At 45.4% G+C, this 576716-nt stretch overlaps 2 protein-coding genes across 2 annotated transcripts in view; both read right to left on the bottom strand.

The window, feature by feature from the left end:
• The window catches only part of LOC138642404 (NFX1-type zinc finger-containing protein 1-like), a 418979-nt gene extending 178954 nt beyond the window's left edge, over nucleotides 1-240025 (bottom strand). The window contains exons 1-19 of the mRNA XM_069730530.1: nucleotides 239938-240025; nucleotides 209543-209625; nucleotides 167290-167343; nucleotides 165553-165606; nucleotides 165166-165219; nucleotides 163228-163281; nucleotides 161871-161924; nucleotides 146283-146336; nucleotides 139820-139873; nucleotides 133727-133780; nucleotides 131996-132049; nucleotides 123628-123681; nucleotides 106858-106911; nucleotides 99033-99086; nucleotides 96781-96834; nucleotides 94765-94818; nucleotides 70691-70807; nucleotides 44127-44306; nucleotides 40928-42565 (exon numbers count right to left, since the gene is read on the bottom strand). Of these exons, the coding sequence (XP_069586631.1) occupies nucleotides 40928-42565; nucleotides 44127-44306; nucleotides 70691-70807; nucleotides 94765-94818; nucleotides 96781-96834; nucleotides 99033-99086; nucleotides 106858-106911; nucleotides 123628-123681; nucleotides 131996-132049; nucleotides 133727-133780; nucleotides 139820-139873; nucleotides 146283-146336; nucleotides 161871-161924; nucleotides 163228-163281; nucleotides 165166-165219; nucleotides 165553-165606; nucleotides 167290-167343; nucleotides 209543-209594 (2743 nt within the window). The 5' untranslated portion in view covers nucleotides 209595-209625; nucleotides 239938-240025. The remainder of the gene's footprint in view (nucleotides 1-40927; nucleotides 42566-44126; nucleotides 44307-70690; nucleotides 70808-94764; nucleotides 94819-96780; nucleotides 96835-99032; nucleotides 99087-106857; nucleotides 106912-123627; nucleotides 123682-131995; nucleotides 132050-133726; nucleotides 133781-139819; nucleotides 139874-146282; nucleotides 146337-161870; nucleotides 161925-163227; nucleotides 163282-165165; nucleotides 165220-165552; nucleotides 165607-167289; nucleotides 167344-209542; nucleotides 209626-239937) is intronic.
• A 75701-nt stretch (nucleotides 240026-315726) lies between these two features.
• On the bottom strand, nucleotides 315727-561706 carry LOC138643350 (NFX1-type zinc finger-containing protein 1-like). The gene is made up of 17 exons (XM_069732272.1): nucleotides 561625-561706; nucleotides 515806-515979; nucleotides 499197-499403; nucleotides 496174-497811; nucleotides 487554-487679; nucleotides 485443-485588; nucleotides 460608-460751; nucleotides 450038-450057; nucleotides 443569-443654; nucleotides 436480-436521; nucleotides 413414-413673; nucleotides 370096-370235; nucleotides 345595-345749; nucleotides 345074-345219; nucleotides 339949-340059; nucleotides 321145-321240; nucleotides 315727-318785 (listed from the first exon to the last, which is right to left on the bottom strand). Exons 1-17 carry the CDS (start codon nucleotides 561668-561670, stop codon nucleotides 316521-316523), a joined length of 5802 nt encoding a protein of 1933 aa, XP_069588373.1. The 5' UTR covers nucleotides 561671-561706; the 3' UTR covers nucleotides 315727-316520.
• Between the last annotated feature and the right edge of the window lie 15010 nt (nucleotides 561707-576716).

The following is a 576716-nucleotide window of genomic DNA, read 5'->3' as shown; positions in this document are numbered from 1 at the left end:
CATCCTCTCATCCACGTACACAGGGTTTGAACGCCCACATTGCTAGACTAATCTCGTTAGAGATGATGCCCTACCGGTTGGTTGAAAGCGAAGCTTTCAAAGCCCTGATGGCCTACGCAGTACCACGCTATGACCTACCCAGTCGACACTTCTTTGCGAGAAAAGCCATCCCAGCCCTCCACCAGCATGTCAAAGACCGCATTGTCCATGCACTCACTCAATCAGTCAGTAGAAAGGTGCACCTCACAACAGATGCATGAACCAGTAGGCATGGCCAGGGACGTTACGTGTCTATCATGGCGCACTGGGTTAATGTGGTGGATGCAGGGTACACAGGGGACAGCCATAGTGGCACAGTTCTGCCTAGCCCACGGTCTAGGAAACAGTTGGCTGCAGGCATTTGCCCCTCCTCCTCCTCCTCCAGAAGCGGAAGCTCGTCCACAGAGCGCAGTCGCACGACCACTCCATCCGCAGCTGCCAGTGTTGCAACCGTGGTGTCCCATTATGGAACAGCTTGGGGGAAGCGTCAGCAGGCTGTGTTGGAAATGAAGTATTTGGGCGACAACAGACACACCGCGGAAGTTCTGTACGACTTCTTGCAGCAAGAAACTAAGTCATGGCTGGGCAGTGAACATCTTGAGGCAGGCAAGGTAGTCAGTGATAACGAAAGGAATTTTATGGCTGCCATAGCCCTTTCACAACTGAAACACATTCCTTGCCTGGCTCACACCTTGAACCTGGTGGTGCAGTGCTTCCTGAAAAGTTATATGGGGTTACCCGACCTGCTCCTGAAGGTGCGCAGACTTTGCTCGCACATCTGCCGTTCGCCCGTACACTCCAGCCGTATGCAGAACCACCAGCGATCTTTGAAGCTTCCCCAGCACCGCCTAATAATCGATGTTGCAACAAGGTGGAACTCCACACTGCACATGCTTCAGAGGCTGTGCGAACAGAGGCGTGCTGTTATGTATTTGTGGGAGGATACGCATACACTGGCAGGCAGTTGGATGGCAGACATGGAGTTGTCAGGTGTGCAGTGGTCGAAGCTACAAGATCTGTGTCAAGTCCTTCAGTGTTTTGAGGAATGCATACGCCTGGTTAGTGCAGATGACGCCATCATAAGCATGAGCATCCCCCTAATGTGTCTGCTGATGCAAAGTTTGACGCACATTAAGGAGCAGGCGTCTGCAGCCGAGGACGAGGGTGGCCTCGATGACAGTCAGCCACTGTCTGCTCAGGGAAGTCTCCTGGACGAGGTGGCGGATGAAGAGGACGAGGAGGATGATGGGGATGAATATTTATGGGAGGAGGAAGCTTCTCAGGGGGCAATAGAAACTGGTGGCGTTGCCAGGTCAGGTACAGGGTTTTTGAAGGAGACAAGTGATGTTGATTTGCCAGAAAGTGCTCCTCAACCCAGCACAAGCAGTGAATTTACACCTGGAACATTGGCCCACATGGCGGATTATGCCTTGCGTATCCTAAAAAGGGACCCCCGCATTATCAAAATGATGACCGATGACGATTACTGGTTGGCCTGCCTCCTGGATCCACGCTATAAAGGGAAATTGCAAAATATCATGCCACATGAGAACCTTGAGCAAATATTGGCTACCAAAGAAGCAACTCTTGTAGACCGTTTGGTTCAGGCATTCCCAGCACACAGCGGCGGCGATGGTTCTCACACGAGCTGCAGGGGGCAACATGGCAGAGGTGTTAGAGGTGCACAAATCAGAAGTGGCGTTGAACAGAGGGGTTTTATGACCAGGTTGTGGAGTGATTTCACAATGACCGCAGACACAACAGGTACTGCAGCATCAATTCAAAGTGACAGGAGACAACATTTGTCCAGTATGGTTACTAACTATTTTTCCTCCTTTATCAATGTTCTCCCTCACAAGTCATTCCCATTTGATTACTGGGCATCCAAAATTGACACCTGGCCTGAATTGACAGAATATGCATTGCAGGAGCTTGCTTGCCCAGCAGCTAGTGTGCTATCAGAAAGAGTATTCAGTGTTGCTGGTTCAATACTGACCGAAAAAAGGAGTCGTCTGGCTACCCAAAATATTGATGATCTAACCTTCATTAAAATGAACCAATCATGGATTTCTAATTATTTTGCCCCACCTTTCCCTGCTGACACCTAGCTTTACTGTAAAAAGGTCTTGCTTTTGGACTGGTCTTACTGACTGCTCCAATTTCTCCATTTGCAGCTGCTGTATGTCCAGCATACGCCATTTTTACACCTCCCTAAATGGGCTGACTCCCCCCACGGGGCCGTGGTCACCACTAGGCGCTAGCACCCGTGAGTGCCGTTTGCCTGGACAGGTGGGTGTGCCCACTTTTGGGCGACGGCACTGGCAGAGGGTCCCTCATAGTACAATGAAGTGTCTCTGGCGGTGGTGGTGCGCACCCAACGTCAGACACACCGTCGTAACCTGACTGGCCCTGGGCCAGTACCGCCGCCCACGAGAGAGTGTTTCCCCTCCCCCAGCTCAAACAGTGCTCTACCACTTGCAAAATTATCTCTCACTGCTCCACCCCTGTTTAGTCTGTGCGGTTAAATCCTTCAATGGCACTGCCAATACCAATTTGTTGACATGTATGATGCTAGTAAAAATATTCAGGGGCCCTGTCCTACATTTACACCAGTTAATACTTTGCGCCAAATACCACTGTCTGCAAGTCAGCAGAGGAGCCCACCCCTGTACCTAGCTATGCCACCTGTTTATTTGTGAAATTTTTTTTTTGCCTACTAACTGTGTCAGACACTCCTTCCAATTGTCCTCCGCTGACCACACCAATGCTGCCTGTGTACCCCTGTAACCTATTTAAACCTGCATCGAGCCTACTTTTTTTATTTTAGGCCTACTATGTCTGTCTGCGGTCCCTCCTTGCAATCGTCCTCTGCTGACCACAACAATGCTGCCTGTGTACTCCTGTAACCTATTTAAACCTGCATCGAGGCTACTTTTTTATTTTAGGCCTACTAAGTCTGTCTGTGGCCCCTCCTTGCAATCGTCCTCCGTTGACCACACCAATGCTGCCTGTGTACCCCTGTAACCTATTTAAACCTGCATCGAGCCTACTTTTTTTATTTTAAGCCTACTAAGTCTGTTTTTCTTCCCTCCTTGAAATCGTCCTCCGCTGACCATACCAATGCTGCCTGTGTACCCCTGTAACCTATTTAAACCTGCATCAAGCCTACTTTTTTTATTTTAAGCCTACTAAGTCTGTCTGCGGTCCCTCCTTGCAATCGTCCTCCGCTGACCATACCAATGCTGCCTGTGTACCCCTGTAACCTATTTAAACCTGCATCAAGCCTACTTTTTTTATTTTAAGCCTACTAAGTCTGTCTGCGGTCCCTCCTTGCAATCATCCTCCGCTGACCACACCAATGCTGCCCGTGTTCCCCTGTAACCTTTTTTAAACTGCATTGAGCCAACTTTTTAGTTTAAGGCCTACTACCTTTGTCTATCTGCGCCACTCAATACAGCTGATATTTTTAATCTGAAACTGCATTTGGGCTACTAGTTTGGTTGGGGCCTACTAACGGTGTCTGACGCTCCTTGGTGTTCTCCTGGTTTTTTTTCCTGAGCTTCGATCTTCAGGCTTTCGGACTATATTTTTAATAAGAAACTGCATTTCGGCTACTAGTTTGGTTGGGGCCTACTCACGGTGTCTGCCGCTCCTTGGTGTTCTCCTGGTTTGTTTTCCTGAGCTTCGATTTTCAGGCTTTCGGCTTATATTTTTAATAGGAAACTGCATTTGGGCTACTAGTTTGGTTGGGGCCTACTAACGGTGTCTGCCGCTCCTTGGTGTTCTCCTGTTTTTTTTGCCTTAGCTTCAATCTTCAGGCTTTCAGCCTATATTTTTAATATTAAACTGCACTTGGCCTACTAGTTTGGTTGGGCCTACTAACGGTGTTTGCCGCTCCTTGGTGTTCTCCTGTTTTTTTTCCTGAGCTTCAATCTTCAGGCTTTCGGCCTATATTTTTAATATGAAACTGCATTTGGGCTACTAGTTTGGTTGGGCCTACTAACGGTGTCTGCCGCTCCTTGCATTGCTCCTCCACTGAAAAAAGCTGAGCTTCAATCTTCAGGCTTTCGGCCTACATTTCACTGCATTTGGCCTATTAGTTTGGTTGGGGCCTACTAACGGTGTCTGCCGCTCCTTGGTGTTCTCCTGGTTTTTTTTCGGGCTACTAGTTGGTTGGGGCCTATTAACGGTGTCTGCCGCTTCTTGCTGTTCTCCTCCACTGAACAAAGCAGTGCCATGTGTTTACTACTGTTACCAATTTTGAACTGCATTTAGCCTACTTACTTATTTGGGCCTACTCACGGTGTCAGCCTCTCATTACAGTAGTCCTCCACTGAACAAAGCACTGCCGCCTGGTTAGTCCTGTTACCAATTTTGAACTGCATTTAGCCCACTTTATTCTTTGGGCCTATATCTGTGTTTGCTCCTCATCCTGCCCACTGCCCAGCCAGTGCTAGATGAGTCTGCTGGTACATTGACCCAGACCACTACATTCCCCTTGCACGCTACACAGCCCCAGAATGTGACCCTGCTGAAAGTCAGGTTCCCCTTCCCGCATACTATACCACCTTACACGGGGACAAAGAGGAAGGTGCAGATGAAAGTGCAGGTTCCTTCATCAGGTGGGGGGGCATACTCGTTGGTGACGTCACTAGCACAGGGCCCATCATAGTACGCAAAAGTGTCGCTGCCGGTGGGAGGCGACCCCGCCGTGCAAACACAACGCCGTACTTTGAGGGGCCCTGTGCCAGTGCCAATGCGAACAAGTGGGCCCCCCTGCTTGCTCAGGATCACAGCACTTGCAAAGTTGAAATACTTACCTCTCCCTGCTCCACCGCCGTGACGTAGTCCACGTTTCCTGGGCCCACTAAAAACTTGAACCAGCCCTACCCCCCACAACTTTAGCCAAATGACCCCCAATTTTCAATGCCTAACTATTATTATAAGGTAAATTAAGATTGACAAGCTTCAGTAACAAGAATGGATGTTTTTGCCATTAAAATGGGCACTGTAGGTGTTTTCCTGGCCTCCACTCACTATGCTTCCCCATTGACTTGCATTGGGTTTCGTGTTTCGGTCGATCCCCGACTTTTCGTGATAATCGGCCAATTTCACTCGACTCGACTTTTGAGAAAGTCGGGTTTCGCAAAACCCAACTCGATCCTAAAAAAGTAAAAGTCGCTCAACCCTAGTCACCACTATTCACTGAGGCTACGCTCGCACCAGCTCATTCATCAGTGGTTCTAAGCCTGAACGGTCACAGCTTGGCACCGTCCAGGTTGAAAACTGTTTATCCCCCAGACATTCTGTCGTTTGACAGAACGACGGACCGGTGAGTGATATTGGTGTTTTTTATTTTTGTTTTATTACAGGAGATGAGGGATTCAGTGGAAAGAGGCATTAGTTGAGTATAACTGTGCTTGTTATTTTTTTTTTTTTTATCAATTAGTGTTTATTGAAGATTTCCAAAACAATACAGTGCAGTCAAACAGTAATAACAGTAACAGAGGTCAACTAAAAATGACCAGAAATAAGTAAGGAGAAAAACCAAACCAATCAGAAAGGAAGAAGTAGGGGAGAGAAGCGGGGGGTGGGGGGGAGGGTTGAGGGATAGGTACAGTAGGGGGAATAGGGGGGGAAAGGAGTATAGGCATTCACAAGACATTATCTAGCAATTCAGTTATAGACAAAGGGTCCTGGCAAACTATGGCAGAATAAGAATATTACCAACACAAAAACAGACATGTCAATTATGCTTACTTATTCCCACTCAAATAAACGATCAAACAAGGTGGTGCGGGTCAATAGAGGAATGACCACTATGTAACCAAGGGTGCCAAATATTTTGTCTTTTGGTTTTGGCAGTCATGGAGTGAGCCAAGGCGAGTTCATATTGGCAGTGGACATTAAGTTTATTAATTAATTCACTAATATTGGGAGAATTAGTGTCTTTCCATCTTGAAGCAACTAATAACCTGGCAGCTATTAGAATATGTGATAGTGTACCTCGAAGTATGTGTGGAATGTCCTCCAGGCCGATGTGAAGAATGGCCTGCCTAGGTGACAGAGTCAGCTGGATCCCCAAGACCTGTGCAATTAAAAGGTCCATATCTCTCCACCAGGGCTGAAGAATTGGACACGACCACCAGGTGTGTTCCAGAGTTCCCCTGTGACCGCACCCCCTCCAGCATTTGTCCGACACGGCAGGGTCATAGTGAGCCACCTGAACCGGATATTGATACCATCTAAGGTGTACTTTTTTCAATTGTTCGAGATGATTGACGCAGGCAGATACCCGTAATACTTCACCCAGTCCCTCCTCCCAATCTATCGGGTCAGATAGAAAGTCCAGATCCTGTTTCCATTTGATCATATATTGCAGTTTAACATCTTCTGCTGGGTCGTTTAAGGCTTTATATAATATTGAAATTCCCTTCGGGCCAGAGTCAGGCAACAAGAAATAACCATTAACCCTGTTATTTAAATGGGAGTTGAAGAAAGGCGAGTGTGGGGAATTATGAAGTAGATGACGTATCTGCAAATATTGATAGAAATATCTCCGGACATTCGGGAAGCTGGAGGCCAAGCGGTCAAAGGGGACAAGGCCAGCGGCACCCAATATCTGCCGTAATGTTACGATTCCAGCATCAACCCAAGGCTGGAGATTAATGGGATGTGTGTCTCAAGGGCTTTTAAGGATAGGGAGTCATGAGATAATTTAATCAAGGAAGGGATCAGTGTCCTCCAATAGTGGAGCGCGATTTTCATGGTTGTAAGGGAGGGGAATAATCAGTGATTGCAATAGATTCAGCCTCAAGAATCATGCGGGTAGATCTAGTTTTGGCATAGTAGTTTTCTATTTGGAGCCATCTATGGTCTTTGTCCGCCTGCCACCAGTCTCTAAGTCCAGTTAGTATGGCCGCTCTATGGTACAGCACGAAGTTCGGCATTCCCAGCCCTCCCCGTTTGTACGGATAGTACATCAAGGTCCTAGAGATTCTAGATTTTTTGTGTGACCAAATATAATCGTATGACATAGTTTATAATTTCAAAATCAAACGTTTGGGGATTTTTAATGGGATACACCTAAGGAGATACAGTATTTTAGGCAGGATCATCATTTTGAAAACATTAATCCTGGCAATCCAGGATGTCATAACTTTGTGAAAATGGTTGTGCCCTAACCTGTGTGATCAATTTAGAGAAATTGTTCTCGACAATCTGTTCAGAACCCGTCAATATAACTCCCAAGTATGGGATACCCTCTGTCATCCATTTACCGTATATACTCGAGTATAAGCCGACCCGAGTATAAGCCGACCCCCATAATTTTGCCACAAAAAACTGGGAAAACTTATTGACTCAAGTATAAGCCTAGGGTGGAAATACAGCATTTACCGGTGAATTTCAATAATAAAAATAGATCATTATTTCCCCATAGCTGTGCCATATAGTGCTCTGCGCTGTTCATTATTGCCCTATAGCTCTGCCCCATATAGTGCTCTTGCACCGTTCATATTGCCCCATAGAAAGCTCTGCCCCATATAGTGCTCTTGTACCGTTCATATTGCCCCATAGAAAGCTCTGCCCCATATAGTGCTCTTGCACCGTTCATATTGCCCCATAGAAAGCTCTGCCCCATATAGTGCTCTTGCACCGTTCATATTGCCCCATAGAAAGCTCTGCCCCATATAGTGCTCTTGCACCGTTCATATTGCCCCATATAAAGCTCTGCCCCATATAGTGCTCTTGCACCGTTCATATTGCCCCATAGAAAGCTCTGCCCCATATAGTGCTCTTGCACCGTTCATATTGCCCCATAGAAAGCTCTGCCCCATATAGTGCTCTTGCACCGTTCATATTGCCCCATAGAAAGCTCTGCCATTGTCGCTGCTGCTGCAGTAAAAAGAACAAAAAAAACCACATACTCACCTCTCTTGCTTGCAGCTCCCGGCGTCTCGTTCCGGCGTCCGGTCCCGGCGTCTCTCTGCTCTGACTGATCAGGCAGAGGGCACGGCGCACACTATATGCATCATCGCGCCCTCTGACCTGAACAGTCAGAGCGCAGAGACGCCGGGAAGATGGAGCAGCGCCGGGAACATGGAGCGACGCCCGGCGTGTGGAACGCGGACAGGTGAATATTACATACTTACCTGGTCCTGGCGTCCGGCTCCCTGTTGTGAGTTCTGTTTTTGGGCTCCCTCTGGCGGTTACTGATGGTACTGGGTGATTTGTGTTCTGCTGTCTCTGGTGTCCACCTGTTCTATTAGCATTTGGGAGTTTCCTATTTAACCGGGCTTTCTTGTCATTTCCCCGCCGGCTATCAAGGTTATCAGAGTGTCTTGTTACCTCAGCTTCTGGCTTCAGTAATCTTCAGGACAAGCTAAGTTTTTGATTTTCTTGTTCCACGTTTTGCTTTATTTTTGTCTTGTCCAGCTTGCATATAATTGTTTCTTTGCTGCTGGTTGCTCTAGTGGGCTGTAATTGCTCCTCATGTTCCATGAGTTGGAACATGAGTTCAAGTAATTACAGGATGGTTTTTTGAAGGGTTTTTTGCTGACCGCGCAGTTTACTTTTGTATCCTCTGCTATCTAGTTTTAGCGGGCCTCATTTTGCTGAATCTGTTTTCATACTGTGTATGTGCCTTCCTCTCATTTCACCGTCATTATATGTGGGGGGCTGCTATTTCTGTGGGGTATTTCTCTGGAGGCAAGAGAGGTCTGTGTTTCTTCTAATAGGGGAAGTTAGATCTTCGGCTGGTGCGAGACGTCTAGGACCAACGTAGGCACGTTCCCCGGCTATTGTTATTTGTGTGTTCAGGTTTAGGGTCGCGGTCAGCTCAGGTTCCATCACCCTAGAGCTCGTTGGTGCTTGTCCTTTTGTGATTCCCTGCCATTGGAATCATGACAGTATAGCCGGCCAAAATGTTTGGGCTGAAGTAGGAGGAAAAGTAGTCTGAGGAAGTTTTTTTTTTTTTTTTTTTTTTCTCTCCTCTGAGGTTGCTGCCTAGCCTTAATTGCAGCCTGGCTGATTTTTTTTTTTTTCCTCCTCTTAATCCTTGAATGGCTCTGACCTTAGCTGTTTATCATGGACGTCCAGAGTTTAACTTCCAGCTTGAATAATCTTGCTGCTAAGGTTCAAAATATACAAGATTTTGTTGTACGTGCTCCTATGTCTGAACCTAGAATTCCTATTCCAGAGTTCTTTGCTGGAGATAGATCTAGTTTTCTGAATTTTAGGAACAATTGCAAGCTGTTCCTTTCTTTGAAATCTCGCTCTTCTGGAGACCCTGCTCAGCAGGTTAAGATTATTATATCTTTCCTGCGGGGTGACCCTCAGAATTGGGCATTTGCATTGGCACCAGGGGATCCTGCGTTGCTCAATGTGGATGCGTTTTTTCTGGCATTGGGTTTGCTCTATGAGGAACCTAACCAGGAGATTCAGGCTGAAAAAGCTTTATTAGCTCTCTCTCAGGGGCAAGATGAAGCAGAAATATATTGTCAAAAATTTCGGAAATGGTCAGTGCTTACTCAGTGGAATGAGTGCGCCCTGGCTGCAAAGTTCAGAGATGGCCTTTCTGAGGCCATTAAAGATGTTATGGTGGGGTTCCCTGCGCCTACGGGTCTGAATGAGTCTATGACTATGGCTATTCAGATTGATCGGCGTTTACGGGAGCGCAAACCTGTGCACCATTTGGCGGTGTCTTCTGAACAGGCACTTGAGACAATGCAATGTGATAGAGTTCAGTCTAGAAGTGAACGGCAAAACTATAGGCGGAAAAATGGGTTGTGCTTTTATTGTGGTGATTCAGCTCAGGTTATATCAGCATGCTCTAAACGCACAAAAAAGGTTGATAAGTCTGTTGCCATTAGTACGTTACAGTCTAAGTTCATTCTGTCTGTGACTCTGATTTGCTCATTATCATCCATTTCCGTCGATGCCTATGTAGATTCAGGCGCTGCCCTGAGTCTTATGGATTGGTCATTTGCCAAGCGATGTGGGTTTAGTCTTGAGCCTCTGGAAGTCCCTATTCCTTTGAAGGGAATTGACTCTACACCTTTGGCTATGAATAAACCTCAGTACTGGACACAAGTGACCATGCGTATGACTCCCGTTCATCAGGAGGTGATTCGCTTCCTGGTATTGTATAATTTACATGATGTTCTAGTACTTGGTCTGCCATGGTTACAAACTCATAATCCAGTCCTTGACTGGAAAACAATGTCTGTGTTAAGCTGGGGATGTCAGGGGGTTCATGATGATGCACCTCCGATTTCTATCGCTTCATCTACTCCTTCTGAGGTTCCTGTATTTTTGTCTGATTATCGGGATGTTTTTGAGGAGCCTAAGCTCAGTTCGCTTCCTCCTCACAGGAATTGCGATTGTGCTATAGATTTAATTCCTGGTAGTAAATTTCCTAAAGGTCGTTTGTTCAATCTGTCAGTGCCAGAGCATACTGCTATGCGGGATTATGTTAAGGAGTCCTTGGAAAAGGGACATATCCGTCCATCTTCGTCCCCTTTGGGAGCAGGTTTTTTTTTCGTGGCCAAAAAAGATGGGTCCTTGAGGCCTTGTATAGATTATCGTCTTTTGAATAAGATTACCGTAAAATATCAGTATCCTTTGCCTTTGTTGACTGATTTGTTTGCTCGCATTAAGGGGGCTAAATGGTTCACTAAGATTGATCTTCGGGGTGCGTATAATCTTATACGAATAAAGCAAGGTGATGAGTGGAAAACCGCATTTAATACGCCTGAGGGCCATTTTGAGTATTTGGTAATGCCTTTCGGACTTTCTAATGCTCCTTCAGTCTTTCAGTCCTTTATGCACGATATTTTCCGTGAATATCTGGATAAATTTATGATTGTGTATTTGGATGATATTTTGGTTTTTTCTGATGACTGGGAGTCTCATGTTCAGCAGGTCAGGAAGGTGTTTCAGGTCCTGCGGGCTAATTCCTTGTTTGTAAAGGGCTCAAAGTGTCTCTTTGGAGTCCAGAAGATTTCTTTCTTGGGGTATATTTTTTCCCCTTCTACTATTGAGATGGATCCCGTCAAGGTTCGGGCTATTTGTGAATGGACGCAGCCTGCATCTCTTAAGAGTCTGCAGAAGTTCTTGGGCTTTGCTAATTTCTATCGTCGTTTTATAACTAATTTTTCTGTGTTGTTAAGCCTTTGACGAATTTGACTAAGAAGGGTGCTGATGTTGCTGATTGGTCTCCTGCGGCTGTGGAGGCCTTTCAGGAACTTAAGCGCCGGTTTTCTTCTGCTCCTGTGTTGCGTCAGCCTGATGTTTCGCTTCCTTTCCAGGTTGAGGTTGATGCTTCCGAGATTGGAGCGGGGGCGGTTTTGTCGCAGAGAGGCTCCGATTGCTCGGTGATGAAGCCATGTGCGTTCTTTTCTAGGAAGTTTTCGCCCGCTGAGCGGAATTATGATGTGGGTAATCGGGAACTTTTGGCCATGAAGTGGGCATTTGAGGAGTGGCGTCATTGGCTGGAGGGTGCTAGACATCGTGTGGTGGTCTTGACTGATCACAAAAATCTGATTTACCTTGAGTCTGCCAGGCGTCTGAATCCTAGACAGGCTCGTTGGTCACTGTTTTTCTCTCGTTTCAATTTTGTGGTTTCATACCTGCCAGGTTCAAAGAATGTGAAGGCGGATGCTCTTTCTAGGAGTTTTGTGCCTGACTCCCCTGGAAATTCTGAGCCCACTGGTATCCTTAGGGATGGGGTGATTTTGTCGGATGTCTTCCCAGATTTGCGACATGCTTTGCAGGAGTTTCAGGCGGGTAAACCTGATCGTTGTCCGCCTGAGAGACTGTTTGTTCCGGATAGTTGGACCAGTAGAGTCATCTCCGAGGTCCATTTTTCTGCGTTGGCAGGTCATCCTGGAATATTTGGTACTAGAGACTTGGTGGCCAGGTCTTTTTGGTGGCCTTCCTTGTCGAGGGATGTGCGTTCTTTTGTGCAGTCTTGTGAGGTTTGTGCTCGGGCTAAGCCTTGCTGTTCTCGAGCCAGTGGATTGTTGTCACCTTTGCCTATCCCGAAGAGGCCTTGGACGCACATTTCCATGGACTTTATTTCGGATCTCCCTGTCTCTCAAAAAATGTCCGTCATCTGGGTTGTGTGTGACCGCTTTTCTAAAATGGTTCATCTTGTACCCTTGCCTAAGTTGCCTTCCTCCTCTGAGTTGGTCCCTCTGTTTTTCCAGAACGTGGTTCATTTGCATGGGATTCCGGAGAACATCGTTTCTGACAGGGGATCCCAGTTTGTGTCTAGATTTTGGCGGACGTTCTGTGCTAAGATGGGCATTGATTTGTCCTTTTCGTCTGCATTCCACCCTCAGACGAATGGCCAGACGGAGCGAACTAATCAGACCTTGGAAACTTATTTGAGGTGTTTTGTTTCTGCTGATCAGGATGACTGGGTTACCTTTTTGCCGCTGGCTGAGTTTGCCCTTAATAATCGGGCTAGTTCTGCTACCTTGGTTTCTCCTTTCTTTTGTAATTCGGGGTTTCATCCTCGTTTTTCCTCTGGTCAGGTGGAGCCTTCTGATTGTCCTGGAGTGGACATGGTGGTGGATGGGTTGCATCGGATTTGGAGTCATGTGGTGGACAATTTGAAGTTGTCCCAGGAGAAGGCTCAGCAGTTTGCTAATCACCGTCGCCGCGTGGGTCCTCGACTTCGTGTTGGGGACTTGGTGTGGTTGTCTTCTCGTTTTGTTCCTATGAAGGTCTCTTCTCCTAAGTTCAAGCCTCGGTTCATCGGTCCTTATAGGATCTTGGAAATTCTTAACCCTGTGTCGTTTCGTTTGGATCTCCCGGCATCGTTTGCTATTCATAATGTGTTCCATCGGTCGTTGTTGCGGAGGTATGAGGTACCTGTTGTTCCTTCGCTTGAGCCTCCTGCTCCGGTGCTGGTGGAGGGAGAATTGGAGTATGTTGTGGAGAAGATCTTGGATTCTCGTGTTTCCAGACGGAAACTCCAATATTTGGTCAAGTGGAAGGGTTATGGTCAGGAGGATAATTCTTGGGTGGTTGCCTCTGATGTTCATGCTGATGATTTGGTCCGCGCTTTTCATAGGGCTCATCCTGGTCGCCCTGGTGGTTCTCGTGAGGGTTCGGTGACCCCTCCTCAAGGGGGGGGTACTGTTGTGAGTTCTGTTTTTGGGCTCCCTCTGGTGGTTACTGATGGTACTGGGTGATTTGTGTTCTGGTGTCTCTGGTGTCCACCTGTTCTATTAGCATTTGGGAGTTTCCTATTTAACCGGGCTTTCTTGTCATTTCCCCGCCGGCTATCAAGGTTATCAGAGTGTCTTGTTACCTCAGCTTCTGGCTTCAGTAATCTTCAGGACAAGCTAAGTTTTTGATTTTCTTGTTCCACGTTTTGCTTTATTTTTGTCTTGTCCAGCTTGCATATAATTGTTTCTTTGCTGCTGGTTGCTCTAGTGGGCTGTAATTGCTCCTCATGTTCCATGAGTTGGAACATGAGTTCAAGTAATTACAGGATGGTTTTTTGAAGGGTTATTTGCTGACCGCGCAGTTTACTTTTGTATCCTCTGCTATCTAGTTTTAGCGGGCCTCATTTTGCTGAATCTGTTTTCATACTGTGTATGTGCCTTCCTCTCATTTCACCGTCATTATATGTGGGGGGCTGCTATTTCTGTGGGGTATTTCTCTGGAGGCAAGAGAGGTCTGTGTTTCTTCTAATAGGGGAAGTTAGATCTTCGGCTGGTGCGAGACGTCTAGGACCAACGTAGGCACGTTCCCCGGCTATTGTTATTTGTGTGTTCAGGTTTAGGGTCACGGTCAGCTCAGGTTCCATCACCCTAGAGCTCGTTGGTGCTTGTCCTTTTGTGATTCCCTGCCATTGGAATCATGACAGCTCCCTCTGCCTGTCACAGCTGTCTTCGGTGCCGCAGCTTCTTCCTCTATCAGCGGTCACCGTTACCGCTGATTAGAGAAATGAATAGGCGGCTCCACCCCTATGGGAGGTGGAGCCGCTTAGTCATTTCTCTAATTTCTCTAATGAGCGGTCCCACGTGACCGCTGATAGAGGAAGAACTGCAGCACCGAAGACCGTGGGACGGCAGGGGGAGCGTCAGGATCGCTGGGACTAGGTAAGTATGCCTCAGCGCCCTCTCCCCCTCACCCGCTGACCCTGCCACCCACCTTGACTCGAGTATAAGCCGAGAGGGGCACTTTCAGACCAAAAATTTGGGCTGAAAATCTCGGCTTATACTCGAGTATATACGGTAAATGGAAACTCAGCCTCCATTTTCGACTTAGCCGCGCATGGAACTGCCACCGGAAACAACAAGGACTTCGTGGGATTCAACTTGTAGTATGACACATTACTGAATTCCCTGAGTTCCAAGGTAATAGCTGTCAAGAATGTCTCCAAGTTGACACAGGATAGAATAACATCATCAGCATACAAGCCAATTCTGTGCTCCATCTGTCCAACCCTGATGCCAGTGATATTAATAGAGGTTCTTATGCGTTCAGCGAGCGGCTCCATGCACAGTGCGAAAATAATAGGAGAGAGTGGGCAACCTTGACGAGTGCCATTCGTGATCTGAAATGGACCAGATAAAAAACTGGTCGTCAAGACCCTGGCACAAGGAGTCGAGTACATAGCACAGATTGCTGAGAATATTGGGCCCGACAGTCCGAACCTTTCCAATACTGCCCAAAGATACCCCCAGTGCACCCTGTCAAAAGCCTTCTCAGCATCAAGCGAAAGGAATGCACTGGGTAGGCCAGACAGCTCGGCTATTTTAATCAGATTCAGCATGCGCCGCACCCCATCTTTCGTCTCACGTCCAGCCACAAAACCCACTTGGTCCGGTGAAATTATAGTTGGGATAATAAGCTTTAGTCTGGACCCTATAATTTTAGTGAATATTTTGACATCCGAATTGAGCAGAGCAATGGGTCTAAAGTCACCAGGGTGTGTGAGGGGTTTCCCAGGCTTGGATATGGTAGATATGGTAGCTTCCAAACCAGGAGCCGTCACAGTACCCGAGTCTCTCCACACCAAGAATAACCTCTGCAAATATGGAGTCAGCAACAGATAAAAGGATTTATAATAGTCATTCGTCAGCCCGTCTGGGCCTGGGGCCTTATGAGATTTAGTTTGTTTAATCGTCGAGTTAATTTCTACATCTGTGAAGGGAGAATTAAGGTAGTTTAGCTGCTCAGATGTAATACGGGGTAATTTTATAGAGTCTAGATATTTATAAATAGATTGGTGATCCGGTTGGGGAGTAGAAGGGTCATCTTTTAAATTATACAAGCCGGTATAATATTCTGCAAAAGCTTGGACTATGTCCTGAGGGTTCATGAGGGCCATCCCAATTTTATCTAAGATATGGTCCACTCTTGATTTAGCTTCCCTCTTACGTACTCTGCGCGCCAGGAGTGCACCTGCCCTATCACCTGCAGCATATACATTAGTCTTGAATTTCTTCATGTTATGTGCATATCTGGCCAGGAGATTTTCTCTCAATTGAAACCTAATCTGATATATCTCCTCGGAGATAGAAGGCGTGGGAGCAGACTTGTTGATATTGTCTAAATATTGCAGGTGGGAAAGTAATACCTCTCTGCCACTCTCCCTTTTCAGGTAGGAAGCTTGTTGGAGAAGCACACCTCTAATCACTACTTTATGCGCCAACCATAAGGACTCATCAGAAACCTCTCCATTATCATTTATCTGAAAGTAGTGTTCCAACTCCGAAGAGATTCTATCTAACACCTCCCCATTCAACAGCAATGCATCGTTTAATCGCCACTTAAAGGCTGGGTTAGCTTGGTGTGCTAAAGTAAAGGTACCTTCACACTCAGCGACGCTGCAGCGATACCGACAACGATGTCGATCGCTGCAGCGTCGCTGTTTGGTCGCTGGAGAGCTGTTACACAGACAGCTCTCCAGCGACCAACGATCCCGAGGTCACCGGGTAACCAGGGTAAACATCGGGTTACTAAGCGCAGGGCCGCGCTTAGTAACCCGATGTTTACCCTGGTTACCAGCGTAAAAGTAAAAAAAAAAAAACAGTACATACTTACCTACCGCTGTCTGTCCCCGGCGCTCAGCTTCTCTGCACTCCTCCTGCACTGGCTGTGAGCACAGCGGCCGGAAAGCAGAGCGGTGACGTCACCGCTCTGCTTTCCGGCTGACCGACGCTCACAGCCAGTGCAGGAGGAGTGCAGAGAAGCTGAGCGCCGGGGACAGACAGCGGTAGGTAAGTATGTACTGTTTGTTTTTTTTACTTTTACGCTGGTAACCAGGGTAAACATCGGGTTACTAAGCACGGCCCTGCGCTTAGTAACCCGATGTTTACCCTGGTTACCAGTGAAGACATCGCTGGATCGGTGTCACACACGCCGATCCAGCGATGTCTGCAGGGAGTCTAGCGACGAAATAAAGTTCTGGACTTTCCTCAGCCACCAACGATCTCCCAGCAGGGGCCTGATCGTTGGTCGCTGTCACACATAACGATTTCCTTAACGATATCGTTGCAACGTCACCAAAAGCAATGATATCGTTAACGATATCGTTATGTGTGAAGGTACCTTCAGAGTTAGAGTGATGGGAGCGTGATCAGACCACGTTATTAAGCCTATAGTTGCGGATCTACATCTGGACAAGGTTGCACTGTCTATTAGAAAATAATCAATACGGGAGTATGTGGAATGCCTGGAAGAGTAAAAGGTATAATCCCTCTCAGATGCATGCGAATACCTCCAATAATCATGCAGGTGAAATTCGCCTGTGAGGAGAGTCAAGTCCCCTCTAGGTCGTCTGCTACCAGAAGAGCAATCCAGGTCCACATGCATGGGGAGAGTAAAATCACCACATATTATATTGCTGCCCTTCACATTCTCAGAGACCTCATGAAGGGTTGTTCTCAGGAATTTATGTTGTCCCTCATTGGGAGCATGAAGATTTGTCAACGTGTGTAACTCACCATTCAATTAGCACGTGATAGTTAAGCACCTACCCGTGGGGTCATTATTTTGCGCTATCAATTTAAAAGCGATTGTATTTTTCACCATGATGCACACAACAGGCCTTTTTGGTTGGGCCATTAGCAAATAGAATGTGTGGGAAGAGGGGATGACGAAGCCTAAAATTATCCTCGATCAACAAATGGGTCTCCTGCAAGCAGATAATATCTGCCCTCGACCGCTTCACCTCCCTCCACATCATAGATCTCTTCTCAGGGGAGTTTAAACCCCTGACATTCAAAGAAAGAATTTGTAAAGTCATGGTACCATTATACTAAAGTCTATACTGCTGGTATTACCCAGTGACCCCACTGGCGGTGTACCAAAGCTTATATACAAATAACTGCCAGTTCCATAATAACAATCAAAAATCAATATAGACAGAGAATGCCCGGGGATTTGGAGAGAAAAAACCTGGAGGGAAGAAAGGGGAAGGGCAAGTATGTAGTAAAAAGAACCAAAAAATAAAAAGAAGTAAAAAAAAAAAGGCAAAAAAAAACCCAAAACATAGGTCAATATACGAGGAATCCTCGTAGGAACGTCCGGAAGAGTCCAGACAGTCCACAGAACAGAATCTGCGTGGAGGGGTGGAAGTGAGAGGTTCACAATCCAAAGGCCCACTGAGGGGTGCAGTAGGAGAGCTCAGCAATCCAGACACAGTCCGTGTGGCACTGTCAATCCGTAGACCAGTCTGAGGCTATTTTCTTTCCTGTATCCGCAGGTCTGGGAGCAAAGGGTATTTTCCAGGCCATAAGCCTCTCCTCTGCCTGTTTAGGCGAGGGGCAGGCGACCGTTGCATCCTTCATAACTGATAATCAAATGCACAGGATTAAACCCCAATCGGAAACGTATGTTGATGTCCCTCCATGCTTTACAGACATGGGCGTATTCTCTCCTGTTGGCCAGGGTAGCAGCTGACAAATCCGGGAAACCTGGAGATCCCGAAGTTCAGGGGATAGGTCAGGGGGGCTCCTTATCTGCCACAGGAATGTCTCTTTAGTAGTGTACAAATCAATCTGTGCAAGGATGTCTCTAGGAAGAGATGGGTCTAGATGCTTGGGCTTGGGTGTTCTATGTACCCTGTTCGCCAGTAGATCTCTCAAGGAAAATGAGGGCAGGACAGCCTGCATAAAATTCTGGAGGAAAGCAGCTAAATCTTTATCTGCAACATTCTCAGGGATTCCTCTCACACGAATATTGTTCCTCCTGGATCTGTCGTCTAAATCGTGCAATTTATTAAATGCCCCTGCTAACTTGCCTTTTATAGCTTGGTTTTCATCCACCAGAGCGTTAATTACAGAGACATATTTGGACATTTTGTTTTCCAAATGATCCGTGCGGGCCCCTAAGGAGTTAATGTCTCCTCTTATCTCCTTCAACATGTCCTGCATATCCTCTTTTAATGAGGCACGTATAGATGTGAAGAATTCTTTCATATCCCCCCTGGTCATAGGTGCAGAGCTGCTATATTGTGCTCCCGCTGAGGTCTCACCTCTTTCTGAATCCTGGGAGCCGCGGGAGGAGTGTGATGATCTGGAGGGAGAAGCCGCCGCCATTTTCCCTGCGGCATGTGCGGTTTGAGACCGCGGAAAGAAGTCTGGCAGGCGAGGAGGAGAGGCCTTCTTCTGAGATCTGCCTCGGGTCATCATGTGCCCAGTCATGCTGCGGTGCTAGCGGTAAGCGCCTCAGCGGTCAGGAGAGTCAGTGAAAGCCGGTATGAGCCGCGTTATGTCTGGTGGTGCCAAGCTCGTCACCTCATTTTAGGTCCAGCATGACAAGGTTAGGTGTGGGACAAGCCCAGGACAGTGTACTTGAGGGTAAAACTCAGTGATGATGTTGTAGAAGCAGATGAAAAACATACAGGAAGCACACTGTCTCTGATATATGTCTTATTGTTCTCCTGGGTGCTGCTGCTGGAAAAGGGATGGGATTCCAAAGAAGTAGTTTATCTTCTCTTATGGAGGAGAGTGACAGTGGTAGAGGATCAGCTTCTGTTGACTAGAAGGGATATTGTCAGCCTCCCTTATCTCTCACACTGGAGTCTTGTTTGCTCAGCAGAGGAAGATCTGTCCCGGCCCCCTCACTATGAGAACAGGGCTATTGCAAGCATGTGCAGGCTGTAATCACCACTCTGCTCAGGGGGAATCTCCTAATAGATCTGACTGTGGGCAGAGAAGGATTAAGGAAACCTCTGGAAGATGATAAAAGTGCTGGTGTTTCTGCTGTTAAGGCCCCGTCACACATAGCGAGATCGCTAGCGAGATCGCTGCTGACTCACAAGTTTTGTGACGCAACAGCGATCTCAGTAGCGATCTCGCTATGTGTGACACGTACCAGCGATCAGGCCCCTGCTGTGAGATCGCTGGTCGTGTCGGAATGGCCTGGGCCATTTTTTGATCGTTGAGGTCCCGCTGACATCGCTGAATCGGCGTGTGTGACGCCGATTCAGCGATGTCTTCGCTGGTAACCAGGGTAAACATCGGGTAACTAAGCGCAGGGCGGCGCTTAGTAACCCGATGTTTACCCTGGTTACCATCCTAAAAGTAAAAAAAACAAACGCTACATACTTACCTATCGCTGTCTGTCCTCGGCGCTTTGCTTCTCTGGTCTGGCTGTGAGCGCCGGTCAGCCGGAAAGCAGAGTGGTGACGTCACCTCTCTGCTTTCCGGCCGCTGTGCTCACAGCCAGACCAGAGAAGCAGAGCGCCGAGGACAGACAGCGATAGGTAAGTATGTAGCGTTTTTTTTTTTTTACTTTAACGATGGTAACCAGGGTAAACATCGGGTTACTAAGCGCGGCCCTGCGCTTAGTTACCCGATGTTTACCCTGGTTACCGGGGACCTCGGGATCGTTGGTCGCTGGAGAGCTGTCTGTGTGACAGCTCTCCAGCGACCAAACAGCGACGCTGCAGCGATCCGGATCGTTGTCGGTATCGCTGCAGCGTCGCTATGTGTGACGGGGCCTTTAGATGTTTGGGAAGCGAGAGGTGCAAAGAGCAAATTACAGGCCCTCCTCCACAGGGGAAGCACTGGCCTGTTACACTCACCAGGCCTCGAGGCTCAGGCTCCAGAGATCCCTTCACACTCTGTAAAAGCTATTTTCTTGTGGTCCACCAGATGCAGCACACTCTCATGGAGGCTTAGATGGTAAGACAAGATGATTTAGGCTACGTTCACATTAGTGTTACGCTAATGTGCGTCGCTGTTGCGTCGGCGACGCAGCGGCGAAGCAGCAGCGACGCGCCCCTATGTTTAACATAGGGGACGCGTGCGTTTTTTTGGTCGCGTTTTTCAACACGTGCGTCGTTTCCGACGCTAGCGTCGGACGCAAGAAAATGCAACAAGTTGCATTTTTCGTGCGTCCGATTTTCGTCAAAAAACGACGCACGCGTCGCAAAACGCAGCGTTTTTGCGCGCGTTTTGCGCGCGTTTTTTGTGCGTCGTGCGTTGCGTCGCCGACGCACCGGCGCGCAACGCAAATGTGAACGTAGCCTTACAGCAGCAGTGTGGCCGACGGATGTTGATTTCCAGGCTGGAGATCAGGAGCTCCTGGAAGAAGCTTCCTCTCTTGATGGTGCCGAAGCCACACACCCCCTGTGCTTGTTATTTTTAAATAAAAAAGTAAAAGTGTGTTTTGTTTTACTTCAAATAAAAGAGCGCACAGGTGGTGAGGTCAGATTTGTAGAGGAGACAATTAAGCCCCCCTTTCAGTGATGTTGGATATTGAGGTTATGGGGTTTGGGCATTGGTCTGGTATACAAAGGGGTTGTGGTGGTTGAGCAATGATGGTATAGTTCAGCTATGTCTTTCTTATACACCAGAGACCAGAACTATCCACAGTATTCTAAGTGTGGCCACACTAGTGACTTGTATAAGAGCATGTGCAGATTTGCCTCTGGAATTTTCTGTGCAGATTCTGCATCTCTTGGCAGAAAACGCAGGTGCAGATTTGATGCGTTTTTCTTGAGGATTTTGTGCGGTTTTCCTGTGGATTTACTGCGGATTTTGTGCAGATTTCATGCATTTTTACCCCTGCGGATTTCTATAATGGAATGGGTGCAGAAACGCTGCAGATTCGCACAAAAGCAGTGACATGGTCCTTTTTTGAATCTGCTGCATTTTCTGTGCAGATTTTTCTGCACCATTAGCACAGCATTTTTTTTTGCCATTGATTTACACTGTACTGTAAATCACTTGCAGGTCTGCAGCGTTTGTGCGTGGGAAAAAACGCTGCAGTTCTGCAGGAAATCTGCAACGTGTGCACATAGCCTCTAGGTAAAATTATGTTTTCCTCATGAGCATCTATGCCTCTTTTAATGCATCCCATTATTTTATTTGCCTTTGCAGTAGCTGCCCGACACTGACCACTAAATGTGAGTTTGTCAGCCACCCATGCCCCCGAGTCTTAAGGACACATGAAAACTTATTATTTGTGATCACTATTCCCCAAGTGACCCCCAACCCTTATATCTGATATGAGGTCTGGCCTGTTGGTTAATATTAGGTCTAGCAGTGCCCCCCTTCTTGTTGGGTCCTGAACCAATTGTGAAAGGTAATTGTCTCTCATAGTTGTCAAAAACCGATTACCTTTGCCTGAACTGCAGATTTCTGTTCCCCAATCTATTTCAGGGTAGTTGAAGTCCCCCATAATAATGACTTCTCCTTGAGTCGCAGCTTTATCTATTTGCTTTACGAGGATATTCTCCATTGCTTCCATTATTTTTGGAGACTTATAACAAACCCCTATCAGTAATTTATTATTTTTTCCCCTCCCCTTATCTCCACCCACAGGGACTCTACATTTTCATTAAATTCACCTATATTATCACACCGGATGGGTTTTAAGGATGATTTTACATAAAGACACACACCTCCCCCTCGCTTATTTATACAGTCATTTCTGAACAAACTATAACCCTGCAAGTCCAGTCATGGCTCTCATCCAGCCACGTTTCAGATATCCCCACCATGTCATAATTATGCTCCAACACCATTAGTTCTAATTCTAATTCCTCCACTTTGTTGGTGAGGCTCCTGGCATTAGTGTACATACATTTTATGTATCTCTCTGCACCTCTATTATTTCTTAAATTATTAACTGTTCTAGCCCCACCCCCATGCCACCCCCAATTTCTTTACGGCGCGCAATGCATCCCTGGGAACGGAAGCCGCCGCATGCATTGCAGAGAGCCGGGAGAACTCCGGGGGCCGTCGGAAGGTAAGTATATCCATATTTTTTATTTTTATTCTTTTTTTTTTACACAAATATGGATCCCAGGGCCTGAAGGAGAGTCTCCTCTCCTCCAGACCCTGGGAACCATCCGGGACCGCTCCCTGCACACGCCGTATAAGACGACACCCGGTGTATAAGATGACCCCCGAAAAGTTGGTTTACAGTACCTAAAGACCTAAAGCATAGCGTCACTTTTGTACAATTCTGTCAGCAGCATAACAGAGTACACAATAATTCTACTTATAGACTTCACACAGTGTTGAAAATAAATATGTGATACATTGCCGATTTTGCAAGTTTTCCCACCTACAAAGAATGGAGAGATCTGCAATTTTTATCATAGGTACACTTCAACTGTGAGTGACAGAATCTAAAAATATAAAAACAGACAATCACATTGTATGACTTTTACATAATTAAATGACATTTCATTGCATGAAATAAAAATTTGATCACCTACAAACCAGCAAGATTTCTGGTCTGGTCTGGCTCTCACAGACCTGTTATTTTTATTTAAGAAGCCCTCCTTCTCGGTACTCATTACCTGCATTAATTGCAGACACCTGTCCACACACTCAATCAATCACACTCCAACCTCTCCACCATAGCCAAGACCAAAGAGCTGTCTAAGGACACTAGGGACAAAATTGTAGACCTGTACATGGCTGGAATTGGCTACAGTACAATAGGCAAGCAGATTGGTGAGAGGGTAACAACTGTTGGCATAATTATTTAAAAATGGAAGAAACAGAAAATGACTGTCAATCTTCCTCGGTCTGGGTTTCATGCAAGATCTCCCCTCGTGTGGTAAGGATCATTCTGAGAAAGGTCAGGAATCAGCCCGGAACTACATGAGAGGAACTGGTCAATCACCTGAAGAGAGCTTTGACCACAGTCTCAAACATTACCTTTAGCAACACACTACATTGTCATGGATTAAAATCCTGCAGGGCAAGCAAGGTCGTATGTGAGAAAACTTGAAAAAACAGCAGTGTGTCAAATGCTTATTTTCCCCATTGTAAAGACAGAATATAAGATATAGATTTTCAAAAACATAGTCGAACTTATCGTGAGATCAATGGTTTACCAATAATCAATGAGGGCTTCTATTGGAGAGTTTGATTTTTAGGCTACGTTCACAAGATCAGTATTTGGTCAGTATTTTACATCAGTATTTGTAAGCTAAAACCAGGAGTGGGCGAAAAATGCAGAAGTGGTGCACTTGTTTTTATTATACTTTTTCTCTGATTGTTCCTCTCCTGGTTTTGGCTTACAAATACTGATGTGAAATACTGATAGTGTGAATGTAGCCTTAGGCCGGGTCACACTTGCGAGTGTGATGCGAGAAACTTGCGTGAGTCTCACGCATCAATACCCGGCACTGCCGCTGGCACTAGGACCGGAGTGTGCAGCTGCATGTATTTCTATGCAGCTGCACGCTCCGGTCCGAGTACCGGCGGCAGTGCCGGGTATTGATGTGAGAGACTCGCGTGAGTTTCTCGCATCAAACTCGCAAGTGTGACCCCGACCTTATAGTGATAGTTTGTTGAAAAAAAAGGACTTTTTCAGAAAACACACTACATCGGTTGTGACAGAAAAGGGGGCTTAGTTACCTAATTAAATAAACAGGACCTGGGAAGGAGATACTTTCTAACAAGCGGGCAACTGGCCTAATAGAATTATATTAGTAGCTTACATAAACTTCAGTTTAACTCGTTCCCTGCCAAGGACGTATTTCATATATTCTTGCAGGATGCCAACTCAGTAGCCACGAATGTATGAGATATGTACTGGATACTAATGGCCTTATTTCGGCGTGAATCGAAGATGCAGCATTGATCTAAAACTTATTTTAAGACCTCCTTCACAAGTCCTTGTTTCCATTACATGTGGTATCCATTTTTTCTTAACAGATACCATACGGACCCATTATATCATATGGTGCTAAGCATATGTCAGTGTTTTTACACAGACTGTGTCCATGCAAAGCGCAGAGACATGTCCATTTTTTTCCTGACAGCATGGATGACAAGGGTCAATACAAGTCTATGAGACCATAAAAAACACATAAAGCACACGAAGGGCATCCGAGTGTTGTCTGTGTCTAACACTACAAAGTATAGAAGAAGCTTTGTAATTAATTTCTTTTTTTATCCATCTGTGATGACACTGATGGTAAAAAAGGACACACGGATGACACACTGATGGTAAAAAAGGACACACGGATGACAGACTGATGGTAAAAACGGACACATGGATGACACACTGATGAAAAACACCAATGACACTGGTACCATTTTTTCATGTACATGTTTTATAGAGAAGTGTACAGGAATATTTAATCAACTTAATGACCCATCATACATATGTGCTATCAGCAGCATGAAAGTCCGTCCGTATCACTTATTGCTCCCATAAGCAGTGAAACAGAAAAAGCACAAAACTAATCATATATCAATAAAATCATTATTTTATTAAACACATTTAAAATACATTTCATTACAAAAATCCATTGCAACCACAATACCTCAGATGTGAGGGACCGATAGGTTACTAATCACGAAAAAACTGAGTTTTAGCAGTAAATAATTATTGTTCAACCCAGGCTAAACAGTAGAATTGTTTCTACACCTCTCTAACAGCGTTGTGTAAATCCACAATCATTGCATGTAGAGGGTGATAAACCTAAAGCACCAGCCAATACAATGTAAACTCCTAAATACCGCAACATTAAATACCACTATAATCCATAAGGCCCTTATAACCCTATGAGGCTAGCCATGCAATGTAGCCATAATGGAAATAAAGTAAACACTGCTATACTTACAGATCCGTGTGAAGAGTGCCCGGTCCCTCTACCCAGACGCGCGTTTCGTCCACACTAGAGTTGAGCGACCTTGACCTTTTTAGAGTCGAGCCGGGTTTCGCGAAACCCGACTATCTCAAAAGTCGGGTCGAGTGAAATCGGCCGATTATGGCGAAAAGTCGGGATCGACCGAAACACGAAACCCAATGCAAGTCAATGGGGCAGCATAGTCGGCAGTGAGTGGGGGCCAGGAAAACACCTAGAGTGCCCATTTTAATGTCAAAACCATCCATTCTTCTTAATGAAGCTTATCAAGCGTAATTTACCTTATAATAATTGGAAGGCATTTGAAATTGGGGGTCATTTGGCTAAAGTTGTGTGGGGTAGGGCTGGTTCAAGTAATTAGTGGGCCCAGGAAATCTGGACCACGTCACGGCAGTGGAGCAGGGAGAGGTAAGTATTTCAACTTTGCAAGTGCTGTGAACCTGAGCAAGCAGGGGGGGCCCACTTGTTGGCATTGGCACTGGCACAGGGCCCCTCAAAGTACAGCGGTGTGTTTGCACGGCGGGGGCGCCTCCCACCGGCAGCAACACTTTTGCGTACTATGAGAGGCCCTGTGCCAGTGACGTCGGCAACTAGTATTCTTCCCCCCACCTAATGAAGGAACCTGCACTTTCATCTGCACCTTCCTCTTTGTCCCCGAGTAAGGTGGTATGGTATGCGGGAAGAGCAACCTGACTTTCAGCAGGGTCACAATGTTGTTGTGTAGCGTGCACGGGGAATGTTGCGTTATGGGTCAATGTACCAGCAGACTCATCTATCACTGGCTGGGCAATGGGCACGATGAAGTGTGAACACAGATATAGGCCCAAATAATAAAGTGGGCTAAATGCAGTTCAAAATTGGTAACACAGGAATAACCAGGGGGCATTGCAGTGGAGGACAACTGGAATGAGAGGCTGACACAGAGAGTAGGGCCAAATCAGTAAGTAGTCGAAATGCAGTTCAAAATTGGCAACCGTAGTAAACAGGCGGCACAGCTTTGTTCAGTGGAGGAGAACAGCAAGGAGTGGCAGACACCGATAGTAGGCCCCAACCCAACTAGTAGGCCAAATGCAGTCTAACATTAACAACTACTTAACGAGAGCCTGAAAATGGAATTTCAGGACAGGAAACCAGGAGAACAGCAAGGAGTGGCAGACACCGATAGTAGGCCCCAAACCAACTAGTACGCCAAATGCAGTTGTTCCATTTAACCACAATTTAATGAGAGCCTGAAGATAGAAGCTCAGGAAAGGCAACCTGGGGAACACCTTGGAGTGTAACACACCATCTCTCTCCACCCCATACCCATTTTGTAGGCCTAATGCAGTGTACTTTTCTACAACTACTAAACGAGAGTCGGAAGACCGAAGCAATGGCAAGGAAACCTGGGGAACACCTTGGAGTGTAACACACCATCTCTCTCCACCCCATACCCAATTTGTAGGCCTAATGCAGTGTAGTTTCCAAGAACTACTAAACGAGAGCCGGAAGATCGAAGCTCAGGAAAGGCAACCTGGGGAACACCTTGGAGTGTAACACACCCTCTCTCTACACCCCATACCCAATTTGAAGGCCTAATGCAGCGTAGTTTCCAACAACTACTAAACGAGAGCCGGAAGATCGAAGCTCAGGAAAGGCAACCTGGGGAACACCTTGGAGTGTAACACACCCTCTCTCTACACCCCATACCCAATTTGTAGGCCTAATGCAGCGTAGTTTCCGACAACTACTAAACGAGAGCATGAAGATCGAAGCTCAGGAAAGGCAACCTGGGGAACACCTTGGAGTGTAACACACCCTCTCTCTACACCCCATACCCAATTTGAAGGCCTAATGCAGCGTAGTTTCCAACAACTACTAAACGAGAGCCGGAAGATCGAAGCTCAGGAAAGGCAACCTGGGGAACACCTTGGAGTGTAACACACCCTCTCTCTACACCCCATACCCAATTTGTAGGCCTAATGCAGCGTAGTTTCCGACAACTACTAAACGAGAGCATGAAGATCGAAGCTCAGGAAAGGCAACCTGGGGAACACCTTGGAGTGTAACACAACCTCTCTCTACACCACGGAAGGGCTGATTCTTAGGAAGGAAGGCTGTTGGAAATAAGCATTGCGCGTCCGAGGGTGATTATATTCTTATTAGGTATATACTCACCCTCGGACGCGCCCTGCTTCTTTATTTGTAATGAATGTTTATTTGCAATGTGGTTTTGACTTACTCTATTATTTTGGTAATTAATGATTTTATTATTTTCATTGTTTTGCATCTTCTTGGCAATAATATAAAGAAGACGCGACAGGACAACACTCGGTGGATGCCATATCTGTGTTTTCAACTTAAAAAACCTTTCAGTTAACTACTTGCAGGAGAAAGTTATTGTAGCTGGTGGCCATTTTTAGTACTGTACCAGATTTTAGTTGTATGTGTTTGTTTTTAATGTTAAAATGTCTGCATTTGATATCTCACCAGTATTTTCTTTTTTATAAGCAAAATACTTATTTTTTAATTTTATGATGTTGGTTCAAGGGGTACACGGGCAGCAGTAGACAGGTCAGTGGAGGCCTAGTGGAAGGAGGGACCGCAGACAGGCTTCGAAGCCCTAACATCATAAATTGGGCTGCCTGTAGGCAATTTAAAATTGGTTCCAGGGGAACACGGGCAGCAGTGGCCTGGTCAGTGTAGTAGTAGTTGAAAGAACGGACCGCAGACAGGCTTCGAAGGCCTAACATAACAAAATTGGGCTGGCTGTAGGCAATTTACAATTGGTTCCATTGGAACACGGGCAGCAGTAGACAGGTCAGTGGAGGCCTAGTGGAAGGAGGGACCGCAGACAGGCTTCGAAGGCCTAACATAATAAAATGGGCTGGCTGTAGGCAATTTACAATTGGTTCCATGGGAACACGGGCAGCAGTAGACAGGTCAGTGGAGGCCTAGTGGAAGGAGGGACCGCAGACAGGCATCAAAGGCCTAACATAATAACATTGGGCTGTTGGCAATTTTAAATTGGTTCCAGGGGTACACGGGCAACAGTGGTCTGGTCAGTGGAAGTCTAGTGGAAGGAGTGACGGCAGACAGGCTTCGAAGGCCTAACATAATAACATTGGGCTGTTGGCAATTTAAAATTGGTTCCAGGGGTACACGGGCAACAGTGGTCTGGTCAGTGGAAGTCTAGTGGAAGGAGTGACGGCAGACAGGCATCAAAGGCCTAACATAATAACATTGGGCTGTTGGCAATTTAAAATTGGTTCCAGGGGTACACGGGCAACAGTGGTCTGGTCAGTGGAAGTCTAGTGGAAGGAGTGACGGCAGACAGGCTTCGAAGGCCTAACATAACAAAATTGGGCTGGCTGTAGGCACTTTTAAATTGGTTCCAGGGGTACACGGGCAGCAGTGGTCTGGTCAGTGGAGGCCTAGTGGAAGGAGTGACGGCAGACAGGCATCAAAGGCCTAACATAATAACATTGGGCTGTTGGCAATTTTAAATTGGTTCCAGGGGTACACGGGCAACAGTGGTCTGGTCAGTGGAAGTCTAGTGGAAGGAGTGACGGCAGACAGGCTTCGAAGGCCTAACATAACAAAATTGGGCTGGCTGTAGGCAATTTACAATTGGTTCCAGGGGTACACGGACAGCAGTGGTCTGGTCAGTGGAGGCCTAGTGGAAGCAGTGACGGCAGACAGGCATCAAAGGCCTAACATAATAACATTGGGCTGTTGGCAATTTAAAATTGGTTCCAGGGGTACACGGGCAACAGTGGTCTGGTCAGTGGAAGTCTAGTGGAAGGAGTGACGGCAGACAGGCATCAAAGGCCTAACATAATAACATTGGGCTGTTGGCAATTTAAAATTGGTTCCAGGGGTACACGGGCAACAGTGGTCTGGTCAGTGGAAGTCTAGTGGAAGGAGTGACGGCAGACAGGCATCAAAGGCCTAACATAATAACATTGGGCTGTTGGCAATTTAAAATTGGTTCCAGGGGTACACGGGCAACAGTGGTCTGGTCAGTGGAAGTCTAGTGGAAGGAGTGACGGCAGACAGGCTTCGAAGGCCTAACATAACAAAATTGGGCTGGCTGTAGGCACTTTTAAATTGGTTCCAGGGGTACACGGGCAGCAGTGGTCTGGTCAGTGGAGGCCTAGTGGAAGGAGTGACGGCAGACAGGCATCAAAGGCCTAACATAATAACATTGGGCTGTTGGCAATTTTAAATTGGTTCCAGGGGTACACGGGCAACAGTGGTCTGGTCAGTGGAAGTCTAGTGGAAGGAGTGACGGCAGACAGGCTTCGAAGGCCTAACATAACAAAATTGGGCTGTTGGCAATTTACAATTGGTTCCAGGGGTACACGGGCAGCAGTGGTCTGGTCAGTGGAGGCCTAGTGGAAGGAGTGACGGCAGACAGGCATCAAAGGCCTAACATAATAACATTGGGCTGTTGGCAATTTAAAATTGGTTCCAGGGGTACACGGGCAACAGTGGTCTGGTCAGTGGAAGTCTAGTGGAAGGAGTGACGGCAGACAGGCATCAAAGGCCTAACATAATAACATTGGGCTGTTGGCAATTTAAAATTGGTTCCAGGGGTACACGGGCAACAGTGGTCTGGTCAGTGGAAGTCTAGTGGAAGGAGTGACGGCAGACAGGCTTCGAAGGCCTAACATAACAAAATTGGGCTGGCTGTAGGCAAGTTTAAATTGGTTCCAGGGGAACACGGCCAGCAGTGGCCTGGTCAGTGTAGTAGTTGTAGAAAGAACGGACCGCAGACAGGCTTCGAAGGCCTAACATAACAAAAATGTCAAAACAATGGTATTGTCAGTGCCAGGCATTGAAGGATGTCAGCGCATAGACTAAACATTGGTGAAGCTGTGAGAGATAATTTTGCTAGTGGTAGAGCACTGTTTGAGCTGGGGGGGGAACTGTCTTGTGGCCGGCGGTACAGGCCCAGGGCCCCTCATATTACAATGGTGTGTCTGACGTTGGGTGCGCACCACCACCGCCAGAGACACTTTATTGTACTATGAGGGACCCAGTGGCAGTGCCGTCGACCAAAAGCGGGCACACCCACCTCTTCAGACAAACAGCACTCTCACGGGTGCTGGCGCAAAGTGGCGATACCACGGCCCCGTGTGGGGAGTTTGGCCATTTTGTTAGGAGTAAACATGTCGTATGCTGGACAATCAGGTGCAGAAAATTACGAGATTGGAAAAGTCATTCAGAATAGTCCACAGGCAAGACCTTTTCATAGGAAAGTTAGGTGTCAGCCGGGCAAGGTGGGGCAAAAGATTTCGAAATCCAGTTGTGGTTCATTTTAATGAAGGTTAGATCATCTACATTTTGGGTAGCCAGACGAGTCCTTTTTTCAGTTAGTATTGAACCTGCAGCACTGAATACTCTTTCTGATAGGACACTAGCTGCCGGGCAAGCAAGCTCCTGCAATGCATATTCTGCCAATTCTGGCCAGGTGTCTAATTTGGATGCCCAGTAATCAAATGGGAATGACGGTTGAGGGAGAACGTCGATAAGGGATGAAAAATAGTTTGTAACCATACTGGACAAATGTTGTCTCCTGTCACTTTGAATTGATGCTGCAGTACCTGTCCTGTCTGCGGTCATAGCAAAATCACTCCACAACCTGGTCAGAAAACCCCTCTGGCCAACGCCACTTCTGATTTCTGCCCCTCTAACACCTCTGGTCTGCTGGCCCCTGGAGCTCGTGTGAGAACGATCACGGGCGCTGTGTGCAGGGAATGCCAGAAGCAAACGGTCAACAAGAGTTGATTGTTTTGTTGCTAATATTAGTTCCAAGTTCTCATGTGGCATAATATTTTGCAATTTGCCTTTATAGCGAGGATCAAGGAGGCAGGCCAACCAGTAATCGTCATCGTTCATCATTTTTGTAATGCGTGTGTCCCTTTTGAGGATACGCAAGGCATAATCCGCCATGTGGGCCAAAGTTCCAGTTGTCAAATCTGCGGTTGTGCTTGGTTGAGGGGCAGTTGCAGGCAAATCTACGTCACTTGTGTCCCTCAAAAAACCAGAACCCGGCCTTGCCACGCCACCAATTTCCAGTGACCCCGGGAAAGCTTCCTCATTAAAAATATACTCATCCCCATCATCCTCCTCATCCTCCACCTCCTCTTCGCCCGCTACCTCGTCCTGTACACTGCCCTGACCAGACAATGGCTGACTGTCATCAAGGCTTTCCTCTTCCTCTGGTGCAGACGCCTGATCCTTTATGTGCGTCAAACTTTGCATCAGCAGACACATTAGGGGGATGCTCATGCTTATTATGGCGTTGTCTGCACTAACCAGCCGTGTGCATTCCTCAAAACACTGAAGGACTTGACACATGTCTTTAATCTTCGACCACTGCACACCTGACAACTCCATGTCTGCCATCCTACTGCCTGCCCGTGTATGTGTATCCTCCCACAAAAACATAACAGCCCGCCTCTGTTCGCACAGTCTCTGAAGCATGTGCAGTGTTGAGTTCCACCTTGTTGCAACGTCTATGATTAGGCGATGCTGGGGAAGGTTCAAAGAACGCTGATAGGTCTGCATACGGCTGGAGTGTACAGGCGAACGGCGGATATGTGCGCAAAGTCCACGCACTTTGAGGAGCAGGTCGGATAACCCCGGATAACTTTTCAGGAAGCACTGCACCACCAGGTTTAAGGTGTGAGCCAGGCAAGGAATGTGTTTCAGTTGGGAAAGGGAGATGGCAGCCATGAAATTCCTTCCGTTATCACTCACTACCTTGCCTGCCTCAAGATCTACAGTGCCCAGCCACGACTGCGTTTCTTGCTGCAAGAACTCGGACAGAACTTCCGCGGTGTGTCTGTTGTCGCCCAAACACTTCATAGCCAATACAGCCTGCTGACGTTTGCCAGTAGCTGCCCCATAATGGGAGACCTGGTGTGCAACAGTGGCAGCTGCGGATGGAGTCGTTGTGCGACTGTGGTCTGTGGACGAGCTCTCGCTTCTGCAGGAGGACGAGGAGGAGGAGGAGGAGGGGGTGCGAACGGCTACAGCCAACTGTTTCCTAGACCGTGGGCTAGGCAGAACTGTCCCAAACTTGCTGTCCCCTGTGGACCCTGAATCCACCACATTTACCCAGTGTGCCGTGATGGACACGTAACGTCCCTGGCCATGCCTACTGGTCCATGCATCTGTTGTCAGGTGCACCTTTGTGCTCACAGATTGCCTGAGTGCATGGACGATGCGCTCTTTAACATGCTGGTGGAGGGCTGGGATGGCTTTTCTGGAAAAAAAGTGTCGACTGGGTAGCTCGTAGCGTGGTACAGCGTAGTCCATCAGGTCTTTGAAAGCTTCGCTTTCAACTAACCGGTAGGGCATCATCTCTAACGAGATTAGTCTAGCTATGTGGGCGTTCAAACCCTGTGTACGCGGATGCGAGGCTAAGTACTTCCTTTTTCTAACCATAGTCTCATGTAGGGTGAGCTGGACTGGAGAGCTGGAGATCGGGGAACTAGCGGGGGTGCCGGTGGACATGGCAGACTGAGAGACGGTGGGAGATGGTATTGTTGCCGCCGGTGCCCTAGATGCAGTGTTTCCTACTACGAAACTGGAGATTCCCTGACCCTGACTGCTTTGGCCTGGCAAAGAAACCTGCACAGATACTGCAGGTGGTGCAGAAAATGGTGGCCCTACACTGCCGGAAGGGATGTTGCGTTGATGACTAGCTTCATTGGCCGAGGGTGCTACAACCTTAAGGGACGTTTGGTAGTTAGTCCAAGCTTGCAAATGCATGGTGGTTAAATGTCTATGCATGCAACTTGTATTGAGACTTTTCAGATTCTGCCCTCTGCTTAAGGTAGTTGAACATTTTTGACAGATTACTTTGTGCTGATCAATTGGATGTTGTTTAAAAAAATGCCAGACTGCACTCTTTCTAGCATCGGATACCTTTTCAGGCATTGCAGACTGAGCTTTAACCGGATGGCCACGCTGTCCTCCAACAGGTTTTGACTTTGCCACGCGTTTTGGCCAAGATACGGGCCCGGCAGATGGAACCTGTTGCGATGTTGATGCCTGCTGCGGCCCCTCCTCCTCCGCTTCAGAACTGCTGCCGCCTGCACCCTGTTCCCCCAATGGCTGCCAATCGGGGTCAAGAACTGGGTCATCTATTACCTCTTCTTGTAGCTCGTGTGCAACTTCGTCTGTGTCACCGTGTCGGTCGGTGGTATAGCGTTCGTGATGGGGCAACATAGTCTCATCAGGGTCTGATTCTTGATCAGCACCCTGCGAGGGCAATGTTGTGGTCTGAGTCAAAGGACCAGCATAGTAGTCTGGCTGTGGCTGTGCATCAGTGCACTCCATGTCAGATTCAACTTGTAATGGGCATGGACTGTTAACTGCTTCACTTTCTAAGCCAGGGACGGTATGTGTAAAGAGCTCCATGGAGTAACCCGTTGTGTCGCCTGCTGCATTCTTCTCTGTTGTTGTTTTTGCTGAAGAGGACAAGGAAGCGACTTGTCCCTGACCGTGAACATCCACTAACGACGCGCTGCTTTTACTTTTACCAGTTTCACGAGAGGAGACAAAAGAGCTAGAGGCTGAGTCAGCAAGATAAGCCAAAACTTGCTCTTGATGCTCCGGCTTTAAAAGCGGTTTTCCTACTCCCAGAAAAGGGAGGGTTCAAGGCCTTGTGTAGCCAGACGACGAACCTGGCTCCACAGCTCCAGACTTAGGTGCAATATTTTTTTTCCCACGACCACCTGATGCTCCACCACTACCACTACCCTCATTACCAGCTGACAATGAACGCCCCCGGCCACGACCTCTTCCACCAGACTTCCTCATTGTTTTAAAAACGTTAACAAACGAACGGTATTTGTTGCTGTCACACAACTTACACGGTGAGCTATAACTTCAGTATGATTTAGCTACCCCTTTACAGGTGGGTGAGACCACAACGAAAATCAGCCACAATGTTACACACTCTGTTGTTGTTGGCAACAAATGAGATGCCACACACGCAGGACTGTCACTGAAGCGCAAATGTAAATATTTATCTCCCACTGATTTGTGTTTGTTTTTTTTAAAAGGGAGACTTCAGAAAAAAAAAATAATAAAAAAAAATTATTTTTTACAGAAGAATTTATAAAACAAATAAAATGAAATGATTGTTTCAGGGAGAATTTAGGAAAAAAAAAAAAAAAAGGCTTTGTAGGGCCCACTGAGTGAGAGAGGACGCACACAGGAGTCAGGAGTGGCACACAAGCCCAGAGGCCAATATTAATCTCCCACTGATTGATTTAGTGATTTTTTCAGGTAGATTTTGGAACCCAAATCAAGCAAAAAAATTAATAGGCTTTCTATGGCCCACAATTGGGGAGAGAGAGAGAGATGGCACACCCAGGAGTCAAGACTGGCACACAAGCAGAAAGGGCAATATGAATCTCCCACAGATTTTTTTTTTTTTTTTCAGGGAGACTTTAGAGAAAAAAAAATACAAAAAAAATGATTTTTTTCAGGAATAATTTAGAAACCAAATAAAATAAAATGTTTTTTTCAGGGAGAATTTAGAAAACAAATAAAACAAAAAATAGGCTTTCTAGGGCCCACTGAGTGACAGATGACGCACACAGGAGTCAGGAGTGGCACACAAGCCCAGAGGCCAATATTAATCTCCCACTGATTGATTTAGTGATTTTTTCTGGTAGATTTTGGAACCCAAATCAAGCAAAAAAATTAATAGGCTTTCTATGGCCCACAATTGGGGAGAGAGAGAGAGATGGCACACCCAGGAGTCAAGACTGGCACACAAGCAGAAAGGGCAATATGAATCTCCCACAGATTTTTTTTTTTTTTTCAGGGAGACTTTAGAGAAAAAAAAAATACAAAAAAAATGATTTTTTTCAGGAATAAGTTAGAAACCAAATAAAATAAAATGATTTTTTCAGGGAGAATTTAGAAAACAAATAAAACAAAAAAATAGGCTTTCTAGGGCCCACTGAGTGACAGATGACGCACACAGGAGTCAGGAGTGGCACACAAGCCCAGAGGCCAATATTAATCTCCCACTGATTGATTTAGTGATTTTTTCAGGTAGATTTTGGAACCCAAATCAAGAAAAAAATTTAATAGGCTTTCTATGGCCCACTATTTGTGAGAGAGATGGCACGCTCAGGACTGGCACACAAGCCCAGAGGCCAATATTAATCTCCCAATTTTTTTTTTTTTCCAGGGAAAATTTATAAACCCAATAAAAAAAATAATAAAAAATCTTTCTATGGCCCACTATCTGAGAGAGAGAGATGGCACGCTTAGGACTGGCACACAAGCCCAAAGGCCAATATTAATCTCCCACTGATTGATTGATTGATTTTTTCAGGTAGAATTATGAACCCAAATCAACCAAAAAAAGAAATAGGCTTTCTGTGGCCCACTATTTGTGAGAGAGATGGCACGCTCAGGACTGGCACACAAGCCCAGAGGCCAATATTAATCTCCCACTTTTTTTTTTTTTTCCAGGGAAAATTTATAAACCCAATAAAAAAATAAAAAATAGGCTTTCTATGGCCCACTATCTGAGAGAGAGAGATGGCACGCTTAGGACTGGCACACAAGCCCAAAGGCCAATATTAATCTCCCACTGATTGATTTATTGATTTTTTCAGGTAGAATTTAGAACCCAAATCAAGCAAAAAAATTAATAGGCTTTCTATGGCCCACTGAGTGAGAGATGGCACACACAGGAGTCAGGAGTGGCACACAAGCCCTGAGGCCAATATTTTTCTCCCACTGATTGATGTTGTGATTTTTTCAGGTAGATTTTGGAACCCAAATCAAGCTAAAAAATAAATAGGCTTTCTATGGCCCACTGAGTGAGAGATGGCACACACAGGAGTAAGGAGTGGCACACAAGCCCTGAGGCCAATATTTTTCTCCCACTGATTGATGTTGTGATTTTTTTCTGGTAGATTTTGGAACCCAAATCAAGCAAAAAAATAAATAGGCTTTCTATGGCCCACTGAGTGAGAGATGACACAGACAGGGATGGCACTCTAGCAGAAATGCCAATCTTAATCTCCCACAAAAAAAAAAAAAAAAAAAAGGAACTGTCCTTCAATTACTATCTCCCTGCAGTAATCTCAGCCAGGTATGGCAGGCAGCAATAAGGAGTGGACTGATGCACAAATTAAATAAAAAGTGTGGACAAACAAACAAGATAGCTGTGCAGAAAGGAAGGAACAAGAGGATTTGTGCTTTGAAAAAAGCAGTTGGTTTGCACAGCGGTGTACACGCAGCAATGCAGCGATCAGGGAGCCTTCTAGGGCAGCCCAATGAGCTACAGCGCTGAGGAAAAAAAAAAAAAAAAAAAAGGAGCTTCCACTGTCCCTGCACACCGAAGGTGGTGTTGGGCAGTGGAAATCGCTACAGCACAAGCGGTTTTGTGGTTAATGGACCCTGCCTAACGCTATCCCTGCTTCTGACGAAGCGGCAGCAACCTCTCCCTAAGCTCAGATCAGCAGCAGTAAGATGGCGGTCGGCGGGACCGCCCCTTTATAGCCCCTGTGACGCCGCGGACAGCAAGCCAATCACTGCAATGCCCTTCTCTAAGATGGTGGGGACCAGGACCTATGTCATCACGCTGCCCACACTCTGCGTTTACCTTCATTGGCTGAGAAATGGCGCTTTTCGCGTCATTGAAACGCGACTTTGGCGCGAAAGTCGCGTACCGCATGGCCGACCACGCACAGGGGTCGGATCGGGTTTCATGAAACTCGACTTCGCCAAAAGTCGGCGACTTTTGAAAATGTTCGACCCGTTTCGCTCAACCCTAGTCCACACTTCTTCAGGGGGCGTGTCGGGGAAGAGGGAAATCAGGTCTTAAACCGCACTGTGTCCAATGCTGAGTCTGCCTTAAACATCATGTGATCCATGGTTGTCCTGGATACCCGGCGCGCCAAGACGTTCCCCCGCCACTCCAAATTAACTCATCACCCTCGACCGGCGAGAAGCCGAACACGCACTAAGCAGCGGTAGCGGATGTGTGGATTTACACAACGCTGTTAGAGAGGTGTAGAAAAAATTCTACTGTTTAGCCTGGGTTGAACAATAATTATTTACTGCTAAAACTAAGTTTTTGTGTGATTAGTAATACCTCACATCTGAGGTATTGTGGTTGAAATGGATTTTTGTAATGAAATGTATTTTAAATGTGTTTAATAAAATAAATATTTTATTGATATATGATTAGTTTTGTGCTTTTTCGGTTTCACTGCTTATGGGAGCAATAAGTGATATGGACGGACTTTCAGAAGTGTGCAGGAAGCCTGAAGATGAGATTCCCAGCAACCCAGCTCGAGATTCCAGTAGTTATAGTCAAAGCTGCATTCCTGTCTCTCACTTTAAGGCCATGTTCACATGTTAAAGCGTATATTCAGGACTTTATAAAAAAAATACAAAATGTATTTAAGCACTAACAGGCAGGTAATTGCAACTTACCTCTCTGTTATGCATAGCGCTGTTCTTCCCCAACACATACCGCTCTTGCCGGGTATTCAGCTGCCTCTGCTGTCGCATCAGGGTGGGACTTCTGATGTTATTCTTGTAATGGTGGTGGCGGGATCTGATGGATTGCACCCTGACACTCAAGGGTTAAATGTGTTTGATCCTCATGTACTGTATGTCATAAAGGTACAATACCCAATGGGGCTGCAGTTAGCTGGGACAAGGTTAACTGTGGTGGTCAGCCCAGTTTGGGAGGGGTAACTGAGTATTGGTGGCAAGTGCAGGAAGTGACTGGGGCAGTCAGTGTGTGTACAGCAGTGAGTGAACTATCAGGCCTGGAATGCTAGAGACAGCGTGAGGCTAATACTCGAGGAAAATACCCTTCCGTGTGATTCCATCTAATGGGCCGAGGCAACCTCGAGATGGATGTCAAGGGCCAGAGGCACACTCAGCTTGTGAAGCTACAGAGAAAGATGGACTCGAACTACATTGTGCAGAAGGTATTGCAATCCGGATATACTGCAAGAGGTGAAAAAGATTCCCTAGGGCTAGGAAAGCAAGTGAGAGGGACATGCCACCTATACTGAGAACCACCCTGGCTGAAGTTATGTACTGTTCCTGAAGGAGAGATCACATCACACGAGGCCTTATCCTTCACATCTGCCTGTAAATACTGTACTTTCTGCCATGCACAAAGTAAAAGTTTGGTTTATATAAAACTTGTGTTCCTTGGAATGATTGCTGCTCTGGTCCCAGAAGATTCATTACTGGAGTCAAACAGGCCTGCAGGCCAGAAATAAGTGCGAAGCACCACATACACAGCGGCACACCAGGACTGGGACACACCTTGTCTGTAGAATGCCAGAGCGAGTGGGGACAAAAGCTCGCCCATGACTACCTCGCTTGGGCATCTTATATTCTGATTGACAGCCGACTCCCCCAGTTAGGCAGAAGGGATCCAGCTGTCAATCAGAATGGCGCTGGAAGTACCGCCCTGTTGACAGAGTGGAGTGGAAAAGAAACCACCATTTTGTAGAAGTGACATCAGCGGAAGCTTCAGAACGGCGCCATGCACAACCGGCACACATTTTTTGTTTTTATACATTCCCAGACACCACATTTTAAGCATTTGGTCAGTATTTCACATCAGTTTTTGTAAGCCAAAACTAGGACTGGGTGAAAAATGCAGAATTGGTGATGTGTTTCTTGTCACGTAACATAGTAACATAGTAACATAGTTAGTAAGGCCGAAAAAAGACATTTGTCCATCCAGTTCAGCCTATATTCCATCATAATAAATCCCCAGATCTACGTCCTTCTACAGAACCTAATAATTGTATGTTACAATATTGTTCTGCTCCAGGAAGACATCCAGGCCTCTCTTGAAGCCCTCGACTGAGTTCGCCATCACCACCTCCTCAGGCAAGCAATTCCAGATTCTCACTGCCCTAACAGTAAAGAATCCTCTTCTATGTTGGTGGAAAAACCTTCTCTCCTCCAGACGCAAAGAATGCCCCCTTGTGCCCATCACCTTCCTTGGTATAAACAGATCCTCAGCGAGATATTTGTATTGTCCCCTTATATACTTATACATGGTTATTAGATCGCCCCTCAGTCGTCTTTTTTCTAGACTAAATAATCCTAATTTCGCTAATCTATCTGGGTATTGTAGTTCTCCCATCCCCTTTATTAATTTTGTTGCCCTCCTTGGTACTCTCTCTAGTTCCATTACATCCTTCCTGAGCACCGGTGCCCAAAACTGGACACAGTACTCCATGTGCGGTCTAACTAGGGATTTGTACAGAGGCAGTATAATGCTCTCATCATGTGTATCCAGACCTCTTTTAATGCACCCCATGATCCTGTATATATCCTAATATATAACGACCCCACAGTCGGTCAGCGGACGGTACGACACACATACAATGGGATAGTATAGGGGAGAGGAAGGCCCTACTGATAGGGAAATGGGGGATGGTCACCACCTGAGCTCAAACCTGAGCCTGTCCCTGCACTCCCCTAAAGTCCTAAGTGGGTCAATCCCCCCACCGCCGTCAGGAACCTCGTCCCTCGCTGTCACCTAGAACTGCTCTGACTAGTTCACTGGCCGACAAGGGGCACTAGCCTCACCACTGCAGATAGTACCACACAGGGGACAGTGACAAACATGAAAGGGAGAAGGAATAAATACAACACTTAGCTTCCAGACACTGCTGCCAAGCTCCACACCACAGATGACACAGAAACAGGACTCCAAACACCAGAAGTAGCTAACACTAGAGAGCTGCAATTGCACGGCTGGTCTCCAAAGAGAAACTTTATCGCCAACAGCTTATGCATTAGGTGACCATTTCAAGGATGGTGGGAGTGGTCACCACCCACATCAGCTGACCCAGCAACTCTGCAGTTACAACAGATTGTCAGCAAGAGAAACTGATATTAACTCCTGCTGGTCCTGAAAGGAAAAAAGCTACATTTAAAACAGAGTGAAACCAGAGCTGCCACGAATCCAAAAATGGATTGTGATATTTCTATTACACTTTTCTTTTGATTGTTTCACTCCTGGTTTTTGCTTACACATACTGATGTAAAATACTGACCAAATGCTGTGCATGTGAACATGGACAAATGCTGAGATTCATCCTGTTAGGGCCCACTCACATGAGCGCATAAAAAATGGTCCCATTCTCATTTTTTTTCTCACTTGTCATCCGTTTGCTGTCTATATGCAGTCCTTTTTTTTCACTCAGCAGCTATTAATCTTTTACAGGACCATTTACAGTTTCATATGCTACAGAATTGTAATATATCCTTACAAATCGGATGCCATACTCATGGTCTGCATGGCATCTGATTTTTTTCTCGCACTCAGCCGAATACAAAGTAAAATTGCAGCATGCTGTGATTTTTTTCACAGATAGATTCTATCAGTGGAGAAAATTGACCATCTGCACAACTTAAATGAAAAACATTGGTCAGTGTTTTAGCCAATAAAAAAAATTGGAACCTTCAGCTAATCAGCCGCTACAGCATTCGGGTTACTAATGGTCTGTGACATCACCACTCCGAGGCAATCAGAGACCATTGGAGTGGCTGTGCTGGAGCAGGGATTGCAGTGCAATGATAAGCATGCCGTCTTTTATTGTTTGCACCCCTTGGCAGTCCACAGGGAAATGTCACAACAGAACAGAGAACGCCTTTAAAATTCCCTAGTAATTTTTAAGTACATTTTTAAGACATTGTTTAGAGTCCAATACAATACATTTTAATCAGTAAAGTATATATGAGTTCTAATTATTAACCAAAATATATATTTTTTACCTGTTCCTGGAGGTCCTTGAATGATAGAAAGCTCGCTTGTTAGAGCCATTTGAAATGCCTTGAACTGAGATTGGTCAAGCTGTAGTTCCTCTTTGGTTGGCCAAGTACTGGAATCAAGGACATTGAATTGATTTCTTAAAAACGTGTTCAATAACGGAGTATTTAATGGAGGTTCAGGGACTCCAGAATTATGATACTGTTGTATTGTGGAATTGTCAGATTTGATTAACTTCTCTAAGGTGTAACCAGCAGGATTCCGAGAGACATATAAAGGTGGGGACATTGCTGTGTTGCAGAAAACAATGTAATTCTGGAATGGAATTTCACTCGCCACCATTTCCTTCAAACCTTCCAACACATGACGATATGCTTCAAAGTAGGTTGTGGCTTCAACCATGAGAAATTTATCATCTACTGCATATTGTGCCAGCTGCTGCCGACTTTCTTCTGTAAAGATCAGGGCTATGACTCCATTTTGGAGATCGGAAACATTCCTGTCTGCCACAGTGGCAAAGAGCATATTTTTGAAATTGTCATTAGAAAGGCAAACAAGAGATCCATAGAGAAGACGCTTTGAGATTTCCCATCGAACATGTTTCAGGTTTTTGGTACTGAAATGGACCTCGTGAACTATTCCAGCACGAGTGCATAATGGAGAAAAGATCTTAGCATCAAAATAAATTCTAATATCATCAATTTTTGCTTTATTGAGATCCTTTTCTTGCAGTGTAACAAGTCCTGAAATTCCATCTCTTAGAGGGCGAATGAAATCTTCTCGCATTAGGCGGAAATGTGTATCTAGGTAAGACCTAGCATCAGCATAGGATCCATCAATGATGTTTGGTCTCATTGAAGGCTTTTGAGACAAACAGATGTCTTCATAGGTTGGATAAATTGATAGCTGTCTAAAGTCACTTTCTATGCTTTCCTTGTTTCCTACAATGTAGATGTAATTGTCTGATTTCAAAGTTCCTTCCCCCTTTTTTTCTTGCAAATGTTGAAGGAACTTATCCAGATCCATCAATTTCTTCTTATTTTCTGTAGGCACGGTGTTCCCATTACCTTCCATGTCGAGGAATGCATTTTGAACAAGGGTCTTAATTATAGTAACTTCCATGAATGAACTGGATGGAAAGATACTTGCCAATTCCATGGCCAAAGTAATAATATGTTCAAAAAATAAAAATGTTCTGTGCTGCTGTGTGATCGCTTTATAACTCTGCAACATGTGAAAAGGAAGAACTTGCTTCAGGAAAACAGATCCTTGGACTTGACCTAGGATATATATTACATTTTGCTGGTTTGTTGTGCTTGTGATAATTTTATTTAAAATATTCAAGAAACCTTCAGCTATTTGAAAATCTATTGTATTTTCATTAACAAATTCCTTTAGTCCACTTCTCGGAGCAGCCAGTTTCATTATGATTTCAGATGGTTCCAATATTGTTAATTTGGAAATTGCTTCTAAATCTATTTTTTTATCCTTGACAGTTTTTTGGCTTATGGGCATGTCATTCAGGTTGCTTCTATTATTCTCTGTTTTGGACTCCATGGATAACTCTGACAGGTTTTGCACACTTTTTGCTCTCACGGAAAATCCAGTTTGATTTGTCTGGAAGGCATTAAATGTATCTGACACTAAAAAGAGAGGCAAAACAAGAAAATATAATTTAATAGTTTATTAAAAGGAACCTGACAGATTCCTTATGCTGCCACTGGGTAGCAAAAGACAAAAGAATTTTAACAGTAAGCCACTGAAAGGTTAATGAGTTGCAGATTTAGAGCATTTATTAATCTCAGTAGTGCAAAGCCAGCAAAGTGCCTGCTGTGAGGCAAGGAGTATGCTGTATTCATAAGCAGTGAACTAATCCTCTAGCCACAGATGTTTCCCTGTTAGGCTAGTTTCACACTAGCGTTTCCCTGATCTGCGGCGGGCTGCGGACTTCCTCCGTGAAGCCCCGCCCTCAGCCGCACCTCCGCTGCTAGCTCCGCCTACATCTGCATGCGGCCCGCATGCGGCCTGCGTACCTATATTTAACATTAGGTATGCAGGTCGTGCGGCTGTATGCGGATTGTGCCGCATGCGTCGCTTTGACGATGCGGAAAAAAAAAATGCTACAGGCTGCGTCTACGCTGGTCGCCACATCGTCAAAATGACGCATGCGGCACCATCCGCATACAGCCGCACGACCTTTGTACCTAATGTTAAATATAGGTACGCAGGCCGCATGTGGGCCGCATGCAGAAGTAGGCGGAGCTAGCGGCGGAGGTGCGGTCGAGGGCGGGGCTTCACGGAGGAAGTCCGCAGCCCGCCGCAGATCAGGGAAACGCGAATGTCAAACCGGCCTTACATTCACAGAGAGAAACTGCAATTATCAGCTGCAGGGGCGTCCAGACCACAGCTCCTTGCCTCACAATAGGCTTCTTACTGCAAAGATAAATATGTGAGATTGTAAAATCTGCTACATCACAACACTAAATTGGTTGTTCCAGGATCAAAATATTGATGGTCTTAGGATAGCCGAGCCTTACTAAATTGGTGCCCAACTTTTGGCAACACCATTGATAAGCTGATAAGGAGCAGCAGTTTTCGTGTGATCGCCTCAGCCTCTTTAATGTTTGCAGAGCTTTTTTTTGCTCCATGCCATCTAATTACTAGCGTATTGCAGCACAGTCCTATTTACTACAATGAAAATAAAACACCCACGAATATGATACTGATGACCTATCTTAAACATATGCCATCAATATTATGTTATAAAAAAAAATCTGTAAGCTAATATCAGTGTGTCCATGACTACTGTATGGAAGCTGACAGATGAACATGAGCAATTAGTCATAAATATGCATTGCACATTCTTGTCTACATTTGCAAGTTACTTAGAAAACGAGAGTTGATGCTGTCCAAAACAATTAGACACATATGTGTAAATACTGCTCAAAATGACAGCCTTGTCTTAGTAAGTCAACAACTAAGCGCAATGTTACATAATCCCAAACAACTTTACTTGTTCTACGCTAAAACTTTCCCTCCATTTTTAGTGCTGTTATTCTAATAAATTAATAATTCTGAGTAACTCCAACTACAATGCCAACTGCAACATTTCTTTTTATCAATTATTTCACTTGGCATTCATAAAATATTATTTCAATTCAAACACGTAGCAGAAAAAGTTTCTGAATGTACACAAAAAGGTACCTTTCATCTCGGTGCTAAAAAATGCTGACAAATTTTGGCTACCATATCTCAGAGGACTTTTGTGACAATATGATAGACACCCCGGTGTACCATAGTGCAGCTGCTGGCTTCCATGGCCAAATGCCTGAACAGTTGTGTAATTTTGCTGCGTCCTATCTCTGTAGGCTCCTTGAGCTGCACCTGGAAGATACAATATATTAAAATATCATACAAGGTCTTATTACAAAGAAAACATACATCCATTTTTTAGTTTGTATTCATTATCTATCCAGTAGAAAAGTAGGACAGTAAATTACTCATTTTCATGTACACAAGAATTACCAGGCCTGTATAAATGTAACTCACTCAGCTAGTATGACTACTGTAGTCTTCCTTTGGACTGCAGCTATAGCTTACTACAAACATGTTTACTGTAGCCCAAGCCCAAAATATACAGTTAGGGCCAGAAATATTTGGACAGTGACACAAGTTTTGTTATTTTAGCTGTTTACAAAAACATGTTCAGAAATACAATTATATATATAATATGGGCTGAAAGTGCACACTCCCAGCTGCAATATGATAGTTTCCACATCCAAATCGGAGAAAGGGTTTAGGAATCATAGCTCTGTAATGCATAGCGTCCTCTTTTTCAAGGGACCAAAAGTAATTGGACAATGGACTCTAAGGGCTGCAATTAACTCTGAAGGCGTCTCCCTCGTTAACCTGTAATCAGTGAAGTAGTTAAAAGGTCAGGGGTGGATTCCAGGTGTGTGGTTTTGCATTTGGAAGCTGTTGCTGTGAGCAGACAACATGCGGTCAAAGGAACTCTCAATTGAGGTGAAGCAGAACATCCTGAGGCTGAAAAAAAAGAAAAAATCCATCAGAGAGATAGCAGACATGCTTGGAGTAGCAAAATCAACAGTTGGGTACATTCTGAGAAAAAAGGAATTGACTGGTGAGCTTGGGAACTCAAAAAGGCCTGGGCGTCCACGGATGACAACAGTGGTGGATGATCGCCGCATACTTAATTTGGTGAAGAAGAACCCGTTCACAACATCAACTGAAGTCCAGAACACTCTCAGTGAAGTAGGTGTTAGGGGTCGAGTTCCTGCCTCTGCACAGGGGGAATCTCGGGCCATCTCCGCTGCGGTCTCCCATTCTTCTCCTGCCGCAGTGGAGCCTGCTCAGCGGAGACGTCGATCCCAGCGTCTCGCTCAGTCTGACTCTGTGCTAAGAGTTATTGCTGCGTTTCCTGCTTCTGCCATTGAAGTCAGTGCTGGGCAGCGGCGAGCGGACGCTTCTGGGGCTAAGTCCTGCTTTTCACATTCTGAGCATGCCCAGAGTAAGGTCTCTCAGTGAAGATCGAGGGTCACATGATCAGATACTGCAGCTAAGGTCCTTGTAGCTGCTAGGACTAAATCCTGCTTTGCACTCTGAGCATGCCCAGGGCGAGATCTCTCAGTGGAGATCTAGGGTCACATGCTCAGGTGCTGCAGCACTCCATTGGTCCTTCTTTGAAAGGTCCTAAACATGCTGCAACTATTTAAGGCTCGCATGGCCGCACGGCCATGCGCTAGTATCAAGTCATATGTGCTTTGCGCCAGTGTGGTTATGCATAAGTGTGTTCAGGGACCCGGCTGAAATAAGCCCCTAGAATACCGGCACCTCCGGTGAGGAGATTGTATGAGAGTGTTCAGGGACCCGGCTGAAATAAGCCCCTAGAATACCGGCTTCTCCAGTGAGGAGATTGCATGTTGCTTAACCACAGACTGCTATCAGCTTGGCAGTAAGCTTGTGCTCCTGTGAGGCTAACAGGGCGCAGTGCTTTCCTCTCGCGGCTGCTCTGTGAGGTAACAGAGCTAGTCTATACTGCCATATTGTGCCACCATTCACTAGCAGCAGGTTCTTCCTGTACGGTGGACCCCGGGCTGCGAACGCACCATTTATAATAAATATCTATTTCTACTCGGTGCGTTCCGCTAGCCCTAACATAATACTAGCGCCAGGGTCTGGTTAGTAAATGGCGAACGGTCAGCGTCTACAGCGGTACGTCCAGCAGTTGGAGGGTAGGTTGGCGGCTCTAGAGCGTGCAACCTCAGCTGTGGACGTTACTGCTGTCGGTGTTCAGGCTGCAAGTGCAGCTGCAGCCAGTTTGTCCGCTGCCACCCCTGCTCTGACCTTATCCCGTCTCCCGCTTCCAGACAAGTTTGCTGGTGACAGTAAGCTATGTCGGGGATTCGTGAGCCAGTGCTCCATACATCTCGAGCTGCTGGCTGCACGTTTTCCTACGGAACGGGCGAGGGTGGGATTCATTTTGTCTCTTTTGTCGGGCAGGGCGTTGGAGTGGGCAAGGCCGCTTTGGGAACGTGGTGATCGTGTGGTACAGAGTGCTCCTATCTTCCTGGACGCTCTGAGGCAGGTCTTTTTGGGACCCCGTGTCACCCATGATACCGCGCTCCAATTGTTGGCAATTACTCAGGCTTCGTCCATGGTCAGCCAGTTCGCCATCCTATTCCGGACTCTAGCTTCTGAGCTGGAATGGCCGGATAAAGTCCTTATTCCGGTGTTCTGGAAAGGACTGGCAGATCATGTAAAGGACGCCTTCGCCACACTGGAGGAGCTTATTACTATAGCTACCCGCATCGATCTCCGTTTTAACGAGCGGAGGTTGGAGCGGACCCAGTGTAGGCAGAGGTTTCGGCTGGCTCCCACCTTTGCCAAACCTCTAGAATCTCCTGTTATGGCGTCCGACTCCCATGAGGCCATGGAGGTTTCTCGAGCGGGACCTAGGTCTCAGACCGCTCGAGTACCTGTGGTGTGTAAAAATTGCCAGGAACCTGGACATTACGCTAATAAATGTCCACGGCGGTCGGGATAACGATCGCGTCTAGTGACCATTGGAGGAGGTTCACTGGACACAGCGGCATTTTCCTCCAAATTGTCCTTTAAAGGGACAATCCTGTTAGGCACATCCACTCTCACAGTAGAGCTTTGTGTGGATTCAGGAGCAGAAGGAAATTTTATGTCTTCTGCTTTTGCTCTGCGCCACGCAATACCTCTGGTTATGCTTGCCAAACCAGTAACCGTTAGAGTGGTGAATGGGTCGACACTTCCGTTACAGATCACACATCAGACTGTCCCTTTCACGTTAGCCATGTCCCCATCCCACCAGGAGATTATTTTCCTTCTTGTCCTTCCCGAGGGAATGGATGAGATTCTGCTGGGAATACCCTGGCTCCGTTTCCACTCCCCACATATTGAGTGGACCTCTGGGAGGATATTGGGTTGGAGTGAATCCTGTAAGGGCAGATGTGTGAAAGAGTGCGTTCAGGTTTCCACCACTGAGATACCCGCAGATCTCTCTACTCTCCCCAAATACTATTGGTCTTATGCAGACGTCTTCTCCAAAAAGGCCGCGGAGACGCTTCCGCCTCACCGTCCCTATGACTGTCCTATAGATCTCTTGCCTGGAGCAGAACCTCCTCGGGGACGTGTCTATCCCCTCTCTCTCCCGGAAACGGAGGCTATGTCCCAATACATCCAGGAGAATTTGGCAAGAGGGTTTATTAGGAAGTCAGTCTCACCAGCAGGGGCAGGGTTCTTCTTCGTACAGAAGAAGAATGGAGAATTGCATCCTTGCATAGACTACAGGGGTCTTAACGCCATCACTGTTAAGAATAAGTACCCGCTGCCCCTGATTTCTGATCTTTTTGATAGGCTAAGGTATTTACCAAATTAGACCTGCGGGGAGCTTATAACCTGATTCGCATCCGTGAGGGGGACGAATGGAAGACGGCGTTTAACACCAGAGATGGGCACTATGAGTATCTGGTGATGCCCTTCGGGCTCTGTAATGCCCCAGCCGTTTTCCAAGACTTTGTCAATGACATCTTCCGGGATATGCTTTCCACCTCGGTCGTAGTCTATCTGGATGATATTCTCATCTTCTCTCCAGATATTGACTCCCACCGGAGAGATGTTGGCAGAGTCTTTGACCTCTTATGGGCAAACTCTCTTTACGCAAAGTTGGAGAAGTGTGTGTTTGAGCAGGAGTCTTTACCTTTCCTGGGCTATATCATCTCTGCCCAGGGATTGGCTATGGATCCTGCCAAACTACAGGCTGTGATGGACTGGCAAGAACCCCATTCACTTAAAGCGGTGCAGCGCTTTATGGGGTTCATTAATTATTACCGCCAGTTCATTCCCCATTTCTCAACTTTCGTAGCTCCCTTGGTAGCCCTCACCAAGAAGGGAGCAAATCCCAAAGTGTGGTCTGAAGAGGTCTCCAGGGCCTTTTCTTCTACTAAGTCTCATTTTGCTAGCGCTCCCATCCTACATCGTCCCGATGTCGATAAGCCGTTTATAATGGAGGTGGATGCCTCTTCCGTTGGTGCTGGAGCAGTCCTCTTCCAAAAGGATGCTCAAGGTCGGAAGCATCCGTGCTTCTTCTTCTCCAAGACCTTCACACCAGCGGAGAGGAATTATTCCATCGGGGACAGGGAGTTGCTAGCGATGAAATTGGCTTTCTCAGAGTGGAGACATCTCTTGGAGGGGGCTCGTTTTCCCTTTCAAGTTTTTACAGACCACAAAAATTTGCTATATTTGCAAACAGCCCAGCGGCTAAATTCTCGCCAGGCCAGATGGTCCTTATTCTTCTCCCGATTCCACTTCAACCTCCATTATCTCGCTGGGGAGAAGAACATTCGAGCTGATGCTCTTTCTCGCTCTGTTGTGTCATCGGAGGAGGAGGAAGGAGAGCCTCGGCTTATTGTTCCTTCTGAGAGCTTGAGAACCGTGGCTTCGGTGTCGCTTGAGTCTGTGCCTCCGGGCAAGACTTTTGTGCCCATAAATTTACGACCGGAGGTTCTCTCTTGGGCTCATTCCTCCAGGGTGGGTGGACACTTTGGGACAAAAAGGACATCTGAGCTGCTGGCGAGGACGTACTGGTGGCCGCATATGCTCCGAGATGTCAGAGATTACGTTCTGGCGTGTGTCTCATGCGCCAAAAATAAGTCTCCTCGACAGCGGCCGTCTGGGTTACTCTATCCCTTGCCGGTGGCAGACAGGCCCTGGGAGATGGTCGGGATGGACTTTGTAGTGGGTTTGCCCAAGTCTCGCGGCTGTACAGTCATTTGGGTTATTATCGATCATTTCTCGAAAATGGTGAATTTGGTGCCGCTCCCACGGTTACCTTCTGCACGGGCCTTGGCAGCGTTGTTCATAAGACACATCTTCCGCCTACACGGCATGCCAGACAAAATTGTCAGTGACTGGGGTCCCCAGTTTGCATCTCGGTTCTGGAGAGAGCTTTGTCGTCTTCTCAGCATTGAGTTAAACCTCTCTTCCGCATATCATCCCGAGACGAATGGGTTGGTAGAGAGGGCCAATCAGACTCTGGTCACATATCTACGACATTTTGTTTCTGCCAGGCAGGATGACTGGGCATCTTTATTACCATGGGCAGAGTTCGCCCTTAATAACGCTGTAGCCGACTCCACCGGTCAGACTCCTTTCCTCCTTAATTACGGCCAGCATCCGCGGGTTCCTGTGCCTATGCCCGTGTCCTCTGCTGACTCCAGGGTGGCAGACTGGGCAGTGGAGGCACGGGACATTTGGGACCGCACTCAAGATGCCATTCGGGCCTCGAAGGAGAGAATGAGGTCCTCCGCCGATGCACATCGGCGCCCTGCCCCGACCTTTGCTCCTGGCGATTTAGTGTGGCTCTCCGCCCGTAACATCAGGCTGCGTGTAGAGTCCACTAAGTTTGCACCTCGCCACTTGGGTCCCTTCAAGGTCCTCGAACAGGTTAATCCTGTGGTCTACCGTCTGGCTCTTCCTCCACGCTTGGGTATCACCGACACCTTTCACGTGTCCCTCTTGAAACCCGTATACATGTCTCGGTTTTCTGAGTCATCTGCCGAGACATCGGGTTCGTCTACGGACGATTTCGAGGTGAACGCTATTTTGGGGTGCAAGGTGGTACGTGGCAAAAAATTTTATTTGGTGGACTGGAAGGGTTACGGCCCTGAGGATAGGTCCTGGGAGCCTGCTGAGCACATTCGAGCTCCGCAGCTTATTGCTGCCTTCGAACGTAGCGAGGCCCAAGGAGGGGGGGCTCTAGGAGGGGGGGTAATGTTAGGGGTCGAGTTCCTGCCTCTGCACAGGGGGAATCTCGGGCCATCTCCGCTGCGGTCTCCCATTCTTCTCCTGCCGCAGTGGAGCCTGCTCAGCGGAGACGTCGATCCCAGCGTCTCGCTCAGTCTGACTCTGTGCTAAGAGTTACTGCTGCGTTTCCTGCTTCTGCCATTGAAGTCAGTGCTGGGCAGCGGCGAGCGGACGCTTCTGGGGCTAAGTCCTGCTTTTCACATTTTGAGCATGCCCAGAGTAAGGTCTCTCAGTGGAGATCGAGGGTCACATGATCAGATACTGCAGCTAAGGTCCTTGTAGCTGCTAGGACTAAATCCTGCTTTGCACTCTGAGCATGCCCAGGGCGAGATCTCTCAGTGGAGATCTAGGGTCACATGCTCAGGTGCTGCAGCACTCCATTGGTCCTTCTTTGAAAGGTCCTAAACATGCTGCAACTATTTAAGGCTCGCATGGCCGCACGGCCATGCGCTAGTATCAAGTCATATGTGCTTTGCGCCAGTGTGGTTATGCATAAGTGTGTTCAGGGACCCCGCTGGAATAAGCCCCTAGAATACCGGCACCTCCAGTGAGGAGATTGTATGAGAGTGTTCAGGGACCCGGCTGAAATAAGCCCCTAGAATACCGGCTTCTCCGGTGAGGAGATTGCATGTTGCTTAACCACAGACTGCTATCAGCTTGGCAGTAAGCTTGTGCTCCTGTGAGGCTAACAGGGCGCAGTGCTTTCCTCTCGCGGCTGCTCTGTGAGGTAACAGAGCTAGTCTATACCGCCATATTGTGCCACCATTCACTAGCAGCAGGTTCTTCCTGTACGGTGGACCCCGGGCTGCGAACGCACCATTTATAATAAATATCTATTTCTACTCGGTGCGTTCCGCTAGCCCTAACAGTAGGTGTATCTGTCTCTAAGTCAACAGTAAAGAGAAGACTCCATGACAGTAAATACAAAGGGTTCACATCTAGATGCAAACAATTCATCAATACCAAAAATAGACAGGTCAGAGTTAAATTTGCAGAAAAACACCTCAAGAAGCCAGCTCAGTTCTGGAAAAGTATTCTATGGACAGATGAGACAAAGATCAACCTGTACCAGAATGATGGGAAGAAAAAAGTTTGGAGAAGAAAGGGAACGGCACATGATCCAAGGCACACCACATCCTCTGTAAAACATGGTGGAGGCAACGTGATGGCATGGGCATACATGGCTTTCAATGGCACTGGGTCACTTGTGTTTATTGATGACATAAGAGCAGACAAGAGTAGCCGGATGAATTCTGAAGTGTACCGGGATATACTTTCAGCCCAGATTCAGCCAAATGCTGCAAAGTTGATTGGATGGCGCTTCATAGTACAGATGGACAATGACCCCAAGCATACAGCCAAAGCTACCCAGGAGTTCATGAGTGCCAAAAAGTGGAACATTCTGCAATGGCCAAGTCAATCTCCAGATCTAAACCCAATTGAGCATGCATTTCACTTGCTCAAATCCAGACTTAAGACGGAAAGACCCACAAACAAGCAAGACCTGAAGGCTGCGGCTGTAAAGGCCTGGCAAAGCATTAAGAAGGAGGAAACCCAGCGTTTGGTGATGTCCATGGGTTCCAGACTTAAGGCAGTGATTGCCTCCAAAGGATTTGCAACAAAATATTGAAAATAAAAATATTTTGTTTGGGTTATGTTTATTTGTCCAATTACTTTTGACCTCCTAAAATGTGGAGTGTTTGTAAAGAAATGTGTACAATTCCTACATTTTCTATCAGATATTTTTGTTCAACCCTTCAAATTAAACGTTACAATCTGCACTTGAATTCTGTTGTAGAGGTTTCATTTCAAATCCAATGTGGTGGCATGCAGAGCCCAACTCGCGAAAATTGTGTCACTGTCCAAATATTTCTGGCCCTAACTGTATGCAGTGCTGAACATAAATGAGTACACCCCTTTGAAAAGTAAGATTTTAGTTAATATCTCACTGAACACAAGAACAAGTTCTACAATTTTAACAAGAACGAGTCCCATTGAACATTTTTTTAACCCATAACATAAACGTAAGCTTAACCCCTTACCGGCATCGGACGTACTATACCGTCCGATGCCGGCTCCCCTGCTTTGATGCAGGGCTCCGCGGTGAGCCCGCACCAAAGCCGGGACATGTCAGCTGTTTTGAACAGCTGACATGTGCCCGTAATAGGCGCGGGCAGAATCGCGATCTGCCCGCACCTATTAACTAGTTAAATGCCGCTGTCAAACGCAGACAGCGGCATTTAACTACCGCTTCCGGCCGGGCGGCCGGAAATGACGTCATCGCCGACCCCCGTCACATGTCCGGGGGTCGGCGATGCGTCTCCATTGTAGCCATAGAGGTCCTTGAGACCTCTATGGTTACTGATTGCCCGTCGCTGTGAGCGCCACCCTGTGGTCGGCGCTCACAGCACACGTGCAATTCTGCTACATAGCAGCGATCAGCAGATCGCTGCTATGTAGCAGAGCCGATCGGCTTGTGCCTGCTTCTAGCCTCTCATGGAGGCTATTGAAGCATGGCAAAAGTTAAAAAAAAAAGTTTAAAAAAATGTGAAAAAACATAAAAGTTTAAATCACCCCCCTTTCGCCCCAATCAAAATAAATCAATAAAAAAAATATCAAATCTACGCATATTTGGTATCACCGCGCTCAGAATTGCCCGATCTATCAAATAAAAAAAAGTATTAACCTGATCGCTAAACAGCGTAGCGGGAAAAAAACTCGAAACGCCAGAATTACGTTTTTTTGGTCGCCGCGACATTGCATTAAAATGCAATAACGGGCGATCAAAAGAACGTATCTGCACCGAAATGCTATCATTAAAAACGTCATCTCGGCACGCAAAAAATAAGCCCTCAACCGACCCCAGATCACGAAAAATGGAGACGCTACGAGTATCGGAAAATGGCGCAATTTTTTTTTTTTTTTTTTTAGCAAAGTTTGGAATTTTTTTTCACCACTTAGATATAAAATAACCTAGTCATGTTTGGTGTCTATGAACTCGTAATGACCTGGAGAATCATAATGGCAGGTCATTTTTAGCATTTAGTGAACCTAGCAAAAAAGCCAAACAAAAAACCAATGTGGGATTGCACTTTTTTTGCAATTTCACCGCACTTGGAATTTTTTTCCCGTTTTCTAGTACACGACATGTTAAAACCAATGATGTCGTTCAAAAGTACAACTCGTCCCGCAAAAAATAAGCCCTCACATGGCCAAATTGACGGAAAAATAAAAAAGTTATGGCTCTGGGAAGGAGGGGAGCGAAAAACGAACACGGAAAAACGAAAAATCCCCTGGTCATGAAGGGGTTAATAATATAACTTTCAGAATAAAACCTTCAGTTTTACTCAAATTAGTTGATGCAAAAATAAATACACCCCACAACAAAACCCACTACATCAAGTATTTTATATGACCTCCGTGATTTTTAAAGACAGCACCAAGTCTTCTAGGCATGGAATGAACAAGGTGGCGACATATTGCAACTATCTTTTTCCATTCTTCCATAATGACCTCTTATAGAACTTGGATGCTGGATAATGAGTGATGCTCAGCTGGTTTCTTCACAGTTCTCACATAGGTGTTTTTGTTGGGTTCAGATCAGGAGACATACTTGGCCACTGAATCACTTTCACCCTGATCTCCTTCACAAATGTAGCAGTTGCCCTAGATGTGTATTTTGAATCATTGTCTTGTTGGAAAAGTGCACATCTACCAAGGGCACGGAGTGATGGTAGCATCTTCTTTTTCAATATAACAGTACATCTGTGAATTCATGATATCATCAATGAAACCAAGGCCGGCGTCAGCACCCGGCGTACCCGGGCAAATGCCGGGGCCCTGGCGAGACGGGGGGGGCCCATTTATGGTAGTACACACTGTCACTGTCTACATCGCTGCTGTGTGTGTACAGTGATCAAATCAAATCCCTCATCATCCCCGGCACCCGGCAGCACCTCGGCAGCAGGGGGCAGACAACAGAGCTCTGTCTGAGCCGTTTTGCTGGCGCCTGGCGCTGCGCAGCTGCAATAGCAGCAATACTCACCTCCGCTGGCCCGTCACCAAGGATGCACAATGCAGAGAGAGTCACTACCGGGCGGCGCGGGGTCATCTGTTCTGTTACTTCTGGTCGGCTTGTCATCCTAAGAGCAAGAAGACAGAGCCACCATCCAGGACAAGAGGACAGGTCTAGCAGCGCCAAGCAGGAGAAGACGAGCAGCAGCTGCAGTGAGTGAGGAGGTGCACGGTCGGTGCCCTCTCCTGTGTGTCCACAACGAGGGCGACGGGCCGGTGAAGGCTAGCAGCAGTGACTGTGAGTGAGTGACTCGTCTTCGGTGACGGTCCCCAACCCCAACGCTGCGCATTGCGGGGGCTGGGGGGGAATGAATCGGAATGGGATGCAGGCAGCCTGCTGCTGACTGAGCCTGGGTCTGCTGCGTGACTGACCCTTTTACTTTCCAAATCTGATCTCAGCCAGTGTCACCCATTTTAGGTGTTGCCGCGGTTATATACTACGTCACGGGGCTGTGCTGTGTTGTGTTATATACTGCGTGCGTGGGCTGTGTGTTATTATGACACACATCCCACGCACGCAGTATATAACACACAGCCCACGCATGCAGTATATAACACTGTTATATACTGCGTGCGTGGGCTGTGTGTGTTATATACTGCGTGCGTGGACTGTGTGTTATATACTGCGTGCGTGGGCTGTGTGTTATATACTGCGTGGGTGGGCTGTGGGTTATATACTGCGTGCGTGGGCTGTGGGTTACATACTGCGTGTGTGGGCTGTGGGTTATATACTGCGTGCGTGGGCTGTGGGTTATATACTGCGTGCGTGGGCTGTGTTATATACTGCGTGCGTGGGCTGTGTTAGTGTGTTATATACTGCGTGGCGTGGGCTGATTCTTTTCTGTGCATCATGAATCGTGGTATGTGTTAAAGGGGGGGCCCACTGAGACTCGTTCGCCCGGGGCCCTCAGAAACCTGGAGCCGGCCCTGAATGAAACATAACCCCTGCCACCAACAGCACTCATACAGTAGGGATTCTGCCGCTACCATGTTTTCCTGCAGGCCACATGTATTTTTCTTGTCACATTTCTCTTCCATGTTGTGCCATTGTTGACATTTTTAAGGGGTTTGCCAATAAACAAAGTACATTTCAATCAATAGATCTTGGCATAATAATAAGTTTCACAATTGGATGTGTTAAAAAAATGTTCCTGTGCTGAGATAATCTTATAAATGTGCCCTGCTGTGTACTGTGTAATGGCTGTGTATGACCATGCAGAAACATTGTTTGATCATAGCACAGCTCTTGGGCAGGGTAGGAAACAAAAGAGTATACAGACATTAGTGCGCGGCTGCTGGTTTCTGTGAGAAAAAAACTTTAGAAACAAGCAGGGAAATTTTTTACCTCACAGAAAAAATCAGCTGCGATCCCTTGCTGTCCTGTCTGTACACTATTTTGCTTCCTCAAAGTAGTAGCAAATTTATAAAATTATCTCAGCACAGGAACATTTTTTGCCTCGTCATGACATCCTCTGTATGTGTACGGCATAAGAAGAAGCAGGTGTGTGGAGGGGCTAACAGGGTGAGCCCACCCCATACTGGCAGGTGATGGCTGCATGTTATAGCCAGGACTCACCTTTAACAATTGAGGATGATTCTTAGGCCAGCGTCACACTGGCGTATTGCATCCGATGCGAGATCATCGGATGCGATATGCTAATGACACTCGGCTCCTGATCGCAGCAGAGCAGGAGCCGAGTGTCATGCGTCTGTGTTCTGATTCTCTCACACAGGGAGGATCGGAGCACAGCTGCGGAGGAGGCGGAGAAATTAATTTCTCCATCTCCTCCATTGCTGGGGTCCGCTTATAACGCACATCACATAATGCACTATGGGTGCGTTGTCTCACTCGCACCCATAGGCTTACATAGGGTGCGAGAGAGCCGAGAGTTTTCCTCAGTCCGAGACAATCGCAGCATGCTGTGATTGTCTCGGACCGAGGAAAACGGCCGACACAAAGTTGGCTGGTAGGAGCTGCCCCATAGCTTAACATTGGTCCAAATACAATGCGATTTTTTTATCGCATTGCACTCGGCCGTTTAAAACGCCAGTGTGACGCCGGTCTTAACCTGTTAAACGCTGTCAAACTATGACAGCGTCATTTAACACGCGCTGGTATGGCGAGTCATTCCATGCGTCTATCGGTGACCTCGTTGCATGGATGAGTAGCTATGACAGTCGTGGGTCTGCTGAAGACCCCCATGCTTGTCATTACAGAGCTCCTCTAAAAATCTACCTGTGGCCGGGCTTGAAAGGAGACCGTGATTTTTGCTATATGCAGCAATGCTGATAACCTGATCGCATCTTTAACCCCTTAGTGACAGAGCCAATTTGGTACTTAATGACCGAGCCAATTTTTTCAATTCTGACCACTGTCACTTTATGAGGTTATAACTCTGGAACGCTTCAACGGATCCCGCTGATTCTGAGATTGTTTTTTCGTGACATATTGTACTTCATGTTAGTGGTAACATTTCTTCGATATTACTTGTGATTATTTATGAAAAAAATGGAAATATGGCGAAAATTTTTAAAATTTAGCAATTTTCAAACTTTGTATTTTTATGCCCTTAAATCAGAGAGATATGTCATGAAAAATAGTTAATAAATAACATTTCCCACATGTCTACTTTACATCAGCACAATTTTGGAACCAAAATTTTTTTTTGTTAGGGAGTTATAAGGGTTAAAAGTTAACCAGCAATTTCTCATTTTTACAACACCATTTTCTTTTAGGGACCACATCACATTTGAAGTCATTTTGAGGGGTCTATATGATAGAAAATACCCAAGTGTGACACCATTCCAAAAACTACACCCCTCAAGGTTCTCAAAACCACATTCAAGAAGTTTATTAACCCTTTACGTGCTTCACAGGAACTGAAAAAATGTGGAAGGAAAAAATGAACATTTAACTTTTTTTTGCAAACATCTTAATTCAGAACCATTTTTTTTATTTTCACAAGTGTAAAAACAGAAATGTAACCATAAATTTTGTTATGCAATTTCTCCTGAATACGCCAATACCCCATATGTGGGGGTAAACCACTTTTTGGGCGCACCGCAGAACTTAGAAGTGAAGGAGCGCCGTTTGACTTTTTCAATGCAGAATTGGCTGGAATTGAGATTGGACGCCATGTCACGTTTAGAGAGCCCCTGATGTGCCTAAACAGTGGAAACTCCCGACAAGTGACACCATTTTGGAAACTAGACCCCTTAAGGAACTTATCTAGATGTGTGGTGAGCACTTTTAACCCCCAAGTGCTTCACAGAAGTTTATAACGTAGAGCCGTGAAAATGAAAAATCGCTTTTGTTTACACAAAAATGATCTTTTCGCCCACAAATTCTTATTTTCACAAGGGTAACAGGAGAAATTAGACCACAAAAGTTGTTGTGCGATTTCTCCTGAATACGTCGATACCCCATATGTGAGGGTAAACCACTTTTTGGGCGCACCGCAGAGCTTGGAAGTGAAGGAGCGCTGTTTTACTTTTTCAATATAGAATTGGCTGGAATTGAGATCGGACGCCATGTCGCGTTTGGAGAGCCTCTGATGTGCCTAAACAGTGGAAACCCCCCACAAGTGACCCCATTTTGGAAACTAGACCCCTTATGGAACATATCTATATGTGTGGTGAGCACTTTGAACCCCCATGTGCTTCACAGAAGTTTATAATGTAGAGCCGTGAAAAAAAAAATCGCATTATTTCTACAAAAATGATCTTTTTGCCCACAAATTTTTATTTTCACAAGGGTAACAGGAGAAATTAGACCACAAAAGTTGTTGTGCAATTTCTCCTGAGTACGCTGATACCCAATATGTGGGGGTAAACCACTGTTAGGGCGCACCGCAGAGCTTGGAAGAGAAGGAGTGCCGTTTTACTTTTTCAATGTAGAATTGGCTGGAATTGAGATCGGACGCCATGTCGCGTTTGGAGAGCCCCTGATGTGCCTAAACAGTGGAAACCCCCCACAAGTGACACCATTTTGGAAACTAGACCCCTTAAGGAACTTATCTAGATGTGTGGCAAGCACTTTGAACCCCCATGTGTTTCACAGAAGTTTATAACGTAGAGCCGTGAAAATAAAAAATATTTTTTTTTTCCACAAAAAAGATTTTTTAGCCCCCAAGTTTTTATTTTCACAAGGGTAACAGGAGAAATTGGACTGCAAAAGTTGTTGTCCAATTTGTCCCGAGTACGCTGATGCGCCATATGTGGGGGTAAACCACTGTTTGGGCGCACGGCAGAGCTCGGAAGGGAAGGAGCGCCTTTTTGGAATGCAGACTTTGATAGAATGGTCTGTGGGCATTATGTTGCGATTGCAGAGCCCCTGATGTACCTAAACTGTAGTAACCCCCCCCAAGTGACCCCATTTTGGAAACTAGACCCCCCAAGGAACTTATCTAGATGTGTGGTGAGAACTTTGAATGCCTAAGTGCTTCACAGAAGTTTAGAATGCAGAGTCGTGAAAATAAAAAATTTTTTTTTTTCACAAAAAAGATATTGTAGCCCCCAAGTTTTTATTTTCACAAGGGTAACAAGAGAAATTGGACCCCTGAAGTTGTTGTCCAATTTATCCCGAGTACGCTGATGCCCATATGTGGGGGTAACCCACTGTTTGGGCGCACGGCAGAGCTCAGAAGGGAGGAAGCACCATTTGACTTTTTGAGCGCAAAATTGGCTGTCGTGTTTGGAGACCCCCTGATGTACCTAAACAGTGGAAACCCCCCAATTCTAGCTCCAACCCTAACCCCAACACACCCCTAACCCTAATCCCAACCTGATCCATAATCCTAATCACTAACCCTAACCATAATCACAACCCTTACCCCAAAACAACCCTAATGTCAACCCTAACCATAACCCTAATCAAAACCCTAAATCCAACACACCCCTAATCCTAATCTCAACCCTAACCTCAAACCTAACCCTAATCCCAATACACCCCTAATCACAACCCTAACCTTAACCCTAATGCCAAACCTAACCCTAATCCCAAGCGTAACCCTAATGCCAACCCTAACCCTAATACCAACCCTAATCCAAACCCTAACCCTAATCCCAGCTCTAACCCTAACTTTAGCCCCAACCCTAACCCTAGCCCTAAGGCTACTTTCACACTTGCGTCGTTTGGCATTCCGTCGCAATCCGTCGTTTTGGACAAGAAACGGATCCTGCAAATGTGCCCGCAGGATGCGTTTTTTGCCCATAGACTTGTATTGCCGATAGATCGTGACGGATGGCCACACGTCGCGTCCGTCGTGCACTGGATCAGTTGTGTTTTGGCGGACCGTCGGCACAAAAAAACGTTCAATGAAACGTTTTTTTGTACGTCGCATCCGCCATTTCTGACCGCGCATGCGTGGCCGTAACTCCGCCCCCTCCTCCCCAGGACATAGATTGGGAAGCGGATGCGTTGAAAAACTACATCCGCTGCCCACGTTGTGCACAATTTTCACAACGTGCGTCGGTATGTCGGGCCGACGCATTGCGACGGCCCCGTACCGACGTAAGTGTGAAAGAAGCCTAACCCTAAATTTAGCCCCAACCCTAACCCTAAATTTAGCCCCAACCCTAGCCCTAGCCCTACCCCTACCCCTAACCTAACCCTACCCCTACCCCTAACCCTACCCCTAACCTAACCCTACCCCTAACCCTACCCTACCCCTAACCCTACCCCTAACCCTACCCCTAACCTAACCCTACCCCTACCCTACCCCTAACCCTACACCTAACCCTAACCTAACCCTACCCCTAACCCTACCCCTAACCCTACCCTAACCTAACCCTACCCCTAACCCTAACCCTACCCCTAACCCTAACCCTACCCCTAACCCTACCCCTAACCCTAATTTTAGCCCCAACTGCTGTTCTCCTGCCGGCCGGCAGATGGAGACAGATGGCGGGCGCACTGGGCATGCGTCCGCCATGTTCTTCTGCCGGCGGCCAGGAGGAGCAGCAAGAGGATCCAGGGACACAGGTGAGTATTGTAGGGTCCCCGAATCCCCCTATTTCTCTGTCCTCTGATGTGCGATCACAGAGAATTACACTTTACTTTTTTTTTTTTTTTTTGCGGTCGCCGGTAAACAGTTAATTACCGGCGATCGCAAAACACGGGTCGGTAAAACCGACCCCGATCATGCTCTTTGGGGTCTTGGCTACCCCCGGCAGCCGAGACCCCAAAGATTCTCCCGGTGCCGGCCGGCGGGCGCACTGCGCATGCGCCCGCCATTTTGAAGATGGCAGCGCCCACCGGGAGACACGAGGAGCATCGGGGGAGCTAGGTGAGTATTGGGGGGCTACCTGGGACCCCTTTTCTCTGTCCTCCGATGTGCGATCACATCGGAGGACAGAGAAATTAAAAAGAGATCGTTTTTTTTTTTTGGGATCGCTGGTAAACGGTTAATTACCGGCGATCGCAAATGCGGGGTGGGTTAAAAAAAACCCGAATCATGTTCTCTGGGGTCTCGGCTACCCTCGGCAGCCGAGACCCCAGAGAAAATCGGCCTCTGGGGGGCGCTATTGACTTTTTCCACAGCGCCGTTAATTAACGGCGCTGTGGTTTAAGTACCCTTAGCGGCCGCCGTTAAAAGGCGTATCGGCGGTCGCTAAGGGGTTAAGTCCCCTAAGGGGACTATTAAGAACAGTGAAAAGCAAAGCAAAAATGTTTTTAAAAAATATGAAAAAAACGTTCAAATCACCCCATTTTCCTCATTACACGCCTCTTTTCCCACAACCTAAAGATATTAAAAAAGTTAAAAAAAATACTCATGTGGAGTTGCCGCATTCAAAAAAGTCTGATCTATCAAAACATAAAAATAATTAACTCGATTGGTAAACACTGTGGACAAAAAAAAAAATCAAGATTGCCAAAATTATGTTTTTTAGTCACTGCTATTTCACAAAAAATGGTGTAACAACTTCCTCTTGCGACACAAAAAATAAGCCATCACACAGTTCCATCAACTGAAAAATAAAATCATTCTGAGTCTCAAAAAATGGCAACACAACCTCTCAAAATTTTTTAGGCAACTCCTGATTTTTTTCACCACTAAAATAATAATAATAAAACTGGACATGTGTGGTATCACCGTAATAGCACTGATGAGCAGAATTATATTTCAGGATCATTTTTACCACAAAATGTATACCGTGAAAACAGTTCCCAAAAAGAATGTCAGAATTGTGTTTTTTTTTCATCCATGTCATTCAAAATTACAACTCATCCCGCAAAAAACAAGCCCTCATACAGTATGTCTATTTGGACAGAAAAATAAAAAAGCTGTGACTCTGGGAAGAGGGAGGATGGTTATAACTCTGGAACGCTTCAACGGATCTCACTGATTCTGAGTCTGTTTTTTCATGACATACTGTACTTCATGTTAATGGTAAAACTTATTCAATATGACTTGCATTTATTTATGAAAAAAATGGAAATATGGCGAAAATTTAGCAATTTTCAATCTTTGAATTTTTATGCCCTTAAATCAGAGAGTGGTGTCACACAAAACACTAGTGATGAGCGAATATACTCGTTGATCGGATTTTCCTGAGCACGCTCGGGTGGCCTCCGAGTATTTGTGACTACTCGGAGATTTAGTTTTCCTTGCCGCAGCTGCATGATTTGCAGCTGATAGACAGCTTGATTACATGTGGGGATTCCCTAGCAACCAGGCAACCACCACATGAACTCAGGCTGGCTACCAGCTGTAAATCATGCAGCTGAGGCAAGGAAAACAAAATCTCCGAGTAGTCACGAATACTCGGAGACCACCCGAGCGTGCTCAGGAAAATCCGAGCAACGAGTATATTCGCTCATCACTACAAAGCACTTAATAAATAACATTACCCACATGCCTCCTTTACATCAGCACAATTTTACAAGACAATTTTTTTTAGGGACATCTCACATTTGAAGTGACCTTGGGGGGCCAATATAACAGAAAATACCCAAAAGTGACACCATTCTAAAAACTGCACCCCATTCAATAAGTTTATTAACCCTTTAGGTGCTTCACGAGAACTGAAGCAACGTGGAAGGAAAAAATGAACATTTTTCTTTTTTTCACAAAAAAATTACTTTGAAACCAATTTATTTAATTTTCACAAGGGTATCAGGAGAAAATGGACCACACAATTTGTAGTGCAATTTCTCCTGAGTACGCTGATAACCCATATGTGGGGGAAAGCCACTGTGGGTGCATGGCAGGTCTCAGAAGGGACTGAGCACCATTTGACTGTTTTAATGCAAGATTAGCTGGAATCAATGGTGGTGCCATGTTGCGTTTGGAGACCCCTGATGTGCCTAAATAGTGGAAAACTCCCCCAATTCTAACTCCCACCCTAACCCCAACCCTAACCATAACCCTGACCACAAACCTAACCCCAACACACCATAATCCCAATCCTAACCCATGCCCCAACCCTAGCTCTAACCCTAACCTTAACCCTAACTCTAACCCTATCCCTTGTTCTAACTTTATCCCAACTCACTTTAACCCAACTTACTTTAGCACAACTCTAACCCTAATTGAAAAATGGAAATATTTTTTCTTTTTTATTTCATTATTTTTCCCTAACCAAGGGGGTGATAAAAGGGGGGTTTATTTATAATTTTGATCACTGTTATAGTGTCTATCACGGTGAACAAAAAGAACCAATAGGAAAATTTTCCTATTTGTTGCCGGGTGCCGGCTGGCAGATCACGCTGGGCGCACTGCACATGCGCCCACCATTTTCCCCCGGAAGAAGACGCCGGCGGCCCTGAGAACTTCACGGGGGTCATGCAGGGACTCTACAGGTCCCGGGTGGATGATTGGGGGACCGTACTTCTCTCTTCTCTGATGTGATCGCACATCAGAGGAGAGAGAAATTAAATGGAAAGTCTGACTTTTCTTTCTTTGTTGTTGTTATACCGTTAATAGCAGCGATCGCAACAACGGGGTTGGTAAAAACCGACCTAAATCATATTCTCTGGGGTCTCAGCTACCCTCGGCAGCCAAGATCCTAAAGAAATTCTAACTCTAGGGGCACTATACACTTTTTCCACAGCTTAATGGCGCTGTGGTTTAAGTACCCTAAACTGCTGCCGTTAAAAGGCGTATCAACGGCTGTTAAGGGGTTAATGTATAATTAGACTTACCTGTGGTTAAATTCTTGTTAATTAGAATTTTGTACTAATTTTTTCAACATGGTCTTGAATGAATTTTCTAGGAAAATTTATTTTTTGAGTGTGCAAAGTAATAAATCTTGTTTGCAATCAATGCTCCATATCTGTGGGAGTATTTTGTAGTATTTTATCACAGAAAATGTTGTTGATGAAAGAAAACTAAAGGTTTTCTGACAAATCTTTTTAACTTACAAAGATTGTCTTTTCATAGGCTCTGAATTCCATGTAAGCAATTATTTTGAACTAGATGGTGGCCCGATTCTAACGCATCGGGTATTCTAGAATATGTACCGTATATACTCGAGTATAAGCCGACCCGAGTATAAGCCGACCCCCCTAATTTTGCCACAAAAAACTGGGAAAACTTATTGACTCGAGTATAAGCTTAGGGTAGAAAATGCAGCATTTACCGGTGAATTTCAAAAATAAAAATAGATGCTCCATACCGTTCATTATTGCCCCATAGATGCTCCATATACAACTGTGCTATATAGAATGCTCTGCACCGTTGATTATGGCCCCATAGATGCTCCTTATAATGCTGTGCCATATATGCTCTGCACCTTTGATTATGGCCCCATAGATGCTCCTTATAATGCTGTGCCATATATGCTCTGCACCTTTGATTATGGCCCCATAGATGCTCCTTATAATGCTGTGCCCCATTTATGCTCTGCACCTTTATGGCCCCATAGGTGCTCCTTATAATGCTGTGCCCCATATATGCTCTGCACCTTTATGGCCCCATAGGTGCTCCTTATAATGCTGTGCCCCATTTATGCTCTGCACCTTTATGGCCCCATAGGTGCTCCTTATAATGCTGTGCCCCATATATGCTCTGCACCTTTATGGCCCCATAGGTGCTCCTTATAATGCTGTGCCCCTTATATGCTCTGCACCTTTATGGCCCCATAGGTGCTCCTTATAATGATGTGCCCCATATATGCTCTGCACCTTTATGGCCCCATAGGTGCTCCTTATAATGCTGTGCCCCTTATATGCTCTGCACCTTTATGGCCCCATAGATGCTCCTTATAATGCTGTGCCCCATATATGCTCTGCACCTTTATGGCCCCATAGGTGCTCCTTATAATGCTGTGCTCCTTATATGCTCTGCACCTTTATGGCCCCATAGGTGCTCCTTATAATGCTGTGCCCCATATATGCTCTGCACCTTTATGGCCCCATAGATGCTCCTTATAATGCTGTGCCCCATATATGCTCTGCACCTTTATGGCCCCATAGGTGCTCCTTATAATGCTGTGCTCCTTATATGCTCTGCACCTTTATGGCCCCATAGGTGCTCCTTATAATGCTGTGCCCCATATATGCTCTGCACCTTTGATTATGGCCCCATAGATGCTCCTTATAATGCTGTGCCCCATTTATGCTCTGCACCTTTATGGCCCCATAGGTGCTCCTTATAATGCTGTGCCCCATATATGCTCTGCACCTTTATGGCCCCATAGGTGCTCCTTATAATGCTGTGCCCCATTTATGCTCTGCACCTTTATGGCCCCATAGGTGCTCCTTATAATGCTGTGCCCCATATATGCTCTGCACCTTTATGGCCCCATAGGTGCTCCTTATAATGCTGTGCCCCTTATATGCTCTGCACCTTTATGGCCCCATAGGTGCTCCTTATAATGATGTGCCCCATATATGCTCTGCACCTTTATGGCCCCATAGGTGCTCCTTATAATGCTGTGCCCCTTATATGCTCTGCACCTTTATGGCCCCATAGATGCTCCTTATAATGCTGTGCCCCATATATGCTCTGCACCTTTATGGCCCCATAGGTGCTCCTTATAATGCTGTGCTCCTTATATGCTCTGCACCTTTATGGCCCCATAGGTGCTCCTTATAATGCTGTGCCCCTTATATGCTCTGCACCTTTATGGCCCCATAGATGCTCCTTATAATGCTGTGCTCCTTATATGCTCTGCACCTTTATGGCCCCATAGGTGCTCCTTATAATGCTGTGCCCCATATATGCTCTGCACCTTTATGGCCCCATAGGTGCTCCTTATAATGCTGTGCCCCTTATATGCTCTGCACCTTTATGGCCCCATAGGTGCTCCTTATAATGCTGTGCCCCTTATATGCTCTGCACCTTTATGGCCCCATAGGTGCTCCTTATAATGCTGTGCCCCTTATATGCTCTGCACCTTTATGGCCCTATAGGTGCTCCTTAGAATGCTGCTGGTGCTGCCATAAAAAAAAAAAAATCACATACTCACCTCTCTTCTCAGGACGCCAGCGCTTTCAATAATTACCTGCTCCTCTGCGGCTCCGTCTCCAGCACTGACGCTCAGCAGAGGGCGCGCACTGACTACGTCACAGCGCCCTCTAACCTGAGCGTCATTGCTAGAGGACGCTGCAGACGGAGCCGGAGCGAGGAGCAGGTAATTATAGCGCTGCGCTCCCCTTACCTGCTGCGGCGCGGTCCCTGCAGTCCCTGGCTTCTCCGGCGCTGCAGCTTCTTCCTGTAATTGAGCGGTCACATGGCACCGATCATTTACAGCAATGAATATGCGGCTCCTCCCCTATGGGGGTGGAGCTGCATATTCATTTCTGTAATGAGCGGTGCCATGTGACCGCTCAGTGCAGGAAGAATCTGCAGCGCCGGAGAAGCCAGGGACTGCAGGGACCGCGCTGGGAGCAGGTAAGTATGATTACACAGCCCCCGCTCCCCCTCCCCTGCTGACACCCGGGTATATGACTCGAGTATAAGCCGAGAGGGGGACTTTCAGCCCAAAAAAATGGGCTGAAAATCTCGGCTTATACTCGAGTATATACGGTATATATATAGAAGCCACATAGTATATAGCACAGGCCACGACATATTCTTGAATACCCGATGCATTAATACAGGCCACGCAGTATATAACAGTGGCCACGCAGTATATAACACAGCCCAAACAGTATATAACACAGCCCACGCAGTATATAACATTGCCCACATAGTATATAACACTGGCCACGTAGTAAATAGCAGTCATGCAGTATATAACGCAGCCCCCACAGTATATAACACTGCCCACATAGTATATAACACTACCCACGTAGTCTATAGCAGCCATGTAGTATATAACGCAGCCCACGCAGTATATAACATTGCCCACATAGTATATAACACTGCCCACGTACAGTAGTACATAGCAGCCATGTAGTATATAACGCAGCCCATGCAGTATGTAACACAGCACATGTAGTATATAGCAATGTGGGCACTATATGCGTGGTTAAAAAAGACTTAAAATAAAAAATAAACATATACTCACCTTCCGAAGGCCCCTTCAAGTCCTGGCGCCTATGTGCGGCGCACGTGGCAGCTTCCGGTCCCAGGGTTGGTATGAGCGCAGGACCTGTGATGACGTCGCGGTCACATGACCGTGACGTCATGGAAGGTCCTTCTCACATAGCACCGGAACCTACCGCTTGCACTGCCGAGAGGCACGGCATGTCGGAGGGTGAGAATAACCTTTTTTGTTTATTATTATTATTTGTAACATTAGTTCTTTTACTATTGATGCTGCAGTGCAGCAAAATAGTAAAAAATTGGTCACACAGGGTTAATAGCTGCGTTAATGGAGTGCGTTATGCCGCGGCATAACGCGGCCCATTAATGCTGCCATGAACCCTGTGTGAGGGCTGACTGTAGGGGAGTATGGAGAGGGCACTGACTGCGGGGAGGAAGGAGCGGCCATTTTGCCGCCGGACTGTGCCCGTCGCTGATTGGTCGTGGCAATGGTCGTGGGCGTTTTGCCACGACCAATCAGCGACTTGGATTTCCATGACAGACAGAGGCTGCGACCAATGAATATCCATGACAGACAGACAGACGGAAGTGACCATTAGACAATTATATAGACTAGATGGTGGCCCGATTCTAACGCATCGGGTATTCTAGAATATGCATGTCCACGTAGTATATTGCCCAGCCACGCAGTATATTGCCCAGCCACATAGTATATTGCCCAGCCACGTAGTATATTGCACAGCCCACGTAGTATATTGCCCAGCCACGTAGTATATTGCCCACATACGTAGTATATTGCACAGTCACGTAGTATATTGCCCAACCACGTAGTATATTGCCCAGTGACGTAGTATATTGCTCAGCAACGTAGTATATTGCCCAATCACGTAGTATATTGCCCAGCCACGTAGTATATTGCAGTCACGTAGTATATTGCCCAGTCACGTAGTATATTGCACAGCCCACATAGTATATTGTCCAGCCACATAGTATATTGCCCAGCCACGTAATATATTGCACAGTCACGTAGTATATTGCCCAGCCACGTAGTATATTGCACAGTCACGTAGTATATTGCCCAATCACGTAGTATATTGCCCAGTGACATAGTATATTGCCCAGCAACGTAGTATATTGCCCAACCACGTAGTACATTGCCCAGCCACGTAGTATATTGCACAGCCCACATAGTATATTGCCCAGCCACATAGTATATTGAACAGCCACGTAGTATATTGCCCAGCCACGTAGTATATTGCACAGTCATGTAGTATATTGCCCAGCCACGTAGTATATTGCAGTCACGTAGTATATTGCCCAACCACGTAGTATATTGCCCAGTGACGTAGTATATTGCCCAGCAACGTAGTATATTGCCCAACCACGTAGTATATTGCCCAACCACGTAGTATATTGCCCAGCCACGTAGTATATTGCACAGTCACGTAGTATATTGCCCAGTCACGTAGTATATTGCCCAGCCACGTATTATATTGCCCAACCACATAGTATATTGCCCAGTGATGTAGTATATTGCCCAGCCATGTAGTATATTGCCCAGTTACGTAGTTTATTGCCTAGTGACGTAGTAAATTGCGCATCCACGTAGCATATTGGCCAGTGACGTAGTATATTGCCCAACCACGTAGTACATTGCCCAGCCACGTAGTATATTGCACAGCCCACATAGTATATTGCCCAGCCACATAGTATATTGCCCAGCCATGTAGTATATTGCCCAGCCACGTAGTATATTGCACAGTCATGTAGTATATTGCCCAGCCACGTAGTATATTGCAGTCACGTAGTATATTGCCCAACCACGTAGTATATTGCCCAGTGACGTAGTATATTGCCCAGCAACGTAGTATATTGCCCAACCACGTAGTATATTGCCCAACCACGTAGTATATTGCTCAGCCACGTAGTATATTGCACAGTCACGTAGTATATTGCCCAGTCACGTAGTATATTGCCCAGCCACGTATTATATTGCCCAACCACATAGTATATTGCCCAGTTATGTAGTATATTGCCCAGCCACGTAGTATATTGCCCAGTTACGTAGTTTATTGCCTAGTGACGTAGTAAATTGCGCATCCACGTAGCATATTGCCCAGTGACGTAGTATATTGCCCAGTGACGTAGTATACAGCACAGAGCCACGTAGTATATTGCCCAATTACGTAGTATATTGCACAGCGACGTAGTATACAGCACAGAGCCACGTAGTATATTGCACAGCGATGTAGTATACAGCACAGAGCCATGTAGTATATTGGCTAGTCACGTAGTATATTGCCCAGTGATGTAGTATACAGCACAGAGCCATGTAGTATATTGCACAGCGAAGTAGTATACAGCACAGAGCCATGTAGTATATTGGCCAGTCACGTAGTATATTGCCCAGCTACGTAGTATATTGCCCAGCCAGGTTTGTCACAGTTTAAAAAATAAAAAATAAACCTAAACTCACCTTTCCGAGGGCCCCTTGTAGTCCACGGCAGCTTCCGGTCCCAGGGTTGGTATGAGTGCAGGACCTGTGATGACGTCGCAGTCACATGACCGTGACGTCATGGCAGGTCCTTCTCGTGCAGGTGCGCAGGGCCTATGATGACGTCGCGGTCACATGACCGTGACGTCATGGCAGGTCCTTCTCCCATACCATCTTTGCCACCGGAACCTGCAACGGAAGATGGCGGCCGGCACGAGCGACTACGGAGGGTGAGTATAGCAGGTTTTTGTTTTTTTTACTATTTTTAACATTACATTTTTTACTATTGATGCCGCATAGACAGCGTCAATAGTAAAAAGTTGGGGACACACAGGGTTAATAGTGGCGGTAACGTAGTGCGTTACCCGCGGCATAACGTTGTCCGTTACCACTGGCATTAACCCTGTGTTAGCGGTGACCGGAGGGGAGTATGCGGGCGACAGGCACTGACTGCGAGGAGCGGCCATTTTCTTCCGGTCTGTGCCCGTCGCAGATTGGTCGCGGCAGCCATGACAGGCAGCTGGCGAGACCAATCAGCGAATGAATAACCGTGACAGACAGACAGAAGGACAGACGGAAGTGACCCTTAGACAATTATATAGTAGATTCTGAACTTTTAAAGACTGTTTTGGTATTAAAACAATTATAAACATTATCCATAACAAATATATTACAAAAATTTCAGTATTATGGCCATTAGTTATCAGCACAACAATCTGCACTCTATGATGATGATAAATAAAAAAGCAGTTCTTATAGGATCTTGTCTTTGCAGCATTTAAGCTGGCCACACACATAAGCTGAACAGTACATTACAGGTTACAACTGCCTATTCTTTTGCTCCCTGAAATAAGATGGTATCAAAGGGGTCTGGGAGAGGCTCATTTTCCTTTTCCTTTTGTGAATATATGCTGGCTTGACAAAGCCGGGCATGCATTTGTATAGGGATAGGGGAGGGTTCAGCAGAAAACTATAGGTCGAACAAGCATTCGGAAATGAACCATCTAATGTGCTTGGCCAGTCTAATAAAGGTCCACTTACATGGACTGAGGAGTGGCACAATACGGCCGTCAATCGGTAAACTTTTACCAATTGTCAGTCTTTCGACTAAACAAAACTGTTTGTAGAAAGATTGCTCAGTGTGTCATGCTGTCATAGTTTTCGAGAGTGGGAGACCTGCCAAACATCTCTGGTGGCAGCTTATCTCTTAGAGAACAAAGGATTTTACAGGCTGGATCCTTATCTCCCAGGGCATCATCAGCTGGGGGCACCAATACATGGGCCACACCCAGTGATATCAATGAGTTTGACTACTTTATTCGAATGTGTATGGTAGTCTTTACAGTATAGACACATTACCCGAGTATCCTTTCCAGCTTGATTGGTCTGTTGATTTTGAAAGTTCAGCTGCTTACCAGAAGACATTTGGCTGTGCTGGGCACCAGAAGTATGATGTACCTCCAGTCTTGTTCCTGATCCACCTCTGCTCTCAGAATGAGCTCTTCCTCTTTGAATTTTACGTGCTTTATTTTCTATATTTATAAATGAGAATATGATATAAAAAGCTGTGTTAGAGTCTTTGCGAAGTTAACTAGTGAAGCTAGATGAAGAAAGTTCCAATTTGTTAATGCAAAATATCTTATGATCACTTTGTTTATAGGTAGGGAACAGACAAGAAAAAATTAGCACCATTATAATATACATCAATCCAGTGCCTGGTTGCATAGATGTCCATAATTATAGTATAATCCGCAGTTTGAGATAGTCCAACATATAAATGATCTGTCATTCAGGGACCAGTTGGGATGGGAGAGATCACAAGTGAAAGAAAAAATATATTAAAAGAACAATTAAAAACATGAATAACAAAAAGAAACACCCAAGCAGAGGGTATGGGAGAATGGCAAGAACACTCCATACATCACAGAGACGCATTATATATACACACAGAAGGGTACTACTCCAGGGGGATCACAAAAAGGATGAAAAAGACAGAGATTCGTTTAGGCCCCTAGGGGTCATGGTGTCTAACGTCACGATCCATTTGGCTTCTACTTGAGCCAATATCTTTTTGTACCAAAAGAAAGAGAAAGAGCCACTTTACAAAAATCCGCACACCACAATAAGGTATAATAGTATAAAAGGTAAACGTTTATTGATACATAATGTTAAAAACATGTTAAAAATATCCCCACAAAAAACTCAAAATTCTGCCAAACATACATAATGCTGAACACTGTACAATAACAGTTAATATAGCATACCTCCCAATAGCATGTGAATAATAATATATCTTGCTGTGGTACCTAAATCGCTACAAGTACACCAGAGACAATATATAAGTAATGGTGAACAACAGCCTATATATAAGAACCTAGTGACCTACCCTCTACCACCTGTATGCCAGTAAAAAATGAACGGATCCGGTGACGTCAGATGTTGGTATAAGAACGTATCAAGTCCTGATAACAAACCAGGAGTGAAATCACATCAGAGAAGAGAGAAGTACGGTCCCCCAATCATCCACCCGGGACCTGTGGAGTCCCCGCATGACCCCCGTGAAGTCCTCAGGGCCGCCGGCGTCTTCTTCCGGGGGAAAATGGTGGGCGCATGCGCAGTGCGCCCAGCGTGATCTGCCAGCCGGCACCCGGCAACAATAGGAAAATTTTCCTATTGGTTCTTTTTGTTCACCGTGATAGACACTATAACAGTGATCAAAATTATAAATAAACCCCCCCTTTTATCACCCCCTTGGTTAGGGAAAAATAATGAAATAAAAAATAAAAAATATTTCCATTTTTCAATTAGGGTTAGAGTTGTGCTAAAGTAAGTTGGGTTAATGTGAGTTGGGATAAAGTTAGAACAAGGGATAGGGTTAGAGTTAGTGCTAAGGTTAGGGTTAGAGCTAGGGTTAGGGCATGGGTTAGGATTGGGATTATGGTGTGTTGGGGTTAGGTTTGTGGTCAGGGTTATGGTTAGGGTTAGGGTGGGAGTTAGAATTGGGGGAGTTTTCCACTATTTAGGCACATCTGGGGTCTCCAAACGTTTAAAAAACGCAAACGCATGAAAAAACGCATGTAAACGCGTCAAAACACCGCGTTTTTTTCACCACATGAAAAACGCATGCGTCAAAAAAATGCAGCATTTGAACGCGTTTACATGCGTTTTTCACCATGCGTTTTTTTTTAAACGCATGCGTTTTGAAACGCAAGTGTGAAACCAGCCTAATTCCTAGATGAACAATATCAATCCCGCGCACCATAAATGACGAGGGTTCACTCCCGTGGTGTTGTTTAAAATGGCATGGAATTGTCTTAAGAAAGGGAGAAATCAGTCACCGTCTTGGCTGCACGAATGTCCCGCACGTGCTCCCGTACGCGCATTCTTAATTCTCTCGATGTCAGTCCTATATAGATTTTAGAACAGCCACAAGTGGCGTAGTAAATAACGTTCGTACTACTGCATGATATCTGATGTCTGATATCAAATTGTGTATTGCCATCAGAGGAGCAAAAAGTAGTACAGCGCAGTACATTCGTGCAGGCAAGACAGTGACCACATGGTATAGAGCCAGGTATGGGGCTTCTAGAGCCAAACGGGTTATGGGAAGTGGGAATATAATGACTGTTCACCAGAAGATCCTTAAGATGTTTGGATCTTCTGGTGGTCATAGAGGGACAATCACCAAGAGTTGTTCCCAGGAAGGGCTCAGCGCCCAAAATGGACCAGTGTTTTTTAAGGATCTGCCTCATATCCTCCCATTCATGGTTGAACGTGGAAATGAATTTTATGGTCCCACTATTAGTAGTACGTGGTCGAGCCATGGATGGTTTGAGGAGATCTGTTATGGACCTGGTGGTTAGGAGCACCCGGAACGACCTAATGGTTAATCTCACACAGGACAAGCTCTGGGAAGTGGGAGCTCTGCTGACCGCAATCCCTAATCCTATCACACAACTAGAAATAGCCGTGGAGCGTACCTAACATTGCCTAGACGCCTCTTCACAGCCTAAGAGCTAACTAGCCCTAGAGATAGAAAATAAAGCCTACCTTGCCTCAGAGAAATTCCCCAAAGGAAAAGGCAGCCCCCCACATATATTGACTGTGAGTTAAGATGAAAGTCACAAACACAGAAATGAAACAGGTTTCAGCAAAGGGAGGCCAGACTTACTAAACAGACTGAGGATAGGAAAGGTAACTTTGCAGTCAGCACAAAAAACTACAAAAGACCACGCAGAGTGTGCAAAAAGACCTCCGCACCGACTCACGGTGCGGAGGTGCCACTCTGCATCCCAGAGCTTCCAGCTAGCAAGACAAAATCATGAAAGCAAGCTGGACAAGGAAACAACAAACAAATAATTAACTAGCAGGGACTTAGCTTCTGCTGGAGTAGACAGGTCACCAGAAAGATCCAAGAGCGAACTGAACCAGTATAAGAACATTGACAGCTGGCATGGAGTAACGATCTGAGTGGAGTTAAATAGAGCAGCCAGCCAAGGAATAAACTACGTCACCTGTGGAAGGAACCTCAGAAGCAGCAGCTCCACTCACAACCACCAGAGGGAGTCCATGGACAGAACTCGCCGAAGTACCATTCATGAAACACAGGAGGGAGTTTGATAACAGAATTCACAACAGAGATCGCTGCGTGGAGTAGCCCTGGCTCTCTATTAGCCACGTTTGATGCACCGGTTAGAATAACCACGTGCAGTAAAACGGGTTTTTAAATCAGAGGTCTGTGTTTCAAATTTAGCATCAGATGAGCAGATCCGCCTCATCCGCAGGAACTGTCTGAACGGGACAGCCCTAATTGTAGATGGATTGTGAGCCGAGGACGCGTGAATCAAGGCATTAACAGACGTCGGTTTACGGTATACATCCGTCTGGATGTGACCAACATGGTCTACCTCAAAACTGACGGCCAAAAAATTAACTTTCCTCAAATCATATGTATATGTAAGTTGGATGTTTAGAGAATTTTGATTCAGGGTCCCCATGAAGTCCTCGAGCTGCCGCACCATCCCGTCCCACAAAAAGAAAATGTCGGCTATGTACTCGGAATTAAACTGTAGGACTGGAGGTTTAGTGCATTTATAAAAATTCATTTGGGCCATCTAGCTGTGTAAGAGTTCAAGAAAACTCATATAAGATCATCACAAGATGGTATACCACCCCAGTGGTAACTTATACCTGGTAACTCAACATACCCCCAACCTGTTGAAGATGTAATAAAGATAAAGGGGAGTTCCTGCACATTTGGTGGTCATGTGATAAGATTAGACAGTTTTGGAATAGTGTTTTGAAAATTATTACCAAGTTATGCAAACTTTCAAACCCCCCACGGCCGAACCTCATCTTTCTGAACTGGTCTAGTAATATTTCACAGACCAAGTACAAATCACTACTCTTATTTTTATTAACAGCAGCTAAACTAATTATTCCCACAAAATGGCGCTCTCAGAGTAGCCCGAGCATTGTTGATTGGCTCCAAAAAGTTGATCAGCTTTATTATGTAGAGGAAATTGGAGCTTTCACAAACTTCTCAAGAGACAGGTTTGGGGTAACATGGGAGCCATGGGTTCTGTATAGAGAATCGGATGAATACTTAAGGATGATGAGTCAGCAGTCTCACACAGCGACTGAATGAAGATCTGGCATCCACCCTAAAAACTAGCAAGCTTTCATGAGAGATTAATGCTTGTTACATAGGTCTCATGACGCTGTAAGGCACTAACCTCCGATACCACTATCCATTCTTACATGGAGGACTCCCCTGTCTCTCCCCTACTTCCTCTCCTTCATCTGATTCTCCCCACCACCTTACTTTTACTACCTTTCTCTCTACATCAATGTTATAATTTAAGATCAATAGGTGTGTACACATTGGGTTAGACTCCTTCCTTATAAAAAAGTAGGAAAATGAAGACAAACTTGTGGAATGAAAGATTGTAACTTCTACTATGATTAATCTTAACATGTACTATGTGACGACCTAATGAAAGAACTTTCTATTGAAAAAACACACACACCCTGTTATATAGTTTTACATTATTGTTTATTTGTGTTATATAACTCAATAAAAAAAAGTTCAAAAGAAAAGAAAATGTCGTCTATGTATCTATGCCAGCACAGCACATGGGAGGTGGCCGGAGGGCCCTTGTCGCCAAAAAAGGGATCTCTCCCAGGCGCCCAAGAAGAGATTGACATACGAGGGCGCACAGGCAACGCCCATGGCTGTGCCGCGTTTCTGCAAGTGGAAATTATCTTTATAGACAAAAAAATTATGGGTAAGGAGTTAGTGCAGCAGCTCGAGGACAAGCTCACAAAGAGGGCCGTCATGGCCGGAGGCCCCCAGGAAGAGGCCGACCATCAAGACCATGACGATGGATGATGCAAGTATAGAGACTCTCCACATCAGCTGTCACCAATAGTGTGTCATGATCCACAAGAATGCCGTCGACCCTGGCCAGGGCATCTGTAGTGTCACGTACATAAGATGGTAATGTTTCAACCATAGATTTTAAATAGAAGTCAATAAATTGGCACACTGGGTCACAAAGACCCCCAATGCCAGACACAATAGGGCGCCCGGGAGGGTCGAGGGCATTCTTGTGAATCTTAGGCAAAAGATAGAAAGTCGGGATCTTAGGAGATTTTGCCGTAATGCCATCAAGGACATGTTTGGTAATCACACCATTCTCCAGGGCTCTAACCAAAATACTTTGGAGATCGAGAGAGAAAGATGTCAGGGGGTTAAAAGGCAATCTAGAATATGTATCAACATCCCTCAGTTGACGGAAAGCCTCCCATTCATATTTATCCTGAGGCCAGATAACGATATTCCCCCCCTTTTTTCTTTCACTTCTTTAATTGTTGCAGCAGGACACCTTTTTGTGATCTCTCCCATCCCTACTGGTCCCTTAATGACAGATCATTTATATGTTGGACTATCTCAAACTGCGGATTATACTATAATTATGGACCTCTATGCAACCAGGCACTGGATCGATATATATTATAATAGTGCTAATTTTTTCTTGTCTGTTATGATATTATCTGTCGTTTTGGATATATTTGTTACTGTTCTGGGCTAGATAATAGTTGTTTAACACTTTTAACTCCCTCCTCCGCCCACCACTGCCCCCTCCGAGTTCCCTAATCGTTCCCAAGGACTTTGCCACTCACTTCAAAAATAAGATAGACCAAACAAGGCAAGTCTTTGTTGTCCAACCACCACAACCCCTTTGTATGAGAGACCAATGCCCAAACCCCATAACTTCACTCTACAAAATCTCTGAAGGGGAGCTTGCTCATCTTCTCTCCAAATCACACCTCACTACTTGTGCACTTGACCCCATCCCATCCCACCTCCTCCCCAACCTCACCACCACACTAATCCCATCCCTTCAACCTTTCACTAACTTCTGGTACCTTCCCCTCTTCCTTCAAACATGCCACAATCACACCTATCCTCAAAAAGCCATCCCTTGACCCAAGCGGTATGTCCAGCGGTCGCCCCATATCTTTGCTCCCATTTGCTTCCAAACTCCTTGAGCAGCATGTCCATGCTGAACTTTCCTCTCACTTTGCATCTAACTCTCTCTTCGACAACCTACAATCTGGCTTCCGTCCCCACCATTCCACTGAGACTGCCCTGACCAAAATTACTAATGACTTACTTACAGCCAAAGCTAACAGACAATTCTCTATACTCCTCCTCCTAGACCTGTCCTTTGCCTTCGACACAGTTGACCACTGCCTCTTACTACAGAACCTCTCTTCCTTTGGGGTCAAAGACCTTGCCCTATCTCGGATCTCCTCATACCTTACCAACCACACATTTAGCGTTTCCAACTCCCATACTACCTCTTCATCTCACCCCCTCTCTGTTGGAGTCCCCCAAGGCTCTGTCCTAGGACCCTTACTCTTCTCGATCTATACACAAGGCCTGGGGCAACTCATAAGGTCCTATGGCTTCCAGTACCATCTATATGCCGATGACACTCAGATCTACCTCTCTGGCCAAGATGTCACCTCTCTGCTCTCCAGAATCCCAGAGTGTCTATCAGCCATATGCTCCTTCTTCTCCTCTCGCTTCCTCAAGCTCAATGTGGACAAATCTGAACTCATTGTCTTTCCTCCATCACGCATATCTTCCCTACCTGATCTATCTATCAAAATAAATGAAATCACACTTTCCCCTGTCCCCAAAATCCGCTGCCTCGGAGTAAACCTTGACTCTGCCCTGTCCTTCAAACCGCACATCCAAGCTCTCGCCACCTCCTGTCGCCTTCAGCTCAAAAATATTTCCAGAATCCGTTCTTTCCTCAACCCACACTCTACCAAAATGCTCGTGCATGTCCTAATCATCTCCCGCCTCGACTACTGCAACATACTCCTCTGTGGCCTACCTTCTAACACTCTCGCACCCCTCCAGTCCATCCTTAACTCTGCTGCCCGACTAATTAATGTCTCTCCTCGCTACACTCCTGCTTCCCCTCTTTGCAAATCAGTTCACTGGCTCCCAATTTCCCAGCGTATCCAGTTTAAGTTACTAACACTGACCTACAAAGCCATCCACAATCTTTCTCCTCCATATATTTCCACACTAATCTCTCAATATCTTCCCTCACATAATCTCCGGTCCTCTCAAGACCTCCTCCTCTCCTCCACGTTTATTCGCTCCTCACCCAATCACCTCCAAGACTTCTCCCGAATATCACCCATCCTCTGGAATTCAGTGCCCCAACACATCCGGTTATCCACTACTTTTGGATCCTTCAAAAGAAACCTGAAAACCCACCTCTTCAAAGAAGCTTACAGCCTGTAAAGACCACACGGCCACCTCAACACCATTGAAGCTACCGCAACCCTCGACCTACTGTCTCCTTCCCCATAATCCTGTAGAATGTAAGCCCGCAAGGGCTGTCATTGTTAGTTTTGTTTACTGTAAGTGATATTTGTATTTTGATGTAAGCCCTTCTCATGTACAGCACCATGGAATTAATGGTGCTATATAAATAATAATAATAATAATAATAATAATATACTGTAGGCATCACCTCCAGGATAGATTTAAAGAAATGCCTTTTCCTCTTCCAAATACATTTCATTGGTGATGCGGTGGGTGTGCCTATGCGTGCTGCCACTTTGGATCCCCAGCATATATTGGCGCATCTCCCTGCCTCCTTCTCACATGAGGGGATTGCTTCTTCCACTCCCCACGCGTGCGTAGTGATGCGTGACGCTTCGGTGTATTTTCCGAGACCTTGGATGAGCAGTGCGCATGCACCGCTTCAACCACCGCTATTGGCCATTGCTGTACCATGTGCTCCACCACATGACCATAAAAGGTCCTTGCAGCTGCATTTGTGTATTCCCCTTGAGAAAGCGGTGTATTAGACACACGAAACGCGCATCGGGGCTATCTGTTGTGAATTCTGTGGCTGAATTCACTCCTGTGGTCACAAGTGGTACTGCAGCTTCTGAGCTTCCTCCCTCAGGTGTTCTGGTGAGCTCGTTGGCTGCTTTGTTATTTAACTCCACCTGATTCTGTCTTCCTTGCTCCTTGTCAATGTTCCAGTGTTGGATCTGAGCTTCTGGATCTTTCCTGTGGCCTGCTGCTCTGCTTAGATAAGTGCTTCTTTGCTTTTGTTGCTATTTTTTCTGTCCAGCTCATCTTTTCGTTTTGCTGGAAGCTCTGAGACGCAAAGGGTGTACCGCCGTGCCGTTAGTTCGGCACGGTGGGTCTTTTTGCCCCCTTTGCGTGGTTTTTTGCTTTAGGGTTTTTTGTAGACTGCAAAGTTCTCTTTGCTATCCTCGCTCTATCTAGAATATCGGGCCTCACTTTGCTGAATCTATTTCATCCCTACGTTTGTCTTTTCATCTTACTCACAGTCATTATATGTGGGGGGCTGCCTTTTCCTTTGGGGTATTTCTCTGAGGCAAGCCAGGCTTGTTTTTCTATCTTCAGGCTAGTCAGTTTCTCAGGCTGTGCCGAGTTGCATAGGTAGTGTCAGGCGCAATCCACAGCTGCCTTTAGTTGTGTTTAGGATAGGTTCAGGTATTGCGGTCTACAGAGATTCCACGTCTCAGAGCTCGTTCTATTGTTTTTGGGTTATTGTCAGATCACTGTATGTGCTCTGATCGCTGGTACACTGTGTCACTGGATTGCACTCATAACAGTACAAGGAGCCAAACTAATGATTCTCAATAGAGGGAAAAAAGAAGTTCTGACATCATTTTTTTTTCTCAGCTCTGTGTTCAGTCTTTTTTTTCCTCTAGACATTTGGGTGCTTCAGGACACAGCTGTGGACATGGATATTCAGGGTCTGTGCTCTTCAATGGATAATCTTGTTATAAATGTACAAAAGATTCAAGATACTATTGATCAGAAATCTATGCTAGAACCAAGAATTCCTATTCCTGATTTGTTTTTTGGTGATAGAACTAAGTTTCTGAGCTTCAAAAATAATTGTAAGCTATTTCTGGCCTTGAAACCTCATTCTTCTGGTAATTCAGTTCAACAGGTTTTGATTATTATTTCTTTTTTGCGCGGCGACCCTCAGGACTGGGCATTTTCTCTTGCGCCAGGAGACCCTGCATTGAGTAGTGTCGATGCGTTTTTCCTGGCGCTCGGATTACTGTACGATGAGCCTAATTCAGTGGATCAGGCTGAGAAAAATTTGCTGGCTTTGTGCCAGGGTCAGGATGATATAGAAGTATATTGTCAGAAATTTAGGAAGTGGTCAGTACTCACTCTGTGGAATGAATCTGCGCTGGCAGCTTTGTTCAGAAAGGGTCTCTCTGAGGCTCTTAAGGATGTCATGGTGGGTTTTCCTATGCCTGCTGGTTTGAATGAGTCTATGTCTTTGGCCATTCAGATCGGTCGACGCTTGCGCGAGCGTAAATCTGTGCACCATTTGGCGGTATTGTCTGAGATTAAACCTGAGCCTATGCAGTGCGATAGGACTATGACCAGAGTTGAACGGCAAGAACACAGACGTCTGAATGGGCTGTGTTTCTACTGTGGTGATTCCACTCATGCTATTTCTGATTGTCCTAAGCGCACTAAGCGGTTCGATAGGTCTGCCGTCATTGGTACTGTACAGTCCAAATTCCTTCTGTCCATTACTTTGATATGCTCTTTGTCATCGTATTCTGTCATGGCGTTTGTGGATTCAGGCGCTGCCCTGAATCTGATGGATTTGGATTATGCTAAACGTTGTGGGTTTTTCTTGGAGCCTTTGCGGTGTCCTATTCCGTTGAGAGGAATTGATGCTACACCTTTGGCCAAGAATAAACCTCAGTACTGGGCCCAGCTGACCATGTGCATGGCTCCTGCACATCAGGAAGTTATTCGCTTTCTGGTGCTACATAATCTGCATAATGTGGTTGTGTTGGGGTTGCCATGGCTGCAAACCCATAATCCAGTATTGGATTGGAACTCTATGTCGGTATCCAGCTGGGGTTGTCAGGGGGTACATGGTGATGTTCCATTTTTGTCAATTTCGTCATCCACTCCTTCTGAGGTCCCAGAGTTCTTGTCTGATTATCAGGATGTATTTGAAGAGCCCAAGTCCGATGCCCTACCTCCGCATAGGGATTGTGATTGTGCTATCAATTTGATTCCTGGTAGTAAATTCCCTAAAGGTCGATTATTTAATTTATCCGTGCCTGAAGACGCCGCTATGCGCAGTTATGTGAAGGAATCCCTGGAGAAGGGACATATTCGCCCATCGTCATCACCACTGGGAGCAGGGTTCTTTTTTGTAGCCAAGAAGGATGGTTCGCTGAGACCGTGTATTGATTACCGCCTTCTTAATAAGAACACTGTTAAATTTCAGTATCCCTTGCCATTGTTATCTGACTTGTTTGCTCGGATTAAGGGGGCTAGTTGGTTCACTAAGATAGATCTTCGTGGTGCGTATAATCTGGTGAGAATCAGGCAAGGAGATGAGTGGAAAACTGCATTTAATACGCCCGAGGGTCATTTTGAGTATCTAGTGATGCCATTCGGACTTGCCAATGCTCCATCTGTGTTTCAGTCTTTTATGCATTACATCTTCCGTGAGTATCTGGATAAATTCCTGATTGTTTACTTGGATGACATTTTGATCTTCTCAGATGATTGGGAGTCTCATGTGAAGCAGGTCAGAATGGTTTTCCAGGTCCTGCGTGCTAATTCTTTGTTTGTGAAGGGATCAAAGTGTCTCTTCGGTGTGCAGAAAGTTTCATTTTTGGGGTTCATCTTTTCCCCTTCTACTATCGAGATGGATCCGGTTAAGGTCCAAGCCATCCAGGATTGGACTCAGCCGACATCTATGAAAAGTCTGCAAAAGTTCCTGGGCTTTGCTAATTTTTATCGTCGCTTCATCTGTAATTTTTCTAGCATTGCCAAACCATTGACCGATTTGACCAAGAAGGGTGCTGATTTGGTTAATTGGTCTTCTGCTGCTGTGGAAGCTTTTCAGGAGTTGAAGCGTTGTTTTTGTTCTGCCCCTGTGTTGTGTCAACCAGATGTTTCTCTTCCGTTCCAGGTCGAGGTTGATGCTTCTGAGATTGGAGCAGGGGCGGTTTTGTCACAGAGAGGTTCTGGTTGCTCAGTGTTGAAACCATGTGCTTTCTTTTCCAGGAAGTTTTCGGCTGCTGAGCGTAATTATGATGTGGGCAACCGAGAGTTGCTGGCCATGAAGTGGGCATTCGAGGAGTGGCGTCATTGGCTTGAAGGAGCTAAGCATCGCGTGGTGGTATTGACTGATCATAAGAACCTTACTTATCTCGAGTCTGCCAAGCGCTTGAATCCTAGACAGGCCCGTTGGTCGTTATTTTTTGCCCGCTTCGATTTTGTGATTTCGTACCTTCCGGGCTCTAAAAATGTGAAGGCGGATGCTCTGTCTAGGAGTTTTGTGCCCGACTCTCCGGGTTTATCTGAGCCGGCGAGTATCCTCAAGGAAGGAGTCATTGTGTCTGCCATCTCCCCTGATTTGCGGCGAGTGTTGCAAAAATTTCAGGCGAATAAACCTGATCGTTGTCCGGCGGAGAAACTGTTCGTCCCTGATAGGTGGACTAGTAAAGTTATCTCTGAACTTCATTGTTCGGTGTTGGCTGGTCATCCTGGAATCTTTGGTACCAGAGAGTTAGTGGCTAGATCCTTCTGGTGGCCATCTCTGTCACGGGATGTACGTACTTTTGTGCAGTCCTGTGGGATTTGTGCTAGGGCTAAGCCCTGCTGTTCACGTGCCAGTGGGTTGCTTTTGCCCTTGCCGGTCCCAAAGAGGCCTTGGACACATATTTCGATGGATTTCATTTCTGACCTTCCCGTTTCTCAAAAGATGTCAGTCATTTGGGTGGTCTGTGATCGCTTTTCTAAAATGGTCCATCTGGTGCCCTTGGTTAAATTGCCTTCCTCCTCTGATTTGGTGCCTTTGTTCTTCCAGCATGTGGTTCGTTTGCATGGCATTCCTGAGAATATTGTTTCTGACAGAGGTTCCCAGTTTGTTTCAAGGTTTTGGCGAGCCTTTTGTGGTAGGATGGGCATTGACCTATCTTTTTCCTCGGCTTTCCATCCTCAGACTTATGGCCAGACCGAACGAACCAATCAGACCTTTGAAACATATCTGAGATGTTTTGTTTCTGCAGACCAGGATGATTGGGTGTCCTTTTTGCCGTTGGCTGAGTTCGCCCTTAATAATCGGGCCAGCTCGGCTACCTTGGTCTCTCCATTTTTCTGCAATTCTGGGTTCCATCCTCGTTTCTCTTCAGGACAGGTTGAGTCTTCGGACTGTCCTGGTGTGGATTCTGTGGTGGACAGGTTGCAGCAGATCTGGACTCAGGTAGTGGACAATTTGACCTTGTCCCAGGAGAAGGCTCAACTTTTCGCTAATCGCAGACGCCGTGTGGGTCCCCGACTTCGTGTTGGGGATCTGGTTTGGTTATCTTCTCGTCATATTCCTATGAAGGTTTCCTCTCCTAAATTTAAACCTCGTTTTATTGGTCCGTATAGGATTTCTGAGATTCTCAATCCTGTGTCTTTTCGTCTGACCCTCCCAGACTCCTTTTCCATACATAATGTATTCCATAGGTCGTTGTTGCGGAGATACGTGGCACCTATGGTTCCATCTGTTGAGCCTCCTGCCCCGGTTTTGGTGGAGGGGGAATTGGAGTATATTGTGGAGAAAATTTTGGATTCTCGTGTTTCTAGACGGAAACTCCAGTATCTGGTTAAATGGAAGGGTTATGCTCAGGAAGATAATTCCTGGGTTTTTGCCTCTGATGTCCATGCTCCAGATCTTGTTCGTGCCTTTCATGTGGCTCATCCTGGTCGGCCTGGGGGCTCTGGTGAGGGTTCGGTGACCCCTCCTCAAGGGGGGGTACTGTTGTGAATTCTGTGGCTGAATTCACTCCTGTGGTCACAAGTGGTACTGCAGCTTCTGAGCTTCCTCCCTCAGGTGTTCTGGTGAGCTCGTTGGCTGCTTTGTTATTTAACTCCACCTGATTCTGTCTTCCTTGCTCCTTGTCAATGTTCCAGTGTTGGATCTGAGCTTCTGGATCTTTCCTGTGGCCTGCTGCTCTGCTTAGATAAGTGCTTCTTTGCTTTTGTTGCTATTTTTTCTGTCCAGCTCATCTTTTCGTTTTGCTGGAAGCTCTGAGACGCAAAGGGTGTACCGCCGTGCCGTTAGTTCGGCACGGTGGGTCTTTTTGCCCCCTTTGCGTGGTTTTTTGCTTTAGGGTTTTTTGTAGACTGCAACGTTCTCTTTGCTATCCTCGCTCTATCTAGAATATCGGGCCTCACTTTGCTGAATCTATTTCATCCCTACGTTTGTCTTTTCATCTTACTCACAGTCATTATATGTGGGGGGCTGCCTTTTCCTTTGGGGTATTTCTCTGAGGCAAGCCAGGCTTGTTTTTCTATCTTCAGGCTAGTCAGTTTCTCAGGCTGTGCCGAGTTGCATAGGTAGTGTCAGGCGCAATCCACAGCTGCCTTTAGTTGTGTTTAGGATAGGTTCAGGTATTGCGGTCTACAGAGATTCCACGTCTCAGAGCTCGTTCTATTGTTTTTGGGTTATTGTCAGATCACTGTATGTGCTCTGATCGCTGGTACACTGTGTCACTGGATTGCACTCATAACAGCTATCCACACCTGGCCCAGGGTCCTTCAGCTTCTGCCCGTGGTAAGTCTATGTCCCTCTTTTGGTTCCATTTTGGACCTATGCATTTGGTACCTATTTTGTGAGGGTTTGGCCTGCCGTTCCAATACACTACTGTACTAGGCACTTTACATTATATGCACAGTCGGGCAGTTGCAATTGTTGGTTCCCCGGTTTCTCTATTTTCCTCTTTGCATATGTTTTATTTCATACACCGGTCATGCGACCATGACGTCATCGAAGGTCCTTCGCTCAATGCATCCTTAGGAAAGGAGGTCGCCGCTTGAACCGCTGAGAGCCGCGGGCCGTGGGAGGGTAAGTATATCCCATATTTTTTATTTTTATTCTTTTTTTTACATGAATATGGATCCCAGGGCCTGAAGGAGAGCCTCCTCTCCTCCAGACCTTGCTAACCATCCACACCGCACACTGTTGTGAATTCTGTGGTCAAGCTCCCTCCTGTGGTCATGAGTGGTACTTTGGCTGGTTCTGTCCATGAGCTTCATCTGGTGGATGTGAGTGGGGCTGCGGCTTCTGAGTTTCCTTCCTCAGGTGACGAGGTTAGGTCGTTAGGTGCTGTTCTATTTAACTCCACCTAGTTCTTTGTTCCTTGCCTCCAGTCAATGTTCCAGTATTGGTCTTGCTCTCTCCTGGATCGTCTTGTGGCCTGTCTGCTCTACATAAGCTAAGTTCTGCTTGTGTTACTTTTGTTTGCTATTTTTTCTTTCCAGCTTGCTATATTGGTTTTTCTTGCTTGCTGGAAGTTCTGGGACGCAGAGGAAGCACCTCCGCACTGTGAGTCGGTACGGAAGGTCTTTTTGCGCCCTCTGCGTGGTTGTTTGTAGGTTTTTGTGCTGACCGCAAAGCTATCTTTACTATCCTCGGTCTATTCAGTAAGTCGGGCCTCACTTTGCTAATGCCTATTTCATCTCTGTGTTTGTATTTTCATCTTTACTCACAGTCATTATATGTGGGGGGCTGCCTTTTCCTTTGGGGAATTTCTCTGAGGCAAGGTAGGCTTATTTTTCTATCTTCAGGGCTAGCTAGTTTCTCAGGCTGTGCCCGAGGCGCCTAGGTCTGGTCAGGAGCGCTCCACGGCTACCTCTAGTGTGGTGTGATAGGATTAGGGATTGCCGTCAGCAGAGTTCCCACGTCTCAGAGCTCGTCCTATGTTATTAGTAACTATCAGGTCACTTTGTGTGCTCTTAACCACCAGGTCCATTGTGTTTCTGAATCACCAGTTCATAACAGCACACGCTGTATAAGATGATTGGACGTAGAAGATGACCCCTGTCTTATACGGCGAGTATATCCCAAACTCCATATTTTATATGGAAAAGTTGGGGGTCGTCTTATACGCCCAGTTGTCTTATACACCAGAAAATACGGTATCAATAAAATATATTTTTAATCTATTGTACCTGGTTGCTCCTATTTCCTCCCTTCATATATGTTATTTGGAGTGGGTATCTTTTTTAGATGGGCTATACCCTATTTTGATGACATCAATATGTCACTTAGGTTTTTGTGTTTATTATACATTATTTAACACATGAAGGTAATTCAATATGGAAAATTGTGCATTGAAGATATCCTGACATCACGTGCAACCATGAAAATCTCCAAACATCATGATGGAATTAGTTCTCATGAAGACAGTCCAAGGAAAGGAAGACTATAAATTACTTATGCTGCAGAGTATAAATTCATCAGAGTTTCCAGCCTCAGAAAATAGCCCTCATAAATAATGAAATAGCATTATAGTTATGCTAATTTGAAGTTTCCATCCTTTCCTTCACCGTGATGTACTGATGCTATTGATGTTATTCTGTGAAGTTATGGGTTTTTTGTTTTCTTTCTGTTGGTTTTTGGTCTGTTTATTTAATGGTATGGTTTGAATTATGGTGTTTTTCTACAGTTTCTTTTTGTTTATGGCTTTCACATTTTTTGTTATGATACTGATGAAGGTCAGGTATTGACCGAAAAGTCTCATTTATTTCTGGAATTTCTTCACTCAATAAATAAGTTCTTGAACACACCTATACGAGTGCCAAGTATTTCTACCTCACAGCTGACGGACTTGGTTGTTATGATCTGGTGGCCTAGGAGCAGCATGTGACGTACTCTGGAGAAGGTGGTACCTGTACTGACCGCAGACCCTGAACTTAGCAGCGCAACTAGAAATAGCCGTGGGATGTACCTAACACTCCCTAGACACCTCGACACAGCCTAAGGACTAACTTCCCCTAAAGATAGAAACGGAAAACTATCTTGCCTCAGAGAAAATCTCCAAAGGATAGACAGCCCCCCACAAATATTGACTGTGAGAGGAGAGGGAAATGACAAACGCAGACTGAAATCAGGATTAGCAAAGGAGGCCTTACTAGCTAAAAAGAAAGAATAGGACAGAGAACTATGCGGTCAGTATTAAAACACTAGAAAATATCCACCACAGAAAATAAAAAAACTCCACATCTGACTAAAGACATGGAGGGTATATCTGCATCTCCAGAGATACCGCTTGGCTGCAAAAAAATCCTTACACAGACAAGCTGGACAAGACAAAACATGAAAATGCACTGAACTATAAGGCCCACAGCATGTGGACAGCAAAAACAAAGCCAGGACTTATCTTTGTTGAAAAGCACAGCAAACAGGAGAGACTAGTAAGGGATGTGAATCCTCCAAAAACAATGGACAACTGGCACTGACTAAAGGATCAAGCAGGACTAAATAGCTGAGTCCAAATTGCAAAAAGTGAACACACCTGATAAATGCTGCGATCCAAAGAGAGCAGCACTACCACTCATAACCACCGGAGGGAGCCCAAGAGCAGAATTCACAACAGTACCCCCCTTGAGGAGGGGTCACCGAACCCTCACCAGAGACCCCAGGCCGATCAGGACAAGCCAAATGAAAGGCATGAACCAAATCGTCAGCATGAACATCGGAGGCAAGAACCCAAGAATTATCCTCCTGGCCATAACCCTTCCATTTGACCAGATACTGAAGCTTCCGCCTCGAAAAACGAGAATCCAAAATCTTCTCAACCACATATTCCAACTCCCCATCAACCAACACCGGGGCCGGAGGATCAGCAGAGGGAACAACGGGCACCACATACTTCCGCAACAAGAAAAGCTCTAAACCCGAAAGTTGAACCAATGAGAAAGTGACAGGGAATGAAGTATAAAAGTCAAAATTGGGGTGCACTTCATCTCGCTGCTGGTGGCCTGGGAATATTCCCTTTATTCACTGTGAGTAAACTGGCATAGCATTTGCACATAGCACTTTGCATCGGATTGTTTTCTTCAGCATATTGCACATCAAGCCCCTTAGGTGGTAATTTGTTCATTGCACTTAGCACTTTATTATTGATTTATTTCTACCATATTTTTACACGTTGTTTGAGGATTTTTCCTGTGCTTATATTATATTGTATAGGCTATTTTACACCTGTTTTTTCACTCCTTGTGTGCATATGCCATAGATTGCCATTTTACTCTTTGATATTTTATCATGATTCGGCCTACCTTGTCATGTGCAGCTTGATTTGTGCACATATGTACTATTTTTTGGGATTATATCGTTTTATATATATTTTTTAAATATTTTTTAATATTGTTGTCACTACTGCTATCTAAATAAAAATTGACTTTTATACTTCATTCCCTGTCACTTTCTCATTGGTTCAACTTTCGGGTTTAGAGCTTTTCTTGTTTTTCTAGTGGTTTTCCACTAGTATCGTGGCACTGATGGTGACCCTTTTATTCATATTGAAGAGAATATAGAATATATATTATTGTATTATCACACATATTAATAAGGTGTCATTTCTGTGTCTTTTTACTAATACTTCCGCAACAAAGATCTATGGAATACATTATGGATGGAAAAAGAGGCTGGAAGGGCCAAACGAAAAGACACCGGATTAATAATCTCAGAAATCCTATAAGGACCAATAAACCGAGGCTTGAACTTAGGAGAAGAAACCTTCATAGGAACATGACGGGAAGACAACCAAACCAAATCCCCAACCCGAAGCCGGGAACCAACACACCGACGACGGTTAGAAAAACGCTGAGCCTCCTCCTGAGACAACACCAAATTGTCCACCACATGAGCCCAAATCCGCTGCAGCCCGTCATCCACAGAATCCACACCAGGACAATCAGAAGGCTCAACCTGCCCTGAAGAAAAACGAGGATGAAAACCAAAATTACAAAAAAAAGGTGAAACCAAGGTAGCAGAACTAGCCCGATTATTAAGGGCAAACTCGGCCAATGGCAAGAACGCCACCCAATCATCCTGATCAGCAGACACAAAGCATCTCAAATAAGTTTCCAAAGTCTGATTAGTTCGCTCGGTCTGGCCATTTGTCTGAGGATGAAATGCGGAAGAAAAAGACAAATCAATGCCCAGCCTAGCACAAAAGGCCCGCCAAAACCTAGAAACAAACTGGGTACCTCTATCGGACACAATATTCTCCGGGATGCCATGCAAACGAACCACATGCTGAAAAAACAATGGAACCAAATCAGAAGAGGAAGGTAATTTAGGCAAAGGTACCAAATGAACCATCTTAGAAAACCGGTCACAAACCACCCAGATAACCGACATCCTCTGGGAAACCGGAAGATCTGGAATAAAATCCATAGAAATATGCGTCCAAGGCCTCTCAGGGACCGGCAAAGGCAGAAGCAACCCACTAGCGCGGGAACAGCAAGGCTTGGCCCGCTGTTATGTCTGCTAATGAAAGGTGTTATGAAGGCAATCCAGAGACACAGTGTGCCTAGCGATCAGAGCGCACACAGTGATCTGACAAATACCCAAAAACAAAAGAACGAGCTCTGAGACGTGGAAACTCTGTAGACTGCACACCTGATCCTATCCTAAACACAACTAAAAGCGGCTGTGGATTGCGCCTAACAACTACCTATGCAACTCGGCACAGCCTAAGAAACTAGCTAGCCTGAAGATAGAAAAATAGGCCTGACTTGCCCCCAGAGAAATACCCCAAAGGAAAAGGCAGCCCCCCACATATAATGACTGTGAGTAAGATGAAAAGACAAAACGTAGGGATGAAATAGATTCAGCAAAGTGGGGCCCGATAATCTTAGACAGAGCGAGGACAGTAAAGCGAACTTTGCAGTCTACAAAAAACCCTAAAGCAAAAACCACGCAAAGGGGGCAAAAAGACCCACCGTGCCGGACTAACGGCACGGCGGTACACCCTTTGCGTCTCAGAGCTTCCAGCAAAACAAAAGACAAGCTGGACAGAAAAAAAAAGCAACAAAATAGCAAAAAAGCACTTAGCTATACAGAGCAGCAGGTCACAGGAACAATCAGGAGAAGCTCAGATCCAACACTGGAACATTGACTAGGAGCAAGGATAGCAGCATCAGGTGGAGTTAAATAACGAAGCAGCTAATGAGCTCACCAGAACACCTGAGGAAGGAAGCTCAGAAGCTGCAGTACCACTTGTGACCACAGGAGTGAATTCAGCCACAGAATTCACAACAGTACCCCCCCCTTGAGGAGGGGTCACCGAACCCTCACCAGAGCCCCCAGGCCTACCAGGATGAGCCGCATGAAAGGCACGAACAAGATCGGGAGCATGAACATCAGAGGCAAAAACCCAGGAATTATCTTCCTGAGCATAACCCTTCCATTTAACCAGATACTGGAGTTTCCGTCTAGAAACACGAGAATCCAAAATCTTCTCCACAATATACTCCAATTCCCCCTCCACCAAAACCGGGACAGGAGGCTCAACAGATGGAACCATAGGTGCCACGTATCTCCGCAACAACGACCTATGGAACTCGGCACAGCCTAAGAAACTAGCTAGCCTGAAGATAGAAAAATAGGCCTGACTTGCCCCCAGAGAAATAACCCAAAGGAAAAGGCAGCCCCCCACATATAATGACTGTGAGTAAGATGAAAAGACAAAACGTAGGGATGAAATAGATTCAGCAAAGTGGGGCCCGATAATCTTAGACAGAGCGAGGACAGTAAAGCGAACTTTGCAGTCTACAAAAAACCCTAAAGCAAAAACCACGCAAAGGGGGCAAAAAGACCCACCGTGCCGGACTAACGGCACGGCGGTACACCCTTTGCGTCTCAGAGCTTCCAGCAAAACAAAAGACAAGCTGGACAGAAAAAAAAAGCAACAAAATAGCAAAAAAGCACTTAGCTATACAGAGCAGCAGGTCACAGGAACAATCAGGAGAAGCTCAGATCCAACACTGGAACATTGACTAGGAGCAAGGATAGCAGCATCAGGTGGAGTTAAATAACGAAGCAGCTAATGAGCTCACCAGAACACCTGAGGAAGGAAGCTCAGAAGCTGCAGTACCACTTGTGACCACAGGAGTGAATTCAGCCACAGAATTCACAACAGCCCGCGCACAAATCCCACAGGACTGCACAAAAGAACGCACATCCCGCGACAAAGAAGGCCACCAAAAGGACCTACCAACCAAATCTCTGGTACCAAAAATCCTAGGATGGCCAGCCAACACAGAACAATGAAGCTCAGAAATCACTTTACTAGTCCATCTATCAGGAACAAACAGTTTCCCCACTGGACAGCGGTCAGGTTTATCAGCCTGAAATTCCTGAAGAACCCGTCGTAAATCAGGGGAGATGGCAGAAAGAATCACCCCTTCCTTCAGAATGCCGACCGGCTCAAGGACCCCAGGAGAATCAGGAAAAAAACTCCTAGAGAGGGCATCCGCCTTAACATTCTTAGTACCAGGAAGGTACGAGACCACAAAATCAAAACGGGAGAAAAACAGGGACCATCGAGCCTGTCTAGGATTCAGTCGTTTGGCAGACTCGAGGTAAATCAGATTCTTATGATCGGTCAAGACCACAATACGGTGCTTGGCCCCCTCAAGCCAATGACGCCACTCCTCAAATGCCCACTTCATAGCCAACAACTCCCGATTGCCGACATCATAATTGCGTTCAGCAGGCGAAAACTTCCGAGAAAAGAAGGCACACGGTTTCATCAAGGAACCATCAGAATTCCTCTGAGACAAAACGGCCCCTGCCCCAATCTCAGACGCGTCAACCTCAACCTGAAATGGAAGAGAAACATCCGGCTGACGCAACACAGGGGCAGAAGTAAATCAGCGTTTAAGCTCCTGAAAGGCAGAAACAGCCGCAGAGGACCAATTCGTCACATCAGCGTCTTTCTTCGTCAAATCGGTCAGAGGTTTAACCACACTGGAGAAGTTGGCAATGAAACAACGATAAAAATTAGCAAAGCCCAAGAATTTCTGAAGGCTCTTCACAGATGTGGGCTGAATCCAATCATGAATGGCCTGAACCTTAACCGGATCCATTTCTATAGATGAGGGAGAAAAAATGAAGCCCAAAAAAGAAACCTTCTGCACTCCAAAGAGGCACTTCGACCCCTTCACAAATAAAGCATTATCACAGAGGATCTGAAATACCATCCTGACCTGTTTCACATGAGACTCCCAATCATCGGAAAAAATCAAAATATCATCCAAATATACAACCATGAATTTATCAAGATAACTCCGAAAGATATCATGCATGAAAGACTGGAACACAGATGGGGCATTAGAGAGTCCGAATGGCATCACCAGGTATTCAAAATGGCCTTCGGGTGTATTAAATGCAGTTTTCCATTCGTCACCCTCTTTAATACGAATAAGATTATATGCCCCTCGAAGGTCAATCTTAGTAAACCAGCTAGCCCCCTTAATCCTAGCAAACAAATCAGTAAGCGGTGGCGGCACGGTGGCGCAGTGGTTAGCACAGTAGCCTTGCAGCGCTGGAGTCCTGGGTTCAAACCCCGCCAAGGACAACATCTGCAAAGAGTTTGTATGTTCTCTCCGTGTTTGCGTGGGTTTCCTCTGGGCACTCCGGTTTCCTCCCACATTCCAAAGACATACTGATAGGGAATTTAGATTGTGAGCCCCATCAGGGACAGTGATGATAATGTGTGCAAAAATGTAAAGCGCTGCGGAATATGTTAGCGCTATATAAAAATAAAGATTATTATTATTATTATTATTAAGCAAGGGCAAAGGGTATTGAAATTTGACCGTGATCTCATTCAAGAGGCGATAATCAATACACGGTCTCAAGGAGCCATCCTTCTTGGCAACAAAAAAAAAACCTGCTCCCAATGGTGAAGATGATGGCCGAATTTGCCCCTTCTCCAAAGACTCCTTAATATAGCTCCACATGGCGGCGTGTTCTGGCACAGACAGGTTGAAAAGTCGACCCTTAGGGAACTTACAACCTGGAATTAAGTCAATAGCACAATCATAGTCCCTATGTGGTGGAAGGGAACTAGATTTAGGCTCATCGAATACATCCTGGAAATCTGACAAAAACTCAGGAATTTCAGAAGAGGGGGAAGAGGAAATCGACATCAAAGGAACGTGATCATGAACCCCCTGACAACCCCAACTAGTCACAGACATGGATTTCCAATCTAACACCGGATTATGTAGCTGTAACCATGGAAAATCCAGCACAATATCATCATGCAAATTATGCAACACCAGAAAACGACAATCTTCCTGATGGGCTGGCGCCATGCGCATGGTCAGCTGTGTCCAAAACTGAGGTTTATTTTTAGCCAACGGTGTAGCATCAATCCCCCTTAAAGGAATAGGGTTCTGCAAAGGCTGCAAGGGAAAACCACAACGTCTGGCAAATTCCAAGTCCATTAAATTCAGAGCGGCGCCTGAATCCACAAATGCCATGACAGAAAATGACGATAATGAGCAGATCAAGGTCACAGATAACAGAAATTTTGGATGTACAGTACTGATGGTAACAGAACTAGCGATTCTCTTTGTACGCTTAGGGCAAACAGAAATAACATGAGCAGAATCACCGCAGTAAAAACACAACCTATTTTGACGCCTAAATCCTTGTCGTTCAGCTCTAGACAAAATCCTATCACACTGCATAGGCTCAGGGCTCCTCTCGGATAACAACGCCACAGTGTGCACAACTCTGCGCTCGCGCAAGCGCCGATCAATCTGAATGGCCAGAGACATAGAATCACTCAGACCAGCAGGCGTCTGAATAATAAAATCTGAAATACCCTGTACCCTAGCAGCAAGCTGATCCACCCGAGAAACTAACTCCTGAACATTCATGTTAATACTAGGTTCCGTAGCCACCCAGAGATTAAGAGGGAAGAGAACACAGAATAGACTGGAGAAAAAAAAATGGCTCAAGAGCTTCCTTCCCTTCTTCTGAGATGTGATTAACTCATTTTTGGCCAGTTGTACTGTTATGATTTGGTGGCCTAGGAGCAGCATGAGACGTACTCTGGAGAAGGTGGTACCTTTACTGACCGCAAACCCTGAATTAGCAGCGCAACTAGAAGTAGCCGTGGGGGGTACCTAACACTCCCTAGACCCCTCGACACCGCCTAAGAACTAACTACCCCTAAAGACAGAAACGGGAAAACTATCTTGCCTCAGAGAAAATCCCCAAAGGATAGACAGACGCCCACAAATATTGACTGTGAAAGGAGAGGGAAATAACACACGCAGACATGAAATCAGGATTTAGCATAGGAGGCCATACTAGCTAAAAAGGAAGAATAGGACAGAGTACTATGCGGTCAGTATAAAAACACTAGAAAATATCCACCACAGAAAATACAAAACACCACATCTGACTAAAGACATGGAGGGTATATCTGCATCTCCACAGACACAGCAAGGCTGCAAAAAATCCTTCACAGACAAAGCTGGAGAAAACAAAACAAGAAAATGCACAGACTATAAGGTCCACAGCAGGTGGACAGCAAAAACAAGGCCAGAACTTATCTTAGAAGAAATAAACAGCAGACAAGGAGAGACCAAGAATGGATGTGAATCCTCCAAAAACAATGGACAACTGGCACTGACAAAGGATAAAGCAGGACTTAAATAGCCCAGCCCAAATTACAAAAAATGGATACACCTGATAAATGCTGCGATCCAACTACCGCAGCACTACCACTCATAACCACCGGAGGGAGCCAAAGAGCAGAATTCACAACACAGTCACTGATAAAACCGCCACCTGGATTGAAAACCAGACAGCAGAGGATTCAATTATGAAAACATAATGTATACTGAATACTTTCTCACAAAATTATATATCAATCGACTCAGCTCCCCCTGCTCTCTAACATGGCGCCTTCATATTGCACTCCATTTTCATGGTGACAGTTTCCCTTTACACAAGACATAGTTCATTAATTTTAACACATATACAAGTTCAATTTTTGTATTAAAATGTTGTGAGGATCCAAGGAGTAAATAGAAAAAGTGGAGCACTATACTCACCATGCGTCCCCCTTCCTCTTGCACTTTGGCCTTGATGATGGGTGTTCTGACCACCTGCAGAGAATAAAGCCTGTACTGTAAGATTTTGTAGTATTTTTTACATGGTTTAAAAAGTCTTTTGACTTTAACCATTTAGTGCCATATGAAATACATGAACATTTGTGAGGTGCAAATTCAGTTGCATTCAAATTGATGGACAAAAGTGAGTGACAGCCAGGCTCCTGCTACAATGGCTAGAATTTCAGAGAAACCTTTGATCCTCGCTGTTACCCTCTTAGATTCTGTGGTCGGTAGTGACCATAGCAAAAATTAGCTTCCAGTAGGTACTTATATTTAAAAAACATTCATCATTAAAGAGAACCTGTCCCAATAAAAACGTCATCCAATCTACGGGCACCATGCTATACAGCAGGGGGAGCTGAGTAGACTGATACATAATTTTGTGAAAAAAAGACTCAGCATAACTTGTGCTTTCATCATTTAATGCTTTGCTCTCTCTCATCCAGTGGGCGGTCCTATCAATGACTGAAAGCTTTCGTCATATAAATGCGTATACAAAGATAGTTGTCAGTCACTGATAGGACCGCCCACTGGGCCAAAAGATCCACGCCAGAGGTTTAAATTCCTAAAACACACATTATATATACTGAATCTTTATTCACAAAACTATAAACAGTATCAATGTTTTCTGCTCTATAACATGCTGTCTTTAGATTGCTCTGCATTTTCATGATGGCAGGTTCCCTTTAATGTCCAATGACAGGCAGAGTCCATTATTGGACACCTTCCCTCATTTGGTGCGGGCTCCGGCAATGAACCCTCACCTTTTCTGGCACATGGCAGATGATCGGATCAGCTGATATGTGCCCCTAACTCTGACAGTGGCATTTAACATGCACGCACAGGAAGCGCGTCATTACTTCCTTCCATCAGTGCCTGTGTCACATGACCGCAGGTTGTCGATGGGTTAGCATGACAACCTGGGGTCAGCAGGAGACCCCTGTGGTTGTCACAGCCGGATTGCTATGAGCACCGGCCAGTGGTTGGCACTCATAGCAAGTGAGGTATTCTGCTACATGCAGGTGATCTTATTATCGCCTGTATGTAGCAGAGCAGATCGGGTTATGGCAGCTTCTAGTCTCCCATGAAGACTATTGAAGCATGCCAAAAAATGTTTTTAAAAATATTAAAAGAATAATAAAAAAAAGTTCAAATCACCCCCCTTTCAAAAAACAATCAAACATACAAATATTTGGTATCGCCGCATTCAGAATCGCCCGATCTATCAATATATATAAAGAATTAATCCAACTGGTAAATGGCGTAGTGAGAAAAAATCGAAACGCCAGAATTACGTTTTTTAGGTTGCTGCTACATTGCAATAAAATGCAATAACGGGCAATCAAAAGATTGTATACACACCAAAATGGTATCAATAAAAATGTCTGATCGGCACACAAAAATAAGCCCTCACCCGGCCCCAGATCCTAAAAAATGGAGACTCTATGGGTCTCGCAAAATGGCAACTTTTTTTTTTTTTTTACAAACTTTGGAATTGTTTTCCCTGCTTAAATAAAAAAAGAACCTACATATGTTTGGTGTCTATGAACTCGTAAAGACCTGGAAAATCATAATGGCAAGTCGGTTTTAGCATTTAGTGAAGACTGTAAAAGAAATCCAGAAAAAAATTGTGAAATTTCATTTTGTTTTGCAATTTCACCATATTTGGAATTTTTTCCCTATTTTCCAGTACATTGTATGGTAAAACCAATGGTGCCATTCAAAAGTACAACTCGTCCCACAAAAAACAAGCCCTCACATGGCCATATTGATGGAAAAATATAAAAGTTATGGCCGTGGCAAGAAGTGGAGCAAAACATGGAAATGCAAAAACAGACATACCCCTGGTCCTTAAGGGGTTAAAGAAGACATGGTTCACATATTTTTAAGGCAAAAAGAATTACAATATTGCAAGGAGCCTGCAGCAAATAGAAAAAAGTGGAGCTCTATACTCACTGTGCGTCCCCCTTCCTCCAGCACTTTGGCCTTGATGATGGGTGTTCTGACCACCTGCAGAGAAAAAGCCTGTACTGTAAGATTTTTACATTTTTAAACGTTGTTTTAAAAGTCTTTTGATTTTAAACCTTTAGTGAAGAAAAACATACATGAACATCATTTTGGAGGTTTAAATTCCACTGAATGCCACACATGCACAGAAAATATGACAGACAGACATGTTCCTTCTGTAATGGCTAGAATTTCAGGGAAAGTTTTAATCCTAACTTTTACCCCTTTAGATTCTGCAGTCAATAGTGATTATTGCATCACATTCATAGGCTACCAATGTGTGGCCATATTTAAAGGAGATTCATTACACAGGGCTGCAAGGAAACAATTGGTTGAAAAAAGGTGATTTTTATATACCGTATATACTCGAGTATAAGCCGACCCCCCTAATTTTGCTACAAAAAACTGGGAAAACTTAATGACTCGAATATAAGCCTAGGGTGGGAAATGCAGCAGCTACCTGTAAATGTCAAAAGTAAAAATAGATACCAATAAAAGTAAAATTAATTGAGACATCAGTAGGTTAAGTGTATTTGAATATTGGTATTGAATCAAGAGCCCATTATAATGCTCCATAAAGTTTATGATGCGCCCCATAGGATGCTCCATATTAAAATATGCCCCATATAATCCTGCATAAAGGTTAATAATGGCCTCATAAGATGCTCCATAGACACATTTGCCCCATATAGTGCTGCACAAACGTTGATTATGGCCCCATAAGATGCTCCATACAGACACTTGCCCCATACAGTGCTGCACAAACGTTAATTATGGCCCCATAAGATGCTCCATATGGACACTTGCCCCATACAGTGCTGCACAAACGTTGATTATGGCCCCATAAGATGCTCCATACAGACACTTGCCCCATATAGTGCTGCACAAATGTTGATTATGGCCCTATAAGATGCTCCATACAGACACTTGCCCCATACAATGCTACACAAACGTTAATTATGGCCCCATAAGATGCTCCATGTAGCCATTTGCCCCATTTGCTGTTGCTGCGGACAGGCCCCCGGCACTTGCAATATTCACCTGTCCTCGTTCAGATGCTGCCCCGTCTTCAGCGTCTTCTGGACTGACGTTCAGGCAGAGGGCGTGCACTAACCGCGTCATCGAGCCTTCTGACCTGAGCGTCACTGCAGAAGATGCCGAAGAGGTAGCGGCGCCAGAAACGAGAAGAGGTGACTATCGCGCAGCGCTCCCCCACTCCATTATACTCACCTGCTCCTGGCGCGGTCCCTGGTTCCCCGGCGCCGCAGCTTCTTCCTGTATTGAGCGTTCCCCGTTACCGCTTATTACAGTAATGAATATGCGGCTCCATCCCTATGGGAGGTGGAGAGGCATATTAATTACTGTAATGAGCGGTACCATGTGACCGCTCAGTACTGGAAGAAGCTGCGGCATCGGGGAACCAGGGACCGCGCCAGGAGCAGGTGAGTATAATTAGACAGCCCCCGCTCAATAGGTATGACTTGAGTATAAGCCGAGAGGGGGACTTTCAGCCCAAAAATGGGCTGAAAATCTCGGCTTATACTCGAGTATATACGGTACTTTTAATCACTGAACTCAGCAAAAATATTGAAAAAATACAGCTTTCTCATAAATACTAACTCCATAGAAGAGGCTTTTTTCTTGCACCATAAATTGACCACTTTGCTTGACCTTTGGTGGATGATTTTGGTGTCAACAGATTAGTTGGAAAAGGTTTTTAATGGCACAGAAGAAGAGAAAAGGAATTTCTCCCATACGTTTCTCAGTACTGTGCTCTAGTTTATTGCAGTGATGTTCCTGGGCTGATGGAAAAATTTAACATTGAGCACAATGTGAGCGAGTGGAGACTCTTTATTGATTCATAAAAAAAAAAGACTGAAAGCTGTGCTACTGCACAATGACAGCTAGTATGCTTCACTGACTTTAGGGCATTCTGTGCACTTGAAGATAAAATCAATGGTGCCATTCAAAAGTACAACTCGTCCCACAAAAATCAAGCCCTCACATGGCCATATTGATGGAAAAATATAAAAGTTATGGCCGTGGCAAGAAGGGGAGCAAAAATTGGAAATGCAAAAACAGAAATACCCCTGGTCCTTAAGGGGTTAAAGAAGACATGGTTCACATGATTTTAAGGCAAAAGAATTACAATATTGCAAGGAGCCTGCAGCTAATAGAAAAAAATGGAGCTTTATACTCACCATGCGTCCCCCTTCCTCCTGCACTTTGGCCTTGATGATGGGTGTTCTGACCACCTGCAGAGAAAAAAGCCTGTACTATAAGATTTTTACATTTTTAAACGTTTTAAAAGTCTTTTGATTTTAAACCTTTAGTGAAGAAAAACATACATGAACATCATTTTGGAGGTGTAAATTCCACTGAATGCCACACATGCACAGAAAATATGACAGACAGCCATTCTCCTTCTGTAATGGCTAGAATTTCAGGGAAAGTTTTAATCCTTTTATCCCTTTAGATTCTGCAATCAATAGTGATTCCGTGGGCCATTTGCACTGAAGCTGTTCCATCCAGCATGTCCACATGGATATTTTCTCTTTGAACCCTGCTTATATAGGTACTATACAGATGATCAGGTTTTTAAATACATCAAATAGGGATTATATACATTAGATAGGACTGCTCTATTATGGGTATACTTGGACGATTGGTGGAGCAGCTTAATATACATTTTTTTGCAAAAAATGTATTGACTAAATACCCTGTATTTTTTTCATTTTTTGACTAGCACTTGCTTATTTACTGTGACTTCTTTACAACAGAGTATTTTTGACCTAGCTGTGTTCTTTTTGTGTCTTCAAGTTTCTTGGTGGTGGGAACAGGTTTTACAGACTTGTTCACTGTGCAAGTAGCGCATGTGTTTTTGGTTCTATAATTGGTTTCTTGTTTCTACAAGACTGGGGAGTCCACCACTCCTCTGTGGGCCATTTGCACTGAAGCTGTTCCATCTAGCATGTCCACAAACGTTAATTATGGCCCCATAAGATGCTCCATATAGACACTTGCCCCATACAGTGCTGCACAAATGTTAATTATGGCCCAATAAGATGCTCCATATGGACACTTGCCCCATACAGTGCTGCACAAACGTTGATTATGGCCCTATAAGATGCTCCATACAGACACTTGTCCCATACACTGCTCCACAAACGTTAATTATGGCCCCATCAGATGCTCCATGTAGACATTTGCCCCATTTGCTGTTGCTGCGGACAGGCCCCCGGCACGTGCAATATTCACCTTTCCTCGTTCAGATGCCGCCCCGTCTTCAGTGTCTTCTGGACTGACGTTCAGGCAGAGGGCGCGCACTAACCACGTCATCGTGCCTTCTGACCTGAGCGTCACTGCAGAAGATGCTGAAGAGGTAGCGGCGCCCGAAACGAGGACAGGTGACTATCGCGCAGCGCTCCCCCACTCCATTATACTCACTGTTGTGAATTCTGTGGTCGAGCTCCCTCCTGTGGTCACAAGTGGTACTTCGGCTGATTCTGTCTATGAGCTTCCGTTGGTGGATGTGAGTGGTACTGCGGCTTCTAAGTTTCCTTCCTCAGGTGATGTGGTGAAGTCGTTAGGTGCTGCTCTATTTAACTCCACCTAGTGCTTTGCTCTTGGCCTCCAGTCAATGTTCTAGTGTGGATCTTGCTCTCTCCTGGATCGTTCCTGTGGCCTGTCTTTCCTGCATAAGCTAAGTTTTGCTGGTGTTACTTTTGTTGCAATTTTTTCTGTCCAGCTTGCGCTATTGGTTTTTCTTGCTTGCTGGAAGCTCTGGGACGCAGAGGGGGTACCTCCGTACCGTTAGTCGGTGCGGAGGGTCTTTTTGCCCCTCTGCGTGGTTGTTTGTAGGGTTTTGTGTTGACCGCAAAGTAATCTTTCCTATCTTCGGTCTATTCAGTCAGTCGGGCCTCACTTTGCTAAAATCTATTTCATCTCTGTGTTTGTATTTTCATCTTAACTCACAGTCATTATATGTGGGGGGCTGCCTTTTCCTTTGGGTAATTTCTCTGAGGCAAGGTAGGCTTATTTTTCTATCTTCAGGGCTAGTTAGTTTCTCAGGCTGTGCCGAGTTGCATAGGGAGCGTTAGGCGCAATCCACGGCTACCTCTAGTGTGGTATGATAGGATTAGGGATTGCGGTCAGCAGAGTTCCCACGTCTCAGAGCTCGTCCTTGTTATTGGTAACTGTCAGGTCACCTTGTGTGCTCTTAACCACTAGACCCATTGTGGTTCTGAATTACCTGTTCATAACAGTACTGGAGGCCCAAAGTACTAATGCTTCTCAATAGAGGGAAAAAAAAAGTTCTGAGACCATTTTTTTTTCTTTGCACTGTGTTTTGCCTTTTTTTTTTCCCCTAGACATTTGGGTGGTTCAGGACATAGGTGTAGTGATGGACATTAAAGGTCTGTCTTCATGTGTGGATCATCTCACTGCAAGAGTACAAAATATTCAAGACTTTGTGGCTCAGAATTCTATGTTAGAACCAAGAATTCCTATTCCTGATTTGTTTTCTGGAGATAGAGCTAAATTTCTAAGTTTCAAAAATAATTGTAAACTGTTTCTGGCTTTGAAACCTTGCTCCTCTGGTGACCCAGTTCAACAAGTTAGGATCATCATTTCTTTATTACGTGGCGACCCTCAAGACTGGGCGTTTTCCCTTGCGCCAGGAGACCCTGCATTATGTAATATTGATGCGTTTTTTCTGGTGCTCGGATTGCTGTATGAAGAACCTAATTCAGTGGATCAGGCAGAGAAAAATTTGCTGGCTCTGTGTCAGGGTCAGGATGAGGTAGAGGTATATTGTCAGAGGTTTAGGAAGTGGTCCGTGCTCACTCAGTGGAATGAATGTGCGCTGGCAGCGATTTTCAGAAAGGGTCTCTCTGAAGCCCTTAAAGATGTCATGGTGGGATTTCCTATGCCTGCTGGTTTGAATGAGTCTATGTCTTTGGCCATTCAGATCAGTCGACGCTTGCGTGAGCGTAAATCTGTGCACCATTTGGCGGTATTATCCGAGCATAAACCTGAGCCTATGCAGTGCGATAGGACTTTGACCAGAGCTGAACGGCAAGAACACAGACGTCAGAATGGGCTGTGTTTCTACTGTGGTGATTCCACTCATGCTATCTCCGATTGTCCTAAGCGCACTAAGCGGTTCGCTAGGTCTGCCTCCATTGGTACGGTACAGTCAAAATTTCTTTTGTCCGTTACTTTGATCTGCTCTTTGTCATCTTATTCTGTCATGGCATTTGTGGATTCAGGCGCTGCCCTGAATTTGATGGACTTGGAGTATGATAGGCGTTGTGGGTTTTTCTTGGAGCCCTTGCAGTGTCCTATTCCATTGAGAGGAATTGATGCTACGCCTTTGGCCAAGAATAAGCCTCAGTACTGGACCCAGCTGACCATGTGCATGGCTCCTGCACATCAGGAGGATATTCGCTTTCTGGTGTTGCATAATCTGCATGATGTGGTCGTGTTGGGGTTGCCATGGCTACAAGTCCATAACCCAGTATTAGATTGGAAATCAATGTCTGTGTCCAGCTGGGGTTGTCAGGGGGTACATGGCGATGTCCCATTTCTGTCTATTTCATCATCCACCCCTTCTGAGGTCCCAGAGTTCTTGTCAGATTACCGGGATGTATTTGATGAGCCCAAGTCCAATGCCCTACCTCCGCATAGGGATTGTGATTGTGCTATCGATTTGATTCCTGGTAGTAAGTTTCCTAAAGGTCGACTGTTTAATTTATCTGTGCCTGAGCACGCCGCTATGCGGAGTTACGTAAAAGAATCCTTGAAGAAGGGTCATATTCGCCCATCATCGTCGCCATTGGGAGCAGGGTTCTTTTTTGTGGCCAAGAAGGATGGTTCGCTGAGACCTTGTATTGATTACCGCCTTCTAAATAAAATCACGGTCAAATTTCAGTACCCCTTGCCGCTGCTATCTGATTTGTTTGCTCGGATTAAGGGGGCTAGTTGGTTCACCAAGATAGATCTTCGTGGTGCGTATAATCTTGTGCGTATTAAGCAGGGCGATGAATGGAAAACTGCATTTAATACGCCCGAGGGCCATTTTGAGTACCTGGTTATGCCATTCGGACTTGCCAATGCTCCATCAGTGTTTCAGTCCTTTATGCATGACATCTTCCGAGAGTACCTGGATAAATTCCTGATTGTATACTTGGATGATATTTTGGTCTTCTCGGATGATTGGGAGTCTCATGTGAAGCAGGTCAGAATGGTGTTCCAGGTCCTACGTGCTAATTCTTTGTTTGTGAAGGGATCAAAGTGTCTCTTTGATGTTCAGAAGGTTTCATTTTTGGGGTTCATTTTTTCTCCTTCTACTATCGAGATGGACCCTGTTAAGGTCCAGGCCATCTATGATTGGACTCAGCCGACATCTCTAAAGAGTCTGCAAAAGTTCCTGGGCTTTGCTAATTTTTATCGTCGCTTCATCTGTAATTTTTCTAGTATTGCTAAACCATTGACCGATTTGACCAAGAAGGGTGCTGATGTGGTCAATTGGTCTTCTGCTGCTGTGGAAGCTTTTCAAGAGTTAAAGCGTCGTTTTTCTTCTGCCCCTGTGTTGTGTCAACCAGATGTTTCGCTTCCGTTCCAGGTCGAGGTTGATGCTTCTGAAATTGGAGCGGGGGCTGTTTTGTCGCAAAGAGGTTCTGATTGCTCGGTGATGAAGCCATGCGCCTTCTTTTCCAGGAAGTTTTCGCCTGCTGAGCGAAATTATGATAATGGCAATCGAGAGTTGCTGGCCATGAAGTGGGCATTCGAGGAGTGGCGTCATTGGCTTGAAGGAGCTAAGCTGTTGTGAATTCTGTGGCTGAATTCACTCCTGTGATCACAAGTGGTACTGCAGCTTCTGAGCTTCCTCCCTCAGGTGTTCTGGTGAGCTCGTTGGCTGCTTTGTTATTTAACTCCACCTGATTCTGTCTTCCTTGCTCCTTGTCAATGTTCCAGTGTTGGATCTGAGCTTCTGGATTTTTCCTGTGGCCTGCTGCTCTGCTTAGATAAGTGCTTCTTTGCTTTTGTTGCTATTTTTTCTGTCCAGCTTGTCTATTCGTTTTGCTGGAAGCTCTGAGACGCAAAGGGTGTACCGCCGTGCCGTTAGTTCAGCACGGTGGGTCTTTTTGCCCCCTTTGTGTGGTTTTTTGCTTTAGGGTTTTTTGTAGACTGCAAAGTTCTCTTTGCTATCCTCGCTCTATCTAGAATATCGGGCCTCACTTTGCTGAATCTATTTCATCCCTACGTTTTGTCTTTTAATCTTACTCACAGTCATTATATGTGGGGGGCTGCCTTTTCCTTTGGGGTATTTCTCTGAGGCAAGCCAGGCTTGTTTTTCTATCTTCAGGCTAGTCAGTTTCTCAGGCTGTGCCGAGTTGCATAGGTAGTGTCAGGCGCAATCCACAGCTGCCTTTAGTTGTGTTTAGGATAGGTTCAGGTATTGCGGTCTACAGAGATTCCACGTCTCAGAGCTCGTTCTATTGTTTTGGGTTATTGTCAGATCACTGTATGTGCTCTGATCGCTGGTACACTGTGTCACTGGATTGCACTCATAACACTAAGCATCGTGTGGTGGTCTTGACTGATCACAAGAACTTGACTTATCTTGAGTCTGCCAAACGGTTGAATCCTAGACAGGCTCGTTGGTCGCTGTTTTTCTCCCGTTTTGACTTTGTGGTTTCGTACCTTCCGGGCTCTAAAAATGTGAAGGCGGATGCCCTGTCTAGGAGTTTTGTGCCCGACTCTCCGGGTTTGTCTGAGCCGGCGGGTATTCTCAAAGAGGGAGTAATTTTGTCTGCCATCTCCCCTGATTTGCGGCGGGTGCTGCAAAAATTTCAGGCTAATAAACCTGATCGTTGCCCAGCGGAGAAACTGTTTGTCCCTGATAGGTGGACGAATAAAGTTATCTCTGAGGTTCATTGTTCGGTGTTGGCTGGTCATCCTGGAATCTTTGGTACCAGAGATTTAGTGGCTAGATCCTTTTGGTGGCCGTCTCTGTCGCGGGATGTGCGTTCTTTTGTGCAGTCCTGTGGGATTTGTGCTCGGGCTAAGCCCTGCTGTTCTCGTGCCAGTGGGTTGCTTTTGCCCTTGCCGGTCCTGAAGAGGCCATGGACACATATCTCTATGGATTTTATTTCGGATCTCCCCGTCTCTCAAAAAATGTCGGTCATTTGGGTGGTTTGTGATCGCTTCTCTAAGATGATCCATTTGGTACCCTTGTCTAAATGACCTTCCTCCTCTGATTTGGTGCCATTGTTCTTCTAGCATGTGGTTCGTTTACATGGCATTCCAGAGAACATCGTTTCTGACAGAGGTTCCCAGTTTGTTTCGAGGTTTTGGCGAGCCTTTTGTGCTAGGATGGGCATTGATTTGTCTTTTTCCTCGGCTTTCCATCCTCAGACAAATGGCCAGACTGAACGAACCAATCAGACCTTGGAAACATATCTGAGATGCTTTGTTTCTGCTGAACAGGATGATTGGGTGTCCTTTTTGCCGTTGGCTGAGTTCGCCCTCAATAATCGGGCCAGCTCGGCTACCTTGGTTTCGCCGTTTTTCTGAAATTCTGGGTTCCATCCTCGTTTCTCTTCAGGACAGGTTGAGTCTTCGGACTGTCCTGGTGTGGATACTGTGGTGGACAGGTTGCAGCAGATTTGGACTCATGTAGTGGACAATTTGACCTTGTCCCAGGAGAAGGCTCAACGTTTCGCTAATCGCAGATGCTGTGTGGGTCCCCAACTTCATGTTGGGGATTTGGTTTGGTTGTCATCTCGTCATATTCCTATGAAGGTTTCCTCTACTAAGTTTAAGCCTCATTTCATTGGTCTGTATAGGATTTCTGAGGTTCTTAATCCTGTGTCTTTTCGCTTGACCTTTCCAGATTCTTTTTCCATCCATAACGTATTCCATAGGTCATTGTTGCGGAGATACGTGGCACCTATGGTTCCATCTGTTGATCCTCCTGCCCCGGTTTTGGTGGAGGGGGAATTGGAGTATATAGTGGAGAAGATTTTGGATTCTCGTGTTTCGAGACGGAAACTCCAGTATCTGGTTAAGTGGAAGGGTTATGGTCAGGAAGATAATTCCTGGGTCTTTGCCTCTGATGTCCATGCTGCCGATCTTGTTCGTGCCTTTCATATGGCTCATCCTGATCGGCCTGGGGGCTCTGGTGAGGGTTCGGTGACCCCTCCTCAAGGGGGGGGGGTGCTGTTGTGAATTCTGTGGTCGAGCTCCCTCCTGTGGTCACAAGTGGTACTTCGGCTGATTCTGTCTATGAGCTTCCGTTGGTGGATGTGAGTGGTACTGCGGCTTCTAAGTTTCCTTCCTCAGGAAGGAAATCTCGGCTTATACTCGAGTATATACGGTACTTTTAATCAAAAACTCAGCAAAAATATTGAAAAAATACAGTTTTCTCATAAATACTAACTCCATAGTAGAGGCTTTTTTCTTGCACCATAAATTGACCACTTTGCTTGACCTTTGGTGGATGATTTTGGTGTCAACAGATTAGTTGGAAAAGGTTTTTAATGGCACAGAAGAAGAGAAAATGAATTTCTCCCATACGTTTCTCAGTACTGTGCTCTAGTTTATTGCAGTGATGTTCCTGGGCTGATGGAAAAATTTAACATTGAGCACAATGTGAGCGAGTGGAGACTCTTTATTGATTCATAAAAAAAAAGACTGAAAGCTGTGCTACTGCACAATGACAGCTAGTATGCTTCACTGACTTTAGGGCATTCTGTGCATTTGAAGGTAAAATCAATGGTGCCATTCAAAAGTACAACTTGTCCCACAAAAAAACAAGCCCTCACATGGCCATATTGATGGAAAAATATAAAAGTTATGGCCGTGGCAAGAAGGGGAGCAAAAATTGGAAATGCAAAAACAGAAATACCCCTGGTCCTTAAGGGGTTAAAGAAGACATGGTTCACATGATTTTAAGGCAAAAGAATTACAATATTGCAAGGAGCCTGCAGCTAATAGAAAAAAATGGAGCTTTATACTCACCATGCGTCCCCCTTCCTCCTGCACTTTGGCCTTGATGATGGGTGTTCTGACCACCTGCAGAGAAAAAAGCCTGTACTATAAGATTTTTACATTTTTAAACGTTGTTTTAAAAGTCTTTTGATTTTAAACCTTTAGTGAAGAAAAACATACATGAACATCATTTTGGAGGTGTAAATTCCACTGAATGCCACACATGCACAGAAAATATGGCAGACAGCCATGTTCCTTCTGTAATGGCTAGAATTTCAGGGAAAGTTTTAATCCTTTTACCCCTTTAGATTCTGCAATCAATAGTGACTCCGTGGGCCATTTGCACTGAAGCTGTTCCATCCAGCATGTCCACATGGATATTCTCTCTCTGAACCCTGCTTATACAGGTACTATACAGATGATCACGTTTTTAAATACATCAGATAGGGATTATATACATTAGATAGGACTGCTCTATTATGGGTATACCTTGACGATTGGTGGAGCAGCTTAATATACATTTTTTTCCAAAAAAAGGAATTAACTAAATACCCTGTATTTTTTTCATTTTTTGACTAGCACTTGCTTATTTACTGTGACTTCTTTACGACAGAGGATTTTTAACCTCACTGTGCTCTTTTTGTGTCTTCAAGTTTCTTGGTGGTGTGAACAGGTTTCTACAGACTTGTTCACTGTGCAAGTAGCCCATGTGTTTTTGGTTCTATAATTGTTCTCTTGTTTCCACAAGACTGGGGAGTCCACCTGTTGGCGTAATGCATATTGATCTGTATGTAGTGCAACAACTGTTGTTTGTTTAATATGATGTGATTTATATATCTGCATGCATATTGTTCACATGTCAGCAAAGTTAAAAAAAAAAAAAAAAAAAAGGAGTCCTCATTTACAGACAGGATGTTCCTCCTCCCCTTCCCTGTGAGCACATTTCTTGTGTGGAGCTGAAGCAGAAGGACTCACAGCAGATCTCTCTCTCTCAGAAACCAGATTGATCCTGTTCTCATGTTTTAAGCTGGATATTCTTAGTTCTTAATAGATGAACATTCTCTGTTGCTCGTTGTGGACATCACGCTGATTAACCCGCTGCTAACAGGTTATGGGCCCAGGAGTCAAAGCAATCCCAAACCTCCAGAGCACAGAGATAGAAAGACAACAGCAAACTGAGAAGAAGTAAAATGGCCACCAGCAGCAACTCCACAAAGTTTACAGTGCCAAGCCTGAATAACCAGAACTACCAATCCTGGAAATTCAAGTTGAAGATGCTGCTGATAAGAGAAGGTACGTGGAAATACACTCAGGACCCTAAGCCTGACCCAGTACCACAGGAATGGCTAGAAATGGATCAGAAAGCACAGAGCACCATATCACTCAGTATAGAGGTCTTTTTAGAATAATATTTAATTATTTGTATATTTCATCGAATTGATATTTTTAGGTGTATAAATACTTTTAGATTATCAAATATTGTGCAACAAGTAATAGGTGCCTAAATAAGTATTTTCTCAGCATGCTCTATTGCCAAATTTAACGAATTTGTGAATATTTGTTACCTGGTGCTCTCCTATCAATATTACCATTCTATTTACGCCTATCTCCAGTATATAATTGATTTATATGGTTTTGAGGCATTGTTTTAGTATTTGTGTTGTATGTGTTAATAAAATTATAACTTTTTATAAAAAAAATACATAGCACTCTTTGATTCAGCATGCAGCTTAATATCTGCCTAGCGGATCAGTATGTTTGATGTTATATTTGAGTGTTTGCCCATCCCGAGTTTGTGGTAATGGGTCTGGGTTATATGTTTACCTAATGAGAAAGCTGTATCAGTCTAAGCTACACAATGACCAGGACATGCAGGACTACATTAGAAATACTCTGGAGACCGTAGAGCGCCTGCGGGGCATTGGGGAAGATATGAAGGACTTCCATGTAGCAGCACTATTACTTAGTGGTCTCCCAGAAAGCTATGACACTCTGGTAACTGCACTAGATGCACGCCCAGATGATGAGCTGACATTGGAATACGTCAGAGGAAAGCCTGTAGATGAATATAAGAGAAAGACAGAAAATGTGAGCAGCAAGATATGTAACAAGGAAACTGCTTTACAAACACATGATGTGCCCACCAGCAGAAACCACCCTAAAGAGACACGTGAATGTTTTGTATGCAAGAAGCCAGGTCATTTAAAAGCTGAATGCAGAGTCTGGAAAGCTAAAATGAGTCAGTTGAAAAAGCAAAACAGCCAACAGAGAGTTAAGAGTGCTGTATCTGGAAACAATGATTCGGCAAATACTGAAGCTGCATTCACATCAGTCAATGCATTTAAATCAAAGCATGCGTGGTGTATAGATTCTGGTGCAACCAGTCACATGACCAATGACAGAGACTTCTTTACTAAGCTTAACCAAAATAAGTCAGAGAAAGTGATAATGGCAAACGGTCAGTGCATGAACTCAGAAGGCATAGGAGACGGTTATATTGATTGTAACATCTCTGCAACACAAAGTAGAATGATCCATGTAAAGGATGTACTATATGTGCCTAGTCTTGAAAGTAATCTATTATCTGTGAAAAAGCTCACTAAACAAGGTAATGAAGTTATAGCTGCATCATCTCAAAGGAGGTGTGACGGGGTGTACGGCAGAGCAAGAAGGGACAACCGGCCGAGGGATGATTCAACAGATTTATTATCAAGAACGCTGGAACAACACATGCAGGTAGATCTACAGAGTCCACAATTAGTCCAATGGAACAGGTTCGGGGGCACCTCCCGATAATCCTTGTGCCAGGTAACAAAGCAATAGTCCACAATTAGTCCAACGGAACATATTCGGGGGCACCTCCCGATAATCCTTGTGCCAGGTAACAAAGCAATAGTCCACAATTAGTCCAAAGGATCCCAAAACAATCTCACGAACGACGAGATATGTCCTCAGCTCAAGTCTCGCCCGGTTCTCTTCCACAGTCCTAGATGGGCGTGGGGTCTTGCCTCAGCTAAGAATCCCCACTCCTTCTCCTTCAAGGATCAACTCACATCTGATCTCAAAATAAGAATGGATTGTCTGAGCTCCTGGGATCCACCCATAAAGGGGGGTCACACCTTCTATTCAATGGTTGGGTCCACCAGAAGATTCTAGACTGGTGGGCTCCACTTAATCTATGTAGTATGTACATTTGACTAGCCACCTGCTGTGAGGAAGAATGGCTATTCCTCCACTAGTGATGTTGACAAAGCCTAATTACATTAGAGCTGAGGGCTGCAAGTATTGGGGGAAGGAGACAGGTTAGTTACATACACCCCATGACATTACAAAATGTACAGTAAATACAAGGAAAGAGAAGTTGCATCACATCATGACATATTGTACAAAATGCAGGACAGGGAAAAAAGTACATATCATGACAATCCCTTCCCCTCCCAATTTGTGTACGTACTAGGGACCTCTACAGGTCGCTGGTTAAGTACACACAGGCATGGCTGACCGGACTCAGGGCTCCTCTTGCCTGGACAGTCCATCTGCATTTTGGTGTTGGCTGCCTCTTCTATACTGTATGGTAAAGTTATAGGGCTGCAGAGCCAGGCTCCATCGTAGTAAGCGTCCATTGTCCCCAGAGACTCTGTTCAGCCAGATGAGGGGATTGTGATCAGTAACCACAGTGAATTCTCGTCCATACAGATACGGTCTTAGTTTCCTGAGGGCCCACACTACAGCCAGACATTCTTTTTCAACAGTTGCATAGGCCACTTCTCGGTCCAGCAATTTCCGGCTGAGGTAGGCAATGGGGTGCTCGTCCCCAGCTGCATTCACCTGGCTGAGTACAGCTCCCAGTCCATAAGCAGAGGCGTCCGTCTGCACAATGAATCTCCTCTTGTAGTCTGGAGCAGCCAGAACAGGGTCGCAGACCAGAGCATCCTTCAGCCGGTTAAAAGCCTCAATGAGCTGCTCCTTGGAGAGTCCCTTGTAGCTGACTCCCAGTTCACGGGCCTTTGTTTGTAGGTTCACCGCAGTCCAGTTCTTGTACTCTGCGGTGCTGGTTCCCGATGTTGATGGGCCTTTGTCCTCCGTTCCTTCTGCTCTGGTCCCACTGCTTGCCACCAGTTTGTGACGGGGTGTACGGCAGAGCAAGAAGGGACAACCGGCCGAGGGATGGTTCAACAGATTTATTATCAAGAACGCTGGAACAACACATGCAGGTAGATCTACAGAGTCCACAATTAGTCCAATGGAACAGGTTTGGGGGCACCTCCCGATAATCCTTGTGCCAGGTAACAAAGTAATAGTCCACAATTAGTCCAACGGAACATATTCGGGGGCACCTCCCGATAATCCTTGTGCCAGGTAACAAAGCAATAGTCCACAATTAGTCCAAAGGATCCCAAAACAATCTCACGAACGACGAGATATGTTCTCAGCTCAAGTCTCGCCCCGTTCGCTTCCACAGTCCTAGATGGGCGTGGGGTCTTGCCTCAGCTAAGAATCCCCACTCCTTCTCCTTCAAGGATCAACTCACATCTGATCTCAATATAAGAATGGATTGTCTGAGCTCCTGGGATCCACCCATAAAGGGGGGTCACACCTTCTATTCAATGGTTGGGTCCACCAGAAGATTCTAGACTGGTGGGCTCCACTTAATCTATGTAGTATGTACATTTGACTAGCCACCTGCTGTGAGGAAGAATGGCTATTCCTCCACTAGTGATGTTGACAAAGCCTAATTACATTAGAGCTGAGGGCTGCAAGTATTGGGGGAAGGAGACAGGTTAGTTACATACACCCCATGACATTACAAAATGTACAGTAAATACAAGGAAAGAGAAGTTGCATCACATTATGACATATTGTACAAAATGCAGGACAGGGAAAAAAGTACATATCATGACAGGAGGGTCACACATTAGCAAAAGGAAAAATCAGAGATGAACTGTATCAGTTGAAATGTAAAGAGTGTGTTTGCACAGCTAAACAAGAACTGCACAAGAACTGTATTCATGTATGGCACAGGCGGCTTGCGCATAGAGACCCAGAAGCAATAAGTCTAAGTTCACATTAGCGTTGCGCCGCTGTTGCGTCGGCGACGCAGCGGCGACGCGCCCCTATGTTTAACATAGGGGACGCGTGCGTCTTTTTGGTTGCGTTTTTCGCCACGTGCGTCGTTTCCGACGCTGGCGTCGGACGCACGAAAACGCTACAAGTTGCATTTTCTGTGCGTCCGATTTTGGTCAAAAACGACGCACGCGTCGCAAAACGCGCGCGTTTTTGCGCGCGTTTGCGTGCGTTTTTCGATGCGTCGCGCGTTGCGTCGCCGACGCAGGGCGGCGCAACGCTAGTGTGAACGTACCCTAAGAAAGTTATTTCAAGAACAATTAGCTGATAATATTACAATTGATTCATGTAATCAGACAATGAGGTGTTCCAGCTGTATCAAAGGGAAAATGTCAAGAAAGGCCTTTCCTAAGAAAAGTACTACAAGAACAGAACAACCACTAGATTTAGTACACATGGATATCTGTGGTCCAATGCGTACTCAGACCCCTGGAAAGAAGAGATATTTTCTTACATTTATTGATGACAATTCAAGATATACAGTTGTCAATTTACTTCGCAGCAAAAATGAAGTTCCAGAGAAACTTGGAATATATCTAGCTGAAGTACACAACAAGTTTGGAAGAATGCCAAAAACTTTACGTGCAGATAATGGAACGGAGTATACAAGTAATGAAACACAGAGCATTTTAAAGAAAAATGGAATCATATTTCAAACTACTGTACCATACAACCCTGAGCAAAATGGTGTAGCAGAAAGAAGGAACCGGACACTCTGTGAAAGCGCAAGGATGTTATTTGATGCTAATTTGCCTACAGTATATTGGGGCGAAGCTATTATGACGGCTTGTTATCTTCAGAACAGACTACCAAGTAAAGCGCCAGAGAAAACTCCATTTGAACAATGGAATGGTACAAAACCAAAACTACAACACATAAGGATTTTCGGAAGTAAAGCATTTGCCCATGTTCCCAAAGAAAAATGAACTAAGTGGGAATCTCATGCCAAGGAAGGCATCCTGGTAGGCTACAGTGAAACCCAGAAAGGTTATAGAATTTTACACCCAGAGACAAACAAGGTCACAATAAGTAAAGATGTAGTGTTTGATGAAAACTTCGTGTCACCCAAGTTTTATGACATTATGCCAGTAGTCCAGATGAAACAACAACAACAATCTCAATCACAATTACAAGACAACGAAGAAAAGAATGTAGAAGTCTGGCTGGACTCTTCAACCACTGAAGGAACAACAAAAGGCCTAAGTGAACCTAAAATTAGACGGTCGTCAAGATCAAACAAAGGAATACCAGCTAAATGTTTATCCTACATTGTGAAGACACTGCCTGAGTCAGAACCACAGTCATGGGATGAAATGCAGAAACTACCCGCCCATGAAAGAACAAAGTGGATCAATGCTGCGAATGAAGAAATGAACTCGCTTCATCAACTTCAAACTTGGAAACTCACTGAGTTACCACAGGATAAAAAGGCAATTAAGTGTAAATGGGTATTTAAAACCAAATATGATTCTGAAGGTAAAGTCCACAGATTTAAAGTGAGGTTGGTCGCAAAAGGATATTCTCAAAAATATGGCGAAGACTATGATGCTACTTTTTCCCCGGTCGCTAAGCAGACAACATTTAGAGCATTGTTGGCGGTAGCTGCAGTACAAAGGATGTTTGTCAGACATTTGGATATCAAAACTGCATTTTTAAATGGTGACATTGAGGAGGACTTATACATGACTCAACCTGAAGGTTATGTAAAGGAAGGTGAACAAAATCTTGTTTGCAAACTACAAAAATCTCTTTATAAAGAAATAAAGGTATTAAATGGCAACATGACCTAAAGTCCATATAAATATTGATATTGCCCTATAATGGATAAATAGATAACCCAGTCGTATACCATATCATAGAAAGGGAGTGTGGAAACCACATGAAAAACGACCAAAATGAGATATTTAATACATACACATCTTTATTATCAAACAGAATTACAATTATAAAAAAGCCTCAATAGGCTTAGGACAGAAAACAGAACCAGGTGAAGTACTGGTGGCGATAACCCCAAAAAGTCGCCACTATGTCTAGAAAACATGCGGACCAGAAACCTAAGGCTGCCAAAGAGGACACTACTTAAGGATACAAATTGTGCCCATGCATAACCATGAATAATACTACATGCAGATATACTATGCCTAACGGGATGACAACCATGATATAACTAAATACTAATAAATGCCCCCTGACGAAGGAGCCTCCGCTCCGAAACGCGCGTCGGGTGCACGTGTGGGACCGGACCAGGCTGCCAATTAGTACCCCCCTTGTCACAGGTAATAGCTCCAGCCGCATAGCGGTAACTAGCCCTGGTATTTACCGGGCATTCATATGGAGAGTTCGCACGGTCTTAGGGGAGGGACATAGTTAGGTGCTACAGCCTCTATGTATATCTGGAGTGGTGTGCTTGGCTGCATACGGGTTTATCACCATTGACATTCCTGGTTGCACTGCATAGTGGCATTTATTTGTATTTAGTTATATCATGGTTGTCATCCCGTTAGGCATAGTATATCTGCATGTAGTATTATTCATGGTTATGCATGGGCACAATTTGTATCCTTAAGTAGTGTCCTCTTTGGCAGCCTTAGGTTTCTGGTCCGCATGTTTTCTAGACATAGTGGCGACTTTTTGGGGTTATCGCCACCAGTACTTCACCTGGTTCTGTTTTCTGTCCTAAGCCTATTGAGGCTTTTTTATAATTGTAATTCTGTTTGATAATAAAGATGTGTATGTATTAAATATCTCATTTTGGTCGTTTTTCATGTGGTTTCCACACTCCCTTTCTAAAAAATCTCTTTATGGTCTTAAGCAATCGGCGAGAGCATGGAACTCTAAAATGAACAAAGTCTTGTTAGAAGAAGGATTTAAAAGAGGTCAAGCGGATCCATGCCTGTACACGAGATATACTGATGGAAAATGGATGTATATTCTCTTATATGTGGATGATGTAATTGTAGTTCATCAAGAAGAAGCTGAAATTGGGAAAATTACTAAAATTTTGAACAAGCATTTTGAAACGAAAGACCTAGGAAATGTGACATATTATCTAGGAATCCACATCCAGAGAGAGGAAGATGGAAGTTTTCTTTTAAATCAAAGTGCAAAGATTAATTCAATTTTGGATCAGTTCGGAATGACGGAAGCCAAAGGTGTATCAACGCCAATGGAATCATCCTACCTGAAACTGGAAGAAGATGAGCTGTTGCCTAACAATGAGAAATATCGACAGGCAGTGGGGGCACTTCTATATATATCAACTACGACTCGACCGGATATTACAACAGCAGTTGGAGTATTGTGCAGATATGTGGAGAAACCGCGCCAAAAGGACTGGAATGCCGTTAAGAGTTCTTCAATATTTAAAAGGGACACAAGGTGTAAATTTAAAAATATGTGCAGCAGGAAATCTAAAACTCACCGGCTATGTTGACTCAGATTGGGCTGGTGATTCGCAAGATCGTAAATCCACAAGCGGATATGTATTTAAACTTGGAGAAAGTTCAATCTCCTGGTCTAGTAGAAAACAAGTGTCTGTTGCTTTGTCATCTACAGAAGCTGAGTATGTATCCGCAGCCTATGCAAGTCAGGAGATCATTTGGCTAAGACAACTGATGGACGATCTTGGTAAACCGTTAACTCAGCCAACGGTGATATATGAGGACAACCAAGGATGCATTAAACTTGCATGCAGTGAAAAAGATCAGTGCTAGAACTAAGCACATCGACGTCAGATGTCATCATCTACGTGATTTAATAGATCGTGGCGTAATTCAATTTGTTTATTGCGAAACTGATAAAATGTTAGCTGATATTTTGACCAAGCCATTGCCACGACCTAGGTTCCAAGAATTGAGAACCACTATGGGACTGACAGAATAAGTAGTTGTTGAGTGGGGGTGTTGGCCTAATGCATATTGATCTGTATGTATTGCAACAACTATTGTTTGTTTAATATGAAGTGATTTATATATCTGCATGCATATTGTTCACATGTCAGCAAAGTAAAAAAAAAAAAAAAAAAAAAAGGAGTCCTCATTTACAGACAGCATGTTCCTCCTCCCCTTCCCTGTGAACACATTTCTTGTGTGGAGCTGAAGCAGAAGGACTCACAGCAGATCTCTCTCTCTCTCAGAAACCAGATTGATCCTGTTCTCATGTTTTAAGCTGGATATTCTTAGTTCATAATAAATGAACATTCTCTGTTGCTCGTTGTGGACATCACACTGATTAACCCGCTGCTAACACCACCACTCCTCTGTGGGCCATTTGCACTGAAGCTGTTCCATCCAGCATGTCCACATGGATATTTTCTCTCTGAACCCTACTTATACAGGTACTTGTTGTTAATTCTGTGGCAGAGCTCCCTCCTGTGGTCACAAGTGGTACTTCGGCTGGTTCTCTCTGTGAGCTTCCGTTGGTGGAGGAAAGTGGTACTGCGGCTTCTGAGTTTCCTTCCTCAGGTGCTGTGGTGAGGTCGTTAGGTGCTTCTCTATTTAACTCCACCTAGTGCTTTGATCCTGGCTTCCAGTCAATGTTCCAGTATTGGACCTGTTTCCTCCTGGATCGTTCCTGTGGCTTGCTGCTCTGCATAGCTAAGTTCCACTTTGCTATTTGTTTGCTGTTTTTTTCTGTCCAGCTTGTCAATTTGTTTTTTTCTGCTTGCTGGAAGCTCTGGGACGCAGAGGGTGTACCTCCGTGCCGTTAGTTCGGTACGGAGGGTCTTTTTGCCCCCTTTGCGTGGTTTTTGTAGGGTTTTGTGTTGTCCGCAAAGTTACCTTTCCTATCCTCGCTCTGTTCAGAAAGTTGGGCCTCACTTTGCTAAATCTATTTCATCTCTACGTTTGTCTTTTCATCTTTACTCACAGTCATTATATGTGGGGGCTGCCTTTTCCTTTGGGGTATTTCTCTGAGGCAAGGTAGGCTTATTTTCTATCTTCAGGCTAGCTAGTTTCTCAGGCCGTGCCGAGTTGCATAGGCAGCGTTAGGCGCAATCCACGGCTGCCTATAGTGTGGTTGGGTAGGATCAGGGATTGCGGTCAACAGAGTTCCCACGTCTCAGAGCTTGTCTTGTTTTTTGGGTTATTGTCAGGTCACTGTATGTGCGCTGACCTCTATGTCCATTGTGGTTCTGAATCACCTTTCATAACAGGTACTATACAGATGATCAGGTTTTTAAATACATCAGATAGGGATTATATACATTACATAGGACTGCTCTATTATGGGTATACCTTGATGATTGGTGGAGCAGCTTAATATACATTTTTTTGCAAAAAAAATGTATTAACTAAATACCCTGTATTTTTTTCATTTTTTGACTAGCACTTGCTTATTTACTGTGACTTCTTTACAACAGAGTATTTTTGACCTCGCTGTGCGCTTTTTGTGTCTTCAAGTTTCTTGGTGGTGTGAACAGGTTTCTACAGATTTGTTCACTGTGCTAGTAGCCCATGTGTTTTTGGTTCTATAACTGTTCTCTTGTTTCTACAAGACTGGGGAGTCCACCACTCCTCTGTGGGCCATTTGCCCTGAAGCTGTTCCATCTAGCATGTCCACAAACGTTAATTATGGCCCCATAAGATGCTCCATATAGACACTTGCCCCATACAGTGCTGCACAAACGTTAATTATGGCCCTATAAGATGCTCCATACAGACACTTGTCCCATACACTGCTCCACAAACGTTAATTATGGCCCCATAAGATGCTCCATGTAGACATTTGCCCCAATTGCTGTTGCTGCGGACAGGCCCCCTGCACTTGCAATATTCACCTTTCCTCGTTCAGATGCCGCCTCGTCTTCAGTGTCCTCTGGACTGACGTTCAGGCAGAGGGCGCGCACTAACCACGTCATCGTGCCTTCAGACCTGAGAGTCACTGCAGAAGATGCTGAAGAGGTAGCGGCACCCGAAACGAGGAGAGGTAACTATCGCGCAGCGCTCCCCCACTCCATTATACTCACCTGCTCCTGGCGCGGTCCCTGGTTCCCCGGCGCCGCAGCTTCTTCCTGTATTGAGCGTTCCCCGTTACCGCTCATTACAGTAATGAATATGCGGCTCCATCCCTATGGGAGGTGGAGCCGCATATTCATTACTGTAATGAGTGGTACCATGTGACCGCTCAGTACTGGAAGAAGCTGCGGCATCGGGGAACCAGGAACCGCGCCAGGAGCAGGTGAGTATAATTAGACAGCCCCCGCTCCCTGGGTATGACTCGAGCATAAGCCAAGAGGGGTACTTTTAGCCCAAAAATGGGCTGAAAATCTCAGCTTATACTCGAGTATATACGGTACTTTTAATCACTGAACTCAGCAAAAATATTGAAAAAATACAGTTTTCTCATAAATACTAACTCCATAGTAAAGGCTTTTTTCTTGCACCATAAATTGACCACTTTGCTTGACCTTTGGTGGATGATTTTGGTGTCAACAGATTAGTTGGAAAAGGTTTTTAATGGCACAGAAGAAGAGAAAAGGAATTTCTCCCATACGTTTCTCAGTACTGTGCTCTAGTTTATTGCAGTGAAGTTCCTGGGCTGATGGAAAAATTTAACTTTGAGCACAATGTGAGCGAGTGGAGACTCTTTATTGATTCATAAAAAAAAAAGACTGAAAGCTGTGCTACTGCACAATGACAGCTAGTATGCTTCACTGACTTTAGGTCATGCTGTGCACTTGAAGGTAAAATCAATGGTGCCATTCAAAAGTACAACTCGTCCCACAAAAAACAAGCCCTCACATGGCCATATTGATGGAAAAATATAAAAGTTATGGCCGTGGCAAGAAGGTGAGCAAAAATTGGAAATGCAAAAACAGAAATACCCCTGGTCCTTAACCCCTTAGTGACAGAGCCAATTTGGTACTTAATGACCAGGCCAATTTTTGCAATTCTGACCACTGTCACTTTATGAGGTTATAACTCTGGAACGCTTCAACGGATCCCGCTGATTCTGAGATTGTTTTTTCGTGACATATTGTACTTCATGTTAGTGGTAACATTTCTTCGATATTACTTGCGATTATTTATGAAAAAAAACGGAAATATGGCGAAAATTTTTAAAATTTTGCAATTTTCAAACTTTGTATTTTTATGCCCTTAAATCAGAGAGATATGTCACGAAAAATAGTTAATAAATAACATTTCCCACATGTATACTTTACATCAGCACAATTTTGGAAACAAATTTTTTTTTTGTTAGGGAGTTATAAGGGTTAAAAGTTGACCAGCAATTTCTCATTTTTACAACACCATTTTTTTTAGGGACCACATCACATTTGAAGTCATTTTGAGGGGTCTATATGATAGAAAATAATTAAGTGTGACACCTTTCTAAAAACTACACCCCTCAAGGTTCTCAAAACCACATTCAAGAAGTTTATTAACCCTTTACGTGCTTCACAGGAACTGAAACAATGTGGAAGGAAAAAATGAACATTTAACTTTTTTTTGCAAACATCTTAATTCAGAACCATTTTTTTATTTTCACAAGTGTAAAAACAGAAATGTAACCATAAATTTTGTTATGCAATTTCTCCTGAATATGCCAATACCCCATATGTGGGGGTAAACCACTGTTAGGGCGCACCGCAGAACTTAGAAGTGAAGGAGTGCCGTTTGACTTTTTCAATGCAGAATTGGCTGGAATTGAGATCGGACGCCATGTCACGTTTAGAGAGCCCCTGATGTGCCTAAACAGTGGAAACCCCCCACAAGTGACACCATTTTGGAAACTAGACCCCTTAAGGAACTTATCTAGATGTGTGGTGAGCACTTTGAACCCCCAAGTGCTTCACAGAAGTTTATAACGTAGAGCCGTGAAAATAAAAAATCGCTTTTGTTTACACAAAAATGATCTTTTCGCCCACAAATTCTTATTTTCACAAGGGTAACAGGAGAAATTAGACCACAAAAGTTGTTGTGCAATTTCTCCTGAATACGTCGATACCCCATATGTGAGGGTAAACCACTGTATGGGCGCACCGCAGAGCTTGGAAGTGAAGGAGCGCCGTTTTACTTTTTCAATGTAGAATTGGCTGGAATTGAGATTGGACGCCATGTCGCGTTTGGAGAGCCCCTGATGTGCCTAAACAGTGGAAACCCCCCACAAGTGACACCATTTTGGAAACTAGACCCCTTAAGGAACTTATCTAGATGTGTGGCGAGCACTGTGAACCCCCATGTGCTTCACAGAAGTTTATAACGTAGAGCCGTGAAAAAAAAAATCGCATTTTTTCTACAAAAATGATCTTTTTGCCCACAAATTTTTATTTTCACAAGGGTAACAGGAGAAATTAGACCACAAAAGTTGTTGTGCAATTTCTCCTGAGTACGCTGATACCCAATATGTGGGGGTAAACCACTGTTTGGGCGCACCGCAGAGCTTGGAAGAGAAGGAGTGCCGTTTTACTTTTTCAATGTAGAATTGGCTGGAATTGAGATCGGACGCCATGTCGCGTTTGGAGAGCCCCTGATGTGCCTAAACAGTAGAAATCCCCCACAAGTGACCCCATTTTGGAAACTAGACCCCCCATGGAACTTATCTAGATGTGTGGTGAGAACCTTGAATGCCCAAGTGCTTCACAGAAGTTTATAATGCAGAGCCGTGAAAATAAAAAATATTTTTTTTTTCCACAAAAAAGATTTTTTAGCCCCCAAGTTTTTATTTTCACAAGGGTAACAAGAGAAATTGGACCCCAAATGTTGTTGTCCAATTTGTCCTGAGTATGCTGGTACCCCATATGTGGGGGTAAACCACTGTTTGGGCGCACGGCAGAGCTCGGAAGGAAGGAGCGCCGTTTTGGAATGCAGACTGATAGAATGGTCTGCGGGTATTATGTTGGTTTGCAGAGCCCCTGATGTACCTAACCAGTAGAAACCCTCCACAAGTGACCCCATTTTGGAAACTAGACCCCCCAAGGAACTTATCTAGATGTGTGGTGAGAACTTTGAATGCCCAAGTGCTTCACAGAAGTTTAGAATGCAGAGTCGTGAAAATAAAAAATATTTTTTTTTCCACAAAAAAGATATTGTAGCCCCCAAGTTTTTATTTTCACAAGGGTAACAGGAGAAATTGGACTGCAATAGTTGTTGTCCAATTTATCCCGAGTACGCTGATGCGCCATATGTGGGGGTAAACCACTGTTTGGGCGCACGGCAGAGCTCGGAAGGGAAGGAGCGCCTTTTTGGAATGCAGACTTTGATAGAATGGTCTGTGGGCATTATGTTGCGATTGCAGAGCCCCTGATATACCTAAACTGTAGTAACCCCCCACAAGTGACCCCATTTTGGAAACTAGACCCCCCAAGGAACTTATATAGATGTGTGGTGAGGACTTTGAATGCCCAAGTGCTTCACAGAAGTTTAGAATGCAGAGTCGTGAAAATAAAAAATATTTTTTTTTCCACAAAAAAGATTTTGTAGCCCCCAAGTTTTTATTTTCACAAGGGTAACAAGAGAAATTGGACCCCAGAAGTTGTTGTCCAATTTATCCCGAGTACGCTGATGCCCCATATGTGGGGGTAACCCACTGTTTGGGCGCACGGCAGAGCTCAGAAGGGAGGGAGCACCATTTGACTTTTTGAGCGCAAAATTGGCTGTCGTGTTTGGAGACCCCCTGATGTACCTAAACAGTGGAAACCCCCCAATTCTAGCTCCAACCCTAATCCCAACCTGATCCATAATCCTAATCACTAACCCTAACCATAATCACAACCCTTACCCCAAAACAACCCTAATGTCAACCCTAACCATAACCCTAATCAAAACCCTAAATCCAACACACCCCTAATCCTAATCTCAACCCTAACCTCAAACCTAACCCTAATCCCAATACACCCCTAATCACAACCCTAACCTTAACCCTAATCCCAAACCTAACCCTAATCCCAAGCGTAACCCTAATGCCAACCCTAACCCTAATACCAACCCTAATCCTAACCCTAATCCCAGCTCTAACCCTAACATTAGCCCCAACCCTAGCCCTAACTTTAGCCCCAACCCTAACCCTAGCCCTAAGGCTACTTTCACACTTGCGTCGTTTGGCATTCCGTCGCAATCCGTCGTTTTGGACAAGAAACGGATCCTGCAAATGTGCCCGCAGGATGCGTTTTTTGCCCATAGACTTGTATTGCCGACGGATCGTGACGGATGGCCACACGTCGCGTCCGTCGTGCACTGGATCAGTTGTGTTTTGGCGGAGCGTCGGCACAAAAAAACGTTCAATGAAACGTTTTTTTGTACGTCGCATCCGCCATTTCTGACCGCGCATGCGTGGCCGTAACTCCGCCCCCTCCTCCCCAGGACATAGATTGGGCAGCGGATGCGTTGAAAAACTACAGCTGCTGCCCACGTTGTGCACAATTTTCACAACGTGCGTCGGTATGTCGGGCCGACGCATTGCGACGGCCCCGTACCGACGTAAGTGTGAAAGAAGCCTAACCCTAAATTTAGCCCCAACCCTAAATTTAGCCCCAACCCTAACCCTAAATTTAGCCCCAACCCTAGCCCTAACCCTACCCCTAACCTAACCCTACCCCTAACCCTACCCCTAACCCTACCCCTAACCTAACCCTAGCCCTACCCCTAACTTTAGCCCTACCCCTAACCCTACCCCTAACCTAACCCTACCCATAACCTAACCCTAGCCCTACATCTAGCCCTACCCTAACCCTACCCCTAACCCAACCCCTAACCCTACCCCTAACCCTAACCCTACCCCTACCCCTAACCCTACCCCTAACCCTAACCCTACCCCTAACCCTACCCCTAACCCTACCCCTACCCCTAACCCTAATTTTAGCCCTAACTGCTGTTCTCCTGCCGGCCGGCAGATGGAGACAGATGGCGGGCGCACTGGGCATGCGTCCGCCATGTTCTTCTGCCGGCGGCCAGGAGGAGCAGCAAGAGGATCCAGGGACCTAGGTGAGTATGCTAGGGTCCCCGAATCCCCCTATTTCTCTGTCCTCTGATGTGCGATCACATCAGAGGACAGAGAATTACACTTTACTTTTTTTTTTTTTTTGCGGTCGCCGGTAAACAGTTCATTACCGGCGATCGCAAAACAGGGGTCGGTAATACCGACCCCGATCATGCTCTTTGGGGTCTCGGCTACCCCCGGCAGCCGAGACCCCAAAGATTCTCCCGGTGCCGGCCGGCGGGCGCACTGCGCATGCGCCCGCCATTTTGAAGATGGCGGCGCCCACCGGGAGACACGAGGAGCATCGGGGGAGCTAGGTGAGTATTGGGGGGCCACCTGGGACCCCTTTTCTCTGTCCTCCGATGTGCGATCACATCGGAGGACAGAGAAATTAAAAAGAGATCGCTTTTTTTTTTTTTTTTTGCGATCGCCGGTAAACGGTTAATTACCGGCGATCGCAAATGCGGGGTGGGTTAAAAAACCCCCGAATCATGTTCTCTGGGGTCTCGGCTACCCTCGGCAGCCGAGACCCCGGAGAAAATCGGCCTGTGGGGGGCGCTATGTACTTTTTCCACAGCGCCGTTAATTAACGGCGCTGTGGTTTAAGTACCCTTAGCGGCCGCCGTTAAAAGGCGTATCGGCGGTCGCTAAGGGGTTAAGGGGTTCAAGAAGACATGGTTCACATGATTTTAAGGCAAAAGAATTACAATATTGCAAGGAGCCTGCAGCTAATAGAAAAAATTGGAGCTCTATACTCACTGTGTGTCCCCCTTCCTCCTGCACTTTGGCCTTGATGATGGGTGTTCTGACCACCTGCAGAGAAAAAAAGCCTGTACTATAAGATTTTTACATTTTTAAATGTTGTTTTAAACGTCTTTTGATTTTAAACCTTTAGTGAAGAAAAAGAGACATGAACATCATTTTGGAGGTGTAAATTCCACTGAATGCCAGACATGCACAGAAAATATGACAGACAGCCATGTTCCTTCTGTAATGGCTAGAATTTCAGGGAAAGTTTTAATCCTTTTACCCCTTTAGATTCTGCAATCAATAGTGACTCCATGGGCCATTTGCACTGAAGCTGTTCCATCCAGCATGTCCACATGGATATTTTCTCTTTGAACCCTGCTTATACAGATACAATACAGATGATCAGGTTTTTAAATACATAAGATAGGGATTATATACATTAGATAGGACTGCTCTATTATGGGTATACCTTGACGATTGGTGGAGCAGCTTAATATACATTTTTTTGCAAAAAACGTATTAACTAAATACCCTGTATTTTTTTCATTTTTTGACTAGCACTTGCTTATTTACTGTGACTTCTTTACAACAGAGTATTTTTGACCTCGCTGTGCTCTTTTTGTGTCTTCAAGTTTCTTGGTGGTGTGAACAGGTTTCAACAGATTTGTTCACTGTGCTAGTAGCCCATGTGTTTTTGGTTCTATAACTGTTCTCTTGTTTCTACAAGACTGGGGAGTCCACCACTCCTCTGTGGGCCATTTGCCCTGAAGCTGTTCCATCTAGCATGTCCACAAACATTAATTATGGCCCCATAAGATGCTCCGTATGGTCACTTGCCCCATACAGTGCTGCACAAACTTTGATTATGGCCCTATAAGATGCTCCATACAGACACTTGCCCCATACAATGCTCCAAAAACGTTAATTATGGCCCCATAAGATGCTCCATGTAGACATTTGCCCCATTAGCTGTTGCTGCGAACAGGCCCACGGCACTTTCATTATTCACCTTTCCTCGTTCAGATGCCGCCCTGTCTTCAGCGTCTTCTGGACTGACGTGCAGGCAGAGGGCGTGCACTAACCGCGTCATCGTGCCTTCTGACCTGAGCGTCACTGCAGAAGATGCTGAAGCGGTAGCGGCGCCCGAAACGAGGAGAGGTGACTATCGCGCAGCGCTCCCCCACACCATTATACTCACCTGCTCCTGGCGCGGTCCCTGGTTCCCCGGCACCACAGCTTACTGTATTGAGCGTTCCCCGTTACCGCTCATTACAGTAACGAATATGCGGCTCCATCTCTATGAGAGGTGGAGCCGCATATTCATTACTGTAATGAGGGTACCATGTGACTGCTCAGTACTGGAAGAAGCAGCGGCACCGGGGAACCAGGGACCGCGCCAGGAGCAGGTGAGTATAATTAGACAGCCCCCGCTCCCTGGGTATGACTCGAGTATAAGCCGAGAGGGGGACTTTCAGCCCAAAAATGGGCTGAAAATCTCGGCTTATACTCGAGTATATACGGTACTTTTAATCACTTGACTCAGCAAACATATTGAAAAAATACAGTTTTCTCATAAATACTAACTCCATAGTAGAGGCTTTTTTCTTGCACCATAAATTGACCACTTTGCTTGACCTTTGGTGGATGATTTTGGTGTCAACAGATTAGTTGGAAAAGGTTTTTAATGGCACAGAAGAAGAGAAAAGGAATTTCTCCCGTACGTTTCTCAGCACTGTGCTCTAGTTTATTGCAGTGAAGTTCCTGGGCTGATAGAAAAATTTAACATTGAGCACAATGTGAGCGAGCGGAGACTCTTTATTGATTCATTAAAAAAAAGACTGAAAGATGTGCTACTGCACAATGACAGCTAGTATGCTTCATTGACTTCAGGGCATTCTGTGCACTTGAAAGGAGATCTATAGTATGAGAATTTAGACTTTATTCTCAAGAAACTTAACTACTATAATCAAGGACGGTCACTATGTGGTGATCTGAAAGTATTCTCTTTTCTCCTTGGGCAGCAAGGAAGATACACAAAGTACCCATGCTTTTTGTGTGAAAGGGATACCTGCAAAATTTGGGAGCTTTACGTGTTAAAATTATGGGTTAAATCACGGAAATAACTGGCATGCTCCCACGCAATTTTGTCTGCCAGAGTGGGAAAGCCAGTGACGGAGGGCAGATATTAATAGCCTAGAGAGGGACCATGGATATTGGCTCCCCTGGCTAAAAATATCTGCTCCCAGCCACCCCAGAAAAGGCACATCTGTAAGATGCGCCTATTTTGGCACTTAGCCTCTCTCTTCCCACTCCCGAGTAGCGGTGGGATATGGGGTAATAAAGGGTTAATGTCACCTTGCTAATGTAAGGTGACATTAAGCCTGGTTAATATGGACAGGTGTCAATAAAACACCTATCCATTATTAATCCAATATTAATAAAGGGTTAAAAAAAACCTCATATGAACTCGAGCGTGGGAATTTTTGAGAATGTTTTCTCACGCTCGAGTTCATATGAGGTTATGCCAGCAGGGGGTGCAGCACCGCAAGTCTAGGTAGGTACATTCCCTTGCATTCCATTCATTCCCCAGTTTTTACAGCCAGGGGCGACAGCTGCATTAGCTTCTGGTTGTAAAATTATTTAACCACTTCTGATGGATTTACATCATGGACATGACTGTACCGGCGGAGAGGTATGGGATATTGCTGTTTGTGTCTTACCTTTTTTTCAGAAGACAATGGTTGTCATTTGGATTGAGTGTATAATAAAGCGTATACAACACCATGTGTCTTTATTTCATTAAAATACTTTTTTCTTAATGTGTGTGTGTTTTTTGAACCCTTTATTAATATTGGATTAATAATAAATAGGTGTTTTATTGACACCTCTCCATTATAAACCAGGCTTAATGTCTCCTTACATTAGCAAGGTGACAATAACCCCTTACTACCCAGTGGCGTAGGAAAGGGGGTGCGGGGGGGGGGCGGTCCGCCCCGGGCGGCACAATGCTGGGGGCGGCCGGCGCTGCAGAAGAAGATAAAAAAAAAAAAAAAAAAAAAAAGACGCCCCTTTAAATCTTCGGGCGGCGCCGTCCGCCGCCACGACCAGGGCCAGCTCCCCCCACCCCCGGGTCCCGCCCCCGCCCCCGCCCCCGCCCCCGCCCCCCGCTCTATACTCACCTCTCCTGGTTCCTGCGGCGCCGGCAGCTGCAGCCTCCTCTGACTCTGCGACGTCTCAGAGCAGAGGGCGCGATGACGTCACTACTGTGCGCGCCGCTCTGCCTCTCTGTCCTGAGCGTCGCAGAGCCGGAGAGACGCTGACTGCACCGGACCTGCGCTGGGAACGGGAGAGGTGAGGATTTTACTTTTTTTTTTTTTTCTTTATTTCTGACTGTCTGGGGCTGGGGCAATGCTGGAGACCATGGGGCAGAATGCTGGACACACTGGGGCAATACAGGAGACCATGGGGCAGATTGCTGGACACACTGGGGCAATACTGGAGACCGTGGGGCAGATTGCTGGACACACTGGGGCAATACAGGAGACCATGGGGCAGATTGCTGGACACACTGGGGCAATACAGGAGACTATGGGGCAGATTGCTGGACACACTGGGGCAATACTGGAGACCATGGGGCAGATTGCTGGACACACTGGGGCAATACAGGAGACCATGGGGCAGATTGCTGGACACACTGGGGCAATACTGGAGACCATGGGGCAGAATGCTGGACACACTGGGGCAATACTGGAGACCATGGGGCAGATTGCTGGACACACTGGGGCAATACAGGAGACTATGGGGCAGATTGCTGGACACACTGGGGCAATACTGGAGACCCTGGGGCAGATTGCTGGACACACTGGGGCAATACAGGAGACTATGGGGCAGATTGCTGGACACACTGGGGCAATACTGGAGACCATGGGGCAGAATGCTGGACACACTGGGGCAATACTGGAGACCATGGGGCAGAATGCTGGACACACTGGGGCAATACTGGAGACCATGGGGCAGAATGCTGGACACACTGGGGCAATACTGGAGACCATGGGGCAGAATGCTGGACACACTGGGGCAATACTGGAGACTATGGGGCAGAATGCTGGACACACTGGGGCAATACTGGAGACCATGGGGCAGAATGCTGGACACTCTGAATACTGGAGACCATGGGGCAGATCTCAGGACACATTGAGGCAATGCTGGAGACCCTGGGGCAGACTTCTGGACATACTGGGGCAATACTGGAGACCATGGGGCAGATTGCTGGACACACCGGGGCAATACTGGAGACCATGGGGCAGAATGCTGGACACACTGGGGCAATACAGGAGACCATGGGGCAGATTGCTGGACACACTGGGGCAATACTGGAGACCATGGGGCAGAATGCTGGACACACTGGGGCAGTACAGGAGACTATGGGGCAGAATGCTGGACACACTGGGGCAATACTGGAGACCCTGGGGCAGATTGCTGGACACACTGGGGCAATACTGGAGACCCTGGGGCAGATTTCTGGACACATTGAGGCAATGCTGGAGACCCTGGGGCAGACTTCTGGACACACTGGGGCAATGCTGGACACTGGGGCAGATTGCTGGACACACTGGGGGTAATATACTGGACACACTGGGGCAATGCTGGACACTGGGGGTAATATGCTGGACACACTGGGGCAGACTGCTGGACACACTGGGGAAAGGCTGGACACTGGGGCAGATTGCTGGACACACTGAGGGCAGATTGCTGGACACACTGGGGGTAATATGCTGGACATACTGGGGCAGATTGCTGGACACACTGGGGGTAATATGCTGGACACACTGGGGCAGATTGCTGGACAACATGGGGGTAATATGTTGGACACACTGGGGCAGATTGCTGGACAACATGGGGGTAATATGCTGGACACACTGGGGGCAGGACTTGAGGCATGGGCAGAATGTAGATACGGGGCATGATTGGAGACACGGGGCAGGATTGGATCATGGGGCAGGACGGATACGATGGAGGCTGGTGGGGCAGGATGGGGAGATCATATGGGGTAGAATGGATACTCATGAGGGCAGGATACGACAACATATGGCTGGAGCCAGGAATGAGATAAACGGGGCCAGGGTGGGGAATATTATTACCATAGGGGATAATTAAGGGATATTGTTACTGCAGTGATGTATTTATTTTATTTTTTGAGTATACTGTTTTAAATGGGGGGGCGGTCCTGTTACTGTGCAGAGTGACACTATATCACCTTTTTTTCTTCATGTGGTGTAATGTAGAAGTTGTGAAAAATTAAGTAATGTGTTCTGCAAGCGGAGCTCGAGATAACTGTGTTATTTCCTGCAGAAACGAGTCCTGGCTGGAAGGAATGATGGCGGTCTGTGCTGGATAAAAGATGAAGGACTTCACCTAGAGACGTCACTGGTGAGTCAGTGTTACCTATACACTGACACTATACACTGTATACTATATAGAGGTCCTGTGTATAATGTCACCAGTGATCTCTGTATTACCTCTACACAGACACTGCATACTAAGTACAGATCTCCTGTGAATACTGGCACTTATGGTGATAGTATTGTGGTTTTTTTTTTAATTACTGATCAGTATTGTAGTATTCAGTCACTATGTGGTGGTAATATGTGGTCTGGAAATGGTGCGGTGGTATTTGTCCCTTGTATGTAGTATTATTCGGTCACTATGTGGCCTGGTCATGGTGTGGTGGTATTAAGTCACAGGTGTGGCATGTGGGGGTGACACCATTAGGCCCAGTTTAAGTTCTACAAAACAGGAAAACCATTTTTGGTAACCTTTGTGTGTATTGAGCTGGAGGGGGGGGGGGGATGGGGGGATGGGGGGATGGGGGGGGGGGGGGGGGGCGCCAAACTCGGGAACAGCCCCGGGCGGCAAAAGCTCTAGCTACGCCTCTGTTACTACCCCATATCCCAACGCTACTCGGGATTGGAAAGAGAGAGAGGCTAAGTGCCAGAATAGGCGCATCTTACAGATGTGCCTTTTCTAGGGTGGCTGGGGGCAGATGCTTTTAGCCGGGGGGGGAGGGAGAGGAATATCCATGGCCCCTCTCTAGGCTATTAATATCTGCCCTCAGTCACTGGCATTCCCACTCTGGCAGAGAAAATTGCGCGGGAGCCCACGTCAGTTTTTCCCGTGATTTAACCCTTTATTTTAACACCTACAGCTCCCAAATTTTGCACACATACACTTGGAACATTATTAGTGAAGAATATGTAAAAAAAAAAAAAAAAAAAGGGATATGAAATGGTTTACTGTATGTAAACCATGTCTCATATCCTGTCGGGTTTGATAAGGAGATAGCAAAATCGGCAATTGAATTACCAGCTTTTAAGCTATCTAGCTCTGTATGAAATATAAACATATACAGTGTATATATATATATATATATATATATACAGTATATATATGTGTCTCACTGACATATATATATGTACATATACATATATATACAGTATATAGACTGTATATATGTTATCACAAATATTTGAGCCCATAGATTCATTCTATGTCCATTTTGCAAGCCAACGAGAAAATCTCGCCATACGGATGCCATACGGATGACACACGGATAATTTTTGGAGAAAAAATTGCATCCTCGTGTTGAATACGGATCACCGTTCTGGAACTTTTTGGTGTATCTAGGGCGTAAAAAGGGACCGTATTTTCCTACGCTAGGTGTGACGCCGGCCTAAAGGGAATCTGTCCTCATGAGAATGCAGTCCAACCTGCAGAGACTAAGCTATAGAGTAGGGTGAGCTGAGAAGAATGTGATATTGTTTTGTGAGAAAAGATTCATTATACAACATGTTTTCATCACATAATCCTCTGTTAAAGGGACTCTGTCACCTGAATTTGAAGGGAACAATCTTCAGCCATGGAGGCAGGGTTTTCGGGTGTTTGATTCACCCATTCCTTACCCGCTGGCTGCAATATTGGATTGAAGTTCATTCTCTGTCCTCCATAGTACATGCCTGCGCAAGGCAAGATTGCCTTGCGCAGGCGTGTACTACAGAGGACAGAGAATGAACTTCAATCCAATATTGCAGCCAGCATGCAGCCAGCGGGTAAGGAAAGGGTGAATCAAACACCCGAAAACCCCGCCCCTATGACTGAAGATTGTTCCCTCCAAATTCAGGTGACAGAGTCCCTTTAAATCTGGGATTCTCGGTCCAGTGGGCAGTCCTATCAGTGACTGACCGCTTTCATTGTATAAAGGTAGCTTCACACATAAGGATTTTGTTAACGATATCGTTGCAACGTCACGCTTTTTGTGACGTAGCAACGATCCCGCTAGCGATCTCATTATGTGTGACAGCGACCAACGATCAGGCCCCTGCTGGGAGATCATTGGTCGCTGGGGAATGATCAGGACCTTTTTTTGGTCGCTGATCATCCGCTGTCATCGCTGGATCGGCGTGTGACGCCGATCCAGCGATAGGTTCACTTGTAACCAGGGTAAATATCGGGTTACTAAGCGTAGGGCCGCGCTTAGTAACCCGATATTTACCCTGGTTACCATTGTAAAAGTTAAAAAAAACAGTACATACTCACATTCCGAAGTCTGTCACGTCCCCCGCCGTCAGCTTCCCTGCACTGACTGTCAGAGCCGGCCGTAAAGCAGAGCACAGCGGTGATGTCACCACTGTGCTCTGCTTTACAGCTGGCTCTGAGACACAGTCAGTGCGGGAAGCTGACGGCGGGGGACGTGACAGACATGAGAATGTGAGTATGTACTGTTTTTTTTTTTTTTTTACTTTTACAATGGTAACCAGGATAAATATTGGATTACTAAGCGCGGCCCTGCACTTAGTAACCCGATGTTTACCCTGGTTACCCGGGGACTTCGGCATCGTTGAAGACAGTTTCAACGATGCCGAAGTCTTTCCCCTGATCGTTGGTCGCTGGAGAGAGCGGTCTGTGTGACAGCTCCCCAGCAACCACACAACGACTTACCAACGATCACGGCCAGGTCGTATCGCTGGTCGTGATCGTTGGTAAGTCGTTTAGTGTAACGGTACCTTAAGTGTGCATACAGAGGTAGCTGTCAGTCACTGATAAGACCGCCACCTGGATTGAAAACCAGACAGAGCAGAGGATTAAATTATGAAAACATAATGTATACTGAATACTTTCTCACAAAATTATATATCAATCGACTCAGCTCCCCCTGCTCTCTAACATGGCGCCTTCATATTGCACTCCATTTTCATGGTGACAGTTTCCCTTTACACAAGACATAGTTCATTAATTTTAACACATATACAAGTTCAATTCTAGTATTAAAATGTTGTGAGGATCCAAGGAGTAAATAGAAAAAGTGGAGCGCTATACTCACCATGCGTCCCCCTTCCTCCTGCACTTTGGCCTTGATGATGGGTGTTCTGACCACCTGCAGAGAATAAAGTCTGTACTGTAAGATTTTGTAGTATTTTTTACATGGTTTAAAAAATCTTTTGACTTTAACCATTTAGTGCCATATGAAATACATGAACATTTGTGAGGTGCAAATTCAGTTGCATTCAAATTGATCGACAAAAGTGAGTGACAGCCAGGCTCCTGTTGCAATGGCTAGAATTTCAGGGAAACCTTTAATCCTCGCTGGTACCCTCTTAGATTCTATGGTCGGTAGCGACCATAGCATCGCAAAAATTAACTTCCAGTAGGTACTAATATTTTAAAAACATTCATCATTAAAGGGAACCTGTCCCAATAAAAACGTCATCCAATCTACGGGCACCATGCTATACAGCAGGGGGAGCTGAGTAGACTGATACATAATTTTGTGAAAAAAAGACTCAGCATAACTTGTGCTTTCATCATTTAATGCTTTGCTCTCTCTCATCCAGTGGGCGGTCCTATCAGTGACTGAAAGCTTTCGTCGCATAAATGCGTATACAAAGATAGTTGTCAGTCACTGATAGGACCGCCCACTGGACCAAAAGATCCACGCCAGAGGTTTAAATTCCTAAAACACACATTATATATACTGAATCTTTATTCACAAAACTATAAACAGTTTCAATGTTTCCTGCTCTATAACATGCTGTCTTTAGATTGCTCTGCATTTTCATGATGGTAGGTTCCCTTTAATGTCCAATGACAGGCAGAGTCGATTATTGGACACCTTCCCTCATTTGGTGCGGGCTCCGGCAATGAACCCTCACCTTTTCTGGCACATGGCAGATGATCGGATCAGCTGATATGTGCCCCTAACTCTGACAGCGGCATTTAACATGCACGCACAGGAAGCGCGTCATTACTTCCTTCCATCAGTGCCTGTGTCACATGACCGCAGGTTGCCGATGGGTTAGCATGACAACCTGGGGTCAGCAGGAGACCCCTGTGGTTGTCACAGCCAGATTGCTATGAGCACCGGCCAGTGGTCGGAGCTCATAGCAAGTGAGGTATTCTGCTACATGCAGGTGATCTGATCATTGCCTGTATGTAGCAGGCGATCAAAAGATTGTATATACACCAAAATGGTATCAATAAAAATTTCAGATCGGCACACAAAAATAAGCCCTCACCCGGCCCCAGATACTGAAACTGGAGACTCTATGGGTCTCGCAAAATGGCAACTTTTTTTTTATTTTACAAATTTTGGAATTTTTTTTCATTGCTTAAATAAAAAAGAACCTAGACATGTTTGGTTTATGTGAACTCGTAATGACCTGGAGAATCATAATGGCAGGTCAGTTTTGGCATTTAGTGAACACTGTAAAAAAAATCCAGAAAACAATTAATGAATTCCTTTTTTTGTTTGCAATTTCACCACATTTGGAATTTTTTCCCTATTTTCCAGTACATTGTATGGTAAAGCCAATGGTGCCATTCAAAAGTACAACTCGTCCCACAAAAAACAAGCCCTCACATGGCCATATTGATGGAAAAATATAAAAGTTATGGCCATGGCAAGAAGGGGAGCAAAAATTGGAAATGCAAAAACAGAAATACCCCTGGTCCTTAAGGGGTTAAAGAAGACATGGTTCACATGTTTTTACAGCAAAAGAATTACAATATTGCAAGGAGCCTGCAGCTAATAGAAAAAGTGGAGCTCTATACTCACTGTGTGTTCCCCTTCCTCTTGCACTTTGGCCTTGATGATGGGTGTTCTGACCACCTGCAGAGAAAAAAGTCTGTACTATAAGATTTTTACATTTTTAAACGTTTTTAAAAGTCTTTTGCTTTTAAACTTTTAGTGAAGAAAAACATGCATGCACATCATTTTGGAGGTGTAAATTCCACTGAATGCCACACATGCACAGAAAATATGACAGACAGCCATGTTCCTTCTGTAATGGCTAGAATTTCAGGGCAAGTTTTAATCCTAACTTTTACCCCTTTAGATTCTGCAATCAATAGTGACTCCGTGGGCCATTTGCAATGAAGCTGTTCAATCCAGCATGTCCACATGGATATTTTCTCTCTGAACCCTGCTTATACAGGTACTATACAGATGATCAGGTTTTTAAATACATCAGATAGGGATTATATACATTAGATAGGACTGCTCTATTATGGGTATACCTTGACGATTGGTGGAGCAGCTTAATATACTTTTTTTGCAAAAAAACGTATTAACTAAATACCTTGTATTTTTTTCATTTTTTGACTAGCACTTGCTTATTTACTGTGACTTCTTTACAACAGAGTATTTTTGACCTCGCTGTGCTCTTTTTGTGTCTTCAAGTTTCTTGGTGGTGTGAACAGGTTTCTACAGACTTGATCACTGTGCAAGTAGCCCATGTGTTTTTGGTTCTATAATTGTTCTCTTGTTTCTACAAGACTGGGGAGTCCACCACTCCTCTGTGGGCCATTTGCCCTGAAGCTGTTCCATCCAGCATGTCCACATGGATATTTTCTCTCTGAACCCTGCTTATACAGGTACTATACAGATGATCAGGTTTTTAAATACATCAGATAGGGAATTAGATAATTAGATTAGATAATTACATTAGATAGGACTCCTCTATTATGTGTATACCTTGACGATTGGTGGAGCAGCTTAATATACATTTTTTTGCAAAAAAAGTATTAACTAAATACCCTGCATTTTTGTCATTTTTTGACTAGCACTTGCTTATTTACAGTGACTTCTTTACAACAGAGTATTTTTGACCTCGCTGTGCTCTTTTTGTGTTTTCAATAGTGATTATAGCATCACATTAATAGGCTACCAATGTGTGGCCATATTTACCCCCTTAGTGACAGAGCCAATTTGGTACTTAATGACCGAGCCAATTTTTACAATTCTGAAACAAACACTGTCACTTTATGAGGTTATAACTCTGAAACACTTTAACGGATCCCGCTGATGCTGAGAATGTTTTTTCGGGACATATTGTACTTCATGATAGTGGTAACATTTCTTCGATATTACTTGTGATTATTTATGAAAAAAATGGAAATATGGCAAAAAATTTTAAAATGTAGCAATTTTCAAACGTTGTATTTTTATGCCCTTAAATCAGAGAGATATGTCATGAAAAATAGTTAATAAATAACATTTCCCACATGTCTACTTTACATCAGCACAATTTTGGAAACAAATTTTTTTTTTTTGTTAGGGAGTTATAAGGGTTAAAAGTTGACCAGCAATTTCTCATTTTTACAACACCATTTCTTTAGGGACCACATCACATTTGAAGTCATTTTGAGGGGGTCTATATGATAGAAAATAACCAAGTGTGACATCATTCTAAAAACTGCACCCCTCAAGGTTCTCAAAACCACATTCAAGAAGTTTATTATTTTTTTGCAAACATTTTACTTCAGAACGATTTTTTTTTATTTTCTCAAGTGTAAAAACAGAAATTAAACCATAAATTTTGTTGTGCAATTTCTCCTGAATACGCCGATACCACATATGTGAGGGTAAAACACTGTTTCGGCGCACCGCAGAGCTTGGAAGTGAAGGAGCACCGTTTGACTTTTTCAATGCAGAATTGGCTGGAATTGAGATTGGATGCCATGTCACATTTAGAGAGCTCCTGATGTGCCTAAACAATGGAAACCCCCCACAAGTGACACCATTTTGGAAACTATACCCCTTAAGGAACTTATCTAGATGTGTGGTGAGCACTTTGAGCCCCCAAGTGCTTCACAGAAGTTTATAACGTGGAGCAGTGAAAATAAAAAATTGCATTTGTTTACACAAAAATGATTTTTCACCCAAATTCTTATTTTCACAAGGGTAACAGGAGAAATTAGACCACAAAAGTTGTTTTGCAATTTCTCCTGAGTACGTCAATACCCCATATGTGGGGGTAAACCACTGATTGGGCGCACCGCAGAGCTTGGAAGAGAAGGAGTGCCGTTTTACTTTTTCAATGTAGAATTGGCTGGAATTGAGATCGGATGCCATGTTGCGTTTGGAAACCCCCCACAAGTGACCCAATTTTGGAAACTAGACCCCCCATGGAACTTTTCTAGATGTGTGGTGAGAACTTTGAATGCTCAAGTGCTTCACAGAAGTTTATAATGCAGAGTCGTGAAAATAAAAATAAAAAAATTTTCCACAAAAAAGATTTTTTAGTCCCAAAGTTTTTATTTTCACAAGGGTAACAAGAGAAATTGGACCACAAACATTGTTGTCCAATTTGTCTTGAGTACGCTGGTACCCCATATGTGGGGGTAAATCACTGTTTGGGCACACGGCAGAGCTCGGAAGGAAGGAGCGCCGTTTTGGAATGCAGACTTTGATAGAATGGTCTGCGGGAGTTATGTTGCGTTTGCAGAGCACCTGATGTAACTAAACAGTAGAAACCCCCCACAAGTGACCCCATTTTGGAAACTAGACCCCCCAAGGAACTTATCTAGATGTGTGGTGAGAACTTTGAATGCCCAAGTGCTTCACAGAAGTTTATAATGCAGAGTCGTGAAAATAAAAAATATTTTTTTTTCCACAAAAAAAGATATTGTAGCCCCCAAGATTTTATTTTCACAAGGGTAATAGGAGAAATTGGACCCCAAAAGTTGTTGTCCAATTTATCCTGAATACGCTGATGCCCCATATGTGTGGGTAACCCACTGTTTGGGCACACGGCAGAGCTCAGAAGGGAGGGAGCACCATTTGACTTTTTGAGCGCAAAATTGGCTGTCGTGTTGGGAGACCCCCTGATGTACCTAAACAGTGGAAACTCCCCAATTCTAACTCCAACCCTAACCCCAACACACCCCTAACCCTAATCCCAACCCGATCCATAATCCTAATCACAACCCTAACGATAACCCCAAAACAACCCTGTCAACCCTAACCATAACCCTAATCAAAACCCTAAATCCAACACACCCCTAATCTAATCTCAACTCTAACCTCAAACCTAACCCTAATCCCAATACACCACTAATCCCAACCCTAACCTTAACCCTAATCCCAAACCTAACCCTAATCCCAAGCGTAACCCTAATGCCAACCCTAACCCTAATACCAACTCTAATCCAAACCCTAACCCTAATCCCAACTCTAACCCTAACTTTAGCAGTAACCCTAGCCCTAACTTTAGCCCCAACTTTAGCCCTAACCCTAAATTTAGCCCCAACCCTAACCCTAGCCCTAACTTTAGCTGCAACCCTAACCCTAGCCCTAACTTTAGCCCCAACCCTAACCCTAAGGCTACTTTCACACTTGAGTTGTTTGGCATCCGTCACAATCCGTCGTTTTGGACAAAAAACGGATCCTGCAAATGTGCCCGCAGGATGCGTTTATGCCCATAGAGTTGTATTGCCGATGGATCGCGACGGATGGCCACATGTCGCATTCGTCGTGCACTGGATCAGTTGTGTTTTGGCGGACCGTCGGCACAAAAAACGTTCAATGTAATTTTTTTTGTACGTCGCGTCCGCCATTTCCGACCGCGCATGCGTGGCCGTAACTCCGCCCCCTCCTCCCTAGGACATAGACTGGGCAGCGGATGCATTGAAAAACTGCATCTGCTGCCCACGTTGTGCACAATTTTCACAACGTGCGTCGGTATGTTGGGCCGACGCATTGCGACGGCTCCGTACCGACGCAAGTGTGAAAGCAGCCTAACCCTAAATTTAGCCCCAACCCTAACCCTATATTTAGCCCCAACCCTAACCCTAAATTTAGCCCCTACCCTAACCCTAAATTTAGCCCCAACCCTAACCTTAAATTTACCCCCAACCCTAACCCTAACCCTAAATTTAGCCCCAACCCTAACATGGCGGCGCCCATCGGGAGCCACGAGGAGCACCGGGGGAGACAGGTGAGTATTGGGGGGCTATCGGGGACCCCATTTCTCTGTCCTCTGATGTGTGATCACATCGGAGGACAGAGAAATTAAAAGGGAAATCACGTTTTTTTTTTTTTGCGATCGCAGGTAAACGGTTAATTACCGCTTATTGCAACTCGGGGTCGGTAAAAAAAAACCCGAATCATGTCCTCTGGGGTCTCGGCCACCCTCGGCAACCGAGACCCCAGAGAAAATAAGACTCTGGGGGACGCTATTCACTTTTTCCACGGCGCTGTGGTTTAAGTACCCTTAACTGCTGCCGTTAAATGGTGTATCGGCGGTCGTTAAGGGGTTAAAGGGGATTCATTACACAGGTCTGCAAGGATACAATTGGTTGAAAAAAAAAGATTTTTATATATTTTTAATCACTGAACTCAGCAAAAATATTGAAAAAATACAATTTTCTCATAAATACTGACTCCATAGTAGAGGCTTTTTTCTTGCACCATAATTTGACAGCTTTGCTTGACCTTTGGTGGGTGATTTTGGTGTCAATAAATTAGTTGGAAAAGGTTTGTAATGGCACAGAAGAAGAGAAAAGGAATTTCTCCCATATATTTCTCAATACTGTGCTCTAGTGTATTGCAGTGATGTTCCTGGGCTGATGGAAAAGCACAAGGTGAGCGAGTGGAGACTCTTTTTTGATTCATAAAAAAAGACTGAAAGCTGTGCTACTGCACAATGACAGCTAGTATGCTTCATTGACATTCTGTGCACTTGAAGGAGATCAATGAGAATTTAACCTTGATTATCAAGAAACTTAACTATTAGGATCAAGGATGGTCAATATGTGGTGATCTGAAAGTATTCTCTTTGCTCCTTGGGCAGCAAGGAAGATTCACAAAGTACCCATGCTTTTTGTGGGAAAGGGACATCTGGGATAGGACTCATCACTGGAGCCAAAAAAGTTGGCCAACAAGAACATCTTTGCAACCTGGACTCAAACACATAGTTGCGAAACTTTACTTGATCCCACTAAAGTTTTCCTGCCACCTCTCAACATTAAGTTTGCACTGATGAAGAAGTTTGTGAAAGCTCTACCGAATGAAGGAGAGACTTTTAAATACTTGTGTGTCAAGTTTCAGGGACTGGCCAAAGTAAAACTGAAAGAAGGCATTTTGGTGAGTCCGGATATTCGGAAACTTATGAAAGACGATGTGTTCTAAACAAAAATGAAAGCTGTTGAGAAAAAAGCTTGGGATTCTTTTAAAGAAGCTGTAAAGAAATTTCTAGGCAACAGCAAAGATCCAAAATTTAAGTCCATCATGGGGAACATGCAGAAACATTTCAAAGCCTTGGGTTGTCTGATGAATTTGGAGTTATATTTTTTACATTCCAGGTTGGACTACTTTCCTGAAAACCTTGGCACAGTTAGCAAAGAGCAAGGAGGAAGATTTCATCAGTATATCAAGGAGATGTAATGTGAATATGATGGGGACTACTGCTGGATGCTTCGCAGAGAAGATCCACAGGCCTTCTATAAGAGAAAAGGTATCAAGAGAAGCTTTGAAGAGAAAAGGAATTCCCAATAACGAATTCCCAATAAAATTCCAGAATGAATAAATTTGTATACTGTGTATAATATTGTGTATATTTTTGACTACAATAACGATTTTTCTTGTTCATGTATCTTGTATGTAATTTCACGTGCGTTTTGTGCAAAATTTAGACTTGATGGTTAAAATTAGAAGTGTTTTTTTTTTAATCAGGAAGTGAGAAAATATAACAATCAGTCATAGGATTTGAAACAATTTTCATAAACCCAAGTTTTGCATACCTATTTTATTAGAAAAGACATTGTACGTATATTTTTAACACAAACACAAGATCAGTCATTGTATAACAATGCTGTGAGGAGACAAGTGGCCCGCAGCCGATGAAAAAAAATAGAGCACTGTACTCACCACGTGTCCCCCTTCCTCCTGCACTTTCGCCTTGATGATGGTTGTTCTGGCCACCTGCAGAGAAAAATCTACTGCTTTTTCTTTGTATAAGTCTGTATACATACAGTAGGTAGCTGGCAGCCACTGCCCACTGGACCAATAATCCCCGCAAGAGCATATTATTAAATGATTTCTAACAAAACTATACATCTACCAAATCAGCTCCTACTGCTCTATAACATGGTGTCTGCAGATTGCTCTGCATTTTCATGGTGACAGGTTGCCTTTAAAGAAGACATGGTTCATACATTTTAACACATATACAAGCTCAGTTATAGTATTAGAATGTTGTGAGGATCCAAGGAGTAAATAGAAAAAGTGGAGCGCTATACTCACCATGCGTCCCCCTGACCGTGTATGGCCAATTTGGCTCCTTCTTACCCAAAAAAATTCAAACAACACCCCGCTTACCCCCAATAAACCAGACTTAAAATAAAAACAAATCACAAAATTGACTTTTTGGATAATTTTGGCCACAGTGGCCAGTTTATTAACAAACAATAACAAACATTTTCTTTAAGCATTAATATACATTTATGCAAAAATTCGAGGGGAGGGTTCTTGGAGCCCACCGGGAAAAAATTCTGGCTTAAATATTTTGGCAAAACCAAAAAACATAAATAAAACACCTCAAATTACCCTCAGCCATACCACCAGCTCGAGGGCACCATAATTCCCGTTCCGGGAACAAATTAACCACCACCAGCTCCCAGGGTAAAAACCCCGTCCAGAGCCTGTAACCAAAATGCCAGAACAACCAACCAAATTAACTGTCCGGAATTTCCTTAAAATTCCTTCCCCGCTTAATCCGCATCAACTCCAAGAACCCCACCCCCCGCAACAAACCCACAGCCCTGAAAACCTCAGGCTTGTGAGTGCCCCAACGCCACCACGGCTCTCTCCAATCTTTCGTGTATTGACAGGGCCCATAGATCCACTCCAATCTCATTCAAGTGAACCCCGTCTTCCCTCCAAAAATTACCAACACCCGCCTCCAAATCGAAATGCCGCACACTTATACCCCCGTTCCTGAAGACAAACTTTGTTATCGCTCTATTCAATTTCACCCTCGCCCTATTGATCCCCTTGAAAGATCGCGCTAACCTCCACTTTTTACGGGGAACAATATCCGACCAGACTGTTAACACACCCGGAAATTCCTTCCACAACCGGAGGAAATCAAATCGGATGTCTCTTATCAATTCTCTGACTGGTTTGGAGCCTAAATCGTTCCCTCCCTCGAAGCGCCCCCCAATAGACAAAGGAATGTCCAAAAATCCATGCAAGGTATGGGCCCGACCTGAAATATAATAATAACAACAGTAACCGTTAAACAAGGACCATAACCCTACCAAGCCCACCGCAATTAATGCCGTACATAAGACAAATAATGGCCGGAGCTCCAGCTCCCGATATGCTTAATCATTTCAGGCTCCAAGCCAAGGCTCTCAGCCTCAGACGCTGCCCCAATCCTAAATGAATGCGATCCAAATTCGTCCCGCGGAAAACCCAAAACCCTCAAGCTTTTTTGAAGAATCGCAATAAACTGAAAACGGGACAAGAAAACCCCGTCTTGATGGCACAACAATGGGCCCTCCCGACCAGACCACAAGCTCCAATAAGCCTGCAAACACTGTTCCGGGCACATCAATGACCCTGCAACTCTGCCCAAAACTACCCTTTTTCTGCCCCAACTTGATCCGTCTTGGAACGCCGGATCCAAAAAACTATACCACCCGTCCAAAAATCAATGTCCTGGGCCAATAATCCGCCCACACTAACTCTGCTACGAGACACCAACTCCCCTATCTGTAAAGCCCCGAAAAAAGCCAAAGAAAAAGCCAAACGAAACAATACCGTCTCAAAGTGAGAGCAGCAGATGCCATCCAATATTCCGCCTAAACGTTCCAGAACATTAAACGATATAGGCCAGCGCCCGTCAACACTCTTTTTTCCCCTACGAAAACCTTTTAATGCTTGCCGTATCAAAAAAATTTTTGTCACATCCACCGAACCCTCCAGCTTAAAACCAAACGCTAATCCGGCCACAAATTTGTTCACCTTAGAGATAGACCAGCCTGAATCTGCCGCCCTACCAACCAAACACAAAACGGCTAACAGTTTGTCTTCCTCAGACCCAAACGCACCCCACTGAGCCACCGAACTCCGCCAAATATTCCATGCTGCTTCATATGACGCCCAAGTCTGACTCGTAACTGAGGCCGAATCAACCGGCTCGCTCCTCCGTAGGAATCTCCCACAAGTGCGAAGGGCATACCACTCCCGCTGCGTCCGCTTCTGGCGCCAGCTCCCGGAAACGCTCCCACTGTAAACGAGATAAAGCATCTGCTAACGAATTTTCCACACCAGGTACATGCACCGCTGAAATCCATGCAGTAATCTCTTAGGATTAGGAATACACCTATTGTTCTGCTACCAAGACGCCTTAGTCACATGTTCTCCTGTTGTTTTTAAGATACACAGTGTGGGGTGTAGGTTTCCCTAGAGACAGGCACGATCTATGTATAGAGGAGAGGGGTACCTTTAGAATTATTGTGTTCGGGTAGTGGGACCCTGTGGGTTCAATAGGGCGTATCTAGGGAACCCAGGGTCAGCCATCGCAGAGCGGGGGTGCCATAACGCTTCCCCTAGGGTGCCTACCCCCGCAGTTAGGCAGCCATTCAGCATAGACGTGTAACTAGGGCGAACTATTCCCCCCACTAGTTTTTTCACGGTGTTTTGTTTTTCGTTTTTGGGTGAGCCATTGGTTGTTGGCTTTTTAAAGTTATATTGAATAAACTGTTTTTTAAGGGTAATTTATGATTTCATATATATAATTATTATCCGGTTAGATATAATTTAAAAATACATGCAGTAATCTCCAAACATCTTAAGACCAGCTCTCTCACTAACTTTATCACGGGAGGCGAAGATGCTGACAGCGTGTTGATCACCGACACGACGCTCATGTTGTCGCAATGGAACTTAATTCTGCGATTTGCAAACACGTCACCCCAAATTACAACTGCCACCACAATGGGAAACAACTCCAACAAACGAGGTTTGTTGTGAGGCCGGAAGCGTGCCAACCATACGGCCACGTTCCAACGCTCCATCGGCCTGCGCAAAAGGCCCCGTAACTGACGCTGCCTGCTGCGTCCGTGTAGATCTCGCAATCAAAATTGTTCATCAACTGCTGCTGTATCAGAGAACGACCGTTATAGTGCACCAAAAAATTCAGCCACACCAACAAATCATCCCTGTGTTCTTGACGCAATCGAATGAAATGATGCCGTGCCCGTACCCCCGCCGTCGCCCTGGACAACCTCCTGCAAAAAATTTGTCCCATGGGCATAATTTTACATGCAAAATTCAAGCGACCAACTCTTTCAAAGTCACCTTTTTTAGCCTGACAATGCAACTGACCTCCTGTTGTAACAACAACAATTTTTCTTCTGGTAACCGACACTCCATTTTTTCCGAGTCTATCAGAATACCCAGGAAACTTAAAACTGGGCAGGGGCCCTCAGTTTTTTCTGTAGCCAAAGGGACACCAAAAAGCTTCGCAACCCATTCCATGGCAGCCAAAGTATTGCTACATACATTGGAATCGGGAGGGCCTATGAACAAAAAATCATCCAAGTAATGAATGACGGACGGAACACCAGCTACCTCCCTAACCACCCATTCCAGAAAGGTGCTAAACGTCTCGAACAAGGAACATGAAATAGCACAAACCATCGGTAAACACCTATCTAGATAATAACCATCATCCCAAAAACAACCCAACAACGGAATACTGTCCGGGTGAATCGGGAGTAATCTAAAGGCCAACTCCACATCCGTTTTTGCCAACAGAGCTCCTGCACTGTAACCGTGCACCCATTGCACCGCCATATCAAAAGACGTATAGACCACTGAACATAACTCCTGCGAAATGCCATCATTAACTGACAACCCCTTCGGGTACGACAAATGGTGAATTAGACGAAACTTATTCGGCTCCTTTTTTTGGGGCGACCCCCAACGGTGAGACGATCATCCCTTCAACAGGTAAACTTGAAAATGAACCAGCCATTCGCCCTAACTCCACCTCCTTTTTTAACTTTTCATTAACAACTTCTGCATGTAACGCAGCAGACTTCAAATTCTTAACTGAAAACGGAACCGCATGATCAGGAGGGGGGATGTGAAAACCTTCCGCAAAACCCTCACTAATGACTCCCGCCTTAACACGATCAGGGTACCTACTTAGAAAGGGGGCCATCTTTTGAAGTCTCACCGGCGTCTCCCCCTTGACCGGCACCCATTGCCGGCTTACCTCTCACTTTCTTAAAGCATTTTGAGGCCCCATGGGAACTTCCATTACAGTGGGAGCACACATATTTGAACTTACATGTATTTCCGTATTTGCACTGGCCCTCGTTAAATTGCCAGCACGTTCCTGATTTTTCCTTCGCTCCCTGCGACCCCTGACCACTACTGCCGTGGCCTGCTTGTTGTGTGCCACTGCCCCCGCTCCCGTGAAAGGACTGCCCGTACCTAACCGGCGCCATCACTTTTAACCAAAGTCCTATATCTTTTTGGTCCCACCGTATCTCAGGCCCAACAGCCTTCCTCTGTCTAAACTGTTCATCATAACATAACCAGGCCTGCCCGCCATAAGTACGGTGCGCCTCCCAATCGCGTCAAGATAACAGAATAAGCCGGAACAATTTTCCGGAGACTTCTCACCTATTACACTCGCCAAAATTGCAAACGCTTGCAACCAATTAATAAACGTCTGTGGGATAAGCCTCCACCTCCTCTTTTTCTCATCCTCCTTCTTGCTGTCATCCTTTTTTCCCTTATCCAGATTAAACTTCTCTAATGGGAGTAAGGAAAAAAATCTCCATATAATCGTCGCGCCAAATTTTTCTTTAATCTCCTTCTTCAAATGGGCCCCCAACAGCCCCTCAAAACATACATACACCTCACCCTTTGCCCTATCATCTAACTTTAAGTGTCCCCTTTACCTTTTTCCGTTTGCATGGATATGGACACACGGAACAACGACGGCGACTGCTCAATCACTACCGATCTATCCTGTTCCGGTATCGGCTGCGCTGCAACCCCAGCCCCCTGGAGCCAAGCCCCAATTGGTGATGCCACCGTCTCCCTCCCGGCCCCGCTCTGCAATCTGCTTAACAGTTGGGACACGCTAACCAAGACATCTCGTAACCCGGGCTCGGCCGAACCACCGGTAACTCCTAAATCCGTCGCCCTCCCACTCAACGCCTGATGACCCCTCACGTCCGCTGCTAAAACCCCCGTGGGCAACAAACAAGACATAGATACTCACCGAGCTGCACAGGTACTGTGTCCCTGCCAGCCGTACGTCCCGAATCCTGTTGCTCCCTGTCGACCTCAGGATCGTTGTCAGAAAAGGAGTCTTCAGCGCCAAAGCGCTGCTCCTGGCCCGCGCCCCTAGCCTCCACGTCACCAGGGGGGACCGGAGCGTCTGTTGTGATCCGTCCAAAGGAACTCAACCTGGATCTGGACCGTGCTTGTGCTGTAGACTGTGTATCCCTGGCCGCCTCACGTCCTCTGTATCTGCCAGGCAGCGAGGCGCCGCTGCCCGCCGCGCCGCCCAACTGGAGCCCGTCGTCCACATCTTGGTTCCGGGACGCCCTTTGTACTGCTGTGCCCGCAGAAATCCTCCTGACCGCGCTCCTGCTTACTGTCCCCGGGCTGTAGCCGCGCTTCTGGGGCACGCCGCTCTGGTGCCCATGTATCCGGCAGCCGCCGATCCCTGCGTGCCACCTGTCGCATGCGGTGCAGCGGTGCTTATTACGCCGTCCAGTCTCCTCACCGCCGCTCCCCGGGTCCTGGATGCGGCCTGCCTAAGAGCCGCAGGCCTGACTTCCGGTGCTGCCCTTGTTTCCGGCGCTGCCCTAACAACTGCCGCTGTCCTAGTACCTGCGCCGGCCGGGGGGACGCCGCACCGCTGCACCCGGTCTCCGCAGGGTCCCGTGTGGGGCTCCTATGCCTGCGCCTGCCACGCGTGTATACAAAGATAGGTGTCAGTCACTGATAGGACCGCTCACTGGACCGAAAGATCCACACCAGAAGTTTAAATTCCTAAAAACACACATTATATATACTGCATCTTTATTCACAAAACTATAAAGAGTATCAATGTTTTCTGCTCCATAACATGCTGTCTTTAGATTGCTCTGCATATTCATGATGGCAGGTTCCCTTTAAAGAAGACATGGTTGATACATTTTTAAGACAAAAAGAATTACAATATTGTCAGGAAGCAAGGAGCCTGCAGCCAATAATAATAATAATAATCTTTATTTTTATATAGCGCTAACATGTTATGCAGCGCTTTACAGTTTGCACACATTATCAATAGAAAAAAGTGGAGCTCTATACTCACTGTGCGTCCCCCTTCCTCCCGCACTTTGGCCTTGATGATGGGTGTTCTGACCAGCTGCAGAGAAAAAAGCCTGTACTGTAAGATTTTGTAATTTTTACATGTTGTTTTGAAAGTCTTTTGATTTGAACCCTTTAATAAACAAAAACTTAGATGAACATCATTTGGGAGCTGTAAATTCCACTGAATGCCAGACATTGACATTGGGGCTCATTACCATCTCAGTAGTGTTGTGCACTGGGCCTGGTAAGTTTTGCCCTTAATTTATGATACAGTCCCTTTGCTCTGTGGATCTCCTGCTGGGCTTGATCTATGTTGATTTACCCTGACCTTTTTTTTTTGCCTTACTTTTGTCTTTAAACCTTGCTATAGAGCTCCCGCTGCTTCTGTGGATCCCCGCATTGTTATACAATATTTGGGCTTTATTTATTGTGCCTTATTTTTGGCTCTACTTACCTAGCACATGGACAAGCATTCAAATGTAAATCAGATAGATGTACTACCTCTGAACTCCCATGTGCACCTCACTACTGTATGTACTTCCGTGTCCTTGTCCTGATTGACACTTTTATTATATGTGTTTTTCTTTGATTTTTTTAAATAAATTTTGTACTTTCTTGCTTATTTATTGGTTACTCCAGTTTTTCTCCTATATATATATATATATATATATATATATATATATATATATATATATATATATATATATGAATGCCAGACATGCAAAGAAAATATGACAAGACAGCCATGTTCCTGCTGTAATGGCTAGAATTTCAGGGAAAGTTTTGATCCTAACTGCTACCCCTTTAAATTCTGCGGTCAATAGCGATCACAGCATCACATTAATGGACTACCAATGTGTGGCCATATTTAAAGGAGATTCATTACACAGGTCTGCAAGGATACAATTTGAAAAAAAGGGATTTTCATATACTTTCAGTCACTGAACTCAGCAAAAATATCGAAAAAATACAGTTTTCTCACAAACATTGAATCAATAGTAGAGGCTTTTTTCTTGCATCATAATTTGACCCCTGTGCTTGACCTTTGGTGGATGATTTCCATGGCATTAGATTAGTTAGAAATGGTTGATGGTACCGAAGAAGAGAAAAGGAATTCCTTCCATACTTGTCCTAATACTGTGCTCTAGTGTATTGCAGTGACGCTCCTGGGCTGATGGAAAAATTTAACATTGAGCACAATGTGAGTGAGTGGAGACTCTTGATTGTCAAAAAAAGTCTGAAAGCTGTGCTACTGCACAATGAAAGCTAGTATGCTTGAATGCCCTTAGGTCATTGTGTGCACTTGAAGGAGTTCTATGAGAATTTAGACTTTATTCTCAAGAAACCTAACTACTAGGATCAAGGATAGTCAATATGTGGTGATCTGAAAGTATTCTCTTTGCTCCTTGGGCAGCAGGGAAGAAACACAAAGTACCGCTGCTTTTTGTGTGAAAGGGACAGCTGGGATAGGACTTATCACTGGAGCCAAAAAAGTTGGCTAACGAGAACATCTTTGCAACGTGGACTTATGAATATAGTTGCGGAACGTTATTTGATCCCACTAAAGTTCTACTGCCACCTCTCCACATTAAGCTTGGGCTGATGAAGAAGTTTGTGAATGCTCTACCGAAAGGAGAGACTTTTAAATACCTGTGTGCCAAGTTTCAGGGACTGCAAGTGCCCCAGAGACCTGGTCATTGCAGTATGGCCCCAAGGCGAGTAGTGGTACGTCCGATGGCACTAAGGAGTTCTCCTGACCAGGTATCACCAGAACACATTACACTTCACACTCCGGCCACTAGGGGGAGCAAAAGGCTTTATTTATTGGGCCACTCATCACACTGGTAAAACTAGGGGCTGGGGAGGAAGTTAGTCAGAAGCTGACTGGGTTGGAACCAGGCAACATCCCGTGGCAGGGGGTGTTGCAGGGAGAAGGCACAGGGGGGTACCTGTCAGGCGTGGGAACCTGGCAGGTACCTAGCGAACAGAACAGAAAGTAACGGAACCGCGCCTGCACACCTTGCGGCGGTGTCCTAAGAAAGAGACAAGAGGGGAAGAATATTGTGGAACAGTGTAAACGAGATCAGCACAAAGGAGAGCCAGTAAGAGTCGTGCCGAGAGAGGAAGGCAACATCTTACTGAGGCGCGTAGTCGGTGGCCGGATCACCGTAGGAGTAACTGACTTCAGGCCTTACTTCAAATTCCGCTGGACAGTTGATTATAGGTTGGTTGTCTACCTTCTACACCTACGAAGACATAGGGGGCAACATTGGGAGAGGGGCGTCTCTAGGGTCCCGGAAGACCTCCAAGCCTTCCCGTCAAACGGGTGGCGTCCTAGCCATAACATATCTGGGGGACGTTAGAAACTAGCAACATCTGGAACCAAAGAACGAGGGAGAGAGAGAGAGAGAGCTGTAGAGAACGAACGGAGAGAAACAGCAGTTGTGAGGACTATTCCGAATGCTCAGCAGGGTAGGACTACAACACACAGGCGCTATTGGTAGGCAACGATTTCCATCTGCGAGGGAAACTCTGGATGTGCCCATCGGACCGGCCGGTCTCTGATAGCCTGGTTGAACGTGCTCTGGACTGAGTGTATTGAAGCCTTCAGTAAAAGGTAAAGAGACTGCAACCTTGTGTCCTTGTTATTGATTGCGCCTTACACCATCACCATCCACCTTACTGGGAAGCCCTGGGGATTTACTTCACCTGTGGGAAGGTATACCATCCAGCTGCCATTCCATCACCCCAGCGGACCGCACAGCAGCGTCGGTCACCCTGACCGAACACCACAGGTGGCTTCACGAACCTCTGACAGACTGTACAAACCCCTTTACTGGACGCCCCTTAGCAGGGTCACGGACCGGGTCTAGCCACCGTGACAGCCTCAGAACCGAACCAGAGAGACCCGGTACCGAGAACTCGTGTCCCTGTGTCTGGGGGCGATCCAACTTGGCGTCACGAACAGGATCGTACTTAAGCCTGAAGAATTGGGTCATGTGTGCCTTGGAACTGTGATTGAAACGTGTTGGACTGTGATTTATTGCAAAGACTGTGTATTGCTATCTGCCGCAAGATTCCCGCCAAAACTGCCACCATTATAGCGCCACGAGGAGCGCAGGAGAAGAAGAAGGGCGTGGAAGTGGGCGTGAGTAAGCTGGAGAGCGCGAAAGATAATGGCCGCCCAGTCTAAGTATTTCTGTACCTTGAGGACGTGTCCGTCAGCAGCTGAGATCCGCCTCCTGATCCTCAGTGGAGGGTGGAGACAAAGAAAATGAAACCGCCCACAAAGGAGAGAGCGGGAAAAGGACAAGGAGGGAGAAGAAGTGAACCACGTAGGAGACGCCATGGCCAGCCGATCGGGATCGGAGCATGGGGTCGGAACCGAGGACTCCCCCAGCTACCCAGAGATACCGTGACCAGGCGTCACCTGTTGGCCCCGACTTCCTGAAGGCTGAAGTGGACGAGCTCAGCGATCGACTCCGGCGGACGCAGCTGAGCACTGAGGCCGGGTGGAAGGAGATCGTCACCGGGGGCCTCACCAGACGTCTGTCGGCAGCCTCATGTGGTCCGGAGCGAGAAAGAAGTTCCAGCGCTCCGAAGCCAGAAAGCAAGGTCCTGTCGGAAAGCGAGCTACTGCAAATAGAGATGGCAACGCCGCAGCGCAAGGCCCCACGGTCGGCGTTCCGGAGCCCGCCGTTGGCAGAGTTGGCCGACCCCGAGGACACCGTGGTGGCAGGTAAGAACGCCAACCCTGCCCCAGTGACAGAAGACCCACTGATAGGCTACGCAGCAGCACCACCTGCTGCCATGACTAAGATTAACTCTGAACTGACGAATCCTGATACTACTACCACAGTGGGCATTATTGCCGCTACTGAACCTACTACCAAAATTGACATTCGAACCCAGATTATACCTGAAGAACCGATTAGTGACATTGATACCGCATCGGATGAGAAAAGAGATATGCAAAGCCATAAGGCTCCCATCTGGAGTGAGGGAGCCCCTTATGTGGCACCTGGTAGCCGCCAGTATCCAGCTGGGCTACTCCGACCGGTGCTACCCCCTGAGTTACAGCACTAAACCTCGAAACCCCGACAAATGTACATAGTTCTTTAACTGTTTCCTGCTTTTGCTGCTTTAAACCCGCCCAGGGTTATTTTTTAAAGGCATCCCTTTGTTTACCCGGGATCCCTATTGTTTTCTATTTCTTTTTCTACTTTTGCACAAAGTTCATCATTGTTTGCAAAGACTGCCGGATCATGGACAGTGAATGAATCCAAAACTGTTTGTATATAGTTTGCACCTTCTTAAAGGTGCTCCCTACTGGTTTTATAAGCTAAAGAAGACTTTGCGAAGACATGATGCAGAAGGACTTGCTTGCTGAAAGAGAATCTGCACCAGAGACTTGGGTCCCTCTTAAAGGGAATGTTTGATGATTACTTTGATAAAGGTTGGAACGTTAATAATGTTGAAGAATTTAGAAAGTTTGATAATGTTAATAAAGATTGAGGACAGGAAAGTTTGAAGTGAACCCATAGGGGTTAGAGAGAGAGTCCTCCTGAGAGATGTAGAAAGATGGCCGGCACAATGGCAGTAGGCTCAGCCAAGGAGCTAGGCGGTCCTGCATTGGTGAAGTGAGAACGGAAAAGAAAGTTGAGTTGTTGTAGTACTTGATAGTAGGCCTTTAGTGGGTTCAGCTTATACGCCCTTAAAGGAAGAGTTAGTTATTTGTTCCAAAAATTTGCACTTAGTAGTATACCCGGCTGGGTACTGAGAGTTATTTATAGTCATAATGTTATTTAAAAATATTTAACTGTTATTTTGTTTGTAACGTTCAAGTGTCCTTACCTCCCATAAAGGGAAGCACCTTTTTCTATTTACTTGTTCCTAGCATTCAAAAATTTTGTATGTCTTTCACTGCATTATATTGTTGTTCTTCTTACCAGTCCAGGAGTACTGGATTTAATCGGGGGGGGGGGGGGAGTGCAGCGCCCCAGAGACCTGGTCGTTGCAGTATGGCCCCAAAGCGAGTAGCGGTACGTCCGATGGCACTAAGGAGTTCTCCTGACCAGGTATCACCAGAACACATTACACTTCACACTCCGGCCACTAGGGGGAGCAAAAAGCTTTATTTATTGGGCCACTCCTCACACTGGTAAAACTAGGGGCTGGGGAGGAAGTTAGTCAGAAGCTGACTGGGTTGGAACCAGGCAACATCCCGTGGCAGGGGGTGTTGCAGGGAGAAGGCACAGGGGGGTCCCTGTCAGGCGTGAGAACCTGGCAGGTACCTAGCGAACAGAACAGAAAGTAACGGAACCGCGCCTGCACACCTTGCGGCGGTGTCCTAAGAAAGAGACAAGAGGGGAAGAATATTGTGGAACAGTGTAAACGAGATCAGCACAAAGGAGAGCCAGTAAGAGTCGTGCCGAGAGAGGAAGGCAACATCTTACTGAGGCGCGTAGTCGGTGGCCGGATCACCGTAGGAGTAACTGACTTCAGGCCTTACTTCAAATTCCGCTGGACAGTTGATTATAGGTTGGTTGTCTACCTTCTACACCTACGAAGACATAGGGGGCAACATTGGGAGAGGGGCGTCTCTAGGGTCCCGGAAGACCTCCAAGCCTTCCCGTCAAACGGGTGGCGTCCTAGCCATAACATATCTGGGGGACGTTAGAAACTAGCAACATCTGGAACCAAAGAACGAGGGAGAGAGAGAGAGAGAGCTGTAGAGAACGAACGGAGAGAAACAGCAGTTGTGAGGACTATTCCGAATGCTCAGCAGGGTAGGACTACAACACACAGGCGCTATTGGTAGGCAACGATTTCCATCTGCGAGGGAAACTCTGGATGTGCCCATCGGACCGGCCGGTCTCTGATAGCCTGGTTGAACGTGCTCTGGACTGAGTGTATTGAAGCCTTCAGTAAAAGGTAAAGAGACTGCAACCTTGTGTCCTTGTTATTGATTGCGCCTTACACCATCACCATCCACCTTACTGGGAAGCCCTGGGGATTTACTTCACCTGTGGGAAGGTATACCATCCAGCTGCCATTCCATCACCCCAGCGGACCGCACAGCAGCGTCGGTCACCCTGACCGAACACCACAGGTGGCTTCACGAACCTCTGACAGACTGTACAAACCCCTTTACTGGACGCCCCTTAGCAGGGTCACGGACCGGGTCTAGCCACCGTGACAGCCTCAGAACCGAACCAGAGAGACCCGGTACCGAGAACTCGTGTCCCTGTGTCTGGGGGCGATCCAACTTGGCGTCACGAACAGGATCGTACTTAAGCCTGAAGAATTGGGTCATGTGTGCCTTGGAACTGTGATTGAAACGTGTTGGACTGTGATTTATTGCAAAGACTGTGTATTGCTATCTGCCGCAAGATTCCCGCCAAAACTGCCACCATTATAGCGCCACGAGGAGCGCAGGAGAAGAAGAAGGGCGTGGAAGTGGGCGTGAGTAAGCTGGAGAGCGCGAAAGATAATGGCCGCCCAGTCTAAGTATTTCTGTACCTTGAGGACGTGTCCGTCAGCAGCTGAGATCCGCCTCCTGATCCTCAGTGGAGGGTGGAGACAAAGAAAATGAAACCGCCCACAAAGGAGAGAGCGGGAAAAGGACAAGGAGGGAGAAGAAGTGAACCACGTAGGAGACGCCATGGCCAGCCGATCGGGATCGGAGCATGGGGTCGGAACCGAGGACTCCCCCAGCTACCCAGAGATACCGTGACCAGGCGTCACCTGTTGGCCCCGACTTCCTGAAGGCTGAAGTGGACGAGCTCAGCGATCGACTCCGGCGGACGCAGCTGAGCACTGAGGCCGGGTGGAAGGAGATCGTCACCGGGGGCCTCACCAGACGTCTGTCGGCAGCCTCATGTGGTCCGGAGCGAGAAAGAAGTTCCAGCGCTCCGAAGCCAGAAAGCAAGGTCCTGTCGGAAAGCGAGCTACTGCAAATAGAGATGGCAACGCCGCAGCGCAAGGCCCCACGGTCGGCGTTCCGGAGCCCGCCGTTGGCAGAGTTGGCCGACCCCGAGGACACCGTGGTGGCAGGTAAGAACGCCAACCCTGCCCCAGTGACAGAAGACCCACTGATAGGCTACGCAGCAGCACCACCTGCTGCCATGACTAAGATTAACTCTGAACTGACGAATCCTGATACTACTACCACAGTGGGCATTATTGCCGCTACTGAACCTACTACCAAAATTGACATTCGAACCCAGATTATACCTGAAGAACCGATTAGTGACATTGATACCGCATCGGATGAGAAAAGAGATATGCAAAGCCATAAGGCTCCCATCTGGAGTGAGGGAGCCCCTTATGTGGCACCTGGTAGCCGCCAGTATCCAGCTGGGCTACTCCGACCGGTGCTACCCCCTGAGTTACAGCACTAAACCTCGAAACCCCGACAAATGTACATAGTTCTTTAACTGTTTCCTGCTTTTGCTGCTTTAAACCCGCCCAGGGTTATTTTTTAAAGGCATCCCTTTGTTTACCCGGGATCCCTATTGTTTTCTATTTCTTTTTCTACTTTTGCACAAAGTTCATCATTGTTTGCAAAGACTGCCGGATCATGGACAGTGAATGAATCCAAAACTGTTTGTATATAGTTTGCACCTTCTTAAAGGTGCTCCCTACTGGTTTTATAAGCTAAAGAAGACTTTGCGAAGACATGATGCAGAAGGACTTGCTTGCTGAAAGAGAATCTGCACCAGAGACTTGGGTCCCTCTTAAAGGGAATGTTTGATGATTACTTTGATAAAGGTTGGAACGTTAATAATGTTGAAGAATTTAGAAAGTTTGATAATGTTAATAAAGATTGAGGACAGGAAAGTTTGAAGTGAACCCATAGGGGTTAGAGAGAGAGTCCTCCTGAGAGATGTAGAAAGATGGCCGGCACAATGGCAGTAGGCTCAGCCAAGGAGCTAGGCAGTCCTGCATTGGTGAAGTGAGAACGGAAAAGAAAGTTGAGTTGTTGTAGTACTTGATAGTAGGCCTTTAGTGGGTTCAGCTTATACGCCCTTAAAGGAAGAGTTAGTTATTTGTTCCAAAAATTTGCACTTAGTAGTATACCCGGCTGGGTACTGAGAGTTATTTATAGTCATAATGTTATTTAAAAATATTTAACTGTTATTTTGTTTGTAACGTTCAAGTGTCCTTACCTCCCATAAAGGGAAGCACCTTTTTCTATTTACTTGTTCCTAGCATTCAAAAATTTTGTATGTCTTTCACTGCATTATATTGTTGTTCTTCTTACCAGTCCAGGAGTACTGGATTTAATCGGGGGGGGGGGGGGGGAGTGCAGCGCCCCAGAGACCTGGTCGTTGCAGTATGGCCCCAAAGCGAGTAGCGGTACGTCCGATGGCACTAAGGAGTTCTCCTGACCAGGTATCACCAGAACACATTACACTTCACACTCCGGCCACTAGGGGGAGCAAAAAGCTTTATTTATTGGGCCACTCCTCACACTGGTAAAACTAGGGGCTGGGGAGGAAGTTAGTCAGAAGCTGACTGGGTTGGAACCAGGCAACATCCTGTGGCAGGGGGTGTTGCAGGGAGAAGGCACAGGGGGGTCCCTGTCAGGCGTGGGAACCTGGCAGGTGCCTAGCGAACAGAACAGAAAGTAACGGAACCGCGCCTGCACACATTGCGGTGGTGTCCTAAGAAAGAGACAAGAGGGGAAGAATATTGTGGAACAGTGTAAACGAGATCAGCACAAAGGAGAGCCAGTAAGAGTCGTGCCGAGAGAGGAAGGCAACATCTTACTGAGGCGCGTAGTCGGTGGCCGGATCACCATAGGAGTAACTGACTTCAGGCCTTACTTCAAATTCCGCTGGACAGTTGATTATAGGTTGGCTGTCTACCTTCTACACCTACGAAGACATAGGGGGCAACATTGGGAGAGGGGCATCTCTAGGGTCCCGGACGACCTCCAAGCCTTCCCGTCAAACGGGTGGCATCCTAGCCATAACATACCTGGGGGACGTTAGAAACTAGCAACATCTGGAACCAAAGAACGAGGGAGAGAGAGAGAGAGAGCTGTAGAGAACGAACGAAGAGAAACAGCAGTTGTGAGGACTATTCTGAATGCTCAGCAGGGTAGGACTACAACACACAGGCGCTATTGGTAGGCAACGATTTCCATCTGCGAGGGAAACTCTGGATGTGCCCATGGGACCGGCCGGTCTCTGATAGCCTTGTTGAACGTGCTCTGGTCTGAGTGTATTGAAGCCTTCAGAAAAAGGTAAAGAGACTGCAACCTTGTGTCCTCGTTATTGATTGCGCCTTACATCATCACCATCCACCTTACTGGGAAGCCCTGGGGATTTACTTCACCTGTGGGAAGGTATACCATCCAGCTGCCATTCCATCACCCAAGCGGACCCCACAGCAGCGTCGGTCACCCTGACCGAACACCACAGGTGGCGTCACGAACCTCTGACAGACTGTACAAACCCCTTTACTGGACGCCCCTTAGCAGGGTCACGGACCGGGTCTAGCCACCATGACAGCCTCAGAACCGAACCAGAGAGGCCCAGTACCGAGAACCCGTGGCCCTGTGTCTGGGGGCGATCCACATGTAGAAAAGCCGCGGTTGTTCCTTCCCGGTCAAAGACCTGGCTATTTATTGCTTGCGTTGAGAAACACGTGATGGTATCTCCGCGGCTTTTTTACATGCATTTGCATATTTCCCATAAGGGATGGGGGCAGTGTTCTGGATCACTGCGTTGAGAAACACGTGATGGTGTCTCCGCGGTGTTGGATGTTTTGATCTCCCCGAGGTCATTCATCCTTATTTTTATAGTCCTTTTACTAGGCACTGCTCCTAATAGCCAGTTTCCTACTCCACACTGATGAGGGGCAAACACCCCGAAACAGCTGTTTGTGGATGGATACCATGTTTTGGCATAGGTGGTTTTCCTTTTTGGATGCTGCCCTTCCCGTTGTTGTTCCTTCCCGGTGAAAGACCTGGTTATTTATTGCTTGCGTTGAGAAACACGTGATGGTGTCTCCGCGGCTTTTCTACATGCATTTGCATATTTCCCACAAGGGATGGGGGCAGTGTTCTGGATCACTGTGTTGAGAAACACGTGATGGTGTCTCCGCGGTGTTGGATGTTTAGATCTCCCCGAGGTCATTCATCCTTATAGTCCTTTTACTAGGCACTTCTCCTAATAGCCAGTTTCCTACTCCACCTGATGAGGGGCAAACACCCCGAAACAGCTGTCTGTGGATGGATACCATGTTTTGGCATAGGTGGTTTTCCTTTTTGGATGCTGCCCTTCCCGTGGTTGTTCCTTCCCGGTGAAAGACCTGGCTATTTACTGCTTGCGTTGAGAAACACGTGATGGTGTCTCCGTGGCTTTTCTACATGCATTTGCATATTTCCCATAAGGGATGGGGGCAGTGTTCTGGATCACTGCGTTGAGAAACACATGATGGTGTCTCCGCGGTGTTGGATGTTTTGATCTCTGCAAGGTCATTCATCTTTATGGTTATAGTCCTTTTACTAGGTACTGCTCCTAATAGCCAGTTTCCTACTCCACACTGATGAGGGGCAAACACCCCGAAACAGCTGTCTGTGGATGGATACCATGTTTTGGCATAGGTGGTTTTCCTTTTAGGATGCTGCCCTTCCCGTGGTTGTTCCTTCCCGGTGAAAGACCTGGCTATTTATTGCTTGCGTTGAGAAACACGTGATGGTGTCTCCGCGGCTTTTCTACATGCATTTGCATATTTCCCATAAGGGATGGGGGCAGTGTTCTGCATCACTGCGTTGAGAAACACGTGATGGTGTCTCCGCGGTGTTGGATGTTTTGATCTCCCCGAGGTCATTCATCCTTATGTTTAAAGTTTCAGGGACTGGCAAAGGCAAAACTGAAGGAAGGAATTTTTGTGGGTCCGGATAATCGGAAACTTATGAAGGACGATGTGTTCAAAACAAAACTGAAAGCTGTTGAGAAAAAAGCTTGGAATTCTTTTAAAGAAGTCGTAAAGAAACTTCTAGGCAACATCAAAGATCTAAAATTTAAGTCCATCATGGAGCACATGCTGAAACGTTTCAAAGCCTTGGGTTGTCTGATGAATTTGGAGTTATATTTTTTTACATTCCAGGTTGGACTACTTTCCTGAAAACCTTGGCACAGTTAGCAAAGAGCAAGGAGAAAGATTTCATCAGGTTATCAAGGAGATAGGAACGTGAACATGATTGGGACTACTGCTGGATGCTTCACAGAGAAGATCCGCAGCCCTTCTATAAGACAAAAGGGAAAGGCACAAGAATTAATTCCCAATAAAGTTCCAGAATGATATATATGTATACTGTGTATAATATTGTGTATATTCTTGAATACAATATTTTTCTTGTTCATGTTGCTTGTATGTAATTTCACGTGAGTTTTGTGCAAAATTTAGACTTGATGGTTAAAAATAGAAGTATTTTTTAAAATCAGAACGTGAGAAAACATAACAATCAGTCATAGGATTTGAAAAAATTTTCATAAACCCATGTTTTGCATACCTATTTTATTAGAAAATACATCTAATATATAAAGCTGAATGTGTGTATGTGTGTGTGTATGTATGTCCGGGATTGGCATCTGCACCGTCGCAGCTACAGCCACAAAATTTTGCACAGTCACACGTCTTGACCCCGAGAGCGTCATAGGCTATATTGTGAGGTGAAATTTTAACCCCGCGCGTTCCAATTCACCAAACAATTTTGCCCCTATCTACATAATGGGGAAAAAAGTGAAAGGAAAAGTGTTGGAGGCGTCGAAGCTACAGCCACAAAATTTTGCACAGTCACACGTCTGGACCCCGAGAGCGTCATAGGCTATGTTGTGAGGTGAAATTTTAACCCCGCGCATTCCAATTCACCAAACAATTTTGCCCCTATCTACATAATGGGGAAAAAAGTGAAAGGAAAAGTGTTGGAGGCGTCGAAACTACAGCCACCAAATCTTGCACAGTCACACGTCTGGACCCTGAGAGCGTCATAGGCTATGTTGTGAGGTGAAATTTTAACCCCGCGCTTTCCAATTCACCAAACAATTTTGCCCCTATCTATATAATGGGAAAAAATGAAAGGAAAAGTGTTGGAGGCAAATTGAGAGCTGCCAGATGTGAACAAGGGGGACGTAAAGAATGAGAGCGATGGCGCCAAAGAGTATATACCGTACAGTTGCTAAGGTGGGGCCCCGACATGGGATACTCACCACAGACGGGGATATGAACACACACACAAAATGCGCCACACACTACCACGTGCTTGAACACATATCACCCTCAGCACACATTTCACCACACATTCTCCAACCTCGCCACATAAAAGTCGAAACACAAAAGTCGCCGCTCAAAACTCGCCACGCGCAGAACTCGCCACATGCAAAAACTAGGCTCTTGCAAAACTCGCCACAAGTGCAAAACTCACCTCATGGAAAACTCGCCACATGCAAAACTTGCACACGCGGAAAAATTGCCACATGCACAAAAGTTGCAACACATGCAAAATTTGCCTCACACAAAACTTGCACATACTCAAAAGGCACCACACAAAACTCGCCACGCGCAAAACTCACCATGCGCAAAACTTGCTGCACACAAGTTGCTACACTAACGTGTCACATGCAATTCGACACACAAAAAAGTTGCTACACGCATGTTGCCACACAAAACTCATCTCACAAAAGTCGCTACATGCATGTCACCACACGCAACTCAACACACACAACTTGACAAACGAAACTCGCCCTAAAACACACACAAGTCTGGTCTTATCCTTCAAAAATAAAAATCTGATTAATAAGCAGACAAACTACAACAAATGTACCATATAGGAAATACGGCAGCTGTCAGTCACATGACCTGTCTATTATGTGTATGTGTGAGCTAATATATACTGCCAGGGGGAGGGCTTCCTGTTGGCTGGGGATTTATCAGGCTGCCAATTTAGCTTACAAATACTGAGGTAAAAATACTGAGCAAATAACGTGTGAACGAGGTCTAATACAGGAGGAGATGACACACAGGTATATACTATATACAGGGGAGATGACACACAGATACAGTGGGGCAAAAAAGTATTTAGTCAGTCAGCAATAGTGCAAGTTCCACCACTTAAAAAGATGAGAGGCGTCTGTAATTTACATCATAGGTAGACCTCAACTATGGGAGACAAACTGAGAAAAAAAAATCCAGAAAATCACATTGTCTGTTTTTTTAACATTTTATTTGCATATTATGGTGGAAAATAAGTATTTGGTCAGAAACAAAATTTCATCTCAATACTTTGTAATATATCCTTTGTTGGCAATGACAAAGGTCAAACGTTTTCTGTTAGTCTTCACAAGGTTGCCACACACTGTTGTTGGTATGTTGGCCCATTCCTCCATGCAGATCTCCTCTAGAGCAGTGATGTTTTTGGCTTTTCGCTTGGCAACACGGACTTTCAACTACCTCCAAAGGTTTTCTATAGGGTTGAGATCTGGAGACTGGCTAGGCCACTCCAGGACCTTGAAATGCTTCTTACGAAGCCACTCCTTCGTTGCCCTGGCGGTGTGCTTTGGATCATTGTCATGTTGAAAGACCCAGCCACGTTTCATCTTCAATGCCCTTGCTGATGGAAGGAGGTTTGCACTCAAAATCTCACGATACATGGCCCCATTCATTCTTTCATGTACCCGGATCAGTCGTCCTGGCCCCTTTGCAGAGAAACAGCCCCAAAGCATGATGTTTCCACCACCATGCTTTACAGTAGGTATGGTGTTTGATAGATGCAACTCAGTATTCTTTTTCCTCCAAACACGACAAGTTGTGTTTCTACCAAACAGTTCCAGTTTGGTTTCATCAGACCATAGGACATTCTCCCAAAACTCCTCTGGATCATCCAAATGCTCTCTAGCAAACTTCAGACGGGCCCAGACATGTACTGGCTTAAGCAGTGGGACACGTCTGGCACTGCAGGATCTGAGTCCATGGTGGCGTAGTGTGTTACTTATGGTAGGCCTTGTTACATTGGTCCCAGCTCTCTGCAGTTCATTCACTAGGTCCCCCCGCGTGGTTCTGGGATTTTTGCTCACCGTTCTTGTGATCATTCTGACCCCACGGGGTGGGATTTTGCGTGGAGCCCCAGATCGAGGGAGATTATCAGTGGTCTTGTATGTCTTCCATTTTCTAATTATTGCTCCCACTGTTGATTTCTTCACTCCAAGCTGGTTGGCTATTGCAGATTCAGTCTTCCCAGCCTGGTGCAGGGCTACAATTTTGTTTCTGGTGTCCTTTGACAGCTCTTTGGTCTTCACCATAGTGGAGTTTGGAGTCAGACTGTTTGAGGGTGTGCACAGGTGTCTTTTTATACTGATAACAAGTTTAAACAGGTGCCATTACTACAGGTAATGAGTGGAGGAAAGAGGAGACTCTTAAAGAAGAAGTTACAGGTCTGTGAGAGCCAGAAATCTTGATTGTTTGTTTCTGACCAAATACTTATTTTCCACCATAATATGCAAAAAAATGATAAAAAAACAGACAATGTGATTTTCTTGATTTTTTTTTCTCAATTTGTCTCCCATAGTTGAGGTCTACCTATGATGTAAATTACAGACGCCTCTCATCTTTTTAAGTGGTGGAACTTGCACTATTGCTGACTGACTAAATACTTTTTTGCCCCACTGTATATACTATATACAGGAGAGATGACACACAGGTATATACTATATAGAGGAGGAGACGACATACAGGTACATATATATACAGGAGGAGATGACATACAGGTATATACTATATACAGGAGGAGATGACACACAGGTATATACTATATACAGGAGCAGATGACCTACAGGTATATACTATATACAGGAGGAGATGACATACAGGTATATGCTATATATAGAAGATGACATGCAGGTATATACTATATACAGGAGGAGATGACACACAGATATATACTATATACAGGGGAGATGACACACAGGTATATACTATATACAGGAGGAGATGACATACAGGTATATACTATATATAGAAGGAGATGACATTCAGGTATATACTATATATAGGGGAGATGACACACAGCAGGTATATAATATATACAGGGGAGATGACATACAGGTATATACTATATACAGGAAATGACATACAGATGTATACTATATATAAGGGAGATGACAAACATGTATATACTGAGGTGATGAGGTGAAAATGAGAAGTGTGAGGTGAAAATGAAAAGGTGTGAGTGCAAAATGAGAGGAGTGAGGAAAAATAATGGAGTGATCAGAAAATGACAGATGTGAGGTTGAAATGACAAGTGTTAGGGGGGAATGAGAGGAGTGAGGGAGAAAATGAGAGATGTGAGGGGGAAAATGAAAGATGTGATTGGGAAAATGAGAGGCGTGATGGGAAAATAAGAGAAGTGAGGTGCTATAACTAACCACAGATATTTACTATGCCCAGGCAACGCCGGGCTCTTCAGCTAGTTGTACATATATTTTTAATGCAAATACAAGCTCAGTTATTGTGTTACAATGATGTGAGGAGACAAGTAGCCAGCAGCCAATGAAAAAAAATAGAGCACTATACTCACCACGTGTCCCCCTACCTCCTGCCCTTTCACCTTGATGATCGTTGTTCTGGTCACCTGCAGAGAAAAATCTACTGCTTTTTCTTTGTATAAGTCTGTATACATACAGTAGGTAGCTGGCAGTCACTGATAGGACTGCCCACTGGACCAATAATCCCTGAAACAGCATATTAATAAATGATTAAAACATAATGTATACTAAATACTTTCTAAGGACGGTTTCACACGTCAGTGGCTCCGGTACGTGAGGTGACAGTTTCCTCACGTACCGGAGCCACTGACACACGTAGACACATAAAAATCAATGCATCTGTTCAGATGTCATTGATTTTTTGCGGACCGTGTCTCTGTGTGCCAAACACGGAGACATGTCAGTGTTCGTGGGAGCGCACGTATTACACGGACCCATTAAAGTCAATGGGTCCGTGTAAAGCACGTACCGCACACGGATGTTGTCCGTGTGCAGTCCGTGTGCCGTGCAGGAGACAGCGCTACATTAAGCGCTGTCTCCCCCACTGGTGCTGAAGCCGCCATTCATATCTTCCCTGCAGCAGCGTTTGCTGTAGAGAAGATATGAATAAGTGTGTTTAAAATAAAGATCTATGTGCCCAATCCCCTCCCACCCCCTGTGCGCCCCTCCCCGCTGTTCTAAAAATTCACGCCGGCGCTGCTTCCTCTCCTGGCCGCATCTTCTCCTGTATGCGGTCACGTGGGGCCGCCAATTACAATCATGAATATGCAGCTCCACCTCCCAAAGGGGTGGATCCGCATATTCATTACTGTAAATGAGCGGCCCCACGTGACCGCTCATACAGTACAAGGTGCGGCCAGGACAGGGCGCTGCGAGGGATCCGGAAGCTAGGTGAGTATTTTAATCACAGTGGTGGGGGCGCACACGGGGTGGGAGGGGGGTGGGGACCTGGATATTGATATTACACGCTAATATTCATATCTTCTCTACAGCAAACGCTGCTGATATGAATGGGGCTTCAGCACGATGCCAGGGACAGCGCTAAACTTTAGCGCTGTCTCCGGCACGGTGCGTGTGGTACCCAGTGGGCACACGGGCGGCACACGTGTGCCACACTGATGTGCCACAGAAATGCACCGGCACACGGACACGGATAATTCCGGTACCGATTTTTCTGGTACCGGAAATATCTGGACGTGTGAGACTGCCCTAACTAAACTATACATCTACCAAATCAGCTCCTACTGCTCTATAACATGGTGACAGGTTCCCTTTAAAGAAGACATGGTTCATACATTTTAACACATATTTAAGCTCAGTTATAGTATTAGAATGTTGTGAGGATTCAAGTACCAGCAGCCAATGGAAAATGTGGAGCTCTATACTCACCGTGTGTCCCCTTTCCTCCCGCACTTTTGCCTTGATGATGGGTGTTCTGACCAGCTGTAGAGAAAAAAGCGTGTACTGTAAGATTTTGTAATTTTTACATGTTGTTTTAAAAGTCTCTTGATTTGAACCCTTTAGTAAACAAAAACATACATGAACATCATTTGGGAGGTGTAAATTCCACTGAATGCCACACATGCAAAGAAAATATGACAGACAGCCATGTTCCTGCTGTAATGGCTGGAATTTCAGGGAAAGTTTTAATCCTAACTGTTACCCCTTTAAATTCTGCGGTCAATAGCGATCACAGCATCACATTAATGGACTACCAATGTGTGGCCATATTTAAAGGAGATTCATTACACAGGTCTGCAAGGATACAATTTGAAAAAAGGTGATTTTCATATACTTTCAATCACTGAACTCAGCAAAAATATCGAAAAAATACAGTTTTCTCACACACACTGACTCCATAGTAGAGGCTTTTTTCTTGCACCATAATTTGACCCTTATGCTTTACCTTTGGTGGATGATTTCCGTGGCATTAGATTAGTTAGAAATGGTTGATGGTACCGAAGAAGAGAAAAGGAATTCCTTCCATACTTTTCTTAATACTGTGCTCTAGTGTATTGCAGTGATGTTCCTGGGCTGATGGAAAAATTTAACATTGAGCACAATGTGAGTGAGTGGAGACTATTGATTTGTCAAAAAAAAAAGTCTGAAAGCTGCATACTGCACAATGAAAGCTAGTATGCTTGAATGCCCTTAGGTCATTGTGTGCACTTGAAGGAGTTCTATGAGAATCTAGACTTTATTCTCAAGAAACTTAACTACTAGGATCAAGGATGGTCAATATGTGGTGATCTGAAAGTATTCTCTTTGCTCCTTGGGCAGCAAGGAAGAAACACAAAGTACTGATGCTTTTTGTGTGAAAGGGACAGCTGGGATAGGACTCATCACTGGAGCCAAAAAAGTTGGCCAACGAGAACATCTTTGCATCGTGGACTCAAGAACATAGTTGCGGAATGTTATTTGATCCCACTAAAGTTCTCCTGCCACCTCTCCACATTAAGCTTGGACTGATGAAGAAGTTTGAGAATGCTCTACCGAAAGGAGAGACTTTTAAACACCTGTGTGCCAAGTTTCAGGGACTGGCAAAAGCAAAACTGAAGGAAAGCATTTTTGTGGGTCCAGATTTTCGGAAACTTATGAAGGACGATGTGTTGAAAACAAAACTGAAATTTGTTGAGAAAAAAGATTGGGATTCTTTTAAAAAAGTCGTAAAGAAATTTCTAGGCAACATCAAAGATCTAAAATTTAAGTCCATCATGGAGAACATGCAGAAACATTTCAAAGCCTTGGGTTGTCTGATGAATTTGGAGTTATATTTTTTACATTCCAGGTTGGACTACTTTCCTGAAAACCTTGGCACAGTTAGCAAAGAGCAAGGAGAAAGATTTCATCAGGATATCAAGGAGATAGGAACATGAACATGATTGGGACTACTGCTGGATGCTTCACAGAGAAGATCCGCAGCCCTTCTACAGTATAAGAGAAAAGGAAAAGGCACAAGAATTAATTCCCAATAAAGTTCCAGAATGACTAAATTTGTATACTGTGTATAATATTGTGTATATTTTTTACTACAATATTTTTCTTGTTCATGTTGCTTGTATGTAATTTCACATGAGTTTTGTGCAAAATTTAGACTTGATGGTTAAAATTAGAAGTATTTTTTAAAATCAGAACGTGAAAAAACATAACAATCAGTCATAGGATTTGAAACAATTTTCATAAACCCAAGTTTTGCATACCTATTTTATTATAAAAGACAATGTACATATATTTTTAACACAAACACCAGCTCAGTTACTGTATTACAATGCTGTGAGGAGACAAGTGGCCCGCAGCCAATGAAAAAAAATAGAGCACTGTACTCACCATGCGTCCCCCTACCTCCCGCCCTTTCACCTTGATGATGGTTGTTCTGGCCACCTGCAGCGAAAAATATATTGCTTTTACTTTGTATAAGTCTGTATACATACAGTAGGTAGCTGGAAGTCACTGATAGGACTGTCCACTGGACCAATGATCCCCGAAACAGCATATTATTAAATGATTAAAATACAATGTATACTGAATACTTTCTAACTAAACTATACATCTACCAAATCAGCTCCTACTGCTCTATAACATGGTGACAGGTTCCCTTTAAAGAAGACATGGTTCATACATTTTTAAGACATATGCAAGCTAAGTTATAGTATTATAATGTTGTGAGGATTCACGTACCAGCAGCCAATGAAAAAAGTGGAGCGCTATACTCACCATGCGTCCCTCTTCCTCTTGCACTTTGGCCTTGCTGATGGGTGTTCTGACCACCTGCAGAAAATGAAGCCTGTACTGTAAGATTTTGTAGGTTTTTTCAATAGTTTAGAAAGTCTCTTTAATTTTACTATTTAATGCCAAATGACCTACATGAACATCATTTGTGAAGTGTAAATTCAGCTACATTCCAAACATAGAAAAAAGTGACTAATGGCCAGGACTAATGGCCAGGCTTCTGTTGCAATGACTATAATGGCCAGGCTCCTGCTGCAATGACAAGAATTTCACACACGCCGATTCAGCGATGTCTGCAGGAGGTCCAGCGACGAAATAAAGTGCTGGACTTTCTGCAGCGACCAACGACATCACAGCAGGATCCTGATCGCTGCTGCGTGTCAAACTGAACGATATCGCTAGCCAGGACGCTGCAACATCACGGATCGCTAGCGATATCGTTCAGTGTGACGGTACCTTAAGATGTGCATCCAGGTATGATGACATAAAAGATGGCGGCTTATTCAATGACTTTCGAAGTACAAAGTTACTTCTTCATCAGGAAATGACCACTATTGAGTGAGGAAAGATATATATCTTGGTACCGTGTTAGCCAGTGGATAGAAAAATATTTAGAATTGAGAGTCCTCAGTGGTTGATACCTTATAATGGCTAACTGAAAAGATGGTAACAAATTGCAAGCTATCGAGACTACTCCGGTCTCTTCATCAGGCATAGACAAATAGAAATTCTGAAGAATCACATATTTATGCACAACACAGCATAAATATGTGATTCTTCAGAATTTCTATTAGTCTATGCCTGATGAAGAGACCTGTGTAGTCTCGATAGCTTGCAATTTTGTACCATCTTTTCAGTTAGCCATTAAAAGGTATCAACCACTGAGGACTCTCAATGCTAAATATTTTTCTACGCGTTGAATAAACCCCCATCTTTTATTTCATCATACCCGGATCTACATCTTAGTCCTTTTCAGCAGCACGGATAACATCGACAAATAAACCTGTCTGGACATTTCTGTGCCTACCTTAACCGCAGCTGAGTCAGTTCAAAACCCTACAGTATATAGATGGTAGACAAACAGGAAGATAAGTATGCATTATCTATGGGTCATGGCCACCACGGCTAGAATGATCAGAACACAAAGTGTAACCACAACAAAAATCAGACCCCTTTTTTGTGTCAGTGCCTGGAAATCAATATATAGCACTTAAAGGAGCAGTCTGCTTTAGACACTCCCCTTTAAATATACTGTATCTTATCGATCTATTAGACTGAAAGAGGAGTCAAAATAACTCCCAGCTGTCTCAGAAAACTCTTCACCAGTCAAAGTAGTTGATTCCTTAACATCTGGTTTTGAAAACTCCTGAATGTAACCTCTTTGCCCAGAATTACAGACATAAATATCCTCTGTAGGGTGTAAATTCAGTTGCGTTTTACACGTGCTAAAAAAATGTGACTGACAACCAGGCTCCTGCTGCAATGGCTGGTATTACAAAGAAACCTTTGATTAAGGTTGTTACAAACTTAGATGCTAAGGTCAATGGCGACCACATCATCACAAAAATGGGTTGCAATAGGTGGCCTTATTTAAAAGAGATTAATTAGAGAAGACATGGTACATATATTTTTAACACACATACAGGCTCAGTTATAATATTACAATGTTGTGAGAAGCCAAGTAACCAGCAGCTAATGAAACAAATAGAGGACTATACTCACCATGCGTCCCCCTACCTCCCGCACTTTGGCCATGATGATGAGTGTGTTGACCACCTGCAGATAAAAAAAGCCTGTCCATTAAGATTTTCTAAGTTTTTCACAAAGTTTAAAAAGTCTCTTGATTTCACCTCTATACTGCAAAATGTTAAATATTAATTATGGTTATTAATTTTTACTCTTCACTCTTTACTGAGTATATTTGCTGACATGACATTTAGGTTATTCTTGTACATTTAGCTCAGGGAAGATGGGACGCCATATACATTTTGGGCCTGCACACACAGATGCTAATGTGTGCTCTTGGAGTCTACGATATCCTGCATAAGCAGCTGACGCTTGCTCCTATTCCTGCATCATCTTGAGCCATGATATTGAAACAGGCAGACCCAAACTTCCATTCAAAATCCAGGAAAAGATGGTTTAACTTAAACTAACCTAATGAGCTAAATATGGACAAATGGACAATATCTTTCTAACTACTTCACATATTTTATGTTTTGCTGAAATTATTCTTTTTGGCCTGCAATTATACCTATTAGGCCAAATGTATGATCACATTCATTTTCAGCTTGTCACTTACAGGCAATAATACTTTGGTTGATTGCACCAAAGCATTAGAGAAGCCATCAGACCACAACTGGACAAAGGATCGAGACAGCCGAGGGGCTGGAAACCAGAGGCCCACGGTCCGCACCGTGCCCGCTTGCTCGCTCGCTGTCTCTGACATCTGCGTTGACTCAGGCCACTTCCTCCACCAATCAGCATGTGAAACAGCTGACGCGATGACATCATTTAATCGCACCGGCTGTGTACTGTGGAGAATCAGCACAATGGAGGCAAAGAGAAAAGAAGGGAGAGAAGCAGAGCGCTGGGGAACGGAACCGAGGTGAGTATGTGCTTTTCTCTTTTTTTCATGTGCATGGGATGTTTGGGTGGGTATGGGGATGTCATGCTGCACATGGGGAGGCTATGGGGGTGACATGCGGCACATGAGGATGCTATGGGGTGTCTTGCAGCATATGAGGAAGATATGGGGTGTCATACTGCACATGAGGAGGCTATGGGGTGTCATGCTGCACATGGGGAGGCTATGGGGCTGTCATGCTGCATATGACGAGGTTATGGGGCATCAGTTAGAATCTGTTTTGTTTTTGACCATTCGCCATCTTGTTGTGGTTTTCTGGCTGATGGTCTTTTTCTCCGGGTGCTGGGTTGTCTTAGGTCAGGTGATTGTATCACTCTTTATTACCCTCACCTGCCTCCCAGTCCTTGCTGGACATCAGTGTTAATCCGCTAGAGTTCTGGCTTGGTGCTTTGATAGCTTTCTCTGTTTGATATTGTGCATTTCTGGGACCGCGGTTCGGCTATCCTTAGTTCCTGTTTTCTATTGGTTTCTGCAACCTTCTCTGTATTTTCTATTAGGAGGTGACCTGTTTTTATACCCAGTCGTTATATCTTTTAGGGACCTCCTTCCCCCTATCTATAGGTCTTCGCTGAGATTAACCTAGGATCGTTGGTGGGTCTATTCGCAAGGAATGGGTCACCCACTCCATCATAGGGTATCAGCCTAGTCTCAGTGCAGGGTTAGTTTTCCCCCTTCTGTCCTAGTTCTGTGTTACAATTCCGTAAAAAACATGTGCAGCGTCCAAGAACTTGCTCAACACTTGCAAGGGTTAACTTTGGAAGTAGCGATTTGCTACAGCATGTGAGTAATTACTCTGGAGCACGCTCTGAAGAACCTAAGGTAGGATTACCTGAGTTTTTTCCGGTAATTGGTAGGAATTTTTTAGGTTTAAAAATGCATGTTTACTATATTTTCGCCTTAGACCCAGATCCTCAGGGAGTGAATTACAGAGTGTGGGGATTATTATGTCTATATTGCGAAGTGAACCCCAAATCTGGGCATTTTCATTACATCTTGATGATCCTTGTTTGACATCAGTAGAAGCATTTTCTTCTGCTATGGGGTTGTTATATGATGATCCTGATAGGGTCATGGAGCGCCCCAGAGTCCTGGTCGTTGCAGTAATGTCGCTCTGCCACTAAGGGGAGTGATGTCTGATTGCACTAAAGGAGTTCACCTGACCAGGTATTACACTTCACACTCCGGCCACCAGGGGGAGCAAAAGGCACTATGTATTAGGCCACTCCTCACACTCTGGTAAAACTGGGGGTTGGATAGGAAGTTAGGGAGAACGCAGCCTGGGAGAGCTCCAGGGAGGACCTGTCAGGGGTGAGTTCCTGGCAGGTACCTAGCAGAAAGGAAAGATCGTTACGGAGCCGCACCTGTGGAGCGCCCCCAGACACAGGGCCACGAGTTCGCAGTACTGGGCCTCTCTGATTCGGTTCTGAGACTGTCACGGTGGCTAGACCCGGTCCGCGACCCTGGTAAGGGGCGTCCAATAAAAGGTGATAGGAGTCTGTCAGGGATTCGTGACGCCACCTGTGGTGTTCGGTCAGGGTGACACTGCTGTGGGGTCCGCTGGGATGATGGAATGGCAGCTGGATGGTATACCTTCCCACAGGTGAAGTATGTCCCCAGGGCTTCCCAGTAAGGTAGATGGTGATGGTGTGAGGTGCAGTCAATAACGAGGACACAAGGTTGCAGTCTCTTACCTCTTTACTGAAGACTTCAGGATCCTCAATCCAGAGCACGCTTAACAGGGCTTTCTGAGACCGGCCGGTCCGGTGGGCACATCCAGAGTTCCCTTTGCAGGTGGAAATCAGTGCCTACCACTAGCGCCTGTGTGTTGTAGTGCTACCCTTCTGAGCATTCGGAATAGTCCTCACAACTTCTGTTCTCGTTCGTTCGTTCTTTCTAATTCTCTCTCTCTTGTTCCAGATGTTACTAGTTTCTCATCCCCCAGGTATGTTATGGCTAGGACGCACCCGTATGATGGGAAGGCTCGGAGCTCTTCCGGGACCCTAGAGACGCCCCACTCCACGTGTTGCCCCCTATTTCTTCGTAGGAAATTTAAGGTAGACAGCCAACCTATAATTAACTGTCCTGCGGAGTTCGAAGTAAGGCCTAGAGTCAGTTACTCCCGCGGTCTTCCGGCCTCCGGCTACACGCCTCAGTAGGATGTTTCCTCGGTCTCACGGCACAACTCCTACTGGCTCTCCTTTGTGCTTGATCTCGTTTCTCACTGTTCCACAATATCCTTCCCTTCGTGTCACTCTCTTAGGATACCGCCGCGGGGTGTGCAGGCGCGGTTCCGTAACGTTCTGCTCTGTTCGCTAGGCACCTGCCAGGTTCCCACACCTGACAGGGACCCCCCTGTGTCTTCTCCCTGCAACACCCCCTGCCACGGGATGTTGCCTGCATCCAACCAAGTCAGCTTCTGACTAATTTCCTATCCAACCCCTAGTTTTACCAGTGTGAGGAGGGGCCCAATAAATAAAGCCTTTTTCTCTCCCTAGTGGCCGGAGTGTGAAGTGTAATGTGTGCTGGTGATACCTGGTCAGTAGAATTCCTTCAGTGCCATCGGACGTACCATCACTCCCCTTAGCGGCAGAGTGTCATACTGCAACGACCAGATGTCTGGGGCTCTGCACTTGCACTACCTTGCAGCGGCATCCTACGGAAGGACACGAAGTGAAGGATATTGTGGAGAAGTGAGAAACGAGATCACAGCACAAAGGAGATAGAACCAGTAGGAGTCGTGCCCCGAGATCGGCAACATCCTACTGAGGCGCGTAGCCAGTGGCCGGAACGCCAAGGAAGTAACAGACTTCAAGCATTACTTCAAACAGCGGCAGGACAGTTGATTATAGGTTGGCTGTCTACCTTAAATCACCAAAGCAGACATAGGGGGCAATTGTGGGAGAGGGGCGTCTCTAGGGTCCCAGAATAACTCCAGGCCTTCCCGTCAAACGGGTGCGTCCTAGCCAGATAAACTGGGGGACGGAGAGAGAGAGAACGAACGAATACGAAAGTTGTGAGGACTATCCCATGGTGCTCAGCAGGGAAGGACTACAACACACAGGCGCTAGTTGGTAGGCACTGATTTCCACCTGCAAAGGGAACTCTGGATGTGCCTTCGGACCGGCGGACTCAGCCAGCCCTGTTAGCAGTGCTCTGGATTGCGGACCCCAAAGTCTTCAGTAAAAAGGTAAAGAGACTGCAACCCTGTGTCCTCTGTTATGAAGGCAATCCAGTGACACAGTGTGCCAGCAATCAGAGCACATACAGTGATCTGACAATACCCAAAAACAATAGAACGAGCTCTGAGACGTGGAATCTCTGTAGACCGCAATACCTGAACCTATCCTAAACACAACTAAAGGCAGCTGTGGATTGCGCCTAAAACTACCTATGCAACTCGGCACAGCCTGAGAAACTGACTAGCCTGAAGATAGAAATACAAGCCTGACTTGCCTCAGAGAAATACCCAAAGGAAAAGGCAGCCCCCCACATATAATGACTGTTAGCAAGATGAAAAGACAAAACGTAGGGATGAAATAGATTCAGCAAAGTGAGGCCCGATATTCTAGATAGAGCGAGGATAGCAAAGAGAACTTTGCAGTCTACAAAAAACCCTAAAGCAAAAAACCACGCAAAGGGGGCAAAAAGACCCTTTGCGTCTCAGAGCTTCCAGCAAAAACGAATAGACAAGCTGGACAGAAAAAATGGCAACAAAAGCAAAGAATCACTTATCTAAGCAGAGCAGCAGGCCACAGGAAAGATCCAGAAGCTCAGATCCAACACTGGAACATTGACTAGGAGCAAGGAAGACAGAATCAGGTGGAGTTAAATAACAAAGCAGCCAACGAGCTCACCAGAACACCCGAGGGAGGAAGCTCAGAAGCTGCAGTACCACTTGTGACCACAGGAGTGAATTCAGCCACAGAATTCACAACAGTCCTCATTATTAACTGCGGCTCACATCATCGCCACCTACACTACTGGGAAGCCCTGGGGATATACTTCACCTGCGGGAAGGTATGCCATCTAGCTGCCATTCCATCACCCCAGCGGACCCCTAAGCAGCGTCGGTCACGCTGACCGAATACCACAGGTGACGTCACGAACCCTTGACAAACTTTCATCACCTTTCATTGGACGCCCCATAGCAGGGTCACGGACCGGGTCCAGCCACCGTGACAACCCCAGCACCGAAACAGAGAGGACCGGTACCGAGTACCCCGCGGCCCTGTGTCTGGGGGCGCTCCAACTTGGCATCACGAACAGGATGTACTAAAGCCTGCAGGATCAGGTCATGTGTGCCTTGGAACTGTGATTGAATTGTGCTTGAACTGTGATTTATTGCAAAGACTGTGTATTGCTATTTGCCGCCAAGATTCCCGCCAAAACCACTGCCATTGCCGCGCCACGAGGAGCGCAGGAGAAGGAGGGCGTGCCATGGGAGGAGATTGAGAAAGCGGCGCCAAAAGTAGCGACCGCCCTCTCCGATTACGGCTGCAGGATGACAAGCTCAGGAATGCAGGAGCCGAAACCCCAGAAAATGGAGGAGCAGCATGTGAGATCGAGCGAAGATCCTGGAGCAGAAAAGGCGACCAGTGGGTGCCTGAATGACGACGGAGTGACCCGGGGTCGCCCCAGCCCACCGGAGGCGAACCAGAGCCTGCCGCTACTGGAGGCGTCAGACCTCCCGCCTCCGGACGTGGGGTCGGCAACGGTGAAGAAATGGAAGTCGGAGCTGTGCAAGAAGGTCGCACAGGGAGAGCCGTGGTTAGAGCCGCAGCAGACTCCAGTGTCCTTGTCAGCGGAGCCGATCGACATTGGTGGAACCACATCAGACACAGGTACCAAAAATGACCCTGCCCCACCGACCGATCCGGCTCCAGTGACCGCTCCCCATCCCGTCTATGACCGGTCTTCCGCTGCCGAGATCGTGGTGGCAGCCCTTTACGCCATGAAAGGGATACTGCCCCCGCTGCCGACGTCTATGGGCGAACCGTTAGATGTGAGTCACGAGTGGGTGATCTTTGAATGGGATGCTCCAAGGATCCAACCAGGCAGGTCCAGACAGGAGGGCTCTTATGTCATCGGGCTCACCTGGGAGCAGTATAAACGATGCTTAGTTTCACAATGCGAAGACCGGGGGCGAACAGAACAGACTGCCCGATCAGGGGTACAAACGCCCCTCTTCAACTGCTGCCCTGAGAGTGCAGTGAAACAAGGGATAGTACTAGCCTTTCACCTGAGAAGGGGTTGCGGCTTCATACTGGAGCCAGGGCTGCCGACTGAAGCCTTTGTTACTAGCTGTAACGTGGAAGCCCAGTCCCACAGCGTACCGCCTACCCGAAACTTGTCCAGAGGGGACCATGTGACCTACACCCACCACTGGAGTGAGCGGGGATGGTATGCCAAAAGTGTCAAACGATGTTAGCCTGTGGTAGCACCATTTACTGTCACGACTGAAACTAGTGACAGTACTTCTCCTGCTCCCGCGCCCACGGGGCCCAGTACCAATACCCCTGCGTGTAGTGTCCTACCTACGGAGTCTGCCACTAACACTGACGTCTGTACCCGGACCACTAATGACTTGATTGTGCCTAAGAGACAACCCAAGGACGTCCATACGGCATCAGATGAGAGCACGGATCCAGACCTTCCTCGGCCAGGGAGTGTTCACTACTGACTGATGTCTTGTCACCTACTTTAGAAACAAACCTCGAAACCCCGAATATGTAAATAGTTAACTGTTTCCAGCTCATTGCTGCTTAAAACCCGTTTAGGGTTAATTCTTTAAAGGGATCCCTTTGTTGACCCGGGATCCCTATTGTTTTAAGTTTTTGCACAAGTTCATCATTGTTTCAAGAGACTACCGAATCATGGACGGTGAATGATTCACAAACTGGTTCTGTAAATAGTTTGCACTTTCTTAAAGGTGCTCTCTACTGGTTTTACAAGGAAAGAAGACTTTGCGAAGAAACTATTCCTGATGACGACGTGAAAGTTTCTCTTGTCTAAAGGTACTGTCACACATAACGATATCGTTAACGATATCGTTGCTTTTTGTGACGTAGCAACGATATCTTTAAGGAAATCGTTATGTGTGACAGCGACCAACGATCAGGCCCCTGCTGGGAGATCGTTGGTCGCTGGGGAAAGTCCAGAACTTTATTTTGTCGCTGGACCTCCCGCAGACATCCCTGAATCGGCATGTGTGACGCCGATCCAGCGATGTCTTCACTGGTAACCAGGGTAAATATCGGGTTACTAAGCGCAGGGCCGCACTTAGTAACCCGATGTTTACCCTGGTTACCAGCGTAAACGTAAAAAAAACAAACACTACATACTGTACTTACCTTCTGTGTCTGTCCCCGGCGCTCTGCTTCCCTGCACTGGCTGTGAGTGCCGGCCAGCCGGAAAGCACAGCGGTGACGTCACCGCTCTGCTTTCCGGCTGGCCGGTGCTGACAGTGCAGAGGAAAGCAGAGCGCCGGAGGACAGACACGGAAGGTAAGTATGTAGTTTGCTTTTTTTACGTTTACGCTGGTAACCAGGGTAAACATCGGGTTACTAAGCGCGGCCCTGCGCTTAGTAACCCGATGTTTACCCTGGTTACCCGGGGACTTCGGGATCGTTGGTCGCTGGAGAGCTGTCTGTGTGACAGCTCTCCAGCGACCAAACAGCGACGCTGCAGCGATCGACATCGTTGTCGGTATCGCGGCAGCGTCGCTTAGTGTGACGGTACCTTTAAAGTTTATTAGTGACTGGTTGATTGTTTGCACTACCTCAGAAAAGACTGATTTTTCCTCTTAAAGGGAATGTTTACTTGTTGCACTTTGATAATGTTGCCTTAAGTAGTAAGATAGCAATAATGTTTACATAGTAGATAACATGTAGCTAGAGAGCTAGTAAGTGAACCCGTAGGGGTTAGGGAGTCCTCCTGAAAACCATAGAGAAATGGTTGCTGTGAACCTACAAGAAGGGATGCAGTAGGCCCAGACAAGTGGCTAGGCGGTCCTGCATGTGTGAAGTCGAAGAAGTAAAGAAAATGTTAACTTTGTACCATAGTGTTTTATAGTAAGCCTTTAGTGGGTTCAGCCTATACGCCCTTAAAGGAAAAGTTAGTAGAATACCCGGCTGGGTAAAGGAAATTATTTATAGTCAGTAAGTTAGGATGTTATTTAAAATGTTTCAATATGTTTCTGTTGTAACATTCAATTGACCTCACCTCCCATAAAGGGAAGCATTGTTATATTTACCTATTCATAGCATTTCAAAAATTTTGTGTGTCTTTTTTCTAACATGTATTGTTGTTCTTCTTTTCCCAGTCCAGGAGTGCTGGATTTAACCGGGGGGGAGTGCAGCCCCCCAGAGTCCTGGTCGTTGCAGTAATGTCGCTCTGCCACTAAGGGGAGTGATGTTATGTCTGATTGCACTAAAGGAGTTCACCTGACCAGGTATCACAGTCACACATTACACTTCACACTCCGGCCACCAGGCACTATGTATTAGGCCACTCCTCACACTCTGGTAAAACTGGGGGTTGGATAGGAAGTTAAGGAGAACGCAGCCTGGCAGAGCTCCAGGGAGGACCTGTCAGGGGTGAGTTCCTGGCAGGTACCTAGCAGAAAGGACAGATCATTACGGAGCCGCGCCTGCACTACCTTGCGGCGGCATCCTAAGGAAGGACACGAAGCGAAGGATATTGTGGAGAAGTGAGAAACGAGATCACAGCACAAAGGAGATAGAACCAGTAGGAGTCATGCCCCGAGATCGGCAACATCCTACTGAGGCGCGTAGTCGGTGGCCGGAACGCCGAGGAAGTAACAGACTTCAAGCATTACTTCAAACAGCGGCAGGACAGTTGATTATAGGTTGGCTGTCTACCTTAAATCACCTAAGCAGACATAGGGGGCAATTGTGGGAGAGGGGCGTCTCTAGGGTCCCAGAATAACTCCAGGCCTTCCCGTCAAACGGGTGCGTCCTAGCCAGATAAACTGGGGGACGGAGAGAGAGAGAACGAACGAATACAAAAGTTGTGAGGACTATTCCGTGGTGCTCAGCAGGGAAGGACTAAAAGACACAGGCGTTAGTTGGTAGGCACTGATTTCCACCTGCAAAGGGTACTCTGGATGTGCCTTCGGACTGGCCGGACTCAGCCAGCCCTGTTAGCAGTGCTCTGGATTGCGGACCCCGAAATCTTCAGTAAAAAGGTAAAGAGACTGCAACCTTGTGTCTTCATTATTAACTGCGCCTCACATCATCGCCACCTACACTACTGGGAAGCCCTGGGGATATACTTCACCTGTGGGAAGGTATACTATCTAGCTGCCATTCCATCACCCCAGCGGACCCTTAAGCAGCGTCGGTCACCCTGACCGAATACCACAGGTGGCTTCACGAACCCTTGACAAACTTTCATCACCCTTTCATTGGATGCCCCTTAGCAGGGTCACGGACCGGGTCCAGCCACCGTGACAACCCCAGCACCGAGACAGAGAGGACCGGTACCGAGTACCCCGCGGCCCTGCATCTGGGGGCGCTCCAGTCACATTAGCTGAGGCAGAGCTCAGACGGCTTAAACAGGGTTCTGTTGATGCTGAGAGGTATTGCACCCAGTTCAGACGATGGTCCGCAGAGGTCAGGTGGAATGACCCAGCGCTCAAGAGTCAGCTTTTAGCAGGTTTGAGTGAAAGAGTTAAAGATTTGCTCATTGCATATCCTGCACCTGATACTTTGGAAACTACTATGCAGTTAGCTATCCGTGTGGATAGAAGATTGAGAGGCATATAGAATGAAGAGAAGGCTCTTATAATGCTGGACCCAGTCTCTCAGGATAGCCCTGTCGACAGCGGGGAACCGATGCAACTTGGGGCGATGTCCTCCTGTTCCCAGGAGAGGGAGAAGAGGTTTGCTGAAGGGCTATGCTTGTATTGTGGTAAGACTGACGATTAGTGTTGAGCGATACCTTCCGATATTTGGAAATATCGGATTGGATCGGACCGATACCCAAAATATCGGATATCGCCGATTCCGATACCAGAAACCAATGCAAGTCAATGGGACACAAATATTGGAATTAAAATAAACCCTTTCTTTCCTTGCACATCATGTTCGGGAGGGGGAAAGAGTGTGGGCGGTGCGTGGGCAGAGACTGTGCATGTCTGTGTGTGCAGGCGGGGTCTGTACGGGCCTCTCGGGAGTCTGTGCGGGCCTGCCGGGGGTCTGTACGGGCCTCTCCAGGGTCTGTGCGGGCCTGCCGGGGCCTGTACGGGCCTCTCGGGGGTCTATGTGGGCCTGCCGGGTGTCTGTGCAGGCCTGCCAGGCATCTGTGCGAGCCTGCCGGGGGTCTTTGTGACTGTGTGCAGGCATCGTCCGATGGGACTACAAGTCCCTTCGGGCTATGCCTGCTACAATGACAGTGATTGACACATTAGCCAATGATGGGACAGTCGTAGTCCCATCATCCGGCTAATGTGTTGAATGTTAAAAAAAACAACACAAACATACATACAACATACTACATACATACATACATACATACAACATACTACATACATACTACATACATTCAACATACTATATACTACATACATACTACATACAATACAGACCAAAAGTTTGGACACACCTTCTCATTTAAAGATTTTTTTGTATTTTCATGACTAGGAAAATTGTAAATGCACACTGAAGGCATCAAAACTATAAATTAACACATGTGGAATTATATACTTAACAAAAAAGTGTGAAACAACTAAAAATATGTCTTATATTCTAGGTTCTTCAAGGTAGCCACCTTTTGCTTTGATGACTGCTTTGCACGCTCTTGGCATTCTCTTGATGAGCTTCAAGAGATAGTCACCGGAAATGGTCTTCCAACAATCTTGAAGGAGTTCCCAGAGATGCTTAGCACTTGTTGGCCTTTTTGCCTTCACTCTGTGGTCCAGCTCACCCCAAACCATCTCTATTGGGTTCAGGTCTGGTGACTGTGGAGGCCAGGTCATCTGGCGTAGCACCCCATCACTCTCCTTCTTGGACAAATAGCCCTTACACAGCCTGGAGGTATGTTTGGGGTCTTTGTCCTTTTGAAAAATAAATGATGGTCCAACTAAACGCAAGCCGGATGGAATAGCATGCCGCTGCAAGATGCTGTGGTAGCCATGCTGGTTCAGTATGCCTTCAATTTTGAATAAATCCCCAACAGTGTCACCAGCAAAGCACCCCCACACCATCACACCTCCTCTTCCATGCTTCACGTTGGGAACCAGGCATATAGAGTCCATCCGTTCACTTTTTCTGCGTCGCACAAAGACACGGTGGTTGGAACCAAAGATCTCAAATTTGGACTCATCAGACCAAAGCACAGATTTCCACTGGTCTAATGTCCATTCCTTGTGTTCTTTAGCCCAAACAAGTTTCTTCTACTTGTTGCCTGTCCTTAGCAGTGGTTTCCAAGCAGCTAGTTTACCATGAAGGCCTGCTGCACAAAGTCTCCTCTTAACAGTTGTTGTAGAGTTGTGTCTGCTGCTAGAACGCTGTGTGGCATTGACCTGGTTTCTAATCTGAGCTGCTGTAACCTGCGATTTCTGAGACTGGTGAGTCTGATAAACTCATCCTCAGAAGCAGAGGTGACTATTGGTCTTCCTTTCCTGGGGCGGTCCTCAGGTGAGCCAGTTTCTTTGTAGCGCTTGATGTTTTTTGCAACTGCACTTGGTGACACTTTCAAAGTGTTCCCAATTTTTCGAACTGATGGACCTTCATGTCTTAAAGTAATGATGGCCACTCGTTTTTCTTTATTTAGCTGCTTTTTTCTTGCCATAATACAAATTTTAACAGTCTATTCAGTAGGACTATCAGCTGTGTATCCACCAGACTTCTACTCAACACAACTGATGGTCCCAACCCCATTTATAAGGCAAGAAATCCCACTTATTAAACCTGATAGGGTACACCTGTGAAGTGAAAACCATTTCCGGTGACTACCTCTTGAAGCTCAGAGAATGCCAAGAGTGTGCAAAGCAGTCATCAAAGCAAAAGGTGGCTACTTTGAAGAACCTAGAATATAAGACATATTTTCAATTGTTTCACACTTTTTTGTTAAGTATATTATTCCACATGTGTTAATTCAAAGTTTTGATGCCTTCAGTGTGAATGTACAATTTTCATAGTCATGAAAATACAGAAAAATCTTTAAATGAGAAGGTGTGTCCAAACTTTTGGTCTGTACTGTACATACATACAACATACTACATACATACTACACACATACATACAACATACTACATACATATGTGGCACCCCTAGGGGTATTTGCCACAAAAATAGTTACTGACAGTAAGTACAAATACTAAAATAGCAAGACTGCACTACCACCTCCGGCCAGAAGGGGGAGCTCCAGAGACTCCCCTTGATCCATTCTGGTCTGAGAGAAGAAATGGCAGTTGGGCTAAGGAGCTGAAAGTGAGAGGTCATACAGTTGAATCTCTAACAGCCCTGTGACTGTTACCAGGCCTAAATCACCGGCCTGAGGAGAAGAGGGATAGAGAAAAAGGACATTGTGAGAACCGGGTAGCATTAATCACTACCCAGAACAGGCGCAAAGACGGATACCGGATCCGTGGCTGTATTCATTATATATAATACAGCAACCGGAAAAACGTGAGGTGATATCAGCTTCACTAGGGCCGGACGCAGCAACAGACACAGAGTTCAGCGGTACTCCCAGAGGGGGTAAACCGATAAAAGGACTCGGGTTGCCCGTCGAACCAGGACCCGGAGGGGACAGATTGGGCCGGCAGCCAGTTCACATACAGCAGCAGGGCCACACAGAAATTGCGCACAATAAGAGGCGAAGACCCAGGCAGGGTCAAAGTAACTCAGAGTTCCCATACAGACTCCGGTGACAGGACTGGTTGTAAATCCTTTTATGTTAAAGTAAACTGGTTAAACGTTTCAGTGCCTCAGTCTTTCATTTGGACAATAGCCATCTATCCAGGATCGGGATCGTCACCGCTGGGAGAATCTGCTGCTGATCAAGTAAGTGCCTGTCCCCTCATGATACCCCTTACACTGTGCATTGCCTGAGGCCACAGCACCGGGTCAAGCCACCCGTGACATCCCCCTCAAGAGACAGACTCCATTGGTCCGGTGCTGGGTATCCCGGTCTCCTGGGCGTCACAATTGGCGTCACGAACAGGATCTAGCCAGCCCGTATACCGGGTATTGTGTGCCGTGATTGGAGCCCAAAACTGTGAAAACTGGGATGAAAAATCTTGAAAATTGACTTTATTAAAGAAAAATCCATTCCCCATTGAAAACTATTGAAAGTGACTTTTCCCCATTGGTTATAATGGAGTAAAGATGGCCGCCATCCCCTGAGGTAATCACTTCATAACCGTTAGGCACGAGACTGTTAATTGAGCTACGCCATCACCTGAGCCCCAGTCTAACTGAAAAACTTCAGAATCCGCCATTACAGAGCGCGGTGGGTGGGAGCAGCAGGGGGCGTGTCATTGTGGGCGGCACCAAGCTGAGCGCTCTGACATCAGAGCAAGGGGAAAATCGATCCTGCTGCACAGCGGAACGAATCTACACTATCCCGACGGAAGCGGAGGACCGGAAGGGTCCGGATTAACTAAGGGGGCACAGTATGTCGCAGCACGGAGACGCCGCAGCACCCGGCAACGCTAATGCAGCTAAAAGACAGAGTGTCAATAGAGAGTCCGGCAGCGCAGCGGTGCAAGGAGTGGCGCCCATCATGCCGGTGCTGATGCCATATACCCCGGGTGGCCCATGGCTTCCAATGTATGAAGGTGAGCCTAATACCCTTGACGATTTCAGAGAAAAGATGCTGGCCCATTTTGACATGTTCCCTGTGGGTGAAGTTCAGCGTGTTAGTCTCCTGATGATGCAGTTAAGTGGCCATGCTAAGCGAGAAGTCACAGCATGGGCAGCTGATCTAAAAGGCACTGTTGAACGCATATTTGCTGGATTAAAAGCTACATTTGAAACCACGGCCAGCAGCAAAGCTAAAATACGATTCTTTAATTGCAAACAAAAAGCTAATGAGGGCGTGAGAGACTTTGCCTTAAACCTGCAGGAAGCCCTTAAATCACTTACACTGGCTGAACCCATTTTTAACACCGGAGCGGATAAACTGCTAAGAGATCAATTTATTGAGGGACTCTACACCCCTTCTCACCGGGGGCATGTGAGCATGCTTGTTTTTAAGAACCCTGAATTGACATTTGCCCAATTAAAGGAGAGCGCTATACGTCTCCAGCTGGCAGAGGCACCTCGGGATCAGGATCCTGCGCAACCCATGGCAGAGGCACCTCAACAACAGGGAGTGCCAGTGACATCAGCTATGTCTGGGGCCATTGCTAAGCCCCTGGGGCCCAGTACTAATGAGGCTCTTCAACAAAAGCTTGACTCTTTAGCTGATGTTGTTGCTTCAATGGCTAAAACCATGCAGGAGATGAGAGGACACAAGATGGAGTTGGCAAACTGTAGAGAGGATGTTCCATGGATGAGACCCCGGAGATACCCGACATGGAGAGGACGACCCCGCGACCGCTACCAACCGGATGGACAGCCCATTTGCCGCCGTTGCCAGCAGCCGGGCCACTTTGCACGAGATTGTGATTTAAACGGGAATCCCCTGGGAATGCGGGCTGCTTCGCAGGAATGAACTTTCAAGGCCCAACACCCTGGCATGACAGGTACATCGGAGGACGACCCATTATCCCTATCGTGCTGGACGGAATTCCCCTCAACGCTTTGCTGGACACAGGTTCCCAGATTTCATCTATACCGTATATCCTTTATAAGAGGTACTGGGCTGATGCAGATATTGATAAAGGGCCCTCTGATGTTGAACTAGATATATGGGCCAGTAATGGTAAGTTGGTACCGAAACTAGGATTCAGGGAGATGACCATAAAGATTGGTAAAGTAGAACTGAAGAAACAGGGTATAATTGTTGTTGATGTTGACCGGCGGAACTGTGAACCAACTGTATTGATAGGAATGAATGTGTTAGAGAACTGCTTTTCCGAAGTCATTTCTGTCTTACAGCAAATTGCTGAAACTGCCCAATCCTGCCAGCAGAGAGTTCTCCGGAGGGAAATAAAAGTATTGATGTTAAGGCAACAGGTAGAAGTTGCAGGTGGAGAAATCGGCAGTGTGAGGGTAAGTGATCCAACGTCTATTGTAATCCCACCAAAAACAGAAATGCTGGTACGGTGTAGAGCAGCCATTGGTACTAAGGGACGAGATTATCAAGCCTTAATAGAACCAGTGTACACCGACAGCAGGCCCACTATACTCACAGCACGAGGGATAGTCGAGGTACACCGGGGACGAGTGCCAATACGACTTTTGAACTGTGGAGAGGAAGAGGTCACTTTGCCAAGGTATGCTACAATGGCAAAGCTATATACTGTTGACAACAATGCCATCACAACCATTGAGCCCTTAGAACCAACCTGTCAGGTGGAAGGCAATGGCTCAGATGGAGAAATGGAGGATTGGTGCCAACAGCTACACGTGGGCATAAATTCAACACCTACCCATCAAAAACAAGGGGTGTATAGGCTAGTGACGGAATATGAACAAGTCTTCAGTAAACACCCATTGGACTTCGGACGGATAGAAGGGGTAGAACACACAATCCCCACAGGTGACCATCCCCCAATAAAAGAAAGATATAGACCCATACCGCCCGCTCACTATCAATGTGCAAAAGATATGCTGAGGGAAATGAAACAGGCCGGGGTAATAAGAGACAGCTGTAGCCCCTGGGCGGCCCCTCTAGTGATTGTCAAAAAAAAGGACGGAACCATGAGAATGTGCGTAGACTACCGGAAGATTAATAACATCACCCATAAAGACGCCTACCCCTTGCCTAGGATAGAAGAGTCCTTAACTGCTTTGAAATCTGCTAATTATTTTTCCACCTTAGACTTAACAAGCAGGTATTGGCAAGTCCCTGTGGCTGAGAGAGATAAGGAAAAGACGGCATTCACCACACCAATGGGTCTATGTGAAATTAATCGCATGCCGTTCGGACTCTGCAACGCATCCGGTACCTTCCAGCGGCTGATGGAATGCTGCCTCGGACACAAGAACTTCGAGACCGTCCTCCTGTACCTAGATGATGTGATCGTGTACTCAAAGACTTACGAACAACACTTAATAGACCTGGCAGAAGTGTTCGAAGCCTTATCCAGGTATGGCATGAAAGTCAAGCCATCCAAATGTCACCTTCTCAAGCCAAAGGTACAGTACCTGGGACACATCGTGAATTCGGAGGGAGTAGCACCAGATCCCGAGAAAATAAGCGCCATAAGGGATTGGCCAAGACCTACCAGCGCAAAAGAAGTGAGACAATTCCTGGGATTGGTGGGTTACTATCGCAGATTTATAAAAGGATTTACCAAGTTGGCAGCACCCTTGCAAGACACCTTGGTAGGGCAGACGAAGAAACCTTCAAACCGAAACCCTCCTTTTCAGTGGAACGACGAAAGGGAAGACTCCTTTGAACAACTAAAGAAGGCACTAACCGGAGAAGAGGTTCTGGCATACCCAGATTACCATAAACCTTTCATCCTCTACACCGATGCCAGTAATGTGGGACTAGGAGCGGTGCTGTCACAAAAGCAAGAAGGTCGGGAGAAAGTCATCGCCTTTGCAAGTAGAAAGCTCCGGCCTACTGAAAGAAATTCAGAAAATTACAGCTCCTTCAAATTGGAACTACTGGCAGTAGTTTGGGCTGTGACGGAGCGTTTCAAACACTATCTGGCCGCTGCAGAATTTATTGTCTATACTGACAACAATCCGTTGACCCACCTGGACACAGCCAAATTAGGTGCATTAGAACAGCGATGGATAGCCCGGTTATCTAATTACAACTTCATAATCAAGTATCGAGCAGGTCGCAAGAATGGAAATGCCGATGCCCTATCCCGGATGCCACACTTGAGAGATGTAGAAGAGGAAACGGGGGAGCTTGAAGAAATTGAACTACCAGCCTTCCATCGTCCCAAGGCAAAACATCATCAGTCAAGTACCTATCAGAAACAACAAGAGGTGAATTTTAATCCGTTAGCACACCATAGATGGGCTGACACCCAAGACAGCAATCCGGCTGTGAAGTTGGTGAAGGAACTGTTGACTGAGCAAAGTGCATATCCCGATGAGGATGCCCCAGAAGAGACGCATCAACTCTGGAAAGAGAGAGGCAAAATGTTCCTGTATCAAGGGAAGCTCTGTAGAAGATACACCAATCCGAAAACACATGAATTGGTTTGGCAGATTATTGTGCCTAAACAAGATGTGAAGATGGTCCTCGAAGCTTACCATAATGGTGCTGGTCACTTCGGTTGGAAAAAGTTAGAAGTACTTCTAAGAGAAAGATTTTATTGGGTCGGGATGAGAAAATCAATCGAACAGTGGTGCAGAAATTGTGGCCCGTGCAACCTCAGAAGAAACGATCAAAAGAACCAAAGAGCACAACTGCAGCCCATAATCACCAAACAACCACTTGAACTTGTAGCCATGGACCACGTGAAGTTGACACCAAGCCGGTCCGGCTATGTCTATGCCTTGACCATCGTGGACCATTATTCACGTTTCTTGGTAGTAGTACCCGTAAAAGATCTGACAGCAAAAACAGCAGCCAAAGTGTTCCAAACGTACTTTTGTAGACCCCATGGATATCCGGAACAGGTTCTCACCGACCAAGGTACAGCCTTTGAATCAGAAATCTTCAGAGAATTCTGTAATATGTATGGTTGCAAAAAGATCCGGACGACGGCCTATCATCCACAAACAAACGGCTTATGCGAGAAGATGAACCATATTGTAATAGACCTACTAAAGACTTTACCTGAGACAGAAAGGAATCAATGGCCAGAGAAATTGCCTGACTTGGTGGATCTGTATAATCATGTCCCGGTGAGCTCCACCAACTGCACCCCAGCTTACCTTATGCGTGCAAGACCCGGCCAATTACCAATCGATCTAGAAATGGGAATTCTGAAACCAGACACAGAAGTTCAAGACTCCAATTGGGATATCATACGGCAAAAGCAGTATCGCCAAGTGCAAGAGAGTGTGGAAAGAAGCCTTCAGCAAACTAGAGAAAGACAAGAGCGAACTTTCAACCAGAATGCTCTAGCGACCCCATTAAGACCGGGTGACCAAGTGCTCAAGAGAAATCGTCGAACCAATAAACTGGACAATCAGTGGGAAGCCGTACCCTACACAGTTTTACCAACAAGAGTGGATAATCCTAAAATGTGTCTCATTAGCAAAAACGGAGGCTTAACATCTGTACTAGTGTCAAGAGACAATCTTAAATTGTGTCCGGAAGCATTGAAAGAGCCAGACGTTGTCCAGCCAGAACCAGAAGTTATTCAACCCATACAGGTTCAACCAGTAAAGGAAAAAAGAAGAGGAAGTGTATCACACCTGTATAGGAGACTTTCCCAAAACCCTACTAACATACCATGGTGCAGTAGTGGTTCCCATGGTGGCCTTTTACCCAACACCGAACCCAATACCAGAAGTCCCAAGACAGGAAGAGGCTGACCCCGTACTACAGGAGGTTCCAGGCCAGGAAGAACAGATTCCTGGTCAGAGTAATCCTATTCACGGTGGACTTGCCAACTCCATAGTTGTGGAATTATCTTTAGCAGAGCGGGCAGATACTACATCCGCAGTAGACAGTAGTACACCACATGAAGAGACACCGCTATTACGTAGATCACAGCGTAGTACCCAGGGTCAATTACCGGCCAGGTATGCAGATTACCAACTATAAAGCTCATAATGTGAATTGTATATATGTTATGCCGTATATAGTTAAACAGAAAATGTAGTATAGTCATTGTTATCAGTCTGCAACGTTTAAGCCCAGTGCCTACAGAGACTTGTCTGTATGAACTTATTGCATATTCTTGAACTTTTTATCAGCCCGGAGGCACTAAATCAAAGCTCCGGAAAGACTGCTTTTTGAACTTTGCTTTTTGCTCTTTTTGAACTTTCTTTAGACTTTATATTGATAACTCCGTTGGAAAAATGGAACTAAATTCCTGGACACTAAGTACAGTGCCTTTCCTAATACCTTCAAGGATAGAACTGTATTAATGGACGCTATTTGAAGTGACTTTTTTACAGAACTCTATTTTTGTTTCCTTGAGTGGTTTTTGTAACTTTTCATTTTTAAGACTCTGTACATATTAATTGTTATTTCAAAATGTTATTGTCCCACAGTCCCGGAGTACTGTTCTTAACTAAGGGGGAATGTGGCACCCCTAGGGGTATTTGCCACAAAAATAGTTACTGACAGTAAGTACAAATACTAAAATAGCAAGACTGCACTACCACCTCCGGCCAGAAGGGGGAGCTCCAGAGACTCCCCTTGATCCATTCTGGTCTGAGAGAAGAAATGGCAGTTGGGCTAAGGAGCTGAAAGTGAGAGGTCATACAGTTGAATCTCTAACAGCCCTGTTACTGTTACCAGGCCTAAATCACCGGCCTGAGGAGAAGAGGGATAGAGAAAAAGGACATTGTGAGAACCGGGTAGCATTAATCACTACCCAGAACAGGCGCAAAGACGGATACCGGATCCGTGGCTGTATTCATTATATATAATACAGCAACCGGAAAAACGTGAGGTGATATCAGCTTCACTAGGGCCGGACGCAGCAACAGACACAGAGTTCAGCGGTACTCCCAGAGGGGGTAAACCGATAAAAGGACTCGGGTTGCCCGTCGAACCAGGACCCGGAGGGGACAGATTGGGCCGGCAGCCAGTTCACATACAGCAGCAGGGCCACACAGAAATTGCGCACAATAAGAGGCGAAGACCCCGGCAGGGTCAAAGTAACTCAGAGTTCCCATACAGACTCCGGTGACAGGACTGGTTGTAAATCCTTTTATGTTAAAGTAAACTGGTTAAACGTTTCAGTGCCTCAGTCTTTCATTTGGACAATAGCCATCTATCCAGGATCGGGATCGTCACCGCTGGGAGAATCTGCTGCTGATCAAGTAAGTGCCTGTCCCCTCATGATACCCCTTACACTGTGCATTGCCTGAGGCCACAGCACCGGGTCAAGCCACCCGTGACATCCCCCTCAAGAGACAGACTCCATTGGTCCGGTGCTGGGTATCCCGGTCTCCTGGGCGTCACACATACAACATACATAAAGAATGCCACATACAACATACATACAACATACTACATAAATACACAATACTACATACATACTACATACAACATGCATACTACATACTACATACAACATGCATACTACATACATACTACATACATACTGCATACATACTACATACATACTACATACATACATACTGCATACAACATACTACATACATACAACATACCACATACATACAACATGCATACTACATAAATGCTACATACATACAACATACTACATACATACAACATACATACACCATACTACATACATACTACATACAAACTACATACAATACATTCATACATTACATACAATACATACATATAGACATACAGTACATATAACATAGAGTACATACCATAATAATAATAATAATATTCTTTATTTATATAGCGCCAACATATTCCGCAGCGCTTTACAGTTTAACAGTTTCAAACACAAAAGTCATAAGTAACAACGTTAACAATACAATGATTAAAGCAAAATAAGATGACCCTGCTCGTGAGAGCTTACAATCTACAATGAGGTGGGGGAGATGCAAAGTACAGGTGTGTATTTACAATGATGTATTTACAATCATGGTCCAGCCATCTTCAGGGGTTGGGGAATAGATGGGGATAGTGAATGGGCTACACACACACACAAACATAAAATGACTTTGATTAGTGAACGTGATAGGCCGCTCTGAACAAATGTGTTTTGAGCGAGCGCCTAAAACTATGCAAATTATGGATGGTCCTAATATCTTGGGGTAGAGCATTCCAGAGGATTGGCGCAGCACAGGAAAAGTCTTGGAGTCGGGAGTGGGAGGTACGGATTAGTGCAGAGGTTAATCGAAAGTCATTTGCAGAGCGCAGTGGTCTGTTAGGCTGATAGACAGAAATGAGGGAGGAGATGTAAGGGGGTGCCGCACCGTGGAGAGCTTTGTGGGTGAGAACAAGTACTTTGAATTATATCCTGTAATGAATGGGTAGCCAGTGTAACGACTGGCGAAGATCGGACGCGTCCGAGTAACGATTAGCCAGATGGACGACCCTGGCTGCTGCATTAAGGATGGACTGGAGAGGGGAAAGTCGAGTGAGGGGGAGGCCAATTAATAGAGCGTTACAGTAGTCCAGGCGGGAGTGGATCAGGGCGACAGTGAGGGTTTTAGCTGTCTCCATGGTGAGAAAAGGGCGGATTCTAGAGATGTTCTTTAGGTGTAAGCGTCACGAGCGGGCAAGAGATTGTATATGGGAGGTGAAGGAGAGATCGGAGTCAAGCATAACACCCAGACAGCGCGCCTGCTGCCGGGGTGTTATTATGGTGCCACCCACGGAGAGGGAAATGTCAGATTTAGGGAGGTTAGTAGATGGTGGGAGCAGAAGAAGTTCAGTTTTGGAGAGGTTGAGTTTCAGATAGAGAGCGGACATGATGTTGGAGACTGCGGACAGACAGTCAGTGGCGTTCTGTAGTACAGCGGGGGTAAGGTCAGGGGATGACGTATATAGTTGTGTGTCGTCGGCATAAAGATGGTACTGAAAGCCAAATCTGCTGATGGTCTGTCCAATTGGGGCCGTGTAGAGAGAGAACAGAAGAGGGCCAAGGACTGAGCCCTGAGGTACCCCGACAGCGAGAGGAAGAGGAGATGAAGTGGAGCCAGAGAACAGAACACTGAAGGAGCGGTCAGAAAGGTAGGAGGAGAACCAGGAGAGAGCAGTGTCCTTAATGCCTAGTGACTGGAGCCTAGAGAGAAGGAGAGGGTGGTCAACAGTGTCAAAAGCTGCAGAAAGGTCGAGAAGAATGAGCAGAGAGTGGTCACCATTACGTTTTGCTGTCAGAAGGTCATTGGTCACTTTGATGAGTGCAGTTTCTGTCGAATGTAGGGGGCGGAAACCAGACTGTGAAGGGTCTAGGAGGGAGTGAGTGGAGAGGTAACGGGTAAGGCGGGAGTATATCAGGCGCTCCAAGAGTTTAGAGATGAAGGGGAGATTGGAGACCGGTCTGTAGTTGTTTGTGCAGGATGGGTCGAGGGTTGGTTTCTTTAGTAATGGAGTAATGATAGAGTGTTTGAAGGAGGAGGGGAAAATGCCAGAGGAGAGGGAGAGATTAAAGATTGTAGTTAGGTGACTTGTGACAACTGGAGAGAGAGACTGGAGATGTGAGGGAATGGGGTCGGTAATGCATGTAGTCGGACGAGAAGAGGAGAGGAGCTTGGAGACTTCTTCTTCTGTGATGGGATCGAATGTGGAGAGTGAGCCAGGGGCAATGAGGGGAGGGATGGGAGTCACTGAACTTAGTTGTTGGGAGCGGATTTCCTGACGGATATTGTCTATTTTCTCTATAAAGTGGGAGGCCAGGTCACCAGCACAAATATCTGTGATAGGGGCTTGTGCTTTTGGCCTCCATCACTTTTCACTTTGTTCCCCGAAGCCAGTGTCACCTGTAAAAAATATTAAAATAACAAACAATATACTCCCTGATCCGCAGAAATCCACGAGTGTCCCACGACGATCTCCCGTGGAGAACAGCAGCATCAGCTGATGTGACCGCTCTCTAGGGGCTCCAGGAATACAATGACGGGAGAAGGTATCCTTCCGCACTGTATTCCTCCGCCACTGTAAAAAATAGTCCTTAGTCTCACTTTTGGCATTGCTGTGTGAGAAAGGTCCCACGCAGCTTTTGCCATAAAGTGAGACCAGTGAACTAGAGTAACCTCTCAGTGCTGCACTGCAAGAGCTATTGTCTTCTGTCAGTGTGTCACTGAGGGTCCTATGGAGCAGTGACATCACCCGATGTTACTGTTCTATAGGGGAGATCGTCATGGGACACTCATTATTAATTGGACTGCGTCGGACAGGGAGTACACGGTTTATTATTTTACATTTTTTGCAGGCGCTGAAGTATGGTAAGTATGGTCAAATTAAGAATAATAAAATACTTTTTCTGGCTGTCTTTATTTTGTTTTTAACTCTTTCACTATTCTAGTATTAATATTGGATAGGCGTCTTATTAACGCCTCTCCATTATTAACCCGGCTTAATGTCACCTTACAATAGCATGGTGACATTAACCCCTTATTACCCCATATCCCACCGCTACTCGGGAGTGGGAAGAGAGGGGCTAAGTGCTGGAATTGGCGCATCTTACAAATGCGCCATTTCTGGGGCGGCTGCGGGCTGGTATTTGTAGCCGGGGGGGCCAATGGCCCCTCTCTAGGCTATAAATATCAGCCAACAGCTGTCTGCATAGCCTTTCTGGCTATAAAATATAGGGTGACCCCACGTAATTTTTTTTGGGGGGCCCCATATTTTAATAGCCAATAAAGGCTACGCAGACAGCTGCGGGCTGATATTCATAGCCTGGGAGGGGCCACGGGTATTAACCCCTTCCCAGGCTACAAATATTGGCCCTCGGCCATCGGCTTTCCCTCTCTGGTGCAGAAAATGGCGCGGGAGCCCACACCATTTTTTTCCCGTTTTTTTCTTTATGTTCATTAATCAACATCGGCCTATCTATGGATATATCTATCTATATATCTATAGATACATAGATGTTTCTATCCATATATCTATCTGGCTAATTTCACACATCAGGTTTTGCCGTCAGGCACAATCCGGCGAGTTTTTGAAAAAAAAGATCCTTTTTTTTCTGCTGGATCCGTTTTTTCTCATAGAGTTGTATTAGTGCTGGATTGCACCTGATGGCAACACATTTCATACCTTTTTTGCTGGATCCATCAAAAAAGCTGTTTACGCCAGACGGAAAACACATACAGAGGAACGGTTTTTCTGTCCGGCGAAAAACTTATGAAACTGAGATGTGAAATGATGAATCCGGCCTCCTAATACGTTTTTTCATGCATGTTTCCATTCAAATCATGTACATTTTCCATTTATTTATTTATTTCCAAATAAAGAGAGGGGCCATGGATATTGGCCCCCCCGGCTACAAATACCAGTCCGCAGTCGCCCCAGAAATGGCGCATCTGTAAGATGCGCCAATTCCGGCACGTAGCCCCTCTCTTCCCACTCCCGTGTAGCAGTGGGATATGGGGTAATCAGGGGTTAATGTCACCTTGCTATTGTAAGGTGACATTAAGCTGGGTTAATAATGGAGAGGCGTCAATAAGACGCCTATCCATTATTAATCCTAGAGTAGTGAAAGGGTTAAAAACAAAATAAAGACACAGCCAGAAAAAAGTATTTTATTATTCTTAATTTAACCATACTTACCCTACTTCAGTGCCTGCAAAAAAACGTAAAATAATAAACCGTATACTCCCTGTCCGACGCAGTTCAATTAATAACGACGATCTCCCCTATAGAACAGTGTGACATCGGGTGATGTCACTACTCTATAGGACCCTCAGTGACATACTGACAGGAGACAATGGCTCCTGCAATGCATCACTGAAAGGTTACTCTAGTTCACTGGTCTTACTTTATGGCAAAAGCTGCGCGGGAACTTTCTATGTAGTATGTATGTAGTATGTATGTTGTATGTATGTAGTATGTTGTATGTATGTAGTATGTATGTTGTATGTATGTTGTATGTTGTATGTATGTTGTATGTATGTATGTGGTATGTTGTATGCATGTTGTATGTATGTAGTATGTTGTATGTATGTAGCATGTATGTATGTAGTATGTATGTAGTATGTATGTTGTATGTATGTAGTTTGTTGTATGTATGATGTATGTATGTATGTAGTATATATGTGGTATGTAGTATGTATGTAGTATGTTGTATGTATGTAGTATGTATGTATGTATATAGTATGTATGTAGTGTGTATGTTGTATGTATGCAGTATGTTGTATGTATGTAGTATGTATGTTGTATGTAGTATGTATGTAGTATGTATGTAGTATGTATGTGGTATGTTGTATGTATGTTGCATGTATGTAGCATGCTGTATGTATGTATGTTGTATGTATGTATGTATGTAGCATGTATGTAGTATGTTGTATGTATGTATATAGTATGTATTATGTTGTATGTATGTAGTATGTATGTAGCATGCATGTAGTATGTATGTAAGTAGTATGTACTCCACACAATACTCGCAAAAATTTCCATAAACTTTTGGCCGAGAGAAAATAATTATATCTCTCCCAATATTTTTGCCCAAATCTCTGGGACAACCTAGGATACTCCCCAATATATATAAAACAAAGAAACGGAGTATATAGATGTATGTAGTATGTATGTATGTTGTATGTATGTATGTTGCATGTATGTTGTATGTATGTAGTATGTATGTTGTATGTATGTAGCATGTATGTATGTAATATGTAGTATGCATGTTGTATGCATGTATGTTGTATGTATGTAGTATGTATGTAGTATGTATGTAGTGTGTATGTTGTATGTATGTATGTATGTAGTATGTTGTATGTATGTTGTGTGTATGTAGTATTTTATATGTATGTAGTATGTATGTGGTATGTTGTATGTATGTAGTATGTTGTATGTATGTAGTATGTATGTATGTAGTATGTTGTATGTATGTAGTATGTATGTTGTAGGTATGTTGCATGTTGTATGTATGTAGTATGTTGTATGTATGTATGTAGTATGTATGTAGTATGTATGTATGTACAGTTAGGTCCATATATATTTGGACAGAGACAATTTTGGTTATAGACATTACCACAATTAATTTTATACAAAACAATTCAGATGCAGTTGAAGTTCAGACTTTCAGCTTTCATTTGAGGGTATCCACATTAAAATTGGATGAAGGGTTTAAGAGTTTCAGCTCCTTAACATGTGAAACCCTTTTTTTAAAGAGGCCAAAAGTAATTGGACAATTGTCTCCAAGGCTATTTCATGGACAGGTGTGGGCAATCCCTTCGTTATGTCATTCTCAATTAAGCAGATAAAAGGCCTAGAGTTGATTAGAGGTATGGTGCTTGCATTTGGAAGGTTTTGCTGAGAAGTAAACATGCGATCAAAGGAGCTCTCCATGCAGGTGAAACAAGCGATTCTTAAGCTGCGAAAACAGAAAAAAAACACCTGAAAAATTGGTACAATATTAGGAGTGGCACAATCTACAGTTTGGTACATCCTGAGAAAGAAAGAGAGCACTGGTGAACTCATCAATGCAAAAAGACCTGGGCGCCCATGGAAGACAACAGTGGTGGATGATCGCAGAATAATCTCCATGGTGAAGAGAAACCCCTTCACAACAGCCAACTAAGTGAACAACACTCTCCAGGAGGTCGGCGTATCAATATCCAGATCAACCATAAAGAGAAGACTGCATGAAAGTAAATACAGAGGGTTCACTGCACGGTGCAAGCCACTCATAAGCATCAAGAATAAAAAGTTTAGACTGGACTTAGCTAAAAAACATCTAAAAAAGCCAGCACAGTTCTGGAATAACATTCTTTGGACAGATGAAACTAAGATCAACCTCTACCAGAATGATGGAAAGAGAAAAATATGGCGAAGGCGTGGTACAGCTCATGATCCAAAGCATACCACATCATCTGTAAAACACGGCGGAGGCAGTGTGATGGCTTGGGCATGCATGGCTGCCAGTGGCACTGGGTCACTAGTGTTTATTGATGATGTGACACAGGACAGAATCAGCCGAATAAATTCTGAGGTATTCAGAGCCATACTGTGTGCTCAGATCCAGCCAAATGCAGCCAAACTGATTGGTCGTCATTTCATACTACAGATGGACAATGACCCAAAACATAAAACCAAAGCAACCCAGGAGTTTATTAAAGCAAAGAAGTCGAATATTCTTGAATGGCCAAGTCAGTCACCTGATCTCAACCCAATTGAGCATGCATTTCACTTGTAAAAGATTAAATTTCAGACAAAAAGGCCCACCAACAAACAGCAACTGAAAACCACCGCAGTGAAGGCCTGGCAGAGCATCAAAAAGGAGGAAACACAGCGTCTGGTGATGTCCATGAGTTCAAGACTTCACGCAGTCATTGCCCACAAAGGGATTTCAACCAAGTACTAGAAATGAACATTTTATTTAAAATTATTTAATCTGTCCAATTACTTTTGGTCCCTCTAAAAACAGGGCGGCACATGTTAAGGAGCTGAAACTCCTAAACCCTTCATCCAATTTTAATGTGGATACCCTCAAATGATAAAGGCTGAAAGTCTGAACTTCAACAACATCTGAATTGTTTTGTGTAAAATTAATTGTGGTAATGTCTATAACCAAAATTAGAAAAATGTTGCCTCTGTCCAAATATATGTGGATCTAACTGTAGTATGTATGTTGTATGTATGTAGTATGTATGTATGTATGTATGTAGTATGTATGTATGTAGTATGTATGTTGTATGCATGGTATATGTATGTAGTATGTATGTATGTATGTTGTATGCATGTTTTATGTATGTAGTATGTATGTAGTATGTATGTATGTAGTATGTTGTATGTATGTAGTATGTATGTAGTACGTTATATGTATGTATGTAGTATGTATGTTGTATGTATGTAACATGTATGTAGTATGTTGTATGTATGTTGTATGTATGTTGTATGTATGTAGTATGTATGTGTTATGTTGTATGTATGTAGTATGTTGTATGTATGTTGTATGTATGTAGTATGTATGTATGTAGTATGTATGTAGTGTGTATGTTGTATGTATGTGGTATGGTGTATGTATGTTGCATGTTGTATGTATGTAGTATATATGTTGTATGTATGTAATATGTATGTAGTATGTTGTATGTATGTAGTATGTATGCAGTATGTATGTAGTATGTTGTATGTATGCATGTAGTATGCATGTATGTAGTATGTATGTATGTAGTATGTATGTAGTATGTATGTTGCATGTATGTAGTATGTATGCTGTATGCATGTAGTATGTATGTATGTAGTATGTATGTAGTATGTGTGTTTTATGTATGTAGTATGTTGTATGTAGTATGTAGTATATATGTTTGTTTTTATTATATTCAACACATTAGCCGGATGATGGGACTACTACTGTCGCATCATTGGCTAATGTGTCAATCACTGTCATTGTAGCAGGCATAGCCCGATGGGACTTGTAGTCCCATCAGACGATGCCTGCACACACAAACAAAGACCCCCGAGAGGCCCACGCAGACCCCAGAGAGACCCGTACGGACCCCCGCAGGCCCGCACAGACCCCCGAGAGGCTCGCACAGACCCCCGAGAGGCCCATACAGACCCCTGGCAGGCCCGCATAGACCCCTGAGAGGCCCGTACAGACCCCCGGCAGGCCCGCACAGACCCCCAAGAAGCCCGCACAGACCCCTGAGAGGCCCGTACAGACCCCCGGTAGGCCCACACAGACCCCCGATGGTCACGCACAGACCCCGCCAGCACACACAGACACGCAGTCTCCGCTCACACACCACCCACACTCACTCCATCATGACATCATTTGAGCAGCCAATCACAGCCATGAAATTAGTTAATATGGCTAAAATGTCTAACAGGATGTGCCCACACTTCTTAGAATCCTCATTGGCTGAACAGAATAAAACTGGCTCATTACATTATGGGAACTTCCGATTCCACTATTCGATATTGTAAAAGTATTGGAACTCAGTATCGGAACTCCGATACCGCGAATATCGGCCGATACCCGATATTGCAGCATCGGAATGCTCAACACTACTGACGATTTTATTAAGCAATGTGAGGTTCGCATAAGGAAAGAAAAAAAAGGTCAGTAGGAGTAACACTCCAGTTCGTATTGTGTTTTTACGGTCCACAGGAGTTTTTTTTTTTCTGGTAATACCACATATCATGGTCCATTGATTTTCAGGTAATGGTGGATTGTGGTTCTGCACTTAATTTGATTGATCAACAATTCCTAGGCAAATATAAGTTCGATTCTGAACCATTGTCATCTCCTATTCCTGTTGTGGCTATTGATAACACTCCTCTGGAACATGGGTGTATTTCTCGAAAAGTTACCGGGTTCCCACTTATTGTGAATATGGAACATCAGGAGTGTATAGACTTTTTTGTCCTTGTTAAATTGCCTTGCCCAGTCGTCCTGGGTTTACCCTGGTTAAAAATACACAATCCTTTGCTGGACTGGTCGTCTAGTACTATAAGTGTTGTGAATTCTGTTGCCGGGCTCCCTCCTGTGGTCATGAATGGTACTTCGGCTGGTTCTGTCCATGGACTTCCTCTGGTGGGTGTTTCTGAGTTTCCTTCCTCAGGTGAAGAGGTTAATTCGTTAGCTGGCTGCTCTATTTAACTCCACTTAGATCTTTGCTCCATGTCACCTGTAAATGTTCCAGTATTGGTCTAGTTCACTCCTGGATCGTTCTTGTGACCTGTCTTCCCTGCAGAAGCTAAGTTCCAGCTTGTATTACTTTGGTTTGCTATTTTTCTGTCCAGCTCGCTATTTTTATTGTTGTCTTGCTTGCTGGAAGCTCTGGGACGCAGAGTAACCTTTCCTATCCTCGGTCTGTTCAGTAAGTCGGGCCTCACTTTGCTAAATCTATTTCATCTCTGTGTTTGTATTTTCATCTTTACTCACAGTCATTATATGTGGGGGGCTGCCTTTTCCTTTGGGGAATTTCTCTGAGGCAAGGTAGGCTTTATTTTTCTATCTTCAGGGCTAGCTAGTTTCTTAGGCTGTGCCGAGTTGCATAGGGAGCGTTAGGCGCAATCCACGGCTATTTCTAGTGTGTTTGATAGGTTTAGGGATTGCGGTCAGCAGAGTTCCCACGTCCCAGAGCTCGTCCTTATTATCAGAAACTATCAGGTCATTCCGTGTGCTCTTAACCACCAGGTCCATTATTGTCCTGACCACCAGGTCATAACACTTCTCTTATACCAAGGGGTAAGTCAAAGGCGAAGTCAGGTAACAGTCTGTGATTAGAACTCCAGGAAGGTAGTGGATCAAGAAAAAAGAGCAAGGCAAACAGATAGTCAAAGGCAATATCCAAAGTTGGGCAACAAAGGTCAAATACAGAAACCCAGAGAACAAAGCGAGAGCACACAAAATGAGCAAAGATACAACTGGCCCTAATTGTAGTCAGAAAGTCAGCTAAATAGCCAGGTAATCACGAGTCGTGCGGAGGGTCTTTTTGCGCCGTCTGCGTGGTCTTTTTGTAGGTTTTTGTGCTGACCGCAAAGTACCTTTCCTATCCTCGGTCTATTCAGTAAGTCAGGTCTCACTTTGCTAAATCTATTTCATCTCTGTGTTTGTATTTTCATCTTAACTCACAGTCATTATATGTGGGGGGCTGCTTTTCCTTTGGGGAATTTCTCTGAGGCAAGGTAGGCTTTATTTTTCTATCTTCAGGGCTAGCTAGCTCCATAGGCTGTGCCGAGTTGCATAGGGAGCGTTAGGCGCAATCCACGGCTATTTCTAGTGTGTTTGAAAGGATTAGGGATTGCGGTCAGCAGAGTTCCCACGTCCCAGAGCTCGTCCTTTATTATCAGAAACTATCAGGTCATTCCGTGTGCTCTTAACCACCAGGTCCATTATTGTCCTGACCACCAGGTCATAACAGAACAGGTGGCCCAAAGTACTAATGCATCTCAATAGAGGGATAAGAGAAGTTCTGAGACCATTTTTTTTTCTTTGCAGTGTGTTTTGTCTCTCTCTTCCCCTTTACCTCTGGGTGGTTCAGGACACTGGTGTAAACATGGACATTCAAGGTCTGTCCTCTTGGATGGATAATCTCACTACAAGGGTACAAAACATTCAAGATTTTGTGGTTCAGAATCCGATGTCAGAGCCTAGGATTCCAATTCCTGATTTGTTTTTTGGTGATAGATCTAAGTTCTTGAATTTCAAAAATAATTGTAAATTGTTTCTTGCCTTGAAACCTCGCTCCTCAGGTGACCCTGTTCAACAAGTAAAGATCATTATTTCTTTGTTACGTGGTGACCCTCAAGACTGGGCATTTTCCCTTGCGCCAGGAGATCCGGCATTGTGTGATGTTGATACGTTTTTCCTGGCGCTTGGATTGCTTTATGACGAACCTAATTCAGTGGATCAGGCAGAGAAAATCTTGCTGGCTCTGTGTCAGGGTCAGGATGAAGCGGAGATATATTGTCAGAAGTTTAGAAAGTGGTCTGTGCTCACTCAGTGGAATGAATGTGCCCTGGCAGCAATCTTCAGAAAGGGTCTCTCTGAAGCCCTTAAGGATGTCATGGTGGGGTTTCCCATGCCTGCTGGTCTGAATGAGTCTATGTCCTTGGCCATTCAGATCAATCGACGCTTGCGTGAGCGTAAAGCTGTGCACCATTTGGCGGTACTATCTGAGCATGGGCCTGAGCCTATGCAATGTGATAGGACTTTGACCAGAGCTGAACGGCAAGAACACAGACGTCGGAATGGGCTATGTTTTTACTGTGGTGATTCCACTTATGCTATCTCCGATTGTCCTAAGCGCACTAAGCGGTTCGCTAGGTCTGACACCATTGGTACAGTACAGTCTAAATTTCTATTGTCTGTTACTCTGATTTGCTCCATTTTCCCCATAGTTTGTAAGCTTGCGAGCAGGGCCCTCACTCCTCCTGGTATCTGTTTTGAACTGTATTTCTGTTATGCTGTAATGTCTATTGTCTGTACAAGTCCCCTCTATAATTTGTAAAGCGCTGCGGAATATGTTGGCGCTATATAAATAAAATTATTATTATTATTATTATTTGCTCTTTGTCATCCTATTCTGTTATGGCATTTGTGGATTCAGGCGCTGCCCTGAATTTGATGGACTTGGAGTATGCTAGGCGCTGTGGTTTCTTTCTTGGAGCCCTTGCAGTATCCTATTCCATTGAGAGGAATTGATGCTACGCCTTTGGCCAAGAATAAGCCTCAGTACTGGACCCAATTGACCATGTGCATGGCTCCTGCACATCAGGAGGATATCCGCTTTCTGGTGTTGCATAATCTGCATGATGTGGTCGTTTTGGAGTTGCCATGGCTACAGGTTCATAATCCAGTATTGGACTGGAAATCTATGTCTGTGTCCAGCTGGGGTTGCCAGGTGGTACATGGTGATGTTCCATTTTTGTCTATTTCGTCTTCCACTCCTTCTGAAGTTCCAGAGTTTTTGTCGGATTATCGGGATGTATTTGATGAGCCCAAAGCCAGTGCCCTACCTCCTCATAGGGATTGCGATTGGGCAATTAATTTGATTCCTGGTAGTAAGTTTCCTAAGGGCCGATTGTTCAATTTATCTGTGCCAGAACACGCCGCTATGCGGAGTTATATAAAGGAATCCTTGGAGAAAGGCCATATTCGCCCGTCGTCATCACCGTTAGGAGCAGGGTTCTTTTTTGTGGCCAAGAAGGATGGTTCTTTGAGACCTTGTATTGATTACCGCCTTCTTAATAAAATTACAGTCAAATTTCAGTATCCTTTGCCGTTGCTGTCTGATTTATTTGCTCGTATTAAAGGGGCTAGTTGGTTCACCAAGATAGATCTTCGAGGGGCGTATAATCTTGTGCGTATTAAACAAGGCGATGAATGGAAAACAGCATTTAAGACGCCCGAGGGCCATTTTGAGTACCTGGTTATGCCATTCGGGCTTTCCAATGCTCCATCAGTATTTCAGTCCTTTATGCATGATATCTTCCGAGAGTACCTGGATAAATTCCTGATTGTGTATTTGGATGATATTTTGGTCTTTTCGGATGATTGGGAGTCTCATGTGAAGCAGGTCAGAATGGTGTTCCAGGTCCTTCGTGCGAATTCCTTGTTTGTGAAGGGATCAAAGTGTCTCTTTGGAGTTCAGAAGGTTTCATTTTTGGGGTTCATTTTTTCCCCTTCTACTATCGAGATGGACCCTGTTAAAGTCCAAGCCGTTTACGATTGGACTCAGCCGACATCTGTGAAGAGCCTGCAAAAGTTCCTGGGCTTTGCTAATTTTTATCGGTGCTTCATCGCTAATTTTTCTACTGTTGCTAAACCGTTGACTGATTTGACCAAGAAGGGTGCTGATGTGGTCAATTGGTCTTCTGCAGCTGTAGAGGTTTTTCAGGAGTTGAAGCGTCGTTTTTCTTCTGCCCCTGTGTTGTGCCAGCCAGATGTTTCGCTTCCGTTTCAGGTTGAGGTTGATGCTTCTGAGATTGGAGCAGCGGCTGTTTTGTCGCAAAAAAGTTCTGATGGCTCGGTGATGAAGCCATGTGCTTTCTTTTCTAGAAAGTTTTCGCCTGCTGAGCGTAACTATAATGTTGGTAATCGTGAGTTGTTGGCCATGAAGTGGGCATTCGAGGAGTGGCGTCATTGGCTGGAAGGAGCCAAGCATCGCGTGGTGGTCTTGACAGATCACAAGAATTTGACTTATCTTGAGTCTGCCAAACGGTTGACTCCGAGACAGGCTCGATTGTCATTATTTTTCTTCCGTTTTGATTTTGTGGTTTCGTACCTTCCGGGCTCTAAGAATGTGAAGGCTGATGCCCTGTCAAGGAGTTTTGTGCCTGACTCTCCGGGTGTTCCTGAGCCGGCGGGTATTCTCAAAGAGGGGGTAATTTTGTCTGCCATCTCCCCTGATTTCTGGCGGGTGCTGCAAAAATTTCAGGCTGATAGACCTGACCATTGCCCAGCGGAGAAACTGTTTGTCCCTGATAGATGGACTAGTAGAGTTATCTCTGAGATTCATTGTTCAGTGTTGGCTGGGCATCCTGGAATCTTTGGTACCAGAGATTTGGTGGCTAGATCCTTCTGATGGCCGGCTTTGTCACGGGATGTGCGTTCTTTTGTGCAGTCCTGTGGGACTTGTGCTCGGGCTAAGCCCTGCTGTTCTCGTGCCAGTGGGTTGCTTTTGCCCTTGCCGGTCCCGAAGAGGCCCTGGACGCATATTTCTATGGATTTTATTTCGGATCTCCCCGTCTCTCAAAAGATGTCGGTCATTTGGGTGGTTTGTGACCGCTTTTCTAAGATGGTCCATTTGGTACCTTTGTCTAAATTGCCTTCCTCCTCTGATTTGGTGCCATTATTTTTCCAGCATGTGGTTCGTTTACATGGTTGTTGTGAATTCTGTGGCTGAGTTCACTTCTGTGGTCACAAGTGGTATTGCAGTCTCTGGGCTTCCTCCCTCAGGTGTTTTGGTGAGCTCGTTGGCTGCCTTGCTATTTAGCTCCACCTGAGTCTGTCTTCCTTGCTCCTTGTCAATGTTCCAGTGTTGGATCTGAGCTACTGCATCTTTCCTTGGGCCTGCTGCTCTGCTAGATAAGTGCTTCTAGTTTGTTTTCTGTTTTTTCTGTCCAGCTTGTTATTATCTTTTGCTGGAAGCTCTGAGAAGCAAAGGGGTGCACCGCCGTGCTGTTAGTTCGGCACGGTGGGTCTTTTTGCCCCTTTGCGTGGTTTTCGTTTTAGGGTTTTTTGTAGACTGCATAGTTCTCTTTGCTATCCTCGCTCTGTCTAGAATATCGGGCCTCACTTTGCTGAATCTATTTCATTCCTACGTTTGTCTTTTCATCTTGCTAACAGTCATTATATGTGGGGGCTGCCTATTCCTTTGGGGTATTTCTCTGAGGTAAGTCAGGCTTGTATTTCTATCTTCAGGCTAGTCAGCTCCTCAGGCAGTGCCGAGTTGCATAGGTAGTGGATAGGCGCAATCCACTGCTGCTTCCAGTTGTGTGAGGATAGATCAGGTACTGCAGTCTACAGAGGTTCCACGTCTCAGAGCTCGTCCTATTGTTTTGGGTTATTGCCAGATCTCTGTATGTGCGCTGATTACTGCACGCTGTGTTGCCTGATTGCCAGCCATAACAGTACAAGGAGCCATTCAATGATTTCCAATAGAGGGAAAAAAGAAATCCTGACATCATTTTTTTTTCTTAGCTCTGTCTTCAGTCTTTTTTTTCCCCTAGACATTAGAGTGCTTCAGGACACAGCTGTGGACATGGATATTCAGGCTCTGTGCTCCTCAATGGATAATCTCGTTGTAAATGTACAAAAGATTCAAGATACTATTGATCAGAAATCGATGCTAGAACCAAGAATTCCGATTCCTGATTTGTTTTTTGGTGACAGAACTAAGTTCCTGAGCTTCAGAAATAATTGTAAGCTATTTTTGGCCTTGAAACCTCATTCTTCTGGTAATCCTATTCAACAGGTTTTGATTATTATTTCTTTTTTGCGCGGCGACCCACAGGACTGGGCGTTTTCTCTTGCACCAGGAGATTCTGCATTGAGTAATGTTGATGCATTTTTCCAGGCGCTGGGATTGCTTTACGATGAGCCTAATTCAGTGGATCAAGCTGAGAAAAATCTGCTGGCTTTATGCCAGGGTCAGGATGATGTAGAAGTATATTGTCAGAAATTTAGAAAATGGTCAGTACTCACTCTGTGGAATGAATCTGCACTAGCGGCTTTGTTCAGAAAGGGTCTCTCTGAAGCTCTTAAGGATGTAATGGTGGGATTTCCTATGCCTGCTGGTTTGAATGAGTCTATGTCCTTGGCCATTCAGATCGGTCGTCGCTTGCGCGAGCGTAAATCTGTGCACCATCTGGCGGTATTGTCTGAGAGTAAACCTGAGCCTATGCAGTGCGACAGGACTATGACTAAAGTAGAACGGCACGAACACAGACGTCTGAACAGACTGTGTTTCTATTGTGGTGATTCTACTCATGCTATTTCTAATTGTCCTAAACGCACTAGGCGGTTCGATAGCTCTGCCGTTATTGGTACTGTACAGTCCAAATTCCTTTTGTCCATTACCTTAATGTGCTCTTTGTCATCATATTCTGTCATGGCGTTTGTGGATTCAGGCGCTGCCCTGAATCTGATGGATTTGGATTATGCTAAACGTTGTGGATTTTTCTTGGAGCCTTTGCGGTGTCCTATTCCGTTGAGAGGAATTGATGCTACACCTCTGGCCAAGAATAAGCCTCAGTACTGGGCCCAGCTGACCATGTGCATGGCTCCTGCACATCAGGAAGTTATTCGTTTTTTGGTACTGCATAATTTGCATGATGTGGTCGTGTTGGGGTTGCCATGGCTACAAACCCATAATCCAGTATTGGATTGGAACTCTATGTCAGTAACCAGCTGGGGTTGTCAGGGAGTACATGGTGATGTTCCATTTTTGTCTATTTCGTCATCCATTCCTTCTGACATCCCAGAGTTCTTGTCGGACTTTCAGGATGTATTTGAAGAGTCCAAGTCTGATGCCCTTCCTCCGCATAGGAATTGTGATTGTGCTATCGATTTGATTCCTGGTAGTAAATTCCCTAAGGGTCGTTTATTTAATTTGTCCGTACCTGAACACACCGCTATGCGCAGTTATGTGAAGGAGTCCCTGGAGAAGGGACATATTCGCCCATCGTCGTCACCATTGGGAGCAGGGTTCTTTTTTGTAGCCAAGAAGGATGGTTCGCTAAGACCGTGTATTGATTACCGCCTTCTTAATAAGATCACTGTTAAGTTTCAGTATCCCTTGCCATTGATTTCTGACTTGTTTGCTCGGATTAAGGGGGCTAGTTGGTTTACTAAGATTGATCTTCGTGGTGCGTATAATCTGGTGAGAATCAGGCAGGGAGATGAATGGAAAACGGCATTTAATACGCCCGAGGGTCATTTTGAGTATCTGGTGATGCCGTTCGGACTTGCCAATGCTCCATCTGTTTTTCAGTCTTTTATGCATGACATTTTCCGTGAGTATCTGGATAAATTCTTGATTGTTTACTTGGATGACATTTTGATCTTCTCAGATGATTGGGAGTCTCATGTGAAGCAAGTCAGAATGGTTTTCCAGGTACTGCGTGCTAATTCCTTGTTCGTGAAGGGATCAAAGTGTCTCTTCGGTGTGCAGAAAGTTTCATTTTTGGGGTTCATCTTTTCCCCTTCTACTATCGAGATGGATCCGGTTAAGGTTCAGGCCATCCAGGATTGGACTCAGCCGACATCTCTAAAAAGTTTGCAGAAATTCCTGGGCTTTGCTAATTTTTATCGTCGCTTCATCTGTAATTTTTCTAGCATTGCCAGACCATTGACCGATTTGACCAAGAAGGGTGCTGATTTGGTTAATTGGTCTTCTGCTGCCGTGGAAGCTTTTCAGGAGTTGAAGCGTCGTTTTTGCTGTGCCCCTGTGTTGTGTCAACCTGATGTTTCTCTTCCGTTCCAGGTCGAGGTTGATGCTTCTGAGATTGGTGCAGGGGCGGTTTTGTCACAGAGAGGTTCTGGTTGCTCAGTGTTCAAACCATGTGCTTTCTTTTCCAGGAAATTTTCTGCTGCTGAGCGTAATTATGATGTGGGCAACCGAGAGTTGCTGGCCATGAAGTGGGCATTCGAGGAGTGGCGTCATTGGCTTGAGGGTGCTAAGCATCGCGTGGTGGTTTTGACTGATCATAAGAACCTTACTTATCTTGAGTCTGCTAAGCGCTTGAATCCTAGACAGGCCCGTTGGTCGTTGTTTTTTGCTCGTTTTGATTTTGTGATTTCATACCTTCCGGGCTCTAAAAATGTGAAGGCGGATGCTCTGTCTAGGAGTTTTGTGCCCGACTCTCCGGGGTTATCTGAGCCGGCGAGTATCCTCAAGGAAGGAGTCATTGTGTCTGCCATCTCCCCTGATTTGCGGAGAGTGTTGCAGAAATTTCAGGCTAATAAACCTGATCGTTGTCCGGCCGAGAAACTGTTCGTCCCTGATAGGTGGACTAGTAAAGTTATCTCTGAACTTCATTGTTCGGTGCTGGCCGGTCATCCAGGAATCTTTGGTACCAGGGAGTTGGTTGCTAGATCCTTCTGGTGGCCATCTCTGTCACGGGATGTGCGTGCTTTTGTGCAGTCCTGTGGAATTTGTGCTAGGGCTAAGCCCTGCTGTTCACGTGCCAGTGGGTTGCTTTTGCCCTTGCCGGTCCCGAAGAGGCCTTGGACACATATTTCGATGGATTTCATTTCTGACCTTCCCGTTTCTCAAAAGATGTCTGTCATTTGGGTGGTCTGTGATCGCTTTTCTAAAATGGTCCATCTGGTGCCCTTGGTTAAATTGCCTTCCTCCTCTGATTTGGTGCCTTTGTTCTTCCAGCATGTGGTTCGTTTACATGGCATTCCTGAGAATATTGTTTCTGACAGAGGTTCCCAGTTTGTCTCGAGGTTCTGGCGAGCCTTTTGTGGTAGGATGGGCATTGACCTATCTTTTTCCTCGGCCTTCCATCCTCAGACTAATGGCCAGACCGAACGAACCAATCAGACCTTGGAAACATATCTGAGATGTTTTGTTTCCGCTGACCAGGATGATTGGGTGTCATTTTTGCCGTTGGCTGAGTTCGCCCTTAATAATCGGGCCAGCTCGGCTACCTTGGTCTCTCCATTTTTCTGCAATTCTGGGTTCCATCCTCGTTTCTCTTCAGGACAGGTTGAGTCTTCGGACTGTCCTGGTGTGGATAATGTGGTGGACAGGTTGCAGCAGATCTGGACTCAGGTAGTGGACAATTTGACCTTGTCCCAGGAGAAGGCTCAGCTTTTCGCTAATCGCAGACGCCGTGTGGGACCCCGACTTTGTGTTGGGGATCTGGTTTGGTTATCTTCTCGTCATATACCTATGAAGGTTTCCTCTCCTAAATTTAAACCTCGTTTTATTGGTCCGTATAGGATTTCTGAGATTCTCAATCCGGTGTCTTTTCGTCTGACCCTCCCAGACTCCTTTTCCATACATAATGTATTCCATAGGTCGTTGTTGAGGAGATACGTGGCACCTATGGTTCCATCTGTGGAGCCTCCTGCCCCTGTTTTGGTGGAGGGGGAATTGGAGTATATTGTGGAGAAGATTTTGGATTCTCGTGTCTCTAGACGGAAACTCCAGTATCTGGTCAAATGGAAGGGTTATGCTCAGGAAGATAATTCCTGGGTTTTTGCCTCTGATGTCCATGCCCCAGATCTTGTTCGTGCCTTTCATGTGGCTCATCCTGGTCGGCCTGGGGGTTCTGGTGAGGGTTCGGTGACCCCTCCTCAAGGGGGGGGTACTGTTGTGAATTCTGTGGCTGAGTTCACTTCTGTGGTCACAAGTGGTATTGCAGTCTCTGGGCTTCCTCCCTCAGGTGTTTTGGTGAGCTCGTTGGCTGCCTTGCTATTTAGCTCCACCTGAGTCTGTCTTCCTTGCTCCTTGTCAATGTTCCAGTGTTGGATCTGAGCTACTGCATCTTTCCTTGGGCCTGCTGCTCTGCTAGATAAGTGCTTCTAGTTTGTTTTCTGTTTTTTCTGTCCAGCTTGTTATTATCTTTTGCTGGAAGCTCTGAGAAGCAAAGGGGTGCACCGCCGTGCTGTTAGTTCGGCACGGTGGGTCTTTTTGCCCCTTTGCGTGGTTTTCGTTTTAGGGTTTTTTGTAGACTGCATAGTTCTCTTTGCTATCCTCGCTCTGTCTAGAATATCGGGCCTCACTTTGCTGAATCTATTTCATTCCTACGTTTGTCTTTTCATCTTGCTAACAGTCATTATATGTGGGGGCTGCCTATTCCTTTGGGGTATTTCTCTGAGGTAAGTCAGGCTTGTATTTCTATCTTCAGGCTAGTCAGCTCCTCAGGCAGTGCCGAGTTGCATAGGTAGTGGATAGGCGCAATCCACTGCTGCTTCCAGTTGTGTGAGGATAGATCAGGTACTGCAGTCTACAGAGGTTCCACGTCTCAGAGCTCGTCCTATTGTTTTGGGTTATTGCCAGATCTCTGTATGTGCGCTGATTACTGCACGCTGTGTTGCCTGATTGCCAGCCATAACACATGGTATCCCGGAGAACATCGTTTCTGACAGAGGTTCCCAGTTTCTTTCGAAGTTTTGGCGATCCTTTTGTGCTAGGATGGGCATTGATTTGTCTTTCTCCTCGGCTTTCCATCCTCAGACAAATGGCCAAACCGAACGAACTAATCAAACTTTGGAAACATATCTGAGATGCTTTGTTTCTGCTGATCAGGATGATTGGGTGTCCTTTTTGCCGTTGGCTGAGTTCGCCCTTAATAATCGGGCCAGCTCGGCTACTTTGGTTTCGCCGTTTTTCTGCAATTCTGGTTTCCATCCTCGTTTCTCTTCAGGGCAGGTTGAGTCTTCGGACTGTCCTGGTTTGGATACTGTGGTGGATAGGTTGCAGCAGATTTGGACTCATGTGGTGGACAATTTGACATTGTCCCAGGAGAAGGCTCACAGCCGGCGCTGTGTGGGTCCCCGACTTCGTGTTGGGGATTTGGTTTGCTTGTCGTCTCGTTATGTTCCTATGAAGGTTTCCTCTCCTAAGTTTAAGCCTCGTTTCATTGGTCCGTATAAGATTTCTGAGGTTATCAATCATGTGTCATTTCGTTTGGCCCTTCTTGCTTCTTTTGCCATCCATAATGTGTTCCATAGGTCGTTATTGCGGAGATACGTGGCGCCTGTGGTTCCATCCGTTGATCCTCCTGCCCCGGTGTTGGTTGAGGAGGAGTTGGAGTATGTGGTGGAGAAGATTTTAGATTCTCGTGTTTCGAGACGGAAACTCCAGTACCTGGTCAAGTGGAAGGGTTATGGTCAGGAAGATAATTCCTGGGATTTTGCCTCTGATGTTTATGCTGCCGATCTGGTTCGTGCCTTTCATTTGGCTCATCCTGGTCGGCCTGGGGGCTCTGGTGAGGGTTCGGTGACCCCTCCTCAAGGGGGGGGGGGGTACTGTTGTGAATTCTGTTGTCGGGCTCCCTCCTGTGGTCATGAATGGTACTTTGGCTGGTTCTGTCCATGGACTTCCTCTGGTGGGTGTTTCTGAGTTTCACAGGTGAAGAGGTTAATTCGTTAGCTGCTGCTCTATTTAACTCCACTTAGATCTTTGCTCCATGCCACCTGTCAATGTTCCAGTATTGGTCTGTTCACTCCTGGATCGTTCTTGTGACCTGTCTTCCCATCAGAAGCTTAGTTCCAGCTTGTATTTCTTTGGTTTGCTATTTTTCTGTCCAGCTTGCTATTTAATTTGTTGTCTTGCTTGCTGGAAGCTCTGGGACGCAGAGTAACCTTTCCTATCCTCGGTCTGTTCAGTAAGTCGGGCCTCACTTTGCTAAATCTATTTCATCTCTGTGTTTGTATTTTCATCTTTACTCACAGTCATTATATGTGGGGGGCTGCCTTTTCCTTTGGGGAATTTCTCTGAGGCAAGGTAGGCTTTATTTTTCTATCTTCAGGGCTAGCTAGTTTCTTAGGCTGTGCCGAGTTGCATAGGGAGTGTTAGGCGAAATCCACGGCTATTTCTAGTGTGTTTGATAGGTTTAGGGATTGCGGTCAGCAAAGTTCCCACGTCCCAGAGCTCGTCCTTATTATCAGTAACTATCAGGTCATTCCGTGTGCTCTTAACCACCAGGTCCATTATTGTCCTGACCACCAGGTCATAACACTTCTCTTATACCAAGGGGTAAGTCAAAGGCGAAGTCAGGTAACAGTCTGTGATTAGAACTCCAGGAAGGTAGTGGATCAAGAGAAAAGAGCAAGGCAAACAGATAGTCAAAGGCAATATCCAAAGTTGGGCAACAAAGGTCAAATACAGAAACCCAGAGAACAAAGCGAGAGCACACAAAATGAGCAATGATACAACTGGCACTAATTGTAGTCAGAAAGTCAGCTAAATAGCCAGGTAATCACTCGAATAGCAGACACATGGAGGAAGTCCCAGCACTCTCCAGGCCTGATTAGACGAATGAACTGTCACTCAACACACTGACAGCTTAGCATGCCCTAGCCTCTGAAAAAATGACTGAGCTGTCCATCACCATACTGATAGCTCAGCATGCCCCTGTCCTAGATCAGATGGCTGAACTGTCACTCACTGCTTCCTGACATACCAATAAAATGGAGTCGAGGCAAGCCAGCCCCCTGACTAATTTTCATCTGTGTGCTTATTTGATATACCATCTTTCTCTTTTATCCTCGCTATGTTGTCCTATACTATCACGGCTTTTCTCACATAAGAGCTGTGTAGGAGCGCAGAACTAGTATGTGCTCTGTCATGGCTGGTTCTGGGCTTCCTCTTCACTTTTTTACAGCTCTGATCTGACATTTCTTGCTCCCTCCCTGATTACACTACACTACCTTCACGCTCCTTGCTGACAAGGAATGTACAGTATATGTTTGTACAATGGAGATACATCAGTGGACTTAATAACATTTGCTGTATCAACATGAAATTTGCTAAAACAAAAATAGACAAGTAGAATGCAGTGTCACACTATTTATTATCCTATATTTTCACTCACCTGGATTATTTCTCTGGCTGCTATGTGAATTTGATTTACGCGTCCTGTCCATTGTTACTTGTTGGTGTTTTCACACTTGAAAACTGTTAGGAAAAGTTAACACTAAAGGTCAAACACTAGATAAATTAATTGAAATTTTGTTTTCAACTTTTTATTGATTGTAATTTGTTTAGATATGATTCTGAAATTTAAATTAGGGAACACACATATAAACACAGTAAAATTTCAGTAACGTTCCTATGGATTCAACTGAATGGGCGCCACTCTTGTAATGTACATTGCATATGTTAAATTTACATTTTTGTTGCTAATGTTAAAAGTGTTGTTGAGGCTCCTTACAATATGTCATTGGTGAAAGTAATTGCCACAACTTTGAACAGTGTGTAGTGACTGTTCTCGGGTACTGCAGCTTAGTTCCCATTGAAGTGAATATGTTCTGAGCTGCAGTACCCAAGAATGGCCATTACATAAGATAGATAATAATTATCTAAATCCTGGACAACCTTTAGTAAGATATTACACATTTTGTATAACAAACATCTACTGAGAACCATGATGATAATCATTGCTCTCTATGAGCCAAGGTGTGAAGCCACACTTTAAAAAGTCAAATAAACAAATGAAACGTTCAGAAATATTTTTAAAAATAGTAATTAAAAATAATCTATTTTTACCTTATACTATATTTACTAAATAAAAAGACTCCAAAAATTACACATAATTAGTTTTGCAGGCCAAAGGTTGAGAAGGGCAAATTAGGTGCAAGAATATTATACCTTCTACGTGAGTGCTGTGATCTATTCAGTTACTATCCATATCTGTAATTATTGGTAGCGTACATTTCTGGAATAACTTATTGTGAATTTGATGGGCGGCAAAGAATCTCCCCTTTGCACCCGTGCTACAGCCAAATTGGTGCAGATGGTCAAGACTGGCATTTAAGCCCCAACTGTCACAATACTTTTGCACAACTTCCAAGTCCTGGATGCTGATAGAGTTGAAAACAATGATGGGAGAGGGAGCATCAGCTGACACTTCCTCTCTGCGTCTGAGCTCTGTGATATCGAAGCACAGAGGGCACAATGACATCATTATTGCGCACCCTCTGTTTTATACTGCAGAGTTTCAGAAGATCACCCTCTGCTTCGCCAACGGCGCTCCCCCACCTACCTACCACGGTAGACAGCGGAGACAGCAAATGGGCATGGTGCGGACCGTGGGCCACTGTTTACAGCCCCCCCCCCCAGCTGTTTCGGTCCACGGGCCTGACTGAGACAGCCAGGGGGTCGGATGTGGCTGGCGGGCCACACTTTGCCCAGGTCTGCTCTAGCACATAACAATCCAACACCTCAATATGCATGACCCTCACCTGAAGCCGCAAGTCTCGGACGACTTGAGTAAAGTGCCCCTGTCTCAAGGGGCGGAGTCAATGGCAATTATGGGTATGGGTCTGGACAGGGTATATGGGATGAGGCCTTGGACCTGAACGAACCTAACGTCAATCAAATGAAACCCTGCCCCACTGTCCAGAAATGCAGACACGTCCACTTTAATTCCAGGCACGTGGATTATGGCTGGTAGGAAAAACTGCGTCCTACCCACAGAAGTATACCTGGGTCTAACCTCCCCGCAATCCGGGCCATCAAGTCCTTCCGGCAGTTGTTTACTATGTGGTGGGGAAGGACATGTGCACACAAAATGGCCATTTTTACATACCCCCCCCTTACACCAGACCACAGTCAATCCACCAGAGTGGGATGCCTCACCCACCCGCATGGGTTCCACAGTAGGTTCAGTACTGACCTCCTTTGACCACGGACCTCCTGAAACAAGAGGTGATTCCCTATGTCTCTGTAGAAGACAGCAATCAACTCGGATCGCCAGATACATGGCTGCCTCAAGGGTGACAGGAGTCTCATACAGAGCTAAGGTATCCTTCACCCTTGCTGTAAGCCCCTTACAGAACAGACTATAGAGTGTGGGGTCATTGTACTTCGTATCCGTGGCCCACCTCTGGAATTCCGGTCTCCTTGTTGAAGTTGGCGCAGTGTGGACTCGGCTAAGGAGATGTGATTGGTGTCATCATATATAAAGCCCAGTGCCAGAAAAAATCCCTCCATCATCTGGAGCGACTGAGAGTCAGATGGGAGAGAAAATGCCCACACTTGCAGGTTTCCCTGGAGGAGCGAGATTACTATCCCAACACGTTGCTCCTCTGTACCTGAGGAAACCGGACGTAGCCTGAAGTACAGTTTACAGGTCTCCCGGAACACCGTAAACTTGTCATGCCCCCCAGAGAACCTGTCAGGCAATGCAATCTCGGGCTCTACTATGGTTTGCTTGGGAGATGGGAGTCCCCCACCATATGTATCAGTGTGCAGCAAAACCACCATGTGTAAATCCGCTACGTCCAGACTGAGCTGCAGCAGTTGCCCTGTCAGAGCAGTGATTGGATCTATAATGGATCAAAATAATGGTTACAGTCATAGCACATGTCATGACACAGCTGTCGGGTGACCCAGGATAAGGGACTCCTTCACTGTCCCTAACACTAGGGGACACCCTAGCTCACCTTCTCCCCAGGATACCTCAGATGGCGAAGCTGGGGGCTCCACCCTTGCCTTATCTCCTGAGTTAGCCCTCCATCTGTTCTCTTCCCCCACCCAGTGAAGAGGGACGCTACTGTTCACAGTAGTACAACAACCCGACAAACAAGGCACCAAACAAGGGTTAATGGAAAACTCCAGGCATACAAAATATTCACTCACATGTAACAGAGGAATACACCGGGGTGTGAAGGTAGAGGAATAAGACAAAATAGAGAAGGGTAAGGAATTACCACGCATACAAACCAAGCAACAGTCACTAATAACTCCTTCAACTCTCCTTCTCATATGTACTCTTCTCCCACCGTTAGCCATGCAGGAAATGCTTGCTCTGTCAAGGATTAGTAACAGAGCCCAGATTATAAAGGGGAAGGGAGTGGCTAACTGAGCTCAGCTGTGAACACAGGGATTACCGACATGGCCAATTAACCCTCATTCTGCCAGAAGAAATAAACACATTTAAAATGAAGAAGCACTTCTTCTCATCGCCGATGTAGGAGCAATCAGATGCTGCGGTCTTCTGGCTCCACACTGTCGCGGTAACCCCGTGACATCGGGATGTCATTCTATTCAAATGTCCTAATGCAGCTAAAGGACAAATATAATCCTCAGGCAGATTCGGGGCAATATTTTAACTCTTTTAATTTGCATACCCTGTTTTAATAGAACATATTAATCCCATAGTCTGTACACTGTAGTCAAGATTAAGAAGTGTTCACAAAAACGTTTAAAAAATGAATCTTTATTATAAACAGCTCTAAAATACATATAAATACATATAAACAAGGTGCCTCAAACCAAACACATATACAAAAAAGGTCAGCTAGAGCAAGACATGTATATATACACAGGAGAATATCTATGTGATATGCAATGCATGGGGTGTTGGCTTGCTAGAATGCATTCATGGGCTATTGTAGTAATTCAATGGCACACAGTTGCTGCCCTTTATTTGCACAGGAAGAAGCACTCGCGAAACGCGCGTCGAGGTTAGGAGGTTCAGCATGACACTAGGCAGAGTATACTTGGAGCGGCACAGACCCAGGTAATATATGTATGGCATGGGGCTTTAGATTTTTTCTATAACCGCAATATATTTGTGATATACTGATGGCACCTTGTGATGTGGTTTAACACGCAGTTACATAGTCCTGATATTGTGCAAGCCCTGTCTCATTGTCTAATATAGACTGTATCTTTTCATGCATATGCACCTTGACACAGCTGGTTAAATATTTCCATGCTACACCAACAATATCACCCTTTTCATTGCATAGCAGTAAGATTGTATCTTCTTATGTATGTGCACTTTGACACAGCAAGTTAATATATGCATGCTAAACCCATAATATAGGTTTAGAGCACATGGTTTTAATAGGTGACAATGTGGATCAGTCTTTCCATATGAACATATGAATATGAATGTACTTGTGCAAATAAAGGGCAGCATCTGTGTGACATTGAATTACTAAAATAGCCCATGAATGCATTCTAGCAAGCCATCAACCCATGCATTTGCATGTCACATAAATATTGTCCTGTGTATGTAGGTGTCATGCTCTAGCTGACCTTTTTTGTATATGTGGTTGGTTTGAGGCACCTTGTTTATTTTTTATATATGTATTTATATGTATGTTAGAGCTGTTTATAATAAAGATATTCGTTTTTTTAAACGTTTTTGTGAACACTTCTTAATTTGACTATAGTGTAGTGTGTATAGTGGACTATGGGATTAGTATGTTCTATTATTATGTGAGGTGTTGCCCATTCCTTGCCTAGGGAAAATGGGCTTGGGTAGTATGTATACTGTCTTTTAGTGGATTTAATAAAAATAATTTTTTATGGTTTAATAGAGAGGGATCTGTTTGGGGTTCTCCCCAAATTTAAGAAACAATAAGTTATTTATTCTTCCAAAACCATTTTTGGTCCTTATCTTTTGGTTTAATTGTGGAATTGCAGTTTTTTTTACAATTTCACCGCACTTGGAATTTTTTTCCTGTTTTCCAGTACACAATATGGTAAAACGAATGGTGTTGTTCAACAGTACAACTCTTCCTGCTAAAAACAAGTCCTCACACGGCCATATTGACAAAAAAAAGTTATGGCTCTGGAAAGGCAGGGACCAAAAAATAAACGCAAAAACAGAAAACCCCAAGGTCGTGAAGGGGTTAAGGTGGAAGGCCACTCGGCCTCTTCAGTCACTTCAAGGTCGCGCTACCCCTTATCCCTTAGTCTGCTTTGTTGTAGTTCACCCTCAACAGCAGCACTGCTCACAGACACTTCCTAGTTAATCATGAAGTTGTCTCCATCTGCCTAAGTACGGGAAGTAGTCTCTTTCCCTTTCACTAAACCCTTCCACCTATGGGCTAGTCCCAAACATTAACTCCTAGCTTAAGGCAGCGTCGTTATCTAACTGCAGTCACTACTTTATCCTACCTATCATACAGTATGTCCTAAGTAGTGTTAAGCGATACCTTCCGATATTCAAAAGTATCGGTATTGGATTGGATCGGCCGATACCGGCAAAATATCGGATCTCGCCGATACCGATACCCGATACCAATACAAGTCAATGGGAGAAAAATATCGGAATTGAAATAAACCCTTTATTTCCTTGTAGCCTAATTCCACATGAAGGAAAACAACTAAGAATAACGTATAATGTATCGGAGGAGGTGGAGGGGACATTAAAGGCATAGAGGTTTAGCCGATTCAAATGGAATAGCAGGAATTATAAATTTTTTAAGACGTTCGGAGTTACAAAGATTTTGACTATGTTTAGATTTGTTAGATTTTGTCAGATATTTATGTTTCTCTACTTCCATGCTCTGCACCTTTTTTTTACTTCTACCACACCTTCTTCTTCATCATCCTCAGCAGCAGCATCTTTTTCATCAACTTCTTCTCCATCTTATTCATCTTCTTCACCTTCTTCCTATTATTCTTTTTTTTAAAAAATCTTCATATTCTTCTCATTCAACTCTTCTTCTTCTTCTTCTTCATATTCAACTTCATAATCTCCTTCATATTCTTCTTCTTCATCAAAATCTTATGTGTGACAGGCATTCCTGTAGTTGTTATCTATCAAAGTTTGAAGATTACACCTTCCGTTCTGCCTGTCACAAAAGATTTAAAACTGGATTTGTCCGCGTTCAGTTTGGCCTGCAGCAGCAGGTTTTATCCAGGGGCACCATGAGGAGGAACGGACTCACCCCCATACACTGCTTAGTCTTCTTCTGCTTATAATTTATATAATATCTTTTGCTGTGATTTTTAGTCTTATGCTTAATGTTCTGCTTTTTGTTCTGCAGCTTCTTGTTCTTTTACTTTTTGGTCTTCAGGGTCGTCATGCTTAGGCTCTTGAACTTGGAACTGTAGCAGGAGGTACAAGAAGGCCGAGGAACTGCCGAGAACCAGCTGACGGTACTGGAACCCAGATGGCTACCCGAAGGTAGAAGAGCCAATAGCTCGACCGAGGACCAGTTGACGGTGCTGGAACCCGGTTACTAAGCAGGAGGTACCCGTGTCTGAAAGCACTACCAAGGACCACCTGACGTTGGTGGAACTCGGATACCCAGAAGGAGGCACCTAAGCCAAAGACTCTGCCCGGAACCAGCTGACGGTACTGGAACCAGGATGGGGAGCAGAAGGTACAAGAGCAAAAGACACTGTCGAGAACCAGCTGACGGTACTGGAACCCCAGATGGCTACCCGAAGGTAGAAGAGCCAATGGCATGACCGAGGACCAGCTGACGGTGCTGGAACCCGGTAACTAAGCAGGAGGTACCCGTGCTACAAAGCACTAACAAGGACCGCCTGATGTTGGCGGAACTCGGATACCCAGAAGTTGGCACCTAAGCCAAAGGCTCTGCCCGGAACCAGCTGACGGTACTGGAACCAGGATGGGGAGCAGAAGGTATAAGAGCAAAAGACACTGCCGAGAACCAGCTAACGGTACTGGAACCCGGGTGGCTACCCGAAGGTAGGAGAGCCAATGACATGACCGAGGACCAGCTGACGGTGCTGGAACCCGGTTACTAAGCAGGAGGTACCCGTGCTACAAAGCACTACCAAGGACCGCCTGATGTTGGCGGAACTCGGATACCCAGAGGGAGGCACCTAAGCCAAAGGCTATGCCCGGAACCAGCTGATGGTACTGGAACCAGGATGGGGAGCAGAAGGTATAAGAGCAAAAGACACTGCCGAGAACCAGCTGACGGTACTGGAACCCGGATGGCTACCCGAAGGTAGGAGAGCCAATGGCATGACCGAGGACCAGCTCACGGTGCTGGAACCCGGTTACTAAGCAGGAGGTACCCGTGTCTGAAAGCACTACCAAGGACCACCTGACGTTGGTGGAACTCAGATACCCAGAAGGAGGCACCTAAGCCAAAGACTCTGCCCGGAACCAGCTGACGGTACTGGAACCAGGATGGGGAGCAGAAGGTACAAGAGCAAAAGACACTGTCGAGAACCAGCTGACGGTACTGGAACCCCAGATGGCTACCCGAAGGTAGAAGAGCCAATGGCATGACCGAGGACCAGCTGACGGTGCTGGAACCCGGTTACTAAGCAGGGGGTACCCGTGCTACAAAGCACTACCAAGGACTGCCTGACGTTGGCGGAACTCGGATACCCAGAAGGAGGCACCTAAGCCAATAGCTCTGCCCGGAACCAGCTGACAATGCTGGAACCAGGATGGGGAGCAGAAGGTCCACAGGAATAGAAAAAATAGCTAGGCCGCGAGGCTGCCGCAGTTACCGAACACCAACAGTCATACAGGGGGAGTTGGTCCTATTGGCACTACAGAACCAGCCTTGATTGCCACTTCCCGCAGCCCACATACGAAGCTCCTAAACTGGAGGCACCATGGAGTCGGCTAACCCGACCGCAACACGACAGGACAACGTATTGGAGTCTAAGTGACCTTGACACTACCCGGAACCAGCTGACGGTGCTGGAACCAGGCTGGGCAGGAGGGAGTACCCATGACAAAGACACTGCCGAGAACCAGCTGACGGTACTGGAAACCGGATGCATTGCCCAAGTATGCAAGAGCCAATGGCATGACCGAGGACCAGCTGACGGTGCTGGAACCCGGTTACTAAGCAGGAGGTACCCGTGCTACAAAAAACTACCAAGGACCACCTGACGTTGGCGGAACTCGGGATACCCAGAAGGAGGCACCTAAGCCAAAGGCTCTGCCCGGAACCAGCTGACGGTGCTGGAACCAGGATGTGGAGCAGAAGGTCCACAGGAATAGAAAAAATAGCTAGGCCGCGAGGCTGCCGCAGTTACCGAACACTACTCGGAAACAGCTGACGGTGCTGGAACCAGGTTGGGCAGGAGGGAGCACCCGTGCCAAAGACACTTCTGAGCAGCAACTGGCGGTGTTGGAGCCCAGGGATTGCATGACAATCAGAGTGTAGGCAGAGGCCTAATTGGAGCAAGATGAAAGGGAACTTTTAACCCCCTCAAGCGTTAGTAACTGAAAGAACCACCTTGTGCAGCACTAACTCTGCACAAGGAAAAGGTGGCTCTTTTAAATTATGCTTCTTGCACACGCTGAACTAAACACTTAAAAAATGTGTCCCCTGCAGCCCCGCAGTGTGAGTAAATCAGAAGACACTGCGTGGCGGGATATCGGGCTGCGCGGCCGCACAGGCGCAGTCATCCTGACACCAAAACATGCCAGAAGATGGGCAGCGCTAACTGCGCATGGCCAAGGTTTAACACAACAGCGCAGGCTCTGTGACAGATTCAAACAACGCTGAGGAGGCGGTGCCTGGCGCCAAAGGGGTAGGAATGCAGGCTGTGCTGCGTCTCATTGCGAAGGAAAGTCCCACCTCCGGGATGGTTGCACGGTATGAGGGGACACATATTTTATAAGGTGGCTCTTAGAGTTACAAACGCCTGAGAGGGGTTCCCTTTAATTGCTGTTATTGTGCCAGTGTGGTGGTCGCATGACACGTTGCCGGATACACAGCAGGGGTGCAGCTGGTGTTACTAAACCCCACTAACACATTGGCGAGGTGTTTGGCTCTGTGCAAACAGCACTTCCAGGCACCAACTAGCGGTGTTAGAGCCCAGGTACAGCAGGAGGAGCAGAGTGTAGGCCGAAGCCTGCACTGGAGGCATTTGAATGTCTATTATTGTGCCAGCGTGGCGGTCGCATGACATGTTGCTGGATACACAGCAGGGGAGCAGCAGGCGTTACTGAACCCTACTAACACATTGGCGAGGTGTTTGGCTATGTGCAAACAGCACTTCCAGGCACCAACTAGCGGTGTTAGAGCCCAGGTACAGCAGGAGGAGCAGAGTGTAGGCCGAAGCCTGCACTGGAGGCATTTGAATGTCTGTTATTGTGCCAGCGTGGCGGTCGCATGACACGTTGCCGGATACACAGCAGGGGAGCAGTGTTATGATGCGGTGGTTTAGGAGCAACATGGAACGAGCTCTGAAGGAAGTGGTAACTGTACTGACCGCAGTCCCTAAGCTCAACACAACACTAGAAGCAGCCGTGGAATGCTCCTAACTCTCCCTATGCATCTCGTCACAGCCTAAGAGCTAACTACCCCTAAAGACAGAAGCAGGAAAACTATCTTGCCTCAGAGAAAATCCCCAAAGGATAGATTAGCCCCCCACAAATAATGACTGTGAGTGGAGAGGGAAAAGACATACACAGAATGAAACCAGGATGAGCACAGGAGGCCAGTCTAGCTTGATAGATAGGACAGGATGGAATACTGTGCGGTCAGTATAAAACACTACAAAAATCCACGCAGAGTTCACAAAAAATCTCCACACCTGACTAAAGGTGTGGAGGGTAAATCTGCTTCCCAGAGCCTCCAGCAAGACAGAATCAATTCATACTGATAAGCCGGACAAACATAGAAAGCACAGAATGGATAAGTCCACAACCTGTGGACAGAATAGAGCAAGTAAGAACTTAGCTTTGCTGAACTGGTCAGGAAAACAGGGAAATCCAAAGAGATGTGAATCCAACCAGAAACCATTTACAAGTGGCACTGGCTGAAGGAACAGCCAGACCTAAATAGCCGAGCAGAAGAGAAGATAAGTGGAGGCAGCTGATGACAGCTAACTCCAAGGAGCAGCCATACCACTTGAAACCACAAGAGGGAGCCCAAGAGCAGAACTCACAAAAGTGCCACTTACAACCACCAGAGGGAGCCCTAGAGCGGAATTCACAACAGTACCCCCCCTTGAGGAGGGGTCACCGAACCCTCACCAGAGCCCCCAGGCCGATCAGGATGAGCCAAATGAAAAGCACAAACCAAATCGGCGGCATGGACATCGGAGGCAACAACCCAAGAATTATCCTCCTGGCCATAACCCCTCCACTTGACAAGATACTGAAGCCTCCGCCTTGAAAAACGAGAATCCAAAATCTTCTCAACCTCATATTCCAACTCTCCCTCAACCAACACCGGGGCAGGAGGGTCAACCGAGGGAACAACGGGCACCACATATCTCCGCAACAAAGATCTATGGAAAACATTATGAATGGCAAAAGAGGCTGGAAGAGCCAAACAAAACGACAACGGATTAATAATTTCAGAAATTTTATAAGGACCAATACACAGAGGCTTAAACTTAGGGGACGAAACCTTCACAGGAACATGACGAGAAGACAACCAAACCAAATCCCCCACAGGAAGCCGGGGACCAACACACCGACGGCGGTTAGCAAAACGTTGAGCCCTTTCCTGAGACGTCAAATTGTCCCCCACATGAGTCCAAATCTACTGCAGCCTGTCCACCACAGAATAAACACCAGGACAATCAGAAGGCTCAACCTGCCCAGAATAAAAGCGAGGATGAAAACCAAAATTACAAAAGAAAGGAGAAACCAAAGTAGCCGAACTAGCCCGATTATTAAGGGCAAACTCGGCCAAAGGCAAGAAAGACACCCAATCATCCTGATCAGCAGACACAAAGCATCTCAAATAGGTCTCCAAGGTCTGATTAGTTCGCTCAGTTTGGCCATTAGTCTGAGGATGAAACGCTGAAGAAAAAGACAAATCAATGCCCATCCTAGCACAAAAGGACCGACAAAATCTAGAGACAAACTGAGAACCTCTGTCAGACACAATATTCTCCGGAATGCCATGCAAACGAACCACATGCTGAAAAAACAATGGAACCAGATCTGAGGAGGAAGGCAACTTAGGCAAAGGTACCAGATGGACCATTTTAGAGAACCGGTCACAAACAACCCAGATAACAGACATCTTCTGGGAAACAGGAAGATCCGAAATAAAATCCATGGAAATATGCGTCCAGGGCCTCTCAGGGACCGGCAAAGGCAAAAGCAACCCACTAGCGTGGGAACAGCAAGGCTTGGCTCGGGCGCAAGTCCCACAGGATTGCACAAAAGCATGGACATCGCGCGACAAGGACGGCCACCAAAAGGACCTAGCAACCAAATCTCTGGTACCAAAAATCCCAGGATGACCAGCCAACACTGAACAATGAACCTCAGAAATTACCTTACTTGTCCATCTATCAGGAACAAACAGCTTCCCCACAGGACAGCGGTCAGGCCTATCAGCCTGAAATTCCTGAAGCACCCACCGCAAATCAGGAGAGATGGCAGAAAGAATCACCCCTTCCTTAAGAATGCCAACCGGCTCAAGGACTCCAGGAGAATCAGGCGAAAAACTCCTAGAGAGGGCATCAGCCTTAACATTCTTAGATCCCGGAAGATACGAGACCACAAAATCAAAACGGGAGAAAAACAAGGACCATCGAGCCTGTCTAGGATTAAGCCGCTTGGCCGACTCGAGGTAAATCAGATTCTTATGATCGGTCAGGACCACAACGCGGTGCTTAGCTCCCTCAAGCCAATGTCGCCACTCCTCAAACGCCCACTTCATAGCCAACAACTCCCGATTACCGACATCATAATTGCGTTCCGCAGGCGAAAACTTTCTGGAAAAAAAAGCACACGGTTTCATCAAAGAACCATCAGACTCCCTCTGAGACAAAACAGCCCCTGCCCCAATCTCAGAAGCGTCAACCTCAACCTGAAAAGGAAGAGAAACATCCGGCTGATGCAACACAGGAGCAGAAGTAAATAGGCGTTTAAGCTCCTGAAAGGCCTCAACAGCCGCAGAGGACCAATTCGTCACATCCGCGCCTTTCTTCGTCAAATCAGTAAGGGGCTTAACCACACTGGAAAAGTTGGCAATGAAACGGCGATAGAAATTAGCAAAGCCCAAAATTTTTTTAAGGCCCTTCACAGATGTGGGTTGAATCCAGTCATGAATAGCTTGGACCTTAACAGGATCCATTTCTATAGACAAGGGAGAAAAAATAAAACCCAAAAAAGAGACCTTCTGAACTCCGAATAGGCACTTAGACCCCTTCACAAACAAAGCATTATCACGAAGGATCTGGAACACCATCCTGACCTGCTTCACATGACACTCCCAATCATCGGAAAAAATCAAACTATCATCCAAATATACGACCATGAATTTATCAAGATAATTGCGGAAAATATCATGCATGAAAGACTGGAACACAGATGGAGCATTAGAGAGCCCAAATGGCATCACAAGGTATTCAAAATGGCCTTTGGGCGTATTAAATGCAGTTTTCCATTCGTCACCCTGTTTAATACGAACAAGATTATATGCCCCTCGGAGGTCAATCTTAGTAAACCAACTAGCCCCCTTAATCTGAGTAAACAAATCAGTAAGCAAAGGCAAGGGGTATTGGAATTTGACCGTGATCTTATTAAGAAGACGATAATCAATACAGAGTCTCAAGGAGCCATCCTTCTTAGCAACAAAAAAGAAACCCGCTCCCAATGGTGACGAAAAGGGCCGAATATGCCCCTTCTCCAAAGACTCCTTAACATAACTCCGCATGGCGGCATGCTCTGGTACAGACAGATTGAAAAGTCGGCCCTTAGGGAACTTGCAACCAGGAATCAAGTTAATAGCACAATCACAGTCCCGGTGCGGTGGAAGGGAACTGGACTTGGGCTCATCAAATACATCCTTGAAATCCGACATAAACTCAGGGACCTCAGAAGAGGGGGAAGAGGAAATTGACATCAAAGGAACGTCACTATGTACCCCTTGACAACCCCAACTAGTCACAGACATAGTTTTCCAATCCAGCACCGGATTATGTTCCTGTAACCATGGAAAACCCAGTACAACAACATCATGCAGGTTATGCAACACCAGAAAACAGCAATCTTTCTGATGTGCTGGAGCCATGACCATGGTCATCTGCGTTCAGTACTGAGGTTTATCCTTGGCCAAGGGTGTAGCATCAATACCCCTCAAAGGAATAGGGCTCTGCAAAGGCTGCAAGGAAAAACCACAGCGCCTGGCGAATTCTAAGTCCATTAAGTTCAGGGCAGCGCCTGAATCCACAAATGCCATGACAGAAAAGGATGACAATGAGCAAATCAGGGTGACAGATAAGAGAAATTTAGGCTGTATAGTACTAATGGTAACAGACCTAGCGACTCTCTTAATACGCTTAGGGCAATCAGAGATAACATGAGCCGAATCACCACAGTAAAAACACAGCCTATTCTGACGTCTGAATTCCTGCCGTTCTGTTCTAGTCAAAATCCTATCACATTGCATAGGTTTAGGATTTTGCTCAGAGGACACTGCCATATGGTGCACAGCTTTGCGCTCGCGCAGATGTCGATCAATCTGAATGGCTAGAGACATAGATTTGCTCAAACCGGCAGGCGTAGGAAAGCCCACCATAACATCTTTAAGGGCTTCAGAAAGACCTTTTCTGAAAATAGCAGCCAGAGCCTCCTCATTCCATTTAGTGAGCACAGACCATTTTCTAAATTTCTGGCAGTATAATTCTGCCGCTTCCTGACTTTGACACAAGGCCAACAGGGTTTTTTCTGCATGATCCACAGAATTAGGTTCGTCATACAATAATCCGAGCGCTTGAAAAAAATGCGTCTACATTCAATAATGCCGGATTCCCTGTTTCAAGAGAAAAAGCCCAGTCTTGAGGGTCACCACACAGCAAGGATATGATGATTTTTACTTGCTGAATGGGATCACCAGAAGAATGGGGTTTCAAAGCAAAAAACAATTTGCAGTTATTTTTAAAGTTCAAAAACTTGGATCTGTCCCCAAAAAACAAATCAGGAGTAGGAATTCTAGGCTCTAAAGCCGGAGTCTGAACAACATAATCTTGGATATTCTGTACTCTTGCAGCAAGTTGATCCACACGAGAAAACAAACCCTGAACATCCATGCCAGAGCATATATCCTGAACCACCCAGATATCAAGAGGAAAAAAAAAGAGACAAACTAGAGCACAGAAAAAAAATGGTTCAGAACTTTCTTTTCCTTCTTTTGAGATGCATTTAATTCATTTTTGGCCACTTGTACTGTTATGACACGGTGGTTTAGGAGCAACATGGAACGAGCTCTGAAGGAAGTGGTAACTGTACTGACCGCAGTCCCTAAGCTCAACACAACACTAGAAGCAGCCGTGGAATGCTCCTAACTCTCCCTATGCATCTTGTCACAGCCTAAGAGCTAACTACCCCTAAAGACAGAAGCAGGAAAACTATCTTGCCTCAGAGAAAATCCCCAAAGGATAGATTAGCCCCCCACAAATAATGACTGTGAGTGGAGAGGGAAAAGACATACACAGAATGAAACCAGGATGAGCACAGGAGGCCAGTCTAGCTTGATAGATAGGACAGGATGGAATACTGTGCGGTCAGTATAAAACACTACAAAAATCCACGCAGAGTTCACAAAAAATCTCCACACCTGACTAAAGGTGTGGAGGGTAAATCTGCTTCCCAGAGCCTCCAGCAAGACAGAATCAATTCATACTGATAAGCCGGACAAACATAGAAAGCACAGAATGGATAAGTCCACAACCTGTGGACAGAATAGAGCAAGTAAGAACTTAGCTTTGCTGAACTGGTCAGGAAAACAGGGAAATCCAAAGAGATGTGAATCCAACCAGAAACCATTTACAAGTGGCACTGGCTGAAGGAACAGCCAGACCTAAATAGCCGAGCGGAAGAGGTTGATAAGTGGAGGCAGCTGATGACAGCTAACTCCAAGGAGCAGCCATACCACTTGAAACCACAAGAGGGAGCCCAAGAGCAGAACTCACAAAAGTGCCACTTACAACCACAGGAGGGAGCCCAAGAGCGGAATTCACAACAGAGCAGCTGGCGTTACTGAACCCCACTAACACATTGGCGAGGTGTTTGGCTCTGTGCAAACAGCACTTCCGGGCAGAAACCAGCATTGTTGGAGCCCAGGTTCAGCAGGTGGAGCAGAGTGTAGGCCGAAGTCTGCACTGGAGGCATTTGAATGTCTGTTATTGTGCCAGTGTGGCGGTCGCATGACACGTGGCCGGATACACAGCAGGGGAGCAGCAGGCGTTACTGAACCCCACTAACACATTGGCGAGGTGTTTGGCTCTGTGCAAACAGCATTTCCAGGCACCAACTAGCGGTGTTAGAGTCCAGGTACAGCAGGAGAAGCAGAGTGTAGGCCGAAGCCTGCACTGGAGGCATTTGAATGTCTGTTATTGTGCCAGCGTGGCGGTCGCATGACACGTTGCCGAATACACAGCAGGGGAGCAGCAGGCGTTACTGAACCCCACTAACACATTGGTGAGGTGTTTGGCTCTGTGCAAACAGCACTTCCAGACACCAACTAGCGGTGTTAGAGCCCAGGTACAGCAGGAGGAGCAGAGTGTAGGCCGAAGCCTGCACTGGAGGCATTTGAATGTCTGTTATTGTGCCAGCATGGCGGTCACATGACACGTTGCCGGATACACAGCAGGGGAGCAGCTGGCGTTACTGAGCCCCACTAACACATTGGCGAGGTGTTTGGCTCTGTGCAAACAGCACTTCCGGCAGAATCAGCTGTGGAGGATATCCACTAATAAAACATAACTTTTAATATTAAATGCTAAAAACTGCACATCCAACAGGACACAAACGAAAAAAACATACAAAGTGCTCAGGTGAACCAGTGCTCAATAAAAAAGAATGGTTGGATCTCACCCAAGCTGCCGGACACTGTATACTTCCGTACGACACAGTAAAGATCCGTTTGTGTCCGTTTTTCGTTTGTGTCCTGTTGGATGTGCAGTTTTTAGCATTTAATATTAAAAGTTATGTTTTATTAGTGGATATCCTCCACAGCTGATTCTGTCTTGAGCCAGAGGGTATATATATGGTGTGTTTTTTGCACACTATTGCTTTTTCTGCTATTGATTGTGCTTGCTATGGCTGGGTTTCTGGCAGCAGGCCCTGACACAGACCTATGGCTGACTGAGGCCAAAGACATTTTTTCAGAGAAAGCTTTTTCTCAAAAGAAATATACACCTACTTATGCTTCTGTCTTTAAGGACCTGAACAGAGTATATAGGGAACAAATAGTTTCTTGGTGGGAACTACAAAGCCTTGAGAACTATATCAAAAATGGTATAGTCCCAAGAGGACTACGTATTTCCCTTACCCCAGCAGCACGGTGCAGAAACCCCCAGTTGATGAGTCTTTGGGAGAAAGAAGCTACCTGCAGTTCCCTGAGATTTATGCAGATTTTAGTCAATGAAGAAAAAATCAATTTGGAGAGACTGAATATTAAACTTAAAGAACAGATAGAGATTACCAAAAAATTTGAGTCTGAGAAAGACTTCATTGTGAAGGAGACTGAGTTACAAAACTCCATTGAGAAATTTCAATATAATCTCAAAGAAAGAAAGCATAAACAATATCTCAGGGACCTGCAGGACTTCAAAGACAACAAAATATATCAAGTTGTGGTGGATAGATCTGAAGGAGGAGATAGAGAGACATATCTGTCTTCTACTGAGACAGACCTGTCAGATACAGAGAGTAGAAGGCCCACTCCTAAAAACCGACAGAGGGGGAGGGGTAGCAACTACCGAAGAGGAGATAGATTTCAGACCAATATACCAAAGACTGGTTTTTTAGATCGACCATACCAGCTCCGCAGTCACAGGTTTTGAATCTATCAGACAGACAGCTTACGGAGGTTGAAATGTCGGTCCTTTCAAAAGGATTATCGTTTATACCCAGTTCTGACTTTGTTCCGTTTGATATGATTAAGGATTTGAATCTGTTCATAAGAAAACTCAAGTGGCATAAATTTTTTAAACAAAAGGACAAAAAAACCTGTCATGAACTGGGCATCTCTCTTGATATGCTACCTGATATACAACTTCTGGCAGGTCTGGATACCACACCAGCCACAATTGGAGGAACTGGTCCCTTCACCCAACTCAAAAATCCTAGTAAAAAGTTGGCCCCAGTAGGTGGAGATCTCTCCGCAATTGATGTCTTCTTGAATTTGAGTACCCAAGACATCAAGAATTTAGCGCACTGCCAGTCTCGTCACAATCTCAGTAGAGTACAGATGGAGGCTCTCCGGGGTTTAGAAAATGACAAATCCCTTATTTTCAAGCCATCTGACAAAGGTGGCAATATTGTGGTTATGGGGATCGACGGGTATAGGAATATGTGTTTGTCGTTACTTAATGACCGGTCCACTTATGCCCATGTAACAACGAATCCAACTACTAAATGTGTGTCAGAACTTAGGGCCATTTTACTTAAAGCCAAGGCTGAGAAACTGATTGATGAGGATGAGTTCTCCTTCCTGTTGCCCCTCCACCCGGTTATGCCCACATTCTATGCCCTCCCAAAGGTCCACAAGGGCCTGGATCCGCTAAAGGGTAGACCCATTGTCTCTGGGATAGGAGGTGTTGGACAAAATGTGGGTATTTACATCGATAATGTCCTAAGACCATTTGTTACCGCACTTCCATCCTATGTTAGGGACACCATGGATCTGCTTCGCAGACTAGAGGGTATTTCCCTAGAACCTGGCACCCTCCTGGCCAGCATTGATGTTGAGTCTCTGTACTCCTCAATCCCACATCAGTGTGGAGTTCAGGGGGTGCAATACTTTTTGAACACAAGGGGGTGTCAGTTCAGGGCCCACAATGAACTTATCATATCTCTTCTTGAATTTGTACTGCATAACAATTTTTTTTGCTTTGATGGCAGGATCCTCCACCAGCTCAGGGGCACTGCCATGGGCAGCCCATGTGCGCCCACCTACGCAAACTTGTTCCTGGGCTGGTGGGAGGACAGTATTGCCTTCTCAGAGACTTATGAGAATTATCTGGCCCTTGTGGACCTTTGGGTCAGATATATAGATGATATTTTCATATTGTGGAGGGGCACCAGGGAGGGTTTTGCTGAGTTTGTGGCATCCCTTAACGATAATGAGATTGGCCTCAGCTTTACTTTTGAAATACAGGAAGAGAGACTACCATTTCTGGATGTCCTCATCTCTAAATCTAGGGATGGGGAGTGTCTTGAAACTACTGTGTACAGGAAGCCGACCGCAACCAATTCCCTTTTAAGGTGGGACAGCCATCATCCCTTCTCTCTAAAAAAGGGTATCCCTAAAGGCCAATACCTTAGGTTGCGTCGCAACTGTTCCAATCAAAGGGATTTTAAAATAAAGGCGGATGATCTTCGGCAGAGGTTCCGGACCAGGGGCTACCCGGATTGGATTCTTAGGGAAGCATTTAGCCATGCGAATGCATGTGAGAGGGGGACCTTGCTTATACCCCGAAATAGAGAAGAAGAGACCCCTAAGGAGACTAGGGTGATTTGCACCTTTGATAATGGGGCAGGACCCGTGAGGGACATCTTGAAAAAACATTGGGGAATTTTGGGGATGGACGAGGACGTGAAAGATATCATTGGCAGGGAACCAAGGATCACCTATCGGAGAGGTAGGAGTTTAGGTGATAGACTCATGCATAGCCATTTCACTACGCCTAGAAAGGAGACATGGCTTCCTCAAAGACCAGCAGGATGTTTTAAATGTGGAGCCTGTGTGGCGTGTGATTTTGTCCTTACTGGGAAGGTATTCCATAATGAGCATACACAGCAGTCCTATACCATCAGGGACTTTATCAATTGTAGAACAACAGGGATTGTATACAGGGTGAGTTGTATCTGTGGAATCACCTACATTGGAAAAACGATCAGAGAATTCAGACGACGAGTGGGGGAACACTTGGGGGATATACGAAACAGAAGGGATACCCCGATAGCAAAACATGTGCATGATATACATGGGGGTGACCCCAAGGTCTTGCGTTTTATGGGGATTGATAAGGTGCATCCTCCGTCCAGGGGGGGTGACCTGGATAAAATGCTTCTTCAGAGAGAAGCGAGATGGATCTTTCTTCTCGATACATGCCAACCCCATGGTTTGAACGAACAACTTAATTATAGCTGTTTCCTTTAGGCTTTATTTACCTTATTAGTGGTGTTCTCCTTGCCTAGTCTTTCTCTCCATTACTCTCTGTCCGTTCCCTCCCTCTCTCCCCTTCCCCTTTCCCATCTTATTATTTTATGTAATCTGTTATTTGTCTGTTTGACGGGTCTTCTCCAGTTACCATGCCAAAGAAAGCAAAATATATTATGATCCATCGGGATCTGTTTGGAAACTAGCCACTGCTACTTTCTATATAGCCATCTAGGTTATAATGGGTGTCACTATGACTTCAATTACTGACACCTCTATGTCTAGTATGAGCTTCTGTTTTTTGCTTCTGTGCATCCATTTTTATCCACGTTTCACGCTAATTGTTTTATGGAATTTTGTTTAATTGATCTTCGCCCATTTATGTTAGCCTCTAACCCCCTCCCCCTTGTTTGGGTTTATAATCCATTTCTGCCAGTTTGCTTGTGATTATGCATGGATGTGGGTACCGCATAGAATCTTATATGTTGATATCATGAGTTGATTCGGTTATTGTGACGCTTCCCCCCCCCTCCCTTCTGTGCAACTTACAAGGGCCGGTGCTTCACTGTGGTCGTGGACGGAGACGGCTTGCGTTTCACCCTTGAAACGCATTCACCATGGCAACATGTGGGCGCCGTACAGGATGTGACGCGTACAAGATGGCGCCGCAACTTCTGGTACCTGCACTTACCACGCCGAGTGAGTCGGCTTGCGTTCCATTGCTGGAGCGCACCCAGCGTTACATGTTGTGGGCGCCGTACAGGATGTGACGCGTACAAGATGGCGCCGCAACTTCCGGTTCCTGCACTTACCACGCCGAGTGAGTCGGCTTGCGTTCCACTGTTGGAGCGCACCCAGCGTTACATGCTGTTGGGCGCTTGATAGGATGTGATGCGCACAGGATGGCGCCGCAACTTCCGGTGCATGCGCTCACTATGTGATATTATGTATAATCCGGTAACCATGCGGACATGGTGAATGCTTGTGCCATATGGCCGCTTATGATAGTGGAGGTTTACTGACATCAATTATGCCCCCGACTATGTACGCCTGGCTAAACACATCAGCGCACATGAGATGGCGCCGTAACTCCGGTGCCCCCCTTTTTTTTTTTTTTTCGTATATCATTATTTATAAACTGGTAACCATGCAGCCGCATATGGCTTTTTTTTTTTTTTTTTTTCCGTATATCATTATTTATAAACTGGTAACCATGCAGCCGCATATGGCTTTTTTTTTTTTTTTTTCTTTTCGTATATCATTATTTATAAACTGGTAACCATGCAGCCGCATATGGCTTTTTTTTTTTTTTTTTTCGTATATCATTATTTATAAACTGGTAACCATGCAGCCGCATATGACTAGTGCTGGTTTTGTGCGGCTATGATAATTTCTCATTCATAAGTATGGGGGCTCACGGGCATTATCTATGCCCCCTTGGAATGCCCCAACTAGATCTATAGCTTTTTGGGGCATACAGTGCACATGGTTTATTAGGCAGTTTGATCCGTTCCGGGTTTTCCCATATCCCAGTATATCAGGTACTAGGGGGAGGGGCTTTGGGTATATAGAGAGGCTTCACAGAGGTGGGTTGTACTCTACCAGAGACTGTGGACACAGACGGTCATCTCCAGCGTGGGTTACCTAGCCACTGCAGGCCCCACAATTTAGACGGACTTACATCTCTGTGCCCGTTGGCACTTTTTTCCATATGACTCCCCTGATGATTCTCCATGACCGGAGTTGAAACGCGTAGGGAGGAAGATTCTACGTTTCAAGAGGTTTTGGGACTCTGCCTTTATACATATTGGGTGGGCTGGTCCCTTAGAGCAAGGTCCATTTGGGGCCTGTCCTTGTCAGGACAGGAGTTACAGAGGGGTTACAGGGTAGACATACTACTTCAGCCCTGCCCCTCCTCATCTAATTGGATCTTTGCTGTGTCGTACGGAAGTATACAGTGTCCGGCAGCTTGGGTGAGATCCAACCATTCTTTTTTATTGAGCACTGGTTCACCTGAGCACTTTGTATGTTTTTTTCGTTTGTGTCCTGTTGGATGTGCAGTTTTTAGCATTTAATATTAAAAGTTATGTTTTATTAGTGGATATCCTCCACAGCTGATTCTGTCTTGAGCCAGAGGGTATATATATGGTGTGTTTTTTGCACACTATTGCTTAAACAGCACTTCCGGGCAGCAACCAGCATTGTTGGAGCCCAGTTTCAGCAGGAGGAGCAGAGTGTAGGCCGAAGCCTGCACCGGAGGCATTTGAATGTCTGTTATTGTGCCAGCGTGGCGGTCGCATGACACGTTGCTGGATACACAGCAGGGGAGCAGCTGGCGTTACTGGACCCCACTAACACATTGGCGAGGTGTTTGGCTCTGTGCAAACAGCACTTCCGGGCAGCAACCAGCATTGTTGGAGCCCAGGTTCAGCAGGAGGAGCCGAGTGTAGGCCGAAGCCTGCACTGGAGGCATTTGAATGTCTGTTATTGTGCCAGCGTGGCGGTCGCATGACACGTTGCCGGATACACAGCAGGGGAGCAGCAGGCGTTACTGAACCCCACTAACACATTGGCGAGGTGTTTGGCTCTCTGCAAACAGCACTTCCGGGCAGCAACCAGCGTTGTTGGAGCCCAGGTACAGCAGAAGGAGCAGAGTGTAGGCCGAGGCCTAATTGGATCAAGTTTAAAGTGAACCTTTAACCCCCCATGCGTTAGCAACTGAAAGAGCCAACTTGTGCAGCACTAATGGTGCACAAGGACAAGGTGGTTCTTTTCATTATGCTCCTTGCCCAAGGTGAACTAAACACTTATAAAATGTGTCCCCTGATACCGTTACACCGTCCCACAGGTGGTACTTTCCGTCTTGATGAGACGCAGCATAGCCAGCATTCATTCCCCCCATGCCGATGGGCACCGCCTCATCAGCGTTGCTTGAATCTATCACGGAGCCCGCACTGTTATGTTAAACCTTGGCCATGCGCAGTTAGCGCTGCCCAGCTTCTAACGTCATTTGGTGTCACGGTGGCTATGGCTGTGCAGCCGCGCTGCCAGAGATCACGCCACGCTGTGTCTTCTGATTTAGTCCCACTGCGGGGCTGGGATTCCGGGGCCTGTACAGTGCATATCTTCGCCTCTCCCTACTCTACATCCGCCTTCTTCGGAGTCTGCAGCGTCACGGCCGTGGCTTGTGAATTGGGATCCGCTGACGCCACACTGTCTGGAGAAGGCGGAGGCAGAAGAGGGAGAGGCGAAGATATGCACTGCGCAGGCCCATGAATCACAGCACCACAGTGTGACAAAATCAGAAGACACAGCGTGGCATGATCTCTGGCAGCGCGGGTGCACAGGCACCATGACATCAAATGATGGCAGAAGATGGGCAGCAATAAGTGTGCATGCCCAAGGTTAAACATTACAGCGTAGGCTCTGGGACAGATGCAAACAACGCTGAGGAGGCGGCGCTCGGCACCATGGAGGTATGAATGCCTGCTGTGATGCGTCTCATTGCAAAGGAAAGTCCCACCTACGGGACGGTGTCACGGTATGAGGGGACAAATATTTAATAAGTGTTAAGTGCAGCATGTGCAAGAAGCATAACAAAAAGAGCCACCTGTTCCTTGTGCAGCATTACTGCTACACAAGGTGGCTCTTTAAGTTACAAACGCCTGGGGGGAGGGGATAGGTTCCCTTTTATTTGCTGTTATTGTGCCAGCGTGGCTTGTGCTGGACACGTTGCTGGCTACACAGCAGGGGAACAGCTGGTGCTGCTGAACCCCACTGACACGTTAGCGAGTGTTTTTTCTGTGTAGCCCACACTTCCAGGTGACAACTGACAGTGTTGAAACCCAGGGAATCAAAGAGGAGCAGAGTGTAGGCCGAAGCCTGCACTGGAGGCAGGAAAATGTTTGTTATTGTGCCAGCGTGGCTTGTGCTGGACACATTGCCGGCTACACAGCAGGGGAACAGCTGGCGCTGCTGATCCCCACTGACACGTGAGCGAGTGTTTTTTCTGTGTAGCCAACACTTCCAGGTGACAACTGACAGTGTTAAATCCCAGGAAATCCAAGCGGAGCAGAGTGTAGGCCGAAGCCTGCACTGGAGACAGGAAAATGTCTGTTATTGTGCCAGCGTGGCTTGTGCTGGACACGTTGCCGGCTACACAGCAGGGGAACAGCTGGCACTGCTGAACCCCACTGACACGTGAGCGAGTGTTTTTTCTGTGTAGCCAACACTTCCAGGTGACAACTGACAGTGTTGAAACCCAGAGTGAGCTGCACCCACACAGATGAGCTGCACCCACACAGCGAACGGCACTGCAAGGCCAAACAAAGCTCCTCTATCTAATCCTATATAGTGATTTTCCACAATCTAGCAGGATACAGATGGAAAGCCACTAATATAGGATATACAGTGGGGCAAAAAAGTATTTAGTCAGTCAGCAATAGTGCAAGTTCCACCACTTAAAAAGATGAGAGGCGTCTGTAATTTACATCATAGGTAGACCTCAACTATGGGAGACAAACTGAGAAAAAAAAATCCAGAAAATCACATTGTCTGTTTTTTTAACAATTTATTTGCATATTATGGTGGAAAATAAGTATTTGGTCAGAAACAAAATTTCATCTCAATACTTTGTAATATATCCTTTGTTGGCAATGACAGAGGTCAAACGTTTTCTGTAAGTCTTCACAAGGTTGCCACACACTGTTGTTGGTATGTTGGCCCATTCCTCCATGCAGATCTCCTCTAGAGCAGTGATGTTTTTGGCTTTTCGCTTGGCAACACGGACTTTCAACTCCCTCCAAAGGTTTTCTATAGGGTTGAGATCTAGAGACTGGCTAGGCCACTCCAGGACCTTGAAATGCTTCTTACGAAGCCACTCCTTCGTTGCCCTGGCGGTGTGCTTTGGATCATTGTCATCTTGAAAGATCCAGCCACGTTTCATCTTCAATGTCCTTGCTGATGGAAGGAGGTTTGCACTCAAAATCTCACGATACATGGCCCCATTCATTCTTTCATGTACCCGGATCAGTCGTCCTGGCCCCTTTGCAGAGAAACAGCCCCAAAGCATGATGTTTCCACCACCATGCTTTACAGTAGGTATGGTGTTTGATGGATGCAACTCAGTATTCTTTTTCCTCCAAACACGACAAGTTGTGTTTCTACCAAACAGTTCCAGTTTGGTTTCATCAGACCATAGGACATTCTCCCAAAACTCCTCTGGATCATCCAAATGCTCTCTAGCAAACTTCAGACGGGCCCGGACATGTACTGGCTTAAGCAGTGGGACATGTCTGGCACTGCAGGATCTGAGTCCATGGTGGCGTAGTGTGTTACTTATGGTAGGCCTTGTTACATTGGTCCCAGCTCTCTGCAGTTCATTCACTAGGTCCCCCCGCGTGGTTCTGGGATTTTTGCTCTCCGTTCTTGTGATCATTCTGACCCCACGGGGTGGGATTTTGCGTGGAGCCCCAGATCGAGGGAGATTATCAGTGGTCTTGTATGTCTTCCATTTTCTAATTATTGCTCCCACTGTTGATTTCTTCACTCCAAGCTGGTTGGCTATTGCAGATTCAGTCTTCCCAGCCTGGTGCAGGGCTACAATTTTGTTTCTGGTGTCCTTTGACAGCTCTTTGATCTTCACCATAGTGGAGTTTGGAGTCAGACTGTTTGAGGGTGTGCACAGGTGTCTTTTTATACTGATAACAAGTTTAAACAGGTGCCATTACTACAGGTAATGAGTGGAGGAAAGAGGAGACTCTTAAAGAAGAAGTTACAGGTCTGTGAGAGCCAGAAATCTTGATTGTTTGTTTCTGACCAAATACTTATTTTCCACCATAATATGCAAATAAATTGTTAAAAAAACAGACAATGTGATTTTCTGGATTTTTTTTTCTCAGTTTGTCTGCCATAGTTGAGGTCTACCTATGATGTAAATTACAGACGCCTCTCATCTTTTTAAGTGGTGGAACTTGCACTATTGCTGACTGACTAAATACTTTTTTGCCCCACTGTATGTGAAATAATGTGCAGCAGGCTGCACTAATTGCCAAAAAAAAGGATTAAGCAGTATGAGGCAGTGAAGCACCCTGAGCTGACCACAACCGGCTATGGTAACGGACAGACAGCAGAGTGAGCTGCACTCACACACACAGACCTTGCAGACAGCTGTGAACAGCGCTGCAAGGCAAAAGCAAGGTGAACACACAGCGGTTGCTAATTTAGCCTGGATTAAGCACAATTAAGCAAATCGCAATCTCTAAACTGCCCTCAGTCAGAACACAGCGTCCTGTCCCTAAATGAATTCACAGCGAGTGAGCGCAAAATCGTGACGGCAACTTTTAAAGGGCATCGTGACATCATTTCAGCAGCCAATCACAGCCATGCCAGTAGTTACATGCCCACCATGCAGAACAGGATGTGCCCACACTTCAAATCATTCCTCATTGGCTGATTCATAAAAACCCGGGAGTTTGCATGAGGAGAATTTCCAATGCCGGTTTCTGATACACTGAAAGTATCAAAACTCGGTATCAGAATTCCGATACCGCGAATATTGGCCGATACCCGATACTTGCGGTATTGGAATGCTCAACACTAGTCCTAAGTCTTAAACTATGTGTTACTCTATGCTATCCTATGTTATGACATCCTACACATTATACATTACTTACATCACATATCGGTTGAGAAACGATACTTCTTGGATATCGGTCGGACACCTCTCACACAGCCAAACCAGATCTCCACTTTACACTGACGAGGGGCAGTACCCCGAAACACTGTGCCTGCAAATTGAGATTCTGGTTTGGCAATTATCCTAAGTCATGTGACAAGGCTCGTTAAAGGGTCGACATTGACCAATAGGTGGCACTAGAGTTCTAGTTCTCGTCCTCTCTGAAGAAACAATTTGCATAATTAGCATATTTCCCAGAGGAGCATTGCGGCTTTAAGTCTCCTCATCTTGGCATTCTTAACATGTCAATCTCCGCAAGGAGAAACAATACTTCTTGGATATTACATCACATAGGAACATACTGTATCACATAATACAATATATACAAAAGAAGCAAGACATTAATCATATTACTTATCAATAACGCGATTGGTGTCTTCAGGGGTGAAAACCTGATAGACATTGACCACCACCCTTATACATACATAACAGATGGTGATTGTTTTGTATATAACTGGGTGTTTACAGACAGCCGCTCTAATGAGCCAATACCAGCTACCATGGGTCGGAAAGGAGGTGGGAAAATATCCTTGTGAACCTTTGGAAAGGCAAAAAAAATAGAACATACAGGACTATCCACAAAAAAAATACATATATATATATATATATATATATATATATATATATATATATATATATACAATGGGTACGGAAAGTATTCAGAGCTTTTGCTCAGACACTCATATTTAAGTCACATGTTATCCATTTCCTTGTGATCCTCCTTGAGATGGTTCTACTCCTTCATTGGATTCTAGTTGTGTTTAATTAAACTGATAGGACTTGATTTGGAAAGGCACACACCTGTTTATATAAGACCTCACAGCTCACAGTGCATATCACACCAAATGAGAATCATGAGGTCAAAGGAACTGGCAAAAGAGCTCAGAGATAGAATTGTGGTAAGGCACAGATCTGGCCAAGGTTACAACAGAACTGCTGCAGTATTCAAGGTTCCTAAGAGCACAGTGGCCTCCATAAACCTGATGTCATGATCCAGTCCGGGGTTTGCTTCTGATTATTTTTTCCCCGGGATGGTCATGTGGGGGATAATCTTCCCAGCCTTGTTTTGGTATCTGGCTATTTTAGTCTGCTGCTACCTGCAAGCAGTGTCAGTTATAGTTCCAGTCTCTGGCTTGAGCAGCTGACCCCATTATACCCTGATTTGCCCTCTGCCCATTTACCCAGGTCCCGTTCCTGTTTCCCCTGTGACTTTGCTCGTCACAGTACTCACTCTCTGTGTTGTGACTTCTTTTGTATTTGACTCGGCTTGCTCCTTGACCTGTTCTTTTGTTTTCCATCTCTGGCTTTCCTGCTCCCGACCGGCTCTGACTTCTTAGGCTTGTTTCTGACCACGTGTATTGCTGTGACCTCTGTTACTTCGATTCCTCTCTGTTGCTGACCTGACTTTTCTGACTACTCTTCTGCTACCTAGTAGCTCCAGCCTGCTACTCTGTGGATGCTCTGTGAGTGTACCTATTTTCCTTCACCCACACCCCCTGGTGGAGGTTGTGTGCTACTGCGCTGGAGCAAGCATTACACCTGAAATGGAAGAAGTTTGGGACCACCAGAATTCTTCCTAGACATGGCCGTCCAGCCAAACTAAGCAATCATGGGAGAAGAGCCTTGGTGAGAGGGGTAAAGAAGAACCCCAAGATCACTGCGGCTGAGCTCGAGAGATGCAGTAGGGAGATGGGAGAAAATTCCACAAAGTCAACTCTCCACCAGTCGGGCCTTAAAGGCCGAGTGACCCGACGGAAGCCTCTCCTCAGTGCAAGACATATGAAAGCCCACATAGAGTTTGCTAAAAAACACATGAAGGACTTCCAGACTATGAGAAATAAGATTCTCTGGTTTGATTAGATGAAGATAGACCTTTTTGGTGATAATTCTAAGCGGTATGTGTGGAGAAAATCAGGTACTGCTCCAGACCTGCCCAATACATCCCAACAGTGAAACATGGTGGTGGCAGCATCATGCTATGGGGGTGTTTTTCAGTTGCAGGGACAGAATGACTGGTTGTTATTGAAGGAAACATGAATGCAGCCAAGTACAGAGATATCCTGCATGACAGCCTCTACCAGAGTGCTTTGGACCTCAGACTTGGCCGACGATTCACCTTCCAAAAATACAATGACCCCAAGAACACAGCTAAAATAACAAAGGAAATGGCTTCAAAACAACTCTGTGACCATTCTGGACTGGCCCAGCCAGAGCCCTGATCTAAACCCAATTGAAATCTCTGGAGAGACCTGAAAATGGCTGTCCACCAACGTTCACCATCCAACCTGACGGAACTGGAGAGGATCTGTAAGGAAGAATGGCAGAGGATCCCCAAATCCAGGTGTGAAAAACTTGTTGCATCATTCCCAAGAGGACTCATGACTGTATTAGCTCAAAAGTATGCTTCTACTCAATACTGAGCAAAGGGTCTGAATACTTATGACCATGTGATATTTCAGTTTGTTTTTTTTTTTAATACATTTGCAAAAATTACTACATTTCTGTTTTTTTTCAGTCACGATGGGATTCAGAGTGTACATTAATGAGGGAAGAAAAATACTTTTTTTGAATTAACCAAATGGCTGCAATGAAACAAAGAGTAAAAAATGCAATGGGGTCTGAATACTTTCTACACCTACTGTATATATAGTCTATCTTTTGTCCTCAATGTTTTGTCAGTAATTTTGATATATGGAAAAAATGAAATATAAATTACAAAGCTTCTCCTGTTTATTGCGGTGTTAGTGATGAACAGCCCAAAGATGGCACACTGATGTCATCCGTGTGCAGTCTGTAATTTTCATTAACTTATAGGTAACTTTATATGTAATTCTGATCAAAAACAGAATTAGCTCAATGATTCTTTGTGGACTCACGGTAAGATGGGGGCAGGAGTAGGGCACAGCTATAGGGAAGCCCCCCATGACTGCGATTGGCCGGGAGGTTTTTTCAAAAATATATATGGGTTCGATAGGTGGTTGGTAATGGGGGGAGGAGTTTTACGGATGGGAGGGGGGGCCTTGAAGAGGAGGGAAAAGTGCGGGAAAACCGTCAGTTGCCTTCCCGGAATACAGAAGAGGCAGACCCACCCACCCTTCCCTTGGTTTTTTCCTGGATTGTTTCAGAAAGGGGAGGGGGTTTGGTATATGTAAAAAAAAAAAATGTGTATATGTTGTTTATATGTGGGTATATACATGTGGATATATATATCTATATATATATAGATATATATATATATATCTATATATATATAGATATATATATATATATATAAAAGAAGGGTATTGGGTTTAATAGTTGCATATCTTTCATAGTGTTATTGTCACAGTGGCTGTGCTGGCGGGGGGGTTCTTGGAGTTGACGCTGATTGGTAGGGGGAAGGAATTGTAACATAATTTCAGGCAATTGGAAATGGTGTGGGGTTTGATCTGGCATTTGGTATGGGCTCTGGACGGTACCCTGGGAGCTTTTGTTCGTTTCTCTTCCCGGAACGGGATGTACGGTGCCCTCGAGCTGGTGGTGCACGGCTGAGGGTAACATGGTGGTCGATCGTCAATTTGGTTTTGCCAGATCTTTTAGCTCCAAGAACCCTCCCCTCGTATTTACATACTGATTGTATTACTGTTTAAGGTATGGTTTTTTGTTAATAAAAGTTGTCCGCTGTGGCCAAAATTATCCAAAGAAAGTAAATGGTAGTGTTTTTATTTAAGGTATGGGTTGGGGCAGTTTGATGGTGTCATTAGTGTCTAGGTTCTCCGCCCAAAGGAAAAGACCGTATTCGGCATACTCGGTCATGCAAAAAACATGGAAGTGTGAATAGCACCACAAACTGTAAAGGGCTCATGTTCTATCTAGGCAAAACAGGATAGAAGACGTACTGTACGTATAAAAACACGTCTGAATGAGACCTAAAAGAGACCTTTTAAAAGTATTTGCATGTTTCTGCTGCTGGACCTTTATGCTACAACTACAGAATAAAGTCCCCCACTTATGTGGATGTAGGTCACAGTTATTTAGCAACTTCTGTCATTTTTTTTGATGCAGCATAACAAGATATTAGCAACAGTGAGACAGTCAGGCTTTCAAAGAAATGTTCAAAACACTGATTCCCCAAGAGATAACCTCAGGGCTCTCATTACCCAGTTACACAACATTGTTTTGTATTGCTAGCGGAAAACTAGTTATTCATGAAGCAATACCAAAATAGTCTGATGTTTACAATAAAGGGTCCAGGCGCAGCTTCTACCTCTGCACCAACTATAGCAAAAGCCCTGATTTACAATCAGAACAATAAAAACGTAAATAAGATCGTAAATTGTGTGAGTGCAGATGATACATCGGAGGTAGTTACAATGTTACTTGTTTTAGGTAACATCCACATAAGCATGTGCCATACACAGTGTCACTTCTGCATCAGAAAGCCTAGCATTGGCTGTGCAATTATACCCTATCCCTCACCCTTCCCTCTTCATTCATCATCTACCTCTTCTCCACTGTTTCCTACAGTATTTTGCTTGTAGCCTTCTTACTGCTGTGTATTTGGCTCTTTTCAGAAGTACAAGCTACAGACGTTACATCATCATAGGAACTACTCAGTGGAAAACAATAGGAATATTGCCTGCACCCCACCATTCCTCCTCCTGATATTCCCAGGCATCATTCACTTCACTGCATAGTTTGTTCTTCCTATGTCTATGTCCTTACCTCACATATGGCAGCTCATGGCTCCTTGCAGAAATGAAGTCTGTACAGTAATTCTCTTCTTTGTAGAGAGAGGAGTCTCATTTCAGACCACACCTATCCCCACGTCACCATGTGATGATGTCAGAATGCAAAAAGCATGTCAATAAAAGGAGTTTGCACAGTGTAGTTGGACTTTGGACAGGAGCTGGCCTTCAATGAGAGGAAGATAGTGACAGTCACACACTATAGTTGGGTTTAGCAGATGGAGGTCTACAGATGATGCAATAAAGAACTACCCCGGCAGAGGGGGCCATCCCCATGGGACTATATGGTGCTGGCTTTACTGACCTAAGGGGCTTCTACCAGGGTTCAGTTTTGTGCATGCTCGGATTGGCTAAGGCACGCTGGGTCCTAGTGCTGACCTTGCATTTCCCTCAGATCCTTGACACTGATATTGGCGTAGTCTCACAGGAATAGCCACCTTGTCACCATCCACCAGAAAACAAACCAATTAAAATAAAACCAGGACGCCAAATTCTTTTGGGAATAAATATGGGGACAGCAGCCTTTATTTAAACCAACAAACAGAAAAACATTCAAGAATAAAATAACATTAACCCCTTCATGACCACGGGATTTTTTTCGTTTCTCAGTGTTCGTTTTTCACTCCCCCCTCCTTCCCAGAGCCATAACATTTTTATTTTTCCGTCAATTTGGCCATGTGAGGGCTTATTTTTTGCGGGACGAGTTGTACTTTTGAACGACATCATTGGTTTTAGCATGTAGTGTACTAGAAAACGGGGAAAAAATTCCAATTGCAAAAAAAAGTGCAATCCCACACTTGTTTTTTGCTTGGCTTTTTTGCTAGGTTCACTAAATGCTAAAACTGACTTGACATTATGATTCTCCAGGTCAGTACGAGTTCGAAGACACCTAACATGACTAGGTTATTTTTTATCTAAGTGGTGAAAAAAAATTCCAAACTTTGCTAAAAAAAAATAAAAAAAAATTGCGCCATTTTCCGATACTCGTAGCGTCTCCATTTTTCATGATCTGGGGTCGGTTGAGGGCTTATTTTTTGCGTGCCGAGATGACGTTTTTAATGATAGCATTTCGGTGCAGATACGTTCTTTTGATTGCCCGTTATTGCATTTTAATGCAATGTCGCGGCGACCAAAAAAACGTAATTCTGGTGTTTCGAATTTTTTTCCCGCTACGCTGTTTAGCGATCAGGTTAATGCTTTTTTTAAATTGATAGATCGGGCGATTCTGAGCATGGCGATACCAAATATGTGTAGATTTGATTTTTTTTTTTTATTGATTTATTTTGATTGGGGCGAAAGGGGGGTGATTTAAACTTTTATATTTTTTTTATTTTTTAAATATTTTTTTCAACTTTTTTTTTTACTTTTGCCATGCTTCAATAGCCTCCATGGGAGGCTAGAAGCAGGCACAACGCGATCGCCTCTGCTACAGTGCAGGTGTGCTGTGAGCGCCGACCACAGGGTGGCGCTCACAGCCACCGCTCATCAGTAACCATAGAAGTCTCAAGGCCCGGCCGGAAGCGGTAGTTAAATGCCGCTGTCTGTGTTTGACAGCGGCATTTAGCTAGTTAATAGGTGCGGGCAGATCGCGATTCTGCCCGCGCCTATTATGGGCACATGTCAGCTGTTCAAAACAGCTGACATGTCCCAGCTTTGATGCGGGCTCACCGCGGAGCCCTGCATCAAAGCAGGGGATCTGACCTTGGACGTACTATCCCGTCCAAGGTCAGATAGGGGTTAAACGCTGGGAGGAGTCCTTGAAGCTCCCAAAATCTGGTGATTAACATATAAAGTGAACACAAATCAGGCCCAAATTTTACTCCCAGCCGTTACTCCACTGGGTCCGGAGCACCATAACCACAAGGGTTCCAACGTTCACTCAAACATCCTGGGAATCCGACAACCTTGCCAACTTCCCCACCCCATTTCACCAGATCCAAAACATATTACCGTATATACTCGAGTATAAGCCGACCAGAGTATAAGTCGACCCCCCTAATTTTGCCACAAAAAGCTGGGAAAACCTATTGACTCGAGTATAAGCCTAGGGTGGAAATGCAGCATTTACCGGTGAATTTCAAAAACAAAAATAGATCATTATTTCCCCATAGCTGTGCCATATAGTGCTCTGCACTGTTCATATTGCCCCATAGCTGTGCCATATAGTGCTCTGCACTGTTCATATTGCCCCATAGCTGTGCCATATAGTGCTCTGCACTGTTCATATTCCCCCTTGGCTGTGCCCCATACAGTACTCTGCACTGTTCATATTCCCCCTTGGCAGAGGGGGGGCTGTGTTGGGCGCAGCTAGATGGAAGCCCCCACATGACTGCGTGGCCAAGAAGGGGGTTGGGAGTTGGTTTGAATAAAAACAGGGGTCGTATGGGGATTGGTGGGAATTTTGAGTAGGGGGTGTTGTCAGGGGAGGAAGGAGGCGGGGGGCCGGGAAAAGTGCGGGAAGGATCACTTGTGCGGTGATTCAAGAGGAGAGAAGACGTGTACAGCTACTCACCATGGCCTCTGTAGACAGCCTCGTGGAGCAGCTGCGCAGGGAATCCAGGTCCAGGAGCGATGGATGGCTGGAGGAGCAGCTCACCAGGCTGCTGGGCGACTGTGGGAGCCGGGGCAGCAGGACCAGGAGGACACGGCCCCCAGAAAGGTTGTCCCCCGAAATTGCACCGCACGGCAAGCGCAGGCCGCGGAGCCCCTCCGGGGACCCTGCGGGGGCTGTGGGACGCGGCGCGACCATCCCGCCTGCTCCCCCCTCCGGCAGGAATCCACCCGGCGGCTCTGCCGGCGCGAGTCGGCGGCGTGGAGCGGGGAACAGTCAGGCGCGGCCCGAGGCTAGGGCCGCGACGGAAGCCAGGACCGCACCGGAAGTGCGGCCTAGTCCGGGATCGAGCGGTAATGCGACGCCCACTAGCGGCGCCAGGAGCAGCCGGACCACAGCTCGTACAGCGGCGGCAGCGGCGGTGGTAGGAGACAGGAGTCCAGCGACGCCAGCGGGGATGGCCGCACCGGAAGTGCGGCCTAGTCCGGGTTCGAGTGAAAGTGCGGAGCCCTCTAGCGGCGCCAGGAACAGTCGTACCACAGCGCGGACAGCGGCGGCAGCAGCGACAGGAGGAGCCAGGAGTCCAGCGACGCCAGCGGTGATGGGGAGGTCCAGAGCAGCGGTTGCAGCGGCGGGCTCACCTTCCCCAGGTGGGCCTGGCAGAGGCACCGGACGACAGAGCAGGGCGACGGGCAGACTGGCATCGGCGGTTCAGCTGGGCCCAGGACGTGGTGGTCGTGGGGCGAGTGCCGGTCGGTCAAGTATGCCAGGAGGCCGAAGTGGACTACAAACGGCCGTCAGGTCAAGATCCGCCAGGAGGTCCAGCGACAGGAGTGTTTCGCCAGTCTCGGACCCCCCTGGTGACGTGGAGGCCAGGGGCGCGGGCCTGGGGCACCTCAGCGGCAGCGACGACCCCGGATCTGGGAGCGAGCATCCAGATGATGGCGAGCAGCGGGATTCCGGAGACACGGCTGGTGGGGACACAGCACCTGCGCAGCATCGTGAGTATATGTCTATTCCTATTTCGGTGCCGGGTTCGGCGGGGTTAGTGGAGGGGGTAGGGGAGGCCGGTTCAGGTTTTCCTGGCGTTAGAGAGCTCTTGGCGGGTATGTCGCACATTTTGAGGAGATTGGATGCGGGGGCAGCAAGCAGTGTGGGAGGGTCACCCGCTGGGGCTTGGTTGGTAGATTCTGGTAACGCAGCGGGGGAGGAGTCCCTGGCGTTTTAGAGGGGTCTGGGGCTGCTGCGTCGGCTCAGGCAGCTGGGGTGTCAGTGTCGGTTCAAACGGAGACGGGTAAGAAGGATGAGGTAAAGCTGGACGATCGGGCGAAAGGGGAAGTTTATGTGTGCTTTGAGGGTCCCCTCGGTGCCCATCTAAAGAAGGAGGTGAAGGAGAAGATTTGGAAGGATGAATTTGTGGAGATTTTCTCCCTCCTCCCTTTAGAAAAATTTAATTTGGACAAAGGGAAGAAGGATGATAGCAAAAAGGAGGAGGAAGAAAAAAGGCGTTGGCGCTTGATTCCGCAAACGTTTGTAAATTGGCAGCAGGCTTTTGCTATCTTGGCCAGTGTGATAGGAGAAAAATCCCCGGAGAATTGCTCGGGTCTTTTCTGTTATTTTGATTCTATTGGGGAGGCACATCGTACGTATGGAGGCCAGGCTTGGCTGCGGTACGATGAACAATTTAGGCAGCGGAAGGCGGTGAGGCCCGAGATAAAATGGGATCAAAAGGATATTGGGTTGTGGCTGAAGGTGATGGTACGGGCAGTCCTTTCAAGGGCGGGGGGGGGGGGGGGTAGTAGTCAGCAGTCAGGTCAAGGGGGAGGAGGAGGACAGGGGACACAGGGGGCAAAAGAAAAAACGGGCACGTGCTGGCAGTTCAATGACGGCCAATGCAAGTATGGCAATACCTGTAGGTTCAAGCACGTATGCTCCCATTGTAGCGGAGCCTCACACGGGGCTTCAAAATGTTTCAGAAAAGCAAGGGGCAAGCCAGGGGTGGGTAGCGGTCATGGGGGTGACGCTGGTGAGGCTTCAAAAGATGGCCCCTTATCTGTTGTGAATTCTGTGGCAGAGCTCCCTCCTGTGGTCACAAGTGGTACTTCGGCTGATTCTGTCTGTGAGCTTCCATTGGTGGAGGAAAGTGGTACTGCGGCTTCTGAGTTTCCTTCCTCAGGTGATGTGGTGAAGTCGTTAGGTGCTGCTCTATTTGACTCCACCTGGTGCTTTGATCCTGGCCTCCAGTCAATGTTCTAGTATGGGACTTGCTTCCTCCTGGGTTGTTCCTGTGGCCTGCTGCTCTGCATAGCTAAGTTTAGCTTGTGTTATTTTTGTTTTCTGTTTTTTCTGTCCAGCTTTCTTATTTGGTTTTTCTTGCTTGCTGGAAGCTCTGGGACGCAGAGGGTGTACCTCCGTGCCGTTAGTCGGTACGGAGGGTCTTTTTGCCCCCTTTGCGTGGTTGTTTGTAGGGTTTTGTGTTGACCGCAAAGTTACCTTTCCTATCCTCGCTCTGTTCAGAAAGTCGGGCCTCACTTTGCTAAATCTATTTCATCTCTACGTTTGTCTTTTCATCTTAACTCACAGTCATTATATGTGGGGGGCTGCCTTTTCCTTTGGGGTATTTCTCTGAGGCAAGGTAGGCTTATTTTCTATCTTCAGGCTAGCTAGTTTCTCAGGCTGTGCTGAGTTGCATAGGGAGCGTTAGGCGCAATCCACGGCTGCCTTTAGTGTGGTTGGAGAGGATTAGGGATTGCGGTCAGCAGAGTTCCCACGTCTCAGAGCTCGTTCTATGTTTTTGGGTTATTGTCAGGTCACTGTATGTACTCTGACTTCTATGTCCATTGTGGTACTGAATTACTTAATCATAACACTAACACTTATCTAAGTAGATACCCGGACCGGTCAAAGGCGGTGATTATCAGGGACGGTTTTGCTGAAGGTTTTAGGATTCCTCGCCCGAATCATATGGTCCCTTTTTCTACAAAAAATCTTAGGTCAGCAAGTTTGCATGCGGATGTTGTTTCAAGTAAGTTAGCAAAAGAGGTGGAGTTAGGGAGAATGGCGGGCACGTTTGGTTCGTTGCCTATGGAAGGGGTGATCGTTTCTCCGTTGGGGGTGGTGCCCAAGAAGGAGCCGAATAAGTTTCGTCTAATCCAGCATCTGTTGTACCCAAAAGGTTGTTCTGTGAACGATGGCATTGCGGGGGAATTATGCTCGGTTGTGTACACGTCGTTCGACGCTGCAGTGGAATGGGTTCGTATGTACGGAGCGGGGGCCTTGATGGCAAAGACAGACATCGAGTCTGCCTTTCGGCTTCTGCCGGTGCACCCGGAGAGCATTCCGTTGCTAGGTTGCTTTTGGAACGGAGGTTTTTATTTGGATAGGTGTTTGCCGATGGGCTGTTCGATTTCTTGCTCGTTGTTTGAAACCTTCAGTACCTTTCTGGAATGGGTGGTTAGAGACGTTTCTGATGTTCCTTCGGTCATTCATTACTTGGATGATTTTTTGTTTGTGGGTCCCCCAGACTCTGCGGTGTGCGGCAATTTATTGGCCACTATGGAATGGGTGGCCGGGCATTTTGGGGTCCCTTTGGCGCAAGAGAAGACAGAGGGCCCATGTATGGTTTTAAGTTTTCTCGGGATTCTTATTGATTCTAGTAAGATGGAGTGCAGATTGCCCGATGACAAATTGTTGTTGCTGAAGCAGGAGGTATCCAGAATCGGAAAGTTGAGGAAAGTGACTTTGAAGGAGTTGCAGTCGTTGCTAGGTCGCCTGAATTTTGTGTGCCGTATCATGCCCATGGGCCGGGTTTTTTGCCGAAGGTTGTCCAGGGCTACGGCGGGTGTCCGTGCAGCTCATCATTTACGCCTGAGCAAGGAGTACAGGGATGATCTGTTGGTTTGGCAGCGTTTCTTGGAGAATTATAATGGCAGGGCATTGATTCAGCAGGAGGATTTGAATGCCTTCGATTGTGAAATTTATACGGACGCAGCAGGGGGAGACGGTTATGGGGCCTACTGCGGAGGTAAATGGAGTGTCGGAGTGTGGCCGGAAGAGTGGCGGCAAAACGGGCTTACCAAAAATTTGGCATTGTTGGAGTTGTTCCAAATTGTGGTGGCAGCGTTTATTTGGGGCGACATTTTTAAGGATCGCCGGGTACGCTTTCATTGCGATAACTTGAGTGTCGTGTCAGTTATCAACAGTTTATCTTCTTCTTCTCCCCCCGTAATCAGGTTGGTTAGGGAATTGGTGTTGAGGTGTTTGGAATTGAATTCATGGATTTCGGCGGTGCACGTTCCAGGTGTCCAAAACACTATAGCCGATGTTTTATCTCGTTTGCAGTGGGATCAATTCCGGGAACTGGCGCCAGATTCGGAACCTACAGGAGCGGGATGTCCTTCGCATCTGTGGTAGATTGTTGCGGACGGGGAGGTCGTTTGATACAGGCCTCATTGTCGAGCCGGAAGTGGTCGGATTATGAAGCGGCATGGGAGATGTGGGAAGGTTGGTTGGTCCAATATGGCCCGGTTGAGTCTGACGGCGATAGGACTATGGCTTTGCTGGCATTGATGGGTAAGGCGGCTGAATGGGGATGGTCTGTGTCAAGGTTAAATAAAGTTATTGCGGGTCTGGCCTTTGGTTTTCGTTTGCAAGGTTCAGCGGACGTGACAAAAGATTTTTTGATAAGACAGGCGTTGAAGGGTTTCAGGAAAGGCAATGTGTCTTTTGATAAACGCAGGCCGATTTCTTTTGGGATGCTGGAACGGCTCGGGGAGGCTTTGGGCGGTATTTGTAGTTCTCAGTTCGAGGTTTTATTGTTTCGGTTAGCTTTTTCTCTAGCGTTCTTTGGGGCTTTGCGCTTGGGGGAGTTGGTTTCCCCGAATAAAGATAAGGCGGGTGGTCTGTTAGCGGAAGATGTTGACTTTTGGGCAGGGGGCATTGTTTTTTGGATCAGGCGTTCTAAGACTGATCAGCTCGGTAAGGGTAGGCGAGTGGTGCTGGGAAGAGTTGGAGGTAGCGGGATGTGCCCGCAGCACTGTTTGGGGTCTTATTGGCGTCTGTGGCCGCTGAGGGCAGGCCTTTTGTTACGACACCAGAACGGGGAATTCTTGTCACGCTTCCAATTTACGGCTCTATTGAAGAGGGGTTTGGGATCGCTGGGTGTTGACCCGAGGAACTTCGGGTCGCACTCGTTTAGAATTGGTGCTGCGTCCGAGGCTGATGATCTGGGCTTGGGCGCGGATGTGATTAAGAGAATAGGCAGATGGAGCTCGAATCGTTATCTGTCTTATGTTAGGCATTAAGTCTGGGGGTGATGGTGGCGAGATATGTATGGTGTTAATCATTGTTATATTTTTTCAGGTCGATCCTCCCTCCTGGCCTGGATTATCGGACATTCATTTGTTCACTGGGGTGTGCTTTGGGCGGATGACAGGCCAAATGGTAGGCAATTAGGCTTTGCACGGGATTCGGTGGTTATTAGATGGTTGGGCTTTCGGGGTATGTTATGGCGGAGGTTGTTGACGGAAGTTTCCAATGCCGCTAGACTTGATCGCCCCCGGACATTTTGGTGGTTCACCTTGGAGGAAATGATTTGTGTATGAGGCCAGTGAGGGAGTTGATTAGAGACATTGGTTTTGATTTTCTAAGGTTGTGGGTTTCTTTTCCTGGTGTTCTGACGGTTTGGTCGGACATTGTGCCACGGCGTAAGTGGCGGGATGCACGTTACCATAAAGGGATTAATAGAGCCCAGGTGAAACTGAATAGGGCGGTGGCGGGTTTTGTGTCTCGGAACGGGGGTATTGCCGTGAGACATTTGGAGCTGGAGGCTGGGGTTGGCAATTATTGGAGGGATGATGGAGTGCACCTTAATGATGTTGGTATGGACTTATGGGCGCTCAGGCTACAGGAAGGAGTTGAAAGAGCTTTGGTGGTGGTGGGGCACTCACGAGCCTGAGGTGGTCAGGGCTGTTCGTGTGTGGCGGGGGGTGGGGTTCTTGGAGGTGGTAATGACGTTTTACGGGGTTTGATCTGGCTTTTGTTTACGGGCTCTGGACGGGGAGTTTACCTCGGGAGCTTTGGGGTTTTGGTTTGCCCGAAATGGGTTACATGGTGCCCTTGAGCTGGTGGTTACAGCTGAGGGTAAAGAAGTGTTTGGTTTTTCAAGTTTTGGTGGTGGCTTTATGCCTATTTTTGAGCCAGATTTATTACCCCAAGAACCCTCCCCTCAAGGTTTTTACATATGGTATATATGTTGTTATTCATGTTATTGTTTGTTTTAATAAAATGGCCGCTGTGGCCAAATTATCCAAAGAAATTTATGTGTTGTGTGTTAATTTAATGTCGAACAGGAGGAGGGGTGAATGGTGTATTGGGTACGGGGGGATTTAGGAGGATGGGGTACGGAGAAGACCCAGTTTTGGCAATACGCGGTCATGTGTCCCATACAGTGCTCTGCACTGTTCATATTCCCCCTTGGCTGTGCCCCATACAGTGCTCTGCACTGTTCATATTCCCCCTTGGCTGTGCCCCATACAGTGCTCTGCACTGTTCATATTCCCACTTGGCTGTGCCCCATACAGTGCTCTGCACTGTTCATATTCCCCCTTGGCTGTGTCCCATACAGTGCGCTGCACTGTTCATATTCCCCCTTGGCTGTGCCCCATACAGTGCTCTGCACTGTTCATATTCCCCCTTGGCTGTGCCCCATACAGTGCTCTGCACCGTTCATATTCCCCCTTGGCTGTGCCCCATATAGTGCTCTGCACTGTTCATATTCCCCCTTGGCTGTGCCCCATACAGTGCTCTGCACTGTCCATATTCCCCCTTGGCTGTGCCCCATACAGTGCTCTGCACTGTCCATATTCCCCCTTGGCTGTGCCCCATACAGTGCTCTGCACTGTCCATATTCCCCCTTGGCTGTGCCCCATACAGTGCTCTGCACTGTCCATATTCCCCCTTGGCTGTGCCCCATACAGTGCTCTGCACTGTTCATATTCCCCCTTGGCTGTGCCCCATACAGTGCTCTGCACTGTCCATATTCCCCCTTGGTTGTGCTCCATATAGTGCTCTGCACTGTCCATATGGCTGTGCCCCATACAGTGCTCTGCACTGTCCATATTCCCCCTTGGCTGTGCCCCATATAGTGCTCTGCACTGTCCATATTCCCCCTTGGCTGTGCCCCATATAGTGCTCTGCAGCGTTCATATTCCCCATAGATGCTCCACATATATCTGTGCCATGGCCGCTGCTGCTGCAATAAAAAAAAAAAAGCCATACTCACCTCTCTTGATTGCAGCTCCCAGCGTCCGGTCCCGGCGTCTCTCCGCTCTGACTGATCAGGCAGAGGTCGCCGCGCACACTATATGCGTCATCGCGCCCTCTGACCTGAACATTCAGAGCGCAGCGACGCAGGGAAGATGGAGCGGCGCCCGGCGGCTGGAACGCGGACAGGTGAATATTACATACTTACCTGGTCCTGACGTCCGGCTCCCCCTGCCTGTCACAGCTGTCTTCGGGTGCCGCAGATTCTTTCTCTATCAGCGGTCACCGGCACCGCTGATTAGAGAAATGAATAGGCGGCTCCGCCCCTATGGGAGGTGGAGCCGCCTATTCATTTTTCTAATGAGCGGTCCCACGTGACCGCTGAAGAGGGGAAGAAGCTGCAGCACAGAAGCCCGTGGGACGGCAGGGACAGCGCGAGGATCGCTGGGACTAGGTAAGTATGCCTCAGCCCCTTCACCCGCCGACCCCACCGCTACCGTGACTCGAGTATAAGCCGAGAGGGGCACTTTCAGCCCAAAAATTTGGGCTGAAAATCTCGGCTTATACTCGAGTATATACGGTAAATGCCAAAAAGGAGGAAACCATATGCCCATGGATCCCCCATACCAATTTCCAAACAACTTCAAGGACTTCCCCAACCGCCAAATCCACCATGACCCATGAAAGTACGAAAAAACCCTAAGGCTGGGGTCACACTAGAGAGACATATGGACGAGGGAGAGGGGCAAAAACAATGCATTGCACTCGGACCAATGTTTCTCTATGGGGCAGCTCCCATCAGCCGAATATTTCTCGGCCATATTTAACGGGCTGAGAAAATCGCAGCATGCTGCGTTTGTCAGCGTATTGCATAAAAAATCCGCCAATGATAGTTTATGGGGGTGAGAAAAATACGGATTACACACGGACCAGCAGTGTGACTTGCGAGAAATACGTTCCGGAGTTCAATAGAAAAGCTGGTAATTCAGTGCGGCGTACAGTAAAATCACACTGACAGGTTAGAATAGAATAGATAAAATAAATGTCTACACATAGAATGGGTATATACAGTACAGACCAAAAGTTTGGACACACCTTCTCATTTAAAGATTTTTCTGTATTTTCAGGACTATGAAAATTGTCCATTCACACTGAAGGCATCAAAACTGTGAATTAACACATGTGGAATTATATACTTAACAAAAAAGTGTGAAACAACTGAAATTATGTCTTATATTCTAGGTTCTTCAAAGTAGCCACCCTTTGCTTTGATGACTGCTTTGCACACTCTTGGCATTCTCTTGATGAGCTTCAAGAGGTAGTCACCGGGAATGGTCTTCCAACAATCTTGAAGGAGTTCCCAGAGATGCTTAGCTCTTTGTAACGGGGTCTACTGTGCTGTAGTACCTCTTTCAGCACCCCCCGTGTTTCAGGAGGTCCACTCTGCTTTTGCTGGATTCTGAATGAAGGATGTTGGCTGGAATTCCTTGATTACGTGAGAGCATATAAAAGCTGACTGCTACTCCACGTATTTCCAGTCTAAAAGAACACACTTTATTCACAGCACACAGAATATATAACACAGATACACAGGGCAGGCCAATAGAAAAAGCAGGCCAGACATACATTACAATAGCCGCAGGGGGCCGGAGCCTGCTGATATTTACTGTGGGAATTACAAAGGTGGGGGAGGTCAGAAGGAGAATATATTGTCCCCTCTGACCAGGGGAGCAGCCTGTGGACTGATGCATTTCACATGGAACCTATTATACATAATACGTATATACTGCATAACATATTCTTGGTGCTGGGGGTTCTGTAACACGGCTCCCCTTTTCAGCGACGCAATCGGCATACACAGTCTGATCCTTAACGGATCGGTTTGGGGATGACCAAAGTTTATGGGGTTGGTACAAGTTCCGTTTGTCGACTTATTCCATCGGCATTACCGTTTTGTTTGCCGGGTCTGTAGTGGATGGTGAAGTCCAGAGGTTGTAGCACTAAACTCCACCGCAGTAATCTGGCGTTGTCTCCGGAGACCCGATTAAGCCAGACTAGGGGATTATGGTCCGTTAGGAGGGAAAACGGTTGTCCATACAAATATGGTTGTAACTTTTTGAGTGCCCATACTATTGCCAGGCACTCCTTCTGGATGGCCGCATAACTCACTTCACGGTGCAGTAGTTTCCGACTCAGGTAAGCTACCGGGTGTTCTTGGCCGTCCGGCCCGACTTGGCTTAGTACTGCCCCCAATCCAAACATAGAAGCGTCTGTGTGAACAAGGAAACGTTTAGTTGGATCGGGTGCGGCCAATACAGGGGTATTGGTGAGGGCGTCCTTTAGCTGGCGGAAGGCTTTCTCACACTCTGGGGTCCATGTTTCCTGGCGGGGTTGGTTCTTACGGGTCAGATCAGTGAGGGGCTTGGCCACGCTGCTGTAATTGGGAACAAATTTCCTGTAATACCCCGCTGTCCCTAGAAACGCCATGACTTGGGTTTTAGTGCGTGGGGTGGGCCATTTGGCTATGGCCTCAATCTTGGCTGGTTCTGGTCTCTGTTTCCCACTTCCCACCCAATGCCCTAAATACTGAACCTCTGCTTTGCCCACGTGACACTTGTTTGGGTTCAGGGTGATTCCGGCCTTGTAGATCCTGTCTAATACTGTCTCTAGGTGATTTAGATGCTCTTCCCATGTCGCGCTGTAGATGGCGATGTCATCCAGGTAGGCACACGCATAGTCCTGGAGACCATCCAGAAGCCGGTCAGCCAGCCTCTGGAAGGTCGCCGGGGCAGTCTTCATCCCGAATGGCATAACTCGAAACTGGAATAAGCCAAACGGGGTGACAAATGCCGACTTGGGAATAGCATCAGGACTAAGGGGAATCTGCCAGTAGCCTTTCCATAGATCGATGGTGGTCAAATACTTTGCCCCTGCCAGCCGGTCTTACAAGTCATCCACACGCGGCATGGAATACGCATCCGTCACTGTTTTCTCATTGAGCTTACGATAGTCTACACAAAACCGTGTAGTCCCATCCTTCTTGGGCACTAACACTACGGGGGATGCCCAGGGACTATCTGACTCTTCAATGACCCCTAAATGCAACATCTCTTGTATCTCTTGTCACATCCCTTTTCGTACAGACTCAGGGATGCGGAAGGGGGGTTGTCGCAGGGGGGTCTGATCCTGGGTCTCAACCTTGTGTTGTGCCAGGTGAGTGTACCCGGGTTTCCCCGAAAACATCCTCTGTCGCTGCCTTAACAACTCCTCCGCATGCTGTCTCTCCCGGGGACCTAAGTCTTCACCCCAGTGTACCTGGTCCCATGTTTTAGACTGAGTCCTCTCCTCTAAGACATCAGGCAAGGGAAGTCCGGCTAAATCCTCTGCTTCAGGTGCACAGATGGCCACTACCTCTTCAGGGCGCTCCCGATAGGGCTTCAGCATATTCACGTGGAACATGCGGATAACCCTGGGGTTGTCACAATCGGCGACATTATAGGTGGTGTCGGCTATTTTCCCCACTACCTGGTAGGGCCCCTGCCATGCAGCTTGGAACTTGTTCTGCCTAGTGGGCTCTAACACCAGGACCTTCTGCCCTATTTCCAAGGTGCGCTCTCTGGCCCTCCGATCGTACCATACACGCTGGCGCCGCTGGGCCACCTGTATTTTCCCACATACAGCCTGGGTCAGCTCCTGTAGGCGGTCCTGGAATTCCAGCACATAGGGTACAATAGGTACCCCTTCTATGATGCCCTCCCCTTCCCAGTGTTCTAGCACTAAGTCTAGGGGTCCCCTTACCCGTCTCCCGTATACCAGTTCGAATGGGGAGAACCCCGTGGATTCTTGGGGCACCTCTCAATAGGTAAACAGGAGGTGAGGCAAGAATTTCTCCCAGTCCCTGTAGGTCCTGGTAAAAGTCCCAATGAGTTGTTTTAACGTCCCATTAAAGCGTTCACACAGCCCATTGGTTTGCGGGTGGTACGGGGCACTTCTAATGGACTTTACGCCACACAGCTTCCACAGTTGGTTGGTCACCTCTGCTGTAAACTGGGTACCCTGGTCTGAGATAATCTCCCGGGGAAATCCAACCCGTGAGAAAACCTGGAGCAGGGCAGCCGCCACTGTTTCTGCCAGTATGTTAGGTAACGCAACCGCCTCTGGATACCGTGTGGCATAATCTACCACTGTCAATATATACCTTTTCCCTGATGGACTGGGTTTGGCTAATGGCCCTATCAGATCGACCGCTACTCGGCTAAATGGTTCATCCACAATGGGGAGGGGGTGTAATTTGGCCTTGCATCGATCTCCCCTCTTGCCAATGCGCTGGCAACTGTCACAGGTCTCGCAGTATTGACGAACATCATAGGTTACCCCCGGTCAAAAGAAGTTTTGTGTCAGACGACGCCTGGTGCGACTGACGCCAAAGTGCCCGGCCAAGGGTATGTCATGAGAGATTCGCAGTAACTCCTGCCTATACTTCTTGGGAACTACCAGCTGTCGTTTTATAGTGCGGCTCGTCCCTGTGTGGTGCTGCTCTGTGATCCGGTAGAGGAGTCCCTGCTTCCATATAAACTGTTCCCTGTTATGATCAGGTGGCCTTGGAGCAGCATGAAATGACCTTCGCTGGAGCAGTGGTAACTTTACTGACCGCGAACCCTGATCCTATCACCTCAACTAAAAGTAGCCGTGGGGTGTACCTAACCAGACCTAGACACCTCGACACAGCCGGAGAACTAAATATCCCTAAAGATGGAAATAGGAAAACTCTCTTGCCTCGGAGTAGACCCCCAAAGGATAGGTAGCCCCCCACAAATAATGACACTGAGTAGGAGAGGAAAAGACACACGCAGACAGAAAACAGGGATAAGCAAAGAGGCCACTTATACCTATATAGGAAAGGATAGTACAGGATACTATGCGGTCAGCATAAAACACTACAAAATATCCACAGCAGAAAAATGCAAAAACTCCACCACCTAACTAAAGATGTGGAGAGTATATCTGTGACTCCAGGGAATCCAAGTAGACTGAGATAAACATCAGGCACAGTCTAGCAGGAACAAAATAGAAACAAGATCAGCACAGAAAATAATCACACAGCCGTGTGTCTAAAAAAATGAAGCAAACACTTATCTTTGCTGATCAAAAGCAAAAGAAAAAAGTGAGCTGCACAGCCTTCCTTCTTCCGGCAGATCAGCAGCAGTGAGTGGTGACAGACTGACTTCAGTATAGGGGGTGCTCGCATGGAAGATAGATGCAAACATGTAGATAAGAACAGAAAATGCGGCAGCACTCACCCATCTGTGGTCCAATTCTTTATTCAAAACATGAAAAAATACAGCCTTGCGGTCCGAGCGAGTGCAGATGGACGGGAGGTGAGCAGGTGAACGACGACGGCCGTTTCGCGCTGATCCAAGCGCTTCTACAGGTCTGGAGACAGGGGAAGTGACGCCGGCTTAAAACAGGTGAGTGAGAGCAACCCGCCCCCACCCCGCCGCACGCCCACGACCCCGGAGCCCACAGTCTTGTAGAAACAAGAGAACAGTTATAAACCCAGAAACACATGGGCTGCTTGCACATTGAACAAGTCTGCAGGAACCTGTTCACACCACCAAAAACCATGAAGACACAAAAGAACACAGTGAGGTCAAAAATACTCGGTTGTAAAAAAATCACAGTAATAAGCACGTGCTTGTAAAAAGATGGAAAAAAAACAGGGTATTTAGTTGATACGTTTTTTTGCAAAAAAATGTATACTAAGCTGCTCCACCAATCGTCAAGGTATACCCTTATAAAGCAGTCCTATCTAATGTATATAATCCCTATCTGATGTATTTAAAACCTGATCATCTGTATAGTACCTGTATAAGCAGGGCTCAGAGAAGGAATATCCATGTGGACCTGCAGAATGGAACAACTTAAATGCAAATGACACACAGAGGAGTGATGGACTCCCTAGTCTTGTAGAAACAAGAGAACAATTATAGAACCAGAAACACATGGGCTACTTGCACAATGAACAAGTCTGTAGGAACAGACTATATATGTCATTGATTCACACACACACATATATATTTATATTTAATATAGAGCTAGATAGCATAAAAGCCGTTAATTCAATTTCCGGCTTTTGCTATCTCCTTATCAAACCCGACAGGAAATGAGGCATGGTTTACATACAGTAAACCATTTCATCATTTCATATTCGTTATATTTTTTTTAAAGGGGTAAATCACGGAAAAAACTGGCGTGGGCTCCCGCACAATTTTCTCCGCCAGAGTGGGAAAGCCAGTGATTGAGGGCAGATATTAATAGCCTAGAGAGGGACCATGGATATTGCCCCCCTGGCTAAAAACATCTGCCCCAGCCACCCCAGAAAAGGCACATCTGTAAGATGTGCCTATTCTGGCACTTAGCCACTCTCTTCCCACTCCCAAATAGTGATGGGATATGGGGTAATAAGGGGTTAAACCAGGACACCAAATTATTTTTGGAATAAATATGGGCATAGCAGCCTTTATTTAAAACAACAAAAAAGCTCGAAACCATCTCCTCTGGCATGACATAACCCCGATAACACCTCGACCTGAAATCTCCCAATACGCTGTACCGCTGCAGCTCCGAGCCCTCCCAATGCTGCTTTCGGCGCTGCCCCAATACGGAATGAATGAGGCGCAAAACACGATTTGTCCAAACCCAGCATGCACACACCCTTTCTAAATAGGGCAATGAACTGGTACCTGGACAAAAAGGAACCGTCCACATGACAAAATAAGGACCAACATAGCTGGGTTGCAAGGCACGAAAATGTTGCAAACACTCAAATGGACACATAAATGAACCTCGGACGGGGCCCAAAACAACCTGCTTACCCTTACCCTCCTGGTCCATTTTAGATCAACGCAGCCAGCACTCCATTCGCGGTAATCACCACATCCTTTGCAAAAAAAAACCCCGACGAGCTTTTACTTGGCGCAACTAACTCACCGGCCCTAAGAGCCCCAAAAAAATGGAAGGGAAAAGGCCAACCTAAAAAGACAGATTTCGAAAAATGAAGTGAAAATCGATCCCAACACCCCCCCCCAAGCCTTTCCAACAGGCCAAAAGAAACGGGACGCCTAACATCTCCATGACTCCTAACTTTACGAAAACTCCTAATGGCTTGTTTTACCAGGAACAGTTTAGTCAGATCAGGTTGCAAGGGCGGCCGACAGCTGCGCAACTTTCGCCGAAGACCAACCCTCCGCCAAACCACTACCCAGCCATGAAAGCAATACTCCCACCTGATGCTCTACAGACAGCGGAACCCCGCTCGCAGCCAACAAACCATCCAATGAATACCAAGCCGCCTGTTAAGCCACCCAGGTTTTATGAGCCAATAAAGCCCTGACCAATGACTCCGCGGCACGGAGACCACACTCCAAAGCACTTCTGGGCACTCCAACTCTGGAGCCAGAATGCAAAAACTGTCCAACTGCGAATGAGAAAGAGAATCAGCAATAGCATTCTTGACCCCAGGCATATGAGACGCCATTCATAAGAATTCAAAGACCAACCAATACCAGTTGACGAAGCACTTGCACCACCGGAGGCAATGATGCTGTAAGGCTGTTAATCGTACACACCACCCCCATATTGTCATAATTGAAACGCACATGCCTATACTGAAACTCCTGCTTCCACAAGTGAACAGCCACCAAAATCGGAAAAATCTCCAACAGTACAATATCCCTGACTAAGCCGAAGAAAACTAAGCCTCCGGCCAACATGCCACACACAACTCACCCCTGGAATATGCTCCAAAACGAATTCCACCAGATGTGTCTGTGAACAAATCCCAAACCCCATTATCCACTGTCTCCTTCATGAGCATTGAACGACCATTGTACTGCTCCAAAAAAGTATTCCAATCCGCCAAATCCTCTCTGTGTTCTGCGAAAAGCCGAATAAAGTGATGAGGAGCAGAAACACATGCAGTAGCACTGGCTAACCTCCACGAAAAAACTTGCCTCATTGGGATAATCCGACACGCAAAATTCAGCTTTCCCAAAAGCGACTGCAGATCACGCAGAGACAGCTTCCTCAGACGTCGTGCCCTAGCAACCTCCTTCCTCAAATCAATCACTTTTTCCTCAGGCAAATTAAATTCCATTCACCAGTGTCAATAATAATACCCAAAACAAGTAGATGGACCCTCTGTTTTACACAAAAAATGCACAAAAAGTCATCCAGATAAATGGATCACAGAGTCAAGACCGGAAACATCCCGAACCACCCATTCCAGAAAAGAACTGAAAGCCTCAAAGTACGCACAAGACAATGAACAGCCCATAGGCTAGCACCGATCTATGAAAAAATTCCCCTTTCCAAAAACAGCCCAACAACTTAGAGCTATCCAGATGCACGGACAGTAAACGAAAAGCAGACTCAATATCCGTCTTTGTCAAGATAGCCCCTTTATCACACTTTTTGACCTACCGAACTGCCTCATCAAAAGAAGTGTAGACCACTGAGCAGGGCTCCGGATCAATTCCATCGTTCACTGACATGCCCCAGGGATAAGACAGATGATGAATGAGCCAAAACTTATTTGGTTCTTTCTTGGGCACCACCCTCAATGGTGAAACTACCAAATCCTCAAATGGAGGACAACTAAATGGACCCACAATATGACCCAAAGCAACCTCCTTACCCAATTTCTCAGAGACTACATCCCCATAAATTTCAGCCGACTGGAGGTTCTGAAGCACCATGGGGATGATAAAAGAAGGGGCGGGATCGTAAAACCAACTCTAAAGCCTAGTAACAACAAAGCAGCTTTCTCCCTATCAGGGTATCTATTTAGATAGGGGACCATCCTTTCCAACCTCACTGGAGTCTCACCCTTTAGAATTAGTGCCCACTGCTCTGGGATATCCTTTCTTGAAGCATCTGGCAGTCCCATGTGAAGAGCCAATGCAATGGGAGCAGCTGTGCTTAAACTTACAATTGGCTCCGAACTTGCACTGGCTATTGTTGAACTGCCAGCATAATTCCAATTTTTTACCTTCAGCTTGCCCCATCTGGCTACCGGCCCCTGCAGTGCTGAACTGACTGTTGGCGTGGCCGGCAGACCAGGCCCACCCCTGAAAGGAATTACCCGATCTGTTGGCTGCCATAATCCTCAGCCAAAGGCCTATATCTTTTTGATCCCACCTAATCACAGGCCTTATCGCCTTCCTCTGCCAAAATTGCTCATCATAACGGAGCCAAGCTTGTCCCCCATAAGTCCTATGGGCCTCCCCAATGGAGTCCATGTAGCAAAATAGGGGAGAGCAATTCTCCAGAGCCCTTTCCCCAATCACGCTCGCCAAAATGGCAAAAGCCTGTAACCAGTTTACAAAAGTTTGAGGGATCAGCCAACACTTCGCTATTCCTCTTTTTCCTTCTTACTATCGTCCTTCTTACAATTGTCTAAATTGAATTTCTCCAAAGGAAGCAGGGAAAAAATCTCAACATATTCCCGGACCTCCTTTTTAAGATGCGCCCCCAATGGACCCTCGAAGCTCACATAAACCTCCCCATGTGCCCTGTCATCTAAATGAATTCTGCACGCCTTTTCTTTCTCTGTATGCATGGACACGAGATCAGAAAGACTGCCCAGCCCCTGAAATGACCTGTTCGGCCCAACATACCTTCCAGCTTGTGGACCTACCCAAGCAGCTATATGCCCAGGTGCCACCACTCCCCTTTCCAGCCGGGTAAGCAAATCTAGGTCGCTATCCAAAACCTCCCTTATACTCCCGCTAACCGGATCCTCTGAACCCCCAACCGCCCCACAGGTGCCTACATCCACCCTCTGACTATCTTTTAAAACAGGGGACAACAATATCTGTGGAGACGGACAAGACACAGAGTAATACTGACCTTGCATTGAAGTGTCCTTCCATGGTGCAGAGGCAGGCAGCCCAGCTGGTATCTTGCCACAGGGACCCCCTCGTGATGTCAACTCTCCCAGAAGGCCTGGCGTGCATTGACTCTGCCCCCACACTGCCGCGTGTTGAAGGCCTAGACGCCACCGCCGGACCTAGCCTGGCATTTGGATTCCTCCCAGACCGGGGCCGGCTTGTGCGAGATCTGATTGGCACCCGGCCTGGAGGGTCCCCGGAGAGGCTCCTTTGCCTCCGCTGGGTCCTGGGAGCAGTGTCCGGCGACAGCCTCTCCGGAGGCCTCCCCCGACGACACTGCTCACGTGAGGGGAGTTCCCCAGCAGACCTCCGCCGTCCCTCCGATGATCCTGGCCACCTGCCTTTCTAGCTAACCATGGGACTACGAAGCTACCACGGCCCTCAGGCTCTCCAAGATCCTTTACACATGGGCCATGGTGAGTGAACGATGTGGGGAGGACCGATCGTGACACCTGGAGAGTGGGAAGTGACAAACCCCTCCCCAATCCCTGCCATATAACCAGCCGCCAACCCCCACCACCTCATGAATAACCCCTACCTCCCCCAACCATTGTCATGCTGGCCTCCGCCCATGCCAGGAGGGGGTGCGGCTTTGCTCTGGCCTTTTCTTTCTGATCCTACCTCGCTGCCTGTAAACTTTATGTAAGTGGGGATTTAATTTATAAGATTGAATAAATGAAGGCATGTCATGGTCACAGGGGGGTGAATGTGAGAGGTTGGGGTTAGGGTGGGGGGGAATCGGGCATTGGGGGATGAATGTAAAAGGATGTGGGTATTGTGGTTGCTGAAATGGAGGAGGAGACAGGGCACTGGGAAATGAATGTGATAGGATGAGGGTATTGTGGGGGCTGAAGAGGGGAGCAGGGCACTGGGGGTGAAAGAGAGGATGGGGGTATTGTGGGGGAGAGGAAGCAGGGCACTGGGAGGTGAATGTGAGAGTTTGCAGGTATTATGAGGGCTGAGGTAGGTGAGGGGCACTGGGGATCTGATTATTATACTGTTTTGTTACGAGATTATATGAACTCTATTACATGTAATAGTTGCTGTCTGGGAGGCTGGAAATGGGAAGGTCAGGGGCTTTTGATACCAGCTGGGTCTTTATGAGTATTAGTGTTATAAAGCCCCATATAGTAACCATGAGCTGCATCACATTGAAAGGGAATCTATCACCCTCCGGGATGTATGTGACCTATTAATATGGGCATACAGGTAATAGAAATGTTACACTATTCCAACCTGTATGTGAGTCGCCCGCCAAGGCCGTGGGGTACCCGGTAACGGGTCCGGTGTTCACGGGGGATGTCACGGCTATGACCCGGTCCATGGCCCTGGGTGCCCATGTAAAAGGGGAAAGTCTTTAAAGGGATTTGGTGAATAGAGTTTATGCTCGTGACGCCACCTGTGGTATTCGGTCAGTGGGGACCGACGCTGCTTTAAGGGGTCCTCTGGGGTGATGTTATGGCAGCTAGATGGTATAACTTCCCACAGGTGAAGTATATCCCCAGGGCTCCAAGTTTGTAAGTGGAAGATGGTGAGGAGTGCAGTGAAGAACGAGGACACAGGTTTGCATCTCTTTACCTTGTTTACTGAAGACTTCAGCAGCCACAGTCCAGAGCACCAGATCACAGGGCAGGCAGGGTCCAGCCGGCTTGGAGGCAAGTTAGGAGTCCCCTTCTCCAGGGGAAGATCAAAGTCTTCCTCTAGTGCAGTGTGGTTGTAGTTCCTTACTGCCTATGGCTTCAGATAATGTCCTCACAGATCGTCTCTGTCCCCCATACAGGATAGGACAATACCTGCATGACAGGTAACTCGAGCCTGTTTATAGCAGGGTGGATAAAAATCAATGTTTTTTTTTAAAAAAATCAAAAAAATCGGATTTTTTTTATTTAAATCAGATTTTTTTTATTTAAATCAGATTTTTTTCAATAAACTGCTTTTTAAGGAAAATATTTTACCATCCAAAGGTTCTTCCATCATGAGATAAAGCTGAGTTGTTTAACTCAGTAGAATAAAGGCTGTATATGTGTAACATTCACAATGCCATGCTCTTCCAGAGGTTTCTGTAGGATTAGTGGGCAGTTTCTCTCCTATATTATCACAGACGCTCGCTTTACTTACGCAGTTCTCAAAACTGAATTTGACTCCGCAGAGGTCCCAGCCTCTTCTTCACGGCAAAAATGTTACAACATGAACAGAGTTGAGAAAAAGACCTTAATCCTATTGTTCTACAAACCTATGAATACAGAATCAACCCCTTCAGTGCCAAGTCCAAGAAGTTAGACAATATGTTTCTGATTGTTTGGAGTGGAATAGATCTGCACAACACAAGAAGAATGTGAATCTAAGTGTGAGGAGGAGGAAGGGCAAGCAGACAAGAAAATGAAAGTGAAACTTTGAGCACAATACTGCAGCATAACCACAGACAGACAAGTCTGGATCTGTTTGTGTGTACGATCTGAGGTTTATTACATTCTTTCCTTATAATGGCAGCAGGCCGTAAAAGAGACCCAGTTTGGGAATATTTTAATGAAGCTCCTTCGCCTATCGGTAAGGCAGGCATGCGTGCAAAATGCAAACGATGCAACAAAGTGATTCTAAAAATCTTCATCTACTTGCATGTTAAAGTAGCAAGAACTAGTTTAGGTAGAAACTTTGATTTAAATCAGTGATTTAAATCAAGCCTTACTGACTAGGGATTTAAATCGTGATTTAAATCAGTTAGATTTAAATCAAATCCACCCTGGTTTATAGAGACTCTCGCACGCCCCGGGCTCTATGTGTTACTGTGTCTCAGGTGTGTGGTGGACAGGTAACTTGCAGTTCAGCTTTCCTGCCGGTCTCTGATGTAAGTCGTGGAGTCCCTTATAATCCTCGGTGTTCCGGCTACCGGTGTCTGCGCCTCATAAGGAGGCAGCCTGCTCATGGCTGGTATCCCCTCATGCTACTCTCCTGTGCTTCGCTCTCCTTCACGCTCACTGAACAATGTTCGGCTTTCTGTATGTCTCTTTCCAGGAGCTATGGTACTTCAGACCACATGGCCCCTTCAGACGTTCTGACTCTCTAGGTCCATCTGCTCTCTTCTGTGTGTCACTTTCTGAACCCTTTCCCTCCAGATCACGATGTAGTTATAGGGGAGTTCACCTTAAAAAAGTTTCTGGCCTGGACTTGTATGCATTGTGGTTACCTGATAAAAGATCTCCTTCATCGCTTCCAAATGAAACATATAAATTCGTGAGGGCGGAGGGCACCACTAAATATATAACTGTTGGGGCTCACCGTGGACTTGGAAACATAGCAACTAAACTAAACCCATAGAGAAAGATCAAGTCCACACAGAAGGGAGCACCATAACCATATATATATATATATATAAAAAAAAAATCTTTTATTAGTAAGCTAAAAAATGCAACACACAAAAAGATACATCACACAGAAAAACGGATAAAAACATTAAAAGTGCAACAACAGCACAAATCTTGTACACAAGTCATATCCTAATATGATAATGTCGGAAAAGGGTGACAACCCACATCCTCAACTACTCCAGCATGGTCATACAATACAATATAATGGCCTGTGGTATAACCATATACAATGTGCTTAGTATACAGAAACAATGAATTATACGTACATGGTTCACAGATCAAAACACCACAACAATATGCGCAAATAAGTGTAGACCTGCTAGTATCACAGTACCATATCGCCCTACAGGTATCAATAGAAAACAATGGACCCCACAGGCAAATAAAGATCAATGCCAAAACAGCCTTTACCCAATGCAGCCATGCTAAATGAAGGGACCACAAAGTATGATAAGGTCCTGCATGTCAGAAAAAGAATCAAATACATACACCATGTGGGATCCAAATGTTGAGATCAGGCTAAGGCCATGTGTATACCGATGGAAAAGAGAGGAGTGAAGGAGATGTGAGAAAAGAAACCCACGCGTATCGCCGCAAATGTTGCGGTTTCATGAGGGAGAGGTAGCATGCTGTGTGTCGTATCAATCCATTATTTATGTAGAATAAATGAGCTAAATGATGTTCACGTGTTAGGAAACAACAGTGAGGAAGGCACATGGAGCAGACTGGTCGCGGCCATCTTGTGAATCCACCAGTGCGGTAAACTGGCAATAAAGTTGTCAAAAAAAAAAAAAAATGCAATGTAAAAGTACCTGCCATATTTTACCCCCAGAGTAATCGTGCCTGTGTTGTTGCAGCATGCTAACACAGTGCACACACATATCAGAGAGAGCACATGATCATAAATGTCCTATCTGACCAACACCATGGATAAGCTGCACTCATATGCTGGCTGCACTCATATGCAGACTCATAATGCGCTTAAAGGGTCAGTACTATGCGAAGAGCCCCACCTAGTGTCATTGCATATATTGTAACGTTCAGGGAGTAAAAAGATGCAAAGATAAATGAGTATGATTATGCATATAGGCATAAAGGTACCTGCCATATTTTACCCCAGGGCAAGATAATATCGCCATATGCATACCTACTGATAGAGGGATTGCCGTGAGACGCGCGTTTCGCAATGTAGCTTCTACCCAGGAATAAGCTACGTTGCGAAACGCGCGTCTTCCCAGAAAGAAGCTACGTTGCGAAACGCGCTTCGGGGTTCATCCTCCTCACGGCAATCCCTCTATCAGTAGGTATGCATATGGCGTTATTATCTTGCCCATGAACTCTTTTTGCATTACCCCATGTGAGTATATTGGAATTTCCGATTCATGCACTGACACTTTACTCTTTATCCGCTTGGTAACTATATAGTTACCATAGCCCTATACTCCTCTGTTACTTTGGGATTACTCACAGGCTTATTCTTATGGCCATATATTGATAGACTTGATTATCCCTCTGTATGCACTAGCATTATAACCTCTTACCCCTGGTCATTTTGGACCTCTTGTATGTATTTTCTGATAGAGATTTTCCAGTAGCAACAGTCTCATTCATTTTGTAGTCACTGACTTCCACAATCCACAATCCAGAGCCTGCTGTTGCATGTACATTCAGTACAATTATTCCCTTATATGTGTATACTATGATATGGAATATGGATTGCTCTGAGTTCACTCTGCCATATTTTCACCTCCCTTGTTGTATGTATATTTGAATATTATTTATCTTTTTTTGTCATTTAATTGTTACCAATAAAATTTCTATAACCCCTTAGTGACAGAGCCAATTTGGTACTTAATGACCAGGCCAATTTTTGCAATTCTGACCACTGTCACTTTATGAGGTTATAACTCTGGAACGCTTCAACGGATCCCGCTAATTCTGAGATTGTTTTTTCGAGACATATTGTACTTCATGTTAGTGGTAACATTTCTTCGATATTACTTGCGATTATTTATGAAAAAAATGGAAATATGGCGAAAATTTTGCAATTTTCAAATTTTGTATTTTTATGCCCTTAAATAAGAGAGATATGTCACGAAAAATAGTTAATAAATAACATTTCCCACATGTCTACTTTACATCAGCACAATTTTGGAAACAAAATTTTTTTTTGTTAGGGAGTTATAAGGGTTAAAAGTTGACCAGCAATTTCTCATTTTTACAACACCATTTTTTTTTAGGGACCACATCACATTTGAAGTCATTTTGAGGGGTCTATATGATAGAAAATAATGAAGTGTGACACCATTCTAAAAACTACACCCCTCAAGGTTCTCAAAGCCACATTCAAGAAGTTTATTAACCCTTTATGTGCTTCACAGGAACTGAAAAAATGTGGAAGGAAAAAATGAACATTTCACTTTTTTTTGCAAACATCTTAATTCAGAACCATTTTTTTTATTTTCACAAGTGTAAAAACAGAAATGTAACCATAAATTTTGTTATGCAATTTCTCCTGAATACGCCAATACCCCATATGTGGGTGTAAACCACTTTTTGGGCGCACCGCAGAACTTAGAAGTGAAGGAGCGCCGTTTGACTTTTTCAATGCAGAATTGGCTGGAATTGAGATTGGACGCCATGTCGCGTTTGGAGAGCCCCTGATGTGCCTAAACAGTGGAAACCCCCCACAAGTGACACCATTTTGGAAACTAGACCCCTTAAGGAACATATCTAGATGTGTGGTGAGCACTTTGAACCCCCATGTGCTTCACAGAAGTTTATAATGTAGAGCCGTGAAAAAAAATATCGCATTTTTTCTACAAAAATGATCTTTTTGCCCACAAATTTTTATTTTCACAAGGGTAACAGGAGAAATTAGACCACAAACATTGTTGTGCAATTTCTCCTGAGTACGCTGATACCCAATATGTGGGGGTAAACCACTGTTAGGGCGCACCGCAGAGCTTGGAAGAGAAGGAGTGCCGTTTTACTTTTTCAATGTAGAATTGGCTGGAATTGAGATTGGACGCCATGTCGCGTTTGGAGAGCCCCTGATGTGCCTAAACAGTGGAAACCCCCCACAAGTGACACCATTTTGGAAACTAGACCCCTTAAGAAACTTATCTAGGTGTGTGGCGAGCACTTTGAACCCCCATGTGCTTCACAGAAGTTTATAACGTAGAGCCGTGAAAAAAAAAATTGCATTTTTTCTACAAAAGTGATCTTTTTGCCCACAAATTTTTATTTTCACAAGGGTAACAGGAGAAATTAGACCACTAAGGTTGTTGTGCAATTTCTCCTGAGTACGTCGATACCCAATATGTGGGGGTAAACCACTGTTTGGGCGCACCGCAGAGCTTAGAAGAGAAAGAGTGCCGTTTTACTTTTTCAATGTAGAATTGGCTGGAATTGAGATCGGACGCCATGTCGCGTTTGGAGAGCCCCTGATGTGCCTAAACAGTAGAAATCCCCCACAAGTGACCCCTTTTTGGAAACTAAACCCCCATGGAACTTATCTAGATGTATGGTGAGAACCTTGAATGCCCAAGTGCTTCACAGAAGTTTATAATGCAGAGCCGTGAAAATAAAAAATATTTTTTTTTTCCACAAAAAAGATTTTTTAGCCCCCAAGTTTTTATTTTCACAAGGGTAACAAGAGAAATTGGACCCCAAAAGTTGTTGTCCAATTTGTCCTGAGTATGCTGGTACCCCATATATGGGGGTAAACCACTGTTTGGGCGCACGGCAGAGCTCGGAAGGAAGGAGCGCCGTTTTGGAATGCAGACTTTGATAGAATGGTCTGCGGGTATTATGTTGCGTTTGCAGAGCCCCTGATGTACCTAACCAGTAGAAACCCTCCACAAGTGACCCCATTTTGGAAACTAGACCCCCCAAGGAACTTATCTAGATGTGTGGTGAGAACTTTCAATGCCCAAGTGCTTCACAGAAGTTTAGAATGCAGAGTCGTGAAAATAAAAAATAATTTTTTTTCCACAAAAAAGATATTGTAGCCCCCAAGTTTTTATTTTCACAAGGGTAACAGGAGAAATTGGACTGCAATCCCAAACCTAACCCTAATCCCAAGCGTAACCCTAATGCCAACCCTAACCCTAATCCAAACCCTAACCCTAATCCCAGCTCTAACCCTAACTTTAGCCCCAACCCTAGCCCTAACTTTAGCCCCAACCCTAACCCTAGCCCTAAGGCTACTTTCACACTTGCGTCGTTTGACATTCCGTCGCAATCCGTCGTTTTGGACAAGAAACGGATCCTGCAAATGTCCGCAGGATGCGTTTTTTGCCCATAGACTTGTATTGCCGACGGATCGTGACGGATGGCCACACGTCGCGTCCGTCGTGCACTGGATCAGTTGTGTTTTGGCGGACCGTCGGCACAAAAAAACGTTCAATGAAACGTTTTTTTGTACGTCGCATCCGCCATTTCTGACCGCGCATGAGTGGCCGTAACTCCGCCCCCTCCTCCCCAGGACATAGATTGGGCAGCGGATGCGTTGAAAAACTACAGCTGCTGCCCACGTTGTGCACAATTTTCACAACGTGCGTCGGTATGTCGGGCCGACGCATTGCGACGGCCCCGTACCGATGTAAGTGTGAAAGATGCCTAACCCTAAATTTAGCCCCAACCCTAACCCTAAATTTAGCCCCAACCCTAACCCTAAATTTAGCCCCAACCCTAGTCCTAACCCTAGCCCTAGCACTAACCCTAGCCCTACCCCTAGCCCTAACCCTACCCCTAACCCTACCCCTACCCCTACCTCTACCCCTAACCCTACCCCTAACCTAACCCTACCCCTACCCCTACCCCTACCCCTACCCCTAACCCTACCCCTAACCCTACCCCTTACCCTAACCCTAGCCCTAGCCCTAACCCTACCCTACCCCTAACCCTACCCCTACCCCTAACCCTACCCCTAACCCTAACCCTACCCCTAACCCTAATTTTAGCCCCAACTGCTGTTCTCCTGCTGGCCGGCAGATGGAGACAGATGGCGGGCGCACTGCGCATGCGCCCGCCATTTTCTTCTGCCGGCGGCCAGGAGGAGCAGCAAGAGGATCCAGGGACACAGGTGAGTATTGTAGGGTCCCCGAATGCCCCTATTTCTCTGTCCTCTGATGTACGATCACATCAGAGGACAGAGAATTACACTTAACTTTTTTTTTTTTTTTGCGGTCGCCGGTAAACAGTTAATTACCGGCGATCGCAAAACAGGGGTCGGTAAAACCGACCCCGATCATGCTCTTTGGGGTCTCGGCTACCCCCGGCAGCCGAGACCCCAAAGATTCTCCTGGTGCCGGCCGGCGAGCGCACTGCACATGCGCCCGCCATTTTGAAGATGGAGGCGCCCACCGGGAGACACGAGGAGCATCGGGGGAGATAGGTGAGTATTGGGGGGCCACCTGGGACCCCTTTTCTCTGTCCTCCGATGTGCAATCACATCGAAGGACAGAGAAATTAAAAAGAGATTGCGTTTTTTTTTTTTTTTGCGATCGCCGGTAAACGGTTAATTACCAGCGATCGCAAATGCGGGGTGGGTTAAAAAAACCCCGAATCATGTTCTCTGGGGTCTCGGCTACCCCCAGCAGCCGAGACCCCGGAGAAAATCGGCCTCTGGGGGGCTCTATTCACTTTTTCCACAGCGCCGTTAATTAACGGCGCTGTGGTTTAAGTACCCTTAGCGGCCGCCGTTAAAAGGCGTATCGGCGGTCGCTAAGGGGTTAAACTTTACTTTTGGTTTGTTATCTCCCTTCTGTTTTGGGTATATGTTGTTTTGGAGGTACACCACATGTATTGATTGGTCTATAGTTTTTGGATAAGTGCACTCATATGTAGCCTAATAATGCGCTTAAAGGGTCAGTACTATCCGAAGAGCCCCACCTAGTGTCATTGCATATATTGTAACGTTCAGGGAATAAAAAGATGCAAAGATAAAATGAGTATAATTATGCATATAGGCATAAAAGTACCTGCCATATTTTACCCCCGAAGTAATCATGCCCGTATGGCTATTGCACAGTGCACACAAATATGTTAGAGAGAGCAAAGCGACGCAGGCACATGATCATAAATGTCCCATCGGACCAGCACCGTAGATAAGCTGCACTCATATGCAGACTCATAATGCGCTTAAAAGGTCAGTTCTATGCGAAGAGCCCCACCTAGTGTCATTGCATATACTATAACGCTCAGGGAGTAAAAAGATGCAAAGATAAAATGAGTATAATTATGCATATAGGCATAAAAGTACCTGCCATATTTTACCCCCGGAATGATCATGCCCGTATTGTTAATGCATATTGACACAGTGCACACAAACATATTAGAGAGAGCAAAATGACGCAGGCACATGATCATAAAAGTTCTATCGGACCAACACCATAAATAAGCTGCACTCATATGCAGGCTGCACTCATGTGCAGACTCATAACACGCTTATAGGGTCAGTGCTATGCGAAGAGCCCCATCCAGTGTCATTGCATATACCATAGCGCTGAGGGAATAAAAAATGATTACCCCAAAGATGGAACACAAAATGATGGTATTAAGTGAGCAAACTATGTTACATAAGTAAGGGATAAAAAACAAACAAACGAAGATTATTATTATTTATTGTTATAGCGCCATTTATTCCATGGCGCTTTACATGGGAGGAGGGGTATACATAATAAAAACAAGTACAATAATCTTAAACAATACAAGTCATAACTGGTACAGGAGGAGTGAGGACCCTGCCCGCGAAGGCTCACAATCTACAAGGGATGGGTGAGGATACAGTAGGCGAGGATAGAGCTGGTCATGCAGCGGTTTGGTCGATCGGTGGTTACTGCAGGTTGTAGGCTTGTCGGAAGAGGTGGGTCTTCAGGTTCTTTTTGAAGGTTTCGATGGTAGGCGAGTCTGATGTGTTGTGGTAGAGGGTTCCAGAGTAGGGGTGATACGCGAGAGAAATCTTGTATACGATTGTGGGAAGAGGAGATAAGAGGGGAGGAGAGTAGGAGATCTTGTGAGGATCGGAGGTTGCGTGTAGGTAAGTATCGGGAGACGAGGCCACAGATCTATGGAGGAGACAGGTTGTGGATGGCTTTGTACGTCATGGTTAGGGTTTTGTAGTGGAGTCTCTGGGCAATGGGGAGCCAGTGAAGGGATTGACAGAGGGGAGAGGTCAGGGAATAGCGGGAGGACAGGTGGATTAGTCGGGCAGCAGCGTTTAGAATAGATTGGAGGGGTGCGAGAGTGTTAGAGGGAAGGCCAGGAGGTTGCAGTAGTCAAGGCGAGAGATGATGAGGGCATGGACTAGGGTTTTTGCAGATTCATGGTTGAGGAATGAACGGATTCGTGAAATATTTTTGAGTTGAAGTGGGCAGGAAGTGAAAAGGGCTTGGATATGTGGTTTGAAGGAGAGATCAGCGTCAAGGATTACCCCGAGGCAGCGAGCTTGTGGGACTGGGGAGAGTGGGCAGCCATTTACTGTAATGGATAGGTTCGTTGGGGGGGTCGCGTGAGATGGGGGAAAGATGATGAATTCTGTTTTGTCCATGTTAAGTTTCAGAAATCTAGCGGAGAAGAAGGATGAAATAGTGGACAGACATTGAGGGATTCTGGTTAGAAGGGAGGTGATATCTGGTCCAGAGATGTAGATCTGTGTGTCATCAGCATAGAGGTGATACTGAAAGCCATGAGATTCTATGAGCTGTCCCAGGCCAAAGGTGTAAATGGAGAAGAGGAGGGGCCCAAGGACTGAAACTTGTGGGACTCCGACAGATAGAGGGCGAGGTGAGGAGGTGGTGTGTGAATGGGAGACGCTGAATGTCCGGTCTGTTAGGTATGATGAGATCCAGGATAGGGCCAAGTCTGTGATGCCAAGGGATGAGAGGGTCTGTAATAATAGGGAATGGTCCACTGTGTCAAAGGCAGCCGACAGGTCGAGGAGGAGGAGGACAGAGTAGTGTCGCTTGCTCTTGGCGGTTAAGAGGTCATTGGTGACTTTAGTTAGGGCAGTTTCAGTGGAATGGTGTGACCGGAAGCCAGATTGTAGGCGGTCGAAGAGGGAGCAAGAAGAGAGATGGGAGGACAGTTCAAGGTAAACGTGTTGTTCCAGTAGTTTGGAGGCATAGGGGAGAAGTGATATAGGGCAATAGCTAGATACAGAGGATGGGTCAAGAGAAGGCTTTTTGAGGATAAGTGTGATGGAGGCATGTTTAAAGCTTGAGGGGAAAACACCAGTTGTTAGTGATAGGTTGAAGAGATGGGTTAGGGTTGGGATGAAGACTGTGGTGAGGTTTGGGATGAGGTGGGATGGGAGCGGGTCAAGTGCACAGGTGGTGAGATGCGATCTTGAGAGTAGAGTGGAGAGTTGATCTTCTGTAATGGTGGAGAAGTTGGTTTTGGAGGTGGAGGGCTGGGAAGTCGGGAGGAAGGGCTCTGGGGGTTGTTGACCAAAACTGTCTCTAATGCTATCAATCTTCTGCTTGAAAAATGAGGCAAAGTCTTCAGCGGAGATAAGTGGGGAGGGAGGAGGTGCTGGGGGACGGAGGAGAGATTTGAAGGTGTTGAATAACTGTTTAGGGTTGTGAGACAGAGAGGATATGAGAGATGAGAAGTAGGTTTGTTTAGCTGTGGGAAGTGTGGTCTTGAAAGTAGTGAGGGACTGTTTGAATGTGATGAAGTGCTCGTTAGAGTGGGATCATTACCATCTGCGCTCAGCAGCCCTGGAAGCTCGCCTCAGTTCTTTGGTCAAGCTGGTGTGCCAGGGCTGTCTGTTGATTTTGCGAGCTTTGGTATGTGTAAGTGGGGCATCAGATTCCAAAGCTACAGCTATTGTGGTGTTATATAGAGCGGCAGCATCATCTGCATTGTGTAGGGAACTTATGTCTGTGAGAGGGAGAAGGGATTCAGAGAATGAATGTAGGTCAAGATGTTTAAGATTTCTGCTAGGGTGTGAAAGTTTGTGGGGTGGGGATTGTAGACATGGAGTGGAGAGAGATGAGAATTGTGAGAAGGTTGTGGTCAGAGAGTGGAAGAGGTGAGTTAGAGAGGTTAGATAGAGAGCCGAGGCGGGTGAAGATGAGGTCCAGTGTGTGTCCGTCTTTGTGAGTGGCTGCAGAAGACCATTGAGTGAGGCCGAAGGAGGAAGTGTGTTATGACCTGGTGGTCAGGACAATAATGGACCTGGTGGTTAAGAGCACACGGAATGACCTGATAGTTACTGATAATATAGGACGAGCTCTGAGACGTGGGAACTCTGCTGACCGCAATCCCTAAACCTATCACACACACTAGAAATAGCCGTGGAGCGCTCCTGACGCTCCCTAGGCGCCTCTTCACAGCCTAAGGAACTAGCTAGCCCTAAAGATAGAAAAATAAAGCCTACCTTGCCTCAGAGAAATTCCCCAAAGGAAAAGGCAGCCCCCCACATATAATGACTGTGAGTAAAGATGAAAATTACAAACACAGAGATGAAATAGATTTAGCAAAGTGAGGCCCGACTTACTGAACAGACAGAGGATAGGAAAGGTAGCTTTGCGGTCAGCACAAAAAACTACAAAAAGACCATGCAGAGAGCGCAAAAAGACCCTCCGCACCGACTCACGGTGCGGAGATGCTCCCTCTGCTTCCCAGAGCTTCCAGCAAGCAAGACAACAATCAAAATAGCAAGCTGGACAGAAAAATAGCAAACCAGAGAAAAACAAGCAGGAACTTAGCTTCTGCTGGGAAGACAGATCACAAGAACGATCCAGGAGTGAACTAGACCAATACTGGAACATTGACAGGTGGCATGGAACAATGATCTAGGTGGAGTTAAATAGAGCAACCAGCTAACGAATTAACCTCGTCACCTGAGGAAGGAACCTCAGAAGCCGCAGCCCCACTCACCACCACCAGAGGAAGCCCATGGACAGAACCAGCCGAAGTACCATTCATGACCACAGGAGGGAGCTTGACAACAGAATTCACAACAGTACCCCCCCCCCCTTGAGGAGGGGTCACCGAACCCTCACCAGAGCCCCCAGGCTGACCAGGACGAGTCAAATGAAAGGCACGAACCAGATCGGCAGCATGAACATCGGAGGCAAAAACCCAGGAATTATCTTCCTGACCATAACCCTTCCATTTGACCTGGTACTGGAGTTTCCGTCTCGAAATACGAGAATCCAAAATCTTCTACACCACATACTCCAACTCCCCCTCAACCAACACCGGGGCAGGAGGATCAACGGATGGAACCACAGGCGCCACGTATCTCCGCAACAACGACCTATGGAATACATTATGGATGGCAAAAGAAGCTGGAAGGGTCAAACGAAACGACACAGGATTGAGAACCTCAGAAATCTTATACGGACCAATGAAACGAGGCTTAAACTTAGGAGAGGAAACCTTCATAGGAACATAATGAGATGACAACCAAACCAAATCCCCAACACGAAGTCGGGGACCCACACAGCGCCGGCGGTTAGCGAAACGTTGAGCCTTCTCCTGGGACAATGTCAAATTGTCCACCACATGAGTCCAAATCTGCTGCAACCTATCCACCACAGTATCTACACCAGGACAGTCCGAAGACTCAACCTGCCCTGAAGAGAAACGAGGATGGAAACCAGAATTGCAGAAAAAAGGCGAAACCAAAGTAGCCGAGCTGGCCCGATTATTAAGGGCGAACTCAGCCAAAGGCAAAAAGGACACCCAATCATCCTGATCAGCAGAAACAAAGCATCTCAGATATGTTTCCAAAGTCTGATTAGTTTGTTCGGTTTGGCCATTTGTCTGAGGATGGAAAGCCGAGGAAAAAGACAAATCAATGCCCATCCTAGCACAAAAGGCTCGCCAAAACCTCGAAACAAACTGGGAACCTCTGTCCGAAACGATGTTCTCCGGAATGCCATTTAAACGAACCACATGCTGGAAAAACAATGGCACCAAATCAGAGGAGTAAGGCAATTTAGACAAGTATACCAAATGGACCATCTTAGAGAAGCGATTACAAACCACCCAAATGACCGACATCTTTTGAGAGACAGGGAGATCCGAAATAAAATCCATAGAGATATGCGTCCAGGGTCTCTTCGGGACCGGCAAGGGCAAAAGCAACCCACTGGCACCAGAACAGCAGGGCTTAGCCCGAGCACAAGTCCCACAGGACTGCACAAAAGAACGCACATCCCGCGATAAAGACGGCCACCAAAAGGATCTAGCCACCAAATCTCTGGTACCAAAGATTCCCGGATGACCAGCCAACACCGAACAATGAACCTCAGAGATAACTCTACTAGTCCATTTATCAGGGACAAACAGTTTCTCTGCTGGGCAATGCTCAGGTCTATCAGCCTGAAATTTTTGCAGCACCCGCCGCAAATCAGGGGAGATGGCAGACAAAATTACCCCCTCTTTGAGAATACCCGCCGGCTCAGGAACACCCGGAGAGTCGGGCACAAAACTCCTTGACAGGGCATCAGCCTTCACATTCTTAGAGCCTGGAAGCTACGAAACCACAAAATCAAAACGGGAGAAAAATAGCGACCAACGAGCCTGTCTAGAATTCAACCGTTTGGCAGACTCGAGATAAGTCAAATTCTTGTGATCCGTCAAGACCACCACGCGATGCTTGGCTCCTTCAAGCCAATGACGCCACTCCTCGAACGCCCACTTCATGGCCAACAACTCTCAATTGCCAACATCATAATTGCGCTCAGCAGGCGAAAACTTTCTAGAAAAGAAGGCACATGGTTTCATCACCGAGCCATCAGAACTTCTTTGCGACAAAACAGCCCCTGCTCCAATCTCAGAAGCATCAACCTCGACCTGAAACGGGAGCGAAACATCCGGCTGGCACAACACAGGGGCAGAAGAAAAACGACGCTTCAACTCCTGAAAAGCTTCCACAGCCGCAGAAGACCAATTGACCACATCAGCACCCTTCTTGGTCAAATCAGTCAGCGGTTTAGCAACACTAGAAAAATTACTGATGAAGCGACGATAAAAATTAGCAAAGCCCAGGAACTTTTGCAGACTCTTCACAGATGTCGGCTGAGTCCAATCATAAATAGCCTGGACTTTAACAGGGTCCATCTCGATAGTAGAAGGGGAAAAAATGAAACCCAAAAATGCAACCTTCTGAACTCCAAAGAGATACTTTGACCCCTTCACAAACAAAGAATTCGCACGAAGGACCTGGAACACCATTCTGACCTGCTTCACGTGAGACTCCCAATCATCCAAGAAGACCAAAATATCATCCAAATATACAATCAGGAATTTATCCAGGTACTCTTAGAAGATGTCATGCATAAAGGACTGAAATACTGATGGAGCATTGGAAAGCCCGAATGGCATAACCAGACACTCAAAATTGCCCTTGGGCGTATTAAATGCTGTTTTCCATTCATCGCCCTGTTTAATACGCACAAGATTATACGCACCACGAAGATCTATCTTGGTGAACCAACTAGCCCCCTTAATCCGAGCAAATAAATCAGACAGCAGCGGCAAAGGGTACTGAAATTTGACTGTGATCTTATTAAGAAGGCAGTAATCAATACAAGGTCTCAAAGAACCATCCTTCTTGGCCACAAAAAAGAACCCTGCTCCCAATGGTGACGACGACGGGCGAATATGACCCTTCTCCAAGGATTCCTTTATATAACTCCACATAGCGGCGTGTTCTGGCACAGATAAATTGAACAGTCGGCCCTTAGGAAACTTACTACCAGGAATCAAATTGATAGCACAATCGCAATCCCTACGAGGAGATAGGGCACTGGATTTGGGCTCATCAAATACATCTCGGTAATCCGACAAAAACTCCGGGACTTCAGAAGGGGTGGATGACGAAATAGACAAAAATGGAACATCACCATGTACCCCCTGACAAACCCAGCTGGACACAGACATAGATTTCCAATCCAATACTGGATTATGGACCTGTAGCCATGGCAACCCCAAAACGACCACATCATGCAGATTATGCAACACCAAAAAGCGAATATCCTCCTGATGTGCAGGAGTCATGCACATGGTCAATTGGGTCCAGTACTGAGGCTTATTCTTGGCCAAAGGCGTAGCATCAATTCCTCTCAATGGAATAGGATACTGCAAGGGCTCCAAGAAAAAACCAAGTCCATCAAATTCAGGGCAGCGCCTGAATCAACAAATGCCATAACAGAATAGGATGACAAAGAGCAGATCAGAGTAACGGACAAAAGAAATTTCGACTGTACCGTACCAATGGTGGCAGACCTAGCGAAACGCTTAGTGCGCTTAGGACACAAATTACAGAAAAGAACTTCTTAAAAAGGAGGCTAGATGGATTGTCTGCCTCAATACAGTCACCCCTTATGGCCTCAATGAGTCCTTGAGTTTCAAATCGTTTTTGTAAATAGCGCGAATTTTAATTGGGAACAATTTATGTTTTTATAGTGTGTGTCTTGTTTTGTGTACGTGTTGCCTCTTTGTTTCCCCAGCCTCCCTATATACCATATGAGGCGGGTTTTCTGTATATGTGTATGGCATTATGGAAGTTATAACTATCATATTCATTGCAGTATAGCTATTACCGACGACTGTGGCCGAGTAAATGGGATGACCTCGATACCTTGATACAATGTAGTCCAAAAGGAGAGACATGCGACGTAATGACAAGGTTACCCAATATCTTCAGCTGTGACAGATCGAGTAGCTTCACATCAAGACAATTCATCTATGGTGGCTGCGAACTTGGACCCCCTGATATATGGACCATTGCAAGTGGTGGCGAATTGTGTTATGCAAATCTTGGGCTAATAATATATGTATTATGGAATATGTATTGTGGGGGTTCCTGTCTGTTTTGTTAATTTGGGAATTTTATGTGAAGCTAAGTATGTATGCTGTTCACATTGTGGGCTATTTTTGTATTATATGTGATATTTGTTATTCAAGGTAATTGTATATATTGAAGGTTAGTATCGAAATAGGCCATCTTATAGTCAGGATTCGTGCTATATGTTGGTAGACTTTCTACGATCAAACATTGCTTCTTTGACCAATTATCTAGTTACATACCTGTTGTGATAGGCAATTCAGTAACACAATGTACATAGCGATCAGAGCACATACAGTGATCTGACAATAACCCAAAATAATAGAACGAGCTCTGAGACATGGGAACTCTGTAGACCGCAATTCCTGATCCTCTCCAAACACAACTAGAGGAAGCTGTGGATTGCGCCTAACGCTACCTATGCAAATCGGCACAGCCTGAGAAACTAACTAGCCTGAAGATAGAAAAATAAGCCTACCTTGCCTCAGAGAAATACCCCAAAGGAAAAGGCAGCCCCCCACATATAATGACTGTGAGTAAGATGAAAAGACAAACGTAAGGATGAAATAGATTCAGCAAAGTGAGGCCCGATATTCTAGACAGAACGAGGATAGGAAAGATAACTTTGCGGTCTACACAAAACCCTAAAGAAAACCACGCAAAGGGGGCAAAAAGACCCTCCGTACCGAACTAACGGCACGGAGGTACACCCCTTGCGTCCCAGAGCTTCCAGCAAAACAAAAAGACAAGCTGGACAGAAAAAATAGCAACAAATAGCAAAGAAGCACTTAGCTATGCAGAGCAGCAGGCCACAGGAATGATCCAGAGATACACAAGTCCAACACTGGAACATTGACAGGAAGCATGGATAAAAGCATTAGGTGGAGTTAAGTAGAGAAGCAGCTAACGAGCTCACCAGATCACCTGAGGGAGGAAACTCAGAAGCTGCAGTACCAGTTTCCTCCACAAACGGAAGCTCCCAGAGAGAATCAGCCGAAGTACCACTTGTGACCACAGGAGTGAACTCTGCCACAGAATTCACAACACATACCGTGCCGTCAGTGTCTGTGGCTGGTGCGCGCACCGCTCATGCGCTGCCTCTCGGTGTGGTGGGCGGAAGCTCTGTATGGTGTAGCGTCGGCATGGTTACGGGTCCGGTCATGTGACCGGATCACGTGGCCGTGTGACGCGCTCCTTGAGCGCCGCCCTTCTCCCCGCGATGCAACATGGCGGAGGCGCGCCGCATTCAGCTGCTATTCAGGCGGGATATCATTAGTGGGGTATTTAAGAGGGGACAGACACGCTACCCGTTAACCTCCTGACGAAACTGCGGGGGCAGTGAAACGCGCGTCGAGGTGCGCTACGGGACCACTATCATCACCCGCACTTCACCATGGCTGCTGTCATGATCCCAATGGCAGGGAATCACAAAAGGACAAGCACAAACGAGCTCTAGGGTGATGGAACCTAAGCTGACCGCGACCCTAAACCTAAACACACAAATAATAATAGCCGGGGAACGTGCCTACGTTGATCCTAGACGTCTCGCACCAGCCGAAGATCTAACTTCCCCTATTAGAAGAAACACAGACCTCTCTTGCCTCCAGAGAAATACCCCACAGAAATAGCAGCCCCCCACATATAATGACGGTGAAATGAGAGGAAGGCACATACGCAGTAAGAAAACAGATTCAGCAAAATGAGGCCCGCTAAAACTAGATAGCAGAGGATACAAAAGTAAACTGCGCGGTCAGCAAAAAACCCTTCAAAAAACCATCCTGAAATTACTTGAACTCATGTTCCAACTCATGGAACATGAGGAGCAATTACAGCCCACTAGAGCAACCAGCAGCAAAGAAACACGTATCTGCAAGCTGGACAAGACAAAAATAAAGCAAAACGTAGAACAAGAAAATCAAAAACTTAGCTTGTCCTGAAGATTACTGAAGCCAGAAGCTGAGGTAACAAAACACTCTGATAACCTTGATAGCCGGCCAGGAAATGACAAGAAAGCCTGGTAAAATAGGAAACTCCCATATCCTGATAGAACAGGTGGACACCAGAGACAGCAGAACACAAATCACCCAGTACCATCAGTTACCACCAGAGGGAGCCCAAAAACAGAACTCACAACAGGCTGCAGGTATATATTAAGTATATTATGGTATCCTCTCCTGTCATGTTATGTTACTATCTGGAGGTGCCATCAGCACTTTAGTATTAGAGAATCACTCTGTTTATGCCTCAGGGTCAGTTCCTCCCAGGTAGTTGTTTTGTTGGGTGTATATTATGTGGACGGTACAGGACTGTGGGCTGTAGTTACCTATATTCTGTCCCGTGTGGACAGTGTTATTTGCAGACACGGTATATTGCGAGTCAGTCCTGACATATACTCTTGACGTGCTACTAACATCCACTGTTTATATAACTCCTGGTAGGCATTTTTATACCTATACGTTATCTTTCATTCTACCCTGAGACGTGGTGTGGTGTGTTGGGTGGTGATGTGGCTTCATCGGTTTTTTCACTGTACATAGCCGGTCCTACTCCCTCCCCTAGGTTAGGGAATTGTTTTGTCTATGTTTGTGTGTTGCAGGTGTTGTACACTATTGTACTAATATTTTGTATCAAGGCTATTTAATAAATTTATATATTGATAACATGTGTACCTTCTATTTGTCCTCGATTGGTATAGATAGTTAGAGTTGAAGGGATCACTTTGTGATCATATGTTGGGCCTTTCGCTAGGAGATGGAGTACCCAAGCTGTTTAAAGCTTAGAGGAGTATAATAAATTAGGCATTGTTCCAAGGGGTTTAAGGGTTAAAATCTTTCCAGCATGGGAGGCGGATAATGATTTTAAGGGCATCTGAGAGGCAGGCCTTTTAAAATGCTCTTCCATTCTGATTAACCCGCTGATTGACCATGATCGCAAGCTCATGGGGAAACTAAAGGAGAGAATAAAGGAGAAAGAGATACAGCTAAACACTCTGGACACACAGAGTGTGGTTTCACCATTTCAGCTTAAGCTAAAAGAGACAATTGAGACCTTGGAGAAAGACATTATACAAAAGAAAAAGAGGAAGTTTCTCCGAGATAAGGGTGATTTTGACAGCCAACAGATTTTCAGATGGACGCATCAGGGTAACGGTCACTTTCATAAGTTTGGTAGCCAAGATCGGAGGAAGCATCCACCCCCTGGGGTCGCTGGGGATTCTTCTACTAGCGATTTTTTATCTTCAGGCGCAAGAGATCAGGAAAGCGCAATTTAAGAGGTCGCCGAAAATCAATCAAATCCAAAGAAAAAAGGACGAAGGCACCAGATTTGGTCCCCAACCTACAAGAGACCACTGAGACACAACAGGAGGAAGTAACCGCAGGTTTGGATGTCGACAATACAGGTAATCTACAAATTACCTGTATCTACCTATCTGAGTACATTCTATCTGATGAGGAAAGACGTGTTTTGGCAATGGGACTGTCTTTTTCTCCTATGAATAGACTAGATAAATTTACACTTGTAAAAGATGTGTATTTTTTTTGTAGAAAATTGGTCTTTAAACTTATACATCACCAGCCCTCGATTGTCGACTCTCTGCCCCAGGACGAGAGACAAGTTTTTAATGAGCTTTTGCAACTCTTGGAGGAAAATGAGAATTCCAGCACCCGGGATGGCTGCAGGTCTTGGCATCTGCCCTCACAGGTCACACCGTCTTTCACAGTATCTTCTACCATCCAAATCTTTTATGACATGGTAAGTCAAGATGTGGCCAGACTCCAGCTCAAAAAACATCAGGGGGAGAATTTGGGGATAAAAGAGAGGCAGATCCTGACAAAATTAAAAGAGAATCCATCGTTTATCATAAAGGAGGCTGATAAGGGTGGGAATATTGTACTGTGGCCCATTTATATGTATTATTATTATTATTATTATTTATTTTTATAGCGCCATTTATTCCATGGCGCTTTACATGTGAGGAGGGGTATACATAATGAAAACAAGTACAATAATCTTAAACAATACAAGTCATAACTGGTACAGGAGGAATGAGGACCCTGCCCGCGAAGGCTCACAATCTACAAGGGATGGGTGAGAATACAGTAGGTTAGGGTAGAGATGGTCATGCAGCGGTTTGGTCGATCGGTGGTAGCTGCAGGTTGTAGGCTTGTCTGAAGAGGTGGGTCTTCAGGTTCTTTTTGAAGGTTTCGATGGTAGGCGAGAGTCTGATGTGTTGTGGTAGAGGGTTCCAGAGTAGGGGTGATACGCGAGAGAAATCTTGTATACGATTGTGGGAAGAGGAGATAAGAGGGGAGTAGAGTAGGAGATCTTGTGAGGATCGGAGGTTGCGGGTAGGTAAGTACCGGGAGACGAGGTCACAGATGTATGGAGGAGACAGGTTGTGGATGGCTTTGTACGTCATGGTTAGGGTTTTGTAGTGGAGTCTCTGGGCAATGGGGAGCCAGTGTAATGTATGTTAAAGAAGCTCGGCGCCAACTAAGCAATGCCAACTGTTATCAAATTCTGCCTTCTGACCCTACAGGTACCTTTAAGAAGAAATTGGACCGCCTCCTCACCTCCGCCAAACACAATAATGTTCTGGACAATAAGGAATTTAAATTCCTGACCACGGCTTCTCCAATTGTTCCTACCCTATATCTTCTCCCGAAGATCCACAAATCGACTCAGGAGCTACCTGGTAGGCCAATTGTGGCAGGCATAAGCGGTTTGTATGACAGGCCATGTATTTACCTGGATCCCCTTTTGCAACCGCTTGTCATCCATCTAGGTTCTTATATCCAGGACACCTCCCACTTGATTCGACAACTGCAAGATCTGATGGTTTCTGACAATACCATTCTTGTCACGATGGATGTCCCATCACTGTACACCTGTATCGGACACACATTGGGCATTGAAGCGGTCTCATATTTCTTGAACCAACAGATAACAGGTGACCACAGACATCAGTCCTTTATTTTGGATCTTTTAGCTTTTGTTGTATCTAATAGCTACTTTGTGTTTGACAGAGTGTTTTATAAGCAAATCTCTGGTACAGCCATGGGTGCCCATTGGGCGCCCTCCTATGCCAACCTCTTCATGGGTTGGTGGGAGGAGACACAGGTGCACCCTTTGCAGGATTTTAAAACCAACGTTTTTCGTTGGTTTCGGTATATCGACGACTTGCTGGTACTATGGACGGGCTCCGAAACTGAATGCAGGAACTTCATTGCTACACTCAATAGTAGTGAATTAAACATTTCTTTGACAGCTTCCCCCTCTATGACTTTGGTGGACTATCTGGATTTGAAGGTGATAAAAGCTGGTAATCGGATTCAAACTAAGATCATTTGCAAGACTACAGCTACGAATAACCTTCTTCACTTCTCAAGTTTTCACCCCAGGCACCTACGTAACAATCTTCCAAAGGGCCAATTTTTGAGGGTAAGGTGCAACTGCAGTCAGGATTCAGATTTTTGTGAGGGGGCACAGGAGCTTACTACTCGATTGTCAAAGAGAGCCTACCCGCGAAAAGTTGTAGCACTAGCTTTTGAGCACTCAAGACAGAGTGACAGATTGAGTCTCTTGCAGCCAAGGGCTCGGGAAAGCATGTCGACCATTAATCTGATTACAACATATAACAACCAATGGCAGGATGTTTATGACATCCTGGGTAAACATTGGGGGATACTTTTGAGTCCAAACTGAGGCCCTTCTTATGAGACAAACCAAGAATTGTTGCTAGGAGAGCTAAGAATCTCAAGGATGCTCTCGCCACCAGCCATTTTAAGAGGCCAACTGTGAGATTAGGGACAGGAAATCGGATAGAGAGGACATTTCCCTGTGGGAATTGCAATGTGTTCCCGTATATGACTGCTACTGACATTTTAACTCTGCCGATTTTTCCAGGGGAGGTGAAAGCGAGGCAATACTCCAACTGCAGATCAAGGAACGTGGTTTACTTATTGATTTGCACATGCCCGAAGATATATGTCGGACAGACAACCCAGGAAGTAAGGCGAAGGGTTCAACAGCATATGTCAAATATCACCAACGCCAGGGTGGATATTGAGAAAGAAAAAATTGTTTCATCTGTTGCACTCCATTTCCTGAGACATCATAATAGCAGACAGCAGGATATACGCATTATGGTCGTCGATCAAGTTCGGAGCAATATCCGTGGTGGAGATCTAACAAAAGAGCTCCTCCGATGAGAATCACGGTGGATCTACAATCTCAACAGCATGTCACCAAATGGACTTAATGAGCAGCTTTTATTCACGGGCTTTTATGCCTGATGGACTGCTCTCGGTCAATCTAGGATAGGTTGCGGCTGTATTTGTATGGGGTTTTTGTTCCTGTTTTGGTTTTTTGGTTCCTGATCTGTAGATGTCATGCCTCGTAACAGATTCTGTGTTTTTCATATGATGTATTGCACTCTGCCCCCTTTAAAGGATTGACAGTTTGCATAATTAAATATTTAAAGATTTATTTATTACGTAATCGATGCCTCCTTGAATATAGAATATAGGCCTTTTTCATTGAATCCATCTTTTATCACAGTATCATATAGTGTATATTCGACCATTTTTAAAGCCTGGTTCCAGATAACATTTTCTCTGGCACTTTAGTATTACTATCTAGGTAGGTTCATATATCACAGTACCATATAGGACCAACCCAAATGGGTAGGATTATATATACAACTTTATGATTCTATTTTGAATGCTATATCTGAGGTTATTTGTATTGGTATATTATCGGTCATATCCCAAAATGACCTGCCAATACGTCTATATCTCCACATCTTTATATGTCTATACTTTTACTCATCAGGCGTTCGTTTATGTGGGTTGAATTGCTTATCCTTCTAGATAGTAACTTGGCTCCTTAACCAACTACCTAATTTGGCTATTCTCCCTGGGACGGACTTGAGTGTTTCTAATGTATACGCTCATGTCTACCTAACGGGGACTTGAATATACATATTCTTGTAACCAGTGTTCTGGCTTCTTTATAATATCTGGGTACATGTGGGTGTTATTTATAGATGTCTATGGGTGCGGGCGTAATGGCCATTTTTGTGCCCGAAACCCGCCTAAGAATCATTAATACCCTTTTTTTTTTTTTTTGCTTTCTCCCTTGCATTTCACAGCTTGGGTACTCCGCTTGATTCTGATTCTGTATCTTGCGTGTGGGCGCATTTATATGCATCTTCGTTTGTTTGTTTTTTATCCCTTACTTATGTAACATAGTTTGCTCACTTAATACCATCATTTTGTGTGCCATCTTTGGGGTAATCAGATAATTTTATGTACTCGTATTATACATTCATTGGTATTATTACTATATATTTTCCTTTGATTCTTGTTTATGCCTACATGTATAATCATACTCATCTATCTCTGCATTTTTTATTCCCTCAGCGCTATGGTATATGCAATGACACTGGGTGGAGCTCTTCGCATAGCACTGACCCTATAAGCGTGTTATGAGTCTGCACATGAGTGTAGCCTGCATATGAGTGCAGCTTATTTATGGTGTTGGTCCGATAGAATTTTTATGATCATGTGCCTGCGTCGTTTTGCTCTCTCTAATATGTTTGTGTGCACTGTGTCAATATGCATTAACCCCTTTCTGACATATGACGTACTATCCCGTCGAGGTGGGGTGGGCCCGTATGACCACCGACGGGATAGTACGTCATACGCGATTACGCGATCGGCCGCGCTCACGCATATCGCAGCTGACATCCGGCACTATGTGCCAGGAAGCCGTCATGGACCGCCCCGACACATTAACCCCCGGCACACCGCGATCAAACATGATTGCGTTGTGCCGGCGGTATAGGGAAGCATTGCGCAGGGAATCCCTGAGACCCCTGCAGCAACGCGATGTGATCACATTGCTCCGAGTGTCTCCTACCTCCTTTCTCGCTGCAGGCCCGGATCCAAAATGGCGGCGGCATCCGGGTCCTGCAGGGAGGGAGGTGGCTTACCAAGTGCCTGCACAGAGCAGACACTTGGTAAGCCTGCAGGGCTGTAAGTCAGATCGCTGATCTGACAGAGTGCTGTGCAAACTGTCAGATCAGCGATCTGTGATGTCCCCCCCTGTTATACCACTGGGCCAGAGTTGTGGTTCTGTGTCTCCCCCCCCCAAAAAAAAAGGGAGATTAAGATTCGCACACAGTGTATATTCTGCTGTACTGCTAGTGTGTCATATATATCAGGCAGCCACTTTCTGGCACGTTCATAGTTTACTGTTATACCACTGGGCCAGAGTTGTGCTTCTGTGTCTCCCCCCTCAAAAAAAAGGGAGATTAAAATTCGCACACAGTGTATATTCTTCTGTACTGCTAGTGTGTCGTATATATCAGACAGCCACTTTCTGGCACGTTCATAGTTTACTGTTATACCACTGGGCCAGAGTTGTGGTTCTGTTTCCCCCCCACCCCCAAAAAAAGGGAGATTAAAATTCGCACACAGTGTATATTCTGCTGTGCTGCTAGTGCGTCATATATATCAGGCAGCCACTTTCTGCCACGTTCATAGTTTACTGTTATACCACTGGGCCAGAGTTGTGGTTCTGTGTCTCCCCCCCCAAAAAAAAGGGAGATTAAAATTCGCACACAGTGTATATTCTGCTGTACTGCTAGTGTGTCATATATATCAGGCAGCCACTTTCTGCCACGTTCATAGTTTACTGTTATACCACTGGGCCAGAGTTGTGCTTCTGTGTCTCCCCCCCAAAAAAAAGGGAGATTAAAATTCGCACACAGTGTATATTCTGCTGTACTGCTAGTGTGTCGTATATATCAGGCAGCCACTTTCTGGCACGTTCATAGTTTACTGTTATACCACTGGGCCAGAGTTGTGGTTCTGTGTCTCCCCCCCAAAAAAAGGGAGATTAAAATTCTCACACAGTGTATATTCAGCTGTACTGTTAGTGCGTCGTATATCAGGCAGACACTTTCTTCCACGTTCATAGTGTTGTGTTATCCCACAAGGCCAGAGTTAGGGTTCAGTGTCTCCCCCCCAAAAACGGAGATTCAAATTCTCACTCAGTGTATATTCAGCTGTACTGCTAGTGCGTCGTATATCAGGCAGACACTTTCTTCCACGTTCATAGTGTTGTGTTATCCCACAGGGCCAGAGTTAGGGTTCAGTGTCTCCCCCCCAAAAATGGAGATTCAAATTCGCACACAGTGTATATTCAGCTGTACTGCTAGTGCGTCATATATCAGGCAGACACTTTCTTCCACGTTCATAGTGTTGTGTTATCCCACAGGGCCAGAGTTAGGGTTCAGTGTCTCCCCCCCAAAAATGGAGATTCAAATTCTCACACAGTGTATATTCAGCTGTACTGCTAGTGCGTTGTATATCAGGCAGACACTTTCTTCCACGTTCATAGTGTTGTGTTATACCACAGGCCCAGAGTTGGGGTTCTGTGTCTCCCCCCAAAAGCAAGTCATCTTTCAGGCAAGCTACGTGTCAGCAGGGGAAGGTGGGGCAAAAGAATGTGAAATCCATGATTGGTTAATTTAAATGAAGGTTAGATCATCAACATTTTTGGTAGCCAGACGTGTCCTTTTTTCGGTCAGTATTGAACCAGCAGCACTGAACACTCTTTCTGAAAGCACACTGACAGCAGGGCAATCGAGGTTCTGTAATCCATATTCTGGCAATTCAGGCCAGGTGTCTAGTTTAGATGCCCAGTAATCAAAGGGGAATGACCTGAGAGAGAGAACATCGATAAAGGCGGAAAAGTAGTTTGTAACCATACTGCACAAATGCTGTCTCCTGTCACTTTGAATCGATGCAGCTGTCCCTGTCGTGTCAGTGGTCATTGCGAAATCATTCCACAACCTTGTCGTAAAACCCCTCTGTCCAACGCCGCTTCGGATTTCTGCACCTCTAGCACCTCTGCCATGTTGCCCCCTGCAGCTCTTGTGAGAACCATCACCGGCGCTGTGTGCTGGGAATGCCTGAACCAAACGGTCTACAAGAGTTGCTTGTTTGGTAACCAATATTTGACCTAGGTTCTCATGTGGCATGATATTTTGCAGTTTTCCTTTATATCTTGTATCCAGGAGGCAGGCCAACCGGTTGTCGTCATCGGTCATCAGTTTAAAAATGCGGGGGTCCCTTTTCAGGATACACAAGGCATACTCAGCCATGTGGGCCAATGTTCCAGGTGTGAATTAACTGTTTCTGCTGGGTTGAGGCCCACTTTCTTGCAAATCAACATCACAAGTGTCCCGCAATAAACCTGTACCAGACCTTGCAATGCCACCAGTTTCTATTGCCACCTGAGAATCATCCTCCTCCCATACATATTCATCCCCATCATCCTCCTCCTCATCCTCTTCGTCCACCAATTCGTCCTGTACAGTTCCCTGAGCAGACAATGGCTGACTGTCATCAAGGCTTCCCTCCTCCTCGGCTGCAGACGCCTGCTCCTTAATGTGCGTCAAACTTTGCATCAGCAAACGCATAAGTGGGATGTTAATGCTTATGATGGCGTCGACCACTGCACACCAGACAACTCCATGTCTGCCATCCAAGTGCCTGCCCGTGTATCCTCCCACAAATTTATAACAGCACGCCTCTGTTCGCACAGCCTCTGAATCATGTGCAGTGTGGAGTTCCACCTTGTTGCAACGTCGATTATTAGGTGGTGCTGGGGAAGATTCAGCGATCGCTGATGGTTCAGCATATGGCTGGAGTGTATGGGCACCCGGCGGATGTGCGAGCAAAGTCTTCGCACCTTCAGGAGCAGGGCTGGTAACTTTGGATAATTTTTGAGGAAGCCCTGCACCACCAGGTTAAAGGTGTGAGCCAGGCAAGGTATGTGTTTCAGTTCTGAAAGGGCTATGGCAGCCATAAAATTCCTTCCGTTATCACTGAATACCTTGCCTGCCTCAAGATGTACACTGCCCAGCCATGACTGAGTTTGTTGCTGCAAGTACTCCACCAGTACTTCCGCGGTGTGTCTGTTGTCGCCCAAACACTTCATTTGCAACACAGCCTGCTGACGCTTACCACTAGCTGTTCGATAATGGGACATCCCGTGTGCAACAACTGCCAGCTGCGGATGGAGTGGTAGGGCGACTGCGCTCTGTGCACGAGCTTTCGCTTCTGGAGGAGGAGGAGGAGCTGCGAACGCCGTATGCCAACTTTTTTCTGAGACTGTGGGATAGGCTGAACTGTCGCACTATGGCTACCCCCTGTGGACCCTGCATCCTACACATTAACCCAGTGCACCGTGATGGACACGTAACGTCCCCGGCCATGCCTACTGGTCCATGCATCTGTTGTGAGGTGCACCTTTCCACTGACTGATTGCCTCAAGGCATGGACAATGCGGTCTTTGACATGCTGGTGGAGGGCTGGGATGGCTTTTCTCGCAAAGAAATGTCGACTGGGTAGGTCATAGCGTGGTACTGCATGGGCCATCAGGTCTTTGAAAGTTTCGCTTTCAACCAAACGGTAGGGCATCATCTGTAATGAGATTAGTATAGCAATGTGGGCATTCAAATCCTGTGTACGCGGATGAGAGGATGAGTACTTTCTTTTCCTAACGAGAGTCTCTTGTAGGGTGAGCTGGACTGGAGAGCTGCATATGCCGGAACTAGCGGTGGTGGTGGTGGTGGACATGGCGGATTGAGAGAGAGTTTGTTATGGTATTCTGGTTGTTGCCCAACATAGAGTCTTTCCTACCAATAACCTTGTGATTCCCTGACTGCTTTGGCCTTACGATGATACCTCCACATTTGCTGCTGGTGGTGTCCTAACCGGTGGGCTTACAGTGAGGGAAGCAATGTAGCATTGCTGACTACCTTCAATGGTACGGGACGTTTCGTAGTTAGTCCAGGCTTGCAAGTGCATGGTGGTTAAATGTCTAAGCATGCACGTTGTATTTAAATTTTGAAGATTCTTCTCTCTGCTAAAGGTCTTGGAGCATTTCTTACAGATAACTTTTGACTGATCATTCTGATCTTGGTGAAAAAATTGCTACGCTATACTCTTCCAACTATCGAAAACCTTTTCAGGCATTGTGCGCTGTGCTACTTTCACCGAATGACCACGCTCTCCTAACACTGTTTTTGTTTTTCGCAAACATTTTTGGCCTGATATGGGCCTGCCAGATGACAGCTGTTGCAATGTAGATGGCTGATGCGGATCATCCTCCTCCGCTTCTGAGCTAGTTGCAGCGGCACCCTCTTCCCCCAATGGCTGCCAATCTGGGTCAACAACTGGGTCATCTATGACCTCCTCCTCAATGTCATGTGCACCTTCCTCAGTGTCACCATGTAAGGTGCTATAGCGTTCGGGACAGGGCACCATAGTCTCATCAGGGTCACATTCTGGCTCAGTAAACTGCGAGGGCAATGTAGTGATCACAGTCAATGGAACAGCATCACAATCTAGCTGTGGCTGTTCATCAGTGCACTCCATGTCCTATTCTTCTTGTAATTGGAAGTGTACAATTTCCCTTTCGAACCCAGGCACGGTATGTGTAAAGAGCTTCATGGAGTAACCAGTAGTGTCGCCTGCTGCATCCTTCACTTTTGGTTTGGGAGAAGGACACAAGAAAACGTCTTTTTCCTGACCGGGAGCATCCACTGACGACTAGCTGCTCTTACATTTAGAACTTTGGGAAAAGGAGGCGAAAGAGCTAGAGGGTGAGTCAGCAAGGAAAAACAACACTTTTTCCTGCTTCTCCGGCTTTAAAAGCTGTTTTCCTACTCCCAGGTAAGGGAGCCTTCGAGGGCTTGTGTAGCCAGACGATGACGCAGGCTGAACACCTCCAGCCTTAGGTGCTACTGTGCTTTTGCCACTACCACGAGATGCAACTCCACCAGCACCATCAGTACCAGCTGGCAACCCCCGCCAACGGCCTCTTCCACCAGACTTCCTCATTTTTGGGGGGGAGACACTGAACCACAACTCATATTACACCGTCGTAATATGAGGGGCCCTGTGCCAGTACCGCCGCCCACGAGAGAGTGTTCCCCCCCCCCAGATTGAACTGTGCTCTACCACTTGCAATACTACCTCTCCTAGCTCCACCACTGTGTAGTCTGTGTGGGTAAAACCTGAAATGGCACTGCCAATACGAATTATTTGAAATGATAGATGATAGTTAAAATATACAGGGGCCCTGGACTCCATTTAATACTTTGCGCCTACTACTACTGTCTTTATTATTTGGGCGTAATAACGGTGTCTGCCGCTGCATCTTTTTTTTCCTTCACTGGACAAAGCTGAACTTCAACTGTTGTCCAGTTTCAAATATTAAACTGCATTTGCCCTACTTGTTGGGTTGGGGCCTACTAACGGTGTCTGCAGCTCCTTGGTGTTCTCCTGATTTATTTTTCTTGCGCTTCAATCTTCAGGCTTTCGTTTAAATATTTTTTATATTAAACTGCATTTAGCCTACTTGTTGGGTTGGGCCTAGTAACATTGTCTGCTGCCGCCTCTTGTTTTCCTCTACTAAACAAAGCTGAGCTTGAAGCTTCAGGCTTTCGGCCTGTAACAACAATATGAAACTACATTTGGCCTAGTTCTTGGTTTGGGCCTAGTAACATTGTCTGCTGCTGCCTCTTGTTTTCCTCTACTACACATAGCTGAGCTTCAATCTTCAGGCTTTCGGCCTATATTTAGAATATGAAACTGCATTTGGCCTACTTGTTTGGTTGGGCCTACTAACGGTGTCTGCCGCTGTGTTGTTCTCCTCCACTGAACAAACCAATGCCGCCTATTTACTCCTGTTACCAATTTTTAACAGCTTTTAGCCTACTTTTTTTATTTTGGGCCTATATCTGTGTTTCCTCCTCATTCCTGCCCATTGCCCAGCCACTGCTAGATGAGTCTGCTGGTACATTGACACAGACCACTACATTCCCCTTGCACTCTACACAGCCTGAATCTGACCCTGCTGAAACTCAGGTTCCCCTTCCCGCATACTATACCACCTTACATGGGGACAAAGAGGAAGGTGCAGATGAAAGTGTAGGTTCCTTCAAGAGGTGGGGGCGGCATACTCGTTGGCGACGTCACTGGCACAGGGCCCCTCATAGTACGCAAAAGTGTCTCTGCCAGTGGGAGGCGCCCCCGCTGTCAATCACAACGCCGTACTTTGAGGGGCCATGTGCCAGTGGCAATGCGAACGAGTGTGCCCCCCTGCTTGCTCAGGATCACAGCACTTGCAAAGTTGAAATACTTACCTCTCCCTGCTCCACCGCCGTGACGTATTCCACATTTCCTGGGCCCAAGAAAAAATTGAGCCAGCCCTCCCCACCCCCCACAACTTTAACCAAATGACCCCCAATTTTCAATGCCTAACTATGATTATAAGGTTAATTAAGATTGACAAGCTTAAGTAACAAGAATTGATGATTTTGACATTAAAATGGGCTCTGTAGGTGTTTTTCTGTCCTCCACTCACTGCCGACTTTTATTCCCCATTGACTTGCATTGGGTTTCGTGTTTCAGTCGGCCCCCCGACTTTTCGCAATGATCGGCCGATTTCACCCAACCCGACTTTTTACAAAGTCGGGTTTCGCGAAACCCGACTCGATCCTGAAAAAGTAAAAGTCGCTCAACCCTACTGCTTGGTCTATAGCCTCTGATTTTGTAACACACCACATTATGGTATAGTAATGTTATAAAAACCAATGCCATATTAAATAATCCTTGTGATACAAAAATGAGAAGTTGTTTTCTTATAGAAAGACTTTGTACATAATTTGCTATAAAAAATGTTTGCCACTGGATGATGCAGTATCTTGTTGCTTGTATATATTAAATATGGTAATGTTGTAAGCAATATGTATCCCATATAGAAACATCATTCTAAAAGTGCACTTATATACTGTACAGTATATATATATATAATGTCCATATATATTAGAAGAAATATGTCAGCGATTTATATGAAATCTCCTCTCTACTCGGTATGTCCTGATATGCAACCAAGAAATAATGGTTTAGCTTCCAAGTCAGTTCTTCAGATTAAAATCCAATATTCATAAAGATCCGATTAATATAGTAACAGTATGATATTAGTGACCAAGATATTACTTATGGTATATGTGAGGCTAGCAAAAAGTCACACCTAAAATACCCAATTCCACAACTGGGCAGATGAACCTTCATAATAAGGTAAGCCCTGTTTGTTTCCTTTTGTAATCAGTATTCAAATTAGTAATTTCTTCAAGTGATAGGGTGGAAATATGTCACAGGTGATATAAGGGTGATTTCTTGTGTAGTACAGACAAGACATTAAAAATAAGGTAATGTGACAATAAACGAAGGAAAAAAATTAGAAACCAGGTTAATATGTAGACAGTATATATGACTAATAATGTAACATTATTTCTCTTTCAAACCTAATGGTATTGTGAGAGCAGGGTTATTTATCTATCCTGACTCCATTTTGATTTTTCTACGTCCATCTCATCTTCTGTGAAATGGAGACTGAATATGTATATCAGGAATGTTCTATGTCTAAGAGACTTCGAGATAACATAGGAAAGTGAAATAAAAAAAGAGATAGAGCCACACCTAAACTCTTCAGCTGGGTGTGGACAGTATTAACTTTAGCCAATGCGACATACGAATGGTAATACAATGTACAGATGCTTCTCACAACATTAGAATATCATTAAAAGTTAATTTATTTCAGTTCTTCAATACAAAAAGTGAAACTCATATATTAGATAGAGTCATTACAAATAGAGTGATGTATTTCAAGTGCATATTTCTGTTATGTTGATGATTATGGCTTACAGTCAATGAAAACCCAAAAGTCATTATCTCAGTAAATTAGAATATTTTAGAACACCAGCTTGAAAAAATGATTTTAACATTTAAAATGTTGACCTACTGAAATGTATGTTCTGTAAATGCACTCAATACTTGGTCAGGGCGATCAGTCTGTGGCACTGCGGAGCTGTTATGGAAGCCCAGGTTGCTTTGATAGCAGCCTTCAGCTCATCTGCATTGTTGGGTCTCTATGGGGTTAAGGTCAGACGAGTTTGCTGGCCAATCAAGCACAGTCATACTGTTGTTTTTAAACCAGTTATTGGTACTTTTGGCAATGTGGACAGGTGCCAAGTCCTGCTCGAGAATTAAATTTCCATCTCCAAAAAGCTTGTCGGCAGAGGGAATCATGAAGTGCTCTAAAATTTCCTGGTAGACAGCTGCGCTGAGTTTGGTCTCCCCAAACCATCAATGATTGTGGAAACTTCACACTAGACCTTAAGCAGCTTGGATTGTCTGTCTCTCCACTGTTCCTCCAGATTCTGGGACCAAGGTCTAGTGTATCCACAATCAATAATGGTTTGGGGAGCCATGTCATCTCCTGGTGTAGGTCCACTGTGTTTTATCAAGACCAAAGTCAGCGCAGCCATCTATCAGGAAATTTTAGAGCACTTCATGATTCTCTCTGCCGACAAGCTTTTTAGAGATGGAAATTTAAAGGGAACCTGTCACCCCCAAAATGGAAGACGAGCTAAGCCCACCGGCTTCTGGGGCTTAGCTACAGCGTTCTGTAATGCTGTAGATAAGCCACCGATGTATCCTGAAAGATGATAAAAAGAGGTTTGATTATACTCACCCAGGGGCGGTCCCGCTACGGTCCGGTCCGATGGGCGTCGCGATCCGGGGCCTCCCATCTTCTTACGATAACGTCTTCTTCTTGTCTTCACGCTGCGGCTCCGGCGCAGGCGTACTTTGTCTGCCCTGTTGAGGGCAGAGCAAAGTACTGCAGTGCGCAGGTGCCGGGAAAGGTCAGAGAAGCCCGGCGCCTGCGCACTACAGTACTTTGCTCTGCCCTCAACAGGGCAGACAAAGTACGCCTGTGCCGGAGCTGCAGTGTGAAGACATGAAGAGGACGTCATCGTATGAAGATGGGAGGTGCCGGACCGGACCCCGACACCCATTGGATCGGACAGCCCCCCAGGTGAGTATAATCTAACCTTTATTTCTCATCTTTCAGGATACATCGGGGACGTATCTACAGAATTACAGAATGCTGTAGATAAGCCCCTGATGCTGGTGGGCTTAGCTCATCTTCCATTTTGGGGGTGACAGGTTCCCTTTAATTCTCCAGCAGGACTTGGCACCTGTCCACACTGCCAAAAGTACAAATACATGGTTTAAAAACAACAGTATCACTGTGCTTGATTGGCTAGCAAACCCACCTGACCTTAACCCAATAGAGAATCTATGGAGTATTGTCAAGAGATGAAAAACACCAGACCCAACAATGCAGATGAGATGAAGGCTGCTATCAAAGCAACCTGGGCTTCCATAACACCCCAGCAGTGCCACAGACTGATCGCCTCCATGCCACACTGCACTGATGCAGTAATTGAAGCAAAAGGAGCCCCAACCAAGTATTGAGTGCATTTACTAAACATACATTTCAGTAGGCCAACATTTCAGATGTTAAAATCATTTTTTCATGCTGGTGTTATCAAGTATTCTAATTTACTGAGATAATGACTTTTGGGTTTTCACTGGCTGTAAGCCATAATCATCAACATTAACAGAAATAAACACATCACTCTATCCAATATATGAGTTTCACTTTTTGTACTGAAGAACTGAAATAAATTAACTTTTTGATGATATTCTAATTTTGTGAGATGCACCTGTATGACCAGAAAATGTCTATATATATGAGTGACCAATGATCTAATAGAGATCTGCCTTGATCTTCACAGTATAAAAGTGTTTCTCTTCCATGCTTATATTTGGATGTTGCAATGTCATTTTGAGCCTGCACAATGTCTCAGAACGTACTACATGATGTAGCGATGACAGTATTAAGGGTATATATCAAATTTACTTCACTATTGTGAAGGGCTCGCTCTCTGTTGGTTCCACACATATCAGAAATGTGAATAGATCTCTGATGTTGGTGAACTAAATGTTTGGCACCATTGGATGTATTGGCGTTAGATGGTTGACTAACCTATATAACATATTATATTACACAGTGACAAGAATCTACTGAACATATTTTGGAATTGACAACTGACGCATGCTCAGTAGAGCAAGGACTAGCGCAGCCCATGAAATGGATGCTATTGATGACTCTTCGTTTCAGGGTGGGGACAGAGTCTGCGGCAGCGACTGCACCTTCAGCCCCTTGATAACATCCTGTTTGAGGATCTCAGAATGCACTGCTGGTTCTGAAATGAAGCATCAAATAGGAAGTAGTTAAAAAAAGTAGTTAGATAGCTTAGTGAGGGAACGATAATGTAGCATAACATGCTGCTATAAACAAGTTTGAAATGCATGTGAAACAGATTTCATGTGTTATATGAGTTTAAAGAATGCACTGGGGGCTGACATCTTGGTTTTGCAGCAGTAGCAGGGCACTATCAGTGTCAGATTACGGCACCCCATTGACATAGGGTCAGCGCCGGTCTATTATCTCCTATCTGTAACATTGCAGCAGCATTAGCAGTGAGCTGGGCACGCCTCTGTGGGCTGCACAACTCACTGCCCAATATAATGCTGCACAAACCTTGATTATGGCCCCATAAGATGCTCCATACAGACACTTACCCCATGTAATGCTCCACAAACGTTAATTATAGCCCCATAAGATGCTCCATAAAGATATTTGCCCCATATAGTGCTGCACAAATGTTCATTATGGCCCCATAAGATGCTCCATACAGACACTTGCCCCATATAGTGCTGCACAAATGTTATGGCCCCATACGGACACTTGCCCCATATAGTGCTGCACAAATGTTATGGCCCCATACGCACACTTGCCCCATATAGTGCTGCACAAACGTTATGGCCCCATACAGACACTTGCCCCATATAGTGCTGCACAAACGTTATGGCCCCATACAGACACTTGCCCCATATAGTGCTGCACAAACCTTGATTATGGCACCATAAATGCTCCATACAGACACTTGCCCCATATAGTGCTGCACAAACGTTGGGCCCCTGGCACTTTCAATATTCACCTGACTTCGTTCCGGCGCCGCTCCATCTTCAGCGTCTTCTGCACTGACGTTCAGGCAGAGGGCGCGCACTATCCACGTCACCGCTCCCTCTGACCTGAGCATCACTGCAGAAGATGCTGAAGACGGAGCGGCAACGGAACAGGGAGCAGGTGAATATCGCGCAGTGCTCCCCTCCCCATTATACTCACCTGCTCCTGGCGCGGTCCCTGCAGGTCCCTGATTTCCCGGCGCCGCAGCTTCTTGTTGTACTGAGCGGTCACCGTTACCGCTCATTACAGTAATGAATATTGGGCTCCACCCCTATGGGAGGTGGAGCCACATATTCATTACTGTACTGAGCAGTACCATGTGACTGCTCACTACAGGAAGAAGCTGCCGGCGCCGGGGGCCATATGCGTGGCAGGGGGACCATATGCATGGCAGGGGGCGATCTGCGGGGAAGGGGGCAATCTGTGGGGCGATCTGCGGGGCAAGGGGCGATCTGTGGGGCAGGGGGCCATCTGCGGGGCAGGGGGTGATCTGCGGGGCAGGGGGGCCATCTGCATGGCAGGGGGCTGATCTGCGGGGTAGGGAGCGATATGAGGGGATGGGGGTGATCTGCTTGGAAGGGGGCAATCAGCGGGGCAGGGGGCAATCTGCAGGGCAGGGGGGATCTGTGGGACGTGGGGGCGATCTGCGGGGCAGGGGGGTGGGGTCAAATAGCGGACGGCAGTGGCGGAGCATACCGGATCAGCCACCCCCCTAGGCTAAAGTACCTGCAGGTCGGGTGACATTTGAGTTAACCCGTTCACCTGACCTGCAGAAACGCGATCCCGCCATGATGGCATATAGGCGTCTCAGGTCGGATTGGCACCGACTTTCATGACGCCTACGTGGCGTCACATGTTGGGAAGAGGTTAAAATCACCACATTGATTTGACGTTGATTGATGGGCTAACATTTATTTTAGTCCTGAAAGCCTATCTATTTAATGGCATAATCTAATCAATTTTCTAATATACATGTGTCTGTAAAGTCATGGTGCACTTTTGACAAGTCACTGGAAAGCAACAAATAATGATAGAAATGTGAAATCTGCTCCAAATAAAGTAAAACTCTCCCAGTGTCATACCTATTCAGTGCAGTTCGATGTGGGCTCCATTTGTTGCCCTACACACATCCAAAATGATAGTGAAGTTTTTGCCACACACGGGTAAGGACGTCTGGTGTAACAGAGTGAATAACGTCTGTGATTCTCTGTTTTAAGTGATTAATGTCGTTGATATGTTCAATATACACATATTACTTCATATAACCCCAAAAGTAAAAGTCTAAGGGCATCAGATCCTTGGATCGTGGTGGCCATGGCTTGACAGAACTCCTGCCTATCCACCGCTGGGGGAATGCTCTATCCAGAAACTCACAAACAATGGTCGCGTAGTGTGGAGGAGCGCCGTCCTGTTGAAAGATGACACCTTCTGGAAATTGTGGCACTGCATACAATGCCAACATGTCAAGATACGTGTTTGCCATCACAGATCGCTCTGTGAAAAAAAATGGGCCTATCACCATATCATGCATAAGGCCACACCACACGTTCTCTTTAGGGGTGATACGTTCATGCTCAACATAGGCATGAGGATATTCAGCAGCCCATATTCGGACGTTATGGCGATGAACATGTCCACAAATAAGGAAAGTTGCCTCATCGCTAAACACAGTCTTCTGCAAAAATCTTGCATCATTGTCGATCTCATGAAGCATATCTGTAGCAAATGCGCATCGTATGGGTCTATCTGCCGATTTGATAGCGTGCGACAGCCGCAATTTGTACCCCGTAAAACAGAGACGCTGACTCGTCGCTGACTGATGGCCTACCAGAACGGGGTTTCTCCACGAAACTGCTTATTCCACTGAGTAATGTTATTCCTGTGTGGTGGCACTTCGTTATAAACGCACCGATATTCACGTAGCACTTTGGTCACGGATTCGAATTTAGCGAGTTACAGAACACACTGAACTTTCCTCTGTACCTTACACATCTCGACTGGCATGGAAAACCACACAGCTGGCATAAGCTTGTGGTTGCATGATGTCAGAGACCTGGCAGTGTATTAATCAGAGTTCAGTTTATTAGGGGTTAATCTGACTGGGGGCTCAGCAACAGCTTAAATGAGTTTGTGTTGTTTTATTGGTTCTTGTTATCTCTCCTCATGAACAGGTATGATATGATTGGGCCAGAGAAAGGGCGCCAAAATGTAAACTATAAATAGATCCTGTGACTGGCCAAAAGTGCACCATGACTTTACAGATACACTTTAATTAAAAGGAAGGTGCCACCAGTTTTCTTGTATTTTGTTTTTTTGTGAAATTAAGCTTAAATAGTAATTAAAATGTATTAATGCAATGTTTGCACTGTTTGCAAACATTTCTATATGAAAAATATTATATATTTTCTACAAATATACATATTTAACACTAGGGGGAGCATTTTCTGTTTTAGACCTCAAGCAGCTATAGTAAGATTTACCAGCAGCAAAATTGGGGCAGTAACTGCTGACATCACCATTTCCCTCCCCTTTTGGGTGGTCTAATATTCCTGGGGCAGAATGAAGAGCAGCATCACAGGGCAGCACCATTTTGTGTGTGACTGCCCTGTGACCTGCTATCACCAGCAGTTACTGCATCAGAGGCACAGCTTGTTTACAGAGGAGCAGAACACAGTGGGCAAATCCCAAATTGTGGTCAAAGGAGGTCCCCAAGGCCTTCCTCTCTATTAAGTCTCATTTTGCTAGTGCTCCCATCTTACATTGCCCCGATGTAGATAAACCATCTATAATGCAGGTGGATGCCTCATCCGTCGGTGCTGGAGCAGTCCTCTTCCAAAAGGATGCTCAAGGTCTTCAGCTCTTCAGCATACCATCCTGAGACGAATGGGTTGGTAGAGAGGGCTAACCAGACCCTGGTCACATACCTGCGAAATTTTGTCTCAGCCAGGCAGGATGACTGGGCATCCTTGCTACCATGGGCGGAGTTTGCGCTGAACAACACTGTAGCCGACTCCACTGGGCAGACCCCATTCGCCCTCAATTACGGCCAGCATCAGCGGGTTCCTGTACCCATAACCGTGTCGTCCGCCGACTCCAGGGTGGCAGACTGGACTGTGGAGGCACGTGATATTTGGGACCACACACAGGATGCTTGTTCTGTCTCCGCCATCTAATATTGTTGCCCTGATTATTTGCTTGCATAATTGCAGTTTCCTCAGTATACAGTATTGATATATTCATGCCTTTATTCATCTGTGATGCTTTGGCTCCCTCTAGCGGCCAGAGTTATGTTGGCAGTTCAATCTTGTTTTTGTGTTATCCATGTCTGATTCTCCTCCTCCTTTGCAATGCATTATGGTAGCTCAGCCTCCATTTCCCTCCATTTTTCCTTTCACTTTCCTCAGTCTGCCTTCAAGGAAAGACGCTTCACTTCATCCCCCTTGCGATTGCATTGCCGGTATGTCTTTATGCTTCCTATAGATATTTCTGCTCCATATTAGCCTAGCCTAGCCAGTTGTACTCCCAGTTCAGTTACTAGCTTCCTAAATGTTATGCATAATGTACCTCATGTGTAGTATGTATCTGTTCTATACCATGCACTGATTCTATTTATATCATTGTTCACAGTTTCACCGCATCAATATACCACTACGTTTAATAAAGCACAGACTCAACCACAGTCTCCTTATTGGACCCCGGTATAGCGGTTTAGCTGACTGTATAGCTACGTATGAGCCTGCCTCAGCTAGTGAGGACAGAACAATGCTATCCAGGCCTCCAAGGAGAGAATGAGGGTCTCTGCCGATACACATGAGCGCCCCGCTCTGACCTTTGCTCCTGGCGATTTAGTGTGGCTCTTCGCCTGTAACATCAGTTTGCGAGTTGAGTCCACTAAGTTCGCACCTCGCTACCTAGGTCCTCTCAAGGTCCTGGAACAGGTTAATCCTGTGGTCTACCGTTTGGCCCTTCCTCCACACCTAAGCATCACGACACCTTTCATGTGTCCCTCCTAAAGCCCGTCCACATGTCCCGGTTTTCCGAGTCATCTGCCGGGACATCGAGCTCGTCCACGGACAAATACGAGGTGAATGCTATCATGGGTTGTAAGGTGGTACGTGGCAAACGATTCTATTTGGTGGATTGGAAGGGTCATGGCCCAGAGGACAGCATCTGGGAGCCTGTTGAGCACATTCGGGCTCCGCAGCTCATTGCTGCCTTCGAGTGTAGCGAGGCCCAAGGGGGGGGGGGTAACGTTAGGTGTCGAGTTCCCACCTCAGCACAGGGGGAATCTCGAACCATCTCCGTTGTGGTCTCCCATTTTCCTCCAGCCGCAGTGGAAGCTGCTCAGCAGAGACATCAGTCCCAGTGTCTGGCTCAAGCTGATACTGTGCGGCTAGTTACTGCTGTCCTTCCAGTCTCAGCCATTGTAACCAGTACTGATCAGCGGCGAGCAGGCGTCCCTGGGACTAAGTCCTGCTTTTCTTCTTCTGAGCATGCCCAAGGGACAACCTCTCATTGGAGGTCGGCGGTCACATGCTCAGGTCCTGTAGCAGCTCCTATTGGACCACTAGGAAGGTCCTGGAGAGCTTCAGCTATAAAAGGTTCACATGGCCGCACGGCCATGCGCTAGTTTACACTTATTATTGTGTGTGTGTGGATGCATGCCTGTCGATGGATGAAAGCTCCGAATCATTCCCATCCCTAGTGTTGTTGACTGTTCGCGAATGGTGGAAGCTACCTAGCGCCTGATAGTGCTATCCTTCACAGCTAGCATGCGATACAGCGTCTGATAGCAGTGACCGCAAGTGCGGCTCCGTGTGCTAATAGAGTGCTTTCCTGGCCCAAGTCTGGGTGGTTAGTGGTGTCCACCAGTGCTGCACTGCACGCACTCTTTTGCAGTAAATTATCAGTTCAGTTAATCTCTGACACCCAGTAGCGGTGTCGAGCGCAAGAGGTCTAGAGGAACTCTTTCCCTGAGTCTTGGGACAGAGTTCTGTGACTCTTTGCTTGCGCTCTTTGTGCGGTACCACGGCCCTGTGATGCAACAGGGTTCGCTTCCTTCATACTGGGTGAAGCTAACCTGTGTCTGTATCCACATTATACCGCCATATAGTCCGTCATCACTCAGCAGCAGGTTCCCTCTCTGCACGGTGGACCTCGGGCTTCGAACTCACCTTATACCATCCTTATAATTATTTGGTGCATTCCGCTAGCCCTAACACAGTGTGAGCACATGTGCTTGAACTTACAAGTGGTCCTGAACTTACACTGGCCTTCGTTAAACTGCCAGCATAAGCCATGCTTTTGACCTCCTGTCTGTCCTGACTGATCCCCGGTCCAGAAAAGCTTCCTTGGGATGAGAACTGGCCAGCAATCCCGGCCCCACTTTGAAAGGAATGACCAAACTTTGTTGGCACCATGACCCGCAACCACAAACCTATGTCCTTTTAATCCAATCGAATCGCCGGGCGAACTGACTTCCGCTGCCTAAACTGTTCATCATAACGGAGTCACGCTTGACCCCCATAGACCCTATGCGCCTCCCCTATAGAGTCCATATAGCAAAACAAGGTGGATCAATTCTCTGGAGTCTTTTCACCTATTATGCTCACCAGAATTGCAAACGCCTGTAGCCAATTCACAAAGGTCTGGCGCCATCTCCGTTTTTACTCCTTTTTACTATCCTCCTCCTTACTCTTATCCAGATTAAATTTTTCCAACGGAACAAGTGAAAAGATCTCTACATACTCATCCTTCCAAATGTTCTCACGCACTTCCTTCTTCAGAGGAGCCCCCAACTGCCCCTCAAATCTAACGTAAACTTTACCACGTGCCCAATCATTCAAATGAATCCCACCTTCTCTCATTTTCGGTCTGCACAGGCACAGACACTGGCTCAGGCACCCTGCTAGGCGCCAAAGAACCTATGCATGTCGAACCGTGACCTAACTCTTGAGATCCCACCCATGCTGCCAAAGGAGACGGCACCGACCTAACGCCTCCCAACCACGTCAGCAACTCCCGCACATTAGACAATAACTCTCCCACCCCATCGGTACCCAAATCGGACCAAACTCCAAATCCTTCGCCCTGAACTATAGACCCCACAGCCTGACTAGCCCTACATGATGGTGACAGTGAAAACTACATAGTTTCATGCTCACCAGGCTGCGGAGGAGCTGTGATCCCCCAGCTGCAGACGTCACGCTTGTCCAGCCTTGCATCCTCCCTGATCCAATCCATGGATCCTCCTGAGCCTGAGGTCCGCCTCCAGAGGATGATCTCGATGCCCTGGCCCCGACAGGCCTCTCAGAACCAGATCCAACACCAGCAGGTGCGACCTGAGAGGGTAGCCCCCAGGAAACAAGCCCACCGCCCGCTCTAGTCCCAGGCGATCCCTGTAGATGATCCGCTCCAGCCCTGCCAGAGGACAGTGAGGATGATCCCCGGTCCACCGACAGGTCAAGCAGCCCCGAATCCCCAGGGGAGCTGCCTGTCTCTACCTCAGAAAAGGTTCTCCACCGATGTCTGTGTCAGGCGGAAGAGGCTGGCCGCCTGGCCGCAACATCACCATGGCGACCCGCCATGACATCACATGGAGCTGCTGAGGACCTGGTGCACAACGGCCCCACCCCCGGAAGCAACAGCGGAGAAGGCCTATTAACCGCCGCAGGCCCCAGACCAGCTGGCGGATTCCTGCCAGACCAAGGCCTGCTTGGACGTTTGTGGGGAGACACCCGGCCCGGAGGGGCTCCTGCACCGATGCTGGGATCTGTGAGGCAAAATGGGGGACTAGCGCTCCGGAGGCCAAATGCGCTGGGAACGCCGCTCGCCTGCAGCGATCGCAGTGACACCCCCGCTGCCTCCACTGATGATTCCGGACACTTGGGACTCAGTAAGCCTCTCGCAGGAACTGATCAAACTCCACCCACACCTTGCCCTATAAACCCCCCGCTTTATGAAAATTCCACCCCCACTAAAATAACCCCACCACCTCCAACCCCCTGTCATGCCGGCCTTTATCTACACCGCCTGCCTCTCTTCTTTCTGTCTCTTTAAAGGGTTACAACTAGGTTTTATTAGGAGTTTGTTAGGTTTCTTCACAGGGTCATCTGTGAAACAAAGGCCAGGGGGTTAGTCGTGGCTGACGATGGCAATACGGGGACACCCTGACTCTCCGCCACATTAACACATTGTAGTTCAATCACTTGTAAGTCAAGGTCTATTCCACACTGCTGTGGTTCCTTTTCTTTTAATACCATACAATGATAGTCAGAGTCCAAGTTCATCTTCAGCAAAACAATTTTATTCAGCTCATCCAGTTTAGTCACAGAAGCAGCACAAGATTCTTTCCTGAATATAACCATTCCGTTCCCTGTACTGTTCGTCTCTCCTCCAGGAGTATCACATTTCCACACCGGATCCGCCGGTACCACAGCTTCCTGACTGGTCAGACAAACCCCACATCAGGAGTTCCCCGCCTGCTTCCCTCTCCAAAGGTGAAGTTGAAGGATGGCTCTTCCATTCCTTGCTAGGCCATAGATCTCGGACGTTAAGAGTTGTTCCCACGAAGGTAGCTGCTGCCATTCTTATGCTACCTTGATATTCCTCCACCACGTGTGATTGTCAGCTCTTAGGCCCTGGACTGCTGGGCTCCTCTGCTTAACCCTTTCATGACCTTGAGATTTTCCATTTTTCCGTGTTCGTTTTTCAACACCAACACGAGTTCATAGACACCAAAGATGTCTAGGTTATTTTTTATCTAAGTAGTGAAAAAAATTCCAAACTTTGCTACAAAAAAAAAAAATTGCACCATTTTCCGATACCCGTAGCGTCTCCATTTTTCGTGATCTGGGGTCAGGTGAGGGCTTATTTTTTGCACGCCAAGCTGACGTTTTTATTGATATCATTTTGGTGCAGATACATTTTTTTGATCGCCCATTATTGCATTTTAATGCACTGTCGCGGCGACCAAATAAAGTAATGCGGGCATTTTGAATTTTTTTCTCGCTACACCGTTAAGCAATCCTTTTTTTATTGCTAGATCAGGCAATTTCATATTTTTTTTACTTTTTTTTTTTAACTTTTGCCATGCTTCAATAGCCTCCATAGGAGGCTTGAAGCTGGCATAGCCTGATCGGCTCTGCTACATAGCATCGATCATCAGATTGCTCCTATGTAGCTGAATTACAGGCTTGCTATGAACACTGACCACAGGGTGGCGCTCACAGCAAGCCGGCATCAGCAACCATAGAGATCTCAAGGAGACCTCTGGTTACTATGCCGACACATCGCCCCCGCCATGGGGCTCCCCATGTGACAGTGGTCGGCGATGCGTGCATTTCCGGCCGGATGGCTGGAAGCGGTAGTTAAATGCCGCTTTCAGCGTTTGACGGCGGCATTTAACTAGTTAATAGCGGCAGGTGGATGGCGATTCCACTCGCCGCTATTGCGCTCACATGTCAGCTGTTCAAAACAGATGACATGTAGCGTCTTTGATGTGGACTCACCACATTAAGGGGATCTGACCTTGGACGTACTATACCGTCTGAGGTCAGAAAGGGATTAAACGTTCCCCTGGACAAGGCTGTCCTATCCTTGCTTTGGGCTCACTCTAACTCCAGGAAGCTCCCCCAGCTACTCTTTCTTAGCCCCTCCTAGCCATACAAATCCTATTGGTCTAACTAATCCCTATCCTATTCTATTGTGTTCCCGCTAATGGTCTAAGTCCTACACTATCCCTATGTCTTTATAACACATAAACATACGTACGATGCATTACACAATATATCAACATTACACAACATATGGAATATACCGCTTTTACCGGGAACATATGCAAGGAGTGCAGGGCATTAAACTGAGCCCCATACCCCTTACATGCATATGAAAATCTGCCTGCCAACAAGATTCTTATTGGCTGTGCATAATTTGGCGGGCTCAGTGCAGGTATTTAACCCCCTGCGCTCTGGCTACCTGGGCATTTTACCTCAGGATCAAGAAGAGGAGCATCGTCTCGCCATCCTGCCCCCTTTTTAATTCTTATTAATATGTGTATTTGTCGCTGTGTTTATCTGTGGGTGGTCGCCCAGCTAATTCTGGGTGGACATTTTGGTTTATATAAGTTTTAATATGTTATTTATTGGTATTGAGTTTTATTGAAACACCACAGCCTTTCACTGTCAAATTCTGTATTGTGTTCTAGTCTTTATTTCATTAGTTTGGTGGGTTGGCAGCTACGTTCCCATGTTATTCGATTAGACAATGCAGATAAAGATTTTTTTCACTGACGTAATCTGTGTGAAAAAAATCTCAGCGTGCTGCAATTTGACATTGAAATTGCATGAGACTCAGCCGTTCTTATCTATGGGTGCGAGAAAAAAAATCGGATGCCACAGTATGGCATCCAATTTTTACAGATACATTTTACAGAACCTCTCAATCAATTCATCTAGGGGTGCAGTGATTATATTGACACCACAGATGTGTCACAGACATTTATACCATTGGGCAGTGAAGAAAAAATAATTTACATTTTTACCACAAGATTGTGTGTTAGCTCCAAGTTTTACATGTTCACACTGGGAAATGGGTGAAAATGGCACCAAAATGAGTACCACAATTTCTGCTGAATGTAGAAATACCCCATATGTGGCTGTACAATACTGCATAGCCATACGAAGTGACTCGGGAGGGAGAGAGCACTATTTGCCTCCTGCAGCACAGATTTTCCTAGACTGGTTAACGAATTCCATGTAAAGAACCCTAAGTACTAGAAAAACAGACCCCCCCCTCAAGTAACCACATTTTGGAAATTATAAGCCTTTGGTAATTTATCTACAGATGTAGTAATGATTTTGACTCCATGGGTGTTTTCCAGAAACAAGCAGCAGTGGATGTTGCTGAGTGAAAATTGCAATCTGCCATTGTAGTGACCAGTGAGCTGTAGTGACCAGTACATTATGCCCAGCTCATGCTTCTGGAGACACGCACCTGTAAATTAGGCAGGCTCTCATCACTACAGAAATGCCAAACATTTGGGTGCTAAACGATACAAAAGAAAGAAAGAGCACAGAAAGTCCTAAATAAAATCCCAATAATAATTTATTCAAAAATACATGTAGACCTTACAAAATAGCCAACAGAAAGTCAAAAATAGACATAACTTTTTTACATTCAAGGATTGGTTTTACCTACAATGTAGGGGTACTGCTATGGGGGCGGCGTGTGCGCCCTCATATGCTAACCTCTTTTTGGGGTTCTGGGAGAGGATGATTTTTCCAGATGGTGCACACGCCACCTCCCAGATCCTTGGATGGTACAGATATATAGATGATGTTCTATTTATCAGGGCTCCGTAGAAGAGCTGAAGACTTTCATGTCAGGATTGAACTGCAATGACTTCAACATCAGGCTCACGTACACTTACCATTATGAGGAAATATCCTTTCTGCATATACTGATCAAAAAACAGAATGACGGACTGCTACAAACAGATGTCTTTAGGAAAGAAACCTCAGTAAACTCACTACTGCATGCGACTTCTGCACATTCTATATCTACGATTCAAGCAGTACCCACTGGGCAATTTCTTCGCATGAGCAGGATATGCTCCTCAGATTCATCCTTTGAAAATCAGGCTTGGGATTTGGGAGAAAGATTCTGGGAGAGGGGGTGCAGGAGGTGTGTTAGAAAGGGTTATTCAAGAGCCAGGGCAGCTCCAAGGGAGGAGTTACTTGTACCGAATAAAAAGAAAAGCAAGGACACCTCTATTAGATTTGTATCTACTAACAATCACCAATGGTATAATATTCGAGGGATAATACAAAAACATTGGTCCATTCTGAAAACAGAACCAACCTTGGCTAAGTTGATACCGGATTCACCATAAATGACACCTAAAAAAAGTAAGAACTTAAAGGATTTTCTTGTGAATAGCCACTATGTTGCTAAGATTCCAAATTTATTCAACTCCGCCAAACAAAAAAATGGATGTTATCCTTGTGGTGATTGTTTGGGGTGTAAAAATTTGGTCAGAGCTACCTCTTTGTTCAGCTGATGGACAACAAAATTTTAAAATCTTGGACTATATCTCTTGCAGTACCACACTTGTAGTATACTGCGCTAAATGTCCATGTGGTCTATTATACGCATTTTCCGGCGCACTATGTCCTGGAACACAGAGAAATACTTCCGGGACATAGTGCGCCGGCGCATGCGCACTAATGCTTTTTGGCTTTGCCCGCAGTTGAGCAAAGCGTACTGCGCGTGCGCAAGACAAGATTGCCTTGCGCAGGCGTGTACTACGAAGGACACAGCATGAACTTCAACGCAATATTGCGGCCAGCATGCAGCCAGCGGGTAAGGAAAGGGTGAATCAAACACCCGAAAACCCTGCCCATATGACCGCAAACCTGTCCCGCCAAATTCAGGTGACAGGTTCCCTTTAACAAGAACTGTACCTGTGTTCTTTCATTTCCTTACTATGTTCCTCACAGTGGAAATTGACAGGTTAAATCTCTGAGACAGCTTTTTGTATCCTTCCCCTGAACAACTATGTTGAATAATCTTTGTTTTCAGATCATTAGACAGTTGTTTTGAGGAGCCCATGATGCCACTCTTCAGAGGAGATTCAAACAGGAGAACAACTTGCAAGTGGCCACTTTAAGCAGCTTTTCTCATGATTGCATACACCTGGCTATGAAGTTCAAAGCTCAATGAGATTAGAAAACAAAAAAAAGTGCTTTAGTAAGTCAGTAAAAAGTAGGTAGGAGTATTTAAAACAAGAAAATGATAAGGGTGCCCATACTTATGCACCTGTCAAATAGCTGTTGCAAAAAAAACAAACAATTTTTTATAAAACATTAAGCTTAAGATTAATAGGGGTGCCCAAACTTTTTCATATAACTGTATATACTTACTATTGGTGGAGTACTATCGTTACTGAATTGGCTATTTTATAGCTCCTTAAATTTGACTAGCAGCACATTACATTTGAATACTACTTTTCTGGATATACTATTTTAGAGGCTGCACTTATTTATCATATTTAGTACTTTGACACCTTTTGTCAGCAGTATTGTTATCAAATGAGATAGTGTTTTATTATTAGTGGGATTGTTATCCTATGTCCTCCCATCCACTTCAATATATGCTGCTCCTAGGTTTTATACCTGTTTAGTCATTTATTCCACTTTGTCTATTTTTGACCTTCTGTTGGCTATTTTGTAATGTCTACCTGTATTTTTGAATAAATTATTATTGGGATTTTATTTAGGACTTTCTGTGCTCTTTCTTTCTTTTGTATCATATGACTATTTGAGAGTGTCCTGAGCTAGTATAGCACGCCTATCATGCGAATTAAGGGGAACAAATGATTTAAGAGATGTTTTCTGCTCTTAAGTTCGTGTTTTTTATATGGGCGCTAAATGTGGTTTAGGCACACTGGGGCTCAGAAGGGAGGGGGCATTTGAATTTGGGAACAGAGAATTTGCTGAATTTCTTTAGGGGAGCGAGGAGCCATTTAGCTTTTTCAGAACCTTTGTGCTACAAGTAACTTGGAAGCCCCCTATATTTCCATTAACAAATGAGGGACCTGAGTAGGACTTGCTTTTTTTGTGGATTGCGTTGAAGCTTTTATTGGAAACATTTTACATAACGTTTGGGATCACATTTATCTGGTGCTCAACGCTAGGCACTTACTTTGGGGTTTCCATCTAAATCTCGGAGTGACATGATTCAGATGAAACCCCCGAAGGATCCATTCACTATAATGATGCAGCAGATTTACTTTGGACTGTGTGGCCTCTGTTCAGCGGTGTCCTTTTCAGAAGCGCACAAAACTGTGGCCGAAGACACTTTTATGCAATCCTAAAAAAGACGGACACTGACAGATCACAGGTCATACTTCATCAGCAGTGCCTCCATCTGCCTCATTATAGGGAATCTTCTGCCAGGGCTTCCGCCTGAATCACATATTTCAGAGATTTACATGGAAACATCGGTGTAAGCACTCAGCGCATCACGCAGGATAATTGTGAACCGAGCCTTACTGCGATCTTTGGGAGGCAGAATTAAAAAATCAACAGCATGCAAAGAATTGTTTTTATTTATTTTTTTAAGCTGTTCCTCATGCGTTATAATTGACTAGGTGACTTTATTCTTTGGGTCGGTGCAACTACAGAGATACCAGATTTATATCAGGTTTTTATGTTTGGCTGTTGCCTCACACTAAAAGACGCTTTTTATTGTGAAAAACAGTTTTTGCATCACCATATTTAACCCCTTAATCCCATATGTCGTACTATCCCGTCGAGGTGGGGTGGGCCTTATTCCCACCGACGGGATAGTACGTCATAGCGATCGGCCGCGCTCACGGGGGGAGCGCGGCCGATCGCGGCCGGGTGTCAGCTGACTATCGCAGCTGACATCCGGCACTATGTACCAGGAGGGGTCACGGACCGCTCCCGGCACATTAACCCCCGGCACACCGCCATCAAACATGATCACGGTGTGCCGGCGGTGCAGGGAAGCATCGCGCAGGGAGGGGGCTCCCTGCGTGCTTCCCTGAGACGATCGGTACAAGGTGATGTGCTCACCTTGTACCGAGCGTCTTCTCCCTGCAGGCCCCGGATCCAAAATGGCCACGGGGCTGCATCCGGGTCCTGCAGGGAGTACTTCCGGGTCGACTGCAGGTGCTGGTAAGCCTGCAGCGATATGAGTGAGATCGCCGATCTTACAGAGTGCTGTGCAAACTGTAAGATCGGCGATCTGTGATGTCCCCCCCTGGGACAAAGTAAAAAAGTAAAAAAAAAAATTTCCACATGTGTAAAAAAAAAAATAAAAAAAAAATTACTAAATAAATAAATAAATAAAAAAAATATTATTCCCATAAATATTTCTTTATCTAAAAAAACCCAAAAACAATAAAAGTACACATATTTAGTATCACCGCGTCCGTAACGACCCAATCTATAAAACTGTCCCACTAGTTAACCCCTTCAGTGAACACCGTAAGAAAAAAAAAAAAAAACGAGCCAAAAAACAATGCTTTATTATCATACTGCCGAACAAAAAGTGGAATAACACGCGATCAAAAAGACGGATGTAAATAACCATGGTAGCGCTGAAAACGTCATCTTGTCCCGCTAAAAACGAGCTGCCACAAAGCATAATAAGCAAAAAATAAAAAAGTTATAGTCCTGAGAATAAAGCGATGCCAAAATAATTATTTTTTCTATAAAATAGCTTTTATAGTATAAAAGCGCCAAAACATAAAAAAAAAGATATAAATGAGGTATCGATGTAATTGTACTGACCCGAAGAATAAAACTGCTTTATCAATTTTATCAAACGCGGAACGGTATAAACTCCTCCCCCAAAAGAAATTCATGAATAGCTGGTTTTTGGTCATTCTGCCTCACAAAAATCGGAATAAAAAGTGATCAAAAACTGTCACGTGTCCAAAAATGTTACCAATAAAAACGTCATCTCGTCCCGCAAAAAACAAGACCTCAGATGACTCTGTGGACCAAAATATGGAAAAATTATAGGTCTCAAAATGTGGAGATGCAAAAACTTTTTTGCTATAAAAAAGCGTCTTTTAGTGTGTGACAGCTGCCAATCATAAAAATCCGATATAAAAAACGCTATAAAAGTAAATCAAACCCCCCTTCGTCACCCCCTTAGTTAGGGAAAAATAATAAAATTAAAAAAATGTATTTATTTCCATTTTCCCATCAGGGCTAGGGTTAGGGTTAGGGCTAGGGTTAGGGCTAGGGTTGGGGCTAGGGTTAGGGCTAGGGTTGGGGCTAGGGTTGGGGCTGGGGTTAGGGCTAGGGTCAGGGTTGGGGCTAGGGTTGGGGCTAGGGTTAGGGTTGGGGCTAGGATTAGGGTTGGGGTTAGGGTTGGAGCTAAAGTTATGGTTAGGGTTGTGGCTAAAGTTAGGGTTAGGGTTGGGGCTAAAGTTACGGTTAGGGTTGGGGCTAAAGTTAGGGTTAGGGTTTGGATTATATTTACGGTTGGGATTAGGGTTGGGATTAGAATTAGGGGTGTTTCAGGGTTAGGGGTGTGGTTAGGGTTACAGTTGGGATTAGGGTTAGGGGTGTGTTTGGATTAGGGTTTCAGTTATAATTGGGGGGTTTCCACTTTTCAGGCACATCAGGGGCTCTCTAAACGCGACATGACGTCCGATCTCAATTCCAGCCAATTATGCGTTGAAAAAGTAACACAGTGCTCCTTCCCTTCCGAGCTCTCCGATGCGCCCAAACAAGGGTTTACCCCAACATATGGGGTATCAGCGTACTCAGGACAAATTGGACAACAACTTCTGAAGTCCAAGTTCTCTCGTTATCATTGGGAAAATAAAAATGTTGGGGGCTAAAAATCATTTTTGTGAGAAAAATAAGATTTTTCTATTTTCGCGGCTCTGCGTTGTAAACTGCAGTGAAACACTTGGGGGTTCAAAGTTCTCACAACACATCTAGATAAGTTCCTTTGGGGGTCTCGTTTCCAATATGGGGTCACTTGTGGGGGGTTTCTACTGTTTGGGTACATCAGGGGCTCTGCAAATGTAACGTGATGCCTGCAGACCAATCCATCTAAGTCTGTATTCCAAATGGCGCTCCTTCCCTTCCGAGCTCTGCCATGCGCCTAAACAGTCCTTCCCCCCCACATATGGGGTATCAGCGTACTCAGGACAAATTGGATAACAACTTTTCGTGTCCAATTTATCCTGTTACCCTTGTGAAAATACAAAACTGGGGACTAAAAAATCATTTTTGTGAAAAAAAAAGAATTTTTATTTTCACGGCTCTGCGTTATAAACTGTAGTGAAACACTTGGGGGCTCAAAGCTCTCAAAACACATCTAGATAAGTTCTTTAGGGGGTCTACTTTCCAAAATGGTGTCACTTGTGGGGGGTTTCAATGTTTAGGCACATCAGGGGCTCTCCAAATGCAACATGGCGTCCCATCTCAATTCCAGTCAATTTTGCATTGAAAAGTCAAATGGCGCTCCTTCCCTTCCGAGCTCTGCCATGCGCCCAAACAATGGTTTACACCCACATATGGGGTATCAGCGTACTCAGGACAAATTGTACAACAACTTTTGTGGTCCATTTTCTCCTGTTACCCTTGGTAAAATAAAACAAATTGGAGCTGAAATAAATTTTGTGTGAAAAAAAGTTAAATGTTCATTTTTATTTAAACATTCCAAAAATTCCTGTAAAACACCTGAAGGGTTAATAAACTTCTTGAATGTGGTTTTGAGCACGTTGAGGGGTGCAGTTTTTAGAATGGTGTCACACTTGGGTATTTTCTATCATATAGACCCCTCAAAATGACTTCAAATGAGATGTGGTCCCTAAAAAAAAAATGGTGTTGTAAAAATGAGAAATTGCTGGTCAACTTTTAACCCTTATAACTCCCTAACAGAAAAAAATTTTGGTTCCAAAATTGTGCTGATGTAAAGTAGACATGTGGTAAATGTTACTTATTAAGTATTTTGCATGACATATCTCTGTGATTTAAGGGTATAAAAATTCAAATTTGGAAAATTGCAAAATTTTCAAAATTTTTGCCAAATTTCTATTTTTTTCTCAAATAAAAGCAAGTTATATCGAATAAATTTTACCACTAACATGAAGTACAATATGTCACGAGAAAACAGTGTCAGAATCGCCAAGATCTGTTGAAGTGTTCCAGAGTTATAACCTCATAAAGGGACAGTGGTCAGAATTGTAAAAATTGGCCCGGTCATTAACGTGCAAACCACCCTCGGGGCTTAAGGGGTTAAAAAGCTATAATTTTTTCATATTTTGGTACGCAGAGTCTGGCGTGCAACAAGCTGGCGTTTTTATTGGTACCATTTTCACACACATGACTTTTTTATCGCTTTCCATTCCGATTTTTGGGAGACAGAATGAACAAAAACCAGCAATTCAGGAATTGCTTTTTTTTTGTTTATGCTTCCACATGGGGTAAAATTGGTAAGGCAACGCTATTCTTTGGGTCAGTACGATTACAGCGATATCTCATTTATATCTTCTCTTATGTTTTGGAGCTTTTACACAATAAAAAATATTTTACAGAAAAAAAAATTTTTTTGCATTGCTTTATTCTGAGAGCTATATTTTTTTATTTTTCTGCTGATGGAGCTGTATCGGTGGCTTGTTTTTTGCGGGACAAGATGACGTTTTCAGCTCTACCATTTTTGTTTACATCTGTCTTTTTGCTGGCGTTTTATTGCCCTTTTTGTTCAGTGGTATTATGATAAAGCATTTTTTTTTGCCTCGTTTTTTAGTTATTTTTTTTACGGCGTTCACTGAATGGGTTAACTAGTAGGACAGTTTTATAGAGCAGGTCGTTACGAATGCAGTGATACCAAATATGTGTACTTTTATTGTTTTTTTAAATTTATATAAATAAATGTATTTATTGGAAAAATCTTTCTTTTTTTTTTTTTTTTTTTTTTTACATTGTCCCAGGATGGGACATCACTATACTACATCAGAGAATCAGATCAGGATCTGACATGCAGGGAGGGAGACATGCCAGCGCCTGCTCCCAGCAGGCGCTCATGAGCCACCTTGCCTGCAGGACATAGAAGGTACCCGCGGCCATTTTTGGGGTCGGCGGGTCTCCATGGAGACCATCAGGACAACACAATCCATTGCGTTGTCCTGATGGAAGCGTGCAGGGAACTGATTCCCTATGTGATGCTCCTCTATGCTGCTGTCACTACTGACTGCAGCATCAGAGGGGTTAAATGCCCACGATCGGTGCTAGCACAGATTGTGGGTGTTGCTGGGAGGTGTCAGCTCTCACACAGAGCTAACACCCGCACGTGATCTCCACGACGATCGTAACGCTGTAAATATACTTCTCTTTGCGGGAACACAGCTCCCACAGAGCAGTATATGTACGGTGCATGTCGGGAATGGTTAAATGGCCTCTGTCATTTCATCAAATCTGCATAAATCATTGCTACAAGAGAATATACAAAACTTGTAATATATCTTATCAGAGTAATCTGCTTTTTTTCAATTTATGAGCCATTTCTTTATCTAATGCTCCCACACCCAATAAACGGAAAGTCACCATCCACTCAGAAAAAGATCAGCTCCCACAAAAGTCATGGAAATGGGAAGGGGAGGAGGAGTGAAAAGCAGGGAGAGGCACTGACACAGGCAGCAATATCACTGGTGAAAAATTTCTAGCAAGTAACTTTTTTCATTCCCATTGCTAGGTTCACAGCTACACTGCTCAGTACTGCTGTATGACATCCTCCAAATAGCTGTTTCTTTTGTCTATGTGCTACTAAAGAAAAAGCAGGGAGCACTCTATTTCTGTGTGCTGTGCATGGAACACATCACAGCAGCTGATCTCCATCCACTTGGTCAGAAAGACCTGAAAATTAGAGATTGACCCATGAAAATGGAAAAATTTGGGAAAATGCAGAATACAAGTCAAGGAATCATCAGAAATAATGTTATTCCTGTTATGTATAAACATATGACAGGTTGCTAGAAAGTCACTTGAAATGATAGAGACACATTAACATTGCAAAGTTTAAATTTTAATTTATTTTAAATTCAAATTATAGTTATGTTCATTACACTTATTTATACTTATGAAAATGAATCACAAAGACAAAAATGTACTGGTTGTAAAGTCTGATGTTTGCCTGAACTAACTGAATGTTAATGGACTAATGCTATTTTGAATTAAAATTCTCAAACGCATCTACTTTGATTTTGAAATTAAATGTGCTTAAATGTTATTAAACATATTTTGAAAAACATTGACGCTAATAAAGGAAATATTCATCTTCTCCTGACATCAGATCTGTAAATTATCACATATCTATTAAAATTGCGGTATTGTGCTAAACCTACTACTAAACATAAAATGGTGTCATTTCTATGTAACCACGATTAAAGAGATATTATGCTCATAAATGTGTATTTTCAGAACCACGATTAAAGAGATGTTATACTCATAAGGCCGGTTTGACACGTCAGTGGCTCCGGTACGTGAGGTGACAGTTTCCTCACGTACCAGAGACACTGACTCACGTAGACACATTGAAATCAGTGTGTCTCTGCACATGTCAGTGTGTTTTCACGGACCGTGTGTCTGTGTGCAAAACACGGAGACATGTCAGTGTTCGTGGGAGCGCATGGATTATACGGACCCATTAAAGTCAATGGGTCCGTGTAAAACACGTACCGCACACGGATGCTGTCCGTGTGCAGTCCGTGTGCCGTGCAGGAGACAGCGCTACAGTAAGCGCTGTCCCCTCCACGTGGTGCTGAAGCCGCCATTCATATCTTCTTTCCAGCAGCATTGCTGGCGAGAAGATATGAAAAATCCTTTTTTTTTGTGTTTAAAATAAAGATCCCTGTCCCCATCCCCCTCCCACCCCCTGTGCGCCCCTCTGCTGTTAGTAAAATACTCACCCGGCTCCCTCGCAGCGTCCTGTCCTCGCCGCACCTTCTCCTGTATGAGCGGTCACGTGGTGCCGCCGATTACAGTCATGAATATGCGGCCCCACCTCCCATTGGGGTGGAGCCGCATATTCATCACTGTAATGGGCAGCACCACGTGACCGCTCATACAGGAGAAGGTGCGGCGCGGACAGGACCCTGCGAGGGAGCCGGGTGAGTATTTTATTAACAGCAGGGGGGGCGCACAGGGGGTGAGAGGGTGTGGGGACAAAGATCTTTATTTTAAACACGAAAAAAAAAAAAAAAGGATTTTTCATATCTTCTCACTAGCAACGCTGCTGGAGAGAAGATATGAATGGCGGCTTCAGCACCAGATGCAGGGGACAACGCTTATCTCTAGCGCTGTCTCCTGCACGCTCGATGTGGTACCCAGTCGGCACACGGACGGCACACGTGTGCCACACGGATGGCCTCCATGAGCTCACAGACACACGGACAATTGCGGTCCGATTTTTCCGGTACCGGAATTATCTGGAGGTGTGAGACTGGCTTCAATGTGTATTTTTAGATAGTGCTTGTGAATACAAGTAATTTTCAATATACTAACTTAATTTTTCAGCAGTTCTTGAGATATTAACACTTTCTCTACACAGAACATGCTCATGTTTACATGTTCTTTTCTATTGACCTTGTAAGCACTGTTTTGGAGCTGAGCGGGATTCCTCGAGTGCATTGTTAAATTCTAATTCCAACCAGCTTCAGCACAGTGCTTAAAAGCTAGAGAGCAGCAGTGGTCGGTCTCCTAGGCAGTGAACTGTAAATTTAAAAAAGGTGTTTATATCTCAAATTTTCATAAGCAGTGAAATACAAAAGTGCTTGGTTTTACTAGTATTATCCAACAATATTCATTTATGGAGGTAGGAAAGACCCTTAAGTGTAAACCTAAACTCTGTGGTTTACAATATGAAACTAAAAACATGAGATATCTGAAATAATATGATTGTGTTCAGTCCCTATAAACTTAAATTATTCTGTGCCTATATATAATATTTATATTTTTAAATTTTATTTTCGTTAGAAATCATAGAAACGAAACTCTTTAATTACATGCATTTTTGCATGACTTTTGCTTGAAAGAACAGCTAATCTTCATCTCCACCTTCATCACTGACACTACACTGTGGACAGCAGAGACTCCCTTTTTCATCTACACTGGTAGTATAGATGTGTCCTGCTTCACACCTGTGCCAGAGATCTTGCCTCAGCAGCTCTGTGTCATATATGACTGTTTTGTCCTTTACTACATTGATGAGATCCATAGGTACTGGAAGCTTCTGTAGGTGGGCATGTAATTCATCCAAATGCACGGTGCGTTCTTCTGAGTACATCTCATTAATCAGTGATTTTATTTTGTGAGTAGATCTCTCTGGTATATTCTGCTCAATGAATGTCACCTCTACTTCTAAAGCCATTCGGAATAGTTCATAGTATTTCTCTGAAATGTCGTACTTGCTTGTAGCATTATCAATAGCTTGAGAAACAATAGGAATATCATTCAGTATTCTAATCAGAACTCTACGGCTCTTTTTTACTCTATTTTGTATTGCACCAAGTTTTTGCCAGAATGTTATTTTCTCACCTACTAACATCAGTGAACGTAGAGTTAGGTTGCCTTCTTGCAACTGTTGCACTGTCTTATCTAGCTGTGGAAAGTTACACAATTCAGTGTCATTTTCACTGAGGAACATTTCCAAATGATTTATCCATTTATAACTGATCCTTTCTTTAACTTTCTCTAAGTCAGACAATTTTTGCTTGATCAAATTGCCATATCGTAAACTTTTTCTTATGGGTTTCAGACATTTCGGACAAGACTTCAGTTTAATAACTTGGTCTCGGTCTTTCCTAACCATCCATTCTGATAAATGTGTCTCTTCAAAAAAATGTGGACAATCCATAAGTTGAACAAAGCGGGCATCAGGTTTTGCTTCATTTCCAAAGATCAATTCTTGTACTTCATCAGCATCACAAACTCTGCATTTCTTGGGGCATGGCTCTCCGCAAAATCCAATGCATGGGTGGCCACATTTAAGATTTTTCCTGCAAGGTTCATCACAAGCCTCTCTGTCACAAGGTTCCCAACAAAGTTTTGAACACATTTTATGCTTGCACCTCCACCCACAAGGTTTTGTGCAAGGAGCACATGGTTCACTGCATTTCTGAAGGCATTTTCCATGAAAACATGAATTTTCACAAGAACGGTTACAAAAGCACCGAGCGTTACACTTTTCTTCACACTTATGTGAACAGTAAAGTAGAATTCCACAAGCCTTTCCACATGTCAAGTGAAAGCCTCGTGTAACACAGGTGTTGCAACTTGCAGGGCAATTGTGTCCACAATCTAATTTTTCTCCACAATTCACATGACATTTTAATGTGGTGCCAGTCAACTCTGCTCCTTTCTTCATGTGACACAATGTTTTAACAGTGTGACCACATATCAGTGTAACGCTTACCTTTTCAGGACATTTTTTTGTACAGACCTGACTACATAATCGGACACATTTGTGACCACACTGTAATGCCTTAATACATGGCTCTTTGCAACAGAATTTTTCTGGATCCATTGAACATGGAACATCCTGAATGTGTCCACATAAAGGAATCTGTTTTGGAACAACCTCTTCACATTTACCACAAGGTTCACTGCACAACCTTTTGCACTTGTGTCTATTTTCACAGAGACTTTTTGGACAAGGCTTTCTGCATACAACATTTTCATGTTGCTGATCATAAGGGTGACATAAAAGAGGGCAAACATGGCCACAGTTCAATCTGAATACACAAGGAATCTTGCATCCACCCTCAGGAACATCAGCAAAGTCTGAGGATTTAGATACATAAGTTGCTGCATTAGAATGGTTGACACACTGGAGCTTTAACTCTTTACCAATAAGACCCTTTTCTTGTAATACATCATTAATTGCACTCCAAAGGGGAACTTTTGATAATAACTCCATATTCCCTATGCAAAATAATCCTTTCTTGGCTCTTGATAAGGCAACACATACCCGGTTTGGAATTTTAAGAAAACCAACATTGCCAAACAAGTTACTTCTTACCAGAGAGAGGATGATAATTTCATTTTCCTCTCCTTGGTATTTATCAACCACACATACCCTGACACCCTGAAACTGAGCTTTGGGCATCATTTTCTGCAAACAATGAAGCTGTCCAGAATAAGTAGTGAGTATTGTTATCTGTGATGGAGAGTAGCCTTGTTGTATGAAATAGAAGCAAAGTGACTTCACAAATGCAGCTTCATGGACATTCTGATGACTCTTGCCTTCCTTAATATGTTCCTCAAGGTGGTTGTGGTCCACAAAGAAGAGGCTGTGACAAACTCCCTAGCAGAGAAAATCAGAGAGGAGTAGATTATAATGACAGACAGTGGTGTCCAAAAGTCGTGAGACTGAAGCAGTAACCTTAGTGAAAACTAAAATTTGTGTAAATATTTTTAGATCTTGTTGTCCGATCTTTCTGTGGGTACTAGTTAAAAGTACCGCACTTCTTAAGTTTTTAAACTTTTACTGACAAAAATATCAGGTTTATGCAAAGACTCAATATTTACTGTGCTGACCTTCATTTTTCAATACTTTTGCAATTCACCCTTGCATGCTGGATATCACCTTCTGAGCCCAAATCCTGTCTAAAGTCAACCCATTCTTGCCTAATCAGTGCTTGGAATTTATCACTATTTCTGAGTTTTTGTTTGTTAACCAATTTTTGAAAATTGACAAGCAGTTCTCAAGAGATTGAGATCTAGAGATTTTCCTGGCTAAGGCCCCAAAATGTCAGCGTTTTGTTCACCAAGCCACATAGTTATCACTTTTGATTTGTGACATGGTGCTCTATTATGCTGGGAAAAAGCATTCTTCATCACCGAATTGCTAATTCATCGCTGTCAGAAATTTAATCTTGGAGGATGTTTAGATACCATTCTTTAATCATTGCAGTGTTCTTAGGCAAAATTGTGAGCCCACTCCCTAGGATGAAATGCAACCTCACACATGAATGGTCTCAGGATGATTTACTGTTGGCATGACACAGATTTCATAGTAGGCCTTTTCTTCTCGGGACAATCATTCTTCCAGATGTCCCAAATAGTCTGAAGGGGGCTTCATTAAAGAAAATAACTTTGGATAAAGTTAAGAAACTAAGCTGCAAAGGACTGATGTGAAACTGTTTTCTCTGATGAAACCCCCATCAAATTGATTGGTCCATCTGGAAGAATGATTAGAGAACAAAAGAGGAGTATTACATCCTGTGTCATCCCAACAATAAAGCATAATGAGACCATTCAGTGGTGGGATTGCATTTCATACAAAGGAATGGGTTTACTAACAAATGAAAACCATAATCTGTTTCAGTCTCAAAACTTTTGACTATGACTTTACATGTCCTACAACGTTTTACAAACTGTAATTTTTATCAAAACAAAGTGACATTGTCATTGGAAGACTATATCTGTGGAGATACGTGCAAGCCTATACCATAATGCTTTCTATCAAGAATAATTTGTTAGTATATCAGTACCAATCCTAGTATTAGCGCAGGGTCACATGACCATAGATTGTCTTCTCCAAGATATTCGGAGATGATAATGACACTCTGATGTGAGTTTGCTAGGAGTGTAAGCATAGCGTGATCTGATTCTTTCCGGTGCAAGAATTGGAGCACACCATGAGGACTAGATGGAGAACAAAATTTCGCCATCCTCTCCAATGTGTGAGCCTGCTAAAATCGAAAATCCGCACCTATAGACTTGAATGGGGAGTGTGTTCCGATTTTGGAGCAAAATTACAGCATGCTGTGATTTTATTCACAGAGAGATTCTGACAGAGAAAAAAAAAAATCAGTCATCAGTACTGCCCCAGTGAATTGATCATTGGTCCGAGTGCTATCCGATATAAAATCAGAGAGCATTCATCCAATTTATATGTTAATGTTACCCTGGCACTTAGCGTTTCAGTAAAAACATAACAAATTACTTCTATGTAATAGATTAATTGGCTTTCGCAAGGAAGTACTGGGTAAATTTATAAAAACATATAAGATAGGTAAAAAATTTAAAATTGCCAAAAAAATTCTAAACTTGGCTGTACAGATTAGACACAAGTCAATCTAATGTGTAAAAAAAATAATAAACCTGTCAGCAGGATTTTGATATGTAAGCTACAGCAGGGTCATATTAATGCTGTAATACTGATTAAAATGATACCTAAGGTGAAGAAATACGTTTTGTGCTTCTTGTAAAGTTTTGCTGTAATCATGTCTTCATGAATTGGGGCCGGCTATGGGGTGGGACTATGGGTGAGCGTCAAAAGAGCAGATTGAGAAATAGTATACACCTTTAGATGCGACTGCGCATGCACCAGCGCCATTTTGTGGGAGACCTAATTTTTTTTTGAGCCATAACAAAGAAGTGCGCAGGCACGATATTTAAAATAGGAGGCAGATAGTAACCTGTCATTCAAACAGGAGGCAGAAGGAGGAGCCAGAGCACCAAGAAAAGAGACTGATCATAGTTCCACCCCATAGCCCACCCGATGCACGAAGACATGATTACAGCAAAACTTTAAACACTCATTACATAGCAAAATCCTGCTGACAGGTTCTCTTTAACCATATGTCTAACTTATGACTTTAGTAAACGAATTATGAGGTTTCTATATACCTAATGCTCTACCATTTCTATCACCCTACCTTTATGCTTTCATAGGTAAGCACTGAAGCATGGTTCTCCAGCTTGTCATAGATGTGAGGCGTTAGCAACTGAGCAATTTCTGGTCTCATGCGATGCTGAAAATGAGAGGGCATATTAGTGTCAGTGAAAGATCATGCACTATTAAATAATAAAGTTCACAGGTAGATACACTCCATCACAAAGCTAGTGCAATGGTTTTAATAAGCCATTTGCAATGTTATATATTTTTTAAATGTCCAATACTCAAATTGAAATCTCCCTTCCTAGGAGCATAATGAGGTGTTTTAGTGAAACTTATTGGAAATAAGTAAATAAAATTAATCACACACACACACACAGTTATGCAATCTTAATAGGCAAATATTGGTACTAGCATGGGGACTTGTTAAGTATTAATTATTAATTGAATTATTCTTATTCTCAATTCTGTACTGAGCACATTGTCTCTCGCTGACTGTACAAAAAGCTATTTCTGTATATGTAGCTCAGAGTATAAGTTAACACCATATAGAGAGAACACGTGGTCTGTGGGACATATAATCGAGACTCACAGAAGGGTGGGCACTGTCACCTCCTGCCTACTTCTCCATCATTCTCCATGGACTTCAGACAACTAACAGAAGGAATGAACAACTGGTGGCCATGATAACTTCTATTCCATGATAGACAGACCTTTTTTTCCATCCCAGGAAAGATGAGGAACAAATGGACAATCTGTTCGTAACTATTTTAATTATTTTATGTTTTGCTGCAATGTGGTTTTTCTGAGGACAATCCAACAAACCACTAAATTTTTTATGAAACTATCAAGATATTTTTCTTTAAGAGTAACGCATCTGGTAAAGAGTCCTGATTAAATAAATGTGCAAAATAAGCATATTTAACAGGACTAAAAAGCTCAGTGACTTTTAACATGGCATGCTAATAGGAAGTCACAAGTCAAACTTGTGATCTACTACATATGGCCTGATCAACTTTGCAAGTGCTATTATTTGGAAGTGGCTTTGGGCATGACATCAGCAAAAAGAACTACTGTAGATATCAATGGCTTAAAGGGAATCTGTCACGACATGTGTGCTTTTTAATCTGAGAGCAGTATAATATTCACACGTGGTCAAAATTGTTGGCATCCCATTTAACCCCTTAATACCATTTTACGTACTATCCCGTCAAGGTGAACTGGGACTTAATTCCCAGGGACGGGATAGTACGTCATAGCGATCGGCCGCGTTCACGGGGGGAGCGCAGCTGATCGCTGCCGGGTGTCAGCTGACTATCGCAGCTGACATCGGGCACTATGTGCCAGGAGCGGTCACGGACCAGCCTTGAAATCGGCCACATGGGTGAATGCCCCGGCGTCCCTCTGCCCAACGCCTCCCGAAGAAGCAGTGCGAAACGCGCGTCGGGGCAGAGGGACGCCGGGGCATTCACCCATGTGGCCGATTTCAAGGTAATTTACCCACTGTAGTACAACACATAGTGCCTGTTGTAGATTATCATGTGCCATATTAGAGGATGAGCGCAGTCTACCTATGAATAGCATGGACAACATGAGTACAGTTTGAGCAGATGGTTTTCTCATTACAGGTTATTATGTATACATGGTATATTTTCCTAAGGTGTATTGATTATGCCTGTATGCTGTTTCGGCCTACAATTTGGGTGTAGCCTATGGCTTTTTTGTCCCTCATTTAAATGGTCCAGTACCTTTCTTCTTTATAAGTTATACCCTGTTTTTATATTGTATTATTTTCTAATAAATTGTTAGTTTTTACCAGTACCATGGTCTAGGTCACTTCTTTTTATACTATGTGATCAATCCTTTTGTGATATAGGTCAAACATGATTGCAGTGTTCCGGCGGCATAGGGAAGCATCACGCAGGGAGGGGGATCCCTGCATGCTTCCCTGAGACCCTCGGAGCAACGCGATGTGATCGCGTTGCTCCGAGGGTCTCCTACCTTCTTCTCCCAGCAGGTCCCGGATCCAAAATGGCCGTGGGGCTGTATCCGGGTCCTGCAGGGAGGTGGCTTACCAAGCGCCTGCTCAGAGCAGGGGCTGGCAAGCCTGCAGCAGTGCACGTCAGATTGCTGATCTGACAGAGTGCACAGCAAAGTGTCAGATCAGAAATCTGACCTTATAACATGATGCCTCCCCGGGGAAATGTTATAAAGTAAAAAAAAATATTTAGTTGTGTGAAAAAAAATAAATTCCTAAATAAAGAAAAAATATATATTATTCCCATAAATACATTTATCTAAATAAAAAAAATAAAAGTACACATAATTAGTAATGCCATGTCTGTAACGACCCGACCTATAAAACTGTCCCACTACGTAACCCCTTCAGTGAACACAGTAAAAAACAAACAAAAACAAGGCAAAAAACAATGCTTTATTATCATACCGCCGAACAAAAAGTGGAATAGCTCGCGATAAAAAAGACTGATATAAATAACCATGGTACTGCTGAAAAAGTCATCTTGTCCCGCAAAAAAAGAGCCACCATGCAGCATCATCAGCGAAAAAATAAAAAAGTTATAGTCCTCAGAATAAAGCGATGCAAAAATAATTATTTTTTCTATAAAATAGTTTTTATAGTATAAAAGCGCCAAAACTTTAAAAAAAATGATAAAAATGAGGTATCTCTGTAATCGTACTGACCTTGAAGAATAAAATTGCATTTTACCAAACGCGGAACGGTATAAACGTTCCCCCAAAAGAAATTCATGAATAGCTGTTTTTTGGTCATACTGCCACAAAAATCGGAATAAAAAGAGATCAAAAAATGTCACGTGCCCGAAAATGTTACCAATAAAAACGACAACTCGTCCTGCAAAAAGCAAGACCTCACATGACTCTGTGGACTCAAATATGGAAAAATTATAGCTCTCAAAATGTGGTAACGCAAAAATTTTTTTTTGAAATAAAAAGCGTCTTTTAGTGTGACGGCTGCCAGTCATAAAAATCTGATAAAAAAACCCGCTATAAAAGTAAATCAAACCCCCTTCATCACCCCCTTAGTTAGGAAAAAATAAAAAAAATTAAAAATATATATTTATTTCCATTTTCCCATTAGGGTTAGGGCTAGGGTTAGGGTTGGGGCTAGGGTTAGGGTTTGGATTACATTTACGGTTGGGATTAGGGCTAGGGGTGTGTCAAGGTAAGGGGTGTGGTTACGGTTAAGGTTGGGATTAGGGTTAGGGGCGGATTGGGGTTAGGGGTGTGGTTGGGATTAGGGTTAGGGGTGTGTTTGGATTAGGGTTTCAGTTAAAATTGGGGGTTTCCACTGTTTAGGCAATTCAGGGCTCTCCAAACGCGACATGGCATCCGATCTCAATTCCAACCAATTCTGTGTTGAAAAAGTAAAACAGTGCTCCTTCCCTTCCGAGCTCTTCCGTGCGTCCAAACAGGGGTTTACCCCAACATATGGGGTATCAGCGTACTCAGGACAAATTGGTTAACAACTTCTGGGGTCCAACTTCTCTTGTTACCCATGGGGAAAAAAATGGGGGTGCTAAAAAACCATTTTTGTAGGATAAAAATGATTTTTTATTTTCACGGCTCTGCGTTATAAACTGTAGTAAAATACTTGGGGGTTCAAAGTTCTCACAACACATCTAGATAAGTCCCTTGGGGGGTCTAGTTTCCAATATGGGGTCACTTGTGGGGAGTTTCTACTGTTTAGGTACATCAGGGGCTCTGCAAATGCAACGTGACGCCTGCAGACCAATCCATCTAAGTATGCATTCCAAATGGCGCTCCTTCCCTTCCGAGCTCTGCCATGCACCCAATCGGTGGTTCCCCCCCCCCACATATGGGGTATCAGCGTGCTCAGGACAAATTGGACAACAAATTCTGTTGTCCAATTTCTCTTGTTACCCTTGGGAAAATGCAAAACTGGGGGTTAAAAAATCATTTTTGTGAGAAAAAAAAAATATTTATTTTCACTGCTCTGCATTATAAACTTCTGTGAAGCACTTGGTTGGTCAAAGTGCTCACCACACATCTAGATAAGTTCCTTAGGGGGTCTACTTTCCAAAATGGTGTCACTTGTGGGGGGTTTCAATGTTTAGGCACATGAGGGGCTCTCCAAACGCAACATGGCGTCCCTGTTGTGAATTCTGTGGCAGAGCTCCCTCCTGTGGTCACAAGAGGTACTTCGGCTGGTTCTCTCTGTGAGCTTCCATTGGTGGAGGAAAGTGGTACTGCGGCTTCTGAGTTTCCTTCCTCAGGTGATGTGGTGAGGTCGTTAGGTGCTTCTCTATTTAACTCCACCTGGTGCTTTGATCCTGGCCTCCAGTCAATGTTCTAGTGTTGGACCTGTTTCCTCCTGGATCGTTCCTGTGGCTTGCTGCTCTGCATAGCTAAGTTCCTCTTTGCTATTTGTTTGCTGTTTTTTTCTGTCCAGCTTGTCAATTTGTTTTTTCTGCTTGCTGGAAGCTCTGGGACGCAGAGGGTTTACTTCCGTGCCGTTAGTTCGGTACGGAGGGTCTTTTTGCCCCCTTTGCGTGGTTGTTTGTAGGGTTTTGTGTTGACCGCAAAGTTACCTTTCCTATCCTCGCTCTGTTCAGCAAGTTGGGCCTCACTTTGCTAAATCTATTTCATCTCTACGTTTGTCTTTTCATCTTTACTCACAGTCATTATATGTGGGGGCTGCCTTTTCCTTTGGGGTATTTCTCTGAGGCAAGGTAGGCTTATTTTCTATCTTCAGGCTAGCTAGTTTCTCAGGCCGTGCCGAGTTGCATAGGCAGCGTTAGGCGCAATCCACGGCTGCCTCTAGTGTGGTTGGTTAGGATCAGGGATTGAGGTCAACAGAGTTCCCATGTCTCAGAGCTCGTTCTTGTTTTTTGGGTTATTGTCAGGTCACTGTATGTGCGCTGACCTCTATGTCCATTGTGGTTCTGAATTACCTTTCATAGCAGTACTGGAGGCCAATGTACTAATGATTCTCAATAGAGGGAAAAAAGAAGTTCTGAGACCATTTTTTTTTCTTTGCACTGTTTTGCCTTTTTTTCCCCACTAGACATTTGGGTGGTTCAGGACACAGGTGTAGCAATGGACATTAAAGGTCTGTCTTCATGTGTGGATCAGCTCACGGCAAGAGTACAAAGTATTCAAGACTTTGTGGTTCAGAATTCTATGTTAGAACCGAGAATCCCTATTCCTGATTTGTTTTTTGGAGATAGAACTAAATTTCTGAGTTTCAAAAATAATTGTAAACTATTTCTGGCTTTGAAACCTCGATCCTCTGGTGACCCAGTTCAACAAGTTAGGATCGTTATTTCTTTTTTGCGTGGCGATCCTCAGGACTGGGCATTTTCCCTTGCGCCAGGGGATCCTGCATTAAGTAATATCGATGCATTTTTCCTGGTGCTCGGATTGCTGTACGATGAGCCTAATTCTGTGGATCAGGCAGAGAAGAATTTGCTGGCTCTGTGGCAGGGTCAGGATGAAATAGAGGTATATTGTCAGAAATTTAGAAAGTGGTCCGTACTCACTCAGTGGAATGAAAGTGCGCTCGCAGCTATTTTCAGAAAAGGTCTCTCTGAAGCCCTTAAGGATGTTATGGTGGGATTTCCTATGCCTGCTGTTCTGAATGAGTCTATGTCTTTGGCCATTCAGATCGGTCGACGCTTGCGCGAGCGTAAATCTGTGCACCATTTGGCGGTATTACCTGAGCTTAAACCTGAGCCTATGCAGTGCGATAGGACTTTGACCAGAGTTGAACGGCAAGAACACAGACGTCTGAATGGGCTGTGTTTCTACTGTGGTGATTCCACTCATGCTATCTCTGATTGTCCTAAGCGCAATAAGCGGTTCGCTAGGTCTGCCACCATTGGTATGGTACAGTCAAAATTTCTTCTGTCTGTTACCTTGATCTGCTCTTTGTCATCGTATTCTGTCATGGCATTTGTGGATTCAGGCGCTGCCCTGAATTTGATGGACTTGGAGTATGCTAGGCGATGTGGGTTTTTCTTGGAGCCCTTGCAGTGTCCTATTCCATTGAGAGGAATTGATGCTACGCCTTTGGCCAAGAATAAGCCTCAGTAGTGGACCCAGCTGACCATGTGCATGGCTCCTGCACATCAGGAGGTTATTCGCTTTCTGGTGTTGCATAATCTGCATGATGTGGTCGTGTTGGGGTTGCCATGGCTACAAGTCCATAATCCAGTTTTAGATTGGAAATCCATGTCTGTGTCCAGCTGGGGTTGTCAGGGGGTACATGGTGATGTCCCATTTCTGACTATTTCGTCATCCACCCCTTCTGAGGTTCCTGAGTTCTTGTCTGATTACCGGGATTTATTTGATGAGCCCAAGTCCGATACCCTACCTCCGCATAGGGATTGTGATTGTGCTATCGATTTGATTCCTGGTAGTAAATTCCCTAAAGGTCGACTGTTTAATTTATCTGTGCCTGAGCACGCTGCTATGCGGAGTTATGTGAAGGAGTCTTTGGAGAAGGGGCATATTCGCCCGTCATCGTTGCCATTGGGAGCAGGGTTCTTTTTTGTAGCCAAGAAGGATGGTTCACTGAGACCTTGTATAGATTACCGCCTTTTAAATAAGATCACGGTTAAATTTCAGTACCCCTTGCCATTGTTATCTGATTTGTTTGCTCGGATTAAGGGGGCTAGTTGGTTCACTAAGATAGATCTTCGTGGTGCGTATAATCTTGTGCGTATTAAGCGAGGCGATGAGTGGAAAACTGCATTTAATACGCCCGAGGGCCATTTTGAGTATCTAGTAATGCCATTCGGACTAGCCAATGCTCCAGCAGTGTTTCAGTCCTTTATGCATGACATCTTCCGAGAGTACCTGGATAAATTCCTGATTGTGTACTTAGATGATATTTTGATCTTCTCGGATGATTGGGAGTCTCATGTGAAGCAGGTCAGAACGGTGTTTCAGGTCCTGCGTGCTAATTCTTTGTTTGTGAAGGGATCAAAGTGTCTCTTTGGTGTTCAGAAGGTTTCATTTTTGGGGTTCATCTTTTCCCCTTCTACTATCGAGATGGATCCTGTTAAAGTCCAAGCCATCCATAATTGGACTCAGCCGACATCTCTGAAAAGTCTGCAAAAGTTCCTGGGCTTTGCTAATTTTTATCGTCGCTTCATCTGCAATTTTTCTAGTATTGCTAAACCATTGACCGATTTGACCAAGAAGGGTGCTGATTTGGTCAATTGGTCTTCTGCTGCGGTGGAAGCTTTTCAAGAGTTGAAGCGTCGTTTTTCTTCTGCCCCTGTGTTGTGTCAACCAGATGTTTCGCTTCCGTTCCAGGTCGAGGTTGATGCTTCTGAGATTGGAGCAGGGGCTGTTTTGTCGCAGAGAAGTTCTGATTGCTCGGTGATGAAACCATGCACCTTCTTTTCCAGGAAGTTTTCGCCTGCTGAGCGTAATTATGATGTGGGCAATCGAGAGTTGCTGGCCATGAAGTGGGCATTCGAGGAATGGCGTCATTGGCTTGAAGGAGCTAAGCATCACGTGGTGGTCTTGACTGATCATAAGAACTTGACTTATCTCGAGTCCGCCAAGCGGTTGAACCCTAGACAAGCTCGTTGGTCATTGTTTTTTGCCCGTTTTGACTTTGTGATTTCATACCTTCCGGGCTCTAAAAATGTGAAGGCGGATGCTCTGTCTAGGAGTTTTGTGCCCGACTCTCCGGGTGTATCTGAGCCGGCGGGTATCCTCAAAGAGGGAGTAATTGTGTCTGCCATCTCCCCTGATTTGCAGCGGGTGCTGCAAAAATTTCAGGCTAATAAACCTGATCGTTGCCCAGCGGAGAAACTGTTTGTCCCTGATAGGTGGACGAATAAAGTTATCTCTGAGGTTCATTGTTCGGTGTTGGCTGGTCATCCTGGAATCTTTGGTACCAGAGAGTTAGTGGCTAGATCCTTCTGGTGGCCATCTCTGTCGCGGGATGCGCGTACTTTTGTGCAGTCCTGTGGGATTTGTGCTCGGGCTAAGCCCTGCTGTTCTCGTGCCAGTGGGTTGCTTTTGCCCTTGCCGGTCCCGAAGAGGCCTTGGACACATATCTCTATGGATTTTATTTCAGATCTTCCCGTCTCTCAAAAGATGTCAATCATTTGGGTGGTCTTTGATCGCTTCTCTAAGATGGTCCATTTGGTACCCTTGTCTAAATTGCCTTCCTCCTCTGATTTGGTGCCTTTGTTCTTCCAGCATGTGGTTCGTTTGCATGGCATTCCAGAGAATATTGTTTCTGACAGAGGTTCCCAGTTTGTTTCGAGGTTTTGGCGAGCCTTTTGTGGTAGGATGGGCATTGACTTGTCTTTTTCCTCGGCTTTCCATCCTCAGACTAATGGCCAGACCGAACGAACCAATCAGACCTTGGAAACATATCTGAGATGCTTTGTTTCTGCTGATCAGGATGACTGGGTGTCCTTTTTGCCTTTGGCTCAGTTCGCCCTTAATAATCGGGCCAGCTCGGCTACCTTGGTTTCGCCGTTTTTCTGCAATTCTGGGTTCCATCCTCGTTTCTCTTCAGGACAGGTTGAGTCTTCGGACTGTCCTGGTGTGGATACTGTGGTGGACAGGTTGCAGCAGATTTGGACCCAGGTAGTGGACAATTTGACCTTGTCCCAGGAGAAGGCTCAACATTTCGCTAATCGCAGACGCCATGTGGGTCCCCGACTTCGTGTTGGGGATCTGGTTTGGTTATCTTCTTGTCACATTCCTATGAAGGTTTCCTCTCCTAAGTTTAAACCTCGTTTTATTGGTCCGTATAGGATTTCTGAGGTTCTTAATCCTGTGTCTTTTCGTCTGACCCTTCCAGATTCTTTTTCCATACATAACGTATTCCATAGGTCATTGTTGCGGAGATACGTGGCACCTATGGTTCCATCTGTTGAACCTCCTGCCCCGGTTTTGGTGGAGGGGGAATTGGAGTATATTGTGGAGAAGATTTTGGATTCTCGTGTTTCAAGACGGAAACTCCAGTATCTGGTTAAATGGAAGGGTTATGCTCAGGAAGATAATTCCTGGGTTTTTGCCTCTGATGTCCATGCTCCCGATCTTGTTCGTGCCTTTCATATGGCTCATCCTGGTCGTCCTGGAAGCTCTGGTGAGGGTTCGGTGACCCCTCCTCAAGGGGGGGGGGTACTGTTGTGAATTCTGTGGCAGAGCTCCCTCCTGTGGTCACAAGTGATACTTCGGCTGGTTCTCTCTGTGAGCTTCCGCTGGTGGAGGAAAGAGGTACTGCGGCTTCTGAGTTTCCTTCCTCAGGTGATGTGGTGAGGTCGTTAGGTGCTTCTCTATTTAACTCCACCTGGTGCTTTGATCCTAGCCTCCAGTCAATGTTCTAGTGTTGGACCTGTTTCCTCCTGGATCGTTCCTGTGGCTTGCTGCTCTGCATAGCTAAGTTCCTCTTTGCTATTTGTTTGCTGTTTTTTTCTGTCCAGCTTGTCAATTTGTTTTTTCTGCTTGCTGGAAGCTCTGGGACGCAGAGGGTGTACCTCCGTGCCGTTAGTTCGATACGGAGGGTCTTTTTGCCCCCTTTGCGTGGTTTTTGTAGGGTTTTGTGTTGACCGCAAAGTTACCTTTCCTATCCTCGCTCTGTTCAGAAAGTTGGGCCTCACTTTGCTAAATCTATTTCATCTCTACGTTTGTCTTTTCATCTTTACTCACAGTCATTATATGTGGGGGCTGCCTTTTCCTTTGGGGTATTTCTCTCAGGCAAGGTAGGCTTATTTTCTATCTTCAGGCTAGCTAGTTTCTCAGGCCATGCCGAGTTGCATAGGCAGCGTTAGGCGCAATCCACGGCTGCCTCTAGTGTGGTTGGTTAGGATCAGGGATTGCGGTCAACAGAGTTCCCACGTCTCAGAGCTCGTTCTTGTTTTTTGGGTTATTGTCAGGTCACTGTATGTGCGCTGACCTCTATGTCCATTGTGGTTCTGAATTACCTTTCATAACACGTCCCATCTCAATTTCAGTCAATTTTGCATTGAAACGTGAAATAGCGCTCCTTCCCTTCCGAGCTTTGCCATGTGCCCAAACAGTGGTTTACCCCCACATATGGGGTATCGGTGTACTCAGGACAAATTGTACAAGAACTTTACGGTGAAGAAAGAATAATTACATTTTTACCACTGAAATGTTTTTTTTTAGCCACACGTTTTTTATTTTTCTAAGGGCTAATAGGAAAAAATGAACCTCAGTTTGTTGTAAAAAGTTCTACTGATTGCGCCAATTGGAAAATACTTTCAGGCGCAGTGCAAAGCTCAGAAGGGAAGGAGTGCCATATTATAGTGATTATTTTACTGTTATGATTTGCAGGTGCCATGACCCACTGGAAGAGCCCCTGAGGTGCCAGAACAGCAGAATCCCTCATAAGTTACCCCATTTTACAAACTAGATCTCTCATTGAATTAATTTAGGAGGTGCAGTGATCATATTGACATCAAGGGTGTGTCACAGAATTTTATAACTTTAGGCAGTGAAGAAAAAATAATTACATTTTTACCACCATAATTTTGTTTTTGCCACTCATTTTACATTTTCACAAGAGGAAATGGGTAAAAATGGTACCGAAATTTGTCCCACAATTTCTGCTGAATGTAGAAATAACCTATATATGACTGCACAGTACTGTTTAGCCATATGGCTAGGCTCGAGAGGGATGGAGTGCTATTTGCCTCATGGAGTGAAGATTTCCCTAGAGTAGTTATGTGGACTCCATCTACAGAAACCCTAAGGCCCGCGTCACACTACCGTAGACTACGGTATATATATATATATATTTATATTACAAAAGATAGATAGAAGAAAAGCCGGTAATTCTTCTGCCTTGATCTGTAAAATCACTGCAGTAGATGACAGGATAGAAGAAATGGATTACATACAGTAATTACAAATAGAATAGGTAGATATACAGATGTCAGTAACAAATACAATTAGTATAGTGTGTGTGCATCTTACTGTACATGTATTTAATAAAATATTTTTTGGAAAAAATGGCGTGGGCTCCAGCGCAATTTTCGTAACCTGCAGAGGGAAAGTCGACAGCTGGGGGTAGATGTTTATAGCCTGGGAAGGGGGTAATACCCATGAAGCTTCCCAGGCTATTAATATCAGCTCACAGCTGTATAATTAGCCTCTACTGGCTAATAAAATGGGGGACCTTAAAAAAAATTGATGTAGGGTCCCCCCTATAATTAATAACCAGTAATTAATAACCAGTAAAGGCTATACAGACAGCTACGGGCTGATATTAATAGCCTAGGAAGCCATGGATACTGTCCCCCAGGTTAAAAACATCAGCTCTCAGCCATCCCAGAAAAGACGCATCTCCAAGATGCGCCAATTCTGGCACTTAGCCTCGCTCTTCCCACTTGCCCTGTAGCGCTGGCAAGTGGGGTGATAGTTGCGGGGGTTGATGTCACCTTTGTATTGTCAGGTGACATCAAACCCAGAGGTTAGTAATAGAGAGGCGTCAATAAGACGCCCCCATTACTAACCTAGATAAGAAAACACAGATACCCAGAAAAAAGTCCTTTAATTGAAAGAATGACACAGACTCCTTTATTATTCTTAATTAAACCATACTTACAACCTCACCCATTCCCCCGATGCCCTTGTCAAATGCAAACAAGGTAAAAAAAACAAACAACAGTATTCTTCACCTTTCCGCAGAGATGCTTTTAATCCATTTGTCTCACGATGGGTCCAGCTCTACTATATCTAGATGGCTGGCTGCATGATGCGTCCATACAGCCTGTCATGCGGCAATAAAAACTACATTTCCGAGCACTAAAGAATACTCGGAGGACATCCGAGCGTGCTCGGGAAATCTCGAGTAATGAGTATATTTGCTCATCACTTCTAAACGCGCATCAGGGATCGTGCCTGGCTCCTTGGCATATCTTTACTTATATCATGGGAAAGCACTAATGGATACAATAGTATTATTGTCTTTGACTTGCAATGTAACTAGGATACTTTAAGGGAATACCCTATGACAGGTCTTAGATTATCTGGTCTCTGGTGCTATCTGCATTGTGGCAGCATAATCACTGAGATGCACTTACTTTAATTCTATTTATTTGTGTTTTGCTGCTGTATGTGCACTCGCGGTGATGCGCCCTCTGCTGGATGTCCCTCGAGCGTGGGAAAAAAAAATCAGAAAAGTTCCCAGGCTCGAGTTCATATGAGGACAACCAGCAGAGGGCGCATCACCGCGAATGAAGGTAACTACAGGTCATTGACCTACTTTACATTCATTCGCTGGGGTTTTACAGGCAGGAGCACAGCTGCATTATAGCAGAGCTCTTGCCTGTAAAAAAAATGTAACCCCTTCAGATGGATTTACATCGTGGGACATGACAGATCATCGGAAGGTATGAGATATTGTTGATTTTTTATTTTTCCTTTGTTACAGAGCGAGGGTCTTCAGGTGGATTACCAGGATAATAAAATATTCCAACAACCTGTGTTTTTATTTCATTAAAAGACTTTTTAATAATGTGTGTGGTTTTTAACCATTTCAGACTATTGGATTAATAATGGATAGGTGTCATAATTGACGCCTCTCCATTATTAATCTGGCTTAATGTCACCTTACAATAGCAAGGTGACATTAACCCTTCATTACCCCATATCCCACAGCTACACGGGAATGGGAAGAGAGTGGCCAAGTGCCAGAATAGGCGCATCTTCCAGATGTGCCTTTTCTGGGGTGGCTGGGTGCAGATGTTTTTAGCCAGGGGGGGGGGGGGCAATAACCATGGACCCTCTCCAGGCTATTAATATCTGCCCTCAGTCACTGGCTTTACTACTCTGGCGGAGAAAATTGCGCAGGAGCCCACGCCAATTTTTTCCGCCATATAACCCTTTAATTTAAGAGCTAGAGCACCCAAATTTTGTACATACACACTACTAACATTAGTAGTGTTGAATATGCAAAAACAATGGGGATATGACATGGTTTACTATATGTAAACCATGTCTCATATCATGTCGGGTTTAGGAAGGAGATAGCTTAATAGCCGGTAATTCAATTGTCGGCTTTTGCTATCTCGCGCTGTATGCTCCAGGTAAGTTTATCATTAACTAGGATCCCCAAGTCCTTCTCCCTGTCAGATTTACCCAGTGGTTTCCCATTCAGTGTGTAATGGTGATATTGATTCCTTCTTCCCATGTGTATAACCTTACATTTATCATTGTTAAACCTCATCTGCCACCTTTCAGCCCAAGTTTCCAACTTATCCAGATCCATCTGTAGCAGAATACTATCTTCTCTTGTATTAACTGCTTTACATAGTTTTGTATCATCTGCAAATATTGATATTTTACTGTGTAAACCTTCTACCAGATCATTAATGAATATGTTGAAGAGAACAGGTCCCAATACTGACCCCTGCGGTACCCCACTGGTCACAGCGACCCAGTTAGAGACTATACCATTTATAACCACCCTCTGCTTTCTATCACTAAGCCAGTTACTAACCCATTTACACACATTTTCCCCCAGACCAAGCATTCTCATTTTGTGTACCAACCTCTTGTGCGGCACGGTATCAAACGCTTTGGAAAAAATCGAGATATACCACGTCCAATGACTCACCGTGGTCCAGCCTATAGCTTACCTCTTCATAAAAACTGATTAGATTGGTTTGACAGGAGCGATTTCTCATAAACCCATGCTGATATGGAGTTAAACAGTTATTCTCATTGAGGTAATCCAGAATAACATCCCTCAGAAACCCTTCAAATATTTTACCAACAATAGAGGTTAGACTTACTGGCCTATAATTTCCAGGTTCACTTTTAGAGCCCTTTTTGAATATTGGCACCACATTTGCTATGCGCCAGTCCTGCGGAACAGACCCTGTCGCTATAGAGTCCCTAAAAATAAGAAATAATGGTTTATCTATTACATTACTTAGTTCTCTTAGTACTCGTGGGTGTATGCCATCCGGACCCGGAGATTTATCTATTTTAATCTTATTTAGCCGGTTTCGCACCTCTTCTTGGGTTAGATTGGTGACCCTTAATATAGGGTTTTCATTGTTTCTTGGGATTTCACCTAGCATTTCATTTTCCACCGTGAATACCGTGGAGAAGAAGGTGTTTAATATGTTAGCTTTTTCCTCGTCATCTACAACCATTCTTTCCTCACTATTTTTTAAGGGGCCTACATTTTCAGTTTTTATTCTTTTACTATTGATATAGTTGAAGAACAGTTTGGGATTAGTTTTACTCTCCTTAGCAATGTGCTTCTCTGTTTCCTTTTTGGCAGCTTTAATTAGTTTTTTAGATAAAGTATTTTTCTCCCTATAGTTTTTTAGAGCTTCAATGGTGCCATTCTGCTTTAGTAGTGCAAATGCTTTCTTTTTACTGTTAATTGCCTGTCTTACTTCTTTGTTTAGCCACATTGGGTTTTTCCTATTTCTAGTCCTTTTATTCCCACAAGGTATAAACCGCTTACACTGCCTATTTAGGATGTTCTTAAACATTTCCCATTTATTATCTGTATTCTTATTTCTGAGGATATTGTCCCAGTCTACCAGATTAAGGGCATCGCTAAGCTGGTCAAACTTTGCCTTCCTAAAGTTCAGTGTTTTTGTGACTCCCTGACAAGTCCCCCTAGTGAAAGACAGGTGAAACTGCACAATATTGTGGTCGCTATTTCCTAGATGCCCAACCACCTGCAGATTTGTTATTCTGTCAGGTCTATTAGATAGTATTAGGTCTAAAAGTGCTGCTCCTCTGGTTGGATTCTGCACCAATTGTGAAAGATAATTTTTCTTGGTTATTAGCAGAAACCTGTTGCCTTTATGGGTTTCACAGGTTTCTGTTTCCCAGTTAATATCCGGGTAGTTAAAGTCCCCCATAACCAGGACCTCATTATGGTTTGCAGCTTCATCTATCTGCTTTAGAAGTAGACTTTCCATGGTTTCTGTTATATTTGGGGGTTTGTAACAGACCCCAATGAGAATTTTGTTACCATTTTTCCCTCCATGAATTTCGACCCATATGGACTCGACATCCTCATTTCCTTCGCTAATATCCTCCCTTAAAGTGGACTTTAGACAAGACTTTACATAGAGACAAACCCCTCCTCCTCTCCGATTTTTACGATCCTTTCTAAACAGACTGTAACCCTGTAAGTTAACTGCCCAGTCATAGCTTTCATCTAACCATGTCTCGGTTATTCCCACTATGTCAAAGTTACCTGTAGATATTTCTGCTTCTAGTTCTTCCATCTTGTTTGTCAGGCTTCTGGCGTTTGCGAGCATGCAGTTTAGAGGATTTTGTTTTGTTCCAATCTCCTCGCTGTGGATTGTTTTAGAAATGTTCTTACCTCCCATCTGAGTATGTTTTCCTGGGTCTTCTTTGTTCAAGTCTAATGTTTTTCTTCCCGTCCCCTCTTCTTCTAGTTTAACGCCCTCCTGATGAGTGTAGCGAGTCTTCTGGCGAATGTGTGTTTCCCAGGTTTGTTGAGGTGTAGTCCGTCTCGGGCGAGGAGTCCATCGTACCAGTAATTCACACCGTGGTCCAGGAATCCGAATCCTTGTTGTCTGCACCATCGTCTTAGCCAGTTGTTTGCATCAAGGATCCTGTTCCATCTCCTGGTGCCATGCCCGTCTACTGGAAGGATAGAAGAAAAAACTACCTGTGCATCCAGTTCCTTTACTTTCTTCCCCAACTCTTCAAGGTCTTTGCAGATTGTCGGTAGGTCCTTCCTTGCCGTGTCATTGGTGCCAACATGTATCAGAAGAAATGGGTGGACGTCCTTGGAGCTGAAGAGCTTTGGTATCCTATCAGTCACATCCTTGATCATCGCACCTGGAAGGCAGCATACTTCTCTTGCAGTTATGTCCGGTCTGCAGATGGCTGCTTCTGTGCCTCTCAGTAGTGAGTCTCCCACCACCATACGGATCAGTAAAATACGGCTGATAGGAGCTGGGGCATAGAGAAGCATTGTACCGTATGCAATCCGTATTTTCAGCACCTTTCTTACGTCCGTAAAACACGGTAGTGTGATGCCGGCCTTAGGCAAAGTAACTCACTCTACATTCATGACCCTTGTCCTAAATTTCATTGTGCAACATTTCCTTCACGACCCCTGCCTTACTATTACTGCGGAAGTCGGATCCCCTGCTTTGATGTGGGCTCCGGCGCTGAGCCCACCTCAAAGCTGGGACATGTCAGCTGTTTTGAAATCGCGATTCACCCGCCGTTATTAACTAGTTAAATGCCACTGTCAAATGCTGACAGCGGCATTTAACCGTCGCGTTTCCGGCCATCGGGCCGGACATCAGCGCATTGCCGACCCCCGTCACATGATCGGGGGTCAGTGATGCATCTGCATAGTAACCATAGAGGTCCTTGAGACCTCTATGGTTGCTGATGCCGGATTGCTATGAGCGCCACCCTGTGGTCGGCGCTCATAGCAATGCAGGAATTCAGCTACATAGGAGCGATCTGATGATCGCTCCCATGTAGCTGAGCCGATCGAGTTGTGCCAGCTTCTAGCCTCCCATGGAGGCTATTGAAGCATGGCAAATGTTAAAAAAAAAGTTTATAAAAAATGAAAAAAAAATAAAAAAAATATAAAAGTTTAAATCACCCCCCTTTCGCCCCATTCAAAATAAAACAAACAAAAAAAAAAATCAAACCTACACCTATTTGGTATCGCCGCGTTCAGAATCACCCGATCTATCAATAAAAAAAAGGATGAACATGAATGCTAAACAGCGTAGTGAGAAAAAAATTTGAAACTCCAGAATTACGTTTTTTTAGTCACCACGACATTGCATTAAAATGCAATAACGGGCGATCAAAACAACATATCTGCACTAAAATGGTATAATTAAAAACATCATCTCGGCACGCAAAAAATAAGCCCTCCCCTGGCCCCAGATCACGAAAAATGGGGACGCTACGGGTATTGGAAAATTGCACAATTTATTTATTTATTTTTTTAGCAAAGTTTGTAAAAAAAAATTACCACTTAGATAAAGCGTGACCTAGGCATGTTTGGTGTCTATGAACTCATAATGACCTGGAGAATCAAAATGGCAGGTCAGTTTTAGCATTTAGTGAACCTAGCAAAAAGCCAAACAAAAAACAAGGGTGGGATGGCACTTTTTTTGCAATTTCATCGCACTTGGAATTTTTTTCCCGTTTTCTAGTACACGACATGCTAAAACTAATGATGTCGTTCCAAAGTGGAACTTGTCCAACAAAAAATAAGCCCTCACATGGCCATATTGACGGAAAAATAAAAAAGTTATGGCTCTGGGAAGGAGGGAAGTGAAAAACGAGAACGCAAAAACGGAAAAGGGCAAGGTCGTGAAGGAGTTAAAATTACTTGCTTGGCAAGGTGGTGTCTATGGCCAGGAAAGCATCAGGTCATTTCAAACAATGTTATGCGGCAAAGCACACCCTCCTGGCTTTGAAAAAACAAAACTTGCTGCCAGGCCACCATATGGTTTGCAATGTTGAAACTTGTTAGACTTAAACATTACATAAATTGCAGTGTTGGTATCAGTAGTATAAAGTGGTGTTGGATTAAATACAGCAGACAAACTGAGGCATGAGTTCCTATAAGATCCAACATTGACAGTGCAAGAGGAACATACGTCACCTACTGAAGCTCTTCAAAAAGGTGACAAAATTTGTCAGTAGGGACACGTGTGGAATCAACAATGTCATCCCCCTTATATTTATTCTGGAAACACTTACCAGAGTGCAAAAGAGGATGAAGGAAGAACAGCAATTTGCCCCAATTAATAACAACCCGGTGTCTGATAGTGACCCTCAAGGTCCATGTTACATGCGGCAGGATATGAAAGATGAGGAGCAGCAGCAGGTTGACATTGAAAGGGACATAAGCTTGGCACAGGCATAGTTCGAGGTTGACAGAGTGAACATTTTGTTGACAACGATGCTGACCATGACAGCCAACTGTTGGAGCAGGGTGATGAAAATGAACCAACAGGGGCCCTCGCTAGTGGAAGCTGTATGCTGGAATGATTGTTTGATTACATGTACATTGTTAACATCAAGTATGGGGATAACTATTGGATAGCCACACTTTTGCATCCTCGCAATAAAAGCAAAATGGAGGATTCTTTTCTGGCTTCCAAAAAGTAGCCCAAATTGGCTGTGTTACCTCCTCTGCAAAACATTTGGTAAATAGACACCAGCCATCAGCATGACTAACTAGCAGACCCCTCTGTGATCCCTGCCGACACAACGCACCTCTATCTGTGCCAGAGTTAGGGATATTACAAGTAGCCTGGGCAGCAGCTACAGTATATTTGACATGATGGACCAGATGTTTTATCTGCTATTTCGATAACCAGATGCATTTCAGAAAATCAGAAAACAAGGATGCACTTCAGCAAACAGAGATGCACTGTTTCAACAGTCAGGTTCAGTTGTGCTTTGACTATGTCTTTTCTCAGGCAGATACCCCAAATCCCAATCCCATGGACTTCTGGGACAACAGACTGGACCAGTTGTAAGAACTGGGCGTACTGTCATCTACAACCCCCAGTGTAAAGTCCTACTATGAAGAGTTAATTTAAGTAAAGGTGAAGTGGAGCTTCCTAAAGATATTAACATTTCCCCACCATTACATTGTCAAAGATTCTTCATACTAGCGTACTGCAGTGTTCATCAATATACAGTAAACGACTACCCTTGCAATGTGTAAGACAATGTAAAATAGCATACTTGCAATATGCTCCAATGTTTTTTGCTTGAGGAAAACAAACCAGGTATAGTGACATGATCCCTTTAAAACACCTTAAATGCAGTCTCCAATGTAAACTCTTACCTGATAGTCCAAGCGCACATATGGAATTTTCATTCTGATCAGTCTTTCAAACATTGATACTTCAAAATTAAAGTTTTTTGCCAGTTCATATACTGTAGTACTTGGACGAAGCTGAAAAAGAGATTGTCATATTAAAAGGGAATCTTTCACCAAGTTATTACCACCTAATTGAAAAGCAGCATAATGTACAGAAATCCCGATTCCGGTGATTTGTCACTTACTGGTCTGTTTGCTGCAGTTTTATGATTCTGGCTACTGATGAAACAATTATTTATTACTATAGGAAACCTGTTGCCATGCAGCCCTCTAGATAACCCTCATCACTGATTCGCAGCTTGCTGTCTAAGCACAGTATACAAAAAAAGCTGTCAATGACTGGTGTGGGCAGAGTTAGGGTATGTGCACACGTTGCTGATTTCCTGCGGATCCGCAGCGTTTTTTACTGTGCAGAAAAGCTGTAGATCCACAAGTGATTTACAGTACAATGTAAATCAATGAAGAAAAAAAAAAAGCTGTGCTAATGGTGCAGAAAAAGAAGGAGCATGTTACTTCTTTTGTGCGGATCTGCAGCGTTTTTGTACCCATTCCATTATAGAAATCCGCAGGGGTAAAAACGCATGAAATCCGCACAAATTCTGCAGTAAATCCGCAGCAAATCTGCACAAAATCCGCATAAAAAATGCATCAAATCCGCACCTGTGTTTTCTGCCAAGAGATGCAGAATCCGCACAAAAAATTCTAGAGGCAAATCCGCAACGTGTGCACATACCCTTAGGCCAGCGTCACACTTGCGAGTTATACGGACGTATGAGAGGCGCAGAAAATACGGATTGCATAAGGTACAATGATTCTCTATGGCCCAGCTCCTATCTACCGTATTTTACGGATCCGTATTATACAAGATTACCTTGTGCAGGCATGTACTACGGAGGACAGAGAATGAACTTCAATCCAATATTGCAGCCAGCATGTAGCCAGCGGGTAAGGAAAGGGTGAATCAAACACCCGAAAACCCCGCCTCCATGGCTGAAGATTGATCCCTTCAAATTCAGGTGACAATGTCCCTTTAATCTTGGGACCAGTTCAGTTCTGCTAAATTGGCTTAAATTATTATATGTGTATTGTACCTTACAATGAAACAAGGGAGGAGACTCTAAAATGGATATTAAATACAGTACATCAAACAAAAACTGTGATTGCCACAATAGGTTTTGGTTGTCATATAAAGGTTCCCATATCAATTGTTTTTATTTGAAGCTTCATGTTATCCAAGAAAGCTGCAACTGCGGATCCGCAGCGGATTGGCAGCAGTTTTCCTTGTGGATACAGTACCATATAAACCTATGGAAATCAAAATCCGCAGTGCACATGCTGCGGAAAAAAAAAGCGCAGAAACATAGCGTTGTTTATTCCGCAGCATGTCAATTCTATGTGCGGATTCCACATCGGTTTACACCTGCTCCATAATAGGAATCCACAGGTGTAAAACCGCAGGTGGAATCCACACAAAAAACGCGGAAAAAACATGGTAAAACCGCTGTAATTCCGCAGTGCAGATTTCCTGCGGATTTAATAAAATCAGTGCAGAAAAATCCGCACACCTTTCCGCAACGTGTGCACATGCCTTTATAGTAATATAGCAACACAACGATTACCCATTACCGTATATACTCGAGTATAAGCCGACCCGAGTATTAGCCGACCCCCCTAATTTTGCCACAAAAAACTGGGAAAACTTATTGACTCGAGTATAAGCCTAGGGTGGAAAATGCAGCAGCTACCGGTGAATTTCAAAAATAAAAATAGATGCTCCATACCGTTCATTATTGCCCCATAGCTGTGCCATATAGTGCTCTGCACCATTCATTATTGCCCCATAGCTGTGCCATACAGTTAGGGCCAGAAATATTTGGACAGTGACACAATTTTCGCGAGTTGGGCTCTGCATGCCACCACATTGGATTTGAAATGAAACCTCTACAACAGAATTCAAGTGCAGATTGTAACGTTTAATTTGAAGGGTTGAACAAAAATATCTGATAGAAAATGTAGGAATTGTACACATTTCTTTACAAACACTCCACATTTTAGGAGGTCAAAAGTAATTGGACAAATAAACATAACCCAAACAAAATATTTTTATTTTCAATATTTTGTTGAAAATCCTTTGGAGGCAATCACTGCCTTAAGTCTGGAACCCATGGACATCACCAAACGCTGGGTTTCCTCCTTCTTAATGCTTTGCCAGGCCTTTACAGCCGCAGCCTTCAGGTCTTGCTTGTTTGTGGGTCTTTCCGTCTTAAGTCTGGATTTGAGCAAGTGAAATGCATGCTCAATTGGGTTTAGATCTGGAGATTGACTTGGCCATTGCAGAATGTTCCACTTTTTGGCACTCATGAACTCCTGGGTAGCTTTGGCTGTATGCTTGGGGTCATTGTCCATCTGTACTATGAAGCGCCGTCCAATCAACTTTGCAGCATTTGGCTGAATCTGGGCTGAAAGTATATCCCGGTACACTTCAGAATTCATCCGGCTACTCTTGTCTGCTCTTATGTCATCAATAAACACAAGTGACCCAGTGCCATTGAAAGCCACGCATGCCCATGCCATCACGTTGCCTCCACCATGTTTTACAGAGGATGTGGTGTGCCTTGGATCATGTGCCGTTCCCTTTCTTCTCCAAACTTTTTTCTTCCCATCATTCTGGTACAGGTTGATCTTTGTCTCATCTGTCCATAGAATACTTTTCCAGAACTGAGCTGGCTTCTTGAGGTGTTTTTCTGCAAATTTAACTCTGGCCTGTCTATTTTTGGTATTGATGAATGGTTTGCATCTAGATGTGAACCCTTTGTATTTACTGTCATGGAGTTTTCTCTTTACTGTTGACTTAGAGACAGATACACCTACTTCACTGAGAGTGTTCTGGACTTCAGTTGATGTTGTGAACGGGTTCTTCTTCACCAAATTAAGTATGCGGCGATCATCCACCACTGTTGTCATCCGTGGACGCCCAGGCCTTTTTGAGTTCCCAAGCTCACCAGTCAATTCCTTTTTTCTCAGAATGTACCCAACTGTTGATTTTGATACTCCAAGCATGTCTGCTATCTCTCTGATGGATTTTTTTCTTTTTTTTCAGCCTTAGGATGTTCTGCTTCACCTCAATTGAGAGTTCCTTTGACCGCATGTTGTCTGCTCACAGCAACAGCTTCCAAATGCAAAAGCACACACCTGGAATCCACCCCTGACCTTTTAACTACTTCATTGATTACAGGTTAATGAGGGAGACGCCTTCAGAGTTAATTGCAGCCCTTAGAGTCCATTGTCCAATTACTTTTGCTCCCTTGAAAAAGAGGACGCTATGCATGACAGAGCTATGATTCCTAAACCCTTTCTCCGATTTGGATGTGGAAACTATCATATTGCAGCTGGGAGTGTGCACTTTCAGCCCATATTATATATATAATTGTATTTCTGAACATGTTTTTGTAAACAGCTAAAATAACAAAACTTGTGTCACTGTCCAAATATTTCTGGCCCTAACTGTATAGTGCTCTGCACCATTCATTATTGCCCCATAGCTGTGCCATATAGTGCTCTGCACCGTTCATTATTGCCCCATAGCTGTGCCATATAGTGCTCTGCACCGTTCATTATTGCCCCATAGCTGTGCCATATAGTGCTCTGCACCGTTCATTATTGCCCCATAGCTGTGCCATATAGTGCTCTGCACCGTTCATTATTGCCCCATAGCTGTGCCATATAGTGCTCTGCACCGTTCATTCTTGCCCCATAACTGTGCCATATAGTGCTCTGCACCGTTCTTTCTTGCCCCATAGCTGTGCCATATAGTGCTCTGCACCGTTCTTTCTTGCCCCATAACTGTGCCATATAGTGCTCTGCACCGTTCTTTCTTGCCCCATAACTGTGCCATATAGTGCTCTGCACCGTTCTTTCTTGCCCCATAACTGTGCCATATAGTGCTCTGCACCATTCATTCTTGCCCCATAGATGCTCCATATAAATCTGTGCCATTGCTGCTGCTGCAATAATAAAAAAAAAAAGCCATACTCACCTCTCTTGCTTGCAGCTCCCGGCATTCGGTCCCGGCGTCTCTCCGCACTGACTGTTCAGGCAGAGGGCGCCGTGCACACTATATGCGTCATCGCGCCCTCTGACCTGCACAGTCAGAGCGCAGAGACTCCGGGAAGACAGAGCGGCGCCGGGAAGATGGAGTGACGCCCGGCGTGTGGAACGCGGACAGGTGAATATAATACTCACCTAGTCCCGGCGCTGACGCTGCCCCTGCCTGTCACACTGTCTTCGGGTGCCGCAGCTCTTCCTGTCATCGGTCACTGGCACCGCTCAGAGGAATGAATATGTGGCTCCACCCCTATGGGAGTGGAGTCCATATTCATGAGTTTAATGAGCGGTCCCACGTGACCGCTGAAGAGGGGAAGAGCTGCAGCACCTGGAGACCGTGGGACAGGCAGGGGGAACGTCAGGAGCGCCGGGACTAGGCGAGTATGCCTCAGCGCCCTCTCCCCCTCACCCGCCGACCCTGCCACAGACCGTGACTCGAGTATAAGCCGAGAGGGGCGCTTTCAGCCCAAAAATTTGGGCTGAAAATCTCGGCTTATACTCGAGTATACACGGTACTTTCAATCAACTTTTCCACAACAGCTTTCTACAGGGTTAACCTGTACAACATTGACAATATTTTCGCTTAATGTAATTCATTATGTTGCATACACTGCATGTTGTATTTTATGCAATATCACACCATGCTCTCAAAATTGACATAAAAACAGCAAAAAGATGATCACAATAAAATTGAAATATCTATCCTCAAAAATCTAAAGAATGAAAAAAAAGACACTGTGAAAGGAGTCTGAATGATGAATTGTGACTATCCTTACCATTCAGGTTTTTCCCCTGTGCTGTTTCTGTGGTCCTTAGGGGTCACATCATCCAAATAAAATAGTTTTTTAAATATGTTATTAACTATACTTTCTACATGATACACAGTATGTATATATACACATATCTACCGTACATGCACAGCTATATACTACATACATATACCAGAATGTATTATATACATGTAAAAACATATATCAGAACATACCTGTTGATGGTCCCCAATAAGTATAAGGTGTTGACAACTGGAATTAAGGGTAGTAATGATGTGAGCCTCTAAAACTTCAGCTGCTTCTTCTACTATCACAATTTTGGGTTGAACATTTTGGAGCAACCTTCTGAACTTGGCAGCACCTAAATTTAAGTGAAATACAAGTAAAATGTTAGAGCGTATTAGTGACAATGTAGACAATAAAAACATACATGACGGCCTATAAAAATGTATGGTAAATGGCCATCACAAATCTGAACTATGAAACCTAAAGCTAAGACTATTTCACATAATTAGAATGTTCATGGATCATGCACGCAATCACATGTAATTATATCTACAATGAAACCTCTTTGAGATGATCACCCCAAACTGCACTAACTTGTCTTCTTCTAGAGATGTGTTTTTTTTTTTTTAAAGACATCCAGTAGCCACGATCTATGGGGGAGCTATAACACTATCGTTCTGGCCAGGACACACACACATGCACACACTTGAATATATATCCTATATCTAACCTGTGGTAGTCATGCCAATAATGTCAGCCTCTTGTAATATAAGCAGGTCTTCTTGATTCCTGAGTTCTGTCATCCTGTTGACCACTATTTGGTAGAGGTTTTCCACTGTAAATATTTCATTGCGGATGTCACACAAATATTTAGATCTCCAGCATCTGCAAAAATAATGTACGGTATGTTAGTGTCATTGATGAAATTGTAAAATCTATAAAGTCATCTCATGGTTCTAATAGTAACATTGAAGCCTGGCTTCATTATGGATTAAATGAGCAAAATGTAGCACTATATTAAACTCCACATGACCACTAAAGTGGGGACCCCTTCCTCCCCCGCTGTAAACAGGTTATTAAAGTTGGGTACATGAAGGATCAAAGACACAAAGTCCATCCCCAGCTTGCAGAAGAATGTGGGAGGTGACAGAGGTGACAGATTTATGTTCCGTGCATCCCTTTGTCCCGAAAACTGCAAGCAGAATTCTTCAGTCCAGACTCCAATATGAATATTGGGTTTTTATTTTTTTTATGAACGGCATAAATATGACAGATATGAGAGACATATTTTTGGCGTCATGACGAAGTGACGAACGTAGTGCATTGTCTTAAATCACTGGGTGGTCGTGATAGCACTTCCAAATTAATATTGGGCAGATGGATGACAATATATACAGTATACCATGTTTACTGTGTATGTGTGACATGCAGAAGTAGTGCTGCTGCTTCAAAAGCATCCAGCAACTAGAGGGGTTAACACAGTCATAGGAAACAGGGAGTGGTTAGCAGAGCCTCATGGGGATCTTGGGGAACTTGTTTACTATTCTGGCAGCAGCTGAAGGGGTGAGTGGTGCTTGATCTGTGTCTCACAAAGGTTCGGGGAAGTGAACCATAAGAACACAGGATTCCATTAAAGAGTGCAGCTGGACTAACCCCTCTACTGCTAGTTGAAAAAGTCTACCAGGAGCAGGAAGATATGGACTGGAAGGAATTGTGTCACAGGGATCATCTCCTTCAGCAACCCCCCTCCTCCATCTCACTGTGCTAGAAGGAATGCTATGTACTACTGTGCCTTTGTAAAGACTCGATCTGTGCTGAACTGTGCAATCAAAAGAGACTGTTAGTCAATGTGCCTTTAAGAAGCAGCTGTACTGTTTATGAGGCCTGCGTTTAAGAGACTTGCATTGTACTGGACGTGCTGTGATATTAAACTACACTGTTCATCTGTTCATGAGGTCTCTATCAATTGTGCCTGTGTGAGCAAGTGGATCCATCTTGTGCATGAGGAAGCTACAATGCATGGTCACCCTAAGTAACGGTTCCTCCAGAGTTCCAAAGAATTCACGAGACCTGTCCTGCCCCTATCTGAACTTAACGACATACATGTAACATTGGTGGCCCGTACAGGGAATTCTGTGCGGGAATTAGCATGTAGAGGGAAATGAGGCAAAGTGACTGAAAAATACAGCAGCACAGCAACTCAACTTAATTCTACTACACCAGTTAAAGGGGACCAGCCTTAAAGAAAGCTCACTAGCAGCAATGGATGCGGAAATACAAATGGACAGGGTAAGTGAACTGCTTCTTCAGCTAACATGTGAAGAATTGTGAGTAGTAGCAGAGCATATAAAGATGTCAGAAGAACAGATCTCTAAAGCACGCTCCCGCAGACAACTTGTAGCCGCCATTAATACACAGATGGATGAGCTGGGGAAGAAGGAAGCTGAACATGTCATGGGGATGTTGATCCAGGAGCTAACACAGTTTCTAACCGGGTTGAAGTTGGAAAATGGAGGGGCGGCGCCAATTACCAAGAGTGGGAATCTCCTTCCGCAGACAGAGCTACAGGAATTGGGAGAACAATTGAAAGCCTTAAGAACAGCCTTGCAGAAATCTACCCAACCCTCTGAACGTGTGACAGACTCTGACAGAACCTTGACCCTGCTTGGGCTAGATAAATCAGGAAACCAGTACTCTCCAACACCATAAATCACCATAAGGAAAGAGTTCAAGATCCTGGGACAGATTGGAGAGTGTGAGCAGAAAGAGAAACTGTCTTGTATGAACTTGTCAGACCAGATCGATGTAGGATTACAGAAAGGCTACCAGCCAGATGAGATCATTGAGGAAGTGTTGAAAGCTAACAGCCCAGGACTGAACATGCACAGTATGCTAGATGAAAAGTCAATTGACCCTACCACAGTTGAAGATGATTTTAAAAGGGCACTATTAAAAGAGAATACTTCAGAATTGTTCCACCCCAAAGTTTCTTGCTCAGAGACATTGAACTTAAGGATACACTGTTGTTCGCATCCATGGATGTAGGAGCGGAAGAGAAGTTTGATGCTGGGTTAGTCCAGAGGAAGTTCTTGAGATTATTGGGAACGGGCTTAATGAGCAAAGATATTGGTACAGCTGAAACAGTACTTAGAAGATCCTGACATTCTGGACGAAGTCCTAATTGAAAAAATAAATGAGGTAGCTAGTTTGGAGTCAGAGTGTAAGGTTTTAGACAATTTGCTATATCTGCTGTTATTTTTAATAGAACCTAGTTTTCCCTGTCGGCAATTTTGCTTTCTGTTCTGCTGTATCTACTTTGCCCTTAACCAGCATGGAGTTCTCAGTTTCAATGTTTCCGCCCTGTTCTCTGCCACTTGCCCTTTTAAGCAGCATCAGCTGTTTAATCAGTGCTTCAGAATCAAGTCTGCAGCTTACCTGTCACCTTGCTCCTGGAAGACTTGGACTTATTATCCTAACCACCTTCTACTTCAGATCCTTGGACATGTGTGGACTTAGGAATCCCTCAGCTTACCATCAACATTGGCAAGGGAAGTAGAAAGAGAACCTTTAACCTGTTTCTGTGACTAGATGGACTTAAGGTTTATTCCTGCCTATCTTGTCTCCTGCCTGCAACTGTGTTAACCCTTACTTGTATGAAGTAATACAAGAACTACTTAAACAAGCCTGTGTCTTCTGTGTTTCCTTGCACCCAAGCACAAGACTCTATAAAAACTGTATTTTATATTTGACACAGAGAGCGAACAGAATTTAATGGGCTCTGCTCCTAACACCATCAATATGAGTCAGCTGAGGTTGGAGACCCCCGGTTGCCAGTTCAAAGATCATTATGAAGACCCTCCAGTACCACCGCCGAGAGTAAACCTTAAACCACCAACAAAAGGGAGGACAGCCAATGCTGACTGGCAAGAATAGGAGAACTGTGAGCTGAGTTGATGGAGGTAAAAGAGTTGATTAGTTCCAGGCCAGAATCTGTATCTCTCAGACCCAGGAGTGGGTTCTACAAAAGAAGATACCCAGCGTGCCATTCATCAAATCAGTGTGCAGTATGTGTCCACTGTCATACTCCTGGGAGGAGGATTCCTCAGTGAGTAAAGATAGCCTCATCAGCCTAACCAGTGAAAGGTGCTATATACAGTGCCAGAAAGATCGACTCCTGGTAAAAGCACCGTGGGACGCAGGAGCCCAAGCAAGCCTTTTAAATGAAAAATGGAGAAGGCACCACCTGCCACATACCTGCCTTCAGTCACTAAAAGAACTCTTTTAGCAACAGTCAACCTGACCGAAATTCCCTTCATAGGCTGGGTGGAAGTGACTTTCCAACTCAGGGCCACGAAGAACAGCAACACCATTGAGCTTTTGGTATCTTTTCTCGTGACCAGTGATCAGAATGTGGCAGAGGATCCTATCCTGGGTTATTATGCAATCAGTGAGGTCATCACGCAACAGTCAGGGACACTGATGGTGGATGCAATTGCCACATTGCTTGCCATACCCAACGCTGTGGTGGAAAACATGTTTCATAGAGTAAAGAAAGCACAGAATAGAATGGACCTGAAAGAAGTCAAGGTAGGCCTGCGCCCATCCATCAATCCTGCAAACCAAATGATGGGAGAGAGGTGTGGAGTCCGGGTGGAACCTGGAAGAAAAGTCCAGAAGAGACTGTTCATGCTAAAAGACTCCTCCAAACTTCCAGAATGCCTATTTCAAGGTGAGACTGTGCTTACGATTCCTACTGGTGGTTTTGTCTGAGTTACAGTGCCGCAGATGAATAACACGAAACACAAAATTAGAATGGATCCAAATATTGTGTTAAGTCACATCAAAACCGTCAAAGTGGTATATCCAACCAGTGTGAGACTCGCCCAGGGGTCTACCGTGAATTCAGTTCCCCCACCAAGGAACAGGAGTCATAAGGGAGGGAAATTGCACGACCCACCTTGGGATCCTGGGATCCTCCAGTACCCCTGGAACTCTTGTGTGCTGAAGATCTAGCGGTAACTAAACAGATGCTGAGAGAAGAGTGTCATGCATTCTCTAAAGATGACTCTGATATAGGCTGTATTCCATCGTTGCAGTTGAAAATCAATTTGAAAGACACGACCCCAGTAACTAGAAGTTACATGTCAATGCCAAAACCATTACACCGTGGAGTGAAAGAGTATTTAATCAACAGAGGTTGGGTATTAAAAGTCAAAGTTACTCCTCCTATTATCTGTGTTAGGAAGAAGGACAGTACGTTAAGACTCTGCTGTGATTACCGGGAACTAAACAGAAAGTCAGCACCTGATCAACACCCGATACGAAAGATCCAAAATATGCTGGATAGCCTATCAGGAAGTACCTAGTTCTCTGTCCTCGATCAGAGTAAGGCATACCACCAAGGGTTTGTCGAGGAATCCAGTAGACCCTTGACAGCATTCATCACACCATAGGTATTATATGAGTGGATCCATATAATGTTTGGGCTCAGTTCAGCTCCAGCAGAATTTCAGAGGAGCATGGAGACATGTTTAGAAGGATTGAGGGATGATATCTGCCAGCTGCATTTGGATGACAATATGGTACACAGAAAAACCTTCCAGGAGCATGTTGAATACGTGAGGACCATACTTCAGCGATATCAAGAACACGGAGTTAAGTTGACCCCAAAGAGGTGTGAACTGTTCAAAAGGCAAGTCTGATTTCTAGAGAATATTGTGTCTGGAGATTGATATACCATAGACCCAGCAGAAATCACTCCGGTAGTGGCCTTAAAAGACAAGTGACCCTCTACTGTCGGGGAGGTGAGGCGAATCATAGGATTCCTCTTCTACTATTATACTTATGTCCTGAACTTCCCCAGGATTCCCGCTGCACTATATCTCCTCTTGGTGGGGGGACAACAGAGTCAAAAACACAACAACACCCCTGGAGAAAAAGAAGAACGCAGGCAGGACCGGACTTAACAGAAACAACGCCATTTCGTCTCAGCAGCCCATTCTCTAGACATCAGACCACCAGAAGGTATTGGAAGAACTAGTGGATCTAGTTGAATTCGAGCATGAGAAAATATTCAGAAAAATTCCCACACTCGAGTTCATGTGAGGTTATGCCAGCAGGGGGCGCAGCACCGCAAGTCTAGGTAGCTACGTTCCCCTGCTTTCCATTCATTCCCCAGATTTAACAGGCAGGGGCGGCTATTAGCAGGCTCCTGCTTGTAAAATTATTTAACCCCTTCAGATGGATTTACAGCGTGGGACAAGACTGAACGACGGAAGGTATGGGATATTGTTGATTCTTTATTTTAACTTTGTTTCAGGTGACAAGGGTCTTCAATTGGATTGAGAGTATAAAAAAACTATTACAACACCCTGTGTCTTTATTTCAATAAAATACTTTTTTCCTAATTTGTGTGTGTTTTATTAACCATTCACTATTATTGGATTAATAATGGATTGGTATCTTATTGACACCTCTCCATTATTAACCTGGCTTAATGTCACCTTACAATAGCAAGGTGACATTAACCCTTTATTACCCCATATCCCACCGCTATACGGGAGTGGGAAGAGAGAGGCTAAAGGTACCATCACACATAACGATATCGTTAACGATATCGTTGCTTTTTGTGACGTAGCAACGATATCGTTAAGGAAATCGTTATGTGTGACAGCGACCAACGATCAGGCCCCTGCTGGGAGATCGTTGGTCGCTGAAGAAAGTCCAGAACTTTATTTCGTCGCTGGATCTCCCGCTGACATCACTGGATCGGCGTGCGTGACGTCGATCCAGCGATGTCTTCACTGGTAACCAGGGTAAATATTGGGTTACTAAGCGCAGGGCCGCGCTTAGTAACCCGATGTTTTCCCTGGTTACCAGTGTAAACGTAAAAAAAACAAACACTACATACTTACATTCCGTGTCTGTCCACCGGCGCTGTGCTTCTCTGCACTGGCTGTGAGCGCCGGCCAGCCGGAAAGCACAGCGGTGACGTCACCGCTCTGCTTTCCGGCTGACCGGCGCTGACAGTGCAGAGGAAAGCAGATCGCCAGAGGACAGACACGGAATGTAAGTATGTAGTGTTTGTTTTTATTACGTTTACGCTGGTAACCAGGGTAAAAATTGGGTTACTAAGCACGGCCCTGCGCTTAGTAACCCGATGTTTACCCTGGTTACCCGGGGACTTCGGGATCGTTGGTCGCTGGAGAGCTGTCTGTGTGACAGCTCTCTAGCGACGCTGCAGCGATCGACATCGTTGTCGGTATCGCTGCAGCGTCGCTTAGTGTGACGGTACCTTAAGTGCCAGAATGGGCGCATCTTACAGATGTGCCTTTTCTGGCATGGCTGGGGGCAGATGGTTTTAGCCGGGGGGGGGGGGGAATTACCATGGTTTCTCTCTAGGCTATTAATATCTGCCCTCAGTCACTGGCTTTCCCACTCTGGTGGAGAAAATTGCGCGGGAGCCCATGCCAATTTTTTCCGTGATTTAACCCTTTATTTTAATAGCTAGAGCCCCCAAATTTTGCACACAGACACTTGGAACATTATTAGTGAGGAATATGTTTAAAAATAAGGGATATGAAATGGTTTACTGTATGTAAACCATGTCTCATATTCTGTCGGGTTTGGGAAGGAGATAGCAAAAGCCGGCAATTGAATTACCGGCTTTTCTGCTATCTAGTGCTGTATGAAATATAAATACATATATATATATATGTGTCTCAATGACACATATATATATATACCTATTCTATGTGTAGACATTTATTTTAGCTATTCTATTCTAACCTGTCAGTGTGATTTTACTGTACACCGCGCTGAATTGCCGGCTTTTCTATAGAACAACTATCACATGTATGCCCATATTAATAGGTCATACACGTCCCGAGGGGAGAGGGGGGAAGATTCCCTATCAATGTGTTGCAGCTCATGGTTACTATAGGGGAGCTTGTTTTACTAATACTCGTAAAAGACCCAGCTGGTAAGTGTCAAAAGCCCCCGACCTCCCCATCTCCAGTCCCCAGAGAGCAACTATTACATGAAATAGCATATAATCTCCTAAAAAAACAGTACAATAATCAGTGTCCTGTCACCCCTCCCCCACTTCAGCCCTCACAATACATCCATCCTCTCACATTCATCCACAAGTGCCCTGTCACCCCTCATCCACCTCAGCCCTCACAATACCCCCTTCCTGTCACATTCACTCCCCCAGTGCCCCGTCGCCCCACCCCCACCTCAGCCCTCACAATACCCCCATCCTCTCACATTCACCCCCAGTGCCCTGTCGCCCCTCCCCGACTTCAGCCCTCACAATACCCCCATCCTGTCACATTCACCCCACAGTGCCGTCGCCCCTCACCCACCTCAGCCCTCACAATACCCCATCCTGTCACATTCACCCCTCAGTGCCCTGTCGTCCCTTACCCACCTCAGCCCTCACAATACCCCCATCCTCTCACATTCACCCCCCAGTGACCATGACATGCCACTTAAGTTACCAAGTCTGCAGTCAGTGAGGCAGGACCAGGAAGCTTCAGAGAAATGCAGGGTGGGCACTAGGACCCAGTGTGTCTGAGCCAATCTGAGTGTGCACCAAACTGCGACCGTGAAGAAGCTCCTCAGGTCATAAAGCTGACACCGTACAGTGCAGGATGAGACTCCACTGTGGTATCAGCTGCAGAACGTCCGTCAGGCAAGGGAGCCGGCATTTTTCTGCTCTCATCTTGTGCGGTGTTCTGCCTCATCAAAACGCGGCATTGACTCTTGCTGGGCCCCTGCATGTGACCAGGCCAGAGGTGATGACCCCCTCTGCCCCCCCCCCAGTAGCTATGCTACTTTGTCACAGGGATCATCTCCCTCAGCAACCCCCCTGTCATGATCCCAATGGCAGGGGATCACAAAAAGGACAAGCACAGATACAAACAAGCTCTAGGGCGATGGAACCTGAGCTGACCGCGACCCTGAACCTAACACACAAATAAAAGTAGCCGGGGAACGTGCCTACGATGATCCTAGACGTCTCGCTCCAGCCGAAGATCTAACTTCCCCTATCAGAAGAAACACAGACCTCTCTTGCCTCCAGAGAAATACCCCACAGCAAATAGCAGCCCCCCACATATAATGACGGTGACATGAGAGGAAAGCACATACGTAGTATGAAAACAGTTTCAGCAAAATGAGGCCCGCTAAAGCTAGATAGCAGAGGATACAAAAGTGAACTGCGCGGTCAGCGAAAAACCCTTCAAAAAACCATCCTGAAATTACTTGAACTCATGTGCCAACTCATGGTACATGAAAAGCAATTTCAGCCCACTAGAGCAACCAGCAGCAGAGAATCACATATCTGCAGGCTGGACTAAAAACCAAATTAAGCAAAACACAAAACAGGAAAATCCAAACTTAGCTTGTCCAGAAGGTTCTAGGAGCAGGGAGCAGAGGTAACAAGACACACTGGATACATTGATAACCGGCGAGGAAATGCCAGCAAAGCCAGGTTAAATAGGAAACTCCCATATGCTGATGGAACAGGTGGAACCCAGAAACCCAGGAAAGATAAGTCACCCAGTACCATCAGTAACCACCAGAGGGAGCCCAAAAACAGAACTCACAACAGTACCCCCCCCTTGAGGAGGGGTCACCGAACCCTCACGAGAACCACCAGGGCGACCAGGATGAGCCCTATGAAAAGCGCGAACCAAATCATCAGCATGAACATCCGAGGCAACCACCCAAGAATTATCCTCCTGACCATAACCCTTCCACTTGACCAAATACTGGAGTTTCCGTCTGGAAACACGAGAATCCAAGATCTTCTCCACAACATACTCCAATTCTCCCTCCACCAGCACTGGAGCAGGAGGCTCAAGAGAAGGAACAACAGGTACCTCATACTTCCGCAACAACGACCGATGAAACACATTATGAATAGCAAACGATGCCGGGAGATCCAAACGAAACGACACAGGGTTAAGAATTTCCAAGATCCTATAGGGACCGATGAACCGAGGCTTGAACTTAGGAGAAGAGACCTTCATAGGAACAAAACGAGAAGACAACCACACCAAGTCACCAACAAGAAGTCGAGGACCCACGCGGCGACGGCGATTAGCAAACTGCTGAGCCTTCTCCTGGGACAACTTCAAATTGTCCACCACCTGACTCCAAATCCGATGCAGCCTATCCACCACCATGTCCACTCCAGGACAATCAGAAGGTTCCACCTGACCAGAGGAAAAACGAGGATGAAACCCCGAATTACAAAAGAAAGGAGAAACCAAGGTAGCAGAACTAGCCCGATTATTAAGCGCAAACTCGGCCAGCGGCAAAAAGGTAACCCAGTCATCCTGATCAGCAGAAACAAAACACCTTAAATAAGTTTCCAAGGTCTGATTCGTTCGTTCAGTCTGGCCATTCGTCTGAGGATGGAATGCAGACGAAAAGGACAAATCAATGCCCATCTTAGCACAGAAAGTCCGCCAAAATCTAGACACAAACTGGGATCCCCTGTCAGAAACGATGTTCTCAGGAATCCCATGCAAACGAACCACATTCTGAAAAAACAGAGGGACCAACTCAGAGGAGGAAGGCAACTTAGGCAAGGGTACCAGATGAACCATTTTAGAAAAGCGATCACACACAACCCAGATGACGGACATTTTTTGAGAGACAGGGAGATCGGAAATAAAGTCCATGGAAATGTGCGTCCAAGGCCTCTTCGGGATAGGCAAAGGTGACAACAATCCACTGGCCCGAGAACAGCAAGGCTTAGCCCGAGCACAAACCTCACAAGACTGCACAAAAGAACGCACATCCCTCGACAAGGAAGGCCACCAAAAAGACCTGGCCACCAAGTCTCTAGTACCAAATATTCCAGGATGACCTGCCAACGCAGAAGAATGGACCTCGGAGATGACTCTACTGGTCCAATTATCCGGAACAAACAGTCTCTCAGGCGGACAACGATCAGGTTTAGCCACCTGAAACTCCTGCAAAGCACGTCGCAAGTCTGGGGAGACAGCAGACAAAATCACCCCATCCCTAAGGATACCAGAGGGCTCAGAATTTCCAAGGGAGTCAGGCACAAAACTCCTAGAAAGAGCATCCGCCTTCACATTCTTTGAACCTGGCAGGTATGAAACCACAAAATTGAAACGAGAGAAAAACAGTGACCAACGAGCCTGTCTAGGATTCAGACGCCTGGCAGACTCAAGGTAAATCAAATTTTTGTGATCAGTCAAGACCACCACACGATGTCTAGCACCCTCTAGCCAATGACGCCACTCCTCAAATGCCCACTTCATGGCCAAAAGTTCCCGATTACCAACATCATAATTCCGCTCAGCCGGCGAAAACTTTCTAGAAAAAAACGCGCATGGCTTCATCACTGAGCCATCGGAGCTTCTCTGTGACAAAACCGCCCCCGCTCCAATCTCGGAAGCATCAACCTCAACCTGAAAAGGGAGCGAAACATCTGGCTGACGCAACACAGGAGCAGAAGAAAACCGGCGCTTAAGTTCCTGAAAGGCCTCCACAGCCGCAGGAGACCAATTAGCAACATCAGCACCCTTCTTAGTCAAATCCGTCAAAGGCTTAACAACACTAGAAAAATTAGTTATAAAACGACGATAGAAATTAGCAAAGCCCAAGAACTTCTGTAGACTCTTAAGAGATGTAGGCTGCGTCCAGTCACAAATAGCCTGAACCTTGACGGGATCCATCTCAATAGTAGAAGGGGAAAAAATATACCCCAAGAAAGAAATCTTCTGGACTCCAAAGAGACACTTTGAGCCTTTTACAAACAAGGAATTGGCCCGCAGGACCTGAAACACCTTCCTGACCTGCTGAACATGAGACTCCCAGTCATCAGAAAAAACCAAAATATCATCCAAATACACAATCATAAATTTATCCAGATATTCACGGAAAATATCGTGCATAAAGGACTGGAAGACTGAAGGAGCATTAGAAAGTCCAAAAGGCATTACCAAATACTCAAAATGGCCCTCAGGCGTATTAAATGCGGTTTTCCACTCATCACCTTGCTTTATTCGTATAAGATTATACGCACCCCGAAGATCAATCTTAGTGAACCATTTAGCCCCCTTAATGCGAGCAAACAAATCAGTCAACAATGGCAAAGGATACTGATATTTTACGGAAATCTTATTCAAAAGACGATAATCTATACAAGGCCTCAAGGAACCATCTTTCTTGGCCACGAAAAAAAAACCTGCTCCCAAAGGGGACAAAGATGGACGGATATGTCCCTTTTCCAAGGACTCCTTAACATAATCCCGCATAGCAGTATGCTCTGGCACTGACAGATTGAACAAACGACCTTTAGGAAATTTACTGCCCGGAATTAAATTTATAGCACAATCGCAATCCCTGTGAGGAGGAAGCGAACTGAGCTTAGGCTCCTCAAAAACATCCCGATAGTCAGACAAAAACACAGGAATCTCAGAAGGAGTAGATGAAGCGATAGAAATCGGAGGTGCATCATCATGAACCCCCTGACAACCCCAGCTTAACACAGACACTGATTTCCAGTCAAGGACTGGATTATGAGTTTGTAACCATGGCAGACCAAGTACTAGAACATCATGCAAATTATACAGTACCAGGAAGCGAATCACCTCCTGATGAACGGGAGTCATACGCATGGTCACTTGTGTCCAGTACTGAGGTTTATTCATAGCCAAAGGTGTAGAGTCAATTCCCTTCAAAGGAATAGGGACTTCCAGAGGCTCCAGACTAAACCCACAGCGATTGGCAAATGACCAATCCATAAGACTCAGGGCAGCGCCTGAATCCACATAGGCATCGACGGAAATGGATGATAATGAACAAATCAGAGTCACAGACAGAATGAACTTAGACTGTAAAGTACTAATGGCAACAGACTTATCAACCTTTCTTGTGCGTTTAGAGCATGCTGATATAACATGAGCTGAATCACCACAATAAAAGCACAACCCTTTTTTCCGCCTATACTTTTGCCGTTCACTTCTGGACTGAATTCTATCACATTGCATTATCTCAGGTGACGGTTCAGACGACACCGCCAAATGATGCACAGGTTTGCGCTCCCGTAAACGCCGATCAATCTGAACAGCCATAACCATAGACTCATTCAGACCAGCAGGCGCAGGGAACCCCACCATAACATCTTTAATGGCCTCAGAAAGGCCATCTCTAAACTTTGCAGCCAGAGCGCACTCATTCCACTGAGTAAGTACCGACCACTTCCGAAATTTTTGACAATAAATTTCTGCTTCATCTTGCCCCTGAGAGAGGGCCAACAAAGCTTTTTCAGCCTGAATCTCTTGGTTAGGTTCCTCATAGAGCAAACCCAATGCCAGAAAAAACGCATCTGCATTAAGCAACGCAGGGTCCCCTGGTGCCAATGCAAATGCCCAATCCTGAGGGTCACCCCGCAGGAAAGATATAATTATCTTGACTTGCTGAGCAGGGTCTCCAGAGGAGCGAGATTTCAAAGAAAGAAACAACTTGCATCTGTTCCTAAAATTCAGAAAACGAGATCTATCTCCAGAAAAAAACTCTGGGACAGGAATTCTAGGTTCAGACATAGGAGCATGTACAACAAAATCCTGTATATTTTGAACCTTAGTGGCAAGATTATTCAGGCTGGAAGCCAAACTCTGGACGTCCATGATAAACAGCTGAGATCAGAGCCATTCAAAGATTAAGAGGAGGAGGAAGTAGCCAGGCTGCAATAAGGCTAGGCAGCAAACTCTGAGGGGAAAAAAAAAAAAAAAAAAAAAAAAACTTCCTCAGACTACTTATCCTCCTACTTCAGCCAATACAATTAACACTTTGTGGGCCGGTTATACTGTCATGATCCCAATGGCAGGGGATCACAAAAAGGACAAGCACAGATACAAACAAGCTCTAGGGCGATGGAACCTGAGCTGACCGCGACCCTGAACCTAACACACAAATAAAAGTAGCCGGGGAACGTGCCTACGATGATCCTAGACGTCTCGCTCCAGCCGAAGATCTAACTTCCCCTATCAGAAGAAACACAGACCTCTCTTGCCTCCAGAGAAATACCCCACAGCAAATAGCAGCCCCCCACATATAATGACGGTGAAATGAGAGGAAAGCACATACGTAGTATGAAAACAGTTTCAGCAAAATGAGGCCCGCTAAAGCTAGATAGCAGAGGATACAAAAGTGAACTGCGCGGTCAGCGAAAAACCCTTCAAAAAACCATCCTGAAATTACTTGAACTCATGTGCCAACTCATGGTACATGAAAAGCAATTTCAGCCCACTAGAGCAACCAGCAGCAGAGAATCACATATCTGCAGGCTGGACTAAAAACCAAATTAAGCAAAACACAAAACAGGAAAATCCAAACTTAGCTTGTCCAGAAGGTTCTAGGAGCAGGGAGCAGAGGTAACAAGACACACTGGATACATTGATAACCGGCGAGGAAATGCCAGCAAAGCCAGGTTAAATAGGAAACTCCCATATGCTGATGGAACAGGTGGAACCCAGAAACCCAGGAAAGACAAGTCACCCAGTACCATCAGTAACCACCAGAGGGAGCCCAAAAACAGAACTCACAACACCCCCCTCCTCTCTATCTCACTGTGCTAGAAGGAATGCTGTGTACTACTGTGCCTTTGTAAAGACTCTTTATCTGTGCTAGCAAAAGAGACTGTTAGTGTTATTAGTCAATGTGCCATTAAGAATCAGTTGTACGGTTTATGAAGCCTGTGCTTAAGAGACTTGAATTGCACTGGATGTGCTGTGATATTAAACTACACTGTTCAAGTGTTTATAAAGACTCTATCAATTGTGTCTGTGTGAGCAAGTGGATCCATCTTGTGCATGAGGAAGCTGCAGTGCATGGCCACCCCGAGTAACGGTTCCCTCAGAGTTCCAAAGTATTCATGAGACCTGTCCCGCCCCTATCTAAACCTAGAGGCTTACACATAATATATGGATAACTATAATTTTGATGGGAAATATGGCATTAATATCTCCCAAATGAGAGCTCCATAGGTCAAGATATCCTGAAAGTTGGTAATCTCTTAATTTTTGTGACCCTAGCCACATCCCATTACCAGTCTCCATGTGATCTCACAAAGGAGGTATGTGGGTGTGGTTTTTATATAATAAAATCAGCGGTTTCAAAACAGCATGGTGGCTCAGTGGTTAGAACTGCAACCTTGCAGAGCTAGGGTCCCGGGATCAAATACCACCAAGGACAAAATCTTCAAGGAGTTTGTATGTTCTCCTCGTGTTGGCGTGGGTTTCCTCCAGGTACTTTGGTTTCCTCCCACATTCCAAAGATGTAGAGGGAATTTAGATTGTGAGCCCCATGATAGGGAATTTAGATTCTGAGCCCCATCAGGGACAGCGATGATAATGTGTGCAAACTGTAAAGCGCTGTGGAATATGTTGGTGCTATATAAAAATAAAGATTATTTTTATTATCATCATTATAGTAATTGTCAGTCCTGGAAGATACAGTGCAATGTGGTGCTATATCATTTCAATAAATGCTTTCTTCCCTACACTAGAATATGTGAGATTTTCATGACACAGGTTTAGTACATTTGTTTTGTTTAGTACATTTCTCTTTGTTCTCTTTTTATTTCATGTGACTGTATATATTGCATTGTTTTATCCATTTTGTAACATTTTTTGTATAAACATAGCTCCCAACAGTCTCTCATACTGAGGGACTGTCCCAATTTTGAGGCTGTGCCCCGCAGTACCACACGGGACTCTACTTCTCCCGCACAGCCAGAAGGAAAGCAGCCGACCCACCCCCTTGTATTAGGCCATGCCCCCTCTGTTTCTTCTTCCGTGGCGGTGGTTCAGAGAGGGAGACAGGACATTCTGAGGTACAGTATGTGTGTGTTGCACACATACATGCAGCTGGCCCTGTTGTGCTTACAGTACAAGGCATTATAACCAGGAGTAGTGGCAGCTGTTAGAGCAATCCAGTGCAGCCTGCTAGTCATAGGCACAGTATATATATATATCTCCTTTATATGCTACAGCAGTTATGGAGTGGAGCCAGTAGATAGTGGTGTTGTCTGAGTGTATGCAGAGTTCGCAGAGCTGGGTTACATTGTAATGTGCAGGATCTGTGAGGCAGCAGTGTGGACAGAGACAGGTGGTGAAAACTTTGCCTGCATTGTAAGCAGAGCTGCTGGGACAGTACACTGGCATCATCATGTGTGGCCATTATACAGTATTGAGCATCATGTGTGGCCATTATACAGTATGGAGCATCATGTGGGGCCATTATACAGTATGGAGCACTGTGGCCTTTATACAATATGGAGTATCATGTGTCAATGGCCATTATACTGTACACAGCATCATGTGGGATCATTAAACAGTATGGAGCACTGTGTGGCCATTATACAGTATTGAGCATCATGTGTGGCCAATATACAGTATGGAGCACTGTGTGGCCATTGTACAGTATTGAGCATCATGTGGGGCCAATATACAGTATGGAGCACTGTGTGGCCATTATACAGTATTGAGCATCATGTGTGGCCATTATACAGTATGGAGCACTGTGTGGCCATTGTACAGTATTGAGCATCGTGTGTGGCCATTATACAGTATGGAGCACTGTGTGGCCATTATACAGTATTGAGCATCATGTGGGGCCATTATACAGTATGGAGCACTGTGTGGCCATTATACAGTATTGAGCATCATGTGTGGCCATTATACAGTATGGAGCACTGTGTGGCCATTATACAGTATTGAGCATCATGTGTGGCCATTATACAGTATGGAGCACTGTGTGGCCATTATACAGTATTGAGCATCATGTGTGGCCATTATACAGTATGGAGCACTGTGTGGCCATTATACAGTATTGAGCATCATGTGGGGCCATTATACAGTATGGAGCACTGGGTGGCCATTATACAGTATGGAGCATCATGTGGGGCCATTATACAGTATGGAGCACTGTGTGGCCATTATACAGTATGGAGCACTGTGTGGCCATTATACTGTACGCAGCATCATGTAGGGCCATTGTACAGTATGGAGCATCATGTATGGCCATTATACAGTATGGAGCATCATGTGTGGCCATTATACAGTATGGAGCATTATGTGTGGCCATTATACAGTATGGAGCACTGTGTGGCCATTATACTGTACGAAGCATCATGTGTGGCCATTATACAGTATGGAGCACTGTATGGCCATATTTTTTCTGTTTATAATTAATGTTTAAGAAACAGTGTGATCAGAAGTGCTAAATGGGTGTGGTTGGGGCGTGAATGTGGGTGTGACTAGTTGTGAAATGAGTGTGGTCAGGGGTATGGCCGACGCTACCTGTGTCCCTCTTTGCCTTATTCAAAAGTTGGGAGGTATGGTACAAACACTGCCTATTTTCCAGATTAAATATATAAAAAAAATTTAGGGTGCATGTGCAGGACTCAATCACGACGGACGTGCGTTGCTGAGCTCCGTTCCCCAGCAAGATATATACAGTCCCAACAAGCACACGGATCATGCCGATTTTAGCACCGGTGAAGTCCTTACATACTGAGGAGCTCCATGGTATGCGATGCCAAAGAAGGGAGGCCCTGCACAGCCGGTAATCTGCCCGATTGCTGATCTCCTCACAGGAGCCAGCGCTTCAAAAATGGCCGCCGCCACTACAGCTCCTCCAGCTTCCACACCGCAAGTAAATGCTGCAGCAAGTTCGGATGGCTTTTCCCCCGCAAGGGGATACTATGGTACACACTGCAGATCTAATTAAAGCATTGCAGGAAACTTTTAAAGCAGAACTTGTCTCTCCTATGCAGACTGTCACATCACAGTTGCAAGATATTGCGCAATGTACATCTGCATTAAGAAGAAAAAATGGATGCTGTGGCACTCATTAGAGGAAGACCAGGGGGCTCTTAAACAGCAAATGGAACGCATTAACCCCTTCATGACCTTGGGATTTTCCATTTTTCCGTGTTTGTTTTTCGCTCCCCTCCTTCCCAGAGCCATAACTTTTTTTATTTTTCCGGCAATTTGGCCATGTGAGGGCTTATTTTTTGCGGGACGAGTTTTACTTTTGAACGACATCATTGGTTTTACCATGTCGTGTACTAGAAAATGGGAAAAAAAATTCCAAGTGCAGTGAAATTGCAAAAAAAGTGCAGTCCCACACTTGTTTTTTGTTTGGCTTTTTTGCTAGGTTCACTAAATGCTAAAACTGACCTGCCATTATGATTCTCCAGGTCACTATGAGTTCATAGACACCTAACATGTCTAGGTTATTTTTTACCTAAGTGGTGAAAAAAAATTCCAAACTTTGCTAAAAAAAAAAAAAAAAAAAAAAATTGCGCCATTTTCCGATACTCGTAGCGTCTCCATTTTTCATGATCTGGGGTCGGTTGAGGGCTTATTTTTTGCGTGCCGAGCTGGCGTTTTTAATTATTCCAATTCGGTGCAGATATGTTTATTTGATCGCCCGTTATTGCATTTTAATGCAATGTCGCTGCGACCAAAAAACGTAATTCTGGCGTTTCGATTTTTTTTCTCATTATGCCATTTAGCGATCAGGTTAATGGTTTTTTTTATTGATAGATTGGGCAATTCTGAACGCGGCGATACCAAATATGTGTAGGTTCGATTTTTTTTTTTATTGATTTATTTTGATTGGGGCGAAAGGGGGGGGGTGATTTAACCCCTTACCGGCATCGGACGTACTATACCGTCCGATGCCGGCTCCCCTGCTTTGATGCAGGGCTCCGCAGTGAGCCCGCACCAAAGCCGGGACATGTCAGCTGTTTTGAACAGCTGACATGTGCCCGTAATAGGCGCGGGCAGAATCGCGATCTGCCCGCACCTATTAACTAGTTAAATGCCGCTGTCAAACGCAGACAGCGGCATTTAACTACCGCTTCCGGCCGGGCGGCCGGAAATGACGTCATCGCCGACCCCCGTCACATGATCGGGGGTCGGCGATGCTTGTATATTGTAACCATAGAGGTCCTAGAGACCTCTATGGTTACTGATGACCGGTGGCTGTGAGCGCCACCCTGTGGTCGGCGCTCACAGCACACCTGCAATTCTGCTACATAGCAGCGATCAGCAGATCGCTGCTATGTAGCAGAGCCGATCGTGCTGTGCCTGCTTCTAGCCTCCCATGGAGGCTATTGAAGCATGGCAAAAGTAAAAAAAAAAAGTTTAAAAAAATGTGAAAAAAATAAAAAAAACATAAAAGTTTAAATCACCCCCCTTTCGCCCCAATCAAAATAAATCAATAAAAAAAATATCAAATCTACGCATATTTGGTATCGCCGCGCTCCGAATCGCCCGATCTATCAATTAAAAAAAAGTATTAACCTGATCGCTAAACAGCGTAGCGGGAAAAAAATTCGAAACGCCAGAATTACGTTTTTTTTGTCGCCGCGACATTGCATTAAAATGCAATAACGGGCGATCAAAAGAACGTATCTGCACTGAAATGCTATCATTAAAAACGTCATCTCGGCACGCAAAAAATAAGCCCTCAACCGACCCCAGATCATGAAAAATGGAGACGCTACGAGTATCGGAAAATGGCGCACTTTTTTTTTTTTTTTTTTTTAGCAAAGTTTGGATTTTTTTTTCACCACTTAGATAAAAAATAACCTAATCATGTTAGGTGTCTATGAACTCGTACTGACCTGGAGAATCATAATGGCAGGTTAGTTTACCTTTTAGTGAACCTAGCAAAAAAGCCAAACAAAAAACCAGTGTGGGATTGCACTTTTTTTGCAATTTCACCGCACTTGGAATTTTTTTCCCGTTTTCTAGTACACGACATGCTAAAACCAATGATGTCGTTCAAAAGTACAACTCGTCCCGCAAAACATAAGCCCTCACATGGCCAAATTGACGGAAAAATAAAAAAGTTATGGCTCTGGGAAGGAGGGGAGCGAAAAACGAACACGGGAAAACGAAAAATCCCCTGGTCATGAAGGGGTTAAACTTTTATATTTTTTTATTTTTTCCACATTTTTTAAAAACTTTTTTTAAACTTTTGCCATGCTTCAATAGCCTCCATGGGAGGCTAGAAGCAGGCACAGCACGATCGCCTCTGCTACATAGCAGTGATCTGTTGTTCGCTGCTATGTAGTAGAAAATCAGGTGTGCTGTGAGCGCCGACCACAGGGTGGCGCTCACAGCTACCGGCGATCAGTAACCATAGAGGTCTCAAAGACCTCTATGGTTACAATGGAGAAGCATCGCCGACCTCCGATCATGTGACGGGGGTCGGCGATGCGCTCATATCCGGCCGCCCGGCTGGATGCGGTAGTTAAATGCCGCTGTCTGCGTTTGACAGCGGCATTTAACTAGTTAATAGCGGCGGGTGAATCGCGATTTCACCCGCCGCTATTGCGGGCACATGTCAGCAGTTCAAAACAGCTGACATGTCCCGTCTTTGATGCGGGCTCACCGCGGAGCCCTGCATCAAAGCAGGGGAGCTGACCTCGGACGTACTATCCCGTCCGAGGTCAGTAAGGGGTTAATGAAGTAGGAGATCTCAGCCCTTAAAGATACGGCTACCACACTTTTTGCTGTTTTACTCCCACAAACAGATCCAGCTATGCTACATATTACTAGAATACACAGGGCTGTGGGAAAGCCCCGATCGGACAACAACCCTAGAGATGTAATTACGGGACGCCCCCTGATGAAGCGGTAAAGACAGTACGCGAAACGTGCATTGGGGAACGTCACCCAGGAGCCGGACAGGACTCTTCTTTATACACATGGGTAATTTATCCACTTTTACCTCCTTTTGACTTACATACCAGTAGGCATAGGTGATATTTGTTATTATGTGGGCACAGCGTGTAGACTTCCCTTTAGATCACCATATGTCTCAGATGGTTTAGCCCATGTGTTGATGATACCTGGTTTGTAATGTGGTCTTTTTATCATATAAATTGCTTGTTACATTGGGCCCTGTCCTGCTTACCTGTGTGATACGGATGTACCTTAGGATGCAGTTGCTATGCACTTGCTATTAGCGATTATTATTTATCTGTTAATTTTTGTTCTTGTTTACTTAATAAATATCATCTTTGTTATATTCTGTGGCCAGTTTTGACTCTTAGTTCACCTTAGTCTAGTTATATGATAGGCCTATTGCCTACTTAAAACTCCCATCGACACCCCCCCACTTATATAAATATTCAAAGGGGAACTAGACAGGGCTGCCCTCTGTCTCCAGCCCTTTTTGCGCTTGCAATGGAACCCGTAGCGAAGGCCATAAGGAGAAATCAGAACATATTGGGCCCTGAAGATGTAGGACACCAATATAAGGTTAGCCTCTTTGCAGATGATCTCCTCTTGACGCTAACCAGCACTCATACCACACTTCCTCATTTACTCTCTCTTCTCCATGAATTTGAGGCATTTTCAGGTCTAAAACTTCATATCAAATCTGAAGAATTATTTATCAGTACTCCAAAAGTGGAGCAATCTATAATATAACGCTGGGAGCGTCACTCTGTCCGAAGCCTCGATAGACTGCGCAAGCGCAAGCGCCGGCGCAGTCTGGGCCTCACAGAGCGACGCTCCCGGGAGATCGCGGTATGCGTAAGCACTGAACGCATACCGCGATCTCCACCGGAGAGTCAGGGACCGCCAGGAGGGAGGGTAAGTATACTCACCTTTCCCGGTTCCAGCGCTGCTTGCGGCTCCGTCTCCCGGCTCCTCTGCTCCCGGCTCCGGAGGGCGCGGACTGCGCAGGCGCCGATTCCTGCTGCCGGAATCGGCGCCTGCGCAGTCCGCGCTTTCCGGCGCCATTTTCTTGAAGACACACTCCGGCTCCACTGCAGGTGTGTCTTCAAGAAAATGGCGCCGGAAAGCGCGGACTGCGCAGGCGCCGATTCCTGCTGCCGGAATCGGCGCCTGCGCAGTCCCCGCTTTCCGGAGCCATTTTCTTGAAGACATACCTGCAGTGGAGCCGGACGATAGGTGAGTATGGTATTTTTTTTTATTTTATATGGCAGCAGCATTCGGGGGCATACACACTGGAGCGGGGGGCATATAATACAATGGTGGCGCAGGATGGGAGCAGCACATGACAGAACGGGGGCGCAGGATGGCAGCAGCACATGACAGAACGGGCACGGAAGGATGGCCGCAGCACATGACAGAACGGGCGCAGGATGGCCGCAGCACATGACAGAACGGGCACAGGATGGCCGCAGCACATGACAGAACGGGCGCAGGATGGCCGCAGCAAATGACAGAACGGGCGCAGGATGGCCGCAGCACATGACAGAACGGGCGCAGGATGGCAGCAGCACATGACAGAACGGGCGCAGGATGGCAGCAGCACATGACAGAACGGGCGCAGGATGGCAGCAGCACATGACAGAACGGGCGCAGGATGGGAGCAGCACATGACAGAATGGGCGCAGGATGGCAGCAGCACATGACAGAAGGGGCGAATGATGGCAGCAGCACATGACAGAACGGGGGAGCAGGATGGCCGCAGCACATGACAGAACGGGCGCAGGATGGCAGCAGCACATGACAGAACGGGCGCAGGATGGCCGCAGCACATGACAGAACGGGCGCAGGATGGCAGCAGCACATGACAGAACGGGCGAAGGATGGCAGCAGCACATGACAGAACGGGCGAAGGAAGGCAGCAGCACATGACAGAACGGGCGCAGGATGGCCGCAACACATGACAGAACGGGCGCAGGATGGCAGCAGCACATGACAGAACAGGCGCAGGATGGCCGCAGCACATGACAGAACGGGTGCAGGATGGCAGCAGCACATGACAGAACGGGCGAAGGATGGCAGCAGCACATGACAGAACGGGCGAAGGATGGCAGCAGCACATGACAGAACGGGCGCAGGATGGCAGCAGCACATGACAAAACGGGCGCAGGATGGCAGCAGCACATGACAGAACGGGCGCAGGATGGGAGCAGCACATGACAGAACGGGCGCAGGATGGCAGCAGCACATGACAGAACGGGCGCAGGATGGCAGCAGCACATGACAGAACGGGTGCAGGATGGCAGCAGCACATGACAGTACGGGCGCAGGATGGCAGCAGCACATGACAGAACGGGCGCAGGATGGCAGCAGCACATGACAGAACGGGCGCAGGATGGGAGCAGCACATGACAGAACGGGCGCAGGATGGCAGCAGCACATGACAGAACGGGCGCAGGATGGCAGCAGCACATGACAGAACGGGTGCAGGATGGCAGCAGCACATGACAGTACGGGCGCAGGATGGCAGCAGCACATGACAGAACGGGCGCAGGATGGCAGCAGCACATGACAGAACGGGCGCAGGATGGGAGCAGCACATGACAGAACGGGCGCAGGATGGGAGCAGCAAATGACAGAACGGGGGCGCAGGATGGGAGCAGCAAATGACAGAAGGGGCGCAGGATGGGAGCAGCAAATGACAGGATGGGAGCAGCAAATGACAGAATGGAGGCGCAGGATGGGAGCAGCACATGACAGAACGGGGGCGCAGGATGGGAGCAGCACATGACAGGATGGGGGCGCAGGATGGAGCAGCACATACCAGGATGGAGACCATATACCAATATAAATGCTCGCCACCCGGGCGTAGAACGGGTTCAATAGCTAGTATAATATAACCTCCCAATTCGGGTTCTCAAGCAAAGAACATTATCTAACTTATATTGGTATCAACTTAACGGTTAATATGATGTCTCAGTTCCTAAGGCAAGAGAAAAAAAACAGAATTGCACAAAAAACATGTTTCTTCACAGGAAAACAGGGGGGTAGCCTTGCCTAATTTTGCCCTTTATTATAAGTCCGCACAGATTGCCCAATTAATTAGTACTTGCTCATACAACAATAAACCCAGATGGGTTCTTTTAGAATCTTTCTTATCGAAGGCATCATCACTACCAGGCCTTATGTGATCTACAGAGCGGCTTAATTGTCCATTAACTATAGCGCCTTTTACAGTTCACTCACTACTCCTTTGGAGGAAAGTACAGTTCTAACATAGACTGCAGTCTAATCCCTCCCCGATGTCTGCTATACTACACAATTCCATGTTTCAACCAGACCTCGAGTCACAAATCTTTTCATGGTGGACGCTGAAGGGAATTTTTATACTTAAGCATCTCTGTTCACCATTCAATGTCTTACTTGATAGACAGGAATTTGTTAAAAATATGAGCACCCAGTCAGAGAAACTATGCGAATAAATCAGATATTTCACTTTGCCAAGCAAATTCTCCCAAATAAAACCCCTCTCCAGGTAACGAGCTTTGAAAATCAGTGTTTAAATGGACCGTTAGGAAGGTGAACAATCTCACTGATTTATTCTACCATTAGCCCGCCACACGATCATAGAAAATTAAAATACATGTTACAGTCGGAAGAAGATTTAGGTTTCAACATGTCAATAGATGACTGGCACCACAGTTGTAATACATTGTCAAAAGGAAGTCACCAAACATCTCTCGTAGAGACTTCTTCAAGGTTCTACATAGAGCATACGATTTCCCAGACAAAATCCATAGCATTTATCCAGGTGTTTCTGGTGAATGTTTTAGAGGATGCAGGGTATCCAATCTTTGGAAAAAGGTGAAACACCTAATAGAGCAAATGTTTGGTAAATCAATTGATTTAGAACCCTCTGCAATTTTGCTGGGAGCTTGGCTCAGGAGCTTCACAAGGAACTCTCACAAACTTGTAAATTATTTGTTTATGGCCACCAAGATCCATATTGCGACGAAGTGGACAACTCCCTCACGATCAATATCTTTGGTAAAATAAAGAATGAATACTATTATGCTATGAATGAATAGAAGAAACTAAAAATGACTTGTGGGACTCCTTTTTTAGTATGGAATCCATGGATTGGACGGAACTCTAGTACTCAACTGGACCTGGCTCTGCGGCTATACCCTTAGTGTTTTGGGGTATGGAGCTGGGTAAAATCTGGAGTAATATCCTATTTTGAGGTAACTAGTTGTGATAGAATAGCATAATATATGATAGTGTACTCTCCCTTGAGTGCCTAATGTTAAAAATGACATATTTCCTTTGTATTTTAAGGAAAGATATATATATATATATATATATATATATATATATATATATATATATACAGTATATATATATATTTTTTTCATTTATCTTTGAAGATGTCACTGTATAAGTAGCATAAATAAATAGACAAATATATCAAATATATGGACCTGTAAACCTCCCAGCGCTTTTTGAGGGAGAGCTGAAACAGATCCGTTATCAGCTCGCATTCTTTTTCGTCCATGTGACTTGTCTCCTGGAGTTCATGCTTCATCTGTTTCTTTAATTTCTTTTTCATTTTTGATGATATCTGTAACAAACCATATATATTACCAATTTGTACCCATCATTAAAATAAATGTCCTCTTAAAAAATATGTTGAAATAGTGCCTCTGATAAAAAAAAAATCAGATATTGCAGCATGGACTGGTCATTGTGTGTACTGAAAGATGAACATACAATACAAGGTACACAGGTTTGATTTAGCGAGAGTCTTTTTCAAACAATAATACAAAAAGAATAAATGTCACAGCTTATATTTAAAGTCCCCATACACCATAGATTACTGTAAGCAGAATGATGGTTAAGCCAATCCTTTTGCCGGCAACCAACCAGCCGTCTCTCCCACATACAGGAGTACTCTCTCTCTGCTGAGCACTCCTGTGTTCTCTATGAAAGAGCCATTACCAGACATTTCTGGTGGCCCTCATACACATTAAACAGACGGTCCTATCTGTCAATATTGGTGTGTTTGGCTGATGGTAGTTTAATGTGTATAGGATGGAGATTAAGAACCTAATTAGCTGGCATCACAGATAGAAAGTGGAAGAAGTTTCAAACAGCTGAAGCTTCAAGTCCCAGCAGGAAGATTTTTGTCACCGTCAACATGTCTGTATAACAATTCCCTCAAATAGGCTGAAAGATACACAGAAATTGGGGGAGGAAAAGTTGGGAGTATTATGGGAGGCCTAATAATACATATTTGGTGGAATTTATAAAAATTGGCCTTTCAAACACCAGTCTTGAACTATAAGCAAGCTGGAGTAACATATGCCTAATTTATTTAAAGGCATCCAACAGGAATTACCACAGACTGGTGCTGATCACTTACTCCTGCCACTCAAATCCACATTATGTTTACTGCTGTACCCAAAGCACATGATAATGAGGGCATTCTGTGTAGTAGAAGAACTGATTACTACTGCTCGAGAAAAGACTTTAATGTAAAAGTGTGCGTGTAAAAGTATGTCTATACTCAGTGGCGTACCGCCAATGGCGGCAGCTATGGGACCCATAAATCAGAGGGGATAGGGGCAAGCACCTGCACCGATCCTCCCCCACCTGTTATCACATGTTCAACTGTATCTGCATCCTGGATGCCAATAGTTGAAAGTAATGACAGAAGAGAGCTCCTCCATAATTTTTTCTCTTGTCTGACGACTCAGCACTCGCTCCAGAGACCAGAGTAGCGGGAGAACGAGTAGGAGAAGTGAATATTGTTTGTTTTGGTTTTTTTTTGCTGTTTTTTTAAATCATTGAGCACATTGAGGTGGCCATAATACTGTATGGAGGACTATGGGGTGACCATTATACTGTATGGAGGACTATGGGGAGTACATTTTACTGTACGGAGGACTATGGGGAGAACATTATACTGTATGGAGGACTATGGGGAGTGCAATATACTGTATGGATGGCTATGGGGAGAGAAGTATACTGTATAGATGACTATTCAGAGTGCAGTATATACTGTGTGGAGGACTATGATGAGTGCAGTGTACTGTTTGGATGACTATGGAGAGTGTAGTATACTGTATGGAGGATTATGAGGAGTGTAGTATACTGTATGGAGTACTATGTGGAGTTCAGTATACTGTATGGAGAACTATGGGGACTGCATTAAACTGTATGGAGGACTATGGGGAGAGCATTATACAATAAAGGCCTATGGAGAGTGCAGTATACTGAATGTAGGACTATGGGGAGAGCATTATAATGTATGGAGGACTATAGGCGTGCATTTCACTGTATGGAGGACTAAGGTGGTGCATTATACTGTATGTAGGACTATAAGGAGTGTATTGTGCTGCATGAAGGACTATGGGATGCATTATACTATGTGGAAGACTATGGGGTGCTTTATATGGTACGGAGAACTATAGGGTGCATCATGGAAAATCCAAGATTTCGAGGCACAAGGGAAAATAGGGATAAAACGTAACCTTTATTCCATCCTTAAAAATCACATGGTGAAATACAATTGACGTAGACAAGTGAAGCAACATTTCGTCCCAAAGGGGCCTTTTTCAAGCCAGAAACACAAAAAAAATTACAGCCATTGCACTTCTGCGTGGAAAACAGTGAGTATTCTGGCAGCTGTCCTCTGCTTGTAAGTAGTACATGACATCACTGCCATGCGCTGCTTACAAGCATAAATCAACTACTGGCATCAGAACAGGATGCTACGATGGGTAGCAGGGAAGGTAAGGCTAGGTTCACATTGCGTTAGTGCCGTCCGTTTAAGGGATCCGTTACTAAGTGGCAGTAATGCAATGTAATGGATCCGTTAACGCACCTATTGCCATCCATTATCGTAATGCATCCTAACGCATGTCAAAATCGGCATGCGTTAGCGATGATGCGTTACTTTGTGACGCACCCTCGAACGCGGTCTACCGTGTTTTCGGGTACGCTAGGTCTAACGCACAGAGAACGAACGCTTTCACTGTGCATAGATCTCTATTACTAATGCATGCCAATGCAATGCGTTAGCGCAGTCGTAGAAAAAAGGGAATTTGGGCATCAGCGTTAGCGCATCCGTTTAACGGATACGTTAAACGAACATCACAAACGTGATGTGAACCTAGCCTAAGTAGGATGGTTTATTTTTTTTATGCTTTTCGGATGGAGGCCATGCATACCAGGATAGAGATGAGGAGGCCATGCATAATAGGATGGGGAAGAGGTGACCATGCATACCAGGATAGGGATATCATGCACACCAGGATAGCGATGAGGAGGCCATGCATACCAGTATAGAGATGAGGGTGCCATGCATACCAGGATAAGGATGACGTGGCCATGCATATCAGGATGGAGGCTAGGAGGTTATGTATACCAGAATAGGGATGGGGGGCCATGCATACCAGAATAGGAATGAGGGGGCCATGCATACCAGGATAGGGATGAGGGGGCCATGCATACCAGGATAGGGATGAGGGGGCCATGCATACCAGGATAGCAATGAGGAGGCCATGCATATCTGGATGGGGATCAGGAGGCCATGCATACCAGGATAGGAATGAGGGTGCCATGCATACCAGGCTTATACTCAAGTGACTACATTTTCCCAGATTTTTTGTGGTAAAATTAGGTGCCTCGGCTTATATTTGGGTCGGCTTATACTCGAGTATATATGGTATCTCTAAAGATGTCATTAACCAAAGCCTGAAATACTGAAGGGGCATTACAGTGACCAAATGGCATGAAATATTCACAGTGCTCCTCGGGAGTGTTAAAAGCGGTTTTCCACTCATCTCCTGACTTTATGCGAAAAAGAATATAGGTCCCCTTATGATCTAGTTTAGTAAAGATCCTGGCCTCAATGAGTTGGTTAAATAAGTCAGGGATTACATAAAGAGGATTCTGTTTTTTAACAGTCATTTTATTAAGCTCATGATTGTTAATGCATGGTCTTAAACATCTGTCTTTTTTAGCCAAAAAAAAGACTCCTGTTCCCACATGGGATTTAGAAGTGCGGATGAACCCTTTAGATACGTTCTCTCTGACATAGTCACTCATAGCCTCATAGCTACCCTCTGACGTTTACACAGATTAAAGATTCTACCGTTGGGTAGTGTAGGATTAGGATACATCAGCTGTATCTCACAATCATAGGGAGGCAAAACTCAGCTCTCTTTCAGACAATACCTCTGGAAACTCCTACAAATACCAAAGAGTTTGAGCGGTAGAGCACTGAACGAGAGGAATCTCATTGAAAACATTTGCCCCAACACTCCTCACCCCACCAAATGACATCCCCAATAACCCAGTCAATATGGTGGTTTTGTTTTCTGAGCCAAGGAAGACTCAGTATCGCGAGAGTTGGAAGGGTTTGAAGAACCAAGAATGTTATCTATTCCTTGTGGAGGCTCCTCCACCCTCAGATATACTGTACACTCAATACAAGTTTCTACACACTGAGAAAGAAGGGAGTTATCCAGTGAGTTATGATTAATGACTAGTTCCAAAGCTCTGAGAGAAGTCTCCTTTCCCAGTTGCATCGCCTCCTCCCCACGAGATGAAGGTAAATCCTGAGATGGTACTACTCTCCTACCAGAGGCTTTGTCCAGTAACCAATCTTGTCTCCTTCTGTACAAATGCACGGCCAGAGTCATGGCGACTAGAGTTGAGCGACCTTGACCTTTTTAGAGTCGAGCCGGGTTTTGCGAAACCCGACTATGTCCAAAGTCGGGTCGAGTGAAATCGGCCGATTATGACGTAAAGTCGGGATCGACCGAAACACGAAACCCAATGCAAGTCAATGGGGCAGCATAGTCGGCAGTGAGTGGGGGCCAGGAAAACACCTAGAGTGCCCATTTTAATGTCAAAACCATCCATTCTTCTTAATGAAGCTTGTCAAGCGTAATTTACCTTATAATAATTGGAAGGCATTTGAAATTGGGGGTCATTTGGCTAAAGTTGTGTGGGGTAGGGCTGGTTCAAGTAATTAGTGGGCCCAGGAAATCTGGACCACGTCACGGCAGTGGAGCAGGGAGAGGTAAGTATTTCAACTTTGCAAGTGCTGTGATCCTGAGCAAGCAGGGGGGGGCCCACTTGTTGGCATTGGCACTGGCACAGGGCCCCTCAAAGTACAGCGGTGTGTTTGCACGGCGGGGGCGCCTCCCACCGGCAGCAACACTTTTGCGTACTATGAGAGGCCCTGTGCCAGTGACGTCGCCAACTAGTATTCCTCCCCCCACCTGATGAAGGAACCTGCACTTTCATCTGCACCTTCCTCTTTGTCCCCGTGTAAGGTGGTATGGTATGCGGGAAGAGCAACCTGACTTTCAGCAGGGTCACAATGTTGTTGTGTAGCGTGCACGGGGAATGTTGCGTTATGGGTCAATGTACCAGCAGACTCATCTATCACTGGCTGGGCAATGGGCACGATGAAGTGGAAACACAGATATAGGCCCAAAGAAGAAAGTGGGCTAAATGCAGTTCAAAATTGGTAACACAGGAATAACCAGGGGGCATTGCAGTGGAGGACAACTGGAATGAGAGGCTGACACAGAGAGTTGGGCCAAATCAGTAAGTAGTCGAAATGCAGTTCAAAATTGGCAACCGTAGTAAACAGGCGGCACAGCTTTGTTCAGTGGAGGAGAACAGCAAGGAGTGGCAGACACCGATAGTAGGCCCCAACCCAACTAGTAGGCCAAATGCAGTTTAACATTAACAACTACTTAACGAGAGGCTGAAAATGGAATTTCAGGACAGGAAACCAGGAGAACAGCAAGGAGCGGCAGACACCGATAGTAGGCCCCAAACCAACTAGTACGCCAAATGCAGTTGTTCCATTTAACCACAATTTAATGAGAGCCTGAAGATAGAAGCTCAGGAAAGGCAACCTGGTGAAAACCTTGGAGTGTAACACAACCTGTCTCTACACCCCATACCAAATTTGTAGGCCTAATGCAGCGTAGTTTCCACCAACTACTAAACGAGAGCCGGAAGATCGAAGCTCATGAAAGGCAACCCGGGGAACACCTTGGAGTGTAACACAACCTCTCTCTACACCACGAAAGGGCTGATTCTTAGGAAGGAAGGCTGTTGTAAATAAGCATTGCGCGTCCGAGGGTGATTATATTCTTATTCGGTATCTACTCACCCTCGGACGCGCCATGCTTCTTGATTTGTAATTAATGTTTATTTGCAATGTGCTTTTGACTTACTCAATTATTTTTTTAATTATTGATTTTATTAAATTAATAGTTTAACATCTTATTGGAAATAATTTAAAGGAGACGCGACAGGACAACACTCGGTGGATGCCATATCTGTGTTAACAACTCCAAAAAACTTTCAGTTAACTTCTTGCAGGAGAAAGAAATTGTAGCTGTTGGACCTTTGTAGTACAGTTCCAGATATTTGTTGTGTGTTTGTTTTGATTGTTAAAATGTCTGCATTTGAGATCTCAACACGATCTTATTTTTTATAATCAAATTAATTTTTTAAATATTTTATTAGGTTGGTTCAAGGGGTACACGGGCCGCAGTAGACAGGTCAGTGGAGGCCTAGTGGAAGGAGGGACCGCAGATGCGCCACTGTTTCACCCATACACAATTAGTAGGCCTAATGCAGCGTAGTTTCCAACAGCTACTAAACGAGAGCCGGAAGATCGAAGCTCAGGAAAGGCAACCTGGGGAACACCTTGGAGTGTAACACACCATCTCTCTCCACCCCATACCCATTTTGTAGGCCTAATTCAGCGTACTTTTCTACAACTACTAAACGAGAGCATGAAGATCGAAGCTCAGGAAAGGCAACCTGGTGAAAACCTTGGAGTGTAACACAACCTGTCTCTACACCCCATACCAAATTTGTAGGCCTAATGCAGCGTAGTTTCCACCAACTACTAAACGAGAGCCGGAAGATCGAAGCTCATGAAAGGCAACCCGGGGAACACCTTGGAGTGTAACACAACCTCTCTCTACACCACGAAAGGGCTGATTCTTAGGAAGGAAGGCTGTTGTAAATAAGCATTGCGCGTCCGAGGGTGATTATATTCTTATTCGGTATCTACTCACCCTCGGACGCGCCATGCTTCTTGATTTGTAATTAATGTTTATTTGCAATGTGCTATTGACTTACTCAATTATTTTTTTAATTATTGATTTTATTAAATTAATAGTTTAACATCTTATTGGAAATAATTTAAAGGAGACGCGACAGGACAACACTCGGTGGATGCCATATCTGTGTTAACAACTCCAAAAAACTTTCAGTTAACTTCTTGCAGGAGAAAGAAATTGTAGCTGTTGGACCTTTGTAGTACAGTTCCAGATATTTGTTGTGTGTTTGTTTTGATTGTTAAAATGTCTGCATTTGAGATCTCAACACGATCTTATTTTTTATAATCAAATTAATTTTTTAAATATTTTATTAGGTTGGTTCAAGGGGTACACGGGCCGCAGTAGACAGGTCAGTGGAGGCCTAGTGGAAGGAGGGACCGCAGATGCGCCACTGTTTCACCCATACACAATTAGTAGGCCTAATGCAGCGTAGTTTCCAACAGCTACTAAACGAGAGCCGGAAGATCGAAGCTCAGGAAAGGCAACCTGGGGAACACCTTGGAGTGTAACACAACCTCTCTCTACACCACGGAAGGGCTGATTCTTAGGAAGGAAGGCTGTTGTAAATAAGCATTGCGCGTCCGAGGGTGATTATATTCTTATTCGGTATCTACTCACCCTCGGACGCGCCATGCTTCTTGATTTGTAATTAATGTTTATTTGCAATGTGCTTTTGACTTACTCAATTATTTTTTTAATTATTGATTTTATTAAATTAATAGTTTAACATCTTATTGGAAATAATTTAAAGGAGACGCGACAGGACAACACTCGGTGGATGCCATATCTGTGTTAACAACTCCAAAAAACTTTCAGTTAACTTCTTGCAGGAGAAAGAAATTGTAGCTGTTGGACCTTTGTAGTACAGTTCCAGATATTTGTTGTGTGTTTGTTTTGATTGTTAAAATGTCTGCATTTGAGATCTCAACACGATCTTATTTTTTATAATCAAATTAATTTTTTTTATATTTAATGATGTTGGTTCAAGGGGTACACGGGCAGCAATAGACAGGTCAGTGGAGGCCTAGTGGAAGGAGTGACGGCAGACAGGCATCAAAGGCCTAACATTGGGCTGGCTGTAGGCAAGTTAAAATTGGTTCCAGGGGAACACGGCCATCAGTGGCCTGGTCAGTGTAGTTGTAGTTGAAAGAACGGGACGCAGACAGGCTTCGAAGGCCTAACATAATAACATAGGGCTGGCTGTAGGCAAGTTAAAATTGGTTCCAAGGGAACACGGCCATCAGTGGCCTGGTCAGTGTAGTTGTAGTTGAAAGAACGGGACGCAGACAGGCTTCGAAGGCCTAACATAACAAACTTGGGCTGGCTGTAGGCACTTTTAAATTTGTTCCAGGGGTACATGGGCAGCAGTGTATGGTCAGTGGAAGTCTAGTGGAAGGAGTGACCGCAGACAGGCTTCCAAGGCCTAACATAACAAACTTGGGCTGGCTGTAGGCACTTTTAAATTGGTTCCAGGGGTACACGGGCAGCAGTGGTCTGGTCAGTGGAAGTCTAGTGGAAGGAGTGACCGCAGACAGGCTTCCAAGGCCTAACATAACAAACTTGGGCTGGCTGTAGGCACTTTTAAATTGGTTCCAGGGGTACACGGGCAGCAGTGGTCTGGTCTGTGGAAGTCTAGTGGAAGGAGTGACCGCAGACAGGCTTCGAAGGCCTAACATAACAAACTTGGGCTGGCTGTAGGCACTTTTAAATTGGTTCCAGGGGTACACGGGCAGCAGTGGTCTGGTCAGTGGAAGTCTAGTGGAAGGAGTGACCGCAGACAGGCTTCCAAGGCCTAACATAACAAACTTGGGCTGGCTGTAGGCACTTTTAAATTGGTTCCAGGGGTACACGGGCAGCAGTGGTCTGGTCTGTGGAAGTCTAGTTGAAGGAGTGACCGCAGACAGGCTTCGAAGGCCTAACATAACAAACTTGGGCTGGCTGTAGGCACTTTTAAATTGGTTCCAGGGGTACACGGGCAGCAGTGGTCTGGTCAGTGGAAGTCTAGTGGAAGGAGTGACCGCAGACAGGCTTCCAAGGCCTAACATAACAAACTTGGGCTGGCTGTAGGCACTTTTAAATTGGTTCCAGGGGTACACGGGCAGCAGTGGTCTGGTCAGTGGAAGTCTAGTGGAAGGAGTGACCGCAGACAGGCTTCCAAGGCCTAACATAACAAACTTGGGCTGGCTGTAGGCACTTTTAAATTGGTTCCAGGGGTACACGGGCAGCAGTGGTCTGGTCTGTGGAAGTCTAGTGGAAGGAGTGACCGCAGACAGGCTTCGAAGGCCTAACATAACAAACTTGGGCTGGCTGTAGGCACTTTTAAATTGGTTCCAGGGGTACACGGGCAGCAGTGGTCTGGTCAGTGGAAGTCTAGTGGAAGGAGTGACCGCAGACAGGCTTCGAAGGCCTAACATAACAAACTTGGGCTGGCTGTAGGCACTTTTAAATTGGTTCCAGGGGTACACGGGCAGCAGTGGTCTGGTCTGTGGAAGTCTAGTGGAAGGAGTGACCGCAGACAGGCTTCCAAGGCCTAACATAACAAACTTGGGCTGGCTGTAGGCACTTTTAAATTGGTTCCAGGGGTACACGGGCAGCAGTGGTCTGGTCAGTGGAAGTCTAGTGGAAGGAGTGACCGCAGACAGGCTTCCAAGGCCTAACATAACAAACTTGGGCTGGCTGTAGGCACTTTTAAATTGGTTCCAGGGGTACACGGGCAGCAGTGGTCTGGTCAGTGGAAGTCTAGTGGAAGGAGTGACCGCAGACAGGCTTCCAAGGCCTAACATAACAAACTTGGGCTGGCTGTAGGCACTTTTAAATTGGTTCCAGGGGTACACGGGCAGCAGTGGTCTGGTCTGTGGAAGTCTAGTGGAAGGAGTGACCGCAGACAGGCTTCGAAGGCCTAACATAACAAACTTGGGCTGGCTGTAGGCACTTTTAAATTGGTTCCAGGGGTACACGGGCAGCAGTGGTCTGGTCAGTGGAAGTCTAGTGGAAGGAGTGACCGCAGACAGGCTTCCAAGGCCTAACATAACAAACTTGGGCTGGCTGTAGGCACTTTTAAATTGGTTCCAGGGGTACACGGGCAGCAGTGGTCTGGTCTGTGGAAGTCTAGTGGAAGGAGTGACCGCAGAGAGGCTTCGAAGGCCTAACATAACAAACTTGGGCTGGCTGTAGGCACTTTTAAATTGGTTCCAGGGGTACACGGGCAGCAGTGGTCTGGTCAGTGGAAGTCTAGTGGAAGGAGTGACCGCAGACAGGCTTCGAAGGCCTAACATAACAAACTTGGGCTGGCTGTAGGCACTTTTAAATTGGTTCCAGGGGTACACGGGCAGCAGTGGTCTGGTCTGTGGAAGTCTAGTGGAAGGAGTGACCGCAGACAGGCTTCCAAGGCCTAACATAACAAACTTGGGCTGGCTGTAGGCACTTTTAAATTGGTTCCAGGGGTACACGGGCAGCAGTGGTCTGGTCAGTGGAAGTCTAGTGGAAGGAGTGACCGCAGACAGGCTTCCAAGGCCTAACATAACAAACTTGGGCTGGCTGTAGGCACTTTTAAATTGGTTCCAGGGGTACACGGGCAGCAGTGGTCTGGTCAGTGGAAGTCTAGTGGAAGGAGTGACCGCAGACAGGCTTCCAAGGCCTAACATAACAAACTTGGGCTGGCTGTAGGCACTTTTAAATTGGTTCCAGGGGTACACGGGCAGCAGTGGTCTGGTCAGTGGAAGTCTAGTGGAAGGAGTGACCGCAGACAGGCTTCCAAGGCCTAACATAACAAACTTGGGCTGGCTGTAGGCACTTTTAAATTGGTTCCAGGGGTACACGGGCAGCAGTGGTCTGGTCTGTGGAAGTCTAGTGGAAGGAGTGACCGCAGACAGGCTTCGAAGGCCTAACATAACAAACTTGGGCTGGCTGTAGGCACTTTTAAATTGGTTCCAGGGGTACACGGGCAGCAGTGGTCTGGTCAGTGGAAGTCTAGTGGAAGGAGTGACCGCAGACAGGCTTCGAAGGCCTAACATAACAAACTTGGGCTGGCTGTAGGCACTTTTAAATTGGTTCCAGGGGTACACGGGCAGCAGTGGTCTGGTCTGTGGAAGTCTAGTGGAAGGAGTGACCGCAGACAGGCTTCCAAGGCCTAACATAACAAACTTGGGCTGGCTGTAGGCACTTTTAAATTGGTTCCAGGGGTACACGGGCAGCAGTGGTCTGGTCAGTGGAAGTCTAGTGGAAGGAGTGACCGCAGACAGGCTTCCAAGGCCTAACATAACAAACTTGGGCTGGCTGTAGGCACTTTTAAATTGGTTCCAGGGGTACACGGGCAGCAGTGGTCTGGTCAGTGGAAGTCTAGTGGAAGGAGTGACCGCAGACAGGCTTCCAAGGCCTAACATAACAAACTTGGGCTGGCTGTAGGCACTTTTAAATTGGTTCCAGGGGTACACGGGCAGCAGTGGTCTGGTCTGTGGAAGTCTAGTGGAAGGAGTGACCGCAGACAGGCTTCGAAGGCCTAACATAACAAACTTGGGCTGGCTGTAGGCACTTTTAAATTGGTTCCAGGGGTACACGGGCAGCAGTGGTCTGGTCAGTGGAAGTCTAGTGGAAGGAGTGACCGCAGACAGGCTTCCAAGGCCTAACATAACAAACTTGGGCTGGCTGTAGGCACTTTTAAATTGGTTCCAGGGGTACACGGGCAGCAGTGGTCTGGTCTGTGGAAGTCTAGTGGAAGGAGTGACCGCAGAGAGGCTTCGAAGGCCTAACATAACAAACTTGGGCTGGCTGTAGGCACTTTTAAATTGGTTCCAGGGGTACACGGGCAGCAGTGGTCTGGTCAGTGGAAGTCTAGTGGAAGGAGTGACCGCAGACAGGCTTCGAAGGCCTAACATAACAAACTTGGGCTGGCTGTAGGCACTTTTAAATTGGTTCCAGGGGTACACGGGCAGCAGTGGTCTGGTCTGTGGAAGTCTAGTGGAAGGAGTGACCGCAGACAGGCTTCCAAGGCCTAACATAACAAACTTGGGCTGGCTGTAGGCACTTTTAAATTGGTTCCAGGGGTACACGGGCAGCAGTGGTCTGGTCAGTGGAAGTCTAGTGGAAGGAGTGACCGCAGACAGGCTTCCAAGGCCTAACATAACAAACTTGGGCTGGCTGTAGGCACTTTTAAATTGGTTCCAGGGGTACACGGGCAGCAGTGGTCTGGTCAGTGGAAGTCTAGTGGAAGGAGTGACCGCAGACAGGCTTCGAAGGCCTAACATAACAAACTTGGGCTGGCTGTAGGCACTTTTAAATTGGTTGCAGGGGTACACGGGCAGCAGTGGTCTGGTCAGTGGAAGTCTAGTGGAAGGAGTGACCGCAGACAGGCTTCGAAGGCCTAACATAACAAAATTGGGCTGGCTGTAGGCACTTTAAATTGGTTCCAGGGGTACATGGGCAGCAGTGTATGGTCAGTGGAAGTCTAGTGGAAGGAGTGACGGCAGACAGTCTTCGAAGGCCTAACATAACAAAATTGGGCTGACTGTAGGCACTTTTAAATTGGTTCCAGGGTAACACGGCCAGCAGTGGCCTGGTCAGTGTAGTAGTTGTAGAAAGAAGGGACCGCAGACAGGCTTCGAAGGCCTAACATAACAAAAATGTCAAAACAATGGTATTGTCAGTGCCAGGCATTGAAGGATGTCAGCGCCTAGACTACACATTGGTGAAGCTGTGAGAGATAATTTTGCTAGTGGTAGAGCACTGTTTGAGCTGGGGGGGGGGAACTGTCTTGTGGCCGGCGGTACAGGCACAGGGCCCCTCATATTACAACGGTGTGTCTGACGTTGGGTGCGCACCACCACCGCCAGAGACACTTTATTGTACTATGAGGGACCCAGTGGCAGTGCCGTCGACCAAAAGCGGCCACACCCACCTCTTCAGACAAACAGCACTCTCAAGGGTCCAAGCGCAAAGTGGCGATAGCACGGCCCCGTGTGGGGAGTTTGGCCATTTCGTGAGGTGGAAACATGTCGTATGCTGGACAATCAGGTGAAGAAAATTACGAGATTGGAAAAGTCATTCAGAATAGTCCACAGGCAAGACCTTTTCATAGGAAAGCTAGGTGTCAGCCGGGCAGGGTGGGGCAAAAGATTTTGAAATCCAGTTGTGGTTCATTTTAATGAAGGTTAGATCATCTACATTTTGGGTAGCCAGACGAGTCCTTTTTTCTGTTAGTATTGAACCTGCAGCACTGAATACTCTTTCTGATAGGACACTAGCTGCCGGGCAAGCAAGCTCCTGCAATGCATATTCTGCCAATTCTGGCCAGGTGTCTAATTTGGATGCCCAGTAATCAAATGGGAATGACGGTTGAGGGAGAACGTCGATAAGGGATGAAAAATAGTTTGTAACCATACTGGACAAATGTTGTCTCCTGTCACTTTGAATTGATGCTGCAGTACCTGTCCTGTCTGCGGTCATAGAAAAATCACTCCACAACCTGGTCAGAAAACCCCTCTGGCCAACGCCACTTCTGATTTCTGCCCCTCTAACACCTCTGGTCTGCTGGCCCCTGGAGCTCGTGTGAGAACGATCACGGGCGCTGTGTGCAGGGAATGCCAGAAGCAAACGGTCAACAAGAGTTGATTGTTTTGTTGCTAATATTAGTTCCAAGTTCTCATGTGGCATAATATTTTGCAATTTGCCTTTATAGCGAGGATCAAGGAGGCAGGCCAACCAGTAATCGTCATCGTTCATCATTTTTGTAATGCGTGTGTCCCTTTTGAGGATACGCAAGGCATAATCCGCCATGTGGGCCAAAGTTCCCGTTGTCAAATCTGCGGTTGTGCTTGGTTGAGGGGCAGTTGCAGGCAAATCTACGTCACTTGTGTCCCTCAAAAAACCAGAACCCGGCCTTGCCACGCCACCAATTTCCCGTGCCCCCGGGAAAGCTTCCTCATTAAAAATATACTCATCCCCATCATCCTCCTCATCCTCCACCTCCTCTTCGCCCGGTACCTCGTCATGTACACTGCCCTGACCAGACAATCGCTGACTGTCATCAAGGCTTTCCTCTTCCTCTGGTGCAGACGCCTGATCCTTTATGTGCGTCAAACTTTGCATCAGCAGACGCATTAGGGGGATGCTCATGCTTATTATGGCGTTGTCTGCACTAACCAGCCGTGTGCATTCCTCAAAACACTGAAGGACTTGACACATGTCTTGAATCTTCGACCACTGCACACCTGACAACTCCATGTCTGCCATCCTACTGCCTGCCCGTGTATGTGTATCCTCCCACAAAAACATAACAGCCCGCCTCTGTTCGCACAGTCTCTGAAGCATGTGCAGTGTTGAGTTCCACCTTGTTGCAACGTCTATGATTAGGCGATGCTGGGGAAGGTTCAAAGAACGCTGATAGGTCTGCATACGGCTGGAGTGTACAGGCGAACGGCGGATATGTGCGCAAAGTCCACGCACTTTGAGGAGCAGGTCGGATAACCCCGGATAACTTTTCAGGAAGCACTGCACCACCAGGTTTAAGGTGTGAGCCAGGCAAGGAATGTGTTTCAGTTGGGAAAGGGAGATGGCAGCCATGAAATTCCTTCCGTTATCACTCACTACCTTGCCTGCCTCAAGATCTACAGTGCCCAGCCACGACTGCGTTTCTTGCTGCAAGAACTCGGACAGAACTTCCGCGGTGTGTCTATTGTCGCCCAAACACTTCATAGCCAATACAGCCTGCTGACGTATGCCAGTAGCTGCCCCATAATGGGAGACCTGGTGTGCAACAGTGGCAGGTGCGGATGGAGTGTTTGTGCGACTGCGGTCTGTGGACGAGCTCTTGCTTCTGCAGGAGGACGAGGAGGAGGAGGAGGAGGAGGGGGTGCGAACGGCTACAGACAACTGTTTACTAGACCGTGGGCTAGGCAGAACTGTCCCAAACTTGCTGTCCCCTGTGGACCCTGAATCCACCACATTTACCCAGTGTGCCGTGATGGACACGTAACGTCCCTGGCCATGCCTACTGGTCCATGCATCTGTTGTCAGGTGCACCTTTGTGCTCACAGATTGCCTGAGTGCATGGACGATGCGCTCTTTAACATGCTGGTGGAGGGCTGGGATGGCTTTTCTGGAAAAAAAGTGTCGACTGGGTAGCTCGTAGCGTGGTACAGCGTAGTCCATCAGGTCTTTGAAAGCTTCGCTTTCAACTAACCGGTAGGGCATCATCTCTAACGAGATTAGTCTAGCTATGTGGGCGTTCAAACCCTGTGTACGCGGATGCGAGGCTAAGTATTTCCTTTTTCTAACCATAGTCTCATGTAGGGTGAGCTGGACTGGAGAGCTGGAGATCGTGGAACTAGCGGGGGTGCCGGTGGACATGGCAGACTGAGAGACGGTGGGAGATGGTATTGTTGCCGCCGGTGCCCTAGATGCAGTGTTTCCTACTACGAAACTGGTGATTCCCTGACCCTGACTGCTTTGGCCTGGCAAAGATACCTGCACAGATACAGCAGGTGGTGCGCTAAATGGTGGTCCTACACTGCCGGAAGGGATGTTGCGTTGATGACTAGCTTCATTGGCCGAGGGTGCAACAACCTTAAGGGACGTTTGGTAGTTAGTCCAAGCTTTCAAATGCATGGTGGTTAAATGTCTATGCATGCAACTAGTATTGAGACTTTTCAGATTCTGACCTCTGCTTAAGGAAGTAGAACATTTTTGACAGATGACTTTGCGCTGATCAATTGGATGTTGTTTAAAAAAATGCCAGACTGCACTCTTTCTAGCATCGGATACCTTTTCAGGCATTGCAGACTGAGCTTTAACCGGATGGCCACGCTGTCCTCCACCAGGTTTTGGCTTTGCCACGCGTTTTGGGCAAGATACGGGCCCGGCAGATGGAACCTGTGGCGATGTTGATGCCTGCTGCGGCCCCTCCTCCTCCTCTGCTTCAGAACTGCTGCCGCCTGCACCCTGTTCCCCCAATGGCTGCCAATCGGGGTCAAGAACTGGGTCATCTAATAACTCTTCTTGTACCTCCTGCGCAACTTCGTCTGTGTCACCGTGTCGTTCGGTGGTATAGCGTTCGTGATGGGGCAACATAGTCTCATCAGGGTCTGATTCTTGATCAGCACCCTGCGAGGGCAATGTTGTGGTCTGAGTCAAAGGACCAGCATAGTAGTCTGGCTGTGGCTGTGCGTCAGTGCACTCCATGTCAGATTCAATTTGTAATGGGCATGGACTGTTAACTGCTTCACTTTCTAAGCCAGGGACGGTATGTGTAAAGAGCTCCATGGAGTAACCCGTTGTGTCGCCTGCTGCATTCTTCTCTGTTGTTGTTTTTGCTGAAGAGGACAAGGAAGTGACTTGTCCCTGACCGTGAACATCCACTAACGACGCGCTGCTTTTACTTTTACCAGTTTCACGAGAGGAGGCAAAAGAGCTAGAGGCTGAGTCAGCAAGATAAGCCAAAACTTGCTCTTGCTGCTCCGGCTTTAAAAGCGGTTTTCCTAATCCCAGAAAAGGGAGCGTTCGAGGCCTTGTGTAGCCGGACGACGAACCTGGCTCCACAGCTCCAGACTTAGGTGCAATATTTTTTTCCCCACGACCACCTGATGCTCCACCACTACCACTACCCTCATTACCAGCTGACAATGAACGCCCCCGGCCACGACCTCTTCCACTAGACTTCCTCATTGTTTTAAAAACGTAACCAAACTAACGTTATTTGTTGCAGTCACACAACTTACACGGTGAGCTATAACTTCAGTATGATTTAGCTACCCCTTTACAGGTTGGTGAGACCACAGCGAAAATCAGGCCCAATGTTACACACTCTTTTTTTGGTGGCTGCAAATTAGAGAGATGCCCCACACGCAGGACTGTCACTGAAGCACAAATGTTAATATTAATGTCACACTATTATTTTTTTTTTATTTTTATTTTTTTCAGGAACACTTTAGAAACCCCCCAAAAAAAAAAAAATAGATTTTTGCAGGGAGAATTTAGAAAACAAATGTAACAAACTATATGCTTTCTATGGGCCACTGAGTGAGAGATGACGCACACAGGAATCAGGAGTGGCACACAAGCCCAGAGGCCAATATTTTTCTACCAATGATTGATGGAGTTATTTTCTCTGGTAGATTTTGGAACCCAAATCAAGGAAAAAAAATATAGGCTTTCTATGGACCACAATTGGAGAGAGAGAGAGAGAGAGAGAGAGAGAGATGGCACACCCAGGAGTCAAGACTGGCACACAAGCAGAAAGGCCAATATTAATCTCCCACTGTTTTTTTTGTTTGTTTTTTTTTTTTTTTTTTCAGGGAGACTTTAGAAAAAAAAATAATAAAAAAAATATGATTTTATCAGGAAGAATTTAGAAACCAAATAAAATAAAATGATTTTTTCAGGGAGAATTTATAAAAAAAATAAAAACAAAAATAGGCGTTCTATGGCCCACTGACTGAGAGATGACGCACACAGGAGTCAGGAGTGGCACACAAGCCCAGAGGCCAATATTTTTCTACCAATGATTGATGTAGTTATTTTCTCTGGTAGATTTTGGAACCCAAATCAAGGAAAAAAAATATAGGCTTTCTATGGACCACAATTGGAGAGAGAGAGAGAGAGAGAGAGATGGCACACCCAGGAGTCAAGACTGGCACACAAGCAGAAAGGCCAATATTAATCTCCCACTGTTTTTTTTTTTTTTTTTTTTTTTCAGGGAGACTTTAGAAAAAAAAATAATAAAAAAAATATGATTTTATCAGGAAGAATTTAGAAACCAAATAAAATAAAATGATTTTTTCAGGGAGAATTTATAAAACAAATAAAAACAAAAATAGGCGTTCTATGGCCCACTGACTGAGAGATGACGCACACAGGAGTCAGGAGTGGCACACAAGCCCAGAGGCCAATATTTTTCTACCAATGATTGATGTAGTTATTTTCTCTGGTAGATTTTGGAACCCAAATCAAGGAAAAAAAATATAGGCTTTCTATGGACCACAATTGGAGAGAGAGAGAGAGAGAGAGAGAGAGAGAGATGGCACACCCAGGAGTCAAGACTGGCACACAAGCAGAAAGGGCAATATTAATCTCCCACTGTTTTTTTTGGTTGTTTTTTTTTTTTTTTTTCAGGGAGACTTTAGAAAAAAAAATAATAAAAAAAATATGATTTTATCAGGAAGAATTTAGAAACCAAATAAAATAAAATGATTTTTTCAGGGAGAATTTATAAAACAAATAAAACCAAAAATAGGCGTTCTATGGCCCACTGACTGAGAGATGACGCACACAGGAGTCAGGAGTGGCACACAAGCCCAGAGGCCAATATTTTTCTACCAATGATTGATGTAGTTATTTTCTCTGGTAGATTTTGGAACCCAAATCAAGGAAAAAAAATATAGGCTTTCTATGGACCACAATTGGAGAGAGAGAGAGAGAGAGAGAGAGAGAGAGATGGCACACCCAGGAGTCAAGACTGGCACACAAGCAGAAAGGCCAATATTAATCTCCCACTGTTTTTTTTGGTTGTTTTTTTTTTTTTTTTTCAGGGAGACTTTAGAAAAAAAAATAATAAAAAAAATATGATTTTATCAGGAAGAATTTAGAAACCAAATAAAATAAAATGATTTTTTCAGGGAGAATTTATAAAACAAATAAAACCAAAAATAGGCGTTCTATGGCCCACTGACTGAGAGATGACGCACCCAGGAGTCAAGACTGGCACACAAGCAGAAAGGCCAATATTAATCTCCCACTGTTTTTTTTTTTTTTTTTTTTTTTTCAGGGAGACTTTAGAAAAAAAAATAATAAAAAAAATATGATTTTATCAGGAAGAATTTAGAAACCAAATAAAATAAAATGATTTTTTCAGGGAGAATTTAGAAAACAAATAAAACCAAAAATAGGCGTTCTATGGCCCACTGACTGAGAGAGAGAGAGAGATGGAACGCTTAGTACTGGCACACAAGCCCAAAGGGCAATATTAATCTCCCTTTTTTTTTCCAGGGAGAATTTCTAAAACCCAAAAAAAAAAAAAAATAGGCTTTCTATGGCCCACTATTTGTGAGAGAGATGGGACGCTCAGGACTGGCACAGATGGCACGCTCAGGACTGGCACAGAAGCCCAGAGGCCAATATTAATCTCCCTTTTTTTCTGGGAGAATTTATAAAACCAAAAAAATATTTAAATAGGCTTTCTATGGCCCACTATTTGTGAGAGAGATGGCACGCTCAGGACTGGCACAGATGGCACGCTCACAACTGGCACACAAGCCCAGAGGCCAATATTAATCTCCCTTTTTTCAGGGAAAATTTATAAAACCAAAAAAAAAATTAAATAGGCTTTCTATGGCCCACTATTTGTGAGAGAGATGGCACGCTCAGGACTGGCACAGATGGCACGCTCACAACTGGCACACAAGCCCAGAGGCCAATATTAATCTCCCTTTTTTCAGGGAAAATTTATAAAACAAAAAAAAAAATTAAATAGGCTTTCTATGGCCCACTATTTGTGAGAGAGATGGCACGCTCAGGACTGGCACAGATGGCACGCTCACAACTGGCACACAAGCCCAGAGGCCAATATTAATCTCCCTTTTTTTCAGGGAGAATTTATAAAACCAAAAAAAAAATTAAATAGGCTTTCTATGGCCCACTATTTGTGAGAGAGATGGCACGCTCAGGGCTGGCACAGATGGCACGCTCAGGACTGGCACACAAGCCCAGAGGCCAATATTAATCTCCCTTTTTTTCAGGGAGAATTTATAAAACCCAAAAAAAAATAAAATAGGCTTTCTATGGCCCACTATTTGTGAGAGAGATGGCACACTCAGGACTGGCACACAAGCCCAAAGGCCAATATTAATCTCCCACTGTATTTTTATCAGGGAGAATTTATACACCCCACAAAAAAAAATACAGAAAAATGAAAAGGCTTTCTATGGCCCACTATGTGAGAGAGATGGCACACACAGGGATGGCACTCTAGCAGAAATGCCAAATTGCCAATCTTAATCTCCCACCAAAAAAACAAACAAAAAAAAAACAGGGAATGTCCTACAATTACTATCTCCCTGCCTGCAGTAATCTCAGCCAGGTATGGCAGGCAGCTACTATCTCCCTGCCTGCAGTAATCTCAGCCAGGTATGGCAGGCAGCAATAAGGAGTGGACTGATGCACAAATGAAATAAAAAGTGTGGACAAACAAAAAAGATAGCTGTGCAGAAAGGAAGGAACAAGAGGATTTGTGCTTTGAAAAAAGCAGTTGGTTTGCACAGCGGCGTACACACAGCAATGCAGCTATCAGGGAGCCTTCTAGGGCAGCCCAATGAGCTACAGCGCTGAGGGGAAAAAAAAAAAAAAAAAAACTTCCACTGTCCCTGCACACCGAGGGTGGTGTTGGACAGTGCAAATCGCTGCAGCACAAGCGGTTTTGTGGTTAATGGACCCTGCCTAACGCTATCCCTGCTTCTGACAAAGCGGCAGCAACCTCTCCCTAAGCTCAGATCAGCAGCAGTAAGATGGCGGTCGGCGGGAACGCCTCTTTATAGCCCCTGTGACGTCGCAGACAGCAAGCCAATCACTGCAATGCCCTTCTCTAAGATGGTGGGGACCAGGACCTATGTCATCACGCTGCCCACACTCTGCGTTTACCTTCATTGGCTGAGAAATGGCGCTTTTCGCGTCATTGAAACGCGACTTTGGCGCGAAAGTCGCGTACCGCATGGCCGACCCCGCACAGGGGTCGGATCGGGTTTCATGAAACCCCGACTTAGCCAAAAGTCGGCGACTTTTGAAAATGTTCGACCCGTTTCGCTCAACCCTAATGGCGACGTCTAGACTTTGAGGTGGTGACTGGTGCACCAACATGTCATTTACAGAATCCACCAGTCCATCCAGGAACATGCTACGTAAGCCTGAATCATTCCACCCCACCTCAACAGACTACTGTCTGAATTGAGAACAATATTCCTCCGCCAGAATGCTACCCTGAACAATTGTTCGGAGGTTAGAATGTAGTATGTAGTGGTTGTTTTTTTTACTTTAACGATGGTAACCAAACACCCACCGGATTCTGGAGCTGACAGACGGGAATCTCACACTGACTGTTCATGGCTTGTAGCAACAACTTTCCTGCCGAACCGAAGCCTCCATTTGCCACGGATACAGTCACAGTCATAGGTGTAGAGAGACTACTGCCGCCAAGAACCGCTTCTCCTACCGGCCCAAGGCTTTGGAATTTTTTAGTCTACTCAGGACAAAGACTGTTGGATGTTGCTCACAACTTTAGTGATACCCCTTCTCATGACTCAGTTCCGGCTGCTGCTCAGCCAGCCAACTGCAGTCAATCTTGATGGATTTCATACGTATAGCTGCCTCTACAGGCTGAGGAACAGGTGGTCTCTGGAAGAACAGAGCCAGACGAGATGGTTTCCTCATGCATGTCACCCGTCTGGTCTGCTCCTGGAAGCTGGGAAGGGAAGTTGTTGCAGAAGACTATAGACTCGGCTCATCAAAGACCTTCCGGAAGGCCACCAGTAAAGCCTGCAAATTCGAGGTCACAGGATCCCCTCTGTCTCACATAGGGGGTTGAGCCAGGCTAGGGCATCGCCTGCTAGGAAGGATATTAGGAATCTCACCTTGAGCTGATCAGAAGAAAACTGATGGCTCAAACTGATGGATCCCCATAGTACCGAGGCAGATCAGAAATGACGGGTTCCACTGCAGAAGCATAAGTTTCAGGTTGAATAGGTACAGCCGTAGGTACCGCAACTTAGACTGGCACAGCAGACATCAGGGTTTCCAATCTGGCAACTAGTGTCTACAGTTGAAACAACATTTTTTTCCTGGCTCTCTTGCTGGTAGCTCAACTGCTGATACTGCCCCAAGCGCAAAGAGATCTGGTGATCAGCGGGACACATGGCCAAAGCAAATTGTTCTATAAGCAGGTGGTGCACTTGGTTTATGGATCCACTGTGTCCGTTTGAGCTGCAGGTAGCCACCAGTTACTGCTCCTAGGCAGTCCCTGGTACTGCAGCTGCATATCCCCGGGGTCAGGTAAGCAGGCATGGATTAGGGCTCGGGCTGCATTCAGATTACTAGGTGCAGGATCCTCCGGGGGAATAATTACTGTCATGGAGTCTCAGACAGGGATGATTTGGAGACATGTAATACTGGGATAAGCACATGTTCAGAGACACAGGTCTCGGATATAGATTCAGGTACCGCCTGAGCAGCTTCAGGGTTCAGGACTGACCACACAAGGACCAGGGACTTCGGATTCGGGATTGGCCACAAGGGCCAAAGGACCTCCCAACTCACTAGTTCCACCACACACTAATGACAGTATGTTGCTTCGGCCCCTCGCTATTGGGATGGGTGCCTTTTATATGAAATGCCTCCCAGTCATTGACTGGGGGCATTTTACTATGTGCGTGTGCTGTCCCTTGAAGAGCAGGGGAGTGCGCTTGCATGCACTAGGTGCGTATGTAATAAGCAGGCACTGGGATAAAGTAACACAGATGTTGCAGAGCAGGGATAAACTATATTTAATCATTTAACAGTGGGAAAACTCCTCAAAGGGAGATGGTAAGGTAAACAAAGAGTACAAATGTAAAACTGAATAAACGTTGGTTAACTAAACAGTTTCTTGTTAACAGTTCCATTTATCGTGATTCAGTAGCCTGTCACTCTCTGAAGGCCCCATGGATTGCAGAACGTCGGTGGTGTTTGGTGTAATGTCTGCTGAGGTCCTCGCCTAGCCCACAGTCCTTCTTCTGGCGGCAGCGGGTGGTCTCCAGTTCTACCCACTGAGTCCCTAGTCCATATATTTGTGGAGTAAGAGAGTAGAGCTCCCCACAAGATTTCTCTGTCCGACACTCGGACATCTGTACTGCGATGCTCCGTCAATCTCGCGCTCCCATACGCGCACCCGCCGGTTTCGATGAGTCCGTCACTATGATGCATTTTCTCCTCACGCCGTGGCATGTCACTCCCCTCTCAGTGTTCGCGGTCTGTACCTCATCAGCATTCTGGCGGGAAGACCGCTTCTGTTGCAACCCATTTTACCTCACACTGACTGGCCGCGCCCCTTTCACCCAGGTTACTGGCTCGCTCCAGCTGCAATCTCATTCCCCCCAGGAACAGGAGGTTTGGCCCCAGCAGTTCCTGACCCAACCCTTCAGCAGCTCTGGGTGCTTGGTCTTCCCTTCTACACGTACAACACAAAGAAGCAGGGAGTACACAGGGGACCACACCTTGTGGCTGGTGTGGTGAATATGCCAGAGTCCCTGAATAGAAAGGGAAGGAGAACTCTGCAGGGGCACAGGTGTAACAGGCCAGATTAACCCCCCGCCCAGAATATACCCAGGGTTAAAGTGGCCTAAGCCAGATAATACCCTGGGTATATTCTCGCCTAGGCCAAACTATACCCCAGGGTATAAATTGGCCTAGGCCAGATTATAATCCTCCCGGTCAGCATATACCCCAGCTACTGTAGATCAGATTTTTCAGGCGGGGGTTAATCTGGCCTGTTCCTGTAACAGGCCAGATTAACCCCCCCGCCTAGAATATACCCGGGTTAAAGTGGCCTAAACCAGATAATACCCTGGGTATATTCTGGCTTAGGCCAAACTATACCTCGGGGTATAAATTGGCTTAGGCCAGATTATACCCCTCCCGGTCAGAATATATTCCAGATGCTGTAGATCAGATTTTTCAGGCTTTTGAGAACCATTGACTGATATACTCAATAACGGGGCCCCAGGCAGCACATGGGGGCATCAGGCAGCACATGGGGGCCCAGGCAGCACATGGGGCTCCCCACACGCTGTCTCTTCCCCCCTGTGCACTGTCTGGGGCCCCGTTCTTGAGTATATCACTCAATCCTGTGCGATGTCTGGGGCCCCTGTGTGATGTCTCGGGTCCCTGTGTGATATCTGGGGACCCTGTGCCATGTCTGGGGACCCTTGCTTTGCCTGGGGCCCCATGGCTGTCTCTGCCCACTGTGCGCTGCCTGGGGCCCCATTCATGAGTATATCACTCAATCCTGTGCAAAGTCTGGGGCCCCTGTGCCATGTCTGGGGCTCCTTGCGCTGTCAAGAGCCCCATGCGCTGTCTCTGCCCCCCTGTGTGCTGCCTGGGGCCCCTGTGTGCTGACTGGGGTCCTGTTATTATTATTTATTTACATAGCACCATTAATTCCATGGTGCTGTACATGAGAAAGGGGTTACATACAGAGTTATAGATATCGTTTACAGTAAACAAGTTTACAATGACAGACTGGTACAGAGGGGAGAGGAACCTGTCCTTGCGGACTTACATTCTGTGGGATAGTGGGGGAGAGGCAGAAGGTAGGGGCAAGGCGGCGGCGGCTCTGGCGATGGCGAGGCAGCAGAATGGTTATTGCAGGCTGTAGGCTTTCTTGAAGAGATGGGTTTTCAGGTTCCATCTGAAGGAGCCGAGGGTGGTGGATAGTCGGACGTGTTGAGGCATAGAATTCCAGAGGATAGTGGATATTCGGGAGAAATCGCGGAGGCGGTTGGGTGAGGAACGAATAAGTGTGGAGGAGAGTAGGAGGTCTTGGGAGGATCGGAGATTGCGTGAGGGAAGATATTTGGAGATTAGTTCAGAGATATAGGGAGGGGACAGGTTGTGGATGGCTTTGTAGATCAGTGTTAGTAGTTTGTACTGGATTCGTTGGGGAATTGGGAGCCAGTGGAGGGATTTGCAGAGGGGAGAAGCAGGGGAGTAGCGAGGAGAGAGGTGGATTAGCTGGGCAGCAGAGTTGAGGACAGACTGGAGTGGTGCAAGAGAGTTAGCGGGGAGGCCACAGAGGAGGGTGTTGCAGTAGTCGAGGCGGGAGATGATGAGGGCATGCACAAGAGTTTTGGTAGATTGTGGGCTGAAGAAGGAACGGATTCTGGCAATATTTTTAAGTTGGAGGCGACAGGAGGTAGCAAGAGTTTGGATGTGCGGTTTGAAGGACAGGGCAGAGTCGAGAGTTACCCCGAGGCAGCGGATTTCAGGTGCGGGAGAGAGCGTGATGCCATTTACCATAATAGATAGGTCAGATAGGGGGGATACGTGAGATGGGGGAAAGATGATGAGTTCGGTTTTGTCTACATTGAGTTTTAGGAAGCGAGAGGTGAAGAAGGAGGATATGGCTGACAGACACTTCGGTATTCTGGACAGCAGAGAGGTGACATCTGGGCCAGAGAGGTAGATCTGAGTGTCATTGACTGTTATTAAGTATATCAATGGTTCTCAAAAGCACACGGGGAAAAATCTAATCTACAGCAGCTGGGGTATATTCTGACCCGGAGGGGTATAAACTAGCCTAGGCCACTTTAACCCAGGGTATATTCTGGGTGGGGGGGGAGGGGGTGTTAATCTGGCCTGTTACACCGGCAAGTGAATTACAAACGTGTTATTTTGCAGATCGTTTGGCTTTGATAGAAGTAGATGTTTTACCTTCTACTGCAATCTACTCTAATGACTATCTGACTATCTTGACCCTTGCCTTTTTCCTTGTATAACTGAACTTTGGTTTGATCTGTGCCACTGCACTACAGTATGTTTTTTGCCTTCTAGTATAACTCTGCATATTGATGTCTTGAATTCTTTCATGTGATTAGAGAATACTCCTGGATAGCAGATTCATTGTAGGAAAATATCTAACTGTTTAGGGAGGAAGAAGGTTAAAGAACTTAGTCTTTTACTTAGACATCAGGAACCACTGTAGCTCTATGATAAATCTGTTAGTAACGCAGTGGGTTCAAAACGCTTCCAGTATACCATGTAACAATATGGTGAGAAGGCAGTATTTAATCACTGTAGCATTTAGTCCTTGCATAGTGTAATTATTAGGACACTGAATGACTGTAAGACTATAATTCAGAGCACTGGTGGACAGAGACGACAGAAAAGTCCCCCTGTGCAAAAACAATATATGGGCCCTTTACAGTCCAATCTAATACATAAAGCTGAATGTGTGTGTGTGTGTGTGTGCGTGTGTCCGAGATTGGCATCTGCACCGTCGCAGCTACAGCCACAAAATTTTGCAGTCACAAGTCTGGACCTCCAGAGCGTCATAGACTATGTTGTGAGGCGATATTTTAACCCCGCGGGTTCCAATTCACCAAACAATTTTGCCCCTATCTACATAATGGGGAAAAAGTGAAAGGAAAAGTGTTGGAGGCAAATTGACAGCTGCCAGATGTGAACAAGGGGGACTTAAAGAATGAGAGCGATAGCGCCAAACAGTATATACCGTACAGTTGCTAAGGTGGGGTCCCGACATGGGATACTCACCACACACGGGGATATGAACACACACAAAATGCGCCACACACTACCATGTGCTTGAACACATATACCACCCTCAGCACACATTTCACCACACATACACCAACCTCGCCACATAAAAGTCGAAACACAAAAGTCGCCACTCAAAACTAGGCTCACGCAAAACTCGCCATACGTGCAAAACTCACCTCATGGAAAACTCGCCACACGCAAAACTTGCACACGTGGAAAAATTGCCACATGCACAAAAGTTGCAACACATGCAAAAGTTGCCTCACACAAAACTTGCACATACTCAAAACGCACCACACATAAAACTCGCCATGCGCAAAACCTGCTGCCACAACTTGCTACACTAACCTGTCACATGCAACTCGACACACAAAAAGTTGCTACACGCATGTCGCCACACAAAACTCAACTCACAAAAGTCGCTACATGCATGTAGCCACATGCAACTCAACACACACAACTTGACACATGACACAAAGTCGCCCTAAAACACACACAAGTCTGGTATTATCCTTCAAAAATAAAAATCTGATTAATAAGCATGTACAATATAGGAAATACGGCAGCTGTCAGTCACATGACCTGTCTATTATGTGTATGTGTGAGCTAATATATACTGCCAGGGGGGAGGGCTTCCTGTTGGCTGGGATTTATCAGGCTGCCAATAGCAACCAATCACAGCTCAGCTTCTATTTTGCTACAGTTAATTAATCTGAGCTCTAATTGGTTAATATAGGCAACAAAGGACATTCTCAGTATAACAAAGCTTGTGTGAGGTAATAGCATGTCAGTTAGGGTGTGTTGGTGGAAAGGCTGATGTCAGTCACATTACCTCTTTGTGAGAGGATATAGAAACTGCCAGTTACAGACCACAATAATGCCTCATAAGAAAAGGAATTCCAAGGCACGAATGTCAGCTGATGCATAAAGAAAAGCTGCAGAGGGAAGCGAGGCTTGCAGACAAGAGAACAATAGCTGCTTCCTCAAGGGCCAATGAACTTTCTGAGGAGAGGGAAGCGAGGCTTGCAGATAAGAGAAGAAGAGCTGCTTCCTCAAGGGCCAATGAGTCATCTCAGCAGAGAGAAGGCCGACTTGCCACTAAGAGAATTGCTATTTCTTTCACCAGGGCACAGGAAATGGTTGGACATTTGAAACATGCTGCCTTTTGTTACCAGTCAGACATAAACTATCAGGATAATCCTAAAGTTCAGATAGGAAAAATGGATGTGGTCTGCATGTACTGCATTGCCCTAAAATGGAAAGATGAACCGCCAGGTTTATGCTGTGCAAATGGCAAGATAAAACTTCCACCTCTCCTGTCACCACCAGATCCCCTAAAGTCTCTGACAGGTACCAGTACAATACCAAAGCATTTCATGGACAACATCAGGAAGTACAACTCCTGCTTCCAAATGACGTCATTTGGTGCAACAAAAGAAATGTTTACAACAGGATTTATGCTGACATTTAAAGTTCAAGGACAGGTTTACCACTCAATTGACTCAATGCTTCCATTACAAGGAGAAGAACCTCAATTTCTTCAACTCTTCTTCATGGGAAATGCAGAAGCAGAGGCTCAGCGGAGATGCTGTTTAATTCCTAACACTCGCCTTGATATTGTCACTTTTTTGCAGCAGTTCCTTCACTCCAACAATCCATATGTTCAACTTTTCAAGACTGCACTTGAATGCATGCCAAATGACGATTGCAAGGTTGTCATTCGAGCTGACAAAACACCACAAGGAGAACATCAGCACGTTTCAATGCTCCCACATTTGATGAGGTAGCCATCTTGATTGTAGGTAATGATTTTCAAAGCCGTGACATTGTGCTTCAGAAAAGGAACAATAGTTTGCAACAAGTAGCAGAAACTCACAGGTCCTATGATGCACTGCAATATCCAATCATCTTTTGGCAGGGACAGAATGGCTATCACTTTGGAATACCTCAGACAGATCCTACAACAGGCAACCCTTCAGGAAAAGTGTCTGCCATAGACTTCTATGCATATAGGATCATGACAAGATCCTGCCTGGGAGAAAATTGGAAGGCACCTGTTGCCGGACCAAAAAACAGTGAATCGCCATGACCTTATTGCTCGGGTTTTCAAACAGAAACTTTCAAATATGACTAATCTCATCACAAAATCACATATTTATTGTGAGACACAGTGTTGGATGTATCCAGTTGTATGGCAAAAAAAAGAGGCCTCACGCCCACATCTTGATCTGGCTGAAGCAAAAAATACAGCCTACCAAAATTGACAACATCATCAGTAGTGTTGAGCCACCTCCCTAGTGTTCGGGTTCGGTTCGAACTGGGACATGTTCGACGAATGTTCGTCGAACGTTTGACGAACACCGTCGAACCCCATTGAAACCAATGGCAGGCAAACACAAACACACACATAGAAAACACATAGAAAACACCTTAAAAGGTGTCCAAAAGCTGACAAAGTGCTCAGAAGACACAACAAAGACATGGAAAAGTCACAACTACATATAGTCATGCGATAAGAAAAGAGGTGGAGGAGTAAAAGGAGGAGGAGACACAGATATAGGCATGTCATGCCCTTCTAAAAACAAGAAAGGCTGGAGTAAAAATCTAAAATCACTCTACCAAAACCCAGATGTCTTGACAAAAAAAATAAAACAATAAATATCTTTAGGTAGAATGGCGGCGGGTTCATTCAGAACACTTTCCTTAGAAGACGTAGTGGTACCCCCGTTGGGAGTTGTGCCAAAATATGAACCCAATACATTCAGACTAATCCACCATTTGTCATATCCAAGGGGCAGGTCAGTAAGCGACAACATCGACGCGGAACCAAGTACAGTACTATGTACTGTACCTCCTTTGATGAGGCAATCAGGCAGGTCAAGAAGTTGGTAAGGGGCACCCTAATGGCCAAAACAGACATTGAGGGGGCGTTACGGTTACTACCTGTGCATCTGAATAGTGCCCTCCCATTGGTCTTCTTCTGTGAAGGAGCATACTACATAGATCGCTGTTTGTCCATGGGGTGCTCCATATCCTGCTCACTATTTGAGACGTTTAGTTGCTTCCTCGAATGTGTCGTCATGGACGTTTGTAAGGCGGCATATATTATCCATTACCTCGAGTACTTCTTATGCCTGGGCCCAAAAGATTTGCCACAGTGTGAAAACACACGGGGGTCCATCTGTGAGAAGGACAGAGCTGGAGTGAGTGTGGACACCCCAGAGCCGAGGGATTAGATTGAGAAAGAAAGAAGGCGGTGTAGCTTGCTTCATGGGTGGGGTACTCTGCTGAGTAGCAGATATTGTTACTAGGCCCAAAAGGATTTCCTGGGCCAGATGCCGTTACAAAATAGTACTTAGGTAAACAGGCGGTGTAGCTTGCTTCATGGGTGGGGTACGCTGCTGAGTAGCACCAAATTCTACTAGGCCCAAAAGGATTTCCTGGGCTAGATGCCATTACAAAATAGTAGTTAGGTAAACAAGCGGTTTAGCTTGCTTCATGGGTGAAGTACACTGCTGAGTAGCACCAAATTCTACTAGGCCCAAAAGGATTTCCTGGGCTAGATGCCGTTACAAAATAGTAGTTAGGTAAACAGGCGGTGTAGCTTGCTTCATGGGTGGGGTACGCTGCTGAGTAGCACCAAATTCTACTAGACCCAAAAGGATTTCCTGGGCTACATGCCGTTACAAAATAGTAGTTAGGTAAACAGGCAGTGTAGCTTGCTTCATGGGTGGGGTTTGCTGCTGAGTAGCACCAAATTCTACTAGGCAAAAAAGGATTTCCTGGGCTAGATGCCGTTACAAAATAGTAGTTAGGTAAACAGGCGGTGTAGCTTGCTTCATGGGTGGGGTACGCTGCTGAGTAGCACCAAATTCTACTAGGCCCAAAAGGATTTCCTGGGCTAGATGCCGTTACAAAATAGTAGTTAGGTAAACAGATGGTGTAGCTTGCTTCATGGGAGGGGTACGCTGCTGAGTAGCACTAAATTCTACTAGGCCCAAAAGGATTTCCTGGGCCAGATGCCGTTAAAAATAGTACTTAGGTAAACATGCGGTGGGTGGCTGGGCTACTCTGCTGACTAGCAGACACTGAAGCTTTGGAGCAGACCTCAGAATCCCAGGCCATAGTATGAGTAAACAACTCTGCAGACGACCCCACACACCTGGAATTGACGATGGCAACGTCATGTAAAACTCAGCAAGGGGACTAAATAAAGAGTCTCCATTTTTTCCAAAAATTCGGCCACAGACACCACTTAAGTGGCATCAATTTCACCAGAGTTTATTAAAACTAAAATTCGAGCTGTTTTGTGCGGTGTTCGAGTCGTTCGACGAACTCAAACAATTTGTTTAAAATTCCGCTGTTCGAGTTTCTGTTCGATAACTGTTAATTCACCAAAAGCTTAACTTGATTTGCACATTCAATCAGTTTATCATTGTTAATAGACTGTTTCAGTGTACAGTGGGCAGGGGGGTAGGGCGGGGGATAGATCGGTGTGAAATAATGCCGATCTCCATTTTTTTCTCTTTCCCGCATTTACAGTGGGGCAGTGCAGTCTCTCAGCCTATCAGCAGTGCACACACACACACACACAGCAATGTGCATGTGATGAACACAAGCAAGGGCATGTGTCATTGGCTGTGTATGTCACATGTCCTTGCCCTATAAGAACCAGCCATTTGCCCCATCACCATTTCCTCACTGCTGCAGCTTAGTGTTAGACGGCACCGCTGCTGCTGTGGGCGCTATACAGTCTAAGAGTGTTTATTTGGAGTGAATTTTCAGAGAGATAGGTTTAGGGAGTCGGGACTAGTTGTAATATCAGCCCTTTTCAGGGTAGGTTACAGCAGTTTATAGCACTGTTTGCCAGGCAGGTCTGTGCCAGTGCTGTGCAAGTGTTTGTCACAGCATTTTGTGTAATCTAGCTCAGCCAATCCTTTTGGGCTAGTAGCATTGTCTGATAGTCATCTGAGTAGCCCGCCTGTGAAGCTAGCTACACCGCCTGTGTATCTCAATTTTTACTGCATCTAACCCAGTTAATAGTTTTGGGCCTAGGAGCAGTGTCTGCACGTCAGCAGAGTAGCCCGCCTGTGAAACTAACTATACCGCCTGTGTATCTCAATTTTTACTGCATCTAACCCAGTTAATAGTTTTGGGCCTAGGAGCAGTGTCTGCACGTCAGCAGAGTAGCCCGCCTGTGAAACTAACTATACCGCCTGTGTATCTCAATTTTTACTGCATCTAATCCAGTTAATAGTTTTGGGCCTAGTACCACAGTTTGGCCACTCAGTTCTGCTCAGTTTTCATCCATCGGTTGTTGTGCCAACAACTACAGATACAGAGTTGCCAATTAGTTAAGCACTAAAATGAGTGGCAAATGGCCTGCTGCTGGTGGAAAGGGGAATAGGCGTGCTGGAAAGGCTAAAAAAAGGTTGTGTCCGTGGGGTAGGTGGTAAAGCAACAGTAACATCTGCAGAAGAAAGACTATCTTCCAGCCAAAGTAAGATGTCTACTTCGTGGACAATCTGATATGATCCCTTTCTTACGACCATCGCTACAAGCATCGCCAAAAATTCCAGATGAGGCACAAAAACAGCAGGTGCTTGAATGAATATCAAGTGCTCGTTCAAGTTGGCTCTCCTCCATGTCAACTTGAACATCACAACTACTCCAGTCGTCAGAGTTGTCACCCCAATCGCACTTGCTTCCTCACAGCTCCCAAGTCTCCAGCTGCCCGTCTGAGCATGTGGTAACACACATGATTGAGTATGTAAAGCTGTTTACGCATACTATAGCCTGGGAATCAGAGGTCTGCTCCAGAGCTTCTGTGAATCCAGACGAGGAAATGATCTGCACTGATGCCCAGAATCTTTGTGAGTCGGATCCAGGCCCAGATGAAGAAGGTTCTGAGCATAATGTAGACCCTCATTCCCAAACTGTAACTCCTGTTGGTGGAGACAATGAGGAAGATGATGATGAGACTGAGATACCTGATTGGAACGAAAACTTTACTTTTCGGTCAGGGCAGGAAGAGGTTGGCTCTGAGGACGACGGGTGTGAGAACACACAGGATGATGATGACGAGGTTGTAGACCCCACTTACTGTCAACCCCCCAGTCCATGAGGTCAGCAGAGGAGGTGGAGGAGGATGCTAGTGATGAGTCTGACGACGAAGTTACGTTGCGCCTTCCTGGACAGAGACGGAGTACTGGAAGCACGTCAACAACTGCATCCTCAACCCCAACTGTGCCTCAGACCAGAAGTCGTGGTGGCTCTTCAGGTCGCACGGACTCTAAGCCTTGCATAGCCTGGGCATTTTTTGACATTACAAAGGATGACCCAACTCATGTTGTCTGTAAGATTTGTCAACAAAATCTCAGTAGAGGACAAAAAATGACTAGCTTGAGTACTTCATGCATGAACCGTCACATGGATATGAGGCATAAGTGGGAAGCTCACTGTGCTACAATGCGGCCTACTGGGCCGGGTCAACCACCGTCTGCCCCATCAAGTGCATCCACGTCCTCTTCATCCTCTGTGACTGTGGGGACAGCAGTCGCACATGGTTTTGGATGCAGACCTTACACCTTTATACCCGCAACAGCCAGTGTGATTGGCAGGTCGTCAGGACATTTGTAAGGGTACGTTCACATTAGCGTTCCGCTAATGTGCGTCGCTGTTGCGTCGGCGACGCAGCGGCGACGCGCCCCTATGTTTAACATAGGGGACGCGTGCGTTTTTTGGGTGGCGTTTTTCGACACGTGCGTCGTTTCCGACGCTAGCGTCGGACGCAAGAAAATGCAACAAGTTGCATTTTCTGTGCGTCCGATTTTCGTCAAAAAACGACGCACGCGTCGCAAAACGCGCGCGTTTTGCGTGCGTTTGCGCGCATTTTTTCATGCGTCGCGCGTTGCGTCGCCGACGCAGGGCGGCGCAACGCTAGTGTGAACGTAGCCTAAGTGGAAACACCTGCTGTTGTTGAGCGCTCTCCGACATCGACACCACATTTTGATCAAGGCAACATAACATATCCGCCTGCACCTTCCTTACAGACCAGCAGTTTGCCGGGGACACCCTACTCAACTCCGACTTAGCATGGCAGCCAGCCCTCAGTCCCTCAGATGTGGACAAGTAAAAGACTATTTCCTCCTAGCCATAACAAATCTAAGAGGTTGAATTTCTCCATCTGCAAGCTGTTGGCTACAGAAATTCTGCCTTTCCGCCTGGTGGACACAGAGGATTTTCGAGACCTTCTGTACGTCGCAGTGCCCCAGTACCAGATGCCCAGTCGCCACTACTTCTCAAAGAAAGCTGTGCCTGCGCTACACCAGCATGTCGCACACAACATCACCGCTTCCTTGAGAAACTCTGTGTGTGACAGCATGCATTTCACCACAGACACTTGGACGAGTAGACATGGACAGGGGCGTTACATGTCAGTGACTGGGCACTGGGTAACTACGGCAACATCAGGATAAGGGGCTGCTGTCCAAGTCTTGCCGTCCCCACGAGTTGCTCGTCGATCCTCTGTATCTAGAAGTTCCTCCACTGCTTCTGCCTCCTCAACCTCCTCTCGGTCCTCCACCTGCACTCAAAGCCTGTCTGGTAATGCCACCCGCGTTCTAACTGCACATAAGGAATCCTGCACACCTCCTCACTATGCTGTCACCAGGGCTCAACGGCATCAGGCAGTGTTTACATTGAAATGTCTTGGAAATGTGAGTCACACAGCTGAGGAGTTGTGGTCAGCTCTGGAGACTGAGTTCCATCAATGGTTTTCTCCACTCAACCTGCAGCCAGGGAAGGCTGTATGCGACAATGCTGCAAACCTTTGTGCGGCCCTTCACCGGGGCAATGTCACACGCGTGCTCACGCTTTGAACCTGGTTGTCCAGCAATTTTTATCCCACTATCCCGGACTAGACGGGCTTCTGCAGAGGGCACAGTCGCTGTGTGCTCACTTCCGCCGTTCGCATCCCGCAGCTCAACGACCTACATCTCTACAGAAGTCGTTGGGCCTGCCAGTTCACGGCTGAAATGCGATATGCCCACATGGTGGAATTCAACTCTGCACATGTTGCGGCGACTGTGGTAGCAACGACGAGCCCTGGTGCAATACGTTATGACGTAAGGCCTGGGCCAACGAGATCAAGAGGTGGGGCAAATCACGCTGCAGGAGTGGTCTCAGATCAGGGACCTATGCACCCTTCTGCACAGTTTTGAAATAGCAACGAAGATGTTTAGTGCTGACGATGCCATTATCAGCATGACGATTCCGGTGATTTACATGCTGGAGCACACCTTAAACAGTGTTCGGAGTCAAGTGGTGGAACAAGAGGAGGAGGAGGAACAGGAGGAGTCGTATGCGGAAGGGATAATATCTGCACGGTCAAGAAGGTTGGCAGCACCAATGCGGCTGGCATTGGAGGCTGGGGAGAGGGATTACCGAGGGCGCATGGTAGCAGCCAAACTGTTGAGGAAGGTGCAGTGTTATGATCTGGTAATTCAGTACCACAATGGACAAAGAAGTCAGAGCACATACAGTGACCTGACAATAACCCAAAAACATAGAACGAGCTCTGAGACGTGGGAACTCTGCTGACCGCAATCCCTAATCCTCTCCAACCACACTAGAGGCAGCCGTGGATTGCGCCTAACGCTCCCTATGCAACTCGGCACAGCCTGAGAAACTAGCTAGCCTGAAGATTGAAAATAAGCCTATCTTGCCTCAGAGAAATACCCCAAAGGAAAAGGCAGCCCCCACATATAATGACTGTGAGTTAAGATGAAAAGACAAACGTAGAGATGAAATAGATTTAGCAAAGTGAGGCCCGACTTTCTGAACAGAGCGAGGATAGGAAAGGTAACTTTGCGGTCAACACAAAACCCTACAAACAACCACGCAAAGGGGGCAAAAAGACCCTCTGTACCGAACTAATGGCACGGAGGTACACCCTCTGCGTCCCAGAGCTTCCAGCAATCAAGAAAAAAACAAATAAGCAAGCTGGACAGAAAAAAACAGCAAACAAATAGCAAAAGCGGAACTTAGCTATGCAGAGCAGCAGGCCACAGGAACGATCCAGGAGGAAACAGGTCCAATACTAGAACATTGACTGGAGGCCAGGATCAAAGCACTAGGTGGAGTTAAATAGAGCAGCACCTAACGACTTCACCACATCACCTGAGGAAGGAAACTCAGAAGCCGCAGTACCACTCTCCTCCACCAACGGAAGCTCACAAAGAGAATATGCCGAAGTACCACTTGTGACCACAGGAGGGAGCTCTGCCACAGAATTCGCAACAGTACCCCCCCCCTTGAGGAGGGGTCACCGAACCCTCACCAGAGCCCCCAGGACGACCAGGATGAGCCATATGAAAGGCACAAACAAGATCGGGAGCATGGACATCAGAGGCAAAGACACAGGAATTATCTTCCTGAGCATAACCCTTCCATTTAACCAGATACTGGAGTTTCCGTCTTGAAACACGAGAATCCAAAATCTTCTCCACAATATACTCCAACTCCCCCTCCACCAAAACCGGGGCAGGAGGATCAACAGAGGGAACCATAGGTGCCACGTATCTCCGCAACAATGACCTATGGAATACGTTATGAATGGAAAAAGAATCTGGAAGGGTCACACGAAAAGACACAGGATTAAGAACCTCAGAAATCCTATACGGACCAATGAAACGAGGTTTAAACTTAGGAGAGGAAACCTTCATAGGAATATGACGAGAAGATAACCAAACCAAATCCCCAACACGAAGTCGGGGACCCACACAGCATCTGCGATTAGCGAAACCTTGAGCCTTCTCCTGGGACAAGGTCAAATTGTCCACTACATGAGTCCAAATCTGCTGCAACCTGTCCACCACAGTATCCACACCAGGACAGTCCGAAGACTCAACCTGCCCTGAAGAGAAACGAGGATGGAACCCAGAGTTGCAGAAAAACGGCGAAACCAAGGTAGCCGAGCTGGCCCGATTATTAAGGGCGAACTCAGCCAAAGGCAAAAAGGACACCCAGTCATCCTGATCAGCAGAAACAAAGTATCTCAGATATGTTTCCAAGGTCTGCTTGGTTCGTTCGGTCTGGCCATTAGTCTGAGGATGGAAAGCCGAGGAAAAAGACAAGTCAATGCCCATCCTAGCACAAAAGGCTCGCCAAAACCTCGAAACAAACTGGGAACCTCTGTCAGAAACGATATTCTCTGGAATGCCATGTAAACGAACCACATGGTGGAAGAACAATGGCACCAAATCAGAGGAGGAAGGTAATTTAGACAAGGGTACCAAATGGACCATCTTAGAGAAGCGATCACAAACCACCCAAATGACTGACATTTTTTTGAGAGACGGGAAGATCTGAAATAAAATCCATAGAGATATGTGTCCAAGGCCTCTTCGGGACCGGCAAGGGCAAAAGCAACCCACTGGCACGAGAACAGCAGGGCTTAGCCCGAGCACAAATCCCACAGGACTGCACAAAAGAACGCACATCCCGCGACAGAGATGGCCACCAAAAGGATCTAGCCACTAACTCTCTGGTACCAAAGATTCCAGGATGACCAGCCAACACCGAACAATGAACCTCAGAGATAACTTTATTCGTCCACCTATCAGGGACAAACAATTTCTCCGCTGGGCAACGATCAGGTTTATTAGCCTGAAATTTTTGCAGCACCCGCCGCAAATCAGGGGAGATGGCAGACACAATTACTCCCTCTTTGAAAATATCCGCCGGCTCAGATAAACCCGGAGAGTCGGACACAAAACTCCTAGACAGAGCATCCGCCTTCACATTTTTAGAGCCCGGAAGGTACGAAATCACAAAGTCAAAACGGGCAAAAAACAGCGACCAACGAGCCTGTCTAGGATTCAACCGCTTGGCAGACTCGAGATAAGTCAAGTTCTTATGATCAGTCAAGACCACCACGCGATACTTAGCTCCTTCAAGCCAATGACGCCACTCCTCGAATGCCCACTTCATGGCCAGCAACTCTCGATTGCCAACATCATAATTTCGCTCAGCAGGCGTAAACTTCCTGGAAAAGAAGGCGCATGGTTTCATCACCGAGCAATCAGAACTTCTCTGCGACAAAACAGCCCCTGCTCCAATCTCAGAAGCATCAACCTCGACCTGGAATGGAAGCGAAACATCTGGTTGACACGCCACAGGGGCAGAAGAAAAACGACGCTTCAACTCTTGAAAAGCTTCCACAGCAGCAGAAGACCAATTGACCACATCAGCACCCTTCTTGGTCAAATCGGTCAATGGTTTAGCAATACTAGAAAAATTGCAGATGAAGCGACGATAAAAATTAGCAAAGCCCAGGAACTTTTGCAGACTTTTCAGAGATGTCGGCTGAGTCCAATCATGGATGGCTTGGACCTTAACAGGGTCCATCTCGATAGTAGAAGGGGAAAAGATGAACCCCAAAAATGAAACCTTCTGAACACCAAAGAGACACTTTGATCCCTTCACAAACAAAGAATTAGCACGCAGGACCTGAAACACCGTTCTGACCTGCTTCACATGAGACTCCCAATCATCCGAGAAGATCAAAATGTCATCCAAGTACACAATCAGGAATTTATCCAGGTACTCTCGGAAGATGTCATGCATAAAGGACTGAAACACTGATGGAGCATTGGCAAGTCCGAATGGCATTACTAGATACTCAAAATGGCCCTCGGGCGTATTAAATGCAGTTTTCCATTCATCGCCTCGCTTAATACGCACAAGATTATACGCACAAGATTATACGCACCACGAAGATCTATCTTGGTGAACCAACTAGCCCCCTTAATCTGAGCAAACAAATCAGATAACAACGGCAAGGGGTACTGAAATTTAACCGTGATCTTATTTAGAAGGCGGTAATCTATACAAGGTCTCAGTGAACCATCCTTCTTGGCCACAAAAAAGAACCCTGCTCCTAATGGCGACGATGACAGGCGAATATGCCCCTTCTCCAAGGACTCCTTCACGTAACTCCGCATAGCGGCGTGCTCAGGCACAGATAAATTAAACAGTCGACCCTTTGGGAATTTACTGCCAGGAATCAAATCGATAGCACAATCACAATCCCTATGCGGAGGTAGGGTATCGGACTTGGGCTCATCAAATACATCCCGGTAATCAGACAAGAACTCTGGAACCTCAGAAGGGGTGGATGACGAAATAGACAGAAATGGGACATCACCATGTACCCCCTGACAACCCCAGCTGGACACAGACACGGATTTCCAATCTAATACTGGATTATGGACTTGTAGCCATGGCAACCCCAACACGACCACATCATGCAGATTATGCAACACCAGAAAACGAATAACCTCCTGATGTGCAGGAGCCATGCACATGGTCAGCTGGGTCCAATACTGAGGCTTATTCTTGGCCAAAGGCGTAGCATCAATTCTTCTCAATGGAATAGGACACTGCAAGGGCTCCAAGAAAAACCCACAACGCCTAGCATACTCCATGTCCATCAAATTCAGGGCAGCGCCTGAATCCACAAATGCCTTGACAGAATAAGATGACAAAGAGCAGATCAAGGTAACGGATAAAAGAAATTTTGACTGTACCGTACCAATGGTGGCAGACCTAGTGAACCGCTTAGTGCGCTTAGGACAATCAGAGATAGCATGAGTGGAATCACCACAGTAGAAACACAGCCCATTCAGACGTCTGTGTTCTTGCCGTTCAACTCTGGTCAAAGTCCTATCGCACTGCATAGGCTCAGGTTTATGCTCAGATAATACCGCCAAATGGTGCACAGATTTACGCTCACGCAAGCGTCGACCGATCTGAATGGCCAAAGACATAGACTCACTCAGACCAGCAGGCATAGGAAATCCCACCATGACAGCTTCAGAGAGACCCCTTCTGAAAATAGCTGCGAGCGCACCTTCATTCCATTGAGTGAGTACGGACCACTTTCTAAATTTCTGACAATATACCTCTATCTCATCCTGACCCTGACACAGAGCCAGCAAATTTTTCTCTGCCTGATCCACTGAATTACGTTCATCGTACAGCAATCCGAGTGCCAGGAAAAACGCATCGATATTACTTAATGCAGGATCTCCTGACGCAAGAGAAAATGCCCAGTCCTGAGGGTCGCCACGTAAAAAAGAAATAATGATGCTACCTTGTTGAACTGGGTCACCAGAGGAGCGAGGTTTCAAAGCCAGAAATAGTTTACAATTATTTTTGAAACTCAGAAATTTAGTTCTATCTCCAAAAAACAAATCAGGAATAGGAATTCTTGGTTCTAACATAGAATTCTGAACCACAAAGTCTTGAATATTTTGTACTCTTGCCGTGAGCTGATCCACACATGAAGACAGACCTTTAATGTCCATCACTACACCTGTGTCCTGAACCACCCAAATGTCTAGGGGGAAAAAAAGGCAAAACACAGTGCAGAGAAAAAAAAATGGTCTCAGAACTTCTTTTTTCCCTCTATTGAGAATCATTAGTACTTTGGGCCTCCAGTACTGTTATGATCTGGTAATTCAGTACCACAATGGACATAGAAGTCAGAGCACATACAGTGACCTGACAATAAGCCAAAAACATATAACGAGCTCTGAGACGTGGGAACTCTGCTGACCGCAATCCCTAATCCTCTCCAACCACACTAGAGGCAGCCGTGGATTGCGCCTAACGCTCCCTATGCAACTCGGCACAGCCTGAGAAACTAGCTAGCCTGAAGATTGAAAATAAGCCTACCTTGCCTCAGAGAAATACCCCAAAGGAAAAGGCAGCCCCCACATATAATGACTGTGAGTTAAGATGAAAAGACAAACGTAGAGATGAAATAGATTTAGCAAAGTGAGGCCCGACTTTCTGAACAGAGCGAGGATAGGAAAGGTAACTTTGCGGTGAACACAAAACCCTACAAACAACCATGCAAAGGGGGAAAAAAGACCCTCCGTACCGAACTAACGGCACGGAGGTACACCCTCTGCGTCCCAGAGCTTCCAGCAATCAAGAAAAAAACAAATAAGCAAGCTGGACAGAAAAAAACAGCAAACAAATAGCAAAAGCGGAACTTAGCTATGCAGAGCAGCAGGCCACAGGAACGATCCAGGAGGAAACAGGTCCAATACTAGAACATTGACTGGAGGCCAGGATCAAAGCACTAGGTGGAGTTAAATAGAGCAGCACCTAACGACTTCACCACATCACCTGAGGAAGGAAACTCAGAAGCCGCAGTACCACTCTCATCCACCAACGGAAGCTCACAAAGAGAATATGCCGAAGTACCACTTGTGACCACAGGAGGGAGCTCTGCCACAGAATTCACAACAGTGCAGGAGGCGAGGAAGAAGTGGAGGACGAACTGGCGCTGGGAATGGAAGACTCATCAGATGAGGGAGACCTTGATCAAATTTCTGTTGTGCGAGGTTGGGGGGAGAGGGCAGACGAAGGAAGCATGATTCTCACCTCGCCACCACCAAGACAACAAGGATTTGGTCCTCCTGGATGCGCAAGACACATGAGTGCCTTCTTGCTGCACTACCTGCAACATGACCCTCGGATTGTCAGAATCCAAAGTAATGCCGACTACTGGGTTGCCACACTCTTAGATCCCCAGTACAAAAGTAAATTTGGCGCAATAATTCCTGCCATAGAAAGGGATTCACGCATGCAGGAGTATCAGCAGAGACTGTTACAGAATCTAACATCTGCTTTTCCACAAAACACCAGTGGTGCACGTAGTGAATCTCTGAGTTCTAACTTGCCAACCGTGGGACTATCGAGTCATCACTGAAACCGTAACAGTAACATTGTTTCTGGTGGTAACAGCAATTTTTTCAAATCATTTCAAGAATTTTTTAGACCATCCTTGCATGGCAACAGGAGACAAGAAGTCTGAAGCACAGCCAACGCCTAGAGAGGATGGTACAAGAGTATCTCCAAGTTAACATCGATGCCATGACTGTGGAACTGGACCCTTGCTCATTTTGGGCTTCCAATCTTGAAAAATGGCCTGAGCTCGCCACTCACGCCTTGGAGATCTTGTCGTGCCCCGCAGCTAGCGTTCTCTCTGAACGTGTGTTCAGCGCTGCTGGTGGTGTGCGGACAGATAAGCGCACGCGGCTGTCCAGTGACAATGTAGACAGACTAACGTTCATCAAGATGAACAAATCCTGGATCCGCAAGGACTTTTCTACCCCTGTGTCATCTTGGGGAGACTAAAACCTTGATGATTTTTGAAAATCACCTCACCAACCGTTTTAATAAACTCTGGTGAAATTGATGCCACTTAATTGGTGTCTGTGGCCGAATTTTTGGAAAAAATGGAGACTCTTTATTTAGTCCCCTTGCTGGGTTTTACATGACATTGCCATCGTCAATTCCAGGTGGGTGGGGTTGTCTGCAGAGTTGTTTACTCATACTATGGCCTGGGATTCTGAGGTCTGCTCCAAAGCTTCAGTGTCTGCTAGTCAGCAGAGTAGCCCAGCCACCCACCGCATGTTTACCTAAGTACTATTTTTAACGGCATGTGGACCAGGAAATTCTTTTGGGCCTAGTAGAATTTGGTGCAATTCAGCAGCGTACCCCACCCATTAAGCAAGCTACACAGCCTGTTTACCTAACTACTATTTTGTAACGGCATCTAGACCAGGAAATCCTTTTGGGCCTAGTAGAATTTGGTGCTACTCAGCAGCGTACCCCACCCATGAAGCAAGCTACACAGCCTGTTTACCTAACTACTATTTTGTAACGGCATCTAGCCCAGGAAATCCTTTTGGGCCTAGTAGAATTTGGTGCTACTCAGCAGCGTACCCCACCCATGAAGCAAGCTACACCGCCTGTTTACCTAACTACTATTTTGTAACGGCATCTAGCCCAGGAAATCCTTTTGGGCCTAGTAGAATTTGGTGCTACTCAGCAGCGTACCCCACCCATGAAGCAAACTACACCGCCTGTTTACCTAACTACTATTTTTTAACGGCATCTAGCCCAGGAAATCCTTTTGGGCCTAGTAGAATTTGGTGCTACTCAGCAGCGTACTTCACCCATGAAGCAAGCTACACCGCCTGTTTACCTAAGTACTATTTTTTAACGGCATCTGGTCCAGGAAATCCTTTTGGGCCTAGTAGAATTTGGTGCTTCTCAGCAGAGTACCCCACCCATGACGCAAGCTACACCGCCTTCTTTCTTTCTCAATCTAACCCCTTGGCTCTGGGGTGTCCACTCTCCCTCCAGCTCTCTCCTTCTCACAGGTGGACTACTGAGTGTTTTCACACTGTGGTGAATCTTTTGGGCCCAGGCATAAGAAGTTGTCAAGGTAATGGATAATATGTGCCGCCTTACAAACGTCCATGACGACACATTCGAGGAAGCAACTAAACGTCTCAAATAGTGAGCAGGATATGGAGCACCCCATGGGCAAACAGCGATCTATGTAGTATGCTCCTTCACAGAAGCAGCCCAATGGGAGGGCACTATTCGGAGGCACAGGCAGTAACCGTAACGCCCCCTCAATGTCTGTTTTGGCCATTAGGGTGCCCCTTACCAACTTCTTGACCCGCCTGATTGCCTCGTCAAAGGAGGTACAGTACATAGTACTGTACTTGGTTCCGCGTCGATGTTGTTGTTTACTGACCTGCCCCTTGGATATGACAAATGGTGGATTAGTCTGAATGTATTGGGTTCATTTTTTGGCACAACTCCCAACGGGGGTACCACTACGTCTTCTAAGGAAAGTGTTCTGAATGGACTCGTCGCCATTCCACCTAAAGATATTTATTTTTTTATTTTTTTTGTCACGACGTCTGGGTGTTGGTAGGGTGATTTTAGATTTTTACTCCAGCCTTTCTTGATTTTAGAAGGGCATTACATGCCTATATCTGTGTCTCTTCCTCCTTTTACTCCTCCACCTCTTTTCTTTTCACATGACTGTATGTAGTTGTGACTTTTCCATGTGTTTGTTGTGTCTTCTGAGCAGTTTGTCAGCTTTTGTACACCTTTTAAGGTGTTTTCTATGTGTTTTTCATGTGTTTGTATGTGTTTGTGTTTGCCTGCAATTGAACCGAACCGAACACTAGGGAGGTGGCTCAACACTATTAAAGATCATGTAAACTTGTAATTTGACAGAATTGAGAATACTAGCATATGTATAAATCTGTATATCTTAACAGTTAATATTTTAAGAGTTTCCCAACACAGAGAACATACTGTATGTGACAGTTATTGGAATATAACATCAAAATATGACCTGTTGGGATTCCTATACACTTCTAATGAATAAAGAGTATTTATTGTTCAATGAAAGACTACACGATTTTCTAGTATGCTTTCTGTATCTATCTCTCAGGTGGATTACCTGCCAGCCATCTTGATAATCTGATTCTGTATTAGTTCCATGATCTTCACTTTCTTGTTCATCTTCACGCTCATCTGGTACAAATAACAAAGACCCTTTCTTTGACATTTCTGCAATCCGTCTTGCCATTTTGATTTCACGTTTAATGTCATCATCTTCTTCAATCATTCGTTCAGTTTCGGCTAGTTCAGCTTCATCTGTTACTTTTATGAACTCATCATCTTCAGCCTCCATAGACATGGAATCTACGCTGAGTTCATCTGGAAGAGATAACAAATAGTGACCATCACATAAACAGAATGAGAAGTCTGAAAAGCTTATGTCTGAAAAGGGGTACTTCAAAAGGCATGGTCACCTCTTTTTAAGGGGTTGGTTATCCCACGAGTTGAAAAAAGAAAATCTCTAACTATATTCACTGTAAAACACCATCGTCCACGGTAATTTTCACCCATTTTAGCTTCTTTACTCATTCTTCTGTTATTCTGGTCACTTCACTTTTTTGGGATGGACAGACTACACCATGTGGCCTGGAAGAAGCAGAATGTCGGCTTCTTTTTTAAAATCCTGCCACCAACCTTTAGAGGAAGGAGTCCCTCACACATGGCCTCAGCATCCCAATAAATAACTACTGATTTATCTATCTACTTTAATGCTGTCAGATCATTACATAACATTAAGTAGAGGAACAGAGAAGAGAAGCTGTTGAGAACCTTGGATCCCCACTAAAGGTTGACGATCATTTCAGCCATGGGAGGAACAGCAGGAGCAATAAATCTGTAATATATACACAAGACCACAAACTATTTTTAATAGATGTATAATGTAAGTACACCGCTTTTGACATGACTTGTTGAGTTTTAAATAATACTTTTCTTAAACACAAAGGGAATCTGTCACCATATTTTTGCCAGCTAATCCGTGAGCAGCAGATATAGTGACAGAGACCCTGATTCCAGCAGTGTGTCACTTCCAGGGCTGATTGCTATAGTTTTGATAAAATCGCTGTTTTATCAGCAGGAGAATATCACTAGAGGGCCAATAACTTGCCGCTATCTAGTCCTCCATATTCATGAGCTCTGTATTTCCCACCACCACAGATTTTCAGCTTTTTGCCTATGTACAGAGTAGGCTGTTAATCAGTGGTGTGGGTGGGTCATACAGAGCTCAGCATTCTATCACAGACAAAACTGTGCCAGTTTTGGTAAAATCACTATCAGCCCAGTAACTAACACTTCACTGGAATCAGGCTATCTGCTCCTATGATCTCAGATGGGGTAGCAAAAGATGGGTTAGCAAATATTTCATTAAAAAGCATGTATTTTTGTTTTTAATTAATTGCTGCAATAGGGCTTCATTAAAAATTATATAATTTTAGACTTACACTCAGATGCCTGAAACCTACACCAAAAGATCATTTAGAATATCCATACATCTATCGCTAATGTCAAAAGAGATACACTAAGACATTTTTATCAGTGGCAAGATCCAGTAGCCTCTGACACTGGAGACCAACCACAGCTCCTACTATTGCAGAGTGAGTGAATGAGGTTGACTATTTTTTCCTATTTATGGAGTAGATTACAGTAGATGACTTCGACCGATTTCATGCTTCCTACCACATATGGTTTGTCTGGATAGACCTTAAGTATGGCACAAATTTACTTCAATGGCTGGACTGAGGATACAACTGAAAAACTCCTTTTTATACATCTCACCTTTCCCCGATCCAAAGTATACTTCCTTCTGACCCTCTTTCCAGTTTGGCAATAGTTTTTTGATGATTTACCTTCATGATTAAATAAGCAGTCCATGAAGATTTTGTCAACATACCGTATTTTCTAGTGTATAAGACGACTGGGCGTATAAGACGACCCCCAACTTTTCCATATAAAATATGGAATTTGGGATATGCCCGGACGGCCCCTGGCTCACAGCGCTGCTAGCGTCTGCCTCCGTTCCTGAGAATGGAGAAAGTGAAGGACCTTTGATGACGTCGCGGTCACGTGAGCGGTCAGGTGACCGGTCACCTGACCGCGACGTCATTGAAGGTCCTTCACTCACTGCATTCTTAGGAACAGAGGCAGACGCTAGCAGCGCTGTGAGCCAGGGGCCGTCTGAGGGTGAGTATATCCATGTTTTTTATTTTTATTCTTTATTTTTTACATGAATATGGATCCCAGGGCCTGAAGGAGAGTCTCCTCTCCTCCAGACCCTGGGAACCACACGCCGACACCAGGATCGCTCCCTGCACACGCCGTACCCGGCGTATAAGACGACCCCCGACTTTTGGGACAATATTTAGGAGTCAAAAAGTCGTCTTATACGCCAGAAAATACGGTAATTCTGTGTGCATGTAGAGCGCCCGCTAGGGCCGTGGGGTACTCGGGCCAGGTCGGACGGTTCTTCGGGGATATTGTCACGGCAGCGGTGACCCGGTCTGTGGCCCTGAGCGTCCAATGAAAGTGAATTGAAAGGGGAAAATAAAGTTTATGGCAGGGGTGGTTGTGAAGCCACCCGTGATGTTGGGCAATAAGGAGATGGCCGACGCTGTGGTTCAGGTCCACTGGGGCAGTTGGTGATGCAGCAGAGATGCTACAGCTCTCCATGGGTAGAGCTAGGCCCCAGTGCAGTTAAGGTGTTAAAGTCAATGATGGTGAATGTTGTAGTGCAGGTAAGGTGACGAAGTAAATAATTTTGAGGACACAGCAGGGTGCAGTTTCCACACTTTACTCACAGATCTTAGATACAGTCCCTAGCCGGGTGCTGTGTCCTCCGGGTCTGTGGTCCAGCCAACTCCCAGGTAATTTGGGGATCACTTTCCCGAGACTCCCTTACTTATGTGCCTTCCCTGGCCGTCTCTCTGTGCTGACTTCGCCCTCCTGCCCTGCACCTCACATACAGTGTCCAAAGCTAGCAGCCTCGGATCCTGTCGGGTGACGTCCTCCTGGTCTTCTTGATCCACTTCTCCTCACCAACTCCCTAACTGACTAACTCACTCCTCCCTCTTGTTTCAATGACAACTCTCACAACTGACACTCTCTCCACCCACACTCTCTATGTATTTCCCCCTCCAGCCTGAGATGGGGCCCTCCCTCAATAGGGTCCGCCCAGATCCCCTGGCCTGGAGTGGTGTGGTGTTGGATGCAAGTGTGTGAGTCTTAGGTAGTGCCCCCTCCTTACCCAAGAGCGGAGTACCACACCTCTGTCTCAGGTGCAGTACCTCTGTGGCAACTGGACACTCAGAGGCGCCACATTCCCTCACGCCTGTGGGCTGGAGCAGAGTAAACAAATATGTTAAAAACATGCAAACATTTTTCTGAATTGCAATTCAACAGGTAAAACGGTATAACTACATCTTCCCTTTATGGGAGGTATTGTACACTTAAACGTTGCATATAAATAACACAGCATAAAACATAGCATTACTCTTATAAACTTTTCTCTGTCAAGTTCGACAAGTTACAGTGAGATCCCAAGCCAGGTATTCTCCTCACTGTCCTTAGTGCAATATGGGGGAACCGTCTCAAGCCCCCAATGTAGGCCCTGGGTGTGGCTACAGGTCATAGCTGGTCACCTTGTTGGACCACTTTTCGGCCACACCAGATGGTTTTTGTTCTCTGGTCTTCTGTTAGAGTGTCCCACTCACACTATAAAGGTTTAATGTAAAACCAACAAGGAGCACATTAAGTGCTAACTTTGTACAAATTAAAGTTTTGGCCATTCACCATCCATGAGCACATTGTGTTTAAACGGAACAAACACTCAGTTTAACAAATATTCATTTAACTTTTCTTAGCAGTCATTCTCTACTTTCTTTTCCAAGGTTACACTTGGTGCCTTCAACATTCTGACCGACACAGTTCTTGGTCACGCATCACAACGGGTGATTCAAATGGTGCACGTCCTGCAGCCGGGGTTTGTGTAGCCTGTGTCCGCATGGCCATGCTTGCTGGAGCTGCAGAGACTAGTGCAGCATCCAAGTTAGAAGCTGCCAGTTGCCTTTCTGGCGCTGCGCTTGTTGGTCTGGGAACAGCACATCCCCCTGTGCACTTTTTTACATTGAGGGTGTACCACCCCTTTTCGCCCACCTGCCGAGTGTAGCTCACTAGGTCTACTGGGTGTAACTCATGATAAGGGTGGCCCTCCTGCAGGTTTGACTTTACGTCACGCCAGGTTTCAAGAGTTCAGAGGTCATCCCGAGCTCCTTGATGAAACCCCATCCCTTTTTCAAATCGAAGGACACTGCGGTGTCCTGTCGCAGCAGACCCCAGTCAGCATGTCTAGCCTTGCGGGCCTGGGCCTTGGCCTTCATGTTGCACTCCTCCATTGTCCTCCACTGGGCCCTGCATTTCTGATCCTCTGCCTCCCTTCTGGGCACTTGCTGCTGGCAGTAGTCCTCCCAAATGAGGGATTCTATCCTGTTTTCTCCCGCTTGGGCCTCCCCTGCAAACCCCATCAAACACTTCCCCTGGTGCTCCCAATGGATAACCACTCTTTCCCAGTGCGCCTCCCGGGGCATGGGTTCAGGCCGAAGCGGAACTGTGAGTCTATCCCCGGTATCTGCTGTTTGGTCCCAGGCTAAGTTTTTAAACACCTGGTGGGTTTTCGGGCTAGCGGGGGTTTTAATTTTCCTACCAAGGTCTCCTCGGCCACTGTGGCAACGTTGGTACCTGTTTCCTCTCCAGTGTCGGTCTCCTCCTCCACTGCTGGTCACGAGGTCACCCTCCGTTCACTTTTTTCAGCAGGGCCTCCTTCCACTTTGCGACTGCAGTAAGCTGCATCTCTAGGACCTGGCGACTCAACTACTGCACCTCGACTCCAAGGAACTCCGGGTCCACCGATTGCAGCTGGTCCTAGCCCTCCTGTCTGCTGGGGGAGTCCACTGCTTCCACCCCACACTCCGGAGCCCTCCATCCACCACTCGCCATGGTGCTCACTGAGTAAGTTGTCGCCTCTCCCACAGCACACTTTCCCGCGTGTCCACACGTGCTCCTTGCGTTCTCCTCCCTTTGTGGGTTCCTGCCAGCCATACCAGAAGGTGGATCCCCCTGGCTGACGGACCAGTCCTTTTTGCATTGAAGTATTTACAGTGTGCGGATCCATCCTGTTCATGACGCTAAAATGGAGCGCCCGCTAGGGCCGTGGGGTACTCGGGCCGGGCCAGACGGTTCTTCAGGGGTATTGTCACTCCAGTGGTGACCCGGTCCATGGCCCTGGGCATCCAATGAAAGTGAATTGAAAGGGGAAAATAAAGTTTATAGGGGGGTGTTCGTGACGGCACCCTTGGTGTTCGGCAATAAGGAGATGGCCGACTCTGCAGTTCAGGTCCACTGGGGCAGTTGGTGACGCAGCAGAGATGTTACAGCTCTTCACGGATAGAGCTAGGCCCCAAGACAGTTAAGAGTTAAAGTCAATGATGGTGAATGTTGTAGTGGAGGGCAGGTGAGGCAGTTAATAATTTTGAGGACACAGCAGGGTACAGTTTCCACACTTTATTCACAGTTCTTAGATGCAGTCCCTAGCCGGGTGCTGTTTCCTCCGGGTCTGTGGTCCAGCCTGCTCTCAGGTAATTTGGGGTTCACTTTCCCGAGACTCCCTTTCTTATGTACCTTCTCCGGCCTTCTCTCTGCGCTGGCTTCACCCTCCTGCCCTTTGCCTCACACACAGTGTCCCAAGCCAGCAGCCTCGGATCCTGTCGGGCGATATCCTCCTGGTCCCCTTAATCCTATGTGGCTGCCTTTTTGGCGAATATATGTGGATGTGGCTGTGGCACCAGTCTCCGGCTTACTAGCTGAGTCTTGTAGTTCTTCTACCAGTCTGGGGGCCAGTTCCCCTCACTGCAACCTGATCCTTCCACCCGACTACGTTCGGCATGGATTCGGGCGCCCAGGGTGGATTCCTCACTTCCCTGGCCCCTAGGACCCCTTCTCCCTTTCTCAGGAGCTTCTCTCTTCACGTCTGCTCTCATCCACTTCTCCTCACCAAGTCCCTAACTGACTAACTAATTCCTCCCTCTTGTTTCAATGACAACTCCTCACAACTGACACTCTCTCCACCCACACCCTCTACCTAGTTCCCCCTCCAGCCTGAGATGGAGACCTCCCTCAATAGGGTCCACCCAGATCCCCTGGCCTGGAGTGGTGTGGTATTAGATGCTAGTGTGAGTCTCGGGTAGTTCCCCTTCCTTACCCGAGAACGGAGTACCACACCTCTGGCTGAGGTGCAGTATCTCTGTGGCGACTGGACCCTCAGGGGTGCCACATTTGTGTATCTACTGTAGTGTGAATGTATCAATATAGTGTCACTTACCATCACCTCATCACATTGCACTCTCTGTGACCCAGAATTGGCCTTTACACTGGAAGTCTACGGTATTTACACATCGTTTTCAAAGGAAATATTCGTCAAAACACACACACTTATATATACTTCTCATTATATATATATATATATATATATATATATATATATACATATATATATATATATATGTATATATATATATATATATATAATAGATAGATAGATAGAATAAACGCCGGCAATTCATGTGCTGCGTACAGTATAATCACAGTGTGACAGGTTAGAATAGAATACATATATACACATAGAATACAAATATATAATAAGAATTTTATTTATATAGCGCCAACATATTCCACAGTGCTTTACAAAATATAGAGGGGACTTGTACAGACAATAGACATTAAGCATAACAGAAATCACAGTTCAAAATAGATACCAAGAGGAATGAGGGCCCTGCTCGCAAGCTTACAAACTATGAGGAAAAAGGGGAGACACGAGAGGTGGATGGCAACAATTGCTTTCGTTGTTCGGACTAGCCATAGTGTAAGGATCGGGTGTTCATGTAAAGCTGCCTGAACCAGTTAACAGCCTAAGTATGTAACAGTACAGACACAGAGGGCTATTAACTGCATGAAGTGTATGAGAACATGATACGAGGAACCTGATTATTGTTTACGTTTTTTTGAATGGTCCACACAGAGATAGTTAGGTTAATGCATTGAGGCAGTAGGTCAGTCTAAACAAATGCGTTTTTAGGGCACGCTAACAACTGTGGGGATTGGGGATTAATCGTATTAACCTGGGTAGTGCATTCCAAAGAATTGGCGAATGACGTGAAAAGTCTTGCAGACGGGAGTGGGAGGTTCTGATTATTGAGGATGCTAACCTCAGTTCATTAGTAGAATGGAGAGCATGGGTAGGGTGGTAGACTGAGACCAGGGAGGAGATGTAGGGTGGTGCTGAGCCATGGAGTGCTTTGTGGATGAGGGTAATAGTTTTGTACTGGATTCTGGAGTGGATGGGTAACCAGTGTAATGACTGGCGCAAGGTAGAGGCATCGGTGTAATGGTTGGTGAGGAATATGATCCTGGCTGCAGCATTCAGGACAAATTGGAACGGGGAGAGTTTGGTAAGAGGAAGGCCGAATAGTAGAGAGAAACAATAGTCCAGACAAGAATGAATGAGTGAAACAGTAAGAGTTTTTGCAGCATCGAAAGTAAGAAAAGGGCGAATTCTAGAAATGTTTTTGAGATGCAGATAAGAAGAGCGAGCCAGTGATTGGATGTGGGGGTGAATGAAAGCTCGGAATCAAGTATGACCCCAAGTCAGGGGGCATGTCACTTGGGAGTAATGGTGGAACCACACATGGAGATGGCAATGTCAGGCAAAGGTAGGTTAGTAGAGGGAGAGAACACGGGGAGTTCAGTTTTTGACAGGTTCCGTTTCAGATAGAGGGAGGACATGATGTTAGAGACAGCGGTAAGACAATCACTGGTGTTTACTAAAAAGGTTGGCGTGATAACGGGAGAAGAAGTGTATATTTGGGTGTCGTCAGCATAGAGATGGTACTGAAAACCAAATCTACTGATTGTTTGTCCAATAGGGGCAGTATACAAAGAGAAGAGGAGGGGGCCTAGGACTGATCCTTGAGGAACCCCAACAGTAAGGGGAAGGTGAGAGGAGGAGGAATCAGCAAAAGATACAGTGAAGGAGCGGACAGAGATATAGGAGGAGAACCAGGAGAAAACCGTGTCCTTGAGGCCGATGGAGTGTAGCATAGTGAGGAGGAGCTGATGATCCACAGTATCGAATGCTGCAGAGAGATCCAAGAGAATTAGCATGGAGAAGTGACCATTAGATTTGGCTGTTAGTAGGTCATTAGAGACTTTAGTGAGGGCAGTTCCAGTAGAGTATAAAGAGCGGAAACCAGAGTGAAAAGGGTCAAGAAGAGAGTTATTTTAGAGATAGCGGATAAGACGCCTTCAAGTGGGTACGGAAAGTATTCAGACCCCTTTAAATGTTTCACTCTGTTTCATTGCAGCCATTTGGTAAATTCAAAAAAGTTCATTTTTGTTATCATTAATGTACACTCTGCACCCCATTGTGATTGAAAAAAACAGAAATGTAGAAGTTTTTGAGATGGTTCTACTCCTTCATTGGAGTCTAGCTGTGTTTAATTAAACTGATAGGACTTGATTTGGAAAGGCACAAACCTATCTATATAAGACCTCACAGTGCATGCCAGACCAAATGAGAATCATGAGGTCAAAGGAACTGGCCAAGGAGCTCTGAGACAGAATTGTGGCAAGGCACAGATCTGGCAAAGGTTACAACAGAATATCTGCAGTACTCAAGGTTCCTAAGAGCACAGTGGCCTCCATAATCCTTAAATGGAAGAAGGAAATCCAGAAAAATGCAGCAAAAAAAAAAAAACCGCCAAGGGAGCAGGTTTTACATGCAAAAAAAAAGCAAAAAACAATGCATTTCAAAGGTTGCCAATCTGAAACACAGATCAGTTTATGCTGCTGATTTTTTATGCATTTTAGCCCCTTAGTGACCGAGCAAAATTTTTGAAATCTGACCAGTGTCACTTTATGTGGTAATAACTCTGCAACGCTTCAACAAATCCCAGTGATTTTGTGATTGTTTTTTCGTGACACATTATACTTTATGATAATGGTAAATTTAGTTCAACATTTTTTGTGTTTATTTATAAAAAATATCAAAAATTTGAGAAAAATGTTAAAAAATTAGCAATTTTCTAAATTTGAATGATTATCCCTTTAATCCAGATAGTCATACAACAGTAAACCATTAATAAATAACATTTCCCACATGTCTGCTTTACATCAGGACCATTTGTAAAATGTTATTTTATTTTGTTAGCATTTTAGGAGGTTTAAAAATGTAGCAGCAATTTTTCATTTTTTCAAAGAAATTTACAAAATTTATTTTTTTTAGGGACTTATCCATGTTTGAAGTGACTTTAGGGTCCCATATATTGGGAAACCCACAAACGTGATACCATTTTAAAAACAGCACCCCTAAACATATTGAAAACTGCTGTCAGGTAGTTTATTAACCCTTCATGTGCTTTACAGGAATTAATGCAAAGTGGTATGACAGAAATGAAAATGTGTATTTTTACCACCTAAATGTTGCTAACTTCTAAACAGATTACTATAGTCGTCAGACTCTAAGGCCACTATTTGGTCATGAATTGCCATGGCAAACATCAGGACAACAAAATCATGATCTGAGGGCACCAATTGGGACAAAGAAGAAGCCCCCACACTCTGTTAACCATTTATAATGATGTAGTCACTATTGACACCAGCATCTAAGGGGTTAAACAGATATGGATGGTGCAAATACTGATTGTGGCTGGTACAGCAAGTTGTCCGCTATAGTGTACAACCGACCGATGCTGGATTGTCATCTGTATGGGGATACTATTCTCTTATATCTCAGGTCAGTTAAAAGACGTATTGGCGGTCACTAAGGGGTTAGATTTTTGCAATTGAGATTTCCTTAAGATCCCAGAAAATTTGCTGTGTATTCATCCAGTGTGCATAAAACGTTTCTATAAGTGCACGCAGGTCAGAAAATTTTCAGAGAAAATTCGCAAATATTGGCCAAATGATCCACAGTAGCAAATTCCTTGCCAAATTGTACAGATGCATAATAGATTTAAAGTTGACACAGTCCCTGTCACAGCCTTTCTTTGGTAGTGGGATTTAGGCTACGGTCACACTATCAGTATTTGGACAGTATTTCACGTCAGCATTTGTAAACCAAAACCAGGAGTGGGTGGTAAATGCAGAAGTGGTGCATGTGTTTCTATTATACTTTTTCTCCGATTGTTCCTCACTAGGTTCTGGCTTACAAATACGATGTAAAATACTAATCAAATACTGATAGTTTGACCCTAACCTAAAACTGATCCTTTCCAGCTCTTTGATTATGTGAAGGTCCTCCAGATCTTGTGGCATAGTGCTGTTATTGCAGGATTCTTTATTTGTTGTCTACATGGCAAATTATTTCTTTGTGTGGCGCTTGATACAGGCTTCTTAGAAGGTCATGCATTGAGTATTCAGGAATTAAGGTACCATTACACTAAACGACTTACCAACGATCACGACCAGCGATACGACCTGGCCGTGATCGTTGGTAAGTCGTTGTGTGGTCGCTGGGGAGCTGTCACACAGACAGCTCTCTCCAGCGACCAACGATCAGGGGAACGACTTCGGCATCGTTGAACGATGCCGAAGTCCCCGGGTAACCAGGGTAAACATCGGGTCACTAAGTGCAGGGCCGCGCTTAGTAACCCGATATTTATCCTGGTTACCATTGTAAAAGTAAAAACAAAACAAAAACAGTACATACTCACATTCTGATGTCTGTCACGTCCCCCGTCGTCAGCTTCCCGCACTGACTGTGTCAGCGCCGGCCGTAACGCAGAGCACAGTGGTGACGTCACCGCTGTGCTCTGCTTTACGGCCGGCGCTGACAGTCAGTGCAGGGAAGCTGACGGCGGGGGACGTGACAGACATCGGAATGTGAGTATGTACTGTTTTTTTTTTAACTTTTACAATGGTAACCAGGGTAAATATCGGGTTACTAAGCGCGGCCCTGCGCTTAGTAACCCGATATTTACCCTGGTTACAAGTGAACACATCGCTGGATCGGCATCACACACGCCGATCCAGCGATGACAGCGGGTGATCAGCGACCAAAAAAAGGTCCTGATCATTCCCCAACGACCAACGATCTCCCAGCAGGGGCCTGATCGTTGGTCGCTGTCACACATAACGAGATAGTTAGCGGGAACGTTGCTACGTCACAAAAAGCGTGACGTTACAACGATATCGTTAACGAAATCGTTATGTGTGAAGGTACCTTTAGTTCTTGCCTTTCCAGGGTTCTATTTGGAAGTCGGCATTAAACCGCCTCACCTCAATGAACCTCTCCCTAGTCGTGGCCTCTCTCCTCCTACTAGCAATCTGGAGGGAGCTTGCAGTTAACCAAATCTCACCACATATTGGCTTCTTGTATAGAAAAAGCAGGATTATCCAGCTCACCATTGTGGAATCTAAGATCAACTCAGAGTGAATACAAGACAGATCATAGTTTAAATCCTACATGCTAGTAACATAAGTAACATTTACGCATTTCATGTTCTCATGGCTCCCTTAATCATGATTAAAAGTGCCATGAGCACCTGAAACGCATAGTTGTTATTGACATTAGCAGCATAAAGGTTTTAAACTGTCATCTGTTTTGTACTCAGATTGAATAAAAGAAGATTGTACATGGAGCTGGACTAATCTCTCATTATCTTCTTCTTGTATGGTATATCATATAGAGCAGTTTCAGCGATAGTTCCTTTGATCTCTGCTCACAATTCATCTTGGCCAACTTCTATAGATCATTCATAACCGCTTGGGCAACATACTTTTGGAGCGCCTCTGCCATGGCCTAGGGGTACTCGGTACCAGATCCGGTCATCATTAAAGGGATGGTCACGGTGGCAGCAACCCGGTCTGTGGCCCTGGGCGTCCAAATTAAAGGAAAGGTCTTTAAAGGGTTTTTTAGGAATAAGAATGTTCATGACGCCACCTATGGCATTCGGTCAGGGATGACCGACGTAGCTTAAAGGGGTTCACTGGTGTGATGTTATGGCAGCTGGGATGGGATGGCTTCCCACAGGTGAAGCTGGGTGACCAGGGCTCCCAGTGTATATGGATGGTGTGGTGCCAGAAATAAACAGAGAACATGAAGTTGCAGTCTCTTTACCTTTTTACTGTAGAGTTCAAGCAGCCACAGTCCAGGGTACAAGATCACGAGTACTGGTATGCTCCGGCCGGATTGGAAGCCAATCTGGAATCCCCCTAACCAGGTGTGGTTGGAAGCCTTAATTTCTGCGCTGTGTTGTAGTCTCTTGCTGCCTTAGGCCACACACAAGGTCCTCATGTTCTCTCTGTGCCCCTTGCTGGTAGGACACTACCCGCATGGCAGATAACTGGAGCCTTTTTACAGGGTCTCTCAGGATGACTCCGGACTCTATCTGCTACTGTGCCTTCGGGTGTTAATGGTGAACAGATTACTTGAAATCCAGCTGTCTGCCGGTTTCTGCCATGGGGAATAGAGTTACCCCCATAGCCTCATCTTCTGGCTACCAGTATTCTGCGCTTCAGCATGGAGGAAGCTCAGTCGCAGCTTCTCTCCATCTCTTTACTCTCCTGCGCTTCACTTCCCCTCTCAGTCTCCAACAAACTGCTCCGTTCTCATTCCTTCCAGGAGCTGCAGCACCTCACATGGCTGCAAATCCCAGCTTTCCTGTCAGACTCTCTCTGTCTGACTGCCTCCTTCCCTGTCTCTCACAGACTGACTAACTCCTCCCCCAGCCCTTCTGGCCTGGAGTCAGAACAGTGTTGTATGTGCTAAATACCTGTTAAAAGGATCCTTCCTCACTTCCAAGCATGACATCATTCTCCCCGTGAGGAAAGTAATGCCACTGTAACAACCGGTTACCTGGGGTGTTACACTTTATAGACAGCTTTCTGATGCCCAAACTGGATTCCATAAGGACCGAGGGACCCATGATCACATCTCAAATCTGAGATGGGTCATAGAAAAGATGAGGGAGTACCAGAAGACTAATCTAATTTCTCTCTATGATGGAATCACTTACTTCGTGGATTAGGAAAATGCAGTATAGTATATCTCGACTTCTGCAAAGAATTTGATAAAATATCTCATACTATCCTTATTGAAATAGTGACCAACTATGAGATTGACAAGACTATGGTTAGGTGGATTCATAACTGGCTCAGTGATTGTACTCAGAGTGTGTACCACAAGGCTCTGTCCTGGCCCCAGTGTTGTTCATCATTTTCATCTAGGATCTAGATAACGTGCCTGAAGGCAAACTAATCAAATTTGCAGATGATGCAAAGCTAGGACAGATAGCTAACACTAGAGAAGAGAGAAAAATTATTCACAAGGATTTGGACAAGCTCGAACAATTCAAACCACTAAAAGAATGCTATTTAACATGAAGAAATACAAGATTCTACATCTGGGCAAGAAAAACGAAAATTACAAATAGAGAATGGAAGGAGCAGGTCTAAGCACTTGTAAAAAAAATAGTTGGGTATACTATTAGATCACTGACTGCACATGAATCATCAGTGTGATTCAACAGCAAAAAATGCAAACACAGTTATATGATGTATTAAGAGAAGAATAGAGTCTGGATCACTTGAAGTAATTATCCTCCTCTACTCCTTCCTCATTGGTCAGGACTCATATGGAATACTGTGTCCAGTTCTGGGCACCACATTTTAAAAAAGACATTGAAAAACTGGAGCAAGTTCAGAGAAGAGCTACCAGGATGGTGAGCAAACTGCAAAGTATGCCCTACGAGGAACAGTTAAAGGATCTGGGATTGTTTAGCTTGCAAAAAAAAACAAGGCCAAGAGGAGACTTAATAGCTGTCTACAAATATCTGAAGGGATGTCTCAGTGTAGAGGGATCATCCTTATTCTAAATTGAACATGTAAACACAAGACGCAATGGAATGAAACTGAAAGGGAGAAGATACAGGTTTGATATTAGAAAAACTATTTGACAGTGAAGGTGATCAATGAGTGGAACAAGCTTCCAAGAGAAGTGGCCAGTTCTCCTTCAATTAAAGTTTTCAAGCAAAGGCTGGACAGACATCTCTGTGAGTTGGTTTAGTGAATCCTGCATTGATCAGGGGTTGGACACGATGACCCTGGAGGTCCCTTCCAACTCTTACATTCTATGATTCCATTAAGAAGCTTTATCTGTGCTTCATTGATTATACCAGAGCTTCTGTGTTGAGCATGACCAGTTTTGCATAGCACTGAGTAAGGCAGGAGTTCCAGCGCACCTGATTAGGTTAATCAGGTCACTCAAGAAGCAAACAGTGTGAACAAAATATGGAGACATTATGGATGAATCTCAAAAAAGGCACAAGCCAATGATGCATCATCACTCCTTTTCTTTTAAACCACTGTGCAGATGTAATCATAAAGAAGCTGGACTTAGATGATTCAAGGGTTAAGGTGAAAACAGGAGGAAGAAACATCAGCAATCTCAGACATGAAGATGAAGGTGATATATCTCTGCTGGAAGAAAGTGAGAAAGTGTAAGGAGGAAGACCGGGCCGCGGGTACCTGTACGGAGCCGGGTCCGGAACTGTTGAGGCTGCCTCTTATATTGCCTGGGGGAAAGAATGAGGAGCCGGGGACCAACCTCATGACCCGGGTAGGAGGGGCAAAATAAAAGCAAAAGTGCGCAGCAGCTGGGAGTTTTTTGTGAATCAGCAGCAGCGCGCAGCCAGGTGAGCAGTGTGCTTTGTCCTCTGAGCATCGACGGGCTGCGTTGTTTGGTCTCCGCCGCCTCCAGTGGGACCGCTGTAGAGAGAAGTGCCGTACGGTCAGTAGCTGCCATAGACAGAAGTATCACGCGCTCAGTGACTGTGAGTACCGCACACGTGCAGAAGAGGGAAGGCCGAGTACCAGACGGACTTTTGCGGCCTAACCTGTCACTTGCTTCCCTCCCGTTTACGTTTGACTCTGAGAGTGCTGTGGCCCTGTTTGCTTTGGCAGCACATGCTTATGGACTAGCGGCTTAACGGAAGGTACCGGAGACCAACCGCTGCCGCAAGAAGACGGACCATCGCTTAAAGGACCCATCTGAGGACATTGCCCGGCTGCTGCCAGTTCTACAACTCCCCTGCGGTATCATCTGCTGCCGAGGACCATACAGGACACGATAAGTTATCTTCTTGGACTACTATTGTTTTTTACAGTTGCTAGCCCCGTTATCCCTTCTTTAACCATTAACCTCCCTGCAAGGAGTGAATAGCATGTTTTACTAACACTAGAACCACTGATGGAGTCATTTTGACTCCTTTCGTTTTTTATTTCTCTTCTGTGACTACATTTTTCAGAATTCCGGCTTGAAACTCAGTGACTTTTCCTCAAATATGATGTGAAAAAAGATTTTGTAAGAATAAATAATTTTGGTGAAAAATTTGCGCGTTTTTTTCAAAATTTACCAAGAACTACTGAAGGGAGTCATTTTGACTCCCTACTATATTTTGAGGTCCTTTTGTCACTAAATGTTGCTATAAAGTTTTGTGCATAATTTTTTCACTCTGTCTTATTTACTCTGATGTACATATAGATGTAGTTCAATTTACATGTCAACTTTTCACATTTTCCTTGTATTTTACCTGCTTGTATTACTGTGTAATGCTGAACAAAATAGCTTGTTTACTCTACGCTCTTATCTTATGCTAATGAAGGGTGGTGTTTTTCTAAGGTCCTAGCAGGAGACAGTATTCTGGATAGTAACTTTACTTTCAGTTCAGCTGAAGAGACAAAGAGAACAGACGCAGACATACGAGCTCTGAAGACTCATACAGGTATGAATTGTTATGAAATAGTTTAGCTGTCTGTCAACTGATTCAGCCCACCTACTTTTGAAGGTGGCAGAACAGTTATTATTTCTTTTAGTTTTCATTTCATTTCTATTTTTCAGCAGGGAACTATATAGAATTATGGAATTTGTGAGGAATATGGAGAGAAGACGTTTGATAAAGCCTCAGGATATTCTGGCTACTTTGCAATCCATACCGGAGGATGAATCGGAATCCGAATTGCAGGAACATGTATTTGATTCTGACAGTGATGAAGATTTCATTCCTCAGAACATATCAAGTGAATCTGAAGACTCAGAAGGAACAAATCCAGAAGGTAAGTAGTTATGTGTATTTATTTGTTCTTCCACACACTGAGTTAGGGCCTCTGCACACTAGCAGAATTCTGGCTGAATAGCCATCTGGATATTCTTGCCGCAATACAGGCCGTACCTGCCCGCTCATGCCTGAAGCTCCGCTCCGAACCCCGGGCTGGAGCCGCTGTCAGGAACAGAGCAGCGCTTGCTTACGCGCGAGCACGGCTCCGTCCCAGACAGCGGCTCCAGCCCGGGGTTCGGAGCGGAGCTTCAGGTATGAAACTCCACTCTGTACCTGAGCGGGCAGGTACGGGCCGGATTGTGGTGAGAATATCCGGTCGGATATTCCGCCGCTAATCCAGCCAGTGTGCACGGACCCTTACAAAACAAAAATTCTAAATATTCATCAACTTTTTTCCAGATATTCCAAGCACATCAACTGGGGATCGGGCTCATGCAGTTATGTTGCCTCGTGACCATCCTCCTGGTCGTGGACAGAAAAAATCAGCAAAACGTCCCAGAAATGAAAGAACAACAGATAACGATGGCGGCGAAGGTAATGCAACAACAAACACCAGAGAAGGCGAATCTGAAGGAATACTAGTTTCAGCGGATGTATTCAATGGAAACCTGTTGAAATTGGACAACACTTGCCTGGTAGGCGTGACAGCCAAAATATTCTTCGAGAAGAACCTGGCCCTACAGGATACGCCAGAAGAAATATCATTATCGATAGTCCTTTGAGCGCATGGCGTTTATTTTTTGATTCATATATATTGACACATATAAAGAACTGTACGCTTGCAGAAGCATGCAGGAACAATAATTTACAGTTTACTCTATCTGATGAGGAGCTAGATGCATTCATTGCGATATTCTATGCTCGTGGAATATCTGGCACGAACCGTCACTCGATTAGCAGTATTTGGTGTAATGACTGGGGAATACCGTTTTGCAAAGCGACAATGTCTAGGGACCGCTTTGTTGAAATTATGAGGTTTCTCAGATTTGATGAGAAATCTACTCGATCGGAGAGACTGCAAACGGACAAGTTTGCTCTATTTTCTACTGTGTGGGACAGGTTTATTGAAAATTGTATTGCGTGTTACAAACCTGGCCCATACATAACGGTGGATGAGCAACTTTTCCCAAGCAAAACTAGGTGTCCATTCACACAGTACATGCCTTCCAAACCAGATAAATATGGCCACAAATATTGGCTAGCTATTGATAAGGAGAGCAAATATCTGGCAAATGGCTTCCCTTATCTAGGCAAAGATGACACACGCCTTGCTGAGGACCGTGTAGCTGACCATGTGGTAATGAAGTTATTGGACCCGCTTTTGAAAAAAGGTCGCAATGTTACAACCGATAATTATTTTACTTCAGTAAAATTAGCTAAACAGCTAAAAAGCAAAGGAACACTGAATAAGATAAGGCGAGAAGTGCCTAAAGAAATAAAATCCATGAAAGAGGAATTGTACAACACTAAAGTGTTTAGAAATGAAGACAATTTTACACTTACAGTATATCAAGGAAAGCCCAACAAAAATGTTGTCATTTTGAGTTCCGTCCATCCAGATGTTGTTGTTGCGTCTGATTCCGCTAAAAAAACTCCAGAAACGGTAAAGTTTTACAATGAAACAAAATATGGAGTAGATGTAGTGGATCAGATGGCACGAAAATATACCACACGAACATGCACAAGGAGATGGCCTGTTCATGCATTTGAAAATGCCTTAGACTTTGCGGGTATAAATGCATGGATAATATTCAAGGAGATTACCCACCAAAAAATGTCACGCAAGGCATTTTTGCAAACGCTTGTGAGAGAGTTGAGTGGTCCTTATGTCACAGATAGGGAAAAGGGTTCCACGTCCCAAGTTTCTACATGTTCAGAAGTGATGGTTCAAACAAAATTTTGCCAGATCAAAGAAAAGTGTAAGAAAAATAGATCTGTCGGCAATTGTAAGACTTGTGGTAAGTCTTTGTGTGGGCAATGTACTGCCATAAATCAAAGGCAATGCCTAAAATGCGAAACACCAAATGTTTAGAAGGTGAATTCTGCGCCATATTTTCATTTTTATGCTCCTCCACCTACATTTTCTCTGCTTTTTGTTCTTCAGTTGTTGTTTATATGTGCACTTGAATAAAAAAAAATGTTTGAAAAACGTCTATTATAATTATTGTTATTTTCTGTAGAAAAATAAGAAAAGCAGAAAAAAACAATCAAAAGCATTACTGTTGGATCTCACAATAATAATACATTACAAAAAATATAATTATTAATAAATAACCACAAATGAAACTCTAAAAATAAACGAAAACAAGCAAGGAGTCAAAATGACTCCTTTCAGTAGTTCTAGGCGGGGTCACGAGTCCAGTAGTCCTAGAATTGTTACATCTTGTTAACCCTTGCTCTGCCTCCTGTCTGTCACTGCATCCTGCAACCTGCTTACAAAAGAACTAAAGAATGTGATCCTGAAGTTGAAAGAAGATAGTAAGTAGATGGGACTTTGCCTGAACATAAGGAAGACCAAAATCATTATTACCACCAACAACGGAGCTAACATATAAATGAACAATTTAGAAATAAAAATGGGCCACAGCTTCCTTTTTCACGGGTGTCTCATTGATCACAGTGGCTGTTCGACAGCAGAGATCAAGTGGTGATTAGCAATGGGGCTTGTAGCCATGTGAGCATTGACCAATGTGGACCAATATGGACTATGCAAGGCCGTCTCAGCCACTGTCAAAGAAAGACTGACCACTACAATTGTGTTCCCAATTTCTACATACTGTATGGTTGTGAAATGAGGACATTCGCAAAAGAAGACAGGAGAGAAAATCATGCCTTTGAGCTGTGCTGGAGAAGACTTTTACGAATCCCAAGGAAAGCTAGAATCACCAACAAATGTGTTCTTGAATATATAAACCCAAAGTTTAGTCATGTCATAAGGTTGAATTCACTAGAAAAGGAGATGCTACTTGGAATGGCCAGCAGTAAAAAGAAATAGGAGAGATCGAAGGCCTGTTGGCTTGGTACTAACAAAAACTGCACAGGAATAAAGATAGAGAAATTGACAGAAGTCGTGGAAACAGGGAAGCATGGCATGAAATGCCTATATATCATCCAAGGGTTGGAAACAAATAAATTCATAGAATCAGAAATCAGTTGTAGATTTACTGTGGATTTTACTGCTTATTCTGAAAGGAAGAAAAAAAGGGGAAAACAATTGAAATCCACAGTCTCAAGTTTTCTGCAGTTAAATTAGTAACACAATACATTTCAATGCGGATTTTGACTTCCCCATTTAAATAAAATGTGAAAATCTACAACAAACGTACTATAAAATGACATGATGTGGATTTGAAAATCCTACCCTCACGTCAAATGTTGTTACATGAAAATGAGATTAGTTCAGCAGTTACTCTGAATATATAACATTACAGTGTTGTATAGTTTCTAAATATTGTAGGGAACATCCATATAGTGTACAGTACAGACCAAAAGTTTGGACACACCTTCTCATTTTTGGATTTTTCTGTATTTTCATGACTATGAAAATTGTACATTCACACTGAAGGCATCAAAACTATGAATTTACACATGTGAAATTATATACTTAAAAAAGTGTGAAAGCAACTGAAATTATGTCTTATATTCTAGGTTCTTCAAAGTAGCCAACTTTTGCTTTGATGACTGCATTGCACACTCTTGGCATTCTCTTGATGAGCTTCAAGAGGTAGTCTCTGGGAATGGTCTTCCAACAATCTTGAAGGAGTTCCCAGAGATGCTTAGCACTTGTTGGCCCTTTTGTCTTCACTCTGCGGTCCAGCTCACCCAAAACCATCTCGATTTGGCTCAGGTCTGATGACTGTGGAGGCCAGGTCATCTGGTGTAGCACCCCATCACTCTCCTTCTTGGTCAAATAGCCTTTACACAGCCTGGAGGTGTGTTTGGGGTCATTGTCCTGTTGAAAAATAAATGATGGTCCAACTAAACGCAAACCGGATGGAATAGTATGCCGCTGCAAGATGTGGGGTAGCCATGCTCGTTCAGTATGCCTTCAATTTTGAATAAATCCCCAACAGTGTCACCAGCAAAGCACTCCCACACCATCACACCTCCTCCTCCATGCTTCACGGTGGGAACCAGGCATGTAGAGTCCATCCGTACACCTTTTCTGTGTCGAACAAAGACACGGTGGTTGGAACCAAAGATCTCAAATTTGGACTCATCAGACCAAAGCACAGATTTCCACTGGTCTAATGTCCATTCCTTGTGTTCTTTAGCCCAAACAAGTCTCTTCTGCTTGTTGCCTGTCCTTAGCAGTGGTTTCCTAGCAGCTATTTTACCATGAAGGCCTGCTGCACAAAGTCTCCTCTTAACAGTTGTTGTAGAGATGTGTCTGCTGCTAGAACTCTGTGTGGCATTGACCTGGTCTCTAATCTGAGCTGCTGTTAACCTGCAATTTCTGAGGCTGGTGACTCGGATAAACTTATCCTCAGAAGCAGAGGTGACTCTTGGTCTTCCTTTCCTGGGATGGTCCTCATATGAGTCAGTTTCTTTGTAGCGCTTGATCGTTTTTGCCACTGCACTTGGGGACACTTTCAAAGTTTCCCAATTTTTCGGACTGACTGATCATTTCTTAAAGTAATGATGGCCATTCGCTTTTCTTTACTTAGCTGTTCTTTTCTTGCCATAATACAAATTCAAACAGTCTATTCAGTAGACACAAAAGAGAATGGTAAAACCAAAAACACTCAGTTTGAAAAAATGTTTGCAATAATCCGCAAGTGCTAGTAAAAGATGTAAATAACAGGGTATTTGGTTGATACGTTTTTTGCAAAAAATGTATACTAAGCTGCTCTACCAATCTTCACGGTATTTTTTGCAAAAAACGTATCAACCAAATACCCTGTTATTTACATCTTTTACTAGCACTTGCGGATTATTGCAAACATTTTTTCAAACTGAGTGTTTTTGGTTTTACCATTCTCTTTTGTGTCTTCAGGTTTCTTGGTGGTGTGTGAACATGTTCTTACAGACTTGTTCACTGTGCAAGTAGCCCATGTGTTCCTGTTTCCATGATTGTTCTCTTGTGTCTACAAGACTGGGGAGTTCCACCACTCCTCTTGGGCTAGCTGCACAAAAGCTGTTCTGCCCTGTATGCACACATGGATTTTTCCTCTCTGAACCCTGTTCACACAGGTAATATACAGATGATCAGGTTTTTAAATACATCAGATAGGGATTGCATACATTAGTTAGGACTGCTCTGATATGGGTATACCGTGAAGATTGGTAGAGCAGCTTAGTATACATTTTTTGCAAAAAACGTATCAACCAAATACCCTGTTATTTACATCTTTTACTAGCACTTGCGGATTATTGCAAACATTTTTTCAAACTGAGTGTTTTTGGTTTTACCATTCTCTTTTGTGTCTTCAGGTTTCTTGGTGGTGTGTGAACATGTTCTTACAGACTTGTTCACTGTGCAAGTAGCCCATGTGTTCCTGTTTCCATGATTGTTCTCTTGTGTCTACAAGACTGGGGAGTTCCACCACTCCTCTTGGGCTAGCTGCACAAAAGCTGTTCTGCCCTGTATGCACACATGGATTTTTCCTCTCTGAACCCTGTTCACACAGGTAATATACAGATGATCAGGTTTTTAAATACATCAGATAGGGATTGCATACATTAGTTAGGACTGCTCTGATATGGGTATACCGTGAAGATTGGTAGAGCAGCTTAGTATACATTTTTTGCAAAAAACGTATCAACCAAATACCCTGTTATTTACATCTTTTACTAGCACTTGCGGATTATTGCAAACATTTTTTCAAACTGAGTGTTTTTGGTTTTACCATTCTCTTTTGTGTCTTCAGGTTTCTTGGTGGTGTGTGAACATGTTCTTACAGACTTGTTCACTGTGCAAGTAGCCCATGTGTTCCTGTTTCCAAGTCTATTCAGTAGGACTATCAGCTGTGTATCCACCAGACTTCTGCACAACATAACTGATGGTCCCAACACCATTTATAAGGCAAGAAATCCCACTTATTAAACCTGACAAGGCAAACCTGTGAAGTGAAAACCATTCCCAGTGACTACCTCTTGAAGCTCATCAAGAGAATGCCAAGAGTGTGCAGAGCACTCCTCAAAGCAAAAGGTGGCTACTTTGAAGAACCTAGAATATAAGACATAATTTCAGTTGTTTCACACCTTTTTATTAAGTATATAATTCCACATGTGTTAATTCATAGTTTTGATGCCTTCAGTGTGAATGTACAATTTTCATAGTCATGAAAATACAGAAACATCTTTAAATGAGAAGGTGTGTCCAAACTTTTGGTCTGTACTGTATATATCCATTTTTTTGTTGTATGTACACAGTGTTTGTGATAATGTTCAATTATCATTTTACATAATTGCATAAACGTAAGTAGTGATCATGCATAATTATGCTATGATCTATGCACCATGACAATACGGCAGTAGATTTAGAGAACGTGGGATTCTTCAGCTGTAGAAAAACTGCAGCCTATTGTAACAATAAAATGTGTATACAGCAGGGAATTTATACATCACAGACCGTATCACACAAGATAGAAGTACATACACTCAATCAGCAGACAGTATTACACATAATAAGGTCAGGGTTCATTTACACTACCCAATTAGCATGAATAATCATTCCTAGGAACACTCGTTTTACAATAACTGCGCAAAAAAATAAAAAAACCTTCCCATATGAACAGCAAAGTGGATTTCCAATGCAAGTGATTTGGAAGTGTTTTCTATACATTTTTTAAGCACCTTTTCTAGACGAGGTTTTGAAAGGATCCGGCCCTAAAGTCTCCTAAAAAAAAACTATTATACTGTATACTTGAACCCAAGTGTAAACATGAAGTTAATGTTAATACTTAGATATTGTTTTGAGAAATCTACATATGCTTAATATAAATAATTGCATTTTCAGACTCACCATTTTCTTTAAGAAAGTTTTCAATGTCCCAATATGTTACATCTGTTGGTAAAATATTTAGAGAAAAGAACAATAATTTAATAATTGCTTTCAGGACAGATTACATACAATATTCCCAGCTGGTTAAGAAATGATATTTAAAACTTAACTTTTACTACTACTCACTAAAAATCTCGAAAAGTGACCACAAGTGCATAAAGTGCCAGTGCTTAAAACCATGAAAGAAAGTGCAGATGAAAACCAACAGTGCAGTATTTGTAAACCACACATATGCTTTATCCAGGGGATAACAATAGTAACACCCCCGAGGAAAAAAGTATACAGGTATGGCAGTTTGTAGAGACTATTCAAAATTATGTGCTGATCACCCTTATCTCTGCTTATAACCTCAATGGGGTATTAATCAACACCTTTCCTTTAACAGGGCAATGTCCCTCATTATCTATACCTCATGTATACTTAAATGCTGTAGCAAAAATCCGTCTGATTAAACCAACAGGAAAATACTAACAGTTGGTGTACACATAAACAGCGGACCTACCCTCTGACATTTTAAACGCATATGGTCTTACAATTCGGCAGCAAGCTCAACATAACAAAGTGAGGGCAAATCCCCATCTCTTTATACCTTGCCCATAGGATCCACCAGAATACATATATGCCTCCCAAACAGGGCTGCACACACAGGCATATGTTCAGTTAGTGTACCAAGTGGGTATTCTCTTTAACAATCAAGGATTTATACTCATCCATAGAACCGGGTCTATCAGCGGTGCCTTCTTAGAGTGTTCAGGATCTTATACTCGGCAATGAATCATAGCATTCTGTCCTCTGATCCTTTCTAAAGCTGATGTCTCCCGACGCATTTCATCTTAACATTCATCAGGGGGGGAACCGACATACATTCAGCAGCATATACGAGCATTGCTAAGTCACTCGGACTTTTACTCACCCCATATCCGATTGCTGGTGCGCACACCGAGGTGCCTTGACCCGCAAACGCCATATCGGATTCCTAGATCACATGATCTGAGCCAGCGTATTGCATATACCAGATGAGCGCAGGATCAGTTCGACCAGCCCCCAAAATATATGAACATCTAGCTGAGTACAATTTGTACATCACCATAGATGCTGTCCTTTCGAAGGATCAAATGTACAGGTTTTTACAGTCCGTAATTCCTTTATACCTCGAGGATTACCGGTCTTTTAAATGTAAATCGTTACAACTTGGTGTGTATCCACGCATAATTTAAAGCAGCGGACTGTAAAAACCTGTACACTTGTTCCTCTGAAAGGACAGCATCTATGGTGATGTACAAATTGTACTCAGCTAGATGTTCATATATTTTGGGGGGCGGGTCGGACTGATCCTGCGCTCATCTGGTATATGCAATACGCTGGCTCCGATCATGTGATCTAGGAGATTTTTAGTGAGTAATAGTAAAAGTTAAGTTTTAAATATCATTTCTTCACCAGCTGGGAATATTTATGAACATATAGGTTAATTGGAGTATTGTCCTCGCTGATAAACAGATTACATACAAACAACAAATTCACAAAGTGAATGAATAAAAAGAAGACACTAAGGCAAATTTCACGATTTGTGACGAGGATAAGTACAAAACAATGCAAGTAAATGGGTTTTTCAAATTCTGTTCACACGCTATGGAAAAAAATCTGCGTGAAAATGAAAGCATTGTACGGTTTTTGAGGCTATGTGCACACGCTGTGGATTTTGCTGCGGATCCGCAGCGGATTTGACAGATTTGTGAAATCCGATTTTTTTCTCGCACCCATAGACTTTCATTGGCGATTCTCGGCCGAGATATGCTGACAATTTCACTTGGATCCTGAATACGGCCGAGAAAACAACGGATAATAGGAGCTGCCCCATAGATTAACATTGAGCTGAGTGCTATGCGATTTTTTAGCGCATTGCACTCGGCTGTATTACGGTCTAGTGTGATCCCGGCCTTAAACTGAGTCCTATACCTCTCCGAGTGAGATGGACAGTGCAAGGTATCCCTCCGCCCCTCCTCTTCCACTGCAGTCCGCAGATCAGGAGAGAAAACGACTCTTATAAGTGTCCAAAACGCCAAATATTGGTATCCAGGTGGTCCCAATTCCTACAGGGAAGCTTTAGAGATGCCTAGGAGTTGATATCCGATACTCCGGTTTGCTTTTAAGTCACTTTTAGACGTGTCTTAGTGGGAGCCTAATGCGCCTGCGTTTTACATAGCAAGCGCTTAAGCCACGCCCCCGGGATTCTGCTCTTCTAACAAGTTGGGGATCTGTATATGGATTCCGCAAACTGTTCTAGGAACATCTGTGGTCCGTTCCTCCTGAGTCTCTCCGTATGGCTAAGTAGTACTGTACAGCCACATATTAGGTATTGCCACGTTCAGTAGAAATTGTGGGAGAAATTTTGGTGCCATATTTCTCATGTGAAAATGTAAAATCTGGGGCTAAAACAAAATTTTGGTGGTAAAAATGTAGTTATTTTTTCTTCGCTGCCCAATGGTATAAAATTCTGTGACGCACCCATGGTGTCAATATGATCACTGCACCCCTAGATGAATTCATTGAGAGGTGTAGTTCATAAAATGGGGTTAATTATGGTGAGTTCTGCTGTTCTAGCATCTAATGGGCTCTCCCAGTGGGTTATGGCACCTGCAAGCCGTAACAGTAAAATCCTGCACTCCTTGCCTTCTGAGCTTTGCACTGTGCCTGAAAAATATTTCCCGCTTACATGTAGGGTATTGGCGCACTCAGGAAAAAATGGACCTCAGTTTGTTGTAAAAAAAAAAAAAAATCCTATTAACCCTTAGTAAAATTAAAAACTTGGGGCTAAAACAACATTTTAGTGGTAACAATGTAATTTATTTGTTCTTCACCACTCAGTGGTATAAAATTCTGGGAGGAACATGTGGTGTCAATATGATCACTGCACCACTAGATACATTTATTGGGGAGTGTAGTTTGTAAAATGAGTTCACATTTAGGGGGTTTCTGTTTTTAAGGCACCTCAGGGGCTCGGTCAATGTGACATGGCAACAATCTTACATAAATGGATGTATGAAAGGGTAAGAATAGACTGCTAACTGAGAAAACCCTTATAAAATGTAACTTTTATTAAATTTAATTTAAAATAATTTTATATCCCCATACCAAAGGTGAAAAGTGCAACGTTCAAAAAGGATTTATACAAATAGTTATACCGGGCTAAACATAAAGGACCAGAACATAGGCTGGTATAATATATCTAAACCTCGCCCTATGTGTTTCTGTCCCAATGCAGTGGTATATTAATTTACAACTGCTATGTATTTTTAAAAATCGCCTGAAGTTGTTCAAGTTATTTATTTAGCAAAAAATGGAAGGCGACTGTTAGCCCTAGTAAACACAATACCCCATCAAAAGAAGCCGTATAACTAATTGCCTAGGGTGACCAAAGTTTGCCCTGCCTGGACAGATAGATAAATTGTAATAGCAATACAGTGTCTATAATAGCTGTGCTTTAAATAGTTACCAGTCATACTAAGCCAATGTGAAGAAGGAGGTGTACTGGCCCTAAATGCCACCCCTGCTGTACACCTACCTATTTGCGGAGGTTGGCACCCTAAGAAAGCGAGAGATGGCGCCCCCAGTCGTGCGTCGACTGCCCTTATGCTCCTGAAATAACTCTTTGCCAGATGTATAGTAGGAAACAGAGGGCCAGTTGGCCCGTATTTGCTGCTGGTAGTGTACTAAGCGACACGTGAGGGTATCAGATGTTAAGAGACAAATCTCAGAAGTAAAGGAAAATAAGGGCATTTGTGTCAAAGCGACAGAGCATAAGAGCAGACACACTTTCATGCACACCGTGTAAACCATGACTGCACAGTAAATACAGCACCACTGTTAAGCACAGAATATTATATAGGGCTTCTATAGGGCTAGGCTTCTAAAAAGAAAGGACAAGATACATGGACAAATAATCTTAGTGTGAGCACTAAACACATCAACAACAGGTACCGTAAATACGCATAAGTCAATTGGCCTATCCTAAAAAACAATGCTAATATCAGGGACACAAGGTCACAATTGATTGCTTATCTTTTTAGATGTGGTGCTGCAGGTAAAAGAAGTGATGCCAGGATCAATCTCAACGCATTTCCCCCATGCTGGGTTCATCAGGAGATATCAAGATGCCTGCACATGGCAGAGGATCAGTGTCCTATAGATGAGGTTGCCAGCAGCAGATACGGGCCAACTGGCCCTCTGTTTCCTACTACACATCAGGCAAACGGTTGTCTCAGGAGCATAGGGCCAATTGATGCACGAGCGGGGGCGCCATCTCTTACCGTCTTAGGGTGCCAATCTCCGCAAATAGGTAGGTGTACAGCATTTAGGGCCAGTACACCTCCTTCACATCGGCTTAGTATGACTGGGTACTATTTAAAGCACAGCTATTATAGACACTGTATTGCTATTACAATTTATCTATCTGTCCAGGCAGGGCAAACTTTGGGCACCCTAGGCAATTAGCTATACCGCTTCTTTTGATGGGGCATTGTGTTTTTTAGGGCTAACAGTCGCTTTTTTAAAAATTCATAGCAGTTGTAAACTAATATACCACTGCATTGGGACAAAAATACCTAGGGAGAGGTATACATATACTATACCGGCCTATGTTCTGGTCCTTTTTGTTTAACCTGATATAACTATTTGTATATATCCTTTCTGCAAGTTGCACTTTTCACCTTTGGTGTGGAGATATAAATTTTTTTTTAATTAAACTTAATAAACGTTACATTTTACATTGGGACATGGCACCCTCAAACCATTCCAGCAAAATCTGAACTCCAGTATTTAGCCTCTTCCCTTCTGAGCTTTGCACTGTGCCTCAAAAGTAGTATTGCCCCCACAAATGGGGTATCGGCGTACTCAGGAGAAACTGCACAACAAACTGTATGGTGCAATTTCTCCTGTTACCCTTATGAAAATTCAAAATTTGAGGGAAAATGTGATTTCTTTATTTTCACGGCTCAATGTTATAAACTTCTATAAAGCACCTGGGGGTTCAACATGCTCACAACGTATCTAAGTACATTCCTTGAGGGATCTAGTTTCCAAAATGGGGACACTTGTGGGGGGTTTCCAGTGTTTAGGCACATCAGGGGCTCTCCATATGGGACACACATGACATCTACTAATGATTCCAGGAAATTTTACTTTCAAAAAGTCAAATGACGCTCCTTCCATTCTGAGCTCTGCCATGTGCCCAAACAATAGTTTTTCCCTCATATGGGGTATCGACGTACTCAGGAGAAATTGCACTACAAATTGTATGGTGCAATTTCTCCTGTTATCCTTATGAAAATGCAATATTTTGTGCTGAAAACATATTTGTAGGGAAAATTTGTTTTTTCTTGTTATTTTTACAACTCTACCTTATAATCTTCTGTGAAGCACCTGATGGTTTACTGTGCTCACCACACATCTAGATCAGGTACCCGAGGGGTCTAATTTTCAAAATGGTGTCACATGTGGGGGATTTTCATTGTTTAGGCAACAGTAGAAGCTCTCCAAATGCGACATGGCATCTGCAAATTGTTCCAACAAATTTTGCAGTCAAAAAGTCAAATGGTGCTGCTTCCCTTCCGAGCTCTGCCGTGGGACCAAAACAGTGGTTTTCTCCCTCATATGGGGTATCGGCATGCTCAAGTGAAATTACACGACAAATTTTGGGGTCCATTTTTTCCTGTTACCCTTGTCAAAATAAAAAAATGGATCTGAAGTCAATTTTTAGTGAATAAACAGTTAAATGTTAATTTTTTTTCAAAAACTTCATGTGAAGCACATAAATGGTTACTAAACTTGGTTAATAAACTTCTTGAATGTGGTTTTGAGCAACTTGAGGGGTGCAGTTTTTAGAATGGTGTCACTTTTGAGTATCTTCCATCATATAGACCCCTGAAAGTGACATCAAATGTGAGGTGGTCCGTTAATAAAAGGTTTTGTAAATTTTGCTGTAAAAATGAAAAATGGCTGGTCAATTCTAACCCTTATAACTTCCTAACAAAAAAATTTGGTTGCAAAATTGTGCTGATGTAAAATAGACATGTGGGAAAAGTTATTTATTAACTCTTTTGTTTGACATATCTTTGTGATTTAAGGGCATGAAAATTTTCCTAATTTTCGCCAAATTTCAATTTTTTTTCACAAATAAACGCAAGTCATACTGAAGAAATTTTGCCATTATTATGAAGCTACAATATGTCATGAAAAAAACAGTCTCAGAATCACAGGGATCCGTTGAAGCATTCTAGAGTTATAACCTCATAAAGGGACAGTGTTCAGAATTGTAAAAATTGGCCCGGTCATTAACGTGCAAACCACCTTCGGGGGTAATGGGGTTAAAACACATTTTGGAATTATATTCTTAATCCTGGTGTTACAGTTTTGCTTTCCTGTGAACTGCATATCATATTATTGTTTAATGGTGTATTATTCTTTAATGGTGCGATGGCCAATATATAACTAAATATTATAAAGCAGCCTATGTTTGCTCTATTAACTTATAGAAATTGTATTTGTGCTGTTTTGTTATTATGCATTATATTCGTTGTGATGCTGACATGGCTAAAACTACATCAAAATTATTGACTTATTGACTATATTCAAATGAGAGTTTTTTTTATCACAAGTCAATCATGCCAGACATGCTGATGAGGGTGTGATATTCATACAAAAGGTGTGTTACTTGTTTGGGAAAAGTATTTAGTTTAGTGAAAGCAAATCTCATTTGTAACACGAGGATTAATAACACATGCAGTATTTGAAACAAACTGATGACAATTTTAACGCACCAAAATTCATTTTAATAATAGATAAAAAAAGAAGTGATTTTTTTTTTAACTTTGAATCATGTTGGACAAACGCTTAACTTTTCCAGTATGTGGAAACACCCAGCAATAGCGAAGTCTCGAACTCTCCAGGATTGACAAAAACAATTGTGTAGCATGTGTTTTTTTTCTACTTGTGTTGTATGTCTATGCATAAAATGAATTAAATTAAATTGATAATCAAATATAAAAAAATTACCTTGTTTTTTTTCTGGTGTATTTTGATAGACTGCTGAAATTCCCAGCCATTCTAAAATTATACTTGAAATTTCTGAGGAACTCTCACTTTCCAGATATTCCTGCGGGGTTGAAAATGTGATTTATTTTAGCTGGCTAGTACAAGGTGTAGAGCAAGCGTCTTGTGGCCTCCACCACGACGAGGGCCTATAGAAAGCGGCTTTTATCAGAGGCAATTTTATCTTTAAATAAGAAAATAAATACCATAAATACATGTGCTTCTCACAAGGTTAGAATATCATCAAAAAGTTAATTTATTTCAGTTCTTCAATAAAAAAGTGAAACTTGTATATTATATAGAGTCATCACGGAGTGATCTATTTCAAGTGTTTATTTCTGTTAATGTTGATGATTATGGTTAGAGCGAATGAAAACCCAAAAGTCATTATCTCAGTAAATTAATTGACAAAAAACGCCAAAGTCTTCCTAAGCAATTAAAATGGTCCTTTAGTTTGAAGAACTGAAATAAATTAACTTTTTGATCATATTTTAATTTTATGAGAAGCGCCTGTATATATTGAATGTAGCTGTTTAGAAAGCGCCCACAGCTGAATTGAAAATTAATTAGCCACCATTCAACAGGTAACCTAGGACAACCTGAAAAAAACCCCCTAGAAAATAAGATATAAGGAGGAAATATGTATGCTAACATCTTTGCACATGGTGATTTGTGTGACCTAACCACATCACTTAGAGTTTGCTCAAGGTTGGACTGCCCACCCGGACACTAGAGAATTCTCCGGTGTGCCCTGGTGCTTTGGCGGCCCCTGAACAGGACACAGAGGGGGCCCGCTTGTGTCAACTGCGGGCCCCCGGTGTCAACAGTTGAAATGAACCCTTCGCAATAGGCCGCCGACTTGTGTGTGACTCATGTGCAGCCTGCGATGGGCACACTCGCATCAGCCGCCGGTCAATGCTAGGCCAGTGGCCATTTGTACATGAGCGCAGCGGATCTGTAGAGGAGGACACCATACGGCGCCAAGAGCGCTGGCAGGTAAGTGGAATCTTATTTTTTGCGGGGGTCAGGGTGGATATATGGGGCGGCCAGGATGGATATATAGGGAGGCCAGGATGGATATATTTGGGGGACCCAGGATGAATATATGGGAGGCAGGATGGATATATTAGGGGGAGCCAGGTTGGATATATATGGAGGGGCCAGGATGGATATATGGGGGGCAAGGTTGGATATATGGAGGGGCCAGATGGATATATGGGGGGCCAGGATGGATATATGGGGGGCCAGGATGGATATATGGGGGGGCCAAGATGGATATATAGGAGGCCAGGATGGAGATATGGCTGGCCAGGATGGATATATGGGGCCAGGACAAGGGTCATATGGGGGCCAGGATGGATATATAGGGGGGCAGGACAAGAGACATATTGGGACAAAGATGGATATATGGGGGGACAGGAGTGATATATGGGGGGCCAGGATGGATATATGGGGGGCCAAGATGGATATATAGGAGGCCAGGATGGAGATATGGCTGGCCAGGATGGATATATGGGGCCAGGACAAGGGTCATATGGGGGCCAGGATGGATATATAGGGGGGCAGGACAAGAGACATATTGGGACAAAGATGGATATATGGGGGGACAGGATGCACATGTGGGTGCCAGGATGGGAAAGGGATATAGAGGCCAGGCTGGGGCATATTATTAAATAAAGGGGGCCATGCTGCAGTAGATTATTAAATAAAGTGAACCAAGATGAGGGTCTTGATTACTGTTTGGGGGCCATATTAGTTTATGGTGACAAGTGAAGAACATCATTTCTTTAGTGTCCAATTAGGGAAATTATTACTACTGGAATATCATTTACCTTTTAGGAAACTGTTTTCTATGGAAGAACAAAGGGGGGGGGGTCCTATCACTGTGTAGTGCGGCACTATGCCGCTTTTTTCTTCATCTGATGTAGTGTAGAGGGAAGAAAGTGGGGAATCTACTATGAAAGTGATCAGCTATTGATGACTGTGTGTTATTTTCTGCGGAGATGAGTCCTGGCAGGAAGAAGTGATGTCGATCTGTGCCAGATGAAGAAGAAAAGCGAAGATGAAGGACTTCAACTAGAGATGTCACTGGTAAGTCAGTTTATTACATGTACCCACACTCTATACACTATATACTATATACAAACTCTTGCGTACAATGTAACTGGTGATCCTTGTATTACCTGTATGCGGACACTATATACAGAGCTACTGTGTATAACATCACTGATGATCACTGTATTACCTATACACTGACACTATATACAGAGCTCCTGTGCATAATGTCACTGGTGATCACTCTGTTAACTGTAAACTGACACTATACGCAGAGTACCTGTTTATAATGTCACTGGTGATCACTGTATTACATATGCACTATATACAGAGATCCTGTGTATAATGTCACTAGTGATGGTAATATGTGGTCTGGTCATGGTGCAATGGTATTTGTTCCTTTCATGTGATATTATTAAGTCACTATGTGGTGGAATAGTTAGTCTAGTCATGGTGTGGTGGTCTTTGTCTCCTGTATTTGGTATCATTCGGACACCATATGGTGGTAATATGTGGTGTGGTCGTGGCGTGGTGGTATTTGTCCCTTGTATGTGGTATTGTTCAGTCACTATGTGGTCTAGTCATGATGTGATGGTATTTGTTCCTTGTATGTGGTATTATTCGGTCACTGTGGTGTGGTAATTGTGTGGCGGTATTTCTTCCTTGTATGTGGTATTATTTGGTCGCTATGTGGTCTGGTTATCGTGTGGTAGTATTTGTTCCTTGTATGTGGTATTATTCGGTCACTAAGTTGTCTGGTCATGGTGTGGTGGTATTTCTTCCCTGTATGTGGTAGTATTGGTCTTGGTATAGGGGATTCTGCTGTATATGGCAGTCATTTGTTTTCTCTGATATCAATTAGGAGAAGATTCTTTATTTCCATTAGAGATTAAATACTTGGTGCACATTTGCAGAGATGCACTTACAGGGGTTCTCCTGTCGCAAAAAGTAATCACCTCTCCACAAGATTAGTGATAATGTATTAATTAGTGGGGGTCTGACTGCTTGGACCCAATAAGCAGAATGTGGAAATTTTATCCCCATTATACTGGAGCATCATGTGCAACTTGACCACTGATCCATTCATTCACTCAGTGGCTGCGAGTGCTGCGCTTGCTTTTTTTCTGGAAGCCCCAAAGAGAATGAATGGAGCTGCAGTCATCTCACCTGCTGCTGTATTTTAAAATTGGTATAAGTGTCCTGCCAGGGACAAAACTTCCCCATTCTTCCAATCGGTGCAGTTTCTCATGGTCAGACCTAATGACCACTTATCCTGTAAAGCCCATGGATCAGCAAACTACGGTAATTGTACATTCCAGTTACGGTGGCGCACAATAGATGTGCAGGAGCCGCCTGAGTTTTACAGTCGATGCTTCAACAGGGATAAAGGCTTACAAGTATTTGCATATCGCTGTAGGGTGGGCCCCTAGGGTCAATTCATCTTGTGGGCCCCAGATACCCCAGTCCGACCCTGCCTTTGCTTATTTGTGCAATGATCTCTTCTATTAATTTTTAGACTACTCTCTTGACAACCCAAGAATATTAGTGAACTGTAGACCATTGCCTATCAGTAATGGGCCAAGGACACAGCACAGCATGTCCCAGCCATTGCTCCCTCCCCGCACATGGCCTTGAAATGAGGGGCTATGCAGGAGAGGGTCATAAAATGAGGGGCTATGTAGGAGGGTCATAAAATGAGGGGCTGTGAAGGAGATATAAAATAAGGGGCTGTGTGGGGGGGGACATAAAATGAGAGGCTGTGCAGGGGGTCATGAAACAAGGGGCTGTGCAGGGAGGCATGAAATGAGCACCAGTGCCCGAGGGCATATAATGAGGGGGTGTGAAGGGGGAGTATATAATGAGGGGCTGTGCAGGGAGGCATGTAATGAGGAGCTGTGTAGAGGGAGCATAAAATCAGGGGCTGTGCTGGAGGGGCATAATATAAGTAGCCATAGAGGGAGAAATAAAATGAGGGGCTGTGCAGGGGACATCAAATGAGGGTCTGTGCAGGGGAGCATTAAATGAAGGGCTGTGCAGGGGCATAAAATGGGAGGCTGTGAAGGGGGACAGAAATGAGGAACTGTGCAGGGGGGTCATGAAATGAGGGGCTGTGCAGTGAGGCATGAAATGAGGGACTGTGCAGGGGGGTCATGAAATGAGGGGCTGTGCAGTGAGGCATGAAATGAGGGGCTGCACAGGGGGGCATAACATGAGGGTCTGTGCAGGGAGGCATATAATGAAGGGCTGTGTAGGTGGGGCATATAATGAGGAACTGTGCATGGAGCATAAAATAAGGAACTCCAGGGGGAGCATAAAATCAGAGGCTGGGCAGTGGGCATAAAATAAGGGGCTGTGCAGGGCGGTATAAAACTGGGGGCCGTGCAGGGGGGCATGAAATGAGGGGCAGTGCAGTGGGACATGAAATGAAGGACTGTGCAGGGGAGCGATGAATAGAGGGACTGTGCTGGGGAGCCATGAAATGAGGGACTGTGCGGGGTGAAAGCAAGTGAGTGTCTGTGTGTGTGGGGGGACAACAAATGAGGGGCTGTGCAAAGGGATCAACAAAGTATATGAGGAGCTGTGGAGGACATTATACTGTGGGCTGTGGTTACCATACTGGATAGTGGACTGTGGTGAATATCTTACTTTTTGTTGTGCTGTTTGTGGGCCGTAATACTGGGTGGTGTGCTATGAGAGCCATCATAGTTTACATGAGGGGCTGTTTTGATCTTCATACTATTTATGGGGGCCTGTGGTGAACATCATACTATATATCGGTGTGTGGTGGTGACCATACTATTTATTGGTGGCTTGTTGGGGATATCATACTGTATGGGTGGCTGTGGTGACCATCATACCGTGTAGGTGGACAGTGTGAGGAATGGTTGCAGTTTGAAGAGGACAGCATGGTGTGCACTATGAGGGTATAGTGTGAAGAAGGGGCAGAGAATAAATATGAATAGGAGACAGCATGAAAGGGGGGCACAATATAGAGAGGGGTTAGCATAGTGAAGAAACAGTGTAGAGATATAGAAAATGTAATGGAGAATTGGAAAGTCATGGTATAGGCCATGGTTCATAAGGACGGATGGTGTGGCGGTAATAGCTGATAATAGCAGATCTTGTCAACGCCATCTACTATATAATTGTCTAAGGGTCACTTCCGTCTTTCTGTCTGTCTTTCTGTCTGTCAGGGAAATCCCAAGTCACTGATTGGTCGCGGTCAAACGGCCACGACCAATCATTGACGGGCATAGTGCGGCTGCGAAATGGCCGCACCCTACTCCCCTGCCGTCAGTGCCCGCTCCATACTCCCCTCCAGTCAGCGCACACACAGGGTTAATGGCAGCGTTAACTGTTATGACCTGGTGGTCAGGACAATAATGGACCTGGTGGTTAAGAGCACACGGAATGACCTGATAGTTACTGATAATAAGGACGAGCTCTGGGACGTGGGAACTCTGCTGACCGCAATCCCTAAACCTATCAAACACACTAGAAATAGCCGTGGATTGCGCCTAACGCTCCCTATGCAACTCGGCACAGCCTAAGAAACTAGCTAGCCCTGAAGATAGAAAAATAAAGCCTTCCTTGCCTCAGAGAAATTCCCCAAAGGAAAAGGCAGCCCCCCACATATAATGACTGTGAGTAAAGATGAAAATACAAACACAGAGATGAAATAGATTTAGCAAAGTGAGGCCCGACTTACTGAACAGACCGAGGATAGGAAAGGTTACTTTGCGGTCAGCACAAAAACCTACAAAAAGACCACGCAGAGGGCGCAAAAAGACCCTCCGCACCGACTCACGGTGCGGAGGCGCTCCCTCTGCGTCCCAGAGCTTCCAGCAAGCAAGACAACAAATTAAATAGCAAGCTGGACAGAAAAATAGCAAACCAAAGAAATACAAGCTGGAACTTAGCTTCTGATGGGAAGACAGGTCACAAGAACGATCCAGGAGTGAACTAGACCAATACTGGAACATTGACAGGTGGCATGGAGCAAAGATCTAAGTGGAGTTAAATAGAGTAGCAGCTAACGAATTAACCTCGTCACCTGTGAAACTCAGAAACACCCACCAGAGGAAGTCCATGGACAGAACCAGCCGAAGTATCATTCATGACCACAGGAGGGAGCCCGACAACCAAATTCACAACAGTTAACATAACGCGGCCCGTTAACGCTGCCATTAACCCTGTGTGAGCGCTGACTGGAGGGGAGTATGGAGCGGGCACTGATGGCAGGGGAGTGCACTGCATGGGCAGTGTTATAAACTATGTCTCTGTGCTATATACTACGTGGCTGTGCTATATACTACGTGGCTGTGTTATATACTATGTGGGCTGTGTTATATACTACGTGGGATGTGTTATATACTACGTGGGCTGTGCTATATTGCTCTTCTGTATCTGTGCATCATGAATCGTGGTATGTGTTAAAGAGGGGGGCCCACTGAGACTCTTTTGCCCGGGGCCCTCAAAAACCTGGAGCAGGCCCTAACTTCACTGATTGTTAAATCAAAAGTTATGATGGCTAGCACTCAACTCGGGTAAAGGTGACGGTGCTAGTGAAGGGAACCAAAGGTTCCAAAGTCACTGAATATAGAGATCACTGCACACGTTCAAAAAAGATATGCTTGAAAAGTGGAAGTTTATTTATAGTGATTTCAAGATAAAGCGACTGGTAAATTTTGACGTTTCGGCCAATACATAGCCTTGGTCACAACGTCGCTGCAAAAAACATAAAGATACAACTATTTACAATTCGGTATATACAAAAAACAATAAAGATATGTACTGCACAATATATACAAACTATGCAACTAAAGGTTTAGATGGTAGTCATGTACAGAGTAATGGCTCTGTGAGACCATGTAACGAGGTATACTAAAAAAAGGGGGAATAAATGATAATGACCGAGGGGTGTATATAAACAAGAGGATCGAAAAAGGGGGGTTTACATGATGACAAGGATGTGTCCACATATTATAGTACATACAACAAAATTCATGGGCAATCTAGAAATTAGTATAAAGGGCCAAAAATGGCCTGAATAGCTATATTTTATATAGATCAATCATGTTATAGAAATCATACGGCAAGTGAGGGTGGCCCACCTAGTATGCAGAGTAAGTCTCAGTTCAGGGTGTTGCGAATATGGTACTAACAAAGGGTTACGTCCTGGAGGGTAAAAAGTATAAAATCAATATGAGTATGGTTATCTATAATGAATCCTGTAATGGAGTGTAGGGAAATATGGAGGAGAGCATAAACCTACCCTATTATTTTCATAGGTACCCGTGTATTCAGGGTTGAGCAATGTCTTTGTGGAACAAATAGAATAGATATCCTGGTCGTTAGCCCGAAGCCTATAGGAAGGTGTAACAGTGAGGAAACATCCTAATAGTGATGTGCTTGTTATAATTTATGGAAAAGGAAAGGGTCCTGACCTGTGGATATGCAAGCTATGGTATGGAGTCCGAGAATAGACTAATGTGATTGGCGCTCCATAGGGTAAGATTCCCGTGTGTGTGGCACTGGCTAAGATTGAAATAAATGAAAGATATATGTGGCATGAGACAACGGATCAGAGGACTAGAGAAAGAAAAGGGAATACTTATCTGGTAGTTGAAACATACGTCCGGTTTAGCGTGATAGTACACAGGTGACACAGCGGTGTCAGGAGCAGGAGTGGGAGATCCCAGGTGTAGATAGCCCTCTGGATATGGCGTTAGGCGGGGACACAGCCGTGTCCGTGTAGGTGCTGGCGCAGGCGTCTGGGATCCTCACACAGGGCCGGTGCTGACACAACCGTGTCTAAGCTGTTGCCGGCGTAGTGAGGATACAAGCTAAGCGCTCAGATATAGAGCGCTGCTGGGGCATGTGTAACAAGCACATCACTATTATGTTGTTTCCTCACTGTTATACCTTCCTATAGGCTTCGGGCTAACGACCAGGATATCTATTCTATTTGTTCCACAAAGACATTGCTCAACCCTGAATACACGGGTACCTATGAAAATAATAGGGTAGGTTTATGCTCTCCTCCATATTTCCCTACACTCCATTACAGGATTCATTATAGATAACCATACTCATATTGATTTTATACTTTTTACCCTCCAGGACGTAACCCTTTGTTAGTACCATATTCGCAACACCCTGAACTGAGACTTACTCTGCATACTAGGTGGGCCACCCTCACTTGCCGTATGATTTCTATAACATGATTGATCTATATAAAATATAGCTATTCAGGCCATTTTTGGCCCTTTATACTAATTTCTAGATTGCCCATGAATTTTGTTGTATGTACTATAATATGTGGACATATCCTTGTCATCATGTAAACCCCCCTTTTTCGATCCTCTTGTTTATATACACCCCTCGGTCATTATCATTTATTCCCCCTTTTTTTAGTATACCTCGTTACATGGTCTCACAGAGCCATTACTCTGTACATGACTACCATCTAAACCTTTAGTTGCATAGTTTGTATATATTGTACAGTACATACAGTGGGGCAAAAAAGTATTTAGTCAGTCAGCAATAGTGCAAGTTCCACCACTTAAAAAGATGAGAGGCGTCTGTAATTTACATCATAGGTAGACCTCAACTATGGGAGACAAACAGAAAAAAAAATCCAGAAAATCACATTGTCTGTTTTTTTAACAATTTATTTGCATATTATGGTGGAAAATAAGTATTTGGTCAGAAACAAAATTTCATCTCAATACTTTGTAATATATCCTTTGTTGGCAATGACAGAGGTCAAACGTTTTCTGTAAGTCTTCACAAGGTTGCCACACACTGTTGTTGGTATGTTGGCCCATTCCTACATGCAGATCTCCTCTAGAGCAGTGATGTTTTTGGCTTTTCGCTTGGCAACACGGACTTTCAACTCCCTCCAAAGGTTTTCTATAGGGTTGAGATCTGGAGACTGGCTAGGCCACTCCAGGACCTTGAAATGCTTCTTACTAAGCCACTCCTTCGTTGCCCTGGCGGTGTGCTTTGGATCATTGTCATGTTGAAAGACCCAGCCATGTTTCATCTTCAATGCCCTTGCTGATGGAAGGAGGTTTGCACTCAAAATCTCACGATACAATGCCCCATTCATTCTTTCATGTACCCGGATCAGTCGTCCTGGCCCCTTTGCAGAGAAACAGCCCCAAAGCATGATGTTTCCACCACCATACTTTACAGTAGGTATGGTGTTTGATGGATGCAACTCAGTATTCTTTTTCCTCCAAACACGACAAGTTGTGTTTCTACCAAACAGTTCCAGTTTGGTTTCATCAGACCATAGGACATTCTCCCAAAACTCCTCTGGATCATCCAAATGCTCTCTAGCAAACTTCAGACGGGCCCGGACATGTACTGGCTTAAGCAGTGGGACACGTCTGGCACTGCAGGATCTGAGTCCATGGTGGCATAGTGTGTTACTTATGGTAGGCCTTGTTACATTGGTCCCAGCTCTCTGCAGTTCATTCACTAGGTCCCCCCGCGTGGTTCTGGGATTTTTGCTCACCGTTCTTGTGATCATTCTGACCCCACGGGGTGGGATTTTGCGTGGAGCCCCAGATCGAGGGAGATTATCAGTGGTCTTGTATGTCTTCCATTTTCTAATTATTGCTCCCACTGTTGATTTCTTCACTCCAAGCTGGTTGGCTATTGCAGATTCAGTCTTCCCAGCCTGGTGCAGGGCTACAATTTTGTTTCTGGTGTCCTTTGACAGCTCTTTGGTCTTCACCATAGTGGAGTTTGGAGTCAGACTGTTTGAGGGTGTGCACAGGTGTCTTTTTATACTGATAACAAGTTTAAACAGGTGCCATTACTACAGGTAATGAGTGGAGGAAAGAGGAGACTCTTAAAGAAGACGTTACATGTCTGTGAGAGCCAGAAATCTTGATTGTTTGTTTCTGACCAAATACTTATTTTCCACCATAATATGCAAATAAATTGTTAAAAAAACAGACAATGTGATTTTCTGGATTTTTTTTTCTCAGTTTGTCTCCCATAGTTGAGGTCTACCTATGATGTAAATTACAGACGCCTCTCATCTTTTTAAGTGGTGGAACTTGCACTATTGCTGACTGACTAAATACTTTTTTTCCCCACTGTATCTTTATTGTTTTTTGTATATACCGAATTGTAAATAGTTGTATCTTTATGTTTTTTGCAGCGACGTTGTGACCAAGGCTATGTATTGGCCGAAACGTCAAAATTTACCAGTCGCTTTATCTTGAAATCACTATAAATAAACTTCCACTTTTCAAGCATATCTTCTTTGAACGTGTGCAGTGATCTCTATATTCAGTGACTTTGGAACCTTTGGTTCCCTTCACTAGCACCGTCACCTTTACCCGAGTTGAGTGCTAGCCATCATAACTTTTGATTTTACGATTTTTTTTTTTTTTTTTGGTTATTAGCACCAACAGAATACATGTCATCAGAGACCTATATGTACGATGATGCTACAGGATCAACAATCCTGTCCAAAATAAGAACAAAAACAGACTTCCTACACATACCGAATAGGGATATTAAAACAAGAGATTGGGAGAAGGAGAGAAAAAGACTTATAGCCTACGACCTACACTGCGCCACCCTTGGAGAATACCATCGACAAGGGAAGATACCACGAGGCCTACGGTGCAACCTCCGACCGACTTTATTTTCTGACAACGACAAATACTGCACTACCTTTCAAAAAATACTCAACAAGTGTTCTTTTGATATCATCTTACTAACTATTGAATATTTACAGGAAGCTATAAAGGAGACAGAAGAAAAAATCGTAACCATCGAAACACAGCTTACCTCTACCCTCACCAACTCAGAATTCAACACCTTAAAGAACAAGGTTGACTCCATCCTATCAACACACCAAAAAACCTTGGAAGAAAGGAAACGGACTAAATTTCAAAGAGACACCGAAGATTATCTGACAAACAGATTGTATCGATGGGACGAAACAACCAACAGGCGACCTCACCCGAGATCACGCCGCCCGGCAGGAAGATTTGCAGCTTCCGGGGACTCCTCACCGGCTGGGGGATCCTCCCCTGGCTCCGGAAGCGACATCGGTGGAACTTCAACAACAAGAGTGCCTTTTTTAGGCCCAAGCGGTCGCCTTCCAGGAGGTCGAGAAGGAAAGGATCGAGAACGCCAGATGACTCTTCGTTCACAGGTAGGGGTCCAAACCTGGTAGTGAATATTTCTGACTACTCTCTTTCCCCTCTTGAACTTAGGGTGTTGAATAAGGGTCTGTCATTCTGCCCTACTCCCAGATGGGATTCCTTTCAGCTAGAGAAGGATTTACAGAGCTTTTACCGCAGTATACGACTTAAAGTGCACTTTGAGGACAACCTACTCTTTACTAGCAACTCACTAGGAACAGTACCAGACAGAGATGGAGGACCACTAATCACATTAGATCAATTAGGGTTAAGGAACCCCAGTAAGTTTATGCCTCCCAAAACGAATCACGCTGTAGAGACCTTTATTACTCTCCTAGACAGAGATATTAAAGAAACCATCCTTGACCAACGTTTAGGCTTCCTCCCGGTCCGACATAATCTAACACCTCTTGAAAAACAAGCACTTGCCTCACTTAAGGAAAATAGCCACATTGTAATTAAACCTGCGGATAAAGGTGGGGCCACCGTAGTGATGAACAAAAATCAATATATAGCTGAGATTAGGAGACAACTAGCAGACAATACCACATATAAGAAAATCCAATCAGACCCAGTCTATAATATTCGGAGAAAAATTGACACCATTCTGACCAAACACTCACAACTAAAAACCATTGACGCTAAAACCAAAACATTCCTGACAAACGACCACCCGGTAACTCCAGTTCTATACATTCTTCCAAAAATCCATAAAAACTTACAGAATCCCCCTGGACGCCCCATCGTGGCATCCACGGACTCCATCCTCAATCCTGTATCCATTTATCTGGAAAAGATACTCACGCCATATACCCACAAAACCAAATCCTTTATCCTTGACACAAGCGATTTCCTCAGAAAAATTCAGGACATCAACATAGTTCCAGCTAATAGCATCCTATGTACTTTAGATGTCAACAGTTTATACACCTCAATCACACACGACACAGGGATTGAGGCGGTCTCCCTAACTTTATCCGAAGCGGGAGTGGACACACGTTCACAAGATCTTTGTCTTGAGTTACTCAACTTGGTACTCAGAGAAAATTATTTTCTCTTTGAGGATGACTTCTATGTTCAAATATGCGGAACCGCCATGGGTTCAAATGTAGCGCCCGCATATGCAAATCTGTATATGGATCGCTTTGAGAGAAATTTAATCTATCCCGATACACTATTCCAGCAGTATGCTCTTCTATGGTATCGTTACATAGACGACATTTTCTGCATTTGGCAAGGCGACCACACTTCCTTAACTGCTTTCTATAACACTATAAATGGCATCCGATCAGAGCTCAAATTTTCTATTTCACACCACATGGAGGCCATCACATTTTTGGACACGAAAGTGTGTAAGGATGTTGATGGTTCCCTTACCACTGATATCTATACCAAGCCTACAGATAGGAATAACCTTCTACTGTACAACAGCTGTCACCCCAAACCTACCAGAAACAGTCTTCCCCGATCCCAATTCAAGAGAGTTTCCAGAATTGTGTCAAACCCCACCGTCAGACAATCCAGACTATACGAAATGTCCAAAAAGTTTGAGGATAGAGAATATCCATGCACACTCCTGAATACAGAGATGACCAAAGTTTTGTCTGAAATAGATCACACACCAACTCCGTTACCTAAACCATCTAGGTTACCCTTCGTCCACGGCCACCATCCATCCATGCAGAGGGTTCACAACTTAATCCACAAACAATGGCCCCTTCTTTCAAAAGCATACCCCAGAATTGCGATCTTCAAAAATCCCCCCTTAATGTGCTTACGCAGACCACCAAATATAAAGGACAGACTGGTTAGGGCCGATGTTGGATCTTCCAAACAAACTGTAACCCGTACATTGAGTGGCCAGACAAGAAGGGGCAAATTTCCATGTTTGAATTGCACATGCTGTTCCAACATCATCAAAGGAAGTGAAGTGGTCCATCCTCGTACGGGGAAATCATACCCTATTAGGGATTACCACACCTGTGAATCAAACTATGTTGTGTACATCATCAAATGCCCATGTGGCCTACTGTATGTGGGCGAGACTATTCAGGCAATTAGGGATCGAATCACAAGCCATAAATCTACGATTAGATGCGAAAAAACCTGGCTGCCCCTGCCGGCACATTTTAAAGAGGCCCGACACAACATATCCCAACTACGATTCCAGGTTCTTGAAAAAGTTCGTAGACCGAGACGGGGTGGTAATCATGTCCAGCTATTGAAACAATGTGAAACGTACTGGATTTATACGTTGGACACACTCAGCCCGAGAGGCCTCAACCGTGAAATTGACTGGCTAACATAATGCATTTTTTTCCCCTAGACCCACTGAATAGTTGCACGCAACCACTCGGCAATCCTCTTTGTGGAGTTGGTAAGATTCCCCACTTTAGTGCAGATTTTGTCTAAGTTTCCTTCCATTTTCTAACCTTTTTCCTCTAAGTTTCCTTTATAATTTTCTTTTATGTCTATGGTTTGGACTCCTACTCATATTTAGTTATGTCATGAATCATGATTACATAGACTTTGCCTTTTGTGTTTTTTACAAGTTGCCTGCAATACTTGATATATCATATTCTTGTATGATTGTACATTTCAAGACGTATGCATTGGGGTAATTACTATCTTCTGGCTACTCCTGACACACCAGAGCACTGTAGGGAGGAGTACCAGTTCCAACATCAGTTCTACTTCTCAGTACATATGTTTCCCCACACATCCATATATTGTACCATCTCTCATACTCTTTATTCCAGACCCATAGGACATGATTACGTTCTTATTCCACGCATACATTACGTAGTAATCCCACTTTTTCACACATATGCATGACATCAGTTCTGTCCATCACTTATCACATGGTCCGCTATCCCCCTACCCCCTTGGTCTAATATAACGCCACCCCAGATGCACACACGCCGCTATCCATAGCGTGCCCTGTGCTAGTTAGAACGCTATCCACTATGCGCACGCGCCGACTCTCACGGCGCTCCCTTTGTCTCATACAACGCTCTTCCGTCCCACTACTCCCTATGCGCATGCGCCGGCGTCCGGTGCACTTCCGGCCACATGCCCCAGCAGCGCTCTATATCTGAGCGCTTAGCTTGTATCCTCACTACGCCGGCAACAGCTTAGACACGGTTGTGTCAGCACCGGCCCTGTGTGAGGATCCCAGACGCCTGCGCCAGCACCTACACGGACACGGCTGTGTCCCCGCCTAACGCCATATCCAGAGGGCTATCTACACCTGGGATCTCCCACTCCTGCCCCTGACACCGCTGTGTCACCTGTGTACTATCACGCTAAACCGGACGTATGTTTCAACTACCAGATAAGTATTCCCTTTTCTTTCTCTAGTCCTCTGATCCGTTGTCTCATGCCACATATATCTTTCATTTATTTCAATCTTAGCCAGTGCCACACACACGGGAATCTTACCCTATGGAGCGCCAATCACATTAGTCTATTTTCGGACTCCATACCATAGCTTGCATATCCACAGGTCAGGACCCTTTCCTTTTCCATAAATTATAACAAGCACATCACTATTAGGATGTTTCCTCACTGTTATACCTTCCTATAGGCTTCGGGCTAACGACCAGGATATCTATTCTATTTGTTCCACAAAGACATTGCTCAACCCTGAATACACGGGTACCTATGAAAATAATAGGGTAGGTTTATGCTCTCCTCCATATTTCCCTACACTCCATTACAGGATTCATTATAGATAACCATACTCATATTGATTTTATACTTTTTACCCTCCAGGACGTAACCCTTTGTTAGTACCATATTCGCAACACCCTGAACTGAGACTTACTCTGCATACTAGGTGGGCCACCCTCACTTGCCGTATGATTTCTATAACATGATTGATCTATATAAAATATAGCTATTCAGGCCATTTTTGGCCCTTTATACTAATTTCTAGATTGCCCATGAATTTTGTTGTATGTACTATAATATGTGGACACATCCTTGTCATCATGTAAACCCCCCTTTTTCGATCCTCTTGTTTATATACACCCCTCGGTCATTATCATTTATTCCCCCTTTTTTTAGTATACCTCGTTACATGGTCTCACAGAGCCATTACTCTGTACATCACTACCATCTAAACCTTTAGTTGCATAGTTTGTATATATTGTGCAGTACATATCTTTATTGTTTTTTGTATATACTGAATTGTAAATAGTTTTATCTTTATGTTTTTTGCAGCGACGTTGTGACCAAGGCTATGTATTGGCCGAAACGTCAAAATTTACCAGTCGCTTTATCTTGAAATCACTATAAATAAACTTCCACTTTTCAAGCATATCTTCTTTGAACGTGTGCAGTGATCTCTATATTCACTGATTGTTCACGGCCGGGCGTGACCAATCAGCGACAGTCGCAGTCCGCCCGTGAATTGGCACGGAATTTGAACCACGCTTCGCTAATTGGTCGCTGCTGGACGAATCCTGTGTATTCATTGCATTATTCTGAAATCTTCATAAATAAACTACATACATATTCTAGAATACCCGATGCGTTAGAATCGGGCCACCATCTAGTATACCATAAGAGGTTTATTTAGTGTACAGTATGGACAGTGTGACAAAGTCACTGGTAAAGTGCTGGAGGGGAGATATGTTTCACTGAGCTTATGTGGACATCTGTAGAGCAGGTGGGAGGATGTCCACCTTATCTCCATCCCAGGGTGTGGTCTGGGGCTTAAGTAGCTGGCCTACAGATGTAGTAGTTGTTCAGCGTCGGGAGAGAAACACTCCAGAGAAGTGGTTGCGCTGGAACTAACTTGAACCTTGTGTGCTCTGTCAACCATGAGCGGTTTACCTGTTTTGCCCAGAGAGCCGTGTTTGTTTTCTACACCTTGGTTTATGCCACCCATAATAAACCAAAGGAAGTTCTTAAAGAGACAGTGTTCCCATGTTTACCTCCGTGTACAGCTGAGTGAGCTGATCTACAACAACATATATTTTCATGTAGAGGGCATTTTAATAACACTCTCCAGAGAAGATGTAAATGTTTATTTGGGATACTGACTGCGTCTCATCAGTATTGTGGTTACTTTATGATTCACAGTATGAAGATGGCTGTTAAAAACAAAACCCTTAATCTCCTTACCATTGTTAAAAACATATTGGGAGTTGTAGGGTTGTAGGTTCATGCGAAACAATTATTTATGGGGCTGACTTGACATTACATTTGATCAATATTTTATGCTTGGTTTTTGTATTCAAGTACTTTTGGTTCTGGTCATGTATTCAGGTACTTATTGTGATTCTGGTGATCTATACATGTACTGATTGTGGTTTTGGTGAAGTATTAATTTACAGATGGTGTTTCTGGAGACGTAGTCATGTACTGATGGTGGGTCTGTTGATGTATTCATGTACATATGGTGGTTCTAGTAATACATTCATGTACTAATCGTGGTTCTGGTGATGTATTCATGTACTGATGGTGGTTCCGGTGACATATTTATTTACTGATGATGTTTCTGGTGTCAAATTCATGTACTATTGATGCCTCTGATGTTCTAATAATGTTCTGATGATGATTTTGGTTTCATATTTATGCACTCATTTTGGCTCTCTCAAACCTAATTGTAAATGTATATTAGACATTTTTCCTGCAGCTGAAATTCCATAGTGAAGTTACCCTTTGCAAGATGTCAACATATCTTAAAAACACTATGGTAATAAAAACAGATGATGTAAATTTCTTGCTTCAGTTAATTCTATATCAATAAATATATTACAATACCTTTTGAAACATTAGACTGCGGAAATGATGTTGGGGTATATATTTTTCTAGAATGCTCTCGTGAAGAACTCCATTAGTAGCATTCTGCAGAAGGACTGATTTCTGGATGAGATTTTCCTGATTTAATTTCTTTTCTTCTGATAACTGAAAAGAAAACAGAGATGTTATCAACCCAAACAAACAAATATACAGTATGTCAATTTTATAGAGGACTTATGTCTTTTCTGAAATACATGGTAATATTCATTTATCCATCTTCTGTATAGTCCTATGCATAAAGACTGTATGGCCAGGATCACACAGAGCGAGATACGGCTGAGTCTCGCAGGTTAAAAACAAGCTCTGGCACCGGCACTCCGGAGCGGAGCGTGCGGCTCCATGTATTGCTATGCAGCTGCACGCTCTGCTCTGGAGTGCCGGTGCCAGAGCTTGGTTTTAACCTGCGAGACTCGGCTGTATCTCGCTGTGTGTGATCCCGGCCTATGACAGATTCCTGTCCATGGAGTCAATCAGGGAACCTCAATGATTACAAGACAGAGAATTTTGCGTTCCCTCTACTTCCTTAGTGCATAACCTATAGTTACCAACATTTCACAAGGCAAAATTTGGAAATTTAAAGGGGTTTTCCCATGAACAAAGTTAATTTTAATCAACGTTTGAATTAATAAATCTTTGAATAATAATAAGTTCCACAACTGGATGTGTTTAAAAATATTGTTCCTGTGCTTAGATAATCTTATAATGACTGTGTCTACCCATGCAGGAACAAGGTCTGATCATACCACATCTTCTGGGCAGGGGAGGACACAATGGAGAGTATACAGATTGTTTCCCTGAAGTAAAACATTGTTTAAAAAGAGGCAGTGAAATGTTTTGTCCCACAAAAACGAATCAGCTGTGATTCCGTGCTGTAATGTCTGTATACTCTCTTTTGCTTCCTCTTCTGCCCAAGAGCTGTGATATGATCAGACCAGCATGGTCAGACACAGCAGGGGCACATTTGTAAGATTATCTCAGCACAATCCCTTAACCCAAGGGCCATTTTCCATTTTTTCATTTTCGTTTTTTGCTCCCCTTCTTCTCGAAGCCATAACTTTTTATTTTTCTGTCAATATGACCATGTTAGGACTTGCTTTTTGCAGAACATGCTGCACCTTTGAATGACACCATTGATTTTACCATATAATGTACTTGAAAATAGGAAAAAAATTCCAAGTGAGGTGATATTGCAAAAAATCTGCAAGTTCCCAATAGTTATAGTTTTTGCCGTGTTCGCTAAATGCTAAAACTGACCTGCCATTATGATTCTCTAGATCATTACAAGTTCAAAGACACCAAGCACCTATAGGTTCTCTTTATTTAAGTGGTGAAAAACAATTCAAAGTTTTCTATTAAAAAAAAAAGAAAAAAAGAAAAAAGAAAATGACGCCAATTTCCGAGACTCGTAGCATCTCCATTATTCGGGCCCTTATGCTGGGTGAGAACTTATTTTTTGTGCGCCAAGCTGACGTTTTTATCGATACCATTTTGGGGTAGATATGTGTGGCACCCCAGGAGTCCAGTTGCCACAGTAACATTGCCTCCCTCACAGGGGGTGATGTCATGCCTGGAAGCAAGGACGGGTCCCCTTACCAGGTAATACCAGCATCCAACACTTTCCTTACTCCAGACCAGAAGGGGAGCTCTAACACCCGTTTCAGGGGAGCTTCCCTATAAATTCTGGCCTGGAGGTAGAGTTAATCTAGTGAGAGTCTGAGTCTGAGAGGGAGAGGAGAGCAAACAAGTCGAGGAGAACGTGGGGAGTGGAGCTGTAGACAGGCTCACCCCAGAACAGAGTGCTGACAAGGAGGATGCCAGAGTCCTTGGCTGTTTGGGTGGTGTACGCCCCAACAGCCGAATCTGGAGGGAAGTGAACGGCAAGCTCCCTGGCCACACTGAACGCCTGGAGGTACCGCAGGAGACTAAGAGCTGGGGCTGCCAGTGAAATGGCAGTACTCGTGATAGGCTCGCGCTGTCTGCCATACCGGTTAGAAGCAACATGCAGGAGAGGAACCTGAACAGAGCTTAAAGCAGGAAGCACCTAAAAGAATAGAGCAGAAGGAAGGCCTCCAAATCCACCTGGCTAGGTGGACCCTAAGTTGCTTCCAGGCTGCCCGGACCCAATCTTCACCTGTCACCTGTGCCCGGGACTGCACCTGCACCTAACCAGTAAAGGTAAAGGAAACCACAATCCTTGTGTCCTTCAGTCATTTCCTGCACCCTTAGTACTGCACCCCATCGTCCATGATCCGTTACCAACTATACCGGTAGCCCTAGGGCCCCGCTCCACCTGTGGGGAGCAGAACCATCCCAGTTGCGTCACCATCAGCCCCTTAAGCAGCGTCAGCCATCCATTGCCAAACACCACAGGTGGAATAACAAACTCACTCCCTAAAGACTCTATCTCCCCTTCATTTAATTAATTTTATTGGATGCCCAGGGCCACGGACCGGGTCACAGCTGCCGTGACCATCCCCTTAATAACCGTCGGACCCGGCCCAAGTACCCCATGGCTCTAGCGGGCGCTCCATATGATCTTTGGATTGCTTGTTATTGCATTTTATTGCAATGTTGCGGCGACCAAAAAACGTAATTCTGGCATTTTAATTTTTTTCTTGTTACGCTGTTTACCAATCGGATTAATTATTTTTATATTTTGATAGATCGGGGGTGTCTGAATTCAGGGATACCAAATTTGTATTTTTTTATTATTGTTTTATTTTGAATGAGGCAAAAGAAGGGTGATTTGAACTTTTATATTTTTTGCGTTTTTAAAAACATTTTTTTACACTTTTTACTTCAATAGTCTTCTTAGGAGACTTGAAGCTGCGATCTTTGGATTGCTTGTGTTAGACATAGCAGGGATTGCGATTCCACCTGTGGCTGTTAAGGACATATGTCAGCTGATAAAATTACCCTTTTATAGCCATGCTTAACACATCTCCGACTGTACCCACGTTGGGCAAACCTGTTTTTAAAAAAACATCGTCAAGCCTTTTTGGAATTTTTTGTACATTTTCTGTGTCCACGCATATGCAGTGCGCGTGCCCGCCGTGCCACTGTGTTCCAGCTACTAGTCCCAGCATCTTTTTGCCTGGTATGTACAGTATGTACGGGAGCCTCATCCAGTACGCGCTCCCGCACATGCACACCTTGGGCATGACAGCTGTGGCAGTTCCGCCGGGCATGGCAAGTGCGGCGATACAAGCGCTACCATTGGCTGCTGGGAAGAAACGTGATGTGCATGTGACCAGGGCATAGGGTTTTTAAGGTCTTTTCTGCACTTCTATATGCATCCCCTTAATAAAGCTGTTAACATTGTACGCAAAATGAATGCTGGTGTGATGGGGTTCTAGCTCTTGTCTTTGTACCAGCCTAGGACCTCCCTCACCAGTTTTTTTAAGTGATGCACTCCACTTTACTTTTATGCCTAGAGGTCCACTTGGCCTTTACATACCTTTGTCACATTCTATCCTTGAGGTAGTGCACACCTGTACTCTACCCTACACATGGGCTATTCTGGGATATGATGAAGTAACCTATGGCTGGCATTTCACCTATTTTATTTGTGTGATTACAGTTTTTGTCTTTTACAACCAATAAAATCTTTTTGTATGCACTTATAAACTCATTTTCCTCCAGTTTTTTTTTCTATATTTGCATGGAGTGACTCCTCTCAATGTGTGGGATCCGTACACCGTGGGCTGGTGTTTTGCTCACACATCCCATACATCTGGGTTTATGTTTATTTATGAGTATATTGAGGAGTATAAATTTTTAAAAGTCTCCGCGATGTAGGAAGGAAGGTGTTTGCGACTTTGTGTTTGATCCATGATTGCAGGAATATGTATATGTGTTAGCTCTCTGTATTCTTAGGGGTCTGGCCAAAGACTTTCCACTTTAATTGCTGTGTTCATAATAATGAAGAAGTATTGTTTCTCCTTGTGGAGATCGACATGCTAAGCATGCCGAGATGAGGAGACTTAAAGCCGCAATGCTCATCTGGGTAATATGCTAATTATGCAAATTGTCTCTTCAGAGAGGAAGAGAGCTAGAACTCCAGTGCCACCTATTGTAAAGTAGCAATCCTATAAGTTAGCATGTTGATCTCCACAAGGAGAAATGATACTTCTTGGATAACGGTCTGAGGCCTCTCACACAGCCAAACCAGATCTCCGCTTTGCACTGACGAGGGGCAGTACCCCGAAAAACAGTGTCTGAAAATTGAGATTCTGGTTTGGCTATTATCCTAAGTCATGTGATAAGGCTCGTTAAAGGGTCAACAATGACTTTTAGGATTGCTACCTTCCAATAGGTGGCACTAGAGTTCTCGCTCTCTTCCTCTCTGAAGAGACAATTTGCATAATAATTAGTGATGAGCGAATATACTCGTTACTCGAGATTTCTCGAGCATTCTCAGGGGTCCCCCGAGTATTTTTTAGTGCTCCAAGATTTAGTTTTTTGCGCCTCAGCTGAATGATTTACATCTGATAGCCAGCATAAGTACACGTGGGGGTTGCCTGGTTGCTAGGGAATCCCCACATGTACTTATGCTGGCTAACAGATGTAAATCATTCAGCTGCAGCACAAAAAACTAAAACTCCGAGCATTAAAAAATTCTCGGAGGACCCCCGAGCGTCCTCGAGAAATCTCGAGTAACGAGTATATTCGCTCATCACTAGTGTTGAGCGATACCTTCCGATATCGGAAAGTATCGGTATCGGTTTGGATCGGCCGATATTCAAAAAATATCGGATATCGCCGATACCGATACCCGATCCCAATGCAAGTCAATGGGACCAAAATATCGGAATTAAAATAAACCCTTTCTTTCCTTGTAGGTTCATTCTACATGAAGGAAAACAACTAAGAATAATGTAGGATGTATGGGGGAGGTGGCGGAGACATTAAAGGCAATGAGGATTAGTCCAATCAAATAGAATAGCATGTTTTGTTTTTTTTTTAAAGACGTTCGGATTGAAAAAGATATTGACTATGTAAATTTTTTTTATTTTGTCAGATATTGATGTTTCACTATTCCACGCCCTTCCCCTTCTTTTTTTTCTTTTTTTTTTTTTCTTTTCCCACACTTTCATCTTCATCATCATCAGCATCTTTGACATCAACTTCTTCACCTTATTCATCTTCTTCTTCATCTTCTACCTATTTTTTTTTTTTTTTATTACATTCTTCATATTCATTTTCTTCAACTATTATTATTCTTCCTATTCTACATATTCTTTTTATTCCACTGTTATTATTCTTCCTATTCTACTTCTTCATCATATTCTCATTTGTGACAGGCATTCCCGTAGTTGTTATCTATAAAAGTTGGAAGATTACACCTTCCGTTCTGCCAGTCACAAAAGTTACATTTGTCCGCGTTCAGTTTGGCCTGCAGCATCAGGCTTTATCCAGGGGCACCACGAGGAGGAACGGACTCACCCCCATACACTGCTTAGTCTTCTTCTGCATATAATTTAGATAATATCTTTTGCTCTGATATTAAGTCTTATGCTTAATGTTCTTCTGCTCTTTGTTCTGCAGCCTCTTGTTCTTCTGCTTCTCGGTCTTCCATGTTGTCGTCTCCAGTGTCGTCATCTCCGCCGTCGTCGTCTCAGCCGTCGTCGTGTCCGCCGTCGTCGTCTCCGTCGTCATCGGGGTGGTCTTCCGGGTCGTCGTCATCGGGGTGGTCTTCCGGGTTGTCGACGTTAGGGTCTTCAACTTGGAAATGTAGCAGAAGGTACAAGAAGGCTGAGAAAATGCCAAGAACCAGCTGATGGAACTGGAACTCGGATGGCTACCCGAAGGTTCAAGAGCCTATGGAACTACCGAGGACCAGCTGACGTTACTGGAACCCGGTTACTAAGCAGGAGGTACCCGTGCTAAAAAGCACTACCAAGGACCGCCTGACGTTGGCGGAACTCGGATACCCAGAAGGAGGCACCTAAGCCAAAGGCTCTGCCCGGAACCAGCTGACGTTACTGGAACCAGGATGGGGAGCAGAAGGTACAAGAGCAAAAGACACTGCCGAGAACCAGCTGACGGTACTGGAACCCGGATGGGTAGCCGAATGTCCAAGAGCCAATGGAACTACCAAGGACCAGCTGACGTTACTGGAACCCGGTTACTAAGCAGGAGGTACCCGTGCCTGAAAGCACTACCAAGGACCACCTGACATTGGTGGAACTTGGATACCCAGAAGGAGGCACCTAAGCCAAAGGCTCTGCCCGGAACCAGCTGACGGTACTGGAACCAGGATGGGGAGCAGAAGGTACAAGAGCAAAAGACACTGCCGAGAACCAGCTGACGGTGCTGGAACCAGGTGGTGGACCCGAAGGCCCACAGGAGAGGAGAGAACAGCTAGGCCGCGAGGCAGCCGCAGTTACCGAACCCCAACAGTCCTACAGGGGGAGCTGGGCCTACTGGCACTACAGAACCAGCCTTGACTACCAGTTCACGCAGCCCACATAGGAAGCTCCTAAACTGGAGGCACCCTGGAGTTGGCTAACTCGACCGCACCACGACGGGGCAAGCATAGGCGTCTCAGTGAAGTTGACACAACCCGGAAACAGCTGACGGTGCTGAAACCAGGCTTGGCACGAGGGAGTACCTGTGACAAGAACACTGCCGAGAACCAGCTGGCGGTGCTGGAACCCGGATGCGTTGCCCTAGTGTGCAAGAGCCAATGGCACGACCGAGGACCAGCTGACGGTGCTGGAACCCGGTTACTAAGCTGTAGGTGCCCGCGCTTAAAAGCACTACCAAGGACCGCCTGGCGTTGGCGGAACTCGGATACCCAGGAGGAGGCACCTAAGCCAAAGGCTCGGCCCGGAACCAGCTGACGGTGCTGGAACCAGGTGGTGGACCCGAAGGCCCACAGGAGAGGAGAGAACAGCTAGGCCGCGAGGCAGCCGCAGTTACCGAACCTCAACAGTCCTACAGGGGGAGCTGGGCCTACTGGCACTACAGAACCAGCCTTGACTACCAGTTCACGCAGCCCACATAGGAAGCTCCTAAACTGGAGGCACCAAGGAGTTGGCTAACTCGACCGCACCACGACGGGGCAAGCATAGGCGTCTCAGTGAAGTTGACACAACCCGGAAACAGCTGACGGTGCTGAAACCAGGCTTGGCACGAGGGAGTACCTGTGACAAGAACACTGCCGAGAACCAGCTGGCGGTGCTGGAACCCGGATGCGTTGCCCCAGTGTGCAAGAGCCAATGGCACGACCGAGGACGAGCTGACGGTGCTGGAACCCGGTTACTAAGCTGTAGGTGCCCGCGCTTAAAAGCACTACCAAGGACCGCCTGGCGTTGGCAGAACTCGGATACCCAGGAGGAGGCACCTAAGCCAAAGGCTCGGCCCGGAACCAGCTGACGGTGCTGGAACCAGGTGGTGGACCCGAAGGCCCACAGGAGAGGAGAGAACAGCTAGGCCGCGAGGCAGCCGCAGTTACCGAACCCCAACAGTCCTACAGGGGGAGCTGGGCCTACTGGCACTACAGAACCAGCCTTGAATACCAGTTCACGCAGCCCACATAGGAAGCTCCTAAACTGGAGGCACCCTGGAGTTGGCTAACTCGACCGCACCACGACGGGGCAAGCATAGGCGTCTCAGTGAAGTTGACACAACCCGGAAACAGCTGACGGTGCTGAAACCAGGCTTGGCACGAGGGAGTACCTGCGACAAGAACACTGCCGAGAACCAGCTGGCGGTGCTGGAACCCGGATGCGTTGCCCCAGTGTGCAAGAGCCAATGGCACGACCGAGGACCAGCTGACGGTGCTGGAACCCGGTTACTAAGCTGTAGGTGCCCGCGCTTAAAAGCACTACCAAGGACCGCCTGGCGTTGGCGGAACTCGGATACCCAGGAGGAGGCACCTAAGCCAAAGGCTCGGCCCGGAACCAGCTGACGGTGCTGGAACCAGGTGGTGGACCCGAAGGCCCACAGGAGAGGAGAGAACAGCTAGGCCGCGAGGCAGCCGCAGTTACCGAACCCCAACAGTCCTACAGGGGGAGCTGGGCCTACTGGCACTACAGAACCAGCCTTGACTACCAGTTCACGCAGCCCACATAGGAAGCTCCTAAACTGGAGGCACCCTGGAGTTGGCTAACTCGACCGCACCACGACGGGGCAAGCATAGGCGTCTCAGTGAAGTTGACACAACCCGGAAACAGCTGACGGTGCTGAAACCAGGCTTGGCACGAGGGAGTACCTGTGACAAGAACACTGCCGAGAACCAGCTGGCGGTGCTGGAACCCGGATGCGTTGCCCCAGTGTGCAAGAGCCAATGGCACGACCGAGGACCAGCTGACGGTGCTGGAACCCGGTTACTAAGCTGTAGGTGCCCGCGCTTAAAAGCACTACCAAAAACCGCCTGGCGTTGGCGGAACTCGGATACCCAGGAGGAGGCACCTAAGCCAAAGGCTCGGCCCGGAACCAGCTGACGGTGCTGGAACCAGGTGGTGGACCCGAAGGCCCACAGGAGAGGAGAGAACAGCTAGGCCGCGAGGCAGCCGCAGTTACCGAACCCCAACAGTCCTACAGGGGGAGCTGGGCCTACTGGCACTACAGAACCAGCCTTGACTACCAGTTCACGCAGCCCACATAGGAAGCTCCTAAACTGGAGGCACCCTGGAGTTGGCTAACTCGACCGCACCACGATGGGGCAAGCATAGGCGTCTCAGTGAAGTTGACACAACCCGGAAACAGCTGACGGTGCTGAAACCAGGCTTGGCACGAGGGAGTACCTGTGACAAGAACACTGCCGAGAACCAGCTGGCGGTGCTGGAACCCGGATGCGTTGCCCCAGTGTGCAAGAGCCAATGGCACGACCGAGGACCAGCTGACGGTGCTGGAACCCGGTTACTAAGCTGTAGGTGCCCGCGCTTAAAAGCACTACCAAGGACCGCCTGGCGTTGGCGGAACTCGGATACCCAGGAGGAGGCACCTAAGCCAAAGGCTCGGCCCGGAACCAGCTGACGGTGCTGGAACCAGGTGGTGGACCCGAAGGCCCACAGGAGAGGAGAGAACAGCTAGGCCGCGAGGCAGCCGCAGTTACCGAACCCCAACAGTCCTACAGGGGGAGCTGGGCCTACTGGCACTACAGAACCAGCCTTGACTACCAGTTCACGCAGCCCACATAGGAAGCTCCTAAACTGGAGGCACCCTGGAGTTGGCTAACTCGACCGCACCACGACGGGGCAAGCATAGGCGTCTCAGTGAAGTTGACACAACCCGGAAACAGCTGACGGTGCTGAAACCAGGCTTGGCACGAGGGAGTACCTGTGACAAAAACACTGCCGAGAACCAGCTGGCAGTGCTGGAACCCAGATGCGTTGCCCCAGTGTGCAAGAGCCAATGGCACGACCGAGGACCAGCTGACGGTGCTGGAACCCGGTTACTAAGCTGTAGGTGCCCGCGCTTAAAAGCACTACCAAGGACCGCCTGGCGTTGGCGGAACTCGGATACCCAGGAGGAGGCACCTAAGCCAAAGGCTCGGCCCGGAACCAGCTGACGGTGCTGGAACCAGGTGGTGGACCCGAAGGCCCACAGGAGAGGAGAGAACAGCTAGGCCGCGAGGCAGCCGCACTTACCGAACCCCAACAGTCCTACAGGGGGAGCTGGGCCTACTGGCACTACAGAACCAGCCTTGACTACCAGTTCACGCAGCCCACATAGGAAGCTCCTAAACTGGAGGCACCCTGGAGTTGGCTAACTCGACCGCACCACGACGGGGCAAGCATAGGCGTCTCAGTGAAGTTGACACAACCCGGAAACAGCTGACGGTGCTGAAACCAGGCTTGGCACGAGGGAGTACCTGTGACAAAAACACTGCCGAGAACCAGCTGGCAGTGCTGGAACCCGGATGCGTTGCCCCAGTGTGCAAGAGCCAATGGCACGACCGAGGACCAGCTGACGGTGCTGGAACCCGGTTACTAAGCTGTAGGTGCCCGCGCTTAAAAGCACTACCAAGGACCGCCTGGCGTTGGCGGAACTCGGATACCCAGGAGGAGGCACCTAAGCCAAAGGCTCGGCCCGGAACCAGCTGACGGTGCTGGAACCAGGTGGTGGACCCGAAGGCCCACAGGAGAGGAGAGAACAGCTAGGCCGCGAGGCAGCCGCAGTTACCGAACCCCAACAGTCCTACAGGGGGAGCTGGGCCTACTGGCACTACAGAACCAGCCTTGACTACCAGTTCACGCAGCCCACATAGGAAGCTCCTAAACTGGAGGCACCCTGGAGTTGGCTAACTCGACCGCACCACGACGGGGCAAGCATAGGCGTCTCAGTGAAGTTGACACAACCCGGAAACAGCTGACGGTGCTGAAACCAGGCTTGGCACGAGGGAGTACCTGTGACAAAAACACTGCCGAGAACCAGCTGGCGGTGCTGGAACCCAGATGCGTTGCCTTGCCTATTAAAGATTGTCTTCCTAGAGCCCCAACTAGCGGTGTTGGAGCAAAGGGTAAGCAGGGGGAGATGAGTGTAGGCCGAAGCCTGCACTGGAGGCAGCTTTGTGTCTGCGTTGCGTTTGCAGGACACTTTGCCGGCTACACACTGGGGGAACAGCTGGCGTTGCTGAACCCCACTAACACAATGGCGTGTGTTTTTCTCTGTGCAGCTAGCACTTGCGGGCAAAAACTAGCGGTGTTAGAGCCCGTGTTGAAGCAGGAGGAGGAGGAGAGGAGCAGAGTGTAGGCCGAAGCCTAGTTGAACCAATTTCAAAGGAAACCTTTAACCCCCCCCTCAGGTGTTACAAAGTACAAGAGACACACCTTGTGCAGTATTAATGCTGCACAAGTGAAAGGTTGCTCTATTAATTTGTCTACTTGCACACGCTGAATGAAAGACATACACAATTTACCCCATTCTACAGTCAAACTGTAGTGGATGCGTGACTTGGTTTTTTGATGAGACGCAGCACAGGTGTCCAAAATAACGCCTTGGTGCTTGGCGCAGCTTCCTGAGCGTTGTTATTTGCTGTACAGGAGTCTGCGCTCTTGTGTTATCCCTTGGCAATGCCCTGTTAGCGCTGCCCATCTTATGACATCATTTCATGTTGGCCGGTGCGGTTAACGATGGCCATAAATCCCAGACCCACAGTGTCTTTTCATAAAGCCACACTGCGGTGCTGGGATTCGTGGCCTTGAGCAGTAAATATTTTGGCCGCTCACACACGTCCTTACACCTGCTTCAGACTGGGCGGCCTCTGCTGATCCCTTCTCGCATGCCGCGGCCATGAGGCTGCACAGTCTGAAGAAGGCGGAAGGAGATGAGTTAAGACAGGCGAAGATATGCACTGCTCGTGCCCATCAATCACACCCTCGCAGTCAAAATAATTAAGACAACGAGGAGCATTTTATTCAGGCAGGGCGGACGAACAGGCGCAAGTAGCCAACCAATGATGTCAGAAGACGGGAAGCGCTACCAAGGGGGGTGCTGCGTATCATTAGAAAGGAAAGTCACACCTCAGGGACAGTGGAATGGTCTCAAAGAGACACATTTTGTACGTGTTGAGTTCCACGTGGGCAAGGAGAAAACATCAGCCACCTTGTACAAATGCAGCAGTACTGCTGTACAAGGTGGCTGTTATACATATAAACACCTGGGGGTGGGGGCCAGGCTCCCTTCAATTTCAGTTCATGTGCCTGCGTGGCGTTTGCAGGTCACGTTGCAAGCTGCACAGCAGGGGAACAGCTGGCGGTGCTGAACCCCACTAACACATTGGCTGGTGTTTTTCTCTGTGCAGCTAGCATGTCCGGGCAGAAACTGGCGTTGTTTGAGCCCAGGGTCAGCAGGAGGAGGAGAGGAGCAAAGTGTAGGCCGAAGCCTGCACTGGTGGCAGCTTTTGTTCTCTTGTGCCAGCGTGGCTTGTGCTGGACACGTTGCCGACTACACAGCAGGGGAACAGCTGGCGTTGCTGAACCCCACTAACACATTGGCTGGTGTTTTTCTCTGTGCAGCTAGCATTTCCGGGCAAAAACTAGCGGTGTTTGAGCCCAGGGTCAGCAGGAGGAGGAGAGGAGCAAAGTGTAGGCCGAAGCCTGCACTGGTGGCAGCTTTTGTTCTGTTGTGCCAGCGTGGCTTGTGCTGGACACGTTGCCGACTACACAGCAGGGGAACAGCTGGCGGTGCTGAACCCCACTAACACATTGGCTGGTGTTTTTCTCTGTGCAGCTAGCATGTCCGGGCAGAAACTGGCGTTGTTTTAGCCCAGGGTCAGCAGGAGGAGGAGAGGAGCAAAGTGTAGGCCGAAGCCTGCACTGGTGGCAGCTTTTGGTCGGTTGTGCCAGCGTGGCTTGTGCTGGACACGATGCCGGCTACACAGCGGGGGAACAGCTGGCGGTGCTGAACACCACTAACACATTGGCTGGTGTTTTTCTCTGTGCAGCTAGCATTTCCGGGCAAAAACTAGCGGTGTTTGAGCCCAGGGTCAGCAGGAGGAGTAGAGGAGCAGAGTGTTGGCCAAAGCCTAGTTGAACCAATTTCAAAGGTTACCTTTAACCCCCCCCTCAGGTGTTGCAAGGTACAAGAGCCACACCTTGAACAGCATTATTGATGCACAAGTCAAAGGTTGCTCTATTTAATTTTGCTCCTTGCACACGCTGAATTAAACACGTACACTATTTAGCCCATTATACTGTCAAACAGTAGTGGAGGCGTGACTACTAGTCTTTTTAAGGAGACGCAGCACAGGTGTACAAATTTACACCTAGGTGCTGTGCGCTGATTCCTTACCGTTGTTATTTGCAGTACAGGAAACTGCGCTCTTGTGTTATCCCTTGGCAATACCCTGTTAGTGCAGGCCGTCTCATGACCTCATTTCATGTTGGCCGGTGCGGTTAACGATGGCCATAAATCCCAGACCCACAGTGGCTTTTCCTAAAGTCACACTGCGGTGCTGGGATTCGTGGCCTTGTGCAGTAAATATGTTCGCCGCTCACACATGTCCTTACACCTGCTTCAGACTGGGCGGCCTCAGCTGATCCCTTATCGCATGCAGCGGCCATGAGGCCGCACAGTCAGAAGAAGGCGGAAGGAGGGGAGTGAAAACAGGGGAACATATGCACTGCTCGTGCCCATCAATCACACCCTCGCAGTCAAAATATATGAGACAACGGGGGGCGTTGTGTCGGGCAGGGGGGACGCACAGGCACAGCCAGCCAACCAATGATGTCAGGAGACGGGCAGCGCTAACAATGGGGGTGCTGCGTGTCATTAAAAAGGAAAGTCACACCTCAGGGACATTGTAATGGTCTGTAATGAGACACATTTTGTACTTGTTGAGTTCCACGTGTGCAAGGAGAAAAAGTCAGCCACCTTGTACAAATGCAGCAGTACTGCTGTACAAGGTGGCTGTTATACATAGAAACACCTGGGGGGGTGGGGGGCAGGCTCCCTTCAATTTCAGTTCATGTTCCTGCGTGGCGTTTGCAGGAAACGTTGCAAGCTACACAGCAGGGGAACAGCTGGCGGTGCTGAACCCCACTAACACATTGGCTGGTGTTTTTCTCTGTGCAGCTAGCATGTCCGGGCAGAAACTGGCGTTGTTTTAGCCCAGGGTCAGCAGGAGGAGGAGAGGAGCAAAGTGTAGGCCGAAGCCTGCACTGGTGGCAGCTTTTGGTCAGTTGTGCCAGCGTGGCTTGTGCTGGACACGATGCCGACTACACAGCAGAGGAACAGCTGGCGGTGCTGAACCCTACTAACACATTGGCTGGTGTTTTTCTCTGTGCAGCTAGCATGTCCGGGCAGAAACTGGCGTTGTTTTAGCCCAGGGTCAGCAGGAGGAGGAGAGGAGCAAAGTGTAGGCCGAAGCCTGCACTGGTGGCAGCTTTTGGTCGGTTGTGCCAGCGTGGCTTGTGCTGGACACGATGCCGGCTACACAGCAGGGGAACAGCTGGCGTTGCTGAACCCCACTAACACATTGGCTGGTGTTTTTCTCTGTGCAGCTAGCACTTCCGGGCAAAAACTAGCGTTGTTTGAGCCCAGGGTCAGCAGGAGGAGGAGAGGAGCAGAGTGTAGGCCGAAGCCTGCACTGGTGGCAGCTTTTGTTCTGTTGTGCCAGCGTGGCTTGTGCTGGACACGTTGCCGACTACACAGCAGGGGAACAGCTGGCGGTGCTGAACCCCACTGACACATCACCTAGTGTTTTTTCTGTGTAGACAACACTTCCAGGTGGCAACTGACAGTGTTGAAACCCAGGGAATCAAAGAGGAGCAGAGTGTAGGCCGAAGCCTGCAGTGGAGCAAGTTGAAAGGGAACCTTTAACCCCCCCCCCCAGGCATTTGTTGCTGAAAGAGCCATCTTGTACAGCAGTAATACTGCACATGGAAAATGGTGGCTCCGAAAATTATGCTCCTTGCAAACGCTGAAGTACACACTCATATAATGTGTCCCCTCACACCGTCAAACCATCCCGGAAGTGGGACTTTCCTTTGTAATGTGACACAGCACAGCCGTCATTCCAACCCCCTTGGTGCCGGGCACCACCTCCTCAACGTTGTTTGGTTCTGTCACGGAGCCCGCACTGTAATGTTATCCCTTGGCCATGCACAGTTAGCGGTGCCCGTCTTCTGACATCATGTAGGTGTCAGGCTGGCAGTGCCTGTGCGTCCAAGCTGCCCGAGATCCAACCTTGCAGTGTCATCTAATGTAGTCCCACTGCGGGCCAGGGATCCATGGTCATGCGCAGTGCATATCATCGCCTCTCACTCACCTCCTTCCTGCTTCTTCAGACTGTGCGGCGTCACGGCCGTGGCATGCTATTAGGGATCAGCTGACGCCGCCTAGTCTGAAGAAGCGTGAAGAAGGGGAGTGAGAGGCTAGTATATGCACTGCGCATGGCCATGGATACCAGGCCCACTGTGGGATCACATTAGACGACACTGCGAGGTGTGATTTCGGGCAGCGTGGACGCACAGGCGCAGCCAGGACGACAACAAATGATGTCAGAGGACGGGCAGCGCAAACTGTGCATGGCCAAGGGATAACATAACAGCGCAGGGTCCATGACGGAATCAAACAACGCTAAGGAGGCAGCGCACGGTGCCAAGGGGGTAGCAATGACGGCTGTGCTGCGTCACATTACAAAGGAAAGTCCCACCTCCGGGACGGTTGGACGGTGTGAGGGGACACATTACATGAGTGTGTAGTTCAGCGTTTGCAAGGAGCATAATTTCAAGAGCGACCTTTCCCTTGTGCAGTATTAGTGCTGCACATGGTGGCTCTTTCAGTAACAAACGCCTAGGGGGGGGGGGGACAGGTCCCCTTACATTTTAGTTGTGCCAGCGTGGCGGTCGCATGACACGTTGCCGGATACACAGCTGGGGATCAGCTGACGTTACTGAACCCCAATAACAGAGGAGCGACTGTTGACTGTGCACACAGCACTTCCAGGCACCAACTGGCGGTGTTAGAGCCCAGGGACAGCAGGAGGAGCAGATTGGAGGTATTGCCGCACACACAGCTGGGGATCAGCTGACGTTACTGAACCCCAATAACAGAGGAGCGACTGTTGACTGTGCACACAGCACTTCCAGGCACCAACTGGCGGTGTTAGAGCCCAGGGACAGCAGGAGGAGCAGATTGGAGGTATTGCCGCACACACAGCTGGGGATCAGCTGACGTTACTGAACCCCAATAACAGAGGAGCGACTGTTGACTGTGCACACAGCACTTCCAGGCACCAACTGGCGGTGTTAGAGCCCAGGGACAGCAGGAGGAGCAGAGGAACAGAGTGTAGGCCGAAGCCTGATTGGAGCAAGTTGAAAGGAAACCTTTAACCCCCCCCCCCCCCCCAAGACGTTTGTAGCTGAAAGAGCCATGTTGTGCAGCACTAAGGATGCAAAAGGAAAAGGTTGCTCTTTTAATTATGCTCCTTGCAAACACCGAAGTAAACACTAAAAATGTGTCCCTTTATACAGTTAAACCGTTCCGGAGGTGCGAATTTCCTTCGTAATGGGACACAGCACAGCTGTCATTCCTATCCCCTTGATGCCGTGCGCTGCCTCCTCAGCGTTGTTTTAAGCTGTCACGGAGCCTGCGCTGTTCTGTTAGCCCTTGGCCATGCCCAATTAGCGCTGCCTGTCTTCTGACATAATTTGGTGTCAGGCTGTCAGTGCCTGTGCGTCCACGCTGCTCCAGATCCCACCTCGCAGTCTCATCTAACGTAATCCCACTGCGGGCCTTGGAACCATGGGCATGCACAGTGCATAACCTCGACTCTCACTCCCCTCCTTCCCTCTTCTTCAGACTGTGCGGTGTCACTGCCGTGGCATGCTAGGGATCAGCTGACGGCGCACAGTCTAAAGAAGGCGGAGGGAAATGAGCGAGAGCCCGAGGGGAAGATATGCACTGCGCATGCCCATGGATCCCAGGCCCGCAGTGTGACTCAATCAGAAGACACTGCGAGGCGGGATCTCGGGCACCGCGGCCGCACAGGCGCAGCCAGCCTGACACCAAATTATGTCAGAAGACAGGCAGCGCAAATAGGGCATGCCCAAGGGATAACAGAACAGCGCAGGCTCCGTGACAGCTTAAAACAACGCTGAGGAGGCAGCGCATGGCACCAAGGGGGTAGGAATGACGGCTGTGCTGCATCACATTACGAAGGAAAGTCCCAGCTCCGGGACGGTATAACGGTATCAGTGAACACATTTTATAAGTGTTAAGTTCTGCGTGTGCAAAGAGCTAAAAAAAAGAGCTACCTTTTCCTTGTGCAGCATTACTGCTGCACAAGTTGGCTCTTTCAGTAACAAACGACAGGGGGGGGGGGGGACAGGTTCCCTTACATTTAGGTTGTTGTGCCAGCGTGGCGGTCACAGGACACATTGCCGGCTACACAGCTGGGGATCAGCTGACGTTACTGAAACCCAATAACACTGGGTCGTATGTTTTTACTGTGCAGCCTGCACTTCTGAGCCGCAACTGGCGGTGTTGGAGCCCAGGAATAGCAGTTCAGGTGGTAGAAAGATGAACACAGCAGGAGACCTGGATGACACCCAATTACTTAATCAGGCAGAGGAGTGGCAAATTCCTGCGAGATCCAGGCCTGGTTCATTTTCAGGAAAGTAAGCCGGTCAACGTTATCGGAGGATAGTCGCATGCGACGGTCTGTTAGTACACCACCTGCGGCACTAAAGACACGTTCCGATAAGACACTAGCCGCAGGGCAAGCCAGCACCTCCAATGCATACTGGCTTAGCTCTGGCCATGTATCCAGCTTAGAGACCCAAAACTTGAACGGGGAAGAGCCGTCTGGGAGTACAGTAAGAGGGCAAGCCATGTAGTCTGTCACCATCTGACGGAACCGTTGCCTCCTGCTGACTGGAGCCGCCGGTGATGGTGTAGACATTTGGGGCGGGCACACAAAAGTGTGCCAGAGTTGTGCCATACTGGGCTTGCCTTGGGCAGAGGCACTGCTTCTGCTCCCTCTTTGGGCAGAGCCTCCCCCACTGCCTCGACGCACTGAGCTGCTTTGTAAAGCACTAGCAGCACTCCTCTCAGTTGGACAGGAGAAGATGATGGAATTCACCAGTGTGTCGTGGTACTCCCGCAATTTACGCTCCCGGGTCAACGCAGGGATGAGGTTTTGGACGTTGTCCCGGTAGCGAGGATCGAGGAGGGTGAACACCCAATAATCAGGCATGTTGAGAATGTGGTCGATGCGGCGGTCGTTTCTCAGGCACTGCAGCATGAAATCCACCATGTGCTGCAGAGTGCCAACCGGCCCAGAAACGCTGTCCCCTGCTTGAGACATGATCTCTGCCCGCTCGTCATCACCCCACCCTCGCTGTACACACTGACCACTGGACAATTGTGTCGCTCCCTCCTCTGGACGGAGCTCTTCCTCCTCCATTGACTCCTCCTCATCCTCCTCACAAATTGGCCCCTGCGTACCCCTTTGTGAGGAACCACGTGGCGCTGACTCTCCAGAAGCTGATGGAAAAGGTGACTCCTCATCCTCCACCTCTTCCACCACATCATCCCTTAACCCTTGCAAAGTTTGCTGAAGCAGGCAGATAAGGGGGACAGTCATGCTGACTAGTGCATCATCTGCACTTGCCATCCGCGTGGAATAATCAAAAGGACGCAAAACCTGGCAGACGTCCTTCATAGTGGCCCACTCTGTGGTTGTGAAGTCTGATCGGCGCTGACTGCGACTTCTTTGCGCCTGATGCAGCTGGTACTCCATAACTGCTTGCTGCTGCTCACACAACCGCTCCAACATATGTAACGTGGAATTCCACCGGGTAGGTAGGTCACATATGATGCGGTGTTCCGGAAGGCGGAATCGGCGCTGCAGAGCAGCAATGCTGGATCTGGCCAAGCTGGAACGCCGCAAGTGAGCACACTCTAGGCGGACCTTGTGCAGCAGGGCATCAAGATCCGGATAGTCCCTCAGAAAACTCTGCACAACCAAATTGAGTACATGTGCCAGACATGGGATGTGAGTGAGGTTGCCAAGGGCCAAAGCTGCCACCAGATTTCGGCCATTGTCACACACTACCATGCCTGGCTGGAGATTCGCTGGCAGTAACCACACATCGCTCTCCTGCTTTATGGCATTCCAGAGCTCCTGCGCTGTGTGGCTTCGATGCCCCAATGAAACTAGTTTCAAGACGGCCTGCTGACGTTTGGCCACGGCTGTGCTCATGTCGGTCATAGGTAAACGTTCACGGGTCCATGTGGGGGTGGACTGTGACGGATCCTGCAGAGAGGAATCAGAGGAACTGGTGTAAGAGGAGGAGTCGATGCGTACAGACTGGATTCCTGCAATCCTTGGAGTGGGCAGGACACGTCCTGCGCCACTCGCACGATCTGTACCTGGCTCAACAACATTAACCCAATGGGCAGTGAGGGAAACATATCGCCCCTGTCCATGCTGACTGGTCCACGCATCGGTGGTGAGGTGGACCTTGCTACTGACGGCGTTCAGTAGCGCATGTTTTATGTTTGCCTCAACATGCCTGTGCAGGGCAGGGACAGCCTGCCTGCTGAAGTAAAAGCGGCTGGGCACCTTGTACTGTGGGACTGCCAATGCCATCAAGTCACGGAAGCTGTCAGTCTCCACCAGCCTGAACGAGAGCATTTCCAGGGACAACAGTTTGGCAATGCCTGCATTCAGAGCCTGTGCTCGGGGGTGGTTGGCCGAGAATGCCCGCCTTTTCTCCCATGCCTGTACTACCGATGGCTGTAGAGTAGACTGGGAGTGTGAGGATGACTGGGAAGGTGGTGCTGTGGGTGGAATTACACAAGGTCTCTGGGAGGAAGCCAAACCAGCTGTGCGTGAGCTGGAGGAAGAGGCAACACGAGCTGAAGAGGTGGTAGCTGCCGCTGTTGGTTGGCCTACATCTTCAGTGTGTTTCTGTAACTCCACCGCGTGCCTGGTCCGCACATGTTTCCACATATTTGTGGTATTGAGGTTGCTGACATTTTTCCCTCTTTTTACTTTATGATGACACAGCTTGCATTTGACAAAACAAATGTCATCTGCAACTGTGTCAAAAAAGGACCAGGCACTGCAAGTCTTGGGAGCGCCCTTTTTGGCTTTGGAAAGAGACAGGCTCCTAACGGGTGCCAAAGTGGAGGCTACAGGCTCTGCAGTCTTCCCCCTCCCTCTCCCTCTTTGGCCCGTAAGAGGAAGCTCTTCCTCTGAGCTGCTCCCACCACCTTCCTGTTCCTCACGCCACGATGGGTCAAGGACCTCATCATCTCCACTACCCTCTGCCACCAACTGCTCCTCCTGGGTAGTCTCAGCAGCACAGTACGCACGAGAAAGCGGCACCTGAGTTTCATCATCAGATGCGTTCTGCGCTGTGGTCACCGGAGGCACTGGCCCACCTGCCTCTTCAGAGTCAGAGAGAAAAAGGTGTTGGGCATCACTGCACACTGCCTCTTCTTCCATTTCTCCAATGCTGCTTGGCTGGCCCCCTGTTTCCAAGCCAAGAGATTCAGAGAACAGAAGTAGAGACGGCTCCTGTCCTGGGCTCTCTGACTGCCTGGCCAATTTGGCAGGTGGTGAAGAGACAGATGGCTGCTCTCCAGTGCTCTGTGCCTGAGAGGATGTGGCACTAACTGAAGTCGATGCCGAGGCGTTAGCTGCCATCCACCCGACAACGGCTTCAATTTGGTCTTCACGCAGCAGCGGTGCACGGCGCTCTCCGACAAAGCTGCGCATGAAGGACTGTTCCATGCTGAAACTGAGTGACGACGAGTCACCGGCGCCCGCAGCAGGCACAGAATCACCACGTCCTCTCCCTGCTCCTCTCCCCGCTCCGCGCCCACGCCCACGTGCCTTACTCCCTGCCCTCTTCATCTTGGTTGACAGATAAAGATAAGCAGAAAAGTACTAAGGCCTTAGTGTGCTTATTCCTGTAATGCTCCTCCTAACAGGTGTAAGAAACACTAATGTTGTAAATTGTGGACTAAACTTTATTATTTTTCAAATGTGGCCTACACAAGTGTTAAGTTGTGTTTGGTGAACTTAACCTTTTTTTTGGTGCAGATCGGGCTACAGAGCTAGTTTAAATCACACGGAGACCGTGCAGACAGCCGTAAACGGCGCTGCAAGGCCAAAAAACCCTCCTCTAGGTTATCCTATATAGTGTTTTTCCACTATTTAGCTGGATACGAGTGGAAAGACACTAATAGGATTTTTTTTTTTCAAATTTTAAACAGGCTGCTCTATTTGAAAAAAAGGAAAATTTTTCTCAAGGTATGAGCCAGTAACGAACCCTGAGCTGAATCCAACAGGCTATGGCTGCACACAGACTACAGGGCGAGCTGGGCTCACACGGAGACCGTGCAGACAGCCGTAAACGGCGCTGCAAGGCCCAAAAACCCCCCTCTAGGTTATCCTATGTAGTGTTTTTCCACAATAGAGCTGGAGACTGGTGGAAAAACACTAATAGGAAATTTGAGAAAAAATGTGCAGCAGGCTGCACTAAGAGCAAAAAAGAACAACTGTGTGAGGCAGTGTGAACCCCCCCTGAGCTGAATACAACCGGGTATATGGCTGCACACAGACTACAGAGTGAGCTGCACACACACACACACACAGAGACCTTGCAGAACGCTGTTAAAACAGCGCTGCAAGGCAAGAGCAAGGTGAACAGTGAAGAACACACAGCGTTTTGCTAAATTAGCCTTTGGAAAGGAAAATAAAGCAATTAGCAAGCTCAACTGGCCCTCAGTTAGAACACAGCGTCCTGTCCCTAACTGAAATCACAGCAGAGTGAGCGCAAAATGGCGGCAGCGCTTTTTTATAGTGCAGAGTGACATCATTTCAGCAGCCAATCCAAGCCTTGCCAGTACTTACATGCCCACCATGCTAAACAGGATGTGCCCACACTTTCATTCATTCCTCATTGGCTGCTGCGTTCAATTTGAATTCTGGGAACTTCCGATTCCGGTATCCGATACGCGGGAAGTATCGGAATTCAGTATCGGAATTCCGATACCGCAAATATCGGCCGATACCCGATACTTGCGGTATCGGAATGCTCAACACTACTCATCACTAATAATAATGAAGACATTTAGTGAGGTCAGCTTTTGCTTTGCGTAGGAGTAATGAACGCAAAGATTTGTAGGGAGTTCGTTTCTACATGGTTCATTATACTGTAAAAATTACCAGATAACATGATTCTCCCAGTCAGTATAATTATAGTGATACCAAACTTCCATATTTATTTTTATTTAAGGGGGAAAAAAATGGTAATTGGTAAAAAAAAATACAATTAAAATTAAGTTTTATTGCCAATTTCTGAGACCTGTAACATTTTCATTTTTACATTGATGGAGCTGTGTGAACTGTTAATTTTTGCATGGCAATCTCATGCTTTTATACCTTTGAGGCCAGGGTCACATGACCGTAAATTCTCTCAATTGAGAGAATATGGTAGATTATGCTAATAACACTCTCATCAAACTGTAACCAGAGTTTGATCTCTGTGTCAGCATAGTGTGATCCGATTCTCTCGGATGTGAGAATTAGAGCACATTGTGAGGAGAATATGGAGAACAAAAATTTTTCCCATCTTCTCCATTTTGTCAGTGCCTGGAAATCGGACTGCATGCAGATGTCACCAGAGTGCAGTCCGCTGTTTTCCACGCACTCATTAACTTGCACAGCCAAGTGCAATCCAAATATTGGATCGAACTCCGTCATGTTGTGACATTTTCTTCAGCCCGGCTCTGTTTGCGTAAAAAAATCGGACATGTGTGCAGCCCAATAGACTAACACTCCTCTGAGTGAGATCCGATATTTTTTTTGTTCGTTTTCCTACCGAAAATACGGTGTGACCAAGCCCTTAGAGAAAGATGCAACATTTTTATCACTTAGTATTGCATTTTTTACATAGCTGAGGCACCTCTGAAATTGCAAGTGGTTTTCTCTTCACGGCATTTATCGATTGGGTTAATTAATTTAATACTTTGATAGGACTTTAACAGATGAAGCGATGTCTTTAATACTTATTATTTTAGATTTTATTTATTTTTTGTACTTTTAGTAGACTTGAACCTGCTTATACTAAACACTGCAATATCACAATATCATAGTATCAGAGTATATAGTAAAAATGATGGTCTCCTATGAAGGCCAGCCATAGGGTAGTGTTCACTAGAGTGCTGTTGTGGTAGGCACAAGGGCCTTCAGCAGTCAACTGGTCTTCAAAAGCTGCAGTCATAGATTGAAGTATTTAGGGGGGTAAGAGCAGCAGGTGGAACTCACCTCTGCTCGCTGCTGTAAGAGGCAGATGCCAGCCGTGTAACACAGACATTTATGTTGCAGCTTGTGAACCGACATCATACATCGCTTACAAATACTGTAAATAATAGTTTTGGCTTACAAATACTGATGTAAAATACTGAACAAATACTGAGCGTGTGAATGTGGCCAAAGATAGCACCAGCACTTGAAACATGTGAGCAACCCCTCAGATTCAACCACGTGAACCATAGTGAATTCGTTTTACTAAAGACATAAAAAAAATAAAATACTCTCCAAATAATAACATGTGAACGGGGCCTAAATAGCGACCTTAAAACTACCTTAATACACATTTAACTTGTAATGTTTTCACATCCTATTCCGTCCAGATTTGTCCGAATCCCAGAATTCCAAGCGGAGGAAGTTCACAGACCTCCATATTGGGACACCCAAGTGATGGGTGTCTCAATATAGAAACTGCTGGTGGTACCAGCCTCTTGCGCGGTTCCACCAGCGGAACACCATCGCACCACACACACACACACACACACACGCTGTATATGCCGTACACACCAGACACACGCACACACTGTATACGCCGTATGCAGCCTCTTGCGCATTACCACCAGCGGAACACCGTCGCGAACATGTCGCCTCCGGGATCACCCGAATGATTAACTGACCGCCACCATCTTTGTACAGGAGGGGCGCATGTGCAGTTTTAATGTGACCGCCGCTATCTGGCCGCACAAAGATGGCGGTGGTCTGATCTAACGCGCCAGTGTGATTTCCGCACAGGTGCAGTGAATCATTCAGATGCGCGACGTGTCTACAGGCAGACAAAGCCGGTCACATTAAAGGGTTTTTTTTACCACAAACGAAAGTTCATTTTAAAAATTGTCTGTATTTGACCATGTACGGAGCATACCACATCTCCTGGGCAGGGGAGGAAGCAAAAGCCAATACTGACATTACAGCAGGAGATCACAGAGGACTTCTTTTGTCAGGTAAAATATTTCACTGACTGTTTTTAAACAATATTTTACCTCACAAAATGTATCTTCTGCGATCTCCTGCTGTAATGTCAGTATTGTCTTTTTCTTTCTCTCCTGCCCAGGAGCAGTGGTATGTTCTGTACATGGTCAGACACATACAATTGTTTTAAATGAACTTTTGATCGTGGGAAAACCCCTTTGCAAAGCAACTATCAACGCCAACATGGCTCCTCCTAAAAACTACGACAATGAAAGGAAAGCAACAAAGGCACAATGTCGAAGACAACAAAGGGCAAATGAGACTTTTGAAAAGCAACAGCATCGCTGGGACAAAAGCAATGCATATAAGCGTAGGCGTCAAGCACTTGAGTCCCCTGATGCAAAATAAAATGTTACCTTTACCTACTTTGCTTTCATTTTAAAGGGAACCTGTCACCTGAATTTGGCGGGACTGGTTTTGGGTCATATGGGCGGAGTTTTCGGGTGTTTGATTCACCCTTTCCTTACCTGCTGGCTGCATGCTGGCTGCAATATTGGATTGAAGTTCATTCTCTGTCCTCCATAGTACACGCCTGCGCAAAGCAATCTTGCCTTGCGCAGGCGTGTACTACGGAGGACAGAGAATGAACTTCAATCCAATATTGCAGCCAGCATGCAGCCAGCAGGTAAGGAAAGGGTGAATCAAACACCCGAAAACTCCGCCCATATGACCCAAAACCAGTCCCGCCAAATTCAGGTGACAGAGTCCCTTTAACACAGGGGAGGGGTGGGTGCACATAGGAAAGAGGATACACAGGGCAAACCAGAGAACACATGAGTTAAGAAGACAGCACACTGGTGGAGAGAGAGCAGACAAGGGAGATAGCACATGGGGTAGTAGACAGGTCAAAGAAGAGAGCACAGAGAGGAGAAGTCAGCACATGGGGAAAGAGAGAGTGGATAGGTGGGTGAGCATATGGGGGGAGAGATTCTCAACACTGCAAAGCTTGCCTCCATCGTGACATTACCTCCATCTAGTTAAACATAAACTTAAAGAGACATACTAGATCAATTTAGGAAAATCAATCTGAAGTTGCACTACCTCAGCATGTAAGGCTCTCATGTATCCAGGTAGGTTCTGACGACTTTTTTGACTTCGAATCTTGGAGAGTGAACATTTCTGCATAATCTCACTGCTGCTCCTTGACCCCACTCGAACAATGTTGCACTTCAAATACTTGAGTATCCCTTTAAATATAAAATTAAACATTTAATAGCTCACAACTTTTTCTGTGATATTATTAATTGTAATTATTATAAGATATTCTTCATCTTGGAAAAATGTAAAACTTAAAATATTTGATTGCTAAAGGCAATAAATATATAGACTTAGGCCATGTTCAGACTGATTTTGCCGCTGCGGGTCCGCTGCAGTTTCCATTGTGTTTACATTTACATGTAAACCAATGGAAACCGCAAACCGCTGTGCACATGCTGCGGGAAAAACCGCTCAGAAACGCAGCGGTTTATAACCCGCAGCATGTCACTTCTTTGTGCAGAATCGCATCAATTCTGCACCCATAGAAATGCATTGATCCACTTACTTCCCGCATGGGGCTGTGCCCACCATGCGGGAAGTAAGCGGATAATGTGCGGGTTATACCCGGGGTGGAGGAGAGGAGACTCTCCTCCAGGCCGTGGGAACCATATTTGAGTAAAAAAAAAATTAAAATAAAAAATAATGTTATACTCACCCTCGGAAGTCTCAGCTCTGCACGCGGCCGTCCGGTCTCAGGTTTGCTATGCGACCAGGACCTGCGGTGACGTCGCGGTCACATGACCGAGACGTCACGAAGGTCCTTCTCGCACAGCATCTTTGGAACTGGACTGCCACCTGCAGCGCCGAGGAGATCGGGACGTCGGAGGGTGAGTATATCATGATTTTTTTTATTTTTAACATTACTATTGATGCTGCATATTGCTGCATATGCAGCATCAATAGTAGGGGTAAAATCCCGCAGCGGAACCCGCAGGACAAACCGCGATAAATCTGCAGGGATAACCGCAGCGGGTTTGCCCTGCAGATTTATCAAATCCGCTGCGGGAAAACCCGCAGGGACCCGACGCAACGTGTGAACATGGCCTTAAAGCTTACCTCCAGTTACAACTACATTTTGACATATTAGGACACTTCTTAATATATACTTACCTTGTAATGTCTTCACTTCCTGTTCCATCCAGATGTGTCGGATCCCAGAATTCCAAGCGGTGGAAGTTCACTGACCTCCATATTGGGACACCCAAGTGATGGGTGTCTCAATATGGAAACTGCTGGTGGTACCAGCCTCTTGCGCGGTACCACCAGCGGAACACCATCGCAATACACACACACTTTTTACGCCGTACGCACTACACAGACACTGTATATACTGTACGCACCACACACACACACACACACACACTGTATACACTGTACACACCATACAAACACACACACACTGTATACGCCATATGCAGCCTCTTGCACGGCACCACTAGTGGAACAACGTCGTGGACACGACGCCGGGATCAGCCGAATGATTCACTGATCGCTGACATCTTTGTACAGGAGGAGCACATGCGCAGCTTTAATGTGACCGCCGCTATCTGTCTGCACAAAGATGGCGGCGGTCTGATTTACCATTACCTACTTTGCTTTCATTTTAACACAAGGGGAGGGGTGAGTGCACATAGGAAAGAGGACACACAGGGGGAGACAGCTCAAACAAGAGAACACGTGAGGGAAGAAGACAGCATAGCAGTGGAGAGAGAGCAGACAAGGGGGAAAGCACATGGGGTACACAGGTCAAAGAAGAGATGAGATGAGAGGAGAAGACAGCAGATGGGGGAGAAAAAAAGAACAGGGGGAGACAGCTCAAACGGGACAGCACAAGAGGGGAGAACACAGCACAGGAAGGAGAGAGACAGCATACAAGGGGGATAGCACATAGGGTAGAGAGGTCAAAGAAAAGAGCACAGACTGGAAAGTCAGCACATGGGGAAAGAGAGAGTGGATAGGTGGGTGAGCACATGGGGGGGAAAGATTCTCAACGCTGCAAAGCTTGCCCCCATCATGACATTACCACCATTCCGATGCGATAGCATCGGGCCTCCATCTAGTACTGATATAACAAATAAAGTTTATTATAGATCATGGAGAGAAGCAAAATTTACCTTCCAGAAACTGATCAAGGGCATGGTTAGTATAACACACAACCAGTATTGGATTACTCCCCTGTTTCCAAAGGTTAGAGTTATTGAGTAGCGCATACATAATTTTCAGCCCCACATAGGTTTTACCTGAAAATCAAATAAATACACATAGGAATTGGGTATTATTAGCAAACAAACACGACAAAGATATCTAATTCTTATAAAGCCAAGTTCCTATCTGCATGGATTGCTATAAACCTCATTCACACGTATGGAATGGTAGAAGAAATTTCTATGCTAATTCTGCCACTTAAAATAGAGGAAATGGGGAAAAATGGGAGTTATTGTTCTGGCACTGCAGATTAAAAGAAGCACAACAGTAAAATAAGTTAATTAAACAAAAAAAAGTAAAAAACAATACATACACATATGGACAACATTTTTGGTGCCCTTAGTAAGAATAACCCACAATGGTCACGGAAATAACTTGAAGCTGACAAAAAGTAATTTTACATTTAAATTTACTGAATTTCAACTAATGAAAATCTGCGGTTCACAGAAAAATTAATAAAAACTAATAAAACTGTAGACATCATCAGATGCCTCGACAATAGCAATGCCCACTATCCACCATGGCTAAAAAAATCTGATATGGCCAGTTTAAGCAAGCATGCCAGAACTACGCCAACACCTGTGTATTTCACAAACAAGACAAAATTTTAAATCCCCAAATCTATCAAAAGAACTACTCTCCATTGATTGTCAAAAAAGCCTATAAAGCATTAAGACAACTGACACAAGCATAATGACCCCCGACAACCCAACAACCAGTTTTCAGTATAACTTCAGACAAAGCAAACCACAGGCTCGCTCAGGACAAGTAAATCAAAAGGAACACATCCAGCCCATGAACCAATGAATTTTTTCTTTTTTATTATTTTTTTAAATTATTCTCTTATCAATCAATAAAAAATAAAAAATTCAAACTATCATCTTTGGATGTGAGTCCTGGGAAGCGCTGCCGTTCATGGGCTGGATGTGTTCGTTTTGATATAATTTGTATATTGTATATATTCTTTAGGCTTACAGGTGGTTACCCAACCATTTCACAGGGGTCTGCCCACTGGCCTTCCTGACCCCTTCAACCATAGTAACGCACACCAGGTTAATTGTTAAAGCAATCCCTATATATACATTGTACAAAGGAGCTGCAGACAGCATTCCCAGACCTAATGGTGAGCCTCATCTTGTCGAAATGGAGGTGGCAAATAAGATTGTGTCATATTTGTTTACCCATTCATAACTCAGATCTATATATATAATCGTCTCTTCTGTTTGTCTGTCTGTCACGGAAATCCCGCGTCGCTGATTGGCCTGGCTGCCGTGTCCAATCAGCGACGGGCACAGTCCGGCCGCAATTCGCCCCTTCCTATTCTCTGTCAGTGCCCCCTCCAGTCAGCGCTCACACAGGGTTAATGGCTGCGTTACACCGCGTTATATCGCAGTCCGTTAAAGCTGCTATTAACCCTGTGTGACCAACTTTTTACTATTGATGCTGCCCATGCAGCATCAATAGTAAAAAGATATAATGTTAAAAATAATAAACAAAATAAAAAATCATTATATACTCACCTTCCAGCGCATTTCCCGCTTATTGTGACGCTCCGGGCCTTGCATTGCGGTCTCGCGAGAGGATGACGTAGTGGTCTCGAGAGACCGCTAAGTCGTCTGGGTAATTTCGCAATGCATCGCTGGGAACGGAAGCTGGCGGCCGCATCGCGCACATAGGGACAGCTTCGCTGGACGCCGGAGGGTGAGTATATAGCTATTTTTTATTTTCATTCTTTTTTTAACAGGGATATGGTGCCCACAGTACTGTATAGTACTTTGGCTGTGTTATATACTGCGAGGCTGCTATATACTACTCAGGCAGCGTCATATACTGTGTGGCCTGTGTTATATACTGCGTGGGCAGTGTTATATACTACGTGGGCAGTGTTATATACTACATGGGCAGTGTTATATACTACGTGGGCAATTTTATCTACTACGTGGGCAATGTAATACTACATGGATGCTATATATTACGTGGGCTGTGTTGTATATTACGTGGGCTGTGTTATATACTACGTGGGCAGTGTTATATACTACGTGGGCAGTGTTATATACTACGCGGCAGTGTTATATACAACGTGGGCAGTGTTATATACAACGTGGGCAGTGTTATATACTATGTGGTAGTGTTATATACTACGTGAGCTGTTATATACTACGTGGCAGTGTTATATACTACATGGGCAGTGTTATATACTACGTGGGCAGTGTTATATACTACGTGGGAAGTGTTATATACGTGGGCCGTGTTATATACTAGGTGGGCTGTGTTATATACTACGTGGGCTGTGTTATATACTACGTGGGCAGTGGTATATACAGTCATGGCCAAAAGTATTGACACCACTGCTATTCTGTCAGATAATACTCATTTTCTTCCTGAAAATGATTGCAAACACAAATTATTTGGTATTATTATCTTCATTTAATTTGTCTTAAATGAAAAAAAAACACAAAAGAGAATGAAGCAAAAAGCAAAACATTGATCATTTCACACAAAACTCCAAAAATGGGCCAGACAAAAATATTGGCACCCTCGGCCTAATACTTGGTTGCACAACCTTTAGCCAAAATAACTGCGACCAACCGCTTCCGGTAACCATCAATGAGTTTCTTACAATACTCTGCTGGAATTTTAGACCATTCTTCTTTGGCAAACTGCTTCAGGTCCCTGATATTTGAAGGGTGCCTTCTCCAAACTGCCATTTTTAAATCTCTCCACAGGTGTTCTATGGGATTCAGGTCTGGACTCATTGCTGACCACCTTAAAAGTCTCCAGTGCTTTCTCTCAAACCATTTTCTAGTGCTTTTTGAAGTGTGTTTTGGGTCACTCTCCTGCTGGAAGACCCATGACCACTGAGGGAGACCCAGCTTTCTCACACTGGGCCCTACATAATGCTGCAAAATTCGTTGGTAGTCTTCAGACTTCATAATGCCATGCACACGGTCAAGCAGTCCAGTGCCAGAGGCAGCAAAGCAACCCCAAAACATCAGGGAACCTCCGCCATGTTTGACTGTAGGGACCGTGTTCTTTTCTTTGAATGCCTCTTTTTTTCTCCTGTAAACTCTATGTTGATGTCTTTGCCCAAAAAGCTCTACTTTTGTCTCATCTGACCAGAGAACATTCTTCCAAAACGTTTTAGGCTTTTTCAGGTAAGTTTTTGGCAAACTCCAGCCTGGCTTTTTTATGTCTCGGGGTAAGAAGTGGGGTCTTCCTGGGTCTCCTACCATACAGTCCCTTTTCATTCAGATGCCGACAATAGTACGGGTTGACACTGTTGTACCCTCGGACTGCAGGGCAGCTTGAACTTGTTTGGATGTTAGTCAAGGTTCTTTATCCAACATCCGCACAATCTTGCGTTGAAATCTCTTGTCAATTTTTCTTTTCCGTCCACATCTAGGGAGGTCAGCCACAGTGCCACGGGCTTTAAACTTCTTGATGACACTGCGCACGGTAGACACAGGAACATTCAGGTCTTTGGAGATGGACTTGTAGCATTGAGATTGCTCATGCTTCCTCACAATTTGGTTTCTCAAGTCCTCAGACAGTTCTTTGGTCTTCTTTCTTTTCTCTTTTTGTGTTTTTTCATTTAAGACAAATTAAATGAAGATAATAATACCAAATAATTTGTGTTTGCAATCATTTTCAGGAAGAAACTGAGTATTATCTGACAGAATTGCAGGGGTGTCAATACTTTTGGCCATGACTGTACTATGTGGGCAGTGTTATATACTACGTGGCAGTGTCATATACTACGTGGGCTGTGTTGTACTACGTGGGCAGTGTTATATACTACATGCGCAGCGCTATATACTGCATGGGCTGTGTTATATACTATGTGGGCTGTGTTATATACTACGTGGGCAATGTTATATACTACGTGGGCAGTGTTATATACTACATGGGCAGTGTTATATACAACATGGGCAGTGTTATATACAACATGGGCAGTGTTATATACTACGTGGGCAGTGTTATATACTACGTGGCAGTGTTGTATACTTTGTGGGCAGTGTTATATACAACATGGGCAGTGTTATATACTACGTGGGCAGTGTTATATACATGGGCAGTGTTATATACTACGTGGGCAGTGTTATATACTACGTGGGCAGTGTTATATACTTTGTGGGCAGTGTTATATACTACGTGTGCAGTGTTATATACTACGCGGGCAGTGTTATATACTACGTGGGCAGTTATATACTCCGTGGGCAGTGTTATATACTCCATGGGCAGTGTTATATACTATGTGGGCTGTGTTATATACTACATGGCAGTGTTATATACTATGTGGGCTGTGTTATATACTACGTGGCAGTGTTATATACTACGTGGCAGTGTTATATACTACGTGGCAGTGTTATATACTACGTGGCAGTGTTATACTATGTGGGCAGTGTTATATACTACATGCGCACTGTTATATACTGCGTGGGCTGTGTTATATTCTACGTAGGCAGTTATATACTACGTGGCTGTGTTATATCCTACGTGGCTGTGTTATATACTATGTGGGCTGTGTTATATACTGCGTGGGCTGTGTTATATACTGCGTGGCAGTGTTATACTATGTGGGCAGTGTTATATACTACATGCACAGTGTTATATACTGCGTGGGCTGTGTTATACTACGTGGGCAGTGTTATATACTACATGCGCAGCGCTATATACTGCATGGGCTGTGTTATATACTACGTGGGCAGTGTTATATACTACGTGGCAGTGTTATACACTTTGTGGGCAGTGTTATATACAACATGGGCAGTGTTATATACTACGTGGGCAATGTTATATACATGGGCAGTGTTATATACTACGTGGGCAGTGTTATATACTACATGGGCAGTGTTATATACAACATGGGCAGTGTTATATACTACGTGGGCAGTGTTATATACTACGTGGGCAGTGTTATATACTTTGTGGGCAGTGTTATATACATGGGCAGTGTTATATACTACGTGGGCAGTGTTATATACTACGTGTGCAGTGTTATATACTACGTGGGCAGTGTTATATACTACGTGGGCAGTGTTATATACTACGTGGGCAGTGTTATATACTCCATGGGCAGTGTTATATACTATGTGGGCTGTGTTATATACTACATGGCAGTGTTATATACTATGTGGGCTGTGTTATATACTACGTGGCAGTGTTATATACTACGTGGCAGTGTTATACTATGTGGGCAGTGTTATATACTACATGCGCACTGTTATATACTGCGTGGGCTGTGTTATATTCTACGTAGGCAGTTATATACTACGTGGCTGTGTTATATCCTACGTGGCTGTGTCATATACTATGTGGGCTGTGTTATATACTGCGTGGGCTGTGTTATATACTGTGTGGCAGTGTTATACTATGTGGGCAGTGTTATATACTACATGCACAGTGTTATATACTGCGTGGGCTGTGTTATATACTGCATGGGCTGTTATATACTACGTGGCTGTGTTATATACTACGTGACTCCTATATACTACATGGCTGCGCTATATACTGCGTGGCTGTCTGTGTTACGTGGCCTCTGCTATATGCTATGTGGCTGCTATATATATATATATATATATACACACATACATATTCTAGAATACCCAATGCGCTAGAATGGGGCCATTATCTAGTATGTGATAATCTGACAGAGGCGTCCGATTATGTAGATGACAATGTTTCAGGTCTTGACGTCCCCAGTGCATCGAATATTATATCGAAATGGCTAATTTTAGTAACTAACCAACACACCATAATGTTAGACTATTTCACAGTGAAGGAAGGTGGAATGTGTCACATAACAAGTTCTATATGTAATCACTATATCAACCTTATAGGAAATCTTCAGGTGAGGGCCGCGATACAATAAATAGTTGAAATGAGAGAGAAATGGTTAAAGGAACACAATGCAAATACTCTTTGTGGGGAGAAACATTCTCTTTTCTGACACCAGCCAATTGGCTCAAGGGCCTAAGATGGTAGCTCTCAGGGATCATACATACGCCACTGTTTTTCCGTAATACTTATCAACTCAATATTGTTGCTAAGCTTCATAAGAATACCAAGATAACAGCCATTGTAACCCATAGTTTCCTTGCCATTGCAATGTTGCGACTGATGGGAACCGATATACACAAGCACTAGCATGGGTTCCATTGAAATGTTGTTGTCAGAGATTTACAGGTCATCTAATTGTTTAACAGACACGGCTGGAGCTCAGCTCCAACTGCTTTGTATTATAGCTGGCAGCAGCTGCATATGGAGCAAGATCACCTCCTGAGCCCCTTCCACAGATGCGGACCCATTCCCAGCATGTTCATTCACTTCTTAATTCAAGAAGGGGTTAAAATTCAATGAGCCCAATACTCTTCTTTTTATGATCTTTACCAAGGGGTCAATATCTCTGGAACCGCATGGTGGGTTACAAGAAAAAAACAGAATACTTGGGAGAGCAGTGGGAATAAAACAATAGAAAAATGGCCACTTTTGACCTGGGGACAAGTTCATGTATTTTCTGCCAATACAATTTGTTTTTGTGCATTGTCTACAAAATCAGTGCTAACCATATATACTGTAAGTACCTAAAGAGTAGCATCACCTCAGTACAATTCTGTCAGCATCATAACAGTCTACATACGATAATATTTTGGACATCTGTTAAGTCAGCAGTCTTCCCATGATGATGACTGAAACAGACTAAGGGACCTTTTTAAAGACTTAGGAAGCCTTTGCAGGTGTTTTTGTTAATTATTCTAATTTATTGAGATAATGACTTTTGGGTTTTCATTGGCTGTAAGCCATAATCATCAACATTAACAGAAATAAGCACTTGAAATAGATCACTATGTCTGTAATGACTCTATATAATGTATGAGTGTCTATTTTTGTATTGAAGAACTGAGATAAATTAACTTTTTGATTATATTCCATTTATGTGAGAAGCACGTGTATACTAGTAACTTACATAACTTGCTGTTTAACCCTTTCCCTGCAAAAGACGTATGTCATATGTCTTTGCAGTGCGACAATTCATTAGCGAAGGATGTGAGAGATATGTTCTGGAGACTAATGGTTGTAATTCAGACAGGATCGCAAATGCAGCAGCAATCTTCATTTTAAGGCCACGTAAACATGTTCAGTATTTGGTCAGTTTTTTACATCAATACAGTATCTGTAAGCCAAAATCAGGAGTGGGCGATAAATACAGCAGTGGTGACGCGTTTCTATTATACTTTTCCGCTAATTGTTCCACTACCAATTTTGGCTTAGAAATACTGATGTAAAATACTGACTAAATACTGAACATGGGCTAAATCTGAAATTCTCAACAACCCCACTTGTCATACTAGTTGTTAACGTAAAAGCTGCATGTAACTACAGCTCACCTTCCTGTTGCCAACTTTAAACCATTTAGCTTGGGCATTAAAGGGAACCCGTCACCCCCAAAATTGAAGATTAGCTAAGCCCACCAGCTTCAGGGGCTTTTCTACAGCATTCTGGAATGCTGTAGATAAGCCCCCCAATGTATCCTTAAAGATGAGAAAAAGAGGTTAGATTATACTCACCTGGGTGGGCGGTCCGATCCAATGGGCGTCACGGTCTGGTCCGGGGCCTCCCTTCTTCTTACGATGACGTCCTCTTCTTGTATTCACGCTGCAGCTCCGGCGTAGGCGTACTTCGTCTGCCCTGTTGACGGCAGAGCAAAGTACTGCCGTGCGCAAGTGATGAGCCTCTCTGACCTTTCCCGGCGCCTGCGCACTGCAGTACTTTGCTCTGCCCTCAACAGAGCAGACAAAGTACGCCTGTGCCGGAGCCGCAGCATGAATACAAGAAGAGGACGTCATCCTATGAAGATGGGAGGCCCCAGACTGGACCGCGACACCCATCGGACCGGACCGCAGCGGGACCGCCCCTGGGTGAGTATAATCTAACCTCTTTTTCTCATCTTTCGGGATACATCGGGGGCTTATCTGCAGCATTCCAGAATGCTGTAGATAAGATCCTGATGCTGGTGGGCTTAGCTCATCTTCGATTTTGGAGATTACAAGTTCCCTTTAAAGTGAGCCCTGGATTGCAGCTAAAACAACCATCCAGGACTTATTTGAATGCTGAGATTCAGTCTGTTGAAATCACTCCCCTTCTGACTTCAGCCAATTTTAAAGAAAGAGAAGAAGGTGGTCACTAATTGGCTTTAGGCTCAGAACTCCTTACTCTGCAGCTAATCAGCGGCCATTTGGGTTACTACTGGTCTGTGACATCACCACTCCAAGGCAAGCAGAGGCCATTGTAATGGTAGTGTGGAGCATGGAGCAGAGTGTAGGTAAAGTATGCCAACTTTTGTTGTTTGCACCCCAAAGCAGTCCACATCAAAATTTCACAGCAAAATAGACAATGCCTTTATAGTTCCCTAGTATATTTTTTATTACATGTTTAAGAATTTATTTAGAGTATAATACAATACATTTTAATCACTATAATATGTATTGCATTGGCATTATTAACCAGAATATACATTTTTTTTTTTACCTGTTCCCGGAGGTCCTTGAATGATAGAAAGCTCGCTTGTTAGAGCCATTTGAAATGCCTTGAACTGAGATCGGTCAAGCTGCAATTCCTCTTTGGTTGGCCAAGTACTGGAATCAAGGACATTAAATTGATTTTTAAACAATCTGTTCAACAACTGAGTACCTAATCGGTATGAAGGCCCTCCTGCATTGTTATACTGTTGTATTGTGGAGTTGTCAGATTTGATTAACTTCTCCAAGGTGTAACCAGTAGGATTCTGAGAGACATATAAAGGTGGGGACATTGCTGTGTTACAGAAAACAATGTAATTCTGGAATGGAATTTCACTCGCCACCATTTCCTTCAAACCTTCCAACACATGACGATATGCTTCAAAGTAGGTTGTGGCTTCAACCATGAGAAAATTATCATCTACTGCATATTGTGTCAGCTGCTGCCGACTTTCTTCTGTAAAGATCAGAGCTATTACCCCATTTTGGAGATCGGAAATATTTCTGTCTGCAACAGTAGCAAAAAGCATATGTTTGAAATCGTCATTAGAAAGGCAAACAAGAGATCCGTAGAGAAGACGCTTTGAGATTTCCCAGCGAACATGTTTCAGGTTTTTGGTACTGAAATGGACCTCATGAACTATTCCAGCACGAGTGCATAATGGAGAAAAGATCTTGGCATCAAAATAAATTCTAATATCATCAATTTTTGCTTTATTGAGATCCTTTTCTTGCAGTGTAACAAGTCCAGAAATTCCATCTCTTAGAGGACGAATGAAATCTTCTCGCATTAGGCGGAAATGTGTATCTAGGTAAGACCTAGCATCAGCATAGGATCCATCAATGATGTTTGGTCTCATTAAAGGCTTTTGAGACAAACAGATGTCTTCATAGGTTGGATAAATTGATAGCTGTCTAAAGTCACTTTCTATGCTTTCCTTGTTTCCTACAATGTAGATGTAATTGTCTGATTTCAAAGTTCCTTCTGCTTTTTTTTCTTCCAAGTGTTGAAGGAACTTATCCAGATCCATCAATTTCTTCTTATTTTCTGTACGCACAGTGTTCCCATTACCTTCCATGTTAAGGAATGCATTTTGAACAAGGGTCTTAATTATACTTACTTCCATGAAAGAACTGGATGGAAAGATACTTGCCAGTTCTGTGACCAAAGTAATAATATGTTCAAAAAACAAAAATGTTCTGTGCTGCTGTGTGATCGCTTTATAACTCTGCAACATGTGAAAAGGAAGAACTTGCTTCAGGAAACCAGATCCTTGGACTTGACCTAGGATATATATTAAATTTTGCTGGTTTGTTGTGCTTGTGATAATTGTACTTAAAATATTCAGGAAACCTTCAGTTGCTTGAAAATCTATTGTATTTTCATTAAGAAATTCCCTTAGTCCACTTCCCGGAGCAGCCAGTTTCATTATGATTTCAGATGGTTCCAATGTGATTAATTTGGAAATTGTTTGTAAATCTATTTTTTTATTCATGACAGGTCTTTGGCGTATGGGCATGTCACCTCTGTTCCTTCTATTGTGCTCTATTTTGGACTCCATGGATAATTCTGATAGATTTTGCACACTCTTTGCTCTCGCAGCAAATCCAGTGTTATTTGTCTGGAAGGCACTTAATGTATTTGACACTAAAAAGAAAGGAAAAAAATATACTTTAAAATATATATTTAAAGGGACCCTGGCGGCTTCCTTATGCTGCCACTGTGCAGTACCAGATAACATAATTCTAACAATCAGCCACTGAAAGGTTAATGAGTTGCAATTTTAAAGAATTTCTAAATTAATCTCTGCACCGCAAGGCCAGCAAAGAGGATGCTATGCTCTACTCATAAACAGGTTCTCCAACTGCAAATTTCTCCCCATTATTGAGAAACTGCCAATTATCAGCGGAGGGACATCCACAGCTCCTTGCCTCACAATAGGCTCCTTACTGCAGAGGATAATATGTAAGATTGCATAAACTGATTGATCTTCAACATTCGCCAACACCATTGATAACCTCTTTGAAGAAGCAATAGTTCTTGTGTGATCGCCTTAGCGCCTTTGTTTTTTTTTATACCTCCATACCATGTAGGTACTAGCATTTTATTACAGTGCAGTCCTATTTACTTCAATGAAAGTAAGACACCCACAAATCTGATACTGATAGCATATCTTAAGCATATGCCATTAATATTCTGAAAAAAACAACAACTTTTTTTAAGTGACAGAATGCTCATTTTAGTGCATCCTTGACTACTTTAATGAAGCTGACAGATGAACATGAACAATTAGTTATAAGTATGCTTGGCATATTCTTGTCAGCAAATACTATTTAGGCAATTATGTTTTACTAGCCTACGCCTCTGCCTTAGTAAGGCTACTTTCACACTAGCGTCGGATTCGGCCCGTCGCATTGCGTCGGGCCGAGATTCCGACACTAGCGTTTGTTGTGCCGCACAACGGGTGCAGCGGATGCATTTCTCCGGCGCATCCGCTGCCCCATTGTGAGGTGCGGGGAGGTGGGGGCGGAGTTTCGGCCACGCATGCGCGGTCGGAAAAAGCGGTCCGTCGGATGCAAAAAACGTTACATTTAACGTTTTTTGCTCCCGGCAGTCCGCCACCACACGGCGCAACCGTCGCAAGACGGTTGTGACGTGTGTCAATACGTCGGTAATGTAACTCTATGGGGCAAAAACGCATCCTGCAAACAACTTTGCAGGATGCGTTTTTTCCCCTAAACGACGCATTGCGACGTATTAAAAAAACGCCAGTGTGAAAGTAGCCTAAGTCAACAATTAAGCGCAATGTTTCCTAATCCTAAACAGCTTAATCACCTATTTTACACTAGAACTTTCCCTCCCTTTTCCAATGCGGTTATTCTAACAAATAAATAATGCAAAGTATTTCTGAGTCAATCTAACTGCGCTGTGAACTGCAAAATTTCTTTATAGAAATTATTTCACTTGGCATTCATAAAATATTGTTTCACTTTAAACAGCAAAAAAAGTTTCTGCATGTGCACAGAATGTACCTTTCATCTTGGTGCTAAAAGATGTGGCCAAGTTTTGGCTACCATATCTCAGAGGACTTTTGTGGCGATTCGATAGCCTCCCCGGTGAACCATAGCGCTGTTGCTGCCTTCCTTGGCCTAATGTCTGAACTTGTGGATTATTATTTCTCCTACCACCAGTTGTGTCATTTTGCGGTGTCCTATCTCTGTAGGCTCCTTGAGCTGCACCTGGAAGATAAAATAGATAAAAATGGGCTACAATGTCTTATGACAAAGAAGATAATAAAAAAATATAGATTTCGTTTTTTTTTGGTTTGTTTTCATTTTTCAAGGACAGTAAATATATTTTCATGAACACTGGAATTACCAGACCTAGCTACATTAACTGACTCAGCTGGTATGCCTACTGTAGTCTTCATTTGGAAAAGCAGCTATATTTCATTACACAAATTCTTACTGTAGCCCAGGCTTAAAAGAATATAAACAATGACATGGAATTGTGATCCTTTAAAACAACATTTTTATCATTCTTATTTCTATACAAATATATTATAAAAATAACGTTTTTATGGCCAATATTTATTAGTATAACACTGCACTCTATGATAGTGATAGATAAAAACTGGAGTGCTTACATTTTGTCTGGTCTTTACAGCATTTAAAGGGAATCTGTTCCCAGGTTTTTGCTACCCCATAGGAGAGCAGTAGGGGCTGAGACCATGAAGTCAGCCATATATCACTTACTGGTTTGCATCATCACGCTCTGCTATCATTTTGATAAAATTACTGTTTTAGGCTACGTTCACATTAGCGTCTTGCGGTGGTGCGTCGGGCGCAGCCACGGCGACGCATGCATCATGCGCCCCTATATTTAACATGGGGGCGCATGGACATGCATTTGCATGCGTTTTGTGATGCATGCGTCTTTTTTGCCGCAAGCGTCAGGGCGCAGAGGACGCAGCAAGTTGCATTTTTTTGCATCCAAAATCCAGCCAAAAAAGGACGCATGCGTCACAAAACTATGCGTTCTTGTATGCGTTGTGCGTTGCATCGCCAACGCAGCACCGCACGACGCAAATGTTAACGTAGCCTGATCTACTACATATAAAGCAGTTCTCTGAATGCTGACTTCTGTATGAACCCACCCACACCACTGATTAGCAGCTTTGTACCTACATACCATGTACACAGAAGGTTGCCAATCAGTGGTGGTGAGTGTAGGGTTATGCAGAGCTAAAAAATATGGAGGACTATTTGGCAGCAGGTATACTAGTCCTCTAGTAATAATCTCCTGCTGACAACAGTGATTTTATAAAAACTACAGAAAGCCGCCCAGTCAGTGACACATAGCTGGAATCAGAGTCTCTGTCGCTACATTATGCTGCTCAGATTAGGTAGTCTATTGAACTTGCTGTACAGAGAGGGTGTACTTTTAAATTGCAACATTTAAACATGTTCTTCATGGCATTTTTATTAAAGTCAATAGCAAATTATTGAAAAGTCTGCTTACACCGTGTTTTGTGTTTGACACTTACCGTATGTAGCATTTTTAAGTGAATAGTGTTTTGTTCTCAAAATGTAACAAACACCAGCTATAGCGTTATTACTTTAGGTTTCTCTACATGACTGTAAAAACTTCAGAAAAACAGGCCCGCACAAAAATTGTCACAAAAAAAATGGCCACAAAAATGTTTTAAAATGTCTTTATCAACGTGCGGACCATTGAAAGGCTAAAAAGGTCTAGTTGGTCCTCATTATGCTATGTATTCATATTATAAGAGTTCACTGCATAGCATAACAGCTGCATGAGACCGTGCAGCTATGGGAGCAGAGAGGCGGTTGTCAGACACAGCCAGATTCTCCATAGATAAAGCAGACATGGTCTATTGCAGCTTTTGCCTTCCCGATCACTATATATATATATATATATCTATATACAAAGCACTGAACAAGCGTGGTGGGTACAGTATAGGAAGCACTTAAAGCTCTGCCTCCTTCAGACCCAGTGATGATGTGATCGCTAGGTGTGCAGAGGGAGAAGGAGCTGCTGAGTGCTAAGAGACTAAGCAAGCTCCATTCAAGAAATTTGATAAGAGAAAAATGTAATATAATGGTGAAATGCCCCCCAATGGTCTTTTATGACCTTATGAAGAGGGGCGGGCACAAAGTATGCACTAACTGGAAACAAAAAATTAATAAAAGGCGGAAAATAAAAAAAAAACAGCTGCTAGTTCAAATTGCTGTTAATAGTCTCATTCCATCAAAAAACAAACTTGTGTCTGTCTGATATACATATAAACAAACATTAAGGCTTTCTTTTTAGCAACCACACCATTTAAATGCCACTGTCAGCGACTGACGTTTACATGGTTAAATATAGTGATTTGAGTTCAGCTCAGAAACAGATGCTCGCTACGTAATATAGCCAGCATCTACCACATGTAGAAGGATCTCAGCTATGGAGCTCCCTCCACACACAATAAGCCTCGCAATGATGTACATGTATGTCATTTTGTGTTAAGGGGTTAAAGACCTATCCATCAATGTCAATGGCTGCTCACTTTCCCCAGTCCCGCATGCTCGGTGCCTCGGGGTGATCCCCGACTCTGCCCTCTCTTTCATGCCACATATCCAAGCCCTTACCTCCTTCAGCCATCTCAAACTCAAAAATATTTCCCGGATCCGTGCATTTTTCGACAACAAAACCACAAAAACACTAGTGCACGCCCTTATCATCTCCCGCCTTGACTACTGCAACCTCCTACTCTCTGGCCTCCCCTCCAGCACTCTGGCACCACTCCAATCCATCCTACACTCTGCTGCCCGACTAATCTACAGTTAGGTCCATATATATTTGGACAGAGACAACATTTTTCTAATTTTGGTTATAGACATTACCACAATGAATTTTAAATAAAACAATTCAGATGCAGTTGAAGTTCAGACTTTCAGCTTTCATTTGAGGGTATCCACATTAAAATTGGATGAAGGGTTTGGGAGTTTTAGCTCCTTAACATGTGCCACCCTGTTTTTAAAGAGACCAAAAGTATTTGGACAATTGACTCCAAGGCTATTTCATGGACAGGTGTGGGCAATCCCTTCATTATGTCATTCTCAATTAAGCAGATAAAAGGCCTGGAGTTGATTTGAGGTGTGGTGCTTGCATTTGGAAGGTTTTGCTGTGAAGTAAACATGCGGTCAAAGGAGCTCTCCATGCAGGTGAAACAAGCCATCCTTAACCCCTTTCTGCCATTAGACGTACTATTCCGTCCATGTGGGGTGGGCTTTACTTCCCAAGGACGGAATAGTACGTCATAGGCGATCGGCCGCGCTCACGGGGGGAGCGCGGCCGATTGCGGCCGGGTGTCAGCTGCTTATCGCAGCTGACATCCGGCACTATGTGCCAGGAGCGGTCACGAACCGCCCCCGGCACATTAACCCCCGGCACACCGTGATCAAACATGATCGCGATGTGCCGGCGGTGCAGGGAAGCATCGCGCAGGGAGGGGGCTCCCTGCGGGCTTCCCTGAGACCCCCGCAGCAACGCGATGTGATCGCGTTGCTCCGGGGGTCTCCTACCTTCCTCCCTGCAGCAAATCCCGGATCCAAGATGGCCGCGGATCCGGGTCCTGCAGTGAGGGAGGTGGCTTACCAAGTGCCTGCTTAGAGCAGGCACTTGGTAACGCTGCAGCGCTGTTTGACAGATCGGTGATCTGTCAGAGTGCTGTGCAAACTGGCAGATCACCGATCTGTATTGTCCCCCCTGGGACAAAGTAAAAAAGTAAAAAAATTTTTTACAAGTGTGTAAAAAAAAAAAAAAAAAAAAAATCCTAAATAATGAAAAAAATAAAAATATTATTCCCATAAATACATTTCTTTATCTAAATAAAAAAAACAAAACAATAAAAGTACACATATTTAGTAGCGCCGCGTCCGTAACGACCCGACCTATAAAACTGGCCCACTAGTTAACCCCTTCAGTAAACACCGTAAGAAAAAAAGAAAAACGAGGCAAAAAACAATGCTTTATTATCATACCGCTGAACAAAAAGTGGAATAACACGCGATCAAAAAGACAGATATAAATAACCATGGTACCGCTGAAAGCGTCATCTTGTCCCGCAAAAAACGAGCCGCCATACAGCAACATCAGCAAAAAAATAAAAAAGTTATAGTCCTCAGAATAAAGCGATGCAAAAATAATTATTATTTCTATAAAATAGTTTTTATCGTATAAAAGCGCCAAAACATCAAAAAAATGATATAAATGAGATGTCGCTGTAATCGTACTGACCCGAAGAATAAAACTGCTTTATCAATTTTACCAAACGCGGAACAGTATAAACGCCTCCCCCAAAAGAAATTCATGAATAGCTGGTTTTTGCTAATTCTGCCTAACAAAAATCGGAATAAAAAGCGATCAAAAAATGCCACGTGCCCGAAAGTGTTACCAATAAAAACGTCAACTCATCCCGCAAAAAACAAGACCTCACATGATTCTGTGGACTCAAATATGGAAAAATTATAGCTCTCAAAATGTGGTAACGCAAAAAATATTTTTTGCAATAAAAAGCGTCTTTCAGTGAGTGACGGCTGCCAATCATAAAAATCCGCTAAAAAACCCGCTATAAAAGTAAATCATACCCCCCTTCATTACCCCCTTAGTTAGGGAAAAATAAAAAAAATTTAAAAAATGTATTTATTTCCATTTTACCGCTAGGGCTAGGGTTAGGGCTAGGGTTAGGGTTAGGGCTAGGGTTAGGGTTAGGGTTAGGGCTAGGGCTAGGGATAGGGCTAGGGTTAGGGTTAGGACTAGGGTTAGGGCTAGGGTTAGGGCTAGGGTTATGGTTAGGGCTAGGGTTAGGGCTAGGGTTAAGGCTACAGTTAGGGTAAAGGCTACAGTTATGGTTAAGGCTACAGTTAGGGTTAAGGCTACAGTTAGGGTTAAGGCTACAGTTAGGGTTGGGGCTAAAGTTAGGATTAGGGTTTGGATTACATTTGCGGTTGGGAATAGGGTTGGGATTAGGGTTAGGGGTGTGTCTGGGTTAGAGGTCTGGTTAGGGTTACCGTTGGAATTAGGGTTAGGGGTGTGTTTGGATTAGGGTTTCAGTTATAATTGGGGGGTTTCCACTGTTTAGGCACATCAGGGGCTCTCCAAACGCGACATGGCGTCCGATCTCAATTCCAGCCAATTCTGCATTGAAAAAGTAAAACAGTGCTCCTTCCCTTCCGAGCTCTCCCGTGTGCCCAAACAGGAGTTTACCCCAACATATGGGGTATCAGCGTACTCAGGATAAATTGGACAATAACTTTTGGGGTCCAATTTCTCCTGTTACCCTTGGGAAAATACAAAACTGGGGGCTAAAAAATAAGTTTTGTGGGAAAAAAAAGATTTTTTAATTTTCACGGCTCTGCGTTATAAACTGTAGTGAAACACTTGGGGGCTCCAAGTTCTCACAACACATCTAGATAAGTTCGTGGGGGGGTCTAGTTTCCAATATGGGGTCACTTGTGGGGGGTTTCTACTGTTTAGGTACATTAGGGGCTCTGCAAACGCAATGTGACGCCTGCAGACCATTCCATCTAAGTCTGTATTTCAAATGGCGCTCCTTCCCTTCCGAGCCTTCCCATGCGCCCAAACGGTGGTTCCCCCCCACATATTGGGTATCAGCGCACTCAGGACAAATTGCACAACAAATTTTGGGGTCCAATTTCACCTGTTACCCTCGGGAAAATTCAAAACTGGGGGCTAAAAAATAATATTTGTGGGAAAAAAATTTTGTTTTATTTTTACGGCTCTGCATTATAAACTTCTGTGAAGCTCTTGGTGGGTCAAAGTGCTCACCACACATCTAGGTAAGTTCCTTAGGGGGGTCTACTTTCCAAAATGGTGTCACTTGTGGGGGGTTTCAATGTTTAGGCCCCTCAGTGGCTCTTCAAACGCAACATGGCGTCCCATCTCAATTCCTATCAATTTTGCATTGAAAGGTCAAACGGCGCTCCTTCCCTTCCGAGGTCTCCCATGTGCCCAAACAGTGGTTTACCCCCACATATGGGGTATCAGAGTACTCAGGACAAATTGTGCAACAACTTTTTGGTTCCAATTTCTTCTCTTACCATTGGGAAAATAAAAAATTGGGGGCGAAAAGATAATTTTTGTGAAAAAAACAATATTTTTTATTTTTACGGTTCTGCATTATAAACTTCTGTGAAGCACTTGGTGGGTCAAAGTGCTCACCACACCTCTAGATAAGTTCCTTAGGGGGTCTACTTTCCAAAATGGTGTCACTTGTGGGGGGTTTCAATGTTTAGGCACATCAGTGGCTCTCCAAACGCAACATGGCGTCCCATCTCAATTCCAGTCAATTTTGCATTGAAAAGTCAAATGGCGCTCCTTCCCTTCCGAGCTCTGTCATGCACCCAAACAGTGGTTTACCTCCACTTATGGGGTATCGGCGTACTCAGGACAAATTGTACAACAAGGTTTGGGGTCCATTTTCTCCTGTAACACTTGGCAAAATAAAACAAATTGGAGCTGAAGTAAATTTTTTGTGAAAAAAAGTTAAATGTTAATTTTTATTTAAACATTCCAAAAATTCCTGTGAAACACCTGAAGGGTTAATAAACTTCTTGAATGTGGTTTTGAGAACCTTGAGGGGTGCAGCTTTTAGAATGGTGTCACACTTGGGTATTTTCTATCATATTGACCCCTCAAAATGACTTCAAATGAGATGTGGTCCCTAAAATAAAATGGTGTTGTAAAAATGAGAAATTGCTGGTCAACTTTTAACCCTTATAACTCCCTAACAAAAAAAAATTTTGGTTCCAAAATTGTGCTGATGTAAAGTAGACATGTGGGAAATGCTACTTATTAAGTATTTTGTGTGACATATCTCTGTGATTTAATTGCATAAAAATTCAAAGTTGGAAAATTGCGAAATTTTCAAAATTTTTGCCATGTTTCCGTTTTTTTCACAAATAAACGCAGGTAATATCAAAGAAATTTTACCACTCTCATGAAGTACAATATGTCACGAGAAAACAATGTCAGAATCACCGGGATCCGTTGAAGCGTTCCAGAGTTATAACCTCATAAAGGGACAGTGGTCAGAATTGTAAAAATTGGTCCGGTCCATAACGTGCAAACCACCCTTGGGGGTAAAGGGGTTAAGCTGCGAAAACAAAAAAAACCCATCCGAGAAATTGCTACAATATTAGGAGTGGCAAAATCTACAGTTTGGTACATCCTGAGAAAGAAAGAAAGCACTGGTGAACTCATCAATGCAAAAAGACCTGGGCGCCCATGGAAGACAACAGTGGTGGATGATCGAAGACTAATCTCCATGGTGAAGAGAAACCCCTTCACAACAGCCAACCAAGTGAACAGCACTCTCCAGGAGGTAGGCGTATCAATATCCAAATCTACCATAAAGAGAAGACTGCATGAAAGTAAATACAGAGGGTTCACTGCACGGTGCAAGCCACTCATAAGCATCAAGAATAAAAAGGCTAGACTGGACTTTGCTAAAAAACATCTAGAAAAGCCAGCACAGTTCTGGAAGAACATTCTTTGGACAGATGAAACCAAGATCAACCTCTACCAGAATGATGGAAAGAGAAAAGTATGGCGAAGGCGTGGTACAGCTCATGATCCGAAGCATACCACATCATCTGTAAAACACAGCAGAGGCAGTGTGATGGCTTGGGCATGCATGGCTGCCAGTGGCACTGGGTCACTAGTGTTTATTGATGATGTGACACAGGACAGAAGCAGCCGAATGAATTCTGAGGTATTCAGAGAGATACTGTGTGCTCAGATCCAGCCAAATGCAGCCAACCTGATTGGTCGTCGTTTCATACTACAGATGGACAATGACCCAAAACATAAAGCCAAAGCAACCCAGGAGTTTATTAAAGCAGAGAAGTGGAATATTCTTGAATGGCCAAGTCAGTCACCTGATCTCAACCCAATTGAGCATGCATTTTACTTGTAAAAGACTAAACTTCAGACAGAAAGGCCCACAAACAAACTGCAACTGAAAACCACCGCTGTGAAAGCCTGACAGAGCAACAAAAAGGAGGAAACACAGCGTCTGGTGATGTCCATGAGTTGCTAACAAAGGGTTTTCAACCAAGTGCTAAAAATGAACATTTTATTTAAAATTATTGAATCTGTCCAATTACTTTTGGTCCCTTTAAAAACAGGGTGGCACATGTTAATGAGCTGAAACTCCTAAACCCTTCATCCAATTTTAATGTGGATACCCTCAAATGAAAGCTCAAAGTCTGAACTTCAACTGTATCTGAATTGTTTTTTATTAATTAATTGTGGTAATGGCTATAACCAAAAGTAGAAAAATGTTGTCTCTGACCAAATATATATATGGACCGAACTGTACCTGTCTCCCCGCTATTCCCCAGCCTCACCCCTCTGTCAAGCCCTTCACTGGCTTCCTATCGTCCATAGGCTCAAGTTCAAAAACCTTACTATGACATACAAAGCTATCCACAACCAGTCTCCTCTGCGACATGGTCTCCCGGTACTAAAATAAATGCAACCTTCGATCCTCACAAGATCTCCTTCTCTACTCCCCTCTTATCTCTTCTTCTCACAACCACATCCAAGACTTCTCCCATGCTTCCCCCATACTCTGGAACTCTCTACCCAATACATCAGACTCAACTACCATAGAAACCTTCAAAAAGGACCTGAAGACCCACCTCTTCTGACAAGCCTACAGCCTGCAGTGATCCTCAACCTACTGAACTGCCACACAACCAGCTCTACCCTCTCCTACTGTATCCTCACCCATCCCCTGCAGAGTGTGAGCCCTCGCAGGCAGGGTCCTCCCTCCTTCTGTATCTGTTAGTGCCTTGTTTTTTACTCATGTTTATTGTATTTGTCTATATTTCCCCCTTTTCACATGTAAAGCGCCATGGAATAAATGACGCTATAAAAATGTATAATAATAATAATAATAATAAAAAGGGGACCTGTCCCCAAGTCAAAAGTGGCAGTTGATGTCCTTATTTTATTTCCTCTGCTACCCTGAGTAATGAATTTCATTTTCTTTATTAAATATGCTAAATGGTGTGACCGATTGGGTGGTAATGGAGAGCAATCTAAAGACAAGTCCCCATAGAATTCAGTGTGCCACGATCTCTTGGTAAAGATAATAAAAATTAGCACTAACCATTGACAGGTCCTATTTCTTAGTAACAGAGGAACAGACTGAATAGACAAAGGTATTGCTGGACTTGTCTTGAAAGAGTTACATGTGCATATAAATTGTTTGGGGGTGAAATCCTGCTGACAAATTCCCTTTAAGCCTCCTGTACATTTTAGATAGCTGTAGGACAAGCAATGGTGTACTTTGCCCAGCGTTTCCACTTTCTCTATGAGAGCCGCTGCCACTTCTAGTGGCGGATTATCTCTTAACCCCTTCATCCCGAAGCCTGTTTTCACCTTCCTGACCAGGCCAATTTTTACAATTCTGACCACTATCACTTTATGAGGTTATAACTCTAGAACGCTTCAATGAATACCACTGATTCTGAGACTGTTTTCTCTTGACATATTGTACTTCATGATACTGGTAAAATTTCTTTTCATATGATTTGCATTCACTTGTGAAAAAATCGGAAGCTTTTAATTTTCGTGCCCTTAAATCAGAAAGTCTTGTTACACAAACTAGTTAATGAATAACATTTCCCACATGTCTACTTTATATCAGCACAATTTTTGAAACAATTTTTTTTTTTAGGAAATTATAAGGGTTAAAAGTTGACCAGCGATATCTCATTTTTACAGCACTTTTTTTTTTTGAGGTTATAGCTCTGGAACGCTTCAATGGATCCCAATATTTTTTAGTGACCTACTGTACTTCACGTTAGTGGTAAAATTTATTTGAAATAACTTGCGTTTATTTATGAAAAAAAATGGAAATTTGACAAGTATTTTGAAAATTGTGCAATTTTCAAACTTTTAATTTTTGTACACTTAAATCAGAGAGTGGTGTCACACAAAATAGTTAATAAATAACATTTCCCATATGTCTACTTTACATCAGCACAATTTTGGAACCATAATTCTTTTTTGTTAGGACGTTATAGAGGTTAAAAGTTTACTAGCGATTTCACATTTTTCCAACAAAATTTACAAAACCATTTTTTTTTTAGGAACCACAAAGTTTAGAAAAACATTTTTTTAGGAACGACCTCACACTTGAAGTTAGTTTGGGGGATCAATGTAACAGAAAATATCCAAAAGTGACACCATTCTAAAAACTGCACCCTTCAAGATGCGCAAAACCACATTCTAGAAGTTTATTAACCCTTCAGGTGCTTCACAGGAATTAATGGAATGTGTAAAGATAAAATAAACATTTAACTTTCTTTCACAAAAATTTTCCTTTAGACTTAATTTTTTTTTTACTTTCACAAGGGTAAGGCTGGGTTCACATTGCGATAGTGGGTGTCCGCTGACGGAATCCGTTACATGCCGCAATTAACGCTATGTAACGGATCCGTTATCACACCCATTGACCGCAGTGTATCAAACGCATCGCTAACGTATGCCATTTTTGGCATGGGTTAGCGATGTCCCGGTATTTTCTTACGGACCTCAAACGCTGCTTTCAGCGTTTTTGGGTCCGTTCTCGCTAGCGCAGATCGGGCATCTGCGCTAGCGGGATCGCTAAACGCAATCCCTTTTTGTACATTGCGTTAGCGCATTCCGTTAGCGTATGCGCTAAACGGATTGCACTAACGCAATGTGAACCTAGCCTAACAGGAGAAAATGGACCATACAATTTGTTGGGCAATTTCTCCCAAGTATGCCCCTACCCTATATGTGGAGAAAACCACTGTTTGGACACACGTCAGGACTCAGAAGGGAGCGACATTTCACTTTTTGAATGTAAAATTTGTTGGCATAATTAGCAGACGCCATGTCATGTTTGGAGAGCCCCTGATGTGATTAAACAGTGGAAACCCCCTACAAGTTACCCCAGTTTTGTAACTAGACCCCTTGGGAACTTATCAAGATGTGTATTGAGAACCTTGACCCCAATGTGCTTCACAGAAGATTATAATGTTGAGCCGTGAAAATGAAAAAAAATCACATATTTCAGAGAGAAATAATTTTTCGCTCCAAATTTTGCATTTTCCTAAGGTGACAGGAGAAATTGCTCCATACAGTATGTTGTGCAATTTCTCCTGAGTTCGTTGATACTCAATATGTGGAGGAAAACAAATATTTGGGCACACGGCAGGGCTTGGAAGGGAAGGAGCGCCATTTGACTTTTTGAATTCATAATTTGATGGAATAATTAGTGGATGCCATGTCACGTTTGGAGAAACCCTGATGTGCCTAAACAGTGGAAATCCCCCACAATTGACATCATTTTGAAAATTAGACTCTTTATGGAACTTAACTAGATGTGTATTGAGCACTTTGAACCCACAGGTGCTTCACAGAAGTTTATAACGTAGAGCAGTGTAAATAAAAAAAAAAAAATCACATTTTCCCAAATAAATCTTTTTTAACTACAAATTTTGTATTTTCACAAAGGTTAACAGGAGAAAATGGACCCCAAAATTTGTTGTGCAATTTCTCCTGAGTTCACCGATACCCCATATGTGGTTGAAAACTACATTTGAGGCACAGTGCAACGCACAGAAGGGAAGTAGCGCCATATTACAGTGCAGATTTTGCTGCACGTACTGTATTTGAGGGTGCCATGTTACATTTCAGACCCTTTGAGGTGCCAGAACAGCAGAACACCACATAAGTGACCCCATTTTACAAACTAAATCTCAATGAATTCATCTAGGGGTGCAGTAATTGTAATGACACCAAAGGTGTCACAGAATTTTATACCATTGGGCAGTGAAGAAAAAATCATTTACATTTTTAGCACCAAGATTGTGTGTTAGCCCCAAGTTTTACATTTTCATACTGGGAAATGGGTAAAAATGGCACCAAAATTTTTCCCACAATATCTGCTGAATGTAGAAATATCCCATATGTGACTGTACAGTATTGCTTAGCCATACGGAGTGACTTGGGAGGGACAGAAATTAGTCTGCAGATTCCTTATAAAGAGCCCCTAAGTACTAGAAAAGCAGAATCCCCCCTCAAGTGACCCCATTTTGGAAACTATAACCCTTCGGGAACTTATCTACAAATGTAGTGACTATTTTGACTCCATTAGTGTTTTCAGAAACAAGCAGTAGAGGATGTTGAAGAGTGAGAATTGAAAACTGCCATTGTAGTGACCAGTTCCCTGTAGTGACCAGTACATTGCAGGATCAGTACATTATGCCCAGCCCGTGCTTCTGGAGGTATGCACCTGTAAATTAGGAGAGCTCTTATCACTACAGAAATGCCAAACATGTGGGAGCTAAATGTGGTTTAGGCACACTGGGGCTCAGAAGGGAGGTGGGGCATTTGGATTTGGGAGCAGAGAATTTGCTGAATTTCTTTTGGGGAGCGAGAAGTCATTTAACTTTTCCTGAGCCTTTGTGCTACCAATAACGTGGAAGCCCACTATAATTCCGTTAACAGATGACCGACCTGAGTGAGGGTTTGCTTTTTCTATGGATTGACTTGAAGCTTTTATTGGGAACGTTTTACATAACATTTGGGATCACATTTATCCGGCACTCTATGCAGAACAATTACTTTGTGGTTTCTATCTAAATCTGTGAAGTGACAGATGAAACCACCGAGGGATCCATTCACTATAGTGAGGCAGCAGAATTACTGTGGACTCCGTCTGGTCTCTGTTCAGCGGTGTCCTTTTCAGAAGTGCACAAAACTGTTGCCGACAGCATCTTTATGGAATCCTACAAAGACGGACACCGCCATGTCCTATGGCATCCACAGTGCCTCCATCTGCCTCATTATAGGGAATCTTCCGCTGGGATTATGTGTTAATCATGCATTTCATAGATTTACGTGGAAACCACTGTGTAAGTGCTCCATGCAGAGCACAGGATAAATGTGCTCTGAGCCTTACTGTGATTTTTGGGAGAAAGAATGAAAAAAATCAACAGAATGTGAAGAATTGGTTTTATTTATTTTATACACCTTTCTCGTGCGGTATAAGTGATTAGGCGAATTTATTCCTCAGGTCAGTGCAATTACAGTGATACCATACCAGATTTATATCAGGTTTTTATGTTTGTGACTGCTGTCACACACTAAAAGATGCTTTTTATTGTGAAAACTAGTTTTTGCATCACAATATTTAGACAACTATAATTTTTCCATATTTCGGCTGACAGAGTCATGTGGTGGCTTGTTTTTTCCGGGACGAAGTTAACGTTTTAATTGGCACCATTTTCGTGAAAATTACATTTTTTGATAACTTTCTATTTCGATTTTTGGGAGAGAGAATGAACAAAAAACAGCAATTAAGGAATTGCTTTTTGGGTTATTTTTAATACCGTTCCGCGTGTGGTAAAATTGGTAAAGCAGCTTTATTCTTTGGGTCAGTATGATTACAGCAATACCCAATTTATATGTGAGCAGGTATACATGCCACCTTCCCTGAAGGACCCTGCGGCCATCTAGCAGCCAGAGGTCTCCATGGAGACCTTCAGGACAATGCGATCGCATTGCATTGTCCTGATGGAAGAGCGCAGTGAACCCATTCCCTGCTTGATGTTCTACGATCCTCTACTGACAGCGACTTCAGAGGGGTTAAATGCCCGCAATGGGTGTTAGCATCGATCGTGTGCGTTGCTGTGGGGTGTCAGCTCTCCCATAGAGCTGACATCCGCACCCGATTGACACGGCGCTCAGCGTGAGACCGCGCAATTGCGGTGCCATACATATACTGCCGTTTGCGGGAACGCAGCTCCCATAGAGCAGTATATTTACAGTGCATATTAGGAAGGGCAGGGCCACATTTGCCACTAGGCACTTGAGGGCATGTGCTTAGGGCGCCAGGAAGTCTGGGGTTGGCATCCCGCCCAACTCCCCACCCACCTCCCCACCTTCTTGAAGGCATCATACTCACCCTCCTCCAGCGGTGCCTGCAACTCCGATCGTCTCAGCGCTGGCAGCTCTTCCTGTGCTCAGCGGTCACATGGTACCGCTCATTAAGGAGATGAATATGGACACGACTCCACTCCCATAGGCATGGAGCGCATATTCATTACTTTAATGAGCAGTACCATGTGACTGCTCAACACTGGAAGGAGCTGCAGCCCCCGGGACGAAGCAGGGAAATGCAGAGACTGCGCCAGGAGGGTGAGTATAAAAGGGGAGGGTGAGCCACGTAATTTTCACCTGTCCCCGTTCCACCGCCGGGCTGTGTCTTTCACATCCTCTGGCTGTGAATTTCAGGTCAGAGGGCGCGATGATGTGTTTAGTGCGCGCCCTCTGCATGAACAGTCTCTGCAGAGACCCGGAAGACACAATGGCGCGCAGTGGTGGAGCAGGGACAGGTGAATATCGCAAGTGCCGGGGGCCTGCGCCAGCGGTGACTACGGCACCTGGCCCCCATAGCACGCCGGTGTCCCCGCCTGCTCAGGACATCGGCACCTGCCCAGGTGAGTATGTAATTTCTTTTTAATCACAACAGCAGTATACAGGGCATATTATTCTATGGTGCATCTTATGGGGCCATCAACCTTTATAGAGCAGCATATGGGGCATATTATTCTATGGAGCATCTTATGGGGCCATCAACCTTTATGGAACATTATATGGGGCATATTATTCAAGGGAACATCTTATGGGGCCATCATTAACCTTTTATACAGCATTATATGGGGCATATTTTTTTGTAGGGAGCATCTTATGGGGTCCATCATTAACTTTATGGAGCATTATATGGGGTGTATTTTGTATGGAGCATCTTATGGGGCCCATCATGAACTTTATGGAGCATTATATGAGGCATATTTTGTATGGATCATCTTATGGGCATCACGAACTTTATGGAGCATTATATGGGGCGTATTTTGTATGGAGCATCTTATGGGGCTCCTGATTCAATATAGATATTCAAAAACATTTAATCTACTGATGTCTCAATTAATTTTACTTTTATTGGTATCTATTCTTATTTTTGAAATTTACCAGTAGCTGCTGCATTTCTCACCCTAGGCTTATACTCGAGTCAATAAATTTTCCCAGTTTTTTGTGGCAAAATTAGGGGTCTCGGCTTATACTCGGTTCGGCTTATACTCGAGTATATATGGCAATTCTCATGTTTTTATTTATGTTAGGAGCATTAAAGGGGATGTCCAGGTCTGTAATGAGTCTGCGGTCATTCTTTGTGACTGCAGACTTCTGAATTCTCACAGTGCGCACTGCATGCTGTCAGGATTCGTACCGGCGATTTACATACATGTGGTCACATGCTGACTAGAAATGTGTGGCCTCACTCAATGAGAATAAACTGAGTGAGGCCGGGCACGTTTCGTCGGAAGGTGGTCAGAGGTATACAAATCACATGCTTGTGCTGACATGACTGTCCGCCGGCAAGAGAGAATACTAAAAGTGTGCAGTGCATTAATTGTGAGAATTCAGAAGCTGCGATTTCAGGATTCAGCTCTGCAGTTTCCATCATCATAAGGACACTTCACTCATATGCGGCTTTCCTACTTGTGGTCCTGTGACAACAAGCTTTTCTTCCTGCTTCTCTAAGTTTTTCACTGAACATTGAGAGCAATAGGTATAGGAGCTTGTGGGTACATGACTAATGAGTGTGCAAATCGCATATGTCCTTGGGGAGGGGGGGGGGGGCGCCAAAATTAGTTCTTGCCCCGGGTGCCAGAAAACCTAGATACACCTCTGCCAGTATGCTACTGCGAGTGGTGATTACAGGGTCCGGTGGAGGGATGTCTGTGCACAGGCAGTGAGGCAGGGACTGAGGGTGTGCACAGAGAGAATGGAGACCCGGAGACTGCCCGTCCCAGTCTACGCCATAGCCTGGAGCCCTCAATATTATAGGAATATCAGTAAATAAATTGTTTTTCTAAAGCTTTATAGTGTAATTTTAGGTCAGAGAGGGATGGTTAGGGATAAGCTAGCAAGGTGCAGGGACAGATAGTGATGGCTACTTGCGGACATCTGCGGCACTTGCAGTGAGACAAAAAAACACTGCTAGCAGAGTTTTTTTCCATTGCTGCAAGTACTGCATTTGCGGGATCGCGGCAAAGCCACAAGTGCCGCACATGTCCGCAAAATGAATGAGGCCGAACGCAGTGCTGCCATATGTGATCCGTTACACGTCAGATGCGGAAAAACTGCCGGGTCTGCTGCAGAAGGCTACTTTCACATAAGCGATTTTTGCCAAAGTCACTGCCGATAGTGTCATACTCACCAATGGGGGAGGCAGCACTAAAAGTGCCTAGGGCAGCAGAAACTCTAAATACGACCCTGAGGAAGGGGTTAAAGAACAAAGGATTGGACAGGCTGGATCCTTATCTCCCATGACATTATCAGCCAAGGGCACTACTACACATTAAATTGTTGGCTAAACCCATCGATATCAGTGAGTTTGGTGGATGTTAGTCTATTGTGTGTGCTTGTCCTTTCAGCATAGACATATTTCCTGATAACCCTATCTAGCTGGATTGGTTTGTTACTTGTGATAATTCGGCTGCTTACCAGAACGTATTTGGCTGTGCTGGGCACCAGCGGCATGATGTACCTCCAATCTTGCCCCTGTTCGACTTCTGGTCTCAGAATGTGCTCTTCCTCTTCGATTTTTATTTGTATTGTTATCCATATTTGTAATACCAAGCAAGCCTCCAGATGCAGCTAATAACGTATATGGGTCACCTGTATGAAAATGCAATAGAAACAAGCAGTGTTACAGTGTTTGCCAATATAACTATAGAATCTACATGAAGAACACTCGAAACTTAATCAAAAATACCTGATAATCACTTTTTCGTAAGGGAATTTTGTAACTGCTTTGCTGCTTATACCCTACACCCTTACCTTACAACCTTATATTACAGCTATGTGTTAGAAACCAATACCATATTAGCCAATTTTCTAAATAACTATATGAATTTAAAAAATATTCATTGTTTATCAAATGTTAAATTAATCCGTACAATACCAAAGTGGTGTTTTTATTTTCTACCGAAAGACAAACTAGATTCATTGACATGGTAAGCAATATGGTTCACGTACCACCGTTTTAATAGTGCTCACATAAGCAAAGGAAAGCAGTAGAACTGGCAAGTTAAAAGAACAGTTGTGCGCCTCTATGAACTTGATCTGGATCGCCCCCAAGGGCTAGGGGAACTCGGTATCGGGTCCTTCGGTTCTCAAGGGGGATGTCACGGTGGCTGACCCGGTCCGTGGCCCTCGGGAGGTCCGTTAAAATAAGGAGGACAGGTCTTTAAAGGGATAATTGTTCGTGACGCCACCTGTGGTATTCGGTCAGGGTGACCGATGCTGCTTAGGGGTCCGCTGGGGTGATGTTATTGCAGCTAGATGGTATACCTTCCCACAGGTGAAGTATGTCCCCAGGGCTTCCTGGTGTGTAGATGGTGAATGGTGTGAGGCGCAGTGAAGAACGATGACACAAGGTTGCAGTCTCTTTACTTTTTACTGAAGGCTTCAGCATCCACAGTCCAGAGCATGAGATCACAGGGCAGGCAGAGCCCGGCCGGTTTGGAGGCAAATCCAGAGTCCCCTTATCCAGGTGGAAAACAGTAGCCTTCCTCTAGCGCCTGGGTGTTGTAGTACCTTACTGCTGAGCTTCTCATAAGGTCCTCACAACTGTTGTAGGTGTTCTAGATGTTGTGTCTCTGTCCCCCCAGATGGATAGGTCAAACCTGTATGACTGGTGGCGTGAGGCTTTTTAGAGGGACTCTATCATGCCCCAGCCTCTTGTGGGTGCCACCTTGCCTCCTGGGTATAGGGCAGACAGGTAACGTGGAATTAGCTGTCCTGCCGGTCTCTGGAGCAAGGAATAAAATAACTGTTGCTCCCTCGGTGTTCCGGCTACTGGGATCCTGCGCCTCAGAAGGAGGCAGCCTGTGTAGGGCAGAACTCCTTCTGGTTTCCTCTCCTTTTGCTATGACTTCTCACGCTTTACAATACAGTTCTCTGTTCGTGTCTCTTTCTGGGAGCTGCTGCACGTGGGGCAGGCGCAGCTTTGTGGCCTTCTGTCTAGGTCTCTGACAGGATCCCACCCCTGTCAGGGACCCACTACCTGAGCCAAAGCCCAGCTAGTGTCTGTCCTGAGCAAAGCTACAAGACGTGTATCCTGACCCGGAATTCTGCCACACCAACGGGATTTTCTTCAGGTTTGAAAAACAAAGCAGTTCTTATAACAAGATTAGTAGCAGTCTCTAATGAAAGCAGTCTTTGTAAAAGCCTCCTTTGTAAAACCAGTAGAAAGCACCCTTAAGAAGGTCCAAACTATTTACAAGGACAGTTTGTGAATCATTCACCATCCATGATTCAAATGTTCTTTAAGGCAAAAGAAAAAGGCAACTTTGTAAATAAGGATCCCTTTAAACATGGGACCCCTTTAAGAAATAACCCTGGACTGGTTTAAACTTGAAAGTAGCAGCAAAGGATGAACAGTTAACTATTTACAGTCAGTTCAGACTTTTAGATTACTGAAACAGTTCTGGCGGTGGCACTGGTGGGGGCAGTCCTCTGGGATACCGGCGACCATCAGGTGCGACATATGAGGCCCCTCACTCCAAATGGGGGTCTGAGTGCCCACTGAGTTCTGCTCTGGGGTAACCTTGGCACAGGTTACCATTGGAGTGGGTTCAGTAGTTACCGCGGTTTCTGTAGTGGTAACAGTACACACTGTGGTCCTAGTAAAGGTGCAGGTAGGAGTGACAGTAGTAGTGGTTGTAGTGGCAGTTGTCTTAACACAAGGTGGCGTTGTGGTGACAGGAGAATGCATAGCTGGTGTCTTAGAGCTGGGTGCCTTGGGATCTCTGCGCTTGTGTACATTTAGAGCAAACCATCCTTTTTCACCGAATTGCCTGGTGTAGGTGACACTATCTCCTGGATACAGGTCTCTGTCTGGATGTCCTTCCCAGAGATGAGATTCTACGTCCCTCCGGTTCACGAAGATCTCTGCATAAAGTCCCTGCTCTTTGATGAAACCCCATCCTCCTTGCAGTTTAAAGACTACGACTATGCCCTGCTTACACGGGGCCTGGTTAGAGGTACTGTCCTTGCGGGCCTGGGCTTTGACCTGTAGGTCACGTTTGTCAAAGACTCTGCGTTGGGCCTGATGTTTTTCCTCCATTTCCTCCCACTTGCGGGCAAGCTGGGCCTGGTAGTCCTCCCAACTTAAGACTTCCACGGTTTCTCCTTTCTGCTTTCCGCCCCGGGGAACTCCATAAAGTCTGGTCCGGGATTCACCCAGCGGTACACTGTCCGCTCTGCATATAGCTCACCTGGCAGGGTGGTGTGCGCAATTGGGGCCTTCATGAATTGCTCCATTCCCGTGGCCTGGTCCGAAGTCTCAAGATGCTGGAGCCGGTGGGTACCACGGGGAGGTGGCGCTGCTAAAGGGCCTATCAGCAGTTCCTCGGTCACCGGGGCAGGGTCAGCGTCCTTACATGCCGCAGCGGTGTCTTCGGTGCCGGTCGGTTCCACTGGCGGTGGCATCTGCAGCGGTGCTGGCAGCGGCTCTGGAAGCGATGCAGGGAGCGGTGTTGCAGGTGGTGCTGTTGGATCCTCTGTAGGCGTTGTCCGGCATGTGGCCTTGGCGCTCAGCCGCATTTGTAGGAGCTGGTCCATTAACTCCTCCACGCCGGCCTGCAGGAAGTCAGGGCCATCGGGTGATGCCCGGCTGCGGTGTCCGCCAAGGTGGCTGGGGCAGTCCTCGGCTTCTACCCCACGGTCTGATTCCGGGAGGTTGGCCATGGCGTCTCCCACGTGGCTTGCCCCTTCCTCTTCCTTTTCCTGCTCTCTTCTCCGGGGGCGGTTTCTGTTCCTTTGTCTCCGCCCGCAATTGAGGATCAGGAGGCGGATCTCGGCTGCTGACGGACACGTCCTCAAGGTACAGAGAAATTAAGACTGGGCGGCCATTATTTTTTGCGCTTCTCAGTTCGTTCACGCCCACGACACGACATTCTTCTTCTCCTGCGCTTCTCGTGGAGCGGTAATGGCGGCAATTTTGGCGGGAATTTTTGGCGGTCTTTTGCAATATACAGTCCTTTAGTAAATCCCAGTTCAAGCACAATTCTGGCATAGTTCTTAGGAGCACATGGTTTTTCAGGCTTAAGTAGATCCTATTCGTGACGCCAAGATGGATCGCCCCCAAGGGCTAGGGGAACTCGGTACTGGGTCCTTCGGTTCTCAAGGGGGATGTCACGCGGACGCCACTGAAGACTGCAGGCACACGCGCCAACTATAGCGCACACATACTCTTATGCACTAAACTATTGCGAAAAAAGGAGACAGACAGGGAGGAGAAATTACGAGGATACGCCGCCCATCTGACCGGTAACAATTCATTTTCATATCCCTCCAAATTGAGGTGACAGAGTCCCTTTAATCGTATGAAAGATTAGTCAGAGTCTCCCTGTCAAGAGTCGCACAAGTGTAATGCGAGTGTCATATGAGTGTCATGCAAGTACAATCTGATTTTTCATACCTAGCATCCACTTTACATCCGAGTGTAGTGAGATTGCAATCCGATTACAATGCGATTTTAACATGAGCTTTTACACAGAGCAATTCTCTGTCATTTACACATCATTTCAAAGGAAATATTCGTCAAAACACATAAATACATATTAGGCAGAATAAAAGGTGGCAATTCTTTTGCTGCGTACATTAAAATCACACAGTGACAGGTTAGAATAAAACAGATTGAATAGATATACAGGTGCTTCTCACAAAATTAGAATATTATCAAAAAGTTAATTTATTTCAGTTCTTCAATACAAAAAGTGAAACTCATATTACTTGTATATAGAATCATTACAAACAGAGTGATCTATTTCAAGTGTTTATTTCTGTTAATGTTGATGATTATGGCTTACAGCCACTGAAAACCCAAAAGTCATTATCTCAGTAAATTAGAATACTTTATAACACCAGCTTGAAAAATTATTTTAAAATTCGAAATATTGGCCTACTGAAATGTATGTTCAGTAAATGCACTAGACTATTGATCAGGGCTCCTTTTAATTCAATTACTGCATCATTGTGGCGTGGCATAGAGGCGATCAGCCTGTGGCTTTGCTGAGGTGTTATGGAAGCCCAAGTTGCTTTGATAGCAGCCTTCAGCTCCTCTGCAGTGTTGGGTCTGTTGTCTCTCATCTTCATCTTGACAATACCCCATAAGGTCAGGCAAGTGATACTGTTGTTTTTAAATCAGGTATTTGTACTTTTGGCAGTGTGGACAGGTGCCAAATCCTGCTGGAGAATGAAATTTCAATCTCCATAACGCTTGTCAGCAGAGGGAAGCATGAAGTGCTCTAAAATTTCCTGGTAAATTTTCCTTGCACTGACTTTGGTCTTGATAAAACGGTGGACCAACACCAGCAGATGACATGGCTCCCCAAACCATCACGGATTGTGGAAACTTCACACTAGACCTCAAGCAGCTAGGATTGTGAGCCTCTCAGCTCTTCCTCCAGACTCTGGGAGTTTGATTTCCAAATCAAATGCAAAATTTACTTTCATCTGAAAATAACACCTTGGATCACTGAGCAACAGTTCAATTCTTTTTCTCCATGGCCCAGGTAAAACGCTTCTGGCATTGTCTGTTGGTCATGACACAAGAAATTCGACACTTGTAACCCATGTCCTGGATATGTCTGTGTGTGGTGACTTTTGAAGCAATTACTCCAGCAGCAGTCTACTCATTGTGAATCGCCCCCCAATTTTTGAATGGCCTTTTCTTAATCCTTTCAAGGCTGCGGTTATCCCGGTTGCTTGTGCATCTTTTTTTACCACACTTTTTCCTTCCACTCAACTTTCCATTATTATGCTTGGATACAGCATTGTGTGAACAGACAGCTTCTTTAGCAATGGCCATTTGTGGCTTACCCTCCTTGTGGAGTGTGGCAATTACTGCCTCTTGGACATCTGTCATGTCAGCAGTCTTCCTTGTGATTGTGGAGCCTACTGAAACAGACTAAGGGACCTTTTTAATTGCTTAGGAAGCCTTTGCAGGTTTTTTGGTTAATTATTCCAATTTACTTTCCAATTTTTCACACCTGGATTTGGGGATCCTCTGCCACTAGTTCCTTGCAGATCCTCTCCAGTTCCGGTTGGATGGTGAAAGTTGGTGGACAGCCATTTTCAGGTCTCTCCAGAGATGCTCAGTTGCGTTTAAGTCAGGGCTCTGGCTGGGCCAGTTATGAATGGTCACAGAGGTGTTATGAAGCCATGCCTTTGTTATTTTAGCTGTGTGCTTAGGGTAATTTTCTTGTTGGAAGGTGAACCTTTGGCCAAGTCTGAGGTCCAGAGAACTCTGGAAGAGGTTTTCATCCAGGATATCTCTATACTTGGCCGCATTCCTATTTCCTTCAATGGCAACCAGTCATCCTGTCCTTGCAGCTGAAAAACACCCCCATAGCATGATGCTGCCACCATGTTTTCCTGTTGGGATTGTATTGGGCAGGTGATGAGCAGTGCCCGTTTTCTCCACACATACTGTTTAGAATTATCACCAAAAATGTCTATATTCATCTCATCAGACCAGAGAATCTTATTTCTCGTAGTCTGGGAGTCCTTCAGAAATTCTGTAGTAACCTTTGCCAGATCTGTGCCTTGCCACAATTCTGTCTCTGAGCTACTTGGCCAGTTCTTTTGACCTCGTGATTCTCATTTGGTCTGACATGCACTGTGAGCTGTGAGGTCTTAAATAGACAGGTGTGAGCCTTTCCAAATCAAGTCTTATCAGTTTAATTAAACACAGCTGGACTCCAATGAAGGAGTAGAATCATCTCAAGGAGGATCACAAGGAAATGGACAGCATGTGACTTATATGAGTGTCTGAGCAAAGGGTCTGAATACTTATGACCATGTGATATTTCAGTTTTTCTTTTACATTAAATTTGCAAACATTTCTACATTTCTGTTTCTATTCAGTCAAGATGGGGTGAAGAGTGTACATTAATGTGAAAAAATGAACTTTTTTGAATTTAACAAATGGGTGTAATGAAACAAAGAGTGAAAAATGTAAAGGGGTCTGAATACTTTCCGTACCCACTGTATATACAGTGCCTTGCGAAAGTATTCGGCCCCCTGGAACTTTTCGACGTTTTGCCACATATCATGCTTCAAACATAACGATACCAAATGTCAATTTTTGGTGAAGAATCAACAAGTGGAACACAATTGTGAAGTTGAATGAAATATATTGGTTATTTTAAGTTTTTGTGGAAAATCAAACACTGAAAAGTGGGGCGTGCAATATTATTCGGCCCCTTTATTGTCAGTGCAGCAAACTCCCTCCAGAAGTTCATTGTGGAACTCTAAATGATCCAATGTTGTGTTAAATGCCTAATGATGATAAATATAATCCACCTGTGTGTAATCAAGTCTCCGTATAAATGCACCTGCTCTGTGATAGTCTCAGGGTTCTGTTTGAAGCACAGAGAGCATCATGAAGACCAAGGAACACAGCAGGCAGGTCCGTGATACTGTTGTGGAGAATTTTAAAGCCGGATTTGAATACAAAATGATTTCCAAAACTTTAAACATCCCAAGCACTGTGCAAGCGGTCATATTGAAATGGAAGGAGTATCATACCACTGCAAATCTACCAAGACCTGGCCGTCCCTCTAAACTTTCATCACAAACAAGGAGAAGACTGATCAGAGATGCAGCCAAGAGGCCCATGATCACTATGGATGAACTGCAGAGATCTGCAGCTGAGGTGGGACAGTCTGTCCATAGGACAACAATCAGTCATACATTGCACAAATCTGGCCTTTATGGAAGAGTGGCAAGAAGAAAGCCATTTCTCAAAGATATCCATAAAAAGCGTTGTTTAAAGTTTGCAACAAGCCTCCTGGGAGACACACCAAACATGTGGAAGAAGGTGCTCTGGTCAGATGAAACCAAAATCAAACTTTTTGGCAACAATGTCAAACGATATGTTTGGTGTAAAGGCAATACAGCTCATCACCCTGAACACACCATCCCCACTGTCAAACATGGTGGTGGCAGCATCATGGTTTGGGCCTGCTTTTCTTCAGCAGGGACAGGGAAGATGGTTAAAATTGATGGGAAGATGGATGGAGCCAAATACAGGACCATTCTTTAAGAAAACCTGTTGGAGTCTGCAAAAGACCTGAGACTGGGATGGAGATTTGTCTTTCAACAAGACAATGATCCCAAACATAAAGCAAAATCTACAATGGAATAGTTCACAAATAAACGTATCCAGGTGTTAGAATGGCCAAGTCAGAGTCCAGACCTCAAACCAATCGAGAATATGTGGAAAGAGCTGAGAACTGCTGTTCACAAACGATCTCCATCAAACCTCACTGAGCTCGAGCTGTTTGCCAAGGAAGAATGGGCAAGAATTTCAGTCTCTCGATGTACAAAACTGATAGAGACATACCCCAAGTGACTTGCAGCTGTAATCGCAGCAAAAGTATTAAGTTAAAGGGGCCATATAATATTGCACGCCCCACTTTTCAGTTTTTGAATTTCCAAAAAATGTAAAATAACCAATAAATTTCATTCAACTTCATAATTGTGTTCCACGTGTTGTTGATTCTTCACCCAAAATTTACATTTGGTATCTGTGAAGGATGACCCCTTCCTCCCAAGTCACCAATCCGTGACGTCACTACACAGGCCCAGCTCTCCGGCGCCCCCTTTGTCTCTCAGGTCAGTAAGGGAACTGCACCTAGAGCAAATGGCCGCCGGGGAGACTGCCCTGTTACCCACACTGGGTATTCTAAGATTCGCAATCAGAGTAAAAGGATCAGCCCAAAATTAATTTATGATTTAATTGCCTTAAGGGCGCATTAGCTAATTACAAGAAATATACAATCACAATATATCAAGAGTCAGAGTACAATATAACAATAATAATACAAGGCTTAAAGGTATAAAGCTGGAGGTCAGTTTACCAGGTTGAAGGTCGCTTGTGGAACCCGGGGGGCGCAGCATTCCGCAGGTCCAAAACTTAGTTGCCGGGCAGCCCCCAGAAAGCGTGTGTTTGTTCCCCTCTGACTGGCATACCCTGTTCCTTAAGATATCATCATCATCTTCTTCTGTGGAGTGAGACTCTCCCAGTGACCTTAGCTTCTTCTAAAACCTGGCTGAGCCCCCCCGCCTGCAGCTGGGTGGGCTTAGCAATCTCCACCCCCTCTGCCTCCCTGCAAGATTTATTCCAATATCTAATAAATGGGATAACTTCTCTGAGGATGATCGGATCAGCACACGGGCAGTACCAGCGCCTGTGGTTTGTTCTGCCAGTCGTACTGGGATCAAACCTGGACCCATTCGGTCCCTGTGGGAGGCTGATCCCTATATCTCGGGTTTCAGACCTCCCACCGCCACGGGAGTCGCACTGTTAGATGCACAATTTCTTTAGGGCGAGGAGAATATTTTATGAGCCGGTACCTCGGACGATGCGTCCATAATTCACAATTCCATGTTGGAGACGGTTCGACTGGGCTGCCATAATAGATGTGTATCCAGTGGCCACTTGGCATGCGTGTTTTAATTAAGCCCCCAAGCATTTCCAAGCCCCCTGCTGGCGTGGTTTCCTCACTGAGCTCAGCCCATTACCATACTAATAGGAACTTTATTCATTAGAAAAGGTGGGGGCCAGGAGCACTCCTCTTTGCAGACCTGTGACCAGGAGACAAAATGGAGTCACGCCAATCTGTTAGTATGCCCGTCTAAAGATGGCAGCTGTTCCCTCATCACACCTCCCTGCTTTAGAGGGTGCTAGGGGGCATCACATTCCTGTGTTCCCCCATGCGCCCTTCCACACCTTCTCCTTGCCAGGACAACCCATCAGCATTACTATGGTCTTTGCCTCTCTCTCCCTGAGCCTGTCTCTGCCTCCTCCTCTTCGAGGCCGACTCTGTCCCTCCTCTCTCTCGCTCTGAGACGGTCTCTGCCTCTCCCCTCTTTCTGAGGCTGTCTCTGCCTCCTCCCCGGTCTCTCTCTGAGCCTGTCTCTGCCTCCTCCTCTCTCTCTCTGAGGCTGTCTCTGTCCCTCCTCTGTCTCTCTCTGAGGCTGTCTCTGCCTCCTCCCCTCTCTTTCTGAGGCGGTCTCTGCCTCCCCCTCTGTCTCTCTCTGAGGCTGTCTCTGCCCCTCCGCTCTCTCTCTCTGAGGCTGTCTCTGCCCCTCCTCCTTCTCTCTCTGAGGCCGTCTCTGTCTCCTCCCCACTCTTCCTGAGGCGGTCTCCGCCTCCTCCTCTGTCTCTCTCCGAGGCTGTCTCTGCCCCCTCCTCTCTCTCTCTGAGGCTATCTTTGCCCCCTCCTCCTTCTCTCTCTGAGGCTGTCTCTGCCTCCTCCCCTCTCTTTCTGAGGCGGTCTCCGCCTCCTCCTCCGTCTCTCTCTGAGGCTGTCTCTGCCCCCTCCTCTCTCTCTCTGAGGCTGTCTCTGCCCCTCCTCCTTCTCTCCCTGAGGCTGTCTCTGCCCCCTCCCCTCTCTCTCTCTGAGGCAGTCTCTGCCTCCTCCTCTGTCTCTCGCTGAGGCTGTCTCTGCCCCCTCCTCCTTCTCTCTCTGAGGCTGTCTCGGCCTCCTCCCCTCTCTTTCTGAGGCGATCTGCGCCTCCTCCGTCTCTCTCGGAGGCTGTCTCTGCCTCCTCCTCTCTCTGAGGCGGTCTCTGCCTCCCCCTCTGTCTCTCTCTGAGTCTGTCTCTGTCCCCTCCTCTCTCTCTCTGAGGCTGTCTCTGCCCCCTCCTCCTTCTCTCTCTGAGGCTGTCTCTGCCCCCTCCTCCGTCTCTCTCGGAGGCTGTCTCTGCCTCCTCCTCTCTCTGAGGCGGTCTCTGCCTCCCCCTCTGTCTCTCTCTGAGGCTGTCTCTGCCCCCTCCTCTCTCTCTCTGAGGCTGTCTCTGCCCCCTCCTCTCTCTCTCTGAGGCTGTCTCTGCCCCCTCCTCCGTCTCTTTGAGGCTGTCTCTGCCCCCTCCTCCTTCTCTCTCTGAGGCTGTCTCTGCCCCCTCCCCTCTCTCTCTCTCTGAGGCAGTCTCTGCCTCCTCCCCTGTCTCTCTTTGAGGCTGCCTCTAACTGTCGGTCCCTGGGCCATGCCTCCGGTGAGCCCTGCTGGACCGATACCCGGTACAGCCGTCCCTGGTCCCAGACCACCCGCTCGCGGTCTGACTCCCCGGGAGGCTGTGCCGCCTGCTCCTTAAGAGCTTTCAGTCTAGCATCAGCTTCCAACGCTGCCTGAAATCCCTGACCCGATGTGGCGAGAATGGACGACACTGCCACATCCACCGTCAGCTTCCCGGGATCTGTCTCCTGGCCGCTGTCTGACTCGGCAGTCACTTGGTCAGAGAGGGGGGAGCCGTCGGACCTCTGCAAGGCTCCTTGGGCTCCGGCGCTCCCACTCCTGGTGACAGCGGCCACGAACGCTGTGCCCACGGGTAGCGCCTGCTTCCCCCCGACTCCTGACCAAGTCGCCGGGTCAGGCAGACTTCCCTGCCCTCCTGACATCCCGGGTGTGGGGAACTCCTGCCCTGGGGTCTTACCTGGTGGCTCCTCTCCCGGGACGCCTCCTCCCCCCATGGCCTGTTCCTCTTCCTGCAGGGGTCCTAGACTCAGCAGGCTGGATTCACTTAGGGGCCCTACACTGCCCGTAGCAGCCCCTCCCTCCACCTCTGAGCTCTCCCCTACAGTCTCCTCACTTGTCCTCACTGTGAGCCCTGCGTGTGTGGTGTCAGTGCATGGAGTACCCTCAGGTTTCACTCCCTCCCCCACCGTTGGAGGCACATTCAACACATCAACATTCACAGTAGAGTCATGACATTCTTGGGGAGCCGAACTTGGGGGTTCAGTGGCCACATACTGAGACACTAGCCGCCCCAAATCGGTCCCAAGTAATACATTAGCAGGAATATTTGACGTTACTCCCACCTCCCGCACTCCCCTCCTGGCGCCCCAGTCCAAAAACACCTTTGCGACAGGCAGCGCCGGTTCCACGCCTCCAATTCCAGAGACGGACAGGGTTCTCCCCGGCACCAAGTCTTGAGGGGACACCACCTCAGGACGTACCAGGGTTCGTTCAGCGCCTGTGTCCCGCAGTCCCATGACCGCTGAGCGGCCGATAGTGACGGGTTGGTAATTGTCCAGGGACCTCCCACCACCCCCTCCCACACATAAAACAGTGGACGGTTCCGGGGACAGGGATGGGGCCTGAAGACGCTGGGGACATACAGCTTTGAAGTGTCCCAGCTGGTTGCAGTGATGACAACGTCTGGGTTCTGCGCCTGGCCTGGAGAGGGCAGCAGGGGGGTACACCCCTTGCAGTCTGGGGGCTGGGGAAACAGGGGCAGGATTGGGCTTACCCCCTCTCCAGGAGCTGCTGGCAGGCTTCTTCGGCTCAGGCGCCCTGTTATTGGCATACTCGTCTGCCAGGGCGGCTGTAGCAGAAGCCCCCTTCGGTTTCCGGTCACAGAGGAACTGCTGGAGGTCCTCTGGGCAGTTCCACAAGAACTGCTCCGTGACGAACAGTTCCTGGACCTCCTGGCGGGTGGTGAGCGCTAGACCCGAGGTCCAGTGCTCTGCAGCTCTCAGCAACGCCCGCATGTGGTCGGTCCAGGTGTCCTTTGGGCCCCGCTGCAGGCTCTGGAACTTCTTGCGGTAGGACTCTGGGGTGAGGTTGTAGTGCTGGATCAGGGCCCGCTTGATGCTGCTGTAGTCCTGCTCCGCCCCGGCAGGTAAGTCCCCCAAAACTTTCATGGACTTACCCCTCAAACGGGGGGTCAGGTATCTTGCCCACTGATCCGGGGCCAGATGATGTTGAAGGCAGGTCCTTTCAAACGCCAGCAAGAAGGAATCCAGGTCTTCATCCTTCTCAAGCAGAGGGAAGTCCTCGGCCCGGACTTTGGAAGCCCTGGAGTCTGGTGGTGCTGGGGTGTCCAGCGGGAGCCCGTGTTGAGCCATCTCCAGTCGGTGCTGGCGCTCCGCTGCACTCTCTGCAGCTTTCTCTGCCCGCTCTGCAGCTTTCTCTGCCCGCTCCGCTACCTCACGGCGTTCTGCCCGCTCTCGCTCCTCTGCTTTCTCGGCAGCTGCCATGAGTCTCATATAGGCGTCTTCATTACCCGCCTCGAGACGTGCCACTGCCGCTGCAACCAGGGCCTCTGATGTGGACAGGCTGGGGCGGGCAGGTGGTGAGTAGTTCCTTTCCGGACTAAGCACGGGTGGCTGGCTCCTTGGGGAGTCTGGGCTGAGCTCCCCCTCGCCTTGAACGGTACCGTCCACCACCACCTCCTCATTGACCATAGCACTGGCCTGCGCCATCACTGCACTCCTGGTGCCTTCCGCCATCTTTGGAACCTCTGGTTACTGACACAGCTGTAACCCGGACCTTGCACACAACTTATTATTATTTAAGACCCCAGCAGTGAAAGTTACCACTGGTAGTCTTTAGTGTCTGGGAGTAGGGGTCCCACGCACACTATTACTCTGATCCCACGTACGCTGCCACCTCTGTGAAGGATTACCCCTTCCTCCCACGTCACCAATCCGTGACGTCACTACACAGGCCCAGCTCTCCGGCGCCCCCTTTGTCTCTCAGGTCAGTAAGGGAACTGCACCTAGAGCAAATGGCCGCCGGGGAGACTGCCCTGTTACCCACACTGGGTATTCTAAGATTCGCAATCAGAGTAAAAGGATCAGCCCAAAATTAATTAATTTATGATTTAATTGCCTTAAGGGCGCACTAGATAATTACAAGAAATATACAATCACAATATATCAAGAGTTACAGTCAGAGTACAATATAACAATAATAATACAAGGCTTAAAGGTATAAAGCTGGAGGTCAATTTACCAGGTTGAAGGTCGCTTGTGGAAGCCGGGGGGGCGCAGCATTCCGCAGGTCCAAAACTTAGTTGCCGGGCAGCCCCCAGAAAGCGTGTGCTTGCTCCCCTCTGGCTGGCATACCCTGTTCCTTAAGATATCATCATCATCTTCTTCTGTGGAGTGAGACTCTCCCAGTGACCTCAGCTTCTTCTTAAACCTGGCTGAGCCCCCCCGCCTGCAGCTGGGTGGGCTTAGCAATCTCCACCCCCTCTGCCTCCCTGCAAGATTTATTCCAATATCTAATAAATGGGATAACTTCTCTCAGGATGATCGGATCAGCACACGGGCAGTACCAGCGCCTGTGGTTTGTTCTGCCAGTCGTACTGGGATCAAACCTGGACCCATTTGGTCCCTGTGGGAGGCTGATCCCTATATCTCGGGTTTCAGACCTCCCACCGCCACGGGAGTCGCACTGTTAGATGCACAATTTCTTTAGGGCGAGGAGAATATTTTTGCGAGCCGGTACCTCGGACGATGCGTCCATAATTCACAATTCCATGTTGGAGACGGTTCGACTGGGCTGCCTTAATAGATGTGTATCCAGTGGCCACTTGGCATGCGTGTTTTAATTAAGCCCCCAAGCATTTCCAAGCCCCCTGCTGGCGTGGTTTCCTCACTGAGCTCATACTAATAGGAACTTTATTCATTAGAAAAGGTGGGGGCCAGGAGCACTCCTCTTTGCAGACCTGTGACCAGGAGACAAAATGGAGTCACGCCAATCTGTTAGTATGACCGTTGAAAGATGGCGGCTGTTCCCTCATCACAGTATCTTTATGTTTGAAGCATGATATGTGGGAAAAGATTGAAAAGTTCCAGGGGGTCGAATACTTTCGCAAGGCACTGTATATACAGGTTTAGGCCATTATATGGATACACCTAAAATAAATGGGAATGGTTGGTGATATCAACTTCCTATTTGTGGCACATTAGTATATGGGAGGGGAAAAACTTTGCAAGATTGGTGGTGACCATGGTTGCCATTTTGGATCCAACTTTATTTTCTCCAATGGGAAGAGGGTTATGTGACACATCAAACTTATTGAGAATTTCACAAGAAAAACAATGGTGTGCTTGGTTTTAACCAACTGAAGTAGCCACAGTTCATCCCTGCTGAGAACGCAGCCTCACTGACCAGCGGTAACTTCGATGTCAATCAATTGTCAATGATGCTGTGTTCACAGCAGCTCATTTACCAGTGGTTCTCAGCCTGGACGGTCACATCTTGGCATCGTCCAGGCTGAAAGCTATTTATCCCCCAGACATGGATTACGGCGTGGGACAGAACGATGGACAGGTGAAGGATATTGTTGTTTTTTATTTTAGTTTTATTACAGGAGATGAGGGCTTTGGTGGAATTAGGCGTTAGGTGAGTATAACTGTTTATTATTTTTAAATAAAACTAGAAAACTGTGTTTTGGTTTATTTCTAATAAAAGACTTTATTCTGGCAGTGTCCTTATTTACCATGTAACTATAGGATTAGTAATGGAGAGGTGTCTTACAGACACCTCCATTACTAAACCATGGGCTTGATCTCATCTGACAATGCAAAGCAAAGGAGACATCAACACCCCAAACCCCTGCTCACGCTGATCGCCGGCAGAGCACAGGAGAATGATGAGAGTATCTTCAGCACCAGCAAACTTCGCTTACTGTAGCGCTTCTTCCCTGGCGTCAGTGCCTATCACACGGATGACATCCATTTGTGTTCTCTGTGTGCACGTGTGTGAGATGTTTTGTAGCCCGTGCTGACACACGCTCACGGACACACGGTCCGTGGCAACAAACTGACATATGCTCAGACCCATTCACTTGAATGGTTAATCCATGATAATCCAACACATCTTCTTGATTATAAAAAAAACTTTGTTCTTTATTCAAATCCTATAAAAACATTGTTAGAGATCAAGACAGAAAGGGATAGCTAGTCCCACGTAATTTTGGTGCTTTGTTTTTTTTTCTCGCTACGCCATTTAGCGATCAGGTCAATACTTTTTTTTATTGATAGATTGGGCGATTCTGAACACGGCGATATGAAATATGCCTATGTTTGATTTTATTTTTATTGTTTTATTTTGAATGGGGCAAAAGGGGGTGATTTGAACTTTTATGCTTTTTTTATTTTTTTCATATTTTTAAAAACATTTGTTTTTTACTTTTGGCATGTTTCAATAGCCTCCATGGGAGGCTAGAAGCTGCCACAAGTTGATTGGTTCTCCTACTTAGAGGCGATGCTGAGATCGCCTCTATATAGTAGAATTACAGCATTGCTATGAGCGCTGACCACTGGGTGGTGCTCACAGCAATCCGGCATCAACAACCATAGAGGTCTCAAGGAGACCTCTGGTTGTCATGCTGACACACCGATGACCCCCGATTACCGGTCACCGGGGTCACCGATGCGCGCATTTCCGGCCGGATGCGCTTATTAAATGCCGCTATCAGAGTTTGACAGCGGCATTTAACTAGTTAATAGCCATGGGCAGATCGCGATTCTGCCCCCCGTCTATTGGGGCCACATGTCAGCTGTTCAAAATAGCTGACATGTCCCGGCTTTGAGGTGGGTTCACCACCGGAACCCACATCAAGCGGGATATACTGCCATTGGACGTACTATCCTGTATGATGGCAGTAAGGGGTTCTAAAAAGGAATTTTTTTGTTTAATATAGAAATAATCTTTGGGATATTGCTCCATAGGTTTTGAATTACATGTTATATGTGGTTTCTTAAGTGTGGAGTGTACCTTATTGATTGGTATGTGTTCTAATATTGATTACTCATCAGCTGTTTCACAAATGTCATTTCCTCTCTTGAGCAGGATATCAAGTCAGGAACTTTGTATTTTACTCATTATGATTAAGACTCACACATGGTTCGAAACGCGTAAAGTTTTATTATTATGTGGGACTAGCTATCCCTTTCGGTCTTGATCTCTAACAATGTTTTTAAGAGGATTTGAATAAAGATAACATTTTTTTATAATTAAGAAAATGAGCTGGATTTTCATAGATTAATTTTGCATGAGGGCTTGAACGCTATTCCATGCATCTTCGTGGATAATTACACCTGCTGTGGACAATTCAAGGGTGAGCTGGTGAACTTTTCCTTATATTCCATTCACTTGAATGGGTCTACGTGTGTACGTTTCTCCGGTATTTGTGAAAACTGTTGTCACACGTACCGGAGACCGTACATGTGAAAGAGGTCTGCGCTACAGAACTTAAGAAAGAGTAAACTGTGTGGGAAGGCACAAACTGCTATCAGGTATGTTACACACCCTGTCAAACGTGTGTAAAATGAATACAAGCTATCTCAACAAACCATAAGTAGGTATGTACCTTTACGGTAGAAACCACACAAAAAATACACATTTGCACTTAACCATTGTTTCGCATAGGGGAAAAAATGCCCCAAATACAGTGACAAAATGCTGAAAGGAGTGACATGCTGTAGTTTGCAAATGTGCAGCAGTTTTCGAAATCAGTCAGGAAAAAAAACAAGGTGTTTGTATGAGATTTCTGAAATCTCATAGACTTTGCTGCTACTGTAAACGCAGTAAAATTTGCATTAAAAACTGCAAAAAACTGCTGCAAAAACACAATGTGTGAACATACATTTAGTGTTAAGGTGGACTAAACTAAATTAGGCTAACTTCTGAATATTATTCAACAAATTTTTTATCAATCAAGCATTGCAGCCTAATTTGATATCCACCCTAGAGCTTGCTACTCCGTGTACACTCCCTGACAGAAGTTATGTCGCTTATCCATGTTATGTAAAATAAAAGTTTATAACCTGACGTTAAATTCATCCATTGGTTGTATAAATTATTCTTTTGAAAGCTGAATCCTTCCGAAATGTGTTTTAGGTTAAGAAAATAAATTGGCATCAATGCAGAAATATTGATCAGTTAATGGACACAGAATGGTCAGATTTTCGCAAGACAAAAGTTTTGTCACCTGGTCATATAATGCACCCAATCCTAGTTTACATCCTAACCTGATCAGTAAATGATCAGTTAATTAGTGTGTGTGTAGAAACCCAGCACCCCAGACCTTCACTTGAAAGGCAACTTGAGCTCTGACAACATGACAAAAATCCACCCTGCGACCAAAACCTGGATTATCAAGAGGCTGAAGACCAGATCCAGTGCAGAGGTTGCTGGCACCTTTAATGTGTCTCAGCATCAAGTACAAAGAATTAAAAAAAGATTTGAAGAGACTGGAGATGTGTTTGACAAGCCCAGGTCCGGCAGACCCCGCAAGACAGCTGCTCAGGAGGAACGTTTGTTGGTTAGAAAATCCAAAGCAAGCCCCTCTTCCACTGCAGCAGAGCTCCAACAGGCTTGGTCACCTCAAGACCCTGTGTCAACTAGAACAGTTTGTAGGATTCTGTCTCGAAATGGCCTCCATGGTCGAATCAGTGCCCAGAAGCCAGCACTAAACAAAAGGCAAATTAAAAAAACTGTGTGGCATTTGCAAAGTCCCACAGCCTGCTAAACAGATGGATGCTGGAAAAGTGGCAGAAGGTGGATTTCTCTGATGAATCTTCAGTAGAATTACACCACAGCTGCTGCAAATACTGCAGGAGACATACTGGAGCCCGTATGGATCAAAAATACACCCAGAAAACAGTTACATTTGGTGGTGGAAAGATCATGGTCTGGGGTTACATTCAGTATGGGGGTGTGCGAAACATTTGCAAGATGGAAGGTAATATCAATAGCCTAAAATATCAAGAGCCTAAAATATCAAGAAGTATTAGCTACCTCTTATTTTTCAAATCATAAAAGGGGTCAAATTCTGCAGCAGGATGGTGCTCCATCTAATATATCCATCTCTACAACAAAGTTCCTCCAGGCAAAAAAGATCAAGGTGCTCAAGGACTGGCCAGCCCAGTCACCAGACATGAACATCATTGAGCATGTTTGGGCTAGGATGAAAGAGGAATCTTTGAAGACAAAACCAAAGAATCTAGATGAACTCTGGGAGGCATGTAAGACTGCATTCTTTTCATTCACCAATGTTATGCAACATATACCATATATACTCGAGTATAAGCTGACCCGAGTATAAGCCGAACCCCCTAATTTTGCCACAAAAAACTGGGAAAACTTAATGACTCGAGTATAAGCCTAGGGTGGGAAATGCAGCAGCTACCGGTAAATGTCAAAAGTAAAAATAGATACCAATAAAAGTAAAATTAATTGAGACATCAGTAGGTTAAGTGTTTTTGAATATCCATATTGAATCAGGAGCCCCATATAATGCTCCATAAAGTTTATGATGGCCCCATAAGATGCTCCATATTAAAATATGCCCCATATAATCCTGCATAAAGGTTAATAATGGCCCCATAAGATGCTCCATAGACACATTTGCCCAATATAATGCTGCACAAAAATAGAATTATTCTTACCGTTAATTCGGTTTCTACGAACCTTCCACAATGGCATACGGAGGTTGCCTCGTTGCCCTAATGGGGAACAGGAAATGGAGAGGTTAAAAGGCCCTCCCACCTCCCCCTCACCAGTGACCCATAGCACCGGTTTACCTTGAATCCCAGATTTAAATCCAGGAGTATAGGGAGGGAACTAGCACTGTCGTGGAAGGTTCCTAGAAACCGAATTAACGGTAAGAATAATTCTATTTTCTCTAGTCACCTTCCACGACGGCATACGGAGGAATACCAACTAATTTGGCGCTAGGGAAGGACAACAGCCTGGAGTACTTTCCGGCCGAAGGCTAAATCCTTGTTGGGCATTACGTCCAATCTGTAATGTCTGGAGAAAGTATGCAATGAAGACCATGTAGCTGCCCTGCAGATTTGTTCTGCTGATGCACCTGCTCTTTCTGCCAAGGAGACAGAGGTTGATCTAGTTGAATGAGCCTTGATCCCTACTGGAGGGATTTTATCCTGAGCAAGATATGCTTCTGCTATTGCTTTCTTGATCCAGTTTGCAATAGTACTTTTTGCAACTTTCTTCCCTTTATTTTGTCCTGAGGGATGGACAAATAGATTCTGATCAATTCTATAAGAGCTGGTTTGCTCTAGGTAAAATAATACAATGCGTCTGACATCCAGCGTATGAAATCTCTCTTCTTTTGGATTTGTTGGATTTTGGCAAAAAGAATGTAGAACAATTTCCTGAGAGCAGTGAAAATCTGACACGACCTTTGGAAGAAAGGAAGGGTACAGGCGCAGTAATATAAAGTCATCTTGGATAGACAAGTATGGTTCTCTCATTGAGAGGGCCTGTAATTCTCCCACCCTCCTTGCCGAGGTAATGGCCACTAGAAAAATTGTTTTATAGATCAGATTTTTCTGAGAGCAGGAGGATAATGGTTCAAAGGGTGGACCTGTAAGCCCTTGTAATACTAGATTGAGGTCCCATAACGGTACTGTTATTCGTTTTTTAGGATTCATCCTAGAAGCTGATATCATGAACCTCTTAATCCAGCGATGATTTTCCAGATCCTGATCAAATATTGAACTTAGGGCAGAAACTTGGACTTTTAGGGTGCTAGGCCTGAGGCCTATTTCTAATCCTTTTTGCAGAAAGTCTAGAATTTGTGATAAATTCGGATTGAAGGGATCTGGTACTTCAGGAAGATAAAATGATGAGAATTTCTTCCAAACCTTATTGTATATAGCATTGGTTACCGGTTTCCTTGATTTTTGAAGTGTGGAAACCACTGGTTCTGATAGTCCTTTGGCTCTCAACACCTGGGCTTCAGTAGCCATGCCGCCAGATTCCATTTGTGGGCATCTAGGAGATCGATTGGTCCTTGAGAAAGAAGGTCTTCTATCGGAAACTGGAGCGGGCCATCCACCTGTAAATCCACTATCAGGTTGTACCAACTCCTCTTTGGCCACAACAGGGCTACCAATATAGTTGGTGTCTGTTCTTCCCTAACTTTCTGCAAGACTTTTGCTAATATCGGAATTGGTGGGAACGCATAGGCCAGCTGAAAATTCCATTTCTGTGCCAGTGCATCCACTCCTCTGGAGCCGTCTCTGGGGTTTAGGGAGAAGAAGGCTTCGACTTTCGCGTTTTGCCGGGATGCAAAGAGATAAATTTCTGGAAGACCCCATTTGTTCACCAACATTTCGAAACGTCGGTTGCTCAAACACCATTCCCCCGGATGTATGTCCTGGCGACTTAGATAGTCTGCTTGAGTGTTGGACGAGCCTTTCAGGTGAACTGCTGTCAGGGATAATAGATGTCTTTCTGCCCAAGAACATAGTCGGGCAGATATCTTCTTCAGGTTGTTGTTCTTTGAACTGCCCTGATGTCTGATGTGAGCTACCGTGGTCACATTGTCCGAATATACTCGAACGTGATGTCCCTTGATAAGATGACCCCCTACTAGCAGGGCTTCCTCTACAGCTTTTAGTTCTCTGTAGTTGATGACTTCCTGCTTGTTGACTGGTTCCAAAGACCTTGGAAAGGGGTGTGATTTATCATGGCCCCCCAGCCCCTTTTGCTGGCATCTGTTGTAACGGTAGTCAGTGGGACTTGTGTCCAACTGACTTCCTTTTGTAAGTTTTTTGGGGTTATCCACCACGCCAGGGAGGCCTTGACACGACCCGGTGTGTACAACCTCTTGTTCAGAGAACTGGGATGACCGTTCCAATTCTGCAGGATATGTGCCTGAAGAATTCTGGAATGGGCTTGGGCCCATGGTACCGATTGGATGCAGGCTGTCATCGATCCTAGAAGAGGGGTAAAGACCGCTAGGGAGGATTGCACCTCTTGTTTGACCAAGGAGCGGATTTCTTCTAATAAAGAAGGTTGCTCTGCCCTGACAATCTTTTCAGTACAGGACCTGCAGAGTTTTTTCTCCCATAAGGGTGGCAGCTTAATGTTACAGATGGCACACTTCTTTTTAGTAGTAGTTTTGGGGGCAGACTTTTCTCCCTGGAACGGGAGGGGAGAGAGAGTCATGACTAATAATACCCTCATATCACTAGCTAAGGACCCCTGTCCCTGCAGCACTTACTGTGGCAGGGGCAGCGCTGGGCTCTGCAGACGCAGGGCAGGTACTGCTCTCCATGACAGGACAGTCTTACCTGCGACGTTTTCTGGCAGGTTTTATGCCCTGTAGCATGTCCCTGCCCCCAGCGATTGCAAAATCCTCCTCCCCTCCATCGTCCCGGGTGGAGGAACGGCGTCCTGCACGAGGCGCCGCCGGCGGAAGTGCCTCCAGGGAGCACAGAAAAGACCGGAAATGACGCACGCGATCTCTTCCGGGTCGCCGGCGGCATGCAGAGGAGAGCCCCAGGAGGACTCCGGTCAGGATCGCTGGCCTGCTTTGCCCTCACGGGGGCGCGAGAAGGCCAGGAACTAGTCCCGAGGACACCGCAGCGCGGCACGACGGGAGCAGCACAAGGGGGGAGGTAAGGTACGACCCCATGCTGCCCGGTTTCATATAGGACAGAGCCTAGTAGGTGCAGTAGTTACCGGCTACCACAGCACACGAAGTAAACCTCCCCTGTCCCATGGGGAACAGGAAAGACACTGGTGAGGGGGAGGTGGGAGGGCCTTTTAACCTCTCCATTTCCTGTTCCCCTTTGGGCAAAGAGGCAACCTCCGTATGCCGTCGTGGAAGGTGACTAGAGAAAGTTGATTATGGCCCCATAAGATGCTCCATAAAGATATTTGCCCCATATAGTGCTGCACAAATGTTATGGCCCCATAAGATACTCCATACAGACATTTGCCCCATATAATGCTGCACAAACGTTAATTATGGCCCCATAAGATGCTCCATAAAGATATTTGCCCTATATAGTGCTGCACAAACGTTATGGCCCCATAAGATTCTCCATACAGACATTTGCCCCATATAATGCTGCACAAACGTTAATTATGGCCCCATAAGATGCTCCATAAAGATATTTGCCCTATATAGTGCTGCACAAACGTTATGGCCTCATAAGATACTCCATACAGACATTTGCCCCATATAATGCTGCACAAACGTTAATTATGGCCCCATAAGATGCTCCATAAAGATATTTGCCCTATATAGTGCTGCACAAACGTTATGGCCCCATAAGATACTCCATACAGACATTTGCCCCATACAATGCTGCACAAACGTTAATTATGGCCCCATAAGATGCTCCATACAGACACTTGCCCCATATAGTGCTGCACAAATGCTGATTATGGCCCCATACAGACACTTGCCCCATATAGTGCTGCACAAACGTTATGGCCCCATAAGATACTCCATACAGACATTTGCCCCATATAATGCTGCACAAACGTTCATTATGGCCCCATAAGATGCTCCATAAAGATATTTGTCCTATATAGTGCTGCACAAACGTTATGGCCCCATAAGATACTCCATACAGACATTTGCCCCATACAATGCTGCACAAACGTTAATTATGGCCCCATAAGATGCTCCATACAGACACTTGCCCCATATAGTGCTGCACAAATGCTGATTATGGCCCCATACAGACATTTGCCCCATATAGTGCTGCACAACCGTTGATTATGGCCTCATACAGACACTTGGCCCATATAGTGCTGCACAAACGTTAATTTTGGCCCCATAAGATGCTCCATACAGAAACTTGCCCCATATAGGGCTGCACAAACGTTATGGCCCCATAAGATGCTCCATACAGACACTTGCCCCATGTAATGCTCCACAAACCTTATGGCCCCATATAATGCTCCACAAACCTTATGGCCCCATAAGATGCTCCATACAGACTCTATACCATACAGCCCCATTTGCTGTTGCTGTGATAAAAAAAATTTGCATACTCACCTCTCTATCGCTCAGGTCCCCGACACTTGCAATATTCACCTGACTTCGTTCCGGCGCTGCTCCGTCTTCAGCGTCTTCTGCACTAATGTTCAGGCAGAGGGTGCGCACTAACCACATCACCGCGCCCTCTGACCTGAGCGTCACTGCTAAAGACACTGAAGATGGAGCGGCGCCAGAATGAGGAGCAGGTGAATATCGCGCAGTGCTGCGCTCCCCCTCCCCATTATACTCACCTGCTCCTGGTGCGGTGCAGTCCCTGGTTCCCCAGCTTCTTCCTGTACTGAGAGAAGCAATAGTGTGCAATAGTCACACCATACAAGTACCCTCTGGCTCAAGACAGAATCAGCTGTGGAGGATATCCACTAAATAAAACATAACCTTTAATGATAAAATGCTAAAAAATGCGCACCCAACAGGACACAAACAACGAATAAAGTGCTCAAGTGAACCTGTGCTCAATATAAAAACATAATGGTTTGATCTCACCCAAGCTGCCGGACACCGTATACTTCCAAACGACACAAAAGAGATCCAGGGTTGTAAGGCAGAGGCAGGGCTGAGGTTGAAATATCTACCCTGTAGCCCCTGTGTAACTCCTGTCCTGATAAGGACAGGCCCCAAATGGACCTCACTATAGGGGACCAACACACCCAATGTATATGAAGGCAGAGTCCTCAATCCTTTAAAGTCCAATTTCTTCCTCCCTACGCGTTTCAACTCCGGTCATGGAGAATCATCAGGGGAGTCACATAGAAGGAAGTGCCAACAGGCACATAAATTGTCAGAATAAGTCCGTGCAAAGTAAGGGGCCTGCAGTGGCTAGGCATCCCAAGCTGGAAGCGACCATCTGTGTCCACAGTCTCTGGCCACTTTATTCGTTGTTTGTGTTTGTGTCCTGTTGGGTGCGCATTTTTTAGCATTTTATCATTAAAGGTTATGTTTTATTTAGTGGATATCCTCCACAGATGATTCTTTCTTCCTGTACTGACCAGTCACTGTTACCGCTCATTACAGTAATGAATATGCGGCTCCACCCCTATGGGAGGTGGAGCCGCATATTCATTACTGTAATGAGCGGTACCATGTGATCGCTCAGTACAGGAAGAAGAGGCATACAGTATTAATAAGAAGCATGGATGGAATAATTTTGCCATCAAGATTTTGGGCATTTCTTTGGTTAAACTACCAAAGTGAGATGATGATTTTGATTTGGTTATTGTTATAGTTGTAAACTAGGTGGATTTTCTTTCTCAAGACCTCCACTCCTTATGGACTCAATAAGCAACTAAATTTCAGTTGTTTTCTGTAGATATAACTATTTGTCCCCTTTCTTTCCTATAAATGCATCTAATTATCCCTTTGCTTTACCACCCTCACCACCGTACCTTTATAGCTCTATCCTTTATCAGCTTCTTTCTCTCTTTTTCCTGCATCATCACGGGACACCATTTCCCTGGCTCTGTGGCATCTAATGACACTATATGCACCTCTTTACATTATATACTTTCTTCTTTGCCTCTTGTCTCATACCCCTCAACCATGGTTCTGTTTTAATCAATGACATAGCATGCCCATAAAGCCTTTATTTTAAGTGCCAAGAATTGGCCTCACAGAGACAAGCGTTGCCTTGACAGTGCACCTTTCTAAGTTATGTCCCCATCCCATTTGCGATATACTGGGGTTCCTCCCACATAACATCTGACGCCTCGGTGTGTGGGCAGAACATGTAGCTACCTTGTCAATAGATTTGAGCAGCAGAAAGCGTGTCACAGTATTGCGTTCCCATGGAAATGTGCTAGTCTCACACGATTGGGGATAAGCTACTTACCGCTCCTGCCTCATGATTATGTCAGACACCAAGACAGGTTGGATTAAAGTTTCCCTGTTTATATCCTCCAGTTAGAGACACATGTGCCCTTTAATAATAATAATTTTATTTATATAGCGCCAACATATTCCACAGCGCTTTACAAAATATAGAGGGGACTTGTACAGACAATAGACATTAAGCATAACAGAAATCACAGTTCAAAATAGATACCAAGAGGAGTGAGGGCCCTGCTCGCAAGCTTACAGACTATGAGGAAAAGGGGAGACACGAGAGGTGGATGGTAACAATTGCTTTAGTTATTCGGACCAGCCATAGTGTAAGCCTCGGGTGTTCATGTAAAGCTGCATGAAACAGTTAACTGCCTAAGTATGTAGCAGTACAGACACAGAGGGCTCTATTAGGCTACGTTCACATTAGCGTTTCCCGACGCTGCGTCGGGAAACGCGGGGAAACGCAGCGGCGACGCACGCGTCATGCGCCCCTATGTTTAACATAGGGGACGCATGCGTTTTTCTAGGTGCGTTTTCCGACACGTGCGTCGTTTTTGACGCTAGCGTCGGACGCAAGAAAACGCAACAAGTTGCATTTTTCTTGCGTCCGATTTTCGTTTGCGCGCGTTTTTTCGTGCGTCGCGCAGGGCGGCGCAACGCTAGTGTGAACGTAGCCTTAACTGTATAAAGTGTATGAGAACATTATGCGAGGAACCTGATTATGGTTTAAGGTTTTTTGTTGTTTGTTTTTTTTGAATGGGCCACACAAGGATAGTTAGGTTAATGCGTTGAGGCGGTAGGCCAATCTAAACAAACGAGTTTTTATGGCACGTTTAAAACTGTGGGGATTGGGGATTAATCGTATTATCCTGGGTAGTGCATTCCAAACAATTGGCGCAGCACGTCTTGGAGACGGGAGTGAGAGGTTCTGATTATTGAGGATGCTAACCTGAGGTCATTAGAAGAGTGGAGGGCACGGGAAGGGTGGTATACTGAGACCAGAGAGGAGATGTAGGGTGGTGCTGAGCCATGGAGAGCTTTTTGGATGAGGGTAGTAGTTTTGTACTGGATTCTGGAGTGGATGGGTAGCCAGTGTAATGACTGGCACAAGGTAGAGGCATCGGTGTAACGGTTGGTGAGGAATATGATCCTGGCTGCAGCATTCAGGACAGATTGGAGCGGGTAGAGTTTGGTAAGAGGGAGGCCGATTAGTAGAGAGTTACAATAGTCCAGACGAGAATAAATAAGTGAAACAGTAAGAGTTTTTGCAGAGTCGAAAGTAAAGGTACCGTCACACTAAGCGACGCTTCAGCGATACCGACAACGATCCGGATCGCTGCAGCGTCGCTGTTTGGTCGCTGGAGAGCTGTCACACAGACAGCTCTCCAGCGACCAACGATGCCGGTAACCAGGGTAAACATCGGGTTACTAAGCGCAGGGCCGTGCTTAGTAACCCGATGTTTACCCGACGTCACCGCTCTGCTTTCCGGCCGCTGTGCTCACAGCCAGTGCAGAGAAGCAGAGCGCCGGGGACAGACAGCGGAAGGTAAGTATGAAGCGTTTGTTTTTTTTACTTTTAGGATGGTAACCAGGGTAAACATCGGGTTACTAAGCGCGGCCCTGCGCTTAGTAACCCGATGTTTACCCTGGTTACCAGCGAAGACATCGCTGAATCGGCGTCACACACGCCGATTCAGCGATGTCAGCAGGAAGTCCAGCGACGAAATAAAGTTCTGGACTTTCTGCAGCGACCAACGACATCACAGCAGGATTCTGATCGCTGCTGTGTGTCAAACTGAACGATATCGCTAGCCAGGACGCTGCAACGTCACGGATCGCTAGCGATATCGTTTAGTGTGACGGTACCTTAAGAAAAGGGTGAATTCTAGAAATGTTTTTGAGATGCAGATAAGAGCAAGTCAGTGATCGGATGTGGGGGGTGAATGAAAGCTCGGAATCAAGTATGACCCCAAGGCAGCGGGCATGTTGCTTTTGAGTAATAGTGGAACCGCACACGGAGATGGCAATGTCAGGCAAAGGTAGGTTAGTCGAGGGAGAGAACACAGGGAGTTCAGTTTTTGACAGGTTCAGTTTCAGATAGAGGGAGGACATGATGTTAGAGACAGCTGTAAGACAATCACTGATGTTTTCTAAAAAGGCCGGCGTGATATCAGAAGAAGTGTATAATTGGGTGTCATCAGCAAAGAGATGGTACTGGAAACCAAATCTACTGATTGTTAGTCCAATAGGGGAAGTATACAAAAAGAAGAGGAGAGGGCCTAGGACTGATCCTTGAGGAACCCCTACAGTTAGGGGCTTTGACTTTATATCTGCTTTGGCATCACTTTGTAAGCCTCTTCCAGGGTTCTACAGAAGACCACTACAGGACCCTGTTGTGAGTCCCGCATAAACACACTCCCCTGATTCCTCAGGACTGAGGATGAAACGCATTCGGAGGAACATAGGGTTCTTTTTTCAATACCTGACAGTGCTATTTTTGGGTATTCCTCTTGTGAGGGCAGGAACTACTACATGGGGAACACCAGGGGATATAGAACCATTTTCCTTACCTTATGTTCCTGCTCCTTTTAAATGATGTATCATCATCCCATGAATTAGGGGAGACTGAACAATCTTTATATGATCACTGATATCTGTATACAGGACGCCACTTTTTACTTACTACACTGTTTTATTTGTTTTCGCCTGTTTGTGATTACTTAGGCGTAGCTCATTTTTATCTAAATATTATTAAAGGTTAGCCTTTATTATTCTTTATCATGACTCACTGCTTGCTTCTGTTTGCATTTTTCATAGAGATATTTGTCACCGTTGCTATTAGTAGGGTCCTTGCTTTCCTGTTGTCCAAATGAGAAATGGGTATAGCTTTAGACAAATACCCATTTGCTTGTAATCTTCGAGCAATAAAGAAGATTTTTTTACCAGATCGCAGAGCACCATCTCTTGTCTACTTCATTTGGATTCTTCCTGTCACTGCACATCTGAGATGTTTCATCTACATCTGTGGACTCACTAAGGTATGCATGCTGTTGGTTCAGTGCTGGTGTTACTACTTCGTATATAATTGGGAAATACTTGTTTGCCCAGGTAGGCGTTACCGAACCCACCTTTTTTCTGGCGACTTTTTGGCAGAGGTTGTTTGGGCAGGCATGTATCTGGCGCCCAGACTCTTCACAGTTGCTATCAAGATTCAGTGTTGGATGCTTGGCCGCTTGTTGTTGATATTTGTTGATCATGGCAATCTGCATAGGCTCAGCAGTAAGGGTAATAGGTGCGCAAAGTTTACGTGGAGGTGCAGAGTCAGCAGTGCATTCCTATCTTCGTTTGCGCAAAAACCTATGCAATAACTTGTTCTTGATGTGATCAGAAAGTCCAGAACAAAGCAGATGGCATAGAGCCTGGTCATTCCACTGTGAGTCAGCAGCACATCACCAAAACGCCATACAATAATAATATAAATATTTACTGACCAGTTTATAAAAACAAAGGAGAGGATGGTAGATACACAGTGTATAAATAACAAATACGATGACAGCAGTTACTCTAAGAGTATGTGCACACGTTGCAGATTTGCCTGCGGATTTTTCTGCACTGAATCCGCATGTCTTGGCAGAAAACGCAGGTACGTTTTTTATGCGTTTTTAATGTGTTTTTTAATGCGTTTTTTGATGCTTTTTTATGCGTTTTGTATGCTTTTTTTATGCGTTTTTGAAAGCTAAATAATTATATATTATTGAACAAAAAATAAATAAATTTGTGATGTCATTTATTGTCCAACTTCCTCTTTTACATTTGTCCAACCCACACTCCATTACACAGAGATAGATAGATAGATAGATAGATAGATAGATAGATAGATAGATAGATAGATAGATAGATAGATAGATAGATAGATAGATAGATCTTGAGAAAGGCTCTCCATGAGCTGAAACGTCGCCATGATGGGCTATTAAACTTGAACATTTTTTTAACTCATTTGCAATGGTGTGCTGCCTTTGACTTCTTGGGCTCTCATTATAAGGTTTGGTACATGCCTGAGGGGCTTTGCACCCAGTTGTTTTTTCTGTGCTGCTCTCACTTTTTGCTATAGATAGATCTATAGACAGATACTGTAGATAGATCGATCTATAGAAGGAATGAGATGGATAGATAAATCTATTCATAGATATTATCTATCTATAGATCTATCTAATTCCTTCTATCCATCTATCTCATTCCTTCTATCTATAGGAATAAGATAGATAGATACATCTATTCATATATCTATCTATAGATAGATGTAGATACATATATGGATAGATATATCTAACTATCCATATATCTATCTACATTTATCCATAGATGTTAGGTGTTGAGTTCCTGCTGCTGTACAGGGGAAATCTCGAGCCACCTCCGCTGCAGTCTCACATTCTTCTTCAGCCGCAGTGAAGCCTGCTCAGCAGAGACGTCGGTCCCAGCGTCTGGCTCAGTCAGGTACTGTGCACTTGATTACTGCTGGTCTTCCAGGCTCAGCCATTGTAACCAGCCCTGTTCAGCAGACGCTCCTGGGACTAAGTCCTGCTTTTCTGCTTCTGAGCATGCCCAAGGGACGACCTCCCATTGGAGGTTGGGGGTCACATGCTCAGGTCCTGAAGCAGTTCCTATTGGACCACTAGGAAGGTCCTGGAGAGCTTGCTCTATAAAAGGTTTGCATGGCCGCTCTGCCAAGTGCTAGTATCAACTTATGTTTATGAGCTTAGCTACTTGGTGGTCTTTGTCAGCATGTGCTCAGGGTCCGCTGTATAGCCACTAGAATTCCGGTACCTCCAGAGAGGAGGTTGTGTGTGTGAATTTAGGGGTGGCATATAGCCACTAGAAATCCGGCACCTCCGGAGAGGAGTTGTTTGTGTGCTGTTGCTGACTGAATGACCACTGTATGCTACCTGCTCCGTTAGTGAGCTGTGATCCTCTGTGAGGTTAACAGAGCACAGCATTACCTTTTATCTTGGCGACTCTGTGAAGCAACAGGGTTCGCTCCTATACAGACCGGGTGACGGACCCCGTGTCTATTCAGGCGCAGTACCGTCATATAGTGCCACCATCTACTAGCAGCAGGTTCCACTCCTGCACGGTGGACCTCGGGCTGCGAACGCACCTATACTATCTCTATATTTACTCGATGCATTCCGCCAGTCGTAACAGTATACTAGCGCCAGGGTCTGGCTAGTAATGGCGGACGAACAGCGACTGCAGTGGTACATCCAGCAGCTGGAGGGCAGGTTGGCGGCTCTCGAGCGCACAACCTCAGCTGTGGATGTTACCGCAGTTACTGTTCAGGCTGCTAGCGTGGCTGCAGCTAGTTTGTCCACTGCCACCTCTGTTTTGACCTTATCCCGCCTCCCGCTGCCAGATAGGTACTCTGGCGATAGCAAGTCATGCAGTGGATTCGTGAACCAGTGTGCGATACACAATGAGCTACTGGCTGCACGTTTTCCCTCAGAGCAGGCTAAAGTGGGATTCATTATATCCCTCTTGTCAGACAGGGCGTTAGTCGCGCTCCCACAGCGGCGTAGCCCACTCTATCATGTGGTGCAGAGTGCTCTCTGGTTCCTGAGCATTTTGAAACAGGTCTTTTTGGGACCTCAGTCACTCATGATACGGCGCTCCAACTGCTGGCACTGACACAGGGCTCATCCTTGGTCAGCTATTTTTCCGTCCACTTCCGGACTTTAGCATCTGAGCTGGAGTGACCGGATAAAGCCCTCATCCCTGTATTTTGGAGGGGGCTGTCTGACCATGTAAAGGACGCCTTGGTCACTAGGTAGATTCCCGCCACACTGGAGGAGCTAATAGCTGTTTCAACTCGCATCAGTCTTCATTTTAACAAACGATGGTTGGAGCGAGCCCAGAGTAGGCAGAGGTTTCGGCTGGCTCCCACCTTCGCCATACCTCTGGAATCTCTGGTCCAGGCGTCCGAGCCACATGAGGCCAAGGAGGTGTCACGAACGGGATCTAAGTCCTGCACTCAAGGTTTGTCATGTCTGCCGGCGGTCAGGACATCTTGCCTCCAGATGTTCCCAGCGGTCGTGAAAACATCAGCAACTAGTGGATGTAGGAGGTGGTACACTAGACACAGCGACGCTTTCCTCTAAACTGTCATTTAAAGGGACAATCAGTTTAGGCCCAACCACTCTTACAGTCGAGCTTTGTGTGGATTCCGGAGCAGAGGGGAATTTTATGTCCTTTGCCTTTGCCCAATGCCACGCAATACCCCTGGTGATGCTCGCCAAGCCGGTGACTGTACGAGTGGTGAATGCCCTCACAAATAACACACCAGACCATCCCATTTACTTTGTCCATATCTCAATCCCATCAGGAGATTATCTCCCTGCTAGTCATTCCCGAGGGCATTAATGAGGTCCTGCTAGGGATACCATGGCTACGCTACCATTCTCCTCATATAGAGTGGTCCTCTGGGAGAATTCTGGGATGGAGTGAGTCTTGTGAGGGTAGATGTCGGAGGGAGTGGGTTCAGGTTGCTACTACTGAAGTACCCGCAGATCTTTCCTCTCTCCCCAAGCACTATTGGCCCTATGCGGACGTGTTCTCCAAGAGGGCTGCAGAGACCCTTCCGCCCCACCGCCCCTATGACTGTCCTATTGATCTATTGCCTGGTGCAGAGCCTCGCCGGGGTCAAGTCTATCCCCTTTCTCTCCCGGAGATGGAGGCGATGACCCAATACGTTCAGGAGAATCTGGCAAGAGAATTCATTAGGAAGTCAGTGTCACCTGGAGGGGCGGGGTTCTTCTTCGTGCAGAAGAAGAACAGAGAATTACGTCCATGCATAGATTACAGGGGTCTTAATGCCATCACCGTTAAGAACAAATAAACTCTGCCTCTGATATCAGAGCTATTTGACAGGTTGTGTGGAGCGAGGGTATTTACTAAACTAGATCTGCGGGTTGCTTACAACCTGATTCACATCCATGAGGGGGACAAATGGAAGACAGCATTTAACACCAGGGATGGGCACTATGAATACCTGTTGACGCTCAGTAATGCCCCTGCCATTTTCCAAGACTTTGTGAATGATATCTTCCGGGATATGCTCTCCACCTCGGTCGTAGTCTATCTGGATGATATTTTCATCTACTCTCCAGATATAGACTCCCACCGGAGAGATGTCTGCAAAGTCTTCGACCTCCTACAGGTAAACTCCCTCTATGCCAAGTTGGAGTAGTGTCCTCTTCCAGAAGGATGCTCAAGGTTGGAAGCATCCTTGCTTCTTCTTTTCCAAAACCTTCACACCAGTGGAGAGGAATTATTCCATCGGGGACAGGGAGTTGCTAGCAATGAATTTGGCTTTCTCGGAGTGGAGACATCTCCTGGAGGGGGCTTGCTTTCCCTTTCAAGTTTTCACCGACCACAAGAATTTGGTCTATATACAGACTGCCCAGCGGCTGAATTCTCGCCAGGCCAGATGGTCCCTGTTCTTCTCCCAGTTCCATTTCACCCTCCATTTTCTCACCGGAGAGAAGAACATTCGTGCCGACGCTCTCTCCCCCTCCATAGTGTCATCAGCGGAGGAGGAGGAGGAACCTCGGCTTATTGTCCCTTCTGAGAGTCTGAGGACCATGGCTCCAGTTTCGCTAGAGTCTGTGCACCTGGGGGGCTCTGCATCCGGACTCTTTCTTTGTGCTTTTCTAATTTTCTTTATCTATCTATCTATCTATCTATCTATCTATCTATCTATCTATCTATCTATCTATCTATCTATCTATCTATCTATCTATCTAAGGAATGAGATAGATAGATCTACATATAGATAAATCTATAGATACATAGATCTATCTATTCATATATTTATCTAAAGATATATGTATGGATAGATATATGTATGAAATTTCAAAAAAAGAGGCAGCACTCCATTATTCCAATATAAAATGTGCAGGGTTTAATTTACCCACATGTTTGGGCAATGTTTCAGCTCAAAATGAGCCTTTCTCAAGCAGTGGGTGTATCCATATGCTGTTTATTGGATATATGTATGGATAGATACATCTATGCAGACAGGTCAGGTACGCATCCGATCTGAGATTACCTTGGCGTTTGGTGGATGGGCTCACAATTTTTGGCCAAATCTTGTGCTAAGCATCTCATGTGTTTTTTCATAGATTTCACAAGCCATTATGCTATTCACATTTCATGTATAGCATATTTCCTTGCTTTAGTACAGTAAAATTGAGTGCAGCCATTGATCTATTTGCTATGTAAGTCTTTTTTAGTTATGCACCAGTTCAGACTAGATTGCTGTTCAGTCAGTTTTCCTATATTTACTATGTACTATTTTTTCTGACTTGAACGCCCCGCCCTTCACCATGCTGTGAAGAATTTGGTCTATATACAGACTGCCCAGCGGCTGAATTCTCGCCAGGCCAGATGGTCCCTGTTCTTCTCCCAGTTCCATTTCACCCTCCATTTTCTCACCGGAGAGAAGAACATTCGTGCCGACGCTCTCTCCCCCTCCATAGTGTCATCAGCGGAGGAGGAGGAGGAACCTCGGCTTATTGTCCCTTCTGAGAGTCTGAGGACCATGGCTCCGGTTTCGCTAGAGTCTGTGCACCTGGGCAAGACTTTTGTGCCATCGAATTTGCGACCGGAGGTTCTCTCTTGGGCTCTCTCGTCCAGGGTGGGTGGACACTTTGAGACCAAAAGGACATCTGAGCTTCTGGCAAGGACGTAATGGTGGCCACATATGGCCTGTGACGTTGGAGACTATATTCGGGCATGTGTCTCCTGCGCCAAGAATAAGTCCCCTCGACAATGGCCAGCTGGGTTACTTTACCCCCTGCCGGTGGCAGACAGGCCCTGGGAGATGCATGCTACCTGCTCCATTAGTGAGCTGTGATCCTCTGTCAGGTTACCTTTAATCTCGGCAACTCTGTGAAGCAACAGGGTTCGCTCCTATACAGACCGGGTGACGGAACCCGAGTCTATTCAGGCGTAGTACCGCCATATAGTGCCGCCATCTACTAGCAGCAGGTTCCACTCCTGCACGGTGGACCACGGGCTGCGAACGCACCTATACTATCTGCATATTTACTCAGTGCGTTCCGCCAGCCCTAACACATAGATATATCTATAGATAGATATATGAATAGATATATCTATCTATCTATCTATCTCATTCCTTCTATCTATCACATATCTATCTATCGATCCCATTCCTTCTATCTATCTATCTACCCTATATACTCGAGTATAAGCTTACCCAAGTATAAGCCGACCCCCCCCCCCTAATTTTGCAACAAAAAACTGGGAAAACTTATTGACTCGAGTATGAGCCTAGGGTGGAAAGTGCAGCAGCTATCGGTAAATGTCAAAAATAAAAATAGATACTAATAAAAGTAAAATTAATTGAGACATCAGTAGGTTAAGTGTTTTTGTATATCCATATTGAATCAGGAGCCCCATATAATGCTCCATGCAGTTCATTATGGCCCCATAAGATGCTCCATATTAAAATATGCCCCATATAATGCTCCATACAGTTCTTTATGGCCCCATAAAATGCTCCATATAAAAATATGCCCCATATAATGCTCCATGCAGTTCTTTATGGCCCTACAGATGCCCCATATAATGCTCCATGCAGTTCTTTATGGCCCCATAGATGCCCAATATAATGCTCCATGCAGTTCTTTATGGCCCCATAGATGCCCCATATAATGCTCCATGAAGTTCTTTATGGCCCCATAGATGCTCCATATAATGTTGTGCCTCATATAATGCTGCTGCTGCACTAAAAAAAAAAAAAAAAAAGACATACTCACCTCTCTTCGCTGCCCGCTGCTCCTCAGCGTCCCGTCTCTCCGCAGTAACTGTTCAGGCAGAGGGCAGCACGCACACTAATATGTCATCGCGCCCTCTGACCTGAACAGTCAGAACAGAGGACGCGGAAGATGGAGAGTCGGTGGAACGCGGTAAGGTGAATATGAAATACTCACCTGCTCCCGGCGCTCCTGACGCGGTCCTTGCATGTCCCTCGGTCTTCGGGCGCGGCAGCTTCTTCCTGTAGTGAGCGGTCACATGGCACCGCTCATTACAGTAATGAATATGTGGCTCCACCCCTATGGGAGTGGAGTCCATATTCATTACTTTAATGAGCGGTACCAGTGACCGCTGAACAGGAGAAGAAGCTGCCGTGCCCGGAGACCATTGGACTCGCAGGGACCGCGTCAGGAGCGCAGGAAGCAGGTGAGTATTTGACAGTCATCGCTCCCCCTCACCCGCCGACCATGACTCGAGTATAAGCCGAGAGGGGCACTTTCAGCCCATTTTTTTGGGCTGAAAATCTCGTCTTATACTCGAGTATATACAGTATCTATCTAAATCCAGAAAAATTGGAGGCAGCACACAGTTTTGTAGTGAAAAGGAGCTATGTCACGATCCAATTTTGGATTTGTGGCAGGTCTGATTTGCCTCAGTTTAAGACCTTTTTTCCTTTCTGGTCATCGGGAGTTAATGCAGATTTTTCCCCCCCGGTGGCCGCTGATGTTATTGCATTGCTGCTTGGTCAGCTGATGTTTGTGGTGACCACTCCCTCCATCCTTTAAGAGGTCACCTGGTTCATCAGCTGACTGTCGGTGTTAGTTCATTCTTCAGCAACCAAGCCGGGAGTAGGAGCTAGCTGGGAACTGTTGTTCTTCAGCTGTGTCCGTTGTATCTGGTGGTTCTTCCTGTTGTGCTGTGCCTTGCAGCATTAAGCTAAGTGTGGTTTTCCTTTACCTTGTCTGTATACCCTGTTGGTTGTGATATTTTTACACTGGTGCAGTCCACCTCCCTTGGGGGGAGAGGGGTTCACTTATAGGGCCTGCACAGGAGTCAGGTATACGCTGGCCGCTCAGGCTCAGGCCTCCTAACCTTCATAGGTACCCCTGAGATAAGGGAAAGCCAGGGCCCCTTATAGTGGCAGGGACAGGTGCGGGTCCCAGTACGCCGTCCTGCCCCTTTAACGCCGTAAACGGCGTGACAAGCTATTTAATCAGCCCAGAAAGCGATGTTTCGGTCCCAACAGGTACCTTTCTCAAGCCAAGGTTCCTGTTGGGACCGAAACATCGATTTCTGGGCTGATTAAATAGCTCCTTTTCACTACTGCTGTCTCCAATTTTTCTGGATTTTTATAATTGAGGTTTGGTATGTGCCTGGGGGGCTCTGCATCCGGACTCTTTCTTTGTGCTTTTCTAATTTTCTTTATCTATCTATCTATCTATCTATCTATCTATCTATCTATCTATCTATCTATCTATCTATCTATCTATCTATCTATCTATCTAAGGAATGAGATAGATAGATCTACATATAGATAAATCTATAGATACATAGATCTATCTATTCATATATTTATCTAAAGATATATGTATGGATAGATATATGTATGAAATTTCAAAAAAAGAGGCAGCACTCCATTATTCCAATATAAAATGTGCAGGGTTTAATTTACCCACATGTTTGGGCAATGTTTCAGCTCAAAATGAGCCTTTCTCAAGCAGTGGGTGTATCCATATGCTGTTTATTGGATATATGTATGGATAGATACATCTATGCAGACAGGTCAGGTACGCATCCGATCTGAGATTACCTTGGCGTTTGGTGGATGGGCTCACAATTTTTGGCCAAATCTTGTGCTAAGCATCTCATGTGTTTTTTCATAGATTTCACAAGCCATTATGCTATTCACATTTCATGTATAGCATATTTCCTTGCTTTAGTACAGTAAAATTGAGTGCAGCCATTGATCTATTTGCTATGTAAGTCTTTTTTAGTTATGCACCAGTTCAGACTAGATTGCTGTTCAGTCAGTTTTCCTATATTTACTATGTACTATTTTTTCTGACTTGAACGCCCCGCCCTTCACCATGCTGTGATTTAATTAGATCCAAACACAGTTGGTTCCGACCTTCCTATAAATGCAGGCTTTACCATGTTATTAGCCATAGGTAAGTGTTCACACTCGGCAGACAGGTCAGGTACCCATCCGATCTGAGATTACCTTGATGTTTGGTGGATGGGCTCACAATTTTTGGCCAAATCTTGTGCTAAGCATCTCATGTGTTTTTTCATAGATTTCACAAGCCATTATGCTATTCACATTTCATGTATCGCACATTTCCTTGCTTTAGTACAGTAAAATTGAGTGCAGCCACTGATCTATTTGCTATGTAAGTCTTTTTGGGTTATGCACCAGTTCGGACTAGATTGCTGTTCCGTCAGTTTTCCTATATTTAGATGTAGATAGATATATGGATAGTTAGATAGATATATGGATATATCTACTGTATGTATGTATAATAATCTTTATTTTTTATATAGCACTGACATAGATATATCTATCTATAAATATATCTATAGATAGATATATCCATAGATATATAATATCAAGGCCGATGTTTATTAATGAACATGTTTAATTTAAAAAAAAAAAACGGGAAAAAAAATGGCGTGGGTTCCTGCGCAATTTTCTGAGCCAGAGGAGGGAAGCCGACAGCCGGGGGCCAATATTTGTAGCCTGGGAAGGGGGTAATACCCATGACCCCTTCCCAGGCTATGAATATCAGCCCGCAGCTGTCTGCGTAGCCTTTACTTGTTATTAAAATAGGGGTCCCCCTATATCTTATAGCTAGAATTGCTACGCAGACAGCTGCAGGCTGATATTCATAGTCTAGAAAAGGGCCATGGATATTTGCCCCCCGCTACAAATACCAGCCCACAGCCGCCCCAGAAATGACGCATCTGTAAGATGCGTCAATTCCGGCACTTAGCCCCTCTCTTCCTACTCCCCTGTAGCGGTGGGATATAGGGTAATAAGGGGTTAATGTCACCTTGTAAGGTGACATTAAGCCCGGTTAATAATAGAGAGGCATCAATAAGACACCTATCCATTACTAATCCTATAGTAGTGAAAGAGTTAAAAATAAATAAAGACACAGCCAGAAAAAAGTATTTTAACAACCTTAATTTCACCATACTTACAAGCACGCCTAATTCCTGCGACGCCCTCGATTGCCTGCAAAAAATGTAAAATAATAAACCAACTGTATACTCCCTTTCTGCCATAATCCAATTAATATCGAATGTCCCACAATGATCTCCCGTATTGAACAGTAACATCAGGTGATGTCACTGCTCTATAGGGCCCCCAGTGACACACCTACAGGAGAAAATGGCTCCTGCAGTGCATCGCTAAGGTTACCTGAGTTCATTGATCTCACTTTATGGCAAAGCTGCGTGGAAATGTTCCCACACAAAAGTGCCACAAGTGAGAGTAGGAACTATTTCTCACAGCGGTGGAGGGATACAGTGCGGAAGGATACCTTCCGTCATTGTATTGCTGGCGCCCCTGGGGAGCGGTCGCATCAGCTGAGTATATTGCTTTTTTATTATTTTAATATTTTTTACAGGTGAGCAAGGGCTTCGGGATCAAGGTGATTGGCGAGTATGTACTCTATGTTGTATGAACTGTATGTACTGTATGTGTTGTGTACAGTTAGGGCCAGAAATATTTGGACAGTGACACAATTTCCGCGAGTTGGGCTCTGCATGCCACCACATTGGATTTGAAATGAAACCTCTACAGAATTCAAGTGCAGATTGTAACGTTTAATTTGAAGGGTTGAACAAAAATATCTGATAGAAAATGTAGGAATTGTACACATTTCTTTACAAACACTCCACATTTTAGGAGGTCAAAAGTAATTGGACAAATAAGCATAACCCAAACAAAATATTTTTATTTTCAATATTTTGTTGCAAATCCTTTGGAGGCAATCACTGCCTTAAGTCTGGAACCCATGGACATCACCAAACGCTGGGTCTCCTCCTTCTTAATGCTTTGCCAGGCCTTTACAGCCGCAGCCTTCAGGTCTTGCTTGTTTGTGGGTCTTTCCGTCTTAAGTCTGGATTTGAGCAAGTGAAATGCATGCTCAATTGGGTTTAGATCTGGAGATTGACTTGGCCATTGCAGAATGTTCCACTTTTTGGCACTCATGAACTCCTGGGTAGCTTTGGCTGTATGCTTGGGGTCATTGTCCAACTGTACTATGAAGCGCCGTCCAATCAACTTTGCAGCATTTGGCTGAATCTGGGCTGAAAGTATATCCCGGTACACTTCAGAATTCATCCGGCTACTCTTGTCTGCTCTTATGTCATCAATAAACACAAGTGACCCAGTGCCATTGAAAGCCATGCATGCCCATGCCATCACGTTGCCTCCACCATGTTTTACAGAGGATGTGGTGTGCCTTGGATCATGTGCCGTTCCCTTTCTTATCCAAACTTTTTTCTTCCCATCATTCTGGTACAGGTTGATCTTTGTCTCATCTGTCCATAGAATACTTTTCCAGAACTGAGCTGGCTTCTTGAGGTGTTTTTCTGCAAATTTAACTCTGGCCTGTCTATTTTTGGTATTGATGAATGGTTTGCATCTAGATGTGAACCCTTTGTATTTACTGTCATGGAGTCTTCTCTTTACTGTTGACTTAGAGACAGATACACCTACTTCACTGAGAGTGTTCTGGACTATAGTTGATGTTGTGAACGGGTTCTTCTTCACCAAATTAAGTATGCGGCGATCATCCACCACTGTTGTCATCCGTGGACGCCCAGGCTTTTTTGAGTTCCCAAGCTCACCAGTCAATTCCTTTTTTCTAAGAATGTACCCAACTGTTGATTTTGCTACTCCAAGCATGTCTGCTATCTCTCTGATGGATTTTTTCTTTTTTTTCAGCCTCAGGATGTTCTGCTTCACCTCAATTGAGAGTTCCTTTGACCGCATGTTGTCTGCTCACAGCAACAGCTTCCAAATGCAAAACCACACACCTGGAATCCACCCCTGACCTTTTAACTACTTCATTGATTACAGGTTAACGAGGGAGACGCCTTCAGAGTTAATTGCAGCCCTTAGAGTCCATTGTCCAATTACTTTTGGTCCCTTGAAAAAGAGGACGCTATGCATTACAGAGCTATGATTCCTAAACCCTTTCTCCGATTTGGATGTGGAAACTATCATATTGCAGCTGGGAGTGTGCACTTTCAGCCCATATTATATATATAATTGTATTTCTGAACATGTTTTTGTAAACAGCTAAAATAACAAAACTTGTGTCACTGTCCAAATATTTCTGGCCCTAACTGTATATGTGCTGTATGTTGTATGTACTGTATGTTATATGTATTGTTGTATGTTATATGTTGTATGTACCGTATGTTATATTTTATGTTGTATGTACTGTTGCATGTTATATGTTGTATGTAATGTATGTTGTATGTACTGTTGCATGTTGTATGTTATATGTTGTATGCTGTATGTACTGTTTTATGTTGTATGTACTGTTGTATGTTATATGCTGTATGTACTGTTGTATGTTATCTGTTGTATGTTGTATGTACTGTATGCTATATGTTGTATGTTCCGTTGTATGTTGTATGCACTGTATGTTATATGTTTTATGTTGTATGTACTGTTGTATGGTATATGTTGTATGTACTATATGTTGTATGTACTGTTATATGTTGCATGTACTGTATGTTATATGTTGTATGTTCTGTTGTATATACTATGTTGTATGTTGTTGTATGTTGTATGTACTGTATGTTATATGTTGTATGTTCTGTTGTATGTACTGTATGTTATATGTTGTATATTGCATGTGCTGTTGTATGTTATATGTACGGTATATGTTGTATGTTCTGTTGTATGTACTGTATGTTGTTTTCTACTGTATGTTGTATGTTGTATGTACTGTATGTTGTATATGCTGTATCTACTGTATATGTGCTTTTGTTTTGTTTTTTACATTCAACACATTAGCCGGATGATGCAACTACTACTGTCCCATCATTGGCTAATGTGTCAATCAATGTCACTGTAGCAGGCATAGCCCAATGGGACTTGTAGTCCCATCGGACGATGCCTGCACACACACACACAACCCTCCAAAGACCCACCCGCACAGCCCCGCAGACCCCCAGACAGTGCCGCACACCCCCGGACAGCGCTGCACAGCCCCGCAAAGACCCACACAGCCCCGCACACACTGGGACAGCCTCGCACACACCCGGAGAGAGTCGCCCAGCCCCGCAAAGCCCTGGACAGCGCCGCACAGCCCGCAGATGCCCCGGCAGACCCTTGGACAGCCCACAGACCCAGCCCACACACACATACACAGTTACCGTCCACACACTTCCCTCCTCCTGGGGCCGCAGAGTTTCTCGCACCCACATCTGCAGCAAAACTGCTGATCTTTTTTCCATCTGCGGTTTTGCTGCGGATGTGCCTGACTCAATGCAAGTCTATGGGCGCAGAAACGTTGCAATTCCGCACAAAAAAGTGACATGCTGTAGAAAAAAAAGCTGCTTTTCAGTGCGGATTTTTCTGCAGTATGTGCACATCAAGTCTGCGGTTCCCATAGACTTACATTATTTGTGCACTACACTGCAGATTTGATGCAATTCCACGAGGCAAAAAACGCTGTGGATCCGCAATGAAATCCGAAACATGTGATGGTGTCTCCGCGGCTTTTCTACATGCATTTGCATATTTCACATAAGGGATGGGGGCAGTGTTCTGGATCACTTCGTTGAGAAACACGTGATGGTGTCTCCGCGGTGTTGAATGTTTTGATCTCCCCGAGGTCATTCATCCTTATGTTTATAGTCCTTTTACTAGGCACTGCTCCTAGTAGCCAGTTTCCTACTCCACACTGATGAGGGGCAAATAACCCGAAACAGCTGTTTGTGGATGGATACCATGTTTTGGCATAGGTGGTTTTCCTTTTTGGATGCTGCCCTTCCCGGGGAAAGACCTGGCTATTTATTGCTTGCGTTGAGAAACACGTGATGGTGTCTCCGCAGCTTTTCTACATGCATTTGCATATTTCCCATAAGGGATGGGGGCAGTGTTCTGGATCACTGCGTTGAGAAACACGTGATGGTGACTCCGCGGTGTTGGATGTTTTGATCTCCCTGAGGTCATTCATCCTTATGTTTATAACTCTTTTTTTATATTGATAGATCGGGCGATTTTGAATGCAGCTATACCAAATATGTGTATGTTTGATGTTTTTTAATTGTTTTATTTTGAATGGGGCGAAAGGGGGGTGATTTGAACCTTTACAGTGCCTTTCGAAAGTATTCGGCCCCCTTGAACTTTTCAACCTTTTCCCACATATCATGCTTCAAACATAAAGATACCAAATGTAAAGTTTTGGTGAAGAATCAACAACAATTGGAACACAATTGTGAAGATGAACTCAATTTATTGGTTATTTTAAATTTTTGTGGAAATTCGAAAACTGAAAAGTGGGGCGTGCAATATTATTCGGCCCCTTTACTTTCAGTGCAGCAAACTCACTCCAGAAGTTCATTGTGGATCTCTGAATGATCCAATGTAGTCCTAAATGCTGAATAATGATAAATATAATCCACCTGTGTGTAATCAAGTCTCTGTATAAATGCACCTGCTCTGTGATAGTCTCAGGGTTCTGTTTGAAGCACAGAGAGCATCATGAAGACCAAGGAACACAACAGGCAGGTCCATGATACTGTTGTGGAGAAGATTAAAGCCGGATTTGGATGCAAAATGATTTCCAAATCTTTAAACATCCCAAGGAGCACTGTGAAAGCGATCATATTGAAATGGAAGGAGTATCATACCACTGCAAATCTACCAAGACCTGGCCGTCCCTATAAACTTTCATCACAAACAAGGAGAAGACTGATCAGAGATGCAGCCAAGAGGCCCATGATCACTCAGGATGAACTGGAGATCTACAGCAGAGGTGGGACAGTCTGTCCATAGGACAACAATCAGTCGTACATGGCACAAATCTGGCCTTTATGGAAGAGTGGCAAGAAGAAAGCCATTTCTTAAAGATATCTATATAAAGTATCATTTAAAGTTTACAACAAGCCACCTGAGAGACTCACCAAACATGTGGAAGAAGGTGCTCTGGTCAGATGAAACCAAAATCAAACTTTTTGGCAACAATGTCAAACGATATGTTTGGCGTAAAGGCAACACAGCTCATCACCCTGAACACACCATCCCCACTGTCAAACATGGTGGTGGCAGCATCATGGTTTGGGCCTGCTTTTCTTCAGCAGGGATAGGGAAGATGGTTAAAATTGATGGGAAGATAGATAGAACCAAATACAGGACCATTCTTGAAGAAAACTTGTTGGAGACTTCAAAAGACCTGAGACTGGGACAGAGATTTGTCTTCCAACACGACAATGATCCCAAACATACAGCAAAATCTACAATGGAATGGTTCACAAATAAATGTATCCAGGTGCTAGAATGGCCAAGTCAAAGTCCAGACCTCAATCCAATCGAGAATCTGTGGAAAGAGCTGAAAACTGAGCTCGAAGGAAGGAAGTATGGGCAAGAATTTCAGTCTCTCGATGTAAAAAACTGATAGAGACATACCCCAAGTGACTTACAGCTGTAATTGCAGCAAAAGGTGGCGCAACAAAGTATTAAGTTAAAGTGGCCGAATAATATTGCATGCCCCACTTTTCAGTTTTTGAATTTCTATAATATGCAAATTGCCTCTTCTGAGAAAAAGAGGACTTAAACTCTATAGCGCCACCTATTGGAAGTAGCGATCCTACAAGTCACAATCAACTCTTTAACGAGTCGTGCAATATGACTTAGGATAAAAGCCAAATTAGTATCTCAATTCGCAGACACGGTGTTTCGGGCTGTTGGCCCTCGTCAGTGCGAAGCATGAGAACTAATTTGGCTAGGTGAGAGGCTCTGGACTGGGGTCTAAGGGGTATCGTTTCTCCTTATGGAGAGTGACATACCATCTCTGGCTTGTGAATTTCTATAAAAATTTAAAATAACCAATAAATTTCGTTCAACTTCACAATTGTGTTCCACTTGTTGTTGATTCTTCACTAAAACTTTACATTTGGTGTCTTTATGTTTGAAGAATGGTATGTGGGAAAAGGTTGAAAAATTACAGGGGGCCGAATACTTTCACAGAGAACAAGATGATGAATCAATTGCACTGCATGGACGTTGTATAGTTAGTTATATAGGAGGAGTCACTGCAGTGATCAGCATAATACTGATTAGCACTGAAGGGTAGAGTGTGCACAGATGGTATTGAATGCCTACTCAGCTATGACACTCTGTAAATCTCATTATTAATAATAATAATAATAATAATTTTATGTATATAGCGTCAACATATTCCGCAGCGCTTTACAAATTATAGAGGGGATTTGTACAGACAATAGACATTTCAGCGTAACAAAAACACAGTTCAAAATAGATACCAAGAGGAGTGAGGGCCCTCCTCCCTCATTGCTACATTAGAAGCACTGAACCAAATTAAGGCTATGTGCACACGTTCAGGATTTCTTGCAGAAATTTCCTGAGAAAAACCTCAAATTTTCTGCAAGAAATCTGCATGCGTTTTTTGCGTGTTTTTACTGTGTTTTTGGTGCGTTTTTTTTTTGCAGATTTTTCTGGACATTTCCCAGTGCATTATATAGTGGGAAATCCGCAAAAAAAATCCGCAAAATTAATGAACATGCTGCTTTTATTTACCGCGATGCGTTTTTTTCACGGAAAATCCATTCTAAATGATGGGATGCTGTTTTTTTGCGGTTTTATAGCATTTTTATAGTGAAAAAACACACACAAAAAAACGCGAAAAATCAGCAACGTGTGCACACAGCCTAATATGTGGATATACTGAGCTTATAGCTCTACATGGATATGAAGCACTGCGCTCCATCCACCAGAGCTGCAGCAGGACAGCCGATTGCCTGCCAATCTGACTCTCCCTTCATTAGTTTCACCCTATCTGGGTAGAATGATCATAGGATGATTGCTGGCTAACCCTCATTGAAGCGAACCCTATACTGCATGACATTACAAAAGTCCCTGACGCTCGTTTCGCCCGTATTGACCGCATTTGTTATCCTTTTAAACTTCCTGACATGATTGACAAGTGAATTAGCCAATGATTAACATCTCATTCAGGAATACTGTTGTAGCAATCAGTTTGTTACAAGAATAGTTTAAACAATGAACTAGAAATGTTCCTCTCCTCCTTCCCCATTTACCTTTTGCTCCTTACGCAAGCCAGCCTCCTGATCAACTTTTATCTGTCCGCACATTTACTATTCCATCTCCCCCTCACTCTCCTGTCCAATTCTATTGGGGCTCATGACACATAAGGCTACGTTCACATTTGCGTTGTGCGCCGTTGCATCGGCGACGCAACGCACAACGCAAATAAAAACGCACCAAAACGCATGCAAAAAACGCTGCGTTTTGCGATGCATGCGTCCTTTTTTGCCGAAATTTGGACGCAAGAAAAATGCAACTTGTTGCGTTTTCTGCGCCCGACGCTTGCGGCAAAAAAACCGCATGCGTCACACAACGCAGCACAACGCATGTCCATGCGTCCCCCATGTTAAATATAGGGGCACATGACGCATGCGTCGCCGCTGCGTCGCCCGACGCAAACACGCAAAACGCTAATGTGAACGTAGCCTAAGAGCTGTGTAGGAGCGCAGAACTAGTATGTGTCCTGTCATGGCTGGTTCTGCGCTTCCTTCTCGCTTTTTTTACAGCTCTTATGTGACATTTCTTGCTCCCTCCCTGCTTACACTACACTACCTTCACGCTCCTTGCTGACAAGGAGTGCACAGTATACTTTTGTATAATGGAGATACATCAGTGCACTCAATAGCATTTGCTGTGTTAACATGAAATCTACTAAGACAAATATAGACAAGTAGAATGCAGTGTCACATTATTTCTTATCCTATATTTTTGCTCACCTGGATTATTTCTGTGGTTGCTATTTGATCTACGCCTCCTGTCCATTGTTACTTCTGTTGGAGTTTTCACACTTCATAAATGCTGTGAAAAGTTAACATTAAAGATAAAAAATTAGATGGATTATTCCATAATTTAGTTTTTTTCTCAATTTTTGTATTAGCTTGTAATTTATTTTGATAGGAATCTCTTATAATATATATTGTATACTCCATATATTACATTATATATTACATTTACGTTTATCATGCTAATGTTAAGAGGGTTGTCAAGGACTCTTTAGAATAAGTCAATGCTATAAGTAAACGCCACAGCTCCATACAGTGTGCAGTGGCTGTTCTTATGTACTGCAGCTTAGCTCCTATTAAAGTGAATATGATCTGAGTTGCAGTATCCAAGAATGGCTACTACACACGATGGATTGTTAGCATCTAATTCATAGACAATCTCTTTAATATACAGTATTTCACATTCTGTACTGTATTACCTATTCACGCACTTGCATGCCTAGACTGCTATCAATGAGGTTATTAATGCTTGGGGGCAGAGTCTAGCAATTCCATATGCTTTCTACTGATTACCGTATTTACATTTATTTACATTTTTTATCTACACATCATTTAATCTTTTAACACGGGGTATTTTAATGTATGCCGATAAAGATTTGGATTTTATTAGAAGGGTTTTTTTCTGGCATATGGCTGATAGTTTATACCATATTATTCTATTACCTGTGAGCTGTTTCCGGTAAACCTCCACGAGCATATGCCATGCACAGAGTGTCATGTGAAACTTACTACAACTTCTGCAAATTGTTAGGTGCATCTGCATACACATCAGAAAAGCCTAGCATTGGCTACCCTATTCCTCCTTCATCTTGATTGTTGACCATAATTTGCACTGTTACTGCTGTGCATTTGGCTCCTTTCATAAGTAGAATCTACAGTAGTTGCATCAACATAGGAACTACTAAGTGGAAAACAATAGGAATATTGCCTGCACCCCACCATTCCTCCTCCTGATATTCCCAGGCATCATTCACTTCACTTCACTGCATAGCTTGTTCTTCCTATGTCTATGTCCTTACCTTACATATGGAGAGCTCATGGCTCCTTGCAAGCTGACTCCTGGCTCCTTGCAGAAATGAAGTCTGCACAGTAATTCTGAGTTTCATTTCTTGCTCAGACCACACCTATCCCCAGGTCACTATCTGGTGATGTCAGAATTCAAAGACTATGTAAATGGAGTTTTCCCAGAAGCATCATGATTCATGTAACGTAGCTTCAGTCTACTCTATTCGCTGCTGCTGTGGGCAGAATATGGTATATAGTGTAAGCACAATGTAGTTGGACATTGGATAAGCAGCCAGCAGTCTTTCAATAAGGCTACGTTCACATTTGCGCCATTAGGCGCAGCGTCGTCGACGCAATGCACAACACATGGTAAACGCATGCAAAACGCAGGTTTTTTTGACGCATGCGTTCACCGTATGCGTTGGAAAACGCTGCGTTTTTTGAAAAAAAACTTGCGTTTTTTTGCCAAAAAAACGCAGCGTTTTCTGACGCATGCGTTGGCCTACAGTGATGTCATTCTTTACACAATTGCACAAAATAAAGCCCCAATTAGTGTCTAGACACTAGATAAAGACCACCAATGGCTAGAAGAGGGTGGGTGTAATGGAATTTGTGTATATATACCCTGGCAGAGATGAATTCCTCACATTTTGCTGGGGTGCATCATGATGGAGCGTCCCATGGAGAGTATCTACATTAATTTGGAGTTGGATTTTGCCTTGACTAATGCTTATGCTATTGCCTATTACGAGCAAAGGAAAAGAGAAAAACGGAGAAGGAGTCATCGGTCTTTTGGCTACACCCTATAGTTGAAGTCCGGGAGAGCCGTGGAGCCTACCATTGTTTGTTTGGCGAGCTAAATGACAATCTGGAAAAATATTTTGAATACACCAGAATGTCTCAAGACAGCTTCCGCTATCTGCTGTGTCTTGTGGAAGGAGCCATTACCAGGCAGGACACACAGCTCCGGAGATCAGTTTCTGCAGAGGAACGGCTGCTGGTGACTCTACGGTACGCAATTTTGCTATTTGAACGACTGTCATATGTTCTGCCATTTATTTATTTTTTTTGTTTGTTTGTTTGGTAAATTTTTTTTTTTTATTAAAATGTAATTTAATTAAATTTCTTTATTTTTCTTCTTGGCAGTTTCCTGGCTACCGGAGAGACCTTAAGATCCCTGCATTTCCAATTTAGGATTGGAGTCTCCACACTTTCTGGAATTGTTGCCGACACATGCCGCGCTTTGTGGGACAATCTCCGGGATGAATTTTTACCAATCCCAACAACTGAATTATGGGAGGCCAGCGCCCAAAAATTTGAATAACTGTGTACCTTCCCTAACTGTATTGGAGCTGTGGATGGGAAGCACATTAGGATTACAAAACCTGCAAGAACTGGATCTCAGTTCTTTAGTTATAAAAAATACTTTTCCACCGTGCTCATGGCAATTGCAGGTGCGGACTGCAGGTTTCTCGCCGTGGACATTGGAGCGTTTGGCCGTACAAATGACTCATGGACATTTAAAGAGTCTGATATGGGCCAAAGGTTATATGGGAACAATTTTAATTTCCCCCAGCCACGACCTCTTCCCAACACCGAAGGCTCGGCAATGCCATTTGTTGTGGTTGGGGATGAGGCATTTCAAATGTGTGCCAACCTACTGAAACCCTACTCCAGTCAGGGCTTGGACCACACCAAAAGTATTTTCAATTATAGACTGTCCAGGGCCAGAAGAACTGTGGAGTGCGCCTTTGGCATCCTGGTCTCCAAATGGCGTATTTTAGGATCCACCATTAATCTGAAAATTGAGACAGTGGATGAGGTGGTGAAGGCTTGTGTGGTTCTCCACAATTATATTATTGCCAAATAGAGACTGAACGTGGAACTAGATGAACCCATACCAAACCCATTGCCCGATTACCAACATCATCTTCTGAGGACAACTGTTGAAATTGAGCAGATGAGGGATCGATTTGCTTCCTATTTTGTTTCTGATGTTGACCGTGTGTCATGGCAAGATGCAATGGTGTAGTGTTTATGTTTTACGGTTATACTTTATTCTGCTTTTAACTGAAAAATAACTTTATTGTGCTTATAATAAAAGAATATAATGACAATAAAAGATTTCAACACTATTGTGTCCATTAAATGTAACCAGTTTAAAGGTGCCTAATGTAATGTTCTTTCAAATTTGTCATCTACCTAGATTTTCAACTGTTGTGTGCTTTGAATAAACTTACTTTATTGTGCCTTAACTTATCAAAACCTGCTCCCCTTTTTTTTTCAAATGTTATTGTTAATAAAAAAATGTTTAAACTTTTCCAATGTCCATTTTCCTACCAACTGGTCTAAAAGTGTGTACCGCCAAAAATGTACTCAGGTGATCACCAGCTCCCAAATATACTCAGGTGATACCCAGCTGCCAAACCACCCCAGCTGACTCAGCCAAACCACCCCACTTATGTTCACATGGCCATGTTTTCTATAGTTGAGCGAACATGCTCGGCTCCCTCCTTGGCAAACTGTAAAGCTTCCCGACTAGTTGCATATGGAACCCGGCTTCATGGAGCGCGCTGTTGTGAATTCTGTGGCAGAGCTCCCTCCTGTGGTCACAAGTGGTACTTCGGCTGGTTCTCTCTGTGAGCTTCCGTTGGTGGAGGAAAGTGGTACTGCGGCTTCTGAGTTTCCTTCCTCAGGTGATGTGGTGAGGTCGTTAGGTGTTTCCCTATTTAACTCCACCCAGTGCTTTGATCCTGGCCTCCAGTCAATGTTCTAGTGTTGGACCTGTTTCCTCCTGGATCGTTCCTGTGGCTTGCTGCTCGGCATAGCTAAGTTCCTCTTTGCTATTTGTTTGCTGTTTTTTTTTTGTCCAGCTTGTCAATTTGTTTTTTTCTGCTTGCTGGAAGCTCTGGGGCGCAGAGGGTGTACCTCCGTGCCGTTAGTTCGGTACGGAGGGTCTTTTTGCCCCCTTTGCGTGGTTTTTGAAGGGTTTTGTGTTGACCGCAAAGTTACCTTTCCTATCCTCGCTCTGTTCAGAAAGTTGGGCCTCACTTTGCTAAATCTATTTCATCTCTACGTTTGTCTCTTCATCTTTACTCACAGTCATTATATGTGGGGGCTGCCTTTTCCTTTGGGGTATTTCTCTGAGGCAAGGTAGGCTTATTTTCTATCTTCAGGCTAGCTAGTTTCTCAGGCCGTGCCGAGTTGCATAGGCAGCGTTAGGCGCAATCCACGGCTGCCTCTAGTGTGGTTTGTTAGGATCAGGGATTGCGGTCAACAGAGTTCCCACGTCTCAGAGCTCGTTCTCGTTTTTTGGGTTATTGTCAGGTCACTGTATGTGCGCTGACCTCTATGTCCATTGTGGTTCTGAATTACCTTTCATAACAGTGCGCTGGCTGAGCAGCAGTTTTCACCCGCCGCAGCTGCATGTGCCGAGGCTGTGTGACTGGCACTACACATGCATGGCTAGGCCAACAAATAGGCTTGGGTTGTGCATGTGTTGTGCGTGTCACAGCCTTGGAACATGCGGCTGCGGTGCTGGAAAAATTCAGATCAACAGCCGCACACCAGGAAGCCGGGTCCATATGCAAGTAGTCGGCAAGTGTTATAGCTTGCCAAGGAGGGAGCCGATCATGTTCGCGCCACTCTAGCAAGTAAAAACTATTGAAGTCAGGATGCTGAAATACATCCTGATTCAAATAGTGTCGACACTTGGCCACGTGACCATTGCAACCACCTCACCTGAGCCATGACCTATTGTATGTGTAAATACTATGAGATGCTAAAATCCTCTTTGTGTTTGTAAACACCTTATAGAACAATGAGAGACACAAAAAAAAGGCGAATAAAAAATTGATAAAATAGTATCTGACATTGCATATATATCAGGTGTACAAAACAAAAGATTTGTGTACACGGCGCACGGTGTGAGTTGCCGGAAACTAATTTTTAACAATACAAACAAATAGAGTTTTAAATATAACAGTTTTATTTTGTGACACAAAAAAAAGGGGGTAAGATAATTAAGGGGTATCAACTTGGGCAATCAGGGGTGACTCATAGCTACCCGCTTGGGAGTGGGTAGATGAGGAGGTTGAACCATAGTCCAGAAGGCTGGACGGTAATTCCGACCACCCTGTGTGCGAGGGTGAGGATATTGCCACCTCTGTAGGGGAGGGAGGAGGCAACACCAGTCTGCATGTGGTTGTTGAATGGCTCTGGCTAGAGCTAGGTGTGGGTATAGGAGCAGCCAGAGATGCAGCAGCTGTCCGTGTTGTTTTCCTCTTTTTCCTCTCTCTCTCTGGGTGTTCCTCTGCTTGAGGTCTTCTGGAGGTTGAGGTCCTAGCAGGAGCAGGACTCATCGGCTGGGTGTGATGGTGTCGGTGGTGGCGTCCCTCGGCACCCGGACCTCTGTAGAGTGGCGTTGTTGCAGGCCTGCATCACCGAAATCTGGAGTTCCGGTGTAAGATGTTCCACCATGCCCTTAGCAATGGCTCTAAAAAAATGCTTTGCCGGCCTCATGAGCTCGGATTCCATTGTTTCAAGGCACCGGTCGATAGTGGCCAGAGCAGTGTCCATCCTATCTCCCAGCACCTTGAAACAATTTTGGAAAACCGTGCCCAAATGAAAATATTCGGGCATTAGCGGCCTGTCCGAGGCCCGCTGCCGCTGGCGGGAATACCCAAAAGAAGGAGTGACAGAGGCCTCGGCCAGGGGAACACCAGATGGACCGGCTGCCGGTTCTCCAGAAAGTGGTGCAAGCCTGCTCTCGCTGTGGGATGGCTGTGACGGGTCCGATGGCGATTTATGAAGGACCGCTCCAGATGGCCGAACAGGTTCGAGGGTGCTGCTGTGTGTTCTGTGAAAAGATAAGGAAAACATTAGTATTCAAAAAATAAAATTTCACATACGCCAACTCCTGTGTAATATAAGAAAGTTAACATTACATCACACAACACTATAAAATAACATATCATTGTAAGGGTCACTTCCGTCTGTCAGTCTGTCTGTCCATAACTCACGGTTAATCATTCGCTGATTGTTCTCGCCAGCTGCCTGTCATGGCTGACGCAACCAATCAGCGATGGGCACAGTCCAGAATAAAATGAGCGCTCCTCCCTGCAGTCAATGCCTGTCGCCCGCATACTCACCACTGTCATCGCTAAACACACGGCCGGCGTTAACGCAAACCGTTGTCGCCGCAAAAACCTTGGTGTCACCAACTCTTTACTATTGACGCTGCCTATGCCGCATCAATATTAAAAAATTTAAAGTTACAAATTTGATTAAAAAATATACCCTGCTATACTTGCCCTCCGTTGGCGTTTGCGACGACCGCCATCTTTTACGCTGATCGCAGGACCTGCCATGACGTCATGGTCATGTGACCGAGATGTCATCACAGTTCCTGCGATCAGACCTACCCTGGCTGGGACCGGAACCTGTCGTGGACTACAAGGACTCACGCAGTAAATTATTTTATTTTTTTTAAAAACTGTGACAAACCTGGATGGGCAATATACCATGCCACTAGGAATTTTTACGTGGCTGGCCAATATACTATGTGGCTCTGTGCTGTATACTACATCACTTGAAAAGATGTCATGCGTGGCTTGGCAATATACAATGTGACTCTGTGCTTTATACTACGTCACTGGGCAATATACTAGTTGGCTGCCCAATATACTACGTGGCTGGCCAATATACTACGTGGCTGGCCAATATAATACTTGGCTAGGCAATATACTACGTGGCTGGGCAATATACTATGTGGCTGGGCAATATACTATGTGGACATGCATATTGTGCAATACCCGATGCGCTGCAATAGGTACACCAATAATTAAATACTTACGATCAGTGGCCCAGGATCGGTCTCAGCAACTGGAGCAACCTTGTGTACTTGTAGGTGACGTCCTTGCCGCAGCAGCACCACTTCGAGCCTGTTCCTCCTCCTTCCACAGGCCCCGATTGAAACGGTCCTTCATGGAATGCCATCTTGTCTTCAATTTTTTGACTGTGAATGCAAACAAAAAAAAGGTTAGAGATTGTACATTTCCAAATGATAACACAACCGTGTGTGAGGCAACAAAGTTGAAGGAGTTGATCACATCACACACGATTGTGTTATCCTGGCCTGATGGGTCTGAGCGGAGTTTCAGAAATACTTACCAAAGTTTGATTTGTCCGATGCGGAAGCGCTGTCAAAGCCATCCCACAGTGATTTTGCCACCTCAGCGGACATCCGCCTCAACACCACCTGGTCCGCATGCCGGTAGTCACGTCTGTCCCACAACGGGCCACGCTCCTGGATACTGGCGACGAGGAGATCAATGTTTATCCCCTCCTCGCGGTCCCGTTGTGAAACCTAGAATAATATAAAAACATTAATGTTTAAATTCTCACAAAGCGGATATTCATCAGTCCTGTTAGTTTGTCATATATCAGCCAGCCAGTTTCTGCCACTTACATTGTGTTGTTTTATACACAGGGCCTGACTTTTGGTTCAGTCTCCCAACTGCCGGTTGCCCGTACACTCCAGCCGTATGCAGAACCATCAGGGATCGCTGAATCTTCCCCAGCACCGCCTAATAATCGACATTGCAACAAAGTGGAACTCCACACTGCACATGGTTAAGAGGCTGTGCGAACATAGGCATGCTGTAATTAATTTGTGGGAGGATACACATACACAGGCAGGCACTTGGATGGCAGACATGGAGTTGTCTGGTGTGCAGTGGTCGAAGCTACAAGACCTCTGTCAAGTCCTTCAGTGTTTTAAGGAATGCACACGGCTGGTAAATGCAGATGACGCCATCATAAGCATGAGCATCCCACTAATGCGTCTGCTGATGCAAAGTTTGACGCACATTAAGGAGCTGGCGTCTGCAGCCGAGGAGGAGGGAAGGCTTGATGACAGTCAGCCATTGTGTGCTCAGAGAACTCTCGGGGATGAGGTGGCAGACGAAGAGGAGGAGGATGATGGGGATGAATATTTATGGGAGGAGGATGCCTCTCAGGGGGCAATAGAAACTGGTGGCATTGCAAGGTCAGGTGCAGGGTTTTTGCGGGACACAAGTGATGTTGATTTGCAAGAAAGTGCTCCTCAACCCAGCACAAGCAGTGAATTGACACCTGGAACATTGGCCCACATGGCTGAGTATGCCTTGCGTATCCTAAAAAGGGACCCCCGCATTATCAAAATGATGACCGATGTCGATTACTTGCTGGCCTGCCTCCTGGATCCACGATATAAAGGAAAATTACAAAATATCATGCCACATGAGAACCTTGAGCAAATATTGGCTACCAAACAAGCAACTCTTGTAGACCGTTTGGTTCAGGCATTCCCAGCACACAGCGCCGGTGATGGTTCTCACACGAGCCGTAGGGGGCAACATGGCAGAGGTGTTAGAGGTGCACAAATCCAAAGTGGCGTTGGACAGAGGGGTTTCATAACCAGGTTGTGGAGTGATTTCACAATGACCGCTGACACGACAGGTACTGCTGCATCAATTCAAAGTGACAGGAGACAGCATTTGTCCTGTATGGTTACGAACTACTTTTCCTCCCTTATCGATGTTCTCCCTCACAGGTCATTCCCCTTTGATTACTGGGCATCTAAAATAGACACCTGGCCTGAATTGTCAGAATATGCATTACAGGAGCTCGCTTGCCCTGCTGCTAGTGTGCTATCAGAAAGAGTCTTCAGTGCTGCTGGTTCAATACTGACCGAAAAAAGGACACGTCTGGCTACCCAGAATGTTGATGATCTAACCTTCATTAAAATGAACCAATCATGGATTTCAAATTATTTTGCCCCACCTTCCCCTGCTGACACGTAGCTTGCCTGAAAAATGTCTTGCTTTTGGCCTCCTCTTACTGACTTCTCCAATTCCTCCATTTTCAGCTGCTGAATGTCTACCATAGGCCATTTTTATACCTCCCTAAATGGGCTGACTCCCCCACAGGGCCGTGGTTACCAACTGGCGCAAGCACCCGTGCGAGTGCCGTTTGCCTGGACAGGTGGGTGTGCCCACTCTTGGGTGACGGCACTGGAACAGGGTCCCTCATAGTACAATGAAGTGTCTCTGATGGTGGTGGTGCACAACCAACGTCAGGCACACCGTCGTAATATGAGGGGCCCTGTGCCAGTACCGCGTGTCCCCCCCAGCTCAAACAGTGCTCTACCACTTGCAATACTTACCTCTCCCTGCTCAATCACTGTGTAGTCTTTGCTGTTAAATCCTTCAATGGCACTGCCAACACAAATTTGTTGAAATGATAGATGATAGTTAAAATATACAGGGGCCCTGGCCTCCATTTAGACCTGTTAATACTTTGCGCCTACTACCACTGTCTGCTACTCAGCAGAGGATCCCACCCCTGTACCTAGCTATGCCACCTGTTTATTTATGAACAATTTTTTTGGCAGACATTTAGCCCACTTTCTTATTTGGGCCTACTAACTGTGTCTGCCAGTCATTAAAGTTGTCCTCCACTGAACAAAGCAATGCCACCTGTTTAGTCCTGTTATCAGTTTTGAACTGCATTTAGCCTACTTTACTATTTGGGCCTACTAAGTATGTCTGCCACTCATTACAGTTGTCCTCGCCTGAACAAAGCAATGCCGCCTGTTTAGTCCTGTTACCAGTTCTGAACTGCATTTAACCTACTTTCTTATTTGGGCCTAGTAACTATGTCTGTCATTACAGTTGTTCTCCACTGAACAAAGCAATACCGCCTGTTTAGTCCTGTTAACAATTTAGAACTGCATTTAGCCTACTTTCTTATTTGGGCCTACTAACTGTGTTTGCCAGTCATTACAGTTGTCCTCCAATGAACAAAGCAATGCCGCATGTTTAATCCTGCTACCAGTTTTGAACTGCATTTAGCCAACTTTAATATTTGGGCCTACTAACTGTGTCTGCCACTCATTACAGTTGTCCTCCACTGAACAAAGCAATGCCGCCTGTTTAGTCCTGTTACCAATTTAGAACTGCATTTAGCCTACTTTCTTATTTGGGCATAGTAACTGTGTCTGCCAGTCATTACAGTTGTCCTCCACTGAACAAAGCAATGCCGCCTGTTTAGTCCTGTTACCAGTTTTGAACTGCATTTAGCCTACTTTCTTATTTGGGCCTAGTAACTGTGTCTGCCAGTCATTTCAGTTGTAGTCCACTGAACAAAGCAATTGCGCCTGTTTAGTCCTGTTACCAGTTTTGAACTGCATTTAGCCTACTTTCTTATTTGGGCATAGTAACTGTGTCTGCCAGTCATTACAGTTGTCCTCCACTGAACAAAGCAATGCCGCCTGTTTAGTCCTGTTATCAGTTTTGAACTGCATTTAGTCTACTGTAATATATGGGCCTACTAACTGTGTCTGCCACTCATTACAGTTGTCCTCCCCTGAACAAAGCAATGCCGCCTGTTTAGTCCTGTTACCAGTTTTGAACTGCATTTAGCCTACTTTAATATTTGGGCCTACTAACTGTGTCTGCCCCTCATTTCAGTTGTCCTCCACTGAACAAAGCAATGCCGCCTGTTTAGTCCTGTTACCAATTTAGAACTGCATTTAGCCTACTTTCTTATTTGGGCATAGTAACTGTGTCTGCCAGTCATTACAGTTGTCCTCCACTGAACAAAGCAATGCCGCCTGTTTAGTCCTGTTACCAGTTTTGAACTGCATTTAGCCTACTTTCTTATTTGGGCCTAGTAACTGTGTCTGCCAGTCATTTCAGTTGTAGTCCACTGAACAAAGCAATGCCACCTGTTTAGTCCTGTTACCAGTTTTGAACTGCATTTAGCCTACTTTCTTATTTGGGCATAGTAACTGTGTCTGCCAGTCATTACAGTTGTCCTCCACTGAACAAAGCAATGCCGCCTGTTTAGTCCTGTTACCAGTTTTGAACTGCATTTAGCCTACTTTAATATTTGGGCCTACTAACTGTGTCTGCCACTCATTACAGTTGTCCTCCCCTGAACAAAGCAATGCCGCCTGTTTAGTCCTGTTACCAATTTTGAACTGCATGTAGCCTACTTTATTATTTGGGCCTATATCTGTGTTTCCTCCTCATCCTACCCATTGCCCAGCCACTGCTAGATGAGTCTGCTGGTACATTGACCCAGACCACTACATTCCCCTTGCACTCTACAGAGCCAGAATCTGACCCTGCTGAAAGTCAGTTTCCCCTTCCCGCACACTATACCACCTTACACGGGGACAAAGAGGAAGGTGCAGATGAAAGTGCAGGTTCCTTCATCAGGTGGGGGGCATGCTCGTTGGCGACGTCACTGCCACAGGGCCCCTCATAGTACGCAAAAGTGTCTCTGCCAGTGGGAGGTGCCACCCGCCGTATTATGAGGGGCCCTGTGCCAGTGCCAATGAGTGGGCCCCCCTGCTTGCTCAGGATCACAGCACTTGCAAAGTTGAAATACTTACCTCTCCCTGCTCCACCGCCGTGACGTATTCCGCGTTTCCTGGGCCCACGAAAATCTGTAGCTAGCCCTACCCCCCCACAACTTTAGCCAAATGACCCCCAGTTTTCAATGCCTAACTATTATTATAAAGTAAATTAAGATTGACAAGTTTAAGTAATAAGAATTGATGTTTTTGGCATTAAAATGGGCACTGTAGGTGTTTTCCTGTCCTCCACTCACTGCCGACTTTGATTCCCCATTGACTTGAATTGGGTTTTGTTTGTTTTCGGCTCCCAACTTTTCGCAATAATCGGCCAATTTCACCCGACCCGACTTTTGACAAAGTCGGGTTTCTCGAAACCCAACTCGATCGTAAAAAAGTAAAAGTCGCTCAACTCTATGTATCACACATTCATTTTCTTTAGTACAATTGAGTGCAACCATTTAGCAAAATTGGGCCATTTCAGGCCTCCATTTAATTTTTTTGCCGTGTCTTACCCTAGTTATTGACACCAGTTGCTTAAAAAAATAGTTACCTACAGGCCAGATATTTTCTATTTCTTCTATTTTCTTACTATTGCACCAACAGTTGTCTCCTTCTCACTCAGCATCTTTCTTATGGTTTTGTAGCCCATTACAGCTTTGTGCAGGCCTATGATCTTGTCTGTTATGATAAGGCAATTCAGTACCACAATGGACATAGAAGCCAGAGCACACACAGTGACCTGACAATAACCCAAAAACATAGAATGAGCTCTGAGACGTGGAAACTCTGCTGACCAAAATCCCTAATCCTCTCCAACACACACTAGAGGCAGCTGTGGATTGCGCCTAACGCTCCCTATGCAACTCGGCACAGCCTGAGAAACTAGCTAGCCTGAAGATAGAAAATAAGCCTACCTTGCCACAGGAAAAGGCAGCCCCCACATATAATGACTGTGAGTTAAGATGAAACGACAAACGTAGAGATGATATAGATTTAGCAAAGTGAGGCCCGACTTTCTGAACAGAGCGAGGATAGGAAAGGTAACTTTGCGGTCAACACAAAACCCTACAAACAACCACGCAAAGGGGGCAAAAAGACCCTCCGTACCGAACTAACGGCACGGAGGTACACCTTCTGCATCCCAGAGCTTCCAGCAAGCAAGAAAAACAAATACGCAAGCTGGACAGGAAAAAACAGTAAACAAAATAACAAAAGCGGAACTTAGCTATGCAGAGCACCAGGCCACAGGAACGATCCAGGAGGAAGCAAGTCCTATACTAGAACATTGACTGGAGGCCAGGATCAGAGCACCAGGTGGAGTTAAATAGAACAGCACCTAACGACTTCACCAAATCACCTGAGGAAGGAAACTCAGAAGCCGCAGTACCACTCTCCTCCACCAACGGAAGCTCACAGACAGAATCAGCCGAAGTACCACTTGTGACCACAGGAGGGAGCTCTGCCACAGAATTCACAACAGTACCCCCCCCTTGAAGAGGGGTCACCGAACCCTCACCAGAGCCCCCAGGACGACCAGGATGAGCCATATGAAAGGCACGAACAAGATCGGGAGCATGGACATCAGAGGCAAAGACCCAGGAATTATCTTCCTGAGCATAACCCTTCCACTTAACCAGATACTGGAGTTTCCGTCTCGAAACACGAGAATCCAAAATCTTCTCCACAATATACTCCAACTCCCCCTCCACCAAAACCGGGGCAGGAGGATCAACAGATGGAACCATAGGTGCCACGTATCTCCGCAACAATGACCTATGGAAAACGTTATGGATGGAAAAAGAATCTGGAAGGGTCAAACGAAAAGACACAGGATTGAGAACCTCAGAAATCCTATACGGACCAATGAAACGAGGCTTAAATTTAGGAGAGGAAACCTTCATAGGAATATGACGAGATGACAACCAAACCAAATCCCCAACACGAAGTCGGGGACCCACACAGCGTCTGCGATTAGCAAAACGTTGAGCCTTCTCCTGGGACAAGGTCAAATTGTCCACCACATGAGTCCAGATCTGCTGCAACCTGTCCACCACAGTATCCACACCAGGACAGTCCGAAGACTCAACCTGCCCTGAAGAGAAACGAGGATGGAACCCAGAGTTGCAGAAAAACGGCGAAACCAAGGTAGCCGAGCTAGCCCGATTATTAAGGGCGAACTCAGCCAAAGGCAAAAAGGACACCCAGTCATCCTGATCAGCAGAAACAAAGCATCTCAGATATGTTTCCAAGGTCTGATTGGTTCGTTCGGTCTGGCCATTAGTCTGAGGATGGAAAGCCAAGGAAAAAGACAAGTCAATGCCCATCCTAGCACAAAAGGCTCGCCAAAACCTTGAAACAAACTGGGAACCTCTGTCAGAAACGATATTCTCCGGAATGCCATGTAAACGAACCACATGCTGAAAGAACAATGGCACCAAATCAGAGGAGGAAGGTAATTTAGACAAGGGTACCAAATGGACCATCTTAGAGAAGCGATCACAAACCACCCAAATGACTGACATTTTTTGAGAGACGGGAAGATCTGAAATAAAATCCATAGAGATATGTGTCCAAGGCCTCTTCGGGACCGGCAAGGGCAAAAGCAACCCACTGGCACGAGAACAGCAGGGCTTAGCCCGAGCACAAATCCCACAGGACTGCACAAAAGAACGCACATCCCGTGACAGAGATGGCCACCAAAAGGATCTAGCCACTAACTCTCTGGTACCAAAGATTCCAGGATGACCAGCCAACACTGAACAATGAACCTCAGAGATAACTCTATTCGTCCACCTATCAGGGACAAACAGTTTCTCTGCTGGGCAACGATCAGGTTTATTAGCCTGAAATTTTTGCAGCACCCGCCGCAAATCAGGGGAGATGGCAGACACAATTACTCCCTCTTTGAGAATACCCGCCGGCTCAGAAAAACCCGGAGAGTCGGGCACAAAATTCCTAGACAGGGCATCCGCCTTCACATTTTTAGAGCCCGGAAGGTACGAAACCACAAAGTCGAAACGGGAGAAAAACAGCGACCAGCGAGCCTGTCTAGGATTCAACCGTTTGGCAGACTCGAGATAAGTCAAGTTCTTATGATCAGTCAAGACCACCACGCGATGCTTAGCTCCTTCAAGCCAATGACGCCACTCCTCGAATGCCCACTTCATGGCGAGCAACTCTCGATTGCCAACATCATAATTTCGCTCAGCAGGCGAAAACTTCCTGGAAAAGAAGGCGCATGGTTTAATCACCGAGCAATCAGAACTTCTCTGCGACAAAACAGCCCCCGCTCCAATTTCAGAAGCATCAACCTCGACCTGGAACGGAAGCGAAACATCTGGCTGACATAACACAGGGGCAGAAGAAAAACGACGCTTCAACTCTTGAAAAGCTTCCACAGCAGCAGAAGACCAATTGACCACATCAGCACCCTTCTTGGTCAAATCGGTCAATGGTTTAGCAATACTAGAAAAATTGCAGATGAAGCGACGATAAAAATTAGCAAAGCCCAGGAACTTTTGCAGACTCTTCAGAGAAGTCGGCTGAGTCCAATCATGGATGGCCTGGACCTTAACAGGATCCATCTCGATAGTAGGAGGGGAAAAAATGAACCCCA

The sequence above is a fragment of the Ranitomeya imitator genome, chromosome 6 (assembly GCF_032444005.1).
Source record: "Ranitomeya imitator isolate aRanImi1 chromosome 6, aRanImi1.pri, whole genome shotgun sequence".
NCBI classification, from domain to species: Eukaryota; Metazoa; Chordata; class Amphibia; order Anura; family Dendrobatidae; genus Ranitomeya; species Ranitomeya imitator.
This window is presented reverse-complemented; position numbering and strand designations above follow the sequence as displayed.

What these genes read in the sequence shown, in the direction of transcription:
- LOC138643350 (XM_069732272.1), bottom strand. Translation starts at nt 561,670, where the DNA reads ATGGACAGGAGGCGTAGATCAAATAGCAACCACAGAAATAATCCAG. An exon ending in CAACCACAGAAATAATCCAG is followed by an intron (nt 515,980 to 561,624) that starts GTGAGCAAAAAT and finishes ATTTTCATACAG; the next exon opens with GTGACCCATATACGTTATTA. An exon ending in AAGCGCTGGGAGGTTTACAG is followed by an intron (nt 345,750 to 370,095) that starts GTCCATATATTT and finishes TTATTTTTGCAG; the next exon opens with ATGCTGGAGATCTAAATATT.